General features: G+C 49.2%; 8 protein-coding genes and 3 long non-coding RNA genes across 33 annotated transcripts in view; 7 read left to right on the top strand and 4 right to left on the bottom strand.

The window, feature by feature from the left end:
- The first annotated feature begins 8279 nt into the window (after positions 1 to 8279).
- MRC2 (mannose receptor C type 2) lies at positions 8280 to 37082 on the top strand. The gene is made up of 30 exons (XM_051768659.1): positions 8280 to 8497; positions 19228 to 19626; positions 19885 to 20058; positions 20263 to 20427; positions 20608 to 20721; positions 21286 to 21429; positions 21911 to 22099; positions 22807 to 22961; positions 23303 to 23410; positions 25730 to 25845; positions 26021 to 26169; positions 26287 to 26504; positions 26713 to 26855; positions 27427 to 27529; positions 27619 to 27757; positions 28022 to 28057; positions 28376 to 28536; positions 28810 to 28877; positions 29196 to 29296; positions 29384 to 29529; positions 30218 to 30332; positions 30424 to 30587; positions 30813 to 30921; positions 31378 to 31613; positions 31705 to 31873; positions 32050 to 32199; positions 32432 to 32551; positions 33055 to 33234; positions 33613 to 33639; positions 34278 to 37082. The coding sequence occupies exons 1-30, from the start codon at positions 8377 to 8379 to the stop codon at positions 34496 to 34498; spliced, it is 4440 nt and encodes a 1479-aa protein (XP_051624619.1). The 5' UTR covers positions 8280 to 8376; the 3' UTR covers positions 34499 to 37082.
- Positions 37083 to 98225: 61143 nt separating this feature from the next.
- LOC127461179 (uncharacterized) lies at positions 98226 to 105905 on the top strand. 2 transcript variants are annotated; one of them, XR_007899980.1, is made up of 5 exons: positions 98226 to 98350; positions 100929 to 101015; positions 103005 to 103046; positions 105336 to 105553; positions 105848 to 105905. It is a non-coding gene; the product is annotated as an uncharacterized LOC127461179 (long non-coding RNA). The 2 variants fall into 2 exon arrangements; XR_007899979.1 differs by lacking the exon at positions 105848 to 105905 and having other exon boundaries at positions 105336 to 105613.
- Positions 105906 to 110519: 4614 nt separating this feature from the next.
- On the top strand, positions 110520 to 347893 carry TANC2 (tetratricopeptide repeat, ankyrin repeat and coiled-coil containing 2). Of its 11 annotated transcripts, XM_051768648.1 has the most exons (30): positions 110520 to 110838; positions 142076 to 142138; positions 149785 to 149884; positions 195723 to 195794; positions 200029 to 200208; positions 226372 to 226482; positions 244005 to 244153; positions 251702 to 251888; positions 264104 to 264367; positions 271386 to 271511; positions 278379 to 278660; positions 281511 to 281644; positions 292938 to 293169; positions 296087 to 296253; positions 298266 to 298873; positions 312622 to 312730; positions 317030 to 317152; positions 318155 to 318391; positions 320210 to 320395; positions 321193 to 321286; positions 326437 to 326570; positions 327278 to 327401; positions 332020 to 332195; positions 333045 to 333177; positions 333714 to 333743; positions 334636 to 334727; positions 336190 to 336336; positions 338253 to 338353; positions 340259 to 342224; positions 342343 to 347893. In XM_051768648.1, the coding sequence occupies exons 3-29, from the start codon at positions 149818 to 149820 to the stop codon at positions 342207 to 342209; spliced, it is 6216 nt and encodes a 2071-aa protein (XP_051624608.1). In that variant the 5' UTR covers positions 110520 to 110838; positions 142076 to 142138; positions 149785 to 149817; the 3' UTR covers positions 342210 to 342224; positions 342343 to 347893. The 11 variants fall into 11 exon arrangements, with proteins under 11 accessions (XP_051624608.1, XP_051624611.1, XP_051624607.1 ...); XM_051768651.1 differs by having other exon boundaries at positions 200029 to 200097; positions 340259 to 347893; XM_051768647.1 differs by having other exon boundaries at positions 340259 to 347893.
- Positions 186106 to 190885, bottom strand: LOC127461180 (uncharacterized). The gene is made up of 3 exons (XR_007899981.1): positions 190208 to 190885; positions 188756 to 188820; positions 186106 to 187583 (listed from the first exon to the last, which is right to left on the bottom strand). It is a non-coding gene; the product is annotated as an uncharacterized LOC127461180 (long non-coding RNA).
- Positions 347894 to 348930: 1037 nt separating the features above from the next.
- On the bottom strand, positions 348931 to 354889 carry LOC127461177 (transmembrane ascorbate-dependent reductase CYB561). 5 transcript variants are annotated; one of them, XM_051768679.1, is made up of 7 exons: positions 354791 to 354889; positions 353465 to 353635; positions 350936 to 351139; positions 350633 to 350731; positions 350463 to 350566; positions 350233 to 350390; positions 348931 to 349668 (listed from the first exon to the last, which is right to left on the bottom strand). In XM_051768679.1, exons 2-7 carry the CDS (start codon positions 353589 to 353591, stop codon positions 349470 to 349472), a joined length of 891 nt encoding a protein of 296 aa, XP_051624639.1. In that variant the 5' UTR covers positions 353592 to 353635; positions 354791 to 354889; the 3' UTR covers positions 348931 to 349469. The 5 variants fall into 5 exon arrangements, with proteins under 5 accessions (XP_051624639.1, XP_051624640.1, XP_051624637.1 ...); XM_051768680.1 differs by lacking the exon at positions 354791 to 354889 and having other exon boundaries at positions 350942 to 351139; positions 353465 to 354194; XM_051768677.1 differs by lacking the exon at positions 354791 to 354889 and having other exon boundaries at positions 353465 to 354187.
- Positions 354890 to 361473: 6584 nt separating this feature from the next.
- Positions 361474 to 378802, top strand: ACE (angiotensin I converting enzyme). 2 transcript variants are annotated; one of them, XR_007899978.1, is made up of 26 exons: positions 361474 to 361872; positions 365149 to 365316; positions 366578 to 366665; positions 366877 to 367020; positions 367264 to 367455; positions 367608 to 367705; positions 368224 to 368396; positions 368685 to 368908; positions 370575 to 370719; positions 371026 to 371124; positions 371329 to 371451; positions 371927 to 372138; positions 372643 to 372779; positions 373059 to 373217; positions 373616 to 373703; positions 373908 to 374051; positions 374283 to 374474; positions 374772 to 374869; positions 375142 to 375314; positions 375780 to 376003; positions 376243 to 376387; positions 376585 to 376683; positions 377019 to 377141; positions 377730 to 377917; positions 378163 to 378413; positions 378624 to 378802. XR_007899978.1 is itself a non-coding variant. In XM_051768660.1 (25 exons), exons 1-25 carry the CDS (start codon positions 361663 to 361665, stop codon positions 378357 to 378359), a joined length of 3843 nt encoding a protein of 1280 aa, XP_051624620.1. In that variant the 5' UTR covers positions 361474 to 361662; the 3' UTR covers positions 378360 to 378802. The 2 variants fall into 2 exon arrangements, 1 of the variants encoding a protein (XP_051624620.1); XM_051768660.1 differs by having other exon boundaries at positions 378163 to 378802.
- A 152-nt stretch (positions 378803 to 378954) lies between these two features.
- On the bottom strand, positions 378955 to 380592 carry LOC127461181 (uncharacterized). The gene is made up of 3 exons (XR_007899982.1): positions 380536 to 380592; positions 380225 to 380372; positions 378955 to 379979 (listed from the first exon to the last, which is right to left on the bottom strand). It is a non-coding gene; the product is annotated as an uncharacterized LOC127461181 (long non-coding RNA).
- Positions 380593 to 386615: 6023 nt separating this feature from the next.
- Positions 386616 to 421326, top strand: KCNH6 (potassium voltage-gated channel subfamily H member 6). 2 transcript variants are annotated; one of them, XM_051768661.1, is made up of 16 exons: positions 386616 to 386766; positions 389837 to 390067; positions 398530 to 398685; positions 401357 to 401466; positions 403190 to 403502; positions 405025 to 405236; positions 409676 to 410104; positions 410825 to 411224; positions 411503 to 411702; positions 413732 to 413984; positions 414732 to 414925; positions 416247 to 416346; positions 416621 to 416908; positions 417599 to 417779; positions 419176 to 419374; positions 419741 to 421326. In XM_051768661.1, the coding sequence occupies exons 1-16, from the start codon at positions 386691 to 386693 to the stop codon at positions 420026 to 420028; spliced, it is 3630 nt and encodes a 1209-aa protein (XP_051624621.1). In that variant the 5' UTR covers positions 386616 to 386690; the 3' UTR covers positions 420029 to 421326. The 2 variants fall into 2 exon arrangements, with proteins under 2 accessions (XP_051624621.1, XP_051624622.1); XM_051768662.1 differs by lacking the exons at positions 401357 to 401466; positions 403190 to 403502.
- Positions 421327 to 422124: 798 nt separating this feature from the next.
- Positions 422125 to 439357, top strand: DCAF7 (DDB1 and CUL4 associated factor 7). The gene is made up of 7 exons (XM_051768676.1): positions 422125 to 422520; positions 428883 to 429041; positions 429354 to 429465; positions 430494 to 430612; positions 431274 to 431483; positions 432384 to 432501; positions 432991 to 439357. Exons 1-7 carry the CDS (start codon positions 422383 to 422385, stop codon positions 433161 to 433163), a joined length of 1029 nt encoding a protein of 342 aa, XP_051624636.1. The 5' UTR covers positions 422125 to 422382; the 3' UTR covers positions 433164 to 439357.
- A 6547-nt stretch (positions 439358 to 445904) lies between these two features.
- Positions 445905 to 487186, top strand: MAP3K3 (mitogen-activated protein kinase kinase kinase 3). Of its 2 annotated transcripts, none has more exons than XM_051768672.1 (17): positions 445905 to 446200; positions 452743 to 452864; positions 453890 to 453979; positions 456801 to 456841; positions 460984 to 461083; positions 462358 to 462471; positions 465412 to 465532; positions 469587 to 469720; positions 470567 to 470640; positions 472224 to 472291; positions 472475 to 472567; positions 473399 to 473590; positions 475611 to 475759; positions 477493 to 477624; positions 478318 to 478447; positions 480035 to 480212; positions 482749 to 487186. In XM_051768672.1, the coding sequence occupies exons 1-17, from the start codon at positions 446197 to 446199 to the stop codon at positions 482975 to 482977; spliced, it is 1971 nt and encodes a 656-aa protein (XP_051624632.1). In that variant the 5' UTR covers positions 445905 to 446196; the 3' UTR covers positions 482978 to 487186. The 2 variants fall into 2 exon arrangements, with proteins under 2 accessions (XP_051624632.1, XP_051624633.1); XM_051768673.1 differs by having other exon boundaries at positions 445906 to 446200; positions 470567 to 470628.
- Positions 487187 to 492072: 4886 nt separating this feature from the next.
- Positions 492073 to 493830, bottom strand: part of LIMD2 (LIM domain containing 2) — a 13410-nt gene continuing 11652 nt past the window's right edge. For all 5 annotated transcript variants that reach the window (XM_051768642.1, XM_051768641.1, XM_051768639.1 and 2 more), the window contains exons 4-5: positions 493324 to 493463; positions 492073 to 492835 (exon numbers count right to left, since the gene is read on the bottom strand). In XM_051768642.1, the coding sequence (XP_051624602.1) occupies positions 492676 to 492835; positions 493324 to 493463 (300 nt within the window). In that variant the 3' untranslated portion in view covers positions 492073 to 492675. The remainder of the gene's footprint in view (positions 492836 to 493323; positions 493464 to 493830) is intronic.

The following is a 493830-nucleotide window of genomic DNA, read 5'->3' as shown; positions in this document are numbered from 1 at the left end:
AGCAGGGTTTGCCTCGGGAGGGAGCTGAGCACTGCACTGCTGTGACTCAGGGTCTGGTTAAAACCCAAACCCCCCTGTGTGACTCCCCGACCCCCAGACCACCGTGGGGTGGGGGAGCCTCTGTGGGGCACCTCCAGGGTGGTACCCACAGCTCTGGCAGCACATGGGCTATTTGGGGGGGCTCTGTGCCCCAGTGGCATCTCCTGGCAAGTGCTGTTCTCTGTCACAGACTTTGAGAGAGAACTGCCACTTGTCTGCCTTACCATGGGCTATCAGCTGCAGGTGCTGGGCTTAAACCTGATCAGGAACTGGAACATGGAGCAGTCTGTTGGAATTAAACAACAGGCCAGGGAAGTGGAGAACTCTGCCACTTTGGTTTTTCTTACTGCTTTTGTAGTGACTCTGGGGCTTTTAAGTGGATTTATTCCCTCACAGCTGCATTAAGGTGGTCTCTAAACTGTAGTGTTTTAAACAAAAGAAAAGAAATACTGCATCTTTAAATCTTCAGCCATCCTTTCTTAGCCCTTTCCATCCCTGCTGCTCTAAGCCAGGAGTTAACTGTTCAGCAAGCAGCTTTGACATGTTTATTCAGCCTCTGTCAGGAGAAATCGGGGTTGGTGCTTCATCCCATTTGCCGAAACCGATGCTTTGGTGTCTGTCCACATCGGGGAGAATTCTAGGAGGGTTTTTTTCTATCCTGGTCCCGTTGTTTCTTGGCCATACAGTGTGTGCATCTCTGTGGGTGTGATTAGTTTTGTGTCAGAAGCATTTATCCTGCTGTGTGACACCATCCAGGGGCCTGGGGACAGCGCAGTGAAGAACCCTGGTAGAATTCTGGCTGCGACACCTCCCTTGTTAATATGGGTTTCACTTCCAATAACAGACCCTATTGCCACACTGTTCATTTACTTAAAGTGTATGAAGAATTTGTAACTTAAACCAGGCCAGACTGTTTTGGCTCTACCCAACAGATGAGACATGGATATTAAAATAAGTTTTAAGAAACTCATTTGCTTGGCTTTTACTGTTTTGCTGCTCTTGGTGTTGGCACGAGCTCTCTTGCAGTGGCTGTGAGGAGGTGACACGGGACAGGATGAGAAGGATGGAGGAAAGGTGAATCCAACCACTCCCAGCAGTGAGATCTCTGCATCAGAGGGGGAATGGCTGAAAATTACCAAGTCAGTTAATTCCTGGCATTGATTTTGTCCTGGAACATCAAGATTGAAATCTGAGGTGGGTTTTCCCTCATTTTCTGTAGGACAGCAGCTGCCTTTAGAAGCCATATATGTTGAGCACACAAAAAACACCTTTTTTGTGTCTGTTGATGAAATTCTGTGGCTCACAACCCTCTGGCCACTCCCCAGCCCACAGGCACCCAAATCTCCCCTCAGTCACCCACAGTAACCACGCTGAGTAGTGATGAAACTTGGCCCTGAATTTCTCAGGGCTGAGCCTTGTCAGCTTTACAAAAACACACAATAGAAAATGAAAAAGGACCTTGGCAGCTGAAGATGTTGAGTCTGCTCGTATCTGGGCTGATCAGGGGGGAGCACAGACCAGTTTGTACGTCCAGCTCCTCTGCAGCCCTGTGGGGCTGCTGTTCAGGGTTATCCCTTGGCATCCCCCAGGCTGTACCTGCCCCGGAGCTGGTCCCTTCAGTGAGGAGCTTCTCCACAAACCTGATGTCACCCTGACTGTGCCTGAAGTCAAACTTTGAGTGCCAGTGAAACCCAACACCCAGCGAGTTCAGCCCCCTCCCTGCTGCTGCAGTTGATTATTTTTCAGCCCCCTGTGCCAGTTCTGATGATGTGACACAGATTTGGGCCAGGGGAGGTTTTGGCAGCGCCTGGAGCAGCAGCAGCAGCCTGTGGTGGTCAGGCCAGGTGCCCACACGGGTGTGGGGTGTACCTGGAGCAGGGACACTCTCAGGTGGATCCCAGCAGGAGCAAGACTCGCCCAGGGGCTGCCTTTGCCTGGCTGGATGCTTTGCCTCTGATATTCATGGCTGGGAGTCGCAGCATAAATGAGTTTCCCTCTGCCAGATGGGCCAGTCCCAGTTTATTTTGTGACCTGGCAAACCCTCAACCTGAGGTTTGCTACCGCTGCCAGGGTCTCCCTGGGGTTTGCTGCTGGAGGATGTTGTTTTCTGGGTGCTACACGAGCTTGGCTCAGGCAGCCTCTGACTTAAACCTTCCCAGCAGGGGAGGGGGAGAGAAGACTTTGGAGTATGTGGGAGCAGGACCCAGCGCAGCCCTGACTCCCTCCCAGCCCAGAGCTGCGTTTCCTACCAAATGCAGACGAATCTTTGCACGGAGACACCGATTTTCCATGGCTGTGCCCATGCTCTCTGCTCCTCCCTGCCCTGGAGGGCAGCCGGGTGCCCCCGGCCATGGATCAGCCTGGGTGGGGATGAGAGGCCAAGCAAACACGGGGCAGCTCAGCCTCCCCTCGCCACGCTCACCCCCGGGAACGGGCTCTGGGCCACAAGGGCTCTATTGTGTGTGCTGGGAGCGGGGCTCAGCCACGCTCCCGTTCCATGGAATGGCTGGGGGGGGGATGTGGAGCCGGGAGGAGCTGCCGGCGCGTGCTGTCGGTGCGGAGCTGCCAGCTCCGGGTGCTCCTCCCGGCTCCTCCCGGCTCCTCCCGGCTCCTCTGTGCTCCCGGCCCGCGGCTCACCCTGCGATGGGTCGCTGCAGCCCTTCTCCATCCTTCTCCTCATGTTTCAATCGCTCCAGTGCTCACCACCAGCGCAGGGGAGGCTCAGTGCTTTGGGCTGATCCGGGAAAGCCTGGAAATAGAGGTTATCCACCATGTGCACTGCCAGTGTGGGATGAGCCTCACCAGCCCCCAGGCAGGGCGAGCAGGGAGCTGCTCTCACATCCATCCTCTGCTGCTTGGGCTGCAGGGATGGGGCAGATGGGTGCCACGGTCCTCACGGAGTTAAAAACATAGGGAGGGAGCTAAAAACGCAGGAAGGGAGCTGAAAGTGCAGGGATGAAGCTAAAAATGCAGGGATGCTTCGGGGACCAGTAGAGTCAAGACAAGGAGATTTGGCCTCATGTGCAGTCCAGATCTCCCATCCCCACTTGGGCAGCCCCGGGGAACTCCAGCAGCAAGGTTAGAAGGTGCTTGGCTCTGGTTTGAATTCACGGGAAGAATAAACCCAGAGCTGTGCTCGGCCCTGTCCTCTCTCGACCGAAGGCTCTGCTGTGTGGGAGCCATGAGTGGGTGCTGGCCGGGGCTGTGGGACAACCCTTGGTCTGGCCCAGCTCTGCACCAGGAGCAGGGCTCAAAACCTGCTTTGTTCAGCACTGGCTCATCCCAGCTCCCGCTAATCCTAAAAATCCACCCACTCCCACCCAAACCCAGGAGAGCAGCTGGGCTTGGTGCCAAAGCCCCTCCAGGCTAAAGGAGCTGGTGAGGGAGGGAGGTGGAAGGGCCGTGCCCGTGGCTATGAGGTAAGGCAGCGGCAGAGTTGGAAATGAAGCACCACTCTGGTCCCACTGGAAAGGGCCAGGGAGCAGGGTGAGATCTCTGCTCCCTGGTCCCATCCCAGCTTCCAGCCGGAGGAAGATGCCGTTCGGGATGTGCCGTCCTCCGCCGCTCTCCAGCTGCCTTCCCTCTCCGCTCTGCAGCCCCGGCTCTGCTGACTTGCTCTTGAGTCATGCAGAGAAAGTGTTTTTCTAAAAGGCAAATTTCTCGTAAATGGCTGGAATTCCTCACTGCCCCTTTCCAGGAGCCCTGGGGAGGCCGGGCAGGAAGGAGAGGCAGCGGGCTGGGAGGGCAGCGCTGCTCCCCGGGCAGCCCCCGGCCCCGTCTCGCCCCCGCGGCGGAAGGGCAGGATCCCGGCGCTGGCCCTCCCAGCGCTGGAGCGCCCTGAAATTCCTCATGGCAGCTCTGAGCGAGCACATCTGGTTTTAATAAATTATTTTGCAGCTTGAACTTGCCTGACTTTTCAGGGCTGCAGAAGAGGGAGCAGCGAAGAGCTCCGAGAGCTGCAGCGTGGGGCGCCCGCGAAGGGACCCCCTTCCCAGTGCTGGGAGCCAGCGGAGCTGGGGAGGGGGCCGGGGGGGCCGGGGCTGACCGACCCCGGCAAAGCCCCGTCTGCTCCTCGCAACAGCTGAGGGGACGGTTGGGTTGGAGGCAGGGAAACGGCCCTTCATTTTGGCCGGGATCCCTCTACCCGCAGCTGAGTGTCGAGCAGAGCCGGGGCTGATCCTAAACCCTGTGGGCTCTCAGGCGAGGAGCTCTCCCTGACACCCCCTGCTCGGTGGAGCCCCGGCCGCCAGCACCGAGACCCCTCTCCCGGCACCGAACCCTCCTGGGAAAACCCTCGGGAGCCTCGACGGTCAGCCCATGGCCACCAACACCCTGAGGCTGTGGAGCTGCTGAGCCCCCGCCCGGTGTGCCCAGGCTCGGCCTCAGAGGGAAGGGTGCGAATGCAAACTCTGGGGATGAGTCCTTTGCCATGGCCCCAGGGGGGGTCCCCACCAAGCCCAGCCGGGGGCTGCTGCCCACCCTGTGCCCTCGATGCAGAGCCTGGAACAGGCCTGGGGGGGAAGCTGGGCTGTTCCTGCCTGTCTGGAGAGCGACGTGGCCGTTCCCTGCTGCCGCTGCCGGCGCGGGGGAGAAGGAGGCAGCGGCCGCCAAGTCGGCCTCTTTCCCCAGGCAGTGACCTCAGCGCACGGCGCCTGCCAGGTGGGTGTTGATCTTGGCCCAGCCCGGCCCGGTTGGGGCCAGGATGAGGCCGAGGCACTGCAGACACTGGGCTGAGCTCGGGGCTGAGCTCGGGGCTGAGCTCAAGGCACAGCTCAAGGCAGGTGCTGCCGGTCCCTGGCTGTAACTGGCACAGCAAAGCCAAGCCCTTGGCACCACCAGAGCCCCTCTGCCTGCAGAGCTTTGCTCTCCTGGAGCCCCCAGTCCCATGGAGAGCTGTGAGATGGAGGGAATACCCTTGGAAGGGCACAGCTGAGCAGGACATGCAGCCTCTCTGGTCATACAATGTACCCCCATGCCCTCCCCAGGCTCTAAAATAGACCCTTTGGACCTGCCAGTCCTCAGAGGTGGCTGGTAGGGTGGTCAGACCCTTCCTTTGGAGCATCTGGCAGCTACAGACACTGCTCTTGTGGTCCACAGGTCCCCAAATCCTGTCCTCTAATGCCCCTGGCACAAGCAAACACCAAATGTGCCCCGTGTCAGCCCCAAACTCAATAACTCCCAGGGGCCTCGCTGCCACTGAGCAGCCCAGCTCCAGATCTGGGGGTCCTTCCCCACCCACGGGCTGGGTCCCACCAAAGTGTGTTGGTGACACATTTTCCAGCCTGCTGAGCATCCAGACTGACCCTGGTTCCTCCCAGTGCTCCTGACCAGGCCAGACCTCCAGCCAAAGTTGGGCAAGTGGCACAGATCCATGTCTGGAAACATTTTCCAAGTCCTTCTGCAGGGTGACTGTCACTGGAGCCGGGGCTGTTTCACCCTGTCCCACCGCAGCCCCTCCACTGTGACCCCTCCCCATGCTGTGTTTTGCTTTGACCAAAAAACAGCTTTTTATTTTTCCAACTAAGAGGCAGATACAGATGGTCCGACTGCAGGAACCAGCCACTGCCAGTGAGTGTCCCAAATTCTGGGTCATCCTGGGATGAGCCTGCCCTGCCATCCATCTCTCAGTGCGAGGAGCTCTCCCGAGAGCGCTGGCCCTCCCCTGCACGGGCCACGTCCCCTCGTCTGGCAGCAGCTCCTCAGGGCCAGAGGGGTCAGACAGCTTGGAAACGCCCCAGGGGAAGGGAAAAATGCATTTCCTCCCGATCCACTCCGACGAGTAGCAACTCAACTGGTACTAAACCGGATTAGGAGGAGAGCGGGTGAGGAGCCTTTGGCCTGCACTGAAGGAATTAATTATTAAGAAGTGCTAATTATCTTCTAATCACACGCAGCATAGGGGCCTCCAAGACACGGGATAAACCAGGCCAGGAAGCTGTGATGCTCCGTGGGACACACAGCCTTTTGACTCTGCTGTGTCCCCTCCTTTGGATGGGATTCAACTCCTGGGAAAGGTTTGTCTGGGATGAACAGAGGGTCTCATTCGTGAGACATCACAGCTCCATCATGTCCTGATGGCACCCCTGGTGGCACCCCCGGGAGTGGTCTCCAAGGTTTAGGGATGGGAGTGAGGATCTGGGCGATTCCCTCCTCTCCTCCAGGCCCTGTTTGCTCCCCGTGGCAGTTCCTGGTGCGTATCCAGCCGTGGAGGCCAGCGGGGCCCTTCTCCCAGCGCTGCCACAATTAAAAAATAATCCCCTTGCCTTAAAAAAAACCCAACAGCCCAGATGCTGATGTGCTTAATTGGCCCCCCCCCCGAGGATTTACATCCCCAAAGCCCATCCTGGCACCAGCCTGCAGGTCCTTCCTGCCTTGCTGGGAAACAACAGATTCCTTTATTTTCCTAAGAACGGCCAAACAACCGGTGCCCGGCTCACACGTGTCCCCTGTGTTGTGCACCCTCAGGGCCAGATCCTGCTCCCTGCTCGAGGGAGCTCGGCCTCATTAAAAGCACCATCTCCCCTGGACTTGGATGGCAGAGCCTGTGTGCTGAGGTCTGACATCCCCTTCCCTGCACTGCTCAAATCCCGGGACACTCAAGGAGCTGGTGAGGCTCCTGCACGCTCAGGGGTGCTCCCACAAGGATGGGCACTGTGAACATCACCCAAATGAAGCCAAACTTCTGTGTTGTGCCACAAGTGTTCCCACCTCTCCCCTCAAAGCTTTCTTGGTGGCTCCAGAAATGGAGGAGATCCGGCTCCCTGGCAGCTGGGCAGGGGGATACCCAGCTGAGCAGTGCCTGGCTGCCCCATGGGAACCCTCTCCTGGCAGCTTTCAGGGATTTGGGGCTTTGATTCAAGCAAGCTGCAATGTTGAACCTCCTGCAGGTGCCTCGGGGTGACCTGTTACCTCCAGCCAGACCTGGGGAAGGTGTGAGCAGCTGTGCTGGTCTGTGCTGATGGGTTTAAGGTGCAAATGGGTTTTAGCACCAAAGAAACCCCACAGCAGGAATCTGTGGTGCCTGCACAGCTCCCGTTGCAGTGGGGGTGCCTTGCACAGAAATGTGCAGCCCTGTGGATGTAGAAAGCCAGGAATACACCATTTTCCAGTGTTTTCCATGTATACTGCCTTCCTTGGGTGGCTTTTGGGGGCCTGGGCAGCGCTGCTGAAGTGGAGGTGTGAAAATAAAAGTTTAAAACTTATTAAAAACTTTTTTAAAAAAGCCTTTTATACTCGGCTCCTGGATGTGGGATATATCTGCGTTGGATCCCGCGGTTGCACTTCATCCCGTGCCCTCAGCAGAGCACTGGGAAGCTGGAGCTCTGCACCCCACGGCTGGAGGGCCTGGCCGGGTGGTGGGAGGTGCAATGAGCTGTGTCCGGCCTCAGCGTCCTCATCCCCGGCTGAGCCGGGAGCTGCCCAGCACTGTGCCACGGGGATGGAGGGAGGAGGATCCGGCTGGGCTTGGGATGAGAGAACTCTGCCGGGCACCCAGTGGTGCAAGGGAGGGCGTGTGGTGGGAGCTCACAGCAGCCCTTGGCTGTTTTTCCCGGCGGAGGTGGGGTCCCATACTGCGGGGCTGGAGGCACCGCGGGGATCTCCCACACTCCCTCTCACTTGTCCCGGGGCATCGGGACCACCCGGGATGCGGAGGGAGCCGCGTGGGCGCCCTGCGGAGGGAGCCAGCCCAGCCCCGAGGGGCTGCAGGGATGCCCCGGCCAGGCTGGGCACCGCTCCTGCCACTCCCACACTTCATGCCCGGGTCCCCCTCCATCCCCAAACCCCCTCGCCCTCCCCAGGGGTCTGCAGGGACGCACTGGCCAGTCTGGGCTCTGCTTTTGCCACCCCCCGCGTTTCACCCTCAAACGCTCCCGCCCTCCTCGGGGGCCTGCAGGGATGCCCCGGCCAGGCTGGGCAACCCCCCAGCTTCACCCCCGGACCCCAGCTTCACCCCCGGACCCCACCATCCTTCCCGAGGGTCTGCAGGGATGCCCTGGCCAGGCTGGGCACCGCTTTTCCCACTCCCGCAGCTTCACCCCCGGACCCCCCGCCCTCCGGACGCGCTGCCGCGGGCGGAGCCCCCCCAGTCCCGGCACCCCCCGGCCGCCGCCCCCCGGTCCCGCCGTGGGCCGGGCCCCGCTGACGCAGTGTCTGAGCCCGGCCGCGCACGCTTATTTTATTTTCTTTAACTTTTTCCCCCCCCTCCATCCTCCCCTCCCTCTCCCGCTCGCGTCCCTCCTCCTCCTCCTCCTCCTCCTCCTCCTCCTCCCCCATCCCCGGTCCCCTCCCCGCCCCCGGCCCGGCAGGAGCGGCGCGGCCCGAGCGGAGCGGGCAGGGATGGGGATGGGGCGCGGCTCGGCGGGACCGCGGCCCCTCTGCCCCCCCCCGCGCCCCCCCCTCCGCGCCCCCCTCTGCTGCCTCCTCGGCCTCCAGCTGCTGCTCGGCGCTGCGCACCCAGGTGGGACCGCGCTCCCCTCCCTCCGCACCCCCCGAGCCCCGTTCCCGGGGGGAAAAAGGGTGGGGAGGGCTGGGGGGACCCCCCCGGCCGGGCGGGGGGCGGCGGCGGGACCCCGGCGGGGATGGGGTGTGGGGGGGGGTTCGCCTCGCTCCATCGCCGGTGGAATCGCTCCGGTTTGTTTCCTCGCGGGATGTTTTATCTGCTCCTGCCACGGTTCGTTTTGCTCCATCCCCCTCCGCTCGCCGTTCGTCCCGCCGCGTTTTGTTTTCTCCGCTCCGGCCGCGCCGCGTTTGTTTTTCTCGTATTTCGCGTATTTCGCTCGCTTTTTGTCGCTCCGAGCGTGTAAAACTCCCCGCGCTCGGCGCCCGCCGAGCCCCGCGGAAACGCTTCCGCGGCCGCGGGAGGGGTCCAGGGAGGGCTCCGCCGACCCCCGGCCCCGCTCCGGCCCTTTGTCTCCCCGGGGAGGGCTGTTCGCGGAGCGGGAGGTCGGGAAGGGGCCGAAGGGGTTTGTTGGAGGTCTCCTCCCTCTCCCATCCTGACCCCCCTCCCCTCTCCCGACGTGTTAATCCTATGGAAAAGTGCCCCCCCCGGGGCCCGAGTGCGTTTTTCCAAACTTTTCTTTTTGTAACTTCTCACGGGTTGTATTTTTTTTTTTAACCTTTTGAAGACACCGTGAACCAGACACCGGAGGCTCCTTGGGACTGCCCCTGGAATTGCCATTTGAGACACTTTTTATCCCGGGATAGTCTAGCCCTGAAGCAAGGAGCTGCTTTTGGGGCTTCCTTGAATTATTTCGGCCCTACTGAGAAAACTTTTAAAAATGCAAAAAAAGGCAGCAGAATTGGCTACTTCTGCCTGAAAATAACCACAGTAAACCCTTGGCCTATTTTATTAGAGCACATTTAGCAAATCCAAAGCAGATTTGGAAGCGGCAGCACAGGAGGGCACTGCTCCTCTCCTCCCCCCTTGCCCTCCCTTTCTCCTCTCCCCCCAGTCCCGCAGCGCCTGGGGCTGGAGCATCCCGAGGGGAAAACGAGGAGGGTCATGGACACGGTGCCGGTGGGCAGCAATCCCATGCCAGGCAAGGGATCTGTCCTGGGATCAGAGGAGAAACTGCTGGTCTGGGAGGTGGAGAAAGGAGGAGGTGATGAGGAGACCCCCATCCCCCGAGGTGCTTGGAGGAGCCGTCGACTTCCCGCAGCTGAATTCCTGTTAAACCTCCCCATAATTTACTTGAGGGCCGTGAATTCCTCCTTCTGTGGGTTTTAAGGGGGCTGCTTGATTTCAGCAGGGCTTTGCTACCTCTAAGGGGCGGTTCTGGCTGTTTCATCCTAAAAAATGTCGGTGGGATCCAGGTCTGGCGATCCCGAGGACAGAGGCACCTCTGTCCTGGAGGTGAGACGGGAGCGGGGTGGGAACCGACCCCGTGCAGGGGCTGGGAGAGGAACAAGGCGGCTTTCAGAGGCCTCCAGCCACGGGGCCAAGTCACTCGTGCCTCGCTGGTGCTGAGCACCCTCAGCTCGTCCCCCTCCCCATCCCCATCCCCGCTTTTGGCTGCTCCCCCCACCGTCAGCCCTGGCTCGGCCCCAGTGAGTGAAGGGGTCAGGGATGGCACCAATGGAAGTGCCACATCCAGTGCACCAGGCTGGGTTTGCAGCTGGGGAAGGATCCTCACGGGGATTTTGGGATGGGGATGGAGTAGTCCCAAGAGTCCCTTGTTTTCAAGGACAGCGCCGGCAGTGTCCGGCCCGGCCGGGCAGCGCTGCTTCCCCTGGGGAGCTCTTGCTTCCTCGAGGGGTTTGTGCCAAACTCCTGCCTCTGGGGAAAAAACTCCTCCACCAGGAAAGCTGGAGTGGTTCTTTTGGCAGGAGGTTTGGGGCTCCTTGCTGGGATATCACCTCCCACTGCCCCGTCTCTGCAGCATCGTGTGGGCACCGCGGGCCCATCCCGGGGAAACCGAGGCAGCAGCTCCTGTCCCGACGTGGCTGCAGGCAGGACAAGGTCCCTGTGTGGATGCTGGGATTTAATGCTGGGTCATCTTCCCACCTGTCCTGGGCTTTGCATCGAGGGAGGGGACAAAAGGGACCCGGGAAGAATTTACAACAGACAGAGCAGCCCTTGTGGGAATTTCCCTCCTCCCCGTTTCCCCCTTCCTGATGGAAATAGATTGTTGCACGGCAAATGCAGCCCCAAGAAATTATAACTCGGTCTTCTTTGGATTATTTGGGAGCAGGAAAGGGGAACAGAGGTGGTGGCTTTGCTGCTCAGAGCCTGGCAGGGGGCAGGGGACAGCGGGGACCTCACTGGCGCCTGCAGCAGCAGCCGGGAAGCGACAGCGGGGCCAGGGATGGCTCTTGCGCAAGAGTGACAAGAGTGAAAAGCAAAAGAGATTTATTTTAACCTTCAGTGCTAAGCTGTCCCCTTCCCCCAAAGCCACCCTGCTGTGTTGAGGTTTCCCATGGGAAGGTGCTCCTGGTGGGCACGTGTGGGTGTGGAGGCGTTTTCAGGCGTGAGGTCCCGGTGATGGTTAAAGCCACGTTGCAGGTTTTTCTCTCCCTGGCTTTATTCCTGGCTGGATTTTGCACCTTTCCCTGCAGGGCAGAGGCACTCTGCTGCATTCCCTCTGCTGCATTCCCTCTTCCTTAAGTGTTTTCCAGGGAAACTTTTTGCCCCCAGATCAAAGCAAATGTCTGCTGAGGGGTATAATTCCTGTCTGCTAAAGCATCTTTTCCAGCTGATAAATCCATCACGGGAGACTCTGATCCCGGAGCAGGAAGGGAAGGGTTTTGCCCAGCTCTGCTGGAGGTCCCAGCATTGCCCAGGGGATCACTGTGCCCTGCTCAGCTCCACCAGTGTGGATGGATCTCTGGTGGGAGTGGAAGCAACGCCTTCCCACCCACCCACCCACCCACTGCAGCCCATCCCGACCCAGCCTTTCTCCAAGGTTGTTTAAGCAATTTGTAGGATTTGGTTCCTCACGTGCAGCCGAGGAGCAGGATTTTAATTAATTTGAACCGTGCGGAGCCCGCGGAGCATCGACATTTTTGTCATTCCTAAGATTGCTCGGAGCCCAAAAGAGCCACACAGATGCTCTTGTTCTTAAAGGACCCATCTTTAGTTAATTAAGGATTAGAAAATGATTAGTGGATTGCCTTGCAGATTCCTGGGAGCACTGCTTAGCCCAGGAGTGCAGGGTTGGCTCTTTGCAGGGGGCACAGGGTATTTTCCAGCACCATCCCCATCCCACTGCTCAGTCCTGCACTGCTCCTCGTGGTGTCACAGCTGGGATGGAAATGGGACTTTCCACGTTTGCAGGATGGTGCTGAGGTGGGAGTGGGGAGATTGAGCCTTTCCCTTTCCTCCCCCCAAATCCAGACTTGGGTTCTGCAGTAACGGCCCCATTTACCCCGGTAATGCCTGGTCTGGGAGTGCTGGGCATGAGGCAAAGGACACCCAGGGGGGATTTTCATGGGAAATATCATTTCAATTAACAAACAAAGCTGTGGGACACCAAGGGCTGCCCCCTGTGGCGTGGATGTGCTTGGGTTTGGTAAAATTTGGGATCCCGCTCCGGAACAATGGCACTGCTTGGGGAAGTAATAGTGGGAATAGTGCTGGAGAAACAAGGGAAGAGAAATCTATGGATCTTTTATCTGTTTTTTGCAGGGAGTTGCTTTAGTAGTTTTGAAAAATTTGGTAAGTCTTCAGCCAACTGTGCTGGAAGCAGCATGTGGATGGGGACATGTCAGGGGTGTCCTGCACCTCACCTCACACCCCTGGAGGTGGCCACCACACCAGTTTGCTGGCCAGGGGGTCTGTGGTTCTGGTGGATGAGCAGATGGGGGTGGTCAGAGGAACCAGGGCCAGAGCAGTGCCCGGTCATGGCGCTGCCAGGGGTGGGTGTTTGGCCACTGTGTCCTGGGAGGGGGCCTTCACTCCTCCCCCTGTGCCCTCAGTGGGTCTGTCACACTCCTCCATCCCGCCTGGAGCCTGTTGGATGCTGCTGCCTTCCTCTGCATTCCTGGGAAGTCAGCACCCCTGGATGTGTGCAGCCACCACGGGGCTGGAGCCTGGGCCAAGTCTGGGGAGAAATGGGAGAAGGTTTCCATCCTTCCCCTCTTTGCTGAGCATCAGAGGGATGCTGACCCTCCCATCTCCCTTGTCCCTGGGTGAGTCCCTTGAGCTGCCCTGGTCGAGCATCCCTCATGGAATGCATTTATCTGTGTGTGTCCCGGGCAGGGTGCAGGGAGAATGGGCTCCTCAGTGTCTGCAGAGAGGCTGAAGTGAAGGCTGTGGCCCTCCTCCAAGCCCTTCCCGAGGCAGAGGGTGGTAGGTAGCCGGCAGTGGTGCAGCCAAGTAAGGAGCTCCTCTCGTCCAGCTCCCCCCATATAAACAGCAGCTCCTCTCCTCAAGCCAAGAGGAGTTCCTCAGCTCCAAGTGCACATCCTGCTGCTCCATACCCCCAACCAGGCCATCAGGAGCTTCGCTTTCTGCCCCCTAACAAGAGATCTGCTCCTTATTCCTGGAGGTTTATTTTTAAAAAAACAGAAAAACAACTAATAACCACCCTCCTTTATTCTGGAGCTTGGCTTGGAGCACCCAGAGCTGCCTCTGGAGGAGTCTGGCCCCAGCTGAGCCCCGGGGATGTGCTGAGCTGGGTGAATCTGTGGGATGTCAGGCAGCATCTGGTGCAAACTTCTAATTTAGGAGTGTTGGAGGTGGGAGGTTGTGTCTGCCCCGGGCTCTGGAGCAGACGGGAGCGTGGCCGGTGCCCTTCCTGAGGGCTGCCAGCGTGTCTGGGGCTGCTGGTTCAGCTGTATTTCCTTCCCTTTTATTTTCTATTCAGTCTGAAGTTCCTCTTTAAGCAGTTCCATGGAGATACTGATGCCAAAAGCAGCTCAGGAGGGAGGCAGAGCCATGACACCCTTCCCACGGGTGGGGATGCTCTCGTGTCCTGCAGGGATGGCAGCAGGGGATGCTCCAGCTCTGCTGTTGGGAGCTCCCACGAGCACAGCTGCTGCTTTTGTCACTTCCCAGCCCTCAGGGGGATGCACAGGCTCCTTCCTGGGGCCAGAACTTGCTGCCCTTCATGGCAATGGCCGTGCTTTTGCTCTTCTCCACAAGGGGATGGTGTCAGCTGGACTGACAGCTGGGGGTGACACCAGGGCTTTGCTGGGAACCTCTTTCCAGAACAGGGGTTTTCATCTAGAGGAGTATTTCATCCAGTAATATGGAATTGAAGATGGAGCTGGGGCTTGGTCTCTCCCCATCCCAGCAGTTCTCTCCCCTCCTCAGGGCTGTGCAGGCTGGGCCTGGCAGAGGCTCTCTCAGGCAAAACCCTCCTGTGTTCAGTGAGCAACAATTATTGGTTCTTCACAGAATCCCAGAGTGGTTTGAGTTGGAAGGGACCTTAAAGATGATCCAGTGTCACCCCCTGCCATGGGCAGGGACACCTTCCACCAGCCCAGGTTGCTCCAAGCCCCATCCAACCTGGCCTTGGACACTTGCAGGGATCCAGGGGCAGCCACAGCTTCTCTGGGCAACCTGTGCCAGGGCCTCCCCACCCTCACAGGGAACAATTTCTTCCCAATATTTTTTCTAAACCTGCCCTCTGTCAGGAGGAAGGAGGAAGCCATTCCCCCTTTTCTTGTCACTCCAAGCCCTTGTCCAAAGTCCCTCTCCAGCTCTCTTGGAGCCCCTTTAGGCACTGGAAGGGGCTCTGAGGTTTTCTTGAAGCCTTTTCTGATCCAGGCTGAACAACCCCAGCTCTCTCAGCCTATCTGCGGGGGTTTTTTTTCTCTTCATTTTCTGTTTTTGGGGGTTTTGTTTGTTTGTTTGTTTTTGTTTTTGTTTTTGTTTTTTTTGTTTGGTTTTTTTTGTTTTGTTTTGTTTTGTTGTTTTTTGTTTTTTTTTATTCCAGGGGGGTTTTGCTTCTCTGTTGCTGATCATCCCCCACACTTGGTCCATCCCCATCTTGTTTATTGTGTAATGAGCTCTCACTTCCCACAGCTTTTCCTCCATCAGTGCCATGTGGGTTTTGGAGCCTTCCTTACCCTTGGGCAGCAATAATAGGCTGAAAACCTGGTGTTTTGGAGCAGGTGAACCTGCCCCACCTCAGTGGGGCTGAGGTGCCCTGTTTTCTGGTGGGTGAGAGCACGTGGCATGAGGAGGTTTGGGCTGAACAGGGCTTTGTTTCTGCACCATGTGAGTGAAGGGACCTGATGGGTACAACTTTTGCCTGGGCTCCCAAGTCTTTGTGGAGGTGTTTGTTAGCTCAGGGGTCTGCAGGCCCTGAGGGAGCTCCTGGAGGAGGGAGCTCCTGGGTCTTGGAGCCCTGATGGAGCTGGGGCACCACGTGGGCTTTGAGGCTTTGCTGCCTGTGCTGGGTGGTTTGGAGCAAACCACATCCATGGGGTGTCTGCAGCACAGGGACCTCCAAGGAGGGGATCAGCCCCGAGGAGGGGATCACCCCCCTGGCTCTCTGTGTGTGCTCAGCCTCCTGCACAAGTGCCACGAGCTCCCCAAATAAAGGGGAGCCCTGAGTGGAACAAGGGCAGGGAGCACCTTCTCTGGGGTGGGTGCAGGAGGGGGCTGAGCCCCAGAGCTGCTCAAGGGGCTCTGCCAGCACTTGGGAGCCCAGGAGCTGGCAGGGGTGTGGGCACAGAGCCTCACAGCACTGCTGTGCTGGAACCAGCATTCCCCTTGTGCTGCCACGAGCCAGAGCCCTGGAGCTGCTCCAGCCTGGGATAACCAGGGCTGGGGGCCAGTCCTCTTAAATTTGCTCCCTGCATTTGTTGTGGTGATGGGAGGGTGACAGATGCCCTGGGTGTCCTGGTGTGGGTGGCCAGGCTGGGAGGTGCTGGTGCTGAGGGTGCCCATCCCTGTTGTGCTGCAGGGCTTTCTGTGTTTACCACCACCTCTGCCCCCTGGAGCCTCCCCAGCCCCATGGCCTCTCTCATCTGGTGCTGCCCACATTCCCCAAAATTGCAGGTTGTGAAGCTTTCCTTATTTGCTGGGGACTGTTGTGGGGAGGGTTGAGCTGAGTTCCCTCAGTTCAGGCTTCCTGCTGGCTGAGAACTTGCTTTTTTTTGATTAAGGAAAAAGAACCTGCAGCCAGGTGTGGGGGGGGAAAAGCTGCCTTGAGGGCTGCCCCAAAGGGTGGCAGCTTCTTCAGCCCTGCAGCCTTCAGCCAGCAGTGCCAAGGCCAGTTTCTCCTGCTGATTTCCCACATGGAGAGTGTTCCTGCAGGCAGAGCTGGTGTCCAGCTCTTACCTCAGCTCCCCCCTGTCCCCACCATCACTCTGCCTTGTAGCACTGACTGGTTTCCATGGTCCCACCAGTAAGCCAGAAGCAGCATCCCAGTGGCTGCATGGCTGGGACAAGACCCTGTCCTTGCTGGAAGCACGTGGGTTTTCCCTTTGTTTACATTGTTCCTCCCCAGAGGAGGAGGAGGAGGAGCAGGATGTGATGGAGCAGAGCTGCTCTGAGCAGGCCCTGCTGGAAAGATGAAGGATATAGGAGGGAGAGGCACAGGATGCACAGGGTGCCCACCCCAGCCCTGGGGGTGATTCCAGGCAGAGCATCCAGCAGGATTGCATTTTCCAGTGCTCTTTGCCCCATTCCAGAGGGCAGCTCCTATTTGGGAAGGATCTGGGGTTGCTGTGGGTGGGTTTCTGTGACTGGAGGGTGGTTGGGAAGCTCTGCCTGTGGGATTTCAGGTCTGCTGGTGGGTGCCAAAACCTGAGGAGCTGTACCATGGCTGTGGAGGGCAGGCCCTAGAAGGGATGGGGACATTCCCAGCCCCTTTGGGATGCTCCTCTGGAGCTGCCTCTTGCAAGGGTTGGGTTTGCTCTGAGGGATACCAGGTTGGACAAAGGGATTCATAAAGGGATTTACTTTATAGTAAAAGCATTTTATATTAATTTTAGCACATTTTTTAGTTATACATAGAAGGGAGATGTATATATAAAAAAACAACAAAAAAAAACCTGCCAAACTTGCTTCTATTATTTGTACAGCAAGAAATGGACAATTTATATCCATGTTGTATGGCATTATTATTTTTTTGCAGCCATATGTCCATCTATTTTAAAATTGCTGGCAGTGATTGCTGGCTGTGAAAAATTAGAGAGCATAATTACAGTTATAAACTCATCCCATCCCCCCCAACTCCACATCCATCCCGGGGGTCAGGGAGGCTGAACACTCCTCTCAGTGCATCAGGGACCTGCCCAAACACCCCTGCCAATGTCGTGGACAACGGTGGGGGTCACTCAGCCCCAAATTCCCTATGAGTAAGGAAAAGGGAAGTGTGTTTTGGGTGCAGCCCAGCTCTGCTGCCCGGTGCTGAGCTCGTGCTGGTCACCCCCCAGCTCCCCCCTGGCAGTGCACGGTGGTTTTGCAGGGGGAGAAGCTGGAAGTGCTGAGGGGGTGGATCTTTCCCATTCCTCCGTGGCCCAGGGGAGGTTGGGGACACGCTGGGTGGCCTCTGCTGCCTTCTTTTAGCTGGGGGGGCCTCGTGTTGTGCTGTGCTGAGCTGTGCTAAGCTGCCTGCAGGGGCGGGGGCAGCCTGGAACCCTCACCCTGTAATTTCCTACCTCCAACTCTTCTCTTTTTAGAGTAAAATGATATTTTGTGCCTTTCTGGCCCTGGGCCTGCCCCCTCCAGTCTGGACAGCTTCCTCTGAGCAGTGTGAGCATGGCCCTTGCCCTTGCACGGTGCTGCCAGCCCTGACATGGCACTGGGCACCCCAGTACCATTCCTGGGTTGGCTCCAGGGCTTTTCCAAGCTGATGTTAATTTTTCTTGCAAAGCCAGGCTCACAGATAACAGAGGAGGGTGTCCCATAGCTGACCCTGACCGTGGTGATGTTCACAGTGCTGCTGTTTGGCTCCTTGCAGAGCTCTGTGGCATCAACCTGTGCCCCAGGGAGGCCTCATCCTGCCCCAGTGCTGCTACTTGGGTCCATTGGGTAATGGCAGTGATGCTGCATCACCCAAAACTGCTTAAAGACCCCCCCCACCATGTCTCCAGTGCTGGGGGGAGCTGCACCCCCCTTGCTGCAGGTGGGAAGGGGAGAGAGCTGGGCTGGGAATGCCATGGATGGTGCTGGGGGGGGGATGAGCTGCTCTCCTGCTGTCCAAGTCAGGATCAGGCCAGTTCCAGCTGGGAAAACACCAGCACCAGTTTAAGGGACCTGAGCTTCTGCCAACCAGAACCAACCCTGCCTGCATTTTTACTTGTTTTCCCACTTGTCCTGGTTTGAAAAATATTTTCAGTGAAATTAAATGTTTCCCTTGAATTAAATGAAGCCCTGCAAAGGGGCTTCATTGTTTGTTTATTTGACATCATCACCAACATCATCTGGGCTGGGGAAGGAGCCTTTGACATCATTTCTGTCCTGGAGCCAGGTGGATGCTGGAGCTCCCAACTGCAATGGGGGTGTCTGTTTTCCTCCATTTATTTTTCCCTTTCAGACAAGGCAAGGAAGTTCTCTGAGCTGAGATGTTTGTCGCTCGAATGTGCAGGAGCCTCCTGTAACAACAGAGCTGGGGCAGGGTGAGGCTGGGGGTGGGAAGTAGGAAATGAAAACCTTTTCAGCCCAAAAAATTCCTACAATGGCAAAAAACCAAAGCAAACCAGAGCTAAATATAGCGGGGCCCGTGAGCTCGCTTGGACTTCTGGTGAACGCTTGTGGTGGAAAAAAATGGGTCGTTTTAAGACAAAAAAAAGGAACAACAGAAGTGGTGGTGTTGATGTGGTGCTTTGGGCAGCTTCTTGCTGGGGCACTGGGGGAGGTCGAGGTGGTGAGGAGCCCTGGGGCAGCTTTTTACCTTAGAAACATTCACTGGAATAAATAAAGTATCCCTTAAAAATGGCAGGTCAGCTGGAGCAGCGAGTCCCAGTGTGACGTCCAGGATTTACTGGTTTATACAGGTTTTGGGATGGGGCCTCGTGGTGGGGTGGGACCAAGGTGATGCTGGGATCAGGGAATTGCCGTGGGGATGCAGGGTTGGCCCGTGGCAGGGCCCTGGGATGTGTGTGGAGCTGGGGTTGAGCTCAGCCTGTCTCCCCTCCGTGACTGTGTTTTATCTGCTGGCAGTGATTCCCCTCACTCAGCTCCTGCCTCCCAACGCCTGGGCTGGGATTCCAGAGGGTCCTGACGCCACGTTCTGTACAGCTGGGGCTGTACAGACCTTTTCCATCACAGCAAGGGAGACCTTCTCCCAGCATTGCTGTCTGCTCTGCAGCTTTCAGCAGGTCCCCAGACACCCCCGGCACTGATGGATGCGCTCCCCGTGTCCCTGCTCTGTTCTCCTCAGCCTGGAGCAGATGGCTGGTGCTGAAACCCTTGGCTCCTCCAGCACTGGCACAGGCTCGTTGCAATGCCTGGGAATGCTGTGGCCAAGTGCTGCCCATGGCAGCTCAGTTTTGAACCACTCCAGTGACGTGGTGAGCGCGGGTGAGTTCTCTGCTCCGGCTCCGAGGCCCAATAGCCACACCTGGTGATGCCACCCTGGGTGCAGACACCCACCCATGTCACCCTGCTTGGAGTCCCTCCCAGGCATCAGGACAAACTCTGTGCCAGTGCTGCAGGAAGCAGGTCCCAGGGATGCACCCAAACCTTGCTGTGCGTGGAGCCAGGATGTCCTGTCGGGGCTGGAGGGGATGCGTGGCACGTGCTGAGTCCCCAGCGATGCTTCATCCCCTTCCCATTTGTTTCTTCCCCAGACTCCAAGGTCTTCCTCATCTACAACACGGGCTCCCAGGGCTGCCTGGAGACCAAGGACTCGCTGGTGCGACTGGCCAAGGGCTGCAACGGCAGCGCCCCGGCCCAGCAGTGGAAATGGGTCTCCCGAAACCGCCTCTTCAACGTGGGGGCCATGCAGTGCCTGGGGGTGTCGTGGCACGGGGGGAACAGCACGGCGGGGCTGCACCCCTTGGCCACCTACGAGTGCGACCGCGAGTCGGTGAACATGCGCTGGAGCTGCCGCGGGCTCGGCGAGCAGCTCTCCCAGCACCTCGGCGCCCGCCCCGCCAACGCCTCCCTGGACAGGGGGGACCAGGCACGGGGCTCGCAGTGGAGGACCTATGGCACCGAGGAGGACCTGTGCTCCGTGCCCTACTCTGGTAATGCCCCCTCGGGCGCCGTGTTGTGCCGTAACCCAACCCCAGACGTGAGCGGAGGCCGCGGTGCTGCGGCGGGCGGGTCCAGCTCGGTCCCGGCTCGCTGGGGCTGCAGAACCAGGCAGGGTTGGGCTGGTGGGAGCGGGGCAGCCTCTGGGTAACCCCTGCCCCCCACACCACCCCCCACACCACCCCTCACCCCAAACCTCCCTCCAGCCCTGTAGACACGGCCTCAAGCAAGGGCTGCTCTTCTCCCCCCAGAGATTTACACCATCCAGGGCAACTCCCACGGGAAGCCCTGCACCATCCCCTTCAAGTATGACAACCAGTGGTTCCATGAGTGCACCAGCACGGGGAGGGAGGACGGGCACCTCTGGTGTGCCACCACCCAGGACTACGGCAAGGACGAGCGCTGGGGCTTCTGCCCCATAAAGAGTGAGTAGGGGGGAGACATTCCATGGGGAAAAGCAGGAACTCCATGCCCATCCCTCCTGGGGGTTTTTCTTCCTCTCTCTTGACGTCCTGCCTCGTCCCTCCTCCTGCCAGCAGCCTGCAGTGCTGGAGCAGCAGGTTGTGGGGTTCACGGGGTTATTGGGGTATTTTGGGGGTGTTGGGTGCTCACCCTGCTCGTCTCCACAGGCAACGACTGCGAGACCTTTTGGGACAAGGACCATCTCACCAACAGCTGCTACCAGTTCAACTTCCAGTCGACGCTGTCGTGGCGGGAGGCCTGGAATAGCTGTGAGCAGCAAGGGGCCAACCTGCTGAGCATCACCGAGATCCACGAGCAGACCTACATCAATGGTGAGGTCGTGGCAGCCTGGCTGTGTCCTCCTCGCCTGGGCAGAGCTGGTGGCACCATGGGCATTGCCACTGCCAGGTTGCTCTGCCTGCCCCGGGTGGTTGGTTTTGAGGGGGTGACAGGCTGGGGACTGAGCTGGGGTTGGGGGGACTGATCCTGCCCCTCTGGCTGTGTTGGCTCAGGGCTCCTGACTGGGTACAGCTCCACACTCTGGATTGGGCTCAACGACCTGGACATCAATGGAGGCTGGCAGTGGTCAGACAACTCGCCCCTCAAGTACCTCAACTGGGAGAGTGGTGAGATGGGGGGTCGTGGTGGTGACGGGGGGCTGGGGAACAACCTGTGACCACCAGAGATGGCCACGTGGCAGGGGAGGTGGCCTGGGCTGCTGCAGGGTGTCCCCTCACTGCCTGAGGACAGAGAGGCCCAGGGGGCATTGGAGCAAGCTGGGACATCTGTGGAGCTGGAGGGGTGACACAGGGTGCTGAGGGGGAACATGTGCAAACCCTTGGTGGTCCCACTGATAAGCTGGGTTGACATTCCTTGTTTGGAGTGTTGCATCCCTGCTTAGTGCTGGAGTGGGGTCCCCAGCTGCAGACACCCCTCCCTAAACCTGAGGTGCTCAGGGAGCAGAAGGACCCAGAAACACCCGTGGGGACAGTGATGCCCTCGCAGGAGGTTTGGGGACAGGCAGGAGCAGTTCAGGTCTGGCATCGTGACCCCCAACTGCCACCTGGGCACGCGGGGTCACATCTTATCATAGAAAATAATGAAATAAATGGGGTTTTACTGGTGCTGGAGCGGGGAGAGCTCTGTTGGTGGTTCCTCAGCAGCCTGTCCCCCCTCACCCTGCTCTCCAGACCAGCCTGACAACCCCAGCGAGGAGAACTGCGGGGTGATCCGCACCGAGTCCTCGGGGGGGTGGCAGAACCGCGACTGCGGCATCGCCCTCCCCTACGTGTGCAAGAAGAAGCCCAACGCCACGGCCGACCCCTTCCTGACGGGTGAGCAGGGCAGGAGCAGCACAGGGAATGGGCACACTGGGTGTACTCCCACCCCGCCACGGCCAGGGGATGCTGCCCACGGAGGTGCCCGTGGTGTCCCCGGCCTGCCCCGGGTGTGCGGAGCAGGGGTTGAGCTCCTCAGGGTTCCCAAGGTTTGGGAGAAGTCATCTCCAATAAGCGCTCGGTGCCATTCCGGGTTGGGTGGTGAGGGAGGGACAGAGAGCAGCGGGTCCCCAGGGGAGGGGGTGCTCCGTGCTCTGCTCTGCCCTCACTCCTCTGCAGACAGGAGGGATTTGGGTTGTCCCTGGAGCTCTGAAGCCGCCGTTCCCTCACCTTGCCACCGCCTGTTACATTTTGGCCGTGGCTTTCCCACCGCGGCTTTGGCTTGTGCTGAGCACCCCGTGGGACTGCGGCCCCTTCCCTGCCAAGGACGGGGCTGGAGGGTTGGCAGGAGCCCTCAGGCTGCCTTGTGTCCTGCCAGACTCGTGGTCGGAGGTGAAGGTGGACTGCGAGCCCAGCTGGCAGCCCTTCCAGTCCAACTGCTACCGGCTGGTGGGAGAGAAGAAGAGCTGGCAGGAGGCAAAGAAGACCTGCCTGAGGAGTGGGGGGGACCTGGTCAGCATCCACACCCTCTCCGAGCTGGAATTCGTCACCAAGCAGATCAAGCAAGGTGAGGAGGAGCCCGCTGTGCCAGCAGCCCCCTTCCCATCCGGTTGTGGGGTCCGTGGGAACGTCCCTGGGTGTGCTGGAGGCTGCAGAGTTGACTTTGTGGCTGTGCAGGGAGTGGAGGCCCCAGGCTGGGAGGTGATGTATTCCTTGGAGGAGCCCGTAATCCGGGTGCATCCCCCATCCAGCAAATGTGAAAGCTGTTCCCAGGAGCCTGCAGTGCTGAGGAAAAACTACACAGCTGCAGCTGGGAATGGTGCTGGTCCCAGCTGGTTAGTGTAGGAAAAGATGGGGAAACAAAGTCCTGCTGGACTTGCTGGAGGAGACCAGCAATGAGCCATAGGAGGGTGGAGCAAGGAGGGGAAATGCTGGAGCCTCCAAGCTGGGAGCAGATTGGGACGGGATGGAAGGGAATGGTTGAAAACCAGTAGCTCACTGGACTTGAGCCTGCAGGTCTGGACTTTCACATTCTGCTGCTGCCAGCTGCTCTCTGAAAGCTGCTGGCAAATGTCCCCGTGTTTCCCACTCTGGGGGTCCGTGTCCTTGTGTTTCCCACTCTGGGGGTCCACCCTTGCAGGCAGGAGCTGCCCTGCTGTGCCCTTTCCTGCCCGGGGTCAGAGCTGAGCCCTGCAGGGCTTGTGTCACCGGTGGGTTCTGCACAATGTCAGCCAGGAGGAGGAACTTTCATGCCCTCCCCTCCTGTCCTGGCAGATGTGGAGGAGCTCTGGATTGGCCTAAATGACCTCAAGCTGCAGATGAACTTCGAGTGGTCGGACGGGACGCCCGTGAGGTTCACGTACTGGCACCCCTTCGAGCCCAACAACTTCCGTGACAGCCTGGAGGACTGTGTCACCATCTGGGGGCCGGTGAGAGCCCGGGGGGCAGGGGGGCCCAGGGGGTGTAACAGGGGGGATTCAGAGGAATTCAGGAGGGTTTTGGGGTCCCAGAGGGGAAATAGGAAGGTCCCAAGGGGGAAAGGGAGCATTGTACTATCCTCATGCCTGAGGAAGGCATTCCTCAGGGAGCACCTCCAGCTGGGTTGAACCTGGCTCATCCCAGCTGTTGGGATGGGAGGGATCCAGCACATCATCCTTAGGGATTTGGTGTAGGGAAGGAAAGTCTGTGGACCCGAGGTGGGGGTGGGTGGGCTGGGGAATTCCCCAGGCTGTCGGGATAGGCTGATTCCTGCTCCTCTCCCACCGTGCAGGAAGGGAGGTGGAACGACAGCCCCTGCAACCAGACCCTGCCATCCATCTGCAAAAAGCCGGGTCGGGTGAGCCAGGAGAAGGAGGAGGATGACCATGGATGCCGAAAGGTGAGGGGCCCCTGGGGCTGGAGGTGGCTGCATCTCTCCAGGGCTGAAACCATTTTGGGGAGCCCTGATGGGCAGCACCCGGAGCTGTGGGGTCTGTGCCCGGGAGCTGCTGGTGCAGCAGAGACCCTGGGGCTGCCGAGCCCTTCGCTGCCTCCGTGGCTCTGGGAGGTCACAGGAAGAAACTGGGACACGACACACATGTGTCTGTGAACATCATCCAAGAGCCTCCTCCTCGGGCTGCCTTGGCTGCCAGCAGGGATGTTCATTTTTTTCCCTTTGCCTCTCTCCGTGCCAAAACACGGCAGCAAAGCTGCCGCACGTGGGAGCCTGGCGGGACAGAGGCGGCTGCCGGCCCCGTGCCTGGGCCTGCTGGCAGGCTGCCCTCCCTGGGCGGGGCACAGGCCTTCTGGGGACACCAAACTGGCAGATTCTCACCCAGCCCATGCTCTGCCTCAGTTTCCCCAGCTGCCACGGGGGGCTGAGGCCGCCCCGTTCCCACGCTTTGCTGGGAAGTGGCTTTTGTGGCTCTGTGAAGTCTCCAGTTGCTGAGCCTGGCAGTGCTGCCACTCTTGAACCTCTCCCAATGTTTCAGAGCAGGCTCTCACGCTCAGACTACCAAGCAGCCACGCTGGGCCAGCTCCCAGAGGTGCTGCTGGGCTCCTCCTTGGGTCCTCATCCCGTTGCCAAACCCCAGCAGCCACTCTGCTCTGCCAGAGCTCAGGGCAGCACAGCAAGCTGCCACACCAGGCCAGATATGGGGGCTGCCAGCTGTAGCCAGAGGAGCCCCAGTGTCAGCAGGTGCTGGGGATGAGGCACTTGGTGGGCAAAATTCCATCACCACCCATTTGCATGTCCCCAGAACAGTCCTGACCTCATAGGACATCCTGACACATAAGATGTCCCCACGGAGATTTAACTCCTCCTGCCTCCCCAGCTACAGTTTTACCCTGGCCCCGGGTGCCCAGCAGAGATGGCTCCATGGCTGAGAAACAAACTGGGAGTGGTAAATCAACCAGGGAAAGACCTTTTCCTATCCTTCTTCCCCTTCCTCATCCTCAATGACGCCTTTTGCCACCCAGATCATCATCTTGCTCGGGGGATTTGGCCCCAGTCCTCTCCAGCCACCATGCTGGTTTTTCATGATGGCTTTGGTGCTTTTTTTCCCCTTCTCCAAACCTTCTTTAATTTTGGAACAGCCTTAAAGGAAGCAGTGAGGGCTGGAGGTCTGGGCAGTGGGAATGGCAGAGCTGGAGAGGGATGTGGGGACACACTGGCATTAGGAGCTGGAGGCAGCAGTTGGGGTTGAGGATCCCATCCTGGCCCTCTTTTGGATCCAGGGACTGCCTGTGGTGGCCAGTGTGTGGGAGAGCATCCATGGGGTTTTTGGGGTGCTGAGGCATGGAGCTGGTTGGGGACCCCTCTGGGGACATCCAGATCCTTCTGGGGGCATCAGGAACCCACACTGTCCCAGGATGGGCCCTTTCTTGGCTGCTCAGGGGCATCCATGTTGTTCCAGAGGGACCCAGCTGGTGGGTCTGTACCTGGCTTTGCCAACTTTGAGGAAGGACTGTAGGAGCAGGAACTTGTAGGGCAAAAATGGGATTTGGGGTTGTTTTCATCTCCTAAAGCTACTCCTGCTTCCCTCCTCACCATGCTGATGACACTACGTATGGCACGTGTCCCCCACCGTCCTTCCAGTGCCCAGGGGACCCAGGAGTAGAATCCCAGTGATACTTCCCCTTCCAGGGTGTTCCTGAGCCTGAGGCCACTTGCTGCCCCAGCTGCTCCACCCTTGGGAAGGGCATGTGTTCCCTCTCGTGGATGAGCCCCCGTGTCCGTCCCCGCTTTGCCAAGGGGCCACTGCCAGCCCCGGGGCCGCCCCGCTCCCTGCTCTGGCAGAAAACAGGCACTATTGTGTCTCCAGCCCCGGAGAGGCTCCAACATCAACAAGGCGGGGGATTAAAGCCGGCTGTGGTGGGACTCGCTCTGGACTCGGCCCCGCAGCGTGAAGAGGAGGATTGTGTTCCCCTCCCCGCGCCCCGGCCGGGCCGGACCCTGGCAGGGAGAGCCTTTTCCCCGGCTTTGAAGCTGCCTGGGTGTTTGTTTTCCCTGCAGCCCCGTCCCCTGGGGCCAGGGGCTTGTTGGAGCTCAAAGCTGAGCGGGGTCAAGCTGGGGCAGCCGGGGGCAGGAGACCTCCCGGGAGAAGGCAGAGGTGGTGGCAGGGGACGTGGGACGTTGCTCCCGTGCCCTGGGATTGCTCCCATCCTTTGGGGAGGTCTGGGCGGGCAGTGCTGGACGTCCCCTGTCACCCATCCCCAGGGCTGGAAGTGGCACAGCCCGTCCTGCTTCTGGCTGGGCGAGGACCGTGTCCCCTACAGCGACGCCCGCAAGATGTGCTCCGACTACGGCTCCACGCTGGTCACCATCACCAACAGGTCAGTGCCATCACCAACAGGTCAGTGCCATCACCAACAGGTCAGTGCCATCACCAACAGGTAGTGCCACACCAGCGCTGGGTTTGAGCCCCCTGAGGTGGGGAGTGACCCCACAAGGGCTGGGCCATCACAGGCCGTGTCAGCTCACAGCATCACCCCCTCTGGCCCCCCCCAGGTTCGAGCAGGCCTATGTGAGCAGCCTCATCTACGGCTGGGACGGGGAGTATTTCTGGACAGCCCTGCAGGACATCAACGAGACGGGCGCGTTCCGCTGGCTGAGCGGGGACGAGGTGATGTACACGCACTGGAACCGCGACCAGCCCGGTAAGGGGGGCAGGGGTGGCCCGGGGACACCCCCTCCAGCAGGGCGGGTGCTGGCTCTGCCCCCCGGCACGGCCCCACCCTAAGGCTGCGTCCCCTCCACTCCCGTGAGCGCTCCAGGTTACAACAAGGGTGGCTGCGTGGCCCTGGCCACCGGCAGCTCCATGGGGCTGTGGGAGGTGAAGAACTGCAGCACCTTCAAGGCCAAGTACATCTGCCGGCAGAACCTGGGCACGCCGGTGAACCCCGAGCTGCCCGGGCCCTACCCCACGCCCAGCCTCACCGCCACCTGCCCCCCGGGCTGGAGCTCCGACCCCAAACTCCGGCACTGCTACAAGGTGAGAGGCGTTCCCGTGGCTGTTTGGGGGGTGCCTGTGCCTCCTGTGGTGCAGGGGGTGAAGGAACATGTTCTGGTGCAAGAGGCAGCCCAGAGCACACAAGCCTGGCTGGGGCTGGGTGGTGGCAGCGTGGCCCAGGGTGTGGGGATGATGTTCTGCTCCTCTCCTGCTTCTGAGCCCCCCACACCGTGGGTTCCTCCTCCCCCAGGTGTTCACCTTCGAAAAGCTGCACGAGAAGAAGACGTGGATCGCGGCGCAGGAGTTCTGCCGGGAGCTGGGGGCCCAGCTGCTCAGCCTGGGCAGCTACGAGGAGGAGCACTTTGTCGCCAACACCCTCAACAAGATTTTTGGGTGAGGAGCTGGTGGCACCAGCACATGTCCCGCTGCCAGAGGGTGCTTGGCACGAGCCTGCAGCCCTCACAGCGCTCTGGCACACATGGGTGGGGGGTTGAGGCATGAATGGGGCTCTCTGAGCACAAACTGGTGTGCAGAAGGTGCATCAGTAGGTGTGGCTGATGTGGGAAATGTGCAGGAAAGTGCAGGGTGTGGGAGAAGTGCAGGAAGTTCAGTGTAATTAGAGGATGGAGCTTGGGTTTCAAACGCCTCCAGCCTTGAACCTGTTATCCCAACTCCTGCCTTCCAGTGTGTGGGGATGGTAGGCTTTGAAAACAAACAGAAAAAGGCCAGATTATTAATATATATTTGTGTATAAATGTAATACATATCTGTGTATATATAAATAATATATAATCGTGTATAAACAAATATATAAAATAACAATTGTATACTATATATTTGTGTATAAATATATAATTTTATATATATATATATGTAATTTAATAATAGATATTTGTGTATAAATGTAAACCCCTCTGGTTTGGAGGAGGGTTGTGTTCTCACCCATCCCCCTGGCTTCCCCCAGGGAGTCGGAGCCGGAGCTCCACGAGCAGCACTGGTTCTGGATCGGCCTGAACCGGCGGGACCCTGCGGGGGACCGGAGCTGGAGGTGGAGTGATGGGCTGGGGGTGAGTCTTGGGGCGTTTGGGGTGCAGGGGGGGGGCAAATCCAGTGCTGGTGGAAATGCCCAACACCGCCCATCTCTCTCGACCCCCAGTTCTTCTACCACAACTTTGACCGCAGCAACTACGACGACGACGACATCCGGCCGTGCGCGGTGCTGGACCTGGCCTCCCTGCAGTGGATGCCGATGCAGTGCGAAGCCCAGCTGGACTGGATCTGCAAACTGCCCAAAGGTACCAGCAAAGGGGCCCCCAAGCCCCCCAGCTGTGACTGACCTGGAGGAGGATGGGCTGCGGGGCCGCGGAGCAGGTGCAGGGGAATCCTTGGGAGGTGGGAGGATGATTCCAAGTTCCGGGTCAGAGAGAGGTGCTGTTCCTCCTGGGGGGATTTGGGAGGGCATCCCAGCCTTGGAGCCCACAGGTGGTTTGCAGGGAAGCATCAGTGGGAGCATCCCAGCCCTGCATCCCACTGACAGCCTCTCCTTGCCCTTTCTCCAGGTGCTGACGTGAAGGAGCCGGAGATCACGACCCAAGGTGTGTTGACCATGGCTGTCTGTGTGTTCGTCGGGCATAAACTGTCCTCCTTGGGCCTCTGCTGCCCCATCACAAGCACCACCCCTTCAGAGCATCCAGGCAGTGTTACCCAGAGAGGGATGGATCCTGGGCAGGGCAGTGGGAGGGCGGGGAGCCCAGGCATTCCGTGCACCACATGGCTGTAGGGACTGCGGCAGGAACTGGGCAGAATCAGGCCTGCCCACTGCAGGAGAGGCTCAAAACACGCGGGGACCAAGGGACAAGGTGGCCATGGCAGGGGTGTCACGGCCTCAGCGTGACCCCGGTCCCTGCCTGCAGGCAGCAAAGAGTGGGTGAAGTACCAGGAGGCCGAGTACAAGTTCTTCGAGCACCACTCGACGTGGCTGCAGGCCCAGCGCATCTGCAGCTGGTTCCAGGCCGAGCTGGTGTCGGTGCACGGCGAGGCCGAGCTGCGCTTCCTGGGCCAGAACCTGAAGAAGGTACCAGGGGGATGGGACTCCCCCGGGCTGCTCTTCCTTCTCTTCTTTCACCCTTTGCTGGAGGGATGTTGTTTGGGGGCGCTGGGCTCTGCTGGGGTCACAGTGGGCTTGTGCAGTGCCTGTGAGTGGGTTTGGGGCTCAGTGAGGTGATGTTTTGTGTCCTGGTGCAAGCTGAGGGCAGGGAGGGGAGGGTTGATCCCTGTGACAGCCTCTGTTGTCCCCAAATACACCCAGTCCCTGCAGGGCACTGACATGTCCTCTTCGGGTGTGCAGTTCTCCAGGGGCCAGGAGCAGCACTGGTGGATTGGGCTGAACACCTACGAGAACGATGGGAGGTTCAAGTAAGTCACAGACAGAGCCACCATGTCCCTGCATGTCCCCACACCTCCATCCCCAGCACATTCCCACACCACCATGTCCCTGCATGTCCCCACACCACCATCCCCAGCACATTCCCACACCACCATGGCCCTGCTCGTCCCCCCCCCCACCATCCCCAGCTGTGAGCACCGTGGCTCAGCACCTGCCATCCTGAGGTGCTGGGATGGAGATCCTCACCCAGGAGGGCAGTGGTGGGACACGCTCCCCAGTTAGGGCACGCAGCCGGTCCCATTTGCCACTCAGCTCTTTTTTTTGTGCTCCCACCGGTGCTTTTCCAGGTGGTCTGATGGGTCCCTCCTCAACTTCATCTCCTGGGCACCGGGCAAGCCCCGGCCCATCGGCAAGGACAGGAAGTGTGTGTACATGACGGCCAGCAGAGGTGAGGGCAGGGCCAGCCCAGGTGAGGGCAGGGCCATGAGGGGCTCGGTGAGGACTGGGGTCATGCCCAGCCTGTCCCTCCCCACAGAGGACTGGGGGGACCAGAAGTGCATGACAGCTCTGCCCTACATCTGCAAGCGGAGCAACGCGACGGCCGTGAAGCCCTCGCTCCCTCCGGCACCCGCTCCCACAGCCGGGGGCTGTCCCCGAGGATGGGTGCAATTCCTCAGCAAGGTACAGCCAGAGGGAGAGGGGATGGAAGGATGGAGAGGGGAGGGCAGGAGGGAGAGGGGAGGGCAGGAGGGAGAGGGGATGGCAGGGTGGAGAAGGGGATGGCAGGAGGGAGAGGGGATGGCGGGGTGGAGAAGGGGATGGCAGGAGAAAGAGGAGAGGGCTGGAAGGAAGGGATGGCAGGATGGGAGAGGGAATGGTCATATGGAGAGGGGAGAGCAGGATGGAGAGAGGATGGCAGGATGAAGAACTGGAGGGAGAGAGGGTGGCAGGAAGGACAGGAGTCAGCAGGATGGGGAGGGGATGGCAGGAGGGAGAGGTGATGGTCACCTCCTGGTCTTCCACCAGCCCTGTGGAGGTGGAGAGTGGGTGGCTTTGGAATGGCAGGATGAAGAGGGGTTCTCGCACATGTTTTTTAGGGAATGCTGGGGGGTGCATTAACAGGGATGCTGGGAGAGGTGTGCTGTGGGGTGGGGGTGCAGGAGGGGGTGGTGAGGTGCGTGCACAGGGATGCCAGGAGAGAGGTGGGAGTGCAGGAGTGGCTGGGGGCTGGTAGATGTGAGGGTGCAAAGGGGAGAAGCGCAACCGGGGCAGAATGAAGCTGCAGAGGGTGGTTGGATGGGGAGGGTGCAGAGCTCAGGGTGAGGGGCAGCTGCCCCCCGTGGACCATCCTGTGCCGCTGCCTGTGCAGTGTTTCAGCTTCAATGGCCACAACAAAGGCGAGATAGTGAAGTGGCCGGAGGCGAAGCAGGCGTGCGAGAGCCAGGGCGCCGTCCTGGCCACCATCTCCAGCCCCCTGGAGCAGGGTAGGTCCCCGCTGCCCCCACCAACCCCACCAGCCCTGCTGGCTGGGGCCCTGCCAGGGGTGGTTCTCAGCCCCTCCCCTGTCCCTCGCAGCCTTCATCACATCCATGCTGCCCAACATCTCCTTCGACCTCTGGATCGGCCTCCACGACGCGCAGAGGGAGTTCCAGTGGGTGGAGGGGGAGCCCCTGCGGCACGTGAGCTGGGCCCCCGGGGAGCCCTCGGGCTGCAGCACCTCCAACCCCCGCGACAAACCGGTGAGAGAGACCCCCACAGCACCCCCAGCCCCTGGGAAGGTCTCAGTCCCCTGTGCCACCATGGCAAGGGAAGGTTTTAGCAGGGGTGGCTCTCCAAGGGCACAGCAGGATCCGGCCCTGCAGGGTGGGGACCTGCCCACCAGGGGACACCCCTGGTGGGGGAGTGTCCACAGGGTGGGATGACAGTGCTAAGGGCAGTGCTGACCCCGTGGCTTGGCTCTGCAGACCAACTGTGTGGTGGTGTGGCACGGCTCACCCCCTCTCTTCACGGGACGCTGGGACGACAGGAGCTGCCTGGAGGAGAAGCACGGCTACATCTGCCAGCGGAGCATAGGTAGGGGGGGCATGAGGGGACAGCCCCAGCTCTGCTGGCTGGGGACCTGCCACTGCCACCCTGGTACCCCATGAGTGGTGGGGCTGGGGAGCTCCGAGCCGTCAACTCAGCTTGGGAGGAGCTCCTGGTGCTGGAGGAGCTCAGGGAGACAGGCTTGACTTGGGGGGTGGTCCCCCATCACAGCTATCTGTGGGACAGCCCCAAACCTGTACCTGTCAGCCTGGCTCAGCATGTTCCGTAGGGATGTGAATCCTAGTGGACAGGCTCCAAGGTGGGGATGGTGCCAGGGTGTCACTGCTCTCATCCCTGGGGACGTCCCTCTGCCCTCCCTGGTTGCACCAGTGCAGCACTTACAGGGACAGCCGGGCCTGGGTAGGGACGGACAAGGGGGTGACCCCTCCTGGGATGCAGGAGTGCCCTCCGTGCCCTCTGACCGTGTCTCTTTGCTCCCCCCAGACCCGGCCCTGAGCCCTGCGCGGACGCCGTACCCGCCCTCGCCCACCGGCGCCCTCTTTTACCACAACAGCACTTACCGCATCCTGCAGAAACCCCTCAGGTGGCACGAGGCCCTGCTGCTCTGTGAGACCCTCAACGCCACCCTGGCCACCATCCCCGACCCCTACAGCCAGGCCTTCCTCACCCAGGCCGTCAGCAGCCTGCGGGCCCCGCTCTGGATCGGCTTGGCCGACGAGGTGAGGGAAGGGGGCAGGTGCCTGGGGCAGGGTGACCCTAAGGGGGTCATGGCAGCCCCCTCAGCGTCTCCTCCCCTTGGTTCTCCTCCAGGGAGGCCGGAGCTACTCGTGGCTGACGGAGGAGAACGTGGTGTACACCAACTGGCAGGATGGGGAGCCCCAGCAGATCACGGGCTGCTCCTACATGGATGCGGACGGGAGCTGGCGCACGGCCGGCTGCGACACCAAGCTCCAGGGGGGCATCTGCCAGCTCCGAACAGGTGCTGGCCAAGGGGGGCACTGGGTGGTCAGGTGGGGTGCCACCAATGGTTGGAGATGGCATCCCACCCGGATAGGGCTCTCTGCATGTCCCTGTGGGTCTGAGTGCCCCGACGTGCCGTGGGACCTCGGTGCCCTGTGCCCCTTCACCCCACTCAGTGTGCCGTGTGCTCCCCAGGTGCCCCCCGCACGCACAAGTGGAGCTACAGTGGCAGCTGTCCCAAATCGCTGGAGGACTCGTCCTGGATCCCCTTCCGGGACCACTGCTACACCTTCCACATGGAGATCACCCTGGGGCAGAAGGATGCCATGAGGAGGTGCCAGAAAGGTATGAGGGGGCTGAGGTGGTAGAGGGTGAGATGCCCAGGATGTCTGTGGGTGCAACAGAGCTCCCCTGTCCCTCTACCCATGCCTGGCTTGGGTCAGTCATCGTCTCCTTGCTGTTCCATGTGAGGGTTACCCAACCATCAGGTGGTTCATGGGTGGTTCCTCAGCTTTGCTGCTCCCCCAGCTCCATCCTTTGAGTTCTGGGCTCTCCCATGTCGCTGTTCCCTCCACAGTCGGTGGCACAGTGTTGTCCATCCAGGACGAGATGGAGAATGTCTTTGTGTGGGAGCATCTCCAGTCGTACGAGGGCCCTTCCAAGGGGGCCTGGCTGGGCATGACCTTCAACCCCAAAGGTACAAAGGAAGGAGTGAGGTTTGAGATATTCCCCCAGGCACCCCCATGAATTCCCACTGGGTCTGCAGTGAGCAGAGGAAGCCCTTGCTGGTGGCACCAATGAGGGGAGCTCATGCCATGGTGTGACAGGAACACCAGTTCTTCAGGCCATGCTGGATATGCCATGTGTGTCCTCCTCTGGTTTGGTGGGATGGGAATCCCAGAGTCTTCTCCAAGACACTGGAGCCTGCAGATGCAGGAATGAGCCCTGTGGCCCCTGGTCCTCCCCATCACCCCATCAGACCTCCCCATCACAGAATCACAGAATCATGGGATGGTTTGGGTTGGAAGGGACCTTAAACACCATCCAGTTCCAACCCCCTGCCATGGGCAGAAACACCTTCCACTAGCCCAGGTTGCTCCAAATCCCATTGCCCCATCACACCTGCCTGTGCTTCCTGAAGTGGGACAGAGATGGGGTGTCCCCTTCAGCCTCCCCAGGCCTAATTGTCCCATTTCCCAGGTGGCACCTTGGTCTGGCATGACAACACTGCTGTGAACTACTCCAACTGGGGCCAGCATGACACAGGGCCCAGCATGCTCAGCCAGAACAGCTGCTACTGGATCCAGAGCAGCAACGGCGTGTGGCGCCTGGGCTCCTGCACCAACGTCACCATGGGGGTCATCTGCAAGATCCCCCGAGGTAGGACCCCTCTGCTGCCCGTGGTGGGGTGAGCTGAGGGCCTGAGCAGAGTGCTGGGGGGCAGAGCTCTGTCCTGCTGGCAGCACCAGCCATGTGTTTTGGGTAATTCCAGTGCAGGTGCTGGTGTCAGGGTTTTAGGTCCCCGCTGGGCTCAGTGGTGGGCTGTGCATGTCTCAGTAGCTGGGTTGGCCTCTTGGGGCAGGATGAGGCTGGTGGGGCATGGGTGGAGCAGAGCAGAGGACCCCCCCAGCTGTGCAGCACCCAGTGTCCGTGGTGTGGTGCTGGGAGCAGTGGAGGGGGTGGAGGCAGTGGTGCTGGCACTGGGGAGAGGGGAGGGTGGTGTGGCCGTGCACTCACCTGTCTGTGTTGCTGTTGCAGTGGAGGAGAGCAGCTTTTCCAGGGCAGGTGAGTGGCACTGTCAGCTTGGGCACAGTCCTGGGACTGGTAACCAGTGCTGGAGACCTGTGCTGCAGCCTGGATTGTGCAAATAACCAAAGAATGGGGTTTGTGGGTGGGAAATCCCATTCCCAAGTGGCTTTGACCCTGGACTAGGGCTCCCCAGCGGCAGGAGCCATGGAGGTGTGTGTCTGGCCAGCCCCTTGCCAGGCTCTCCTGCCCTTGCCCGCAGTGCCTGGCCAAGCTGGGGGATGGACACCACATTTGCTGGTGGGATCCCCAACTTCCTTCTCAGGCAGCTGCCAGATGTTCCTGCATATGACCCAGAGTGTCTGCCCAGCCCCAGGAGCTCTGCCAGGGGCAGGATGTCCCCAGAACAACAAAGCAGGTTCCTGTGTTGACCCATCCTTGGGGGAACAGCAGTGAACAGGCTCCCCAGGGCAGTGGTCACAGCCCCAAGGCTCCAGAGCTCAAGGAGCGTTTGCACAACGGGGACGTGGTGCAGGGCCAGGAACTGGACTGGATGATCCTTGTGGGTCCCTTCCAGCTCAGGATATCCCCCAATTCCACGATCCTGCCCAAAACCGCGGTCTGACTGAGGCTGTGGGAGCCACCCAGCTGCCTCTCACCGGCCTCTCCTCCCGCAGCCCTGCCGGAGAACACGACGGCCATCGCGGTGGTGGTGGTGTCGGCGCTGGCGCTCTGTGCCGTGCTGGGGGTCGTGGTGTTCCTGTACCGGCGCCGGCGCAGCGCCGAGCGCGGCGCCTTCGAGAGCGCCCGCTACAGCCGCACCACCTCCAACCCCGGCGAGGCCGCCGAGAAGAACATCCTGGTGTCGGACATGGAGATGAACGAGCAGCAGGACTAACGGCAGGGGGGACGCTGGGGACGGGGCCTGGGGAGGGGGGAGGACGGGCAGCGCGGCACACGCAGCCCCCCCGGCGCGGGGCAGGGGCGGCGGGGCAGGGAGAGGGGCCGGGCTCGGGGTCGGTGGGCACGAGGAGGGAGCTGGGGTCCCTCCTGCCCCACAGGTCACCTCCGGGCTTGTCCCCAGCTGCCGTGGAGGCACTTTCAGGGCTAAAAGGTTTCAAGGAAGGTTGCCCCCCTCCAAGGTCAAGAGCTTTCCGGGCTCTGAGACACCTTCCACTTGGGATAAGGCAAGGGCAGGTGTTCAGGGCTCTTCCCCCCAGGAACCGAGCTGGTGTCCCAGAAGACATCCATCCTCCCTGGCAAGAGGTCTCCAAAGCCGATCTACCTCCCCTCCACGTGCAGTAGCGAGGGTCCTGCCACCCCCGTCCCCACCACTGTGCCGCTCCTCTCCCCCTCCTCGGCCTCGTCCCCCCCCTCCAGCAGAAAGCAGCGGAGACGACGCCGCAGAGATCCAAGCGTGGACCCCCCCCGGGATCAGCGATGGGATCCCCTCTGCTCCCTGGGATGGGATCTCCTCTCCTCTGGCCGGCAGCCACAGCTTGTCCTGTTTTCTTTGGTGTGTTCCCTCTCTCCCCAAATAAGTGCAGGGGGCAGCACCGGAGCAAACTGCTGGCCAGGGCCCTCCAGCGGGAGCACCCTTGGCGTCCCCAGCAGCCCAGGCCCCGCGGGAGGAGCTGGGTGCTGTGGAACAGGGCGCTACCAGAGAGCCGGGGCCACCCTCTGTCCCTCGCCGGGCAGGGACAGTGCGGGGCTGGGATCACCTGCCACTGGTGCCTTGCTGGGGCCAGAAGGCCGAGGGTCAGGGCTGTAGGGTGGGGAGGACTTGGAAGCCTTGGTGGCTGTTTTGAAGCTCGGTGGTCTGTTGGTTCTTTAAGGGAACGATGGTAGCTTCTGTTGCTAAACTGTACTGAGTGCGTGCTGAATATATACGTTCTTTCACACAGCTGGCTGGGGTCTGTGTGGTTGCCTGTTTCCCATGTAGGGTGTAGCAGAGGAGAAGGAGGTGGAGGAGGAAGGCAGCATGTAGCTAAGCCCCTGCCTGGCTTTTAAGCTGTGCAAGAAGGAGCAGGAGTGCCCTGGGCTGAGCCATCCTCCTCCATCAGCTGCCGGCAGCAGCATCCCCAGGACAGGATGCCTGGAGACAGCGAGAGTTGTTTGGGCCCCAAGGGGGGTTCCCTGCTGGGAATGGGACCCAAAGAGCCCCTTGGACCTCTGAAGTGGAGTGGCACAACCCTACAGGAGATGTTGCCTTTAGCCCTCTGCCTCCAAGGCTCAAGTTGGGGTTGGTTTTGCTGTAGCAATGGGAACAAGCGAATTTTTGTAACTCTCTTTTTTGACACCTGTGCGGATTTTAAAATCTGTTGATTTCACTTAAGCTGGACATTAAGTGTTTAAGAAACTGTTGGGGGTGGGATGGGGGAACAAGGGACCATTGGGATTTTGTTTACTTTTTGGCAATGTCCAAAAGCTGCCACGACATTTCAGGGTGAGGAAGAATCTGGAGCTCACGGAGCTGCCCCGGCTCTGTTTCTCTCTCAGCTTTCTTTGCATTTATTTCCTGAGGTCCTCTCTGTTTTGGAGCTGTTGGTTCTGTCCACGGGCCCGTGGCTTCTTGATGTGAGTGCTAGATCCTGAAAAGCTGAGCGTGAATCCCTCCTCATCCCCAGCATAGCCAGCATTCCTGCTGCTGGGATGCTTGGAATAGCAGGAGGGATGCTGAGCTTGAAGCTGTGCTGTTGCTGGGGATGGAGGTCCAGGATGAACTCCTCCTGGATGGGCAGAGGTGTTAAGAAGTCCTAATGAATAAAGGTTGAGGTCAGGATTGGTGGGCAGGAGAGAGCGAGGAGCGGTGCTGAGGTCAGGGCAGGGTTGGGGCTCGTTTGGAGAAGTCATGAGACCCTGGGCAGGGTGGGAACACAGGAGGTATGGCTGGGATAGTGGGGAATTATCCATGCTAGAGGAAAATCCGTGCCCTGGAGAGGCATGGAGTGCCAGGGCTGGGAAGGAGGTCCCACAGCCATGCAGGAGGTGTCACCCCTGGCTCTCCCACAGCCCAACCTGGAACACCTCGCTTTAGAGAGTTTCTTTTCTTTTTTTTTTTTTCTCCTTGATTAATTTGTTTTCTTTCCTTCTTCTCCTTTGCTTTCAAGAAAAGGAATCTGTACAGTCTAGGGGAAATGTTGTCTGAGAAGAGTTTTGTCAGCTGTTGGCAGTGATCAGGATTACAGGAAAACACATATATGGTTACGTGGTATCTCCTATCACCATTAGATAATGTGAAGAATTGCTTAAAAGGACCCTGTCAATTATATATATATATAATATATATATATAGTTTTGCATTTTTTTTACTCTCTGTGGTTTGTAAGATCCTTTTAGAAGCTTGGAAATAAAATTTCCTTCCCCACTTATTTTCTACCTTTTTTTTTTTTCCTTTTATTTGGGAAAAACAAAAGTTGTCTTTCCCTGTGTCCCTGACAAGTAGCAAACGAAGCTGAAATGACACTTAACCTGCCTCCAGCAGGGGAGACTCCAAGGCTGCCCAGGTAAGGGGGATGTTGTATTGATTCCTTGTGGGTTTTGGATACGATGGCTTTGCTCTGCTGGTTGGTTGGAAGAGTTGGCTGGAGGCAGAAGGGGAAGGAGAATGGGCAACATTTATTTGTCTGTGACTCCTGAGCTCAATGAAGGGGTCAGGTGGAGCAGGGTCCTTGGGAAAGCACTGGAGTTTCTGTTTGATAAAATCCTAGAATGGTTTGGGTTCAGAGAGACCTTAAAGCTCATCCAGTCCCACCCCCTGCCATGGGCAGGGACACCTTCCACTAGCCCAGGTTGCTCCAAGCCCCGTCCAACCTGGCCTTGGACACTTCCAGGTCTGGGGTAGCCACAGCTTCTCTGGGCAACCTGTGCCAGGGCCTCCCCACCCTCACAGAGAACAATTTTTTCCTAAAGAAACTTCTCACTGAGGACTGGGAGATGGGGCTGCAGTCCAGCAGAGCCTGTTCCATCCCACAGCTCACAGAGCATCTCTCCTGGAGCAGCGAGGCCGCAGCACCCTCCTGGCCCAGGGCACGGGGCATCCATCAGGGCACTGCCACTCCTGCACTCCAGGCTTCCCCTGCTCACACCAGGGGCCCTCAGGGTGCTGTTCTCTCACCTCTCTCTGCTTTGGGGCCTCCCCACATCCAGCACTCCCCTCCCTGGGCTCGGAGCCGGCGCCCCCCACGCTCGCCCACACTGAGATCTCACCGGGAGAGATGAGATTTCATTAATTGTGGAATCACAGAATCATTTGGGTTGGACAAAGACCTTCAAGCTCCTCGAGTCCAACCGTTTCCCCAGCACTGCCAAGCCCACCACTAACCCCTGTCCCCAGGTGCCACATCCACACAGCTTTTAAATCTCAACCAGGTTTCTCTTGGGTTTGCCGGGGCCGCTCGGTTTTGCCTTTGGTTGGGTGAAGGGTTTGGTTGGGTGAAGGGCAGACACACCTGGAGCAGAAGATGCTTTGAAGAAACATGATTTTTCTCTTCTTTTGTTTTTCCCCTGAGAGATGAGAGGAGCTCAGGGGGGGCTGCTCCCTTTAGCTGCAAACAGCAGTGGAAATAACACCAGTGACCCCACAGTGTAGCAGGGAAAGGACACTGGAGTCATCCTCCTTCTGGAGCTTAAACGCTCTCAGGGTGACCTGACCTGAGTTCAGGTATGTGGTTTCTCTTCAAAGGAACCCCAGTGAAAATTGCACTGCTGGTGTGAGACAGTGAAGCTCAGAATGTGCTTTATTTATTTACTTTTTAATCTGAAAGAAGTCCGGCCCCTGGGGCAAATAGCAGCAGCTTGTAGCAACCAAAGGCCCTTTCTCACTTAGATGAAGAGTCTCCACCTTTTATCTACTCTTCTGAACTTGAATTGAGCACACCCATTTTAAGGGAGTTACTAGAAAATTCCATGAGGTCTGGTTCAGGCTGGGTTCATCTGGAGAAGGATACGAAATAGCCTCGTTATTTTAATCCCCTTTAATTTCCCTACTGAATACTGAGGGATCAGACAGAGGGAAGGCAACGAGGACACTCTAAAATTAGTCACTGGCAGGTGAGCTGCCCAATCAGCCCCTGGATCACAGGCTGGTGTGAGGGCTTGGAAGGGAAACAGCCCCTTTATTTTCAGAAGTTTATTTTCAGAAATTTATTTTATTTTTATTTTAGTTTGTAGCATGAGTGCAGCACACCACACCCAGACCTCGGGGTGGGCTTCATCTGCTAAACCTGAGTCACTCAGTGCTGGCACAGCCCGAGGCTCCAATTGTGTCAGCTCTGCTGCACTCTCTGGGCACTGCCAGGTCTAAACTGGGTCAGGTGAGCAGTGACCTAAAGTGCCCCGTTCTCCTGAATAAAACCAGACGACTGGGGCAGCTGAAGGAGCTGCAGTGTCCACATCACACCTGCTGGCAGGTGAGCAGAATCCTGCCCTCAGAGGCTGATTCCCTCCATTTTGATAGGTAAAACCAGACCTAAGCTGTTTAGGACTTGCTCATCATCTGCCCTGAGACAGTCCTGGTATCCCCAGAGTGTGGGAAGCGCTCCAGGATATTTGGGAGCCTCGTGGCACGGGCGGTGCAGAATCCTCTGCTGCAGACACACGGCTGCTTTGTCTGTGAGCTGTGGAGTGAGGAGCCTGCTGGGCTGAGCTGCTCTTTGCCTCCTTGTGAGGGTGAGAATTCGGTGTTAAATGCTCAGGAACAAGAACAGCTCAGGGGCAGCAAAGATCAGGGCTCTGCAGAGCCTCGGACGTGCCCGGGCTGTGACCAGGGGCCGAGGTTTTGAAGCAAATTGCACTTGGCAGCTGTTTTCATTTCACCCTGTGGTAAAAACCACCACTCTGAAAACAACCAGTTTGTGCAAAACGAGTCACCACAAGATCTTTGTTTCCTCGTTCCCAGAAGCCAGGCCTAAGTCTGACTCAGAAGGTATTAATCTGTGCTGGATAAAGGAGGAATGCAACGTTCTGCGTGTGCAGTGCTTGCTTAGTGAGGAATTTTGTTCAGGAATAATCTCAGATATACTGGATGCTCCTCACTTGGGATGGTTATTGGTCAAATTATCAGATGCTTAACAGTCATCTCTTATTTCGTGCAGTCAATACAAAGTTTCTAAGGCCCAGTGTGGAGACCAGTGAGTGCAACCATGAGTGTGGATCAGGTTTCCAGTGACAGACAATAACCAGCACACTGTTAACCAGCAGCACAGGGGATATTAAGTCCCTTAAAGTTTACAAAATTATACCCTCTCATCACACACAGCAAAAAGAATTATAATGTATTAAGTAATAATATTTCAGGTTCATGTGGAATCGAGAAGTTAGGAAATGTAATCAGACAAGAATTCAGAAGGTTCAGAAGAAGCCTGGCTTAGAAGAATTTTTACAGCAAATTTGTACTCATCAATCCAGTTTTTTCGCTGAGGTACAAATATCTGTACAGTACAGTGAAGCCTTCAGGCTCTTTCCTAGTTTTCCTTCCAAACAACAGCAGTATTTTCTGGTTGCTTTGCGTGGATTGAACTCTGTGTGTCAGCACTCAAAGTCAAGATCTGAGTAACTGCTTTCCTTCTGCTTTCTGAAACAAAGGAAAATCCCCTCTTTGCTGAGGCCACGTGAGTTGTTAGAGAATGTCAAATACAAGAACTTTGCTGAAAAGTTCATCCCACTCCAGCTGAGGCAAAACACCCGCTGGTTGTTGTCACACATGTTCAGTCCCAGAAGTCGAAGCGTGCTCTGGCCCCCTTGGCTGGGAGCTGTGGGCAGGATCACGTCACTTCATGAGCACAAAACTCTCATCAGAAGAAACCTCAGAAGCAAAGAATGTCGGTGTTCTGGGTGACTCCAAACACACAGTAAAGGGGCCACAGGCATCTCCACAGCCTGTGATTTTCGGGGTTAGAGGAGTTCAGTTAAAACCCCAACTCAGTGGCTGTTTCCAATTAGGTGAGGCACTTTTGGGACATAATCAATAGAAATGCCAAGTTGGCTTCACTGCCGGTTACCTTGACCTGTGGTCTTTGAAAGTAATTAGCTGCCAGTGTTTGGGCTTTTAAAGACAACAGTAGGACTACAAAAAGGACTGTGTGATGTAAACACACTTGTTTTGGCTTTAATTAAAGTGGGAGAAAAGTAGGAGTATAAAAAAAACCAATGGAAAAGGTACTTGATACAAAGGGTTCCTGGTGGAATTCCAAGGTCATGAGAGTTTTAACTGTTTCCCTCAGAGTCAGGATCTGTAAATGAAGAACCAAGGGTGGTTCAGAATTCCTTCCTTCATCAACAGGGACAAACCTAACCCGAGTTAACAAGAGGAAAAGCCGTTGCTTTCTCTGAAGCTTGGAAGTGGAGAACGATCACAGAATAATTATTTTGATTGCCAATTATCTGCAGTGCCAGCCTGCTGTTCTGCTCTCTGAGCCACCTGCACAGCCCCTTCTGAACTGGGTTCTGCTGCCCAGCTGAAGGTCCAACAGCTTCCTCAGCGCTCAGAGGCTCTTTGGGAATTGATGTGGCCTTCGTTTGTGCAGTTGGAATTACTGTGGGAAAGTAGAAGGTGGAAATATGGCCTTCTCAACACACATAAACTTCTCCTAAACACTCCAGTGCCTCAGTGTCTTCTTGCCTAAAATGGGAATTTTGTAATGCTTACAGTACTGTTGGGAAGTTTTAATATGTGGAAAACTTTTTCGAGTCACTGGTTGCAAATCACACAAAACTTGCAGAGTCCTGCTTGCTTAGATTAGTTATTATTTACAATACAGATATTGTAAATACAGCTATAAAAATACAGATATTGTAAATACAGCTATAACAATACAGTTATAATGTTATACAGTATTATCAAATAGTTATTAATTACAGATATTATACAGTTATAATATTATACAGTATTATACCATACAGTTATTAATTACAATACATCTATTATACAGTTATATTATACAGTATTATAAAATACAGTTGTTAATTACATCTATTATACAGTTATAATATACAGTATTATACAATGCAGTTATTAATTACAATACAGATATTATACAGTTATAATATTATACAGTATTACACAATACAGTTATCAATTACAATACAGGTATTATACAGTTATAATATTATACTGTATTATAACATACAGTTATTAATTACAGATATTATACAGTTATATTATACAGTATTATACAATGCAGTTAATAATTACAATACAGCTATTATGCAGTTATAATATTATACTGTATTATAACATACAGTTATTACAGATATTATACAGTTATAATATTATACTGTATTATAACATACAGTTATTAATTACAGGTATTATACAGTTATAATATTATACAGTATTATAAAATACAATTATTAATTACAATACAGATGTTATACAGTTATAATATTGTACTGTATTATAACATACACTTATTAATTACAGATATACAGTTATAATATTATACAGTATTATAAAATACAGTTATTAATTACAATACAGCTATTATACAGTTATAATATTATACTGTGTTCTAACATACAGTTATTAATTACAGATATTATAGTTATATTATACAGTATTATATAATAGAGTTATTAATTACAATACACCTATTATACAGTTATAATATACAATATTATACAATAGAGTTATTAATTACAATACAGCCATTATACAGTATTGTACAATACAGTTATTATTTACAATACAGTTATTATTTACAACACAGAAAAAAGCTGTTTTCTTTCTGCTGGGCTTGTCAGATCCATAGCATTATTAACTCTTAAATAAGAAGTAAACGTAGTCTGTACAATAACAGATGGAGTTCTTGTGGGGAATGACCTGCTGGCACAGTGGGATAATGTAAGGTGTGGCAAGCAGAAGTGACACTATCACTGATTAATTAAACTCTCTGATTCAAAGCAAGGTTTTATATTTTAAGGCGTTATATTTTAAGGCGTGTGCCGGCATGAGAAAGGCGCTGTCTCTCGGCGCTCAGCCCGTTCAGCCCCGAGCTCTGGAAGGCTGGAAAAGGCGAGTCCTGCCGGGGATGAGGAATTCCGCCCTGCCGGAGCTGTCGGGATGGATTCCGGGCTGTAATGAGGCGGGCAGTTCCTAGGTGTCACTGCAGCCCCAGCCGACAGAGCCCGAGGAGCAAAAACCCAAGGTTTTTCCTTGGGCAAAAACCCACGGAAAGGGCAGCACGTCCAACAAAGGGACGAGAGTCCTCCAGCTCCCAGGGCACGATGCGCTCTGGGCACGGGAGCTGGAGCCTTGCTCCGGGGTGAAACAACTCCCTCGGCGCTTAGCTTCCTTCCCAGTCACTAAAATCCTGGTTTTACGGGGTGTTTTTCCCGTGACTGGTAACCTTTCTTAGTCTCGTAGCTCATCATCAGCTCCTCGGTAAATGGGTCTGCGAGATAACAAATACCTGTCGGTCACTGGGGAAATGTCCATTTAAAATATGCATTCTCATTTTTTTCTGTTCACTGATGGGTTGGAATAGAACCTGGAAGGTGAAGGAAAAGCAGCTGGTTTGGCCAAAGAAGGCGAATTCACGCTCTGGAGAATATTATCATGCTGAGGGTAATAAATGATTTATTAGAGAGAAAGTTTCCTTACCCTTTTATTTCCATTTTATTTCAACCTTTGAGGGAAATACAAGCCCTTCTGCTGGCTGAGGGACAGGAGTCCCTGTTCTGTAACACAATTCAGCAGCGTTTCCATCAGGAGTGGGGAGTTAATCTCTTTTTAGCCAATAATCATTGACTATGCAACTTATCTAAATATGAAGTTTACTTTGGTTAAACACCCATTACAAAATCAGAGCTGGGACAAAGAAAATTATCTTTGTAATGGAAAATAGATAAAATATCCGGGCAATGGGTAGTTTAACTTGAAAGTCAAAGTGAAGGTTGTGGGCAGGAACTTTGGAGGCAGCAGATTTACAATTACAAGGCAAAGAACAAATATAAACTGAGTTGTGCTCAGCCGTGGAAGTGAGTGATGCCTGACTCAGGTGATAGAAGTGAGCACCAATAAACAAATAAGTTCAAATAAATATCATAACTGCCTTTCAAAATTTTTCTTTCCTTCTCATTAATTCATTTTAAACCCCCCATTGTTCACAGAATATAGTCCAGGGTAGGTAATTAAGAACTTGGAAGCACTGTAGGGTTGAAGATATTTTATGTATCCTGACTAATGGTTGTAGGGTTGAAGATATTTTATGTATCCTGACTAATGGTCACGTTCAGGAAAAACTGAGAGGCAAAAGGGGGTTTGAAGGGAGGGAGAAGGGGGCACAGACAGAAACTACTGAAGAACAAAGACTGTTTCAGGCTGCTGAAGACAGATTTTTTTAATCAGTAGTACCAGCACCTCTTTAAAATTCCCTTCTGGAACGTGAGGTAAAAGAAATTAAAATTACAATTGGGGATTTTATTCTTTTTTTTTTTTTTTGGTAGGAGTCCCAACATCCTCCTGAGCTCAGTGGGGGCAGACACCTAAAAATCCAATGGCTTAGTGGGGTTCTAGATTTTGAACCCTGAGAGGAGAAACAACCCCAGGAAGTTTCCTCAAAGGATGAGGCTTCTCTTGCTGTTTGCTCAGCCCTGAACCTGGTGTGGAGAAGAGCTTGGGGCTCCTCCTGGGTGTTTGATGGAGCTCTGCTCTCTGACACCGTTTTCTAACCCACAGGATCCAAACCCAAACCCACCTTGCAAGTGAAAGCAAAGCATTTTTTTCCTTGCAGTCTGTGATTACATCTCAAAAAATAACCCGGCTCCTTGCCCTGGTTTGAGAATGTCAATGCCTTGCTCTGTTAAACTGGATGGGGATGGAGAATTTCCTGGTCGGCTCAAAGGAAAGAAAACACAGTGACTTTGTTAGAATCAGACGAGAACAAAAGCCTTATTAAATGAATAAAGTCTTTAACAAGATGCCAGCCTTCTTCTTAGATCTTCCAGAAAAAAGCTCATAAATGCTGGTAAAGGCAATTTAACATCTTATTGAATCGAATAATCAGGGGAGGGCCAGGACACCAAACCCGTAACCAATCGAGTTTTACTGCAACAGACTTTTAAAGAATTAAAGGACTAAAGCCCAACAGCCAGAACTTGTACACTGTGGGGGGTTTCTTTTTTTCCTCTTCACTGCTCATTGTTCTTGTGGAGAACGTCAATTAAATATCTTTACTGTACACTTGATATCATGTAAATTTTCCTAATTTCTGAAACTTGCATTTCCTGCATTTTTTCCTCCCCCTGTTTTTGATGTTTAATGTGTTTCTTTTATATCCGTGTCCCTCTTGCCAATTCATGAGATGGTGCATATTTAATGAGAACAATTAAACAAGAATTTTGTAGAAATGAGTTCTAAGCTCCAAAGCTGACTTTCATTTTCCTCTGCTTTAGGCTGTCTTGAGCACTCAGAGAAAGGCAACCAGGATTAATAAAGCTTTCCCATTTTAACACTGATTAGACACACGATTTAATAGAGCTGGAAAAAGCAAAGAGAATGCTTTGTAAAAAGAATGAAAGCATGGAAATGCTTAAAAAACTGGACAAGTGAGGAAATACTTAAGATACAGCACAGCTTTGGATTACTCTTAATAGCAAAATGACTCTTAAACTGGTTTGCCATTAAATTTTACTCATCTATTACTTTATATTTAAAAGACTTGTTTCATTTAAGCAGCTGGTGTTAAGACAAATCTAAGGTTGTAATTTACTTTAGGATTTTTTTTTAAAGCTTCTTGCTTCTAAAATAAAATGACCAGAACCTCAGAGATTTATATGGATTTAATAATGATTTTGTGCTAACAACACTTGAGCTTTCAGAAGGATAATTGAACTCAGGAGTCCAACTGAGTTCAAACCTGGGGGTACAACTGAACTTAGACGAGGAGTAACGGGGTATGAGATCCATGGGAGAGTGGGGCACCTGCTCTTGGGATTTGGCATTCCCAATCCAAGCTGAGGCTGAAGGAGGAGAGATGCACAAAGGTGACGTTTCTGGGTGGTCCTTTCAGCTCAAGGTCTTCTCCCTCTTCCTCACCTGGAGCACGAGGGAGCCTCTGGGACCCCTCTGGACTCGAGCTGCTGTGAGGGGGTGCACAGGGTTCTTTTCAAAGCCCAGAGGTCTCCTGTAGCCAGAGGCTCCTGCATTTCACTGCCTGTTCCCCATCCAAGCCAGGGGAACAGGGACCTGCGTGGGTGGGAGGTTAAACGATGCAAAGAGCAGAAGAGCAGCGAGGGTAAACTTTTCCAACCACGGGATCAAAGCCTCCCTATTGCCCCTGCAGCTCCACCTCGGAGCAGCTCCACCTTTGGGGGCACCGCTCCTTTATTTCTCCTCCTGGGATCTGTTTACACGCAGTGGACTGACTCATCCATCCGGAGGCACAATTCCTGCAAAACTGAACGTACACGGTGCTGTATCAAAGGATCTGAATGACCAGCTAATGAATGACTGTGAACAGCGGCACCAACTCCCCGGTGGCTCCGTGTTTTAATTCCCCATTCTCTCTGAAGTGTTTGTTTGGAAGTGGTTTCTCTTTCCTGCTGCCTGAGGAGAGTTTTCCACCAGGCCATCTGGAACCTCTGGCTGCAGCCTCGTGTTGTTTGACATTAAAGTTGTCACTTCAATCCCTGATTTTATTTTTTTTTTTTTTTTTTTTTTTTTTTTAGGAAAATGATGTCAAATCAAAATTTCCAGCGTTTTTGTGCCGTTCCTCCTGCTTGCAGTAAACGTTCCACGTGGATGAGCTGGGCTTTTATTAACAGGAGAGGGAGTTGGGCTAATTTAGAACATATTTGACCACATTGTTGGGTTGTTTACAGATAATTGAGGTTGCTCATTCTGGCTGTAATTCTGCCCTGTGCCTACCCAGGAAAGCAGATTCCACACCTAATCATCTCACCTCTTCCTTGGTATCTCACACCCTAACCCAACTTTTCCAAAGGTATTTATTTATGAATTACCTACTTATGCCATTAAAAAGACAAGAGGCTCTGTAATGAGGCTCCTGGGACCAGTTTAAGTCACTTTTTGCAAGGTGAGATGAGCCACATCTAGAACAGAATATTTGTCTCTCAGACTTGCCTTCTTGTCTACACAGACCTTAAAAAAATCGTGGCCAGCTGATGTTGGCTTTGTACTGGGCATGTCTCAAACAAGCAGAGATTAATCCTCCTTCTCCTGCCTGATTTTTGGAAGTGTTGAATTAATCACTGACTTCAGCTGGCACTGGAGCTGCACTCACCCTTCTGAATGGCAGATGGAAAGGTTTTTAAATTATTTATTACAAAGGACAATCAAAATGAGAGTTAAAGTTGTGGAACTGCCAGGTCCTGAGGCACCACAGGTGGTTCATGTGCTACATCTGAAAGGATTACTTTACTTTTTGTTTTCTCATCTGGACTGGTGGCTTCTCAGGAGAAAACTGAGAGGTTCTTTAGTGGTTTTTTGAGTTGTTTTGTCTTGTTTTTAATGATGTCCAGCCATAATGAAGCCAGAAATACCCACTAATTGTAAGGGTGCACATACAACAACAACAAAAGAAAAGGAATTATTCTTATCACCATGTCAGTATTATTTTAAACCGGATATTTCAAAATGGCAAGACTAGAAAGGAATCATGAGAGTCCAGCATCTCATGGCCTGGGTTCTAATTAAAATCCCTTCCAACCTCGAGACAGTCAGGACTGGAAATCACCATCCCTGCAGTTTCTGGGTGACTGATGAAAGACTCCAGACAAACCACAAGCAGCCACTGGCTCAGCTGATGGGACCTTTTTTTAGAGCAGCTCAACTGCAGCCCTAATTCTCCAGCAGAAAGGACAGTCTTATGAATTTAAAAACATCCAAAATGTCATTCCAGAGAGCCTGGCAAGGTCCAGAACACGGCCCCAGTTCCGTGAGGAGCTGGCCTGCCAATTAACTGGAAAGTTTCCTCTGCAGCTTTGCAGTTTGTAACAAGGCAAGGCAAGAGAAGGGAAATGGGGTTTAATTTGACATGTCCAGAGTGCTGACCCTCTGACTTGGTCACATCTGACAGCACCACAGATGGGTTCTGACTCTCCCTGCCTGCACGCCTGAAATGAGTGGGATAATGAAGGAACTCTCAGGATGATGGAAATAATATTCACCAAGCCAAGGAGGGTTGGGATCCTCACCATAAGGAGGAGGGCTGGCAAAAAGCCTCATTAAACCCCTCATTTTCACCCTTAGTTTAATTAAGATTCCCTAATTCATCACTGCCAAAACTCCTGAAAGGAGTGGGTGACTTGTTAGCAGTGACCAGGGAAGCTGGAAGGGATTCTGTCTGTCCTCATTTCAATTATCACAGTCAAAAAAAGTCCTTGTGGGTCTCATTCCTCAGTCATTCCAGGTGCATTTTCCAGGCATACAATCCCAAAAGTCACCTGGGCTCTCTCCTAAAAAGAACTTTCAGTGCTGTGCCTGGTGAGCAGTGTGAGCACAGGTGACTTTGGTGAAGCTGCCACTGTGAAGGGAATTTAAATAACTGAGAAGACAACAGGGCCATGAAGTGCCTGGCACTGGGATGTGGAGAAGGGGGTGAGGATCAGGTGTGATTTCAGGTACACCTGTAAGGAAGCTGCACAAACAAGTTCACTGGCTGGTTTCTGAAGAGGAGGGTCTGCTTGGGAATGCTTTGCTGGTTCTGTGTGGGTTGAAGAGCTTGACAGCAAAAGAGGAACAGTGAATTGCTGTAACTCAGCTGGAAATTCTGTATTTCTGCTTCTTTTTTTAACTTTTTTTCTGATAATCAGCCTGCAGCTCAGTCTCAGAGTTCACCAGATATTCATTTTTAAAGGTGATGCAGTCCATGTTAAAGACCTGAACCTGTTAGTTGGTGCTGTGCCTGTATGGAAACCCTAAATCTGTGTTTTCCCCCTTGAGCTGGATTACAGGAGGATGCCAGAACTAACTGCAGCCTTAGAGAAAGCTGCAGCAGTGACGACCTGTCTCGTGGCTGTACAGATATTTATCCCTGCATTTCATTGACATTTCTGATATTAAATGACTAAAAAGCAGCTGCCCCATGGTTACACACTGAGCAGGAGGAGGGCAGAGCTGCCTGAGTGGCCTCTGGCATGGCTGGAAAAGCACAACCCCCATGAACCAGAGCTGGTGAGGGGCACGAGTGACACTTATTTATGGACTCCTGGGTGTGCTCCTGTCACAGCTCAGCACCCAGGGCAGGATTTTACATTCTGTGTGCAGCACTGGAGTGGGATTGGAGCCTCAACAAAGAGGCTGGGACAGAGGGGGACCAGAATAACCTCATGTGGCTGTTCCTGCCTGAATGTCTGATTTACTGAATGTCTGATTTACTGAATGCAATTCACTTATCAACTCCCAATTACTTTCACAATTAATGTTCTGTGTGATACTACAAGACTTCAGCACCCTCAGGAGGGAAGATGTTGAGGGTGTTCTCTCAAATTTTGAGTCCTGGCCTCCAAAAATGCAAAGCTACCAGTTCTACTGAGATAATACCCTTACAAAAAGGAAAGAAGGGAGGTTTTGAACACAGGTAACTGAAAGATTAATGTTTAGTTTGGTCTTGGGTATAAAACAGAGCAATGGGATGTAACAAAGCCTGTCCAGAATGGAACTTGGCAAGTCCCAGCAGAGAAATGTGTCTGTCCCAGTGAATATCAGTGGAGATCAGGAAGAAAGCAAGTGTCAAATACTGATTAAACAGGAGCAGTGGCAACTACCAAGCAGCACTTAAGAGGAATAAAGAGATGGTGCAATTAAAACCACAGCTGTAAAATGCAGAACTGTGTGTGTGAGGATTTTGGAAGGAGGTGGCTGCTTCCTTTTTTTTTTAATCTGGATCAACTGCAGCGTAGATAATAATCACTAGTATGGAAAACAAGGAGTGGATTTCCTGCATTCCTCGATGGAAGGTCTCGAGGGAAAATCCTGGGGAGCTGTGGGGAACCAGGTGCAGAAGGAGATGGTGTGAAGATTTCCTAAAACAGATCATGAAAGAGGGATGAGCTGCCTCTAAAAGTGTCAGTTCTCAGGGAGATGCAGCCAGAGATCTTGACCACCTGTGGGTACTGAAGATTTCATGGCACTGGGAACTGTCACAAAATAAAAGGCAGCATCCTGGCTCTGTTCCATCGGGAAAATTGATTTTGCCTCCCCAAAATTTCCACTCCATGGGTCTAATTGAGCACTTTTTTTTTAAAAATAGTGAATCCAATCAACCCTCGGGACAAAACATTTATTTTGCCTCGCTCTTGACAAACAAGTGTTTTGTTTGCATTTGCCTCTGTAATTAAAGTGCCAGCTGCCAATAATGGAACTATAGAAATTAATAATTATTTCCCCCCCCGTAAATGCACTGTACAATATTGCTGGCGTGGAAAAGTAGCCCTCATTCCAAGATGGAGAGGGCTCCATCCCACTGATTAGAGACAGAAAATACGTGTATAAAGTGCATTTGTGTGCGTGGGGAGAGGGACAATGGCTGAGGGGAGGGATTTTTGTACATGTGCTCCTCCAGAATGCACACACTGGATGCTGAATGTAAATCCAAGCTGGATAAAAGCTGCCTTAAGGCTACTAATGGTGTTTCTGGGAATTACCATAATCCTTTTAAAAACTGTAAGTAGGAAGAGGCAGGGCCAGGCAGCCTCGAATAGAAGCAGCATCACCCTTAGCCTTGAATTTATCCCACTTTGATCAAAACACCTTTTATTTTTGCTCAGCTGGTTTGGGGGGTGCTGGTGTGTCCCCTCTGATAGGAGAGGTTGGAACTGGGTTGGTGTATCCTTTGTGCTGTAATTCTGTGTTTAAATGTCTTTATAAATTCTCCTCAAAGTGTTCTGTGTTGTTGCCTCTTTCTCCACCCTTTCCCCCTAAATTCCAGTGTTCCTCTTGTGCCTCTCAAGCCCTGATGATGTTCTTCCTCCAGCCTTTCAATGAGTCACTGCCAATCTGAGCCTAAGTAAGAGGCTTTCTGTTCCTGTGTATTTTACAGCATAGTGGCAAATCAATCATCTAGAAAATAGTTTGCTGGCTCTGTCAGGGCACCCTGGGAAATAATTTACTTTTTTTTTCTGTGAGTAAGCAAGGCCTGAAGGCATCAGATGGAGAATGTGCACTGTTTACTGCAAATAATTCGAGAAAGACACTTCCACCAGATTGTGCATCTTCTCCTGGTTGATAGGAAGGACTCTGGCACATTGAATTATTTATTTAGATGAGCAGAAATGCCGAAAAGGGCACCTAGCCATATGTTTTAGAAGCTTCTGGCATCACTGGGAAGGCATCACAAATAATACCCTGGAAGTACAGCAGCATGGTATAAAACACCTCAAGAAAGAAACACAACTTAGCCTTAATTACTCTAAATACTCCAGTAATTATTCATCTCTGGGCTTCATCCTGGTCCTAAAATGCCTGTGGGGAGGGAAGGAGCTTTGCAGCTTCTCCTGGTGTGGAAATGTGTGAGCAGGATGCTCTGCATTATAAAACTGGACATGAATTCGGGCGTCAGTTTAAATTCCAAGCTTCAAACTCAAACTTTGGGCATGTGGGTCACCTGCAAACCCTGTTACTTGGCTGCTTGTGCCAGAAGGATTGTGTAGAATTGGGCACTCAAACCCCTACCAAGCACTCCAAGGGAAGCCAAGAGGTTTGCATGGCTCTGGAGAAGCCAACTTCTATTGCAACTTGCTAAAATACCTTCTTTTAGTATTTATTTAACTACAGCTTGCAGAGCAGGGTCCTGTCCATGGCTTGAACTGCCCCTTGGGTCATGGAATCTTGGCAGTGAAAGAATAGAATTTGTGCATTAAAATGCAAGAATAACGTGTTGAAATCTTTGTAAGGAGGCTTTTTTTTGGTTGTTGAGCGTGTCCATCTCTTCCTTCGCACCATCATCACCTTGCAGTGAAATCAATACATCTGGCTTTGGAAGGATTAGTCTCTCAGAAAACAGGGTATTTGCAGCTGTAATTTAAAAAGGAGGCTCTTGGTTTTAATACTTTGGCTCCTCATTCCCATATTTCTTTCTTTTTTAAAAGAACATCGAATTTTAAATTAAAAACTCCACCCTAATGGGAAGATGTTCTGTTCTGCTGGTGCTCAGCCTGCTCAGTTCTGCTGTGAAGGACAAACAATGAAATCCTTGGCTGCTCTCCCTTTCATCTGCCCAACAAACAGGAGTTTTTTCCCCATTGCCACACTTAATTACAGGTTTTCTCCATGCAAAGCCCCCAGATCTTGGGTAGTTCCGTGAAATGCTCTGGGATTACACAAAGAATAAAACCTGCAGGAGTGAGGATATCTCTTCCTGGCAGTTTAGCAGGTTCCAGTCGGTGCTGACATTTCCCTGCACGTGGAAATATTGCAAGGCAGCAAGATCAAAATAGGATTATGGGCTTTTATCCCAAGACAGGCAGTTTCTTCCCCGTGCCTGTGGTGATTTTTTTTTTTGCAGTTCACATTCACTTTGTCCACACCAAGGCTCAGCTCGTGCTTGGGAAGTTCTGGAGTCTTCTCAGCCCCTGTAGGAAGGCAAAAAAAATCAAGTCTTCGGCCTCAAACTTCATCATACCTGTTGTAAAACTGGAAGGAGGAAATGTTTTATTTTAAAGCTGGCTTCTTTTTATTGGAGCTCTCCTGAATCATCTGAAACCAGGGCATTTTTTACACCCAAGTAGTAGGGATAAGGAATTTTTTAATGCTAAACTCATGTAATAGCAGGGATAATTGGAATAGGGATAGTTGGAATAGTCCTCTATTAAATCCAGAGTGATATATGGCTGCGCTGGATTTTTTGCTTGCTTTGAAATGACAAAATCTCTAGCTCTTATGGAATAAAACTGGAGGGACCATGAGCCACAGTGATGTAAAATGCTTTAATGACTCCATCCATAAACCCCTGTCTGAGGCCTTGGCAGTCCCAAGGAAGCCAAGGAATTGCCTGGAATTGTTTACTCACATCTCCCCCTTGGTGTTTTTAAGACAACGACGAATTTCCTTTCAGTGCCACCAAATAAATGGATAAGCTCTTACCCTACAAATTGATTCTCTTCTTCTAAAGGAAGATGTGGAACAAAAGCTTCCAAAGAGGCAAAAGCCCAGCTTTCCACGTGCATGGAAAAGAAAAAACCACCCAAACTAAGGCAAACCACCAAAAAACTCCGAGAGCCTCCCCACACACTTCAGGACCAGGGAGCCAAAGCTCTGTTGATAAAATTGCCACCTCCTCACACCTGGGCCAAGGTTCCCACTGAGTTCTTTCACTGCTTGATGTCCCATCACCTCTTTCTGTCCTGGCTCTCCCAAAGTGCTGCAGGAATTCTGGCTGGATGAGATCCCTGAGGGGAAACCGAGACGATTCCGCGAGGACGGGATTTGGGGAAGGTTTGGGAAATGTGAATCACTTCCCCGAGCTGGGGGCAGGCCAGGAATTTAAATGAACAAGGCCTGGCAGGGCCCCAAGTACACAGGATTTCACTGATAAATTATCTGCCTTTAAAGACTGGGGGAACAAAACTGGCATCAGCTGCTCTCTGCCTGGGTACAGGACTGGCATTTTACACAGCCTACACTGGGTTGGGGTGTGTATATCACAGACCTACTTATATCCTCTCTGGGGGTTCATTTTCATGTTATTATCTGATGGTGGGTTGGTTTACTTTGTATTTTTAAGTGCTTGCTTGCAAGGAGTAAGTTGAAAATTATACAACTCGCTCAGGAGCCTCAGAAGCCACAGTGCACCAAAGTGTTTAACAACCACTGCAGAATGGGTCTGGAAATAAATAAAACCCCCCAAACCAAGTCTTGTTGTGATTACCTTCAATCTCTTGATAAAGGAAGGGGCCATATTGTGAAAATGCACTTAAAACTCGAGCTTACAGTGGTATAACATCACTGATAATCTTCATTTAGAATGAACTAGAATTGGCACAGCAAGAGTAGTGCTTAAGGAAAAAAAAAAAAGGGGGAAAAAACATGCTGGCATAAGTGAGGGTGAAATCAAAGAATAATCAGAATAATCAGCACGACTGTTCTTTAGCTCTAGGGTTTCACCTTCCTGAATGCTAAAATTCATCCTGCTCAGATTTCTCCTCCCCTCCCCGTTTGAATTCTTGCAAGAGTTTCATCTCCTTTTATGTTTGGGTTGGTTTTGATCACTGAGTCATTTCTCTTACCTGTTAGTCCTACCTGTGCACTTCATGTTCCCTGCAAAATTCCACGTTCACCTACTAATTGCTGTGGATTGGCTCGTTAACTCTTTTAGCTCTTAACAGCAAAGATCTTGTTTTAATCCCAACCAAACACTAGAAAATTATGTCTTTTCCAACCTGTGATATTTGCACGGGGAGGTACTGATGGGACAAGGGGGGGATGGCTTCCCATTGACAGAGGATGGGGTTAGATGGGATATTGGGAAGGAATCCTTCCCTGGGAGGGTGGGGAGGCCCTGGCACAGGTTGCCCAGAGAAGCTGTGGCTACCCCTGGATCCCTGGAAGTGTCCAAGGCCAGGTTGGACGGGGCTTGGAGCAACCTGGGCTGGTGGAAGGTGTCCCTGCCGGTGGAAAGGGATTGGAACTGGATGATCTTTAAGGTCCCTTCCAACCCAAACCATTCTGTGACTGTGCAGTAACAGGAGGCCTCTTTACCTGCAGCCCTTTGAGTTTCTCTCCAGGCTGCCCTTGGGTTTTCTCCTGTGTTCTGGCATGTGTCCCCCTAAATCTCTTGGCCAGAACAGATACCATCACTAGCTCCACCTCATGTCATCAGGAACTGAGGAGACTCAAGAGAAAGGAGCCTTCTTGTTGCCATAGCAGGAAAGATGAACATCCAGAAACCTCCAGATGTTCCTTCCCTCTGAACTGTCACCTCCAGGCAACGTGACACCCCCAGCCCTGACTTCCCTTACGTTCTGAAGACAAAAGTTTCCATCTGAAACTTCTCTTCAGCTGCCTGCCCCGTCCCCTGGGACTGCTGACAAACACTGAAATGCAGACAGTTGGTTTATTTGCAGCAAAGCTGGGAGCAGAGATGTTTTTCCTGATACAATCTCGGGATCTAATTGCTGAAGCAGTTTCTTGAGACAGAGGGAGCAGCTTGTTGATTACAGAGAGCAGCAGGGAAACCCATTGCTCCTCCATTCTGCCTCTGCTTGAAAGCCACAGAAATGACTGCATTTAGAGCAGAGACGGAAAATAGGACAAGCAAACCATTAAAAATAACTTTGACAAAGCTGTGTCTCTTCACATGAACTTCTGATTATGTCTGGAATATATAAAGAAGCTGAGCTTAAAGGACTCAGTGCTGGCTTAATGGGATCTATCCCAAAGGGAAGCCTTGTGAGGGGATGAAAGGGCAAGTCCTGTGACTCTGCTGTCAGCCATGGGGAGCAGTGCCCAGGAACACACTGCTGGGTTGTGGTGGACTCTGTCATGCTGAGCAATCTATTGTTTTGCCTCCAAGTCTGCAACAATAAACCCCACAAACCTCCCTCTGCCCAGGAAAGCTGGTTAAAGCCTCCGTGGTGTTTATAAATGTTAAGGGATGAAGCAGCTGAGTGTGTGACTTGTAGAAGTATCAGGATGCAGTCACCATCTGCCTCTTGAGGGGTTTGCAGTGTCTCTTGTAGAACCAGCTGAAAGCCACCTGTGAGTGATGAAGGTGTAGAGAGAAGGACTGTTAACTTTCCTCTGTGCTTCCAGTTGCATAAAAAACTTGAAACAGGAAAAATTGTAGCCCTTTCTTGAACAGACAAGTCAGATACCAAAGCAAGCTATGATGAAAACAGAACTTGGAAACGGGCACAGTTTGTCACTTTGCTGTAGCACAGTTTCTTACCCCTAATGATCCAGCCACCAAGCAGCTTTGGGATAGATGAATGACTTGGCCTGTCTTCACATTCAGAATGATCTGCATCTTCCTGACAGTTCCCATCTGGAGGGTGTGATTTGTCACTGTCCTTAGGCTCCTCTGCTGTAGTTCTACGACAGTGACCATCACTCTGTGCTCTCTTAAAGCCAAGGGGAAGATTAACCCCCTCTTGATGATGGTTTTTTGTCATTTCCACCTTCTTCCAAGTCTCTCACCTCGTGCTAAATGTATCCCACTGAATTTGTTCCTGTGTCACAGAACAGTGGGAACCTGGCTAATGCTCAGGGGAGGACTTTCCTTAAACTGGTTGGTGTGGCCACTGTCTTCCATGGTTAAACACTGAATGGAACAAAAGTTTTTCCCTCTGGACCTAAAAGGGGCCCTTCCACGGTGCAGAAGGGATGAACCACTCAATTTGTAAAGGAGCCAGTAGTTCCCTGGGAGATCCATGTGGATCAATGGGATTGAAAGGTGGCTGAGAGATGCCCGAGCTTGAGCCCGGCCTGGAATAATTCCTATTTTGTTCTTTGTCCCAAGGCCTCTGTGATCTGGATTGAGATGAGAGCACTGTGTTCAAACTCCTTCTCCTTTGAGATCTCTTCCTGTACTCGAATGCAGCTTCACTTGATTTTCTGGCACGACCCTTGCTGGACGCCAAGGTCTGCGTGCGAAATTAAGGGGAAAAAAAACCTACCAACAGCCTGTCAAAATCCTGTTTGACTTTTGTATTGAGTGTTTAGCACAGGTTTGGAGTGGCTTAAGAGTATTAGCCTGGTATCGATGTAATGGCACAGCCAGTTATTGGCAATTCTAATTCCAGGAGGTTTCTTGTTAACAATATGAATTTATTCATGAGCGTCTCTGGCGCAGAGACAGCAAATCAATCCAGCTCGTCTGGTAGGATGTGTGTAAGGACATGTGAGGAACACTAATAGATATTACTAACTGCTGCAGAGGCACCTAGAAAGCCAATTAATATTTCCCTCCTTCCTGGAATGAGTTCTGACCCACCTGGCCCCTGCTTTGGTGAGTTTGTAGCTCCAGGAGGACCCACCTCTGTGCAACCAAGAGCCACTGCTTTGCCAGCTTGTCTGAGGGGGTTTCATTATGTAGAGCAAGAAAAAGGCATTTTCAGTTTTAAGGATTTTTATCTCACTTGCTTATTACCCAGTAATGTGAACTCGGAGGGAGCACTTTGATCTGCCCCAGTTTGGATGTGGAGCTGAGCTGATTTTTTAATACAGACTCTGGGGGAGGTCTGAGGCTTGTTCTAATCCTCCAGGGCACCCTGCAACAAGCTCGCTGCCTGTTAACATTTATACACAAACCATATGTTCTGGAAACACACACACACACAAAAAAAAAAAAAAAGGAGAAGTTTTAGAGATTCTTGTTATTGTGTTACGAAAAATGTCTCATAAAACATTAGGAAACGTGATAAATCTCGGGAGATGACTGCACAAATTATTGGCTTTCAGCTGAAAGACAGTGGGTTTAGATGGGATTTTGGGAAGAAATTTTTCCCTGTGAGGGTGGGGAGGCATTAAAATGGATTTCCCAGAGAAGCTGTGGCTGCCCCTGGATCCCTGGAAGTGTCCAAGGCCAGGTTGGACGGGGCTTGGAGCAACCTGGGGTAGAGGAAGGTGTCCCTGCTCACGTCAAGGGGTGGAACTGGATGGGCTTTAAAGTCCCTTCCAACCCAAACCATTCTGGGATTCCGTGAAATTCTGTCTTGTTTAGTGCAGAATACAAATTACCTGGGTGGAACCAGCCTGCTCATGTTCCAGGACAGATCCCTGACTGCTCAACAAGTGAGAGGCAGCCCCTTCTTGTGCCACCTTCTGGAACTGCCTCATGCACTGCAGCCTTTAATCCACAGGGAATAACACATGGTACAGGTAGAGAAACCAATCCCTCTCACAGCCTGGTTTATTTTTGGGCAGATCACTCAGCTCAAACCCCCCAGGTAGAGGCTGTTGCTGTTCCTGCAGTGTGGAATTACAGCCAGTGGGGTTCTCCCAGCCCTGCTCCATCCCTTGGCTGCTCAGTGTGTGTTTGCCTTTCATCCCAAGGAGATATTTGGACTCCAGTTCTGCTCATTCACACAGCAGACCTTTAAATTGCCCGGGGCTGCTTTATCATGTTTCTTCTTGCTCCATGGGTGCACTTGAACGTATTTATTTCCAATTTCCAATTGTGATGCAGTTTTTAAAATGCCTGCTCTCTCCATGATCACTGTCCCATGTTTTACTGGGGGTATGTCCTCTCTGCTGGGTCAAGTAAACTGTTTTTACTGTGAGAAACCTCATAGAAACTTAAGAATTCACTAAGACACGGTGCAGAAGGCAACATTTCCTGTTACATTTAGTTTTTCTTGTACTTCTTTTGGTCTAATATACACTAAAATATGATCTAGATGATAAATATTTTACTTCTAACTCCAAGGCATCATAAAAAAATAATAGTGTAAGAGTAAACTGGGGCTGCAGCAATCTCATTGGCCTAGAGAAGTTTGAGGCTTGCTTTCTCTTCTTCCAAACATGATGTTCACTCTCTAGATGGCAATATGAGAGTTCCTGAAGTCAATGAAAGTGGTAATTCCAAGGTGGTGACAGCAAAGGAAGAAAAATAGCTGTGTTATTTCTCACAGTTGCCTCGTTGCCCGCGGCCCCAGCGGGAACAGAGCTGTCCCAGCCTCAAACACGTTTGGAATGGAAAATAAAACCAGCACTTGGGACCCTCATGTGGAAGATAAGAAGGCTGGATTCGGCTTTGTCTGCTCCAACTCATCCTACCTGAATCAATTCTGTGCCTGAGCTGCTCATTCCCATGCAAATGAGCCCCCGGGTGCCCGAAAGACAAAGTCATTGGGAAGGTGGAGGAGAGTGAGGAACAGCTTGTGAGGGGCAGAGAGGAGTGGGAAACACTCAGGGAGAGGAAGAAAAGATGAAGGCAGAATATATATTAGGAATGTGATGGATAAATCCTCAGTCTATCCCTGGAAGTGTCCAAGGCCAGGTTGGACAAGGCTTGGAGCAACCTGGGCTGGTGGGAGGTGTCCCTGCCCATGGCAGGGGGGGGCACTGGATGGGCTTTAAGGTCTCTTCCAACCCAAACCTTCCTGTGATTCCATGATGATGCAGCAGGAAAAGAACAGGGAGGTCACAGGGATGGACCTTTAAGATAATCTTTCCTTTGAACTACTTCTTGCTGATGAATTAAAAGCAAAATGACATTTTTCCCTTCGGACAAACGCGGTTCCATCCAGCCCAGTCCACAGGAATATTGAGTTTTGCTTTGTTTTTATGCTGCTCTCTATTTGTTCCCTGGTCTGGAAGGACAGGGAAAGACAACTGATCCTCTCTGCAGAGGACTGTGGGACTGAGGAGAGGAGTCCTGGGCTCGGGAGACTCCAGGTTGATGTCAGGGAAGCTTTGAATGGAAACAAGATTTTGTCCTTACACGGTTACAAGATCAGGGCACTGGTTAATTTTGACTGTACTTTTTCCCCAAATACCTGAGGCCTATTTTCTGTTCTAAATTAAGTCAAAGACATGAAATAACGCTGATGTAAGTGGGATTACCTCAGACCTACACCAATGCACCCTTAAAGGGGTTTTAACCTTAATTTAAAAATAATTATTTCTGCTGAATGGCACTGGGTTTGAGTTGGTGGAATGCAAACATCCAGTAAAGGAGAGTTAGAAAAGGACCTTTAAAAGTACAACACCTGAGTCCTGACTGTTCAGTGACATTCCTGATGTGTGGAGAGCCCCAGTTTAATTACACACATCAAACCCAACCTCAGAGTAGTTCTGTGTTTGTGCAGCTATTCCCACAGTGATATAAACCTGCAAAGATGGTCATTCCTGCAAACCCCTGTTTGTCTGAGCCTGGTTTTTATCTCCAGAGATGTGATTGTGGTCCCACAGTCTCCCTCAAGGAGAGAGGAACCATCCATCTGCTCTGAGAGTCAGTGCCCCAGCTCTGCTCTGTAAATATCTGAAGCTTAAAAATGCTTTAAAAAAAATGAAATATCCCTTTAAAAAGCAGCTTCCTGGCACTCAGGCTGCCTGACTTCACCGAAACAATCAACTGATTAGCTAATCCTGGCAAACTTCACATTGTTTGCTGAGAATCTGCTCGAGCACATTGTTAGGTCAGAACTTGTTTAACGGCTGTTATGTAAATTATGGGGGATTTATTTGTTGCTTTGATAAAATTAACGATGGTAAAGGACTCACCCCCCCCTTTTTTTTTTAAATATATTTTAAACACAAATAATTTGTTTTAAATTGCCCTTCTTATCTCAACCAACTGCGAAGTTGCCTGAAATATGGACTCGGTGCTGCTGTCACTCAAAGCCTGGAGAACTTTGCTGGGTTTTATCTCTACCCTTTGATCCCATGGCTCACAATTAACTGAGAGGCATTTCTGCATATCCCAGGATTCCTTATTCCTAAAGCAATTTTGGGTGTCCTGGATCACACCACTAAACCATTTCACTCGATTTACTGAGACAAAGTTCACGGTTAGAGGTGTAATTCCAATTTAAATCTTCCATTCTGTGGCAGGTCAAAAATTACCTAAAAATGCAAGTGGGATCCCTATTTGGAAACTTTATTTTTGTTATTAAACTAATTTGTTTGATTTAATCTTCCTTTCTTCATATACAAAGCATCCATCCAGTTTGCTATTTCTAATAATGGGACACATTACTTGCTTTCATGTAGCCAGTGCTCACCTGAGGTGACTTTATTTGGGTCAAGAACACTTTTCTTGACTTTTGTTTTAAAGCTTGTGTTGTATTTTAACTTCTGCTTCACTGATAAATTGTCTATAATAAGAAATGGAAGGCCTGGTCTGTTCCCAGAAGATTTGAGGACAGATCCATGCTCACTTCCAGAACTCTCATTTGTGAGGGTCTAGAACAGAAAGAGATGATGGAACATCTTCAACTCTGAGGGGAAAAAAAGAATTAAAAGGGAAAAAACTGGAAAAATAAATAAAGCAGTATAAGAACAAATCTTGTAAACAGCAGAAAGAAAACACATGCACATCCCTAAACAGAAATCCCCTTTTTCTTTCTCTTCTCTTCTCTTCTCTTCTCTTCTCTTCTCTTCTCTTCTCTTCTCTTCTCTTCTCTTCTCTTCTCTTCTCTTCTCTTCTCTTCTCTTCTCTTCTCTTCTCTTCTCTTCTCTTCTCTTCTCTTCTCTTCTCTTCTCTTCTCTTCTCTTCTCTTCTCTTCTCTTCTCTTCTCTTCTCTTCTCTTCTCTTCTCTTCTCTTCTCTTCTCTTCTCTTCTCTTCTCTTCTCTTCTCTTCTCTTCTCTCCCCCAAGCTGTTTAACATGTATGAAAGTAGATTTTTCCACATAACCTACTGTGTTTCTCATTTTTTTGTTTGCACTTTATCCAGGTTCTTTTTTGTGGAGTATGGGACTTTTCCCTGTGCAAACCAAGGCCTTCTGGAACCAGAATCTTTATTTCACAGATGCCTTGCCTGAGTGATATCACTGTGAATAAAAGTGAAAGCTGGGCTTCTCTAATGCAAGAAAGCACCCACAGGACAGGAGCAGCCCCACAAGTGACTCTTCCCAGCCCAGTTTATTAGATCTGTTAACTGGCAACTCTAATTTGGACTCGTGACCTTTTGCATGTTAATGCCATGGGGGGAACTACAATGTGAGCCATTCACACCCAGTGTGGTGGGGCAGTGATGAAACACTTCATATATTCCCTTTCCCACTGAACAATTCTGCCTTCTGTATTCCAGAGGCCAGGCCTGACCTTTGTCATCAATTCAGCATTTTTTCATTTGGATGTAGCCATTTGTCAATAAACCCCCCTGAAATTAATTCTGCTCTTCCCAAACTCCTTGTAAAGAGATAAAGCAATTTTTTTATGGACCTTTTATGCTGCTGGGGTGCTCAAATACAAATATTGAGTGCTGAAGGCTGCAGGTTTTCAAATTAGCACATCACATCAGTGCTCACAGAGTTTAGGGGAAGAGTATAACAAGCTCCTGGAGATAAAACAGCTCCAGTCTTGGAGTAGCTACACTGGAAGCATGAAGGTGAGACTGATGTGCCAAGGGAAGTGGAATAGCCACTGCCTGAGTCTTTAAAATTCGAATTTAAAAAGTTATGTTAATCCAAAAGGGCAAAAGAGTTGGATATGACATAAAAAATGTCGTGCACATCCAACTTTTTCCAGCAGTCACAGACAAACACGTTTACATGATGTGGTTTAACAGCTTTGGATGCCCAGGGCTGAGAGAGGAGACAAGACAAGGGGTCCTTGGTGGAGTCCTGTAAATACTTCCCAGGTTATGTTTGACTACATTTACCTGCTTCACGAGCACAGCACTTCTTTGGGTTGGTCTAAAAAGCAGTATTTGAAAGTAAAATCCCTTTTCAGAAGCCTGTATAAGGGCAGCACCCTTATATTTTGCAGTATAAGCACCTTAATCTTACTTATATTAATGAAATGTCACAAGGAACAACTAAAGCCTCTTTTCTCTTGCAGATTCAGAGAGTTGATACATGGCTCTGCTGAAAGTTTAGATCTACATTCATTCCCTGAACGAGGGTTTAAAAAGAAATACATTTCCTATGATATATATCTGTGTGGGGCCAGAGGAACATAAATACCACTCAAATACAGAAACTACAGTGATAGTCTTAATTTTAATGGCACTAAAATGTTCCTTTCCCGTATTTCAGGGATCTTTAGTAAGAGTGAGTTGGAATAGGATGTGCAAGAGGAGGGTTTGGGGTTTATTTATATGTACACAGAGAGATGGAGTCAAAGAGCTGCAGCAAGTACCAACACATCCATTACTCAGAGTCTGGCAAATTCTGTGCACGTGGAATCTCCCTTTCCATGGCTCAAAACAAAGATTGCAGAACCTCCTGCAGAAAGAAAGAAACAAGGAAAACATGCATGGAAGAAGATAAATGCCAAACAATCCAGTTAAGAGGCTGTTTTAAAACATCTTCTGTAGGGCCGCTGTCAAATGGTGATAAATATGAAAACATCTCAGAGTGAAAATCAATATTATTGTTAATTCTTCCCGGAGTTCTGTCTCTTCAGCTCTCTCTCTCCTTTGATTCTGCCAAGCACTTTGCTGATCATAATTATTTTCTGTAGTAACTTGCATATTTTAATGAGGATTAACTTGTTAAGCTCTACCACAATTGTACAGCCAAGATGTTGCTTTATTTGTTACTGGTGTAGCACCATTTCAGTGAGAAGTAGAAAATATTTTGTCATTTGGATTAGTGAAAATGGTCTGGTTTTTTTTTATTATAAAAAAGAAGTTGTTATGACACATCTTGCAGATCTCACATTAAAAAATACTGCAGAGAAAAGGATTAGCACAGGGTTATTGTTATGAAATTAGAATTTTTCTTTTTAATTTCACAGAATTTACATCTTTATCAGTGATAGTTGGTGGATAAGACCAGTTTACTTAAAATATTCAGACAAATTTCTGTTTTTCGCTTCATTCTTGGAATATAACTGGGCTTTATTCTGAGGGGAAAAATAACCTTTCTGAAGTAAAGGGTATTTCCACCTCTGAGCTCCCAACCTCACTGCTTTCTAACCTTATTTCTGATTATTTGTGCTGCGTGGTCTTGGTTTGCTTGGAGGCATTTTGTTTGTTGTTATGTGCAGGTTTTGTGGTCTTAAGTATTCTAATTTAGTCCTATCTTATGTAAATATTCTGAAGGATGGAGCTTTACCACAATGTTAACAACTTGTTCAGTGATTAACTGCTTAGCATAAAAACTTTGCACATTTCCCTTCACATTTTATTTTTGTAACTTAAGCTTTCAACCACAGCTCTTGCTCTCTGACAAATAAAAGAGCTGAGAACACATAACTCATCTTCCTGTAGGTTCTGCACAAACTGGAGTGCCAACTGTGGGATTAATTCTGCTTTAAAATGTGGTGGTGCCCAAGTAGGTCTGTGGTGTGCTCTGCCATGGCTTCACTCCTATTGGAACATCCCAGGAAAGTTTAAATAGACCCATGGAATGGTTTGGGTTGGAAGGGACCTCAAAGATCCAGTCCCACCCCCTGCCATGGGCAGGGACACCTTCCACCAGCCCAGGTTGCTCCAACCCGGCCTTGGACACTTCCAGGGATGGGGATTCCACCCTTGGATGTTCCCTGTTGCTGGAGATCTCCTTCCAAGCGTTTCATGGGACCTCCAGGCTCTGGCTGATGCAGCTTTGGGTCTGAACAGGCAGTGAGGGGCAGGGAGTTTATCCTCAGGTGTGGCACAAACGAGGAGCAGAGCAGGGATGAAAAATTCCAACCAGCCACATCTGCTCGGCTGCTGGCTTGGGGTACAAACTTCAGGCAATAAAGACAAAGAATTGTGTTCTGTATCCTCAGATTAGAAATAAGAACCACATTATTCAGCTCTAAAATGATTTAGACTCTTTTCTCGGGGGGCATTGTAATTGCCTTTCTTTTACCCAGATACTTTAAATGTTTGTTTAAGCTGAGACCATAAAGTGTGCATAATCTTCTAATCTCACAGCCCGTTTTAACATACTTAGTTCCAGTGTTTTAATTCCATTTGCCTCTCAATTCGGGATGAGAATCATAAACACTGTGTGTCGGGATGGAGAAGGGAGGCACCAGGATCAATCTTTGCGTTGGGGGGAGATTTATTTGAGTTTCGACTCCCCGCTGGCAACAAATAGAGCAGGACAGGGACTAGAGGGAGCTGTTGTTCACAAATCAGTCACAAAGAAGCTCCATTATCGTTTGTCTGGAAAAAAAAAGAAAATTAAACTACTCTTTTCACGGTCCCAAGTAGTAATAGCACGGAGGGGGTGGGGGATAAGGGATAGTTAATTAAGTGGAGGGGGATAGAGGGAAGATAATTAAGTGGAGGGGGGATAGAGGATAGCTAATTAAGACAGAAACATGGACTACCTGGTCTAGTGGAAGCACATCTATTACCTGCACCAGGGAGAAGGAGAGGGAAGGAAATGTGAGGACAAGGGGAAGACTGAATTCATCTGTCCTGCCGTTTGAAGGTATGAATGGATATATTTTTATTCAGTTAGCAACGCATAAAACATTCTCATTTCACTTTTGGAACGGCAGAACAAACGTCTAGACAAATGCTACACGATGGAAATTAAAAATACTGAAGCTTTGGTGGGAAAGGAATGATGAACCAGGAGATTGCTCCATTTGTTGAGGGCTACTGAATGAGCTCAGCAACGAGAAGAAAGCTTATTTAATAAACAGGCATGTTTCTTCTGGAAATAAGTATGAAACAATGCAAACAGCCTGAATCCCCACCAAATAGTTTCAAAGTCAGACAAATAGAAATATCTGGAGGGTAATCTTTGTTCCACGAAAAGCTGCATGATGTAAAAGACTTATCAGGTGGTTTAATGCATGAAATATGTACAAGGCAAATATATGTGTTGGCACAGAAGTCCCCTGGCACGTTGACATAAAACATCCACATATTTTAAGTTATCTGGTGAGGCTCTTGTGAAACTCTCCTGCCACTGGATCCCTCTGGATCCCTGTCTGTCCCTCTGTTCTGATCATAAACCAGCTGGGGATTGCTCAGCTCCTCCTCACCCTTTCCCAGGAAACCTGGAGCAAACACAGCTCTGGATGTTGACACAGCCTGGCAGGGAAAAAAGGCTGGATCTGGCAGATACTCAACCAAAAAGGAGTTTGATTGCCTGTTCCTCTAGAACCAGGCTCAGTTCACCACAGTGCTCCCTTGGAAATCTTGTTCCACGTAACTCCATCGAAAATATCACGGGTAAATAATTATTTACTGCTCGTTCAAGACTTTCTCTTCGGGAATGCAAACCAGGCTTTACAGAATATGGGATGTCTTTATAGAATAGTTTGGGCTGGAAGGGACCTCCAAAAGATCATCTAGTCCAACCCCCATGGACTTTATATTTTTCTAAAGGTTATAAAATCATAACATTTGAATATTAATGTGTTAAATATCAATAATCTATTGATTGTATGTAGACAATCCCTTCCTTGTCTGCCATATGCATGGGGCTAAAAATTATTTCCAGTCAAGTTGTTGGAATAGATTATTTGCCTTTAGCAAAGGATTTGCATTGTAGATGAAGTTTTCCTCAACAGCCTGAGCTGGACAGATGGCCTTGGTCTATCCTGCACTTGAGACAATACCAGTAACACCACTTTACCTGGGACCCACCCAAATGAATTTAAACACCACAAAGGCACTGAGCAGTGGCAAGAAAATCCTTCCAGATATGTGGTTGTCTCAGGTTCATTTTTTTTAATGGATTGACTTCCACTGAAAGAAAAAATATATTAAAAAAAAACAGCCTAAGAAAGGTGGCCTCATAAAGTACAACTTACAGGAGTCATTAGAGGACAGAGGGTGCATTTGTGGGAGTGTTTTGTTCAGATTTGGTGCTTTTGAAGCACCTCTCTGCTCTCAGTGTGGGAGAGCACACATTCCCTGTGGATGCAATTCCACTGGAAGACAGGCTCCAGCTGCTCACCAGCATTCATTGACATGATCAGCTGAGCCAGAGGCAGAAAAAAAACTCCCTTAAAATGCAGAAAACGTGGGTGTCATGTCCTCAACTCCAACTCTCACTCTGTACCTCCACTTCTGTCAGGCTGCACTGCTGTGGAGATGGAACCAGAGTCACCCAGAGACCAGCCTGGAATGGTACAAGGAACTTCCAGGGAAGTAGGGCCAGTCCTGAACCCTTTTCTGACCTTACCAACATTTGCATGCTCTATTTGGACTTGTTCTTCTCTACTATGAATCCACATCACAAGAGTTTTTGGGCAGGGAGGGAATCAAACCGCCTTAGTATGGAATTCTATCCCTGGAAGTAGGATGGGGAAAAAACCCCACGAGTCAGAAATGAGAAATGTGTGTTACTTTGTTCACCTACTCCACTGATGATGGCAGTATAACAACCAAAATAGCAGCAGGGTTGGGAGTTGAGCAGTTTAATGCAAATTACCATCAGAAATATGCATCAAAACCCAAATCCAGCCACGACAAAGGTCGTGTCACTGAAAAGGGAGGGTCACACACACCAGGCCAGAACATCCACCCGTGTCTGGTGTGTGCCAAGCCCAGGTAAGATTGCTTTGCTTTGGAGAACAGGACAGCCTGAATCCAGCCAAGCCAAAGGAATATCAGCTGCATTTTCCAGCAGTGTGCACGTTTGGGAATGGCTCTGACCTAAATGGAGTGACCTGTTTTGAGAACAGACTCAACCACACAAAGGATGTTTACTCCACAGGCTTAATTTCACACAGGTTTCCACATCAGAAACAGCAACTCACACCCTTTATCCCTCTCTGGGAATGATGGCCACGCTCTGTCCCATAAAAACCTTGGGAAAACACGGAAGCAACATCCCAACTCCACCTTTTTACTAAGTAGTTTAGCACCCAGGCTGCTCACTCAGGATGTAGGAGGACCGGGGTTGTCTCCCTGTGAACACACCAACCACTAAACTGTTGTCTCTAGAGGGGGGTTCTGGAGTTCTCCAGTTTTCCTGCCTACAGTGTTCCCTGTCCATGGAGTGCAAACAGATCCTGCTGAGGAGGAAGTTCCTGCAGCTGTAGTTGGGGGCTGGCAAAAGAGTGCAGGGGTCTCAGTGTCAGCAGGCTGGAACTGAGGTTTTCCACCCTCTTTTTCTGCCTCAGTGAAATTTCCTCCCTCAAACTCCATTTCCCAGGCACGTGGGTAGGGAATATGTCCCATCTGAAGCTCTGGAGAGGGTTTAGGCACAAGTAAGAAGTGTAACTACCCTGAGTGCTCACATGGGCATGGGCAGTGTTGTTGAGCTCTCCTCGGAACTCCACTGGAAGATTCAGCCCTTCTTGGTTTTATTGGCTTTTATTCTCTGGGTTGTCAGCTGGTAAATCAATAAATAAAGGGTGATTTCCCAAAGAATTCCTTGTGTTAATACACTTTGAGCATTTTTCTAAAGTCTATCACAAAATTTTGGATTAAGACAAGAGTTCAACGAAGCTACCAAACAATGTTTTGGAAAACAGATTAACCTTTGCCAGGAGCTGGGTCTGTTTGGAGGGATCTCACACTCTGATGAGAGAGGCAGCTCTGAGTTTTCATGTTTAATGCATTTTTAACTCTGAGAGTCTCCTCCCGTGATGGCACTGGCAGAAGATTCACCTGGATTTTTCTATAACAGAGGTTTTCTCTGGTTTGCTTCAAATCTCTAAGATGTTTATTTCTTTTTTTCTGTAATTTCTAGCCTGCAAAACACAGCAAGCAGCTGGTTAAGAAAGCTTGCACAAAGGATAAACAAGAATTGTGGTGGCTCCCACCATCCTGATTTGTTTTCTGTGAAACTCAAGACAAAAAAAAAATTGTGTTTTTCCCTTAAAGAAAGGGCAGTATTAACACAGCTCAATATGTTACAATAATTTCTCTTTGCCACCTGTAGAACTCAAGCAAAGTTCCTGGTGTGCACTATTCTGTGGGGAAGAAAAAGGGTTTTTTTTTTTGTTAATGTTGTTTTATAAGGGAACCAATCCTTATAGAACCTCCCAGGATGGTTTGGGTTGGAAGGGACCTCAGAGATCCCCCAGTTCCAACCCCCAATATATGTGGTTATAGTGTGAGGGATTTAATGTCAATCCACCCCTGGCCCAGCTTGTATGTTATGGATGAGCAATTGGAGAGGGCAGAACACTCCAAATACTTCCCTTCCTGTTGGTGTGATGAGTGAAGCTTTATTAACACCTCACAGACTGGAGAATATTTGAATTATCAGTGTCTTAAACTCGGAACAAGTTCAAGGAAAACATTACCAAGGTGCTTTTGCTGATCAGGGGGATCTCATCCCGTAATGCACGTGGTATAAACTGCACTTCTGGTCCATGGGATGGTGAACAGATAACAGAAAATAAATGTAGAGAGGACAACAGGAAGATAATACAGGCATCACTATTGATAATAATGCATTGATAGTATTGATACTATACATATTCTTGATATTATTATTGATATTATATTAGGGAATTAATATTATATATTATATCATATCATATTGTATAATATATCATTGAGTCATATTATTGATATTATTATTGATATTACATTAAGGAATTAATATTGTACATTATATTATATTTTACTATATATTATCAAGTCATATTGATATTATTATTGATATTGTACTAATGAATTAATATTATATATTATATTATAACATAGTTTATATATTATTGAGTCATAGTATTGATATTATTATTGATATTCTATTAATGAATTAATATTATATATTATATTATAACATGTATGATATATTATCGAGTCATATTATTGATATTATTATTGATATCGTATTAATGAATTAATATTATAATATCATATTATAATATTATATTATTATATATTATTATATTATTATATATTATATTATTATATATTGTATATTATATATTCATATTATAATATCATATTCTATAATATATTATTGAATTCATATTATTGATATTATTATTATTGACCTTACACATGGTACTGATAACACTCCACCACTGTTGGGATCACTTGGATTTACTGATGCCAATCCAGTCATTCCAGCAGCACTTTCCTAACCTGTAACCCATAATAGTTCCTTGCCTTCTTCAGCAATAAGGGCTTTTGTGAGCTTTAGATTTCCCCCCCTGTGCTGTGGAAGTGCAGCTTTGCCAGGAACACCCATGCTGGGATCCTGAAAAATATACCTGTTACCCGAGTTCACTTTCCTCAGATTAATTTCATTAATTTCTTACTGTTTTTCTTTCGGATTTTTAACTCACGTGCTCTAAAATGGAATCTTTTGCATCACCTTTTGTTTATGACCAAAGTTGAGTCACCTGTCTGATGTCTGGTCTGTTTGATGGCCACAGTGTGTACCAACTGCCTGCAGCAAGGACAGAGCTTTGGGGTTCCCCACTCTGCTTTTCCCTTGGGTGGGGTTTTTATTTAATTAGAGCCCATCCTCTGCTCTGCCTCTGTTGTCTCAGATGTGCCAGGAGTCATTTCTCCTGTGCTGTGCACCTGGGTGATGTGATCTCATGTCTGAGTGTTTATAATCCAGATTTTTTTATGGGGTGCATCACGTGGTAAAAAGGTTAATCCACTATGAATGACTAAGCTCACCACTGATGAGAATAATTACCTGAGCTGGTGATGCAAGAAACTTGGTAAACACAAACAACAAACACTGCAGAGCTTTATTGGAGCTCACTGGGGAAGAGAAGGTTTAGGGGTGACCTAATTGTGGCCTCCCAGGACCTGAAGGGAACCTACAGGAGAGATGGAGAGAGATATTTATAAGAGCAGGGAGAGGCAGGACAAGGGGAATGGCTTCCCATTGCCAGAGGGCAGGGCTAGATGGGAGATTGGGAAGGAATTTTTGGCTGGGAGGGTGGGGAGGCCCTGGCCCAGGTTGCCCAGAGAAGCTGTGGCTGCCCCTGGATCCCTGGAAGTGTCCAAGGCCAGGTTGGATAAATTTGGAGCAACCTGGGCTGGTTGAAGGTGTCCCTGCCCATGGGTGGAACTGGATGATCTTTCAGGTCCCTTCCTACTCAAACCATTCTGTGATCCTATTAAAGATTCCCACTGCTAAACCCTAGAGATAAAAATCCATAAAGCCAATGCTTTCCCTGGAGTTTCTGTTCCCCTTGCTTGTCAGGAAAACTCATCCTGGAGAGTAAAAACCGCCTGTATTTGTGTTCTGATTATTTTGGGGCAGAAATGCCCCCAGTGCCAGGGCTCCTGCTGTGCCAGTGCTTGGTGATCAGAGGGACTGTGCAGCTCCTTGGGGTTGGGGTTCCTATTTTAATGCTGTCAGTGTTAATTTGCTCAAGTGGGACAACCAGAGTTGTTAGATCCACCTGCTCCAGCATTATCCCGAGAAAAAAAAAGGAATCTCTGGATAATACCCTGTCACAGAGCAGCCTCCATCCCCCACAGATACTTGGCATGGTGGAATAAAGGGGGCAAAGGGAGCAGGGGCAGTGTGTGGTCTATAAAACAGAGTTATTCTGGGATCTGAAGCACTGGGATAGGGGTAAAGTCACCTCCTGCCTGTTCAGCCTCCTCCAGGAGCTCCTTGAGCAGCTGGGATAACACAGGCTGGGAATGTGGAGCAGGCAAACCCCCTGTTGGACACGGAGCCCACTGGGAATTTGCACCCTGGGAATCTGCACACTGGACAAACATTCCCTCTGCGTGTTGGTGTGGCTCTGAAACCAGAGCTGAGCCTTGAGTTAAGAGCTAAGTCAGGGTGCAATTCCTTGGAAATCTATAGTAGGAGTTAAAAACCACTAAAAAATCAGGAAGGGAAGAAATACTGCTTGATTAGGAAACAATTTTTTTTGCAGTTTGGGTCTTGAGGACATATATTTGTATGATGCTTTTTTCCATCTAGTTTTTGGATCTTGGCTGGGACTCAGCACTGCCCCCAAAACAAGTGAATAAAAGAAACTCTAAGTTTCTCTCACTGGCCCTTTATTTGAATCTATGCTCCAAAGTTTGCCTTTGTAGCATTTATTAGTAGTTTAGCTCGGTCAGAACCAAGATTTTTTTTCTGGAGTTAATGGAAAAACTAAAACTCGTTCAAAAGTCTTCAAAACATGCAAATTTCTGCAACATTTATTTACCTACAAACCCATTTCTGCCCGAAATTGTGCTGTCAGACCCAGGTTGCAAGTGCCATTTGCTTGCAGAGTGAACAACTACAATGAAATAGCTCTGTACACCTTCTCAGAAATACAAGCAACAGATTCACAATCTTGCCCATAAATATTATAGTTTGCACCTGCTTGAATGAGTGGATTTGCCTGCCAAGGAAACTCTTAATTTACATCCTGGAGACACTGTATAATGTGCTGGTCCTCCCAAAAGCTGCTCAGTTTTCCCTCCTGCCCTTTAGGCTTTTAAATTATTGACAGTAAGATAACAGCTGCAAACAGATACACTTCTTTCAGGGTGACAACACCACATTCTGCCCTTCTTTCTGGATGTTTCCTTCTGGATGTTTCCCTCACTGCTTTAGTTTTCCCATTTTAGTCCATTTAACAATCTATTCGAGCCTCACAAGCCAGGGGACGGGGCTGCACAAATGCAGATTTCTAAATTTACTTCTGGTGACTCCATATCAAAGCAGCCCAATCTGCAGATCAACAGATGATTTAACTGCCATCCCTTTACCAATTTCAGCTTGGCTCTAAAATCCGTGATGTGATCTCTCTGCCTCTTACATAATTACCAGTAATAAAGACTAGCATTCAGACTTGAGCTGAGAATTATTTTGATGATGCATGAAGCAGAAGAGGCTCCAGATGCTCCCCTGAATAGCTGTCGATGTTTAGTGAGCAATTAGGGGTAGTCAGAGCCTTTTACTGTATTTAAACAGCAAGTGGGCTACAGGGGCCTAATCCTTCCAGAGGCTTGTGAGTGTTACTCAGTTGTAAATAATATTTTAAGGCTGGGAGCAGGAATTCTGCTTGTGGTGGTGCAGGGTGCAGACAGGACTTTGAGGCTCCATTTCACACCCGTATATTAAATATTGAAATATTATTAAGCCCTGCAGAAAATAAATGCAGTCCTGCACAGAGCAAAGATGCTGATGGAGAGGCCGCTGTGGGACTTTGTGTTGCTTTTTTACAAACATAGTGAAATAAAAGTGATACAATTTAGAAAAAGCCATCTTAGAATCATGGAATGATTTGGGTTGGAAGGGGCCCTAAAGATCATCCAGTTCCACTGGATGGGACACCTTCCACCAGCCCAGGTTGCTTCAAGCCCCGTCCAACCTTGGAGAATTTTAAAGAACTGCTCTCAGACTTGATCTACTGAAGTGGAAATAACTCCTAACACACACTGCAGTGGTTTTGTCCATCACTGCCTGGGACTCTGAATCCACCTGGTGTGGCACTGCCCTCACACATGGAGCACTGCTGATGAACTTCTGTCTTTCCTGTGCTCCTCACCCCCCAGCAGCTGGCTGAGGCCAAGAACGTTTGTGCCATTAGAATGGATTCTATTTAAGGGAAGGCTGCCTTGCCATTGGTGGCAAATTAAAGATCTGAGGTTGCAAAACTGCCCACTCCCTCAAATAAATTTGGTCTGTTCATTATCAAGTAATTAGTGGCATCAAGGTCTTAGTTCCACAGACAGGAAATTGGGAGTCTGATCCCAGTAATGTAAGACATTGTCAGAATCCAAAATACACTATGGGTAGAATTCATGGGCTTTTCTGAGCAATCTGTAGACCCTGATGAGTCATCAAGTCTTTGCTGAAATAATAAATGGAAACCTTTTGGGATTAGTGTGTGAGCAGATGTCCTCAGCCCCACTGAGCTCCCTTTGGCCAAACTTGCTCAGGTCCCAGCACTCCAGCTTTATGGGACAGTTCTCTTCTTCACCTTTACTCATTTTCACTCTGTTTCTCCTCAGAATGGCAAACACATCCTGCTGTTCATCATTCCAGACTGGACACAAAGATTGGTTTAACCAAGTTAAACCAACACCATGATCTCTGTAGTTTGGCTTAATTCTAATCATAAAAGGAGAATGTGCTCTGTGCCAGCTGTTACTGAGGGTTAAACCTTGCTCCAACATGCCTGAGAGGGTCATTAAGAGGGAAGTACAGGAACTGGATGACTCAGAAAGTGCAGAACAAAACCAAGCTCCTGCCTGGAGGGGAGAGGGAAGAGGGGAAAATGGACATTTTCCATGTGGTTGGTTGAACCATGTGGAAGTAGTTAGGCTTTGTGGTTTTATATCATGACATTTATCATTTTATATATCATTTTATATATCATTTATTTTATATATCATTGGTATCATCTGTTCAAATCACAGGATTGGTTAATATGCCTGATTTACCGGGGGGATTTTAAAGTTGCAAATTTCTAATTGAGAAATCTGGCGACCTTAGTGCAGCTTTACCTTACCTTATATTTGGAGCTGCATTTCAGAGGCAGAATCCATCACACCTGCAGATTTATTTGCTGCCCACTAAACCATCTCACCTTTTGGACACACCCAAATGCTCCATCACTCCTGTTCAACCAAACTGGAAACAAAGGGAGGGTAAATGTGAGAGAAAGGTAGGGCAGCTGAGCCAGGGAGCTGGATGCAGATTTCTGGAGAGAATATTCCAACTGGGCTGTAAAAATAGCTGTGTTCCATGCACCAGAGGAGATAATGGGAGCTGCATTCTCAGGGAAACCAGGGAGATAAATCAGAAGTGCTAAGAGCAAAACTCAGGTTATGGAGCACAGTGCAGCCCTTAACAAAGTGCCATGACAACATTTTTCAGGAAGAATCGAAGATATCTGAGGAAATGTCAAAATCTGAGTTTCTTACGTACAAAATGTATGTTCTGAGAAAGCATTTCAGAAACTGATACCACAAATGAACAAAGGAATCAGGAAAGCTGATAACCAACTCTTAGTTAGCAAGCATCTCCAGTTGATTCTTTTGTTGCCCAAAGAATTCAGCATCTGTAAAAGAAATTAAAGGAATGAACCTTGCTGTAGCCCGTGCAAATAAAAGAGATGAAGAGTCAGCTTGGATATTCTGGTATCCAAAAATATTGTGTTATATTGATTATAAAATATGATACTATCAGAAACTGTTATAGGAAATAAAGCTATTTATTTTCAGAGGGCAAAAGAAGTTGAACAGGCAGGGGAATGGTTGTTTAAGAAGAGAGAACACCCCACCACAAAGTCTGTATTTAGGATTTGATAATCTGGAATAATAAAAATAGATGCAAATTTCTATTCTAATATCATAATTACAGAGACAATACCGTGCTCCCAGTGCTGTGTATGAATGTATTTCCATCAGTAAGGCAGAAATGAGGTTGGGCTGTTCATTGCCTGGGGACCTAAATAACACTTTGTCTCAATGTTCTTTTCCTTATTTATTAATTGTATTATCTCCTACAAATCAGATGCCTATCAGTGTTGTACATGGTGGTATCAACAAAATTCCTCACAGAAAAGCACTGGAGGCAAGAACTCACAGCAAGGGGTCATTTTATCTCCCTCAAATGATGAAGAAATAATAAAGAAAGAGTTTCTACTCTGCCTACTGCATGTGAGGCTGAATGAAAACACTGCCCTGGAAGAAACTAAAATCCTCTCTATAATACACTGCTGCCTCAAGAGGAGAAGGAAAGGGGAAAAAAAGGTTAAGATGGTCCTTGGATACCCAAAAATTAATATCAAGAAGTTTCTCTTTTGCTTCTGCCATGAGCTGGTGAGAGGAGGGAGAAGAGGTTGTATCTGCTTTTCATCCCTTTTCTTAAAGGATGTGGAAACGCTGAAGAGAGTTCAAAGAAGGGCCACAAAAATAATCCAGGTCCTGGAAAACAAGCCTTAATGATGTGAGGTTTAAGGAGATTAACTTATTCAGCCTAATTGAAAAGAAGGCTAAGAGGTGACTTGATCACTGTGTGTATCTACACACACCTTTCAGGAGCACCTGACAGTGGCTTTGACAAGACTGACAGGAGCAAAACAAGATATTCTGCCTGCAGGGAGTCTGAAACAACCACACTCACACAATTACCTGGTGCTGAGGGAGATGGGGGTGACAGGGCCGTGGAGCAGCTCAGAGATGAGCTCACCTGAGATGTTCACAGCCAGTTATCCACTTAAAAGATCCGATTTCACCCAGCTCCTGGTCCTCTATGAATTGATTGATTGCTCTGGGTGGTTTTCACAGCTCGTTCTGATCCTAGAGGGTGTGAATCTATTTTTCCCCCCAGTTCATTCCCTTAATTCATGGATGTGGGGAATTAAATGAAATTGCCACCTGCTGCCCTCACCAGGCTTGTAACACTCCCAGCTTTGTCTCAAAACAACTCCAGTCTCACGTTTCAGGGTATCTCTGTTCAGCCATGGAATGGAGCAGGACTGACCCTGGCCACGACCCTGCAGGACATGATCACTTACATTTATTCTTAGGACTATTTGTTGCCTTTTTTTACCACCAGAGAGTGGCTAAAAAGGAAGGGGGTGGCCCAGGGTGGGCTGATGCAGCCTAGGAAGTGCCAGACTAACTCATCTTTTTGGATGTGGGGCTTATCTCCCCACTTCATATGATTAAGGTCAAACTGATTACCTGATTATTTTTCTTGAAGCAGATTATTGTAGGGAAGCTTTATTTTTTTTCCCTCAGGGGCCTGGGAAGTGCTTTAGGAGCATCAGGGGGTTCCCTCTGATGGGTATTGGGTTCATTGCTGGCTCTTCTCTTTTCTGATTCGTGCCTGGTGCAAATTTTCTGAAAGGCTGAAGTGCATAAGCCTGGTGGCTTAAGGATGAGAGAGCTGGAGGGGTTCACCTGGAGAAGAGAAGGATCCAGGGAGACCTGAGAGCCCCTTCCAGGGCCTAAAGGGGCTCCAGGAGAGCTGGAGAGGGACTGGGGACAAGGGATGGAGGGACAGGACACAGGGAATGGCTTCCCACTGCCAGAGGGCAGGGATAGATGGGATATTGGGAAGGAATTTTTGGCTGTGAGGCTGATGATCCTCCAAGTTCCTGCAGAGGTTCCTCTGTGTCAATCACAGTGTTTAACGTGGCCATTCTGTTACCACAGCCCAGGGATGGGGTCCCCTGGGTGCCCATGGGAGGCTTGGGGAGGGTTGGGTTGGACCCAGCACCAGGAGCTGGCCCAGAGGAAGGAGTGGCAGCAGGAGGAGGCACCGTGCCCACCCCTGACCCTGTGGGTGCTCCCAACCCTTTTTCTTTCCCTGGGGAGCTGGAAGTGACCAGAGTTGAGCCCCCCAGCTGCAGCCCAGGGTGTCCACAAGGTCCAGGGAGGGAAAGGCCAGTGGCTGCTGTGGAGATGCTCTGGTGCAGGTTTGGGAAGTTGGTGAAGGGTCTGGAGGGTGAGTCCTAGGAAGAACTGTGGGGTTGTTTAGCCTGGAGAAAAGGAGGCTCAGGGGGATCTTCTGGGTCTGCAAACCCCTGACAGGAGGGGGGAGCTGGGGGGGGTTGGGCTCTGCTCCCAGGGAACTAGAGGAAATGGGCTCAAGCTGTGTCAGGGGAGGGTCAGGTTGGACATCAGGAGGAATTTCTTCATGGAAAGGGTTGTTAAACATTGGCAGGGGCTGCCCAGGGGGGGTTGGAGTCCCCATCCCTGGAGGTGTCCAAGGAAGGACTGGCCGTGGCACTCAGTGATCTGGGCTGGGGGACAAGGTGGGAATGGGGCACAGGGTGGGCTCGATGTCCTTGGAGGTCTTTTCCAAACTAACTGATTCTCTGGATCTGGGGGCAAGGCCTTGGGCACATCTCAGCACGTTGCTGAGGGAGATTATTCTCCCTGTGCACATTTGCTCTGGTTACCCCCAGGTGAGGTTTCTGGGAATGTGAGGTTTCCATTCCCACTTTGGAGCAAGCAGGTCTGGGATTTTTTTTTTTGGTTTGTTTTTAGAGAGCACTTCCATCAGACAACCCACAGAGCTGCTGTGGTTTTACTTCTGAAGGAAGGTGTGTTCCAGACATACCTTTTGTTTGTTTGCATTCTGACTTGCTCACCTTTCAGAGCAAGCATAGTGCAGCATCAGGCCTGTGAGTGATGAGCAGGCACAGAACTACACACCTTCCTAAACTCAGGGGGTCTTATTTAGCTGTAGAAAAAGGAGTTTTATTAATATCTTGATATATCCAAACCACAGTGACCCATTACACGTCGTGGCACAGACATTGCTCTGTGACCCCTCTGGCACACACTGACACTGCTTGGTTTTGTCCTGCTAACAAGGGCAAAAGAACAAAAGGGCAGCATAGATACCAGCAAAGAACTGTTATATTTAAAGCCTTTCCTTTGCCTTTAGGTCACCTCCACTGTTCTTAATACTGTCAGGTTTTTCAGAGCTCAGTGGTATCTTGTAATCTGGAATTTTCTTGTTTGTTGAGGTCGGCCCATAAGACTTCTGGCAATGGTTTCTTCTTCACTCTTCATGCAATCTCTTGTTGCAGCAGGGAAAAAAATAATCTTAAAACGTTGAAAAATATTAATTAGGCAGAGGGGGAATATTGCCCAGGAGTGTGAGGTGTCAGAGTAACAGAAATGCCCTCCTTGTGTCAGTGTGACCGTGGCTGTTCCCTTCGTGTACCATCCTCCTCACCCTGGGTGTGGTGCCAACACCGTGTGTGGATTCATGAAATATCCATCCCACTGCCCTGGAGGAGTTAAAGACACAAGCTCAGGAGATCCTCCAAGGGCTGTGGTAGTGTAACCTAAATAAGAGGTGTATCCTTGGCTGGCATTCCTGCTATCCCATGTGACACCCACTAATGTGCTTAAGGCCCCAAATACTGCTGTAAATCTGGCCCATAATCTACAGTGCACAAAGAGGAGGGATCTGGGAGCAACATCTGCTCAGCCCGTGCACACCAGCTACACTTCCTACACATTTCAGTGCCAAAGAAGGGCCCTGCTCTCTTTCCCCACTGAAATTAAGCTGATTTTATTATCAGTTTAGTTCATTACAGACTCGATACCACCACGGACGTAGAATTGACCATTTAGCCGTTTGCCTTTTTCTCAAATTGAATCTTTAGCTGGTTTTTTTTCCTCTTCTTTGCCCTTGCCTTCCCCCCTGTGCCTGTTTTATTTCAGGAGTGAGTTTTCCCTGCTGCCTGTCTTGCTCGAGGAGCTGTGCCGGGCGAACGACAAAGGCAAAGAATTGCCAGATGAGAACCAACTGGTGTTACCCACATGATTTAAAGTTGCTTTTTCTTTAGATAAGCAGCACCACTGAGGTTGCTGTTTCATTTGCCCTGTCCCACCCATGAATCTCTGGATTTCCATGTCAGGCTGTGCTCTGCATTATGTCTTTCTCCCTCTCGTCTGTGTGTGTGATGCATCAGAGTTCAGCACCGTAAAGAGAATGTCCAGTGTTCAACACACACAAGTCAGAGATACCATTATAAAATCTCTGTCCTGCGGTGCATGTAATCAGGAACGTGCCCTGAGAGGAAGCTTTGCCTTCCCTGAGATGCTTTTAGAATTCTTGTGTGGCAAAATATCTCCAGCGTGCCCCCGAGCCGGCGGCGTCAAATGGTTTTTCAAAGCCCGGGCTTCTGCTTTGTGCCGTTTTATTTTAGGAATAAACACTGCAAAATCCAGCTCAGGGCTATGAAAATGGGAAGGTCTTAGCCCTGTCGGGCCCCTTTGGAATGACATGTATTTAAAATGTCACATCAGGCTAATGGGTATGAGGTTCATGACCTCGATTGCAAGGGTGGCCTTGAGCTGAGAGCCAGCAGTGCTGCACACACAGGTACAAGTTTGGACTGGGGGGTCTTAGCAAAGTGATATAAGGTCTTCCACAGCAGCAACAAGCCTCACCTGACTCACTGAGGAGCCACATCTGAATTCAGATTGTTTCTGAAGTGGAAGAGTCTGTTATTTTGTTCAGAATTACAGCGTGGCCACGGCAGGGACTCGAATGAAGCCGAGAACGGTGGCATTTGGGAAAACCAGAATATCATGATATTTATGTTCATGCTCTGTACAGGCCTCCCCTCTGCCTTGGGGGGAATCTTTTAAGAGCTGGATCTTCACATGAAGATCTGGTTTCATTTTTTTTTTCCCCACCATCTGGGAATGGATATATTCTTAGAGGATCACAACTTGTTTATCGTGTTCCAAAGCTGGATTCTCTCGTGTGAACTGAAGTGCAAATACAAATGAGCTCAGAAGAACTGGGGATAAACAAAAAGTTGAACAGTAGCACTTCACTGCAGGCTGTTTTTAAAATCAGATCCTGCTGGCTAGAACAAAACTACACTTTGGTACTTTAATCATACTACACTTAAAATTCAGAAAAGGAGGAATGAGAGTAAGCTGCTTTCAAAACAATTCATTAGAAGACAAGGCACAGTGTTTAGAATTGGAAGCAATATATTTAATTCATGTATATCTCAAGGTAATTAAAATGAATCAATGTTTGATCCACTGAATTTTATCCCAAGAGTTTCTGTTCATTTTGATGAATAAACTAATGAAATGCCATGTAATTAGAAGATGGAAGTGGCCCCATGGAGGATAAAGGAATAAATAGGTTGAGGAAGGGATTCTCCACATGAACAGAGGGTGGGTCCATCAGTTACTGCTGAATAATACAATGGTCTTAATGCAACACAGGCTCAGGAAACCTGTGACTGGTTGTTGCCAGGAGCAAGAAAGGCAGAGGAGTGAGAAAACGTCTCTGTGTGCTGTAGGAGCTCTGTCATTGCAAAGAGGGCAGTGGGCAAGGTGTGTGTGCAGCAGCTCAGCCCAGGAACTCAGGTTGTCACAAAGAGCCTTTATTTGTCCCCTGACACGATAAAGGTCACTGGACACGAAGCTTGATAAGAGCTCTGGGATTGCAGGATTGGGGCAGTGAGGCCTCTGGGGTTTTGCTAATTAAAGCCAGAAAACTTCCAGGCTTCCATTTCCACGAGTGACACTTGGCAGGTGTGGCTGGAGCAGCTGGAGGAGCTCCAGCACTGCTGGGCTCTGAGACATGGGCCAGTAATTGCTGCCAGCCCCAAACTATTGTGTACCAGGCAAAACACACAATTTGGTGCTGTTGGTTATATGCTATATTTTACTTAGAAACCACAACAGTCCTCTCTGTCCTCTGAGGAATGTGGAGTTGTGTTTGTGCCCTTTTGATGGGGTTTTCTGCTCTGGCCTTTGTTCTTGGCTGTGCTGTGCAGGTTCATGGCTGGGTAAGGATGGGACCAGTGTGGGTCATGAGCAGAGGGGAATCCAGTTCAGACCTTCAGCCTGTCTTGGTGAAAGAATAAACAGCCGTGGTCAGTCCCTGTAAGCAGTTAATTATGGCTGGGAGCTGAAATGCAGAACCATTTCTGCCTCTTCCCCCCTCCCTTGCCCTCGCAGGGGTCGGATGTGAAGCAGAACTTCTGCAAAGGCTGTTTTCATTCTCTGCAGTTCCCCGTGTTGAGAATCATCAATGCAAAGAGATGTTGCTGTGTGAGGCAGGACTTTATTGCCTGGTGGGTACAGTGAGACCACATCATAAATGCTGATGGTGCAAACTCAAAGTGGTGTTTCTCCCCCCCACCCCCAAATCCTCCTGTTACAAGTTACATTTTCAGGATATATATTTAAATGGCCTTGTTCCCCTGGTCTGAGAGCTGGCAGATGCTGCAGAGCTAATGGTGTCATTTCTGTTACTACATCAGTTGTTAACTGGGCCAGAAAACAGCCTTTAAGATTAAAGTTTAATCAAGTATTTTGAGAACGAGCAAGTGTAGACTTTATTCTTCTTGAGAATTACAGACTACTTTCTGAAATCCCTGGCAGAGAGAGAACATTCTGTCAGAAAATGTCTCCAGTGAGAAATAGCAGGCAAAGAATATTTTCTGTGGGATGGCATGAGCAACCTTGTACTTTAAAGCTTGTATATTAATTGCTTGTTAATGGGCAGCTTTTGGCAGAATTTCCTTTTGGTATGGCCTCAAGAATTTTAATGGAGCATCAGTCAGCGAGTGGAGAAAATATACTTTAAAAACAATAAACATGACATTCAGTGGTTGTGTCAGTTTGTGACATGGGCTGAGTCAATCATGTTCTAGTTTTGCTCAATTATAAACTCTGCACTCACTTCATTAAGAGCACAAAGATGTGCTACATCCTTCTGACCCCAATGCAGTATGTTTTTCTGGATTTTCCCCCCCACACCTGAGGTAAGTGTTTTCAGGAAGGTTATAAGGAGAGGCAAACAGACATGTTAAAACCCCCGTGGATATTGAGTTCATTTTCTGTGTCTTGCTTACAGGTCTCTGAAAGCGATTCCCAAAATGTTTCCAAGCCCCACTAAACATTTTATATGTAATGTTTTCACAAGCAGGGAGGCTGTTACAGCCTTGAGTCTTACAGGTACACAGTGCACGTATGTAAATATGCACAAAATGTGCTTTTTTTTGAGAAAAATCCTCACAAGAGTCTATTTATCCTGTACTCATAAAAAAAAAGCCCAGTGTTGCTGAGGTGATCGTGCCTCTTGTTTTCCATTCCTGTGCTTTCCCTTCTTTTAGTGGCCATTGGATGGAACTTCCCCAAAGTAGGATGTTCTTCCCAGAAAACCAACCCAAAACAAACCCAAACATAAAAAAGTGGGAAAACTATCAAGGGCAGGAAAATGCCTCAGCTTCCACTGGGCACAGCCTTCAAGAAAAGGAGACCTTGGTATGGATCAGCCTTTTTGTCCCCAGCTGTTCTGTGCTGTGTCACCTCCTCTCCTGTCCCAGCCACCTCATTTGGGAAGAGAAAGGGGAATTCTGAATCTCCTGAGTGAGTTTTAAATTCCATTTGATAAATTGATGCATGTTTTGGCAATCTGGTAACTCAGAGGTGAGAGCACAGGGTAAGTTTTCCCTTGCCCTGGTATGGCACATTCCCAGCTTGCTGAGCAACATTCCCTCAAAAATATTGGGAGTAACCCTGCTGCAGAAGGAAGGAGGATTTCTTCCTCATTTTCCTCACCCCTTCTAGCTCTGCACCTCATTCCTTCTGTTCCCAAGAAGCAGAGGCAGCACTAACAATTCCATGGGGTGCATGTTGTACTAGAGGGATTGGGAGAATTTCTGGGGGGGGGAAAAAGGGCTCTGAGGTTTTTTTTTTTTTCCTTTCCAAATTGGATATTAAATGTGTTGGGAGAAACTTCACAGGAACTTGGAGACATCATCTTTCAGAGAGGGGAAATGGTACTGGTCAATTCACGGGTGGTGTCTGGATTTTTTGGGAAAAGCAGAGAGTCCCTGTTGTTGGAATTTGAGGAAAGCCAGAAGACAGGAGCTATTTCTCCTCATAGATCACAGATTCACAGAGTGGCTTGGGTTGGAAGGGACTTAAGATCATCCAGTCCCACCGTCTGCCATGGGCAGGGACAATTTTCTCTATCCCAGGTTGCTCCAAGCCCCGTCCAGCCTGGCCTTGGACACTTCCAGGGCTGGGGCAGCCACAGCTTCTCTGGGCAACCTGTGCCAGGGCCTCTCTTGGAATGCTGCAGGTCCTGATCCTGGGCTGGCTTCACTGTCTGCTACTCAGGGTCTGTCCTGTGATGCCTTTTGGGTCAATGCCAACAAGTGCCAATCTTTTTCCCTCCCCCATTGGATCCCATATTTTCATAGCATGTGATGAGTGGAAAAATACCCTCCAGCCTTTAGTGCTGCTGGATACCTGAGACAGTGGTGCCAGCAAGGAACTGGAGAGTTAAACTACTCAACAGATCCTGCTTTTCACCTTTGAATACACGCCTTGTTGTATAAACACAAGTGCTGTACACACAGAAACCTCAATTCTGTGTCTTTGACCTTCTGAGCACAGTTAGTGCTGGAGTGTGTTTTCCTCACCCAGAGCCAGGAGCTCTGCGTGCTCAGCACAGAAACTACTGGGAGATCAGGGTTTAACAAAGGATTTTATGCAGAGTGGAGATAAGAGAAGGTTAATGTCTTCAGGCAGCAAAGATAATGCTGCAGTCAAGGTCTTAACGATTGTAGGGATATCGCTCCTCATGGAGAGGATTTTGGGTCCAGTCATCAATTGTGTATCCCACCCTGGGGGAGGAGCACCAGGTTAGTGAAGGTACTCAATTAAATTTGCAGGGGAGGCCTCTGCCAATCAGTCTGTCTTCGGTGCACACAAGGTTTTATCCAGAACGTGGACAAATACTTGGGAAAAAAAACCTCGGCATCAATCTTTGCAGAATAAATGCACTTGTTGCATTGTACCTGTTGAGGATCTGCCTCTCCATCTCATTGTAGTGCCTGGGAGATGTTCTTGTAGTGAAGATTATGACAGCTGAGGCTGAATTTTAGCTTGAGCTTAATCCCAGCAGCTCCTTCAGAGAGGAGACAAAGCCACGTGGAAAATACAAACGTTTGAAACTAATCCTGGATGACGATGCATAAATTAAAATGCCAGTGCTCCTGGGTTTATTTTGAAGTGCCAGCTTTAAACTCCAGATTCACTGTTGGGTCTCTCTAATTCGAAATTAAAAGCAAAACATCGACCAACCGTGCCAGGGTTCTCTTCTCTTTGTTTATAATATATTGTGCTGCTGAATTCAGGTTCAGATTCTTGATCCACACCATTCCATGTTCCATTCCACGATCCATTTCACCGAGGTGCTGTTGAGTGTTGTCTCCCAGTGTGCCTCCACAGCTCCTTTGGCTTCCCAAGCCCTGCACAGTTCACGATCCTTCCCTCTCTCCCTCCCTTCTCCCTGTTGCTTTGTGCTTTTCCCTTTGTTCTGAGCCATTCCACGCCTCGGAGTAGCTGCCCAAGCAGAGTTCACACAGACCCATTTTTGCTGAGAATTCCTCCTGAGACTGACCCTATTCCCAGGCCCTTCCCAGCTCCAGGTGCCACCCCGTGTCCCGCGTGTGCTCGGTGTTGATTTGTGAGCTCCTCTGGTGCGTTTTTGGAGCTGCCTCTTGTTTGTGCAGTGCATTTTACCTCCTGCACACTGCTGTGCTCAGCTCCAGCTCTCTATAAATAATGAAAACATGCAGGGCTTGCTGGCACAAGTCAGTGGAGGGCTGTGTTTCCTGAGGCTCTGCTTCAGAGCTCCGCCGCGATTCCGGGAGCTCGGCTTTGCTTTTGAGGCTGTTTGTGGGGGGATTTTCCATGAAGCTTCATGAGGGCTTGGGTTCTGCAGCTCATCTGTCACGGCTCACACAGCCCTGGGTTGCACCAGAGCATGCAGAATGCAGAAAGGGCTCAGGCAGCTTCCTGTCTCCTCCCATCTCTTCCTCAAATGCAGGAATAAATAACGGAGAGCCCTGCCTGGATCACGGTGGGGAGGAGTGTTGTCCCAAAAGCTGGGTGAGGAAGGTCCACAGACCAGCTGGAGTTGGCCAGCAGGCAAGCTATGTGCCTGAGCTCCCCCAAAAAATACCTGTGTGGAGCGACTGGAGTTGTAACTACAGGATAGAAAGCAAATTTGGGTGGAAAAAGCCTGACTTAAGGAACCCATTTGGATCCAAGCAGTGTCTGAAGGCACGGTCAGCATCAGCCCTCCTGGAAGCTTACCAAGAAGAGTTATTTTTGCATTGTAAAGTGCCTTCAGATAATTTTTCTGAAGGGTGCTATATAAATAAAACAACTGCCTGATTGGTTTAAAGTGAATCTCTTGAATTTTGGCTCTCTCCTTCCACAAATTACATGTGTCTAAATTTCCCTGCTTCAAAAATTAAACCAGATCTATCATGGGTGGAATGAGATTAATTTTATTACACACAATAGTTCATTAGTGAAGTAGGAGCAATTTCATGTATTTATGCATAGCCTGCCCAGAATATTTTACTGCAGTTCTTTCAGATGTAAATAAAAATATAATGCTCATTGAATTGCTTATTAGGCAGCATAGAGTGATAGAGGGTGGTTGTGGTGGTGTGCTGTAGGTTATATTTTGGAATTCCTAAGGAATATTGGGCTGAAATTGGCACTGGGGACCAAAGCCATGGAATCAGGGAATGGTTGGGGTTGGAAGATGAGGGAGGGCTGATGTTTTGTTCAGCACCAGGGGCTGACCAGAGTCACTGCCCAGGCAGAGGGTTGGATCGTTGCATCCTGATCGTGAAGGGCTTGTACCTGTCCTGTGGAGACAGAACCTGGAGCTCAGTCCTGGAGCCCCAGGAATTCAACCAGGGGCTGAGCCTGTGCAGCCACCGCCCTGCCTGAGCCTCCTGAGGCTTCCCCAGCTCAAACCAGGAGCCTCTGTCTTTGCCTTGTCCTGAGGAGGAGGCGTTTGGACCCAAAAACTGCCTCAGACTGTGCTGGATGCCGAGGGATTTGGATGAGTGTTGGATAAATTCCTGTGGAGTGGCTGCTCACCCAAGATTCCCCTGTTAAATCTCACGATGTTCTTGTGCCTGCATCTGCTGGGGTCGAGTGGGGCCCATCTGTGAACACGGCTGGGGGGTGGGTTGGACGCCACCGGTATCTTCATATCCCGGTTTATTCCCACGTACCTCGGAGCAGCTGGGGGAGACCAGCAGACCTGGCAATGTCAGCCCTGAGTCAGGCAGCAGGATCGATGTTTGGAGGCAGTTCCTTCTCCCAAGTGGCCGATCACAGGAGCTGCACAGAGATTTCTGCTCCTGGAACTGAATTCTTTTCGATTCTGCGGTAACGTTGCGTTGCAGCAAATTAGAGGAGCTGTTCCTGCTCCTGCTGCCTGTGCTGTTATTTTCACATCTCTGTTTACTCGGTAATAAATACGTGTCCTCCTGGAAGACACACAAATGGTGATGATGAAGCTGTATATTTTCAGCTAATTGCAGCATAAACCTGTGCAGGGGTAGGGCAGGTCTCATTCTTCTCTGCTCAGACTGTCGAGGCTCTGCAAGGTGACCTTCTGCTCCAGAGCACTGTGCTGAGGCCACCAAACTGCCACACTCTGGGCCGTGCAAGAAATGAATCTGCCCGTCCAGGTGTCATTGCTGGTCCTGCTCAGCCCTTTGGACTCACCTGAGCACTTTTATAGGGCCTTATCCATCTGATTTTTTTTTTCCCTTAGAAGAGATATGCATATTTCTACTTAAGTGGCCGTTACCTTCCTGAAAGACACAGCCAGGGAATGGTTAAGTCTTTTAATATCCCTAGGTGGGAATTAGGGAACAAGAATGGATGCTTTGTAAGGAATTACTGGTTATTATTACAGACCTCTGAAAAACAGACATGAAATTAGCAGTTGTGTGTCATTTCATTACTGCTTTGGCAGTCTGCTTTCTTTTCCTTTAAGGCTAAGATGGTTGCTAGGGCTTTGTAGTGAATAACCTTTTTGTGTTCAGCTCGAGGCGGAGTATAATTATTTTATAATTTTGGTTCGTGGGGCCGTTTTAGACGTTTTTCAGGAAAAAAAAAAAAAAAAAGAACTCAGCTTTTGTTAACCCCCTTGGTTCTCAGCTGTCGGTCCCTGGCGTGTGGCAGCTCAGACAGAGGAGCTCCAGCTCCGTGTCTCTGCTCATCCTTTGCACTTGGTACTTGCCTGAGGATCTGGGGCCGCCAGCGAGACGAACACGGACTTGACATTGTTACACAGTGGCACTGATTGGCTTTGAAAAGTGAAGTTCCCTGTCGAGGTGTGTGTCTGGGTTAGTGGCAGGATCGCTGTGGGAAGACGAGGTGGTGGATGGCAGCTGCTGGAAGTGAAGGAATTGCACTTTGGGTTAAGGCTGACACGCTGCAAACCCCCCTAATTTGTGCTTCAGGGCGAAAACTTACTTCTAGGGGTCAATAAACTTGCTCTTCCAGGTGGTTGAAGTAAAGTTTTCCGCCTATCAGGCTGGTTTTTTAGGACATGGCAGCTTTTTAAGTTAGTTTATATGATCAGAGGGCTGGAGCCCCTCTGCTCTGCAGCCAGGCTGGGAGAGCTGGGGGGGTTCACCTGGAGAAGAAAAGACTCCAGGGAGAGCTGAGAGCCCCTTTCAGGGCCTAAAGGGGCTCCAGGAGAGCTGGAGAGGGACTTGGACAAGGGCCTGGAGGGACAGGATAAGAGGGAATGGCTTCCCACTGCCAGAAGGCAGGGATAGATGGGATAGTGGGAAGGAATTGTTGGCTGTGAGGATGGGGAGGCCCTGGCACAGGTTGCCCAGAGAAGCTGTGGCTGCCCCTGGATCCCTGGAAAGGTTCAAAGCCATCTTGGACGAGGCTTGGAGCAACCTGGGCTAGTGGAAGGTGTCCCTGCCCATGGCAAGGGGTAGAACTGGATGGTCTTTAAGGTCCCTCCCAACCCAAACCACTCTGGGATTCTGTCCAGCTGCGTTCCAGCCGTGCACAGCAGGGCACTGACATGGCACTGACACGGCAGCAGGGTGGGATCTCTGGGATCACAGGTGGGCGTCTCATACACGAATATCTCCATCTGAGCTGTTTATCCTGTGTCCTGGAGAGCAAGTTCATGGTCAGTCACCCAAAGGTGTGATTTGCCCCCCCAGCTGCAGGTCACCCCTGCTTGCCCAGCACCCTCAGGCTGCACCTCCAGCCCTGGGGCTGAGGTGGCAGCAGCTCTGCTGTGGGTGTCCCACAGGGTGAACACGTGCAGGCAGAAGATCCCACCTCCACCTGGCACAGCTGGGCCTGCAGCACCTCTGCTGCACCCCGGGTTTTCCAAAGGCCCAGCCCCGCTGGCACACGGTCCTTGCTGCAGCCTCACCACACCTCAAGCCCCCTGAGAGAGACCCCCCTTTGCTCCTCAACACCCTGTGGGGTGCAGAGACACCCCGCCTGCCCCTCGGGGTTTGATGAACTGCTGCAATCCGGGGCTGCAGACATCACGTTTTATTTCTTCCCCCCCCCCCCCCCCACCCTTGCTAATTGCTTTTCTTACACGTGCAAATCCTGCGGATGCCGACGAACCCCCCGGGAGGAGCCAGCCTGGCTGGGAGCTGTTGGGGATGGCAGACGCCACGTATTTATGGGCTGGAAAGTGGTTAAAATGAGAGGAAACATATTCTTGCTTAAGGTGTGTCTCTAACTTGGGATCCATCACTTGTGCACGTTGCTGTAGCAACGCTGCAATGGCTTGGGAGTTGCTTTTATGGCCGATTTCCGAGCGGATCGTGGCTGGAGCTGTTACCAAGCAACCTGCTCCTATGCTCCTGTAACTAGGAAATGCAGCCAGGGCTTTTTAATATTGCCCAGGATTTTGATCATATGTTCATCCTGTCAACTTTGGTCTTTTTGGTGTGAAATAATTGCTGTGGAGTACTACAGAAAGATCCCTGTTTTGTGGGGATTTTTACCCCCCCCCCCGTCCCTCCCTCTGCTTTCCCTCACGTGAATGTTCAGTGTGGGAACATTCATAGGAAGGCGAGGACAACAGTCCATTTATTTACCAAAAATAAATAAAAAATGTTGTATTCAACACGTGATGCTGAGGAGTAATTAAAGGCACACCATCTGCCCGGGTGGAAAGAGCTGCATCCTTCCCTTCCCAGGTCTGCAGCTGATCCAGTGTCCTGTTCCAGGACAAGCCTCCCAAAACACAGGTGTTGAGATGCTCTTGGGAAGTTTCTCCCAATTCCTGCTGTAATACTGGTTCCTTCTGTTTTATCTTCCCTGTACTTAGAGGGCTGTGGGTAACGACCTGCTCGTGGGGAGGATGGGAATTAGTCAGGAAATTAAAGTGTAGGAAATCAAAAGACTGTGATGATCCATTCCGTGGATCTTCTTAACTTAAGGACAATCCCCTAACTTTGGCTGTGGAATTTATATATCCCAAAACCTGAGATTAATTTGTGCATGTGCTTCTCAAGGCAGATGCAAACATTATCTTTGGCTGCACAGCTTTTACTGGGTTTGGGGGATTTTTTAACAGCGTGTGAGAATTTGTTTGGGTACAACAAGAAGTTCCCTGGATGATTTGAGCAACCTGGTCTAGTGGAAGGTGTCCCTGCCTATGGCAGGGAGTTGGAACAAAATGATTTTTAACTTGCAAACACATTCCAAAGACATTCCAGGTTTTATGGGATTCTCTTCATGGCAAAATGTTGGTTCAGTGATTTTTGAGCGAGAGAAACACCAAAAGCCAGGACATCAAAAGCCAGGACACACACAGGGAGTAAGTGACTGGAAATGAGAGTGTTTCATCCAAGGGAAAAATAAAAAAAAGAAAAGAAGCAGGACAAATATTTATCTGCCATTAGTTAAAGGATTCCTTGCGACTCCTGGTGATTCTATAATTTAATTTGGCATCGCTCTGCTGCCCTGAAAGGGGCAGTACCAGCTTGTTTCACCTACTGGAGACGTGGCCCTTCCTACCTTGTATCAATTATCTTTTAAATAAAAATCACACCTGCCCACAGTGATATTTAACATTACTCAATCCTTGCAAAAATGGCAAACTTCACATCCACCCTAAAGGGACTGGGATTAGTCACAGATGTCAGTGCCAAGAACGGTGACACTTCAAAATGCCCCCTGTGCCCCTATTTCCAATTTCCTGTTCTGTTGTGCTGTGCCCTTTCTGTCCCCCCCAGGAATGCTCATTGTCAGGGGGAAGTCATTCCATATCCCACCTACTCTGCAAACAGATTGTGAGAGCTGATCTTTGTTGTTTGGAGAGAATAGATTCTTGTTACTCTCCCAATAACTGCCCGGTGTTGTTTTAATCAGGTGTCTCAGCCTCACTGAGGCAGAGCAGGTTCAAACCCTCTGTCCTCGTGCAGCTTCAATCCTGCTGTCAGCTCTAACTGGTTCTTTTAATCTTCTGGAGTAAATGTTGGTGAGGGACTGACAGCTCTCAAGGTAACAATTTCCCATTTATCCACAGTCTGTGTGTCCATGAGTGGATTCTGGCTGCCTGTGAATGACCAGTGCTGTCAATCCAATTTAAAATCTGCTCTGCTTTATACTTCTGGAGGGATTCTGCCTGAATAGTTTATCTGTAGATTATAAAGGGTAGAGTGGCAATGAATTCGTGCCCAGAGAAGCTGTGCCTCAGCCCTGGAAGTGTCCAAGGCCAGCTTGGATGGGGCTTGGAGCAGCCTGGGCTAGTGGAAGGTGTCCCTGCCCATGGCAGGGGGTGGAACTGGATGGGCTTTAAGGTCCCTTCCAATCTAAACCATTCTGGGATCCTATGAATTAAAGTCCACATTCAATTTATTACTTGTATTTCAAATGCTTGATGACAATGAGGCTATAGATTCAACACCAATGTGATGAGGTATGAATATGCTTTAGTATATTATTTATTATATATACACATTTTACATATATATATATATATATAAATTGCTGTAATACTGGAAATAGATCATCCATACATTTGTGAGAAAATTATAGCTGCACATGTACAGCATTTCAGGCCTAAATATCACACATTAAATATCCACAATTACAGTGGAATTGTTCAAAAAATGTGTGGATGTGACACTTGAGGACGTGGTTTAGTGGTGAATGTGGTGGTAGTGATGGGTTGATGATTGGACTGGATGATCTTAAAGGCTTTTTCCAACCTGAATGATTCTGTGATTCTATCTAGGAAAGGAGTATCAGCCGCAGGGCAGGAAAGAGAAGAGAAAGATTAAGATCACACCTGAAGAGCTGTGCTGGCACATGTCCCTGCCAGGCTGCCCCTTCCCTGTGTGCTGGAGGGTGTGAGGGCACTAAACTCACCTGTCACAGCTCTTGTGTTTCAAACTCTTGAGCTGCCTTCAGCTCCTTCCCCAAATGAAGCTTTTAATACTCAGTTCCCTTCCTTGAGCCCCTTTCTGCTCAGGCACAGGGTGGGAATGTTGGGGTGTCCTGGGCAGAGCCAGGAGCTGCACTTGATGCTCCTTGGGGGTCCCTTCCAGCTCAGGATATTCTGTGATTCTATGAAGATACAAAGCTGTGGAAAGGTGTCCTGCCTGTATAAAGCAGGTTGTCCTTTATTTATTGTAGAATTTTCCTTCTTTACCCAATGAGTTAATGCTCATTATACATCCTATATTGCTCACATGTCTGTCTGTGCACACCTGCAGTGCTGCTTCCTTGTCATTCCTGTCCCTCCATTCCCACTGCAGAGCCAGAACCTGATTTCAAAAAATACACCAAACATCTGGTGAATCAGGAATCCACGAGTTTACTTTGGAATATTTGTTCAGGAGTGTCACAGCTGTGCCAGGTGGTGATTGCTTTGAAAAACCTGCCCCTAATTTATTCTGTATATGATGCCACCTGGTGAAAAGGACCCACCTGTAGGTCACTGTGGTCCCCAGTCTGAGTTACTGGGAGAATCCCTCCTGCTCACACACACCTTTGACTAAATTATATTTACATTCTGTGCCCTCTCTATGTGCTGGTCTTTCCCCCTATGATCATCCAAAGACATTCCAGGTTACATGGGATTCTCTTCATGGCAAAATGTTGGTTTGGTGACTTTTGAGAGAGAGAAACACAACATCAAAAGCCAGGACACACACAGGGAGTAAGTGACTGGAAATGAGAGTGTTTCATCCAAGGGAAAAATAAAAAAAAAAAAAAAAAAAGAAAAGAAGCAGGACAAATATTTATCTGCCATTTGTTAAAGGATTCCTTTTCTTCTCAGACATGAAGCAGTCGGTGTAAGACAAACATGCTAGCAGCTACTCCCCATGTTAGCTCCTTGTTGTGCTCAGGATGTCAGGGAAAATAACACAAGAAAAAGCTCTATGACTCATTGTTTTCCAAGGATGCTGCTTCCCCTGCAGATATTTACAGGTTGTTTTTTAGGAAAACTTGGGGTTTACAGACTGCCCACTGCCTTTCCATTTTTATGGCAGGGTCATATTATTACTGCATAATTCATCATGTAATCCCACAGATCTGCACTGGATGCTTGATAAAGGGGAAAAAAGCATCAGCTACTCTTAAATGATTATGTCTTTTAGCACAGAGCTTTAAGATAATCCCAGAAGCACTGAGGTTGGAAAAGACCTCCAGGATCATCGAGCCCACCCTGTGCCCCATCCCCACCTTGTCCCCCAGCCCAGAGCACTGAGTGCCACCTCCAGTCCTCCCTTGGACACCTCCAGGGGTGGGGACTCCAAACCCCCCTGGGTTTGGGGATGCCTGACCCAATTCCTGCCTGGGTTTCCAATGCCTGACCTCCCTTTCAGGAAGAAATTCCTCCTGCTGTCCAACCTGCCCCTCCCCTGGAGTCACACACCCCATACCCGTGTTCTCCAACCCCGTGGTCCAGCTGGGAGTGGAAGCTGTTGATATTCCCTCTTTTAAACAATCTTCTCTTTTTCCATTCTAAGAAAAGTGGCTGTTGGGTCTTGAAGAGCCCTGGAGCTTCTTCAGAGCAGGAACCTGACATTTGGTACCAAAATAGCCTAAAAACACCCCCCGGGTCACGCTGTCACTTTAAAAATGAACACATCAAACATTTAACACCAGGTAAGTGTGGCTTTCAAAACCGAAAGTTATTTTTCATTTGGAAAGCGTTCCAGAGCTTGACAGTGTTTCCCACATATTTGTACTGTCTTCCAACTGGAAATATTTGGAAAATAGTAGGGAAGTGTGTGTATGTAAGGAGGGAAAGCTGGCTCTGCAAAAGCCTGAAGACGTGTTTGGAAGCGATTTTTTTCCAAGTACGGTTGAAATTAAATAAAACTAAACTAATTGAATTCTTCTCTAAAAAAATTTGAAATTAAATGACATCTTATTTTCCTAATAATAATAATATTTTGTCAAGATTTTCTGACACTTTCAGGTTCTCCTGTTCTGGGGATGGAGCAGGGGGGAGAGTTTGTCATTTATTCCTCTAAACAACAAACTAAAGGACTGCAGAAAATGACATTAAACCTGTGAAAGCAGCGTCAGAATTTCACAGTTTAAGTTCGGGAAATGAGGGGTTTGAGCCTCCTGTTTGATTTCATTCATCATTTAGGCCTGAGCTGTCTTTGCCAGGGGTCTTGTTTTCATTTCCATCACCTGTTGGGTTGTTGTTGACACGGGGCCCAGAGTGCACCAGCCACATCCACGTTCCTGCTACAGGAATTTTCAACTCTCTGTGTGAAGCAGGGGGAATGCTGCCCTGGACTCGTGTCTCCAGCTGTTCCCTGTTCATTATTCCTGGACCCTGCGTGCCTGCAGTGGTGTGTTTACCCTGGGCTGTCCCAGCCCAGCGTGGAGCGGGGACGTTCCCGGTGCTGCCGTGGCAGACCCGGCTCAGGGGCTGGGGGGAAAACCTCTGGCTTTTTTACAGCGCTGAACAGACCTGTGGTGTGAACACGCAGCAAAACAGCACCTGGAAAGCCAGTGGGAAGCGAGGGAAAAGGGGAGAACCTTTACCATTTGCTTAAAGGCAAAATGTCCCTGAGACTGGCAGCTCCTGCCCTCAGCGCTGTCCCGACAGTGCCCAGCACTCGGAGCCACAATCCAGGGTTTTTATTCTTGTTGCTGCTGCTGAGGTCAGTGTGTGGCTCGTGGCATCATGGAATCAGGATGGTTTGTGTTGGAAGGGACCTTAAAGACCATCCAGTGCCACCCCCTGCCATGGGCAGGGACACCTTCCACCAGCCCAGGTTGCTCCAAGCCCCGTCCAACCTGGCCTTGGACACTTCCAGGGATCCAGGGGCAGCCACAGCTTCTCTGGGCAACCTGTGCCAGGGCCTCCCCACCCTCACAGGGAACAATTCCTTCCCAATAACTAATCTAAACCTACTCTTTGTCAGTTTGAACCCTTTTCCTGTCACTCATTGTAAACACTCTCTCTCCGTGTTTCTTCTTCAGCTCCTGGAAGTCCACAGTCAGGTCACCTCAAAGCTTCTCTTCTCCAGGCTGAAGAATCCCAACTCTCTCAGCCTTTCCTGCTCCATCCCTCTGACCATCTTGGTGCCTCCTCTGGACTCATTCCAGCAGCTCCATGTCCTCCCTGTGCTGTTCCCAGGGCTGGAGCAGCTCTGCAGCTGTTAACAGCAAGTGAGCTCTCGAGGCGTCCCCAGAAGGTTTGGAATCTGTGGTCTGAGTGGAGAGGAAAATGAAAGGGAATGCTGCTAAAATTATTCCCTGTGTTAGAACCACAAGTGGGAAGGGCTGGGGGAGCTCTCCCAGGGGTTAATGTGCCCCCTCTCACCTGTCGGGGTCCCTGCTGTGGATTAAACAAACTGTAGGAAATGTCAATGGCAACTGAATAAACAACCCGTGTTTGAACAGTGCCGGCTGAATAAACGACTGGGCTGGTGGCAGCCACTGGAGAAGGGCTCTGTCAACACCAGGAACACTCCAGCCTGTAAATACGGAGATTTGGGAGTGTAGTATCAGCATCTGTCAGGCTATGGATTTGTCCTGCACTGAAAGGGAATATCAAAGAGGCAGTGTGGATGCAGGACAGTTCAAACACGGCCCACACGGCCGCGTGGGGCTGCCTTTGGCAGGTAAGACCTGTCCCTCCCCCAGGGAAAATCACCTCTGGGCTTTTATGGCTGGTTGTAAACGTGTGTTTGAGAACTTACTTTGGAGAAATATCCGTCGTTTTTGAAGCTTGTCAGGAAAGAAATGAACATTTATTTTCCTAAGCCGTTGTGAAGCCTGTCTGTCAGATGGAACCATTCAGGTACCCCTACCTGATCTCCAGGAGAGGCTCTGAAAGCTAATTAACTAATTAACTGGAGCAAATCCCCCATTAGGTATTCAAAGAAGGTAACACTGGCAGAAACCAACAAGGAGGGCAAACAATTAAGCAGATGGACATTTCTTCAGGTGACTCTGGGATTTCCAGTGGGAAGTGGCTTTGAAGGCAAGGGAGTTTTGCCATTTATTTGAACAGAGCCAGGATTCCACCTGGAGCTTTTGAGGCCAACAGGGACCATGGAAGCACCCAGGGTGACCTCTTGAAGCCCCTATGTAGTGCAGGGTAGAACTAAAATCCCTGGAGAAAAGAGTTTTAGGATGCAAATCCAGGAAGTTTGGGTGAAGGTGGCCTTTGAGTGTGACCATCCAACCCTTTAACTGCTGTGTTTTTTTCTTGTTCCTCATGAAGGTGAGGAAATAAAAGGTTACACCTTGCCCTCAGTCTAACATGGCTGAGAAAAGGGTAGTTTGAACAAAATCATTGTTTTCTGTGCCGTGATACAAATGGTTTTTAAAGCTTATGGTCTTATTTTTAGGACTGACAATACACAGCTCTTTATTGGCCCACAAAAGAAGTAAAAATAGATGGATGGGGGTTGTGCAGATGTATGTGAATAATTCTTGGCAAAACCTGTTCTTATATTCCTCAAACTGCTACATCTTAAGGCATTTCACTCTTTCTCTTATTTCCAGTTACACGTTTTGCTGCACTTAATCTTTTTTTTTTTTTTTTTTTTTTAATATGAGATCATTCTCAAATATTGCAGTTTGGAAATGGTTTTCCTGGTGCTATTATTTTTCTTCATTTTTTTTTCCTAAAGCTTCTTGAGTGTCTTAAATATTATTTCCATAGCTGCACATCAAATGGATGCTGAGAATTAATGATTTCTGTGTCTTCAGTGCTTTGCTGCTGTTGTGCTGCAAAGCACATCTGAGGAATGTTTTCCTCTTTAACTGGCTCCTCTTCTGTTCACACACACAGGTCTCAAGAGCTGAAACTTGCAGCAGGTTTTGGAGGCAGCCAAGAAGGAACTTTAATGGCTCTCCTGGAAGTCGTTCAAAAACCACTCCCCTTGACTGAATTGGACACTCTGGAAGGCCCCAAAAGCCATTTCCAGGCAGGAATAAGGTAAGGGATGATAACTGGAATGCTCAAGGCCTGCATCAGGAATGGTTTTTGGAAGGTGACATTAAAAAACTTTGAAGTGTAACTTTTTGCTGTGCAAAAAAAAAAAAAAAAAAAAAAAAAAAAATTAAAAAAATGTCTTTAAATCTTAAATTTCTTGGATTAGTTCTTTTCTGTGTTGGTTTGGGCCCAGCTCTTTTACCCTGCTCTGTGGCTCCCCAGAAACTCTGGGAGCCAGCCACCTAGTCAGATATTCCCCAAGGTGTGACAATGATCTGCCTATGCTCAAAAAGAATAATAACTGAAAAAAATATTTCAAACTCCAGCAAAAACTGGCCCTCCGGGAGCCCCTTGGAGAAGCTCATCTCTCCCACTAATCCAACCTGGGCTCCTTGTCTCCTTGTGCCTCCTGCCAGGGTCTCCCTGGTGTTCTCCAGCAAAAGACAATTGTCCTGCTGCCTCAGCAAACCACTGAGTTTCTCAGAATCTGAGGTGTTCTTTACTTTTGCATACTTTCCCTGTTCTAATAAATCCAGCCTTGATCAAATCATCCCACCAAGCTACCAGGAGCCTCTATTTATTACCCATGTGCAGCAGACACAACATTCCACCAGAACACACTGAAATCACAGCCTATTCCCTGCAGGAATATTCTAGTTCCTGCTCAAATCTGAATTGTTAAACACTATTTCAGGCTTCTTCCTTTCAGGACCTCCTTACCTTTAAGCTCTTGAATTATTTCATTTGGTGATTTTTTTTTTTTCCAATTTAATTGTTATCACCTTTGATTTAACCTTTCATCTACTGCACCCAAACCTTTTTCAGGACACAACCCCTGAAGTTATTGCTCCAAAAGCTGGACTACAAGGTTAATTTTGCCTCCCAGGTCACACTCCTTTGCGGGTTTATTAACAACGTGGCCTCTGGAACACTTAACGAGTCAATCATTAACTGGATATTAGGGCGTGTGGAAGTGGCTGCTGGGGGTGGGACAGCCCAAGAGGTGGGAGAGAGGAGCTCCAGGCACTGCCCACAGCAGGGCATTAGTGTTATAGTGGGGTTCTAATTCCAGCTCTCTGGATGTGAGGGCTCATCTTGACCAGCTCAGGGTGACCTTTGCTGGTGGCCAGGCCCGTGCTCTGCAGCACAGGAATCCTCAGGATTTCCCTGACACCAGGAGTTTAGAAATTTCCTGTTTGACTTTGCCTTGCTCTTGCCTTTCCCTTGGTTCCAAACTCCACCTTTGAGCTGGGCACGTTATCCTGGAGTCCTTTGTTTTGGTGCAATCAGCATTCCTGGGGCATCCTGGTCGGGGGTGCTGGCAGGGACAACCAGGACAACTCTCCTTTCCTCTGCCAGAGACCTGGATGCTGGATATCACTGGGCAGGAATGGGAATGATCCCCATCCCTTGTAAAAGTGAGCATTACAACCCAAAGCATTCCAGGATTCTGTAACCTGGGGAGTGAGGAAAGTGAATCTATAGGAAAACCAGGCTGGGTTAGTTGTTTTACTGCCTTTCTCCTGACTCTGACTGGGACAAACCTCTTGGGGTGTTTCTGGTCTGTTTGAGCTCCACATGAAAAAAATTGTGATTATTCTCTCTTCACACATTACCTGGTCAAGGCAAGTGTCTTTGTTCTGCAAGTGGCAAAGAAAAGATGTATTCTTTTCATTTTGCATACAAGGAGGTTACTTGGTAGAAAAAGAATTGTTCCCTTGGATTGTTTCCATCTCCGTGTCCTTAAAACTCACTTTTACTGTGTTTCATGCTTTGCCCAACTTTGCTGCCTGTGTGCTATTGTTCCCTCATGCCCTTTACAGTGACTCTCAGTATTCAGGCTCAGCTTGAAAGCTTCCTGCTAAATCTGAGAGCCCAGAATGCCCCTGGATGAGTGTTTCTACACCTCTGGGAGAAGTGTCCTGGTGCCATATGGGCTTGAAAATCAAGGCAAACTCTTTATATACTTTGTGCATGCAGTCAGTTTTTATAAACCTGTAGAGTGTGTGTGTTAGCTCATCCTTACAGAGCTCTGGACCCTCCTGGTCTCTTACCTGCATTCTCAAGACTCATCCTTAACCCTGGGGAAAAAACTCTGCCCACTGTGTTGCCATCAAGAGAAGAGGTAAATACAGAACACTTCTGAAAATGTTGGCTCCTCTGCTCTCTGCTGTTGCCATCCTTGGGGCTGCACTGCCTCCACTAGCTAGTTAGTTCTTTCTTAAAAGTCTTTCTTGTAAAAAGATTCATGTCTGTCTCCTTAAACTTGCTCCTAAAATCTTAAACAGAAAGAATTATCCAACAGCACAAAATTATAAAAGCAATGAACCCAAGCAAGAAGTCGATGGTGTTCCCTGCGAGGGGCTGTTGCTGCTGAGCGGGATCCTTGCTCCAAAAGGAGAGCTGGAAAAAGTATTATGACCTTCTGCCATGGAGACTGAGGATAGAAACATTCTGAATTCCAAACTGGAGCGGATACAAAGAGCAGCTCCACTTGCAGAGCCTCCTCCAGGGGAGCATTTTTGATGTGCTCTTGGTCAGGAGAGGAGCAAACCCAAGTTCAGTCTCTCCCCTCCAGCTGCTGCTCTGGGCACAAGAGCTGATGCCCCAGTGCATTAAAGGCAGTGGAGGAAGGTATTGCATTTTGATATTTTCACGAGTTTAGAGTGGTTACTGCAGCAGAGAGATTATTAGGAAGCTCCAAGGGGAATAAAGAGCTTCAGCTGCACCAGGTCCTGCTGCTACAACAGCAGGCGTCCCCAGGGCTGTGGCTGTGCTGAGAGCTGGAGGGTGCTGTTGTCATTGCCTGGGGGCTTTTAGGGGGGTTTTGCCACCTTTTTTTTTAATTTGCCATCTTCTTTTTCCCCTGGCTCTGCCAGAGGACTTAATTTTAATGCCTTCTCAACATCCCATGTAGCAACCCTCGCTGTAGGTGCAGTGACCATCCTTGGTCACAGCATTGTGCTGCAGCCACGTGGGGTTTTTGGTTCAGTTTGGTTTTTACACACTGAAAATGGCCCAGGGAGTACTGGTGGATCCCTCAGTTTGGGTGACAGGAATGAAGTAGTCCCTTCAGCTCTTCACAACACACAGGCTTCTGTTAATGATTAAGTTTCCTGAAGACCTGATTTCATTAGATGGAGTCTCCTCACACTCTGTGCCCATTCTCATTAGCACAGTGATTTCTGAACTCTTTCTAACGACTTCAGAAATGTTCCCATGGTGATGCTGGTCCCCTGGGAATGTGAGCAGAAGGCTGCAGGGACCCGATGCTGGTGGTGAGGTCTCCAAATCCCCTCACCCAACAGCCAAGGATGCTGCAGCTCCTTTTCCAGGGTTGACCAAGGAGCAGGACAGGGCTGGGGGCCCTGTTCCCCTCATTAGGTCCATGGGGCTCTGCCTGCCCATCTCCCTCTGTGCTCCTTTGGGTGTGTGAGATGAGTGTTCTATAAAGCTCATTTTTATAATGTGGCCTGAGTGCCTTTGCCTTCGACACAACGAGAGGAAACAGCTTCAAGTTGTGCCAGGGGAGGTTTACATTAGTTATTAGAGAAAATATTTTCATGGAAGGGGTTGTAAAACATTTGAATGGACTGCCCAGGGCAGTGGTGGAGCCACCATCCCTGGAAGTGTTCAAAAACAAGTGGATGTGGCACTTGAGCACATGGTATGGTGGTGATGCTGAATTGATGGTTGGACTTGATGAGCTTGAAGGTCTTTTCCAACCTTAGAAATTCCATGAATCTGTGATTTTATCACATAACCATACACTGTCTGTGCAGGGATGCAGAGCTGTCCCCCCCAGGATGTCCATGGTCAGGGTGGTGACAGTCAATGGTCGAAGACTCAAAACCCTGTCTGGAATTGCACTGCCCAAAGAGTTACAACCCCCTGGCCTTTCTCAGCTGCTCAAGTCATTCTGTAACCTTCAGCAGCTCTTGCTGCCTCTCTTCTTGGACTTACCTGATCACTGAGTGAAAAGATTTAGTGGAAGAAGTGTCAGGAGCTGCATGATCACTGCACACACCCCGAAATCTTTCACTGTAAGGGGCTGTGGAAGCTCAAGCTCCACCAGCAGCATCAGGAGCCCAAAGCTGACCAAATGTTTTCTCTGCTTTTCTTGCTGTGCTTTGCTTGAGTAATCAGGACAATTCTCTGTTAGGCATGAAATGAAAGTAAATGATTAGAATAAAGATGTGCTGAGCTACTTGACAAGGCTTGAGTACAGGGTACAGAATCTGTGGGTGTTTGGCACAGCCCCAGCACTGCAGATATTTTAGCTCCTGCTTATTTTTGATTCCGTTCAAATATGACTTACCTTAAAAAAAAAAAAAAATTAACTGCAAAGCATCTGCTGTTACACAACAGATATTCATGATGGAAAAATGGCATGAGAAAGCTCTAGGCATGAGCTGAAGGGCTCCCAGGGTGGCCTGAATTCTCCAGGCTTCAGCTCCTTCTGGAGTGCCAGGCAGTCACTGGTTGTGTACTGGGTGGTTTGGTCTGGCACATCACTCTTGGGGAAGGAAGAAACCTCCAGAAAGGCTCCTGAGAGGCACGAGCCACACTGTCACTGCTTCCACTCCCTCACAGCCCTCTGTGGACTTCAGAAGCAGCTGGGATGGGATGCTGAGGAAAGCAGCAGCATTCCCAGAGAGACTTGCACATGGAGATCCTTCCTAGGGACAAAGCAGCAGAGCACCCCTAGTGCATCTCTTCCACCTCAGCAGCCAATCCCCAAATTCTCAGGATCCCTGCAAGATGACACAGGGATCAGACCTTGATCAGAGCTCAGGGAGCGTTTGGACAATGATCTCAGGCACAGGGTGGGATTGTTGGGGTGTCCTGTGCAGGGCCAGGGGTTGGACTGGATGATCCTTGTGGATCCCTTCCAATTCAGGATGTTCTGTGATTCTGTGATTCAGAAACAACATCCCATATTTTTTGGCATCCTAAGGGATACATGTACTTCAGGCAAACATTTCTCTCACTCTGCTTCTGGCTAAAATAGCAGTGGAAGGGCCTTAGTGCTGTGACAGAGAGCCCTTCCCATCCTGCCCATCCCAGGATGCGTTTCAGTGCAGATAAGTGGGAGATGTTCCTGGATCTTTTGCCAGAAGCACACAGGGAGTCTGGTGGCAGCAGAAACAATCTGTAGCTCTCCAGGGTTCCTGGTTAAGTTGTAAGTCCGTTTCCAAACTTTGGTTCCCAGCTGCAGGGCCAGGCTGCAGGCATCACATCTGCCCCAAGAGGAAGGAATGAGCGTGGGCTGCTGTGAAGTATCCTTGCAGGAATAGAGGTGAGAGGGGCAAGGACTGGGATAGTGAGTGCTCACAGCCAGCTGGGATGAGTGGAAGTGAGGAAACCCTTCAAAAGGAGCTTTAGCATCAAAGCATCATTTCCAACACTGTAAATTCAGCTCCAGGATGTCTGTAGTGTCACTTGTCCTGAAGATTCAGATTCCCAGGGCAGTAGGCACGGCCCCAAGGCTGCCAGGGCTCAGGGAGCGTTTGGACAAGGCTCTCAGGAACAGGGTGGGATTGTTGGGGTGGCCTGTGCAGGGCCAGGAGTTGGGCTTTGCTGAATCCTTGTGGGTCCTTTCCAACTCAGGAGGTCCTGGGATTCCTGTGCCACATCCCAGGGTGCCAATGTCTGCAGCAGAGGGATCTGTCACTGAACCCCGGGCAGTGCTGGGGTGGGAATCACCCCCAGCACGATGGCACTGCCAGCAGCACCAGGGCATGGGATGTTTGAGTGCAGCACCAGAGCTGTGGGGAGGGTGTACAAACACAACAGTGTTAACAGGCCCAGCAAACTGCAGCTTGGTTGTTTTCCTGCCTTTAGGATACACAATTCCGGAAAAAAACTGGCTTTAAGTGTTCCCAGTGCTGCAGTGGGGTGAGAACCCGAGCTCTGCAGACCCAGAGCTATCTCCTGCTGACAGGGAGCTGTCAGATGACAAGTGCAGTGGTGGTGACAGTAGATGCTGAAGAGAACAGTGACAATGATGAGCCTTTTCATGAAAGGAAGGACCCACACCCCTTTCATAATAAGAAAAACTCTTCAGTGTAGCCCACACATGTTTCAGAGGCAGCTGCTTTGCCGATTCACGAGCCAAAATGTTCCATCAGTCCACACCTACTGAGCAATGCCAGTGGTGGGAATGAGGGGCAGGTTACATTTTGGTTCATAGGCCTTCTGAAAAGTGGGATAAACAACAGTCTTTATTCCCTTGGGAGGGAAAAAAATAGTGCAAATTCTGCCAGCAGGTTTGTAATGCGAGAGTGCTTTCCATGGTGTATTTTCACAGCTGTCTTATCGGTTTCCTAAAATGAATCAGGGTGGAGCAAACAGTTTAGGAATGTCATGAAAAAAGAGTTTGGAGCTTTGCTGTGGTTCATGATAGTGATGCCCTCTTGGGATAGCACATCAGAGCTGGGAGATCCTCCTGGAGACAGGGATAATGCTTTTAAAATATTCCCACATCCAATTGAGCAGCTGTTGTGTCTGAACTCTGGATGGAGATATCCCCTTCCTGCTTTATGGTGGTTTGACTTGGAGCTGATTTTGGACAGGTGGTACTTCCCCTTTTTCTGCTGGGATTCTGCAGAATGTGATGGTTTCTGTCACTGTCACTCGTGTCTGTGGGAGCTGAGGGACCTCAGAACTCAGTGCTGACCTGAGTGCTGGCTGGATCTTCCCTGAGATCATCAGCTCCATCTAAACCGAGCACTAAAGGTCATGTCCTTTCCCTCCCTGAGCACGGGGGGAGAACCCTGACCCAGTCCAGCAGGTTCAGTGTCATAAACTAAAGCCCAGAGAGAGGGCAGGAAGCACTTCAGTGCTGTCACCTCACATTGCTGTGCCTTTTCCCCCTCATCAGTGCTGCTGTTCAGGTAACAAAACAACTGCTCAGCCCAGTGCTCTTGTGGAGCACTTTGGATTTTGGAGCAGGCAAGAAATAACCCCAAATCCATAGTGATTTGACGTGCTCTGCTGGAGCAGGATCTGACGTGTTCCTGAGCACGGCGTGGGGTTAATTCAATACACGGGGCTGCTTTAGCAGCTTCACTAAATACCATTTATTCCATCACCACGGAGAGGTACAGTGGATTTGACAGAAACAAATGGAGTGAACCAAAGCTTTTTCCCTTCATAAAAATGACTATGATTAAACTGTGCCCTTTAAAATGCAGCCCATTAAATCAACTTCTCAAACTTCTGGCAGGTTTACTCTAAGCAGCCTCACTTATTTTGTTGCCTTTTACCTTATTTATTATTGTTTTAGAACTGGTGTTTTTCTGAGGATTTCCTGAGTCTGGTTGTGGAGGTGAGTGATCTTATCTTCACAGAATATCCTGAGCTGGGAGGGATCCACAAGGATCATCCAGTCCAACTCCTGCACAGACACCCCAACAATCCCATCCTGTTCCTGAGAGGATCATCCAAACCCTCCTGGAGCTCTGGCAGCCTTGGGGCTGTGCCCACTGCCCTGGGGAGCCTGGTCAGTGCCCAACCACACTCTGGGGGGGAGAATCCTTTCCTGAGATCCAACCTGACCCTCCCCTGGCACAGCTCCAGCCCTTCCCTCATGTCTTATCTTCCTTGCAGGTACCTCAGTTTTCTGCTGCAAACAGTTTCAGTGCCCAACCAATGCGTGTGCAAAAGAACATCCATGATTTCCCTCAGCTTTATAATGTTCTGAGTTGAATGTTTTAATGACATATTCACAATTATCTGGGAGAAATGTTTAGAGTGAGTAATTTTCCATCTACCTGAAAAGCTCAAGACAGCAGTAACTCACAGCAGTCCTTGTGTCTTGCTTCACCCTGAGTGCAAAACGCTGCTGCTCTGGTTCAGGAGTTGCATCTGTTTCCATGAATTTCATGAGGAATCTCTCAGCTGTTGCCCCAGTGCCCCAAATCAGGTCCAGCTGGCCCAGGTTGCCCAGAGAAGCTGTGGCTGCCTCATCCCTGGAAGTGTCCAAGGCCAGGTTGGACGGGGCTTGGAGCACCCTGGGCTAGCAGCAGGAGGTGGAACGAGGTGATCTTTAAGGTCCCTTCCGACCCAAACGCTCCCTGTCCTTGCAGGTCTCCATGGATGGTGGCATCTGTCATCACACACGGGCTATTCCAATGCTTAACTATTCCTGCAATCAGAAAATCAGTCCTGATTTCCAATTGGAATCATCCCTGTTCATTTTAAGCCCTTGTCCTGCTCGCTGCAGTCGCAGAGAACGGGACAGTTTCTCCTCCCTCCTCTCGACCTTACACCCACCTGAAGGTGTTGTCTTTGGGCTAAACATGTTCCTTCTCTGGAGAAACAAGGGGAGAGGTGGGATTGACAATAAATAACAGAAACATCTTTATTTCTGGTGCTTCAGTCTGGACAGGATTTATTAGTAGCAGTAATTGGGGTAATAAGAGCAGTGAGGGGAGTTTTTTGAGTGCAAATTTGTCTGAACTCTGCAGAAGCAGCAAAAGTTAAAAAAAACCCAACAACTAACAACCAGCAAAGCTTTTCTAATTTTTCCAGCTATAACAGTTGTCCTGCCAGTGAGGCTTGTCCTGCCTGTGCCTCGAGACCATCACAGCAAAGCACAGTCCATATATAGTATCCCTCCAGAACCCTGGAACATAAATTACAAAGGATAATGTGCTGGAATTTTAATTACTGGACGCAGACAAACTGGAAATGCAGTTTCCAGCTGCTCCCAGCGTATCTTTATCTTGATCCAGGACTATAAACATCACATGTAATCCCAAATCCTTACAGTAGCCACTGCACAGAGGCTATAAATAGCTGTGCCAGAGCTGCAGAACATGGTGTGAAGCTTTTCCTACCCCAGTGACCGCTGGTGTGGTGGCTGTTTGCAGCTTCACAGTGACTCCTGAACTCAGACTGACTGAGCTAAGTTGGTCCTGGCATGACTGAAAGGGGAAATACTGCAAGCTGGTCTAGTGAATATATGAATTCTGGTCTTTTTTTGTCTACAAAGAGCATGTTAATTCTGTGACAGGAGCAGAGTAGAAGGTCCAATTACAAAGATGTTCACAGCTGAGGGCTGTTCACCCTCTGATGGGGTTACCTGTGCCAGAGGGGCAGTATTTCAGTCAGAGTGTTACCTGGGTCACATGCAACCATGAAAGCTCCTGCATTGCCTCTCAAGAGGAAAATCATAGAATGGTTTGGGTTGGAAGGGACATAAAGCCCATTCAGTGCCATCCCCTGCCACAGGCAGGGACACCTTCCACTGTCCCAGGTTACTCCAAGCCCCATCCAACCTGGCCTTGGACACTTCCAGGGATCCAGGGGCAGCCACAGCTTCTCTGGGCACCCTGTGCCAGGGCCTCCCCACCCTCACAGGGAAGGATTTCTTCCCAATATCTAATCCAAATCCACCCCCTTTCAGGTTAAAGCCATTTCCCCTTGTCCTATCCTTCCATGCCCTTGCAGGACAAGAGGGAAAGGCTTTAAACTTCAAAGAGGGCAGCACGTGGTGAGACTGGTGTTATTGCTAAATTATATGATCTGCATAAATGTCCTCTCTTTCAAAACTGCAATTGGAGTTTGACATGCAATGATGTTCTTGTAAGAACTGGTGTTTTCTTTTAAACAGACACGACTGTGCAGTGATTTGTGTGTGTTGGGTCGGTGGATTAAGGACTCTCTGCTGCCTGTTTTGGAAAAGGGAACATGAGAAAGCATCAGGCAGTGTTTGAAAAGTCTCAGAGCAGGAGGAAACACTGGCTAGAGAGTGGCTGTGACCATCCTTCTGAAAATCACTTGCTGCTACCAAAGCAACCTCCAACACCCCGTGTAACACGATTTCCCCAGGTCATTTGTTTTTGCTGAAAATTTCTTGAGGCCATTGGGCAAAGTCCTTCCACAGAGGCCTCTGATCCCACAGAATTAAATCCCTCAGGAGGTCACCAATGTCCTGCTCTGACACACCTTGGCTCATGGCTCATCCCTTGGCCAAGAGCTTTTTAACTCTGTCTGAGGCTGTGGCTTTTTCCTCTGCTCCCTCCTGCTGTGGGGGGAAGTGGGAATGGCTGGGAGCTGTTTCCTGTGCAGGGAGGACTCTTTGCTGTGGGTTTGAGTGTGCTGTGGCCTCTTTTGTTTCTGCAGAGCCCTCAACAGGCAAGTTCTCAGGGTCACAGGGAGTTTTGGGTTTGGTTCTACGGATTTCTCAGGACACACAGCTCTGCAAGCACGAAAAGTTTTGTCTCTGTTGTCTGCTACTACTGAAAGAACCAGAACTTGGGTATAAATTCTGAGTTTCCCAAAAAGCAGTTCCTTTCATGGTGCCTGGTCCCTCCAAAACAGGTGTATACAGGAAAATAAAGCTATTTATACTCATCCCATCACTCTTTTTCCTTCTCTGGAGCTGTTAGCAAGCCCCAATTTCAGCTGTTGCTGAGATGAAGGGTAATGCTGGCATTAAAATGCAATACTGGTGGTGGGAGAAGGGTCATAAAGCACACATTTATCTAGCTTTAGACAAACTACAGTCAGTCATCCCCAGCTCAAGGTGCTCTTGCCAAAAATTGCAAAAATTAAAATGAAACAACCAGAGAAAGAGAAATCTCCCTTTTCTCCTGAAAAAAAAAATAAATAAAATCCAATCTATTTGTAAGGTCCACAGGCTACACAAATAACTTGCCTTTCATTAGTTACTGAGGGGATGGCAGGCCCTGTGTTCCCTCAGACTGCTGAAGTGTGAAGAAAATTAGTATCTCACATTTACGGGATTACACTTGGAATATTTTCTCCACAGGTGAATATTTCTTAGCTAACAAATATTCTAAGCAGTATTTATTTTTTATACGGTCACACTTAATAGAGCTGATCTGGGAGATGATCTGGTGGTACAGATGATTTAAAGAGACCGAGTGTTTTTATGGCTTCCTGGAGGGATTCTGGCTGTTTAAGAGACAACATCTTGTTTATTACAGCCAAATTTTGCCTTTGCTGTTGTGCAAACCCCGTGGCAGTTTGCAGTACAAACACGAAGAGCTGATTGAGGTTTTATGGGGAGTTTTTGGCTCCCAGGTTCACCAAAGAGCCGTTTGAAGGAGGGGTTGTAACGGGAATATCTAACGAGGTGTGGGATGTGACCGAAAAGGAACTCGGATTGGATTTCTGGTCCCAAGCTGGAATGGTGATCCCGAAACTCCCTCCTCACACCTTCAGACCTTAGTGAATCTTCAAAGGCTTTGAATGCTGGAGGTGATTGGTGCTGATATTCCTGAAATACCTGTAGCTGTGCTGGTGCCCAGGCAGGGACTGACTCCAGCTCAGAGCACTGTGGGCAGGTTGCTGCTGTATTCCAAAGGAAGTGCAAACAGCTGGATCCAGGGGCTCAGCATTCCGTGTGTCCCAGAGCAAACTCCCCGTGTTCCAGCAGGATCTGGCTCCCTGCTAAGCCCGGGGGTGTCTGTCAGCAGTGGAGAACATGGATGATTTCTTCTCAGTCCTCTCCCTCAGGATTTCAAACCCAAGGGGTGATTTGACCACCTTACACCGGTACATGGAGCCAGAGTGGGAAGCCTCCATACCTGGGAGTCCCACGTGCCTCAGGAAGTCCTAAAAGCCCCAAACACTATCAGGGGACACTGGATAACCTTTTTACACCCCTGCTCGTGCACTTTTTGGCCACGGCCAGACAGGGCAGGGTGGGAAATGCGCCCTGGATGGTTCCGCTGGAGCTCTCACCTGTGGCTAACACAAGGCTTAGGTTGGACACCAATGACTTGGTTGACACCCGGGCTTCATTCTTCTCAGGTGGAAGCTGGTCTTTTGCCATTATCTCATTCCCTTTGACTTCTTTTAAGTTGGACATCAGGAGGAATTTCTTCACAAATAGGGTTGTGAGGCATTGGGATGGGCCAGGGAGGTTTGGAGTCCCCATCCCTGGAGGTGTCCAGGGAACAAGTGGACGTGGCACTCAGTGCTCTGGGCTGGGGGACAAGGTGGGGATTGGGCAGAGGCTGGGCTTGAAAGCTCTGGGAGGTGTTTTCCAACCTCAGTGATCCTGGGATTCTCAGCTCTGTGCTGGAAGCACCAGATCCTCCCTCCCTTTCACTAACCTGTGCCTTGAAATCTGTTTTCTTAGGAATGACATGGATACAGATATAAGCAGTTGACATCAGTTCTGAGAATATTTTTCTTGTAGGTGGAACTATTATTCCTCCTTGGAGCTGTAACTGTGCACAGTCAGTGATTTGCTATGCTAATGAGTTGCTGAAGGAAAAATGGGAATTATTCTGGCTATGAGATCCCCTCAGTCCATGTGGTTTAAAAAGACTAAAGGGCAGCAGAAGATAAGCAATTCCAGAAAGCATTTGTGCTGGAAGTAATGAGAGAGGCAGGAGGCTACAGATTTAGAGGGAAATATTCCTGGAAGATTTCCCCCCTGTAATTTGTTGTTCCAGTGCTGGTTGCACTGTTTGCTGAGGTGCTGCTCTCCTGGGAAGGCAAAACCCAGTGACTGCCCTGACAGATGATGGGGGGGATATATCTGCACCCACCCTGATCCAAGATCAATTCCAGAAGCTTGGCATCTTGTTCATCACCTCTCCTACAAACACACAACCCCCCCAACCCAGTGCTGCTGTTTTTGTTAACGCTTCCCAGGTAGGTTTCTTTCTGTTGCAGTTTTATTTCTTGTACAAGTCATTTTCTTGACTCACAACCGAAGATTACCCTGTTGCTTAATTTATTTGGTGATTAATTTGGCGCTGTGGGCAGATGTGATGTAAAGCTCTTTACCATTCCGGGGTGAGATGGAGGCAAGCAATCTGCACCCAGGAGGTTTAACGAGGCATCCATCCCATGGGAGTGGAGATACTTTAATTTAATTAAAGGGAACATTTTGTACCGGACTAAAAAGATTATTTTCTTGACTAAGACATAAATATTAGTTTTCTTAAAGGGAAATACCCAGATAAATAAACAAATTTCTGTTTACCACGTATACTTTGCTGAGCAAAAACAATGTTGATTTCTAGTTTGAAGAGAGAACCAAATTTCTGTCAGCATTCATGTGGCCAATTAAGCAATGCCAAGATGCTGATTGGATTGCTGGTTTCAATGTGTGCCTTATGTTATTGAGGTAATTTAAGTAAATGTTTATGTTAGCTTTAACACATAATACAGCATTTCCTGCGTGTTCCTTTTGTCCTGGCCTTCAGCTGTGTCTGATCTCTCACAGGGGAGAAGGAGTAAAACGTTTTGGTTTCCAGGTATTATTCCCAGAAGTGTCCTTTTTAAAGCAGAAGCACTGGAAGGCAGTGGGGGTGTTGTCACAGCAGAGGTGCCTGGAGCAGCACAAGGGCACCGGGGCCATCCCATTCCATCACCTCGGGATGTGGCCGTGCCCCAGCATCCCTTTGGCAGCCCTGGCCTAGAGGTCCCTGCAGGGGCAGGTTCAGCCCTCAGAGGCAGCTCAGGTGTCTCAGCCCTGCCACAGGCACTGACAGAGCCCGGGGCCACCTGAGGGCCCACAGAGCTGCCCCTGGGAAGTGCCTCCTGTTTCCTCCTTTGCAGGGCGCCCTTCCCACGGCTCACAGAATCCCAGGATGGTTTGGGTTGGAAGGCAACCTTGAAGATCATCTTGTTCCAACCCCTCTGCCACGGGCAGGGACACCTTCCACTAGCCCAGGTTGCTCCAAGCCCCGTCCAGCCTGGCCTTGGACACTTCCAGGGATGGGGCAGCCACAAATTCCCTGGGCAACCTGTGCCAGTGCTCCACCTTCACAGGGAAGAATTTTTTCCCAATATCCCATCTGTCAGTGTGAAGCCATTCCTCCTTGTCATGCCACTCCAGATCCCTGTAAAGTCTCTCTTCCATCTTTCTTGTCGGTTCCTTTCAGACACCGAAAGGCCACAATTAGGTCACCCTGAAGCTCCTCCAAGCTGAACAATCCCAACTCTCCCAGCCTTTCCCCCCAGCAGAGCTGCTCCATCCCTCTGATCATTTTGGTGCCTCCTGGACTCGCTCCAGCAGCTCCATGTCCTCCCTGAGCTGGGGACCCAGACCTGGAGGTAGCTCTGCAGGGGGGTCTCACCTGAGCGGGTCAGAAGCATCTTCCTGGCCCTGCTGGGGACGAGCCCAGGTTACCGTGGGCTTCCTGGGCTGCGAGCGCACACGGCCGGGGCCCGTCCAGGCTCTCCCCGCCCGCCACCACCGCGCTCCCCGCTCCATCCCCGCTCCATCCCCGCTCCGTCCCCGCTCCATCCCCGCTCCGTCCCCGCTCCATCCCCGCTCCATCCCCGCTCCATCCCCATCGGGGCCCGCCCGAATTTCTCCCGCTCGCCGGGCGCGGGCGCTGCTCCCCCGCTGCCGCCCGGGGCCGATCGCGGGTGTGACCGCGGCGGCCGCGCCAGGTACGGGAGGGAAGGGATGGGAAAGGATGGGAATGGAAGGGATGGGAAGGGAACGCGCGGCCCCGGCAGCGCCCACCCTTCTCCCCCCCCCCAGCCCGCGCAGGTCGCGCCCGGGCGGGGCGCGCGCCGCGCGCTTTGCATAACCACGCCCACCTCATGAATACGCGCTAGGCCACGCCCCCCTCCCCGTGCGCCCGCGGTGGGAGGGGGCCGGGAGCCGCGGGAGCGCGCAGGGAGCCGCGGGGGCGCGCGCGCCGCTTCCCACCCCCCCTTCCCCGCCCGCCCCGCCCTCCGCGCGCGCTCCCGCGGAAGAGGCGGCGGCGGCGCGCTCGGAGCGAGCGAGCGAGGGAAGCGGAGCGGGGCCGCGGGGGGGGGGAGTGGCCGGCGGGCGCTCCCCGGGGAGGCCGCGGCGGGCACGGACGGAGGGACGGACAGACAGACAGACGGACGGACGGACGGACGGAGGGGGCGCTGCGGCGGGCGGGCGGTGAAGGAGCCGCCGCGGCGGCGCCGCCGGGGAGGGGCGAGCCCGGCCGCCCCCCTCCCCTCCCCTCCCTTCCCCTCCCCTCCCTTCGCCTGCCCGTCCCCTCCCCTTCGGGCGCGCGCTCGCCCCGGCGGCGGCGGCTCCCGGCGATGCGGTGAGAGGAGCGAGGCGAGCAGGGAGGGAGGGACGGACGAGCGGCCGCGCTCGGTGAGGGGCCGCCGGGAGCCCCCCGCCCCCCCCGCGCCAGGTAAGGACCGGCGGGGCACCGGGGGGGCGAGTGGGAGCCTGCGGGTCTCCCCCCGTGGGTCCGGGCTGCGGGGGGGACACGCTCGGGGCGAGCGGGCGACGCCCGGCGATGTGTCGGGGTCGCGGGGGGGGGTTCGCGGCGAGACCCCCCCGTGCCCCTCCCGCGGGCGGGGGAAGGGCTGGGGCGGGGTGGGGGGTCCCTCCCCGCGCCCATCCCCCGGGGCTGGGGGTGCCTCGCTGACACCGCTCGGGATGCGGCGAGCGCCGGGAAAGGCGCGGTCGGTTGCGAGTCCTCTCTCCCCCCCCCCCAAATTCCGTCTTTTGAATGGGCAGCCGCCCGTTGTGTTTGGAAGCGGAGGTGAGCGGGGCCGGCGGGTCGGGGGGGTTCATCCCGCCCTGCGGAACCGCCGAGCTCATCCCCGCCGGCCCTCGCCCCGTGTTTACCGGGAGGTGCCGCAGGTACCGCACGCGTGAGCGCCAACACACCCCGCGCTCGCCCCCCGCTCTGCGGGCACCCCCTCCCCCGAACACCCCCCCCCGAGGGGTGAGTAAGGCGTGTGTGGAGTCTAATGACACACCGCATCCCTCTCGGTTACACGCGTGGGTTGGCTGTTGGGGGCTCAGATGCAAAAGAGCCGTGCGAGATGATGATGATGATGATGAGGCAGACGGAGCTGGGATGGGGCGTTCGTTCTGCGAGGAAAAGGCAGCTCCTCGTCCCCCTGTTTGCGTCGGGAAGTTCGGGAGGCGATGTTGGCGAGCTGGTTTAGGGGGTGATGCGTCGGCGTGGGTTTTTTTTACACAGGTGAAAAATAAGCGCGAGGAAAAAGGGGACACACCTGGGGGATTTAATTAAATCGCGAAGGTGATTTAGCGCTGCTGGGGGGTGCGGCGGAGCCAGGGCACGGGAGGGAAGGCAGATTTCACGTTGGGATTGGGAGGAGGAGAAGGAATACGGCGAACGTGCCGTGGAGAACAACAACATGGCCAGGAGCCCCTGCCTGCAGCACAGCTCAGGCTGAGCCGGGAATGGTTCCTGCCAAGGGCTCAGGGGTGGGTGTTGTCTGTTTTTCTTATCTGGTCCTCAAAACGCGAATATCAGACCTGGAAACATCCACTGCCGAGGTGCGAATCGGAAAGGAAAAAGGAGCTGGTGTAATAAGGTGGCTTTCGGGGAGAATGTATGGGAGAGGATTTGCTGGCTGCGGTCACATGAGGCTTTTTATGGGTGGGGAGAGACACCTTAGATCATGGGTAGTTGGTGTGGAGGAATGTTTATCTAGGAAATGCGTGATGGCCCTGCAGTCGAATTGAGAAAATACAATATATTGCAACTTGCCGTAGTCAAAATCTCATTTTTTTGGCTTTGCAAAGGAACTATCAGGTGGAACAAAAATGCAGTGGTACTTGGGTGAAGATTTTAAACAGTTTGAGGTCTGTGGCCATTATGACTCTGGGTCTTCTAAGAAAATAAACAACCTACTTAGAGTTGGGCTTCTTTTTTGTAGTAACTCGTGCTGAGGGCATCATAAATGCAAAAGACTCTGTGTACTCCAAATTAGCCCCGATTTCCTTGGAGTGGAGAGGAGTGGCAGGGTCGTGTCCTGTTTGGATCTTGGCTGTGGTCGTAGAATCTTGGAGCAGACTGGCCTGCAGTGTAGACTGGTAATTACAGTGTGAATTACTGGTTACAGATTCAGTGTAATGGGCTGAGTAATATAATTTTAGAAAATAAACTCCTTATCAGTATTGATTGCGTTGTGGCAGTTCCTGTCTTGGTCTCATCTCTCTGTCTTTTCCATTGGTTTTCCCATGATCCTTGGTTGTTTTTAATTGAAATACATACTCTGACCAAAAATATGTCTTCTAAGGTACTAAGTTACCTCTTAACATTTCAGGTCACATATTCTACATTTACTTTCAATTAAACCTTTGGAAACCAGTGATATATATGTTGATGTTGAGAAATCCATGAGCGTGCCTGGTATGTGCAGGGAATTTTTAAAAGATGAATTTTTTAATACATTATAGGCAAGCATCCCTAACTTCCTGCTTGCAAATTCTCCTTTATCAATATTAATGGCCACAAATGCAAACTGTGTAAGGCCCAAGTGTGGATCACACACAGCATTATGCAGTCTGTGAGCTCTTCAGGTTTGGGTTTATATATAAGTTTCCAGAAGAACAATTTAATGCAAGGCCTGCTTTGTGATGTATGAAGTTATTTATGGTATATCTTTGTTAGTTTATAATCTTATATTTTGTTTAATTTCAGGATGCTTGTTAAAATTTGTGATAGTATATTGTGTCTTTTTATTAGGTAGCAAAAGGAAAACAATAAGAAGGCAGCCAGAAAACTCTAAAAACAACCCCTTGGCATATTAAAAAAGAAACCTGTGACTCTCCCAACTTAGTGCATGGTTTTTCTCATTAAAAAAAGAGAAGGATTATGCCTCTTTATGTTTTATCTCAGTTTACATTTTCTAGAGGTGGTTGAACTGAGAGGCTGGTAACACCTGTAACCCCACGTGGTGCAGCATTAAAAAAAATATTTTGCTTTCAGATTTTTTTTTCTCTTTACAAAAACAAAATCCCGCTTTCTTGTCTTTTTCACGTATACACATTGACTCTTTTCGACTTTTGAGGACGAATTTCCTTTCGAGCAGACGTGGCAAGATGATTTCAAGATGATTTCCTTTGACGTCCGGGCGAGCAAATGGCTCTGAGGGTCGTTTCTTGCTGAGGCAGAGCTGGTGGCAAGGACTGGTGCTGAGTCAGTGCCCTCTCCTCCCTGTTCTCCCACCCACCCTCTCTCTGGTCCCGTGTCAAACCCTTGAGCTGGGTGAACGACCACTTTTTATTTTGTGGGGTTCGTTTCTCGCTGGATCAATAAACTGAACCCGACCTGGGGGACATGAGGGTGGCAGGAGGAGGATGCAGGGGTTAGAAATAGTGGTTGCTCTGTCCTTCCTGGCAGCCCTGAGCTCTGAGTGGTTGATGCCAGTTGGGAACTCGTGTCTGGAGCGTTGCACAAAGGATGGCACCTCACGGTGGACATGGTTTATTTATGTTTAGTCCTACACAAATACAGTCTTCCAGCCTTTGTTATGTCACTGATTATAAGCCTTGTGATCAGCCCCATCAGTAATTTCAGGGTGTCTTGCCCTTTGTTTCCAATGTGATAAATATGTGCCAACCTCTAGGAATTCTTTCAGCATCCGTAGGACGTGCCCAAGCTCTGTGGTGACACAGGACATGGTGACATTACCAGTAAGGGCTGGGGGAGGTTTCCACACCATCAGTGGGAGCAGAACTGAGCCTGCTGCTTGGTTGACTCTTGTTCTTGGTGTCTTCATCCAAAACAATGCCCCATATGAGCTGCTGTGAAGAAACTTAACTCCATCCCAGTCCAAACCAGCCCAGAATGACACGTTCATTTGAACTTGAAGGTGGAGAATGTGCTCACTGGAGGTAAATTAGCATTTGGAGCTCACTGCACCTGCAAATATTTGATCCAGTGAACTGGATCATTTGTCTCTGGTTTATTTTCCTACTGGGTTTTATGAGCTTTGAAAAATCAAATTCTAGTTATGTCACTTAGAATGATTCCAGCCCCCTTATTGTATTGGGGCTAAAATGTAGTTGTTTGGTTTACATTCATTTAAAAAGTAATTAATTTAAATACAAACTCTACATTAATTAGAGAAGGTAGTAGCTTGTTTTGTGTACTTAGGAAGGGAGGAATTGAGAATTTAGAGCCCAGCCTTGGAATTGTCCCATATAATAGAGTTCCTTGAGGTTCTACTTCAGCAGTGTGGGAGGAAAGGATCTAGTTTAATGATGAGGATGCTGGAAACACTGGAGAGAAATTTAGGGTGGAATTGGCTGTGGGATTCTGATGGAGAGCAGAAGTTAAAGTTACTGGGTTGAGAATAAAAACTCTCTATGTTCTGAGTGCTGTGGCAATGGGATGGTGGAGTTTCAGCTCCTCAGGAGGAGAAATATTGGAATAATCTGAGTTCCCTGAGCACTCTGGATTTCTTCCTGGGCAGCACTTATTCCATATCTTTCCAAAGTTTGTCAAATAACAGAATTTATGCTGTGGCGTGAGAAGCTCCATCTCGGGTAAAAAAAAAAAACCCTCTGGAAGAGAACATTAATTAGTAATGATAAAACATAAAAAGTACCTTGTGCTTATTTGACTCAAGTTTGGGTTTGTGCCACGTTGCGTCATTGTTTGATTTCAAAGGAATCATTACTTATTCATGGCTTTTATAAAATGTGTGTAATGGTTGGGTTTGTGTGCCTTCTGCATAAAGCAAACCTTGCTCTTAAGTTTTGCTTCCTCAGTCATTTTTATGATATTTGATTTATTTGATTTTTTCCTGCTCGGAGCGAAGGGCTTATTTACTAAAAACGTTGCTTTTTTTTTGGAATTTAAAATTCGAGTGGCTTTTTTTTTTTCCCCTTCCTCTTCCACTGATCCCACTGCTTTGCAAAGGTGAGAGTTACTCAGAGTTATATCAAGTTTAACCCGAGGTAGGAATCCTTAAGAGCTGATTTGACAGAGGCACACGTAGATTCTTGAGGAACACGCCGGACCCCGGTGAGTTCACGTTACTATTCCTGCACAGACAGGTCTCCACACGCCGGATCCGGGGCCCTGGTGCTGCTCAGGAACGATGCTGGGTGAGCTGGTGGCAGGGAAGTAATCTGGGAGAGTGGTGTTCTCTCCTGAACTGGCAGCGCTGATGAAGGCAGCGATGAATCACGCGTGTTGGCATTTCAGCTCTCACCCAGTATTTGTTATTTATTTGTCCTTTATGAAAAGAACATATTGGTGACTGAAGGAGCATCTTCCCCAGCAGGCCGGGAGCTCTGCTGGGCTGGCTGTCAGCTTGGCTGTTTGGTTTGTTGTTAGGGATCTTTCATACTCATCCTTTCGGAGTCTTGGAGCGACTTGTTGCTCGTTAGTCGTTCGCTCGTCCCTAACGAGGAGGAACGGAGTGGTGTGTCCCGAGTGGAGGGCCCGGGGTGGATGAATGACCCTTTCTTGCACCACAAGCAGTGCCATTCACAGTGCCCCGTTGCACAGAAGTTCCTGAGGAGTCATCTGATGAGCGTTTGTGGCCCTGTCGTGCCGATCAAAGCCGAGCGGGCTCAAAGCTGGGTTTGTTCCTGGCTGAGCTGGGAGGGTGTGCAAATACCAAATGTGTGGCTGCCCTTCTCCAGGCCTTCCCAGAGCCTGGGAGGCTGGAGACAAGCTTTTTTACTGCTCTTTCCTACAGTTTCTTTTTAATCTGTCAATATATAACAATTTCTCGTGGAGTCGGTTGCAGGGGGGACAGCAGAGATCTGGTCATCACCAGGAATTATTTACCTTTACATCCAGTTTTCCATATGTTCTATTTTGTTTTGTTTTGTTTTTTTTTTTGCCATTGGGACAGCTCACTTGGTTTTCAGAGCTCAGTGACACTTTGCTGAGTGTGAAATTATAGATTTTCAGTCTGTAATGCTTAAAACCTGAAGCTTGTATCACATCACTGCTGAAACTCAGCTGAATAGTTGAGCTGCATCTTTCACCCTATTCCCTAGGGAATGTTTTTAAGATTAAAATACAGAATAGCTTGAGCTGAGGTAAAATTCCCAAGTGACAGTGAATAGGGTAGATGTCTTGTTTTTTGCCAGGTTCTTCACTTTATTGGTGAATATTTAATTGTCTTATTTTTACTTACATCAGCTTTAATTGCTAATTATGGTTGAATTGTAGTGATCTCAAATTTGAGATTTTTAATGATCTCATTAATGAAAGAAGTATTTTGGGTAGGTGAATCCTTATTTGCAATACAAGTCACACTGGGAATTTGTTATTAATAGGGTGGATGAGAAAAGAGATGGTTAATTTGTGTTTTGGGGTAGGGGAGCTTCTTGTTACTTATGTACTTTTAAACATTTTGGGTGTTTATTTCCTTTTTCCTTTCATGCCTCTATGATTTCCAGGGCAGGTACAATAATATTTTGGTAGATTGCTGCTATTTTTCTGTATTCAGGTTATTTAAGCAAAATGCTTTTATAAAGCAGTCAGGAGGAAAAACCTCTACTGCAATTTGTATTTTTGAGATGCCTTAATGAGCGAGGCTCAGATATGGGTGGGAATGTTTCCCTCCTGTTTTATGTGTTTTTTTCCCATCTGTCTGTCTTAAAAATTTGTGTTTCCTACATAGTTTGGAGGAGCAACTTGATGAACACGTATGAAACACAGAAACCAGCAGTGCATATGAAAAAATACCAAAATTAAAGATGATGTAAAATATCCTTCAGAATGAGAGTTTGAATAGTTATGGTGGTGGTGGTGGTTCAAAAGCTTTAACTGATGCTCTTGAAAGTACTATAATATCCTTAAGCTGGAAACAATTATGGTCTCTCTTGTCCCTGCCAGTCACCTTGTTGATAATCTGAATTTCCTTCAGTGCAGGTGAATTTTCCACCTTTGAATTGTGGAGTGTGGAGCTGATTGAGCTGAATCCCGTGGTCATGTTTTTAACAGTTGGCTTAAATTTTAGTAATAATATCAGTGTTGTATTGATTGCTCTGATGCTTCTGTCTCAGTTTATGAAATGTTATTTCCAATGAAGTAAATTAAAAATACAAGGAAAACTGGGAGAAAGCACTGAATCAAGTCCTGTTTCTGTGTGTAGAAGTATAAATGTTGGAGGATTTAGATTCTCTCTGCAGCTAAATGGAAACTGGTGTATTTTGTTTATTGTTTTAGGGAAACAAAACAAAACAAGGCTCTTTGAGGAAGTTTTACCTGTCTGTGCCATCACCAAGCTGGTGATTCCCACTGACAGCTCCTGGTCTCTCAGCTGTGCTGAACCAGATGTCTGGGTGGAAGGTAGAAAGAATAATCCCATTTTCCTCTGGTTGTTCCTGGTGTTCTTGCCCTGCAGTGAGTCCCTGGTGGAGCTGAGCAGTTCTCTGGAGTTCCCAGGCCTGGTTGGTCCCACCAGGCTGGGGCAGCAGATTCTGGTGATGCCTTTTTCCATCAGTAAAAATGAGCTGCTGCCATTTGCTCTTCAGGAGTTGGTTCTCATAAATTTGGCATTTTTAATGAGAGAAAATATAAGAAATGTGCAGCCAGAGTGCCCTGAACAATGAAGTGTGCATATTCCTGTGGTTAGTCCTTCTGTTTACATCTTTAATAAGAGCTGATTTTCCCTTTTTGCCTTATCTCCCATTCTCTCCCGTGGGATTATTCTCTGTCTAGAAACTCTTTTTGATAGTCAGGGTGCCCTTAATGTTCCAGATAATGATGTGAAGAGGCTCAGGAACGAGAAGATAAAGGTACAAAGCGCTTTTGTAGAAACGAGTTCCACGTTTTTAATGCTGAGAAATGGCAGCTGGGAGTTCACCAGGACTGGGGGGATGCCAGAGTGGGACTTGGAATTGCCCTAAAAAGTGATGCCCTTTCAGGCCTAAGCCCCCTGTGCCACTCCTGCTTCTCCAGGCTCCTTTAGGGTGCCCACATTCCTGGTTCTGTGGCTCTGCTCAGTGCCTGGGGCAGGTCTGGGAGCAGGAGGGGGGGGTCGGTGGCTGAGCAGATAATTGGGATGGGCTTAACGAGGCTGCTCCTGCAGCCTGGGAAAGTCTTCAGCAAAGGGCAGATCAAGTGGGCAAACAGATAAACAACTTTCCATCCTTCAGAGGTTTCATGGAACAGAACATGGAGTGGTTCTGAGAGAGGGAAAACCGAAATAAAAGTGTGGGGATAGATTTTAGAAATCTGTGATGCTTGAAGAAGAGAACCAAAAGTGTGTGTGTGTGACTTTTATGAGAGTTGTTAAACTGAGCCTGGGGAGGGGTGCAAATGCACGTGGATATTGGGATCTGAATGGTCCAAATCAATGCTTGCCTGCAGGTTTTGTTGTCCTACCCCAGCGTGCAGCCCGTGGTTTCTTCACGTGATTTTATTTTTAAGGGCATTTGCAAAATGATCTGGGTTCAGGCAGGTCTTCTCTAAGTGTAGCTGTGTGTTGCTTAATCTCTTATTTTCTGCAGTTGCTTAAGTTGGGGGTCTAATGCTGTTTATCTTTCCTAGCAGCTTTTGCAGTTCTGAGTAATCTTAGCTTAATAGATAATTAATATTTTATGAAGGGACAAATCTCCAGTTTGCTTGTTTAACGGGGATTTTTTTCCCTCTTATTCACATCATTTTCCTATTTAATTTTCAGTGTAAGATTCGATTAGAGGCCCCTGACTCAGTCTCCTGCTGCTCCACGCAGTTTTTCGTGTGATAAGCTCAGCTTCACAGTCAGAACATTCGTGCTGGATCGAAATCTTTGAGAGCAGCTTTCCACTTCCAGCAACCTTTGGTTCCTACCAAGCCATCCCTTGGTGTTTTGCCTTCAGGAGTGGGGATTTTGTGTAACAGGCACCACGAAAAAAGGGAATATTGTTCTTTGAAGGCTTTAAGCTGTCATGGAGCTACATGTGCCTCCCCTCTTTCTCTTCAGACTGGTAATATCATCTATATCTTGATTTTAAAATCCCAAGAAGCTGCAATGCTGACAGCAGGCAGAGCTGCTCCACCTCCTCAGCAGAGGTGGAAGGGACCATCTGGCACTATGTGGGTAGCAGTTATCCCAAAAAGTAATAACAGTGGGAGTTCTTGCCAGTTACAAGTTGTGATCACAGGCCAAATGGTGTCCTTCTAAATCAGTGTTACGTTTCCAAAGGCAAAGGAGATGCAAGGGTTTATTTTTGCCAACTTGAGAAGTATTTTCAGTCACAGGGGGGGCTCTGCCGAGGGTTTTGGTCGCTGGCATTTGAGTGAAAGTGTGAGGGGAGTAAGTCAGGGGAGTATGGGCTGTGATGCTGCTAGACCAGCTCCCGGGCTCTAAAAAAAGGTGGCTTTTTTTGGGATTACGTAAACCTCGACTCTGGTTAGTCCATGGAACTGAGGAATGGTTTTAAAAGGCTGTATAATGCAGTGCTCTGTTGATTTGGTTTAGGCTTTGCCCAGTGGGAACTGAAAGATCTCAGTTCTACATCTTTGGCACTGCTAACCAGGCTTGAACAAGCTGCTGCTGTAAAATGATGGGAAAAACGTTGTAACAAGGTGAAAAATTCCCTGTTCCCTTTCGCCGTGGTGGCCCCTGGTATTTTTTTTTGTGTGAGAAGTTGGATGTGGAACGTTCAGAAGTGCTGTTCAGTGGATGCAGAGCTGCTTAACAGGTTGCTTAGTAACCTGGATGGAGGAATTGAGTGTGCTGCTGAAACCTGTGGATGGCATCGGCTTCCAAGGGGTGGCAGGGATGGGAAGGAAGGAAGGACTGGATTCAAACAGATCTTGACAAATGGGAAGCTTAGAATATGAACAGGCTGATATCTCAGAGTTTATTCTGAATAAAAACGGGCAGCAGGACAAATGCAGAAAAACAGGAGCGACACAAAGTGCTGTGAAACATCTGAAGTGACAATTGAGAAGTGTTGTTTGCCTGCACACAGAGCAGGGGGATGAAGAGGGGAACTGTGAATCTGTGACTGTGTTCAGACCCGGGTTCTTGCTGCAGACTTGCCCAGCCCCTGACAACACTATGTATCAGCGTGGAGAAAATTCCTGCACAGGCACAGATAAGTTTTCAAAGAGGGCTTTTGTTGGCCTTTATCAGGTTCTCTGGGTAGATGATGTAGCTGCTCTCGTGTACATTGTCTTTGCACGGGGCCTTTGCCAGGATCTTCCCACCCCCAGCACAGCTGTAGCTGCAGGAATCCTCATAAAATATCTGAGCTTTGCTTCAGACTCTGATTTTTTTTTTTTCTTTCACTGCTTCTGCCTCTTGTAAATGTCCAGAAGCCACTGGACCAAATGTGGTCAATACAGACTCTGTCCAAGCCTCCTGAATGCATCCACAGTCCTTTTACTGAGCCAGTTTTCCATGTTGTGCTGCTGGAATTTGGATCTTTGGGGACGGAGATCAGCATTGAAATCGATGGGTACATGTGCAAATTTTTAAAGTGAATTAACAAATGTTGTTAAATAAGTGCCTGAATGTGGTGGTTTAATCTGTTTACCAGACTATTTCTGTTTAGAAATACAATTTAAGTCAGACAGGTCTGAATGTGGTTGTTTAATCTGTTTACCAAACTATTTCTGTTTAGAAATACAGTTTAAGTCAGACAGGTACGAAGGAACTGTTTTGGAATGGTCACCTAAATCAGATAGTTTTTGTGACAAATTTAAGCACTTGGGTAAACCAAATCCATGATATAATTTTTAGGTATCTGATGTAACTGTGTGTCCTTCGTGTTCCCTGATGTTTCTTGGTAACAATTAAAATTCTGCGTTAAGAAATCTATTATGATGAACTTCAAACTCCTGCGTTGCTTATGTGCTCACAGCCAGGCAGTTTTGCAGTTGGAAAAGCAGATCAGGCCCTACAAGGGGCTGTCACCTCTACTGGTTTTTTAGGTGTCATGGGCTTGGCTGGGGTGAAACCACAACACGTGTTTTTATGTAGTCAAGGTTTTTTTGACCCCAGCACAACGAGTGCTGCAAATCAACATTCTTCACAAATGGAGGCGAATCAAAAAAACCTCTCCCAGTTTGGACAAAACCATCTTTAAAGGCAGATTGGATCATATGACATAAGCTTATTTAGCTGTTCATCTTTAGCAGGAAACTCAGCAGCTGTCCAAACCTTCCAAGGGACGAGTCTTTCCGTACCGTGTTTTCCACGCGTGTGCCCCGGGCTGGTTTTCCTCAGTTAAAGGGTAATAAAGTGTGCAGAGTAATCTGGTGGTGGTAGTGATCACCCCTTTAGCTCTGGGTATAGTGTGTGGGGCTTTACCCTTCTCACATGTCACATGTGCCACCTGTGTTCCCCCATCCAGTGCCTGGAATCTGCACTCGCGGAATTCGGGCGGCTCAAACCTCTCCTTGTCCCCTGGCTGTGCTGCAAATCCCCGGATTTATAGCTGGGGGCAGTTTGCTCACAGTCTAGACACTTGTGCTGAGCTCGTGTGTGAAGCCAGTGCTGCCTGCTCGCATTCAAGAAGTGTCTTTTCTGTATTGTATTAAGAGCTTATCCATATGCTCCGAGCTGGGAGCGCAGGAAGTCTGCTGGCAGCAGGCCTGCTAGTCCATATTCCCAGCTCAGGCTCTTTGTGGATAGTCAGGAAGAAAAAAAAAAAACACAACAAAACCAACAAAAAAACCCCCCAGCATAAAGCGTGACAAGTTGTTGACTGCCTGATTCCTAGATAAGTCTCGCAAGAAAATTGGAATAAATATTAATGTTGTGTGTAAGGTTGTGGTGTGAGCTGCAGGATGTGATTGAGGGTGAGATGGAGCAGGTTGGCTTGGGGGAGAACAGTCTCCACTTGAGCCTCTGGCACCGTGGTTTAGGAGCAAAAATAATGCCTGTTAGTTGGAACAGGGCAGAATGCCTCGAAAAACTGTCTATATGTTTCATTTTGATGATAAATGTCCTCCATCCTTTATAATTTATCATCAGAAAGAGCATGTGATTTTTGCAATTAATTTAGATCAAGTACTATTTTAGATATGTTGTCCTATTTTAGAACTTTATAGGTGCAATGCATAATGTGTTGTATAAAGGTTCTCACTTTTTTTTACCTCCCAGACATCTTTCTCAGAGAAAACATTCATTTTGGTTCCACATCCATGGTCGTACGTAGAGACTGTTCAGTTCTCTATAGGAAAAATCCCCAAATCTCCTTGAAATTGTAGCTAACAAAGCCATGGCTGTAAAAAAAGCACTTGTTTCCTCACTGTCAAGGCTGGTTTTGGTTGTGGGATTTCCCAAACCTGGGCTGAGCTTCCGAATGGTTTCAGTTTTTGGAGAGTTTTTATTCTGTGCCACCACCATAACATGGAAGACTGAGCTGACATTTGTTCACTTGTGTGCATTTTCTTTTTTCTTACTAATGGAGCTGGTTTGCAACACTTTATTTGGGTGCTTTCATAAATAAAAGTGCTATAACTTAGCGCTAATTAAACATTGACTAAAGTAATCAAAAATAACACCTCCCATTTCATGAACAACAACAAAGAGAATAAATTCTGGAACCTTTTCTAACTCAGTGCAGAGTGTGGCTCCATCACTTCAGTGGATAATAGATGTGACTAAACCAACTTGGGAGAGTTTAAAAACTTAAGCCCCTAGTAACATATATAATATTATGGATAAAATAATCTTGGACACAACTTGTTGGTGCTGGGGCAGAAATAGCTCTTTGTTTGATGTAGCCTGTGTACATTAAGGCAAATAGCATCGTTTTCAAGGGTTCTGGAGGGCCTGTGTAGGAAGGAAAGTTCAGTGTCAACCTGGAATTATTTTGGATAATTCAAAGGAGCTACATAATTGTTATGTAGGAGGCTTTTTTTTTTTGTATTTTTAAGATGCTCTGTTACACCTCATTAAATATAACTAAAAAAGAGCCCAGCAGAAAGCACTGTGTGTCCTTGCTCCCTCTTGGAAAAGCCTGAGTTTCCAGTCCTGGTGTCGAGTTGTTGTGTCTGAAGTGTTTGAATAATTGGAGTCGATCTGATTTTATTATTTTATTTTTTTTTTTTTTGATAAAACACAAATAGGAAATGATTATTGAAAGTACAAATGCTTCATAAAATTGAATTTTGTTATCTTCTTCCAAATAAGAAACCACTTAAAATATTAATCACTTGGCTTACATGTTTGCTGTGCCTAATTTGATGGAAAGCTGCAATATTTACAGCTGGCTGCTTTTTAGATGAAGGAAAGCTGTATTCAGATTTCATGTTGTGTTATTTGTATTCCTCTGTGAATTCCAGGTTTTCCTTTGGGAAATGGATTTTATCCACGTGCAGCTTGCTATCAGGGTTTTGCTAAATAACACATGGAAATCCTATGGGCAAAAAGGTGAAATAATGTGGAAATATTGCGAGAAAGCTCAAGAGAGAACCTGATATTTTTTTGGAGTGTGTGTTGTTTCCCTCCCAGGGTTGTGTCTGCCGGTGTAGATATCAGACGAGGAGCTTTGCTTTTTGCATATTACTCATTAGAGGAACATCAGGTTGGTTTTCCTTCCTTTATTTGTGCTCTTCCTCTTCCTCCTCCCTCCCCCTTCTCATCCTGCCGTTGTTTTATCTCCGTTGAGTTGGAGGAGCAGGGCCAGGAACTGAGCTCTGGTCCCTCAGGTGGTGCAGCAGAGCCTTGGCTGGGACCTGCTGCACAAACCCCACTGATCTCACTCCTTAATCCCACCTTTCCATGAATTCTCCCAGCTCTCCATGCTTGGGGGATCTTCATCCTTCTGCTCGTTAGCAGGGGGAAGGATTTCAGTAAATGATCACACCCCCAGACACTCCTCCCCACTCTCCTCTTCCATAACCAAAAAGCTTCCTGTGACCTTTTAAATCATTAAAACCAGGCAAAAGCAGCCGGGGAAAAATGTTTCTACCCGGTCTCCTGATAATTAAATAGATGTGACAATTAACTAAGTGATTTTTCTTCCAGGGGAGCCCCAGTCTGGGCTGGTGGGCAGGACTGGGTGGTGGGTTTGGTATTTGTGGTGTCGCCCTCAAAAGGTCTTGGGGCTGAGCAAATCTGTGCTGCTTGTCCTTCATCCTGGGAGCTCTCCCAGAAAAAATTGGCATCCCCCTTTTGTGGTGGTTTTGAGACCCCCAAAAATCCAATTGCCAAGTCCAAGCCCCCCCTCCCACGACTGACCCCAGTGTGAGAGGGGTTTTCCAGACACAACACAAGACTCAATATGGGGGGAAGGGAATTATATTACAATTATTACACAAATAAATGTAATATAAGTGTAAATATATTTATATATATTGCTTTAGCTGCCTCTCATTTCGGTTCTCTTGTTTTTTTTTCTCTTCTCCCTTGGTTTTGGGGGTGGAGGGGAAGCTCTTGTGGTGAGGTTTGGAGACTTGGCAGGGAGCCACCTTCAAACCAGCTCACCTTTCCAAAGGAGTTTGTTTTCTGGGAGCTCTGACTTCTTCTCTGTGTCTTTCAGTAAGCTGAAAAATCTTTTTTTTAGGATGGCAATATCCCCCTTTTTCCAGCATCCCTGGATCCCCCTTCCATCATGTTTGTCATGATGACCCTGTATCTATATGAGAGGGGTCAACACTTATTTTCTCCTCCCTTGCTGTGAGTTGCAGGTCTGTAAATACCAGGGTTTGTGTTTCTCAGAACTGTCTCGTGCATCCTGAGGGTGAAGGAAGATGAGAAAATAAATGATTGCAGGAGAAGTCAATTAGCGAAGGTGAAATTGAGAGGGAGAACAGCAACAAGATGTTTCTGAATTTGTAAGTGTGCTTCCTGAATAGATAATTGCATGTAAATAAGTATGCAGATAGGCTGGTGGGAAGAGTAACTGAAAAGTGGGGAACTTTAATAATAATGTGTTTTGAAAAGCTCGTGTGATAAAGGCTCCTGGTCTCCTACTGGGGAGGTTAGAGAGAACAAAAGCTTATCTGAGGATTAACAGTGACTTGGTTGAGTGATTTAAAAGTCAAACAGGATTTTGACACACTTATACCTGTGCTCCAAATACCAGTCAGCATGTTCTGAAAACAGAACAGATCCCTGCACTTGTCCAGTGATGGATGGATGTGCAGCTGCTGCTCCTCCTTGAGTGCATCCATGTGGCCTTTCCACGGCAGCTTGGACTAAAAATGTTCAAGATAATTATATTTTAAGAAATATATTTTAATAAATATAGTTATTATTTTAATAAATATAAAAGAAACAGGAGGATGAGAATTTTAAATATTATTTGGGGTTATTTTCCCCAGAATTTGTGTCAGCATTATGTGTGTGGGGCAGTGGGTGTGTTACTGTGCTGCTGGGACTGAGCTGAGCTGGAAGGAAAGGAGTTGTGTGCTGGGTGAAATTTGGAGTTGTGTGCTGGGTGAAATTTGGAGTTGTGTGCTGGGTGAAATTTGGAGTTGTGTGCTGGGTGAAATTTGGAGGTGTGTGCTGGGTGAAATTTGGAGGTGTGTGCTGGGTGAAATTTGGAGGTGTGTGCTGGGTGAAATTTGGAGGTGTGTGCTGGGTGAAATTTGGAGGTGTGTGCTGGGTGAAATTTGGAGGTGTGTGCTGGGTGAAATTTGGAGGTGTGTGCTGGGTGAAATTTGGAGGTGTGTGCTGGGTGAAATTTGGAGGTGTGTGCTGGGTGAAATTTGGAGGTGTGTGCTGGGTGAAATTTGGAGGTGTGTGCTGGGTGAAATTTGGAGGTGTGTGTTTGATTCAGAGGAAAATTGCCTGATATTACAGATGTATTTCTTTTATCTGCAAGGCAGGGGCTTGAGACTGAACTGGAATGATAATCAGCATTATTTTTCTAGATGCCCTGGGAGTAAAGATTCTATAGGTCACCTTTTGCTCTGAGCAGCATCTGCTCTGTGGATTTTCAGTGGATTTTCACATCTGTAATTATTAGCTCAGTATTTGGAAGCTGGGAGATCTTCCTGACTTTTTTCCCCCCCAAGTTCTGAATTTCCCCTAATGTTTATGTATATCTGTGTTAATATTTTTGGGGACTTGGTGTCGAGTTGATTGCAAACTTTAATAGAGAATTTTACATTCCCCCTTTTTCTAGCCATTGGATGTACTCACTTTTTAAAAATCTTCTCTGTGTGTATGTATTTATAGCCATAATTTATATTCCACTGGAATATAAATGTAAAATGGAGCAAGGGCACATTGGGAGAGGACTAAGTAGCATTTCTTAGCTGGCACTGTGGAAAGGAGTAAATTACTCTTCAATATTAGACATTAATCTGTCTAATTGCTGCCTGAGTTTTCTACAGATGTTTCAGAGCGAGCTAATAAAATGTGCCCTGACACAAATGTTTTTATACAAACAAATATAATTGAGAGTTAGAGAGAAGGGGTGTTGCTAATAATATTGAAATTCATTCCTTATCTTCCTCTCTTTTAATTACTTCAGGGGTGTAGTTATTTTAATTTGGCTTACATAAATGAAGCTAAGTGTTCAACTTTACTGCCAGGATAGAGTGAGTGCTTAAAGCACGTGGAGTTTGGAGCAAAAACAGCCCATGAAGGATTTTTTTTCCTGAACCTGCTGACAGATCTTATTTATTAATTGTTGCAATAGAGTCATATAATATTAATTTTGTCACAGTAATAACTTTCTGGGAGGATTTCAAGTTAGGGATCTAATTCTGTACTGTCAAGTGACCCAGAATTAACACTGAATCTGGATTATATTTTTGCATATTGATGCATTATTCAAACCTATGCAGGGAAAGTGTAATTCTGGGTATAGTTCATAGTGGTATCCTGTGAACCAGGTCTGCACAAATTTGACAGGAGGAGAAATTAAAAGGTTTGGTTTTCTGTAGGTGTTGGTGCTGTGGTAGAGCTGCTGTATAGAAGAATCACTTCTTTTATAAGAATAAATATTTTTATTGCATTAATATTTTATTATCTTAATAATAAATAATTTTTTATTAAGAATCACTTAGGCAGAGATAATATTCCAATCCTCTGTAGCAGTTCCTCTGTCTCCATCCCTGTGCTGTTCCAAGGAATCCAGTGGAATCCAACTCCAAGGAATCCAGTGGAATCCAACTCCTGGATCAGTGTACAAGGAGCTGGACCCTTTCCCAGCTTACCTTAGGCATGACTGGAACATCAAACATCTTGTATTACTCTTCTAAAGATGATATTCCCCATTAAAAACATGTTTGGGGTAGGATTGCTGTCCTGGAGTGGTGACAAAGTGCAGCTGCAGATGGATGGAGATGGTTTCCTGCAGATTCCAACAGTTCAGTTGTGTGTGAAGGGAAAGTGGCACCTTTAAAAACAGAAAGTGTGAGGAATGTGTTGCATTCCAGCAGTGACTGCTCTGAACTGAACAGGCTGGTGGAGTCTGGAGGAAAGATGCTCTCACATGAAAGAAATTGTGGTTTAAAGCTCCCAGTGTGTCCCACTGGAGCCTTTTAGAGCTGTTTTAAATGGTGCTTTTCCCACCCAGATTATGTCTGTGGGGAGGGGTTTGGAGGGGGGTCGTGGAAGAGGCTGGAATGGTGCTGGGATGTTGTTTTATCCAGGTCTCAGGGAGCATCTCATTTCCATGTTAATCTTCAATGTTTTGGATCTCTCAATAAGGAAATCACCATTGAGAGGCAGCACAGAAAACATACCATATAACTGCAATCTGGATTAGAGAATATATCCTTGGACATATTCAAAGTAAGGCAACTGGAGGAAAAGCAACATAAGAGATGAACAGACTGGGGCTGTTTCAGAGCAAACATCTCCATCCCTTCCCTTCCCTTCAGCTCAAGCACTGGTGAGATGGCAAACAATTATTGCCTGAGAAGGCAAAAGCATGGCTGTAATAACAAGCAGCAGTTTTTGCTCCAGAATAGTTTTCTTTGCCCAGCCCATGCAAATTAACACATTAAAACCCACCCAATTGTTCTCGGTTTTAAATTCAAGTGCAAACTACTGTTCAAAGTCTCGATCAGATTTTAATTAATCAGTGAGTAATAGAAGAATTAATCTTTGCAAATCCCACAAATGTCTCACTGTGTGATTTTCAACATGACTTGACATAGGGTAGAGGAAGAAATTCACTTTGGGAAGGAGAGTTGGGAGAGGTTTTCCCAAGATTTGCAGCCATTCAGAAGCAACTTTAGCTTGGGCAGGGTTTGTGTCCTGGGACAGCCAGTGGGAGATGGCAGAGTCAGAGGAGGGCCCCAAAAATGTGAGATGGGTAGGGCTGAGGTCTTTCTGGTGTTTCTCTGTCGTTTGAACAGGCCCAGAAGCCCACACTGGGGGGGTCTGACATCATTATGTGCACCATTTGCACTGGTTTTATTTGGGTGTGGCTGTGATTTCCTGCCTGTCCTGTTCAATATTACCTTGTCCTTGCTGTGGGATTCCTGAGGAAGAATTTTTCTCTGTAAAGCTCTAAAACTTGTTATAAGCATTCAGCCTATATGATGGTTTGAGTAGTCCTGGGCTGCAAAGGGAACTGGAATACCTGTGGTGGAGCATCAAAGCAGAGATTTGGAGAGGAAGGGCAACTAAAAACGGGAAGAGGAGTAATGACTGGAATGAAGCAGGAGCTGTGGTTGAGGAAGGTTGTTTAAATTGCCCTCCTGTCTTATTTGTGTTTTTTTCTTTAGATAAAAAAGTTAATCTGAGTTTCCCATGACCATTGAATGGCAGAGAGGAAAACCCAAATGCTGAAATGTTGTTCCAAAATCCCCATCCCTGGAAGTGTCCAAGGCCAGGTTGGACAGGGCTTGGAGCAACCTGGGCTGGTGGAAGGTGAACCTGCCCATGGCAGGAGGTTGGATTGAGATGAGCTTTAAAGTCCCTTCCAACCCAAGCCAGTCTAGAGTTTTATGATTCTAAAAGTAAGTGAAACTTAAAACTTTTTTTTTTGTAGGTAAGTGCCATAATTTAAAAATCAAATGCCAGCTACCAATTGTGAATTTTTGATGTTGTTTTTAATCAGCCAGTAGTTACACATATAGGGATAGATTGACTGATCAGTTACTACTTTAAATTCTAGTTTTTAAACTTTTTAAAAATTACTTGTTACCTGGTTTGTTGCTCAATATCTATTTATCTTGTGCATTTTTCTTTGCTGAGGATTGCTGTGGTGGAATGGTATTTAGGAATATCCCTTGACCTGTGCTTTAGCAGTATTTTAGCCTGTGGAAATGTTTCATCTTTCCCCTTTAAATATGGAGTGAGCTCCAGAAAGCCTCTTTATTCTGCTACAAGTGGAATGATCCCCACGTTCCTTGAGTAGCACAGGGGCTACAGTGAACCCTCACTATTTGTGCCAGTGTATATTAGTGTATTAAAAGTAATTATTGCACATAAAGTCACTCATGAGCAGAGTAACCTCTTAACAGGAGGGACCTCAGCTTGACACTGAAGGTGTAATTTTAGGTTCAGTGTTGACTCAGTTGGGACTTTCTTATTTTTCCCTTTTTTTTCCCTGCTCATTGTTGCTGTGTGGATCTCTCCTGAGAGGGGCTGGGAGAGCAGGGGAGGAAATGAACTTCCTATACCCGGAAAAGCAAAGGCAAACACAGGCTATCAGCCCTGCAGGGTGAGCTCACCGGGACAGGGAGGGCTTTTCTTTCTGCAACCCTCATCTGTTATAATCTTAACTGCCCGGGCCCTGTAGAAAAGAGAGAAATGATTTTCAGTTGGCAGTTTTCCTGTGCTTTTCCTTATTGTTTTAATGGTTTCACCTGAAAGGAATTTTTGATGAGATCTGTATCAGTTGCTATGAAGGGGCATTGTGGTGGCTCAGTGGTTTGGTTAATGTAAAATGACTTGACTTACAAATAAACCAGAGCAAGAAATTTTCCTGGGAGATGCTTTTATGCCTTTTCTGTTGTTTTGTGGAACTTTCAATGCTTAATTGATTTAGAAAAATTTGTGTTTTAAGTGAAACGTGGTGGGAGAGAGTTACCTTTTGGTTGGTTTTCTTTGAAAAAACATCAAATTGCTCACAACCCACCAGTGCCAGTGGGAATCTCATCTCCAGGGAGCTCTGGCAGTGCCCAGGGCACTGTGTTGTCCCTCAAGGGTTGCTTTGTGATGTTCCCATTCCAGGTGGTGTTTGAGGCATGGCAGGCACCACCAAGGCTACACACTGTGTAAGTGAGGAGTATCTTGCTTGCTTTAGGAGTAAAGCAGAGAATACAGTGCTTTTACCAGGGGAGAATGATGTTGTTGCTGAGGATCAGTGAAAGAACTCAGTGTGAGTATCTGAATGTCCCCTGACGGAGGCAGCTTTTAAACTTAATTGTTTTTTTTTTTTAATTTTTAAATGAAGACCTACGTTATCAAAATGGTAACAGGGGGCTGAAATATCAGTTTTAATTAGCTGAAGTCCTAACACTCCACAGCTTTATCTTGACTTGAAAATGGGAAGTTGGTTGAATTCTGCAGCGCGGCCGTTGGGACAGCGGGTTCTGTGGGCAGGGTTTTGGGTGGAGAACAGGTGTTTTGGCTCTTTATTTCTTCTTAAAGAAATGCATCAGTTCCTTCTGGGGAAATGGAAAATTATCCCAGCACATGGAATCTGTTCAGTGTGGCTCGTGGGTTCAGGAGGATGGAGTCATGTGGTGGTACCTCTGTACCTGGGTGAAGTCGCCCTTTGTGCTGCTCAGATGGATAAATCCAGGAAGGGTGGGGTTTGTAGAGGGAATTCCTGCTTTCTGAGCCACGTGAAGTTTTGGAGGGGCCAGCAAATCCTGGAGGAGAGGACCCAGCTGACATAATCCACTTGGATTCCCGACGGTTTCATCCAAAGTTTTTCACCCAAAGACATTTTAGAAAACTGAGTGGGCACAGCATGAGAGAGTCTTGTCACAACGAGGGATGGGCTAAGATGGAAATGAGGAGAGAAATAAATGCTCAGCTGTCACGGCAGAGGGATGTCACCTGGAGAATTTGGCACCAGGCCCTGTAGGATCCTGCTAATTAATGGGCTCAAACATGAAGAAGGCTGGAGGTGATGCAGACTTAGTGCAGTAAAACCAAGGGATGGCTGAAGAGTTGCAGAAGGGCCTTAAGTCTTTAATTACTGATTAATAACAGTGAATGAAATGCAACCTAGATAAATGCAAGTGCTGCATGTGCTGGAAAAACACATGCAAGTTATAGAAAATTATGGTTTTAAACTGACTGTTACTGCTCAGTGGAGAATCTTGGGATTATGACTCGTAGAGCCATGGAAACATCAGCTCAGAGCTTGGCAGCTTTAAAATCTAAACAAAGCAAAGGAGAAATGTTGGGGATTAATAGGCAAGAAGTAGTGAATAACTCAAAGCATCGTGGAGATTTGGGGAATGGCCACGTCCTGAAGGCTGTGAGGGTTGGTTGGCTCGTTTTCCAGAAGGAATTTCAGAGCTGGAGAATACTTAGAGCAGGAGAAGGTTGATCAGAGGTGTGGAATGACTTAGGTGGAAGAGGAGTGACGGAGTAGAGAGGAATTATGGAGATGTGTTTTAAAACCAGAGTAAACAAAGTGCAAATTTGAGGTGAAATGTAGGCACACACCACGTGTATCTCTCAGACTGATGCAATGCACCCTTTAAATCACTGCTGAAAGTAAGGTTGTGCCACTTTTCTTGTTTTTTTTTTTTAGTATCTGTCTCCTGTTCTTGCCTTGGCTCCATTCCTGGGAGGTGCCCCTGAGCTGGGGAGCTGCTTCACTCGTGGGTTGAGGAGGGATTTGTTCTTGGGTCTTGTGATCTCGAAAGGTTAACGTGTTAAATGAACACATCACACAGCTGGGCACTGGGGATTGGGAATATTGCTTTAATAGCCAGGGCCCAAAAGCCAACAACAGAGTCCTTCCTCCTCCTTCCCTGTGTGTGTTTATACAACATAAAAGCTCTCTGTGGTAGCTGAGGAAATATGCCTTTTTTTGGACTTGTGTTGAGACTGTTCTGAAGTGCTTTCTGCAGTATTGTTTGCATTATTTTGCTTTAAAAGCAGTAAACTTTGGAAAATGTGATATCCATACTCGATTTAGATTTAAGATAATCCAGTCTAGCTACAACACTGCGAACATTAAACCATTTTTCATGTTTCAGACTCGTTCTTGTTAAAGAAAAAAAGCCTTCCTGATATGGATGGTGATAGAGCCCCAGCAATTGCTGTATTTGCTGTAACACATCTTGATGTCAGAAATGTTTTCCTGCAGAATTCGCCTGAGGAAATTTTGAGACCATTGTTTCTTAACAGACATTGTTCCAGAGCGTAATAAAGGTGAATCAGAGATTTTGGCTTTGTGAGCTGGAGCCAGGGGTGAGACTGTGCTGCTGTTTAGGGCTAAGACCAAAGTGGGACTTTAACCAAAGCCCTGAATTCTTCCTGCTCTGGAATAAGAATTTGGGTGGAAGTGGGGTGTGTGTATTAGAGATGTGTGTGTAGATGTAGGATGCTGTGGAATGTGGAATTCTGCTCCACAAAGAGAATCTTTGCAGTCTTGGTAACACCTCTGTGCTGATCCTCCTTCCAGGGCATGAATAAGAGTAATGTTGGAGTAATCTAAGAGTTAGTGATGCTGCCACAGGAGAAGGAAGATGTAAGTGAGGGTAAGATTTAGGTCTCCTTGCTCTCACCAGCAAATCTACCTGCTGGCTTCAGAGAGAAAAGGTGTGAGTGGGTGTGGGTTATTCCTTGACTGGTCCTCTCAGTTCAAGTATTCAGATACTCCAGGCTTCAGAAGAAGAACAAACCAGGTTTTTTTGCTGTTCCTTGTTTTATTTTTTTCCTTGGTTGTGCACCCTCTTCAATGCCAAGAAGTGGATAGGATTTGGGATTTGCCTCAGTGAATGAGGACATGAATTATTGTTGATTATACATAATATGCATTTAGATTTCCTCCTAGGAGGCATTTAGATTTCCTCCATATGACAGACTATGGGTAGTAGTTAAAAAATCTGATTGTTTTTGTAGTTATGCAACTTAGTGAAGAAATCTCACCCTTCACTGCCAGAGTTTTATTAAAGTTAAACGGGGGAGGGTGTGAAGGCTTTGTCTCAAAACCAAACCAAGGCTGCAGTATCAGTCTGCTGTGTTATCTTTAATTTTGATACACGCTTTGTGATACTCCCTTGTCTCTGCCCATGAGTCATGGACAGAGCGCTTCCTGTCCCAAAATGAAGGATAGCACTGTCCCCAAGCATTCTGGGGCTGGAGTGACTCAGAAAAGCAGCAGAACTGCAGCATCACCAGCACCCACCTTCACTGGTGTGAAACAGTGCAGGGACCACGCAGAGGAGGAGGCAGGAGGGATGTGGGAGACAAGAGCACAGCAAGTTGCAGGGCAGGTTTCTCAAATGCTGCTGTCCCAGCTGCTGGGGGGACTGGAGCACACCTGAGCCACAGGCAATGCTCCTGAGGCCAACGTGTGCTGGTTTATACTTGGGATAAGTGAAGAGGCTGCTTGGTATTCAGCCAGCTCCTTGAGCCGTGTTGATGCAGTTTGCAGGAGTCACACTGAGAGTAACTCAGCCTGGGCTTTGGGAAGTGCCCAGCTCACTTTGCTCCTCTCCCTGTGAATATTTCCTGCCTGTTACTGTTTTATCTCCTCGTGGCTCGAGTCCTTTATGGCCCCATAACAGTTTGCTTAAAGATTAGCTCGTTTTTCCAGCTAAAAGAATCTCACTGAGCTTTCAGCTCTCACTGCACAAAGCAACCACACTTCTTCTTCTTCTTACCAGCACTGTAACTCTTCATATCTCCATTTTTCCTGCCCAGTGCAGGATGAAACCCCCCCTGCCTGTTGTTGGCTGAGGAGGACAGGGTGGAATGGAGCTCGAGTGTCCAACACTGGATTCTTTTGAAGCCTGTGATGTGCTGTAATTTCGCTGCTCGTACAATGGCTTCATTTATAACTTGTAATTTAAACACATTGTCTGAAGTAGTCAGGCCTATATTAAATATCACTTACATACATCATAAAAGATAAAAGGTGTATAAATAAGCCCTTTCCTTCAAGTACTTATTCCTTTGTGTGTTCCCTTGTTGGAGGGTTTGAAGAAGTGACTTGAAGCGGAATATCCACTTCTGCCAAGTCCCAGTTTTCCTGCAAGGAATAGTTTGCCAACTATCAAATAAATGACAGTCAAATGAAACAAAGTCTCACTTAAATCCCCCTTTCTTTGCTGTGTTTCACTCTGAGATCTGGTCTGTAATGTTAGCACACTGTTAACAACACAAAAAACTCTTGTTCTTTTTATTCTGAGTGTGGATTCACAGATGAAAAATCCCTTGTTTTTTCTTTCTGTCTTCCCTCTGTTTCAACTCAAAGCCCAGGTTGTTTGTGGATGTTAAAACCTTCATATTATTGATTTTGCTGAGCACAAGAAACGTTTGAGAAGGAACTGTGACTCCACAATATGTTTGATTGACTTTGTGTAGGGACACGTGCTTGTCCCTGAGAAACCCATCAGTAGGATGTTACTTTTGTTTCCTTCAACTGCGGATCATTCTGTCCTCTGGCAATATAAAACCAAAGGAATTCAAATAAACCATTCAAGCTACTTGTAATATTTCTGTTAAAAAACCCCTCTCTCTCCTTTAAAGATTCCTTTCTTCCCCCTCCCATCCCGTTTCATTTTTCCAGTTTTTTTTCTCCATCTGCACTTGCTTTTCTCTCCTGGTAATTGTTTTCATCTTCACATACTTCCACGTGGTGTATTTACAAAGGGGAAAGCAGGCTGGGAAGAAGGGTTGTGTTTCAACACTTGCTGCAGTTTCTGAAGGAGCAGAGAAAAGGTTTTGACGTTCTTTGAAATTGGGTTTGTTCAGTAGGAGCTGGTTAAGGAGTTTTGGAGTGGGTATTTTATATCCTCGGGGTTTATTTTATATCCTCAGGGGTTATTTTACATCCTCAGAGGCTTCTGAGCTAAAGGAGCAGCACAGTGGCAGCTACTGAGGTGCTTCCTGGGGTTGGGAGCAAGTTCCCTGTGCACGTGTCCTTCCAGACAAAAGTTAAATGAGACAAACTTGGGAAAATCGAGCCCAGTTCTAGCAGGAATTAAAAAAAAATAAACTAAAAAGCAGATCAAACCCAAAAATAGAGCAGAGGGATGAGGGAATCTTTACCAGTCCATTCTGGAGCCATCTCCAACCAGGCCCTGCCTGTTCCCAACCTCCTTCCTTACCTGTTCAACACAGCAGCGATGGTGGGGTGTGGACACAGGGATGGAAATGTGAACCCTTGGGACAAAGCCACGATGCAAATGACACTCCTGAATCTTAGAAATTTCATCCTTCAATTTGTCAGAAGCCCAGGATGGCTTGGGTTGGAAGGAACCTGGAAGATCATTTACTTCCAACCCCTCCCGTGGGCAGGAACACCTTCCAGTAGAGCAGCTTGGGTTGCAGATGTTTGAGCAGTGTTATTCTGTTCAGTTCTTGCTGAAATCCCTGGCAAAAACTTGCAGCAGCGTTGGGAAGGTGGGAATAGGCTTGGGATGTTCCAAAGGGCTGCTGTGTTTGATGCCCTTTCAGTGTCTGTGGCACGTGTGGGCCATGAAGACTCCTCTTCCAGGTATTGACGTCTGTGAAAAGTCAGATAATTCCAATAAGTCTCCTAACCCTGAATTACTCTGGAAGGACAATCTTTTTCTTGGTGCATTCTTCCCAGAACCCATCATTTTCTGGTCACATGGGCATGTTTGGGAGTTCAGCTGGTTAATAAATAAGGACTGATCTGAGATAGAACAGAGGGGGTGAACAGACAGGTTGTGCTCAGTTATTAAACACGGGATGGAGTTCAGAGTTATTAAACATGGGATGGTAATTAACAGTCTGGAGGCACAAGAGAGGTGAGGGTTGGGGAGCACCAGGCACCTCAACAACAAACCAGCGACAGATCACCGGGGAAAGGCGGTAAATAAATGAGTTTATTTATTTTGATAAACATCATTAAGATGCTGAAAAATGGCATCATCCATTAATGGCTTGGAACTGTTCGTTGAGGGGAAAATAATAGTGGGAGCTCCTTGTAATTTTCCTCTAAAACCAGGAGTCTGAGTTGGTAAGAGCAGAATGGGAATGTCATCTGGATTTAACACACAGGGCAGTTCCTTTTCTTCTTTTTTCTTTCCTTTTTTTTTTTTTTTTTTTTAGGCACATGGGGTAAGCAAAAAACTCTTGATTTAAAGCGTGGCCAATTTTCTGATTTTTTATTTTTTTTCCATAATCCCATTGATGTCTGGATGCTTTCCCATAGTTATTTAGAGTGATGATCATGAAGAAACTGTTGCCAACTTAGAATATGGTAGAGTGGATTCTTGCTTAATACTGTTGAAAATCAGCCAAGACCTATCTAATTCTGGACCAGAGTGCTGTGTTGGGTGGTTTTATTTGTGGAATTCTTGATTTATCAATGGTGTGTGTTCCTGTGTAATGAACTGTGTAAGTACAGTCATTATGTATGGTAACATATGATTCAAATCTTACTTTTAATTAGAGAATATGAGGTTAAGAAGACAAACTCTTTATCAAGATGGAAACATGAGACTTGTTTTCCAGATTAGTCCTCAGTCAAATTAGGTCAGTCCTATTTACGTGACTGTAATTTAAAGAATATTGCCATTTTCTTGATCTTTGATTTGTTATATGACAAGCATCATTAAACCACATGTTTTGCTTAAAAAATGAATTTATGTGAGTTAGAACTGGAATAAAGACTATTTTTGTCAGTATGTATTTTGTTTCCAACATATATGTATGTGCAAAGAATTTAAACTGTGATGTGATTTGATTTTAGAATACCATCCAAGCTTACTCAATTTATCAGATGAATACCAGCTGGTGCATCTGACAGCCAAAACTAGAAAAATAACCTCATTTAAAGATGGAAATCCCTATTCATGAGACCATTTCAGAGCCTTTGCTTTCCAGCAGGACTGGTTGAGCAGCATGTTCTGATCATTGGGGTAGTTTTGGTTTTCAAAGACAGATGGTCATTGTGTTTAATGTCTGTGTATTAATGTTCTGTTGATAAAAGTTATGAGTAAGTTGTTAATTTCTCTGGGAAAATATAATTAAACTGTTGAGATCAGGGCACATGTGACCTGTGCTACGCTTGGTTCAGAGGCTTCAGACTCAATTAGCTCTGCAAAATTGCTGTGAACTTTTACCTGTTTGCTTCAGTTATGGGGAGAAAAGGTTCCTTTGTTTACAGTAAATAGAAAACTGGGGTTTTTTTCAGCCTCTTGGGAGCTTCTCAATCCTGATGTTCACTATTTTCAAATATAGGATGAGTGATTCACTATTTTCAAATATGGGATGGTTCAGCTTGAGAGATCTCAACAGACTCATTCCTGGGAAATCAAATGCTCTGGTTTCATTTCAGACCATCCCTCTTTCCAGCTCCAGTCAGGTTGCTCTGGGTGGAAGCTTTCCTGGTTTTGTTTCTCAACTCTTAAAGCTTCAAGTCTTTTTTTTCTTTTTTTTTCTGTCATGGATTTTAGCTTGACAGGAAAATACTGCAGCTGGAACATGTGCTGCTGTACCTGAAAGCATTAATTGGTTTTGTAGGCGGTTGTCTTCTGGGTTAGAGTGACAGGAAGGTGCTGAATTTTGACACCTGAAAGTGTTGACAATACAGGGATTTTTTTTCATGGACCATTCTTACCTGTTGCAATTATTTCTGTATTAATTAGGAGCCCTCCTTTTGGAGGAGCTGGCTTCGATTTTATGCCTTTTTGGTGCCCTCATGCACTGGGATATTTAAAAATTGAGTTTAACTTGCAAACCATATCCTCATATATTTAACAGAATATAGGAAAAGCTCTTCTTAAGAAGTAGTTGAAGGCAAATGTGATGTCACAGGGATGGTCAATGTGTGTCTTTTTGCTGTTTTACACTTTTTGGTTACTTTTAACACGTTCTTCTGCAGAAGAACTCTGTAGTTATTGCCTCCACAGGTGTATAAGCAAGAAATTATTTGAGACCTCAGGCCTGCAGGTACCTGCTTTGTGTCTGAGCTGCTTGACTCCCTCCTCTCCTGAACATGCTAAACCTTCATTCTTGTATTTCTTGAGTGTTTGCTCACTTGACTTGGTGTCATTATTCCTAACTTGTGCTTTTTGATAGCATTTCTTTGTTCTCTTATTAACTGGCAGCCCTGAGAAGTGAGATAGGATCACTGCATGAATATATGGAATGTCTTACAGCTTTATATACAGAATTATTCATATAAGACCATTGGAGAAGTTGCTGTTACGGTTGTGAATCCCAAATAAAGCTGTCATTTACTTCTCAGCATCCTCTTGCAGTAGCATAAAAAATCTCCCTGAAGTGGCTGAGCAATTATTCTGCTTTGCTTTAAACTTAAGGTGGCCTCAATTTTTTCTGGGATTTTTTTGGTGTTTGTTTGTTTGATGACAAATGAGACGTGCCTGTATTTCCTTCTGTTTGCTGGTTCTCAAATGAGATTCTCTCAAGGCTGTTCCTTCCCAACCCCTTCCTTGAGCAGCTCTGGGCACGAGGGCTTCACTCACAACTGGTGTGAGGAGGGGAAAAGGTCCCAAATGCAGAGAGTTATCCAAAAACTTTTTCAAGTGGGTGATTTCTGTTACAGTGGGTGAAGTTGAATAAAGTGGTAGATGCAATGGGAAGGTAAACATGGTAGAGGAACTGTGCAGTTGAATTGATATTTCTCTGGGCTGAGGATTGTTCCAAAGGAAAGAAATCAGCTGGATGCAAAGTCAGCAAAGGGATCTGGGGGTGAAGTGTTTTCCTGCTCTCCTGTATCACATTCTGACATTCTCAGTGGGTTTTGTTCCTGGTTGTGCTGTCCCTGACATAAGTTACCTGATTCTGGTGTTAAAAGCAATCCTTAGATTGTTTTTTTTTTTATTATTGTGGAAGTTGGGAACGTTCCTGTTCCTCGGTCACGTTTGACATTTGCCAACCTGGATGGCAACTGGAAGTTGTTGGCTGGCAGTTCCCAGTTGGATTTTATGGGCAGAAGTCCCAGTTGGCAGCAGTTGCCTTCTTCACTGGTGGGCAGAGGCAGAAGGAGTCTGGAGCCCCAGGAAATTGTGCAGTTGGCAGGACAGGGACTGTTTGTGCCCATGTTAACCCGACTCCCACCTTGAGTGGGGAGGAAACCAGCAGAGCAAAGTCCCTTCCTGGGCTGGGAGGTGAGAGCTGAGATGCTCAAGGACTGTTCCCTTCTCCCTGCCAAGTCCAAGAGAACTTGGAAAAATAATTCTGATATAATAAAAAGAGCTAATTTTAGTTTTTTGAAAGCTGTATGTTATGATTTGCAGCCACACCACGGGCCAGAGGTTTTTACCCCCCAAACTTGGAATATCTGCAGAAACCCTGACTGAGTGTTGCTCGTGCTTGAAACACACCAGTTGAGATTTATGTGTTTAATCAAGAGGGAATAATTCTAAAATTGATTCTCCCCTGCCCCCAAAACTGTTTGTGTATTAGTCTAAATGTATTTGTTGTGATACAACACGTCAGGATTTATAACTTTCATACAGTTCAATAGCGGGATTTCCAAATATAATTAGAGGGTTAAAGGCATTTAAAGAATAAAAGCACTTTAATGACATTCAGCTTTTATTGACAACCCACTAATATCTGCTGCATTCACATAAAGATTTCTAATGGAATCCTGGGAGCAGATGAAAGCTCTGCTGTTGAAAAGCTTGGTGCAGATTCATCAGCTCCACTCTGGGAATGCAGATGGGGAGCTCAGAGCTCCCCCAGCTCAGGCCAGTGCTGCTCTTTGTTTTACAGGGGATCCCATTAAGAGCTGGAGTAAGGAGATAGATGGCAGCGGGCTGAAACATTTATAAGCAGTTATTTTGAGTTATTAGGTGAATGTTTTCAGTTTTCCAAAAAATTGTAACCTTGCTGCTTTTGAAAGAAAGAATTTCTCTTCACTCACTCACCTGCCTGAGGTGTTTGCAGGTACCTGATTTGTGACCAGTTAAAAGAATTGTGGAGAAAGCTGAGTGTTATAAGATCCTTTTTGGCTTTTGTCTGTTTAGGATCTAAGAAATACTTTATTTTTTTTTTTTAGAATCATAGAATCCTAGAATGGTTTGGATGGGAAGGGGCCTTCAAGACCATCCAGTCCCACCCCCTTCCACTAGCCCAGGTTGCTCCAAGCCCCATCCAACCTGGCCTTGGACACTTCCAGGGATCCAGGGGCAGCCACAGCTTCTCTGAGAAATCTGTTCCAGGGCCTCTCCACCCTCCCAGGGAATAATTTCTTCCCAATATCCCATCTAACCCTGCCCTCCTTCAACTTAAAGCCATTCCCCCTGTGCTGTCCCTCCAGGCCCTTGTGAAAAGTTCCCCTCCAGGGACTTTGTGTGACAAAATATCTAATAAAAATGCTCTTTAATCTGAATGTGTTTGGGTTTATCCTCCGTGGGGGCTCAGTTAAAACAAGTTCCACCCTGTGCTCTCGTGCTCTCCGGGGTTGGACACTCAGTCAGGAATTTGGAGCTGGGTCTCTTTAGCAGTTCAGTTCCTACCAGAGGCGGATTTGGGGGCAGTCTGGTGATTTGGGGCACACCCAGGGCTTTGCAGGACCTGGGAATTTGAGGAAGGAACATTCCTCCTGTCCCAGGGATCCCTGCTCAGGCTGTGGGATGAGCTGTGTTTCCAGCCCTCTCCCAGGGCATGGCTGTGCTGCTCGCTGGCTCCTCAGTTCTTTTTCCACAGAAGGGAAGAGTGGAAGGCAGGGAGGCAACTGGCAGCCCTGAGAAGTGAGATAGGATCACTGCATGAATTTATGGAATGTCTTACAGCTTTATATACAGAATTATTCATATAAGACCATTGGAGAAGTTGCTGTTACGGTTGTGAATCCCAAATAAAGCTGTCATTTACTTCTCAGCATCCTCTTGCAGTAGCATAAAGAAACCTCCCTGAAGTGGCTGAGCAATTATTCTGCTTTGCTTTAAACTTAAGGTGGCCTCAATTTTTACTGGGATTTTTTTGGTGTTTGTTTGTTTGATGACAAATGAGACGTGTCTGTATTTCCTTCTGTTTGCTGGTTCTCAAATGAGATTTCTGAAACAATGGATTGGTGGAGGCTGTAACACAATATCGTCAGCACAAATAAAACACAGGCTGGGAATAAAAAAGCTGCTCTGGTCTTTTTCAATAAGTTACAAGATACATTTCTCGTGGCTTTTTGTTGATGAGCTTGTTCTGAGTATGTGATGACAGAGCAAAGGGCCAAGGACTGAACCCTTGATTTAGTGCTGGATCCCTCTTGGGAGTTGTGTTTATGTAAGGGTTGAGTTTAAAAAAAAAACCCAGTGGGGAGGTTGCAGGGTTTTAGCAGGAGAACTTGCTGGGATGAAGGGAAATATTTGGAATTCACATACTCCTTGTTAAATAGTGCATTATATGATGTGTGTCCGAGGGAAATGTCTCTGCTTTTCTTCTCCTCCCGGTTGAAAAGCGATGAGAGGGAAGAGGCAAGGGACTGAAATTAGTATTGATTCACAGATTTAAGAGCAGGAGCATTCACTTTTTAATTGTTAGGCTAAAGAGCAGGGGCTGCCTGGTGCTTCCACAGTAACACTCTGGGAAATCCGTGGGTTTATTCCTGGCATGGGATGGTTGTAGCTCAGTGCATGTGGGGCACAGAGGGTGCTGAGAAGATGCTGCTAAATTCTCTTGTGGTTTTTTTATGTCTTTCAGGACTTGCAGTGGATGGAGGAGGACACTTTTTACTAGAGGTTTAACTCGTCTAAAGATATCAAGGTAGGAGAATTTTTCCTTCTTACAGTCCCACTTCTCTTTGCAGGAGTTACTGAATTGTTTAAATACAATTGCAGTTGTCTTCAGTTGTTTCTTTGCTGATCTGTGATCACCTGGAATTGGAACATGGAGCAGGAGGGGCATTGTCTTCCTATATCAGTATTACTGATTTTTATCCTGATTGTTTCTGTATTTAGAGAAAAAGATGTAGGAGTTTCCATGTATTAGTGTTTGGTCATTCCCTGTCTTTCCCTACTGGAGGTGATGGACAGGAAAACAGATGTAATAAAATTATACGGAGGATTTTATGTTATTGAGTTCATTCTAACTAAAATATTGATACTTTTTTGTAAACAAAGTGTATAATAGGGACACTGCATTCTGTAGAAATGTACTTTGGTATCTTAATTGTTTCAAGGCTTTTTTTCTGTAAAATCCAAAATACTCTGTGTTCTGACAAAATCTCCAGTGCTTGCCAATGGATTGAACTTGACTTCTGTATTAAATATTCTTGAGACTTGGGAAGGTTTGCAGAACAGGCTTACAGCAGCTCCTTAATTAGGTCTGTATCTAAGATGTATTTTTGATTACTTAAAAATTAAGCAAATAATTCCCATTTCCTTTAGTGCCTGAGCAGTGAAGTGCTGTAGCATTTCCCCACACTTTATACATTGCCTAGTTTTTCGTTTTCATTTTTCTGTCACACCAGTGTGTCTTCAGAAGTAACTTCAGACTGAAGGGAGCCTCGAACAGAGCGTGCACTTTGGAGCTGGTGTGGTTTTGACTGATGGGTTTTTGGCTGCTCCGTGTCTTTGCCAAAAGTTGAAATGCAAGAATCTCTTCAGTCCTGTGGTGCTTTGGGGCAGAATCAGCACTGTTGGTCCTGGCAGAGGGAGGGTTGTTGATTCCAGCTGTAGGAAGTGCCTTAAAATTCCTTCCAAGGCAGTTTAATTCGAGTCAACTTGTGCAGGATTGTGCCACGTTTTATTTCAGGCTTAAGTCCCCGTTCACGTGGTTGTTGATGGAGGCAGCTACTAATAATGTTTAAAATATGATTTTAGCTGTTCTGGGCAGCACAGAGGGCACTAAAAGCCCTGCAGAGGAGCTGCTGGAAGTGAGGTGATGGCATTCCTAACTTCCCTGTGGTTATCATTGCTCTCCAAGGCTCTATAATTGACATTGTATATGGAGACTAGAAGAGTCCCTTGGGAATTGTCTGTATCATTAATCCAGAATTAGAAACCAGGTTATGCAAAATGACAAAGCCCTGTTCAAAATTAAATTTCCTTAATTTCAAGGTCACCACATTTTCATGTTGAAGAGAGAACTGGTTCTGACTTTTGACTTTCTCCTCGTGAGTGACTGTGTTCTTTCTGTAGAGTTTCTGATCTTAAGTTGGTGGTAAATCCCAACACTTAAATGAAAAGCATTTCTGGAGAAAGCCTTTTCCCAGAAGAGTAAATTCAAACTTGGAGTGAGAATTAAGGTTGCAGGGTGCATTAGCTGGTATTCTGTGGTTGGCAGGGTTATCTGCTGATTGTTGTTGAGAGTGGTGAGTTCCTCTGAGCTCAGAGTGAGTCATGAGCTGTCTGTCAGTGGCATCTCTCCTGGAGCAGTTGTACTTTTGTTCTCCATCCTTCTTACTCAAAGTATGACTGTTCTAGACAAAAGGAAAAACAATGCCCTGTTAGCAGAGGATGAGGAACTCAAGCCTGCACAGAGCTGAGGGATGAAGGGTCTTGTCCTCCTGCCTCCCAGCTCCAGGGGCTGCTGCAGTCTCCCTGACCAAGCTCTTCAACCCTCTGGAAGTGCTGTTTTCCAAGCACAGCACCACAGTGAGCTGTTCCTCAGACTCAACTCTGTGGGTTTTCATAATAACACTGTGCTTGTCTCCTTCCTCTGGGGCTCTAACTGTATAAAAATTACCTGTGAACACGAACCCCACAGACTTGAAGTGAACATCATCACCACAGACTCATCAAGGAATATGTTTGGCCACATTCACCTCGGGGCTGTTGTTGGGAACTCCACAAACATGGGATTATTACCATGTAATGCTCTCAGGATTGCTTTTTAACTGGGGCATTACCAGCTGCTCTATTTGATGAAATGAAAGCAGAGGTTGAAGCTGCTTCCTTGTGAGATGTTGTCATGTTGACCTGCTGGCCATGTGTTTCCAGTGGGGATGCTGGTTTTGGTGGTTTATGGATGTATTTTTATGTATTTCCATCAAAGACAGCTGGAGAAGCAAAGAAAGTGGGGGCATCTCAGGAGGACAGGAGAGAGCACAAGTTCCAGGGGTCAGTGCAGGATCTGTAGGAAAGACAGTCAAGATGCCTCCAAGTATTTGAGGAAGGGCCCGAGGGGATGAACATCAAGCCCCCCATCACCAGTATTAGTCTTCAGGCTTTTGGGAGGGAACAAACATCAAACAATTCATTTTTGTTCACACACAGTTGTTCTAAAGCCTATTAGTTTAGAGAACTTTGTTTAATAAACTCTTAATTGCTTAAAGACCTCTAATTGGTAGGGTTTAGTCCTTTCAGTTCCTTTGTTGTTTTCCTATTTCCAAGTAATCCTCGAAGTTCTTGGCATGCTTGCTGGGTCCCAACAATGCTGTTTTCATTCCTGAAGTTCCTGGAAATATTTCATCTCCGAATTTTGCTCCCGTGTGTTTAAAGTGCACACGGACCAAGCTCACAAAAAAATAGTGTTTCTTTTGACTTGAGTGTTGTTGTAGTCAGTTATTCCCACTCCTGGGGTGAGTCAGGGTGTTCTGGGAGGCAGAGTTTAATGGATTTGATCATCATGGATGATCCAGGAGCTTCTGGTGGTTCTCAGTGGTGACATGTGACAGCCCCAGTCCTCCCCTGAGCGTCCAAGTGTGGCTTTCAGTGCTCTCTGGTCCCCGTCATCGGGCTCTGTCTCAAAACATCCTCTCGAATTTCACGACAGTTTAAAATGAGAGTTCAGCTTAAACTCTGAATAATTGATTTGAGGAGCACGGGAAGTTTCAGTCTGGCAGCAGCTGCAGATTTCTGTGTACAGTAAGAGTTGTATGTGGAGTAAATGCTTGAAAGCCAAACTCTGCTGTGTGTTTTCCTTTCATTTATCAATTTCTTTCATCTTGTTATAATTAGCTTTAGAAATCTGTCACTTGTATAAAAAAAAGTCCTTGTTACCTCTTCCTTCCCGAAGCTTGATTGCTCTTTAAAAGTGGTTTGCTAATTTATGAAAGGTTAGATTTTCTGTTCACAAAAAATGTTAATTTAGGCTTTACATGTTGTTAAATCCTGAAAACTAATACTCAGAGAGGTTCCCTTTTTTGGCATCTTAATGTAAGATACTTATTATGCACACTTATTAATTTCTGCTGTGGTGGGTTCAGCTTTGCTCATGAAGAGAGAGAATCTTGTGCTCCCAGGAACCTTTGAGAGGGAATGTTTTATGAGTAAGGAGTTTTTCTGTTATTTTGCATAACTGAGTGGATTTTCTCTCAAAGGACCTTGGGGTGGTTTTTGTTTGTTTGTTTTTGGTTTTGTTTTGTTGTTGTTGTTTTGGTGATTTTTTTTTTTGTTTGTTTTTTGGTTTTTTTTCTGTTGTTGTTGATTTTGGGTTTTTTTTTTTGAAAAACACATAAGGAATCATTCTTTTAAAAAAATGTCTTTCCATCATTCTTTTTGGGAATTGAGGGAAAATTCACTGGGGAATGTGATGCCTCAGGATCTTAAGAAGTGGACAAAGGAGATGAATAAAGGAATGAACAGTGAGACTCTCATGGAAAAAATGTGTTTTAATAGAAGTTTGCTAATACTTTTACTTTATCTATCAATATAACGTTTTGAGAATTTTTGACTCCATAATGTTCATAAACTTCTGCTGTATATTATGAAGGTCCTGGAAGCAAATTGTGCCTTCATTTGCTGCTGCCTGACCCAACCAGGGAGCTGATGGGATCCCGTGGGCTGGCACAGAGGTGTTCCTGTGCACAGCCCTGGACTTCTCTCTTCAACCACAAATTAATATCTGAAGAGGCAGCTGCCAGAACTGTTGAACCACCTCCAACTTGGCAATAAAGGCTTTTTTTTTGTTGTTAAGTTGTCCTTTTCACCCACTGAGTTAAAGCTCTGCTGTGCTGCTGAAATTCGGGAGCATCCTTGTAAAGCACAGCCTGGTTGGGCCTTCTCCTGGCTAAAATTTCAATTATGAACATGTATAAAGAAATCTGTTTCTTTTAACGTGTTTGGAGCACCAAAATGTTTACAGTAGCTTTATTTCCTACCAATGCCTGTCCCTTGTGGGTATTTTCACTACAGAGGCGAGAAAGGAACTGAAAACTTAAAGGGGAAATAAAATCCTTAAGAAATGTGCTTTTCACATATGACTTGTTGCATTCCCTTCCTCTTTTTGTAGTTAGAAACTTGTGGAAAAAACCCAGAGTTCTAATCTGAGGATATACATTTAATAGCTTCTCCTATTAATGTGCACAAAACTTGCCAGCGGTGGCTCAGCGATGTTTGTCCGACTCACTGCACTTCAAACACCCTTTTGAACAAGAGCTTAGCTTTGCTAATCAGCTTTCTATAAAGAAATAATTTTATTTTTAGTGAGGTGATCAGAGAAGAGGAAAATACAGGGATCTGGCTTTCTACTGGTGATATATAGGTGAAAAAAAAAATTGCTGTGATTTTTAATTCTGTGTTTTTTCTATAAAAAGAAGCCAGACCGACTTCTGTGGGCTGTAATAATGTGTAGCCACCCAAAATGTGAAGTGGTTTTTGCAGCCTGTCTGCAAACTCTTGTCTTAAAATTAAGAAAACAAAGCAATAGGCCTTAGTCATTGCAGAGGATTTAATGAGCTGTCCCAGATTTGTTGGGGCTCAGTGCTCAGTGTAAGGTTGCAGAGCTCAGTCTGCCTCTACCTCCCTTTCCTTTGGGGTTTTTCTTTTCCCCCTCATCATATCTGTGCTGCTGCCTCCTCATGCTCCAGAAACTGCTGTGGATTGTGTATTTAACTGAAATTCAGATTTCTTAGAGGATAAAACAACACGGGGCAGAGCGTGTGGACATAAACCAGATTCTTGAGCTGTTTGTTCTAAAAAGGCACCGTAGGGGTTGTACCTTTTTATTCAACTGCTGATGCTGTTTGGAGACTGGTGCTCACACAAGTCTTCATTAGGTTTGGTTAATTCAAGCTACAGGTGAGAAGATAAATGACCAATAAAGTGTAGGAGCTCTTGGTTGCCCGAATTGATGACAATTATCCCGTGGCAGTGGAGATGGGAAGGGATCCACATCACATTCCTGCAGCTTTTGCTTCTGCTGGCCCAGGAATTAACCTGGGCTGGGAGATGCCTTGAGGAGCTTGTTGGGGGGTGAAAACCTGATCCAGCTCCTCCTAATAATGTAATGCCATTTACTGTTAAATCCTTCTGATTCTATGAACTAATAGGAGCAACAGAATTTTTAATTTCGAGTGCTTATTCTTCCATGTTCTTTCTGGCTCAGTGTTAGTGAACAGAGGGAGAGCTGTGACCACGTGTGCTCAGAGCCACAAAAGGACGTGGCTGTGCCTGAAAATGGAAACCAGCAGCTGGTTCTGGTCACCGGCTGAACCTGCTGCTCTGTGATGTGAAAACCTCACTCAGGATGTGAGTCTGGCGAGAGCTCACACTCAGAGTTCCTCACCACTGTGTGTGGGATGCAGTGAGAAACCACAGCAGAAGCTGCTGCTAAACTGAAATCACAGAATCAAAGTGGTTTGGGTTGGAAAGGACCTTCAAGATCATCTTGTCCCACCCCTTGCCACGGGCAGGGACACCTTCCACTAGAGCAGGCTGCTCAGAGCCCCATCCAAAAGACCTTTCTTTCCATCTCCCACCTGGGATGCTTCAAAGGGGACCTAAACTTCCTTTAGGAGCCCTGGGAACGAGCCTGAACACCAGCTCCTTGTGTTTTGGTGGCCCAGGTGATGCTGTTGTAATTCATAGATGCAAATGAAATTCCGGTTCTGCATTTTCTGTGTGATATTCATCCGTGCATGAATCCATTCTGGCACACAGACAGACCCTAAAACCTGCTTGTGAGATCTGATAAGTGAGTGGGAACATGTGGAAGTCAGGACAGGCTGGAGTTGCTGTCACCCCTCTGTGCTGCCTGGGGTTTGGGATGTGTGTGCTCCAGGCTGCTGCCCTGGAATGCTGGTGTCTCTCTGTGAATAAATCATATTAAAAGGACTTTCAGTGGCTTTAAATATACGTAGAAAGCTCTTTGAACTGGGTATTATTGTATTAACAGACTTGAAAATATCAGATAAGTGAAGAAACTCAAGATGGCATTTCCTGAGCATCCTCCAAGAGGAACCTAATATTGTTACAGGGGAAAATGTCATTATTTATTTCTACAAGATGAATGTGTTACCTTGTAACTGTGGAAGCTCATGTGTACAATAGAAGGAAAATTGTGGTTTGTTGTATGTCCTGATCAAAGACTCTTTACAATCCTTTTGGTCTGGTTTGGAGCTGCTTTTGTTGGAGGTGTTTTGATGCTTTACCTGCTTTAATAAGTGGCTGTTCCCCAGCACAGGCTGTCACTGTGCCTGGTGATCCCAGACACTCTTTTATCTTCAGCAGCACTCAGACAACCTTTTTTTTTTTTTTTACCTGAGACATACAGAGCAAGGAAAATGTAGGGATAATGTTTCTGTTTGATTTTTTGCATCAGTTACTCCGGGTTTGAGTGACTTGTCTCCTCATGACAATTTATTCAACTCACAAAGAATTTGACAGTCAGCCACGGCTGGAGTCGGGGTTGGTGTCAGCAGGATTGATTTTCTGAGCAACAGGAAGGGCAGCAACTCCTTCTGATGGGTTTGGCTTTAACAGAGGTGGGAAATGGAGGCATTTTGCAAAATGCTGAGTCTTTGCCACTTCAGTGTGATGATAATTCAGTCAAACTATTTGACAAAATAGGCAGGTGCTGGAAGTAGCCTGGAGAGCAACGAGGCTGGGGAAGGGACTGGAGCACAAGTGCTGTGAGGAGAGGCTGAGGGAGCTGGGGGGGCTCAGCCTGGAGAAGAGGAGGCTCAGGGGAGACCTCCTGACTCTCTGCAACTCCCTGACAGGAGGGGGGAGCCAGGGGGGGGTTGGTCTCTTTTCCCAGGCAACCATCAGCAAGACAAGAGGGCTGGGTCTGCAGCTGTGCCAGGGGAGGTTTAGGTTGGATATCAGGAAGAATTTCTTTGCAGAGAGGGTGCTGAGCCATTGGAATGGGCTGCCCGGGGAAGGGGTGGATTCTCCATCCCTGGAGGTGTTTAAGGACAGACTGGATGTGGCATCAGTGCCATGGGCTGGGAACCACAGCGGGGTTGGGTCAAGGGTTGGACTTGATGATCTCAGAGGTCCCTTCCAACCCAGCTGATTCTATGATTCTATGATTCTATGAACTGAAAACAAGCTTTTGAACTGAATGGTGGGCTTTATGTGGATGTTGATTTTTGTTGTTAAAGACTGTATTGACAAAGTAATTTTTCACCATTTTAAGTTTTTCTCTCAGGTTTAGCAATTTTTTTACCGCTCCATAACTGTTTCCTGTTGTCCAGATTGGAGCTGGTTTTGATTTTTGTCCACCTGTTGTTCTGCTTTCTGCAGTGTTTGGGATACACCGAGTGGAACGGGATCACCATGTTTCGAAACAGTCTCAAGATGCTTCTCACAGGAGGGAAGTCAAACCGCAAAAACAGGTCCAGTGGTAAGTAACAGTCACCTCCTCGAGTGTGGGACAGTGACAGCTCTGCCACCACCCCTTCCATGTGTGTTCTGGGCTTTTCTTCTTGTTGATGGGCTCACCTGATGGTCTCAAAACATCATTACACTTCATTTTAATGCTGTGATTTTAATATTTGAAAATACGTGTATATTTATTTAAAGTGTATGTAAACCATCATCTGCTTTTGCTGGGGAGATGAGATGTAGGGAAAAACAAGGAGTAAACAAACGTCAAGGTTCGTGTTTCGGTTGTGGAAAATAAGAAAATAACTTTTTTCCCCCTCTCAAAATGCCTGTGATAACTGTGGCAGTGAAATCTGCTTTGTTACAGGCAAAACTGGTGATGGCAGCAGCAATTTCTTTTTTTTTTTGTTTATTTTTTTAAACTTTTAAACAGGAGGGAGAGAGAGGACTGGGAAGAGGTGGAATCAAAAGAGTAATTGCCCAAATTTGGTCATAATTTCTGCCAGTCTCCTTTTTCCACCAGCCCAAGAAAGGAGTTTACAATTAGCACTGGTTGATGTGGCTTGATGGAGATCAGGGGAGATTGTAATTGTGAAGCAAAACATGACAAAAATATTGATAGGCTCGAAAAACGTTGTTGTTTTTTTTTTTTTTTATTTAACTTTTGTAGTTATTTCCAAAAATGGAGTGTTGGCAGGGTAAGAGCTTTTAATTAGATCTTTCATTTCGATTTTTTTTTTTTTTTAAAGCCATCTGGCAGCACATTTTAAATATTTTGGGAGACAGTGTTTATTTGTGCTCGTGCATCTGTGTAAATAGTGCATATGGATGTTCCTTGGGAAACCATGAGTGAGGATGTGGAGATGCAGTGGTGATAAATTCAATGGAAAAATGGACTGTTTTCCTTTGGGTGAAGTGATTTATTCTGTGTTTCTCACACTGCCAGAATTTGCCCCCTCATTTTTAATGTGTGGTGAGAGTCCTGGGTGTCTTGGTTGGATCCTGAAGACATTTTCATGAGGAGTTCAAGCAGTTCATCCTGGTTTTGTGTTTGGTGTGGGTCTCAAAGCAGGAAAAAGGCTGTTTTGCCAGGACTTCTGTAGGAATTCGGGCTCGAGGTGGTGATTGTCATCCATGGCTTTGGAAAGGAGATTTTCCTTCCCTAGGAACTCCTCGGTGTTCAGCTGCAGGAGTGGGTCATCCGAGGAGGGACCTGCATGGAAAGGCAGGTTTTGGGAAACCCCACGAGCAGATGGCTCCGTCCTCTTGGGATTTGTGTCACACTGGCAGTTTAAAGCCCAGGAAAGGACAAGGCCTCTGATACCTTTGGAAAACCAACACAGGCAAATAAAGCTGTGGTTTCTGGATGAAGCCCTCTCTTCTGTCACATGGTCTGTTACCAGGCCCTATTTTTCCTTTTGCCTTGTCCCCCTTAGCAATATTGAGGATCTTGAACATGCACAGCTCTGCAAATACATGTTTGTTGTTTTGTGAATGGAAAATGTCAGTTCTGAGCAGAGGAGATGGGTTTTTTTCTTATTCATATATTGAAAAATAACATGACAGAATTTAATAGATGAGGTTTCTTCTAATGCCTAATGACTGTGCTGTATGTTTAATTTATTACAATTCTGCCTTTGAAATAAGTTGCTTTATTGAGAATTCCGTTTGACAGTCTTCAGGGCAGGAGGGGGAGTAGGAAAAGGAGATGATCAGGTTTGTTGTATTAACAGTGACTAAATGGAAAACACCCCTCCACTGGAAAACAATTTTTCAGATAAGCCATCAAACTATAACAGGACATTAGATGAATTCATTGCTGCCTCGATTTTTTAAAAATAAATATATTGAATTCTGTGTATCTTTGCAACACAGTAAGGAAAAAAAATCCGTAAATCCTCCACATACATTTCTGTGTTGCATTCAGCATTATAAGCCTAAAATTTGCTTTACTTATTTGCCTTGCAGTTCTGGCAAACTACAAATTTGATACTTTAAAAGCAGATAAAACGGAGAGAACTTAGCTAATAGGATACAAAAGGCATTTGTCACCCTGTCACTGACAGGACCTTGAGGAATCTCCCACCTCCTGGAATAAATTCTAGAATGGTTTGAGTTGGAAGGGAGCTTAAAGATGATCCAGTCCCACCCCCTGCCATGGGCAGGGACACCTTCCACCAGCCCAGGTTGCTCCAAATTTATCCAACCTGGCCTTGGACACTTGCAGGGATCCAGGGGCAGCCACAGCTTCTCTGGGCAACCTGTGCCAGGGCCTGGCACCCTCACAGTGAATGCACCTGTCTAAAACCTGGGTGTTCTTTCTCTTTTACTCCTTAATTTTCATGTGGTCAGTGCAGACCTTCAGGTCCCTCCACCGGTGTTGCCTTCACTGGTAGGATTTTGTCTGGGCACTTTCTGTGGGGACACTGAGGGGGTTTGGGACATTCCCCCATTCAGGTGCTTTAAAAAGATAAGGTATTTATTGACATTTTAAATTTATTTATCGTTACAATGATGTAGAACGTTCATTGGAAGCTGGAAGTGAAGCCTCTCTGGTGGTTTTGGTGCTCTGGTTTGTCCCGGTGGCCTCAGAGCTAAACCCATCTCTGAGAACTGGGAATAAACTCCCAAGTCCTGAGTTCTGTGTTGGGAAAAATCAATCTGTTGCAGGTTTCAGGTGTGCCTGAAAAGGAAGATTCACCTGCCATGTGCTGAGTTGAGGTTCTGTGGGTGGGTGACAGCCCACCAGGGTGTCTCTGTCTGTGTGTGTGTGTCTTCGTTTCCTGCACTCCCTTCATTTTGCATTCCACTGTGGGAATAAACCTTTGAAGCAGGTTAAAGGTATTGTGTTCTTTTCTTGGGCAATCCAAGGGAGCACAGTGGCCTTTGAAATTCCTGTGCTTTGCTGTGTCTTTCATTTGCAGTAGCAGTTCCCAAACAGGGGCAGTGGAGTCAAGCTAACAATTCCGAGAGGCTCTGATGTGGTTTTGATCGTTCTCCCTGATTAAAAGATCCCTGGTAGTGGTAGCAGTAAAATGCCTTCTTATTATTCCTCCTTCAGAAACTGCTGAGCAGATTCTCTAAGAACTGTGGTTAACATTTATTTGGACTCAGCCAGGGTGGGTTTTCCCCCTTTGGTGCTCGATGGTGTTGTGGTTCAGGAACACACAAAATATTTTTGTAAGAAGAATACAGTTACATACATCTGAACATATCGTTGCATGCAGTGATGCCAATTAAAATAACTGGATTTCCACTGCAGCAGCAGACTGTGTGATGCCCTGTGGTTAAATCTGGGGGTCTGGGTGTCCTTTCAGAGCTTCACTCCTGGGGTTTCATAGTGCTCAGTCCATATGTGTGTGAGCACATATTTAATCTCCTGTCTTAACAAAAATTCTCCCGTGACTCAAGGGCACTCAGGATGGTTTACAGTAATGCCTTGAGGACACATTATGCCTGCAATAGTGTTTTGATTAGGCTGTATTTCCTTCTGACATAAATGGATATTCCCCAAAGCTGCCAGACAGCTGAGCAGAGTTACAGATCACCTTGGTTTTTCCAGTGTAAATTAATTTAGAGAGATGCAGACATACAAGTTCTCTGACTCATGTTTGTATCCAGAGTTATATTTATGAGGGATGTGTTTGTTTTAGGGTGTCAGAGGACTGTGCTTTGCTCCATCCTGTTATTCCTTCTGGCTGAAGATCCAGCAGGAATGACTGTGGCCAAAAACCCAGTGGCCAGGGCAGGCAGGTGCATTAACCCCAGGTAGAAACACCTTCTCACTACTGCTTCTCAGTGTGTTTGAGGCTTCTTTACCCTTAATTGAGCCCTTCTTCCAGGGCAGTTCTGTTCTCTGAATCCATATTCTGGAAGGTTCTCTGGTTTTATTTGTTTGTCAAGGACCTGTCTCATATTTATCTGCAGTTTTCTTGCTTGTTCTAATCATTCCTTGCTCTGGGTATGAGTTCCAGTAGTGCACATCACAGCAGTGCACTCATGGATTCACTCCAGGATCCTGTTAGGGAAATAAGCCCATCTAATGGATCCAATCATTCCACCTATTACAGTTATCCTGGTTCTTTTACAAGCAGATGGACTATTTCCTTCTTACATTATCACATTAAATTAATACCACTGTAAGAGCTCAGATTCCCTTCAGAACCTGGTTGAAATTCAGCTGCAAAACTGCAGGTTTTGTTTGGTTTTATATTTCTCTTCACTTTGTGAGGTGTAAGCCCAGGAATTTGTGCCTTTTATTTCTGGCAGAGGCCGAGATAGGTTTTAAAGTACTCATCTTTTTTTTTTTTTTTTCATGTTAAATTTATCTGAGGCATGTAATCCTTAGCCCAAAGGGCCTGCTTTTCTCTTCTGAGTTAGTCAGGAATTATATCCTGCTTGTTCTTAACTCTAAAATGCACAATTTTTATCTGGGGCTTCCCAGCCAGGAGCCTGCCTGTCATTCAGGGTATTTTTGGTGCAGGGTTTTTTAAAACCTGTTCTTCTTTCCTGGTTCACAGAAGACCCAATTACTTCTCACTTCCAATGTATTTATAGGGCCTTTTGGAACCTGCCACTTTATATTTTAATTCCAGGACTGAAAGAGCCCCTGTCAAATGCTCTTCTCCTTTGATTCCTGCCTTTGGAAGATAAAAGGCATTTCTGTGAAGGTCTCATTACTGCTTGACCAGAACTGCAGGCACTTTCTCATCTATCTGATCTCTTTTGGAAGTCTGAGGATAATTTTTTGCCCCAAAAGAGTTGGAGGGTCACAATTGCTTTTTCGATTTCATTTCTGAAAGAAATTGCTGAGTGATGAGATCCAGCTGGTGGGTCCTCTGAGATGTCAGGGAACTTAATTTAAGGAGGTGTTAGAAGTGAGGTGTTAAAAGACCTTAAAAGTATTACGGCACTGAATCACTAATGTATCCACGTGTTCAAGGTGTTCCATCCAAATAATAATAATAATAATAACTCAGAGCCTTTTCTTCCACCAAGTTTGCTGGTTTTTCATAAATCCATTTTTAAACAAGTCTGGAGTGTGTTGACAAATCCTCTGACCACAGGGAAGTTTGTCCTTGAGTTTGTTAAGCACGAACTGGCCCTTCCTGAAAGTTTGTTTTGCATTTCTGTAGTTTAATGTGTTCCTCCTGAAGAAGGCAGCGTGTGGGGAAGATGTGTCTGTACAGGCTCATTGTTTGCTTCTTTGTATTCTGGTTTATTTGGTCAGAATGTGTCTTGTTCATAAACCAAACTCTCTTCCCAGACAAATACAAGATGCTTGGACAATAAAGCTTCTGCTTCTCTCCTGCACTGCTGTCTCAGAGGGAATTTTAGCAGCCTGTATTACCCTAATGTGTGTTTATTTCCTTCTGATTCACAAATACTTTTTTTTTTTTTAATAACAACACCACAGATACAACCTGACTTGCTTTATGGCTCATAAATAATTCTTATTTGACTGGTCTGTTCAGTCTTTAGTGTTCATAATTTTTTTATGAAGTGACTCAGCTGTTTATCAGCCCGGGTTGGTTTGTGCTCCTGTGTGAGGAGCAGGGGCTCCTCCAGCTCTGGGAGCCAAGATCTCCACCCAGGAGCCCCTCACCAGCTGCAAGAACACCTGTGTGGGCTGGGGCCACCTCCCTCCTGCTCTGAGGGACCAGCCATGGGTGTCCTCACCCTCCTCTCGTGTTTCCACAGCCCTTGGAATAAAGTGACTTTATTCCCTGTGCCACCCCTCGGGGAGTTTTGTTCCCACATCCTCTCCATGGCTTTCCTCACCCTCTTGAGGTTTAATTTATTGACTTGTTCTTTATCTCCTGTGCTTTCATCAAACACAGATGCACAGAGAGGGATTTGCTGTCCCTCCTCAGTGTTGCCCAATTCCATCCCGTGGTACTGTGGGATATTCTTAAATAATCTGTATATGCAAGGCTTTTCAGAACCATATTTTAAGCTTCCTCCTTTCTCTGACCTTCCTCTTCTAACTTCCCTAACTGTGGCACATTTATAAAACTCCTTTTATATTTGCTTTACAGTATGTCTTGCCTCCTTTTTTTTAGAAAATTCACCTCACCAGATCACTTCATTTTACTGCGTTATTTCTAGACTCTGGAATATTTCAACTTACATTTTCTTTCAGTTAAATCTTCTTGAATAACTCGTAATCTTGTAGTTCTCCTTCTCAGTATTTCCAGTTTCTTGGCTTTAGTTTTTGTGGAGGAATTGGCAGAGTGCTGTTGGATTGTTATGATGGAGCAGTGTCTCCTGTCTCTGAAATGCTGTAATTTGGGCTGTTTGCTACGAGGCTTAAATTTTGGGAACTTCTAATTCACTTTTCCCCACTTAGATTGTTCTGTTCTCTTAAAAAAATGTGTGAAAGGCAGCTGTGAGTATCAGACATATTTACTGCTTGAATACAGATACAGCTCTCACTTAGTTCCCCCCTTTTTACTAAAGTTACCTGTAACTGAGCTTGAAATGTTCTTTTATTTTTTACTTTCTCCAAAAGAAAATGCATGAACTGATCTTCAGTCTCTGTCCCACTTGCTCAAATAGGTTAGATTGTAAAATTAGGCACGTAAGTTTGGGGGGGGGTTGAGAGTAAAATATTCAGTGTATTTCTGCTGTGCTGATTGTTTTACTTGTTTCAAATGGGTGAAAACGAGAGGAAGGCAGGCCCTGAGTGTTCTGCAGGATCCAGCTGCTGGGAGATGGTTCTTTCTTTGGCAGTTTTCCCCATATTTCATTTCAATCCCTGCATCCCCAAACATCCTCTTCCCTCTCTCACCCACATGGGTTTTTTCAGGCGTGTTCCTATTCGCTGTTTTTTATCCAAGACTTATCTCTAGGTCAGTGATTCTTTTCTCAACTTCTTCTGTATCAGCTTTAATTCTTCTCAGACCTTCCCTTCCTCATTGATTCTCCAGGTCTGATTGCTGAGATTATTGCACCCCAGTCTCCTCTAAATGCAGGGGCTGATTCATCCTCCTGCTCCTCCCAGTGCTGCTCCATTATGGAGCCATCTCTCCTCTGCTGTCCTCGTGCTGCTCAGAGCTTTTAACCTCCAGAGACTTTCCTTGAGGGAAAAGGAAAAGGCTTTTAGACCAGTCCTTTCCTTGGGCATCCCTTGTGCAAAGCAGGGAATGGATTCCCGAGGTGGAAGGGCTCTGGGATGGTCGTGTTTGCAGGTTGGGCTCTGTCCTTGGGCAGGGTCAGCCCTGTCAGCCACCTTTCCTCACTCCCAGCTTACCTGGAACCCTGGGGGGGGGGAGGTCTGAGCTGTCAGGAACTGGGATCTCGCTGTTGGAGATCCTGTGGGATGGTTTCCATGGTGTGTCGTGCCGGCAGAAAGAGGGATCTGACCAGAGCTCGTGGAGTTCAGGGGCCTTGGATATAATAGTTGGTTCAAGGCAGGAGCCAAAGAATCCCAGAGTAGTTTGGGTTGGAAGAGACCTTCAAGACCGTCTCATTCCAACCCCCCTGCCATGGGCAGGGACACCTCCCACCAGCCCAGGTTGCTCCAAGCCCCGTCCAACCTGGCCTTGGACACTTCCAGGGATCCAGGGGCAGCCACAGCTTCTCTGGGCAACCTGTGCCAGGGCCTCCCCACCCTTCCAGCCCAAAATTCCTTCCCAATATCCCATCTATCCCTGCCCTCTGGCAGTGGGAAGCCATTCCCTGTGTCCTGTCCCTCCATCCCTTGTCCCCAGTCCCTCTCCAGCTCTCCTGGAGCCCCTTTAGGCCCTGGAAGGGGCTCTCAGCTCTCCCTGGATCCTTCTCTTCTCCAGATGAACCCCCCCAGCTCTCCCAGCCTGGCTCCAGTCCAGTGATCAACTCAGTGGCCTCCTCTGGACCCATTCCAACAGGTCCACATCTCCCTTGTGTTGGACCAGCTGGACTGCAGAGCAGGAGGAAACCTGGTGGGACCATCTGGCTCAGGGGATGGGGATCAAAAGTTCCAGGTTGTAACTGGTGACCGGTTCAGAGGGTCATTCCTGGGTGGAGGTGCTGGTGCCAGGAGCACAGAGCACCTTTGGCAACAGCCTGGAAAAGGGATCTGGGATTTTATGGCATTTGCTCCCGTTCCCTGACAGGTTTGGGATAAAACATCGCTGCTTTGCTGTGGCTGAGCCAGTAGAGGGAGCAGGAGTTTTCCACCAAATCCCACTTCAAATCCCGCTGAAATTCCCGTGCTGTGTGTAAAGGAGATGAAGTTACAGCTTTCCACATCGAATGGCCTTGTTTTCCCTTATCCATCATGAAACAAAAGTATTCTCATACACAATTCAAGAAGAATATATCCACTGGCTTCAAAGGGAAATACGGTCAATTTGAGTGATTTGTCCAGGCAGACAGTTGGGAAAGTGGAATGTCCTTTCCAGGATGTCTGAGGAAACCTTAAGGATTTGCATATCTATAATAGTTTAAAAATCCAGTCAAGTTTTTTAAGGAAAAAAAAAGGTTTATATCAGTGAATTCAACTGTTTTGTCTGTAAAATCAGTAAGAAACCACTGGGATGTCCTAATGACTGACCCTGGAGTTTCTCTGCTGGAACAAGCCTGGCCCCAGATCTCATGTGAGGAACAAACTTGGATTGTTCCTTAAAAAGCAGGATTTAAATAAAATGAGTTTTCTAATCTGTAAAAACGGGGGTCTGTTTTTTACACAAGCAAATGAAAAGTAACGTTTCTCACAGTTCTAGAAACTTACTAAGTATTGAAATGTTTCTAAATGAAGAGTTTTAGAAATTATTCAACACTTGAATGTTGATTTTGCCGTTTTACCTGAGTGTGTTGAATATAGAACATCTATTTTCTTGTCATCAGATGTGGCACAAAAATAAGGCAATATCTTCACCTGCAGGAAAGAGAAAGAAAATGGAGAAAATTCCAAGCTAAATATAGAATCCCAGAGTGGTTTGGATGGGAAGGCACCTTCAAAGCCCATCCAGTGCCACTCCCTGCCATGGGCAGGGACACCTTCCACTAGCCCAGGTTGTTCCAAGCCCCATCCAACCTGGCCTTGGACACTTGCAGGGATCCAGGGGCAGCCACAGCTTCTCTGGGCAACCTGTGCCAGGGCCTGCCCACCCTCACAGGAAAGGATTTCTCCAAATATTCCATCTAACCTGCTTTCTAGCAGTTTAAAATCACTCCTCCTCGTCCTGTCACTCCAGCACTAAGGTCCTTCTCCCTCTTGAGAAATTCCAGGCTTTGTATTTTTCTTCTTTTCGGGTGCTGAGAGTGCAATTCCTGTTTGCAGCGAGTTCTGCCTGTGAGGATTTGGGATCAGCCAGGGAAAGCTGTGGGTGACAGCCTTTACTGATGAGGTGGGGAATGTCCCCATCATGTGTCTGGGCACAATCCCACGCTGATTTTTCAAGCAGTAAATGCCATTAATGATGAACTGGGCAAATCTCTCATTATATGGGTGTATAATGTACTGGAACAGGAGCCTGTCATTCGTGGGGGCACGTGGGTCAAATTCATCTCTTTGGAATTCAGCTCTTTGCAAAATGTTATTTCAAGGTGGCTTTTCACAACTTGAAGTTCTAAATTTAGCTTTTTTTTTTTTTTGGAGATTTGAGCAAGGCTCATATTTCAGTGCCTTTTTCTCTGCTTAACCTGCAGGAGTAGGTTCAGTGACCACAAGAGAGAAACTCTTGAGCAGCAACATGAAAGTTCTTACTCAGTGTAGGTAACACAAAGAATGTAAAAAGCTTTGAGTGCAGAGCCACAACACAAAAGTTGTGCTTTTTCTGTTTATTGAGGAGGGGAAGGAAGCTTCTTCTAGATGTCCTTTGATTATTATAACATAGTGTGGAAGGAGGAATTATTAATTGCTGTGTGGAAGAGAGGGAATCTTATTCCCCCTTCACTTGTAAAACCTCACAGTGCAAAATAATCCTCTTGTCTCACAATTTCATTTGGTGTTTAAGCTTCCAGATGTGAGGATAAAAGGCAAGGTGAGGCTGGAACTGGATAGGAGGAGGTATTATGAAGTTGTTGCCTGGTTAAATTTAATTTTCAATAGATTGGATTTTTCAACTCCACAGTTACAAAGTCAGAAGCAGAGAATACAGAGAGAGATGGATGAGGTGTGATGGCAGGTGGGAGAGATGCTGTTATTGCTCTCAAAGAAGCTTTAGAATAATAGATGAGGCAGCTTTGGGTGAGAGATCAGGTGCTCCTGGGCTTTAAGGAGCACATCCCAGGATGGTTTGAGCCTGAGGGGTCTGAATTACCAACCTTGAGGAGCTGCTGTGGTGCTGGAGGTGAAGCAGCTTTAACAAAGGTTAAAGGTGGTGGTGAGGAAGTTTCTGGGGCTTCAGTACTGCTGATTTTTTACTTTTTAATTTAATTTTGGTGTTTAATCGCAGTTAGGGAGCACTCTGCAGTTTCCTAGGTTTTCACAAGAAGGAAGGGATCTTACAAAGCAGGATCTGAGACTGCCACTGATTCTGTGCTCCTTGGGCAGAACACTTTTGGTTATCAAACAAACTTTTGGATGTCGAGCACTTGTGCACTGGCTGGAGCTGTTCCTGTGTTCAGTGTGGTGGGAGCATTCCCAAACAAAATGGAACAAACCCTGCTGGCCTTAGGTGCCTGTTAACCAGCTCCATTTCCATCACACTCCTCAATATTATTAATCCCAGTTAGTCTCAGTGTGCCTTTACTTCAATCTCCCCCCAGGATGTGACATTTTTCCATATCACTTTCCCCCCCTCTGGTTCCTAAAGAGAAATATGATTTACATCCAGTGTGACTTGTCCCTGGGAAGTGCTGGCACAGATTTTTGTTTATTCCACTGACAGATGTTGAATCCATAGCACTCCACCCTGGGATTATATTCCAGGTGTGAGTCATGTTTTTATTTTTGAGGGATTTTTATGCACCAACCACTGGCCAGGTTTGTGTAGAACCTGCTGATCTGCAGTGAGTGATCAGATATGGTCCAACACAATTCAGGAAAGGTTAAAATCAACTCCTCCCTCCAGCAGCCTCTTCCCAGCTTCCAGGTTTTTCCATGGCTTTGCAAGGGGGGATGTTGGAACGTGGCATTGGCAGCTCCCAGCTCAGCACTGGGGGTGTGAAGTGTCCCATGGCCCACTTGGTTCCCATAAACCCACCTTTGATCCCTGGAGTACCTGTGCCAGGGCTTTGGGATCAGGCTGGAATGCCATCACTACATTCTCTTTTGGGAATTGCTCTTCCTTTTCCCCTTTTTTCCTTTAAGGAGAGCAAGTGTCTGGTACTCACTAATACTTTTAAAGGAAAAATTATCTAATATTTTAAAGGAAAAATTATCTAATACTTTTAAAGGAAAAATTATCTTCTCCTTGTAAGAGGATTGATTTTTAAGCTGCATCTCTTCAGGAGTTTCTCCTCCTCAGCCTGTTCTTGCCTGAACTTCTCCTCTCAGTGTGTCTGTGAGGACTGTTTCTTTTCTTTTTTTTTTTTTTTAGTATCAGAAATATTTTTAGATAAGTCATGGATAATTTTTGCTAAAGCTTCCATCTTTAAATGACCTATTTGAGGGGAATTGTGGAAATTTTTTGCTGCGAGATCATTCTGAAGTGGAAGGGTTTATGTTTCCTTTTATATCATTTTCTTGCTGAGGATGAGAGATGGGTGGAGAAATGACCCATATTCTCTTAGCATACAAACCCCCCTCCCCCAAATCTAAGCCAGCTGGGGGTGGGATTTTACAAGAAGGTTCAACGAGGTGTCCAGGTCTCAGCAGAAGGTGGTTTTGTGTCATTTAAACAGGTTTGAAAACCTTTCAGGTGAGTTCAGAATGATTATGAGCCCTCAAATCCTCTGAGACTGTTCCTGATTGTTGATAGACAAAACTGATCTGAGGAACTGCACCTTTGGTCTGTTCTTAGAGTAGAAAATGAAGATCATGAGTTATCTCATAGCCCCAATATACTGATATAAAAGGAGGCATTTAATTTATATTTGTATTTCTTTTTGCTGCCATTTCAAGTGACACATTAATCCCTGAATTTAATTGTCTACTGAATACAAATTAGTCTGCTTTTAACTTATTTTAAACCACTTTCTCTCCCTGATACCACAAGAATTAATAGTGCATTTAAATGATTTATTCATCATGTTGTTCTTGTCTGATTTATATGATTGAGTCATCCACTTAATCTTCTATTTTAAAATATTCCTTGAAGTTGTTCACATTGAAATACTCATTCTAATCACTGAGGTGCCAACACTGTTTTATTCAGAGGCATAAAAAGCATTCCTGGGAGTGTTCCTGCATTTTTCATCTAGAAATTGATGTTCAAAACTGCTGTTATTTCAATTAGTTAAAAATGCTACGTGAACAAAACTTGTTTGGAAGTTTGCAAACAATGCTGCTTTATTAAGTACAGACACCTAGAAGGGCTTCAGGAGATCAAAGTGCTGAAATGGAAGAAAAATTAGAATTCTGGGTGTCTAAACATCCCAGCTTGGTCCTGTCTGCTGATCCTGCTGGCTGATAAATGACCCTGAGCTGGGAAATGGCCTCTGAAATCTGCCCTGCAGGGGAAAAACCCCCTCAGAGTTTATAAGAGAATATCCAGCTATTCCTTATCTTCACTGACAATTAAACAAAGCCAGAACTTTGTGCCTGGGACACGTCCCTGCTCTTCCACGGAGCTGTTTGGTGCTCCTTGTGCATCCAACAGCTTTGATCTCTTCCCTGGACACGCTGAGAGAGCAAATCATCCCCTGGAATGAGAGATGGGGGGTGGTGAAAATAGAATTTGTGCTTTTAATCTCTGAAGCAGCTCAGGAGGGAGGGCACGGCCTGTTCTGCCCATTCCAGAGGCTGGGACGTGGGAAGGGCAGGAGCTGCACCTGGAAACCCTTCAGGGAAATCAGGGAGACAAAAAAATCAAATGAAGCAGAGTCCACTTTGGAAGTACATAATGACAGTGGAACAGGCCTCGTTGTAATAATTTGTTTAGTAATTCAAGGCAGTTTTCTTCATTTTCTTCCTGTTTTCCCTAAGAGAAGTGTTTCCCATTTGGAATGTTGCAGAAGGGTGTCATGTACTGACTCTGAGCTTTTGGTTCTGTGTTTGCTAAACTCACATTTCAACAACACAGGGGGGGCTGGTTTAGTCCCAGTGGGACAAGATTTTAAAGGGAAAGGGGAATTTTCAGCGTGTTAAACAAATTGATCTAATCTGTAGTTGGGATAAATAAATTTTTTGTGTGGGGGCCATTTAAAAAAACCAGTATTTAGAAGTCCACAAACTCACTGGCACAGAGAAGCTGTGGCTGCTCCATCCCTGGAAGTGTCCAAGGCCAGGTTGGATGGGGCTTGGAGCAACCTGGAATAGTGGGAAGGTGTCCCTGCCCATGGCAGGGGGTGGCACTGGGTGGTCTTGAAGGTCCCTTCCAACCCAAACCATTCTGGGATTCTCTGATTCTAAAAAAAAAAAAAATAAATAAAATATTTCTTAGATCCTAAATAGACAAAAGAAAAACAGGATCTTAAAAAGGGGGTGGAACGAGATGAGCTTTGAGGTCCCTTCCAACCCAAACCATTCTAGGATTCTGTAACTTTACATTTGTTGAATTCCCAGCAGTTTTTCACTATGGAATGAGGAGGAATATGGAGGCTTCTGGGGCACTTCTGTTGTGTGATTACTTGCATTTTTAAGTGACTCGATTAAATTAATTTTAAATCTGATCTTCTCCCCAGTGCCTTTTAAGTTCTACCTAATTCCTTTTTAAATTCAATAGGATAAAAAAGAAAAAAAGTGTATTCTGGAAGATGAGTATTTTTTTTAATTTATACAAATTTAGTGCATTCATGTATAATATACTTGTTTCTTAGTTGTTTGTCAGTGTGGGAGGGTTTTGCACACAAGTTCTTCAGAGAGCACAAGAGGTTAATGTCAACTTTGGGTTGTTCCTGTCTTTCTAAGACCAAGTCTGTTGGTATTTTGTGCCTCTGCTTGGCACCAGTGATGATTTATCACAGGCTGAACCCTGAAGTGAGTGTCTGTAACAGCAGAATGGCTCCCTCTTATTTCTGAGCTGGGTTATCTGAAGAACTCTCATTTTCTAATCTGCAGCAGCTCTGTGTAAGAATTGTAATTAAGGTGACTGTGGCCCTACAGTAACTTGCTCTATTGATGTGCTTATGAATTTCTCATTAGGTAGGAACAAAAATATTCATAATTATTAAGTAACCAGTACGTTCTTGACAGAAAATCTTATGATCTAACTAGTGTGGCTTCCTTGTTCATACAGTATTTAGCATATTTAGCTCCTTATCCTTGCCAAGGTGAGCCCTGATGGAAACACTGCCCAAGGCTGGAGGCCAGAGGCTTTTATAACCTGGAACCATTTTTAGTAGAAATTAGGAATCTGAGGCTAAACTGTGTGTTCTGAGCTGAGCAAAGGCAGATGTGCCCCATGCAGAGCTTGGAGAGGAGCTGTGAGCAGGAGGCCCCCTGTGATAACACTGAAATCCGTGTTTGCAGAAACCTGGGGGCTTTCTGATGGCATCTGTTTTTCCCTGCTGTGCCTCCCTTTCTGTGTCCAGCTGCACAGAGCTAAAATAGTGGTTTTAAGATTAATGAATAAAATACATCTGATTTCCAAATATTATTAGCAGCACAGGTTTTTACTCCAGATATTTGTACAATGATCTTCCCACATCAAAATAAAAATAAAGAGAAGGGGTGTTGGGTTTGATTTACATCCTCAGTTTTACATCCTCAGTATGGGTGTCTCTGGATAAAAGAGTCACTTGATATCAGTAGAAACAAGGATGCCACTTTTTCCCTGTGAAATAGGTGAGATGAATCCTACCCCAAATTATATGTACCTGCTTCTTTCCAGTGACAAATGACAGGCTTGAGATGATGAAGGTACAGATCTGTGTCACTGATGCCTGAACTTTAAATTTAAGATTCATTCTGCTCCAAAATAACCCAGATTTTGGTTTATATGATTTCTGATTTCCTGTGCATGCCAGGGAAAAACCCCACTTGTCTCATGTCTGGAATCCCTGGGCAGGAATGCTGACAGTGGATCTGGTAGGAGAAGGACTTAAGCTAATAAATTTATTATGGCAGGGGTGTTTTCTTGCTGTGTTTTTGGACAAGCTGCCAACACAGTAGGACCCTGATTTCAGTTCAGGCTTCCAAGCACTGCAGTAATAAAAATAAACACAAACATCCTTGCAGAGGCAAAGAATTCTTTTTGAATTTTGCAGTTGCTCTGGGTGGCCTCGTGACCCCTGGGGTGGGGTTTGTTGTGGTGGTTTTTCCTGACTGGGGGGACTTCATGTGGGATGTCCCAAAAGGAGCCAACTGGCCCCTTTGCATTTTGAGTTACATTTCGAGTCACAGAATGGTTTGGGCTGGAAAGGACCTTCAAGATCATCCAGTTCCACCCCCTGCCATGGGCAGGGACACCTTCCACTAGCCCAGGTTGTTCCAAATTTATCCAACCTGGCCTTGGACACTTCCAGGGATCCAGGGGCAGCCACAGCTTCTCTGGGCACCCTGTGCCAGGGCCTGGCACCCTCACAACCAAGGATTCCTTCCTAGTATCTTACAAACATCTTCCTCAAATTTAGGGAGTCAGAAGCTTCAGGCAGTGGTCCTGCCTGTGCCAGTGGAATTCCCAGGATCCAAATGAGCCCTCAGTGCCATGTTCTGCTCTGAGCTGCTTTCTCCAAGGGATCTGGGATGCTAAGGAGGAGTAGGCTGGAGGCAGCTGCTCATGGTGTTCTGTGCTGAACAGATGAAGAACTTGCTGCAATTGAGTTATTTGTGATGAATAGAAATGAACCCAAATACAATGATTTTGCCTGGTTGTTGGGCAGCTGTTATTGGGATGGGAGAAAGGGAAGCAGACTTAATTTAAGTAAATTTGCAAACAAATCTGGAGTTAGTGCTGAAATGAATGTGCTGTCAGCCACAGTCCCAGCAAGTCCCAGAGTCCACTCTCTCCTCCTGAAGAGAGGAAGTTTTTTGCCTTAAAATATAGCAGGAGGAGAGGGGAAAAAAAAACCCCATAACTTTTTGGCAGGTGCTGAGGCCTTGCAGCATCTCCTTCACCAGCTCTGCCTCGCAGCTCCCTCAAAACCCAAAGAAATCCCTAAAATTCCTCCTCTGCTCCAATGACCTTCCTCAAAGAGAGAAAGGAACTTGGATGATAAATGGCTGGACTTAAGTGTGTTTATGAAATGCCAAAGCCTCTTAAGCCAAATTGCTATTTTTCCTTCATTAATTAGGATATTTCCATATTGCAGCTTTTACCCCAAACAGATGGTTGGCTCCATGGGGAGCCTGACAGAGCACAAATACCTCGAGTGCTCCTCCCTGATGGAAGTTTGACTTAGGAGGAGTTTGCATTTGCATCTCTTTTTTTTGCCTTTATAAAACCTGAAAATGTGCAGCTCACACTTTAAAATGACCGAGCAGCTGAGGCAAAGCAGGGAAGTGAAAATGTGGAATAATCAACCTGCAGTGATTTTGCACAGTGAGATTTGCTGGGTTTGGGTTTGTTACAAACCAAAAGGAATTTTCAGTGCTGTTCATTTAAGAAATTGTAAGTTCACAGGGGATGGAGGGATGGGAAAGTGTTGGCTGCTGCAGCATCTCCAGTGCCCACCTGGCACCTGCTCCAGCATCTCCTGCTCTGCTCCCTTGGAGACAGTCACAGAGGTGCTGGAGGTTCCCAGTTCAGGCAGGAATAACCCTCAGTGTAATTCCCAGGTGTGTTTGCATCCCTGAGGGAGGGAGGAAACACGAGGAAAGCTTGAGGTCAGCAGTGCTTGGGGACCTTGTTTTTCCCTCTTTGCTTCAGGAGGTGGTTAAAGGTGTTAGGGCGCAGTTAAATACGTAAAAAAATTTAAATATTTTAAATTTTTAAGAGCTCTGTGACCCTTTTCTGAGTTTAAAAGCGCATGAAAATGTGCTGCCTCTTGTGTTTGTGAAGTGTCTCATGGAAATGCTGATTTACATGTAGAGTACCTTTGAAATGATCAGTTATGACAATCACATCTAAGGGTTTTTTCTTTTTCTTTTTAGAGTTAAAGACACCCAGCATGTCTCTTCCTCCTTTCCTTCTGCTCTTCTCCACCTTTTTGTCTGTTAATTTGGTTTTGTGTGGATAATAATGCCAGAGAGGGAGTTAACTGGGGAGTCTTGGCTGCGATGTGGAAAACCCTGGGAAAGAACATTCCAAATTTTACTGATGACAGGGTGCAGGGGTTGGTTTGCTGGGTGGATAACAAGGGTTTAAATTATTACTGCCTTGCTTTTCCAAATCCAATGCAAAAATCTCCCATTACACAGTGAGGAAGGAAGAAGGAATTGGGATTGGGATCATGAGGATCCCAAGGACACGGAGATGGGAAGGCTTAGGGAAAGCTGACTGACATTCTGGTGAGCTTATGTACAGAGAGATAATTAATTTGGGTTATTTAGGTCATTAAACAATGGCAGCAATAAGGTTGCTGTGAAACTTAGCAAGGAGAAGTCACTGGATTTAACTTGTAAACTGATTATTTGGTGGTTTATCGCATAAAAATGGCAATACTTGGACAACCAAAGGGTATTTATATGTATTTGATGTGTATTTATATGTATTTATTGAGAAAGTGCTCTTCCATGGGGGCTGGTAAACCTTGGATCTGGAGAGGGGAGGGAAGGAGAGCGGAGGGATTAATGTCCTGAGTTTGTGTGTGTTTGTTCAGGAACTTGAATAAATATTTCTTTTTGTGGTGAAAGTATTGACTTTTTAACTCTGGCTGATGCTTGGCCAGACAGTTTCAATATTGTATTTAAGAAGTTTGTTTTAGTTATAAATCGATGATTGCACATTTTAATATTTTTACTTCTGTTACTGCAGTAGAATCACCTATTTATTCACTCACTCTTGTTCTGTGGATTCATTTATCCTGCATTCCTGTTCCCCACCCCTTATTTACTGCAGTGAATAGCACAAGGAAGAAAGCCCCAGCTTGAATTTAGTAATGCTCTGTAGTGCATATTTCTTGGTTCACTTAAATATTTTGAATATAAAGACATTCTGACTTTCTCTCTATGCCTAAACCATCATATTTTTTCAGTTACCACTTACTGGTAACTCTGGCTTAAAATGAGATTGATGCAAGAGCACATCTGGATATTCTACATATTGTCAGAAATCTGCTTTTCCTTATTTATAGCCATTTCATGTCTCTCAGTTGTTATATAACTGAGATTTGCAGCTGAAACAAGAGAAGGTGAATCATCATCTCAGTGGCAAAGTGCAGCAATAATGAGTTTATCTGTTCTCTCACAGCACTGGGAAGGGATGGAAGCAGCAGGGCTGTCCATTGCCTGGCTTTGTTTTATTTAAGAGCTAAAATGAAGTGATGGCATCAGCCAGACACCTCCTTCGGGTGTTACATCTCCCAGTCCCTTCTTATCCTGAAAATGTTCATCTTGGTTCTTAATTCTCTGGCTGCACAGCCCTGGTGTGTGGTTTAGGAGCAGATTATCCCAGAGGTATTCCATGGGTTATATGGGCAAAGCACAGATTAAGGGCTTGAAATATTCCATTAAAAAAAACCCCACACAACAAAAACCCCAGAAAAACCCAAGTTTCAAGTTATTCTGTTAAGTGTAAAACAGTCACAGCTCAGTGAGTTGTTTTAAGCCTGAGCTGCTGAAAAGCCTCCCAGAGAAGTCAGAGCCTCCTGAAAACAGTTTTCACTGTTAGGCTCAAAGATGTTTAAATTTGACTTTAGAAACTTTTCATTTTGGCCTTCGGTGTCTCTTCCCAGGAGAGCACTGGGTAACTGGCACAGGGGCAGCAGGAACAGGTGGTGGATCCTTCTGCAGCTTCTCCCTCTGTGGACACCCTGGAAAAGGGAAAACAGAGCCTGTTGGCCTTTACATCTTTATTATTCAAGGGTAGATGCTCCGCTGAGCTACAGCTGTAATGACCTGATCAAACAGGAGCCTTAAATGAAAATATAAAATTACCACTGTACAGTGCAGCTGCTTTATTCTGGTTGGAATCCCAGTATTCCAGCCCTCCTTTGAACTTGGGAAGTGTGAAAATATCACAGGTACATTAGTGGTGGGGATTCATTAGGGAAAGCAAGCTCATCTTGCTGAATCCCAGAGTGGTTTGGGTTGGAAGGGATATTAGAGCCCATCCAGTGCCACCCCCTGCCATGGGCAGGGACACCTTCCACTAGCCCAGGTTGTTCCAAATTTATCCAACCTGGCCTTGGACACTTCCAGGGATCCAGGGGCAGCCACAGCTTCTCTGGGCAACCTGTGCCAGGGCCTCCCCACCCTCACAACCAAGGATTCCTTCCCAGTATCTTACAAACATCTTCCTCAAATTTAGGGAGTCAGAAGCTTCAGGCAGCGATCCTGCCTGTGCCAGTGGAATTCCCAGGATCCAGATCAGCCCTCAGTGCCATGTTCTGCTCTGAGCTGCTTTCTCCAAGGGATCTGGGATGCTAAGGAGGAGTAGGCTGGAGGCAGCTGTTGATGGTGTTCTGTGCTGAACAGATGAAGAACTTGCTGCAATTGAGTTATTTGTGATGAATAGAAATGAACCAAAATACAATGATTTTGCCTGGTTGTTGGGCAGCTGTTATTGGGATGGGAGAAAGGGAAGCAGACTTAATTTAAGTAAATTTGCAAACAAATCTGGAGTTCCTACTGAAAAATCAAAGTTTTTCTCTTCAGAAATAGATGCTCAATGTGATTTCAGCGATGCAGTTTTGGGATGTTATTTGTGTCCTTAAACTGATGCTGAAAAACAAAGATAGTGCATTGGGCATGTAGGAGAAATGCTTCAGTGCCTTTTTTTAAAGTAACTTTCCCTTCCAAAATCAATGTCTGCACTTTACCCAGAGATTCAGCAGGTCACCTTCTGAGGAGCTGAGTTCTCATCCATTGAAACAGAATCAGCCTCACTGAGAGTTGGATGATTTGGGATTAATAACTTCATGGTACCTTTAATTTTAGACCCTCATCTGCATCTGTCTCATCATAGAATATCCTGAATTGGAAGGGACCCACAGTGATCTTTGAGTCCAACAGACAAATTTGATTTAAAATAAGATTTAAAGAAAAAATCTTGTTTTGAGAACCATATGCTAAGTGACAGGACAAGGGGAATGGCCTTAAGGAGGGCAAGGTTAGGTGGGATATTGGGAAGAAATTCTTGGCTGTGAGGGTGGTGAGGCCCTGGCACAGGGTGCCCAGAGAAGCTGTGGCTACCCCTGGATCCCTGGAAGTGTCCAAGGCCAGGTTGGATAAATTTGGAGCAACCTGGGCTAGTGGAAGGTGTCCCTGCCCATGGCAAAACATTGGAACCAGATGATCTTTCAGGTCCCTTCCAACCCAAACCCTTCTGGGGTTCTGTGAGTGCTCAGCTGAAAAGGTCATTTTTGCAAATCCTGCATTTCTAGAGTATATAAATACATTGGTGTTTGTACTTGTTTTTATCCACAACCTGGTGACAAATATCTTTTTATCCTGGTCTAAGGAAACGTTTCTTGAAGGAGAAGCAGAAAAGGTTAAAAGAATGCAGGTATCAGTGCTGTGAAATGGGAAAAGGGGGTGGTGGTGTGGCTTTGAGGCCAAAGCGTTTCAGACTTGACACGTTTCAAAACCTGAATTGCGGTAAAATATTTTTCTTTTAAGTTTGTCTTGTGCAACACTCTGGGCACAGAATTTATGGGGGTGTGAAGTCAGACTGATTGAGACTTTTGTGCTGCCATTTCCTATGATGGGGCCCCGGAATGTGAACGGTGCAGGTTCTCACGGTGCCTTTGATATTTATCCCTTTTGATCTAAAAAGTACAGGCCACGGAGAGATTTTAAATTTTAAATGGTTTAATATCGTGTGTTCTTAATATTGCAAGCTTTAATTTATTTCAAAGCCCTCTGCATGTTTGCAGGAGAAGCAGAGCTTGGTAGCAGGAGGGTGTGCTGGAATTTTAGGTGAAATGATTCCTTGGGCGTGATTCCCACTGAAGTGTGAGAACCCTGGGATATTTAGGGAAGTGAGGTGCAGTTTCTAGTATTCCCCATGAAATATTTCTATACAGAATATCAGAACAGAGATTATGTCTTTACCATCAACTCTGAGGAGTTGATTTGCTGCTTTCTGCTGGTCCAGTAATCACATTTCATACTGGCAATATTTTTTTAATTGTAAGTAATAAAATAGAAACTAGAGGGTTTTGAAAGGCTCGTGATGTGCATTAAAAAATTCAACAGCCAGGCTGCTTGTAAGGACCTTGATACTTAATTTAAAACCACAATCCATTATGTGTCACTGTAAGATAGGTAAATACCCAATATGCTAAATAATTTTTAAGGTGTAGTAATAGAAGCCATTATATAAGATTATTATCTGTAGGAGATGCTGATTTAGTGGGATGTGAGGCAAGAAACTCAATGTTCACGTTATAGTAGTGCCATTGTGAGGATAAATCAAGTATGTGTGAGTCCCTTCCAACTCAGGATGTTCTGTGATGTCATTGAAAAATAGTTGTTGGATATATCCCAGAAAAGTCATTGTCAACACCTACACTGATGGTAGGTGTTGGGTTGTAAAGTTTTCCTTTAGTTAGATTCTGTGAGAATAATGCAGAATTTTAGAAGTTGTTTTCAAGACTTCGGATTTACCTGAGAGAGAGTGAAAATGGGCAGTTCTGCTTTATTTGAAGTGCAAGGGCTTTCATAACAGAAAAAAAAACTTTAAAAACCGGCTCAGTTATCTTGTCTGGAAGCTATTGAACAGCTCAGGCCAGCAACCTCTGAGATTTATTACTGGATGTGAAGTGTGGAATTGATGTCTGGAATGGAAAACGTGGCCCAGAACGTCGCTGTGATGAGGGGAAATGTCACTGCACAGCGCAGGGTGAGGGGCAGGAAAAGGGACAATTTTACTTGTGCAGTAAAAGTTCACCTTGTCAGGGTGTGGATTAGATAAGCCATGCTGATTCCTGTGGGGGCTGCTGTGGAATCACAGAATCATGGAATATCCTGAGGTGGGAGGGACACACAAGGATCATCCAGTCCAACCCCTGGCCCTGCACAGACTCCCCTACAATCCCACCCTGTCCCTCAGAGCGTTGTCCAAACCCTCCTGGAGCTCTGGCAGCCTTGGGGCTGTGCCCACTGCCCTGGGGAGCCTGGGCAGTGCCAACCACCCTCTGGGGGAAGAACCTTTTCCCATATCCATCCCAACCCTGCCCTGGCACAGCTCCAGCCCTTCCCTGGTCCTGTCCCTTGCTCACCCAGGGATCAAAGCTGCCCCTCAGGAGAAGCTGCCAATCACCAACCACCCTCCCTGCCAGAAAATATTGCCCAGAAAATATTCACCACTGCAGTTTTTTTTTGGTCAGGTGCTGTTGCTGCAAGTTTTGCCCATTATGGTCTTTCAGGGAAAAGCTGATTTCCTTGGTTGAACTGTAAAAACCAACCAAGGGGGGCCCAAGGAGCAGCTTTTGTGGCATCCCTGGGAGCTCGTGGTCTTACTCACAGCTCCCTGTTTGGACAGGAGACCCACAAGGATGAGTGTGCAGGCTTTATTTTTAATATTTGAAGAGGAGGAAGGGGAAAAAAAAATAAAGGCGATTAGAAACATTTACACCTTGTTGGTGAGGTGGGCGTGTGGAACAGCAATCCAGCTGGGAGAAGGTCTGAGGATGGAGGAGAACGTGAAGTGGTGGTTTGGAGCAGCTGGGAGAATACAGGCTGTTATCATCAATCCTGGAACCCCAGAGTGCTTTGAGTTGGAAGGGACTTTAAAGATCATCTGGTTCCAGTCCTTTTCCGTGGGCAGGGACACCTTCCACCAGCCCAGGTTGTTCCAAGCCCCGTCCAGCCTGGCCTTGGACACTTGCAGGGATCCAGGGGCAGCCACAGCTTCTCTGGGCAACCTGTGCCAGGGCCTCCCCACCCTCACAGGGAAGGATTCTTTCCCAATATCCCCTCTAACCCTGCCCTCTGGCAGTGGGAAGCCATTCCCCTTGTCCTGTCCCTCCATCCCTTGTCCCAGGTCCCTCTCCAGCTCTCCTGGAGCCCCTTTAGGCCCTGGAAGGGGCTCTCAGGTCTCCCTGGAGCCTTCTCTTCTCCAGGCTGAACACTCCCAGCTCTCCCAGCCTGCCCCCGGGGCCAGAAGAACAGTTTATTTTTCAAAGGAACAGACCAAACAAAAATATGTTGAGCTGATAATGACAAAAAACTAAAAATCAATGAACTCAGTAGAACTTATCCATATTTTATCTGCCCTCAGGCGAAAGGCTTCTTACGTCAGTTGGACTTTTTTTTCCTCCTGTATCTTCAAGTCTTGCAGCCAATTCTCTTCCCTTCAGAGCAGCAGCAATCCTAAATAATAGAAATAGTGAAAAGAAGCAGAGCTCTGATCTGGTGCTCTGATTCCATGGCATTCTGGTGCTTGAGCCCCTCAGTTCCTGTCCCTGTCGTGGCAGCAGGGCTGGGCTCTCCCGAGCTGAGCACTCCCTGCAGCTCAGGGGTCTGTGCACACTGAGGTGAAGATTTATGGTGCTCAATTATTCTTCTTTAAAAGAAATTCCCTCCGAGTAATTCATGTCAGAAAGGCTGTCTGAGCACATAGTTCTGCTGCTCTTTGTGCAGATTCCTTTGCATGGACTCTGGTTGTATAAATGGCATTTTTCTGGGGTGGTTGGTGGGGGTGTGACAGGCACAACTCCTGAAAGCAGTGAATTTACTGTGTGGCCTCTCTGCTTTGTCACAGGTTCGTAATTCTCACCTTCTTTAGAAGGATCAAATGTCAAAATTGATTTTTTTGGGGGAGGAAAAATATCCCCTTCATCTGTTGTGAACAATACTTCCCTACGTGCCATCAAGTAATTAAGGTAATAAAACATATTGCTGCTTTAATTAAACATTGTATTTTTATGTGGCACTATAAACATGGTAGAGATACAAACAATTTTGGAGGAAGCCAATAAAACTTCTGTGTAAAATTTACAGCCCAAGTATTCAATGTCCACAGTGCCTGATGCAGAGCACTGAGGGAGTGAACATGTCTTTTAAATAAACCCCAATATGTTCAAACCCCAAAATACACAGTATTCTGTGCAGACAGCTGTAGCAGCGTGGATACAACCATATATATTTTTTTTTTCTTGTGTGAGATTCAGCTTAACATCTGTTAGCAGCTCAAGGCTTTAATTTCTTCATTTTGGGATCATCTGGTTGGTAAATGTTGGTAACTCCACTGTGAGCGTTGAGGTGGGGAAGGTGATTCCTTGCTGAAAATTAAACTACCTGGGGGGGTTCTTGGGGATCTTACTGGTAAATCCTTTATTTATATGTTTTAACTTGGAGTTAATTTAAAAAGTCCTGCTCTAGTGGGCACAGTGCTTATTTCTGTCCCTTTGACCTGTAAAGGTTTAGGAATAAACTAACTGCTTTTGGCTTTTGCCACATGAAAATGAGTTGCTAATTTGAATATAGATATTAGAAAACAATATTGTGTTTAGTCTGTTTTCATAGAATCACCAGAATGGCTTGAGTTGGCAGGGATTTAGAGATCATCCAGTCCCACCCCTGGGGCAGGGACACCTTCCACTAGCCCAGGTTGCTCCAAGCCCTGTCCAACCTGGCCTTGGACACTTGTCTGCAGTGGGGGCTGTGGGCTCAGGAGACTTAAAGAAATGCTTAAACCAACCAAAGGGACTAATCAGGCACCTCCTTACTGAAGAACGTGCTTTATCATATTTTATTCACAATATATATAAAGAAACCAGAGATGCTTTAGAGCTGCTTCTCTGCTGATTATCCCTGTAAAGTTCTGAAGGATTTGTGTCTTTTCCAAAGGTAATCAAAACGTCTCCTCAGCTTTGAAATGCTTTTAAAGCAAAACCAATTCTGCCTTTTTTTTCCCCAGTGTGGTGTGCTGGTTGGGGCTGACACCCAGTGCTGCATCCAGTTGGCAGCCAGTCACCAGTGGTGACCCCCAGGGCTCAGTGTGGGGCCCAGTTCTGTTTCATATCTTTATTGATGACTTAGATGAGGGGAATGAGACCATCATCAGTAAATTTGCAGATGACACCAAGCTGGGGGGGAGTGTGGATCAGCTGGAGGGCAGGAGGGCTCTGCAGAGGGACCTGGAGAGGTTGGAGAGTTGGGCTGATTCCAAGGGGATGAGGTTCAACCAGACCAAGGGCCGGGTCCTGCCCTTTGGCCACAACAACCCCCGGCAGCTCCAGGCTGGGCCAGAGGGGCTGGAGAGCAGCCAGGCAGGAAGGGAGCTGGGATTTGGGATGGACAGGGAGCTGAACAGGAGCCAGAGTGTGCCCAGGGGGACAAGAAGGCCAATGGATCCTGGCCTGGATCAGGAACAGGGTGGCCAACAGGGCCAGGGAAGTGATTCTGCCCCTGGACTCAGCACTGGTGAGGCCACCCCTGGAGTGCTGTGTCCAGTTCTGGGCCCTCAGCTCAGGAAGGACATGGAGGGGCTGGAGCAGGTCCAGAGAAGGGCAACGAGGCTGGGGAAGGGACTGGAGCACAAGTGCTGGGAGGAGAGGCTGAGGGAGCTGGGGGGGCTCAGCCTGGAGAAGAGGAGGCTCAGGGGAGACCTCCTCACTCTCTGCAACTCCCTGACAGGAGGGGGGAGCCGGGGGGGGGTTGGTCTCTTTTCCCAGGCAACCATCAGCAAGACAGGAGGGCTGGGTCTGCAGCTGTGCCAGGGGAGGTTTAGGTTGGAGATTAGGAAGAATTTCTGTCCAGAGAGGGTGCTCAGCTGTTGGAATGGGCTGGCCAGGGAAGGGGTGGATTCTCCATCCCTGGAGGTGTTTAAGGACAGACTGGATGTGGCATCAGTGCCATGGGCTGGGAACCACAGCGGGGTTGGATCAAGGGTTGGACTTGATGATCTCGGAGGTCCCTTCCAACCCAGCTGATTCTGTGATCCCCACGGACAGGCTGGAGGATGTTTTATCCCCTGGAAACCCTTGGATGTGGGCTGGGCTTGCAGTTCCCACCTCCCTGCTCTGTGTCCTGCCTTCAGTCACTGCGGTGACACTGGTGACATCATGAGAGCTAAAACATTCCCTTGGAAATGAGAAGTTTCCTTAGGCTGTGGATGAGCCCTTTTTTGTGGAATTCAGCTCAGGTGCCCAGGGCTGAAGCACTGGGTGACTTCACAGCCCGTTTGGTGCCGTTGCTTTGAGGAGTCTGTGAAACCCTCCGTGTTTCCTTCTGCTGGATGGTTTTACCTCTGATCCCTGTTTTCTTATGGGCTTGATCCATAAAAATAAACAGGAATAGCAGGTGCTTGAGGAACCCCGTGGCTCTGCCTGCTTTGGTGCCTCTGAGAGGTTCATTTTGTGGTTTGAAGGTCTCCTTTCAGCTCAGGGAGACGAGGGGAAGGTGAGTCACACAGGTGACTTGCTCTGAGCAGCTTCTCATAAACAAGTCACAAAAAGGTCAGAATTATGAAGAGTAAAGCCCCAGGTGACCTGGTCTAAATTGGAGTTGCTGTGAGTGGGAGGGTTGGACCTGCTGAGCACCAAGATCTCAGCGTGGGCTGCTCTGTGAGCCCCGGGGTCTGAGGTGGAGGACACATAGTTCCAAAGTGCTTCACCTAAAGGACAAATAAAAAAAAATCATAACAGCACAGATTTCTAAATTCTGCTGTGTGTGACTCAAGTAGAGGGTAAATGGAAATCTGTTCAAATCGAAGTTCTTTTCTTTTTTGGCATCCTGAGTGTTTTCACTATTTACAGACTGAAATGCAGCTCTAGAAGATGATCCAGGCATTGATTTGTTCTTCTTGTACCACCAGGAATAATAAGGAATCTGTAGACTGAACTGTGCAGCCAGTCAGTATCTCTGTGTCCTTTAATGGAGATGATTAAATATAATTACTGGCCTGGTTATGCCTGGTGTCAATTAAGAAGAAAGGATTGAGTGTGGTTGTGTAACATATTGGAGTGTTCTGGGTAACCTAAATCCAAGATGCAGCTATTGCAAAGACTTAATTTTCACTAATTGCTCCAACAGCTGTGTGACTTCACAAAAGCAAGAAGAGTTAGGTATAAACATGATATATTATATAAAACCAGATCAAACTAACACCGAATGTGCACAGAGTATTATTATTTTTCCTTGTTATCTTCTCCCCTCCAACCCCTGAGGAACTGAACACACAGTAGTAGTATACTATGTGTGGAATTTAGAAATCCTGTGGATCTTCTTAAGTCACAGGGAAGAGATTCTTTAGTCCTTAGAAAATGAAATAAGTATGTTCAAAGTAGGCTTTTACCTGGACAACCAGGACAGTATGCATTTTTATTTAAAAGCAGTGCAATGTGGGCAGCATCTGAAGCTTAATGAAAATATCCATCTTCATGCAGAAGAAATCTTTCAGTAATTTGTGTTTCATTTGTTGAAGATACTGCAGTGGGAAAGAGTAAATACAGATGCAAATCTAAATATAGATATATATATATATTCTTTTACATTGATTGTAAAAAATCCCTTTATTCTCTTACCAGCTTTGGTTGCACTCTTACTGATTGGTCAGGGGTAATCAAGGAACAACAGGAGCATCTCCATTCAGGAAGTTTCAGTGCTCATGAAAAGTTGTTCTGAGTACAGTCAGAAGAAATTGCAGATTTTTATAAACCAAAAAAACCTCATGGGGGTTGTAATCCATCCCATGAACGATGGGAAGGACTCCCAGGGCAGTTCATATTTGAATGGGAATTCAGGAAAAACTTTGCAGTGGCATCACTCCTTGGCAAAAGGTGGTTTGTGCTTTTGGGTGCAATCTTCAAAAGAGCTCTGTTAACAGTTTTAGAGGGTAACTATAGAACAAGAACAGGCCAAGAGTTTTCCTTCAGTCATCTCCATGTTTCCTACCCAGCCAGGAGGGATCCAGAGGAGGCAGGGACAGAGGAGGCAGGTCCTTGGGCTGGGAAGTTTGGAGGCAGGTCCCTGTGCTGGGGGTGTGCTGGGGGCTGGATGAGCTCCTGGGTGTTGTGCAAATCTCAGGGCTGCTGTTTTATCCATAAATGTCACTGTGGGGATTAGGTGTGGGAGGCCCCATCTCCCTGGAATTGAGCTCTCCCAGGAGAGCAGTTGGGCCGTGTCAGAGCAGGGATGCAGTTGGATTACAGGCTGTGTTACTGGATAAGCAGTTTAGTTCCATTAAAAGGATTGGGTTTTTTTTCTGCTGGGAGAGCAGCAACTGGGGTGTTATTTGGGGCCATATTATTTCCTGGAGATTTTTCCCAGCTTTTTGCCCCTGGTGTCCACAGGGACCATGAAGTGGGTGAGTTCTGTTTGAAGGAGGAGTGCAGGGTGCTCGTGTTTTATAGGAGGAACTACTTCAGTTTTGATTGTTCAGTGGGATTTAAATTCAGAAACACCATGAAAGTACTACAGAGTAGGAAGGGGTTTATTTGTCAACATCTGTGTTTAAAGTCTGTGTAAACAGATTAAAGATGTGTATGCTCTGACAGAATGAGGGAGCACAGGGATACAAGGATAACTCTCCCTCTCCCCCCTCACAAAGCTGATTGCTGCTGGTTGGGGGCTCACAAACCTTTACAAAGTCTCCCTGTTGGTTTTCCTTAAATTCTGTTTCCCATTTATCCTGTTCAGATTAAATATAGGAGTGTTTGATGGGGGAATTGGGGCTGATATTCTGCCTGCTTTTACTCATGTGCAAGGTTGCATTTCTGGGGTGGTTGTAGTGTCACTCAGATGATCACTGCAGTCCAAGTTGTTGGCAGTTTACAGCTTCATTTTTTCACTTTCCTCCTCTTTTAAGTTTGGCACATTCCTGGTGGTGCCAGACTCTGTCCTTAACCCCATCCAGGGTGCTGGAGCCGTGGGAGGGCAGCTCAGCAGCAGCTCCTGCCAGTGCCATAAAGCACCTGGATGCAAAAACACCTCCAGAAGCAGATGGATCTGTAGTTCTCCATAAATGCACTGGTTTTGTCAGTTTTGGGCTTTTAAGTTTCGTTTAAAAAGATATTTCAATTGGTCTTGCAGTCTGAGGTGAACCAAATCTCTGTCAGTCACAATGGATGTGAAGCCTGATGTGGATCACGTGGAGCTTTGCTGGGGCTGGGTATGGATTTGATTTTGGTAAAAGTCACACTTTTCAAAGACTCAGAGTGTGAGGGAAAGTGAGGGCTGTTTGATCCTCCTCTCAGTGGGACAGTTTATGGCAGATAATCAAGTGGGAGGTCATACACAGAGGGCTGCGTGTGTGTACTCACAAATCAGAAAATCCTGTCTTGGGCAGCAGTGGTGGCAAAAAGTTCAGGTTTCCAGTTTGGTACTGAGCAGAAAAGGGTAATGAAGTCTGTGGTTATGTGTGCAGAACATGCCTAGGGAGGGTGAGGGAGAAGGTGGGTTTGATGCAAGGTGTGGGTGAGGTCAGTGGGCTGCGCTGCAGGCAGGGCTGACGTCAGCATTCCAAAAAGGGCTGGGAAGGAGGGAGAATGTGGAAACCACATCAGGCTGCAGAGTTCAGGGAATGAACTGTCACACCCTGGATGATCAGGAGCTCTGGGTGTGAGGTTCTCAGGAGGAGGGAGCTGACTTAACTGTGCTGGGCAACGCTCTGCTGAAGACATGGGCACCATTAAGGCCACTCCATCAACTCCAGGGATATATAACATGGACCACCAACTGCAGTGGGAATGGGAAATGATGGGGAAAGGCTTCAACAGGATGAATAATTGAATGGAAGTGATTTTCTGGAGCTTCAGTCAAACAGGAATGAATGGAATATGAGGCTTCCATGCTGTAGGAATTCAGGCTGGGATGTCTGACGGGCCTCCTGGATTTTAACATTAGTCTTAAAACACAAGATAAGTAATTCTCCAGTAGAAAACTGGCAGTCTGTATCTCTCTATATACATATGCATGAGTATATATACACAAATACACAGAGATCTGTCCATTATCACTCAGTTGCCCATTAGGAAAAGGCCTTGCCCCATCTGACTCTGGCTGTGTGTGCTGGCTCCTTGCCCAGCTCTGCCTTTGTGAAAGGCTGGAAAATTGCCTCTCAGAAAACAAATCATTTTCAGCATTAGCTTTGCAGTCCTCTGTAGATGGGGGAGAGTGAGGTACAGGCTTTCCTAATGTTTCTACTCCAGAGAGCAAAGCACTTGAGTTAGGATGTGTTCTTGCTTTTAAAGAAGCTGGATCTGTGAAAGCCTGAGGAGAATTCAATAATCAGATGAATTTGTACCTGCCCATAAAGCCAAAATGCTCTGACATCTGATTTAGTCATTATGTATTCAGGTTAAGTTTCCCTCCTTTTCATTTCTGCTCCATCTTTGCTGGAAACCTTTGGAGTTTATTACTGCTCCATCAAATCTTGTTTCAGGTTTATGACTAAGCTTAAACGTCCATCAGCCTTTCTTGAGGCATTCACAGGTTTTATTTTTGACCTTCCAGTGTTGGCTGATGATGTCCAGCCCTGGGTGCTAATGGGTGAGAACACCCACAGCCTGGAGAGCTGCTGCTGGCCTGCCCTCCACGCTGCCACCACGTGTGGAGCTTTCTTTGGGGCAGGAAAAAGAAATTGGGACACTTGTTTTGGGTTTTCTTTTTTGTTTGTGCAGTGTTTTTCTTCCTTTCCCCCTTCCTTTCCCCCCTTCCTTCCCCTTTCCTTTCTCCCTTCCTTTCTCCCTTCCTCCTTCCCCCTTCCTTCCCCCTTCCTTCTTTTCCCTTTCCTTTCTCCCTTTCTTCTTCCCCCTTTCCTTTCCCCCTTCCTCCTTTCCCCTTTTCTCACCCTCTTCCTCCCCCTCTTCCTTCCCCCTTCCTTCCCTCTTCCTTCCCCCTTCCTTCCCCTCTTCCTTTTTCTTCTCTGCTTGCAACCTCCTGTTAATTTGGAAACAGGCTCCAAAGCTGCAAAACTCTCTCTCTCCATTTCATCAAGGACAGTTTTTTGTACATTCCTAATTTGCTTCCTTTTCTAAAGCAAATTCAAATATCATGAAGCATTCCCTTAAGCTGCAAATCTGTAGGTTACCCTAAGACAGGTCATGGTGTTAGAAAACCCTCAGAATTTTTCATCTGCATCTCTAAACAACTCTTTTTTTTTTAAGTCTGATGCCACTTAAAATAATGGATGATTTGAATTCTGTTTATAATTTCACATGGTTGTGCAATATGCTGCACATCTTTTTGCATTTGATAGAATCCCAGAGTGGTTTGGGTTGGAAGGGACCTTACAGATCATCTGGTTCCAATCCTTTTCCATAGGCAGGGACACCTTCCACCAGCCCAGGTTGCTCCAAGCCCTGTCCAACCTGGCCTTGGACACTTCCAGGGATCCAGGGGCAGCCACAGCTTCTCTGGGCAACCTGTGCCAGGGCCTCCCCACCCTCCCAGGGGAGAATTTCTTCCCCATATCCAACCCAAACTCATTTCATGGGTTTTCCCCCATTAGTCTGTCTCACTCTTTAATAGCTGCCTGCTTATTGAAAGCACCACAAAAACTTAGTGATAATTTATTTAATCAGCACAACAGCTGTTTCACTGCAAACTTTCATTAATAAACTTCACAGTTTGTCTACAGGAATAGAATAATTTTAGCACTAACAGGTTTCTCCATAATCCTGTGTGTAGCAGTAATTTTTAAAGTGTAATTATTTCACATAATGTAATGCTATGCAAAACTTGGCCTCATTAAATTAAATGCTCGACAGTCTCAAATTGCAATTGCCAAGCAAAACAAAGATATGTATACACAACTTTTTTTAGCAGATAATTTTCCAGCTCATCCAGGTAGTGGGGGCAGCAGGAGGGAGGCAGAACAGCTGATTAAGTGGTGAGAGCAGAGGCAGAGGAAGGGAGTGTGAAGTCACTGTTGAGCCCGGGCACAGCACGATTACAGATGCATTTAATGGTATAAATCAACACATATCATAAAATCATGGAATACCCTGAGTTGGATGGGACTGACCCTGCACAGGACACCTCAGCAATCCCACCATGAGCACTGTCCATGTGGTCTTGATATAGTTTGAACACCAAACTGTTGGTTTGGGGGGTGTTGATGCCTTTCCAGGTGGGCTCGGCTCAGTTCCACAGCGGGGCTGGGGAGCACGGAGGTACCTGGGCAAGGGGAGTGGCTACAGAGCTTGGCAGCAAAGTTATTCTGGTGAAAAATGACCCCCTGTAACCCTTATAGTCCTGAAAGCTGGTGAGGATAGAGAAATAAATCAAAGAAATAAGAGGTCAGCCAGAAAATAAGGCGAGGTGTGCAGCACACCGAGGTGGGAGGGTCTGCGGAGGGACCACCACCCATGACCCCACCTGAGTTTAATCTCACTTTTAGCATAGAAAGTGGGTTTTCTTGGCCAGGCTCGATCCTATTTTGAGCTGTTCTTGGTGGGTGAGCTGGGACTGTGCTCTACCATCCCTGCTCTGCTGTGGCACCGAGGGGTCTCCGTGTCCCCCTGTGCTTGTGGGTGTGTGGAGATCACTGGGAGGAGAAAATGGAAATGACTTCACCTGATGAAGTTCTGCCAGATAGAATCCTTGGATTAACACTCCTTCCCTGCCAGGTCCTGCCTGTAACTGTGAAGCTGGGAGAGAAGGAGCCTGAGGAGCTTCTGCAGCAGCCACCGAGACACAGGGGTGGTTTTACCCACAGGAGCTCATCTCCAGTTTTGGATGAGGATCTTCTGTTCCTGCTGGGAGTGGGAAGTCCCAGATAACCAACTTCAGTGTGTGAAAGCAACAGTGTTAGCAAGATTGAGGCCCACGTGGGCAAACCTGTACATTTTAATGAGTTGAATGAGCCTGAGAACTCCCTGGTCTGTGGGACTCAGGACCCACCAGGCCTTGGATGTTCACGACAGATTCTGGGTTTGAATTTTGTGCCATCTGCTGTTGTCAGCTGCTTCTGTGGTGCTGAGAAGGAGCAGAGATGTGAAAACCAAGTGCTTTCACCAATTTTTAAATGATTTTTTTTTCTCCTCCTCCCCCCGGGCACCCCCCCCCAAAGTATCAGGTTTTTGCCTTAAGGCATTTATTTTTTTACTTTCACTCATTTTGAAATTATTTGCATTTAAGCTATTGATTATTGCCCATATAAATAACTTCTTAATTGTTTCTGATGTCATTTTCTCTCTCTCTAAGAATATTTATTTGTAGGGTTTTTTATGTTCTCTCTAACCAGGAAGAGATTTTTTGTTTCTGTGCCCATTAATGGCATTATATGACCAGGGTAAACTTCCCCTTGTGTCAGAGGACAGGCTGGGTATTGATCTGTGCTCCATGACTTGCATTTCTTTGAAGAACAGGTTTCTTACTTAACAACATTCCCTTTCAAATGGAGCGTTTACGAAGCAGAATCTGCTGGAATATTGATGAGAGAGAAGTTCTTTATTCCTGAAATTGTTTTCTTTCACTCCAGCACCTCTTTGTCCTTGTCTGTGACTATTTCCTTCTCCCTTAGAAATGATGGAGGAGAAGGGAGTGTTTCTTACCTTCCAGGATGTGAGTAATCCTTGACATCGTTTTAATTGGCAAAAAATATTTAGAAGCCATCACGGGTAATGCACTAGGACTGGATTGATTGTGCCTCCTGGTTGATAAATCAAAAAAAAATTACTATAAAGAGCTTCTGTAATTGTATTAATTAGTGAGATTTATGCCTGGCCTCTGCAGAGCAGTCTGTGATCTGCGCCCGGCGCGGCAGCGGCTCGGGCTGGTGCTGCTGGTGCTGCAGTGCCAGGGATGGGGCATCCCTGGCATGGGCAGGGCTCCTCCTGGGAACCAGAGAGCACCTGGAGTGCTGTGTCCAGCTCTGGGCCCTCAGCTCAGGAAGGACATGGAGGGGCTGGAGCAGGTCCAGAGGAGCGCAACGAGGCTGGGGAAGGGACTGGAGCACAAGTGCTGTGAGGAGAGGCTGAGGGAGCTGGGGGGGCTCAGCCTGGAGAAGAGGAGGCTCAGGGGAGACCTCCTCACTCTCTGCAACTCCCTGACAGGAGGGGGGAGCCGGGGGGGGTTGGTCTCTTTTCCCAGGCAACCATCAGCAAGACAAGAGGGCTGGGTCTGCAGCTGTGCCAGGGGAGGGTTAGGTTGGACATTAGGAAGAATTTCTTTGCAGAGAGGGTGCTCAGCCATTGGAATGGGCTGCCCAGGGAAGTGGTGGATTCTCCATCCCTGGAGGTGTTTAAGGACAGACTGGATGTGGCATCAGTGCCATGGGCTGGGAACCACAGCGGGGTTGGATCAAGGGTTGGACTTGATGATCTCAGAGGTCCCTTCCAAACCCAGCTGATTCTGTGATTCTATGATTCTATGGAATGGTTTGGGTGGGAAGGGACCTCAAAGCTCACCTCATTCCTCCCTCTGCCATGGGCAGGGACACCTTCCACTAGCCCAGGTTGCTCCAAGCCCTGTCCAACCTGACCTTGGACACTTCCAGGGATGGGGAGTCCACTGTAGTAACCAAGAGATGATGCACTAATGCTTTGCTCCCCCTCCTTTGCCTTCTTTAGACCCTCTTGTGTTGTTCCTGCCTAAATCCAGTGTTTTTCCATACCTGGGATGAGCCCTTCATTGTGGTACAGAACTTACTGTGTAGCTTTGGACTGTGTGGGGTTGGGGAAGTGTCACCTAAAATTCATGGAGGAATATCTAGGAATAGTCTCATGGATGGAAATCAATGATGGTGCAAAGTGACACTGCAAATTCCTGTATTGTTTTTCCTGTTGAATTCCTTCAGTATTTAATTCCATGAAAGCCCTGGCTGTGAGTGGTTGTGAACGTTGTGTGATCTCCAGTGCTGCTACTGCAGCTTGAGGAGTGTCTGGGAAATCGTTTTTACAAGTAATTACTCATTCTTCCAACTAAGTAGAACTGTTAACTTCTCTTTATATCTTACTGTCTAATTGCTCAGAGTAGGAAAACAAGTGATATTTATGATCAAAGGCCATAAATTGTGACTGTACATACATTTCTGCATGGATAACTGAAGTACCTTTGTTATTGAAGTGAAACACTTTTCCCAGCAATTTGAATCAAAATCAGAAGGACAATTCATTACCTATATTATCAAAAATGCTTTACTTCTTACTTTCAAATTGATGCTTTAGTCACTGCCCTTACTCTAACTAAAATAAATTCAGTTAGGGAAGCTTTTTCCATTGCAGTTGGAGCCACAGGAGAGTGATGATTCCCGAGGATGTTTGGGTTGCATTATTCCTACTGTTGTGTTTAAGTACAACTTCTAACATTTAGTGATCTGGATTCCAGGAGATAACAGACTGGAAGAAGGATTTTGGTTGCTTTGGGTTGAAATAACTTTGATAAAAAGTACTGATGTGTTTCTAAAAACATGGATAGTGCTTGTTTTTACTGGAGATGGGATGGGAGAGTTAATTCCACTGCAGTATGAGAGTGCAGAATGCAGCACGAGCTGCTGATGGAAATAATATCCACTGTTACATCTGGGAGAAAACAATGAAATGCTGGGAAATAAAAGGCTTTCAGATGGGATTTTTTTTCCCCCTTAGTTATCTGACTGTCATTTCACTGGCTCATTCAGACTCAGACTGTAGATAAATGACTTTTTTCAGTACTAAAACCCTCATCATTTACTAGATGGCTTTCAGGTCCCTTCCAGTGCTAAATACTCCATGATTCTATGATTATTGTTGGAGAGTGAGAAGAGTTTTAGACCAGCCTGTCCCAGCACATTTAATTGTGACACCACCACAGTGATTATCTCGTGCACGTGTAAAGCTGGAAGATCTGCCTTAATGGTGCCAAATCCTGCTCCAGATGTGCTGGAATGCTCTGCCAATAATCAGTGTCCTGCATAAGTCATAGATAAATCAATAGGGTTGACCAAGATAATTGAATTAAATATACCTTGGGCAGGTGAAAAGTTGTGGTTGGTCCACAGGTGGAAGGAGGGACTCGTGCCTGGACACCGTTGCTGACTGTCACAGAATTTACTCCTAGAGCTTGGAAAAATCACTTGAGGAGCATCAGCAGCACTGAGTCCTCAGTTTTGTGTGGCAAAATTAATGTTTTGGTAGCTGTGAAGCTAATTGAAGGTGTAGGAAGGACACACTGGCCATAGCAGCTGTGACTCTAAAATGGGGTGTGCTGGGGTTATACGAGAAAAAAAGGTTCAAGTTCTAAAACCAGGATTAACTTAAACCTTTACAAGTCCTTGGAGTATTTCACTTGGGATTTTGGTAGGCTGTGCTTGTGGTTTGATAGAATCACTGAGGTTGGAAAAGACCTCCAAGATCATCAAGGCCCAGCCTTTGACCGAATCCCGCTGTCCCCACGGAACCACAGCGCCCAGTGCCACGTTGGCTCTTGGTTTGAGCCCTTCCAGGGAGGGTGACTCCACCCCTGGCCTGGGCAGCCCGTGCCAGAGCTTGACCACTCTTGGAGTGAAGGAATTTTCCCTGTTATCCAACCTGAAGCTCCCCTGGCAGAACTCGAGGCTGTTTCCCCTTATCCTGTCCCTTGTTCCCTGGGAGAAGAGACCGACCCTCGCCTCGCCATGACCTCCTTTCCAAGGGAGGTGGGACAGACACATCCCAGAGGCAGCAGCAGGGTGTGCCCATGTCCTGTGGAGCATTCCCATGCCCATACCTGTGCCCACTGGCTTGGCTTTGCCCCTGCACTCTCTGCCCTTCATCCCCAGCAACACGAGGGGAGCATCCCCTGCTCCGAGGGGTTCGGTGCTCTGGGGAATTCCCAGGGGAAGACCTTGGATGGGCCTTTGGATTCCTGTGGGTTCAACCAAGGCCAAAGTGATATTTTCAATATATCACTTATGGGCCTGGGGGATTTCAGAGCCTTTTTCTTCTGCAATAGGACTTTGAGTCCCTGACAAACCCCTCTCCCTGTTCCCGTTCCGTCGCTGTGCAGGGATCGCTGAGTGCTGGCAGCAGCCTCGACTATTTTGAGCTTCAGTCACTTGTACCAATTTTCTCAACTAATTTTAGGACAGATGACCACTAAGCTGTTCTAAAAATGCCATTTGAACTTCCAATTAGAGGGACACACACAAATGCAAAGGCAAAATTTGCATTGTGGTAGCGGTTAAGAAAGTAATATGTGATAGAGTGTTAATTGTTTTTAGTTAATGACATTTTAACATAGTGAGTCAGTTGGAATAATTAGTGTATCTGTCATGGGTTTTATTTTAAGCTGGAAATGCTTGTGGTTGCTGAAGGTCTCAGACAGCCCTATTAGAGCCTACAAGTATTTTATAATTTACAGATGGAGAGTGACAGCAAGTGGAGTCAGTGCTGACAGGGAGGGAATTCAGGAGTCAGTCATGGCTGAGCCTCCTTCTCTCATCCCCTTCCCTCATCACCAGCACACTTCCACTTCCCCCCCAGAGCTCTCCCATACAGAACAAAGGGTTTTCCCACCTTGGAGTGAGGTTTAAAAAATGAGCAACTGGACTGTCTGTGGAGTTGTTCCTTGATATTTGGAAATATTCTGGTTATTTTTATCTTTTCCTACCTCTTTTCCCCACTCATACATATTTATTATTATATCTCTTCGGATTGGAAGATGAAACACCTCAAAACTCGTTCTGTTTGTGTTGCCAGATTTAATTCTGGGCTAACCCAATTTGGCACTGAGTTCTCCTTATCCCAGAGTAGAGGAGACCACGTCTTCCCAAGGACCAGGATGACATTCTGTTCTGCTGCCAGAAAAGAAACAATTTGTGCTTCAGTGTCAACGACAACTTGTTTGTTTTCATGCCTTTCTGCTTAACTTTTAGCTTTGGATGATGTGTTAGGGAATAAGGATAATGCAAGTTCTGTTTCCCCCCATGGAAATTGTGTCTGAGGCAGGTTTAGTATGAGCTGGAGAAATCCTGAGGCGCTTTTGGGCAGAGTGGGAGAGAGCCCACGAGGGTGTGAGAGCAGCTGGAGAGGTCCATGGGAGGTGGGTGAGCACAGGGTGTCTGGGAATGGGGCTTTCTGTTCCTCCAGGCACTTGTGAGGATGGTTTTCCACGTCACCGTGGTTGAGGTGACACAGGGATGGTCACAGCTGGGAGTGGGAAGCTGTACTTTGGAGAGCAGGGAAGGTGAAGGGGAAAAACCTGGAGAAAAGGAGGCTCAGGGGGGACCTTCTCGCTCTCTGCAGCTCCCTGACAGGAGGGGGGTGGTGGTCTCTTCTCCCAGGGAATAAGCAACAGGACAAGAAGAAACGCCCTCAAGTTGTGCCAGGGGAGGTTTAGGTTGGATATAAGGGAAAATTTCTTCACCCAGAGGGTTGTCCAGCCCTGGCACAGCTGCCCAGGGCAGGGGTGGAGTCCCCATCCCTGGAGGGATTGAAAAGCCCTGTGGATGTGGCACTTGGGGATATGGACAGTGTGGCCTTGGCAGTGCTGGGGGATGGTTGGACTCGATGATCTCAGAGGGCTTTTCCAACCTCAGTGATTCCATGTTTCTACGAAGGAACGGTCCCATGTCTGTGCTGGAGCAGGGCTGGCACTGTCCCAGTGTTAAACACTTCAGAGGGACTTTTCTAGCTGGCTGCTTCTTCCCAAACACTGAATTTTGGGCATCTTTAACAAAGTTTCTTGTAAGATAACCCTCAGTATGTCCAAACTGCAAATGCTGGTGTATCAGATCAGCGCTGCAGGTGCTGAAGTTTGGCTCCCAAGGTGTGTTCCTCGGGTCACAAGTTGCATTTTTGTTGTATGATATAATGCTGCTTTGCTAATGAAGAGCCTGTCACTCGGGAATGACCCCGTGGGCTTGGGGAAGTTGCCCCAACGGGCAGTGGTGGTGGTGCAGGTTGCTTTAAAGGGAGAAAAATTCGGAGCAGAAGAGGTCCAGGTGAAGAGTCTGTGGAGGCCCCATACCTCATTACCTGTTAACCTCATTTATCTTCTGGTTGTCTCATGGTTTGGGAACAAAAGGTCTTCATCTGCTTGTCAGAACAAAGCTAAAAGTTAGAAGTAAAATGCAAAATGGTGCAGTAATAATGTTTTGACAAATGGTGCTCGGGGTGAGTTGTCAGCCTCTCTGGTTTGATAGCAAAGCAGATATTTTATCTGAAATAAATGTCTTATCACTGGCTGTGTTTTCCATCTCCTGTGTAGAAGGATTGCTTTTTCCTCTGGAGATCACTCCTTACTGAGCTGGGATAGATGTGGGCACTGAGGGGAGCTGCCCTTTGTTTATAAATTTAGCTAAGATACTTATTAATGGCATTTTAAAGTGCCCCAAGTATGAAGTGCACATACAGGATAAAACCTGTCATGTAGTTTGCTAAGCAATAATGGGCTAAGGAGCACTTGTGTCCTGGTCTTTGGGGGTGTTAACAACATGGGAATGACCCCAGGATCCTGCTCTCCATCAGGCCTGCTAAAACCAGGGCTCAGCAGTATCTGTTCATAATGTTGAACATTTTATGATATTCCAAGTTATTTTCAAGCCATGGACTCAGCTGAAGTCATTCCATACCTGTGGCAGTGCTGACTCTGCATTTGCTCACTGCTCTGGTGGCCACTGGGACTGTATTTACCACATAATGAGCTAAAACCCGAATTAAATGTATATTAATTTTCCAATTTAGCCGAAGTATTTCAAAACACAGCCTTTGAAATACTGGCAGGTTGTTTGCAAAAAAAAGGAAGAAAGTCTCTTGATGGCCCGTGGATCAGCAATTACTAAATGCAGTATTATACTTAGGGAAACATTCCTGTGACTTCCATCAGGCACAGGGTGGACTTGGAGGCCTTTTCCAACCCCTGTGAATCTGTGCTAAGGGCTGAAAAGTGGTTGAGGAGCTGGATTTTAATGATACAGTGATTAATAACCCAGGTCTGTCCTATAGTTCCATCAGAAAAAAATCTTCCACCTTCAATACCCACAACTACCCCCAGCCCCCCCTTCACCTCAACACTCCCATCAGGGAGTTATTTTAGCAGGGATAGGTGCATTAATAATTTAATGCAGTACTTAATGATTTCTATTATCATAATAACTTGTATCATACTAATTTTAACCATAACACTGATTTTAATAATAATGCTATTTTTTAATTATAACACCATTTTTAACCACAATAGTAATTTTGTAACAACAGCAACAACAAAAATAATAGTAGTCCTGTTGTTCCGTTATGAGAATTAATTTGAGCATGATAATAATTTTAATATTTGTTTTCTGAGGCAGAAAACCCCCTCACGAACTCAACAATCCGGAAGGATTTTTGATCAAAAATAACCCTTTTCCAGTCCCAGACCGGGCCCCCCTCTGCCCTCCCGCTCCGGCTGGGAACGCTTCGCCCCTTTCCAGGCACGGCTCACCCCGGAGGAGCAGCGGGCGGATGGTTTGGCACGTGTCATTCCTCGCCAGGCTGGAATCCCTCGTGTCGTTCCAGGCTGGGATCCATCGGGAACGCTGAGATTTGCAGCTCCCTGTCCTACGCCGGCATCGCTGCGGCGGCTCCGGGGTCGGAGCCAGCGCCGGCTGCGGCAGCTCCGGGATCGTTCCAGCGGGCTCCCACCCCCGGGGTGGTTGGATTTGGTTGGTTTGGGGTTCATTTTCCCCGGGTTTGTGCTCTGGGGGGCACGATGGCAGTGGGGAGCCGTGTCACCTGCCGCCGTGCCGGGCACACCTTCCGCAGGGATGCCGGGCTGGGCTGGGATCGGAGCTGTTCCTAACAGCTGGACTGGCTTTGTGTGAGTCTCCTCTGCCTTTTTGATCCGATATGGATTGAAACTATTGATCAGCTCTTCCAGTGGAGCTCTGCCAGCTCCGCTGCGGATTTCCCGGCGTGCTGGAGCAGCCTCACCCACCTCGGATTATCTGCCTTCAGAACTGCCGTGTCACATCAGGGGTCTGGGGAGACGTTTAGTCACGGTGTGGGTTGGAAATGAAATAGGAAACCAGGAATACTGGGCTGCTGCCACTTGAATTTATGTATAACTTGTTGTGTTTGACTTTAACCTGGCGGGAGGTGCTGCTGGAGGAGCTGTGGGGTTTGCTGGGATCACACTGGAGGGGCTGTGGGGTTTGTTGGGATCACATTGGAGTGCTGTGGGATTTGCTGATATCACATTGGAGGGGCTGTGGGGTTTGGTGGGATCACATTGGAGGGGCTGTGGGATTTGCTGATATCACATTGGAGGGGCTGTGGGGTTTGTTGGGATCACATTGGAGTGCTGTGGGGTTTGCTGACATCACATTGTGGGGTTTGCTGGGATCTTGTTGAAGGGGCTGTGGGGTTTGCTGACATCACATGGGAGTGCTGTGGGGTTTGCTGACATCACATGGGAGTACTGTGGGGTTTGCTGACATCACATTGGAGTGCTGTGGGGTTTGCTGACATCACATTGGAGGGGCTGTGGGGTTTGCTGACATCACGTGGGAGTGCTGTGGGGTTTGCTGGGGTCAGATGTGCTGGTGCAGAGGGATCTGGCTCCTGTAGGCAGCCCCCTGGTGCTGGTGGCCACGGGGTGTTTTGTGCAGTGGTTTTGTTTAGGAATGCTGAAACCCTTGGGATTGTCTTTTCCTGTTCAAAGAATCCAGTTGTTGTGTGTAGTGGGAGGGTTTGTTGTGTCGCTGGTTTTAGTGGAGAACTGGTGGGATGGGGATGGGGGAGAAGGGGAAGCAGGAGCCTTCCTAAGACCTGGTTACAGTAGGAGAGGCTGCTCTGCTGAACCTGTGACTAACCATGATCCTTGAGCTTCCTTAACCTCTGGAACTGAGGGAAAGGGTTAATAGCCATGACTGTTTACTCTGTGCTTGCCACAGAACCAGGCACTCTTTGGGTTTCTGACCCCAGGTTCCAACATCCCAGCTGCAGGAATGCTGGACACTGATGAGACAGCATCTTTTGGAAATTAAAATAATGTGTGAGCCTGAATGGACTTAACACTGAGATTTAAAAAAAAAACAAAACATCACAGAAGTTTTCCTGCCTCTCCTGGCAAGGTGCAAGAGAATATAGATTACTGAGTCAGTATTTACTATTTACTGTATAATATTTACTATATTATTCACTTCCCTTGTGGCATTTGTGAAGAATATCTGTTTTCTGTTTCTCATTACAACTTCTGTAGAAGCTCCTTAACCAGGGTCTGTTCTGATCTTTATTTTAAATTAACACAGACAGCTGTGTTCTCCAGCAATGATTTCACAGCAATGATTTGCTGCTGGTGACCTCTTTTAGCTGTTGCATGAGGGGGGGTTGTCGATAACTCTGGTGTTTCACCGCGTTCACAATCGTTACAGCAACTGAGTTGATTGAACTCCACGAGTGATACTGTCCCCAAAGTGTTGTCCAGATAGTAGGTCATGTCTATAAATAATAGTTATTTGCTGATGCAAATACTAACAACTGCTGAAAATCGTGCATAAATAAAATAACTGGGAGTGTTGTTGGAGTGACAGAGCCCTGATGTGCACACAGAGATGGACTTTATCAACACTGTACATTCGAGCACTTGAGAGGTTGAAAAACGTGAGAATTAATATTCCCTTAGCAACAGTAATTTCCCCTTTTTTTTGCATCTCCTTGAAGATAACTCTTTAATTATGTGTGCTGTTGTTCCCTGGTAACCTTGATCCTCCACTGCCAGGAGCTGAGTGTGCTCAACGTTCTGATTTGTAGCAAAGAGAGGAAAAAAATTATAGTTCAGTTGTTCAGCTCTCAACTGTGGCTGTTCCTTCCTGTCCTGCAGCCTCTGTGCCTCTCACCATACTTGTTAATTCTGCAGGTGCCAGCCTTCTCCACTCCCTGGCATTGATTTGTTTGTATTTTTTTTATATTTTATTCCAAGTATTTTCATTTCCTCTTTCCTGCCCTGGAGGATCCCTCCTGCCTGGATCTGCTGCAGGATGCTCTGTGTTTTCCACTGTTTTTACTTGAATGGGCAGGGCAGGGCAGGTGGGAGGGTTGGTGGTCCATGGGCAGAGGGCAAAGGGCTTCCCAAACCAGCCTTACCTGGGTTACAGTGAACCCCTGGGTTTGCCCAACCTGCACTGCTGGATCTCTGTCACAAGGAGAGCTACACACTGGCTGGGGGAGTTCTTAAAATATTCCCTAGAAACCACTGGATGAGGATGAGCCCCCCAGGGTGCCCTGGGTTTCCCCCAAGCTCCTCCTTTGCTGCAGCCACACCAGATGCAGCAGCGCCCGTGAGTCGACTGAAGATTTAATATCTGCTGAGTCATCTGGTTTATTTTTACCTTTCCCACCCTCCTGAATTCGTTCTGGAAGTTAATTTGCTGTGAGCTTTCTCTCCCCCTTCGTACATGGTGTAACTTGCTGAGATCTGTCCCAGACTCTGGCTCCTGAGCAGCTGCTCCTCTTCCCCACCCCGATGGCTCTGGCAGAGCATTGTCACCATTCTCTGTCCCACCAGTTGAGTGTTGGAGCACGTTGGGGAGCAGCTGCTGCCCAAAGCCACCTTCCACTCTGTTATTCCTGGCCCGGATCCCACGTGGAAGTTGAATAAACCACTATTCTGCAAGGAAAAATCATGTTTATCCCGGGATAATTGCAGACCAGCAGGGACGAGTGTGTGCCGTTGTCTTGCGCTACAAAGGGTTGGATGATCTTCTCATCCCCATCTCCTTTGGGTTCCTCTGTGTTGGCTCATTTGGTTTTCTCAGGTCAAATAGGGGAGGAGTGGAATGTCTTAGTTCTGCTCTGGGAGGTTTGGAAGGGGGTTCCCTGTTGTACCCCATGTCTGGTGCCCCCAGGCCTCTGCCTTGGCCAGTTCTCAGGGCTGGGTTTGACACACCCAGGTGATGGTACAGGAGAAGTGTTTCCTCTCCAGGTGGTCAAAGAGATTGATTCACAGAATCATCAGAGATCCCAGACTGGGTTGGGTTGGAAGGGACCTTAAAGCTTATCCCATTCCACCCCCTGCCATGGGCAGGGATACCTTCCACTAGCCCAGATTGCTCCAAACCCTGTCCAACCTGGCCTTGGACACTTCCAGGGACTGGGGGAACTTTCAGGGATGAAGTTTGTCTTTTGCTGATGATCAGGTGGCTTTGGACAAATACAGGGTTTTACTCCTGATTTTAATATTGAGACTTTGTCTTATTTTGTCTTATTTTGCAATGTTCAGTCTTTTTAATTATTTTGCATTTGGATTTGTGTTCGGAACTCAAAGGTTTTTGTTTTCTCCACGACTTAGAGGTTGACCATGGGAGTTTGCAGCTGTGGGCATTTAGTGATGAGGATGATGGTGATGATGGTGCTGTGACCTCTCTGCATGGCACTGTCCAAACCAGTGCTGGGGTGTTACCAGTGCAGATCCAGAGACAGGGCTCTGCCAGTGCTGCTCTCTGTAGGAAGGCTCAGTGCAGCTAATCCCCAAGAGGGTCTCTCCAGGCTAATAAAAGCTCCTGTGGACACATCCCACTTGCAGTGGTGGTTGCAGTGTCACATCCAGAATGGAAAAGGGAGCAGGGGAGGTGTCCTGGCCTGTGGCCCCCCTGACACCTGGCAGTCGATGCCTTATGGGGGAGGGAGCAGTTGGTATAAATTGATACTCGGGGTTGCTGTAGCTGAGTGACCTTCACGTGCAGCTGCTTTGTCAGCAGGGAAAGATGCAAAGGTGACAGAAAATGGCCTTGCTGGCACCTGTTCAAGGTGCCTGAGCAGGGCTTCAGGGAAACTGAGGGCTGGGAAGGGAAGAGGAAACAAAAGACCTCCTCCAGCCTGGGCTGAGATCCTACTTTTTTTTGGGGGGGGAGGGGGGGGGGGGATGGGGATGGGAGTAGACTGAAATTTTTGGTCCCCGTATCAGTTCTGCTCTTGTGCTGCAATTCACAACTTCCCTTTAAGCCAGACAGAACTCCCATGTAACAGGAGTTGATAAATTACTTTATGGCACAGCAGGACCCTCCAACAAATAACTTCTTTAGAGATATCCAGTTATAAATATATCAGAGTGCAGCTGCTTTTAGTAGCATTGGAAAGTTTCAATGCTAAACCCGACAACTGAGGTTTTTAAACAGCTATTTAAGAATTCAGTTATATCAAAACTATTTTTAAAGGTTCTAAAAGCTTCCCCTTCCCCTGCCCTAAGGGGTAAGAACCACTGAAATACATCCTGCACTTGAAACCCCTGGGTTTGCTGCTTCCCACTGTGCAGAGCTGGGCTTCTTTGTGCTCCCAGCTGCCAGAAATCCCATGAACTCGAGCATCTGTATTGATGGGTGAATCTATTGTTTCTAATCTGGTCAGTTGATCAATGAAGAGCAGCCTGTTAATTAATTGTATAATATTGTACACAAGGTCCCACTCTGCATTTATCCAGATGGATTTGGGATTTGTGAACTGTAGCTGCTTTCCTAAAGAGTTTCGAGAGGATGTAACCAGTGGCTTTGTTCTTCCCAGCCTTCCCAGCTTTTAGCTGACAAATAATTTTAGAGGGACACAGTTTCAAATTTCATAGTTCAATTTTTTTTTTTTGTTCTCCTAGATCTCTTTATTCCAATGCTCAATATTTTTATATTTTGAGATAATGGTCCAGAGTGGAGGAGCTCGTTGAAGATTTTTGTTGAGAAGATGCACAATTTGGTTCTTATTTCATTCAAATGTCCCGGGGGGGTCAGTAGGAGCAATTAAAATCCTCCTCCTATCCTGAGGACCTCACAGATTCCATGTGCAGTGAGCTGGGGAGAAGCTGGAAGGAGCAGCAGAGCCGGGCAGTGCTTTCCCTGGTTCCAGTCTGCCAGAGGGACCTTTTGTCCTGCCCTTCTCCCCCTCGAGATAGGTGATGGGACTCAAGGAAAAGTTGCATCTGCCTGACCTGTCCACTATGATGTTCTACTTGTGCTGTTTTGGTTCTCATGCAGATGGAGGGAACGAGGAGCCACCAGACCGAAGACAGGCAAGTGTAGACTCCCATCAGAGCCGAGCTGGGCAAGGTAAACCTGAGTGTTCTTCTGCCTCGGGGACTCGTCTCGTGTGTTCGCCGTCGGTGCCTCCCACGTGTCGTGTTTCTCGTAAAACTGTGTGATCTGAAGGGCTTTGCACCCGCTGTCGTTGCCCCCAAACGTGCTGGCATTCCCAGACCAGACAGCCTTTGTGTGGTTGAAGGGGTTTACCCGAATTCCTCCTGGCTCGGCACGGGTGGACCTGCAGAGTCCGTGTTCCAGAGCGCGGTGTCTCCGTATTCCAACTGGGGAGTTACACACTGGAGCTGGTGGTGCTGGAGTTCTTCAGCTGTTACCAGCCCAAAACAACGCTTAGTTTCCAAGTTTCCACTTGCCTTCCCATCGATGGCAAAGTGGGAACCCGGCAGGTTCTCCATAACCAGACCATCCCTCTCCAAACCCCGGGATGGGATGGACCTGTGTGTACCTGCCTGGGGGCTGAGCAACCCCGTGTTACATCTTCGGCTTTGGTTTCCTTCATCCTGCAGGAACAGGGCAAAAGGTCTGAGGAAGACAGTACTAAAAATAGGATTTATATTACTAAAATAACAATTGTACAAACTCTTTGTCGAGTATCCATCCCTCAGAGTAGGTTTGGTGGTTAACAGCACACAAAGCCGTGTAATGGGGATTTCTGTCCCTGACAGCACCAGCTCTTAGATCTCTGCTGGCTTAGGTGTCCTTTGAAACAGCTTTACTTAGTTTTAAGCATTTTCTCATTTGTGAGGATTGTGCAAACGCTGGATTTTCACACGGCTTTGAGGCTGAGCAGCATTTTTGGGAAGCAGGGCTCTGGTAGGTGCTACGTGCATTGACTTATTTTCTCTTTGGGATTGCAGCAATAATTTTCCTTGCATTTAGGTTCAAGCCTGTTGTTGTCATGGTGTCCTAATGACTTATTATGGAAGCCTTTTCTCCAGAGCATTGTTCTTTTTTGGCAGTATTCCAGTAGTGCCCGGGCAAAATGAGTGAGTGAAGCTACGGTCAGAACTGGGAGTTAAAAAAACCCTGAAACCCTGTGAGGTGTCAGCTGCTCTGCTCACATAGGATCTTTTAATTACTGGTTTTAAATTCGTTATTTTGAATTTCCTGCTTTTAAAATAGAGTGAAAATAAAATGAGGAAGGAGCCAGGGACTCTGTAGCTGTGCACACCCCGTGGCCACCTGCGTACGAGGAGCTGTGTTTCAGGGTGCAGACTGAACCCTGATATTGCTCTTCCCCACGTATTCTGAGCTCCCATAAAGTTGCTGTTGTGTTCCTGCTGGAAGCTGAGCCTTCCTCTACCGTGGCTCCCTGGGATGTCCTTCCCTGTGTCTGGCCCATGTGGTTTCTTGTTATGGAGCAGAGCAGCTGAGCTGCTGCTGGGAGCTGCTTCCAACACTCCTTGCACACACTCTGCTCTCTCAGGTTCCCTTTCAGGCTGGATATTCAGGATCTTCCCTGCCATGGGAAAGGGGCGAGTTTGAGCAGAGGATGTGGGGATTTGTTGCAAATCCTTGTCCAAGAATCACCAACCCATTCCCGTTCAGTGGGTCAAGAAACTACAGGAACTAGCAAGGAGTGTCACCATAAGAGGGGAAAAAAGGGGAAAAGGTCAAAAAAACTTCCAACTTCTTGGAGAAACAAGCTTCTGAGCTAAATGCTTCCCTTTGCATCTGTGGGTGCAGTTGTAGATGCAGACTTTCTGCAGTGTGGCAGGAGTCTCTTTGCTCCATAAAATATTATCTTTTAACTTTGCCCTGCTCTGTCCCCATCACTTGCAATCTGTCTGCACGTGTTAATGGGTATTTTTCATGCTGGTGGGTTAAAGGGGTTTATTATCCTTGGGTGAAGCATCCAGCTGAAATGGGGCAGTTGTCTTCTTGCTCTTCCACCTCCCACATTGGCCACACGATGCTCTGAGTGTCACAGTGTCTGCAAAGCTTCGTTGGCAGGACAAGAGGAAACAGCCTCAAGTTGTGCCAGGGGAGGTTTAGGATGAATATTAAGAACATTTTTCTCTTGGAAAGGGTTGTCCAGCCCTGGCACAGGCTGGCCAGGGAAGCAGTGGAGTCACCATCCCTGGAAGTGTTTGAAAACTGTGTGGATGCGGGACTTGACACAGTTTTGTGGTGAACATGGTGATGGTGCTGGTTGATGGTTGGGCTTGATGGTCTTAAAGGTCTTTTCCAACCTGAACAGTTCTGTGATTATCTTGTAAAACTCCAAGAAATAGTTAATCAGTTCAAATATGCACTTTGCAGGAACATTCTATTTAAGTATATTCCGTAAGCAAACTGTCCAAGTTCCAGTTCAGCCATGAATGATCCCTAATTCCAGGGTTTGTTAAACCCAGTGTTCTTTCTTACCAAAACAAATTTCAGACTGTTTCAGTGACCTTGTGTGTGTGTTCATTTACTCTGCCAAGGGGTGAGAGAAATTTTGACATCTGTGAATGAAAGTGGTACCTCGTGGGAGTTTTGCGAGTTCGTTGTTTTGTTGTAAAGCATTTGAATTTTAAGAGGGGAAATGCTACTGAACACTTTACCAATAATTCCTTTATTTCTGTATAAAATACTGCCCTTGATTTTAGGCAGATTGATGAAAGCCACTGGGAGCTTACACCATAATAACCAGTAAAACACATGGACTTGGAGGTCTTTCCCAGACCTTGAGCTGCAGGAGATGCCCCTGGTTTATTGTTCCCTAAAATCAGGCCTGAGACAATTCAGACTGTTTTTAAGAATCAAAATCAGTGGTGGCAAATCTTTTTTTTTTCATGCCTGGTGCCAACAAATGCATTTTGAAAACCCTCTGTAGGCTGGTTTTGTTGGCGCCGGTTTTGGCAGCAGTGGTGGTTTGTCTTCCCTGGAGCTCCCAGGGAGCCTGACCGGGCTGGCAGAGTCAGCAGCAGGTTCAGCTCATGGTATCTGAGAGGGTTCAGGGAGCAGAGAGTGAGAGCTGTGTTTGGAACTGTCAAAACCAGTGTGTGTGTGAAGGGTGTTAGTGCTTGTTCGCCTTTCCCGTAAAGGATGGTACAAAACCACCAAGAGATGTTCCTGAAAGTTGGCATCTGGAATGGATGGATCTCAGCCACAGGTGCTTCAACCTCCCAGAACCCTTCAGGAACCAGTCCAAGATTTTTGGCAGTTATTTCCATGTGGGTTTTTCCAACAACATGTTGGATTGTTCACGTTGTCCTTTGGATATCGGGAATGCAGCGAGTCCGTTGTCTCCTCTGGAGCACCATGTGTTTGAGGCACTGCCCTTTTGTCTTCTCCCCACTTTTGTCTGTCTCCTCAGCAGTTACATTTTCTCTTGTAAACATATTCTCACTAGCCATTGAGAACAGCACAGCTATCCAGTGGAAATCCAATAAGGAACATCTTTATGGAGGGAAAACATCAGCAGGCACTAAAAGCCAAAATCCATCTCGTAACAGTGTGGCAGGAATGTGGCCTTCTCACATTATCAGTGATGAAATATTCATGTTAACAGTTTCAGGTTGGTTTTGCAGATGAATTATGAGTAGTCTGGGTTAGGTTGTTCATCTTACTGACGAGAGGTGGAGATCCAGGTGTCCTTGACCCCGAAGTTTCCATATCTGCAGCTAATGGGAGGAACCTTCTGGCTCCTGACTCTTGCTGATCTGGAGCACCTGCCCTTCATTTGTCATTAATATTGATTGCACCAATTAGCAATATGTGCTTTTATTGTTCTATCTCCACTTGTTTTTGTGTTATTTTGTGTCTTACATGTGGATCTTCAGCGATGCAACCCCCACACGGGCTTTATGTGTCTCTGGGGAGAGTTGGAGCTGGTGCTTGTTGTTGGAGGCTTTTGTTCTTCCATTTTATTTGGGGGTTGGGAATTTTGGGGGGGCTAAAGATCCTCATATTGAAATTCAGTTCAACTGGAAGAGTCTTTTATTAGAAACCCACAATCTAAAACCCATCAGTTTGGTGACGATCGCTGTGTTGGAAACTGGTGACTCTCAGACTCTGACAGACAAATTAAGAATACTGAAAGAAATTCTTCATGGTCCTGCTGTTCATCTTGTAGAGAGGGGTGCTGAGATGCTGTTCCAAAGTGCAATTTCTTTAAGGGAGGTGTCAACACTGTTCAGGAGGAGCATGGGCGAGCGGGGCTCCCCCCGTGCCAGTGCCTGTCTCGGAATGACAAAGCAGGATCCTCTCCCTTGCTCTCTTTCTAACCTGTTCATTTTGGTTTTCCTCTCCCCTCCAGGCACCTCCACAGAGAACGACTGTGCTTTTGAACCCGACTACGCAATTCCTCCTCTCCCAGTGACCGAAGGTATGCAGCACATTCGGATTATGGAGGGCATGTCCCGCTCCCTTCCATCCTCCCCCTTACTCACACATCAGTCTATCAGTGTTCGGCTCCAACCTGTGAAGAAGTTAACTGGTAAGGACTTTAATAAACTTCACTGGGGCTTTTAAGGTCCGTTGGTGCAAAAAATCTGTAAGAAAAAAAAGGCTTTTGAAGGGCTTCTGTGTCCAAGTCATTCCCTCGTTTGTTAAAGCAGCTGCTTTGGTCAAACCCAGGGATGGATTGGATTTCGTGCTGACAGAGAAATCTTTCTATTCTGAAAAAAAGATCTCTCTGGTTTACAAATGTTCTCGAGTTTTTCTGAGAAATTTCTAGGTGTGTTTTAGTTCAGCTTTGTGTTGTGGTTTTTGCACAGGGGAAGTGTTACAGTAATTTCAAAGAACTTGATGCTTAAATTTTGAATGCCAAGAGCACATCAGAAAAATGATAAACTTCTACAGCAAAGTGACTTTTTTTTTTTTATTCATGCATATTTTTAAACTGTTTTGTTTATCTGATTTGCTGGGATTGTGGTTTGAACACCTAGAGATGGTAAAGTAGTTGGATTTTCAAAAGCACTTGGAGTTCAACATCCATGTAAAAGCCTGAAAAAAAAGTGTTTCTGCTGGTAACAGTTTGAAAAACTTGTGTTTTGCCTAAAATCTGACCCCACTCTGTGCCCACCTTTAAGAAAAAGCAGCCAGTGTCCTGTGCTTGTACTGAGGGAAACCTCCAAAAAGCATTTTTACTGTCTATAATCTGACCTACAAGGGAGCTCTGATACACTTGGTGCCTTTTGTTTTCCCTGCTCTCTGTTGAAAGGAGAAATTGGGAACAAGAGGGAGAGATTCTGAGTTGTGACAGAGCCACAATTCCATGATTGGGCAGGGCTGCTCTTTGGAGCATCCCAGTAGTTCCTCAAAAGACCTGGAATTCCAGCAGTGGCTTTTGCAGGTGGTAATTCAAGGAGAGGGATGAGGATTCCTCCAAACCCCAGGGGTTGGGCAGCTCCCTGGAGCCTGTGCTCACCCTCCCATGGGGTGGGATAGAGCTGCAGGTGTTCACCTGGTGAAACATTCCTCTGTCAGGGAGATTTGGGAATGACATGCTGTGAGATGTAGGCCTGGAAAGGTTGGGGACAAACCAGGGTGGTGTCCATAAAATGCTGAGAACTGTTATTGCACAGAAGCAAGAGAAGAAAAGTGCAGGCTCCCACTTTTGTTCAGGGGTCCATTTTGGGGTCACACACTAAACTCCACTGGGTATGCATTGGGAATGTGACTCCATCTGTCTTCTACTTGCATGCTTTCCCTTTTCCATCTGTTTGAAATCCCCTGTTCCAGCTGCACCCAGGCCTGTCCCAGCCAAACCCCTGCTCATGCTCTGCACGTCCAGGTCTCGATGACTCCAGCAGAGCTCCCCATGCACTTGGAATTCAGGGGGTGTTTCCCTGCATTGGTGGAGTAGATTTTTAAAATTATTAGTTTAATTTGCTGTTGATATTGTAAAAGGAAGGAGTTTATTTTCCATCCTTCTGCAGTCATGGTAGGAATTTGTTTGCTTTTATAGGGTGATGTGGAAAGGAGCGGGGAAAGCAGCACTTCTGCTCTTTGTTATTCAGAGTATTTATCACGTTTCCTCAACTATTCCTTATGGTCTGTCTCTTATTTACTACTAATCTGAGAGATTTAGAAAGCAGAAATATCCCTCAGCAGCAGAAAGAATCATAGAGTATCCTGAGTTGGAAAGGACCCACAATGAATCATTGATCCAACCCCTGGCCCTGCACAGACACCCCAACAATCCCACCCTGTCCCTGAGGGCATTGTCCAAACCCTCCTGGAGCTCTGGCAGCCTTGGTGCCCTGGGGAGCCTGGGCAGTGCCAACCACCCTCTGGGGGAAGAACCTTTCCCTGACATCCATCCCAACCCTGCCCTGACACAACTTCATGCCGTTGGACAAGGTGGCTGGGGAATGACATTTATCAACAGATAAAAAATTGGGGGTTTATTTTTTGCTAGGGGACGTTGACTGCCAGTTTATATAAAGACCCTCCTCAGTTTTATTCATTAGTATACCAGCATGATAGAAAAAAATAAAGAAAATTAGGAGTTAATATTAGATTTGTGAAGACAACTTCACAGCTCGATGTATTTTTTGATGTGTTTCTCCCCAGTTTCACCCAATAACCCTCCCTGATTTTACAGCAGCCTGGTAAATGCTATCACAGCACACTCCAAACCTGGCAGGATTGATAAGCAACTTGATTCAAAAATCTTCATGTGACTGGGGGAGCTTTCAGATAAAAATGAGGCACCAGGAGCTGAACAGTGAATGCACAGAGAGGTTCCACCCAGGCTCACTGGCTGTCAGGATCCTTGTGGGTCCCTTCCAGCTCCGGATATTCCGTGTTTCTGTGATTCTCTGGTGGTTTCCTCCTCTCCTGTGTCTCGTTCTGCTGCCCAGTGGTTAATCCTACACAATGTGAGCAGTGATTTCTGTCGGAGAAGGGATGAGGGTGATTCTGGGAGACTGAAGTTACAAAGAGAGGCTTTTGTCTGCCTGACAGTTGCCACATGGATTTTTCAAAGGGACCTTCAGAGCATGGAAAATTGTTGAGAAATTATCCAATTGTAGGGGCTTTTCATGCTGTTTGCTCCTTCCAGACTTTTGTGTGGCACTGCCCCATTCCTGTCATAATTCCATATCTGCAGAGGGGCTGGGGAGAGGATGGGACTGTTTGCTGCATAAAAATCTTCATTGTCTCTTACATTATTTTTTTTTTTCCTAAAGCTTTAATTCCTGAGACCATTTACCAGATATTTGCAGCAGCCTGACAGAATCTGAAGGGGATACAGAGAAGCCAGACAGGGACTCTTCCTCAGGAACTATAATGACAGGATAAGCGGGAATGAGTTAAAACTGGAAAAGGGGAAATTAAGGTTAGATATAAGGAAGGAATTGTTCCCTGGGAGGGTGGGGAGGCCCTGGCACAGGTTGCCCAGAGAAAGCTGTGGCTGCCCCTGGATCCCTGGAAGTGTCCAAGGCCAGGTTGGACAGGGCTTGGAGCAACCTGGGCTGGTGAAAGGTGTCCCTGCCCATGGCAGGGGGTGGCACTGGATGATCTTTAAGCTCCCTTCCAACCCAAACCATTCCATGATTCTATGATAATATAAACTTTTAAAGTTCTTAACCTGGCTGATTGGTAACTGAGTCAGCTTTCCATCCAAGAAGTTAAAGCAGTTAAAATGTCTGGGTTTGGTAAAAAGCCCCAGGAACACGTTCCACGGGGGGTTGGTTTTCTGTCCAGAGGAGCTGAGGTCACTCACATGTTGGTATCTGGGTTTGCTGGGTATGGAGACTTGGCTGGATTCAGAGGGTGATAAATATTCCATGCGGGTGCAATTTCCACTCTGCTGAATAGTCTGGTGATTAAGAAAACTCAGGTCATTGTGGCTCTGAGGGGTGAAGTAATAGTCAGCATAAGTAATCAACTCTCCTCTCCTGCCTGTGTCACCTCTTGTTTAGCACTGGCTGAGAACATATTTAAAATCAGCACATTTAACCTCAATTTATGTTGTTCAATATTTTTTTTTTACAACGGTGGCTTTATTAGCAAGTGTAATGTGAAAAACACATAATAAAAAGAAAGCAAAACCCCCACACCCCCCCCCCAGCCCAGGATAAGTAAGTGAAGACACCATTTTGTTTGGTGTCTGGGAGAAAATTAGCACTTAAAAGTCGCCGTGTTTGTTGCACAGAGAGCAACTGCTTTCGAAACAATGGGGTTAAATGTGCTCCCATACATGAAAAGTGTGTTATTGCTTCCTCAAAGCCATGGCTGCATGGAAAATAATGCTGTGTACCTGCCTGGAGGACAGGATTGCTTTCCAGGAGGGGTGCTTAGGGATGAATGTCTCTAAGTGCTTTCATGAATCGGTGCCAGAAATACTCCTATTAGGTTAATAAATGAGATATTGGGCTGAAAAAACTCGGCTCCTCACGGTCTCTCCTGTTCCTGTGGAACCCAGCACGTGCAGAGGGTTCACACAAAGCCCTGTGCCGCACCCCACTCCTCCTCCTCCTGCTCAGGAAGGAGTGTTCATTTGCATATTGCACATTTATATGCGCGGGGATAATTTTATTCATCCCTGTACTTGGCTCTTGCTATTTTTTTCCCCCGTTGAATGACAGACTGCAAGCGTTAGGATTCTCTTAGAAAGAGCCACGTGTGTGTGCTCAGAGGGAGGAGGGGGGAATATTAGCAGGAAATTTAGGAAAGAAATGGTGTTTTTCTAGCAAAAAGCTGGCCTAGATGCTTCGGGTTGGATTCTCATCCCTCCTGTATCCACTGGGAATCAGCTGCTCCCGTGTCTTCAAAGACATGGGCCCGGGGAACTGGTTTCATGGCAAACCCTCTGCTTTGAGAACGTTCTTCCCTTGTGCTTTGGGAATGTGGGAACTTCACAGAAGTGAGTAGGAATATTCCTAGGTGTGTTCAGGCAGTTAACAGCAGCCTCTTTGCTGAAGAGAATGTGTATTCTTTCACTGGATCCTTCAGATCAGGGCAGAGCAGGATGGACATTTGCTCTGCCCAGTGACACCAGTAAGGACCCACCGTCGTGGTTCTCAACAACCCCCAGTCCCCACAGACAACATCCCCTGGGCCACCATCCCCCCTGTCATGTGAAGTGCTGGGCTCTTGTCACCTCCCCACCCCTCTTGGGATACCCTTGCATCTCTTGGGAATAGCCATGAGGATTGTCACCCCCCCCTTCTTTGTACCTTCAGCAAATGGTTCGATATTCTCGCTGCTGGTTGTAATTGTGGGATTAAAAAGCTGAGCTCTGTCTGCTTGAAAACTTTTAATTGTTTCTTATTTAGTGCTGACAGGCCCGGATTAATGATTGCAGCCCCTGGGACTACTTGTTCTCTCTCTCTCCAAAGTGATGCACCAGCTCAGCTGGGTGGGAGCAGGAGGGATGCTGAGGCCCAGCTCCAGGGGTGGGAGTGCTGGGGGGAAACCAGCTGGGCTGGCACATGTGGGAAGTGGTGGAGTCACCACTCCTGGAAGTGTTCAGAAGATGTGTGGATGTGGCACTTGAGGACGTGGTTCAGTGTTGGAACGTGATGGTGGTGCTGCACTGATGGTTGGATTTGATGATCTTAAAGGACTTTTCCAGCCTTAATGATGATTCTGTGATGTGAGGGTGAGGAGGGACTGGCACAGGTTGCCCAGAGAAGCTGTGGCTGCCCCTGGATCCCTGGAAGTGTCCAAGACCAGGTTGGACGGGGCTTGGAGCAACCTGGGCCAGTGGAAGGTGTCCCTGCCCATGGCAGGGGGTGGCACTGGATGATTTAAGGTTCCTTCCAACCCAAACCATTCTGAGTTTCTGTGTTTTTTCAAATAAAACAGAGTCATCAAAGGGAAGGATTTCTAGATGTTAAGATTCCAGTTGCGGAGCACAGGCTCCAGACCTGCAGTGTTGTGTTGGTGTTTGATCCTCTCCCTCCCAGTGCATTGTCTCTTTGAGCTCGTGTGTCAAGTGAAAAGCTGATGATGATTGTGGAAAATAGTGTGGTTTTCCTGCTCCATGCTGTACATGGAATACAAACCCTGGCCTTGCCCACAGCTTGCTGTGGCAGCTGTGTGTGAGTTGGCTTTCCCTGCTCTGCTGTACCTGAAGATGCTTTGTGGGCACCACCAGCCTTCCTTGCCCAGCAGCGGTTGGGTTACAGGTTAATTTGGGATGTTTTCCTGTCCCTTGGAGCAGTGGCAGCATCAGTGTTGGTGGCAGTGCCACTCAGGCTCTCAGCCACCTGATGGTGCTGCAGTTTGGCTCATCTCAGCCTCACTCTGTGTGGACAGAGCTGCTCACCTGTGTGGGGCTGGGAGGGCTCGGTGGTACCCTCGTTACCACAGACGTTCATTTGGGGTCGTTATTATCATCTGTACGTTTCCCTTCATTAATAAATTCAGTTATTTCAATTCTAGTTATTGGAATGTGCTGCAAAATCATGTTGTTTGGCTGTGTTTTGGCACAGCTCTCCCAGTGCAGGCGTGTCCGGGCTGGACACGACCGTGTGTCGGGAGATTTGTGCCCATTCCTTCAGTGTGAACAATGAAACCTGTGCCCACCAAGAAGGGGCTGCTGCAGCTTTAAAGCATCCGAGGGCTTAGAGCCTTTTAGTATAAATTGCTCCCAGAATCCATGTCACAACTCCTTATATGGTGCTGCTTTTTTTCCCTTAGTTGCCATGCCAACAGCAGCACTGCACCATTCATCAGCTCCGGTCCTGGGCTGCATCGCCAGCCCCCCGGCTTACTCCGAAATGTTCGGCAGAGCATCCCTGAACCACTCACTCCTCCTTTATTTCCCTGTTCCTTCAGCACTTCGCTCTAGGAAAACAGCAAATTAAGCTGCGCCATAGAAAGGAACTGTAGAAATCCTCCGTTTTCCCCCCCCGAGGGAGGCGTAAAGGCTGCGTTTGCTGCAGCGTTCCGGAAGGAATTAAAGCAGCTCGGGGGGACTTGGAGAAGAGGGGAAGGCTCCGTGTCCACGAGCTTCTCCACAATCCTCCCGGAGCCGCTCCGTGGCCCCCCGAAGATGCTGAGGTGATGCTGAGGTGATGCCGAGGTGATGCTGAGGTGGTGCTGAGGTGATGCTGAGGTGATGCTGAGGTGATGCCGAGGTGATGCTGAGGTGGTGCCGAGGTGGTGCCGAGGTGATGCCGAGGTGATGCCGAGGTGATGCTGAGGTGGTGCTGAGGTGATGCTGAGGTGATGCTGAGGTGGTGCTGAGGTGATGCCGAGGTGATGCCGAGGTGATGCCGAGGTGGTGCTGAGGTGATGCCGAGGTGATGCTGAGGTGATGCTCGGAGGGGCGGCGGGCACCGCAGGGAGCCGCCGGTCGGTCGGTCGGTCGGTCGCGCTTTCGGGAGCGGAGCTTTGACATCAGCGGCGGGAGGTGTCACCTGTAACATCATCCTGACGTGGGGAGCGGCGGGATGGAGCCGGCGCTAGGGAGAGGGGGGCACCAGAGGAGGATCCGGGCTGGAGTGCTGCTCTCCAGGCGCTGGGATCCCTGAATTCCCAGCCTGGCCGGCTCCGCTGCCGGGCTGCACACGCAGGGGATGGGGAGAGCAGACAAAGCCCTGTGAGTATTTGGCCAATTTGTGGTGCCTGGACTTTGACTGGAATTGTGTTTGGCGTTCCTTGGCCTCCTCTAACTGCAGGAAATCGATGTGCAATAAGGGATTCTGGGGCTCCTGCTTGGCAAGGAAGCCATTACTAGGAGGGATTTGGTGTCAGGAGGGGTGATGCTGCTGCTGCTTATTTGTCTTGTAGTTGTTGTTGCAATAGTTTTACATAATCCGAGTTTGTCACCTCGCTCGCGTGTGCAGAATTCCTCCCACAGAACCAAACGAATGTGCAGTGAAAAAATTCCATTTCTCAGCATTTGCTGGAATAGGTCTGCTGGGGAGAGAGTTGAAAATGCTACAGATACCAAGTGGTTTGTTTTTAAAATGTTAGAACAATAGGATTGAGATAAGGTTTTCCTTCTCGGTTCCAAAACGACCACAGATTAGATTGGAATGGATTGTAAAACCCCCATGTGCTGAGAGAGGGAGATATTTGCTTTTCACAAAGAGTTTTAATTCAGTGCTGCTAGAAACACAAATAAATAAACAATCATTATCAAGGTGTGATTTGAGGAAAAGCTGTTGAAGTGCCTGGTGCTCATGTTGCAGCTCATTTTTGTGCTTAAAATTGTTGGTGGCAGGACAGCTTTTGCTCTTTCTAAAGTATTTTTATACCGTAATGTTCGCAGCAGGCTTGTGTTCCTTTTTATTGAATTCTCTGTCATACTGTGGGCAAGACACTGATGTGAAATTCCTGGTTCTGTGTGGGAGTGGAGGTTGGGTGGGAGGCCCACCCTGCACCTCGGGATGCACAGCAGATCCAAGGCACCCAGTTACCTGGGAAGTGCCCCCACATTCACGGGGGGGGGGGTTTCAAGGTGCATAGTATGTGTTTTTTTATTGGGCATAGTTCATTTTCCGTTGAATTTTCCCTGATGCCATGCAAACCGAGGCTGGCTAGAGGTTTCACAAGTAGAAAACTTGCGTTTTGTCAGAATTATTGATTTAAAAAATGACCTCACACACACACACAGAGAAGCAACACTTCATTGTGCTTCGGGCACATGGATTTTCAGTCCTGTCTTGAACTCTTCACGTGACAAACCCCGATGTCTCAGGAAGAATTTTTTCATGGAAAGGGCTGTCAGGCACTGGCAGGGGCTGCCCAGGGAGGTTTGGAGTCCCCATCCCTGGAGGTGTCCAAGGAAGGACTGGACGTGGCACTGAGCGCTCTGGGCTGGGGGACAAGGTGGGGATGGGGCACAGGGATGATCCTGGAGGTCTTTTCCAACCTCAGTATTTCTGGGATTTTGCCTCCAACAATGAACCTGCTGGAGAAGGAGGATCCTCGTTCAGTTACACTAACGTGCACTGAATATTTTTTTCCTGGTGTGCCAGTTCTTAACTATCCATTTTTGGGATTCTTGCTCCATTATTTTTGGACTTGTGATTTGTTTTGACAGGCACAGACTTAAATGGAAACCAACTGGGCTTGCAGAGATGAAACAGGTGGATGAACGTGCCCCTGTGTACCCACAGATGCACATTTATCTTTATTAAACCAACAGAACTCTTCGTGTGAAATGGGGGAAATTTCCCACTTAGGTTTTTTTGGAGCTCCAAAACTGTCTTTGAAATTTATGCAGATAAATAATATGTCTGTTTGTAACTTTTGGCATTCAAACAAATCCTGCACTGAGGGGTTTTTTTTTTGCTGGAGATCTGTCAAACTTGTGACGTTTTTGCATTGATTTCTGCGTAGTTTGGACGTAACTTTTATTTTTTTGAATGAAAGCAAGGAAAAAACTGGCAGATCATATTTATTGGCTTTTGAAAGTCCAGTTCTAGCATGGATTTGCCCCAGTGCTGTTTATAAGACAAACCCTATTCTGTCTTGTTTTGACACCCTTCCATATTGACAGAGCAGGAATTGCAAGCGAGAGATGCAGAAAATCCCACATTTTCCCTCGGTGTTGGTGAGGTTGTTGTCTGCCCACCAGCCCTGCAGAACCTTTAGAATTTGCTCTTCCCACGGATTGTATTTATTTGCATCGAGGCTGTTGGACTGCTCAGCCTTGCAGAGGATGTGGTAAACATGTCATCACAGCCCTGGAGCTGGGAGAAGGTGATAACAGCTCTGCCTTTCACATCATTCCGTAGATGCTTAAACAAAGGAAGGACCCCAAAAGTTTCTTTAGTGCAGAGAAACGTTAAAAAGGCAAAAAAACCAGTCGTGAACCTCCATGACTTTTTCAGAGGCTCGGGGATAGGAATTGTCCTTATTTCACACTGGGGCTGCACAAAATGGAGAATCTGTCACGATTACACTTCTGCTGTGTGAGAATTTGAATTTTTAGACGTAGCTAAGAGGTTTCTATAGCAAGAGGAGGTGGTGTAGAAAGCCTCCCGTGGAGTTAAATCAGGCCATCTCTCTTCCCTTGGCTACATCTTTCCTCCTCCTGCTCCCGGAACGTGCCCTCGGAGGTGTCCTGTGCACTTGGGAGCAGAAGAACCTTCACAGGATCCTCTTTGGAATAAGCCCTTGTGTCCTCCTGGGCTGCCTGTTTTCTGGGGAAAAGCCATCATCTCCAACTGGGCATGTTCTCTGGTCTTCTCCTACTTCTGTCACAACGGGACAGCCTGGTTTGGAAACCTCTCCCTGTGTCCTCATGACTGGGGTGTTGGGTTGGGTCACTTCCCAAAGGCTCAGCATTCCTTTGGCAGAAGTTGATTTCTGGTGGGATCTGTTCCTGGTTGGCTCTAATCCTGCAGGAGGCCCTGGTCAGGCTCAGAAAGACTCAGGGTCTTATCACCAGCTTTGGGGTGGTGCCACTCATGAAACATTCCAGCAGCACATGAGCAGGGTTCTGGTGGGTCATTGCAGAGCCACGGGCTGGATTCTCATCCCAGATCCCTGACCAATGCCCAGACCAGACAGGAGGTTGAGGATTGAGCTGGATCTTTGGCTCTGAACCTTTCCTTGGCACTTGGCATCTCTTTCCTTGCTCCAGGGTGACATCCCTTGAGTAGCTGTTGGTGCTGTGTAATTCCAGTCCTGGATAAAGAGGCTACAAAAGAGATGGAGAGGGGATTTTTATGAGGTCATGTGGTGGCAGGACAAGGGTGAATGGGTTCAAACTGCCAGAGGGCAGGGTTAGATGGGATATTGGGAAGGAATTCTTGGCTGGGAGCATGGGGAGACCCTGGCACAGGTTGTCCAGAGAAGCTGTGGCTGCCCCTGGATCCCTGGAAGTGTCCAAGGCCAGGTTGGATGGGGCTTGGAGCAACCTGGGATGGAGGAAGGTGTGCCTGCCCATGGCAGGGGGTGGGATTGGATGGGCTTTGAGGTCTTTCCAACCCAAACCATTCTGGGATTCTGTGATTAATGGCTGGTTTAAGTTTATTTGGAGTTCTATCAAAGATGCCTTTGGCCCAGAACATCCCAGCTGTGTTGGGATATACCTGTGTGCCACATGTTGCCAGAAACCTTCACCAGCAGCTCTTGGCACCTCAAAACATGCAGTAGTATAATCCATCCCTCCCCATGCAGTTCATTAAGAAATAACTTATTTTCTGTTACCAAAATATGATTCTTGGTTCCTTTCCAAGTACATATTGTGCATATACATTTCTGAATGAGCTGCTTTCTTATTCCAGCATCAGCTTTTTTAACAGGCAAAATAATCCCCCTCTAAGCACCCTCTTTGTTGAGCTGCAGCTGATGGCCTGAGGTTTTTATGCTGCAGGTGGAGATGGGCATTTTTCCTGTCGACAGAGAAGGAACATCCCCTCAGCTCAATGAAATGAGAAAACAAATTAACCCAAACTGGCTTGAAATGGTACTTTGACCAAAGGAAATAAAAAAATAAAAATCCTCACTTGCAGTGTTTATTTGGTTCAGTACCTCTGTATTTATTAAAGCAGCTCTTGAGGGTCTGACATGTGCCATGTTGTGACTGAGTGTCACGTGTCTGACAGGACCCACAGGTCTGGACTGTCTGTCACAGTCTGAACCCTGATTTTGAAAGGGCTCCCGTGGCTTGTTTGGAGGTCTGAGCCTGATGCCTCAGCAGGTGCTGCTTCAGGTCTGGATAGTCAGTCATTTTTCAGGATTTCTTAAACACCCCATGATAATTTCTTTATCCTCTTGCTCTATCCCCCCCAGTTAGAAAAGATGCTTTTTGGTGTCCCAAACCAGCCTGGTCAGCCAGTAGAAAATGGAAGTGTTCTGAAGGATTAGAACATTTCTAAAAGCTTTCCTGGTTTGCCTTTTTTTTTTTTTTTTTTTTTTATGTTTTGCACAAGTGAAATAAATGATGTGGTGCTGGACCTGTTGCTGGTGCTCTGGAAAACAGACCAGTTCTTGCTACCCAGTTAATCCAAGGGCAGGTTGTGTAAGGGGATGAGGAGGAATAACTCCACATCATCTCCTGGGAAAGGAGGCACTGCTACACTACATATGGGCTGAGCTTTAGCTTGTACCACACTGGTTGAAGTTTATCTTTGGGCAGAAGCCATTTGTGCATTTCTAAATAACCTTGTTGTGTTTAGAAATGCATTGTTCTGATCCCCAGCTCCCCAGCCCTGCCGAGCATGAACCACCTCAGCATTGCACGGCCCACTTGGTTGTGCCACAGGATTAAATTCCTGCTTTCATGTCTGCATCCAAACAGGACCTAATGTGTGGCATTGTGCAGGGGTTGATTTCAGAAGTAAGTGGGTTTGCACCGTAAATGCTTCGTTACAGGATAATCACACGTTTATAGCTGAGCTTCATGTGAGGTTTGCTCGAGAGCTGCGGTGCTTTTTGTTTTACAGTGTCTGAGACCGTGAATTTTCAGCAGAGGAAATGCATTTGCCAGCTTTTGTAAACCTGGATTAGCAGCTGCTCATTTAAACCCAGCGTCCTTTGCTCCCAGGGAGTCAAAATTTCACCTCTTAAGCAAGCAAAGGTTGTTTCTGTCCCTTTGTGGTCACAGGATGTGTTGGGGTGTCATGATAGTTCACGAGGAGATCAGGGATGTTCTTTCCTCCTCTGCCTTCTGGGTTTGCTCTTTCATCCTTTCTGTGATTTTTCTCCATAAATCCAACATGGACAAACTTTATGTCCATGGATCCCTGTCTGCCCTGTTTCTGTAGGAAGCAAGGCTCACTATTTTCCTTCTGATCAGTGGTAGAATCATTCAAATCAAGTTCTATTTACTTAAATTCTTTGTGCTGGTTTTTTTTTCTTCCCTATTAAAATGTCCAATTTCCTATTTAATGATGAATGGACATGATTTGTGAGTGAATTTAAAGAGCCCCTTAAACTTTTACCAGAGGTTTGCATCTTTATGTCATGGAAAAAAAATTAAAAAAAAATAAAGACTGAGTGCTTTGTTTGCTGCAGTTCTTCTCAGGGTAGGTTTTGAAATTTCTGGAAGCAGATTGAAGCTTGTCCAGCACGCTGTTCATAAGAGCAACAGTAAAATATAAATTATATAAATATATATAAAATATAAATTATATAAATATATATAAAATATAAATTATATAAATCTAAAGGAGCTGTACCAAAAAGACAGGAAATCCAACCTCTTGCCAAGCTGAGCTTCTACTGCAACCACAGATTGATTTGGGTGGGGAGGGACCTTAAAGATCATCCAGTGCCACCCCCTGCCATGGGCAGGGACACCTTCCACCAGCCCAGGTTGCTCCAAGCCCCGTCCAACCTGGCCTTGGACACTTCCAGGGATCCAGGGGCAGCCACAGCTTCTCTGGGCAACCTGTGCCAGGGCCTCCCCACCCTCACAGGGAACAATTCCTTCCGGAGATTTTCTGTTGAATTTCTGTTTATCTTTCTCTTTTTCTAATTCTGGAAAATGTCAGCTTTGGAGCCCCCAGAATGGGCAGTTGGGGAGTGGCAGAAGAGGAGGGATGGGATGGGATGGGATGGGATGGGATGGGATGGGATGGGATGGGATGGGATGGGATGGGATGGGATGGGATGGTTGGAAGATGAAGGCCTCAGTGCTGTGAGGAGATGTGACAGCCCTTGGGTACTGTGAAAGGTGGGGAGGGAGAAAGTGCAGATGGAAAAAAGTATTGGATTCCAAGGGGGAGAAAGAACACCTGGTTTGACAAAGGCTGAAGTGAGGAAGGGGCTCTGAGGGCGCAGAGAAGAACCGAGCTGGGGTGAGGCAGCGCTCTGGGGCTGGTTGTGATCCACGTGTGTGTTCTGGGGCTGCCTGGGTGGAACTGCCCACCCTGGAGCCCCCAGAGCAGCACGTGTATCTCTGACCCTCTCACAGAATCACAGAATCAGCTGGGTTGGAAGGGACCTCTGAGATCATCCAGCCCAACCCTTGATCCAACCCCGCCGTGGTTCCCAGCCCATGGCACTGATGCCACATCCAGTCTGTCCTTAAACACCTCCAGGGATGGAGAATCCACCCCTTCCCTGGGCAGCCCATTCCAATGGCTGAGCACCCTCTCTGCAAAGAAATTCTTTCTAATCTCCAACCTAACCCTCCCCTGGCACAGCTTCAGACCCAGCCCTCTTGTCTTGCTGATGGTTGCCTGGGAAAAGAGACCAACCCCCCCTGGCTCCCCCCTCCTGTCAGGGAGTTGCAGAGAGTGAGGAGGTCTCCCCTGAGCCTCCTCTTCTCCAGGCTGAGCCCCCCCAGCTCCCTCAGCCTCTCCTCCCAGCACTTGTGCTCCAGTCCCTTCCCCAGCCTCGTTGCTCTCCTCTGGATCTGCTCCAGCCCCTCCATGTCCTTCCTGAGCTGAGGGCCCAGAGCTGGACACAGCACTCCAGGGGTGGCCTCACCAGTGCTGAGTCCAGGATGGTAATGTCCTGCTTCAAGGTTTCTGTGTGGGCAGGAAAATCACAACACAGAGGGGGGAGCAGGAGCAGCAACTAAACCTGGAGTCTCCAGTGGCTCTTTGGCTTATCCAGCACATTGTTCATAAGAGCAACAGTAAAATGTGAATTATGTCAATCTCTATATTAGGTAATATATATAAAAATAGATATTTATACGTACAATCTTTAGATGATAAAGATAGATAGATATATATAACTTATATAAATCTAAATGTTGGAGCTGGACTGAGCATCACTCTTGCATTACAGGTGGATTTTTAGCTTCTTATTTTCTTCCCCCCTGCTATAAGAAATGTGTAAATAATGGAGCTTGATTCTTCTCAGGCACACAAAGGCACCTGTGGCTGCATTTGGGAGACCAGCAGCCACTCTGTGTGCTGAGATTCAGGGCTGGAAGGAGCTGGGGTCCCTTTGGTGTGGTGCCATTTGCAGGTTGTGGAAGGTCGAAACTTGGAATTCCTGCAAAGATTTTCTCAGCAGAGCCAAAGGCAGGCTTAGGAGGATACAGGTTTTATCCCTGTTATACTTTCCTTTTTATCTTCTCAGCCATGGAAGTGAGTGGGTGAAAGTGAGAAGGTGTTTTTGGAAGGGAAGGCACCAGCCTGGTGCCTTTGTGTGGATAAATGCTCCTGGCCTTGTTGCATTCCAGGGCTGTTTGGGAAGAGACCCTGAGAGTGCTGCCTTGCCATTCACTTAAAGGACCAGACCTGCTCCTCTGGGGGGACATCTCACTCTCAGGATGCACATTCCCTGTAGAGATTTTGGGTCTCAGTCCCCCTGGTGCTGAGGAGCTGTGCCCCTGACAGCGGGTCTGCTCGGACCCTCTGTGCTCACAGAGTCCTCACCTGCTCGTTAGATGTTTTAATTACATCCTCCAGGCCTGCCATGAGTCCTCCCTGCTCCTCCTTCATGGAAGGGAAGGCTGATGAGCAGTCATCACTTTTCCAAACAGGAACTTTTAACAGCTCCTTTAATTTTATGAGGAAATGAAGAATTTGAAAAGCAAATCAATTACTGAAAACTAAAGGCGGCTGAGTGAGCGATTTCCTGAGGTGAAATCCACCTTTTAAATGGAGCATAATGCAGGTTTTTAAGTGTTAACAAGCAAGTGCAGCTAATTCAGGCTTGTGCCTTGTCAGATAAGCAGCTGCATTTTAAGGGTAGAATATTCTGTGAGGCTCCTACCAGCAAAGAAACATGGATTCTAAATCCAGTTTCATATGAATGGAACAGTTTTGCATCTGTGTCAGTGTAATTACAGCTCTGCTGGTACCAGCTAACCCACCTAAATTAGTTTTTAGCATAGCAAGATTTGAATGGCTGGCAAATAGAAATAAAATTACCTTCTGCAGTCACATCCCTTGCCTTTATTTTAAATGCTGTTATCAAGCAATGAATTTATATTGGCTTGGAGCTGTGTAATCCTGTCATAAACAGGTTTGTGTAGGGAACAGGATCCAGTCTCTCACGTGCTCTAATTTGGGATTACTTGGGCTGGGAATAGTGGGATATTTCACAGTTTAGCCTTCTCTCTTTCATGGTTACAGTATCTTGGTATGATCTGAAAGATATGGTGGGAGAATGAATGAGAGCTTGTTTATGTGCAGCCCAGGCTTGCTGCTGGCCTTGGCCCCACCACTCCTGTCCCAGTTTAATTTGCCTGTATAATTTGATCCCCACCTTTGATCGTTCCTGGCTGCTTGTAGAACACTCAGCAGCGTTCTCTCAGCGCTGTCCAGAGAGAAGAATTCATTTCTGCTGTTTTTTTACTGTTCCCTTCTAAGCCTGGAGTGCAGGTTTTCCCTTTTTACCCCTCTGATTACAGGGAATTCAGCCTGAAATCACGGGCGGCCTTGGAAGGGGCAGCAGGGAAAGGGGGGGCAGAGGTTGATCTGTCTCTGGTGGCAACAGGGTCATAAAAGCAAACTGGGACAAGGCCTGAGGAGCAGGAGGTGTTCCAGGGTGCTGGGTCACTGTCTCTGCTGGGTAACCTCTTGTCTAGAACTTCCTTAACACCGGGTGGTTGTTGTGGCATCAGGTGCTCCAGAGGAGCTTTGGGAAACTCCAGACCTGTGTGTGTGTGGAACATGGTGACAGAAAGGGGTCTGAAGGGCATTGAGTCATAGAATGGCTTGGGTTGGAAGGGACCTTAGAGACCATTCAGTGCCACCCCCTGCCATGGGCAGGGACACCTTCCACCAGCCCAGGTTGCTCCAAGCCCCGTCCAACCTGGCCTTGGACACTTCCAGGGATCCAGGGGCAGCCACAGCTTCTCTGGGCAACCTGTGCCAGGGCCTCCCCACCCTCTCAAGGAAGAATTCCTTCCCAATATCCCATCTAACCCTGCCCTCTGTCAGTTTGAAGCCATTCCCTGTGTCCTGTCCCTCCATCCCTTGTCCCCAGTCCCTCTCCAGCTCTCCTGGATCCCCTTTAGGCCCTGGAAGGGGCTCTCAGGTCTTCCTGGAGCATTCTCTTCTCCAGGCTGAACACTCCCAGCTCTCCCAGTGTTTCTCCATAGCAGAGGTGCTCCAGCCCTTGCAGCATCTTCACGGCCCCTCTGGACGTGTTTCCCCTCTGGATTGTTTCCCCTCTGGACGTGTTTCCCCTCTGGATTGTTTCCCTGTGCTCTTTCCCAAGTGTCTGCTCCTCACTGCTAGAGACAGGTAGCTGAGCCTCCATGAGCCTGACTCTCATTCTTACAGGAAGGAGAGCAGATCCTAAAGGCACACCCGGTGTCCTGAGCTCACCTGGAGCATCTCAAGCACTAGAAAAAATGTTGTAGTGGGGCAGGAGAGCAGTGACTCCAAACCCCTTCGTGTTTAAGGTGCCTTCACAGCTGCACATTGTGATTCAAATCCTGCTGTACTCAAATCTCTGTGTAAATTAGAATGGAGAGAGTCAGAGTCCTGGAATGGTTTGGGTGGAAGTGACCTTAAAGCTCATCTAGAAGAGTGAAAATTACTCAGTACTGGGGAGATCAGCTGCGTTTTGGAGCAGTTGTATTGCACTTGCGCTTTTCCTCTCTGGGAAGAATCATAAGTTAAATATATTTTTCTCTTTTTCTTGTGCCTTGAGCTCAGTTAAGCTTTGTCAGTGTTCAGTCAGGTTTCTTCAGCCTGCCACGCTCAGCACAGACTGTTTTAAGAAACCCCACAACACACAAGTCCCACGCTGGGGACACTGTGACACCGGGGACTTTTCTTTGAGCTCCATCTTCCCATCAGCTTCAGTGAGGAGAGGAAAATGCCTTGGCTTCAGTAGATATTTAATTAGGTTCTGATTTCTGTCATTAAAGTTTAGCTTGAAATCTGAGTGCTGTGTTTGGGTGAGTTGGGCTTTATGTTTAGAAATTGGTGAAACCAATTTCTTTCCAACCCTGAATTACCTGGAATTTGATTGAAGTGACCGAGCTCTTTGCTGTTCTCTTTAGACTAAATGTCCTTTATGGTATATCCAGGTCCTTTTGAACAGTTTTCCTCATTTTCTGTGTGATATTTGAGTCACTGAATTACTGAAAGAACTTCGGGATAGTAGGAGACTGAATGGGAATAACGCAATTCAGTGTTCATGTTTTGTGGCACTCTCGTCTCATCTGTTTTGAATTTAACATTTAATGAAATAAAACTGTTGGGAGAAGGGATGTGAGGAGTTGAGGAACGTTTTCCCCTCCAGCTCTACCCTGTTTCTGCCATGTGGGAGCATTTTGGGGGTATTTGAGCAGATCTTACGTAGGCTTAAAATTTTCATGACGTGGTTTCGTCCTGTAGTCCCAAGTCTGCATTCACTGTTTTGTCTTTTTTAGTACAAAGTCTGAAACTTGAAAAGGAAAACTGACTGCAACAGAAATTTATGGAAAGTATCAGGGGGGAGATTGCTTGTTTTCATAACAAGATGACTTAGAGAACTGGAGCAAGTGGTGCTGCCTCCCTTTCTCCTCTTTCATCCTCCTCCTCTCATGCACAAGTTTTCACCTTGAGTCACAGATGAGGAATTTCTACTAAAAAAGGCAATTTGAAAAGGCTTCGGAAGATGCTGAAAAGAGGAATTTTGGATGGGAAATGACATGGGGAGGTGTACAGTGTGCCTCAGCTCCGAGGAGTCAAAAGCCACTTGACAGGTTTGGATGGGAAGATGAAAGTCCCATCTCCTCCTCCTGCCATGGTTGGATGTTAATTAAACAACTTCCTGCTCCTCAAAGCTCTCCCCTGCAGGGATAAAGACTTCTTGGCAGCCCACATTTGGGAAAAAACCTTATCTAGAGGGAAAGGGAGGGTGGGTTTGTCTTTCTGGGAGCATTAACAGGAGCAACTTCCTTCCCAGAGGTTTGCCAGAATATTCCAGGGAGCAGCTGCTCAGCAGGTTCACTGGGATGCTCCCACTGGTCCAACCTAAACCAAACCACTCTGGCTGACTGGGAGAGGGCACTTTGCTGTCTGGTGTCTCCAGCAGTGAGAAGTTGGATTAAAAAAAATTGCCATTTGCTCCAAATGGCAGAAAATTGTTGCACAGTCATAAGCAAAATGGGAATTGAGCTGAATTCGTTCTGGAAGCACAGACTGCAGACTGCAGGTTGTGTTTTAGGCAGAATTATTTTCTCTCTGAATACAGAAATTTATTTGGAACATCATTGTACTGGCCATTATTGAACACTCCAGGCAGAAATCTGTATTATTTTATTCTACATGTATTTAAAAACCATATAAGCCTTTCAAAACCAGGGGATTTTCTCCCTTGAGCATTGATTAGAAATGTCTGTTCATACAGATGTCAGTTTTGATCAATTATTTGATTTTATTTGGGAGGGTTTGTAATAATTTCAGGAAGAGGAGTTATAATTTGATTTATTTAAGACACTTTTTCAGAAGAGTTGCTCCTTTCTGAGGTCACTGAACACCTTTTTGTGACATCACTGCTGTGACTTGCTGATATTTTCTGTGCATTGTTCACCTGGGGAGAGCCAGAGAGGGGGAAAGAATGTTCCAGGAGGTTTCTGTGGTCCCACAGGATTTGCAGAATCCACTTCTCTGGAGAAGGATATTCCTCATTTTTTTCAAAGAAAAGATAAATTTCAGGAGCAGGAACAGGCAAAACCTTCATGTCTACATTTTAAAGAAGAACTTTTACATTAAGATAGTTGCTTTTCTGAGCAGTCCTTTCCCATTGCTGCTCTCATCCATCACCGGCTCGCTGGATTCTCTTCCTGCTTTTTTTTTTTTTCATTCTCTTCCTCTTTCCACCTTCATTTCCTGCAATTTTCTTCTTTTTTTTTTTTTTTCAGGGGCCTTATCTCCCAAACTAAACGTGTTTTTCTGCAAGTTTTGGAACAAGTGTGATGTTTGCAGACAACACATTGTTCTCCCCACTTGTCTGTGCTGCCCCTGCGATAACGTGGGATGAGAGGAGAGAGGCTGGCAAAGGGAATTCAAAAAGCTTTTATGGGCTCAAAGAATAGAAGAGGGAAAAAACCCCTGGTTCCACAATGGATCCTGTAAAATAATGCTGGGTTATGTAAAGAGGATGTTAACCTTTACTGGAGGTGTTGCCACTGTTTGAATTTTAATTATTCTTTTTGATTTATCCTTAAAAACCAGAAGTACACACAGCTGGGATGTTATTTCTTCAGGTTGCCCAGAGGAGCTGTGGCTGCCCCTGGATCCCTGGAAGTGTCCAAGGCCAGGTTGGATAAATTTGGAGCAACCTGGGCTGGTGGAAGGTGTCCCTGCCCATGGCAGGGGGTGGCCCTGAATGGGCTTTGAGGTCTTTCCAACCCAAACCATTCTGGGATTCTGTGATTAATGGCTGGTTTAAGTTTATTTGGAGTTCTCTCAAAGATGCCTTTGGCCCAGAACATCCCAGCTGTGTTGGGATATACCTGTGTGCCACATGTTGCCAGAAACCTTCACCAGCAGCTCTTGGCACCTCAAAACATGCAGTAGTTTAATCCATCCCTCCCCATGCAGTTCATTAAGAAATAACTTATTTTCTGTTACCAAAATATGACTCTTGGTTCGTTTCCAAGTACATATTGTGCATATGCATTTCTGAACGAGCTGCTTTCTTATTCCAGCATCAGGTTGGACAGGGCTTGGAGCAACCTGGGCTTGTGGAAGGTGTCCCTGCCCATGGCAGGGGGTGGGAATGGATGGGCTTTAAGGTCCCTTCCAACCCAAACCACTCTGGGGTTGGTGCCACAGCAGGAATGATCCCGTGGTCTGGAATTCCCCCTTTATGGCTCTTAGCTCAGCAAACCAACGAGTGCTTTGGGCCCTGGGGCAGGACAGAGCTTCATCCATCCATCCCTGGTGTGCTGGGTGCAGTCCAGCCGTGCTGGATGTGACAGTTCTCTGTTCCAGCAGCTCTGGGGATCAATAGCTCTGCAGCACTTCAGCAGTTTGGGTTGAGGGAGCTGGACCAGCTCCAGCACGTGAGTCAGGCTCTGGCACAGCCTCAGGATGAGCTAAAGGGGGGAGGGAAGGATGTGCTGAGCACCCACTTTTCCTCTCTGGAAATCCAAGTTTTCAAAGTTCGCTCCTCAAACCATGGCTCTGTCACAGCACAGCTCGGGCAGGGGTTTGTAAAATTGGGGCATTTTAAGGATTTCATTCAAATGCTGAATTTATGTTACAAAGAGGGTCGTGGAGGTTGTGGCTGCCCCACCCCTGCAGAGGCAGGTTGGATAAGGCCTTGAGCAGACTGCTCTAGTGGGAGGTGTCCCTGCCCATGGCAGGGGGTTGGGACTGGGTGATCTTTAAGGTCCATTCCAACCCCTCAACATCCTCTGATAATACTGTGCTTACCACAATTAAAAATACAATATCCAGGTGCAGATTTCAGCTCTTCCTCAGCTGAACCAGTCACAAGAGATGAATGTTTGGCAAATCCCCCCACCCCATCATGGCAGGGGGTGGAACTTCGAGGAACTCTTTAAGGCCCCTTCCAACCCAAACCATTCTGTGATTCTGTGAAACACAGAGAAGTTCACTGGTGTCCCTCACATTTTCACCTCTTTAGTGGTGATAAAACCAGTATTTTTACACAAATGTCATTAGTTCTTCCTCTTGTGGCAGAGGGAGGTTCAAAGTACAGGTGAAACTCAGCTGTGTGAGGTGCAGAGAGGACAAAGCTGGGCAGAAAAGCTGATTTTGAGCCGAGCTCCTTGGCTGGACTCTCTCAGGCCACACTTAGGTTGTATTTTGTAGGGATAAAGTGTGTGAGTCTGTGAGTAAAAAGCTCCAGTGCTTTGTGTTAATGCAGTTTGGGCAGTAATGGGACGTTTTCCTGATGCATGGAAGGAGCTGGTGCATGGAGAGGCTCCCAGGAACCCTGGGATGGATCAATCCATCATCCATGTGATGGGAAAAGAGCTGCTTGCTCCAGCATCTTCCTTGGCCATGGATAAATTCATGTGTATCTTTATGGGTGTAAGCATAGAAAAAAGGTGTAGATGTGTGTATATATTGTAGTCAAAGCACGGTATGAATTCAGATCTGCCAAAATAAAGCCTTGTTCAATCAATTCATTAGGTGTTAATAACCCCTTGTTAGTGAAACATTGCTGCCAGAGCTCAAACTGAATTTCAGAGCTGAAGCCTTTTGCTAATCCACGATAATTTCCTTTTATCAGCGCCTTTTAATCTAAAGAAAAGCCTTTTTCTAATTAAAATACTAACTCATCTATAAATTATGTGACAATGAAATGGTGTCAGAGAAAATGCAATAGAATTAGGGAGCTCAATGGGCTGAAGGAGAACTCGGTGCTACTAGAGATAAAATGATTATTCAGAGAGAATAAGCACATCCTGATTTTATTTAGGGTTGGTTTGATGTGGCAGTGGATGCTTGGCATTGATCACAAACAGCACTGAATTGATCCCAGCGCTCCAAGCAGATGTTCAGAAGGATAAACCATCAGCAGATCCCTGGATTTGAAGTGTTTTCCATGTTGGAGGGGCCACAGAACTCTCCAAACTGCTCATCCAGCCTTGGAAAAGGAGCCTCAGCAGCCACTGGTGTGGGTGTGAAGGTTTGAGGGATGGGGCTGATGGTTTGTGTTTGCCAGGTGGAAACAGAACTTTCCAAATAATCTCTGGTTTTAAGGAGGCTCTTCAAAAGCCAGGCTGCTGCCATTGCAGCTGGTATGGAAACACTTTCCCCAGTGTTAGTTTAGTACAGAAGCCCAGGATGGTTTGGGTTGGAAGGAATATTAAGGATCATCCATTCCCACCCCCTGCCATGGGCAGGGACACCTTCCACCAGCCCAGGTTGCTCCAATCCCCGTCCAACCTGGCCTTGGACACTTCCAGGGATCCAGGGGCAGCCACAGCTTCTCTGGGCACCTGTGCCAGGGCCTCCCCACCCTCCCAGGGAGAAATCCTTGTCCCCTCTGGAAGACACAAGACCTGCTACAGAAAGTGCCATAAACGAGCAGCTAATTAAACTTTCTGACTTCCAGCCCCGCTAATTGTGTTGCATTATGTGCTTAATTCCTACCCTGGAATGAGCATCGCTTTCCTTGCTCGGGAAGAGTCGCTGGCAAAGTGAAATGAGAATTTTTATTTGCACTGGCAGAAGGATTTTCAGTTCTGCTCCGCTGGCTCCGCCACTGATGGGGATTAATCTCGCTAAGAACTGCGGAACTCGCCCCGAAAATGGGCAGCAATGGTTTGAAATAACTTCTCAGGCCCTGAAATCCGAGTTCCTGCACTGGTACCACAAGTCAGTTCCTATCTGATGCCAGCCTGGTGTTTGTCACCGAGCCCCTGGGCACAGGAGGGGTCCCTGGGTGGACACAGTGCCCATCAACTCCTGGGCTGTCGTTGGTGACAGGTGGTGGCACCCCAGGGACGAGGTTGGGACTCCAGGCTCCGTGGAATCCATATGTTTTTCTGAGTTAAAGGCTCATTTTGCAGTTCTGGGAAGGCAGCGACTGCCACCTTCCCTTAATCCCTGACGTTTTTATAGCTGGCTGTTGCACAGACCCTTTTTTCCCCGGTGTTTTTGGAAGACATAATGTTCTCTGCTCAAAAACCTGCAGTTGTGTAACAGGAAAGGGATATTTTGATGCTGTTTAAGGCCCGGAGTTGGTTTGTTCCATACAGAAAATCCTGCAGGAATAAGAGGCTGAAGGGACTGAGAAGGTAAAGAGCCCTTCAAATGATTGTTTCATGCTTTTGTTGGTTTTTATAGTTTGTGCCAAATGCTCGTCCCATGACTTTGATGGTGAGACTGGCCTGTGCTCACAGGAGGGTGTTCAGGACCAAGGCAAACAGTTGGGCCTAAAAAGTCACTTTTTTATAAAGAGATCAATTAACATTTGGCTGAAGAGTGTCAAAAGCAGATTTCTGAGTTCATGGCGTTTCCATTTGTTGTTTATCCCAGGAGAAGACTAAATTCCCTAAATCTGAATCTGTCAGGATAATCTTCACTTGGACATGAGTCAGGGGGGGCTTAATTCTTGCATGGGAAAATCCTCCTTTCCTGTAATCAGGTTACATGTGACTTAGGAGGAGTTTTTGTCTTTTACAGGTTCAGGATATTTGAAGTAACAGAGACTTTTTGCTCTGTGGCTTTTCCCAACCTGCAGCTGCACAGAGAGGATTGAATTGACTTTTTAAAGCAAACTGTTGTGTGTGAGTCATGTTTACAAGGTGTGTCTTGGCTGGTGGAAACATGTTTTTAAGGCTCAAGTCATGCTTTTTAGGGAATAAAACCATAAAAGGGGTGCAAGGCCAGGTTGGGCAGGGCTTGGAGCACCCTGGTGTGGTGGAAGGTGTGGGGGTTGGAACTGGGTGGTCTTTAAGGTCCTCCCAACCCAACCCATTCTCTGAAACCCAGCAAAATGATGTGTGTGCCTGAACTTGCAGTGCAGTGAGGATCCACCTCATGGGTGATACGAAGTTCTTTGTTGCTCTCAAAGCTCCATCAGCTTGTTGAATCCAGGAGCTGCTCACTTGTGCTGTCATCAGTCAGTGCTCTGGAGAAGGCAGGAACTGATGGGGTGAGGGGCTCCTCAGGGAGGAGGAAAGGAGATCCAGAGGAGATGCAGAAATAAAACCCACACTGAGATGGGACACTGACTGATCCCTTACAGGGGGGAGCCAACCTGTTCAGTGCTGGATCTGTCAAAGGGTGCAGGTCCTGCACTTTCTGGACTTGTGTGTAGTGGTACCATCCCCCTCTCTTTGTTTATTAAAATTCTTCTTCCTCTGTTTTTGCAATAAACTGTAGTGGCAGAGCCTTCTGGTGACAATCCCATCACAGTCATTGGCATCTGTAGAACTGTGAGAACTCTGTTAGTTCTGTGTTCCAGAGCACAGCCACGTGGGCACGGGATGATCTGTGGTCCTGGGGTCAACCAGGAATGATAAAGAAAGGAAAGATGGGCTATTTCTAATATATGTTATAAAAATGACTGTTACGGGGGGGGGGAGCGTGGTAAAACATTTGAAACAACCATATTTATTAAAATTGCAATTACAAATGAAATATTACAGGATTGGCCACTGCAGGGTTATTATTCTAAACAATTTTCAGGCTGTGAGAATGATCTTGATATTTAAGTGTTTTCATTGCATCAGGATCTGGCACAAGTCCTTGCTGGGAATGATTTTTCACTGATCCAGGCTGGTTTGCAGCTGGTGGGGTGTTGTGTGTGCACAGGTGGGATTTTTGGGGGGGAGGTTTGTACAGAAGTTGGCATGGGGTTGTTTGTGTGAAGGGGCTGCACATCCAGTGGGATGGGGGCAGGAGGGGGCTCCAGGCTGCCCTTGTCTCCCTGAATCTCCCCCATTCCTCCTGCCTGGCACAGCTCCTGTTCCAGCAGCCCCAAGGGGCTCCCAGGGAACGTGCTGGAAATCCCTCACCCTCATCCAGGGTTTCCTTGTGCACAGTGGCACCTGTTTGCCCTCTCCAGGTCTCCTGGGATGGATCAGGAGGGGGAAGGAAGAGAGTCAGAGGGGTTTTTAGCACCTCTTTCGGTGCAGAGATGGGAGGGTTGATTCCTTGCCTTCATTCTGCTCCACAGGGACTCTGTTGGAAAACCACACCCCGACCTTTACCTCTGTTTTCCACACCCCTTGTTTAAAGATTCCTGGGATGGTGGATGTACAGCTCAGTTTGAGAGCTGGTTGTGTGTTGTCTGTCTGGTTCCCCACCCTGGACCTGCTCAGCCTTTCCCTAAAAAACCCAGATTTATCGCTGCCTCTGAGGTCATTCCCTGCCCCGTTGAGCTTTTATTGCAGGAGATGCACAAGAACAACCCCCCATCTTTAGTGTCAGAGCCCAAATTTAATTTGTGGGACAGGGAACTATAAATATAATTTATGTAAATGGAGGGGCAGGGGGTGCTGACCCCCGGAACTGCTGCTGAGTGGTTTTTCAAATCAGCCTTTCACTGTAATGGGCACGAGAGTTTAACTTGGAAATGCAATACAATAATCTCTGCATAGAACTTATTCTCTGGTTCTCTTTCTCTGATCTGGCAGGAGCGTGTTTAAAGACTTTTACTAAACCACTTCTATTTTAGTTAATTTTATTCCAAACAAATGTTGTGCAGAATTTCATGTCTTTTAGAGTTCAGGCTGTTAAAACATGTGGAAAATCCCATTTTTCTAGTACTAGTGGTCAGCACTGCTTTGTGACAGACCCTTTTTACCTTTTCCCTGTTCTTTATTAAGTCTCTTGATCTCCTCTAGATTTGCAAGGATAAAATTGGACTGCTTGTTTTTGGCTTGGGCACCATTAGCTTTGCTCTGCTCTTTTGTGTTGGACACCGAACCTGTTTGCTCCAACACTGAGAATCTTTTGAAATTGAAATTTTACGTCAAAGGAAACAATTACTGAACACAGCATTTGTGTGTCCAGTTCAGATATTTAGAGTTAAGTATCTTAAACCCTGATGGGCTTCTGTGTACCTCTCTGTGATCTTTGCTTTTCCACAGCTGCTCGTTTGCTTCCTATAAAAAAAAACAAATTAATAAAGTAGGAGAAAAGGAAGTGTTTTAGAGTATCAGGAATGTGCCTCGGTGCTCACACACTTTCAAGTCAGCCTGTGCAGATTGAAAGTTTAACCAAGAGCCATCTCCTTTGTAAAGAATGCAGATAATTTTTTTTTTTCCTGGCAAAAAAAAAAAAAAAAAAAGAGTAACCTGATATGAGTCTGACAGTGTCGTTTAGTTAAGTGCTTCCATCTGTTGCTTGCTATTTCCCTTACTCATGACCTCTCTTTCTCTCTCCCCCTCCTTCTCCTTCAGCCCCTTTGAGGAAAGCAAAGTTTGTGGAGAGCCCTCGAATCCCAGAGTCTGAGCTTGGCTCCCCAACCCTCTCTGCAGCCCAGAAGCTGGACGTTGATGCTTTCTGCCCTGGTAAGCCCCTTGCGAAGGCTCTGCGGGAACAGGGAGAGCAGGCCAGTCCAGCCACAAGGATTTTTAAAATATCACTTTGCCCAGGTGGTTGATTGGACCTCCCCCAGCCCCAGTTTCACTGGCTTGGAAACTTGACTAAGGAATAATTTGGAATTGTTGCCCATTTGTTTCTCTCAGTCCTGCGTGTGGCCGCTCTCCCCTCGGAATAATTTAGAGAGGATAAAAACGAGCCAGTGAGTGCACTGCTTTAAATTTAATTTTTAATGCTGCTCTGCAGAGAGGCTGCAATAAAACCACATTTCAGAAATATCATTAAATCAGCTAAAAAGCCAAAACCGTGGGACCTTGTAACCTGCAGCCAGGAATATCGGGGGGGGGTGGGGTGGGGTGGGGTTTTTTTACTATTATTTTATTTTTAAAGAAACACTGTTTGATTTATGCATCCTGTAGTAGTTGCTCTGAAAAGTATTCATCTTGCTCGAGGCCTCTGGTTGAAACATAAATAGAAGTGGGTCATGTCCCTTCCTGGCTTGACCCCGTTCTCATCCATGGGCTCCGAAATCCCCCCTGAGCCCAGGCAGAGCCAGCAGATGTGTGAGTGAGTGCCTGGAATCCCGGCCTCATTTCCCACATTTCTTCCTAACTTGGAAGTTGGGCAACCTGGGGAGGGCTGGAAAGCAGCAGCAGCCAGTGTTTGGGTGGGTTTTGTGGTGAATCCTGCACTTCCCTGCCCTGGCTTTCCCTCCTTGTGAGCCGAGGGGATCCGTGCTCACTGCAGGCTTTGGATGTGTTGAAATGGTGTGTAAATGTGGGACATGTGCCTCTGAAATCTGCAGCTACAGTAGCCAAGGTCATGCTAATGAATGGCTCTGTGGAATCAGGGGGTTTATTTCCGTGGCTGGTGAACTCGTGGAAGAGCTTCTGGAGCACCCAAAATTGGAGGGATTAATTGAATGGTGTCCAAATTTTGAATGTGGGCTTGCTTTAATGTATTGTGTCTGAAAGAGGAGTTGTCTTAGGAAATAAAAAGATAGTCTCTGTGCTTGGCAGTGCCTCCTTTGAGGCCACAGTTGCCTTGAAAAGTGCTGCTCCTTTTTCAATCACCGTGAATTACAATTAAAATTGTGCTGTTGCAGCCCTTTTTTTCCTGACTGAATGGCTTCCTCTCTCATGTTTATAATTGTTAATAATTATAAACTTATTATGATTGCATCCACAGAGAATTAGAATGGAATTGCAAGTTTGGCTTGAAAAGCATCAGTTCCACATTCCCGTGCCTGCACGTGTGTCTGTCTCCCTCTGCCCCAGCTTTGAAGGGCAGGACTCCTGCCAAGCCCAGGGCTGGGCTCTGGCAGTGGGATCTGCAATTCCTTTAATGCCTTTTTTTTGCTGTTTGATTTCCTCTTGCTGATAGTGGAGTGATCTGAAAGGAAAAGTGGAGTCTTGTACTGCCTGGAAGTGTCGTTAAAGGAACATGAAGGAAGGGGGAAAAGTGACAGCAGGGGGGTTGTCCCAGTGGAATCAGGGAACCATTTATCTTGGAAAAGACCTTTAAAATCATCAAGTCCCACCATAAACCCAACTGTGCCAAGGGCACCACTAAACCACGTCCCCAAGTGCCTTGTTGGTGTACTTGGAATAGGGAGGAGTCTGTTGGGGAAGGGTTTCTGAAGCTGTTCATGGAAGGAAGGTGCCTGGATCTATGGAAGGTGCCTGGATCTATGGAAGGTGTCTGGGTCTATGGAAGGTGCCTGGGTCTATGGAAGGTGCCTGGATCTATGGAAGGTGCCTGGATTGATGGATCCTGCTGGGAAGGTGGCAGTAATGTGAGAGCTGGAGGTTTTGCTGGGCTGGAAGGCTGGATTGAAGGAGCTCAGGAGGTGAGCCCTTGGAAGGAAGCAGGTGGCTGGAGGGGGATCCTTGTGTAAAGAAAAAAAGAAAGAACAAAGATATGGACAACTTGTAGGGACCAAAGGACTTTGAGTCTGGGTGTAGGGTCCAGCTCCTGATGGGAAGGTGGAGGAAGAGGGGCTGAGTCCTACCCTGGACCATGGCAAAGCTTCAGGCACTGCCTGCAGTCAGTTTTCCAGGGAAATACAGCTCCTTTCTTCAGTGTTAGGCTTAGTCTAACCCTCTTCTAAAACGTGTGTGTCCTGTGAAGGATTAATTAGCACACAGGGCTAAATCCTGAGCATCTCCAGGAATGATGGTGTGAGCTGAGAGAAGGAAGAAAATCTGGCTGAAGGTCTGCCTGGCAATGGAGTGGAGGTGGAGTGGTTTGTAACGTGATCCCTGACAAGAAATGTAATTAATTATATGCTTAAAGGCAGTTTAAAACCCTAACTAGCAAAGAAAAGAGAACATTATCTGCTCTGCACCCAGGAATGACGGTTTCAATTGGAGATGCCGAGAGGTGAAGTTTTTGCTCAGTCCCAAAAATGTTTATTTTAAGGCTTCAGGCAAATTTCAGCACATTCCAGGGAGGTGGTTTCCTGAGCAACCACGGTGCCACCAGTGGCCTCTCGTGCTCCTGGGGGGAGGATTGGTTGTGACATCTCCAGGGTGAGTCAGTGTGTGTGGGGTGACGCGCTCCCGACGTTCCAGCTTCGAGGAAAAAGAAAGAACATCAAGGTGCTGAGTGTCTTTTGAGGGAAGTTTTAATAGCAAGGATGTGGTTAAAGTTTTAAGCTTGGTATAATCTTTTTTTTTTTTTTAAATTACATTCGTTGTTTAGAGGAAAGAGTGTAGGTGGCTAAAAATTAATTAAATCTTTTCAGGTGAAAGCAGAAATTGGCCCACATTTTATAGTTGTTGCATGTCACATGATGACAAAAAAGCCGTTTCACGGCTTTGAGAAACCCATTTGTACCAGAATTATATTTCTGTGACTGTTCTTGTGATTGCAGTGCTTGTTCAGAGTTCAGTCCAGCACATTCTGCCTTGGAGTGTCAGCGGAGGAGAAGGAATTGGTTCCTTGTTTCTACCCTATGAGGGTGGGGAGGCCCTGGCACAGGTTGCCCAGAGAAGCTGTGACTGCCCCTGGATCCCTGGAAGTGTCCAAGGCCAGGTTGGACAGGGCTTGGAGCAACCTGGGCTGGTGGAAGGTGTCCCTGCCCATGGCAGGGGTGGCACTGGATGGGCTTTAAGGTCCCTTCCAACCCAAACCCCTCTGTGACTCAGTGACTTAACAGAGACTTTATTGAGAGGATCTGGAAGGTTTCTGATCCTCCCTCCTTGTCTCTCCTGATCCTGCAGACACTGCTCAGCAGAGGTCTTTGTGTTTTCCTTCCTGTCAGCCTTCCAAAGGCAGTGGGACCCTTGGGATGACACCCCCACAACCATCACTGCTCTTCAAGGGGGAGAAGGTGGAAGAGCAGCAGTTGTAGACCTTCAACCCTCCATTGTTCAACTTTTAAACCTCCTCTGCAGTGGTTCTGGTGACTCAGTGTAGCGTGTAGGTTTTTCCCCCACTTCACCACCCCCACTCCCTTAGTTGTGGTCACGAGGGCATCTTCCTTTGAGCTGCTTTTTGTTACTCATGGTGGCTAAAACATGTTTTGACTTCTGAGTGCTCAGGAAACCTCTTGGCAATGGTCAGAGATGGATGGTGCTTTCAGGTAACAGCCCTTTGCCTCGGATTAATGTTTGCAGTTGCATTTTGTGTGATTTATCACCTTGGCGCCGTGTTCCAAAGGCTAAGTGTGTTATGACATTATCTTTTAATTTGATTAACTCCTCCTTCAGAAATTTTGGGACACAAATGTCGAGTGTCTGTTCAGGGGCTGTTTGCTTGTTCCACGTTAGGTTGGCAGGCATCTGTTTCCAGCCCTGATTGAGTTAGGAACCACGGACAGGGAGGGGTGATTTACCATCTCAGCAGCACTTGTGTTCATCTCATCACTCCTTCTTTCTCTTCCTTTGGTTGAAGGATCGTTGAGGTTGCTGTCTGCTTGCTGCTGCTGCTTTCTTATCACCATGTAAAATGTGTATTTCTCGTTTTACACGATCCACACGCTCCCCCTGAATGCAACAAAACATCTCTCAGGTGTTGCAAAAAGCTCTTTCAGAGGGAATGCAGGAACCAGCATTGTGCTCTGATGTTTCCTGGTGAAAATACAGGCAGTGAGGCAAAAATAGCCACAGAATTTCAGCCAGCAGGATCCTGCTCCAACCTCTGTGCTACTGCACAGCGATGGGCTGGGGGAAGGAGAGGGAACAGTCAAACCAGCCGTGGTCTGACAGAGGGTTTTACTGCTGAATCTTGTGGTTGTCCCAGCATTACCAAGCCCACTGACCTGAAGGGAATGGGAAATCGTTGTGATCAGCCCTCATTGCAGGAGAGCAGTAATTTGGCACATCGGTTGCCATGGCAGCGATTGACTTTTCTCCAGCCGCTCTTGGGACGTTGCTGGTTCCTTCTGCCATATCAAGGGATGGAAACAGCTTCAGAATGAACTCCTGGATCGACAAAACAAGCCCCACCCTGGTCTGAAATTCTGGTTCTGAGAGAGGAATGCTGAAGGCATTGGTAGAATTCCAGGTGTGAATCCATTTGGGATTGGCCACAGACCACCTGCTGTCAGGTATCATTGAGTCTGGAGAATAGTGACTGGGTTCAGAGTTTAGGGTTTATTGAATCTTCTTGTCAAAGGGGAGATGCTCAAGAGAAGAAGTGAAAATAATATGAATCCCACAGATTATTGCCATATGTTCTAACTGTTAAATATTTGGAGATGTCATGGTATTCTTGAAGCTTCCTGATGTGATCTGTGAACAACCAGCTTCCCTTACAACCCAGGGTTTGGGTTCATCTCCCTGGGAGAAAAATAAAAAAGGGAAAAAGGAGGGGAAAAGGCTCTTAAATGATCCACATTCCATTAATGTGAAGAACTTCAAAGTGTTGTGACTGCTGCCAAAGATGTCACCTGGATGGTGTGTTGCACATCAAGTACTTCAGCAACAGAAGTTCCTGCAGCCTCCACCTCTGGCTGCCCATCCCCATGGATCCCAGGCAATCTTAACGAGTTGTTTTGCCTTATCAAGCAGGGGTGCTTGCTTTGAGCTACCTGTTGGGGAACAGTAACTTTTTTGTGCTGATACTTGAGCTTATGGAATGTTTAGAGCTTTCTGTCTTATACCAGCAAAGCAACCCTGTTCACTTTGCAGCTGCCACTGCTGGGCCTGGGAGGATCAGTGGGAAACCTCCTCTCCTTCCACATCTGAGCAAGTGACAGATTTCCTGTTGATTGAGTGGCTGCTGCCCCAGGAGTTTCCTTTTCTAGTGGATTATGTTTTGAAGACAAAGGCAGCCTGCACTGGTGTTTCCAGTTCATAGAATCCCAAACTGGTTTGGGTTGGAAAAGACCTTAAAGCCCATCCAATTCCTCCCCCTGCCATGGGCAGGGACACCTCCCACCAGCCCAGGTTGCTCCAAGCCCCATCCAGCCTGGCCTTGGACACTTCCAGGGATCCAGGGGCAGCCACAGCTTCTCTGGGCAACCTGTGCCAGGGCCCCCCCCACCCTCCCAGGGAAGGAATTTTTCCCACTGTCTCATCTAAACCTGCCCTCTGGCAGTTTGAAGTCATTACTGTTGAAGGAGAGGGCAGGTTTTGCAGGAATGCATATAAATTCTGTCTTTTTGAGAACATCTCCATCCCTGGAGGTGTCCAAGGCCGGGTTGGATGGGGCCTGGAGCGTTTGTTTTGCTCTGGGGTTGTGTTCCAGTGCTGACTCTCTGTACCACTTTGGGTGTAGAACATTGTGCTGCAGGCAAAGGGGAGGATTTAGGTAAGTTCAGGGACTGTTCCAGTGGATGGGGTACATGGGATGATGGCAGGTCCTGGACTCTGAGCCCAGATCTCCAGCACTATTCCAGTAGTCTCTGCTTGCTCAAGTGCCTCAAATCACCTCTTCTACAAAGGGCTCCATCTTCAGCTCCTTTGTTGGCCAAATACATCCACCTGTAAAGCAAAGTTATCTATTCTGGATGGGACAAAGACATGGCTAATAATGGGACATCACTGTGTCTTCCACTGGAGTCACTGGACCTTCTAATGATGGATAACATACCTGGAATTTCACTCTGCAGCAGTTTTAGCTCTGGCTTAGATCACAGGACATGGATTTATCTCAAACCTGACAGATTCTGCACAGGTCCAGAGTCTCCTGTCTCAGACCCAGAAATCATATTGAAAAGTTGCAATGGAGTTTTTTTTTCCCCTGTAGGTCTCAGGTAACAAATCTCTCTCCTGTTTGCCTTCTGCCTAATTTCTTTTGGACAATCTATTACACTTGGTAATCAAAGGCATCTGCTGCCAGTATCATTCAAAGTGAAATTTTCAGCTGCTTTTCCACCTTCAGGATCTCAGTTTATTGCTGGCAGAATGGTAAAATGTGCCCTTTGAACTCCCAGAAGTGCTGCCCACTCAGTGCTGAAGGCTCTGGTGTTTCTCAGTGTCTTCCTGAAGTGTCACAGGAGCTCTGGTCTGCACTTGCATTTTATAAGTATCAGTTCTGGCCAAAACTAAATCATTGCCTCTGGACTTTCCCTTCTTTTGGAGAAAAGACCCATCAGTACCTCCAGTTTGGGGAGGATACTGCCTGTCAAACTAGATTTGGGGATTCACTTCAGCCTTGTGCATCCTGTGGGGATGTTCCTGCTCAGCCCCTGCCAGGCTGGATTAGCCGTGTGTTGGCACACGAGGGGTCCCGGAGCAGTGACAACCTGGCCTGGTGGTGACAGCCCTGTCCCAGTTGCCTTTGGGCTCCTGCTTACAGTGCTCTCAATGACTTTACAAACCTCATCTTCCTCTTCAGCTCCTGCAGCTGTTGAGGTCTTTAGGAGCTCTCTAGGCGAAGTTTAATCAGAAGTCAGACTTCACCTTGTGTTTATGCCTGTCCTAAGTGGAAATACTGGGGTGCTAAGGGAGGCAGAAAGGAAGGAGATGATGGTTGCTGGAGTTCTTGGTCATGGTTGTGCTGATTAGTGACTAATTAATGAGTAACCAGCCTTCCCTTTCTCCTCATGGCTCAGATATTTATTCCCAAATACTCCGCAGTCCAAAGGAAGCGCTCAGTAACTCCACTTCTTCTTTCCCCACGATGGTTTGGGCTGCTGTCATTTTGTTTCAGCATTTCATGGAGGCAGACCCTTCCATCTTGATTTTACCAGCTCTAACAGCAGAAGGAGGGCTGGTTGCATTCGTAGGGAAGTGCTCCATTCTTCCATAGGCCTGGTTCCCATGTCCCGGTGCCGACACGAGCCGAGGCGATGACAGTCCTTGAGCCTGAGCGACGCTATGGAGAGCTGCTCCTGAGTGAAAATATGCAGCTCTCTGAAAGCCACACCATGACTGGTGCTCTCCTGCCAGTTGCCTTGACTTCCTCACCCTCCCCAGGCCCGCAGAACAAGAACTTCTTTATCCTTCTCCAGCCTGGCTGTCGTTGCCCCTGTGAAATCGGGTCTCCCCCATCCCGTCTGCTCCGTTCTCCGGGGCAGCAAAGCTGCACTTGGACCCCTGAAGAAAGGAGATCAATTTGCTCACAACCTCCTGGACCACAGTAGATTTTCTGCTTCATTAAGCAGGAGTTTTGATGTTTTATGTCGCTAATTATTTGACTCCAGGTCGCTCAGAAACAATTCCTTTGAATGGGAACACGACTGCTGTGGCCAGCTGCCAGTTTGGAAGCACAGCCTTGCTGGGAAGCACTGGTTGTACCAGCCTGGTGCAATTCCTCCAGTGGTCAGGAACTTACTGCAGGCTCCAAAATTGTAGTTGAGCTGAGACTGTGGCAAATGTTATGGGTGAAATTGCAGATCCTACACTGAGTAACTTCACTGTGCTGTGGGGGGGTTTTGTTTGAGTGGGGTAAGATTTTCATTAATGTAGTTTATGCTTCAGAGAAGCAGTAAATTTTAAATGGATCTCATCCATATGGACAGTAGTCTTCCCTCTCCAATCATTGAAAGGATGTTTAGAACAGCCCTGGACATTGTTTCTGTTTGAAAATAGCACAGAAAAGAATCAGAGAATCATCAATGGTTTGGGTTGGAAGGGGCTTTACAGATCATCCAGTCCCACCTCCTGCCATGGGCAGGAACACTTGGCACTAGCCCAGATTGTTCCAACCTGGCTTGGCATTCTAAAAACTGGTAACAACAGTAATTCTTCCACCTCTGTAGCAGTTTTTATACCCAGACAGAACTTTGGAAATCTTATTTAGCTCTGTGATGGTATAGTGGGTTTTTGAGATTATTGTCAGTGTTGCAAGTGGAAGGTCACAGTTTAGTCTGATTTGCTTTTAATAAATTTGCTCTGGGGATGTGCTGATAGATCAGATCAGGTGATGACAAGGCCTTTGGGCTGTCATTGTCTCTTGCTCAGCTACAACCCCACGACCTCCCAGTTAACAGTGGTCAAAGGGGGACAGAAAAGTCATAACCAATAAAGATTTGGCTCATGATATACTCGTTGGGGTTTGACCTGGCAAAACCATCTTGGGAGAAGGAAAGTTGCTTGTCAAAATGCCCTTCTGCAGATTTTTCTTCCCAAAGTGCTGAAATTGGGGCTGGTTGCTGCCTTGGGGGGAACAAGAAAAGGGTCTGAGCTGGCTCTGCCCCTCTTGTAGCTGCTGAGGATGGAAAGGAGTGTGTGGGCTTTGCAGATGGAAATCTAAATTGATTTTTCACGTTGATGGAAATATCATGTTTTATACATACATAAATAAATGTATGTATTTTTTTGCCCCTGTTAGTTGGGCAGGGTTGGCCTGACCGTGAGGGAGCAGGTTCTGCAAAATTCCTGTGAGATTTCTCTCAGTTTTATGATGTGAGAAATGGGAGGAGGAGGGAATGTGAGAGGTTTTGAAAACCAGTTGCTGAAATTAAAGATATTATTCGGGTGTATATGATGCAACATGCCTAATATAGCAAAATAAAAACAGGTTTTATCAAACAAATAGTATTTAAGGGAGTATTTGTCCTTTTTTGATATTAACCCCCCCACACCTGCATCACTAAGAGTGTAAGACACCAGCCTCAAACCTGTCTGGAATAAAAGGTCAGTTGAAAGACCTACAAATAAATACCAAACAACTTTATTTAGGAGCCAAGGCCTTTAATCAATCAGTGGTGAGTGTTCAGAGCCAGGAGCACAGACCTGTGTTTGTGGTCAGGGGATGTTTTAGAGCTAAAATGCCAAAGCTCTAAAGGAAGAACTAATTTCACCTGTGCTTTCCATCAGGGGGGGACTTTGTGCCTCCATCCTCCTGTCCTTGATTTGTTAAAGAGCTCAGGAACCTTTGCAGGGATCGAAGTGTAATCCTGCTTTCAGGAGATGTTCCACGTGCCCAGGCTCATATTCATGATAATCATGGCCTTTTTTTCCTCTATATCATATTGTTCTGTGATCAGTGCCCTGAATACCCTCTCATTTCTCCCATTCCCTTTTCTTTGGTCCTGAAATCCAGGAAAAACTCATCCCCATGTACATGCAGAGGTGGTTTTATCTCTAGAACATGAAATGCATGGAATTAGACCCTGTGAGAGCAGTGAAGTTCCACTCACTGCCTGCTCTGGCTCAGAAGGGTTTGGGATTAAAAATAACTGTCTTTCTGACAATCCACTTGAAGGAATTATTAAAGGCTTAAAGGAATATTAAAGGACTGAAGGAATATTAAAGGACATCATGAGGAAAGGTGGTGGGGAGGGAGCAGGATTTACGTGCTGGGCCGAGGAGAATTCCTTTTGTTTGAATTTCTTCTGAGAGGAAGTGTCTGTGGAAGTGGTGCAAGAGGCTGATGGAGTGGGATTAATGGTGGGAATCCTGGCAGTTTTCTTATAGAAATTCTTGGATGGAGCAGGAGGCAGTGGGGCAAGGGGAGCTGCACAGGGGGCACAGGTAGAGTTGGAGCTGCAGTTTTACCCACCCAAAGCTCAGTGGCTGTTTTTTGGCACAGGAGGGGGCTCTGGGCTCAAGATCCAGAAGAATATTTACTCTACCACTTGTCAGTGGTGGGATTGGAGTTGGTCAGGTTGTTTTCTGTTGCTCTCACAGAACTATTAATATTTGACTCATGGAATTGTTAAGGTTAAAAAGACCTTTAAGATCACCAAGTCCAGCTGTTCCCCGAGCACCACCACGGTCACCATTAACCACATCCTCAGGTGCCACATCCACGTGTTTTTGAGCACTTCCAGGGATGGGCACTCCACCTGTTCCAGGGCTGGACAACCCTTTTGGTGAAGAAATTTTCCTGCTGTCCAACCTGACCCTCCCCTGGCACAGCCTGAGGCCGTTCCCTCTCCTCCTGTCCCTTGTTCCCTGGGAGCAGAGCCCGACCCCCCCCAGCTCCCCCCTCCTGTCAGGGGGTTGCAGAGCCAGAAGGTCCCTCCTGAGCCTCCTTTTCTCCAGGCTGAGCCCCCCCAGCTCCCTCAGCTGCTCCTGCTGCTCCAGCCCCTTCCCCAGCTCCTTCCCTGGACACTCTCCAGCCCCTCCATGTCCTTCTTGTCCTGAGGGGCCCAAACCAACCCCAGGGTTGGAGGTGCAGTGGTACAAAAATAGACATTTACAGTGCTGGGGTTGGGCAGCTTCATCCCTCAGTGGTTAAATTTTTTTTAAAAAAAGTCTCTTCTCGATGTAAACAAGACTAATAAAAAAATCTTCCATTAATTCTGAGATTAGGGGTATATGCAGGAATGGTCAAGGACGTTTTCCAAATACAGCTCAAGTGTATCCAGAATAATTTAAAGCAGATGTACATAATAACGGGACGGATTCAGGTCACATGGAGAGAGGGAAGTTGTTAGATAAAACTCTGCAGTTATGTAATTGAAGATCAAAATCCAAAATGGTCTCATTTATTTCTGCCCTTCCATAGGTGCCTGCTCTCTGCACAGAACTATTCTATTTTTTTCTTGGCTAATTTAAGAGTTATTCATTTTTTTAAGATGATTCAGTCTCATATTCAGGCAAATTCAGGGATGGTGCCACTTAGGGAACTCTTACCCATTTCTTCTTGTTAGGCACTCACTGAAATAGATTTCAGATGTTTTGGAAGTCAAAGTACAGCCATTAAACCCAAAATATTCTCTGGAGTACAGACTCATTGTTAGTGTCTCCCAGGGGCACTGCCCTCCATCATTTATCTGGAATTAGATGATGGTGCCTATCAAACCAGTCACAGCATTACCAAATAAATCATAAAGAAATTTCATTTGCTTGTAAGCAATTGCAGCTGAAATGTGTGGCAGCTTTCATGCAGGAATTGAAAGGAGGGGAGAGAAACACTGTTTGAAAATTATCACGTACAAAACCATCGCATGTTTTGAATGGTTTCTTGAAAAGAGCGACCCTAATAACTGTTGTGAAACGCTATGTTTGATTTTCAAGGAACGCTCTGAACATTTATGAGCACTTATGAACTCCATCCTGCTGCCTCTGACGCTGGCAGAGGTGTTAAGAGCTGACCCCTTCCAAAATCCGAAGGGTATTTGTAGGTAAGACGTGTGCAAGAGCTGCCAGGCTCCGTAAAATTGCTCCTAAATGGCCTAAATCAGGTAAATTCCAGGGTGAATTGCAGAGCTCTGCTGACGGGTTTAAAGTGGGTTGAATTTTTTTGAAGGGAGGAAGGATCCAGGGGTAGAAATTGGCTTGACAGGCTCAGGTTGTGATGTTTCTAATTTGCATTTTTTTGCGGTTCAGTTTTAAAAAAAAAAAAAAAGAAAGAAAAAGTCATTAACTTAAAAGGATGGCAGAGGTAGCTGGCAGGTGTGGGGGTGTGCACTGCTGGGATCTGCTGCAGCTGTTTAAAATAAAGGGAAAAAAAAGGTGGATGTGTGAGCCTTGGGTATCTTCACTCTTTTTGAAGTGTCTAAATAGTTGAATGTTGGATTTAATTATTAGTAGCAATTAGTTAAGTGTAATATTTGACAATGACATATTTGAGATGTTTGTTATCCTGCAGTGTCAGGCGGGTGAGGAGCTCTCGGGCAGGTTGGTGGTGGAGATGCTCTGTCTCCTCCTGCATCCCACGTTCTCCTTCACCCCACGGAGCTCCAGTGACCTCATTGCTGATCCAGCCCCGCTCCCAGCCCTCTCCCAACCAATCCATGGATCAGTCAGTCAATCCCCAGCAGCTTTTCTGTCCCCCAGCCTGCCCTGCCTTTGGCTCCACGTGCTCTCCTTGGCCAAACAACCTCCCGGCGTCCCCGACCCCCCATCTAATTAACCTTCTGCTGCTCTCCCTGCCCTTCCCACCTCTTGGGGCATCTGTTCCAGTGTCATTCAATCCAGAAGCAAAATAAACAGTCAGGAAAGAATCATGGTGGAGAAGTGGAAAAATCCCATATTCTTGTTTCTTTTAGTTTTGTACGTCATGGAATGGTTTGGGTTGGAAGGGACCTTGAAGCCCATCCAGTCCCACCCCCTGCCAATCCCTGTCCAACCTGGCCTTGGACAATTCCAGGGATGGGACAACCCCAGCAGAACACGACTCACCTTGTCTATAATCACCTTTAAAACCCACTTCCACTGGTGTCCCCTTTGCACCCACTGTTACATTTACTGACCCCCCACAAAAAAACGCCTTTTTTAAACGTTACTAAAAATGATTCCCCAATAATTTAATAGGGAAACTTCTCCCCACTTGGAATTGGCTGTGTTTAATTGGAAGGCCAAGTGCTCCAAGCCTGGAGTCAGCATTTCAGGTACTGAAGTCAGAGATTTACGAGCTGTTGGCCATTGGTCCAAGGACTTTCATCACAGATCCAGCCTGTGCAGAGCACAAACACATTTCAGGGAATTGCTTATTTCTAATGGCATAAATAAAAATCCATGAACAGCTCCAAGACAGATTAGTCTCCAAAGCCTGCAGCCTGCTTAGAAGCAGAGGTAATTTGTCCAAGGAGTACAGGGATTATTTATTATTTTTTGGTAAGAAAAATGTAAGCAACCAGCCCTCCTTTGCACTGCAAAAGCAAAAGAATGCAAAAATAAGACATTCGGAGTCTTTCTTAGTGAGCTGTACAGAAATGAAAGGTATCCTCTAAAGAGTGAAAGATAATAATAAAAGATTGTATGAGATATGCAACTGAATTTTAGGTAGTTGATAGAAATGATGTTGAAGGATACTTCTCTTAATCCTTAATCTTTGGAAAAAGCAGGTAACTGCAGGATTATATGGCAGAAATAAATAAAAGCTCTCAAAGAGACGTGAAACAGGGTGTCCTTTTAGAATAAAATACTGCCTGTGTTTAGGTTATTTGGCATTTTTATCTCCCAGAGCATAAGAACTCTGGGAACAGGAGCTGAGAGCCTGCAGATGTAACACTGCTCCGTGCCTGGAGTGATCCAGAGCAGGACACACAGAAGGGAAAATCAGGAGGGCAAGAGGTTCCCGTTCCCAGCACAGAGCCAGGGAAGGGAGGGAATTCCAAACCAGCCCCTCAGGCTCCTGTCCCTGTGCCCAGTGCTCCCTTAGGAGAAGTCCTGTCTTCATGGTGATGGAAAAGCAATGGAAAATCCAACATAAATGTGGCTTAATTGCTCTGATTGAAGGTCCCTTCCAACCCAAAGTGTTCTGTGGTTCCCCTCGGAGCCAGGCTGGTTCCTGGTGGGTACCAGGCTGGGTCACTGCTGTGCCCATTCCATGGGCATTTCCCTGCAGAGTCTTCTCCCTAAATCCTCTCCCTCACAGCCCAACTGGGCTCTGTCAGCCTCTGGTGAACCCCAGCTCTGCTTTCCTGAGCTACAAACCAAAGCACTCCAGAACCATTTGTGTTAATCCAAAGTTCCATCGTGGAAAACAAAGAATTGCCCCCTTTTTTTTTTTTCCCCCTCCTAAAGAAGAATTGTTTCCCTTGTTTTCATTAAGAACTGAACTCAGCCCTCCCTGCCACGGTGAAGTTGCTGAGTAGGAGTTACCACGAGTTAGGGATGTGTTCAAGACTTGTCTGCTCTGAAGCACTTGGAAGACCTGGACAGGCAAATGCAGCTGACTTGGAGATGGGATGTGGCACTTACGTGGCTGTGGAATGTTGGGAGAGAGTCCCTGAGCACAATTCCATGAGGCACAAACGACAGGAACAGCCAAGGAATGCTGTCAGCTGCCGTGAAAGCCCAAGTTCTGTGGTCTGATGGCCACAGGGAGCTGACAGAGACCTGGCTGGGTGGGTGGGTGGGTGGGTTTGAGTCATCTCCCAGCACAGCAGCACATCAGCTCCCAAGAACCCTTTTCCTCCCGTAGTTTTATGTGTGTTTATATAAAATTATAAGCTTTGTGCTGAACATAAAGGGACAGCAAGTTACACAGAACTCTTAAAAACCCTCGTGCACGTGCAATGAGTCAGGGAGGGTTTTTTATTCTTCTTCAAAATTCCTGGCACTGAGCTTTTAGTGCTTTTAGTGTTACTGACTGTTGATGCAGAGGCACATGAGCTGGTGCAGCAAGTGCAGCAGCTCCAGACCATGGTGAGCATGTTGGATGCACTGATGGATTTGGGGTTTGCACGTGCCCAGCTGGGCAGGGTGTTACTGGTTGTGGATGTACCAGAGGTTGCTTGCTGGAGCTGGCTGGGGGTGTGTTTGAGCTGCTGTAGCTGGTTACAGCTGTGGTGTCAGAGCAGCTAAAAATACCTCAGGCCAGTTCAGTTATCAGCTCTGTGCTCAGATTTCCCTGGTGAGGCTGCAGGAACCGAGTGTGCTGAGGCGAGTGTAAAATGTGGCTGCGGCACCGACTGGATGGCACACGTGGGAGGGGAGAAAAAAACAACTTCTACCCTTTCCTTGAACTTAGGAAGAGAGTATTAGGTCTTACTGTCAGCCCTGAAAGGCAACTTACAGCTTCTTTCCATAATACCCATTCAAGGCACCTCGGAGCTGTGCTGTCTCTTCTTTGACACTCAGTTAAACAACTGCACGTGTTTTTTAAGACCTAAGGAGGGAATAATCCAGTACAGTGGAGCTTTGCTTATGTTCAAAGTGATCTGTACTTTGAAAGCCAGGTTATAATAAAATAATTGATAGTTCTACATGGAATGTGGAGCTCTCAGAGCTCAAGCTGTTGATACCCTGAGCCACGAGCAGCATCTCACAGGTCGTGAGCATGGAGTGATGGGACAAGGGGGAATGGCCTTAAGCTGAAGGAGGGCAGGTTTAGATGGGATATTGGGAAGGAATTCTTGGCTGTGAGGGTGGTGAGACCCTGGCACAGGTTGCCCAGAGAAGCTGTGGCTGCCCCTGGATCCCTGGGAGTCTCCAAGGCCAGGTGGGATGGGGCTTGGAGCAACCTGGGCTAGTGGAAGGTGTCCCTGCCCATGGCAGGGGAGTGGGAATGGATGGTCTTTCCAACCCAGACCTTTCCATGATTCTCTGAATTTCAATCACAGAATGGTTTGGGTTGAAGGGACCTCAGAGATGTTGTGGTTCCATCCCCCTTCCATGAGGACTCTTATCAAAGCAGACAGTTATTATCCTCTGTATCTTCCATATTCCAATGCAGTGACCTGGATAAGCTTGGAATTTTCTTTATTTTGCAGGTGAAAGCCAGTTTTGTGCCTGGTGGGGATTTCTTAGGGGGTAGTAAAAAAAAGAAAAAGAGGAGTTTAAGGACAAGTTTAAACTCAACCTCCGAGGAGTGAGTTTGGTTTGGAAGTAGTTCCCAACGCTGAGCTGAAGGAAACTGGCTGTGCCCAGTGCCCTGCAGCTGCCCCAGCATCACCTGGGCACTCCCAAATCCTCCCAGGTGGGCAGTGCAGAGGTAGATCCAGCTGTTCCTTTCTGCCCAGATGTGTAACCAGTGCTGTTTGAGTATTATTAATACCCCAGTTCTGAAGGCAGAACAAGGAATGCACAATAAACTTGTAATGATTCAGAACCTCCATATCCTGGGTACAGCTATTCAGGGTAAAGTCTGAAAGTCTTCCTTTTGCAAGGAAACAAAAAAATAACCTTGGAAACAAAAGTCTCTCTAATTTTCATTTTACGTAAGTGCCTGTGTTCTGGCTTGGGCTCCCAGAGACAGTAAATGCCCCCAGACTGACTGTGGGTGGTCAGCAGTTCAGCAAATTGGGCCATCCATCTAAATTTGTCTCTCTCAAATCTATGGGATTCACGTCACCGTTGGTTCCAGCAGTACAGTGGGGATTCAATAACTTAAAGGAAGGCTCCTGTGATCCTCCTGTATCATCCATTTTCATAACAGTGAAGCCACCCTGGAAGGACTGTTCCAGATGCTCGGCCCCCAGAGCTGGTGCTGGAGGAACACAGCCCGTGGTTGCACGGGAGACGCTCTGGGGTTTTTAATTTGCAGCAGTGAGACACCAGAAAATCGCTGTAACCTTGGGTGAGCTGCACACTGTGGGAGTAAATGGGAATTTCTGGAAGCAACTGGCTTGAATTTCCTGAGGTTTTTGTACATATCCCACGTTCTGTGATCTGTGGGTTTCAGTTACAGTTATCAACAAGCAATATTTTATGTAAGGTAACATCCTTTTACTGGAGCTGCAGCCCAAACCAGGACAGAGCTGGGAAATGGAGACGGGCTCTTTTCCAGATTGTACATTATCAGATGAATAATTAACTGTAGACTAATTGCAAATCCTAATTAGTCTCCTACAACTGCACTAAGCACAGTATTGCTTCAGTGTAACGTGGCAAGAGCTTGACCTTCAGGTTTGACCCTGCTGCTGGTGTGATGTGAACTTGACTTTCAGAACCCAATTTCTGTGTGATAAATGCAAGTTAAAAACCTCCACGGACTTTTGTTATAAAATTAAATGGATGCAGAAGTGCCAATAGCCATGCCTGGCCTTTTCCTGGTGTGCATTGCTAGCTGGGAGCTTTTCTGTGCCACTTTTCCTTCAGGTGGTGGGAAAAAATCAGGAAAAATTATCTGGAGTGTTGGTTTTGGTCTATTTTATAGACTTGATGGGGAATTGGCAGGTGGACTTTGAGTTGTGGCCCACAGGGTGAGTGCAGAAGGTGGGTTGGAGTCTGGAGAGGCTTGATTTCTATATAACCATGAGCAAGTTTGGGGACAGTAGGTGACAGCAGAAGGTGCACATGGATTTTTTGTCCTGATCTTTCCTCTTAACCACTCAGAAGCACAGGTTAGCTGCTCTGCAGCTCATGGAATCCCTTCCAAACAGCACCTGTAGCCTTGGCTTCTCTGTGAGTAACTTGTAGGCAGTTCCTGCGTGAGGGAGGAGAACAAATGCTCTCCTTTCTCCAGAAATTCCCATTCTCCAGCGGCTGTGGGACAGCAGGATGCTGGGGTTTGCTTCCATGGGAGACAATAACAAACAATGAGAGGAGGAACTACAGCTAACCATTGGAAAAAACACATATTGACAATGAATGACCAGCACAGAATGGGTAAAACAGGCCCGAACAACATGAATAACCTGAAAACCCGGATCCCACGGGCGCAGCGGGAAGAGGTGGCGGCGGCGCGTTGGCAAAACCCCTGAGCAGCAGCCAAGGTAAACAATTCCTGTCTGAATCTGGTTTTTCTTCCCGTTTAGGTGACGCTGAGCAGGAGCTGGGACCCCCTCCATCCGTAGATGAGGCAGCAAACACACTCATGACTCGCCTGGGCTTCCTCCTCGGAGAGAAAGTCACGGAGGTTCAGCCAGGGCCCCAGTACAGCATGGAGGTGCAGGACGAGAACCAGGTATGGCCCCCCCTGAGCCCTGCTGGCGTGGATTGGGATGAGTCTGGAGCAGGGGAGAGGGTGGGTGTTGTCTGACTCCACGGCAGCCAAGTGTGTCCCAGTGGTGCTGAGGGAAAGGCTGTGTCCCCTCGTCCCGCCGTGACTCAGGGATCAGCTGCTGCCGAGTGGAAAAGCTGCTGTTGTTTTTCTGTTACTGCAAATATAGGAGTGGGCAGCGTTTCTAATCAGATTACAGTGACCAAAATAAGCTGTTCTTGCCTCTGTCTTTGCTGTTTCAGAAGTGCTTTAACATAAAGGCTCCCGAGCCCTGCACGAGGTGGAGGGATGTGGTAATAGCCTGATTTTACAGATAGTCACACTTCTTGCTCGTGTTTGCCCAACAAGGTGATTTCATGCTTGAAAACAGATAGAGAAGGCAAATCATAAAATCTTTATTGTGATGGAGCTTGTTACATCCCCCCTGGCTGGCTGGAAAGCAAAAATCCTCCGGGCTGTGATATAGATTTTGTGGAAACTGCCTGAGCCTGAATTTCTCCCTCCTTCTCCTCAAGCTGGGACGATTTACAGTGTTGGTGGGATGAGAATGAAACTAGGAGACATTTCCATCCCCATTTTTTTTTAAGTGACAGGTGGATAGTCCCAATATGTAGCAGAAGAGGATGAAACTCAGCAACCACTTGTAATTCTCTCTCATTTTAAGAGTCATCGTGTGGCTCTGCACAGGTCAGTGAGATATTCAACACAGGTGTAATTCAGAGGACCTGAATTCCTTAAAAAAAGAGTTGGTGAAAAGTAGCAGCCAAGAAGAGCCTGTCCTCATCACAGGAAGGACATGGAGCTGTTGGAGCAAGTGCAAAGGAGGCCACTGAGGTCCCAGAAGGCTGGAGCCCCTCTGGAGAGCTGGGGGGGTTCACCTGGAGAAGACAAGGCTTCACTTGTCTTGAGACAAGTGATGGAGGGACAAGACAAGGGGGAATGGCTTCCCACTGCCAGAGGGCAGGGTTAGATGGGATATTGGGAAGGAATCCTTCCCTGTGAAGGTGGGGAGGCCCTGGCACAGGTTGCCCAGAGAAGCTGTGGCTACCCCTGGATCCCTGGAAGTGTCCAAGGCCAGGTTGGGTTGACTGACACAAAAGGTTTTTGATCTCCTGGGCTAAAGTTTGCTTGAGAGCCAAGAAATGTAGTTTTGTCAAGTTTTTGTCTTTAACACACACATTTTAACACTTTCATTCAATTTTTTAATGCAAGTTGTGATGGATTTGAAATGGACTTTACTATACATTGGGCCAGAAAATGTCCTTTTAACAGACACCTATTTGAACTGAATACTTCAAAGCAAAGCAGAGCTTTCTACTATAAATGGTTCCTTTTGTTGTTGCCTTTTGACAAAAATTAAATTCCCATCTTTTCTCTGAAGCCAAAGATGTCTTTGGAGAATAAATAAAAGAAAGAATCTAAAGAGAAACAGCAGAGAGTTGTCCTCTAAAATAGATTGGTATCTTGGGCTGTGTGCTAATTTTTGCATGAAAAAGTTTTCCAGGGCCTTTGAATGCTATTCATGTGCTGGAGAAGATAAAGAGAGGCTGGTTCCTCAATTACCAAGTTAATTTTTCCCTTTCTTTGTGAACATCTCCCGCTGTCAGCACTTGCCCAGAATCGTGGAATGCTCAAGGTTGGAAGTGACCTCAGGAGAAATCCCATCCCATGGGCAGGCAGGGCTGGGTGCAGGGAGGGACCCTGGTGCTCAGGGTGTGTCCAGGCAGGGGTTGAAGATCTCCAGGGGTGGAGAATCCATGGGCTCTCGGGGCAGCCTGTCCCAGGGTCAGCCACTTCAGCTGGGAAGAACTTTTCTAACAGAAAATATCCTTGGTCAAACCCGTGACTGTCACTCCTTGTCCTTTCCCTTTTCCCTTCTGGGAGGAGCGTGGTTGTGTGTTCTCTCCAAGCCCCTGCAGGCAGTGGAAGGCTGCAGCTATCCCTAAATCCAGTGGAGTTGTCCCTTCTCCAGGCTGAAGGAACCTTCTCCATCAGCCTCTCCTCCTGCTCCTCCTCCTCCCCTCTTCTTCCTCCTCCTCCTCCTCCTCCTCCTCCTCCTCCTCCTCCTCCTTCTCCTCCTCCTCCTCTCCATCAGTGTCTCTTCCTCCTCTCCATCAATCTTGCCTCTTCCTCCTCTCCATCATCTTCTCCTGTACCTCAGCCCTACCCATCCCACATTTTTGGGGCCCTCCTCTGACTCTGCCATCTCCCACTGGCTGTCCCAGGACACAGATCCTGCCCAAGCTAAAGTTGCTTCTGAATGGCTGCAAATCTTGAGAAAACCTCTCCCAACTCTCCTTCCCAAATTCAATGTCTTCCTCTACCCTGTGTCAAGTCATGTTGAAAATCACACAGTGAGACATTTGTGGGATTTGCAAAGATTAATTCTCCTATTACTCACTGATTAATTAAAATCTGATTGAGACTTTGACCAGTAGTTTGCACTTGAATTTAAAACTGAGAACAATTGGTAGGGTTTTAATGTGTTAATTTGCATGGGCTGGGCAAAGAAAACTATTTTGGAGCAAAAACTGCTGCTTGTTATTCCAGCCACGCTTTTGCCCTCTCAGGCAATAATTGTTTGCCATCTCACCAGTGCTTGAGCTGAAGGGAAGGGAAGGGATGGAGATGTTTGCTCTGAAACAGCCCCAGTCTGTTCATCTCTTATGTTGCTTTTCCTCCAGTTGCCTTACTTTGAATATGTCCAAGGATATATTCTCTAATCCAGATTGCAGTTACATGGTATGTTTTCTGTGCTGTCTCTCAATGGTGATTTCCTTATTGAGAGATCTCAAATGCTGAAGATTAAATTCTTTCTCTCCCACTTTTTGGGAAACTCTTTCTAACTGCACTGGTTGCCAGAGCAGCACAGAGGACACCAAAAAGCTCTGGCAGAACAGTGTAATTTTTCAAATCTTAGTGAAAATGTGACAGATGAAACAGCAGCAATAATAATACAGAATGTTCTGTCAATGGAAATTTATATTTAAAACTCGCACAGAGGAACATTTTTCTATATCAATACAAAAATAAAACATGTCAATCAATGCCAAGTGATATACCATGTTATTTTATTATTTCCAGTTGCAAGGAGCTTGTTCTTCAGGAGCTGCATTGATAACACTGCAAATAAAGGAACTTATATCACTTCTGGCATTTCATGAAACAATAGTGTTATCAGCTGGAGGGAAGATGAGTGTACCATCCTTGCACTGAATTTTAATTTGCTTTAAAGTGCAGTGTTTTCTGTGATTTAAAGTTAGTGGATGTTATTTTGTACTGAGATAAGTTTCAGTGGGGATTTGTTTAAAATGACAGTTAAAACAAAGACACAGAAAAGCTTCACCCTAAGGAATTTATAACAGTCATAATGCTTCATGTTCTGGAAGGTCCCACATGTGAGCTGATGGAACTTTTAGATGCTGTAGTTTGAGGTTGGAAGGCACCTCTGAAGATCATCTAATCCAGCCTTCCTGCTTGAGGCAGGGTCAGCTCAGGTTGGCTTGGATTATTCCCCACCTGGAATACCAAGCACAGTTCTGGTGCCCCAACATAAAAAGGACATGGAACTTGGGAGCAATTCCAGAGGAGGCCACAAAGTTGATAAGGGGAACTGAAGCCAGGCTGGAAAAATGGGGCTGTTCAGTCTGGAGAAGGGAAGGTTGTGTGGAGACCTCACAGCACCTTCCAGTGTCTGAAGGGGCTACAGGGAAGCCAGAGAGGGACTGGACTCTTCATGAGGAACTGGAGTGATAGGACAAGGGGGAATGGCTTTCAGCTGAAAGAGAGTAGGTTTAGATTGGATATTGGGAAGGAATTCCTCCCTGGGAGGGTGGGGAGGCCCTGGCACAGGGTGCCCAGAGAAGCTGTGGCTGCCCCTGGATCCCTGGAAGTGTCCAAGGCCAGGTTGGACGGGGCTTGGAACAACCTGGGCTGGTGGGAGGTGTCCCTGCCCATGGCAGGGGGTGGAACTGGATGGTCTTTAAGGTCCCTTCCAACCCAAACCATTCTGTGATTCTGTGATTCTCTTATAAAATCATTTGGGTTTTGGTTATCTCTGTATCTCCTGTGTCAGATGCTCCAGTCCTTCCAGCAGCCCTGAGGTCCAGTGTCCTCTTGTACTGGGGAGCCCAGGCCTGGGTGCAGCTTCCAAGTGTGGTCCCAGCAGAGCTGAGCAAGGAGAAGCATCACCCCCTTCCCCTGCCAGCATCTCTCTTCCTGACACAGCCCAGGGTGCCCTTGGTCTGCCTTCTCCAAACCTCCCAAATTATACTGCCTTAAGCTTGATGTAGTTCATTGGACTATCAGTGAATTCAAGAAAATATTGGGAAAAGCTGATTTAATAGCTCAGGTGCTGAGGGAGGCCCATCAGCTGTGATACATCAGAAGGGAGTCCCACTGTGCTGGGTAGCTCAGTGAAAGCATCTGTGTGGCCCAGAGCAGCGAGCCAGAAAGAGCCCTGTGTCAGGTGAGATTAAGAATAATAATGAACCCCAGCAATTCTAAAGGGAAAAAACCACTGCAGTATTTGCATTGAATACTGACACACGAGTAGCTTTTAATTTGGCCACTAGAATGAACAGAGATAATGTTGCAGAATTAAAAGCAGATTTAGAAAAATCAGGAGGGTGATCAGACATCTGAGGAGATTGCAGTGTGAGGAGATGGAGAAGGTTTGTGGGGAGAGAAGGCTCGTGATGGGTGATGTAACAAATGTGTGAAAGCAGAACATGCAGGGAGCCAGAATTCCCAGAGCACTCAGCTTGCCTGCAGCTGCTGGAAGGAAAAGGAAGGGTGTTGATAGGTGCCAAGAACGTGAAAGAATGGAAAATAACAATAGCTGGGATCCAGCAGTGGCTCTGCAGATGGGATGGGGAGGGCAGAGCATTGGTTTGCCTCTCCCGAGGGGTTGGAGGGGTGATGGTGTGTTGGCAGCCATCCTGTTCTGGGGGGGTTTTAGAATCACAGGATTGTTAAGCCTGGAAAAGACCTCCAAGATGATCAAGTCCAACCTTTGACTGAATCCCACCATGCCACTAGACCATGTCACAGAGTTGTTGTTGTTTGTTGTTTGTTGTTTGAACGATTCCAAGGGTGGAATTGTTCCTGCACTGAGCAGCCCCTTCCAGTGCCTGACCACTCCTTCAGTGATGGAGTTTTCCCTAATATCCAACCTGACCCTCCCCTGGCTCAGCTTGAGGCCTTATCCTGTCCCTCATTCCCTGGGAGAAGAGGCCAACCCCGATGGATACCAGAGGGAGATTATAAATTCTCCTGGAAACCCCCACCCGGTTCGTTTTCCGCCCTGTTGGGATCTCTGCGTTGATACCCAACCCCTCGGGCAGAGCTGTGACATTGGCACTGCCTCCCTGCCCTGCTGATGTGCTGATCCATGTTTGGGATATTCTGTAATTGAGTTGGCATCGATTCCCCTCTCCCTGGGCCGAGGGGCTGCCCCGTCCCCCACTGCCAGGGATGCTCCGTGTTGCCTCCGGCACTGGGCTGGTCACACTCTGAGTGAGGATTTTTACAGCTCCTGTTGGATAAAGTGGGATTCTTCCTGGTAGCTGCACACAGTAGCTGCCTTCTAATTTAATAAACAGTAAATCTTTCCCATGTTCTGCTTGCAAAAGTCCATCCCGGACGTTTTTTTAAGCTTCAAATATGGAATAGCGAGGAGGAAATAAAATTAGGTGTCAGGCCCCTTCTGCAGTTTGCACGTGCTCTCTGTGGTCACCTTGGGTTCAAATGCCAGGAAAAAAAGGGAATACAGATCCATACAATTGTTAGGGAAGTGTTCACACAGAATAAATCTTATTCACACAGAATTAAAGAAATCTCAGTCAAATTCCAAACGGGAATGAACCTCTGCTGTTCCCTCCTTGGGACCAGGGTCATTTAACAACGAGTGAAGTGTTGTCCACCAAGCCAACAACAGCAGCACTGCAGAATTGGCCATGCTCTGCAGTGTCCTCCCTCTGCAGAACCCAAAAGATAAATTTAAGGGAGGATCACATGCTCAGACCCCTTTTTTTTAATGCTTACTTCTGTATCTGGTAGCCTGTGGTTGAAACAAGGGCTTTGTCTTAAATTGAATTCAAGAATGATTTTGTTTTCTTAATAAATCAGTCAGGTGGAGAAACTCCTCCAGGTTCCTTGCACACAGTATCTAGAGGGTCTTTCCAAAACAGCTTTTGAAACAGCATCTTCTTTGTGCTCCTGCGTTTTTTTGGTTTGGTCTGCCTTTAATAATTTATAATCTCCCTCCGGTATCTGTTGGGGTCGACCTCTTCTCTCAGGGAACAAGGACAGGGTAAGGGGAAATGGCCTCCAGCTGAGCCAGGGGAGGTTCAGGTTGGATACAAGGGGAAATTTCATCACTGAAAGAGCAACATTTTCCTTATTATGAGCTTTTTCTTTTAAACTTTCTGTGGTGGCAATAGTGAGTCTGGGCAGGGAAGGGCAGTCTTGTATCTAGAAAAGGATCTTGAGCTTCCTCTCTGCAACAACCACTGTTGTTTTCCTTGAATGGAGGAAAAAATCTTAGAGCACAATAAAACCTGCAGCCCCACGGAGGGTTCTGAGCAGATGGAAACAGCCCAGAGGTCTTTGTGGGATTTCCTGGGTATGATCTTTTAAAGGTGAGATCCCACCGTGTGCTTCCCACCCAGAGATCTCCTCTTCCAAGAGAGGCTCAGAATGTAGCTCTCTAGCATGATTTTTGCTCTTTTTTGAACTTTCAATTCAAATCTGACAAAATGATCAAAATTCCTGATCAAGTGTGGAATCAAGTGGTAAATCCCACTGTTCATTTTTTCTGTGATTCCTGTTGAAAATGTGGAAGTTGGGATCTCTGAAGGAGAAAATTAGCCCAGTGTCTGTTTGCCACAGGTGGGAGGTGGCCTAGGGGAAGTTTGCATTTTGAGCAGTAAAGCACTTTTTACCTTCCCCACACGAAGCAAATCCTCAAGTGTGAGCTGTGAAGGACCCCCCCCTCCATGCCTGGCTGTGTAAAACCACTGTTGTTTTCCTTGAATGGAGAAAAAATACTAGAACACAGTAAAACCTGCAGCCCCAGGGAGGGTTCTGAGCAGGTGGAAATGGCCTAGAGATCTTTGTGGGATTTCCTGGGTATGATCTTTTAAAGGTGAGATCCCACCGTGTGGTTCCCATCCGGAGATCTCCTCTTCAACAGAGGTTCACAATCTAGCTCTCTAGCATGGATTTTGCCTTTTTTTTTATACTTTCAGTTAAAAAATTCCTGATCAAGTGTGGAATCAAGCCTGTGGTAAATCCCACTGTTCATGTTTTCCGTGGTTCCTGTTGAAGGTGGAAGTTGGGATCTCTGAAGGGGAAAACGAGCCCAGTGTCTGTTTGCCACAGGTGGGGGGTGGCCCCATTTTGGACAATAAAGCACTTTTTGCCTTCCCCACCCAAAGCAAGCCCGGTGTGAGCCGTGAAGGACCCCTGGCAGTGCCTGGCTGTGGGAGTGACGTGTCCCCTCCCTTGCAGAGCTCGGCGGTGACGCAGCGCATCAGCCCCTGCTCCACCCTGACCAGCAGCACGGCCTCGCCGCCCGCCAGCAGCCCCTGCTCCACCCTCCCTCCCGTCAGCACCAGTGTCACGGCCAAGGACTGCACCTACGGAGCCGTCACCAGCCCCACCTCCACCCTGGAGAGCCGGGACAGCGGCATCATCGGTGAGTGCCCGGCCCGAGCCCTCCTCGGGCGCTGCTCGGCCCCGCGGGATGGGCTGGGATGGGCTGATGGGGTTGGTTTGGGTTTGGGGGGCATCTTCAAGATTGTTCAATTCCAGGGGCTTCCACAGAACCTTCTGAACTTCCGCTAGCCCAGGTTGCTCCAAGCCCCGTCCAACCTGGCCTTGGACACTTCCAGGGATCCAGGGGCAGCCACAGCTTCTCTGGGAGTTCCATTCCAGCCCCTCACCACCCTCACAGGGAACAATTTCTCCCCAATATCCCATCTAACCCTGCCCTCTGGCAGTGGGAAGCCATTCCCTCTTGTCCTGTCCCTCCAGGCCCTAGTCCCCAGTCCCTCTCCAGCTCTCCTGGAGCCCCTTTAGGCCCTGGAAAGGGCTTTAAGGTCTCCCTGGAGCCTTCCTTTGTCCAGGCCAAGCAATCCCAGCTCTCTCAACCTGTCTCCAGAGCAGAGGAGCTCCAGCCCTCTTGGCATCTCCATGGCCTCCTCTGGACACACTCCAGCAGATCCACATCCTTCCTGTGCTGGGACCCCAGAGCTGGATGCAGCACTCTAGTTAGCTAATAGATATTATTTAGGTAATACCCCTGTATTTGCTGATTAGGGAGGTGGTTTTGCATTATTCAAGTTATAACTGCAATGACCAAGGTGAACTGGACCCCTGCATAGCAGTTGGTAAAAATTGGGAGGTAAGAGGTTGATAACTTTGCATCAATTAATTTACTTTTAGATCTTATTTATACGGTGAAAGAGGAAGCCTTGGGCAGAGCTGGGTTAAATCAGCACAGATAACCAGGTGCTCTAGCAGGTTTTCCCCTTGGGTGATCTGTGGCTTGTAAGTGTAAGGAATCTGGAGAAAATAACCTGCTCAGATTAATTTCTGTTCAATAACTGGAAAGGCACAATGGGAGAACATTGATGGCTGTGTGACACCAGGCAGGATGGTCCTCGCTTGGTTGTCCTTGCCATGTGTTGTATGTTGAGTGTTTCTCCAGCTTAAGAAGATTTTACTTTGCCAGCAGTTTATGTAGTGTTTAAAAAAAGAAGAAGAAAGGCAGGTTGATAATTTTGGGAGGTTTGTTGCACTAGTGATTAATATTTTGCTTGGCTGATCAGGAAATCTGGGCTCAGTTCAGCTCCTGCATGCCACAGCAACCCTTGCAGCACTTCTGCCTGCGTGATCTTAAAATGCAAATGGGTGAGCTATTCTGAGCTGCTGCCAAAGTAGGTTAATGAATCCTGGGAAGAGTCACTGCAGGATCCCACCCCCTCAGTTCTCTGCTCACCGTGTCCCACCGTCAGAGCTGCACCCTCTCCCGCAGCCGCCCCGCAAAGCCGGGCTGGGCTGGAGCACCACAGTGAGTAGATGTGGGTGTTGGAGCCCAGCTGGGTCCAGCCTCTGGCTCAGCTGTCACTCGGGTCTAAGACCCGAGCAAAGCCTCAAGTGGAGCAGCAGAACTGGCAAAAAACCAAGTGTGTTCTCTGCTTTTCCAGCTGCTCTTCCTGGCGAGGTCTGTGGGTGCTGCGAGTTGGTGTTGGGCTGGACCGGCCTCGAGGGGGGTTGGCAGGTGCCAGCCTGAGGCAGTGAAACCATTGAGTGCTGCAGTTTGGTTTTATCTGGACTTGCTTGTCCATGTGAAAGCCAGAGGGGCTTCTGGGTGGCCTTTGTGCTTCACCTGGGTGGCACAGAAGCATCAGCACCATCCCAGTTCCTGACACGGTGAGGTGTTGAATCCTTTTGCTCTGACTCCCAGCCCTGCCCTCTGTTCAGTAGGTCTGTAGGAATTAATTTTTAAATCTGATGCATTTTGTTTCACCTTTCACGAGGAAGATTCGCTCTTGGAGGTCCTCCTGTGGGGAACTTAGATTTTCCCATGGAAACTTTGGAAATAATAGAAGGTGGCTTATCCCAAGGTTGTGTTAATGCATCCCAGATGGAAAAGTCGTGTAAAAATGAGCTGGTGTGGAGTAAGGGAAACACTTTTCAAGGCTTTCAGAAAGCAAGGCTTTCCTTTGCCAGTGTTTGCACTCAAAGGAAGACAAGGGCTTCTTTCCTCCCTTGTTTCCTCTCCCCCTTTATTTTGACAATAACATTTTCAACACCTTATCCTGGCGTTTGACAGAAGCTGAACAGCTGTAACAAATTGGGTGGAAAATGGTCTTTTCTAGCCAGGCTTTCCAGTAGGGAAAAAATCGGGAGGTTTTCCACAAAACCTGATTTTGTGAACCCCCCACTGTGTCCTGCAGGTGTCAGCTCAGGGGAGGCTGTTCCCTGTGGGAGGTGGGTGCAATTTGACCATTACCCTCCCACTGGGATGGGAATTGGGTGTGCACAGGTGTGAAAGGTGCTCCCTGCACGACAGCAATTCCCTGGAATTGTTTGCGCTGAGGAGGAGACAAATTGTCCACCTGTAGGAAGCAAAACCCACCTCGTGCTCTGCTCTTCCATTTGGGAGCAAATCAGGTCCATGGCTTCTGGAGGGTCTGGGGTCATTCAGGTTCATTCCTCATTTTTTTGGGTACAGATCTCGTCTGGGAGGATGACTGTGATAAAGGGGTTTTGGTTGGAGCAGCTTCACGTGGTACCTCCAATCTGTTGGAGATTTCCTTGTCCAAACTATTGGTGGCTTTGTGCCAATTTTTGTGTAGAAGAAGAGCAGCTCTTTCCTTCGGTGTTTTGTGTTTCCTGAATCATGGTCCCTCCTGTTTCTCTCAGATCAGGGATTTCAGCTATTAGCCACTGGCTCCAGGAAGGTGTATTTTGGTGAGAGGCAGCTCCAATGTCTTTCTTACTCATCTTGATAAAAGATATGGCTTTGGGGGCATTGTCATGATCTTTGCCACCTGTCAGTCCTGAGCTGCCACGAGCATCACCCCCAAATCTCACAGTGCTGAATCACCACCAGATTTCATGTTTTAAAACCCCTGAGGCTATAACATGTCCCAGAAGGTGAATGTGCTATTTGCAAAACATTTGAGAGTTGTCAAAGGACAGAAAGCAGCTAATCAAGGCAGGAAGTCCATCCTTACACCTTCTGGCATAATTGCTTCTCTCTGTGTGAAATGTTTTTAGAGTCATAGAATCCCCTGAGTTGGGAGGGACCCACAAGGATCATCAGCTCCTGGCTCTGCACAGGACCAACCCCAGGAGTCACCCTGAGGGCCATCCCAAGGAATTCTGTGCATGTTAAACTCACTTTACATGTCTCTGTTGCTAGATACAGCATTAGTTTGTAAAAGTTAATTCAGTGTATGGCTCTTCAGACCCCAAATTAACTGTGTTAAGAGCTTAACTATCCACCAAGGTGGACAGAGTTTGGATGTTGTAATCTGGATTTAGTAAAGACTAAGTTTTAACGAGTCAGGTTTTCTCTGATGACTTGTCCTCTTGGAGTTATTCCTGTCCATTTCTATGTCACCTCTTACATAATTTCAGTTATTAGAGAACGAGTGTGTCCTGCCTCTGATCTTCACAGTGCAGGGACTATTTCATGGCTTTAATGAATGCATCACTTGGGTTGGAACAGACTTACTTTGAAATGTTTGATCCTCCAAGGTAAAGGGAAGCTCAGTGTGAAAAAAAAGTTACAAAATCCAGATCTTTACATTCAGATATTTCTTATTTATAAAAGAAAAGCAGCGGGGAAGGGGGCAGGAGGGGAGCCAAGAGGAGAGGCAGGAGCAAGTCAGCCCTTTCTCCTGGATGCCACAGAATCCTCTCCGTGTAAAACAGGCTGGCTGGTGAAAATCCTGACCTGGCTGTAACCCCTGAACAGCTTCCAGGATTTTTTGGCTCTCACTGTGTAAGAGCAGCCAACTGTTAATGTCCAGAAATCTGCTACTGAAAAGAAAACTGGTCAGAGAACCGTGTGCTGCGCCGGGGGAACTTTGCACCTCACGGCCCCGCCGGCGTGGGCTCGGGAGCTTTGCTGCTGGAATGCAGCAGAACATGGGAAAATCTGGGAAAATCTCCACCAGTCTTACCAAAATCCTGCAGAACAGACCTGCAGACGTTTCTTGCCACTCTGCAAAGCTCACCCAAGCGATGCTCCAAGCAGCACTTTCTGCCACGAGCAGCAATCTCCTGAGGGAAGGAAAGGAAAGGATGTTTTCCGTGTGGCATCTTCCCATGGAAGTGCTGTCGCTCCCCCCCGGGTGAAATGGGGCCACACTTCTTGTTCCCATGATGATCTACACTCTGTTCCCTGCTGGATTGTCAGGGGATCATCCTGAGCAGGGACACAGGTATGTTGGAAAAGCAGCTTAGAGGGAAAGCAGCGAGCTGTGGAAATCCTCCTGCCCTGCTGACGTGCACAGCTCTGATACCGTGTGGACCAGTTGCCTTCACTTGGATTTTGTGGATTTATTCGATGAAAAATGACATGTAAAAGAACCCTGTCCCCTCCTGGGAGTCCCTGGCATGTAGCTTTTCCCTCTTAGTCTTTTTTTTTTTGCTGTTTTTTCCTCTGATTCCTGAGCTTTTATCAAGATACCACTTTCAACAGATTTATGTATTCGTGGGTTAAAAATAGGTTTGTTAATAAATTCACCTAAGTGCCTGCTAAGCAGAATAGATGCTGCTGACAATAAAACAAGATGGATTTGTTTGCAACTTTAACTGCTTTGAGAAAGGAACAAAGAGCAGCTCCGAAGGCACATCAAGATAAATTTAACTCAGGTTAAATATTTTTGTGATCTTACAGTTAAAGCATTTGAATTCTGACATTCTCATCAGTATTATGAAATGCTCTGTTAATAATGAATAAGATTTCTGAGAATTACAGATCTTTTTTTAAATCTAGCCAGCTTCCATTTGGGCTTGTTCCCCGGAGAGGAGCTCCCTGAAAAATGTCTCATCCTGATGACTAGTGAGCTTTTGTTCACTAATGCACCTGCATATTGCAGGTGATGGTTCAGGAGGTGAAAAGGGAGGTGATTTATCAGGTGTCCCATCAGCTCTTGAGCAAAATCAGTGGGGTCACAGAATCCCAACCACACGAAGTACAAAAGGACGTCATCTCTGAATCCCAATTCAGTTCTTTCTCTGTTTTATTAAAAGGAGAGATGAAGCAGAAAGCAAAACCATGAAGTCACAAAACAACAGTTCTGCCTTCTCCCAGTTAAACCACAGAAGCATCAAGGATTTGGTTTGACACCAAACTCTGGCCCATAAATACTGGAGAGGTGATGGATCAGATCCAGGTGTTGGTTACATTCCTGGGAAAGAAAAAAAAGAGAAGGCAAAAAAGGAGAAGGAAGTGGCACAGAACAGAGTAAACTCTGAGATTGCCTTTGGTTTATGGTCCAGGCCTGTAGATGGATAAAAAAGGAGAATGAAAAATTGAAAGAAAGGCTGAAGTGAAAAGCCAGCTGAGAAGGCTCCTCGAGGAGGATTCCTCAGCTCCCATGGTGTTATTTTGGATATTGTGATAAGTGGCTTCTCTTTATTGTTTTAGCTGGGAGATGGGATGGGACTCTCAGCTTTTATTTTAAGAGCAGATTTTAAGATTTTAACCTTCTTGCTTAGGAAAAGCTTCCCAATGATCCAAGCTCACCCAGAAAGTTAATGCTGAGGCTTAAATAACCTCCCTCTTCTTGTGGACCCTCCCTCTCCCCCATGTGCCTCCCTTCTGCTTTCTAGTTTAAATCTAATAATTTTAAAACCGGTTTCAAGCCTGGGGTGGACTTGTGAAAAGAAAGAAAAGTTGTTCTTGCTGATGCTAAAGAAAGAAAAAAAAGGGGAATTGAATGTGACAGGCAAAAATAAAGAAAGATCCAAAATGGACAAAGTGGACAGTACAAAGAGGGCACTGAATCAAGAAGGAGAGGGGAGCTGATGTGGGGTTAGAGGGGGGGGTGTGTGCTTTTCTGCTTTGGAAATTTTCATAACCCCACTGTAAAAATCCACAGGTTGCCTGGAGCTGAATGTTGTGGTTTATCCCCAGCTGGCAACTGAGCACTGGGAGAGAACCAGAAGGGTAAAAGTTGGGTTGAAACGGAGACAGCTTAATAATTGAAATAAAATAATCATCATAGTTATAATGGCAATTAAAAGGAAAACAACAAAACCCATCAGAAATAAAGCCCCAGATAAACAAGTGATGCAAATAACAAACAGTTGCTCACCACCAGCCTCCTGATGCCAGTTCCCAGCAGTAGCCCCTGGCCAACTTCCCCCCCCCAGTTTATGTGCTGAGCGTGAATCCATATGGAATGGAATGGAATCTCCCTCTGGGCAGTTGAGGTTGGCTGTCCTGTCCCCTCCCAGCTTCCCCTTCCCTCCAGAGTCCCCACAGGCACAAGGAGCTGAAAAGTCCTTGACTTTGTGTGAGCCCTGCTCAGCAACAGCTGGAACATGGGGGTGTCAGCAGCATCACTCACATCCTAAACCAAACCACAGCACTGTACCAGCTACTGGGAAGGAGATGAACTCTATCCCAGCTGAAATCAGGGCACTGAGGCACCCAGCAAGGTGTGGAATCGTGGAATTGTTTAGGTTGGAAAAGCCCTCTGAGGTCATTGAGTTCAGCCATCCCCCAGCACTGCCAAGGCCACCACTGACCCCTGTCCCCAAGTGCCACATCCACACAGCTTTTAAATCCCTCCAGGGATGGGGACTCCACCACCTCCCTGGGCAGCCCCTTCCAGTGCCTGACCACTCTTTCCATGAAGAAATTCCTCCTGATGTCCAACCTGACCCTCCCCTGGCACAGCTGGAGGCCGTTCCCTCTCCTCCTGTCCCTTGTTCCCTGGGAGCAGAGCCCGACCCCCCCCAGCTCCCCCCTCCTGTCAGGGGGTTGCAGAGCCAGAAGGTCCCCCCTGAGCCTCCTTTTCTCCAGGCTGAGCCCCCCAGCTCCCTCAGCTGCTCCAACCCCTTCCCAGCTCCGTTCCCTTCCCTGGACACGCTCCAGCCCCTCAGTCTTTTCTGTAGGAACAGGTTTGTAGAGAGGAAGCTCAGCACAGGGGTCAGGCTGGGCAAGGACAAGAGCCAGTGGTTATGGCCACTCCTGCAGTTCCCACTGTCACAGGGAGGTCTCTCCAGATGTGGCTCTGTGAGAGGGATGTGTTTAAATAAGAACACTTAGGAGCTTGTGGAGGGGTTTATGATGTTTTCATAAATCAGCCATTAAGATTGTTACCTCTGTGTTAGATTCGGGACCTTTTTAACAGATTTATTTGATGTTTACAGTAGTGGACTGTGCTTAACAGCATCCATTACATTGTTTCTGCAGTCTGTAAACTGCAGCTGGGCTGAGCTGTTCTCATGGTGTTTGCAGGGACTCAGGCTTGGATGGTGGGAGGGTCTGACTCCATTGAAGTGCTGCTTTATCCAGACCTTGCATTTCTGGCCTGAGGAGCAGGCAGGTCTGAGCCCTGTGAGGCATTCATCCCATTCCTCATCCCATTCCTCATCCCATTCTTCATCCCATTCCTCATCCCATTCCTCATCCCGTTCTTCATCCCATTCCTCATCCTATTCTTCATCCCATTCCTCATCCCGTTCTTCATCCCATTCCTCATCCTATTCTTCATCCCATTCCTCATCCCATTCTTCATCCCATTCTTCATCCTATTCCTCATCCCATTCCTCATCCCACTTGGCAGCCAGTGCAGCAGGGGGCTCAGATTTAGGACAGAACTGATTTAGGGTCAGTGTGGTGCTGCTGCCAGTGTGGTTTTCAATTCTGTTGCAAGACCTTTTGTGTGCTCACCTTGATTTATAAAACCTCCAGGCTTGGCACAGCAGTGGCTTCACCTGTTTAATCTCTGTCTGTTTGCAGGATTGTTTACATGAATTAAACCAGTGATTTTAATTTGGGGTTTTTTTCTCTCTTATTTGAGATTTGTGTTTAAAGAGAAATCCAACACCCAACGAGCCGTGTGGTTTTTGACCTCGAGCCTTGAGCAGGGCAGACTTGAGCATTTTTGGGTTTTTTTTTCTGCATGGATATGCCTTAAACCCGCTGGCTGGTGGTGTCCAGCAGAGACTAATGTCCTAAAGGTGCTCCAGGGTTGTTGGGGCACGGGCTGTGTGTGACCTCCTTCCCTCGGGAAGGGTTTGGACTGATGCTCCCCACCTGCCAAATTTGTCTGTTTGGCAGCCGGGGCGCTCTGGGCCGACGTGGCTATATTTAGGTGTATCCCTCTGTGGCTGAGTTTATGAAGGCTTGTGTAGATTAGGGTAAAAAATTTATTTCACTCCTTGCCAACTCGCACATGTTGGCTGGGACGTCTCTGACGTGGTGCTGGAAACGAGGGAAACGAGGTTAATTCAGCCTGGGCTCGGAGCTCTTTGCAAGGCAGAATATTGGAGCTCCTTGCCTTGCTGCAGTTACTTCTTTGAAGCAACAAAACCCCCGTTTCCTACTCGAGACACTGTAGATCTTTACATGTAATTAATGTTACAGCTGTTGGTCATCGTCAGGTGGGACCCACAGAAAACTCTTCTCCTGCAGTTCCAGCTGGAAGGGGAAGGTAAAGGTTGATGTTTTCCAGGCGTGGTCTTTGCCTCGAGGAGAATTGGATGGGAGGGTAAAAATCCCCTTGTGTGTTTGACTGGAGACAAGTTCAGTTGAAAGGCTCCTGCCCTGGGGCTTAGGCCAGCTTGTAACTAAATGAGAAATAATATCTGTGGCCTGTAAATACATGAAAGTCTCCAAGCAGCGTGGTGCTGTCTGCAGTGACTGAGATGCTGTCTTGGGGGGCTGCTGCTGCTTCTGTTCAGCTCTGGTATTTCCCCAAAGAAATAAAAATATTTTACCCACGTTATTTGCAAAAAGTTCCAATCAAAATGTTTCACCAAGGGAAACGAGACGAGCTGGGAAAGGAAAGTTTGACACAGGCAAGTCCTCTGCCAAGGAAATGCAGGAGTGAATATGAGCTCTACTCTGTGGGGACCAGGGACAGCACCCAAGGGAATGGCTGGAGCTGTGCCAGGGCAGACTCAGGTTGGATCTCAGGGAAAGGTTCTTCCCCCAGAGGCTGGTTGGGCACTGACCAGGCTCCCCAAGGCTGCCAGAGCTCCAGGAGGGTTTGGATGATCCTCTGGGGCACAGGGTGTGACTCTTGGGGATGAGCCTGTGCAGGGCCAGGAGTTGGACTGGATGATCCTTGTGGGTCCCTCCCAACTCAGCATATCCTGTGATTCTGTGGAAGCTGAGGACAGGATTGCAGAGGGCACCACACTGCCTGTGCCCTCTCACCCAAGGGGCTTCCCATGGGATCATCCATTAATGTATTTTACAGCACTCAGATGGTTTAGATGCTTCAAATTCTGTCTATTTTCACACTGCACAGTGTGAGACTGCGCCAGCAGAGGCTGGAGACACATCTCTCTGTCTATAAATACACAGATATTTATGCACACACGTCTGTATTTATATCCCTGTGCTGTTACTTGGGTGCTGTGGAGAACCTCAGCTGTTTGTGCACATTGGGGTTGAAGGATCTGCCTCTCAGCAGGTGGCTCAAGGCAAAAATTCCCACTCTTTGATGGATTGGAGGTCATCAGTTTATCTCTTCCCACTTCAGAGCACAGTGTCTGTCAAAGGATGCATTTTTTGGAGCTTTTGGCTGGTGACGTGTCCTTGAGTTTGAAAGTCATAGAATTATTGGAGGTTTGAGTTGGAAGGGACCTTTAAAGACCAGCTAATTCCAGATCTCCTGCACTGTCCCCAGGTGCCACATCCACGCACTTTGAACACTTTCCAGGGCTGGTGCCTCCACTAATGCCCTGGGCAGTCTGTTCCAGGGCTTGACCACCCTGATATCCAACCTAAACCTTCCCTGGTGCAACTTGAGACTGTTTCCTCTCATCCCATCAGACTGGATTGGAATGGAGTGGAATGGAATAGAATAAGAATAAGAATAAAATATTTTCAGTGGAAAGGAACTTACAGTGATCATTGTGTCCAACTCCCTGACCCTTTCAGGGCTCCCCAAATCTTTGCACTTCCATTGTATTTGCCGGTTTGGCATTCCCAGCTTTCCCCTGCTGAACATCAAACTGCATCAACCTCAGTAGTGGCAGATAATGTGAATTTTCTCAAATTAGCTGTTGCTCTCTCAGTTTTTCATTCTGAAGGGGTGATGCCTGAGCAGCTCTGGGGTCACCCTGTGGAATAGCTTTATCCCACTAAGATGTGCTCGGCATGTCAGTTCACGTTGCCGACTCAGAACTAACCTGCTGCCTTTGCCTTTTAACTAAAATCAAAATTATTTCGGTTTAAAAAAGCTCCTGGAAGAGATTAAATGCGCAGAACCATCACTTCAGCCTGTGTAGCAGCACTTAGATCATCCAGGGCTGTTCAGCAGGTAAATTAATCCACAGGGAACAATCCTAAATACCTGATTCAGTGACGAGTTTGCACATAAAACAGCTTTAGTGTAAACCAGTGAAAATTACGTTTCAAATGAACACAAATTGTCAATTAGAAAAGGGGCCAGCAGGACTTATTAGCTCTTTTTTTTCTTTTTTTGTTGCTTCATTTAGAGAAAACTTATTTTGACACATAGTTATTTTGTTTTTCCTCAATTTGATGTGTTGGGAGATGACTGATGGCAGCTGCTGATTTGTTTCTACAAAGATTAATTAGACACATACCGAGATAGGCTTTTAAAATTAATGGATTTTAATGGATCAATGGATTTTTTTTCCCCCTGTAAATAGACAACATAGTCTGCCTGCCCTGCAGACCCAGACTTTGAAATGGAGATTTTTCTAGAAAACCATTTCACACATATTTCTTAAGCAATTTGAGGGAGCAAGAGAAGTCTGTGAACATCTGTTTTCTGTTTTTATCTAATTTTCTTATCCTGAATTGTAAATGTGTTTACCTGACAGCAAACCTATGTTTAAATGCCAACAAACAAATACCAGTCCTTAGCAGTTGCATGTGTTTGTTTTACATTTCAAAATATGTTGCAAACAACTAAATTTTGGTACAATTAGTGGGATGCAAAGATACTGATCCCACTGCACAGGCAAGAAACCCAATAGTGAGAAATAAAGCCATAGAAATAGGGGTGAAGGTTGAACTGTGTGGAGTCTATTGGATGGATAAAGAACAGGCACAGCAGCAATTACAAGTCTTGGCTTTTTTTAATGATGATTTTGTGATTTTAAATTTTAATTCCTGTCATTATGTCATTTAGCATGAGGAATTCAGGCAGATGAGTCCTTGGTCACGGAAGTCCAGCTGGGCACTGGAGGGGCTGGCACAGGTTGCCCAGAGAAGTTGTGGCTGCCCCTGGATCCCTTCAAGTGTCCAAGGCCAGGTTGGACAGGGCTTGGAGCAACCTGGGCTAGTGGAAGGTGTCCCTGCCCATGGCAAGGGGTGGGACTGGATGAGCTTTGAGGTCCCTTCCCACCAAACCATTCTGTGATTCTCTGACACACTCAGACAAGTTGGTGTGGGCATTGGGACCTTGTGTCAGTGACTCAGAGACCTGGTTGTGACCTTGAATGAATATATGGGAGACTAAAGATGAAAGTCAACAGCCCAAAGGGAGTTACAGCCACTGGGAAACTGCATCAGGATCCAGAAGACAAAAAATGCCACCAGGGAGAAGGTGGTGGTGGTGTGGATCAATAGTGTTGTCACTTCCCGATGTGAAAGTCGATGCAGCAGTGCTCCTCACCTGTAAAATGAAATAATCGAAGGGAAAATGGGTGGATTGCAGTTAAAGCTTCATAAAAACCTGCTGTCAGTCAAATGAGATAAGGGGTTCAGCTTCTGAACCAAACTAATCCCTGGAGCTGGTTGTTGAGGCAGGTCAGTGGGGGCTTCTCAGTGTCACACCGTGCAGGGTTATAAACTCCTGCCAGCACCTCCCTGCAAAGGTGAAAACTGCAGTGCAAATTCAAAGACAGGAGGAGCCTTGGTAATGTTTCTTCCTCAGTAATTCCTGCTCTTTCTGGAACGGTGTATTTGAATACAATGCTGCACAGAATATTTAATACTCTCTGTAATTACAAATGGCTTTTAACAGTATGAGCCAAAACATTAGAGCTTAAATGTTCTTTTAGAAGTCGTAAGCAGCAACAGTATCATTAAACTAAAATCCATAATCTCTGATTTATGTGGATGTGGAAAGTCTGATGGGGCTCAGTCTTGGCTCTGGCGTTGAGCAGTGTGTGTTCAGCCATTCCTGCTTTGTTACTCACTTTGTTTATCATCCCTCTCCCCCCTTCAAGCCACTCTGACAAGTTACTCCGAAAATGTGGAACGCACTAAATATGGAGGGGAAAGCAGTAAAGAGCTTGGGTCTGGAGGAAACCTGAAACCTTGGCAGTCCCAGAAATCCAGCATGGACTCCTGCCTGTACCGTGTGGACGAGAACATGACGGCCTCCACCTACAGCCTCAACAAAATCCCCGAGAGGAACCTGGAGACCGTCCTGTCCCAGTCGGTGCAGTCCATCCCTCTTTACCTTATGCCACGGCCAAACTCAGTAGCAGGTAAGAAATCCACCTTTGTGCCTTTTTTTAGGTCAGGGCCAGACCCAGCACGTGGCACAAGCCCTTCTTGTGTCCTCCTTGTCCGAGGAGAAATCTCCTTTCTGGAGTCGTCGTCGTCGTTAAGAGTGACAAAAATTGTCTGTTCGTTTGACTTATTGCTTCCAAATGGAAAATTCCTGTGGGGAAAAGTGGTTCTGATGATGCTTAATGGTTATTTCAGCGGTTTGTGGTCCCTCTTCAGCAGTTTGTGGTCCCTCTCTTACAAAATTGTACAACTGAAAGATTATTGGAGAATATGTTTAAAAAGAAAAGATTCTTTGCTGCCATTCCAATGCAGATATCTCAGGTTTGAAGTGCCAAGGCATCACAGCCATTTCTACTGTTTCAAAGGGTTCCTTGTGAGTAAAATCAAGTGTCTGATCTTCTCTGAAGATCCTAAGAGCTCTGGAGTTAAGAGAATGGTGGGACTTTCTGTCTACACAGGGTTGGCTCTGGGTCCCATCTCTCGTGGTGGCCTTTGCCCCAAACATCTCAGCACAGGGGTGTCCTCACACCTCACAGCACCTGGGACTTACTGATGAAGAAAACCTTTTGTCTTGGCATCAAATCAACATTATTTTAGTTTAAATTCGTGTCTGCTGTTTAAAACATTCCAAAATGATGCTGTGCCCTCCCTTATTGATGTCTTTTCCCAGCCTGCCCAGTGTCCCCCTGAAGCTGGTGACAGCAGGGCAGAAACAAGAGATGGGATTAAAAATATTAAAGCTGCTTGCCTGGAATTATTCCCCTTTCCTTTATTGCCCCATATTTTTTTTTTCTTGCTGCGTGACTCCTCTGGGATAAAACATTCTGGAATGTGTGTGTCTGTGTAAACATGGGGAGAAATCCAGGCTATGAATTACGAGTCCCTGTGGATTCTCCCACTGCCTGGCAGCAGGGATGCTGCTCCAGAAAGTCCAGAGATGGTACTGAGAGATATCCCAGGATAGTGCCTGTTAAATCAGCATCCCTTGGTGAACCAGGCTGTGTTGCATAACTGGATTAGGTTCCCTTTTTAATCCCACTTTGGCCAGTCACAGACCTGAAAGCGATGGAGAAATGAGATTTTAGAGATGCTGAAGTACAAACAGCCTGAGCATGGGGGTGCAGCACAGGCTGAAAACCTGCATTTCAGGCTGAAAACCTACATTTCAGAGTGGAAAGAGGGAATGGGAAAAACCTGGAAAGCTCTGCTTGCACAGCCTGGTTACTTTAAAATAATTTCTCCTAAATAACGTCGTGCAAACACCTTCCAAAGCAAACAGAGTGGGTTGGGCACTGTGAATTTAAATACATGTGTGTTGGTTTAATTGACTTTCAGAGTTGTTGCCTTGCTTGGTGTGTTTGGAGGCAAATACTATTTGAAGAGAAAACTACCCAGCAAGGCTTGGGAACACCTTTTCCTTCTGGATTTTATGTTTTTGGTGGAGTTTTTGCTGCTTTCTGTGTCAGCTTACACAATTCACATCCCACGATAAATCGTGGTGGTGTTCAAGTAGAATTCAAGATTTGCCTTAACCTTTTATCATCCAGTCCTCACATGTTGGCTCCTATAAGCTTGTGGCACCAGAAAATTATGGATTCAGGTAATGGATTTATATGGATGTTTCTCCCCAGGCCGTTTAACCTTATTATCTTTGTGCTTGAGTGATGGGAAGGGGAAACCAGGTGTAGCTTCAGGGTTGATTTAAGCCCATGTGCAAATGTGCCATTGCCCAAAGAGTTAATCCTGAGCTGCCCATTCCATGTCCTTGCTCCAGCTCCACACATGGGATAACCACTTGATAAACCAGATCAGCTGACTAATCCAACTGAAAATGAACCCTCCAGAAAATTGGTATATTCGTTTATAACCTCAGGGTCATCAGCGTGGAGGCAAAGTGTGGCTGGGCAGAAAGCTGCCTTTCTTTTAGTGGCATTCCATGGTATTCCACATTTTAAGGTAATCACGAAATCACAGCTTTGCTAAAACAGGCTCTTCTTGTCTTATTTTTCTTGCCTCGTTTTTTTTTCAAATGCGGTTGAATTTGTGTACAAACAGTCTGTTCTTGGGAACCAAAGCATGGCAGCTTTTTACTTTTTTATTCTGTTTTTTTTTTTTCTTCTCTTTAAGTTTCTCCCAGAATATCTTCCAAAACAGCACAAAAATGTTCTTTTTCACAGCAGCTCACAAAGAGCAGTCACTGAACGTAACATGTCCCTGCTGTCAGCGAGCAGGTTACAACTGGGAGCAGCTCTTACAACACAAACCCTTCCCTGGGAGGGTGGGGAGGCCCTGGCACGGGGTGCCCAGAGAAGCTGTGGCTGCCCCTGGATCCCTGGAAGTGTCCAAGGCCAGGTTGGAGCAACCTGGGCTAGTGGAAGGTGTCCCTGCCCATGGCAGGGGGTGGCACTGGATGATCCTTGAGGTCCCTTCCCCCAAACCATTCTGTGATTCCATGATTAATCTCATCTTGAACTTTGTCACATAATGTACCTTCAGTTAAAAAAAAACAGTTAAAAACACTTTAAAAACAGTTAAAACCACTTTAAAAACAGTTAAAACCACTTTTTTTTTTTTTTTGTAAAAAAACCCCAACAAAGAACAACATTGCAGGCTCCTGTAAGTGCCAGAGGGGGATGTGGCAGAGCAGATGTGGGTCTTGGTAAATCTCTGAGATTCAGAGGTTACCATATATGTGATATTTTTTAAAAACTGAGACATGGGAGCACGTCTGGTGAGCAGTGCTGAGTTACCACATGGAGTACAGACATTATTTTATATATGCAATTTTATATTGTTTTATTATTTTATTATTTTAATATTATTATATATGTATATATTATATACTATTTATTATATATTATTATTTTATATTATTTGTTATTTCATATATTTTATATATGCAAATTTATATATTATTTTATATATGTAACTTTATTTTTTATTATTTCAATATTTTATATATGCAATTTTATATTTTTATTATTTTATCATTTTAATAATATTTTATGATTTTATATTATTATATATTTATATATTATATACTATTTATTACATATTATTATTTTATATTTTTTATTCTACATTATTTATTATTTTATATATTTTATACACAAATTCATACATTATTCTATATATGTAATTTTATATTTTTATTATTTTATTATTTTGATATTTTAATATTATTTTATTTTATATTATTGTATATGTATATATTATATACTATTTATTACATATTATTATTTTATATTATTTTATATAATTTATTATTTTATATTATATATTTTATGTATGAAAATTTATGTATTATTTTATATATGAGATTTTCTGACATTAATCCCTCATCAGCTGTGAAGGGCACTGCTGTTGACCCGGGCAACCAGCAGGGCAAAGCACTGCCTGGGAATGGGAAGGGGAACTGTGCTGAGGAAGGGAGACCCTTGGTGTTGGAGTTGGACATGCAGGTTTTGGAAGGAGCACAGATTTCTTAGGGAAGTTTGCATTTTGTGGACACAAAGAACGTCCAATTTTATTTCTGTCACCCCTGAAATGAAACGTGAAATCTCGTGTTGCTCAGACCACATGCATGGTTTATAAGGTCTGTTTAAATATTAATAGGGAACTAAAATGCCCTTATATAATACTAGCTCTGCTCTTTTTTTCCTGCCAGAGAATATAAAATAGCAGCAAATATATTATTAGTTACAAACTTCGGTGGAACTTTCATGGAATCACAGAATCCCAGATTGGTTTGGGTTGGAAGAGACCTCAGAGCCCATCCAGTCCCACCCCCTGCCATGGGCAGGGACACCTTCCACCAGCCCAGGTTGCTCCAAACCCCATCCAACCTGGCCTTGGACACTTCCAGGGATCCAGGGGCAGCCACAGCTTCTCTGGGCAACCTGTGCCAGGGCCTCCCCACCCTCCCAGGGAAGGATTCCTTCCCAATATCCCATCTAACCCTGCCCTCTCAGTTTGAAACCATTATCGTTGCAGGTATTGTTGGAGCTGAGGGCAGGGTTTGGAGAAATGCCTGTAAATTCTGTCCTTTTGAGAACATGGCCCTGGCAGGGGGTTGGAATGAGATGACCTTTAAAGTGAACTGAATCCCCTCAGTCAGACAAGAGCAGCAACACCCCCCTGCCTTCTCCCCAGTTCCCCCAGAGACCCCATTGCAGAGTCCACCCCTTCCCTGGGCTGCCAAATGCCAGTTTCAGCTCAGGTTGGTTTGTATTTGTTGCTCAAATAGTGCATTGACACTGAATTATCTTCCACTGTTTGCTGTTTCCCTGGGAGAATTGCATCTGCAGGATGCAAATATTGTTTCTGAGGAAACACTTTTCCCCTCCGTGGTGTTTTATCTGCAGTCACTGGGTGTCATTACGTGGGATAAGGTTCAGGATTGAGGGGAAGCTTTCAACAGTTTAATATTTTCTGAGATAAATCGATCTTGCATAATTTTTGAAAGTGATGAAGCGTATTCTCAGGAAAAATTGCTCCCACTTCCTCTGGCCTTAGATCTCTTCAATTATTCCTCAGTTGTAAATCAGGAAGATAAATCTCAGTTCATCCTGAGCCCTGGCAGGGCACTTACTGACAATTGGGAAAATAACCCCTGGCAAAACTGCAGTGGATTTGCAAACAGACACTGTGTGAGAGTCTCCTGTTGTGGCTGTAGAAGATGATGATGATGATGATGAAGGTGGGAAGGGCTGCTGAGAAATAACTCCTCACTTCTTGTAGGGCCAGCAGTAAATCAGGCCACTGGCCACAAAGTCCACCCCTGCAAAACATCTGGGGTGGCAGCTGGTGCTCGTCTCACAGGCAGGACAGAGGTGGAAATGAGACTCTTCAAACAACTAAAAGAAAAATAAAATGTACTGTCAGGATTGAAGTTCTTCCCAGGAAATGACACAGTTCTGGTTCTGGAGCAAGCAGAGCTGACAGGCTTTCCTTGATTTGCAAGGAAAGACTGAAGAGCCTCAGAGGGGGGTGGGTTGGGAGGGAGCTTTAAAGTCCTCCAGTCCATGCCCCAGCTGTGGGCAGAGACATCTCTACAAGACCAGGTTGCTCAGAGCCCCTGAGGCACAGTCTGGCATGGATGGAGAGATGAGGGCTGGAGGAGGAAGGACCAACCTGCCTGATGTGGTACCAGGCTCCTGGGTACCCTCAGGATGCTCTGGATCTTCCTGGGGGTGCTGCAGTGAACCTGCCCTTCCCCTGCGGATCCTCTGGCTCGGTGGCACTGCAAAACTGGGCAGAAATTGCTATGCAAAAGGCACATTTCAGGGGCCAGGCAGGAGTGACCCTGAGGGTGGTGTTGAGAGCTCAGTGCCCACAGAAAATAACCCGTGTCCCTGCTAAAGCCCCTTCTGTAATTGCAGCATCTCGGCTCTAATCGATCCTTCACAGTCAGCATCTAATCAACTTTGCACGAGTACAGGAGCATGAAGGACTTCTAAAAACAGACCTTGATGGTTTTATCCCCCCTTTTTTATTTTTTCTTTCTCCTCTTGTTTATCTTTTGTCCTCTGTCTCCCTTTTTCTCTTCCTTAAAACTTGGAAAGTTCAGGCGATTTGAAGAACAGCGTTAAAAATTCCTGCCCCTTCTCCCCACCTGTGTTAGAGTCTGAATCTTGCTTAATTTTTGACTGCAGCACCATCCTGTAAAGGTGTTTACGTGGTCATTAAGAATTGTATGGAAAAAAAGTGTTTCCCTTAGTTTTGAAATGTTCTGCCTTTTGGTTTTGTTGAATTGTTGCATCTTGTGTTGGGTCACAGGGAGGGAGGATCCCAAGTCTGGTGCCCTGAGTGACTCTGGTGAGCTGTATCAAAATATTTACCCAATTCCTGGCAAATAATTAATGTCAGCTTCCCAGGCAGCCTTTGGAGAAGGCATTTAATGAATTAGTTCAATTTAAAATAATAATCTTGTTGTGGTAATTGACTGAAAAAACAAAGAAATAGAAGCAGTACTGCAGACAGAGTGCTGAGCAGCCCAGGGCTGGTTTCCATGGGTTAAAGTTTAATGTGAATTTTGGAAATGGTTATCAGAACAAGAGCAGAGCTGGTGATCTGCAAAGACTGATTTTAAAGTTTTCTGTTTCTAATTGGGAAGATTATTTCATGAAATGAAGTTTTCATTCCTTTGCTTTATAATACTCTGTAAAGTCCTTGGCTGACAGGGGTCTGAAATGGCAGAATAATGGGTAAATTCAGATGCAAGGGATCCAAATTTGTTTTGTTAAGCCACATTTTCTCCTGTTTTCCAATCATCACCATGGCAGCAGCTTTGTGACCAGTGTTAGCTCTAGTCTGCTCCAACTGTGCTTATCCATGTAGTGATGGCACCTTCAGCAGAGACCAATAAATTATTCCTATTTAATCCAGCATTGCAAAGAAAAGTAAATTCTCCCATGAGCAAGTCACGTTGGAATAGTAAAGTTATCTTCTTTAGGTCAGATAATATTTTTTCTCATTCATTTTTATTTTTATTTTTTTTTGCTGGGCTGTTGAAAGTTTAATTTTTCTGCCACTAATTCTGGCTTTAGGGACAGATAAATGTTAATATCCGAATTAAGTAGCTCTAAAATAATTGAGGAGGAGATTGTGGGCTCCAGCATGGACTGCACTGGTGAGTTGTCTTTTACGTAGCAGGAAATGTTGAGTGTCTGTGTCAGCTCTGCACAGACATGGCTGAGTTTGTGACTGGGAGGAGTGAAATCAGATAGGAGAGACTCCATGTCTCCATTTTCCATGTGTCTGCTTTTATTTAGGGACATCAACAGGAGACCAAACCAGAGCAGGCACCAATGGGGCACGAGAAGAAGTCACCAGAACACTTCTCTCCTCCTGGCTGAGGGCAGTTGGAATTGGTTCATCTCAGGGTGGCTTTAACTGTGTTATTTTGCTTAAAAAACCGAAAAATCCGATAAGCAGAGGCTGAAAAATGCAAAGGCCAGGGGTGTGATGTGGTTCTTTGCTCTCTCCTGGCAGCCACCAGCTCGGCCCACCTGGAGGACCTGGCGTACCTGGACGAGCAGAGGCACACCCCCCTGCGCACGTCCCTGCGGATGCCGCGGCAGAGCGTGGCCGGCGCCCGGGCACAGCAGGACCTGAGAGGTGGGAGCTCCTTCTCCTGGGGGATTCCCACTCATGGGGTGGGAGCTTGGGTTGCACCTGCTTTGTCTGCATCCATGTGAAAGTCAGAATCCCAGGACGGTTTGGGTTGGGAGGGACCTTAAAGATCATCCAGTGCCACCCCCTGCCATGGGCTGGGACACCTTCCACTAGCCCAGGTTTTCAAAGCATCACCCATATCTGGATTACTGACATTTGAACTAATTTAAGATTAAATTAAAGCCCCATCCAACCTGGCTTTGGACACTTCCAGGGATTCAGGGGCAACCACAGCTTCTCTGGGAATTCCATTCGAATCCCTCACCACCCTCACAGGGAATAAATTCTTCCCAATATCCAAATCTACCCTCCTCCAGCTCAAGACCATTCCCTCATGTCCTGCCCCTCCATGTCCTTGGGAAAGGTCCCTCTCCAGGTCTCTTGTGGCTCCTTTAGGTTCTGCTCAGGGGCCTTTTATACTGCTCCCGTTCCAAAGGTGCTTTTTGAGGAATCAGAATAGTGTGTTTCTGATTTCTCTGGCTTAGAAACATCTCAGGCTTTCTCTGATTGGGAAGACTCCAGTTTTAGAATTACAGAAGCACAGACTGGCTTGGGTTGGAAGGGACCTTTAAAGGTCATCCAGTCCAGTCCCCCTGCTCGTGCCATCTCCAGGGAGATGAGGCAGCCAGTGTTCTCTGATTACAAATCCATGGCAGTGCATTCTCCTTCCAGCACGGAAGAATTCCTTCCCAATATCCAACCTAAACCTACTCTCACTTGGAAGCCATTCCCCCTTGTCCTGTCCCTCCAGGCCCTTGCCCAAAGTCCCTTCCCTGTTCTCTTGGAGCCCCTTGAGGCACTGGAAGGGACTCAAGGTCTTCTCAGAGCCTTCTCTTCTCCAGGCTGGACACCCCCAGCTCTCCCAGCCAATCTCTGATCCCCATGGGGTTAATATTTTGATCATTTATAAAAAATTAGAAACTTTAACAGACTACTATTGTTTTTTACTTCTTTTTTTTTCTTTTTTAATCCAAAACCAAGGTTTGCAGCCCCCCCTTGCATTTTGCAAGCTACCAGTGGGGAAGGAGCCCAGCACAGTGACAGGGCCACTGTGCCAACGTGTCCCTCGTAGAGATGGTCACAATGCCCACATTCAGGCAGCCCTTTGCCTTCTGAAAGGCCTTTTGAGAGGGGAGATTTTTGTGGTTCTTCCTGGCAAATTCCACAAACAAGATGTTAGCAATGAGAAGAGGAGCCAGGGCTGACATTTTAGTGTTTTGTTTATTCCCAGGCAGCTCCAGCTCCATTTGCTCCATGTCCTCGGGATTTTTCAGCCCTCTCTGCAACTTCCATCCCCCCTTTAATCTGAGCTCAGTCTTTGGCCACATGCTCAAGCTGTCACTGGGGCAGCCCTGAGTCTGCAACAGAGCATTGGGTTGATGCTTCATCCCTTCATTTGTCATTGCAAAGATGAATAAGTGTCTGGGAAAGCTCATTTGGGATATTTTCAGGTTGTTTCTGTGCCTGGTTTATTCTCCCCTGTACTAAGAAAACGGGTTTCTTTTGGCCATACAGGAAACTTTCCTGTTCTCTGGGGTGTTTCTGAGCAAGTGTCACCATCCTGGGGTGAGGAACTGGGGAGCTGGAGGGCACAGGTTGGGTTTTCACCCAGCCCCACACGCCCGACCTGGTCCAGCCTGACTGGGCTTGGTCAAAGCCCCCCAAAAATTGGATTTGGGAGCCGTGGAGGGCAGTTTGTAATGAAATCCCCTGGCTGGGGAGGCACTTCTAGAAATGCATTAGCAGGCAGTGAGTGAAGAAAGCAAAAGTTTGACAGACCAAATTTCCATATGCTGGGAGGCAGCAGCTTGCCAAGGCTGCGTAATTTGCAGTGATTGCATCCAAAACATTCAACTTTATTGTAGGAACAGAATCAAATTGTTTTCCAGACACACTTTTTTAAAACCCGTGTAGCACTACATATTTTCTTTCTGCTTTTTGTTCTTTTTTTTCCCCCTCCCTTTTTTGTGACAGTTGCCTGGGAAGAACAGCAGCATTTGGGGTTTTTTTTTTTGGAATTTGTTTCTGATCCTGGTTGAGGCTCTTTGCTGTTTTGAAAAAGAGAGGGAGAAGAAGAGGATGTGAAAAAAAAACCCCAAACCATCACTATTTGGAAATATTTTCATTTAAATTAATATGTGAAGGGGGGCTTCCCACCCCCCACCAAAATGCTTCATGTTGCAGATATTGCTGTGAAATTACATCAGTCTGGGCTGGTATAAACAGCAGCTCTTTGTTCCAGCTGGAAATCCTAAACTCGGGTTTAATTTTAACGTCTCTAGTCTTGGCACTGGGCTGAAGTAGCAAAGCCATTCCTGGCCCAGTGTTGAGGGACATGTTACAACCCACTGGTTATTCCCAGTGTTCCAAAATCCCAGAGAGAGACTGAATGGCAGGCTGGCCCTGCTATTTTTTGTTAAATCAGTGCTTTTAACCAGGGGAGTAGTTGACCAATCCCAACACAAAGAGCACGACAAGGATTCATCCCAGGGACAGGTTTTTAATAGGATGGGGAAGGTAATTTTTGCTTTCCCTGCTTTTCATCCCATGGGATTTGAGGCTGCTTGGGGTTACTGTATCCCAAAAACCCACGGAGCAGGAGCCAGATGGCAACAAAATGAGGGGTATTAGAACACCCCAGCTGGGCCATCAGGGGTTTTTTTTTGCTCCAAAATGCCAGCTGATGGAGGGTGGGAAGAACCAAGGTGTCTGGGGTGGAGGAGTGGATGGTTTACACTCCCCCAGTGTATTATTATATGTAATATATAGATATATATAGAGAGATATATATGTAATATATAGATAGATGTAATATATAGATAGATATAGATATAGATATATATGTAATATATAGATATAGATTATAGATATAGATATAGATATGTAAAATATAGATAGATATAGATAACTATATAGATAATATATAGATAAACATGAAACAGTGGCATGTTTTCCTTAAATTGTCTTTTATAATTTTCAGAGGGTTTTCCTCATGGTATTTGTTCAATACCGTCACCTCTTGGGCAGGAGAGTTTCGTGTGCTTCTTAAAAACACTAAAAAATAGTTTAGTATTTTTTTAGGCATTTGGATTGTGAGAAATAGGAACTGGTTTCATCCCAGTGGCTGTTTAAGATGACAGTTGAAAGAATCAGGAATCGTTAAGGCTGGAAAAACCCTCTAAGATCATTGAGTCCCACCAGCCCTGCCAAGGCCACCACTAACCCACATCCCCAAGTGCCACATCCACAGAGCTTTTAAATCCCTCTGGGAATGGGGACTCCACCCCTGCCCTGGGCAGCTGTGCCAGGGCTGGACAGTCCTTTCCATGAAGGGATTTTCCCTGATATCCAACCTAATACCCAGGAGTTGCAGTCTAAAGCAATAAAGGGAAGAAGCTCAGACATTTGGCTAATTTGTGGGTTCTTAATTAACAAAAGACACAGAGGATGGTGATGGTTATTCAGAACCACAGTTAATTTTAATAAATACAAAGCACTTCTCACCTGGGCTTCCTCTCAGTATATTGGCATCATCAGGCTGTGGAGCCCTGTGAGGGCTGTTTTTGGGCAGCAAAATGTGTCCTCCATCAGAAAAAAATTCTAAAACAGCAATAAAACTCATCTAGAAAAACCCAGAAAACAGCTAATGAGCTGTGGGTGCTGATTGCCAGCATAGCTGAGAAAAAAAAACCCTGTTTGGAGAGAGGGGAATGTGTAAAACATGATTTCTGAACGGGCATTTTAGAGCCTTCCAACGACTGAAATAACTAAAAATTCACTTTGTGTAGCATAGGGTGTAAAGCAGGGCAGGCCTTTCTCTGATTATGCTCCTGCTCTTTTCCATCTCAGTGGCTTTTTCCAGTTGTGCACATAAAATACACCTGGATTTGGGTTGATTGAAGTGAAATTTTCAGAACCAGGATGGGTTTGGGAGGCAGTGCCTCAGCTTTGGGATTTGAGTTTAGTTTGGGTCCTACAGAACTTGCACAGTATTTCATCAAGTCTCATGAAAATTTTCCTCTCTCTCAGACCTTGTTCTGTCCCACTCCACACCCTCATTCCCAGGGAAAGTGTGGGTTTGATTTGTGTTAAGGTATTATCAGAAATTTGGGCTATTTCTGTGGTACTCTGGCTTCAGTTCTGTAAAATGCTTCATTTCAGGGAATATGAATCCCAGCAAGTGTTTGACAAATTTTCAAGGATGGGAAGGCAGCTTATGCACATCCTTTGATTTTCACAAGCACTGAAGTCAGCAGCTGACGGTGTTCATCCAAAATGTGTCTGCACATCCTCACCCCATACTCTGACCCTTCCTTCCCTGCTGTTCAGAGCATTTCTATTAGCTTATCCTTTAATTAATTAATTAATTAATGCTGAAGCTCTGCTGCAGCCTCCCTTCCTTGTGACCTGGGGTTATTTTTTCGACTCTTTGAACACAAAATTTCCCCTGGAGCTCCAGGGTCTTCCCCTGTGCTTGTGCCTTTCCTGGGGGGACCACTGGCACTGAGGGCTGTAAAATTAAAAGAGTGGCCAGGAGGATTTGGAGTGGTTCAGCAGACAGGCCTGGGAATTAATGAGGATCTGGCACATGGACTGCAATTAGTCAGCGCAGTCTTAAATTATTGCCGAACGTTTCTGGCAGTCCAGCGAGGAGAACGTTTGTCTTCCAGACACGGCGTGGTGAAATAAATGCCTCCTGCTGGCACGTGGAGGGGGTTTGGTGGCTGGTGGGACAAACAGCATGTTCTCAGCCCTTCTGTCCAAACCAGTGAGGCTCATTTTGAGTGTTTTCTCAACCCCCTGCCCTCTGGGAGCCCTGGGGTTGCAAAGCCTGAAGCGGTGAAATGTCCCCCCAGGGTGGCAGGAGAAGGGCTTTGCTTTGCTCTGGTCAGGAACTGGTGGTGTTTGAAGAACCAGGAGATTGGATGTAGGTAGATAAGTGATCTTGGAGGTATTTTTCCAACCTAAATGATTCTCTGATTCTGTATCTGAAAAAGAAATCTCTAATACCCAATTTAAACCTCCCCTGGCACAACCTGAAACCTCTTATCCTGTCCCTTGTTACCTGGGAGAAGAGACCTGGGAGAATTGATCTCTTCTTCCAGTTGCCACCTAAGAGCATCTTTGCACCATGTCTGTGCAGTCAGTGCTCTTTAGGTTATGCATTCCCTGGGTAGCTCGTGCCAAGTGGAAAAAATGGCAAATACCCTCTCCCTTCACCCTCAGATGCTCCCGAAAAAGTTTCAAGGCTGGTTTGGATTTTGCTGTGTATTTTATTATAATCTAATGCATTAAAAAAAGGAACACAATCAATATCCATGTTTTTAGGTGCTGGCAGTGCTTCAGCCCACATGGTCTGTGAGGGAAGACGTTTCTTACTCTCCCTCTTAACCTTAGGTTGCTTTGCAACATCGTTGTTTCCTCGTGAAACAAGACAACGTTTTAATTGCCAAACAGGAACATCCTGTCAGCAATCTGGTTTCACTTATTTACTTCAGGAGAGTCGAAATAACTTCGCTCAGATTGATTTAGCACTTGTAGGTGCCGAGATTGCTCTGTGCTCTGAGCAGGTGAGCAGACGTTGTGTGTCTGGATTGAACAGACAATCCCATCTCCCAGGGGATGCCGTGCAGAGCCCAGTGTTCTGCCTGGAGCCTTTAATTATGGTGGGTTTAAACGAGAAAATTAATTTCTCCAGCCACACTTTTTCTCCCCAGCTCTGAGCCACTTCATCCTGTAAAATTCTCTGAACTCCTTCGGTGGAAAATGGTGTGAATGAGTCCAGCTGGAGATGAAGCACCACAGAGCCTCTTGCTCAGTTCCCCCTCTCTTCCCCCCACACCCTGGTGAAATGGGGAGGAGGATCAAAGTAAAACTTGTAGGTTGAGATAAGAACTGTTTAATAATTGAAAATAAAGTAAAATACAATAATAATATCGCTAAATAATAATAATGATAATAAAGAGGGGAGAACCAAGAGATTCACAATGCACCTGCTGACTGATGCCAGAACCCCCTTCCCGAATCCAGATCAGCCTCTTCCCAGCAATTCCTCCCAGTTGATATACTGGGCAGGATATTCCATGATGTGGAATATCCCTTTGGCCAGTTTGGGTCACCTATCCCAGCTCTGCTGCCTCCCAGTTTCCTTTGTGCACCTCCTCCCTGGCAGAGCATGAGACAAGAGAAAACCAAAGTCCTTCACTTGGGATAGACACGATTTAGAAAAAACCAAAATCAAAACACAGCACTGGGACAGCTGCTGAGAAGGAATTAAAACTCTTCCCAGCTGAAACCAGGACAATAAGAGGAGTCTGAGGGGAGACCTTGTTGCAGTTCCAACTTCACTGGGAGGGAAGAGGAGGGGCAGGCACTGAGCTCTGCTCTGGGGGGACCAGGGAGAGCACCCAGGGAAGGGCTGGAGCTGTGTCAGGGCAGGGTCAGGTTGGATCTCAGGGAAGGGTTCTTCCCCCAGAGGCTGGTTGGCACTGACCAGGCTCCCCAGGGCAGTGGGCACAGCCCCAAGGTTGCCAGAGCTCCAGGAGGGTTTGGACAACACTCTGAGGGACAGGGTGGGACTGTTGGGGTGTCTGTGCAGGGCCAGGAGTTGGATGGATGATCCTTGTGGGTCCCTCCCAACTCAGCATATCCTGTGATTCTGTGAATACAGCAGGTGCTTTACCAACAAACGTAAGGAAACGAGTGTCCTTTTCACCTTTGGAGATGAAAAGATTAAACATCACCTCCAAACCCTCCTTTCCCCGCCGGCGTGGCCGGTGACGTCCCCTCTCCGTGTCTCTCCCCCCGCAGTGCGGTTCGCGCCCTACAGGCCCCCCGACATCTCCCTGAAGCCGCTGCTCTTCGAGGTGCCCAGCATCACCACCGAGTCCGTGTTCGTGGGCCGCGACTGGGTGTTCCACGAGATCGACGCGCAGCTCCAGAGCTCCAACGCCAGCGTCAACCGGGGCGTGGTGATCGTCGGCAACATCGGCTTCGGCAAGACCGCCATCATCTCCAGGCTGGTGGCGCTCAGCTGCCACGGCACCCGCATGAGGCAGATCGCCTCGGACAGCCCCCACGCCTCCCCGAAGCGTGAGTGCAGAGCACGGGGGGGTGAACAACTCGGGGACCTTTAGGAGGGTTTTGGTTGGAATAATCCCGTTTTTGTCTTCAGGCCCCAGAAATCAGCTCGTTGCCAAGCAGAGGAAGGATCTGTCAGCAGTATGTCATGGAGTGGTTTGGGTTGGAAGGGACCTTTAGGCATCGTCCAGTTTCAATCTCCAGCCACAGGCAGGGACACCTTCCACTAGCCCAGGTTGCTCCAAGCCCCGTCCAGCCTGGTCTTGGAAACTTCCAGGGATGGGGCAGCCACAGCTTCTCTGGGAATTCCATTCCAGCTCCTCACCACCCTCACATGGAATAGATTCTTCCCAGTATCCAAATCTACCCTCCTCCAGCTCAAGGCCATGCCCCCATGTCCTGCCCCTCCATGTCCTTGGGAAAGGTCCCTCTCCAGGTCTCTTGTGGCCCCTTTAGGTTCTGCTAAATGGGGCTTTTATACTGCTCCTGTTCCAAAGGTGCTTCTTGAGGAATCAGAATAGTGTGTCTCTGATTTCTCTGGCTTAGAAACATCTCAGACTTTCTCTGATTGGGAAGATTCCAGTTTTAGAATTACAGAAGCACAGACTGGCTTGGGTTGGAAGGGACCTTTAAAGGTCATCCAGTCCAGTCCCCCTGCTTGTGCCATCTCCAGGGAGATGAGGCAGCCAGTGTTCTCTGATTACAAATCCATGGCAGTGCATTCTCCTTCCAGCATGGATTGTCTAAGGGTATTGTGGTATAAATGTTCAGGGTGGGTCACAAGCCCATGTAGGCTCAGCAGCAGGTTTGCTCTCCCCTGTGGTCCCAACCAATTCCCATCACTCCGTGCTGGCAGGTTTGCAGGTGGGGACGACAACATTTTAAAATCACTCAGCTCTCAGTAAGCGAGTAAGACAGGACTAAAAATACTGGGTGAGGTACCTGGAGGTATCTTGGAGGATGTAGGTCACTGTACCTCAGAGAAGCTGCAGTTAAATCTGTTTACTGGAGTGCAGGGCTCTTGCCCTGTCAGAAGAGCTGAAATGTCACCGGGGGTTGGCATGTTCAATAGTGTCACTTGTCAGAGCTAAATGAACAATGTGGAGTGAAAGGCAGGGCTTGTTTCTATATTTTAACTGCAGCTCTGCAGTGCACCAACTGTGTGTGTGTGTCCCCAGTCTGCTGGGGGGGATTGTGGAGATTAAAGAGACCACTGTGCTTAACTCTTTCTGGACTAAAAGCTGGTTTTCTCCCATGAGAAGGTGCCCTGCACCCTTCATGCACAAAGGATGAAGATCCTAACACAGTCTGGTGTGTCCATGAAGCTGAAAGCTGAATGATTCCTCAGTGTTAGTTATTGGGATGGAAACCTTCAGAATCAGTATTTAATTTGACTTTATTTCCTAAAGAGATCACAAGTCCTAGTTTAACTGTAGAAGATGATAATTATTCTGTGAGATCTTTGTGGGTCCCTTCCAACTGAGGATATTCTATGATTCATCTCTGATTCTATGATAAGTTTCTTTGTTGTTTCTTTTTCCACATGCTGAAAAAAACCCTATTATGCTTAGTGAAATCTGTGTTTAATAATAAGTGCTAATCAGGTGGTCTGACTCTGCTACAGCAGTTGTGCAATCAGCATTAGTAAAGTGGCTTCAGTGCAGCCTCATCCTTCTAATTCCTGTCTCAGAAAATGAATACAGGTGACAGTGGTGTTACAGGCTCAGAATCAAGGATGTGCCTCATTCTAATGCCCAGGGTTTAATTATGGAGGCAGCATCCTCCTCCTCTGTTGTTTGCCATTAAATGGGTCATTGTTTGCATGATGATTTCCAGTCAAGCTCAGGGATGCACTGCAGCAATCTAGGCAGGAGAACCCTGTGCCAGCACAGGCTGCACTTCAGAGTGGTGTTGTTCTTAAAACAGTCCTAAAATAACCAGTAATTAGACATCAGCGAGTGCTGCATGCCTTGGTGTCATTCAAAAATCCTCTGTGTGGGTTCCTGGGAGCGAAAATCAGTGTGGTTTGGGAATGTTATCCACAAAGGCCAGGTGGATGGGCTGTGGTAGCAACCTGCTGGTAAAGCCAGTTTCTGCTTGCCAGGCAAAAGAAGCAGCTAAAATGCAATAGAACACAGTTAAACTTGCCAGAGATGATTCCAGGATAATTTATTATTTGCTTGCAAGCCTTTTCCAGATCCTGGTACTGCTCCTTCTCCTCTCCCCCTGATTACATTAATGGGCTTCAGATGGCTGTGTTAGCTGGGGCTCTCCGTTTATTTATGTTAGAAAATAGGCCCATAATTCAGAAAAATTGGCTGTCTGTGCTGAAGGAGGACTTGGAACCAAATTAACCAGCAATTGCTCATAACGAGGTCTGTTGGCAGAAGTGCAGAGCAGGAGAGCTCTGCACTCAGATCCACCAAACCTGAAGGCAGAGCCTTCCAGAGTGCCCAGTTCACTCCATTATTGTCATTACTTTAAAGCCAGTGAAATTACAGTGGAGAAGGTGAATAATCATAGAATATGCTGAGTTGGAAGGGACCCATCAGGATCATCCAGTCCAACTCCTGGCCTTGCACAGGACACCCCAAAAATCCCACCGTGAGCCTGTGGGCATGGTCCAAACACTCCTTGGACTCAGACAGTCTCAAAGCTGTATCTTAAAGGTCCTTCCCAAAAGTGCTGCTCCAAAAAGCAGTTTCTTGGGGAGCCTCCGGCCTGGAAATCCCTGAAATCCTAACCCAGAGTATTTGTAGGAGTTATTTTTTAACTTCCATGCTTAGGAGCTGCCTGGTCTGTAATAAAGCTGTCAGTGCTTGTCCTGTGGCAATTCCTAAGCTCTTTTTTTTCCTTGGGCAGATGTGGATGCCAACCGGGAGCTGCCCCTGACCCAGCCACCTTCTGCTCACCCGTCCATCACCAGCGGGAGCTGCCCGGGCACCCCCGAGATGCGCCGGCGCCAGGAGGAGGCCATGAGGAGATTGGCCTCACAGGTATGGAAAACATCCTTCTCTGGGCTCTCTGGGGCCTTGGGAAAACATCAGTTGGAGTGGAAGTCCTGTGACTCACCTCACTCCGGAAAACGCGCGCGCTCAAACGGCTCCCGGGGAGCCTCCGCAGAGAACCTCTGGGAGGAGTTTTATTGCCCGGGAAAGTTGTTTCTCTGAGGTGAAATTCAAATTCAGACTGCATCAAATACACACTCCCCTGCTACTCTGAGAGTTTGTCTTTCCCAGCCATCCTGCTATCTCCTTACAGATGTTAGGATGTGACATGGTTATTACTGGAATAATTGTGGTTTTTCTTTAGCGGTGAGAACAAAATTGCCCAGAGTTTGAGCGGTGTTTTGTTGGAAAGGGTATGGTGGGGGGAGGCCCAGGCTGAGTGTTGCTGCTGTGTGTGCACTTGGGTATTTTTTGGGAAATCCTCCCAAGCAGCTCAGAGCCCTTGGAGCTGTACACAACTCACTTGCTGCTCTGGCAGGAGTGCATTGTATGGAACATATGGAACACTGTCACTTGTGTACGTGAGATTTACAGCTTGAGTTTTATTGTATTACTGAGGTTTAACCCTAATTCTGTGGTGGTGGGAAGGTGCCATTCTATTCCTTTGAAATCCGAGGAGTTTGCTCTCTCTCCTCCTACCCCTTTGGGGGGGATGGGAACAGTTAATGCTTTCCTGTGCCTGCTCCTGCTTTGGAGAGGAAAATAACAAGCAAAGTCTTTGTTCTAAATTATTACCAGGACGTGTTTTGCTTGGCTTTTTGTGCCAGATACTGTCTTGTCCTGTCTGCTTTCGTGCTGACCCAGATGGCCAGGCAGGGAGAGTGTGGTGGCTGCATAAATAAATATTAAGGCTTGATCCTCTCCTCTTCCACGTGGAGTTCTTGAAAGGAATGTGATGCCCAGGTCTGGTTTTGTTCAGAACACATTAGTCATCGTATTCCTTGCAAATCTGAAGCATTGCAGACTCCCAGAAAGGGCAGTAAAATGTGCTGTCTCTGCTTAAAATACCTCATCTATCTCAGCTTTCTTCCCCTGAGTGCTTAAGTCATCCTGCTGGGTACGTAACTGAGAAATGGATGTAGTTTTAGCTTCAGTTTCCTCCTGGAAAAGGTAAGGGAGATGGCTCTTTCAAACATTCTGTCACATCCAGGGCATAGATCACTCACTGAAGCTTTTTGGCATCTCTCATCACTGGAGAAAAGAGCAAGAAACAATCCTTACAGCCAACATTAAACCAGAAATAGGTTGTTTTACCTTGGCTGCAGACTCCTTTAGGAAAGGGTTTTAAAGCCCTGCTCATCCCTCGGCCAGAATTTTTTTTTCAGAATAAATCCTGTGTGTTGGTGACAGAACACAACAGCTGAGGGTGGGAGATGTCCTGCCCCTCGTGCCTGCAGCAGGATTACACCCTGGGAGTAAGATTGTTCATCTCCCAGGAAATCTCCACTGTTGTAAGTGTAGACTCCAGAAATAACTGTCACCGGCTCCCAGACATGAGGCCTTGATGAAGGGATCAGTGCCAAGGCTGATGAGTTGACCTTAGAGCTCTTGGAATCCCTTCTTCTGCTCAAATTGCTGACGCAGCCCGTGGAACTTCCGAAAATTCCATCGTGTTCAGCAAACAATTCCTGGGATGAGTCAGAGCGGCGGCGCTTGATTCAGCATTCAGAGACCTTGGGCCGATTCCCAGCGTTGCTGTTACCCTTGCTGGGATCCTTGGAGACCAGCATCTCCTCTGCCTGCCTCCCTTTCCCTGGCTGTTAAAGGCAAAGTGATCCCTGCAGATAATGGTCCTTGGATGCCTGGTGCTGGAGGGAACATGGAACCGGGTGACAGTGGTTGATTATTTGGGAAGAGCAGGGGACTTCTTGCAGCACGTGCTGGCTGAAGACATGCACTGAAATAAAGCACGTGATTAAACCCCCAATCAAAGCTTCATTTCCTGTCACAAAGGGAAATAATTCTGAAAGTACAAGAATTTTTTTTTTTATTCTGTTTTTTTGACAATAATTTGGTTTTATTGCGTCAGAGCCTTTTCCAGAAGGGCCGTGCGGCACGCTCCAGACCATGAGTCTGATGGATTACCAAGCCTCAGGAAGAAAAATAAAGGCAAATAAAATGGTTAAGGATGTTTGTCAGATTGATAGCTGGGAGTTGTGTGCACAGTGCACTCGTAGTAACCTCCCGAGTAGCACAACTCGGCATCACCACCGAGGAATCCTTGCTGTCAACAGTGGATAAATTGATTTGCTCGGAAGGAGCCGTGCCGTGTGATGTCCTCCTGGATAAAACAAACACTCCCTGTTCCTCCCCAGCTGTGGGGCTTGAAGCCTCTGAGTGACACTGGGGGGAAAAAGGATTACTGACCTGGCAACAGAATTGAAAATCCATTAAAATAACAGCGTGGAGCCCTTTGTTCTGCCTGCAATCACCTCGTTCTGAAAGCCCATCACACGTGTCTGACTCGCCTTTGAGAGACCAGGACAATTCTGAGGCTTTGAAGATACTGAACCCTCACCAGAGCAAAACCACTGAATGGCTGGGAGACAACGGTAAAAACAGTTAAAATAATTTAGCTGCTTAAACTGAGTGTCTGGTGCCACATTCTCCAGCAAGGGACAGTTTAGGAAGACCTTTATGTACATAAGCTAAAGGCTTTCCAAAACAACAAAGAAAAGAAGGGGAAGAAAGGAGTGGAATGTCCTTGGATGCAGGAGGAAGGGAGAGAAGAGCAGCACATTGATGTGTCAGTAGCTGTGGAACAAAGAAAGAATTGTTGTTGGCCTCCTTAAACAGCTTCTGTTCAGCTGGCTGAAGGAGAAAGAGCCCAAAGAAGTGAAGGACCCGCTGGTCAGTCTGGTTGGAAAAGCATTTCTTGGACATGTGTGTTTTATAGTTGTATTAAGACTAGGAGTCAGAATTGAAGTGGGGAAGGAAGTGTTGACAGTGATGGACAACCACAATTGTCAGGAACGTTTTTGGAGACAGATGAGCCATCTGTGAGGAGCTGGATGAAGCTGTGTGCAGATGTTCCAGCTCTGCGAGCGCTGAGCAGAGCGGGATGTTCTCAGGTTGGGCCGAGGTTGTCGTGCTGGAGAAATGCAGATCGTTACGAAAGCAGATTAATAATATACAAACAGTCTTAGGTAATGCTTGGCTCAGGCTCCAGAATGCTGGTGGGAAGCTCGGCGTCCTCTCACCCACTCCCTTCCCTCTGAAAATGTCACTTATCCCAAAATTCAGAAGTTGTGTGTCTGTGATGACAGAAGTGAAAGGTGAACAGTTGCTTCTCCTCCTCTGGATTATTCAGGGTTGTACTTTTCTGCCTGGTTTTCGTGCAGTGAGTTCTCGGGGGGCAAAGGTTGCATTTGTCTCTTAATGTCAGAGATGAACAAATCATTAATTTTAGAAATAAGTAACTGCAGATGACCAAGCAGGAGCTCCACTCGGTCCTGCCATGCTGGAAAAGAGCACTGTTGTGTTGTAGTCTCATGGGGCAGTTTGAAGTCATCCATGACTAAAAAAGAGAAATTTAGATTAGGTATTGGGAAGAAATCCTTCCCTGTGAGGGTGGGGAGGCCCTGGCACAGGTTGCCCAGAGCAGCTGTGGCTGCCCCTGGATCCCTGGAAGTATCCAAGGCCAGATTGGACGGGACTTGGAGCAACCTGGGCTAGTGGAAGGTGTCCCTGCCCCTGGCAGGGTGGTGGCACTGGATGGGCTTTAATGTCCCTTCCAACCCAAACCATTCCAGGATTCTGTGATTTCTAGTTCAGTCTTCATCAGCAAACTAATGGAGAAGAAAAATACTTAGAAATGAGGCAATTTAGAAAAAAAAAACAGGTGTGATTTTTGTCCTTAAAAACCATGCCACGAAAACTATATCCACCTGCAGTAGGAGTTATGTGATGTTGTCCTCACCAGTGGGTCCTAGGGGAGAAAAACATCAAAACCAGAGGGCAGAGTTCCCTCCCAGAGCCTGGTGATCAGCTTTTGAGGTTCCTCATATCTCCATCCCTCTCTTTGGCCAGAAGTGGAACCTTTTGCCACCAACCACAGTATGAGGGGTTGGATACAAAGAAAAGGGTTTTCAGTAGCTTTTCCTGAAATAATGAGGGAAAACAAGGAGTTTAAAATGGAGACTGCTCTATTTGCAATCATTTCTTTTCCCAACAGCCCATCTTCTGCAGATTTTAAAAGTGGGGTGATCTTACCTGTGGAGATTAGTGGAGAAAATAGCAGAAGTACAACACTGCTTTTGTATAATTCACCTGAACTATCACCCCAGTCTGCTCTGGCCATCCTGTTCCAGCTCCTAATGCTCATTTTGGATATGGTTTGAGTTGGAAGGGGCCTTAAAGATCTTCTAGTAATGATCAGTTTAGAGAGACAGTATTTCTAAAAGGGAAGATTCCAAGTCTTGCTGTCACCCCAGGCTCAGCTCAAGGTTGGGCTTGGCATTGTGTTCAGGGCTGGCATTTAGACAGGGATAAGGCAACGTGCCAGGAAACTTGAGGCATCAGGATGTAAATGCCTTGCCTCCCATTTCCTTGCAAGGAAAGTATTAAATATGTGGCCACGTTAATAGCTGCTTAGCAGAGCTCTGTGAATTAATTTCCTAATTTTAAAGGTAACATTAATCCTCTTGTTGGGAACTGAGCTGGCACAATCCTCTTTTTCCCCTTCACTCCTTGGCTTCTCCTGCCTCTGAGCAGCAGCTGAGGCAGTGGCTGCTGATGGGCATCCCACCAGTTGTGGGGGTGTGGATCAGCCCCAGCAGTCAGCAGTGGACTTAGGAGCAGTCCTTGCTGGGCAGGTATCCATGCCTTTTCCTCCATCCCATCTCGGGAGGGACTTCTACCATAACATGGAGCAGAGAGATTTTCAGGGCAGGAGGACAAGAGCAGTTGTCTCATGGGAAACTCTCAGAAATCATGAATAAAACTGCTCACCTTGCAACGCCCAGCTCGACACCTGCAGACAAAACAGAAGCATTCCTGGCAAAACAGCCTGGTTGGTCTTTTGTGGCAAAATCTCTGTGTGTGTTATGGCAATAAGTTTGCAGGGTTGCTGAGTTTATGCCAGGTCTGCCCTCGACACTGAGCAGGCTGCCAGGTTTCCTGCTGTGCCAATGGGTCAAGCTGGACGTGGCTCCTTCAGTGCCATAGGTGGGTACCAGCTTTTCCTGGTGAGCTCCCCATGTTGTGGAGCTTTGTGTGACCAAAAACCCATCTCCTGCTGCTCAGTGTGACCAAAAACCCATCTACTGCTGTTTCAGTGCTTCTGAACATATGGCCTGACACCACAGAATCACTGTGAGGTGAAAGCAGAAAAAAAAAAAGGTTGTGAATACGAACATGGAGGTTTCTAAACCAAAGGCAGCACTCCAGAGCTCTCCCTAGTTGTGCTGTGTTTTTTCAACCTTTTTACTGTTTAATCCTTTATCTGTTAAAATTCTTCTGATTTCACTTCTTCTGGCCAGGGAACCATCAGCAGGTCACCACGTGGCTGTCCTGCAGTGCCACCTTTCAGTCTCCAGGTGATCCTGGGCAGTGTGTGACTCGGGCTGCAGCATGACCTTGGAATTATGGAATTGTTTAGGTTGGAAAAGACCCTTGAGGATCATTAAGTTCAACCATTCCCCCAGCATTGCCAAGGCCACCACTAACCTATGCTCCGAAGTGCCACATCCACGCAGCCTTTAAATCCCTCCAGGGATGGGGACTTAACCTTGCTTGTCCAGAGCTGGTCCTTCACCTCAGAGAGATGAGGATGAGAGGCTTTCCCACAGCTCCAGCCTGTGCTGAAAAATGCTGACCCACAAAGAGGTGTCCTGGGTGACCTTTGCCTTTCAGCAAGAGGCACCAGCACCATTCAGAGCTCCAATAACCCAAAGTGAGACGAGTTCAGCTCAAAGGGAGAAGCCTGAACTGTGTCCTCTCCAGTTGCAGTCACACTCCCCATTTCCCCTGAAGGTCTATCCTTTACTCACCAAGGGTTTTTAATGGATTGGCTGCCCAGTTTTAACAAACCCATTGAACAGCTCTATTCTTTGGCTTTCTGGATGCTGTGTGGTGGCTCATGGTAGCAGCACTTAAACAAATGGACCTGAAAGCCCAGCTCTGCTGCACTAATGGGTCCTACCCCATGCAGAGCAGCTGGTGGAGGAGCTGCACATCCACTGCATTTAGTGCATTTGGCTGATGCTGAGCATGGCTGGTGGCTCCAGAGAGCATCACTGTCGTTGCTGCAGGCCTATAAAAAGAAAGGGAGTGCTCCTGCCTTAGCTGGAGGTGCAGGGATTCATTCCTGCTGAGCCTCCATGCCCTGCAGCACTGATGAGTTTCCCAGGGCATTTCCCAGCACACTCAGCTATGTAAAAGTAATGAGCATTCCCAATAAACTGGGTCACCATGTGCCACATACTGGGTCGCAGTCATGTGCAGTGGATAAAATACAGCAGTGCTGGTGGCTGTTTCCATTATCACAGCCAGGGTTGGGGCTGGCACGTGGCATTGTGGCAGGTCAGAGCGTTCACTGCAGTTATTGGAAGCTATTTTGTGTGGGTCAAGAGAAGATAAATCTTGTTAGGTGCAGAAATATGGTTAAAATACAGTGTTGAAGCCCTTTAAGAGCCCTGGAGGGAGGAGGCTGTTGGAGGAGCTCAGGGATCTGAGGTTCTGCCAAGGGGGGTTGGTAGAACCTTGCAGAAGGAAGCCAAGACAAACCATGGCAGAGGTGTGATGGCAAAGGAATGCTGCCTAAATGGAGGAGATTCTTTTTCACAAATAGTGCTGGAGAACTGCTTAAAATTGGCCTGTCCTAATAATTAAAAATAACTTATTTCCCTTGAGCTGTCTCCAGCCCCTTTGATGTTCCCTCTGTCCTTCAGCCTTTCCCCTGTTACTGTCATCTCCTGCCTCTCCTGCCATGTCATTTCCTCTCCTTCTCTCTTTTGTCTTTTCCTTCTTCACAGTTCACTCCCTTCTCACCCCCTGTACTTTACAGCTTGTACACATTCTCTTTTGTGCCTTGTTTTTTCCCTCTCCTTTGCCCTCTCCAACCTCTTCCCCCTGCTGTGTTCATGCAGCTCTTCTCTTCCACCAGCATTTTCATTATCCTTGGAGCAGCTGTTTTGCTTTTAACATCCTTCTTCCAGCAACTGTTTTCCTAATTCCTGACCCATGTGAGGATATTTTTTTCCCCCAAGTTCATGGAATCCTTCCCTATCTGTCCAGCTGAGCCCAAGCCAGGTGGAATCAAGAGCTTGGCCTTGGAGCTCTGGAGCGTGGTTTGCATGACCATGGGTCAGAAAAGGATTTTGGTGTGGGGAGAAGAGCTGCAGGAAGGTGTGGGGCATCTGTGTGTCAGGATGGGACACTGTGGCCAAGTCCTGAATCCAAGAAAGGGGTGGGTGAAGGAGGGAACCTGAATGGAACGAGGGCAGGAAGGGTGGTGACAGCAGGAAGGTGAAGGTTACACGAGGCTGGATGAAATGGGAAGTGGTTGTGGCAGAAAGGGGAGAGTAGGATGGCTGGTGTTGAAAGGGTTGGGAGAAGACAATCCTGAAGAACCTACTGGGTTTAACACCTGGAGGGAATATAAATAATGTCTTAATAATTCTGCTTTGGCAGTTAAGATGAAGTTTGTGTAATCCAAGTAAACGAATGTTTTGGGGCTCCCTGACCCCACTTCAGGGGGGAATTGGGGTCATGTTGGCCATGGTCTGTTTGAGGCAGTGCTCTGCCATCCCCATCTGGTGTTTCTCAAGCCCTGTAACACGTAATTAATGTTTAAAAAAAATGAGCTACCAAAAAAACACATGATAAATGCACTGCTTTGGTGTGCAGCCAGCTGGACTCTCCACGTCAGTTTAGGGGAGGAGGTGATCACTGGAAGTAAAATACTCATCATACAAGTGTGAATTATTTTGCAGATCCTTTTCAAGCAAGAAAGGAACTGATACAAGTTTGTAACTTTGGGCATTTGATATTTAATATAGGAACCATAACACCTTGGTTTCTCAGCATGCAGTCACTCAGCTTGTCAAAACTGTGTTCTCAGCCCTTAAAAATTACATGAACAGGTACTTTGAACACTCCTCTTGATCTAGGTGTTAGTTTCCCATCCTTTGTAATCCACTTCTTGCTTTAGGGTTGCTTATAGGCCTTGCCTACTTAACGTTCACCATCCAGTGATTTAAATTGAATCAGACTTTAAAGCAAGGAATTTTTCAGCTTCCAGCTTTGTAAACATCATTTGACAAACCCGATAGCTGAAATGAAGGTTTAAAAGTTTTGAAAGTCTTAATTTAGTGTTTACAGTGTTTAGTGCAATGGGATGACAAAGTTCAAATTGAAACTACGGGTAGAAAAATTATGTCTCAAATTGTATCAGACACAAATAAATGTTTGCTGATGGCAACATCCCTACCTTTGGAACCACATGGTGTTCCCTGGTGATTTCATTTACTGTAATACAGTTTCTAGATAAAATTACATGTTTAATTCAAGGATTTTGTCTATGGTAAGGGATGGCTGGAACTTGTTCAAGCAAGTTATTTAAGGCAAGGTTATTAGATCTCTTGAAAGTGAAGCTTTTATTGAAGAGAGCACACCTTTTCCAATGAAAAGTTCATTTCCAGGCTGTGCAAGTTCTTTTTTTTGTTTTTGTTCTTTGGATGTAGTTTTTGGCTTACCCAGTCAAGCAAAAGGAGGAGAGACCAAAACCACCTCAGAATCATGATTAGCACAGAGAGTGGTTGTTTCAGATGCTGAGCAAGGTCTGGACATGGTCTCCTTTATATTAGAAGAGAATCCTAAGCAGTGGAGCTGGTGATGCATCCATCCCTCTTCCTGGAACCCGGAGCAATTAATAAAGTTAATAATCAATAAGGTGAAATAATTGGAAAGGGACCTTCCCCGGAGCATTAGTGGGAGTATTAAAGGAATTCACCAAATACAGGGGAGAAGGAACAGGGTTTGAACCAGTTCGGGGTGAGCCCTATCAACACCAACCTCCATCCTAGAGGCTTTTCCATTCAGTTCTGACATCAACCTGGTCTCATTCCCAAGGGTGGAGCAGGAATTGGAAAGTTTTACAGGGTGAGAAAAGTGTTTCCCACCCAGCTCTGTAAGTGAGAGGAGCCCAATTCCCAGCCCAATTCCCGGTGCCAGGCTTCACATGCAGCACCAGCTTTTGGCAGCCTCTCTGTGATTCGAAGATAAAGAAAATGTCACGGGGAATAAATAACATCAAGATGAGGTTCTGGCGCAAGTTGTGTTTCTGAGAACATCAGAATGCCTCTCCTTTGGTTGCTTTCCCAAAATCTTCCTTGTTTTACTGGTTTAGCTTCAGATCCACCCATTAAGCATTGCATTTATCCTGCTGGTTAAGGCCCAGTAAATCCAGCACAAGGATCACGAATCATGGAATTGTTGAGATTTGAAAAGACCTCTAAGACAGTCAAATTCAACCATGATTTACATGAAGAGCATTAAATCGATTGGGTTGTCACTGCATGTGTGTCCCAAAATCTGGTGGTGATCCTTGATAAGTATCCATGACATAACTCTTCAGATTCCTAGAAGAAGTTAATTGGCCTCTCATTGAAAGAGACTTTATTTTTGTGTCTATACACCTATTGTGTAGGAAATCAGAGTAATTTGGTTTCTGTTACTGGAACCTGATATCAAGGAATGGCTGTTAAAAGAACTTTATTCTATGAAATGCACAAGTTGCAATCCCCAGATAAATAGGATTGTTGAAAAGAAATCACTGCCTTTATTATTACTTTACCCAGTGCTATTCTCTAGGGGAATTAATTATATTTTAACTGGCTGGTAGGAAGAATTCTGTAAGGAATTTGGAGGTATCCATTAAAGCTTAAACACATGTATTAGGGCTTGATACTTGAAATAACAGCCCAGCTTTCTCATCTCTCCACGTGTCACACCTCGTTTTGACTGGGAAAGGAAATTACTGGTGGTAATTTCAGGTTGAAAATTAAAAGCCAGTGCTGAGCCAGCAGTGCGTGGGGACCCCACAGCCTGATGTTTTCATTCCTTGATACCATCCTTGACCACCCTGGAGCCTGCTGTGGTCCAAGGGCTGGGTGTTGCAGGTGGAGAGCCAGAAAGCCTTCATCATGTCCAAAGCCTCGGGCATGTTTCATCTGAGCTCCCACGAGCTCCAGAGAGGCCACAGCATCTCCTGTGCGCCGTGTCCTCAGTCATCTTGTCCTTCCCAAGTTCAAAAATGCGATTTATTTGGCAATTTTCTGTGCTAAGGTGCTCCAGGGCAGTGGTGCTTTCAGGATAGAACTGCTCCCACCTGCCTCGCCGGGATATTTTTGGATAGTCGGTGACATTTGAAAGGAAAACCGAGTGAATGGGAGCTGGAGAAAAGCTTTGTGCCCTGGCAGAGCCTCATCCCAAATGGGATGTGCTCAAGGCTGGAGCCAGCCAGGGTGCAGGAGGAGCTGGAGTGGTGCCAGAGCAGATTCCCGAGGGATTTACAAGCAGAGAGGGATTTTTGAGGGCCTTTTTTATATTGCAGAAGAAAACAGGAAAGTTGGCAGCTTGGCCTGAGCCGATATCACTGTTTTTCTGCTTATTTTAATAAGTGGGTAGAATGTAGCAGGTTCTAGCAGAGTTTGCTGAGCTGGAAAAATCAAGGAAAAGCTGGGAAAAGAGGAAATTTTCCTTTTTTTTTTTTTTGTTTTTCCAAATGAATTGATTTTTTTGAATGAAGAGCAGGATCACAGTGGCTGAGTAATGTACAATGAGCCTGACATTCCCCCCCACCACCTCCGGATCACGGGAATCTGTCGTTCCCAGGCACTGCCTCGCTGTGATGGACTCAGTGAGCGCTCTCAGCGAGCTTGACACGTGAAAAACAGCAAATAAAAAACAAGTTCAAGGAAACAATCACAAGTTATTAGCGGCACCGAGTCCTTAAACAGAGCTCGGAGCACAGTCCAAGCTCAGCGTGGCACTTCGGAGCCGTCAACTGCTGTCACCGTCCATCTCCACGAGCAGCCACAGCTTAATTTCATTTACTCCTCAAGTGGCAGGCCCAGTCATTTCTCAGGATCAGTGCCTGTTTTTCCCGACTGATTCGTCTGGATCCTTGTCACGGGTCGTTAACACTCGCTGCTCCTAAAGACTCCACCTGCCGGAGTGGATCAGAGTCGCTGAGGGGGAAGCGCCGCCGCCACCACCGACACGGTTTGTTTGTTCTTTCCTACCAAGACACGATTTGTTTGTTCTTTTCTCCCTGCAGGTCGTGGCCTACCACTACTGCCAGGCCGACAACGCCTACACCTGCCTGGTGCCCGAGTTCGTGCACAACGTGGCCGCCCTGCTGTGCCGCTCCCCGCAGTTCGTGGCCTACCGGGAGCAGCTGCTGCGCGAGCCCCACCTGCAGAGCCTGCTCAGCCTGCGCTCCTGCGTCCAGGACCCCATGGCCTCCTTCCGCAGGGGCGTCCTGGAGCCCCTGGAGAACCTGCACAAAGGTATGGTGGTGGTGGTGGGGGGTGTTGATCGCCCCGAGCTCCCACCAGCCTTGCGTTTTCGTGTCGTTCTGACGTGGGGTCGCGTCGGGGTGTTGAAATGAAGCGGTGGATTGATCCCGCTGCGACGCTCTGAGAGCTGCAGGGAGGGGGTGGGATCTGAAGAACCGTAGAATTTTGGTTGGAAGCAACATTAAAGACCACCTCGTTGCATCCCCCTGCCACGGGCAGGGACACCTGCCCAGGTTGCTCCAAGCCCTGTCCAACCTGGCCTTGGACACTTCCAGGGATCCAGGGGCAGCCACAGCTTCTCTGGGCAACCTGTGCCAGGGCCTCCCCACCCTCACAGGGAAGGATTTCTTCCTAATATCCCATCTAACCCTGCCCTCTGGCAGTGGGAAGCCATTTCCCCTTGTCCTGTCCCTCCAGACCCTTGTCCAAAGTCCCTCTCTGGCTCTCTTAGGTACTGAAAGGCTGCTACAAGGTCACCCCAGAGCTAAACCCTAACCCAGAACCCAGTGGTCCCTTCCAACCCGACCCATTCATTCTGTGTGATTCTGTGATTGTGTTTGATGAGAAGCCAGGGGTTAACCAGCCCTCTTCTCCTCACTGCAGGGCTGTGGAAGAAACACTTGCCTTTCCCTTTTCTTGCCTCCTTCCATGTCCCAAATCTGCCCTCACGGTTCTGAAGGTGAAAACAAGCAACAATTTCCATGCACATTGGTGGTTACAGCAACATGTTCTGATCTAGTTGTGTAGGGGTGACTTTTTTCCCTTTCCCTGCCACTCTTTAGTGGGCTTCAGAGAATTTGAAGCTTTCACCAAAGGGCTGATACCATAAAAGTCGATAGACACCCTCTGTAAAGCTTCTGGGGGAACTGGTGACAAGCCTTATCCTGATTACAGAGCTTTTTTCTAATGCAGCATTGATTTTGTCTTCTTTTCTTTCTTCCCTCTGCAAGTTATAAGTAATTCATTGTGACAATTGCTAAATTTAAGATCTTTGCTGGTTGCCATGAAAACTGTCAGAGCCTTGCAGAGTTCAGGACTCTGTTGTCCTGCAGAATGATGTTTATCACCATGGCTGTGCTGCATCTTGGCTGCAAAAATACTTCAGATAATTTTGTTACCACCCTCCACTCCACAGCGGAATAGATGCAGATTCCAACATGGAATAGATGCAGCTTCTGCCAGATTCAAAGCCCTGATGTTCAGATCAGCTCCTCAAAACTGTGCCCAAGCTCTGAGCAGCAGCAGCTGGGTCTAACCCACCTGGTTCCAGCAGGCACAAGGCACACGTAGAGCCCGCACAGCACGACAGCACTTGGTTTTCCTGGCATGGAGAAATGTCACTGTGGGAGGAGCATGGCTGCTCTTTCCTACCAACACTCCTGGCAAAAAAGAACAAAGAAAAAAAAAAAGATACATTTAAGGAACCGCTGCTCTAAAGGAAAATAATTCCTGGTTGTTACAGGAGCTCCTTGGGAGGTACTTGAATTCCAGCCCTTGAATTCAGAGCTTTGCAGAGGATGCTTATTTTTTTTTTTTTTGCCAGGCAGGTTGACCCCCAGCTGGTCCTAAATTCCGAAAAATTTTATATAAAACCTTATTTTCTTTCCTCTTGGGCTCTGCACTCAACACAGCTGCAGCGGAGCAGGACTCCCATCTTTCAACCTTGCTGGTCCGGAGTGCTGGCAAGTTCATTTGCACCAAGTGTTCCCCAGCAAGATGAACAGTGTCTGGAAATTGGTTTTAAGATATATAACATTTAAGACTCTGTAAATATATCAGCACGTCTTTTACAAGGTGCTGTTGAAGCTTTAATGCTACTGGGACGAAATTATTGCGCAGCTGTTAATGGTGAGCGTCACTGAGAAAGATTCATGTTTCTCAAATATATATGTAAATATATATTTTTAATGACAAGGAAGCTAAATAATACATAGGAGAACAAAGTTCTGATTCTTCCCCCCACTCCCTGCTTTCTCCTCTCTCCCTCAGGCTTTATGAGGAACATGAGATGTGGGCATAAAACTCAGGCACTGCATTCACTCCAAGATTTCAGAGAGGCATAAAGCGAATTTTCTAGTGTACCCAAAAATCTTGCTGGGAAGTTAACTGAGAAAGCATCTAGGGTTGTCTTAATGCAAAATATGTGTTCTTCACAGGGATATTTACAGTATATTAGGAAATAAGTGCAGCTTGTTGACGTAAGGCAGGGACAGCAGCACCAAAGGCGAGGTGTTTGCGCACGTCTGTTCTCCTGGAACACCCCAGGGGCCACGGGCTCCGTCATCATTGAACACTCTGTGCTGGGCTTTCACAGCAAATTTCCTGATGCAATTGAAAGCCAAAGAGAAAAACTCACCTCCTGTTGGGAATACTGAGCTCTGTGACAGCAGGATTTATCCATTGCACCAACAGCAGACTCAGACGTCCCGTTTGCCACCTGGTTTGGAGTTTATTAGGCAAGGTTACCTTGGAGAAGATGCCACCTGAGCTTAAGATACAAGTCCAGAAGTATCTGTATCATCAGTTGTAAGGCCACACCCAGCTCTCGGTGTCTGCCGTGGAAACACTGACTGCACTCTTTGCACCACCTGGGTTACTGTATCCTCCAGCAGCCAAAAAATCCTGTTTAAAACGTCCACGATTTGCTTTTTTGTAGGATTTTCAAGGCCATATTGGACCTGGTCTGGTGTTAGGTGTCCCTGCCCACGGCAGGGGGGTGGAACAAGATGACCTGGAAAGGTCCCTTCCAATATGCAATTAATGTATCCTGAAAAAGGTGCTGCTGTTGTGATTTTTTTTCTTCTTCAGCAATATCTGGTGATGCTTTCAAACACTGTGATGACTTAGCAGTACATTATGGTCGTGTGTCTGTAGTCTTTCCAGTAAATGCCCTTTTTCTTTCTTTCAGAGAGGAAGATCCCTGATGAAGATTTCATTATACTAATTGATGGTTTAAACGAGGCTGAATTTCACAAGCCAGATTATGGAGACACCATAGTATCATTCCTGAGCAAAATGATTGGAAAATTTCCTTCCTGGCTGAAGCTGATAGTGACAGTCAGGACAAGTCTACAGGTATGATGAGACCCAAAACAGTGATAAATTGTGTCATTGTCACGATGGGCTTAGGTAAAGATGGATGTCTGGATTTGCTCAAGACCCTTGATTTCACTTTATCCTTTTGGCTTCTTAATTTTTGGATTTACATCCATGTCCCCAGACTCATTCTGCAGCCTTGGATGGATCTAATCCAGCATTGCTTTTTCACGTCAATAAATGTTCATCAGCAAATGGTTGAGATCATTTTGTGACACAGCTCACATGCCAACAGGCTGTAACTCACTGAACCATTAGGAGGGCAGGGCCTGATGTCTGTCAGCTTGTGCAGCTCGAGAACATCCTCTGTTCCATGTGGAAGAGCAGAGGAATTCAGATTTCATACCCTGAGTGTGATCATTTCAGTCTGGAGGAGTGAGTGCAGGCCAAGACATTATTCAGCTCAGAAGGACTGTGGTGAGCAGGTGCTGAAGCTCTAAGCTGAGTGTTGTTTGGGCTATTCTTCAGTGGTTTTGTTTTAGTTTGCAGCTGGGCAGGTTTTTACCTTCAGCCTGTTCATCGTGACTCTTTTGGCAGAAGGATCAAGCTGAACTTAGTTTGTTGGCTCAACTGCTCATCTGAACAGAGGGAGCTGGGAAGCAAGCACGGTGACCCAGCTGGGGCAGATCTGCTCTTTCGAGGTTTCTCAACAGAGCTGCTTGATTTGCACCATCCCTGATGGGAACATTCCCACCGAGCATCCGAGCCTGGAGTCCAGAGGAGGCAGAGGCAGCAGGATGGGACACACATTTGGGAGCCAGCTCTGCAGCTGGCCTGGCTGCTCCGGGCAGAAAGGCCTGTCTGCAGCTCTCTGGTTCTCATTTTTTCATTATTAGCCGTTTCTTCATTAGCACAGAGCCATGGAGTTCATTTTTAACAAGCTCCATTAAGCAGTTTCACTGAGATTTGCTAATATTTACTGAGATCTGCAGATTGATTCACTGTGGCCTTCCTGGCAGGGAGCTGAGTCTGGTTCCAGCCCCAGCAGGGCAGCCAGACCCTGCACACTGTCCTTGTCACTGGGAATGGCAGCTGCTTCCCCAGACCCAGGAGAGCACAGGATATCTGTGCAGATATGCTCCCCAAGATCCAGGAGAGCACAGGTCTCTCTGCTGGACTGTCTGCTCCCCCAGATCCAGGAGAGCACAGGATATCTGCTGTCTGGAGTCTGTTTTTTGCTCAGTAACGCAGTAGATTAAATATCATTTGAAAGAAATCTTTTTTTGTAATTGTGAGCAAATTGCATCCTGCTGGCTTGAATTCCTCATTTAATTAGGGTTTTTGCAGCCCTGTGTTCTTCACTGCTGCTTTTCTTCGCCCTGTGCTCTCCTTTATTTTCTTGGAGAGCTGATGGCTTCTCTGGAGTCTGCCTTGGCTTCTTCAGGTCTGTTGCATCATTTCTTTTCTCCTCACAGTGGCTGAGAGCCTGTGAAGGGCTTTGGAAAAGCCTTTGATGATCTTTGGTTTATTTGAGGAAGCATCATCAATGAGTTCAGCCGGTGACCATTCCCTGGGTGCAGCATCCCTCAGCAGACAGACGTGGTCACTTTGCACTGGGAAATACTAATTATTATCTATCCTGGTGTTTCCATGCACCCATGGATGTGGGATGCAGGAGGATGCTCCCAGGGATGTTCTTCAGCTTCAGCAAGTTTTATTGTGGCCTCAGAACTGTCATCTAGCTGTCCATTCCCTCTGACTTGATCCGTGGTTGGGAATAACAGGGGCACTGCACTGTGTGGATTTGCCAGTCCTTTCCATGGATGTGGTGTTAGGAAATATCCTTCATTTTAATTTCAGTCATGTTTCACACACAACCTACTTGATTATAGATGAGTCTGAGGTCCTGAGGGCACAAACTGCCAGTCGTGTGCTTACCCTGATGGAAGGTCTTAAAGGAGTCTCAGAGGTACCATTGTAATAGAAATTAAATGTGCTTAATGAATAAGAAACGCAGCATGAGTGTCTTTTTTTCTTTTCTTTCTTTGTAGGAAATAATTAAGCTGTTGCCCTTCCACAGAATATTTTTGGATAGACTGGAAGAGAACGAAGCCATCGACCAGGACCTGCAGGCTTACATCCTGCACCGGATCCACAGCAGCTCGGAGATCCAGAACAACATCTCGCTCAACGGCAAAATGGACAACACCACGTTCGGCAAACTCAGCTCTCACCTCAAGACCTTGAGCCAGGGGTCCTACCTGTACCTGAAACTCACTTTTGATCTCATAGAGAAAGGATACCTGGTGCTAAAAAGCTCCAGCTACAAGGTGGTGCCCGTGTCCCTGTCCGAGGTGTACCTGCTGCAGTGCAATATGAAGTTCCCAACACAGTCTTCCTTTGACCGGGTCATGCCCCTCTTGAATGTGGCAGTGGCTTCTCTGCACCCATTAACAGACGAACATATTTTTCAGGCCATTAATGCAGGTAACATTGAGGGCACTTTGGAGTGGGAGGACTTTCAGCAGAGGATGGAGAACCTTTCTATGTTTCTTATCAAACGTAGAGATATGACGCGAATGTTTGTTCATCCCTCTTTCCGAGAATGGCTTATTTGGAGAGAAGAAGGTGAAAAGACCAAGTTTCTTTGTGATCCTAGGTAAGCAAACGCTCTGAGAAATCAGAGCTGACACAGGTGTTCATCCCACACTGTCACCTGAATCATTTCATTTCCCGAGGTTGCACGTGGTTCGTTTACCTGACTTTGCAGTTCTCGGGATCTGTAAAGATCACCCGAGATCTTTGTGTTGTTCACTGGAAAGAAATAAGCCCCCCTGGGCACACAGCTGACCTGGCAAACCCAGCAGTCATCTTCAGAATGAGATGAGCTGTTCCTCAGAAGGCCCCTGGTGAACTCCCTCAGGTGTCACCGGGGCCAGGCTGCTCCTGCCAACTCAGTCTGAAGAAGGGGAATCATCCTCCCTTTCTCCAAAGGTATCCAAACCATATGAAGTGGAGGATAAGGAGATAAAAGATGAGTATGTGGATATGTCTTTTGCAGTTGCCTTCTTTTTCAAGTTGTGTTCCTCGTGGTCCTACTGAATGTCTATTTGAAAACAAAATAAGGAGCAGGATTGGGCTGTAGTGATTTTGGCGTGTAAATGCATCTGTAATCTCTGTCCTGACAGCAGCTGAATTCCTGGCTTAGCTCTCAGGGAACAGAATTTAATCACAGTTGGATTTATATTCCCTAAACCCAATGATCATTATTAACAGCATTATCTTTGTTTCTGCTGAAGAGTGGAAACAGACTCTGACTGTAACTTTATCCCCACAAGCTTTGCTCTGTTTTGTCCACCCATTTCTTAAAATATGATTATAAAAATCAGGGAAACACTGGGATTCAAGGCTGTGTCAGTGCCTCTCCCAGACCTGATGGTCCCTCTGAAGATAGTCTGATGGTATTTGCTGGAACTGGGTGGCATCTGGCTGATCAAAGCAGCTGTGGCTGTTAGTGGTGTCAGAGTAATTTACCTCTTCAAATTTTGAGGTAAACAGGCTGCAGCAGAAAAACACTAAATAGCTCCTCCCAACGGGCATCTTCGAGGTTTTAGTAGGTTCTGACAATATTCCTGTCGAGTGAGCCCTTTGTAAAGCATCACACAGCAGCAGGTGCCTTTAGATCAGTCAGTGAGTTGTTTAATACCCTTCCTCGCAGTCATTAAGTGCTTGTCACCACGTGATGCTGTTCCACCCTGTCTGCAGTGTCTGTGCAGTGCTTACACCCGTGGAGCTGAGAGCTTTCTGCCTCCCAGTCACTCCCTCCTGGTGCTACTGGTGTTGTCTGGCCTGGCTGTAAGAGTTTGTTATCAGCTGGGTGAGGGGACAGCCTGGCAACTACCACTGATCACACAGCACCTGCCAGAATGGTCCCTAAGGAGAGAAACTGGGAAAAATCACTGCTTTCCATTGTTACCATGAACATAGAATCAAGGTGCAGGATGCTTCCCTGGTGGCTGAGGCTCCCCACGGGTGTTGGGTGCTGTGGGTGGTACCCGTGGGTGCAACCAGGTAGTGTGGGGATTGTGGTTCTCTGAGTCCAGGAACTCTCTTCATCCTCACAGCAGTGGGAAAGGGCACTCTCAGAACACCAGACTCAGAAAGGAACTCAAATGTGCAGCATTTTAGGTGGTTTCACACTGAAACCAAGCGTCCAACCACATGTGATTTTATTGGGAAGGCACAAATCCACCCCTATCCACTCAACAAGTCACCAGATAGTTCTCTGCTCAGCAGAGGTGGTTTTGCTCTGAAACCAAGTATGCAGCCACGTGTGATTTTAGCACAAAGGCATAAATCTGCCTGTTTTCACTCGACAAGTCACCAGATGAATTTCTGCTCAGCGTTCCAGTTTGGTGCTGCCTTTCCTGAGCGTCACAAACACGTCGCGCTGCCCTCAGGACCATTCTGGGGATTTTCAGGCATTACTTTTCATCCTATATGTGCCATTATTGTGAGAAATTAATGGTGACTGTAAAGCTTATGGGGACCACTGTGCAAGCAGGGAATCCCTGCAGAGCTGACCCAACTTGCCTCCTTCCCGCTGGCAAAAAGAAGTTGCATCAACAGGCTCCCGCCGCCGTGAGCACGAGCCCGTGTGTAATGAAGGATTAATAAATATCTGTCATGTATAATGTGTGCTAATTGCATTGTGCTCTGATGGTGGCGAATGAAACAGGATACAATTCAGTGATTAATCAAGAGGGACCCCTGAGATTCAGCTCCAGCACTCCTCAAAATCCTCCCGTCCAGCTGATCCCGAGACGCCGAGCTCAGAGCACGGGAACCCTGAGCGACAGTCAAGATAAGTGGTGATTTTTCCTTTTTATTTCTCCGGAGAGAAGCGGGGCTGGACACTGACAGAGCTCACAGCAGTAGCCTGCGAAAATTGGCCTGTGTCTGGTTTGTTCACAGCCAGCTTGATTTCTTGGGAATTGAGAAGACGTGACAACTGTCCGGAGCGCTGCCGGGGTTGGTCGTACAGCGTGGAGCTGTTTGCCCTTGCCATGTCAACACATGAAGAGTCAGGTTGCTGAGCTGATGTTTTTCCCCACGAGAAGAGCTGTGAAGTGAAATGTGGGTTTGTGAAGCTGCTTTTAATTGACTGACCCTGACAGAGTGTCCAGGTGTGAGGCCCTTACGAAGGAAATTGGGATAATGGGCCTCGTGTCCCTGGAACTGCAGCTGGGATAATCTTCCTTGTTTCATTAGTGAGAGCGAGTTCTCATGTTGTCAGAAGCAGGGAAAAGGGGAGAGGGGGGAGGAAGAGCACGATGTCCAGGAATTATCCCATTTTTCCACACTTTTAAGATAAACAGCAGATCTCCATCCTCTGGGTTTTTGGTTGACCCTCTTTGAACCCTCACCGTGCCCTTGCTGTCCAAAGCAAAGCCTAATTGGCTCTGAAGGGGAGTTCTCTCTGCCAACCCCCCTCAGCCCCCTTTGTTGTTTAACACAGGACACCAAGGAGGCTTTGTCAGAGCATTTAACCAGCATTGCAGTAACGACCTCCCCAGCCTGTCAGGGCAGCACCGTGAACCAAACGGCCTCCTTGACAAATAACATAAAACATTTTAGGGAAAGACCCAATCCTTTGTGACTGGTGCACCAAGAAAATGGTTCTGATTGCACGTTCCCTTTCACACTTGTGTTTCTTAACCTAAATTCTGCTCTAACGTTGTGCTGCTGTGCAGATTTAATCAGAAACTTCCATGCAATTATTTCCCATGCTTTTACAATACTAATAAAATGTTTTATCCCTGTGCTGCTGCTGAAGGGACTGTGAGGGAGGCAGAAGTGAAGTGATCTGCCCTGGCAAGGCAGTAGGAGAGCTGTAGTCAGATATGGACCCCAAAAGTAAAATTACTTTATCCAGATTTAAGTATCAACATCTGAGTTACTTGTCTAGACGTGCTTTATAGTCAGAGGAGAAAAATTAGAGTGATTCATTTCATCCTGAGCTAACAGGCTACAGTAGGTCAGAGCAGGAATGCCTGGGAAGCATCTCCAGCTGATTTATGAGGGATCTCGGGGTGATGGGCTCCCCAGGAGATGTCTCCAGTTTTGACAAATAAAGCTGGAGGAGATGAATCTCTCCAGCCTGCTCAACACACAGGGGTTTGAGGTAGAGTCACAGATTTTCTTTCCTTGCACAGGAATGCTAAGGAAGGAAAAAGATGCTCCAGGAAGATACTCTCAGTGCTGTTACCTGTATGTGAGCTTCTCAATTTGGGCTTTTGCATCTCAGGGTGGCCGTGGAGCACCCAGTGCTGTGTGTGCTGGTGGTGGTGGCTGAGGAAACAGGCTCTTAGTGCTGCTTGGGCATGTCCCAGCATCCATGGGATCACAGCAGAATGAAGCATTTTAGATCTTCCCCTGGCATGGTGAAGCCAAGCCTTACCTAATTTTAGGTGCTCGCCATCCCCATGTCTGTTCCTCAGCTGGGTGCTCTGGTCTCCTTTAGTCCTCGAAGCAATTCATCCAGCCTGTTTTAGCTGTGACTGGGATGAGCTGAACCTCATTACCTGTTCCCCTCTGCTGCCTGGAGGACAGTCCCTGGACTCCAGGGCCACCTGGATATGGACACGCTGCTCTGGGGAGGTGACCTGTGCCAGGCTGGAACTCGGAGGAGATGGGAAGCTGCAGAGGTGGTGCCTTCAGAGGAGGTTTGCTCCTGTTTGCTGTTCTTTTACATGGTAAAGGCTCTGCTCTGCTTCTGGCTCCTTGCACCTACTCTGGATTTACCATCTGATGGGCACAGCAGCTCATATTTTACCTTCTATAAGAAGAGCAAGAGCGGCGAGGACGGGAGCCACCAATGCGACGGTGGAGGAGAGTCTCCAGGTGGAGAACTTCAGGAATATCCTGCTACCCCCAGGACATTTTCACTGCATGGAGGTGCTAGGCTGTTCTCATGGATCCTACAGATGAGGTGTTATTCTGGAACCCCAAAACTCTGTGTCTGGGCTTCCAGAAGAGCTGAGTGCTCAGGTGTGGAGATACCCAGCAGACTTTTGGCATCTCTCAAAATCAGGGTGTTGGTGCCTCATTGAGCATTGGCACCACTGGGCTGATGCAGCTGTGAAGCCCAAGCTTGGAAATCCTGTCTGAGGAATCAATTCTCTGCAGTAAATATTCTCTTCAGTGCACCAAGACTTTATCAGGCAGCTCCTGCTCGTGGAATTTTGTAGAAAAAAAAATCTAAAAATCAGGGATACATCACCAAAAAATTAACCAGGGAGAAGTACTGGTGGCTCGATGGTTGAGGGCACCTCCTCACCTCTTCCCTCCTTTTCTGCATCCGCAATCTGTCCCTGAAAGCCCAAATCAAGGCACCCTGAAGGGATTAACACGCAGAAGGATGCAGCTCTCCTCCACCACTCGAGTTGCCATGGTTTCTGCCAGAGCTGTCTTTTAGTACAATACTCTCTAGGCATTTTGCATTTCCCTTTTTCTCTCAGGAGCACGTTGCAGGTGGAGACTTTTCCTACACAAAATTAATGTTTTTATGTATTACCCAGAAAAAGGATAGAGTGAAGGAATTAGAGGAAAATCAGGGATTTTTGTTTAGTTTTGGTGGAAGGATTGATCTGATTGACAAATCATAACCCTCAGTCTAAAGATAATTAATTTAGAAAGTTCAGAGGAAAAGAAATTGGTGAAAATGGTATTTATAACAATTCAGGAATACAACAAACAGCTTGAAATGGGGGGGCTTACTTTATACATCAGCTCCTTAAAAATCACCCCCAGTTCAGTCCTCCATGTAGAGCTCACTTGGGCATTATGGTGCATGGATTAGTTAATTTTCTTCCTTGGATTAGTTGATTTTCTTCCTCTTTTGTATTATAAGATGCTGAAAAGCTCTTAAAATACACTCAGCTTGATTGTCAGCTGAGATGATCAGGTGTTCACCAAAACCCAGGGTATGTCTTAAGTGTTTTCTCTGTATCCACATGGGATGGGTTTCGCTCGGCGAAGCAACAGCACTGTTTGAATTCAAGGTGAGGCAGAATAATGGGGTTGGGATTTATTTGAATTCCTTATTTACTTAGGCAGAAAATTAAAAATAATGCAGTGCCCCTTAGCACCCCGTGGGGCTGGAGTGGGATGATCAGGATTTCCAGAGCAGTTGGCAGCAGCCCCACCTCTGGAGGTGCAGCAGGGAGCTGCCATCGGAATTTATTCAGCTTTGCTTTACCCCGGGAATCACCTCCCTTAATGGCTTTTTCATGGCTCCAGAGTGCCAGTCTTGTAGCTCTGCACGTGTTGGAGCTCAGGCTGGGCTGAGTGTCCCCACAGGCAACAGCACAGCCAGGAGGGACGTGATGCCACTCGTTGTTTTGCCGTCCCCAGCCGTGGGCTGGATGTCACATGTCACCAAATTACATGAACTCAGGTTGTTCCTTGCCCACCCTGCTGTCTGGTCTGCACTTGTGCAAGGCCTGTGCTGAGTTAGTGCAAATAATTACCAAATCACCACGGGATCTGGTTGTTTAAGAACATTTCCACTGCTCTGATTTTGGCAGAAGTGTGGTGGAAGTGATGGCTGAGCTGCCACTTGGGGCAGGGCTTCCTCTGCACCCATAGTGTGACAGGACAACGTTTGCTCTTTTAATTTACCCCCCAGGCAGACCATAGTGAGAGCCATATTTTTGACTTACAAAGAAGAATCCATCATCATGTCCTCCAGTTAATTGGAGGGGCAAACCCAATCTGTTCATCAAGCAGTAGAGACCTCACAGAGTGCTGACTCTGAGAATACAACTTTTAGGCTTCCCATATGTCTTCCAGAATAAACTTTTCTGATTCCATGACTTGGAACCCAGTACATTTTGATATGTTAAAGGAATGGGCAATAGCTCAACAAAGTGAATGTAGGAAACCTGTTGTGTGCGTCCACATCAACCAGCATCTCTAGATGTTTATCTAGTCATAGAGTCATAGGATGGTCTGGGTTGGAAGGGACCAGTGCCACCCCCTGCCATGGCAGAGACACCTTCCACCAGCCCAGGTTGCTCCAAGCCCTGTCCAACCTGGCCTTGGACACTTGCAGGGATCCAGGGGCAGCCACAGCTTCTCTGGGCAACCTGGACCAGGGCCTCCCCACCCTCACAGGGAGGAATTTCTTCCCAATATCTAATCTAAACCTACTCTCTGTCAGTTTGAAGCCATTCCCCCTTGTCCTGTCCCTCCAGGCCCTTGTCCAAAGTCCCTGGCCAGGCCTCTTGGAGCCCCTTTCTAATCTCATACAGAAAATCAGAGCTTAAAAATAAATTATTAAAGCCATTGGCAGCAAGTTGGGCAGCTGGGACGGGGACTTAGCAGGACAGGGAAGTGACTTAGCTGCTGGTTTTCCCCTGAACTGTGGTCAGAGCTGCAGCTGCAGCATCAGTTGGAAGAGGAGAAATGGGAGACAGTTTATAAATGATGACAGATGAGATGGAGAGCAGATGTGATCACTGCCACCATAAAGGACATCAGGAGAGCTGCTCATTTTAACTGGCTCATTAGATATGCAACCTCAGCACTGGGATGCAGAAGGGTTTGAATATATTTAGTGTCTTGAGTTACTGTCCTCATAAAATCTGTTCTTTTTCTTCTGGACCATAAACTTCTGTATTCTGGGCCATTTTCACATCTAAATGGAAGAAAATATTCAGGGAATAATCCATCCTGTGGCACTGAGAAGAGAGGAGCAGAGTTAATTGGAGGTGTTATCAGTGCTGATCAAAGAAAGAAATGTGACTTAATTTCTTCCTGTTATTTCATTCCACAAATCTTAAGACCCGCTTTCAGAGCAAAGGCATCTTTCAGCAGTGCAGGACAGAGCAGTCCTGATTTGTTCCATCTGCTTCTTACATGGTCATTGACTCCTGGTCAAAGCACTTCCAAATCCCATTCCCTGTTCTTCTTTGATTTCATATATTTTAAATTGTGTCAGACTGAACGAGAACAGAAAATGTATCACCGCTGGTCTTTTGAGATCTGCTCTCTCTGTTAACTGTGGAGTCACTGGAGACTTTCCTGAAAGATGTTGTTATTCATTTTACCCATCCAACATATTTATTAAATATGCCAGGAGTCTTTTCACACTGCTCTTGGACAAGGTTCCTTTTCTCTGAATATAAAGTAATCTTTTCCTGGCAACCAGCAGATTTCAGAAAAGCCTCATGAACTGAACAGAGACACGGGAATTGCGTCTTTGCTCTCAGGATCTGCTTTTTTAAATCTCATTAAGTCAGGGCCTGTAAGCCTTTGGAAATGGTTTTTTTTTTCCCCTCTCCTTTATCCTTCCTTTTTTGTTCTGTATGTTTAAATCATTGTAAGTATCTTTTGTTGCCTTAAATCTGAGTGGTACCATCAGAGCTGTCTGTTTTTCCTCTTTGCTGCTTCTCCTGGCAGTTCTGGCACTGCTGCCATTGTTTCATGGAGTGCAGGGGTTCTCCAGGATCAGCTCCTGAGATGGGTGCAGCTCTGTGATCCTGGATAAACTCCAGACAAACTCTTTCCCTGTGATAAACCAAGTATGTAACATCATCTGATAAAACATGGGCACAGCATGGTTAGTGCCCAGGGGATTTTTAATAGACAGCCTCTGCTATTCCAGCTTGGAAAGTTTCTGGAATAAACTTTCTGCCTGAGTGATATGGCTGTGGGTGCTGTTAATGCCATGTCAGAGGGGTAGGGAGCTTTCCAGCTCCTTCAAAATTAGGAGTCATTAAGCACAAGTCAGAGAATCTTTCAGGATGGGAAAGCCCTTTAAATCATCAAGTCCAGTCATTAACCCAGCGCTGTCAAGGCCACCCATGTCCCCAAGTCTCACATCCACACATGTTCTAAAGGCTCTCCCAGCCCTGGAGATAGCAGTAACTGCTGGTTGTTCCTCTCCTGGCTGTTCCACACTCATTCCATCAGCCTCCTGTGCCCATCTGGGGCCAAGGATGTGGGGCCAGGCAGCACTGACTGCCTTGGGAGCTTGGATTTCCTGAGCACATCCCTCTGGATGTGAATGGGATTGTAATTATGTTGGTTTTACTGGAGTTCAGTCACACCCTGGCAGTGAAGAACCATCCAGTGAGCCTGTTGGTGTTGTGAGATGTCAGATGCTTTTAAGCCCTTCATTGCCAAGATGCTGTTACTCAAAACTGCTCATAAGGATGAGCCAGCTGCCATTAAGTGATTGCATTTCTGCTCTTCCTGATATCCAGCCTAACCCTTCCCTGACACAACTCCAGCCTTCCCTTGGGTCCTGTCTCTGTTCTGTCACTTGGGTACAAGTCTGACCCGTGTGTTTGTTGATGTACAAATTGAGCCTTATCATCTGTACTATAAAAAATAGACTTAGATCATCATTTATTTCCCCCTGGAAAATGTCTCGTTTATTGCCCACAGTGATGGATTTCTAGTGTATGACTGAGGCCATGAGATCTTCCTCTGGGTTGGTGATGATGTTGTGAATGTGTTATGGTGAAGAAAGCAGCAGCAGCCCTGCTGGCTTGGGATCCTTATCCTGCTCACCAGGAAATGTGTCTGCAGTTCCTACAGCAGCTGGAATTGGTAGCACAGCACTGCTGTGTCCTCAGTGACTTCTGGGCAGGGTGATGGTGTTTGAGCAGATACTCCACAGCTTCTCTCTCTGCAATGAGATCTGACCCAAGGGACAGGAAAGTTTTTCTTGGCTTTGAACTTGGCTGTCCCAGTTAGCTCAGCAAATTAAACCAGTGTTTGATTCCTTAGGAAGGAATATCACGTGCTGAAGAGCATTGCCTGGTTTGTTGGGATTTTCTTTTAAAATGTTCATTCCTTCCAAGTTAATTTGCAGTTACAACATCAGAGGGGAGCTGCGTTACAAAAATCAGTAAATCAACTTTGGTGATTAACTGATCCTTCCAGAGGAGCTCATGGAGCTGAGCTTGGCCTTTCTGCAGCCAGGACAGACATCTGGACATCCTTCTGCGAGGGAAGAGGCTCCAGGCTTTGTCAGAGCACACACGAGTCTCTGCACTGGAGTTAAACATTGCACTCTGCAGAGCTGAATAGAATATGAATACACGGCTTTTGGAAGACCAGATTTGCTGGGCACAGTGTCAAATCTCTTGCTTTTGGAATATTTTCGTGGGATTAGCTGGAAGAGGGGAGATATGGGTGTAAATCAGGGAATTTGGTGGGTTCAGAAGTGAACAGGACTGATTCTCATTTGGGTTTTTCCCTGTGTTTTACTCTGGTACTGCAGTGCCTTAATGCTGGAGTGATTTTACACCCTTTAATCTCTTTTATTAGTGACACCTTGTCCCCTTCCATCTGTGTCACAAGGGACAGTGTCATTTTAGGGATGTGCTTGAGGTACCAACTCCCTGTGTCCCCCTGCTCTGTGTGTGCCTCAGATTTGGGTGGATAAGGGAGCAGATGTGTAGGGAGCACATCCAACATCTATTTATAGCAGCATGGAGTGACAGGGGGACAAGGGGGAATGGCTTCAAGCTGACAGAGAGTAGGTTTAGATGGGATATTGGGAAGAAATCCTTCCCTGGGAGGGTGGGGAGGCCCTGGCACGGGTTGCCCGGAGAAACTGTGGCTGCCCCTGGATCCCTGGAAGTGTCCAAGGCCAGGTTGGACGGGGCTTGGAGTGACCTGGGACAGTGGAAGGTGACCCTGCCCAGGGCAGGGGGTGGCACTGGATGAGATTTAAAGTCCCTTCCAACCCAAACCATTCCATGATTCTGTGATCTCCCCCTGTGCCCATGTGCAGCTTTCACTTACATTTACATTCCTTAGAGCTGCTGGAGGTGTGCACTGGGCTGTGCTTTGTAGAGGGTTGGAAGGATTAAGACTCATCTTTCTGTCTTTTTTACAGATAGATATATGTATACACACACACACACATATATGTGCCCATCCAGGCAGACAGTCCTGACCATCCCAGGAGTTGATACAGGCACTGAGAGCAGACAAAAGCTGCAGAAACTGAGCTGGCAGGGCTATTAATTTTTCACCAAAAAAAGAAATCTTACATTAAAAATAGAAAAATCTCTGATGATAAACTCTGCAGTGGTGAAACTCAAAGCAAATCATTTCACGAGCTCCTTGATGTAGAAATCATTACTGCCACTCTCCTGTATTATTAAAAAAAAAAAAAAGGAAAAATAAAATTAAAAAAAAAGCCTGTGCTCTTGCAGTCTTGTTTAGTTTCCAATTAACATTGACAGAACAAGTGACTGCAAGTGTTTATCAGCCAGCCCAAAACCAAGGTCTGGGAAGCTTTGCAGAGGTAATATATTACTCATGAATCCTGTACTTTATTCTGGAATAGTTCGTACATGCCTTATTCATAACACCAAAGTCATGCTTGTAATTAAATTTAGGTAAATACCCTTCCAGCTGCAGCTGAAAAGCAGTGTAGGAGCTGACTGTGGAACCTGGGCTGATGTGTCAGGAGGGAGCTGCACTTCAGCTCCTGCTGCGAAGAACAGGCACTTTGGAAGCTTCTGGATCTTCAGTTCATGCATGGGATTAATGCAGTTACAGCTCCATTCAGGGCCCTCCCAAAAGTTACCAAAGGGTTTTCCAGCAGCAAGCAAACAACTGCTGTTATTTGCTGTCCTGTGATGTGGAACACGAGGCAGAGGGGATGGCTGAAGGCTCCCTGTGTGCAGCCACTCTCGCTCTGGAGCAGCGGGATGTGGTTCCTGATCCTCACAAAGGGAAGGAGCTGATGGCTCTGATTTGTGGAATCACAGAACCTTAGAATGGTTTGGGCTGGAAGGGACCTTAAAGATCATCCAGTTCCACCCCCTTAGCCACACCTCCCACTAGCCCAGGTTGCTCCAAGCCCCGTCCAACCTGGCCTTGGACACTTCCAGGGATCCAGGGGCAGCCACAGCTTCTCTGGGCAACCTGTGCCAGGGCCTCCCCACCCTCCCAGGGAAGGATTCCTTCCCAATATCCCATCTAAACCTACTCTCTGTCAGTTTGAAGCCATTGTCCTGTCCATCCAGGTCCTTGTCCAAAGTCCCTCTCCAGTTCTCCTATCCACCCCTCTATAAGTTCTTGACCTTGCAGCACCAACCTTTGTGTGGAGGTGAACACCTTGGCCCTTCTCCAAATGACAACCACAGCATCATGAATCTGATTTATTGCAATATGTGTATATATAAACAGCCAATACAGGTTTTCATAATCTGTCCTAATGGGGCCAAATAAAACTCAGCAATTGCTGCTCCCGTTGACTTCCAGCTGTACTTGGCAACACTCAAGCTGTGTTTCAGTCACTTGTTTCCTTCTGATCCCTTCCTCCTTCCCACGGGCATTCCTGGAGTGTAAATGCATTTGTCTGTCTCCTCCAGAAGGCTGTGACCTGATGTCCTCCTCCCATTCCAAAGAGGAGAAGAGCCAAGAGAAATCAACAGGCTGTGGTTAACTCAAGGTGCTACAACCACTTCCAAGGCCCTTCTGTTGTCCCAGCTTTTTGTGTTTTGGCCCTTCTGTCGGTGCTATTTGGGGAATTCTCACAGCACAGACGTGTGGGATGGGAGGCACTGCCCTGTGACAGAGGCGTCCTCACAGATCCAAAGCTTCAGCTGAGGTATCAAAGCTCTGTTGTGCTGGGCAGAGTCACCATCTGGAGAGGCTTCTCCTTCTCCAGGGATGGGAAGTGTGGAGCGATGGGATCCCGGCACGGGCCCTGTGCCAGGCCAGGGTGTGGAGAGCAGCTTGCCCGGCAAAAAAAAAGGGGTTTTCCTCACTTTCTTTTGGTGCTCCAGTCACCCTGAGGATGGAGATACTGTCAGTCCACAAAAACATTTCAGGCAACAGTTACTTGAGTTGATGGTGCCTCTGTAAATTGAGTTGCATTCCAGAATGAGGCACAACAGGATTCCTCACCAGTGCAAGAGTTTATTACCTGTAAAAGGGATGTGGTGCTCTTCCACCTGTCCAAACCTGAGGATCAAGCCCTGCCTTGTAAGAAAAAGGTGATTTGTTTCTCATCCCACTCCTCCAGTGGGCACATCCACTGGCAGAGCATCCCCAGGCCCCACTCCCATGAATCCATGTGTTACTGCTCCTAAAGGAAGTTCATTGGCAGGACCTGAGGGGACCTTGCCAGACACCTGGCCAGGGCATTACAAGCATTGTGCTTTTATTCTTTTCTTCTTTTGGTTTATTTTGAGATGGAAAATCATTCCCCCTGGGTGTGGATGAGCTGGTAAATCCCCCCCATTGTAAAAGCTTCTATCCTGTGTAATATTTACTTGATGTTTGGCCATCCCAAGGATTTCTTTGCTTTACCAGACAGGGATGAGCTAATAACATTCCCTGTCCTTAAAAGCCCTTTTAAAGCCACGGTTGATCTCATGTTTTATTTTCCTTGGCCGGGAGGGGTTTGATTGCTTTCAGTGTAGTCACATTTTTATGCAGTTCCAGAAATGAAGTGGGTTAAAAGGACTCCCTTGGGAGCACCCAGGGGCTTAAGGAAGAATGTAATTTTGTTGGTAAAACCAAGGAAACAGCAGACACAGCCCACCGAAGTTCCAGCATGGAGCCTCAGCAGCTCCTGCCCTGCTTGCTGCATCTCCTGCAGGGGCAGGTATTTGCTGCTTTGCCCAGAAATTGTATTTAAACTTCACATTTTTGCACCTTGTGTGTTCTGTGTGTCTGTGGAGAATCAGCTTCTCACATCTTTGAGAAGATTCACCCATGTTGGACTTGCAGTGTTACAAGCTGGAAGTCTGTAAATGTTTAAAAATGTCAATAAAAATGACCTTTAGCAGTGGAAGTTGTTGTCTGGTTTATTATATTTTGCCTTAAACAGGGCCTGGTGTGTAGCTCAGTTAATTTGCTTTGGTTGTCAACCTGGTAGGTCATGGCCAGAAGCATCTTTATTACTGGAGAACGTGTTTACAAGGAATAAAGCAGGTCTGGCACAGGGTGGAAAGTGCAGGTGTCATTTAAAGGACATTTTTTTCAAAGTGTGGTTATTCTAAATATGGCATTTTCTAATGACTCCAGGGTTGGTGACAAGCTTTGCAAGTGTGGTTCTTCTCTGTTAAATGACTAGAAAAGTGACACTTCAGTTTTCATGGAATTGTACCTCTGCTGTTTTCAAATTTACATCTGCTCATAGAAAATCTATTGGGTGGGGTTTTTTTGCTGTCCTCCAATGTTTGGGGTGTTTTGAGCTATCAGTGCTTACAATTAATTGGTGCTTCACAGGTGAGAATTCATCCACCTCTACTTCCCAAAGCTGGATGAGGTTGAAGAATTAGCAAAAAGGGGCAAAAATTACCCTCAGAAGTTGTTTTGTTGGTATAACAAGAAATCCTAACACAGTCTTTCTTCTCATTTTAGGAGTGGCCACACCCTACTTGCCTTCTGGTTTTCCCGACAAGAAGGAAAATTAAATCGACAGCAAACCATTGAACTGGGACATCACATCCTCAAAGCACATATTTTTAAGGTAACAAAAATTCAAATGAAGACTTAACACCAAGCTCATCCCCAGCACTGGCAGTGCTCAGTCGTGTCTGATCGTGGGGTTGGTGTAAGAGTGTGATTGCCTGAGGCTGCTGGAGCGAGTAGAAGTTTGGAAAATTGGCAGTGGTATCTAAGAAATGCTTGAAATTAAACCCTCCTTCAGCCTGGAAATTCGGCAGATAGCCTCCTTCCCTAAAAATTGCTCTCCAGCCTAAGAGGTTTCCTCCCCTGTAAGATGAGTTCTTGTAACAGCATCTAGAAAAGAGAAATCTTTTAAAAGCGGATTTGAAGAATCCAACACTAAATTTAGGTGCTAAAGGGGAAATTTGCTGGTTGTTAACATTGGCTGGTCACTCCACATTCCTCTTCACACAGACATTTCAGATCTGGGTAGTTGAAAGGCAAACTCAGGTGTGAGCATCAGGATGACCCATAAATATCATTCTTCCTGCCTGCCCAGGTACCAGAGGATCAAAATTAGAGGGTGGATTTTTAAGGTCACAGGAAATACAGAATTTCTTACAGCTGTTGGGATCTGTGAGTGTTTAACACTGGTAAAAACAAGGCTGTACTTTCATCTGGTCTGTACAGATGAACTGTACAACTGTACAGGCTGTACAGGCTGAACTGAAACAAGGCTGTACTTTCATCTGGTCTGTACAGGATTTTATAACTTCAGCACTGCTGTGGGTATTCCTAGAGCAAGCAGATGGTTTGTGCCTTGTGTCAGTCCTGTTGGAGTTATTTATTGCATTCCCTGTGCAACAAATACTGCACCAGTTTCCCCATCAGGTGTAGCAGCAAAGTCTCCTCGTTTGGGAAGGCAATGACTGGATCCAAAGGGAAGAACCCCAGCTCAGCACTTTATCCTCAGGGTGTCATTTCACTTTTTGAGTTACATTCCCAAGGCCAGATTCAGCCCTGAGTTTACTGCTCAGCTGCCATTTAGGTCTGAATCTGGTTCCAGACCTTCTCCATTCAACACTTCCATGGTGGAAACCAATAACAGGGTTCAGACTCTGAGCAAAGGACAATTTTCATGGAGTGGACGAGCTGTCTACAGATTCCAGGTTTAATTGAGCAATACTTAAAACAGTAGAAAAAGCCAATTAGCATATGAGAAATGTCAGTCCAGCCTTCTGTTCCTCATCACTCAGCAAAACCTTTGGGTGTCCAACACTGCAGGAAGACCAGTGACAGAAAACCAGAACAGAACGTTGGTTGGAAGTACCACAAAGTTTTGGAAGGGTTTGAATTTAGCTAGATTACAAACTGTAACTTAGTCTTTTGCTTTTCCTTGAATAGATTTATTTTTGTTCCTTATTTTAACAAGTGTTTACTGAGGATTTGTGAGTGTTTACTGCACAGAACAAGAGCTGCATTAGTTTCTGAAGGAGGCATTAGGCTGGAATATTACAGACCGTGTTTAAGATCTTGAGCATTCTTTAAACAAAATATTTCCTAGAGTACAAGCACAGGCTCTTTGCCTGTTGTAACCAGCTCTATTTGTTTCTAAACAAGCATTTTTTCCATTCAGGCTTTTCTTTCTGTCTGATCTTTTGCTGAAGCATTACCGGCCTGGCCGTGGGTTTTCTGCCAAGTAGGGAACGTGTCAGGTCATCAATTCAGGATGTTCTTCCTCAAGTTCCCATATTATAGCAGCAGCTTTCTGCAGACACAAAGATCCTAATTTTGAAGGTATTTATGGAGGCCTGATGCCATTGTAATTCTATTTTATTTACCCATCAGAAAGCCAGGAGAAGATCAGAACAGGACTAAAGCATTTTGTTCAGAGACTGAGAGCTGGGTATAGAGGCAAACTTTGATAAAACAGTGCAGAAAATGTCTTTATCCTTCCCCAATCCTCTGGTACCTTGACAAGGTGATGATGGAACACTTGGAATTTCCAGGTGTAAAAATTCAGGTGCTGACCTGACACATTGGTGGGAAGACACTTTCACATTCCCCTCTTCACTCGCTGGCTGAGATCTGCTGGTTTTCTTTTAAACACAAACATCCTCAAACAGTTTGGGGTGAAAAAGAAAGAAAAATTAAAATCTTGTAATCTTTTTAATCAGTTACCAGTCTTAACAGGAGCATATGGAAAGCCAGCTTGGAAAGCCTGGCATGGAGTGAAAGGGCACAAAGAGAAATGTGCAGTTGTCGTACGAGAAGACCCAACCTTCAGGCTGACGTATGTTTTGCAAATCAAGCAAAGAGGAGGCTTTAATTTAATCTGAAATTAGTTCAAATGTCAGTAATCCAGATGTGGGTGATGCTTTGAGCAGCCTGGTCTAGTGGAAGGTGTCCCTGCCCATGGCAGGGGGTGGAATGAGATGCTCTTTAAGGTCCCTTCCAACCCAGACCAGTCTGGGATTCCATAAGGTGCAAGTTGCCAAAGAGCAGAGGAAGTGATAAGTCAAAAATTAAAGATGCTGACAGCTGCATACCAGACAGGACAGAAGAAACCAGCTCTGGACACTGGGGTTGTGAGGGTTGGCAAAGTTATTCAAATGGTCAGGCCGTGCCTTGGTCCCGTTTTGGATGATCCCAGGGAAGTGGGAACCATTGGTGGTTTTTGGTTTGATGTTGTATCACACTGAAATTTGCTTTTGCTGAAGGATTCAACCTGTGGAGTTCTGAAAAGGGAATATAAGAAAAGGAAGATACAAGCTGTAAAATGAGAAATAGTGCAGGGTTTTTTTAGCAACTGAATACTGATGGTGTTGAATGTATTTTTTTCTTTAAAGCATAAATGTCACCTTTTAGGTCTTGCACTAATATCTAAGCATATATATTCTAATGCAACAGTTAAGATTTTTATAGCATCTGTGATTATCTTCAGAGGGCTGTTCTCAAAATATCTACCCTTTTCCGTGGTCCTTGATGGTGATTCAAACACCTTATTTATGGGTTTGATAGTAGTATAACAATTTTTAAATTATTTTAACTGTTTATTATAAAACTGTTTCCCATTTCCCAATTACACCATCCTGAGTTCATGAAATTTAATCTTGACCTTTAATGTCCTGCATTGTGTCATTTCAAAAGCTGCATTTAGCAGTGGCTCAAATTCCTGAGCTCTCTTCTCCCTCTTAGCACAAGCAGATCTTTTCCTCAGTTTAGCTGCCTGAATTTTAAGGAAACAAGCACATGGAGCTGTTATTTATAAAGAGCTTGTGTAATCTGTTGCTTCTTTTGGTGATAAAACTGTTCCAAGTGACAAATCTGTTGATGGCTGGAGCAGTACTGTGGAGTCTCTTCCCCACGTCGGAATTACAGGCCTGCAGCAGCAGGTGGAGATGCTGATTCCTGCACATCTTCCCTAAGAGGAAACAATCCCACTTTTTGCTGCTGGTTTTGTTCCCACCTTTTCAGTCCTACAAGCTGGAACTGTGATCCTGCTGTTTTGCACGGATACAAGTGACCCCCCCCAGCGTGCGAGGAAGTGGAAATCAGGGTTTGCATATCAAAACAGAATTAAGGCTGTCTGTGCAGTTTCCATGGAAACAGCAGGGTTTAATGGGAAATGGATCAGAACAGCAACGTTTAGGGTGTACCCACATCACACAGCGAGCACAGCACGCAGCCAGGCTCCTTCCTGGAGCTCCAATCCCATCCCTCTCCTCTTCCATCCAGCTGTTCACTCCCATCTGTTGGCTACAGAGCAATTATGGCTCTTTACACAGGAGGGAGAAACCTACAGTTCTGTGCTCTGCCAGTTAGTGATGCTGGGAAATATTTCATATTTTGGAATCTTTCTGGAAAACGTCAGACTTCCTGTATGTTATGTATAACCTGATCATGAACAGCAGCAGGAAAGGTCGGAGATGAGAAGGGGGAATACTGCTCCAGGCTGTGGTTGAGAGTTCCTCAACTTACCTTATTGTGAGCAGACATTGTCTTCTGGTTTAACTGTGTGAATAATAAGGAAATTTGTGAATCAGTCCTGCCAAAATAATGTGTATTTTATTAAAAAAGAAAAAAAAAGAAAAGGCAGCAACCTGTGCTCCTTAGCACAATGTTTGGTGAGGGATTCTGGTTGCTCACATTTTAATCCTACCTTCCTTAGACCCTGGAAATGGCTACACAACCTTTACAAACTCTTTCCTACAAGTTTTTTAATCAATTGCAAAGGTCAGATGTGGCAAATCATTGCATTATCTTGGGTGTAGCCACTGTTGTCCTGAAATTCTTTGAAGTCCAAAGGACCAGGAGGATCTGCCTGGTGTAATGGAGCAGATTTGTGAGCTTGGGTCTCAGTCATCTTCTCTTTTTTTAGGGGCTGAGTAAAAAAGTTGGGGTGTCTTCCTCCATCCTCCAAGGGCTTTGGATCTCCTACAGTACTGAAGGACTTTCCATGGCTTTGGCATCTCTGAGAAATCTCTACACCCCAAACATAAAGGTACTGGAGGAGGGGGAGGGAGAGCTGGGGTGGCACAGGAAGCTCCAGTGATGAGTAACCACACACAGAGGATCCAGAGGAGCTCCCTGTCCATGGCAGTGCCCAGGCTGAGCAGCTTCCTGGGTGTTTGTCCTGAGGTGGGGAGAGGCCATGAGTCCAGCTGGGATGTTTTACCATCTGGGATGGTCCCTCAACTCTGCTGCATGGACCAGGAATCTCCTTTTAATTGCAAGGAGTGAATAGTGAGTTTGTACCTGTGCAAAATGATTCTCTGGGGGTTTTCCTCTTCAGAGATGTGGAATAAAACAACTGTTGTTGGAATGTGGCATAAAGGGCTGTGGCTTAGACAGGCACGAACTCAGATGTGACACCAAACCCATGTGCCCATGTGCTGGTTCAGGCCCCTTTTTTGCTTTGTAAGGATGAATGTGTTGACTTAAAATGACCCCATCTCTGCAGCAGAAAGGATTTCAGGCAGGGATACGGGTTTGGAATTGTTCCTCATGTGGAAGGATGTTTGTCCCAGCTCCTCCTCCCCATCCATATTAGGTGAGCCCTGTCCCCAGGTCCTTCCTTGCCACTTTTTCCATGGCTGCCGAGTGCAGAGGGAGCCATGCAGGGATAACCAAAGCCATCCCTAGGGAGGATCCCAGGGGAAGGATGCTGAGTACAGTTCTCTCCAGCTGTGTGGTTTCAGTCCCCATCCTGGGGTGAGACGCCGTGTCTGCAGCTGCTGCAGCAGGGCTGGAGTGACTTCGTTCCCAAACAAAGGGAGGCTGCACCACTCAAACCACTTATCAACCACTCAGGGACAGATTAAACTGCTCCATCTACCTAAAATGGCACCATCTATTGGGCAAGTGGTTTCACTCAGCATTTCATGTCCTCTGCTGTTTGTTTGGAGATGTGCAGAGGGCCCTGGTGTAACGTTCTGTTGTCACCCTGACAATAAACTCCCGTCTCTCCAGAACTCTCAGCCAACTGCTCTCCTTTCCCGTCCAGGTCAGTCGGCTGCTGATTCTGGGAGGTGCAAACGTGAATTACAGGACAGAAGTGCTGAACAACGCCCCCATCCTGTGTGTCCAGTCCCACCTGGGCTATGCTGAGATGGTGGCTTTGCTCCTGGAGTTTGGGGCCAACGTCGACGCCGCCTCGGAGAGCGGCCTGACCCCCCTTGGCTACGCGGCTGCTGCCGGATTCCTGAGCATTGTGGTGCTGCTGTGCAAGAAAAGGGCCAAGGTAAAGTGGCCACCGTCCCCTGAAAGCTGATTTTAGCTGTTCCATGTCTGTGCAAGGCAGGGCAGGAGCTGCAGGACACGGAGCGCTTGCTAAGGGAACACCCTCCAGCAGATGAAGCCTTTTGGGGTTGGCTTTTCTGCTAAAACCCAGTGACTTTAAAAATCCCACATTGACACCAAAGCTGAGGAACTCCTGAGAATAAATTAATAGTGTGTGGAGTTCATGTCTGAGGTAGGAGCTGCCCGATGTCCCTGTGCTGGTGACCTGCAGAGGGATGTCCTGGAGAAACCTCACAACGTTAAAATGGCAACGCTTTTCCAGCATAAAACGTTCTTTAAATATCTCCTTGAGACACATTTTCCAAAAACTTCCATCAGATTTGTCCCAGAAAAATCCCTTTTGTTTAGCTTTGTGGCGAGTGTTTGGAGTTTTAATTGTATATAATGAGTCAACTTGAAATACTTTGTTGAAGAAGAAAATTGTGCTGATTTTTGAAGTGGAGCCTGCTGGAAACAATTTGTGGTTTCTCTATATGATTAGTTTCAGTTCAAAAGGCAAAATATGGGTTTCTCTAGTTTTGGTATGAAAGTCAGGATGACTGAGGGACTGTTTAGATCTTGCTGGGTTGTGTTGTCTGTAATAATGTGAAGACAGAATGAAGGAAGAAAAGAATTTTGCTTTTGTTGGGATATTTTGGTGACAGAAGTCCTGCCACTAACAGCTTGCCTTGAGCATCCCAACAGTGCTGAGGAAATACCCCAAAACCAGCTGGGTTTATTTTAAAGATGGAGATATTTGCAGTTAAACTGCAACACTGATTGTTGCAGGAGTTGTAAAAGGAGAAATATTGATATATTATTATTGTGAATGAGTTACAAGGTGAGAAATATTTCTCATATGTATTATATAACTGTAATTTGGTCGTGAGGCCCTGGCACAGGGTGCCCAGAGAAGCTGTGGCTGCCCATCCTTGGGAGTGTCCAAGGCCAGGTTGGACAGGGCTTGGAGCAACCTGGGCTGGTGGAAGGTGTCCCTGCCCATGGCAGGGGGTGGGACTGGATGATCTTTAAGGTCCCTTCCAACCCAAACCAGTCTGAGATTCTATGAATTAATATTAGTAAAATATATTAAAATAATAATAATTTCCTATTTTTATGAGAAGTAATATGCTGCAGAGCACTGAAGGGGTTAACCAGCAGGAGGGTGATAACTGATCTTCCTTTCCCGTGTTCTCCAAGTTCCTGGTGTTGAGATAGGACCTAGAAATCCCAGCTGATGTATTCATGCTCTGAGATACAACCAAATAAGTTCCTCCAGTGCTGCCAAGCACTGTCTCTGTTTCCTACTGACTGTACCTGCCCTGGGTTCACGTTACAGCGTCCGGCTGCAGGCTGAGGCACTTCTGGGTCTCTCAAAAGAAATGGCATCTGGAAAACAGGCTGATTTTCCTTCTGTGGATTTGGCTAAAGGAGGTGGTATCAGCGTGTGTGATTTCAATCCACAAGAAAATTCAATTGGTGGACTTCAGGACTCAAAGGGAAAAATGCTTTTGCAGCCTTTGAGTCTGAAGAAAACTGAAGGCAGCTAAAAAAATAATGATGCCTTCCCCAAAGCAAACACTTGTGGCCAAGAGGATGCCAGAGCCCGGGATGTTGCTTTGGGAATGGTTGTTTTCTGGTCATGGAAGGGACAGTTTACCAGAAGAATGCACATTTTGCACACGTGGCTTTATTCTGAAGCCGGGGCTGGAAACTCTGGAGAAGCAAAGACGTCGTGCCCATGATTTGGTTTAACTGTGTTTTGTCATCTCTGTTCAAGGTGGATCATCTGGACAAGAACGGTCAGTGTGCCCTGGTCCACGCCGCCCTCAGAGGACACTTGGAGGTGGTGAAGTTCTTGATCCAGTGTGACTGGAGCATGGCTGGGCAGCAGCAGGGGGTGTTCAAGAAGAGCCACGCCATCCAGCAGGCCCTGATCGCCGCCGCCAGCATGGGCTACACCGAGGTAGGACCCACACGGCTCTGCGGGGAGGGGAACCAAGGGCTGGCTCCTGCCAGGCCAAAATGTTGGCCAGAGAAGGTTGTGGAGGTGGAGTCACTACCTCTGTCCTGTGCTCTGGGCTGGTTTCCAAGAGAGGGAGCCTTTAAGCTCCAAGTAACAAGCCTTTAAGTTGTTGGAATAAATGTTTGGAATAAACTCTTAAGGATGAGGTGGATGAGCAGCGCGTTGCTTACGCTGCTCCTCCAGCACGGTCGGGGAGGGTGAGACCGTGTAGCTTTGGATTGTGTGTTGGGGGAGGGAAGAGCCAAGGAGCTTCCTCCTGCCATCCTGGCAAAGATTTGTGGTGGGAAAACAATGCATGGAATCATTTAGGTTGGAAAAGGTCTTTAAGGTCAAGTCACAGCATTAACCCAGCACTACCAAGCCAAGCGCTGCCGTTGGCCCCAGCTGCCCATGGCAGCCCCTGTTCCTTCTCCTCTCCTGAGAATGGGTTTCTCTTCAATCAAATACCTCCTCACAGCCTCACCTCCTCCTTGAGAGGCATCCACTGCACACACTGGGGCATCTCCAGACAGTTTTAGGGAACTGACCCTACCAGGGCTCATCAAGACACTTGGGTGGGTTTTTTTTGCTCGTACAGGTTCAGTGACTGACCTCTGGAAGAACATTTCCTTGAGCTCAGGGTGCCAGGCAGAGACTGTTCCCTCCCCTCTGTGCATTCCCAGCAGCTCATGTCAAGGTGTCAGCACTTTCCATCCACCTCAGCCGGGCTTGTGAGCTGACAGGTCGTTTTGTTTCAGATCGTCTCCTACCTGCTCGATCTGCCAGAAAAAGATGAAGAGGAGGTGGAGAGAGCACAGATCAACAGCTTTGACAGCCTCTGGGGAGAGACAGGTGATTTCTGTAGATGCTGTAGCTTCTTTGTGCATGTTTGTGTTTCTTTTATTGGGCTTCCTGCCCCTGATGCATCCCTGATCCCAGACATTGCTTTGATGGAGAAGGATCAGTTCCTCTGGTTTGATGCCAGGTGATTAACAGGGACCAGAGTGGAGCTTTGCACTCAGCTTAAGGAAAACAGAGAAGTTTGGGTTTGAAAATTTTGCAGCTCCTGGCTTTTTTCAGGAGTGTGAGGCACTGAGCATTCTGACCAGGTCACTGATTTCCCTGAAACATGAGATGGACACTCAGTTCTGCTCTTTCTCTCTTGATATTGGGCATATTTATCCAAAGCATCTCCCTGTTTCTCTCTCCCCCTCTCCATTACATGCAGCACTATGGTAGTTAAATTATCCATTGATTTTCTGAAAACTCCTCATTATTTAGCACCTGGTAGTTAAACAAATGCCCTTTAGTGAAGACCTTCATTTCTGCATTGATGGGTACAATACAAAATCCCTTCTTTCCTGACTTCTCCCAAAACAAAGGCAGCCATCCATCCCTTCTGCTCCACTAGCATCTCCATTTCTTGAGCCATTCCAGCATGGATTTGTTTGCTTTTAACTCCAGCGACCTCATAAATATTATTCCTCTGTCATTTGTACTCAACTCACTGCTCCACTTGCATCACTGGTGATGTTGCTGTCAGGTTCATACACCCAGGTAATGTTCCTGTCTGGGGAGCAGGGCACGGATGGTGATTCTGTCAGCTTGGCTTAAAAATGACATGATCTGAGGGGACAGAGGGCGGCTGGAGCGTGGCTCAGTCTTTGCTCGCCTTGTTTCTGCTTTGGAGGGGGCAGGGTTGTGTTTGGAGCTGGTTTGTAACTGTACCTCTGAAAATGTGGCCTTATTAGAGCCTTGTGATGAATGGAGTGTGCCAGAGAGCATTGCCCTGAGCTCCAAAGGACAAAGCTTGAGGGATGAGGTGTCCTGGGAAGAGCCCAGGGAGCGGCCAGGCTGCCCCGGGCCACTGGCAGGGTACTGGGGAAGGAGCCAACTCCTGTCCCCATGGGAATGGAACTGAGCAGCAAGGCCATGGGGCCATTATTAGAGGAAATAAGGGCAACAGATACAAATAAGCAATTTCAAAGTGCTTTGGGGTGTCATGGGAGAAAAAAAGGAACTGGATATGGAATCAGCCGAGTGAAATGGCCGAGTGTTGGTAACAGGACAGGGGCTTTGTACCAGTGAGCTCACAGTGGGTGACCAGTCCTGAGATAAGGACTGGTCATAAGTCATGACATAAGTCATTTTGACGTGAAATACCTCAAATTAACCTGCAACATTTCAAGTGCAGGCAGGTTTAGAAATAGAACCCAGAGCCCTGCATTCCAATCCCTCTGCCTCCTCCTGTATTTGTAGCTTACGTTTAAAACCCACATGGATCCGATTATAGATTTTGCAGAATTTGGATCATCCAAATTGTTCTCTGGTACTTGGGTCACAAGGACTGTCATTTAAATAGGACCATGATCAGATGCCTTCAGAGTTCGATCTAAAGCCGCTCAGCCCTGCAAAGTAACCCCATGGGCAGCATCAGGCACTACAGATAAGTCCTTCCCTTCCTGTCCCATGCCCTGGGCAGCTCTGACATTCCCAACCTGCCTGTTTCCATCTCTGGCATCCCCCTTCCCATACCTCTGCCCCCAACAATGCCAAAAGCTGGACTAACCAGGCATCTGGGAGTTTCTCTGTCAGAGAGGGTTTTCTGAGTAACTGGGACAGTTGGGAATGTGAATTTGTGATTCATGAATCACACACACATTGAGGGCTCACCACAAAGGAATATCCGTTTATCCCATTAAAATTGGTGAGGTGGGTAAGTGAGCAAAAGTGAACCAACCACCAAATTGAGCAGACTTTGGTCTGCGTGGGACAACTCTGTAAGTTTGTATGAATCTCATGACTCTCACATTATTATATTGTTATTATTTCCCCAAAGGTAAATAGAGAGTTTAAATAAATTTGAAGAGGAGTGCTGGTTTCCACCTAAAAATAGCAATCTCCTTTAGAACTCTGAATCCTGGTTGTCTGGCTTTTGGTACTTGTTGCTCGTGTCTAATCTTCCCCAGAGCAGAGCCGAGTGCTTGGCTTGGTGATATCAGCCTGATATCATCCAAATGCCAGTGCCAAGTGACATCATAAGTTTAGGAATTGCTGACAGCACACTACAGCCAGCTCCAGATGGAGTATTTCCCCCTGGGACAAAACCAGTATCAAAACCCAGCAGAAAAGTATCTGAGTCGCTTTGTGCTCAGTCCATCGGAGTCGGAGGTGCAAAGAGCGGCTCCGCCGAGCTGTTTGTCTTGCTGCCAGGCTGGGAAACAGATACACGTGCTGGAGAGCAGCACTTGAATGATTCCTTCTCCAGATAAAGTTGTTTTTTCTGTAAGAAAACAGCACCTTCTCCGCACAGCAGCCAAGGCAGAATGTGCTGTGGCAGATCCCCAGTGTTGGAGGCCGTGGCTTGATGCTGGTGGAGAGGGGCATGTCCACACCTGAGTCTGGTCTCAGGTTTTGGTTGAGCTGTGTTTTGAGAAACACGGGGGTTGTTTTATGGTGTTAATGCCAAGACCTGGTTATTGCCCTGTGAGTTGTCCTCCTGGAGCTGCATCCTCGTGATACAGCTGCAAAATGAACATTCCTGTTTGCCAGCCCTGCTTGCTGCTCCTTGGTGGACTCACCTTGGTTGTGCTGGGCCACAGGAGCTCCCTGGCAGACAGTAAAACTTTAGACCAACCCATTTCCATCTCCTTTAGTTCCTCTCATCACCTTTCCTTGGCTTTTCCAGTCTCCTTTCATGCACAGGCACAGCCTTACCTTGTGTCATGTGTGTTTTTTAGACTAAAAGCCATTGTAAGGTTGATGAGTCCACCTAAGGAGTGCTGAAAGAAGCAGGTACTCCTGGAGTTCTTCCTGAAGTAGGTTAATTGAGCATTTGGACTTGGATACCAGCCACAGGATAGTGCTCTGGGCTTGAGGTGAGCCACAGGATGGCAACAGCTGCTTTGGTTTGAGGGCTGGAGCAGCAGGTGAGGGACCACGGGGGATTCTCCAGTCCAGCCTTCCCACTGGTGAGGTCTGGGTGTGCCTTAATGGGCTCTGGGGTCCAGCTGGGCTGAGTTTCTCCATTTATGAGGATTTAGGTGTCTGTGCACTGTACAAGACAAGCTTGGATGGGTTTCTCTCAGCAGCAGGAGGCAAATCCAGATCATCAGTGTGGAACCTTCCTGAAGGAGCAAGGTCTGGCTGCTGAGCAGCACAGGAGCTTTTCCCTGGAGCTGGAGCTGCAGAGGACAAGCTGGAGCCACATTCCCACACCAGTTTCTTGGACCCTGAGGAACACAACAGCAAAAAGAGATGTCAGTGCAGGCAGAAGGGATTTCAAGGGAAGAGTGGAGAAACCATGGATCAAATAATCCTGTTTCAGTGAAGTCTTCTCCAAAGAACGTTTCACAATGAACACCAAACACTGAAGTGATTTACAGTATTCTCATTGCTGCAAACATAAGTCATTTTGACGTGAAATACCTCAAATTAACCTGCAACATTTCAAGTGCAGGCAGGTTTAGAAATAGAACCCAGAGCCCTGCATTCCAATCCCTCTGCCTCCTCCTGTATTTGTAGCTTACGTTTAAAACCCACATGGATCCGATTATAGATTTTGCAGAACGTTCTGCTCGTGGCAGCGAGATGGTTTTTCTTTTTAACTCTTGGTGTCTCTCAACTCCAAGAGAAGCAAACTCCACCATAACATGGAGCAGAATCGAGAATTAATTAAATCCCCCAGCATTAACAGTGTTGCAGTTGGAAAGCCATCAACACCTCGTAATCAGCCAACCCACAGAAATGTACTTCAAAGAACAAACAAGCGACGTCAGGCAGAAATAAACTCCCACCTTCTGCTCCAACTCCTACCAGAAGCAGCAGAGCGTGGAGCCAGAGGAGCTGTGCTGAAGTGCACAGAAAGTTAGGGAGAGGGAGGAACCAAGAAGTCTAAAATTAACACCGAAACGAGTCACCGGCAGGTCCTGAACTTGGGACTATTTTCAGATGGAATGTGTCTTCTCTAACCCAACCACACTTGGGGAGTTAACAGAGCACATTTTGTCAGGGAAAAGGGCTCTCAGGTGTTGCTTCTGCCCACCTGTGATATTGTGAGCATTTGGAAATGAGAGGTAATTTGGGGTTTGCACAAAGACCCTTGCTGGTAGGATCAGCCCTAACCAGAAAAGAAGCCCAGAATTAGCATTTTTTGTGGAGAACAGGTGATCATATTCATCCTCTTTTGCTTTCCATTTTTTTCCCTGGTTTCAAAGATCTACAGGCTAAAGTGGGATATGGAAAATAAGAGTCCTCCATGTGAATTACACTGCTATGTGCTTGTTGGGGCAGAGAAAAGCCACAAATGTGACTATGAGTGTCTGTCAGGGAACTGATGGTGCTCACTGCTTGATCCCTCACTTACTCCCTTGTAGTCATGGTGGGATGAGTCAAGGACAGGTTGAAGAAGGTCTTGTCAAGTACCTGAAGACCTGTGTTTTCTCTGGATATTGAGCCCCTACTCAGACCCCTTCAGCCTCACAGCCCGTGGCCTTGGCAGTGGGGAAAATGGTGAAGGTTTCATGTGATGGGACTCCACGTTTCTTTGCAGCCATACCTGAACCTCAGGAACACCTGTAAGCCCATCTACACCTTTAACCTCATCTACACCTTGAACCTTGGTCACACCTTGGACGTCAGTCACACTTGAACCTCAGTCACCTGTGCCTGTGCATTATTTTATTGTGGTTCTTACCACGTTTCACTGCGACTTGGGGAAAATAATGAAAGGTGATTGACTCAACCAGCCTCTTTCCGTGATGTTTTCATGGAAGAGCTGACCTTTGAGGTAACTAAAATGAGAAAAGCTAGAGCTGTAATGACAAGAGCTAGAACCGTACCAACCCAGCCCACTTTCCTTGTCCATTTTGCCTGTCACGGGGTGTGTTTGGCATTCCAGGCCCCATTGCTCGGATGTCCAGCAGAAAGACCCATCTCCAGGTAGGAGAACACTCCTCTGAGCGCGGGGCTCCTTCCCTTGACCGCTGTCCTCTCTCCCGCAGCTCTGACGGCGGCGGCGGGGCGCGGGAAGCTGGAGGTGTGCCGGCTGCTCCTGGAGCAGGGCGCGGCCGTGGCACAGCCCAACCGCCGCGGGGTCGTCCCGCTCTTCAGCGCCGTCAGGCAGGGCCACTGGCAGGTGAGTGAGCCGGTCCCTCGCTCCTTAGAACAGCCTCGGGTGTGGGGTCGGGCCTTCCCTTCCGTCTCGCTGGAATTGGGGCGGAGAAGAGGAGCCCAGGCTCTTGTGGGGAATGAGCTCAGCAAGAAGTGATGTTGATGCTCCAATCGCCCCCAGCTCTTGTTGCTTACAGGCAGCTTTGCTTAAGTCCTGTCTTACCACAGAATGGTGGAATAGGTTGGGTTGGAAGGGACTCCAAGACCATCCGGTTCCAACCCCCTGCCATGGGCAGGGACACCTCCCACTAGACCAGGTTGTTCCAAGTGCTGTCCAGCCTGGCCTTGGACACTTCCAGGGATGGGGCAACCCCAGCTTCTCTGGTTATCTCACCATTTGGGAAGCAAATGAGATGCTCCTGACTTAAGAGGTCATTTTTCCTGCCCTTATACCTCCATTGCTTCTCCCAATCCCTAATCTTCCACTTTCCTGGTGGTAGCTCTGCTAAAGCTGGTGTTTATATGGATCAGTGTGACACAAAGCAAAATAATTCCCGGTGCTCATTCCTGTTGGAGGGAGCTTGATTCTGAATCTCCTTTTCCTGCAGCCCCAGAGGGCCTTGAGGGCTGTGAGTTTTTAGGACGTGGGTTCCGCTCTGCTCTTCCTCTTCTCTGGCCTCTTCCCAGCTGGGTGTCCATGTGTAATGTGTGTGCTGGCTCTGTGTGTTGCAGATCGTGGATCTCCTGCTCACGCACGGCGCCGACGTGAACATGGCAGACAAGCAGGGCAGGACACCACTGATGATGGCAGCGTCCGAGGGGCACCTGGGCACCGTGGAGTTCCTGCTTGCACAAGGTTAGAGCACGTCTTGGGGAGTTCTGGAGCCCATCCATGGCCAGTCCCACCTCACTGGCTCCTGCACAGCTGGAGTTTGGAGTGTCAGGGTCACACCACCCCATGTCCAGCTCCTTGGAGAACAGGGCTGGAGTAGTCATGGCCTTAATCTTGGCCGTGTGTTAAGTTGTGTCTTTAGTGCTCACAAACCCACCCATCCTAATTAGCAAACAGAATAACATCCCAGGTGCTTTGAGCATTAAAAATGTGCCCTTGAACCACACTGGGAGTGTTGCCCTTAGACAAGGAATGGGCACACAATGCCGTGGAACCGTCGGCATCGCTGTGGAATGGGCAGCAAGGCTCAGGCACAGACCAGAGCTGGGGACTCCTGTTAATTCTGCCATTTTTAGCTCTTGTGTTGTTGCCCACATTTGTGACTCCAGCAGCAGCAGGAGGGTAAGACCCTGGCACAAGCGAGGGGTTGGTGGATCTGCTGAAAATAAATCAGAATTCTTTTGAAGGGAGCTCTGCAGCTCTGCACCCACGGCTTCCCTCTGCTCAGCCCTTGCAGTGGCTGATAACTCTCCCTCACTAGGACTTACTCAGTCAACATGGCTCAGTTTTGCTCAGTTCTGCTGAATCTGCTGGAGGTGAGTCAGAGCAACCCGTGGGAACACCATCAGCTCTTATTGCTGGACTTCTTTTGAGACTCCTTTGTCTTTTATTTTGTACAAATAGGCAATGTTTGGTTGGTTTAGTTGGGCGATCTTTTAATTATTTTTTTTTTCCTAGAAATAGCATTTAATTCTTGTATTGTTATTTGATATTTTTATTCCAGGTAAGATCCCTCTTTGGGAAGGGATATTTTCTTCATCTCGTAAGTGCCTGTGTCTGCCCTTTTAGCCAAAAAGTGAGACACTTGAATATTTTATGTAGTAGTTTTAAGAATATTTTTTTCACTGTAAAATTGCCAAGAACAAGTTTCCCATTGCCTGTCTGTCTGTCCTCAGCCACAGCCAGTGGGATTCTTGCTGCTCAGTGCTGTAACCTGCACAGGGATGTGACAAAGATCAATTTGAGCTTCTTAGGAATTAATTAAATTAATTCCTTTCTGGTGTTCTGTTATTTTTAAATCTCAAATTAACACTCCCTGTGTTTGAGATGAAACATGGTCCCTTTCACAGCTTGACTGAGTCTGTGTTAAAAGGCTTAAAATGTGATTTTTTTTGCCCGACTTGAGAACTGTGCATGTTGCTTAAGACTCAGTGGTTCAGAGGAGGATGAAAATACCAGATAATCTGATCTAAGATATGGGATTACCAGTAAATGCACATAATATTTCTCTGGCTCTTTGGACACTGAGAGTCCAAGAAGTCAGAAATATGAAAATTTTTACTTTAAAAGGTCCATTCTCCTAAATAGCTTAGTAAACTCCACTACACACAGTGTAACACATGGTCCTGAAAAGGTAACTCAATCTTGGGCAGAGTGCAGTGAAATGTGGAGTATTTTAATTAAAATGGCTTTGACAGTCCCTCTCAATGTTTCATTAAAATCAAAACTGTGTGAATCATAAGCCATAAGCATTAATTAGTGTGTTGCAAAGCAAATCTCATTTGACTGTACTTGATTAACACAGTCAGCATTTGTAAACATGTTTCATTAGCAGAGTTGGAGTCATCAGTCAATTGGAAACCCCAATTTTTGGAGTTACCCACCTCTTAACACCCCAAAGTAATGGAGGTGTGAACAGGGAATTAAACTTCCCTGGTGGCAGCTCTGCTAAAACTGGTATTTATATGGATCAGTGTGACACAAAGCAAAATAATTCCTGGAGCTCATTCCTGTTGGAGGGAGCTTGATTCTGAATCTCCTTTTCCTGCAAAAAGCAATCCCTTGATGGTTTTGCTACCTCAGGGTCACCCTGACGGGCACTGCAGCTTTGGGTGCATCCTCTGTGCAGAACAGATCCCACATCCTGCAGCTTTTTGATGTTCCAAGTGTCAGGCTTTCCTTTTTTCCCTGGAGCTGGCTCATTGCTGTGCCTGCTGGATAATTAAATTGTCAGACTAGATGGATGCAAGAAATTTTTTATGATGAGTCCCTGGCTCAAGTTGCCCAGAGAAGCCGTGGCTGCCCCTGGATCCCTGGAAGTGTCCAAGGCCAGGTTGGATGGGGCTTGGAGCAACCTGGGCTGGTGGAAGGTGTCCCTGCCATGGCAGGGGCTGGACTAGATGACTTTAAAGGTCCCTTCCAGCCCAAACTATGATGAACTCTTGCATTTAACCCCTTGGGTTTTTTTAGGGAAGGAGCAGCCCAGCCCTTCCCAGAAGCAAACTGGGTTTTCCCAGCCAAAATCCCTCCCACTTCAGGATGGATCAGTCCCATGAGATCACCTTAAGCCACTTGGCCTCAAAACCATCCCTTTGTTTCCTGTCTGGCTGCCTCGGTGCTAAATAGGTCGGAGATCCCTGAAGGGTGAAGGATGTCTTTGGAGTCAAGCAGAGGCTCTGCTGGGAGCCAGGGCTGTTTCTGGAGCTTAGTGTTCCCATGAAGGTCATACCCAGTGTGCCTTGGAGCAGCCTCTTGGCATCCCTGGGGTGGTGTGTGTTGTCTGCTCGCTCAGCCCTTCAGCTGGCACTGCAGGGACACCCTGGAGCCTGGCCCTGTCACCCTGTGGTATTGGGTGTCCTTCCACTGGCGAGTGGGAAGGCTGAGTGATGACGTGGCTTTCCAGGATTCCCTCTTACTGCAGGAACTTTCTTACCTGCTCCAGAAGAGTCAGAGGGGGAACACAAGAGAAGACTTCGATGGTTTGAATGGAAGGAAGTGTCTGGTTCGAATAAGCAGGAATGAAATGAGGCTTTATCCTGAGCAAAACTTGTCCTTGGGTCAGTTCAGGATTGTGTGGAAGAGCTTTCCCAGAGCTCCAGAGGGGCTCCTGGGTGCAATGTGGGCAATGTGAGAGAAGGCTGGCAAGGTGTTGAGGTGTCCAGAGAGGGGCAGCAGAGCTGGGGAAGGGTTTGGAGCACAAGTCTGATGAGGAGCAGCTGAGGGAGCTGGGACGACTCAACCTGGAGAAAAGGAGGCTCAAGGAGGACCTTTTCATTCTCCACAACTCCCTGACAGGAAGGTGGAGCCGGGGGGAGGTCAGGCTCTGTTCCCTGCTAACAGGCAACAGGACAAGAGGAAACAGCCTCATATTTCTCCAAGGGAGGTTTAGTTTGGATATTAGGGAAAATTTCTTCACTGAAAGGGTTGTCAAGTCCTACAACAGCCTGACCCAAGCAGTGGTGGAGTCACCATCCCTGGAAGGGATTTAAAAGATTTAAAGATGTGGCACTTGGGGACATGGGTTAGTGCTTGGCAGTGCTGGGGGAACAGTTGGATTTCATGATCCTAAAGGTCTTTTCCAACCTAATGAGTCTGTGATTCTAAGTTGTCATCCCTTGGCCTGCACCTTGGAGCCGCCGTGTCCCCCTTTGGCGCTTCTGATTGTCCCCTCCCTCACTGACACTCCACGCTGTGCTGGCAGCTCGGGGCTGGGCAGGGGTGTCTGAACACTCCTGGAGAAAACATTGCCATGTTATTTCCCTCCTCAAACAACACCCTGTGCCAGCAGGGAGCCCTCTCACTCTGCTGCCAGCCGGGCAATGCGTGCGAACCGAACGGGGGACGTGTCAACCGGGATGAACAGGAACGGTCAGGAAATCCACATCCCTCCCCCACTTGCTGAGCGTTCTTCTGGAGCCAGGAAAGACCTCATGCTGGGAAGTTTAGAGTTCACCTCCAGGAGAAAACCACTGCAGCAGCAATCCCTCCCAGCTGCTGGCAGGAGCGTCCCGCAGGTAGCTGCAGCTCCTCGGAGGAGCAGAGCTGGTGTGGATCATCCCTGCACACTCTGTGCCATGGCAACAAGAGTTGTCTTCGTGCCATGAAGAGGAGTGTTCAGTCGAAGCTGCTGTTCAGCTCTCCTCTCCGTATCCATATGCCGTGTGGAGCAGCACTGACCCGTTGGTATGGCAGCGCCATTCCCTCATCCAAGAAAACGTCAAGTCCCTCTCTCCTTGGCTTGCAGTTGGCGGGAGTTTATCCCACAACGTTGTATTTATATTGGGTAAAGTTCAGGGAGAAATACTGCTGGAAACTGTGTCGTTTTGGGTAAAGGGGAGGGGAGTGAAGAGGGGAAAATATGTGCTTTTTTAGAACTGAGCCGAATTGACTTAGTTCCCCGTGGTGACCTGCTGAAACAGCAAAATGGTCTTCATCTCTGAGTCACACAGGCTGGAATGGGGTTGGATTAAATAAAAAAAAAAAAGCAGTTAAAAAGAAAGATTGATGTCTCAGACGAGGGATGTCAGATCCACCCTGCTGCTCAGATGTTTGCCAGGAAAGCCCACAGAGGTAGGTGCGAAAAAGTTTGCAGCTTGGTGTGAATCAACTCGTTTGCCACAGTTCCCACTGGTGCATTTGAAGTCGCCACGGAGGGTGGGATCTGTGGTGGGAGAAACGTTAATAAAGGAATTAATAATTATGTACAGAGCTCTCTGAAAACAAGCTGTCGTCGCCGAGCGGGTGGTTTGCGGCGCTCAACAGCTGAGAGAGCACTGGAGTGAACCGATGCTTGTCCTTTCAGGTGCCTCCATCTCTCTGATGGACAAGGAGGGATTGACAGCCCTGAGCTGGGCCTGTCTGAAGGGCCACCTGCCCGTGGTGCGTTCCCTGGTGGAGAACGGAGCTGCCACCGACCACGCGGACAAGAACGGGCGCACGCCGCTGGACCTGGCGGCGTTCTACGGCGACGCAGAGGTGGTGAGTGGCCCGGGATGCACCCAGAAGGAAATGGGCAGTTGGTGTAAAAGCCAAAAGAATTGTACAGTTCAGCTTGCTGTAGCAATAAGCACAGAAGGTCCCAATCTTTCATTCGTGCAGGTGCTTCCACACAGGCTGATCAGAGAATCACACAATGGTTTGGGTGGGAAGGAACCTTAGAGACCATCAACACCCCTTCTGCCATGGGCAGGGACACCTTCCACTGTTGCAGGTTGCTCCAAGCCCCATCCAACCTGGCCTTGAACACTTCCAGGGAGGGGGCAGCCACAGCTTCTCTGGGAATTCCATTCCAGCTTCTCACCACCCTTATAGGGAAGAATTTCTTCCCCGATATCCAAACTAAATCTACTCTCTTTCAGTTTGAAGTCACTCCCTCTTGTCCTGTCACTCCAGGCTTTTGTCCAAAGTCCCTCTCCAGCTCTCTTGGAGCCCTTTTAGGCCCTGGAAGGGACTCTAAGGTCTCCCTGGAGCCTTCTGTTCTCCAGGCTGAACACCCCCAAGTCTTCCAGCCTGTCTCCAGAGCAGAAGGGCTCCAGGCCTCAGAGCATCTCCATGGCCTCCTCTGGATTTGCTCCAACAAGTCCATGTTCCTTCCTGTGCTGGGGACCCCTGGGAACCTGGACCACTCCAGATGGGATCTCACCAGAGTGGAATAGAAGGGCAGAATTTCCTCCCTTGACCTGCTGCCCACGATGTACCCTCAGACCCCATGGAGGCGTTCTTAGCTCAGGCAGTGGAGCAGAACAAGCTTTTGCTTGTCCTACGTCCCCAGCACCTCATGTAGGTCTCTCCCAGGAGCAGAACTGACTGTTGGGCTTCTCCTTGCAGGTTCAGTTCCTGGTGGACCATGGGGCCATGATCGAGCACGTCGACTACAGCGGGATGCGGCCCCTCGACAGGGCCGTCGGCTGCCGCAACACCTCGGTCGTCGTCACCCTCCTGAAGAAAGGAGCAAAGATAGGTAGGGACAAGGGGACTCTGCCATCGGCTCTGTGCTCAGGCAGGACTCGAGCAGTGGGGCTGGCATCCTAAAAAACACGAGTGTAACCCCGAGGCAGCCTCAGCCCCAGCCGGCGAGTCAGCACTGCCTTCCTAGTGAAACGGGGACTATTATTTTTTATTTTTTTTTTGCTGTCGTATTACTTTAGCAAAAGTTAATCAATAAACAACTGTCTCTTTGGCAAGGTCTTTCCTCTGGTAATGCTTTTTCTATCTTTACTAGTCTGAGTCGACAAGTGTACTCTGTCCATGCCTTGCTGTGAGCTGCTGCGTTCACTCGCTCTGTGTATGCTTCCAGACCTCAGTGTACCTGCACTGCGCCACACAGCCGCTCACGTTACGTTTTCCTGTGAAAGGGGATTTTGCTGGTGCATTGGCTTCCTTGCTGCCTGCCTCTCACAGCTGCTTTTTTTCCTTTCTTTTTTTTTTTTTTTCACACCTTCATCCATTTTTTTCCCCCTCTCTCCTACAACTTTTTGTTTTCTCCTTTCTTTGAAGGTTGTCAGACGTTACCGAGTCGCCCACGAGGTATATCTCATTGCTGTCAGCATCAGCTTCGATCTGATAGCTTTGTCAGCCTTGCTTTCTCCTGTTTGATTTAGCCTGCATGCGACCCCAACACCTCTAATCTTTTAATTTACCTCACCTTCAAATAATTTTTTTAATGACTGTTGCAGAGAATAACTTGAACTCAAAAACTAACCTCCTTCCCCCAAAACGTACTGAATATACTTATAGAATATTGTTGACTTATTCTTCACCCCCACTAATGAGTTGTCCCCAAATTTTTGCCACCCCTTCCCTCACAGTATTAGTGCTTGAGATCAGAGCTGGCTCTGCAGAGTGGCCCCTGTGCAGAGGCAGAGTGTCCCCAGCCCCACGACGCCCTCGGCACCAGCAGCACTTAGACAGGACCTTCCCTTTGTCGTATTTTCTGCCTTAATGGATTTTCTACTCTAGTCTTTCACATCTTGTGAAGCTGGAAATCACAATCCACTTAACCACAAACCACCTATCGACAGCCAAACTGCAGATTTCCCCAGTACACTTGCAGAGATTTTAATTTAGAAATGCTTTTATGTAACCACTCTGATTTTTTTCCTTTTAAATACGGTTTGTTTCCCCCATCCCAGCCAGTTCCACATTCAGCACTGCCCTCTTGTGGAAACGGCTCCATCCTTTCCCAGGCCACTGGGATTGGCATTAATGACTGCAAAGAAAAACCAGTGCAATGGGGATGACATTAATTTAAGTGCCAGAGGAATTATCAGCTCGATCATTTGGAGCACTCTGCCCTTTGACCATGCCAAGTTGTTCTCTCCAGCAGAAATTCCCACCCCAGGGTATTTTTTCCACCCAGCTTCCTACCACCCTTGCATTGTATGAGTTCTTTACCCATCATGCATCCTGTACACTACAGGTCCAGCAACATGGGCGATGGCAACCTCCAAACCAGACATCATGATCATCCTGTTGAGCAAGCTGATGGAGGAGGGAGACATGTTTTATAAGGTGAGGAGAGTGGCTTTGGGAAAAGGCAACAGATGCAGTTTGCAGCATCTCTTGGTGGGAGGTTTGGGCTGTGTTGGGTCAGTGGTTGGGCTTCTCCAAGCCATGGTTCTAATGCTGCCTCCTTAACCTGTGGCAGGTCAAAGCATTTCTCATGTTCCAAACCGTTTGGTTTTGGTTAGTGGGGTTGGGGAAGGGGGGATTGATTGCCCAGATCTGTAACAAAGCTGAAGCAAAGCCAAGTCGCTCTGGGTTTGAGCCAGCACCTCGTCTCCTCTTTGCAAACACCAGAACCCAAGTGTTTGTTGGGAGTGCTGCTGCCATGGCATCAGATCTGGCAGCCTTGTCCTTACCTGGTGGGCTCACTGCTGGGGAACGGGGCGACAGGATACGATATCCCAGAAAAACTCCTGGAAGAAACATTTTGCAGTGAAGGCAGATTGTCAGGACACAGCTGGCTTTGTCGTGTCCTGTAGCCCGTGGGAGACACTCCACTGCTACAGTAGAGTGTCTTTTTTGCTCTCTGTTTATTTTAAGCCGATCTTTAAAAACCTGGAGATTTGCACACACACAGAAAATGTGCAAGTACAACAATGATTCACTGTGAGGCTCTAAGGGTGAAGCAGAAAATATGCAAAGCTGGCATTGTAACAGGAGTTATCTGCCAGAGATACGCGATACAGCTGAGAAACCTGAGTCTACAAGTTTTTAAAACTCACTATTCATAGCTGCAAAATTTATGTCTGGGTCATCAGGAACGGCTTGTGTCCTAGATCCCATCCTGCCCTCTTTCTCTCACCCTGGCTCTGTGGCTGCCCCCCTCCAGGGCTCAGATTGTCCCATCCCAAAATTAGGTGCCCAAAATAGCAAAGATGAGTCACCTTTGAAGGTGACTGTTGCGTCCCAATAACTATAAAAGGAACCCAGTTAACAGACTTAGATGGAGACACCTGATTTTTAGATGTCTGAATTCAAGGAGGTGGATCTCAACCTGTTTGTCCAAGTTCAGAGCCACGTTGGTGCTGTAACATTTATCTTTTGCTGTTGCAGAGGCTTCTCTGAGCCCCAGGGCTCCACCCAAAGTCCCACAATTCCTGTTCCTCACTATTAAGCTTTAGGTGGAGGGTGTTCTCCAGGAATGGGTAACAGATCACCCAGCCCAAAAGACCATCCAGCCAGGAAGCAGATGGAGTTGTATCGAGCTAACACCAGTTCTGCCGTGTTTCCTGCTGTAGTGTGACAGCTCTGTACCAAGTGGGAGATCTCAACTTGCACGAGGCATCTGCCTTTCCAGCTCAGATGTTCCCTTGATCAAATGTTCTGGCTTTCCTTTCTAGAAAAGAGCTAAATAGTGAAGTTGTGTTTCCTTAACCACCTAAAACGTTCCTGGGGCTGGCGAGTGAGTTCTCTGCGGGGAAGCAAACTCAACCCAAGGGTGTGTTTTGACGTGTTTTCCTTCTAATAGAAAGGTAAAGTGAAAGAGGCTGCCCAGCGCTACCAGTACGCCCTGAAAAAGTTCCCCAGGGAAGGGTTTGGAGAAGACCTGAAAACCTTCCGTGAGCTGAAGGTGTCGCTGCTCCTCAACCTCTCCCGGTGTCGAAGGAAAATGAACGTGAGTCCCCCCTCTTTTCATGACCTTAAGCCCAACCTGCCACCTTTGTGCCTCTGCAGAGACATGTCCATCCCTGACCATGCTCTGACCTCTCAGATCTCTCCTCTGTCCAACCTGGTTTGTCCTTCACGGGGCGCTGACGTTTTATGATTCAAAAGCAGTAATGATTTAATATTCGTTTCAGGTGATTAAAAATTCATTGCTATGTTTATAGCTCTTTGAATTTTTTATTGCCCCCTTTTGATGATGATGTTCACGTCGTCACATGGGGGTGGGTGGAGGCATTTTCCAGCTTTCTGGGGCAGCGGTGAGGAGGAGCCAGGAGATGTGCTCCTTTGAATACTAATTAATTTCAAATGAAGGAGCATATGCTTAGGGGGTTTGCACTTCCCCAGGGCAGTGACTCATCCAGAAACACCCCCACAGGCTCCCTCTCCTCCCAGAACTGCCAGATCCCTGTCACTCTCCCCTTTCCCATCTGGCAGCATCCAGACCAACTCGTGCAGATTCCTGTTCTGCCAGCAGACAAGTGCCACCTCCCCTGGCTTGGCGTGCAGGGGCCTTCACCTCCACAAATTAAAGTCCCCTTAAACTCAAAAAGTAACATCTCTGCCAAGGCCATGAGCCAGCAAAGGTTACACCGGAGGGGAAGTGACACCTTCATTTCTTTGAGATGTGAGGGAGAAGGATGGAAAGCAATGGGAGTAAAATCTTAGTGCTGGGGAACAAACACAGTTTGGAGAAGAAGTGTGAAACTTGACTTTAAACGAGCCAACTCACAGCTAAGCAACTCCAGCTCTTGTCCTGTACTTTAAGGACAAGATTTTTGATTTATCCTTAACTGGAGAATGTGAGGTTTTGGGCAAGAAAAGTTCAGAGGCTTTTAATTGCTCCTGCAGTTTTTGCACCTGTAGAAGAGACCATAAAAATACCTGCCTTGACTACATTCCCAGTTGAGTCTGTTGGGCGATATCTCCTCAGTAACTGCTACTGAAGGTGCAAATAGAGTATGAGCTTCCCCTGGCAGGGCATCCCCATAGCAAGAGTTGGCTTCCCATGTTTTTGAACAAATCAGGAGCAGCACTGTTCCTTTCTCCCAGAGCTGCTCAGGTCAGCAATCCAAAGCTTAGCTGTGAAATGGAATCCTCTCCACAGGGAGAAGTTGTCCTTCCCAAGTGCTGAGCTTCAACTAAGCTGAGCTTAGTGGGACATGAAGCATTTGGGACAAGGCAAGGGGGGACAGCAGCAAGGGCTGAACCAGAGCTGACAGTCTGGTCTTGTGGCACTGCCACTGGAAAGCACCTGGAGCAATCCCATCCCATGCTGCCTGCTCCCAAAATATCCTCCCAGGTGAGGTGTAGGGGAGACGTGAGGAACAGTGGGACAGGTGGCACTGATAGGGGACCTTTGCCAGACAGGTCACTGAGATATCACAGTCCTGTCCTTCACAGGCAGTTTTTGTCAGGCCCTTGAAGAATGTCAGTGTGGTGCAGAGAGGGAGGGGGAGGGCGTGGGAAAGGTTTCCTGTGGCTTTCAACTATGGAAAAAAATCCTTCATGAGATAACATTCCAGCCTCTGCGAGACCAGATGTTTCCTCAAGACTGTAGGTTGTTGGAGAGGGATCTGCATGCACTTGTTGAGGACACAATGAGAACAGAACCAGAGGCACTCTGGCCTCTGGGGGTGATGACAGCAAGGGTGTTACCAGAGGTTCTTTTGGACATGCCATCATAACTCTCTGGCTGTAAACGATGTTGAACCCACATGAAACATTCCAGTACCATCAAGTTTCCCATGCTATGTGCAAAAAAAAAAAAAAAAAAATCCATGTTAAGTTTGTTTTCTTCCCAAGCTGTATATATTTTTATTTCTGTATCTGTTCAGTCACTGACCTGCACACCCATTGTAATGGCAGGATTTTGGGATGGCGGAGGAGTTTGCCACTAAAGCTCTGGAGCTGAAACCGAAGTCTTACGAAGCTTACTATGCAAGAGCAAGGGCCAAACGCAGCAGCAGGTGAGGAGGGACAGAGAGGAAGGTGTGAGGGGCTGGTCTCTGCAAGCCTGGCCACCCAGCATGGGCACCCACCCTGCAAACCCGTGCATTGCCCCCTTGGGAAGAAATGGCCAAGGAATGTTCATTAATGAGATCACAAATTTCTCAAAACTCCAGAGTAACCCCCCTCCCTCAGTTGGTGAATTTGAATGGAAGTGTTTTGAGAGGTTTGTCTTAGTGGAACTTTGTCTGGACATCTTACGACACTGGAAACCTGGACAGCAGAGTGGGGTGTTCTTTTTCAGAGTATACTTTAGCTCAACCACAACTTGGACTTGAAGTAAGATATGACTCATGGCCTGTGTTGTGCAAGAGGGCAGACTCATTCCTCGTGGTGGTCCCCTCTGTGTCCTGCAGCCCCTCCTGCCAGGGCTGACCAGCTGTGCAGTGGCTCCAGGCAGGCGCCGGCCAGGGAGTGACCAGACAGAGCTGTGCTCAGAGCACTGCAGCCAGCTCCTGGAGAGCTGCAGCCCTGGGATCCCCCTTGTCCAGCTCTCTGAAGGCTAAAACACGTGAGATTAGGTTAATTTGCCGTTCCTAAATGAGCAGGGGGGGCTGCTTGGGAGTCCTGTTCTCGAGGGCTGGGCACGCTGTCGTTGCATCTCAGTTTAAACGGCAGCTGAGAGGCCTCACGTGGCAGTGCAGGGAATGTGTGAGCCCACCTGTGCAAACACCCCAGCTCAGCAGACACCACCATTTGACCTTCCATGCTGGAGGCAAGTGTGGAACGGGGCTCCTGGCCCAGCTGGTGCAGTGCACCAAGTCCTGATGTGACCTTCTGTTCCACAGAGGAGCCCTGCGAGCTGAGCCACGTGCACCTCATGCCTTTCCCAAAACATTTGCAAGGGACCTTAAGACCCATGTTCCTCTCCAGATGATATCAGCCCCCCACATACCAGCATCCTTTTGTCCCCTGGTCTCTCCAGCAGAAAATGTCACCACTTTGGCTTTGCTTCTCCCTGTCCCAGTCTGTGCCCAGCAGCACCTCTGGGGTCACACAGCCTGGAGAGGAGGAGGCTTTTCCTTCCTCCTCTTGGTCTTCAATGGCTTGTGCAAAAGATTAGGCTGGTGTTGGGAGGTGCTGGGGGGTTTATTACTGGTGGAGGAGTTTTCCCCCGTCTGGGTGGGTTTTCCCAGATGACAGTCGTGTTCAAACACATGGGTCTGCTCCAAAGCAAACAGTGTCCCTGTAAATAACCCCCTTCCCAAGCCCCCACCTCCCTGTTGCACCTCCCAGGCTGGCTTTTCCCTCGCAAAGGCTTCCCCAGGCAGCTCACAGCCTCCAGCACGTTGCTCGATTCCTTCATTCCGAGGGACTTGGACAAATCCATTGCAAAATTGGAGAGACAAGCCATGCCCAGAGCGCTGACCCGTGGGAGCCCCTGAGCTCTGGAGCCAGCTCTGACGCTGTGTGGTCTTGGCATCAGGCAGAAGTTGGATTTTCACTGGCATAAGTGGTTGCAGCTCTGTCAGAGCTTGTTTACAGCAGTGCTGAGCCGAGCTCGTGGTGAGCGATGTGTTGGTGTCCCCTTTGCTCACGCTGAGGTGAAGCTCAGGGAGGTGCTGAGGGCAGTAATTAATTAGTCCTAATGCACACCCATGGAGTACAGGCATGTTTGCTGGGCTGGGTTGTGCCATCTCAGGACTGCGTTCCCCTCTTCTCCAGAATTTTCCTTCAGTTTGGATAAACTAAATCCAAGGGAGGCCCATAAGGCAGAGTGTGAGAGGCACAGCGAGCAGTAGCAATGACAAACATCTCCCTCAGTAACACAGACGAGCCACTTACCCTCCCCTGGAGCCTCTGGAAATGGCTCCATTCCAATCCAGAGTAACTTCAGTTCTCATTTCTGTCCCTTTGTCGAGCAGGCAGTTTTCAGCAGCCCTGGAGGACCTGAACGAGGCCATCAAGCTGTGTCCCAACAACCGTGAGATCCAGCGGCTGCTGCTGCGGGTGGAGGAGGAGTGCAGGCAGGTGCAGCAGCAGCAGCAGCAGCCGCCGCCGCTCCCGGCAGAGCCGGAACCCGAAGTCCAGCACGAAGAGCTGTACTCTGTGCAGGATATCTTCGAGGAGGAGTACCTCGAGCAGGACGTAGAAAATGTTTCCATTGGCCTGCAGACAGAGTCCAGGCCAAACCAAGGGCTGCCCATCATCCAGAGCCCACCCCCGTCCCCAGCTCACAGGGACTCGGCCTATATCTCCGGCTCACCTCTTGGCTCTCATCAGGTCTTTGATTTCAGGTCCAACAGCTCCGTGGGGTCTCCAACCAGGCAGGGCTACCAGTCCACGTCTCCTGCTCTGTCTCCGACGCACCAAAACTCACATTACAGGCCCAGTCCTCCACACACGTCCCCGGCTCACCAGGGCTCCACGTACCGCTTCAGCCCCCCTCCCGTCGGAAGCCAAGGGAAGGAATATCAGAGCCCACCGCCGTCTCCTCTTCGCAGAGGCCCCCAGTACCGCGCCAGCCCCCCTGCAGAGAGCATGAGTGTCTACAGGTCACAGTCGGGCTCCCCAGTGCGTTACCAGCAGGAGCCCAGCGGGGTCACCCAGCTCCCCGGCAGACCCAAGTCTCCGCTCTCCAAGATGACACAGAGATCCTTCCAGATGCCCCAGCTCCCCGTGGCCGTGCCCCAGCAGGGGCTGAGGCTGCAGCCAGCCAAGGCACAGATCGTGAGGAGCAACCAGCCCAGCTCCGCCGTCCACTCCAGCACTGTCATCCCGACCGGGGCGTACAGCCAGGTTGCCCACTCGATGGCCAGCAAGTACCAGTCGTCGTCGGGGGACATGGGGGTCAGCCAGAGCAGGCTGGTCTACCAGGGCTCCATCGGGGGCATCGTGGGCGACAGCAGGCCCGTGCAGCACGTGCAGGCGAGCCTCAGCGCCGGGGCCATCTGTCAGCACGGAGGGCTGGCCAAGGAAGACCTTCCCCAGAGACCGTCCTCGGCGTACAGAGGGGGGATGAGGTACAGCCAGACACCTCAGATCGGGCGGAGCCAGTCCGCTTCCTACTATCCCGTGTGTCACTCCAAGCTCGACCTGGAGCGTTCTCCCCTCCCCGCCAACCAGCTGGGCTCTCCGGATGTGTCTCATCTCATAAGAAGGCCCATCTCAGTTAATCCCAGCGAAATCAAGCCTCACCCGCCGACTCCCAGGCCGCTGCTGCACTCTCAGAGCGTGGGCCTGCGCTTCTCCCCTTCCAGCAATAGCATCTCCTCCACCTCCAACCTGACTCCCAACTTCCGCCCTTCTGCCTCGATTCAGCAAATGGAGATCCCCCTCAAGCCGGCCTACGACAGATCGTGCGACGAGCTCTCTCCGGTGTCCCCCACGCAGGGGGGTTATCCCAGCGAGCCGGCCCGCTCCCGGACCACGCCCTTCATGGGAATCATAGATAAAACCGCTCGGACTCAGCAGTACCCCCACCTCCATCAGCAGAACCGGACCTGGGCCGTGTCGTCAGTGGACACTGTCATTAGTCCCACGTCTCCTGGCAATCTGCCCCAGCCGGAATCCTTTAGCCCGCCCTCTTCAATCAGCAACATTGCCTTTTATAACAAAACCAACAATGCACAGAATGGCCATTTGCTAGAGGAAGACTATTACAGCCCCCATGGGATGCTGGCCAATGGGTCCCGGGGAGACCTCCTGGAGAGAGTCACCCAAGCCTCCTCGTACCCCGACGTCAAGGTGGCAAGGACGCTGCCCGTGGCGCAGGCCTACCAGGATAACCTGTACAGGCAGCTCTCCAGGGACTCCAGGCAAGGGCAGACGTCCCCAATCAAACCAAAGAGACCATTTGTGGAGTCTAATGTGTAAAAGACGCTTGTTGGAGTAAGACCCTCATGTTTTCAGCACACACTTCCAAGCTTGATTTCCATGCATATTATTATTATTATTATTAATTATTATTATTATTATTATTATTATTATTTTTATTTCTCTCTGGTAGCTACATGACCAAGTTTCTCCGGTACTTTGTGTGGTGGTCAGACAGCCATGCACGTGCTCCAGCCCTTTCGTTCCCCAGCTGACCGTGAAGCCAACATCAGCCGAGCCAGTATCATTTGCCCAATTCCAGCAAAATTCCAACCAGGATATCTTAGTCCGTGGTGCGGGGTGGCCCAGAGATATCCCTACGCAGCGGGAGGTAACCAGCTCTTTTTCGAGAGACAATTGCCTTCGATTTAAATTGGTTTCTTTTGTCTCGATGAGCTCTTACTCAATTCTGATGGGAATTCCTAGGGATCACAGGAGCCTTCCCAAGGCTTGATCTGCGGGTCCCCGTGCCAGCCAGGTCGTTTGGCTCTTTGCCCCAAAGAGCAAATTGCCCTCAGCGAGCGAGGCCTGAGGGTGATGTGATGTAACACCAGTAGCTATGCACAACACCCATCCTGGTTCCTCTGGTTTCCAGCATTTTAATCCCAGTTGGATTCCTTCCTTCTTGAACTGCGTCGTCGGTGGTGGGGTGGGGATCACTTTGCTGCTTTCCAAGTACCTGCCAGGTGCCCCTACACTGATTTCGTTGCTCTGGGACGTTTTACAAGCACTGAGGGCTTAAGGTTGGCCCTTTCTTTCCGTGTTTTAATCAGCCAAGGGAATTGGCCAGGAACCTGTTGCGTGTGAACGGGGATTGCACCAACTTCCTCACACACAGCATTTGCACCAGGGAGGGTCAGTGCTGGGGCCTTCATTTGTGGGGGGAGATTTATCACTTGAGAGGAAAAACAAAAATCTGACTTTAAAAATGGTATTCAAGGAGAAAAATCGCAATTTTTAATTTTTAATTTATTTTTTTTTTGTGATGATGAGGATGCAGAACATTGGCACGGTGGGTCCCAAAAGAGAAAGGGTCCTTCTGCAATCCCAGCCCTGCAGCATCCCTTCCCTGCAGCTCTCTCCCACCAGAGAGCCAAGGCTGTAGCAAGGGCTGCACCTCTCTAAGATCCCTTCCCAAAATCCTGGAAAGCAATGCTGTGTTCCAGAGCTGTACATGGCAGAGACCATGTTTTGCTTTTTGAGGAGCTGTAGTTAAAAGACACCTATTTATAATTTATTTATGTTACCTATTTCAGGACATTTTTCATTTGGGGTTTTTTTTTCTCTTGTTTCTGGGGTTTTAACCAAATGCAAGTCACATCAAGACGACGTGAAAAGCAGGGGCCGGTTCCAAAATCCTTTTTATAGGATTTTCAATAAGTTTTCAGTTATTCGCCGAAAATTTCTTTTGGGTTGGGGGGGGTAAGAACTTCCTTTACCGATTCCCTTATTCCTGGTGGGAATTCCTCCGTTCCTGAGGGCGAAGGGTGGGATGCCAGGGAGGGGGAGAGCGATAACCCTGTAGCTTGTTTTAAAGCAAACTTAGTGCCTGTTGCCCGATGCCGAACCTCACTCATATCAACTCTTGGGAGAGATCTCAGTGCTGAGCAGGGGGAGCGATACCTTCCGGGGTCTCCAAAGGGCTAAATGTGAATCGATTGCAAGACTTCTTGAACCAAATCACGGGCTCCAACCTTGGCTGGTGTCAGTGAGCACATCCCAGCGCCACTTCACTGCAGCTGCAGCCATTCCCACCAGCTCGGGACTGGGTCCGAAACTCCTTAAGCAAATCCTGGCTTCGATGGGGCTTTTTGTTTTCTTCCCTGTGTGGGGCTCAGCATATCTTGTTGCTGTTTCGTTGCCTAATTTGCTCAGAGCGAGCTGGGACGTGCAAACCTTGGGGGGTGATGGAGGCTTGTGTCTCATAGACACATGGAGAGCATTCAGGGGAGTGTTTCCTCGATGAGTTTTGGCCATTTTGGGCTCTTTGGTCTTTGTCCGAGCCGGTATTTGGATTGAGGTTGGTGTTTTCTTCCTTGAGGTGCGACCCAGCGCTGACTCTTTGCTCTACCACAGGGTAAAGCGGGGGCCACACTGGGACCCCCTCGGTGGGGGCACCCAGCTCCGTGCCCTGTTTCTTTCCTTGCAAAGGGGGTGCGATGGTTTTCTTTCTCCCTCTCTTTTTTGGAGCAGCACGTTCTGCTTTGTAAGGAACGGCCGATTTCTCCTCCGCATCCCGCGCGCCCACGGCCGGCACACGTATCCCGCGTCTGGAGCCGCACCAGTCGCTTTGCTCAGCACCTCTTGTCCTCCAGCTTCCTGCCCGAGTGGCTTCCTACCTTTAGTTGCTTCTTTGAAAGGAAAAAGTAACCAAATTCAGCCCCATCCCTGTTTTTTCCGGCCGAGCGAGGCGCGCCGTGGCCGCGCTCCGGTTCTCCCCGCTGAGATGCCAACGGGACGGTCCGAGAGCAGCGATGGGAGAACTGCCCGTGCTTTGCTTTCGCTGCTCACTGCCTTGTGCTCCCAGTCCTGTCCTTCAGAACGTCCCCTCACAGCACTTCTGTGTGTAACTTTCGGGCTTATGAAGATGTTTCAAGGGAAGATGAAAACAGCTCACACTTTTCAACACGGACACCAAGCTGAAGAAGGCTTAAAACACTGCGGCGTGCAGGTTTTTTCACAGTTCCACGTGTTACATTTTTCACAGAATTCTTGCACTAATGGTTTTCCATCTGTTCTCTCTGTAAATGGGTGCACTTTACTGTTTGAATTTGTTACTATGATAAATACTGGATATTTAAGCGTGAGTAGTGTCTTCATTAGAAAAATAGCAAAACAGCTCTTGTCTCTTAGTGTATTTTTCAAAAAAAGAAAGGAGAAAAAAAAAAAGAAACGAAGCAATGAATCATAACATTTATAGCACAAGAACTGACTCCTGTATATAAGCATCAACAGATTGAGTAATTTTTGAATACAAAATTATTTGCAGCGGTTTTAAGGCACTTCCCCAGCAATTCCCTTAGGGACAGTCGAGGCAGGATGGCTGCTGTGGTCGCCGGGTGGGTAAAGGAGCACATCTCTCCCTGGAAAAGCTGTTCTTACACACTCCCCTGTGTCTTCAAAGTCATGATTTGGGCTTGGCAGGAGGAGAAGCAGGTCGTTCTGTGTGGTGCTGCCATGGTCCTGTTGCACTCGGGGGAGCACAAGGTCAGATCTCACCTGAGGGCCTTTCATCCTCTACTCTTAGATCCAGGTCTGACGGGCCCGGGCTGCATTGTGGGATCACATCCAGAGTTTCAGACATGGTGCTGTCCTGTTTGTCCATGCTACATATTTAATTACTCTTTGGGTAATTAAGATGCAGGACAATGCTGCCAGCTGGTGCCTCCATCCCCTCCTGGCTTCAGTGGCACGGCTGGCGAGCCCCATCTTCAAGTGAGTGCAGGATTCTTGGATGCACCGAGTAAAGGAGGTTCTTGATGACACTGAAACTCCGGGTTCAGTTCTTGGGGTGCACGGGGAAGGCGATGCCAAAGGTGATGCTGAGATCGACCCCTTTCTTCAGCCAACCTTCCTACCAGGTGTCTCTCATCCTCACCTGTGGCTGCTCCAAGAGCCAAGTGTGCCTCTGCAGAGCTGGAATCATCTCTCCCAGCATCAGGTGTGGGTGTGTCTGTCCCATCCCTCAGTGGGGATTCATCAACTCTTGCTTTGTCTCCCAGGTCAGGAGGATGCTGTGGTCCCAGGGGAGGGGACACCCACCTGATGGGGGGCTCTGTGGGGTCCCCCCAGCCAGGCTGGGAGTGGCAGTGGAGGGCTTTGAACACAGTCTTGAGCGGGCACTGAAGTGCTTAGGAAAGAGAGGGTTTTACAGGCAGATCCTTTGGGATCCGTCTCCAAAGAAGGCATAGCCTGAGCTGCCTTCTCTGTGTCGCTACTGGGGGGGCTGTGCCGGCTCTGGCAACCCGAGGCGTGTGTCTGTCCATCTGTCTGTCCGTCTGCCGTGGCACCGGTGCCCAGCTGGGGCTGTTCGAGCACTGAACTTTTTGGTTATTTTTCTTTAGCTTGGCTGTGAGGGAGCCGCGTGGCCGGTGTGAACGCGGGAGTGCGCGTCTGCCAGACACCGGAGCCGCGCTGGGATCGGGTCTGGAAGCAGGGTGGGTACTAAACTGGGAGCGATTCGGTCCCCTTCACAAAGGTTGCTGTATATTCAGGGTTACCCAGGAGAAGTTTAGCTAAAACCGAAGTGCCAGCTCCGCCTTATCTAGAGAACCAAGCAAGCCGTCGTGCCTGCTCGTCCTCCGCCTTCCTCGCCCGGGGGGGCCCGTGGTGAGCTGTCGGGAGCTCCTTGGTGGTTGTACTTTGCTTTAGTCTTGGGAATTCAAGATAACTCTTCTGCCGGGATATCGGTGTCTACCCAAGGGCTTAGGGGAAGAGCTGCTGTACCCGCTGGGACCTCTGTGGATCGATGCCTTCGCCCCGCGCAGTCCGGCGGGGTGCGTGTTGGACACAAAGCACAATGGTTTGAAAGCGAATCTGCGTTTTTTCTTTTCAGTTTTGTGTGAATAAGTGCTGGATTTTCATTCAGTCAAACTCTTTTTTCTAATATATAAACCACTAAGGGCTCAATTCTTTAGCAAAGATGCGTTCGTGTCCAACTCCTGATGTACAGCTGGATCTCACCACAGCTGGGACAGAGCGGCCCGAGAGGAGCACAGCGTCACCGGGGAAGCCAGCAGACCCCCAGCCCACCCGCCGTGTCCTCCCTCCTGCTCATTTTCCAGCTGTCACGGTACTGGGGAGTCAGCAGCCAGGTCCCATCCGACGGGATCGCATCCTGTGGTCGTGACAACAGAGGGGCTGCTCTGCCAAAAGACTTTGTCCCTTCGGGTGACGCTGTCCGGGGACAGCGGTGGGGCGGGGAGGCGTCTCCTGCAGCGGGTTGGGGTCGGGGTGGGTGGGTGGGAGAGCCTCGTGCCCAGGGAACTGGGTCACCACGGGTCTGCCTCGCTGTGCACTGCCCAGCCAGGCACTGAGAGCAGCACTGTGTGCTACGTGCAGCCCCTTCTGTCGTGCCACCGCCAACCCAGAGACTCGTGTGGACTCTGCCAGCACTGCCGGGCTCACCCTGTCCAGCCTTTTCTTTGCCATAGTGTTGCATTCAGCGTTCAGTCCCCCTTCTGTCTTCACATCCGAGAGGATCTGAGTTGGGTACAAACACGTCCAGTACACCCGCCTTGTGCTTTGTACAATTCCCTGGTTGCCATCCTCCGAGACACTTGCTGGGAAGATCTTTAAGACACTTAAATTTTCCTTTAGCTTTTCTATAATTCTGATGTAAAGGACTTTCTCTCTGTACAGTATATTATCCAATGCATGTTCTGTTCTCTCTACTGATATATTGAACACCACACGGTTGTGATATTGTGCAGTGGGAAGAGCAGCCCCTGCCGACAGCAGAGGCCTTTGCCTCTCATCTCTAAGGAAAGAAGAAAACATATTTTTTCCTTTGCTGTATTTGCTTGAGCAGAGTTTTCTTGTCTGTACATGTGAGCTGTGAGATAGATGTGAAAAGTTCAAAAGAATGCATTCCCCCCCCCCAATGTATACAGATTGTAATCTGTACAATGAAAACTGTATGTATGAAAAAATGTACTTATTTATAAATGGTTAACACTTGGAAATGGTGTCTGGGCTGCTGTTTTTCCCACACTGGGCTGAGTGAAGGAGTGTTCTGGTGCTTCTTGGTGTGGAAATGATGGTGCAAGGGTTGGGTCTGGCAGTCACTGTGTGGGGATGGGGATGGGGACCTGGCATCACCAGGAGCAGGAGGGGACGGAAGCAGTGCTGTCAGCAAAGGGCATATAATAATATAGGGGATAATAATTGTGATAAAATAGATGAGGGAACTCCATCAGAGAGTTTTCATCATCATAGAATCACAGTGGTTTGTGTTGGGAGGGACCTTAAAGCCCATCCAGTCCCACCCCCTGCCATGGGCAGGGACACCTTCCACTAGCCCAGGTTGCTCCAAGCCCCGTCCAACCTGGCCTTGGACACTTCCAGGGATCCAGGGGCAGCCACAGCTTCTCTGGGCACCCTGTGCCAGGGCCTCCCCACCCTCACAAGGTTTCTGGGTTAAGTTGGGAAAGCACAGCCTGGTGCTGTGGACACTGGAGCCCTGCAGCTCCCGAGACCCTGAGGGTCCCCTCACTTCATCCCTGCCGAGCCCAGGGCTCAGTTTTGCAGCCAAACACCCCTCACAGCTGTGACCATCCAGCCTCCAGTGCTGGGCTGGGCTGGACACACCACGCTGGAAGGATATGGCATATGGGGGCTGTGGTGAGCAAAATCCCCCAGTTTGGGCTTTGCTGGGGTCTGTGTTTACTTTGGAGCACTGGGATGTTGGAGCTTCACCCCCGCAGCTGCCCGTGCTGTAACCCAGAAGGGAGCTGCTTTCTGCAGAGATGAGCTCCCATCTCAGGGATGCACCTCCGTGTTGCAGTGGGTCTCCCCCACGGGATCGCTCACACAGCCACCATTGAGCTCTGCAGTGTCAGACAGGACAATCCCACTCCAAACTCCCACCCACCCACCTTCCCCAGCCCTTGGGCAGCTCCTCTCCCAGCCACCCTCGGCGTGTGGGAGCTCAGGGGTCCCCTGAAACGATGATCTGGGGGGATACAGACAGGAGGAGGAGGGGTTAGCTGCAAACATTTATTGAGCAGACAACACATCTCACACGAGGGGAGAACATTTCGGACACAAAGCTGCTGAACCTGCACAGACACCGGGTCACTCCAACTCCCCTGGGAGCTGTTTGTGAGGAGCAGCCCCCATGTGTGGCTGTGGCTGTGCTGGAGGGCATGGGAAATCCCCAGGGAGTGGGAAATCCCAAACATCCCCTCTGCCCATGGGCACTGGGAATGGGCTGTGGGATTGGGTCGCTCACTGCGGGGAAATCTGCACTCCTACCCCCTGTCTCCAGAGCAGGGCAGAGCCTGGAGAACCCCCTCCTTCACACCTCAGCACCACTTCCAACCCCTGCCCCTGCCCCTGCCTGTGGCACTGCCATCCCCACGGGGCTGGGGCAGGCTCGGGGGGCACCGGGGGCTGCGCAGGGCAGAGCTGAGGAGGATTAAGGCCAAGCAAGGCTGAGTCCAGTGGGCAGCGTTGCACCAAGAGCGTGGCCTTCCCCAGCTGTCCTCGTCACCCTGACACCACGAGGAGCCCGTGCCAGGGATCAGGGAGCTGGGGGTGTCACTGGCTGCCACCACCTGGGCTCTCTCCCTCCGTCAGGGTCTTGAAGTCCATGGAGAGGGCCAACTCCTCGGCCAGCGGCGGGCGCTTCCACTCCTCCCGTGTCACCATGTAACCCACCACCAGCCCGAAGGCCACCAACATCACCCCCAGGCTGTTGGCCAGGACGCCCTCGGGCACAAAGTGGCTGTAGGAATCACTGCAGGGATGGAGTGGGATACTCAAGCCTTGGGGTTTGGGGGGTCTGTCCCTCCCTTGGCTGGGAGCCCCTCCTCATCCTCATCCTTCACACTCTCGGTGACAGCACAGTCCTCTGGTGGGACTGTTGGCAGCTCAGCAGCTTCCCTGTCAGATGTGCTGCCCCAGCCAGAGGGACATGACTCCTGGGGTGCCCCTAGGCCCTGTCCCCACAGTCCTGGGGCTGGAGGGAGACCCACTGGGGGCATCACTGTGTCCTCCAGCTGCAAGGGCAGAGGCCTCAGGGACGTGAGTGTCCCCAGAAGGTTCTGCAAACACCCAGCTGCAGGGAGGTGACACTGGTAATGTATTCCCGTCCCCAAAGAAAGCTGTCACAGGATCCAGCCCTTGTTAAACATCATCTGGGAAGTGACTCAGCAGCAGCAGAACTAAAGGCCTCAAGGGGAGATTTAAGAGCCACAGCCTGAGCAGGGGCCAGACTCTGACCCAGGGGGCTGGAGCAGCCAATTGCTGGGGGTCAGGGTGGTCTGGGGGGCCACCCTCTCCCCCCAGCTTGGTCACCCACCTGATTTTGAAGAGGAGCATCTCAGTGATGCCCAGCAAGCAGGAGGCGATGGAGAGGATGAAGAGGGCGATGCCAAAGAAGATGTGCTGGGGCTTGTACCGGCCTCGCAGCGAGAAGGAGGCACGGGGGAACAGGAAGAAACTGCAGCCCAAGAGCCACTGTGGGGACACGGGGGTGTCACAGGTGCTGAAGAGTCCCTTCATCCCCCGGGGGGGCTCCCCAGCCCTCACCTGCAGGAGGTAGAGCACGAAGGCAGCCATCCCACACCAGGAGTGCAGGCTGTACATGTCGGGGGTGCCCTTGGCCCGGTGGGACTCGAAGACGGCGATGATGCCTGCGGAGAGGAGCCCGTCAGCACACCAGGGTCACATCCTGCCCCCATCCCCAGCCCGGTGCTCACCCACGAGGGCGATGAGCAGGGCCAGGCCGTGCAGCAGCGCGTGCAGGGCCTTGGTGGAGCGCTTGGCTTCGTGCCTGAACACCCGGTACACCAGGAGAGCTGCGGAGAGAGCACACATGAGCATCCCCGGGGGTCCCCCACCTCCCCGCACCCCGCATCGCCCCGGGGTGCCACACGCGGGTGGGGAGGGGGTCCTGGAGCATCCTCCCTGTGTCATTTATCACCACTTCATCCCCTTCTCTCCCTGCCCGGCCGCAGCTCCGGGGCGTTTCGGAGGCTGCAGCCGGGACGGGGCGCGCTCACCGTCACCTTGCAGGAACACCATGCCCAGCACCATGCACAGGGGGTGGGCGTTGAACTGCAGGGGGCTGTGCCAGGCCACGCCGCCCCGGTACCGGCCCAGCCAGGCGCCCGTGGTGGCCAGGAGGGTCAGGCCGAGCAGCTGCGACACGGCCACGAACGCCGAGAGCCCGGCGGGGCTGGCGGGCGGCGGCCCGTCCATGGAGCCTGCGGGGACACAGAGAGCGGGCAGCGGAGCCGCGGTGGCCCCGCGGGGTCCCGGCCGGACCTGGGGCAGGGTCCTGCTGTGGGCAGGGTCCTGCTGTGGGCAGGGTCCGGCACCTCCGCCCCGCCCTCACCTGCCCCGGAGCCGGAGCTTCCTGGTGTGGCTGCGTCACCCGCACCTGGAAGTGGCTCCCGGCGGCCACGGCACACCCGTCCCTGTGCTCCTGCCTCTGTTCCTGCTCCTGTCCTTCCTCCCAACCCTCCTGCCCCTGTTCCTGCTCCCGTCCTTCTTCCCAACCCTCCTGCCCCTGTCACCCTGCTCCTGTCCTTCTTCCCAACCCTCCTGCCCTCCTGCCTGCTCCTGCTCCCCTGTCCAACCCTTCTGCCCCTGTCACCCTGCTCCTGTCCTTCCTCTAAACTCTCCTGCCCCTGTTCCTGCTCCTGTCCTTCTTCCCAACCCTCCTGCACCTGTTTCTGCTCCTGTCCTTCTTTCCAACCCTCCCGCTGCCTGCTTTTGCCCTCCTGTCCCTGCCTGCTCCTGTCCTTCCCAACCCTCCTATCCCCTCCACTCTGCTCCTCTCTTTCTTCCCAACCCTCTTGCACCTGCCTGCTCCTGCCTATGTCCTACCTGCCCCATTTCTCCTGCCCCAGCCCTCTAACCACACCATTGCCCCCATCCCCAGCCCTCCACCCTTGTCCCTCCATGCCTGACCCTCCGTCCTTGTTCCTCCATCCCCTTCCCTCCATCCTTCCCTGTCCCTCCATCTCCATCCCTCCCACTCCATGCCCATCCCATGTCCCACCCTCGCCCCCTCCCCAGCTCACCCACCCCCAGAGCCCCACAACGACCCCCAAACCCTGACACAAGAAAGCAGCCAAGGGATGAGCAACACTGCTGGGGACCCCCTCTGTGACAAAAGCGATGGCCCTTGGGGACATGGGGCTGAGTGAACCCCCGTGCTGAGGGGAGAGGGACAGACACGTGCTACCCACCCACAGCCACACCAGACCCCCACCCCACAGCCCCCAAAAGCCCCCTGCACCTGCGTCACGCTTTGTGCTGGGTTATCCCCCGATGGATCAGAGCGACCTCCACCACTACCAAGCCACCTCTCCTCGTCCTCGTCACCCAGAGCCAGCAGGTCCCAGCCCCAGGGTCCCCCCCGTGCCCCAGCCCTGCTGCCTCTGGGGAGGAGCACCCAGCAGACAGACCCACGGTGCTGTCAGGACTGGGGGGAGAGTGGAGGTGGGGGGGATGTAGGATGCATTAAGACCACGCACACACTTTATTCCCAGCCACCTTTATTGGATCAGCCAGATAAGTGGGTTAAGGGAATTGGTTTATCCCATTAAGTTGCACTGCAAAGGCTGCCTGCCCCTGTCCAGCCTCACTGCCCGGGGCCATGGGGTGCTCTGTGGGATGGGCAGGGGGACCAGGCTGGGGAGGGGGGGCATCTGGCACAGGCACAGGCTCCTCTGGCAGCACAACAGCCACCCCCAAGCCCTCACCACGCCATGGGGCTGCTGGTACCTGTGGGGGTCCCAAATGGTTGCCCGAGTACCCTGGTCCTGCCCACACATCCTCCCCCCACCAGATGCAAACATCTGGCCCTGCTGGCACTCACACGGGGGGTCAACCCAGTCCCCAGCAGCACTGAGGATGGAGGGGCAGGGAATGACCCCCCCAACCACGGTGACTGGCAGTGGGACACGGAGTGTTTGTTGGGAATGGGATCTTCCCAGTTGCCTGTGAGCCACAACTGAGTGCTGGGAAAGCTGGAAGTGACCAGACCCTTTCTCCAGCCATCCCAGGATGGGGACCTGCCTGTTCCCTCCCAGCCACGGCTCTACCCTCCCTGCACCCCCAAACACAAGCCCAGTCCCCCTCTCCCAAGTGCTCCCGATTTTCTCTGGGGGAGGGAGGGTGTTCCTCTGCTTAAACCGCCCCCCCCCCCGCGATGGCCCGGGGAGGGGGATGCCGTGAGCACATCCCACAGCCCGTGAGCACATCCCACAGCCCCTGAGCACATCCTACAGCCCGTGAGCACATCCTACAGCCCGTGAGCACATCCCACAGCCCGTGAGCACATCCCACAGCCCCTGAGCACATCCTACAGCCCCTGAGCACATCCTACAGCCCGTGAGCACATCCCACAGCCCGGCAGCCTGGGGGGGTCTCGGGGGGGTCGTCTCTGCTCTCGAGGGGGGCTGTGGGCTCATGCAGGGGAGGGGGCTCGCTCCAGTTCGTAGCTGGGGGGGGCCTGAGTGATGTATTGGGGGGGTTGGAGACAGACACCCACGCAGCCCCCCCCGGGCCCCCAACCCTACCTGTGGGTGCCGGGTGGTGCCGCCTGCGCCAGGCCCAGCAGTGACAGTGTCTGAGCAGGGACAGGGCCACGGCGTTGGCAAGGCAACAGAGTGATGGCAAAGCGAGGGGGGGCTGCACCCCCAGCATGGCTGCAGAGGGAGGGTGTCACTGCAGGCAGGCGGGGAGGGGGGCTGCAAAACTGAGAGGGGAGATCACCGTGAAAGAGGGATCTGTGTATTCTGGGCACAGTCCCCAAGGAACTGAGTCACTGGCAGTGTGTGTGACCCCCCTTCATCTGTGCCAGGCACCCACCCGAGCCCCTGCACCCTGTGACACCCCGTCTCCAAATCAGGACCCCCCAAACCCCAGGGACCGTCCCCTGCACAGGAGCTTTGCCACCATTCAATTTGTGTTTGGGTCTTGTGGGTCTGGCTCGTCCCTGCATCCCGGGCAGCACTGGGGGGACACACTGGGAAACATCCCCTTCTTGGATGGGCCTGTGGGTCAGGGGATGGCAGAGGAGTGACATGTTCCCAGGGACCCCCCACTCCGATCTGCCCCACAGGAGACCCCCCAGCACCGCCGGGCACATCCTGTGCTCCCCATGGGATATCCCTGTGGGAGAAAAGCCTGGAGAAGGGATATAAGGGCAACTGGGGGAGATGGGGAGTGTCTCCATCCCGACTTCTTCTGACCCTCCTTCTGACCCGGCTGCGGGCAGGGACCCCCGGGGGATGCAGCGCTGAGCACCGGGGTGAGCATCACCCCCGGACCGCCCCCATCCCCCCGGCCGAGTCTGTGTCCGTCTGGTGTCCGTGTCCCTACGTCTGTCCGTGTGTCCCTGTGTCTGTCCCTGTGTCTGTCCCTGTGTGTGACACCACTAGATGTCACCAGGATCCCGCGGCGTGCAGCGCCCTGGGGAAGGAGGGACCGCCCGCCTGGAGAACCTGGAGCATCCTCGGCCCTGGATCACCCGTGGGAGCCAGAGGGACCAGGTACGGACCGGGGGGACCGGCAGCATCCTTGAGGCTGGATCCCCAAAGGGACCGGAGCACCCTCTGCCCCAGACCACCCATGGGAGTCAGAGCACCCTGGGACCTGGAGTGGCTGGTGGGATCTGGTGCTCCCCTGATGCAGCAGATCAGGTGTAACCACCCCTGTTGGGGTGCAGGGCTGCTCCCCCAGCCCTTCCCTTGGGCTGCTCTCACTCACCCGGACCCCCTGAGCAAAGACACCTCAAAGCCCCTGCTGAGGTTCCCCCCAACAACCCCATCACATTCTCCTCCCTCCCACCTCCACCAGGGGCTTGTTCCGTGGGGCTCAAACCTCAGGAACTGTGAACTCACCGCCATGGTGTGATTCAGCAGAGCTGAAATCCCCGTGCAACCCCGGAGCCCGATGGAGACCTGACACACCAACAGCAAAGTCCAGGCCCTGCTGCAGCCCAGGGCAGAGTCCTGGAGCCACCACCCTGGAGCTTTGCCCACAAGAAGAATCCCGTGACAGCAGGAGGGGGCAGGTGGTACGTGGGATCCTCCCTGCCAGAGGATCCACTATCACCTTTCAGCCTCTCCTCAGGCTTTATCACTGACTGGGAAATGAATTACCAGAGTTAATCTGCTAAAGCTATAAAAGCCACCATAAATGCAAACCTTGAGCCCTCAGGCTGTGCCATGGCTGGGACAGGCTGATGTGGATGGGATGGGATGGGATGGGATGGCCATAGCTGGGCAGAGCAGGGACAGGATTCCCTCCACCATGGCCCAGCTGAGAGCCTTGGAAAAGCCTCAAAGGGGATGAGATTTGGGGGTTCATCCTTTAGGATACTTGGTAAGACATAAAGCTTCGCCCTGCTGAGAGCAGCACTGTGTAACCCAATACCAAACAGCTTTAGAAATGTTTATAACTGCGTCCAGCTGAACTATCTCAACTTCCAGCAGCCAAAGAGACAGAGCAGCCCTCAGTCCTTCAGGATCACATGGACATGGATCTTGTCCCATCCACACAGCAGGGACAATGGCCGTGTTTGCTGAGGGGCCTCGGTGGCAGCCAATCCAAGGACAAACGAGCCCCTTCACTGCTGAATTCCTCTTACCAGGGAGCAGCAGCCATTTGTAACCAGCTCTTTAATTAAAGGCATTGCCAGGGGCATAAAGGCTTTATTAAATCTGCCTGAGCTTTCCCTGAGCTGGTGGTAATGAAATCCTGCCGGCACTGCCGGGATGGGAACGTGCCCGTCGGGGAGCAGAGCCAGTGCTGGCTGCCCTGGTGTGGATCTGCAGGGCCAAGGGGTGCTTGGGACTGCTCAGGGATGCTCAGGGATGCTCAGGAATGCTCAGGACTGTTTGGTGCTGCTCAGGGATGCCAAGGGATGCTTGGAGCTGCTCAGGGCTGCTTGGGGCTGCTTGAGACTGCTCAGGGATGTTCAGAGATGCTCAGGGATGTTCAGGGGTGCTTGGGGCTTCGCTGGGATGTTGAGGGATGCTTGGGGCTGCTCAGGGATGTTCAGGGATGCTATAGGATGCTCAGGGATGCTTGGGGCTGCTCAGGGATGTTCAGGGATGCTATAGGATGCTCAGGGATGCTTGGGGCTGCTCAGGGATGTTCGGAGGTGCTTGGGGCTTCTCTGGGATGTTCAGGGATGCTTGTGGCTGCTCAGGGATGCTTGGAGTTTTTCTGGGATGTTGAGGGATGCTTGTGGCTGCTCAGGGATGCTCTGGAATGCTCTGGGATGCTCAGGGATGCTCAGGAATGCTCTGGGATGCTCAGGGATGCTCGAGGCTCACACAGCTTCCTTCAGATCAGTGAGCTGAAGTGGCTCAGCGGGTGCTGCTCCAGCTCCCCAGTTATCAGCCTGGCACCTGCTCCAGCTTTGTCATGGCACCCAGGGATTGGTAGGAGCACCATCAACTGATAATTCATGGTAAAACCAGCAGTTCCTGTCCTTCCCCAACTGCTCCCCCTACCCTGGTGCAGGTGTTTCACCCTCCCTCCACCACAGATTATCAAATTACCATTTTGCTGATCTAACTTTTTTTGGTTGGTTGGTTGGTTTTGAGTTGTTGGGGTGTGTGTGTGGTTTTGGTTTTTTGTTTTTGTTTTTGTTTTTTTTTTTGTCTCCTTCTTAAATCAAATTTTTATTGCTAAGAAATGCTAATTTGCAAGATGCCTCTCTGGAGAACTGCGACTGAAGAGCCCAGCTGCCTCAGAGGAGCCGAGCTGCTGCCTGAAACAACCTCAGCTGCTACTGTTCCATGAGAAACCCCAAACCTGGGACAAAATGGACAGTTTTTCACTAAATATAAGAGAATAAAAACCAGCAGTCGTGTTGGAGGGCTCCCTGGCTGCCAAGAGGGTGGCTGAGCAGTGGCTTGGGACTAAGCACTGCATCACATCAGAGGGGTTGATCCCCAGTTCCCTGGGGTGCTGGGAAGGCTGAAAAATAGGTGATTCCCAGCTGGGACGAAGAACTTGGCTCCTTCCCAGGCTGCGAATCAGCTGGAAAAGGCTCTGGTTCTCCTCCTGGCAGCGATTAAGCCACCCTGTCCCTCCTCCTTGCCAGCAGCAGAACTTTGCTGAGCGGGGCGGGCGATAGGATCACGGCACAGCCCGTGCAAACACTTAATCTCTTTCAGAAGAGGCTGAAGGCGCGTTTATGGTGGTTTTTTTAATAGCAGGCTGGATAAACAGCAGCGATAACCCGCGCCGGGCTCCCGGGGGATGATTAATGCTCCCAGAACAGTCACGCTCGCTCGCCTCGGGGCTGGGATTGTTTTCGGTTATTAAAGAAAGGGGGGGGGGGAAAAAACCAGCAGGGGGAATAATGGACTTTGCCATGTTTTATTGGGCTGACGGTTGCAGAGGGAACTCGTTGGCCTCTTTGCTCAGCCCGTATCAGTGCCCAGTGCTGGATGGCGAGGATGGGGGGATGGAGGGATGAAGGATGAGGACTGAAGGAGGAGGGAGGAGGGATGAAGGATGAAAGATGAAGGAGGAGGGAGGAGGGATGAAGGAGGACAGATGAAAGATGAAGGACGAAGAACTAGGGATGGTTTCTGGCCAGGTTTTTACTTCTTGCCCTGTGACACTCTTGGCCACATGCCCAGCACTGTGGCTGGCGGCTCCCCAGGGGTTGGACTATGGGGGTCTTGTGTTTGTTTAGGACTCTCCCAAAACTTGGGCATCATTTAGAGGCCCTGAGCCCACCACTGCCTCTGGCATGCTGCTTATCCAGGACCTTGTACTGTCATTGCACATCCTCAGGGCCCTCCTTGCAGCGGGCACGTGCCTGGGCTGCTGGCACTGGTCCCAGTCTGGGGATTAAGGCTGAAGAGATCTGATGGTGGAAACCACATCTCCATCCCCTTCCCATCCACCTCTGGCCCCACAGAGCTGCCCAGCTGGGCAAAACACATGGTCCCCCTGGGGCTGCCCCATGCTGCCAGCCCGGGTCACCTGTGTCCCCACACTTGCACCAGGACCAGCTTTTTCCTGGAACAATAAACCCTCCTCCTAGGGCAGGACTGTGCTGGAAATTGTTGCCTTTGGGGTGGGGTGAAAACTGTGATGATAAGGAGCTTTCTGCTGAAAAGCTTTTCTTTGTCACACTGAATGTGCACTTCTGGTGATAAAGCAGCACCCTGGGGCCAGGGTGAGCTCCCACTGCACCCCATCCCCACGCAGAGGGGACTCGCCAGGCTTTAAACACCTCCCTCATCCAGGGAAAAGCTGGAAAGAGCCCCACAGCATTGCAAAACCCCTCTGCTGAGACCTTTTGCAGTCAGACAGCAGGAGTGAGGACTCCTGGGCCCCTCCTGCTGTCGCAGCCCCCAAACCCAGGTGACATCGAGGGGCTGCACCAGCCTCAGTAGTTACTGTAATGGTTCAAAATCATTTTAGCAATCACAGGTCTGAAATAAATGGCAAAAATTCCAGTTGCTTGGGGCGTTCCTTTCATTTTTTTTGAGAAGATGAGAATAAAAGCTGTTTGTTTAGATGAAAAATTTGGACTGGAGAAGTGTTTTTTTCCCGTCTCCCTCACGGCAGCGTCACCACAGCTGGGAAAGCGGCTTAGTGAATTATACACTATGATAATTGATTGAATTCATCAGTAAATAAAGCAGCAGCCTTTAAACTCGGGGTCTGGAGAGGGAGGAAAAAATTCTCCACGCAGTGGTTTGTACCAAGGGGCACAGGAGTCACCGTGCCCACCAAACCACAGCCACCAGGAAAAGTGACACATGAGGCTGCACATCCGATTTAAAAAAGGTCTTTTTAGGTTTAAATCAGGAAGGAATCCTTTCTCACCAGAGGGGAATCCTTTCTCTCCCCTCCAGAAGCTCCTTGGTTCCTCAATTAGAAGTTTTGAAGCACCCTTGGACCCTTTGAGAAATGGGATGGGGAAGCCAAAAATGTGGTTTATAACAAAAGAAGGGAAAAATGATCTTGAGCGTCCCCAGGCAGAGGTCTTAGGGCTGGGATATACCCAGATAAATCACAAAATCTTCCCAGCCAGCACCTGGACCATCCCCAAATCTCTGCTCCTTTGCTCCAGCACCACTGCTCACCCTCTCCCATCACACCACCCCCATGGACAACACCTTGCATCTCCCCTAAGAAACACTTGCTGTCAACACTCCGTATTTCCTTATTTTGGGGATTCTGGGTTGCACCAGTGAGTACCCCTTCCAGCACTGTGGGCAGGGAGGTTCTGCAGGTCTGGCAAGCCAAGGAGCTGATCCGAAATGCCGGGAGCAAGTCGTGCTGCTCCTCGCGTGAGGCACCGCGGCGACAGTCCGGCCATCGCACGCGTGTCCACGCACACGCACCCGGGTAGGGGGAGGACAAAGTCTCCACAGGGGGATGATGGCGATGAGAAATGATGGGAAGTCTCCTCCTGGGCCAGGGCAGTCGCTGGGGATGCCACATCTCGCCCGGCGTCCCCCCGAACGGTTCAGCATCCGTCTCCGTGGCAACGCATTTCTCACATCCCTCGGTATTCCTGTCCCTCTGGTCCGTGGTGCTGGCAGCCCTGGGTACCCTGAGTGCTGGGAGCAGATGGGTGTCCATGACCCACCCCAGCATCCCTGAGAGGGGTGAGGAGAGCAGGGACAGATCCTCCTGCTCCGCAGGGTGCCCATGGGGGTCTCTGAGCCCATCCTTGTGCCCCAGCATGGATTTGGAGCAGCACAGAGGCACCAACGGGCATCTGCCAGCTCTGCCTTCCTGGGCCAACAGTCACATCACCTGCCAGCATTCTCCTTCATGTGGGATATTTTTCTGCCTGATCCCAGCTGGAGTTTTATAGCATGGATGACACAGAGCCGTGGGCACCCTTGGAGATGCAGCCGTTGAAGAGGAACCTCTTCCCCAGCACAAAGTCCCGCAGCAGCAGCAGCAGCAGGAGCAGGAGCAGCAGCAGCAGCAGCAGCAGCAGCAGCAGCAGCAGCAGCCCCTCTTGCACCAGCCCTGGGAGATGCTCATGTGTGAAGTGACAGAGAGCTGCCCTTCCCCTGCAGAATCATCCACTGGACACATCCACCTTGGAAAAGCCCTCCCTGGCTGGGATTCCCGGATACCAGTGACACTGCACAGACTGTTTCAGCCTCACTGCTCTCCCAAAACCCCCACTGGTGCCGGAGGCTCCACCACAACAACCCAGAGCTGGGAAAACCCCTCCCTGGAGCAGCTGGAAACAGAGGCTGGAGGGGCGCAGGAAATCTCCATTCATCGACACTTGGGCTCCAGCCAAATTGGAGCCAAACCAACCATTTTTTTCCAACTTCCCAGTAAACTGGACTTTCCACAGAGCTGTGACTGGTGGGGAAAGGGGTGGTCAAGGGGGGGATACAGGTAGATGCTGGCTTTGCCCCCAGCTCCATGGTGTCCAGGCTCACAGGTGGTGCCAGTGCTGTTGGCACTCCCCTATGGGATTGGGATCAGGGAGATGAAAGATTTTTGGGTGTCCAGGTCAGCCTGTGCAGGTGGTGGGTGGTAGGTCAGGGTGGGAAGTCGTGATTTTTGGCAGGAGGTTTGATAGATGTCAGAGTTGCAGTCTCCTAAGTCCCTTCTTTTTTAAAATGGCCCTGCACACCCTGTAGGGTTCCCAGTCCTGGCAGGAGGACTTGCCTCTTGTCGAGGGGCCACGTTGTCCCTGTGGACCCACCCCCTGGACTCACCCCAAGGGCCATGGTGGTGCTCAGCTGCTTCACAGCCCCCGGTAGGGTCAAAAAGTCAAGGGGTTTCCCTCTCTCCCCCTAAAAGAAGCTCCCCCTCCATGGCAGGTGTCTGCTGTGTCCGTATGGGGTGGTTGTCCCAACAAGGAGTGATGGGCTCAGCCAACCCAGGGCCTAAGCTCAGCCCAGGCACAGTTCCCAGGGCTGAGGCCGGGCCCTGGGGAGAAGGGATTTAGTGGATTAAATGGAAAACAAAACAAAAAAATAGAAAGGAACTGTCAAGCCCACTGACATGGGTCTGGTTTTCATTTTGAAGGAGCTTTTTGTTACTTGTTTGTCATCAGCCTAATTCCTCCAAGTCCATAACACTTGGTGTGATGTGATGTGATTTCCCTCACAGCCAGGAGAAACACTCAATATCTCAGAAAAACGAGGCTATGCCGGGAAGGGGGTCACTTTGGCAGGAAGCAGCATGAGATGGACCTTGGCTGTGTCCCACAGGAGTGTTTTCCCTCCTCCCCTTGCCCTTGTGCCCTGTGGTGGGTGGCCAAGGTGCTTCCAAGGGGCATCCCCCGTGTGATGTCAGTGTGGGGTGAGGTGTCCTGCCAAGCCCCATGGACCAGTCGAGCTGGATTCCCCCGCGCCGAGCCGGGAGGGGACCGGGACCCTGCAGGGATGGAGGTGCCTCTCACCCACCCCGTGCACCCCAGCCTTCCTCCTTTCTCTTTTTTCTGCCTTTCCCTTGATTCTCCTCCATCTCCTTCCCTCCCTCCCGTCCCAGCCCCTTCCCCTTCCCTCCCGGCAGGGCCAGGAGCCAAAGGGACTTTGCACCCCGAGGCAGCGCTCGCTCCCCGCTCCTTCCCCGCAAGCCTTGGAGCCGCCGAAGGGAAAGCGGAATGCTCCGGTCTTATCTGCGAGGGGAGGCAGGCTCGGTGGGCAGGGTTTGCGCGAAGGCTGCTGGCTTATAAGCAGCCGGCAGCGGAGGCAAAGCTGTCTCGGAAGGCACCGAACGGGGCCCCCCCTCCCGCAGCGCTCCCGCCGCGATGCCCCCAGCGCTGGGGCTGCTGCTCGGGCTCAGCCTGGCAGGTGCCCTTCGGGCCCAGTTCGAGCCCCCCCAGCATCCCGGCACCGAGGAGGGGGCCGCCCTCTTCGCCAGTGACTACAACAGCACGGCCGAGCTCGTCCTCTTCGAGAGCGTCTCGGCCAGCTGGAATTACAACACCAACCTGACGGCGGAAAACGCTGCTCTGCAGGTGGGTGGCGGGACGGGGGGCGATGTCACCACGGGGGTGGCCCCAGCGCCGGGGGCTGGGGGGGCTGGGGCAGGGTGGAGGCACTTGGGGCGCTTCCCTTCCTCCCTGCGGGGCTCCTGTCTCGGCACGTCGGGATGGCAAACCTGGGCTGGGACTCGTAGTCCGGGAATCGCAGGGGTTTGCCCCAGATTGGTTCTTGGAGAGGCCGTGCCCCAGAGTGACAGCTCTGGTCCCAAAACAGAGTCCAGGTTATTTTTAGAGATGATTCCTTACTCCCAGCACCTTCCACTTGCCTCCCCCGCCTTCCCAGACCAGGGTCAGGTGTCAAGTGTCCCTGTCCCCATCCCTGCCTGCTGTCACCACGTCCCAGTGCTGGGGGTTTTAGTTTGGGGCAGACTCAAAGTGCACAAGCAACTGGGTGGCATCGTGACTGAGGCTGCCATCCCTTGTGCATGTGTCCCCTGTCCACGGGGACGAAGCCAGCTTTGGGAAAGCACTCCAGGCTGCTGGGAATTAGACATCAGCCCAGCTACGTGCAGGCAGAGTCCCTGTGGGGACCAACTGTATGTGCATCCCACAGGCATGTGCTTCTTTTCCCGGGGGTCTGTGTGTGTTTGGGCTGGATTTAGTGGGTCAGGGAGCTGGAGAAACCCAGGGGTTACTCTCACTTGGGTGAGCTGCAGCACAACCCAGGCCAGGGGATGGCAGTGCCCGGGCAGGCTGTGGAGGTTTCCCTGGATCTTGCTGTGCCCAGGGAGCTGCTGGTGGCCCCGGCACAGGGTCATGGACAGGTCACCACATGTAGCTCAGGGATAACCTGCCACCCCTACAGCTCTAGGTGCAGCCCATACACAACCAAGGTGTGTTCAGGGACCCCAATGTCACCCAAGGGCTACCACACAGCCCTGAACCCCCCAGATCTGCAGGGGTGGGAGTGCAGTGTGCCCTGTGCAGGAAGGAAACACGTCTTCCTGTGCAGGGGGAAAGATCCCTGCTGGGTCTGGCCACTGCCAACTTGGCAGGACACCCGAGAGGGCCCAAGTTCCCCTTCAGCCTTTTTTTTGGTGAGCTGACGTGATGTCTGGGCAGGCAGCCAGCCCAGACTCCAGGTGTGGTGGGGTCAGGGACCCTGGGGCGGAGCAGGAGCATCCCAGCAGTGCTGAGTCCAAGGTTAGGGCCAGGAGAGCACCTTGCATGGGCTTTTCTCAAAAGGTATTTCCAGACTGGCTTTCACCCTTTTCTGTGCTATTAAACGTGTGAGGATCATGTCCAGGAGCTCCCTGGGATGTCAAGGCTCCTAAGCCAGCCCAGGTAGAAGTGGGGATCCAAACTCCTGAGATGAGACCACCATGGGGCAACCTGGAGGTGTGTGGTGGGATGGGGAGGCACTGACTGCTAAAGGATTAACAGCTGGACAGCAGGACCCAAAAAGTTGAATTTGGGGGATCTGGGGAAGCCTTGGGCTGTAACATAAGAGGGACTAAGTCAGGCCAACATGGCATGGGCAGCTCCAGGACCTGCCACGAAGGGTGGCCCTGGGACAAAGTGACATGGGGGGCAGGAGGCTGAAGGCAGGGGCAGGGATGGACAGAGGGGTTCTGGACAGACAGATGAACCATCTCCTGCAAGCTGGGGCTCTGGGCGAGAGGTTGATGATGGTGTTTGGGGTTTGTGAGCTGCTCATGGGCACACAACTTCTCCAGGTGTCCGGGGCAGGGCAGTCCCAGTTTCCTGGGCTGCATCCAGAGCCTTTACCAGGAGCAGGGAGAGACCAGGGTGGGAGATTTGGGGGCTGCTGATGTCCAGGGGCCTCTGAGCCACGCACAGGTGCACCCCCCCCAAGAGAGAGATCCCAGATGTGGAGGCAAAGGGCCAGGGCTGGTGGGCACGGGCACGGCGAGGGGGTCTCGGGCAGTGCCGCTGGGCTCAGCTCGCTCCACCGGAGCTGTCAGGAGAGTTTAGGGCACGATTCACTTGACCAAACACAGGCTCCTGTTCAAGGAGAAGACAAAACACAGCTGGACTCTGCTTCCTCCTGCTCCCCCAGCTCCGTGCAGGGTCTGGGGAGGGGTAAAGATGTCCCCTGTTCAGTGGGATGATGCAAGAGCAGGGTGTCCGTGGGGCTGGCACACCCTGGCATGTCGAGGGATTGGGGCCGGTTGGTACCTGGAGTGATGCTGTGGGCACTGGGGTGTCCAAGGGAAGGGTGGGAGCCTGCTGCTGGGCTGCCAGGGCACCTGGCACTTTTGACATTCCCACCACCCTGTCCTAGGGCTGCGTGGGTGTGTCTGCCCCGGGCAGCTCCAACCCTGCTGCTCCACGACTCCCTTCCCTCCCCACTGCCAACTGAGGGAATGCGGAGATTAAAATAAAACAAACCAGGCGTGTTGGAGCCGGGCTAAAAATGCCACGAGTCACAGCTAATGAGCTCCATAAATCACACTGGGCTGGCACATGGACACCAACCAGGAGCTCTGCACGGTCTCACTCCACCCTGTGCATGGCCTGGGCCGGGACACTCTCAAAAGCTCAGTTTCCCAAAAATGCAGCTGACAGTGGCCGGGCTGGGATGTGACCACCTGCAATACACCCTGTCCCAGAATTGTGGCCCCAGCTCCAGCTGCCTAAATAACCCCCCATGGCTCAGGCAGCTCCCTGACGCCCCACGGGCCTGGGAAGAGAGGTTGGGGCTGGCAGATGGGTGACAGAGGGACCCAAAACTGAGGGCTCGGAATGAATGGGTGCCCCTCTGCAAGGGGAAACCCAGATAAGGCACTTACAGGGCACGGGGTGCAGACACCCAAGAGAGAAATGTATAGAAATAGAAATGTACAGACACAGAAAGGAGGGAGAAAAGCAAATAGGGCATCTCAGAGCTCCTTCTGAAACCAGGGTCTGGCAGCTGCCAGAGCCAGCCTTGGAGCACCTGGACACCCTGCCCGTGTGCCCTGGACACCCAATCCCAGCATTCCCACCCCATCTGGGCCACAAGACCCCTGAGCTGCCTCCCAAAGATCCTCAAAGGCCACGTTAGTGGGTGTTCATCAGGAGTGCTGCAGGCGAGTGGGGGCTGCAGACACTGCTGTGTGGGCTGGAAGTGATGTCTCCATCTGTGGATGCCACGGACTGGGGACAGCCCTGCCTGCCACCTCACATCCCGTCACCTCTGACTCCCACGGACCCCTGTGGCTCTGAACCCCCTCCCCAAACTATGGTCTGGCTGGTGGCATGTCCCAGGGCTGGTCCTGAGCCCCCATGTCTCCTCTCTCTGTGCAGGTCCAGGCGTCGCTGGAGGAGCAGAACTTCACGGAGCTGTGGGGGAAGAGAGCCAAGGAGCTCTATGGCAACATCTGGAGCAACTTCACGGACCCACAGCTGAGGAAGATCATCGGCTCCATCCAGACCCTGGGACCCTCCAACCTGCCCCTGGGCAAGAGAGAGCAGGTAGGGGAGGTGCCAGCAAAGCCCTGGGCACTGCTGGGTGCTGTGAAACGCCTTAGGGGGACTTTTTCAGAGCATGCAGACTCTGCTGCTGAGCTGCTGTATTTTGGAGGGTGTCACTGCACAGGGAAGGCAGTGATGGAGGGGGGAGATGGGGTCCTGTCTCCAAGGGATGTGGGGTACCAGCCCTAACCTCATCCTGGAGCTATTCCAGCGGGAACTGGAGATTTCCTGCTTACACAGAGAGTCTTGGGCGTCACCTGGAGACGAGCCAGGCTGTGCCCACGGCCAGGGCCAGCTCTCCCGACCCCTCGGGGCTCCTTAGGGATGCAGCCCTCTGAAAAAAAGGGCTGCTGCAGCCGCCCGGCTCCTGAGCCACCCGTGAGACAAGGAATGCCCTGGTGACACAGTTCCGTGCCAGGGACATCAGGACATCCTGAGCCTTCCCCATCACAGTCCTGAGCTTTCAGGGCAGTTTGCCTTTGATATCCATGCATGAAAATATTGCCCAGGCTGAGGCTGGCAGACACTCACCTCTGCATGAGTGCGGGGACCGTCCCCTCCGTCCCGACCCGCGGCTCCCTGACAGCCATTCCCACAGAAACCCCGGCAGAGCCCGGGGATACAATCCTTTCCGGAGAACTGCTGGCGCCGGTTCCTTCCAGGAAACCCATCCCTGCCTTCTCCCAAATAACAGAGAGCATCATGTCTCCTCCCTGCACATCAGTCATGTCTCGCCCATCCCTGGGCAGCTCCGTCCCACTACCCCCATCCCCATCCCCATCCCCTCCGCCCAGCCGGAGCAGAGGGATGGGAGCAAGGAGAGAGACAGAGCAGAGGAATTTCCTTCCCTGGGAATGGGTTTCCCGGGCATGTTCCAGGAAACCTCCCGTTGCTATTGTTTGCTGTTGTTGAAGTTCACAGGAAAAAAAATCCCCCTCCTCCTCCTGCTTTTCTTCTCGTATTTTTTTTAACCCGTTTAGATAAACAGGCTGTGCCGTGGCCCCGCTGACAAACAGCTTTATAAACAGCCCCTCTCCAGAACACCACTGTGCAGGGATTGTCTGTCCCAGAGAGCCTCCCTGCTCCCACCCTGCCATGGGTGCAAAAACCCAGGGTGATAACACACTTATCTCACCAAAAACGTGCTGTGTAAACACAGCGATCCTTCTCCACATCCCTCCGGACACACACAGCCTGTAGGTCCCTCCTGAAGGGTCGTTCCTGTCCTCTTCCAGCCCCAACATCTTTTCCTTTCCCACAGTACAACACCATCCTGAGCGACATGGACAAGATCTACTCCACGGCCAAGGTGTGCCTGCCCAACGGCACCTGCTGGGATCTGGAGCCAGGTACGGTCCCTCTGCCCCCAATCCTGCGGGGTGCTGAGCACCCCATGGCCATGGCATGGTCCCCACATCCTCAGCGGGTTGGGATTGGCAGATCCCACCCCAGGGTGAGGATGGGTCTGGGTGGTGGTGGTGGCATCTCTGCAGCGCTACTGTGGGATGTGCCCCCTCCTCCTGTCCCTCTCTCATGTCCCACTTGTCCCCTCTGTCCCAGACCTCTCGGACATCATGGCCATGTCCCGCAGCTACAAGAAGCTGCTCTATGCCTGGGAGGGGTGGCACAACGCCGCGGGGAACCCGCTGCGCCCCAAGTACGAGGAGTTCGTGCAGCTGAGCAACGAGGCCTATTCGGCGGATGGTACGAACCCAGGGGGGATGCAGGGGGTGGTCAGGGGTCAGGGGTGGGAATTGGTGCTGGGACAATGCCCTGCTGCTCTCTCTCCCCACCCCACATGCAGCCAGACATCCAACTTCTAATTTTCCCCAGTGCCACCACTGCGGGAAAGGGGCAAAAATCCTACTGATGATCCTTGGTCCCAGCTTTTGGGGGTGGGTGGGTGGATGGGGCTGGAGCCAGAGGTCATCCCTGTCTCCCTGGCAGGATTTGAGGACACAGGTAGCTACTGGCGCTCCTGGTACGACTCAGACACCTTTGAGGATGACCTGGAGAGTATCTACAACCAGCTGGAGCCGCTCTACCTCAACCTGCACGCCTTCGTCCGGAGGAAGCTCTATGACTACTACGGCCCCAAATACGTCAACCTGAGGGGTCCCATCCCTGCTCACCTCCTGGGTAAGAGATGGGACCCCCCCAGCCTGTGCCCAGGGATGCTGGTGGGGTCAGGGGAGCACACAAGGCCCTAATGGGACAGAGAGGTCCCGGTTGTCACCGTGTTTCTCTTCTGACCTACCACCAGCTCTGCTCCAGCTGTTTTCTCTTCTCAGGGAACATGTGGGCTCAGCAGTGGAACAACATCTATGACCTGATGGTCCCCTACCCTGAGAAGCCCAACCTTGATGTCACGAGTGCCATGGTGCAGCAGGTGATGGGCTGAGGGACTCACTGGGGGCACCAGGGGCAAAAAAATGGGGGTGTTGCCCAAGGCTGGCCCATGACATTGACCCCATGGGAGTGGTTTACCTGCATGGGGGACAGCAGAAAAGCCGTGTCCAGAGGGGAAGGGACAAAGAAATGACCTCAGTTTGGCAATGACCAAAGAGGCAGTGGTTGGGCAAAGAGGAAGGGCAGTGCAGTGGGATCAGTGCCAGTCCCAGGGCTGGGGGCTGTGTCCGCACCATCCCACAGCTCTGAGTATCCCTGAGGCATCAGCCCTGCTCCCTTCTCCTGTCCCTGCCGGGCACCAGCACCATTGCTCAGTGCTTCTTAGGAGGTCCATACCAATTCTGGGGCTGGGACTCCCCACCACGGGGAGAGGGGCTGGACCTTGGTCCCTTGGAATGATCCCCTTCATCCCTGTGGTGCTGGGAGAGCACCAGGGGCAATGCCCTGCACATGGGCAGCCCCTTCCTCGGCCATAACCTGCTGCCTGCTGCCCACCAGGGCTGGAATGCCACCCACATGTTCCGGGTCTCAGAGGAGTTCTTCACCTCCTTGGGGCTGCTGGAGATGCCCCCCGAGTTCTGGGAGAAGTCCATGCTGGAGAAGCCGACGGATGGGCGGGAGGTGGTGTGTCACGCCTCGGCCTGGGACTTCTACAACCGCAAGGACTTCAGGTCTGAGGGGGCCCCAGGGACACAGGGCTGTGGAGTAAGACCCTCCTCCATCCCCCTCGGTGGTCACCTTTTTGGGGACCCACAGCCTGGCCCTGCAGCCCAGTCTGGCACCTTCTGAGGCAAGGTCTTGGGTGACCACACTGTCCTGCCTTCCCCTCCACTGGGTCTGTCCCTTAATCCATGGGGTACTGACACCTGCTCAGGACTGTGGAGGGTCCTTCCCGTGGAGGGTGTGCACAGACAGCCGTGGTCTCTCCCCCAGCTCAGGCAGTGCTGTTTTCACCACAGGATCAAGCAGTGCACGTCGGTGACCATGGAGCAGCTGTTCACGGTGCACCACGAGATGGGCCACATCCAGTACTACCTGCAGTACAAGGACCAGCCCGTCTCCTTCCGCAGCGGGGCCAACCCTGGCTTCCACGAGGCCATCGGGGATGTCCTGTCCCTGTCTGTCTCCACCCCAAGCCACCTCCACACAATCGGTCTCCTCAGCAATGCCACTGAGGATGAAGGTACAGCAGCCACCCCGGGGAGCTGGGTGGCCTGGAGGGCTCAGGCACTGCCTGCGGCACTAGGAAGGGTTTGGGAGATGCCAGGGTGGGCTGCAGTCTGGCAACACAGCCCAGAGTAGGCACAACACCTTGTCTCCATAGGTCCTTGCAGGACCTATTTTACCTCCATGGGTCCATGTAGGACCTATTTTGTCTCCATGGATCTAAGCACAACCCCTTCTTAACTCCATGGGTCCTTGCAGGACTTATTTTGTCTCCATGGGTCCTTGCTCAACCCCTTCTTAACTCCATAGGTCCTTCTAGGACCTATTTTTCCTCTATGGGTCTATGCCCAACCCCTTCCTGTCTCCTTGGGTCTTTGTAGAAAACCCTTCTTGGCTCCATCATCTTCTTCACCCCTGAGGGCAGGGGGGATGCCCTCCAGAGCTCGTCTGTGCCGTTCCTTTCTCCATTGTAGTCCTCAAACCTGCAAACAACATCTTTGTGCTTGATTGGCTTTGACCTTTCCAGCATTCCTCCCTCCCTCCCTCCCTCCCTCCCTCCCTCGCCAAGAAACATCCACCCCGGGATCTCGCGGTGCAGCTCTGCGGAGGTGGCACCGAGCACTTCCCTGCACAGTCACGAGGACAGTCAGGGGGTGACATGTCCTCCTGCCAGCCGGTGAGGCAGAGCAGGACTTATCCCTGCAGGGCACTGCCTGCCTTGGCAGGAGCCTGTCCCCCCTCCCGACGTCTCTCAGCCGCCACGTCGGAGCAGACGGCGGCAGAGGAACCTGAGCTCTCCCAGACCTGCCCCAGGCTCTGCTTGGCGGAGGAGGGACGGCACTGGGATCCTCCTGCCGCGTCATTAAATACGTTTTATGATGAGAAAGACATCCCAGCAGCCAAGAGTGTTGGGCCAATGCTGCATAAACAGCACGGAGCAGATGGTCCCTGCCTCGAGCCATCACTGCCCGGCCAGCCAGCCCTTGGCAGGCTGGCCACCATAGTGGTGGCAGCCAGTGGACCCTCAGGGCAGTGCTGCCAACCCCTCTCTGGCCCCACAGCTTCAGCTGGGTCTCCATCAGGTCCTTCTCCGACCTTCCTTCTGCAGGTTTTCTCAAGGGGAAGAGCAGATGTCACCACCCCTGTGCTCCCCGTGATGTGGTGGTTGCACATGATGTGACTCTTGGGGATGGTCCTATGCTGGGCTAAGGGTTTGACTCAATTATCCCTATGGGTCCCTTCCAACTCAGCATATTCTGTGATTCTGTGACTGTCCTAGAGTTGACTCCAATTCTGGGTCTAAACCTCCAGAGTTTTTGCAGTGGTGTGACAGCCCTGCAGATCATTCCCCCAAAACCCCCTCACCCTGAGGCCCCGGGGCGAAGGTCTGAAGAGTTAAACTCACCGAAGACCTCACTCTGAGAGCTGGGCTAAAGGCAAGGGGACACCACACTTGTCACTGTCATTGTCCCCACTCGGTAAAAGGCACGTGTTGCCCCAGGTAGGAGCTGTATCTACAGAAACCACCTGTGTCCTACACAGCCTTCTCAGGAGCAATGTTATACGTTGAAATGCCGTCCCCACTTCTCACCCAGGTCTGCTCACCTTCTTGCCCACCTGGTGACCATAGAGTTGTCTATCCAGACTCCTTCCCAACCTGGTTCAGGCTCTGTTTTTCACAGAGAGCAACATCAACTACCTGCTGAAGATGGCCCTGGAGAAGATTGCCTTCCTACCCTTTGGCTACCTCATCGACCAGTGGCGCTGGAACGTGTTCAGTGGCCGCACGCCCCCGAGCCGCTACAACTCCGACTGGTGGTACCTGAGGTACAGGACACTCACCGAGGGTGGGTGGGGGTGTGGAAGCCTGGGGTGTGCAAGGAAGGTAGGCAGGAAAGAGGAAAGGAAGGAAAAAAAGGAAAAAGTAGCCGTGGAGACGGCTGGAGAACAATGGATAGATGGGTGGGTGGGATGGATGGGTAGGCGAGTGGATGGATGGACAGAAATACATGGAATCACACTCTGATTGGCCAGATTTCTTCAGCACTGTGCCATCCTTTCCCCTTCTCTGCCTTGATTCTTCTGATCCCTTATTATTTCCGTGCTCATGCTGCTGTTCTCTGTTGTCTGCAGAACCAAATACCAGGGTATCTGTGCCCCTGTCACGAGGAATGAGAGCAACTTCGACCCTGGAGCAAAGTACCACATCCCTGGGAACACTCCTTACATCAGGTAGAGGAAGTGTTGGCAAGGGGGCTGAGTTTTGGGGTGCAGTGGGTGGGGGCTCAGCCCTCTGGGCAGGGACTGGGATGTGCTGCTCCGGCTCAAGACACGGAGATCACCCAGCGATTGGGACCACAAATGGTGGCGTTGGGCTCTGGGACTTGTCTGCTTCCCTTTGTCCCCAGTTCTGACCTTCCTGGGCCTCCTTGGCAGGTACTTTGTGAGCTTCATCCTCCAGTTCCAGTTCCACAAGGCGCTGTGCGAGGCAGCCGGACACAGCGGCCCCCTGCACACCTGTGACATCTACAGGTCCAGAGAGGCTGGAGACAAGCTCAGGTGGGGACAGAGGAGGGTTGGGACAGGCACTATGGGCAGATGTGTGCATGGAAGCAGATGGTGTGTGAAGGAAGGAAAGGAGAAAGGAAGGAAGGAATAGTGGCTGTGGAGGTGGCTGGAGAAATAGCTTTGCAGATGGGTGAATGGATGGAAATACATGGAAACACCCCCACTGATGGTGGGGTGAGTGGTCCTCACCAGAATACTGCTCTTGTCCCTGCCACGAGCTCCCAACCAGACAAGAGGTCACTAAAGCACGTTTGGTTCCTGATGACTCCCTGGGTGTGAAATGTGTGAGTTTGTGATGGGGAGTCCTCAGTCCCCACATGCAGGACAGGTGGTGGCTTCAGAGGCAGTTTCATGTCCCACTCAGGAATAGCACCTTCAACCCTTGTGATGCTGAGATATCATCACTGCTTCTCTGCCATCCATTCCCTGGCCTCATGTTGGCTCTTGCTGTCCCACTGCTCTGCAGGGAAGTGTTGAAAGCTGGGTCTTCCAAGTCGTGGCAGGAAGTCCTGTTCAACTTCACTGGCACGGATAAGATGGATGCTGGGCCCCTCCTGGAGTACTTCAGCCCTGTCACCACGTGGCTTCAGGAGCAGAACAACAAGACCAATGAGGTGCTGGGCTGGCCTGACTTTGAGTGGCGTCCTCCCATCCCTGAAGGCTACCCTGAAGGCATTGGTAAGGCTGCAGCTCCATCCCAGGTCTGGGGAGGGGCAGGAAGATGTCCCCAAGGGACACCACTAACCCTCAGTGCTGACAGGGGGCTCTGCAGTGGGTGGGGTGGTTCCCATGGCAGGAAAGAGAAATAACCAGCTCCAGTGGAGTCCCACAGGGTGTTGCTTCCCAGGAAGTCTCTGATGTACCGTTATCTGAGGCTGTGGTCCTGCCACTGTGGTGATGCCGTCAGTCATGGTGTGACAGCATCTGAGCTGCATCCTCTCTGCTCATGTGGGAGGGTCTAGGGCATGCAGTTTGTCCTGTTGTCCCATCCTCTGTCCGGTGGATCACCCCAGCAGTGCCCATCTGCACCATTTCTTGGCATGGGTTGCTCTCAAGTTGTGGCATCGGACCTGCAGTTCTGGGAAAAGCTCAACCATGGCTTCTCCATGGGGTAGTGCTCTTGCAAAGAGGAGGCTTCTCCTGACGTTCCCCCCCTCTTCCCCCATTTATCTCCTCCTCTAGACAAAATAACAGATGAAGCACAAGCCAAAGAGTTCCTGGCCGAGTACAACAGCACAGCTGAGGAGGTGTGGAACGCCTACACCGAGGCATCCTGGGCCTACAACACCAACATCACCGACCACAACAGGGAGGTCATGGTATGGCAACAACCCCGGGGCTGTGCAGGGAGAGCCAACAGCCAGGGCAGGCAGCTGGAGCCCAGGGCACCTTTCAGAGGAGCTCTGAAACCCAGGGCAGCCTCTGCCCCTCGCTCAGGGGTGACATTCTCACCCTTTTCCATGAAAACCCTCATCGTTCCATGAGGTGCCCGCAAAGGCAGCCGTGGGGAGGGTGTCAGTCGTAGGGTGCTGGGTGATGTTTCTAGTGATGGCCTGTGACTCAGGGACCTCAAAGTGATTCCTCTTCTGTCCTCGCAGCTGGAGAAGAACTTGGCCATGTCCAAGCACACCCTGGATTATGGCATGAGGGCCAGGCAGTTCGACACCTCCGACTTCCAGGACGAAAGTGTCACCCGCATCCTCAAGAAGCTGAGCGTCATCGAGAGGGCAGCCCTGCCTGAGGATGAGCTGATGGAGGTGAGCAGCAAAGGGACAGAGCAGGATGGGGTGTCCCTTGCCACTAACTTGTGTGGACACACAGGCTCCCCCCAAAATTTAGGAGGTTCCATTGGGCAGCCACCTCCTGCCCTTGATAAAGGTGATAGCTTGGTACCTTCTACGCACAGCCAAGAGCCTCATCTCCAGGTTTTCCCACCCAAAGGTTGCCCTTCCCAGGCTGCAGTGGGGCCTGGATGTTTGGGTGACAATGGCACATTGCTTGTTGGCCCCAGGTCCCCTTGTTGCCTCCAGTTGGGGTCACACTTGGCCTTGGAAGGGACCAGAGGAGAACATCTGAGAACACCTCAGTGGGCTGTGATATTGTCCAATGTCAGGAGAAAGGATACCTTGTTTACATGACCTGATTTCCTTTGCAGTATAACACCCTCCTCTCGGATATGGAGACCACGTACAGCCTGGCCAAGGTCTGCAGGGATGACAAAACCTGTCTCCCACTGGATCCTGGTAAGATCTGACAGGGTGTCCTGGGAGGCACCTGCACAGGCCCAGAAAGGAGAGATTTTTTAATGAGGGCATGAAGAGAGGTCGTGAAGGGTCCTTCCACCTTCTCTCGGGTGATGGCCTCTGAGCAGCACGTTGGCTCTAGCACCATTGTGCCAGCTCAGTCCAGCCAAGAGCATCACTTTGGCTTCACTGCTCTCTCTTCAGACCTCACAGACATCATGGCCACCTCCCGGGACTATGACGAGCTCCTCTTTGCCTGGAAGGGCTGGCGGGATGCTTCTGGGAAGAAGATGAGGAACGACTACAAGCGATACGTGGAACTGAGCAACAAGGCAGCCGTGCTCAATGGTCAGTGCCCTGCTCCCTCAGAGCCCACCATGGTCCTAACCCCCTGTGAGCAGAGGACTGGGCTCTTCATCCAACTGGGGGTCGTAATCCTAAAGGTGTGGAGGTCCCACTAACTCCCATGAGCTCCACTGTCTCGTAGACATGGAGGGACCTGGGGTGCCTGAGCAGCAAGACAAGACTCATGCCCAAGAAGGGCAGTGTCTGACAGCTGCTGCTCTTGCCCTGCCACAGGTTACACAGACAATGGGGCCTACTGGAGATCCCTGTATGAGACATCCACCTTCGAGGAAGATCTGGAGAGGCTGTACCAGCAGCTGCAGCCCCTGTACCTCAACCTGCACGCCTACGTGCGCCGGGCCCTCTACAAGAAGTACGGGGCAGAGCACATAAACCTGAGGGGGCCCATCCCTGCTCATCTGCTAGGTGAGGCTGGGCTGTGTGTCCCACCAGGGATGGGTGCCTCTGAATCTTGCCAAGAGCTGAGGCTGGTGCCTGTTCAGCTCTGGCTGAAGGGCCAAGGTCCCATGGAATGGGTCTGCAGAGGACAGTCCGCCCCAGGGAAGGGCAGCACGTTCAGCTGCATGGATGTGCAGGCAGGGCAGGGATCCTGACAGGGCAGGGACCAGGCAGGGTGGTCCACCTGTGCAGGAGAAGGGAGTAACTGGTTCCTTTTGCTCTCCTCTCCCTGCCTTCCTCCTCTCATCCTCCTGTCCTTCCCAGGCAACATGTGGGCTCAGTCATGGTCCAATATTTTCGACCTGGTGATGCCTTTCCCGAATGCCACCAAGGTGGATGCCACCCCAGCCATGAAAGAACAGGTCAGTGCTTTTCCAAGCTGCTCTGGGGAAGCCCCTCAGGACCCAGCACCCTTCAGCTGTTGCCAAATGATCTGATGTTGCCAAAAAAATCCACACCTCATCTCTATTCTCTCCCCACCTGGATATGCCGATGGCTGGATCCAGCTCCAGCTGATCCCCAAGGATCCCTCTGCCCAGAACAACAAGGCTATCCCTGGCTTCCCATCCTTCCCACAGCCCCTGGCACCCCAGCATCCCCCACTGCCCCTCACCAGCCCCTGCTCTCTCCCCAGGGCTGGACAGCCAAGAAGATGTTTGAGGAGTCAGACCGTTTCTTTACCTCCCTGGGCCTCATCCCCATGCCCGAGGAGTTCTGGAACAAGTCCATGATCGAGAAGCCGTCGGACGGGCGGGAGGTGGTGTGTCACGCCTCGGCCTGGGACTTCTACAACCGCAAGGACTTCAGGTGCCCGTGGGGAGCAGGTGGTGGCCACACCTCGTGTGGTGCTGGGGCAGAAAGCGGCACCTTTGTAGAACGAGGGCATGTGGGCTGATGCCACCACAGTGTCTCTTGCTCTGGGGCTGTGGCACCCCCACTATGGCACTGCCACTGTAACCCAAAGTGCTGGCACTGCTGGCAGGTGCTCCTATGGTGCACGGAGGGCAATCAGTGCCCTCCCTGCCCTGCCCTGGAGAATGGAAAACCCAATGAACAGGGACAGGGAAGGGGCAGGGTCAGCAGGAGATGCAGGGGAAGAGAGACACCAACCCCATGGAGCAGGACCAGCCCAGCCTGGCATCACGTGTGGGGTGGGGGCACATGGGAAGGGAGGCCAAAGGGAAAAACAGCTCAAGGGGATGTGATGGTTCCCAGAGATTTTCCCAGCAGCACTGCCCTCCCTCCTCCCCCAACCCCCATGTCCTGGTGCAGGATCAAGCAGTGCACGGTGGTGAACATGGACGACCTGATCACGGTGCACCACGAGATGGGCCATGTCCAGTACTTCCTGCAGTACAAGGACCAGCCCGTCTCCTTCCGGGATGGGGCCAATCCCGGCTTCCACGAGGCCGTCGGGGATGTCCTGTCCCTGTCCGTCTCCACCCCCAAACACCTGCACAGCATCAATCTGCTGGATGAAGTCAAGGAAGACCAAGGTGAGCTGGGAGGGGGGCACCACACAGCAAATGTGGGAGTGCTGATGGGAACAGCTGGAAATGCAGAGGGCCAGGAGGGGCTGGGCAGGGTGGAAGGGGTCAGGGACATACGTGGTGGCCTTGTGTGCATGGAGGGGACAGGACCTGTTGGGGCCACCCTGCTCTGGGGCAGAATGACCCATCCAGGGTGGAGGGATGGGTGCAGCACTGCCTTGCTCACACCTCCATGCCCTGGGCAGAGAGTGACATTAACTACCTGATGAGCATCGCCCTGGACAAAATCGCCTTCCTGCCCTTCGGGTACCTCATGGACCAGTGGCGCTGGAAGGTGTTCGATGGGCGTATCAAGGATGACGAGTACAACAAGGAGTGGTGGAACCTCAGGTATGGCTGAATTCAGACCTGTCTCTGAGGCAAGGCCTTGGCCTTCATCCCACTGGGTGTTTTCTCCCTGTGGTGCAGTTGGCTGCAATGGGACACGATGGGATTCACAACCCCTCACACTGTCCCCATGGTGTCCCCTCCCATTTTATTTCACCCTTTTCTCCCCATGCTGGGCTAACTCTCCCTCTCTGGCCCAGGACGAAGTACCAGGGCTTGTGCCCACCAGCACCGAGGTCTGAAGATGACTTTGACCCTGGGGCAAAGTTTCACATCCCTGCCAACGTCCCCTACATCAGGTGAGCAAGCGGGGCTGGGGCTCGAGGGACACCACCTGGACACAGAAGCCTGGGCAGCTCCAGGGATTCTGACAGAGCTTCTGAGGAGAAGGTTGGATCTGGGAGCATTTCTCCCTGTCTGAGGAAGACAGGCTCATCCACCCAGGCAATCCTAAGACACACATTACAGGAGAAATGGCCCAGCAGGTTGGGCTGAGTTGATGGAGGTGCAGCTCCAAAGCCAGGGATGCACCTCCAGAGTGGGAAGGTGCAACCAGAGAATGAGGGGAGGGCACATCCTCTCTTGCACATCCACCAGTAGGGTCTGTTCCCATCTCCTCATCCCTCTCCACCAGGTACTTTGTCAGCTTCGTGATCCAGTTCCAGTTCCACCAGGCTCTCTGTAATGCAGCCGGGCACACGGGTGCCCTGCACACCTGTGACATCTACCAGTCCACGGAGGCTGGGAAGATCCTGGGGTACGTGTGTGGGCAGGGCAGAGCCAAGGTATTTCTGTCCCCAAATACCTCCAACCCAGCCCAGAAAGACAGGAGGCAAGGCAGCCCCTGCTCATCCCTCCCACCCCTGCCCAAGCATGGGATGCTCCAGCCCCTGGGGTGTGGGGAGGGGGTACCTGGGGCAGGGGGTGCCTGGGGCAGGGGCACCTTGGGCTGGGCCCTGGGGCTGTGATTGCAAAAGCAGCCACTAGATGGTAGCTGGGCCCCTGGCAGGTGGAAGGCTCCCTCCCTCCTCCTCCTCCTCCTTCCAGCCCCCAGTTCCTTGGGGAAAACAACCCCCTTGCTTCCAGAAAAGCACCTGCAAAATTAACCCTTTCACCCAGGAACTGCTCTACATCAGGCTGGAGTCTCTGGAGGGCTTTAATCCATGCAATCCCCCCTTTACCCACAAGTTAACCTCCTTCCCTGTGCCTTGGGCTGGCAGCCCTGTGGTCCTGAGGGCACAGACTGTACCCAGGCTGCTGATACCAAGAGCCCCAAGGGAAAGGGAAGGGCTGGCAGCCAAGATTGTGATGGGGAACCCACTGGAGCTCATTTCTCCTGCCACAGGGATGCCCTGAAGCTGGGTTTCAGCAAGCCATGGCCTGAGGCCATGCAGCTCATCACGGGGCAGCCCAACATGTCAGCAGAGGCCCTGATGAGCTACTTTGAGCCACTCATGACATGGCTGGAGAAGGAGAATGAGAAGAACGGAGAGGTCCTGGGCTGGCCCGAGTACAGCTGGACTCCTGACTCAGGTATGCAGGGCTCAGCCAAGCACAGCAGGTCCATGACGGGGCAGAGCTCAGCCCTCACCAGGGCCAGGATGAGATGGACCTGTCTTGGTGACCCCTGGCCACCCCAAAACCCCCAGGGCATTTGGGTGCTTCTCCCTGATTTCTCCTGGTGCTGAGTCTAAAGGGCATCCAAGACACCAGCAAGGGAGAGCTGGTGAGCCCAAAGCCACCACACCCACCATGTCTCTCATTTCTCCCTTTTCCAGCCACTCTGGTCCCAGATGGCTCCAGCAAAACTGATTTCCTGGGAATGTCCCTGACCAAAAGCCAAGCCTCGGTAGGCGCCTGGGTCCTGCTCGCCCTGGCGCTCGTCTTCCTGATCACCACCATCTTCTTCAGCGTCAAGTTCTTCTCGTCCAGGAGAAAGGCCTTCAAATCCAGCTCAGAAATGGAACTGAAATGAGGCAGCCACCAGCGGGGCAGCACGGACAGGGTGCAAGCACGGGCACTTGGCCAGGCTGGCAGCCATGCCATGGGCACACTTGCCAACAAAGCCATGGGTTTCCACAGCCCAGGACTCCTCTCTCCTATCAGGTCAGACATTTCTTTCCACTATGCAAGAGCCAAAGCAGAGAAGAGCTATTTATTTGACAATGTCTGCATCGGGGGAAAGAGAAATTCCGGCGCCGGCAGGCACGGAGCCGTCACGAGCTGCCCCTGTGCCCAGGGCTGGAGCTGGTCCTGCCTGGTCACCCACCAGCCAACTCTGACCTGTGGGCAAAGCCACAGAGACTCGAGTCACAGAGGACAGTTTGGGGAGGGACAGAGCACGTTCTTCCCCCTGGTTTGCCTCTGCCAGGCTGTTCGTTTGCATGGATGAAAAATAAACCCATGTCTTGGCACCCTCCGAGCAGCAGCTCAGCTCCTTCTTGCAGGTGGGCTGGGATCTCAGCAGGACAGGGCTCTCCAGCTGCCACCCCAACCCAGTGCAAACATAGATCCCTGGGGAGCAGCCCAGCTTTGGGGCAACACACTTGCAGCACCCAGCTTCCCCCATCCCCAGCGTGAAAGCTCAGCATCCCCTTGCAGCATCTCCCTCCCCCCCCGGAATCCTGGCTCCCATCGCAGCTGACAGCTCGTGGGTTCCCTGTGAAGCACGTGCCTAAGGAAGGGGCTGGATCAGGGCCAGAAATCCCCGAAGTCCAGGCATGAGCTGTTCGAAGGGTTGGGGGGTCACCGAGCCCGAGCTGGGACAGGGCTGGAGCTCAGGACTGCTGTGACTCCAGCACTCGATGACACTCATTTACGTAAGAGCCCGGGAGGGGGGTCCAAGGTCAGCGATCGCCTCCCGCCCTCCAGCTCCCGATTATCTTGGGATCAGCCGCGCTTGAGGCCCCCCCTGCAGCTCCCCCCCCCCCGCCCCGGCCCGACTTTCTTCTGCTTCTGTAAATAAAACTTCGTATTTGTTCTGCGGTGATTAGGTGCAAAACTAATCCCAGGCCGGGGATTATTGCAGCCTTAAAGAGCCGCGATCCGCTGCAGCCCGGAGCGGCAGGGGAAATGAGGGGATCTGGGATGATCCACCCGCCCCCCTCCCATCCCATGGCCTCTGCCCTCGGTCATGCCTCACGCCGGGAAAGGGAGGCCTGGGAGCGGCTCCTGTCGCCTGGCAGAGGAGCGGGAGGCAGGTGTCTGCCCGCCCACGCTCCGGTGTTTGTTTGCTTTCCGTCCTCCTGCGAGCTCAGGTGCCCACGGGGAGGTGACACCCCGAGCAGGGGAGCGGCAGCCCCAGCACCCACACTCACCCCGTGTCCTTCCCACAGCCACGTCCTGGAGTGTCTGCTTTATATCCCGGCACACCAGGCTCCCCCCTCTCCCCGCTTCCCACCAGGGCGATGCTCACAGAGCAGAGACCTGGCACGGTGAGAGCTGGGTTTGGAGCCAAGTGTATTTTGAGCCTGGGAAAGCAGGGCTGGTGCAGGTGTGCTCCATCCAGCTCAGCTCCTCCCCGGTAATTTGGAGCTCCCTGGCTCCTTTCTGCCCCGTTAGTGGAAGAAAAGAGGTCTCCGAGATCATCAAGATCCTGCAAGTTTCATGAAAATTGCTTTCTGGAGGAGAGGATTGGGGAAAAAAATAGAAAAGAGGCACACTGAACACTGTCACTCAGGGACTGCAACGCAGGCTCGGCCCTCGTTACACATCAGAGAATCCACCCAGGAGCTGGGTGTGTCCTGCAGGGATGAGTGATGGGTGCCCTGAGCTGTGAGCCCCTGACAGACAACCCAGGCCCACCATCCTTGCAGAAGACAGAGGCAGACACCAGGTTACCTTCAGCACAGGTCCAAGGTCCGTGCAGCAGGTGGGATTGGACAACAGCCAACCCTCAACACGGGTCCAAGGTCCACACAGCAGATGGGATGGGGTTGGACACCAGATTACCTCCAACACGGGTCCAAAGTCCGCCCAGGAGATGGGGCTGGACACAAAGTCCAGCCCAAGGGGAGGCTGAAGGTCCCACCTTGAGCTCAGCTGGAGCTGCTGGGCTGGGTGGGGGGTCTGGGTGATGCTTTTGAGGGCAGTGAGGGTTGGCTGGTGCCCTGAGGGCTCTGTCAAGCCGGCAGCAGTGTTTTACAAGATACCTTTAAACCGAGGATGATTTCCCTTCCCCGCTGCGATAACATCTGGAGAGATTTTGCTGCCTTCTGGCTCCTGCATCATGCTTGCTGCTGAAATTAGGAGGCTCAGCGAAATCACTCCCTGAGGAGAAGAGAAGAAGCGTAAAAGCAGAAAAAAGGAAGAGATTCCCCCTCAATTCGCAGAACTCCTGGAGGGGAGCTCAGGAAGCAGTGGGTACTCAGGCTTGGGGGGCTGCTCTGCACCCCCCGCCTGCACATGAAGCTCCCAGAGAGGAGATTTGCTTTAAGATCACATGAATTCAAAACAAGAAACACTCTGGGTTCCCTTCACCGGCTGAGGCACCCTTTGGGCACCACACAAACCCATTTTCCATTTGTTTAGGTTCATTATCCGCCACGGGAAGGTGGCTGGGTGGGGGGGTTCCCACACCCCTCGGCCCCTTGATGCTGGCAGGGCCTGGCCAAGCCAGGTCTATTCTTAGCCGGCGGGTGGCCGGGCAGGAGCAGACAGGGTGAGTGGGGCCGCGTTCCTCACATTCCCCTTCCCCAGGGACAAGGAGCGCCGGGAAATATGCAGCCACAGCTTGGCAGCAGCTGGGGGCCATCAGCGGGGGCCACCCCGGCCAGGGGACAGGGGGGAGGTGGCGTTGGGGGCGTCTCAGGGGACAGCAGAAGCGTGGGAGGGAGAGGGTGAGCTGTGGTAGGGTCTGGGGATGCCCCATCCCTGCAGCTCGTGGCTTCAGCCCCCACAAGCCCTGGCTGGCACCATCCTTCCCTCCCCGCTGCTGGAGCAGGGCTGAGGGGGGTAGAGGTGAATTTGGGGGTGAGGGGCAAGTGGGAGGCCCCATATTGACCCCTCTAAGCAAGTTCAGACTCCCCCCAGCCCCATGGCTTGGCTAGAATTCCCTACCAAGGGGGACAGGGCCAGATCCAGCCCAAATAACACCCCCACCCCTCCTATGTCCATCCCTGATGGAGGATGGAGGATGGAGGACTGTCACCCACACCTGTGAACACTTTGCACCAGCACCCATCTGGGTCCCACCCTCACCAGGGGATGCACCCGGGGGTGTGAGCTGGGCTGACCCCCCCCAGCCCCACAGAGCCCCCACCCTGCCTGGGCAGCATCCCTCCATCCCACTTCCTGGGGTGCCTCAGCAGCAGGACCCCAAAGCAGGCTCTGCCCATGTCCCAGTGCTGGTGGGGACTGTCCCCACCCCTGGGGTTCCCCCCTGAGCTGACACTGCCCCAGTGAGGCCTTGCAGGTGACAGAGAGAGAACTCTCCCAGACCAAAAGTGCTGGGAGCGTGTGGCCCTGCCCTTGGCACTCAGTCCCTCTCCCCCTTGCCCAGGAGGTTTTCCAGACCTGCTGCAGCCTCTGCCAGCATCCCCCTCCCACGGCCACATCCTGCCCTTCCCTGCTCTTCCCTGCAGCATCCCTTGAGTTACTGCAGCCCGTGTGCCCCATCCATCCTCCTGGCAGGTGAGTCACGAGCCGGCCCCGTGCCTCAGTTTCCCCGCTGTGCAGCGAGGACGGGCAGGATGCCAGGGTGGCTGCTTTGAACCAAGTGGGCCCCATCCCAGAGCAGAGTCTCTGTGGTTTTTCCTGCCACTTCCAAGAGTGGGAAGTGGCTTTTGTCAGGAAACAACATCCATGACTTGGTTTAATGTCACTGAGTCCTTCCCAGGTTTGCAGCACACCCCCCCCCGGGGCTGGTGTGGTGGAAGGCCCGAGCTGCTGAGGGTTCATTTTGGCTGCACATTTTACCTTTGTTTGTTTGGGTGGGGTTTTTTTGGTTTCATACTTAGCAAACAAACGGCGTGGAGCTCAGAGCTTGGAAAAATAAGTCAGGGTTTGGAGCGGTGGGGCAGAGGAGGGAGCCAGGAAAAGGACCATCCTTCCCCCTGCGAAATAAATTTACAGCCCCAATTCCTCCCTCCCCTGTCACATCCCTGGAGCATCTTCCAAAAGTGAAGGGCAAAGCAGGGGCATGAGCCGTGCCAGGCACCAGGACACCCGAGTGTGTCTGGGGACAGTCCTGGTGGCTGGAAGCAGCTTTGGGGACCACAAGAGTCCCGTCTCTCCCCTCCCAGCTGTGTTTGCAGTGTGGCTCTAATTACAGAAATGTGGAGAAATGTCGTCTCTCAGTTGGCAAACATTTCTCCTGGCAAGCACCAGACGACAGCTGCCGTGCTGGGATTCCAGTGGGCTCCCATCCCCTCCATCCCACACCTCCCACCCCAAATCCACACCCCATTTCACGGCTGTGCCCCCTCTCCCGATGTGCCTGTGCCTGCCCAGGGCAGCCCCTTGCTGAGTAGGTGATAATTCCTGCACAGATTCTAATTCCCTGCACTCCCAGCTGGTTCCTTAGGCACTTGTGCTGCAGGAGCAGGGAATGGGAGGACACCCTTGGGAAGCACCCAGGCCTCCTTTGCCATTGGAAACTGGGTGGTTTCCCACTGATTCCCCAGGGTGTGGGAAGGAAGAAAAGAAGGGGAAAGGAGCAAAACCTCAAAAACACTCAAGAAGAAGGAAGAGGAGGAGGAGGAGGAGGAGGAGGAGACAAGGAAAGAACTGAGTGAGGGAGGAGGAGGAGACAGGGCAGGGAGACAGGATTACTGCTCAGTCGAATTAGAGGGAGCCCTTCAGCTGCCTTGAACAGCAGGAGAATTTGCCCGAAGACCCCAATTTTTCCTATTTGGGACAAAATGTAAGCACGGGATTAACTGCAAGCATATGCTTAAAACCCAGGGAATTGAAAGAAGTCTGGGCATAAAGTGCTCTGGAGAGGGCAGGGAGGCAGGGCATGGGCCAGCAGTCAGGGGGATGACCCGGCTCTGCAGGGATGTACTGAGGGAACTGGGAGAGCCGGGAGGGGGGGCGACTGGAAGAGCCATGGGTGCACCAGGAGGCTCCTGGAGCTTAGTGAATAATAGCCTGAAAGGGAATGACATGACTCAACTCCATCTGCGAGGGCTGTGTGGGGAAGAGGGTTGGTAAGAGAGGCTCTTCCATCAGCCACGTGATGGGATGAGGCTCCCTGGCAAGAGAAAAGGGGGAATCAAAGTGCCAGGCCCGGAGCAGGACAAGCCTTCCTGGGGCCAGCCGAGGGGCTGGGAGGCTGGGGCTGTGCCCTGCCCCGTGCCCAGAGCCCCCCACTCTGCAAACCCTCATGTGCCCTTGCCGTCAGACACATCCGTGTCCACGTGACGTGCCCACGAACATCCCCGGACTGATTTATGGGATGAGAGAAGGGCAGGAGGCCAACCTTAAATCCTGGCTGCCTGGTGATTAATAATCATAATTATTATCATATTAGCCGTAGTAATAATAGTTTGCTTTCCCCTGCAGAACTGGGCATCCAGGAATCTCAGCAAGGTTTCACCGGGCCAAGTGACCAATGTCCCTATTTTCTAGCGAGGAAATTGCGGCACAGAGCTGTCTCCCTTGAGTCACACAGTATATCAACAAGAAAACAGAGAAGGCAGGAGTCTGGACTCCGTGTCCCTCTCCCTCCCCCATGCTATTAAGCTGCATCTGTGTAATATAGAGCAAAACATCCTCCACGACTCGCAGTAAATCATGGCAGAGGCAGTGTGCAGAGTGGATGGGGGGAGATAATGGGTTTTTCACCCTCTTCAACAATAGAACAAGTTTTTCTCCGCTGGGGAAGGCTGACTTCTCTGAGAGACAGAGATAAAAGCAGCAGTGAGGCTCTGAAATGGGCCTGAGAGGGCACCTGCCTCTGCTCATCCACTTGCTTTGCTGGCCCAGGGACAGGAGGAACCCAGGCAGGGTCAAAAGCCCCACGGGCATGGCCTGGTCCCCGTGGGCATTGCTGAGGTGCACTGGAATATTAATTGAAAATCCCAGCAAAACACTCCTGCTGATGATAATGGACCATAATCCTCTTAGACCAATTTCATGCCTGAAAAATCATACATAACAAAATAATAATAGAAAGCCCCTCAGTGGACAGTGTCCGTAGCAGTGGGCACAGGACAAGAGGGTTGTCCAGAGGGGATTTCTCAGGGGGGAAAGGGGGCTGGTCCCTTTGGCCTCCACCCCTGAGGGACACAGAGGTGTGGGCAGGAGGAGCTGAGCTTGGGGTTAGGTCTGAACATCTGCTCCAGCAGGGCAGCATCACTGTGGGACCTCGATGTGCCACAGAGACCTGGGGACCCACCGGGACTCCCGTGCCCTACAGGACCCATGGGAATTTCTGTGGCCAGAGAACCCTGGGACCTCTTGGATTCTCCGTGTCCACCAGAGCTCTCAGGACCCCTTGGACCCTCCAGAGTTCTCAGGACCCCCGGGATGCTCCATGTCCCTCAAGGACGCTTCGTGCCCACACAGTCTTGTGCCAGTCCGGGTCCCCCCACGCCAAGGCTCACCCCAAACAAGCAGCCCCCCCTCCCGCCCGCCCCGCCCGCCCCTTCAGCACCACCGGGAGTGGACAGCGCCGGGCGCGGGCCCCGCCCGACCCACGGCACCCGATACCCCCGGCACCCCCGGGAACACCCTGACCTCCCCCCCGGCACCCCGGGACCCCCAGGAACACCTTGACCTGCTCCCCAGCACCCCCCAGCATTCCCAACCCCCCGGCCCTACCCCCACGCTTCTGCCCCCCACCTCATTTTCACCCCCCCAGCACCCCCTTCTCTGCCCCCCTGTGCCGACCCGCACTCCTGCACCCCCTCCTCTGCACCCCGCACCCCTCAGCACTCTCTGCCTCTGCTTCTGCACCCTTGCAGCCACAGACATCCCCCCTCCAACACCTTCCCCCACCGGCACACCCTCCTCTGCCTCTGCACCTCTGCATCTCCTCCTCCCCCGCACCACCCCCTGCACCTCAGCACCACCTGCACGCCCCCCTCTACCCACCCCCCTGCACCCCGGCATCCCTCCTCTGCCTCCCCCGGCATCCAGCGCCCTCCATCATCCCCTCCTCCACCACCCCCCTCCATCATCCCCACCCGTCAGCCCCGGGCACCCCCAGCACCCCTTCCCTCACCACCCTTTTCTCCAGTGCCCCCAGTACCCTTCACCTGCACTCCCGCCAACTTCCCCCACCCCCAGCACAATCTCCTGTCCCAGAACCCCAAACCTCCAGCACCCCCTGTCCCAGCACCCCAAGGACCCCATCTCCACCCCCCCCAAGCACCCCTCACCCCCCAAGGACCCTCCCTCCACTCCCCGTCACGCCCTGTCCCAGCATCCCAAAGCCCCCACGCCCATTCCCTCATCATAGCACCCCCATTCCCTAATCCAGCACCCCAAGGACCCCACCTACATCTCCTCCTTATCCCCTGTCCCAGCCTCCCAAGGACCTCTTTTCCACCCTCTTATCACTCCCTGCCCCAGCCCCCGAAGACCTCACCCCCACCCTCCCCAAACATACCCCATCCCAGCCTCCCAAGGACCCCATCTCCACCCACCCCAACCCCCCCATCCCACCCCCCCGCCAAGGACTCTCCCTCCACCTCCCCATCACCCCCCTGTCCCACTACCCCAAAGCTTCCTCCACCCCCATCACCGCCACCCCAGCCCTCCAGAACCCCCATCACCCCCAGCCCAGCCCCCCAAGGACCCCCACCTCCAGCACCCCCAGCACCCACCTGCTCCCCCGCCCCGCCCCGGAGCACCCCCGCCCCCGGGGCCGGGCGGGTGCCGGTGCCGGTGCCGGGGGACGCCGGGGGGCCCGGGGGAGCCCCGGGAGGGTGCGTGCCCCCCGGCCGGCAGCTGTTGCTGCTGAGGGGCTGCCCCCGGAGCCTCCGGCGGGGCCGGGGCAGCGGTGACTAAGCACTTTGGGGGATTTCTACTCTTATTATTTTATTCTATTATTTTCTCCCCCTCTCCGGCAGGTCCTCCCCCTCCTTCCCCCCCGCTTCCCCCTCCCATCCTCATCCTCCCCGGCCGCCCCCGCCCGGGGCCGGGCGCGGCAGGGCGGGCGGAGGGGTTCCCCCTTCCGGCCACCGGGAGCATGGGAGCCCCGGGCCGGCTGGGCTCCAGAGCTCGGCCAGCCCTGGGGTGAGGCGGAGCGGGGCCGCGCCGTGCCGGGCCGTGCCGAGCCGCCCCGGGGCCGGGCCGCGCTCCCCGCCGCGCCCGCGGCAAGTTCCGCCGCTCCCGGGGGCGCGCAGAGCGCAGCGGAGCGATGCCGGTGCGCCGGGGCCATGTGGCCCCCCAAAACACCTACCTGGACACCATCATCCGCAAATTTGAAGGACAAAGTGAGTACCGCACCCCCCCCCCCCCGCCCCGGTCCCGCTCCGCTTCCCCCCCCCGCCCCCCCGGCGGCCGGGGCGGCCCCCCAACTTCGGAGCGCAGCGGGGAGAGACGGGGAGGAAGGCGGGAGGGTGTCCCCGGGGGCACGGAGGGGCCCCTGTGACCTCCCGGAGCGGGGAGAGGGGTGCGCGACAGCCCGGCAGTGTCCCCGCGGGTATTTATAGACAGCGCGACGCAGGGGGACGAGCGATCCCGGCGCCGGTGTTCCCTCGGGAACTGGGGACACCGAGACCCCCGCAGCCCCCGGGCTGGGAGGGGGTCCCCGGGGTGGCGGGGAGGGGGTCCCGGCCGGCTGGGCGGGGGGACAGGGTGTACCCGAGCGCAGCCGGGCTCGCTGCCTGTTTGCCTTCAACTCCGCGCTCTCGGCGGCCGCCGTCCCTGGTGAAATGTTGCCATTTGCTGTTGCTCCGAGTAATCCCTTTATATGAATTTTTGGGCTGGCTTTCGTGTCAGATACGGCGAAGAGCCCGTGCACATCGGGGAGCGCTGGGGTTTGTGTGTGCCTGGGAGGGGGCCGCGGGGGCTCTGCCCGGCGGCAGAGCTGTCTGGGCACCCCGACGGGGCCGGGTCCCCCCCACACTGCTGGGGATGAGGGGAGGGGACCGGGGGACTGGGGTCCCCCCAGAAGCTGAGCTCGGGGGGCTGCCGTGGGGTGCTGGGGCTGTGCACCCCCCACTGCCACGGCTCACTGTGGGTTTTCTCCCGTGTCTGAGTTTCCCGGGTGGGCAAATATCCCTGGCGCTGCCATCCCTGCCGGATCTGCGCTGCCTGCCCCAGCTGTGACTGACGTGACCCTGGGGATGGAAAGTGAGAAAAACTGTCCCTGGTTCCTATCAGTTCCCCCTGGGAAGCGGCGGCTGGGGAGCAGCGGGGGCACGCGGCGAGGTGTGCCAGTGGGGACGGAGCCAGGGCCCCTCATCCCTGCCCGCTCCCCGCCCGCTCCCTGCCAGCCATGTCGGGCACCGGCTGGGTTCTGCCGAAACATCACCCCACGCTCCCCCGCGGCAGTTTCGTGCTGTGACAGGTGTTGGGAGACACCAAACCAGCACACCCAACACTGCCACAGGCAGAGGGTCCTTCCCTGCTTGTGGGTGCCCTCACCCCCTCCGCTGCAGCTCCCACGGGTGCAGCGGCACCTGGTGAGTCCCCAGGGGAGCTGGAGAGGCCCAGCGCTTCCTCGTCAGGGAAGCACAGCCCCTGTAGGACCAAGGGCAAATCTTCAGGGGAGGGCAGGGCAGAAAGCAAAGTGGGGGTGAAAATACCCCCCAAGGAGACCTGGCTCTGCAGCTCCTTCCCATCCCGGCCTTGGTGACATCCCTGAGCTGAGCTCAGCTTGCTCCGGCGCCCTGCCAGCCCCGTAAATCCTGTCCTGCGCCAGCCCAGCCTGGATCCAGCCTGGATCCGGTCCATGGGGCTGACACTGGATGGGGAACTGTTCCTCACAGGTGGGGAGCGTGCCCCAGGAGTGGGGCTTTGGGGAAGGTCCCCTCCTTGTGCCACCTTCCAGCCGGCAAAGCAATTTGGATAGAGAAGGATCGGGAAGAGGGAATTGGGAAACATTTGTGGTGGTTTGTGCTGTTTGCAGCGTCGGCGCTGGCATCAGCCCTGTGTGGGAAAGGGAAAGGTGCTGGAGTGGGAACCCCCCACAAAGGGTGACCAAGGGCTGTCGCAGGGTGGGATGAAGCAGGAGACCTGTGCAGCATCCCTGGGGACACCAGTTTTACTGGGAGGTGTCCTCCGGGGCTGCGACTCTGTAGGTGACATCAGGGAGAGCCCTGATGTGCCTGAGAGGGGTCCTCCCACCCCACTGTGTCCCAGCTCTGGGTGCCAAAGCTGTGCAGAGGTTTCTCCTGCATTTGGGTGAAATTCCCAGTGAGGCTGGAGTGCAGCAGGGCTCTGGAGCATGCAGGCTGCAGATGCCATTCCTGGGTAATCCAGGAGATTAATTGGGGTCTGGACTGGGAGGCAGCCTCCAAATGGACCCTCTGCTCTGACCTGCCTCTGGCTCCAGCCCAGAGTTGATGCCAAACATTGAGGGAGATGCTGCTGGGAGGGGGCATGGCATCCATCAGATCAGCATCCACAGCCCCCTGTCACCCCAGCAAACCTGTCCCAGAGAGGGTCCTTCCCAGCCCAGCACCCCTCAATATCCTTGGAAAAAAAGCCCCAAAATCCAACCAAATCAAAGCTCTAGGCTGGGTCTCCTGCAGGATAAGGATGGAAGTGGCTCCATATGGGCTGGATGACGTGGTCTGTGCAGCACTGCCACACACCCCGGCACGACAGCGAGTCCGGCCCCAGCCCAGCCCAGGTGGCTGCAGCACCAGGAGGGGATGGGGCAGCACCACTCCCTGCCTCAGTTTCCCCTCTTATCCACCTGAACCCTTTTCTTTTTGAGCACAGGGGCCATGCAGACCAGCAAGGTCCGGATTTCCCATTAGGAGAATTATTAGTGATGGGTCTCACCCAGCTTCCCATGAGCTAAGCCTCACACTCACTCCTCCTCTTGCCCCTTGCCTGACTTCAGTCAAATCTGAGCAAGGGTGGAAAGTCTCTGAGATAACTCAGGTCCCTGATAAGCTCCTGGGAAGGGACCGAGGCTGCAGCGCTGGTCAGGGACAGATTGCCCATGTTTTAGACAGCAGAGAGTCCCCACATGCAAGTGGTGAGATGTCAAGGCTGCATGGATTGGCCAACGCCAGCAAAAACTGCTTCTACTGGGAAACCCCCCCATGGGCCCCCCTGTCCCCACAGTCACCAACTCACATGAAACTGGGCACATTTTCTCTCTCTCAAGAGCTGAGCAGCACCCGGGGCGGTGTGGGATGACGTCAGCCATCCTCCCCCCAGACCTGTCACCGGTGTCCCTGGGGAACCTGGCCCTGCACAGGCCCCACGGTGGGTGGCATCAAAAATCCCAAGCACACCCCCCACCCCATCCTCCCAGGCTGTCCCCAGTCCCTGTGGGTCCCCACCAACCCCCCCTAAGCCTCGTGCTCTCCTGCCTCCCCGCAGACCGCAAGTTCCTCATCGCCAACGCCCAGATGGAGAACTGTGCCATCATCTACTGCAACGACGGCTTCTGCGAGATGTTCGGGTACTCCCGCGTGGAGGTGATGCAGCGCCCCTGCACCTGCGACTTCCTCACCGGCCCCGACACCACCAAGAGCTCCATCGCCCAGCTCACCCAGGCCCTGCTCGGCTCCGAGGAGTGCAAGCTCGAGATCCTCTACTACCGCAAAGACAGTAAGAGTCGCTCTTCGGGGTGATCCGGCGGTGGGAGGTGTCGCCTGCCCTGGATTTCGGGCTGTCGGAAGCCGGTGGTGGGAGGCAAATGGGGTCTGGTGCTACCGGGGTTGCACTCAGACTCAGGGCTTTGCTGAGGGCGAATCCACGGTGGGATGGAGCCATCTCTGCCGTGATGGAGCACTGTGGGCATTGGGACCTTGAGTGATGGATGACATTGCCGGGTTATTTGGGAGTCAGGCTGTTTTCAAGCCCTTGGTGGTGGCTCAGAGCTCCTGGGGCAAGAAATGGCATTGCTCGTGGGATCCCTGCATCACGAATGAGGATCCCGTGGGAAGCCCATGGAGGAGCCAGGCAGGGACATGGGTTTCCCAGTCTGTGCTCCAAGATGAGATGAGGCAGAACCTCCATCTCTGCCGAGAACCGGTGTGGCCAACGGCCTGGGAGCTGCCTTTCCAGCGAGCAGGATGCGGCTGTGCGTGCACAGATGGAATTACGTTAAGATGAAAATGAAGCTTTGATGGAAAATACGAGTGATTAGTTCTAATACGGCAGGAAGTTAAATAAATATTTAGTGCTCGATGCTGCAAAACAGCAGTGGCCAGGGCTCCCAGGGGCCGGGGAACGCAGGTCGGGAGCTCACGGGAGGTTAAAAATGTGAAGTGTTTCCTTTTTTTTTTTTAACCTGTGGAGCTTTCCCGTCGCTCCAGATCCTATTGATGGGGGGTTGGCCCTGAGCACGGGGCTGCACCGCCCCGCCGGCAGCTCCCAGAGGAGAACCAACTGGAAGCAAGGGGAAGGAGCAGGCAGGAGCCCTGGCTCCCAGCCCAGCACCCTATCTTGGGGGCTGGGACCCGTGTGTCCTGGCCTCCCTCCCAGACCCTATCTCCCGGGCTGGCATCCAGGTGCCAGTGTATCAATCCCGGAGTTATCCGCTGGCAGCACCCCTGCGTGTTATCCCGGCAGGGCCGGACCCTGCGCCGTGTCAGGATGAGGCCGCTCGGTCGAGGCTCTTCCTGCGGGACCGTTCCTGGGCGGAGCGGGGCCGGGAGCGGTGCCAGGGCTGGGTGCGAGTCCCCCCTCGGCCGCTGCGGTTTCAGGGCCTGGCTGGAGCCCAGCACGGCCCGGGAGGCACAGAGGAGAGGTACACAGAGGAGAGGCACACAGAGGAGAGGCACACGCTGTCCCCCTGCTCCCACCCCAGCGCCAGCGCGTGGCCGTGGCAAGGACAGCGTGTGCAGCCCTGTTCCCCTCCCTCCCTCGGGATAGGTTCCCCATCCATCCCCGGGGACTACTTGGCTGCGAGCCCGATCCATCAGCATCCTCCCCGCTTTGAAGCGTTCCTGCTGGGCTCACGGGATGCTCGGTGCTGTCCTCGGAGCCCTGCTCTTCCTCTAGGCCATGGGGAACTCTCATTGGAGCTCTGAGCTGCTTTCTTCTCTTTTTTATTAAAAAAGAGTGGGGGGGGGGGGGTAAAAGCCCAGAAGCAAACCCTTCATGTCTATTTTTAAAACCCGGCCCCACCAGCAATATGCTTTCCAATTGTTTCCCCCCAGCACTCAGCCTGCAACCGCTCAGCCCATTATAAATGGGTCTTATCGGCAAAGAAAAGGCCTTTGCATTATAGGAGCTGCTGCTTAATTAGCCGGCGGAGGCTCCGAACCCGCCTGTCCTCCTTTTCATACCGGCAGCACCAATCTCCAGCCTCGACCTGCTGTTTATTACTGCGGTACTCCCGGCTCTGCGGCTCCCGGGGTTGTTTCCTCGCCTTTCTGGTTGACAGAGGCGAAACTGTATCCCAGAGCTGCCCTTCGGAGCCCCCAACAGCAGGGCCGGGGTGGGATGGGTGGAGGGAGGGAGGGAGGGATGGATGGATGGAGGGAGGAGGTGGGAAGGGGGTGCCCGGGCAGGTGGGTCTGCCCATGGGCAGTAGGATGCTGAGCCATGGGGTGATGTGTGTCCCCGGGGACAGCCTGGCTGCCCGGGCCCCATCTGGATGCCCGTGCTGTTGTCAGCTAATTATAAACAGAACCAAAAGATCCAGGGGTGCCAGCAGCAAGCCCAGCTCCGGGCAGACGAAATGGAGCCAAGAACCAAGTACCAGTTAGGGAAGGTGGGCCCAGCCCGGCCAGGGCAGCTGTCCCTCCCTGCCACAGCAGCCCCAAAAAGGCCTTGGAAAAAGGGGAGAGCCTGTCTGCAGTGCGTGTGGGCTCTAATCCCCAGCTCAAAGCTGAGAGATCAGTGGAAAGTTAATTTCCTTACAAGATGCTCCACAGCTGGGGCTGCCCCAGACAGGGGGGTCAGCACGGGATCAGCTCCCGCCACGACGAGGAGCAGCCACAGCTGCCAGCCCAAGGGACACGCTGCCCCTGAGGCCAGGGGGAGCTGAAACCCCTCCAGCATCCCCTGGGGGTGATGCTGAAGGGCTGGTGGAGCCGAGCTGCACCCAAGGCTGGGGTTTTTCCACCCAGGGGGGATGTGCTTTGGGGCAAAGCCACTGGCAAGAGCTCCCAGGGTCCCCAGAGCGGTGCCAGTGGCCACAGGTCCTGGGCACCACGGTGCTGGCATGGCCTGAGCAGCAGCAGCTGGTGGCACCCGCTCCAGTTAATCTGCATGAATGTGATGCTGATGAATATGAAAGGGGAGATGTGGCTGAGACAGCCAGAGCAGCTGGTGGGGCAGCCCCAGCCCCTCCATCCTGTCCCCTCCCGGGCAGAGCCCACTGCTTGTCCCCTCCAGCAGGAGCAGTTTGTATCAGGCCTCTGGGAATGGGGATGAGGGGCTGGGATCAGGCTGGCAAACTCGTTACACTGGTGCATAACCCAGGATTTCTCCCCAGGGGCTCCAGGAGCAGAGAGGCTGCAGAGTGACTGGGGTCCCCCCTGTCACCCAGCATGTCCCTCCACAGCTCCCCATGGGGATTCCAAGCAGGCAGCCAGGCAGGCATGGACTGGGGGGTGTCACTGCACCCAGAGAGGACAGGGGACTCATGTGACGTGTTCCCAGCCCAGGGCACATCCATGGCACAGCAATCACCTCTCCAGCAGCTGCTGCCAGGAAGCCTGGCTGAGGCAGGGGGGATGGATCCAGCCAGGGTTCCTCTGTACAGCTCTGTAAACAGCAACTGTGACGTACCCAGTGGATGCACTGGGAGCAGGAGGACAAATCCCACCAGCAGCTGCTGGATCCTGGCACTGTCAGGGGTAGGATTTGGTGCTGGCATCCCTAGGGAGCCTCTGCTGCTGCACCACAGGGTGGACAAGGCAGGACAGATGGGAATTCCTGGGTGGTGGAGGAGCAGGGAAGCACAGCCAGCTGACAAACCCCAACCCCAACTTGAGCTCTTGGCTTGTGCAAACCCCTGCAGTTTACACCAAGCTGGGGCTGTTTGCTTTGTGTTCCTTTAAGGGTCAGGCTGTGACCTCAAAAAGGGACAGACACCATGGCCCAAATCCAGATGGGGACTTGTAAACATCCCGCCTCACAATGGCAAACACTGGTCCTGGAGATCCTGCTCTGAGGAGCCAATTCCTCCATCCTCAGCATGGCTGTGCTGCAGCTCCAGCCACTCTTGTTGCCCTGGGGCAATAATGCCACTCCTTTGCCCTGGGGACAGTGTGACTAGGGCACAAGCTGGAAGAGACACATTTTCCATCCTCTGCTGCTCCTCAGATGCTTTTTGCTTGAACCTGATGTCCCATGAATGGAGGGGCAGGTCCAGAGCATCCCCAGCTCCCCCAGGGATGCTACCCAGGAGGCTTTTTCCTGAAATCCTTCCCCTGGCAGAGCCCCCAGTTCCCACCCCAAGCACTCCATAGTCATCCTCACCAACTATTGTATCCCCAGTGGGAGGTGTCCCCATGTCCTGTAGAGAGAGGGCCCTTGGGATGGCTGGACAGCCCCAGGAAATGCTGTCAGTGCTGCAGCTTTGGCCACAGAGCCCTGCTCTAAGCTGGAATAATTCCTGCAGCCAGCAGGGATTTAGCAGGGGAAGGACTGAGGGCCTGGATGTGGCCACTCACTTGGCTTGTAGAGGGGGTTAAGCTGCATTTTGTCAAACCCCTGTATTGATCCAGGACCCCTTTTGTCTCCTGGGGATCAGAGCATCCTTCCACCTGCACCCAAACCGCCTGGCTGGGCCTGGATCCTTCCCGTGGCTGTTGGTGGGTACCCTCACCCCCCTGACACTCCTGGTTTTCCTCCTCCAGTGCTGCTTCCAACCAGCAAGTCCTGTCAGTGCAGGAATCCCTGCCCTTCCTCGCCGCACACAGGGAACCTCCACCCCCCTGACGTTACTTAATAAGGTCATTTTCCCTGCTCTGGTGTCCCAGAGGGTTTCAGTCTCCCAATGCCTTGTCTGGGCGTGGGATGAGGGGCCAGTGCAGACCCCGTGGTGCACATCCCCTCCCCGCACAGGGGGGTGCAAACTCAGGTGTGGGGGCTCACCCTGGACCCCAAGAGTGACCCATCTCCCACCGGCTCAGCCCCCCCCTCCATTATTTTCCATCCCACCTCAGGGATTTGCTTTAGGGCCTCCCAGCAATCTGCGCTTCCCTTTGAAGTTCCCCCCAGCCCTGACACTGATTTATCCCAGGACGGGAGCACAGCCTGGCCCTCCAAGCATCTCCCTGGGCGTGCCAGCCAGCCCCGGAGCACAGCTCTGCCCCCGTCCCTGTCCCCATCCCCTCCGTGCCCTTCCCGGCCCCTCTCCTCTGCTCCTTTATATAATACCACTATAGATTTAGCCACTCTGCCATGAGACCCCGCAGATTAAATCTCCCGGCCGGGGGGAGGGCAGGGCAGGCCTCGGTAAGAGCTCGGAGGGCAGATTAATAGCCTGCTTTTTTAATATTCATAACAATACTGGTTTGTGTCCAGCTCTCGGAAACCCCCGTGTCCTGTTGATTAGTTTAATACCGATGATACCGACAAAGGCATTAACCACCGGCGGCTGAGGGGGATAAAGAGGGACGGGGAGGGAGGGAGGGCCCCCAACCATGACATTTTTAATGTTATAATGATAAGTGCTCGCTTTTATCAAGGTCAGGAGACACACGGTGGGTCGGGAAGCGCAGACCTCCGAGCGCTCGCTGGGCTCGGGGGAGGTGGGCTGGGTGCTGGGAGGATCAAACCCAGGGGTTTAAGGGATGAAGTGGTTTTCCCAGCCCGTGCAGACCCACCACGTTGGCTGTGGGACCCTCCAAACCACCACCCAAGTCTTATCTCACATGCCGAGCCCGTCCCGCAACGCCCGCTCTGGGTTTCACCCCCGGCTGGCACAGACACCCCCCCGGAGGTGGCCACGGAGCACAGGCAGGTTGTGAATGCCCCGGGGCTCCTCCAGGAGATCATTTGGCGGCTGGATAAAATTAGACGGATGGAGACAGATTAGCTGAACAGCTGAGGGGAAGAGACAGGCAGATGGATGGGGACAGTCGATCGAGGAACGAGGGAGTGTGGGGCTGGGGTCCCTCCCGGGGCTGGGGTCCCTCCCAGGGCTGGGGTCCCTCTGGGGACTGGGGTCCCTCCCGGGGCTGGGGTCCCTCCCAGGGCTGGGGTCCCTCCCGGGGCTGGGGTGCCTCCCAGGGCAGGGGCGCCTCCCGGGGCTGGGGTTCCTCCCGGGGCTGGGGTCCCTCCCAGGGCTGGGGTCCCTCCCGGGGCGGGGGTCCCTCCCGGGGCTGGCTCTGCCCACCGGTGCTGCAGCAGGTCTGGGGTGCCTGGTTTTTGGGAGGAAGGGAGGGGAGGCTTAGCATTCAGCAGAGCCCAGGCTGGTTCACCACAGGGAAACCGAGTCAGGGCAGAGGGTGCCAGGGGTCTGCTGCAGCCTCTCCACAGAGCTGGGGGTACCCCAAATCACAGCTGCCCAGAGACCCCAGATGCTGGGGTGCTGCCCTGCCTTTGGGCCAGCCTTAAGAGGACACACTGCTTTCACCCCTGGCACTGATGCTCCATCATTCCCTTGATGCCATCCATGCTATTCGATGTGGGCCTGAGCAAGACACCGAGTTCCTGGCACGCAGGGCTGGTTTTGGGGTGATTCCCCTGGTTTTGGAGGGTCTCACACCCAATTAATTTTGTTCAGCCCTGAATTGGCCAGGCAGTTGGACTGGATGATCGCTGTAGGTCCCTTCCAACAGAAATAGTCTATTTTATTTAATTTAATAAGGGATCAGCGAGGGGCTCACAGCAACATTGGCCAGGGCTGCTCAGGCTCAGCACCTCCCAGATTTGTAGGATCAAACCAGGCACCAGCTGCCTCTCAAACCCAGCCCCAACCACCTCCCAGCTGCTCCTACTATTCCTCCAACTGGATGTAACTGGGCCCAGTTTTCAGCTGTTCAGCATTGGCCACGGGATTAACCCTTCCCACGCCACACAGGGCCTGCCAGGATCCAGCCCCCATGAGAACAGCTCAGCACCATCCCCTCCCACTGCCACAGAGGAGCTTAGGGAGGAAAAGTGAAGCAGTGAAGGGGTGCAGGAGGGCAGAGCACCTGAGTCAGGATCAGGCCTTCTGGATCAGGATTCCTGGTGCTCTGGGGAAGCAGCTGATGGAGCTGATGGCTGCCCAAGCCAATGAACCACGAGGGTTCCAGGAAGTTGGCGATGCTTCAAAACCACCTGTGGGGAAAAAAAACACCTCATTTCCTAACACACCAAAGGAGAAAGTATCCAGGGCCACAGGGCATCGTGAGCACAGGTGAGAGGGTTCACCTGTGCACACCCCTGCACGCACCAACGCTGGCACAGGCAGAGCTGCAGCATCCCAGGGATGGCACCACCTCATCCTGCAGGGCATGTGCCACCTTAACATCCCAGGGGATACCTCACCCACTCAGCATCACCCACAGGACATCACTTATCCTCAGATCCCCAAAAATCCTGACAAAGGGAGGGAAAAGGGCTCCTTTCTTCCCGCTGTGGCGCCGCACACAGGTGACCGACAGTGAGCCCCTGTGGCCCTTCCAAACAGCTCTATGTGCCAGAAACCCCTCCCTCCTGCCCAGCTCACACGTTTAAGTGGATTTTCCTCTCCTTGTGGGGAACAACAACGAAATAAAGAAAGGAAGAAAGGAATAATCCCGGGCCGCCGGGCTCTTTAAACAGATTTCCCCGTATCCGTTTCTTGCCCGCTCCCGTGCCCGCGCGTGTGCCCGTGGATGTGCACATCCCTGACGTCACGGCAGATTTTGAAGTTGCCCGATGCTGGCCATCTGCTCCTGATTACGGGAGGCCCTGAGCTCCTTAAAATTATACGCACAGAGGCCGACATCCCCCTCCCGGCTGGAGCGTGGCCATGGCCGGAGCGGGAGAGCTCTGGATCGGGCCGGCAGCACATCCCTGCCCGAGCCGCTAATCCCTGGTGAGCAGAGCGAGGGGGAAAGGCCAGGGCACGGATCTGCACGGGGCAAAAAGTGCCGTGGGAGGAGGTGGCTCGAGGGGGAAAGGCCAGGGCAGGGATCTGCACGGGGCAAAAAGTGCCGTGGGAGGAGGTGGCTTGGCTCCGAACCGGCCAGAGTGGTACCTGGGTGCTCCGTCATCTCTGGGAGGTTTGGGATCGGAGCCCGGGAATGTTCAGGGCGTTTGCCAGAGGGGCTGTGGCTGAGGGGGTCCTGCTCCCACCACTGTCAAAGCAACAGGAGACAGCTCAAGTGATTATACCCTTGGGTAGGGGTTTTGAAGGATTTTAGGGTAATAAAAGTGGCAAAGGAAGTGGGAGCTCCATTGTATCCTTCGTTTGTGCTTTGGGAAAGACCTGTGGGTATTTTCAGGTGCCCCTAATTGCACATTGGTACCCGACTGCAATGCAAGCAGAGCCATGGAGTTGAGCTGGCATCCAACAGGAAAATCCTTAAGGCCTCGTGCCCTGTTTGGGATCCTCCTCGCAGCCTCCATTGCTCTCAGGACACTGAGCTTTGTGCCCCCTGTGCCTCAGTTTCCTCACAGCAGGAATGAGACAAGGCTGTGCCTGACCAGGGGATGTCCTTGGGGACCATCACACTGATCCCACCCCATCCTGCTGCCCAGGGTTGGGATGGGACATGAGGTCAGGCCCACCCCCACTGCCTTCATCCAGTCCCCAAAAATTGCCTGATGATTGCAGGGCAATTAGCTGTGGCATGATTACAAGCAGGATGCTTAATGAGGTTAAACCACTACCTGGGACTTCCTGAGTTCTTAATTACTCACTCTTTAATTGCTGCTCACAAGTACATTAATATAAATGACTGTCTGGAACAGAAAAAAGAGATGTGATCAGTGTGAGCTGAGATGCTTCAGGGATATGGCCCTTTCCCAGGGCTCAGATCATCTTCCGAATCCTCCACTCCCCACCAGCAGGGATTACACCCATCCAAGGGCTTAAAGAACACTCTTCTGCCAAAAGTGTTTTGTGCTGGGGCGGTGGGTGGGTGGGCAGAAACCCCCGTGCAGCCCCTCCTGAGCCTGTCTCTGCTCGGCAGCCTCGTGTTTCCGCTGCCTGGTGGACGTGGTGCCGGTGAAGAACGAGGAAGGCGTCGTCATCATGTTCATCCTCAACTTCGAGGACCTGGCCCAGCTCGTCGCCAAGAGCAGCGGCCGGAGCCTCCACCACCGCCTGTCGCAGACCTGGAGCAGAGGTGGGTGTCACCGGGGGCACTGGGGATGTGGGAGAGGCAGCCCAGCATCCTCAGGGCTATCCCCATCCCGTGGTTTTCTCGGGAGCTCGTGGGGGCTGAAGGATGCGCCCGTGGCTGGGCAGGATCGTGCACGGGGAGAGGTTTGTGTTTGTGCACGGTGGCAGCTCTGCCTGCTCGGGGACCAGGCTGGCCAGGCACCAACTGGGTGGAAAAAGGCTGTTTGGGCCAGCTGTGCTCCCCTCACATCCACACGTGCCCACACACACCTCCTGAAAACTGGGGATCTGGGAACAGGGCTGGGGGCTGACACCCTGCATGGGATGGTGCATTTTTAAGGAGAGGGTGTCTTGCTGCAAGTGGAGCTGTGGAGACCCTCTGCGAACCGCCCGCCTTGCTGCATCCTTTCCATATTTAGCACTGGCTGGTGCTGGTCTGGGACAGGGCCTGTGTGCAGGGTCACGAGAGGGCCAGGGGGCACTCGGTGTCACCACCAGCACGGCTGTGCTCTGGGAATGTCACCGCAGGCAAGTGGCACAAGGATGGTTGCGCTACGATGGCTCAGCCTGCCCCGGCTTTGGGCTGTTCCCTGCTGTGCCAGGCTCATTCCAGGCTTTTGTGAGGCTTTCAGAGGCAGTGGAAAACTCAAATTCCTTTTTTGGGAAGGCTGGATCAAAGGGACGCCGTGGTGAGGCTCTCAAGGGGATGCAGATGCAGATGTTAGACCTGGCGACAAGAAGCTGTAGCATCCAAACCTCCTGCTGCCGTACGGCCCTCGCTGCTCGTCACCTCTGAGTCAGGGAAATAATCCCACATCCACATTCATGCCAAGCTCCCTGGGGATGTGGGGTGCTATAGGAGTGCTTTGGGCAAAGTAAAGCTGTGGGACCAACCTGGGTCTGTCCCCCCATGGCCTGTGGGGCGGCACAGTGGGACCGGGATCAGAGCCAGGGCCACGTCAGGGATTGATGGGGACACCTGCCCGTTGTGCTGGTGCAGTGGTGTGAGCTTCAGTGCATTCCCACTCGGGGCATCTCTACATCCCAGGGCCATTCAGGTGTCTGTGTGCATGGCAGTGGGTGCCAGTGGAGTTTTCTGTGGGTTTCTGTGTCCTCAGGCCAGACATACACACACAGGATATGTGCGTGTGACTGCACAGATCACCCGTGCACGTGTTCCTACGTCTCTGAAGTGATGAGATTCATATTTTTGGTGGATTGCTTTAGTACCAGTTGGCCTCTATGCATGAACTTCTGAGGAAATCCTAAATTCCAGCAGCAGTGTTGCTTTGCAGCCCCCTTACCTCTCAATACCTCTCAACATATGATGCATCCATACCCCACCCCACCCCTTTGGGTGGGACCTTTGGCAGAAGGCACCCAAACAAAGGGTACCTGTCTCTTCCCTGCACTGGAGGTTGTGCTGTGCATCCCAAGGGGTGTTTCTGGGGTTTCCCACCCCAGTGATGGGGAGTGTGGAAAGGCCAGAGCTGCTGACTCCAGCCCAGGCTGTGCTCTCAAGAACAGGTTTTGTGACTCAGTCTTTAATTACACGGCCACAGGCGGCTGCGTTGCCGGTCCCCGGCTCATTGATGCGCAGGGAGAGTTGGATGCTTTGCTTCTTCCAGCTGAAAAGCTGCTCTGGGCAGTGGGGATGGGGTGAGCAGAGGGAATCCACGTGGCACCCCACCAGTGGAGGTATTTTTGGGGAGTCGGCAGGTTGGGGGCCTGTCCGAGCAGCTTGGTGGTGTCTTGGGGCTCTGTGGGAAGCTAATCCTGCCAAAACCAAACAGCTCCTCAATGTGCTGCTTTTCCCCAGAGGAAAATGTGTTTGTGGGGCTCGTGTCGCGTCCTGTGTGCCTCGGGGTTTTGGCCACTTCTGGTGTGGTTGGTGAGCACAGTTGGTGCTGCTGGGGGTCAGATGAGCCCCAGGGCTGACTCAGGCCCTGAGGGTGTGAGCCTGGCTGCTCACACCAACTCTGAGCAGCAGGAGGCCGTGGTCTCCTCTGTGTCACTAGAGGAGTGACTTTGCATCGGGTGTCACAACCAGGGGCATTGTGTCCCTCTGTGGGCACTGCCAGTCCCTCTCCACGTCTGGGCCCTTCCCCTCCTGAACCTCTCTCACAGCTCCTGCAGCCCTGGCTGCCCTTGCCCAGCCCCAGTCCCCATCAAGGTGGTCTCCTGGTCCCCCTTGTGTGGTCCAGCATCCCTCACTGAAAATCCAGAACAACTCCAAGAACAAAATTGCTAGAACTACTTGCTTTAATGCCTTTCTGACTTACAGTCTCTACTGTGTGATCTCTTTTTCCTGAAGTTCCGCCAAGGAGATTTAGGGGCTCGATTTCCTCCAGGTCCAAATCCCTTAAGTGGCTTTAACCTCTTTAATTGGCTTAGGGATGCTCTGCACCTTTCCTGTCTTGCATCTGTGGTTGTAGGGGGCTGCTCTCTGTCTCAGTGGTGCTTTCTGCCAGGTCAGGGTCTGCCTTGAGCACACGGTGGTGTGATGGCGTGGGAATAGCAAGTGTGTTGGAGGAGGAAGGGCCTCCTGGCATGTGCATCCCCCAAAGCCACCCCAAATTCTCCGCAGCCTCTCCCCCTGCCCCGTCTCGCTCCAGCCGTCACGTGCAGAGAGGTTACACCTTTCTCTCTTGTGTTTTGTTTTTCTTTCTAACAAGGTCAAAGTAGGAGTTTGAAGTTTAGTCTCCCGTCCCTGCGGCGACTCAAAATCCAGCGGGACTCTCTGCCCACCAGTGAGTTTGATGGAGTAGCCATTGACTATGGAAAGGTAACCGTAGCCTTTGTCTGATATCAGCCCACGCCTCAGGCCAGGTCCCGGTGCTCTTCCTCGCTCTCCCCATCCCGCTGTCCCTCGGCTGCTGTGGCTCGGGCCGGATCGGGCGGCAGGGCCCCGGTGCTGGGTCAGTGCCAGGCACTGGCCCCGGCCAGGGCCGGTGGTGAGCGCGGTGCTTTGGTGGCGTGGGATGGAGCTGGTGCTGCTCTGCCGGGCCGTGGCTGGCGGGGGGAGCGGGAGATGTGCCGAGCTGCCGAAGCTGGGAGGAAGGTCTGGCTCCATAGTGCACGTTGTCCGGGATGGTGGAGCTCCAGGGAGCTGCCCTCGCCTCGAGGAGGGGACGTGCTGGTGGCTGTAGGAGAGAGGAGCAGGTGTGCTCTGAGCAGGGACTGGAAGGCTCATTTCCCCGTGGTTTTCCTGGCAGGGACCAGGCAGTGCAGGCAGATCCGGCTTCTCAGCCCTCCAGCAAAGACTGTGCTTCCTGTGATGGAGGGTGATGCTGTCATTGCTGACCTTGAAAAACTCTTGGTGGGTCCTCTTTAGAGACTGTTGTTCTCGGTGGCTTCTTGGCTGTCAGAAGTGCTCCGGGTACCTCCAGTCACAGACGTGTTGTTTCTGCAGTGCTGCAGCTCGAGGCTGTGGGCAGGAGGCTCCTGCTCTGCTAAGGCATCCCCAGGTGCCAGGTTCTCGCTGGCTGTATCCACACAGCCTGGGTAAAGCTGCTTCCCAAAATTATAGATAGGAGAGACAAAAGGTGCCTGTCTTCTCAGAGGCTGTGCTTGTGGCAGGTTGAAAATGTGTCACGTTATCAGATACTCTGGGTATGTCACTCCCACAGACACCAGCGCTGGGTACCCCCAGGCTGAAGCTGTGCAGTGCACTGGGATGTTTGGGGTGCACACACACATGGAAGATGTGGATTGAGGACAACCTGATGATCAAGTGGGGGCAGCTCTGCAGCTCCAGGGGCAGCCAGCCCCTCCTGGCACCACATCCTAAAACCCACCCTAAAGTCCTTAGGGGTGGTGAGAAGTGCCACAGTCCCTCCTATGGGTATCACTGGAGGGGCACAGTCCCAGGGGGTTCTGCTCCAGAAGGTGGTTGCTCTGTGCACCCCATTGCAGGAAGTCATTAAAGGCTGGAAACTCTTTAGGTCTCCAGGGAAGAAGGTTTAGCCATGGCTAAGGGTGGCTGTAGGAGAAGGAGGACCAATATGGCCAGATTTGCAAACCCAGCAGCTCCTGCAGTGGCTCCTGGTGCAGAGCACAGCCTCTCCCACAGACACCAGCACAGCACCCTGGGCACTGACCCTCGGGGGTGGCCTCAGCTCTTGCAGCAGGTGAGGGGAGGGCAGGTCCAGTGATGGGTCGTAGGGACACCTCAGAAAAGCGCATGGCAAGGCAGGTACTCCAGCAAGCCTGTCCCTGGGCTCTGCTCTTCTCTTGCTCTGCTTCCCGGCTGTGCAGCATCGCCTTGCGAACACCCCGCGGCCACCCAGCCTCCGGCGGGAGCTGGGGGGAGGTGGGAGCTGCCAGGTCCCCAGGGACTCGGTCGCCCCACTCCAAAGCAGGTCCTGGTCCCGGTTGGAGGTGACCCCGGGAACTGCAGCGCTTCCCAGCCCTCTGCCCCTCCTCTTACCTCCCCCGGCTCCCTCTCCTTCCCCCCCAGCACGCGGGGACTCCTTCTAATACAACGCTTTCTCCTGGCTGTCTTAAAGCCTGGTGGTGACTCCCTGATTTTGAGGGATTTGAAGACATCGCCCAAGGAGAACTGTATGCAGTCAGAGACCGAATCCCTCCTGGAAAAGGAGCGGAGGCCGAGCCTGGAGGCCGACCCCACCCTACAACACTCGTCCCCGAAACAAGAGCCTCCCCTGCCGGGCCCACAAGGGTCGTACCCCGCGTGGGGTTTCTTTCGGTCTCGCCCTGGGGGCAGCTTCCACAGCCTCCGCAGGGTCTCCTCCTTGGACAACTTTGAGGCTGCGAGGTCTGAGTTCCAGAGAAAATTCAGGGAAAGGAGGGCAAACTCAGGTAGGGGAAAACCCCCGGAGCTGTCGGTTTTCTGCGGGAGCCAGGGCCCTGGGCAATGGCCCCGGCACATCTTGGGGGGGGAGGTCTTGGTCTCTTGCCCTGCACTGCTTTTCCTCTGCAAAGTGGAGATAAGGTGGGGTCTTCTCCCCAGATCCACTGGACTCCATGCGATTCCCTGCGGAGGCAGGTCCTGCTCTGTGCATGGAACCATCCACGGTGTGGTGTGTGAGATGTGAGACTGAGTGAGGTTGCTTTTGGCTGCCCCACACGAGGGGTGTCCCACTGCCACCCCACCTCCCCGGGAGGGAGGGGAGGGGTCTGCAGGCACGTGCAATGTGAGCTGTGTCCATGTGTTGGAGGCAGATGAGACACCGGCCAGGCCACTCTGGAGGGATGGAGGGAACACACCTCCATCGTGGTATTGATGTCCAGACCTCTTGTTCTTATGAAGTGATGATGACAAATTAGATTAAGGTCAGGAAAGAGAAGCTTCAGTAACTGGGGATGGACAGAGATCGGTCTGTGGTGTCTGGTATGAGAAAATGGGGTGGAGGATCATGATCCTCAATTAGTCACAGGTTATGGCCCCTCAGGAGGGGACACAATGTAGAGGGAGGGAAGGGGAATGAGCAGGGAGAAGGGTGGCAGCTGGTGCTCACCAGCACCTTCACAATGTCTTCAGACACCTCCTGCTCACGACACCACCTGGGTCAATGTCAGAGCGCAAGGGATAGAAGGGGTAGAAAGCTGGAAACACAACCCTGCCCTGCCTGGAGGAGATGGAAAGGTGGGAACACACTGGGTATGGTGCCTGGGGATGATCCTGGAGCCCTGGATGTGGGTACATGCTCCCATCCATGACAAACACACTGCCACAGCATTGACCACGAACCTCCAGGGTTTGCTTCCTGGTCCTGCACTGGGGTCACCCAGAGAGGCAGATCCCCAGGGAAAACTGTCAGGATCCAGCCCCACAACAGCTCTTCTTCCAGACAAAGCCTTGACCTCCCTATCTGGAGCATTGGGGTGAAGGATACACCTGAGTGGGGACATCATCCAACTGCTGCTCAGTTTGGTGGCCAAACACCAAGGCAGCAGCTCAGGAGCTGCAGGGGTGGAGGACAATAACCTCCTCCTTCATCTGTTTTCTTGCCAGTTTTGGCATCCCTCTCTGATAGGTCTCATTGGGGCTGGTCCCTAACCTGCTACAGTCTTCAGGGACAGCACAGGGTATTGGATGCCTCTGTATCTTGGTCTGAGCCCCTGAAGGAGATTCAATGGCAAAGAGATAGGTGATGTGTCTGACAAGCAGCCCCCTCTCAGGCGTCTTGGGTCAGGCATCCCATGCCTGAGCCACGCTGAAGAAGCCAAGCCTTTATGGCCAGGCAGACATTGGTGGCACCTTCTGGTGGCACCTTGTGGTGGTCCCCGATTCCTGGGGGTCCCAGAGTGAGGTGGGGGCTCTGCGGGTCAGCTCCTGCTCACACTGCCCTTCTCAACGCTCCTCTCCATCCTCTTGCAGAGGCTTCCCACGTCAAACCCAACCCCCCGAACTCCACCTCGGACTCGGACCTCATGAAGTACAGGACCATCAGCCAGATCCCCCAGTTCACCCTCAACTTCGTGGAGTTCAACCTGGAGAAGCACCGCTCGGGCTCCACCACGGAGATCGAGATCATCGCTCCCCACAAGGTGATGGAGCGCACCCAGAACGTCACCGAGAAGGTCACGCAGGTACGTGGGCGCTGAGAGGCCGCCGAGGCAGTGGTGGGGTGGTGGTGTTGCTGCTGGGGGACAGTCACAGCCACTCCTGTGGCTTTTGGAGAAGAGGAGCAGAGAGCGCAGTGATACCTGGAGATTCCACCCTAGGAATTGCCAGCATCCCTGTGTTTGGGTTTTCTCTCTTCCTCTGAAAGGCTGAAATGCTCTTTTTATTCCCTTTAGTGAATATTTCTGGTGATTTCTGTGGCTGGGGGAACACTGGCACAGACTGCTCATGGTGTGATGGTGGCCTTGAAGGGGACACGTGTGATCATGTTTGTGTGTGCACATGGCTTCATTTGGGGGGGAGGCTCTGGCCTCTCTTCCTGACCCCAACGCCAGGGATGGAGCCCCCAGGGCGCTGCTGATCCCGAGGTGCTCGCCTGGTCCATGCCAGGAGCAAAGGTGGCCACGCCGAGGGCCACCAGATCCCCCGGGAGACAGCAGGTGGCACTGCACTGTCACCGACACGTGTGGCACTGCCTGTCGCTGCGGGGGACACGTGTGGCCGTGCGGTGTCACCGCAAGGGACGCGCCTGGCGCTGTTCTGACGTGTCGGGATGCGGGGAAGGTGTGTCCCGCCGTGTCCCGCGATCCCGAGGAGGGAGCTCTGACCTGTGGGGAAACTGAGGCGCGGGATGAAACACATCCAAGGGCACCTCCCGCCGCTGCCAGCAGCAGCCCAGAGCAGATTTAGTGCTAATTCAGCCATCTGAGCCCGGAAAAGCCTCTGGTCTTGCAGGTCAGCTCCAGCAGAGCGGGGTGCTCTGCGGGGTTCTCCTCCTGCCTCGTGGCCTCCACGTGTCCAGAGGGACTCCCTGCTCCCCACAGCACGGGGCAGTTCTCAGGCTCATTTTCCCCCAGGCTTGTCCCCTTCACCCCAAACCCCACGTAGTGCCTCTGATCTGGGGGTGACTGCAGTGACCAGGGATCAGCCCCAGAACTTCAGTGGGACAGTGAGCAGCCTCCATGCCCTGTCCCCATCACAAGGGACACCCCACAACAAGGGCCACTGTCCACACTGGGGTGACAGTGGCACGGTGGTGTTGGCCACTCAGTGTGGGGACAGTAGCTGGTTGTGGTGTGACAGGATTGCAGCTGACGGGTCCCTGCAGGACCCCAGAGTACACAAAGACTGATCTTCCCTTCATATTCAATCTCCAGATGGGATGGGATAGGATGGGATGGGACAGGACAGGACAGGATGAACCTCTTCTCCCCTCCATATCTCCCCCTTCCATGGGGGACCCAGGCATCCTCCCTGTTCTCACCCCGACATCCCCTGAACCTCCCACAAAGGCAGAGCTCCCCTCTCCTGGCTGATAAATAATTCATGGTGAGGCAGAGACAGCGGCGAGACACCACTAACAGTGTCTAAAAATACCTGCTGGTGGGCAGGGAGAGGAGGCAGGGGCTGTTTGGGGTGGTCTTGCCCCACAGCAGGAGAGGGCAGGTCACAAGTGCAATGAATGTGCTGGGCACAACCTGCCAGGGCTGTGGCTCTGGGGCATAGCTGGAGGCATGTGGGGATGCTGTGGGGTTGGTGTCACCAGGCTGGGGTCCTGTTGCAGGTGCTGTGTGTCCCAGTCCCCTGGACTGTCCCGAGGGTGGTGGTGGAGCTGGGCAGGAGGATGCTGGGGACAGGGATGGGGGGCTGAGCTGTGCCAGGATATGGGCTGGGAGGGACACTGGGTCAGTGCCTGCCTGCAGCCAGCACCCTGGGCCTGATCCTGCCCAGCCCCTCATGCTTGAGGGTCTCCTGGCAGCTCTGGAGTGCCCCCCCCTCCCCAGCTCAATGCCTCCATCTCCAGCACAGGGCAAGGGACAAGGGAGGCACAGGGTGCTGGGCACCACGGGGCACATGGCCTGGGTTACCCCGGGTCATGGGAGCCTCCCCCCCTCTGTCACCCACAGCCCTCACACACCCTGCTCCCTCCTCCCTCCTCCTCCTCCTCCTCCCTGCTGCAGCTCCCTCCCTCACTGCCCAGCACCCAGCACCCAGCACCCAGCACCCAACACCCAGCACCCAGCACCCAGCACCCAGCACCCAGCACTCAGCACCCAGCCCCCAGCACCCAGCACCATGAGCCTGCGGCTGCGGTTGAAGCCGGTAAGTGCAGGGGGAAGGGGAAGAGGGAAGGGGCACCCACGGGATCACCATGGGGGGCAGCCAGCACTGCCACCTACGGAGACTCCCGGGGCCACCCAGGCCACCAAGGGTGACACCCACAGCCCTCCCCACCCCCCAGGGGCAGAGAGGGACAAGGCTGCAGCAGCTCCCTGGCTCTGTGTTGGTTTGGATGCTATTTTGCGAGTTGTTTCTTTAGCCTTTCCTGCCTCAGATCTTTGGGATTGTGGCTTTTTTATTAATTCCTGCCTGGAAAACAACAGGTCTTGACCTGCTCTTGCTTCTACTGCAAAGATGTGGGTGCCAGGAGCAGGGATGAGGGGCAGGGCAGGTGCCCCAGCACAGGGAGCAGCATTTGGGGGCCTGAATTCACAACTATCCTCACAGAGCTGCCTCCAGTCAGGCAGGTGAGGATTCAGCTGCTGAGGGTGGGAGCGTTGCTGGTTTTCCCAGACACAAGGTGTAAGAGCCTACCCCAGGTCCTCCGGGCGCATCTTAGTTCGGGGATCAAGGTTTTACCGGCGCTGCCCTGCCCCTTCCCCGCCGTCCCCGCGGGAGCGCAGTCCCCGAGCCCATCCTCGCTCCCCTCCGCCCTCAACGATTGCGTTTGGGTCACTTTTTCCAATCCCTCCCCTCCCCGTCCGCCGACGGACGTCGACGGCTCCCGCCGCTCCATTGGCGCTCCCTGTCCCCCACGGGGGCCCCGGCATCGATCGGCTTTGATTAATCCACGCCGGGCTCCCGAATGCCCTTCGCAGCCGCATGTCTCCCGCCCGCCTGGCCGAGTGCCTGCGTGCCTGCCTGGGCCATGCCCGAGCGCTGCGCCCGCCGTGCCCGCCGCTGCCCGGGCGCGTGGCCGTGGGGGCCCCCATGGTGGACACCCGGAGCCCGAGGGTCAGCTGCCGCCTGGGGCGCCGGGCGAGCTGCAGGCAGGTAGGAGCAGGGGGGGCTCCTCCGGGGCGCGGGGCCCCGCCGGTGTCCCGGGGTGGTGGGACGGCTGGGGTGGGTCCGCTCCGGGTCACGGCATCAGGAGCCCTCGGGAAGCCCCTGAGCGCTTTAACGAGGTGCAAGATCCTCCTTCCTGTCAGCGCGGGAAGGGTCAGACCCTTCTTGCAGGTGCTGATGCCCATCAGTGCCCATCACCGTCGCCTCGGGACATGTGGATCCTCCTCTCTCCTCTCTCCTCTCTCCTCTCTCCTCTCTCCTCTCTCCTCTCTCCTCTCTCCTCTCTCTTCTCTTCTCTCTTCTCCTTCACAGCCAGGCAAAGTGGTGCCTTTTAGTGGGGGCTCAGTGCTGGGAGACAGCACTGGGGTGCCCCTCACCCTCCTCTGCAGCTGGCACTGGTGCCTGGCACCACAGGGACACTAGGGGACAACAGAGCGGCAGGGGCAGGCAGGGAGGATCTGGCTACCCCCCAAATAAGCCCCTTCATGCCACTGCCCCTCAGCACCCCAAGCAGGCCCAGCCCTCCCATCTCCAGGGCCTTGCATTGTTGCCCCCAGGGTGGCTTTAGAGCCCGTCAGAAGCTGGCACTGGTCCTGGAGGGGGAGCTGGGACAGACCTGGGACGTGTGGGGGACTCACTGGTGCTGTGGGTGACCTGGGGACACACGACAGCATGAGGGGGGTGCCTGCACGCTTGAGATGGTGTTTGCACGTTGGTGGCCACAGGTCACCCCCTCCCTGGGGATGCTCAGATGGGAAAGGGGCATTGCCTGAGGCTGTGCTGGGAGTGGCCCAAGCTGCCCCCTCTGCTTGGAGGATGACTGTGCCAGAGGGACATCCAGGAGAAGGTCCGTGCTGAGGCCAAGAAAGGCGTGGTGCAAGGCTTGGGGGATGCCTAATGTGCTGTAACCCTCGAGGCCAGGCCATGGCACAGCCATGGGATGGCATCTCCAAGCTGTCCATGCCCGTAGCCCTGTGCCAGGGACAGCCAGCAGCCCCCGAGCTGAGCTGAGGGCAGACGGAGGCACGGCAGGAGGCACTTTCCTCTGCTGGCATGAAAGGCTCAGAAGGGCACAAAGCAGGGAAACAGCTGCCCCAAGGGTGCTCTGACAGACGAGGAACCAGACACACTTTGGTGTCAGCCACAACAGGGTGAGTGGGCAACTCACCCTGTGGCCCCCTGGGCAACCATATGAATCCAACAAAGGTGAAAAGGGTGTAGGAAGTGCACTGTGTGCTTCTGGCTGCCCTACCAGCATGTGGAAGCCCTTTCCCTGGTTCCTGGCCTTATCCAGCCTCCCTCCAGGTCTCCCATCCTTCTCACACCCATCTCCTGGCAGGTGCTGTCCCTGGGTGCCGATGTCCTCCCCGAGTACAAGCTGCAGGCGCCGCGTATCCACCGATGGACCATCCTGCACTACAGCCCCTTCAAGGCCGTGTGGGACTGGCTCATCCTCCTGCTGGTCATCTACACAGCCGTCTTCACCCCCTACTCGGCCGCCTTCCTGCTCAACGAGGAGCAGGTGGAGGAGAAGCGCTGGGACTGCAGCTACTCCTGCGACCCGCTCAACATCATCGACCTCATCGTGGACATCATGTTCATCGTGGACATTGTCATCAACTTCCGCACCACCTACGTCAACATCAACGACGAGGTGGTGAGCCACCCCGGCAAGATCGCCATCCACTACTTCAAGGGGTGGTTCCTCATCGACATGGTGGCCGCCATCCCCTTTGACCTGCTCATCTTCCGCTCCGGCTCTGATGAGGTACGGTCTGCAGGTCCATCGGGACAGGAGGGGATCCCTGGGTGGACAGGGAGAGATGTCTGGGAGAGAAAGAGAGGGATACGGATGTCTTGATGTAAGTGGTGGATGGCTAAACCCACGAGGAGAGGGGTGGTTTAGTCAGAGGATGGACAAGGATGTCATGACAGGCTTTTATTAGGCAGCTGGGACTTGGGATTTCATTGTATATGCTCAAACAGCCCCACAGACCCTATAAGTGGTAACACAGTGTCTAACTGGACCTGCTCCCCTTGCTGGGGCTGACCCAGCAGAGCAGGCTGAGGGATTGTTTAGGGACTGGCCCCACACTCCAGTGAGGCTGAATTTGGGGTTGCATTGCCAGCCAGACTCAAAATGTTGGCAGTGGAATGGCCCTGTGGTTACTGCACTACCTGGAGGCCCCACATCTGGGAGTGAAAGGCAGCTGTTTTGGGAGCAATGGTTGGCAAGGTGAGGACCCATGGGTTCGGCCTTGGCTTCTCTCACTTGCTCACCCATAAGCCCAGAGCTTGTTGCCTTTATGGTCAGGACGTGGCATGACTCACCTGACCTAGTTCAGAGGTCACCTCCAGGACAAGGTGATTCACGCTCTAGAAATGCATTTATATCCTTCAAAGGAAGCACGGGGCTCAACTGGGGACGTGCCTTTGGCCGGATTTATCCTTTTGCTTGGCCCTGAGGCTTCTCACCTCTCCCCTGCAGACCACCACCCTCATAGGCCTGCTGAAGACCGCCCGGCTGCTGCGCCTGGTGCGCGTGGCCCGCAAGCTGGACCGCTACTCCGAGTACGGGGCAGCCGTGCTCTTCCTGCTCATGTGCACCTTCGCCCTCATCGCCCACTGGCTCGCCTGCATCTGGTACGCCATCGGCAACGTGGAGAGGCCCTACATGGAGCACAAGATCGGCTGGCTGGACAACCTGGGAGACCAGATCGGCAAGCGCTACAACGACAGCGACCTCTCCTCCGGCCCCTCCATCAAGGACAAATATGTCACTGCCCTCTACTTCACCTTCAGCAGCCTCACCAGCGTGGGGTTCGGCAACGTGTCGCCCAACACCAACTCCGAGAAGATCTTCTCCATCTGTGTCATGCTCATCGGCTGTGAGTGCCCGCGCGTGTCCCGCTGCCCCCACCCCCGGTTTGGAGTTTGGAGGGGCTGCTCAGGGGGGAAACAGGGAGAGCATGTGGGGTTTTAGCAGAGCATCTCCCTCTGCCTGTGCCTCTTCTGCACAGGCAAATGGATGGGGTGATAGAAATACAAGTTTTAGAAACCTCCTGGTTCTGGGCCCATGGGAGATACGGGGTTTGGAAATCTGCTGTTCCAGGTCTGATGTAGCTGGACATGCACCTCCCCCCTGAGTCCTGCCCTCTCCTTGCAGCTCTGATGTACGCCAGCATCTTTGGGAACGTCTCCGCCATCATCCAGCGCCTGTACTCGGGCACCGCCCGCTACCACACGCAGATGCTGCGGGTCAAGGAGTTCATCCGCTTCCACCAGATCCCCAACCCCCTGCGCCAGCGCCTGGAGGAGTATTTCCAACACGCCTGGTCCTACACCAACGGCATCGACATGAACGCGGTGAGTGCGGGGCAGGGAGGCCACGTGTCCTCACGGCACCTTGTCCTGAACAACCTGGAGTCTGGATCTGGGTCCACCCAAACACTTCCAACCTTTCGACCGGGGCGGAGACGAGTTGGAAGACTTGGGAGGCTGGAGGCAGGCTCTCTGCTCACCCATCTCCTGCATCTCCCTTTCTCCTCCTCCCCTTTTTCTGTCCATTCGTCCACATCTACCCAGAGGTTGCATGAGGGCATCTCTTGGCCAGAGAGCGGGTTTGGTGAGGAGCTCAGAGGCCCCATCGGCGCCGAGCACTTTCAGGCCGGTGTCTGTTGGTGTCAGAGCCGCGGAGCAGGTATCGATCCAGCTCCTCTCCACACCGCCGGTTGCTAAGCAAAGTGCATCCTGCTCTCGCAGCAGGGAAAGGAGGGCATTTAAATAAACCTCGATCCATTTTAATTAGAGCCCAGAGAGGCAGCTGTTTGTTAGCAAAGGGGGGATCAATGGCGGAGCTGTGCTGGAGAGGCGCCGTGGCTCCCGGCCCGGCGGGAAGGCTTGTGCTGACGGCGCCAGGGTTCCACAGGAGTGGGGAGGGGGCTTGGCCAGGGAGTCCTGGGCTGGGGCCGAGGTGGTTGGACTTGGCTCATGGCCACAGGATTCAGTGCAAAAATGCTCTGGCTCGGCCAGCAGCAAGGCAGAGGAATGAGAAAGGACGAGGCAAGGAGAGAGATGAGACCTGGTGCTTCCTTTCTCTTGGCGCTGGGCAGGTCATTAGCCCACTCATTCCCAGTTCATGCTCCTTTTCTTCATAAGATTTGATCCTCCTCCATCCCTGAGCACCATCAGGGCATGGATTTGTATGAATTCACCTCTCCATCTTAAGGTGCTGCTGTCACATTAAACAACTGGGCAGCATCTGGGGGTTTGCTGCTGGGAGAGCTTTGGGGTCTTCTCCCATGTGGGCCAGACACTGGTGCCAATAACTAGAAGCAAACCCACGGTATCCTATCAAGAACACTGCACTGGCTTAGTGCAAACTCAGGACACAAACCCCCTGTGAGAGCTGTGCTTGACGTGCCCCCACTCACACCAATTCCTGCCGGATGCTGCTGAGACACAACACGACCTAATCAATCACCCCACAGCCCGATCAATCCACCCACCCCTGATTTCCCAGTAGGGAAACTAAGGCACTGCTGCCAGCCTGGGAGATCAGGATGGAGCCAAGAACAAGTCGTGCTCAGCAGCCCCAGCATGGCTTTTCCAGATTTGGCCACCAGCGGGATGTGAGTGGAGAGGACAGCGAGGGGGACCCCAGAGCCATATGCTGCTCTCCTAAAAAAACCCCATCCCAGGTGGATTTCACCGTGGCACCATGAGTCATTGGTGGCAGCAGCTTTGTCCATATTGTGAGTTTTACCTTGATTTCACCTTCAGGTTCAGCTTTTGTTCACCATGAGGTATTTGCACAGGTATATTTAGCTGGTGCTGCACACAACTGTCCTGTGCTGCTGCTGCTGCTGCTGCTGCCTCTTGGCATTCAGGCAGGTGTTGTTTAATTAAGGTTTTTGTGCTCCTTGTGCCAGTTTGTGCTCTTGTTCAGCCAAGATTAGTGGGCGTAAAGATGAAAAGGGGGATATGCCACCAGTGGGTATAAAGAGATTGATCTGGTTACTGTTATTTATTGCTTGGGAGTGTTTTTGTCCCCAGCCATGAGCAGTAAAAGCCAGTGACAGGCAGGCAGGGATCCACCAGGGGAAGATCAAAAGATCATAAAATGGTTTGGGTTGGAAGGGACCTTAAAGGACCTTAAAGCTCATCTTGTTCCACTCCCTGCCATGGGCAGGAACACCTTCCACTAGACCAGGTTGCTCCAAGCCCCATCCAACCTGGCTTTCCAGGCACGGGGAGATGTCCCCAGCTTTGGCTCTCTGGGTGCACAGGCTCCCTGTCTGGCCCCATTGTGTCATCCTGCATGTCCCACAGCCCCCCGTGGCTGTCCCTTCTCGGGGACAGTGGTGTGATGGCACCTCTCCCTCGCTCTCCACAGGTGCTGAAGGGCTTCCCTGACTGCCTGCAGGCAGACATCTGCCTGCACCTCAACCGCACGCTGCTCCAGAACTGCAAGGCTTTCCGAGGAGCCAGCAAGGGCTGCCTCAGAGCCCTGGCCATGAAGTTCAAGACGACTCACGCCCCGCCCGGGGACACCCTGGTGCACTACGGAGATGTCCTGACCACGCTCTACTTCATCTCCAGGGGCTCCATCGAGATCCTCCGGGAAGACATCGTGGTGGCCATCCTAGGTGGGAAAGTCCTTCCTGCTGAGAGGGTGAGGGGTGGTGGGTGAGGGCAAAGGGTGGTGGGTGGTGGGCAGTGAGCAGTGGAAAAAGGGTGGCAGGTGAGGGTCACAGAATCACAGAATCACGGGATATGCTGAGCTGGAAGGGACCTACAAGGATCATCCAGTCCAACTCCTGGCCCTGCACAGACACCCCAACAATCTCACCCTGTCCCTCAGAGCATTGTCCAAACCCTCCTGGAGCTCTGGCAGCCTTGGGGCCGTGCCCACTGCCCTGGGGAGCCTGGTCAGTGCCAACCACCCTCTGGGGGAAGAACTTTTTTCTAATATCCAACCTAAACCTCCCCTGACACAGCTTCAGGCCATTCCCATGGTTTCTATCACTGGTCACCACAGAGAAGAAATCAGGTCAAAGGATTTTATTTGTCCTGGAGAAGGGAAGGCTGTTCCTCAGCCTCCAGCTGGTCACCACACCAGTGGACAGGGAATGGAGAGTCCCTGGGGGAGGCCAGGGAGAGGCCACAAGGGAGTGAGGAGAGCAAGGCATGGCTCAGCAGTCCCCAGCCATCACTGATGACCCACTGCCCCAGCTCAGTGTCCCCATCAGTGGTGGCTGTCACAGTGTTATCCCCAGTGTCCACAGTCAGGGCGGGGGTTACTGGGCATCCCCTTGTTCATGAGTCCCAAAGTGAGGGCTGCTGGAGCTGCAGTGGGTGCCCACCCGTCCCTAACGAGCTGTCTCTTGGCACAGGGAAGAACGACATCTTCGGGGAGCCCATCAGCCTCTACGCCCGCCCAGGGAAGTCCAACGCCGACGTGAGGGCCCTGACCTACTGCGACCTGCACAAGATCCAGCGCGAGGACCTGCTGGAGGTCTTGGACATGTACCCAGCCTTCTCTGACAACTTCTGGAGCAACCTGGAGATCACCTTCAACCTGCGAGATGTGAGTGCCAGGGCTGCCCCAGCCAGGAGTGTGGGCAATGCCTGGAGTTTGGCAAGTGGGAGGGCAGAAGCAAGGATGTCCACGGGTGCTCCTTGATCACTTTGGGGGTGGATTGGCCAACAGCCACATTTCCCAAGGCACTCTCTGTGTGGTTATGATTCTCCTATCTGTGTGGTTATGATTCCCCTCTCTGTGTGGTTATGATTCCCCCCCCCAGCCCAGCAAGTACGTGCATATACTGCATGTTCCTGGGTTCTTTGGAAAAGGTGGCCCCACAAGCCAGGTCAGTGGTGTTCTGCTCTGCAGCACTTGTAAATCATCCCCAGGACTGCTCCAGCCTGGGCAAGTGGGTCACACACATTTTAAGGCTGCTGAAGTATGAAATATTCTCAGGTTTCATTGAGTTGGGTACCAGTTTCCTCTGAAAATTCCTTTTTAAATAATCAGGTTTGCAGTCCCTGAAAGGCTTGGAGCATTTTTGCTACTGCTGTTGATTCTTCTAGTTTATGACTGAACTTCGTCCTTTCCTGCCATTTTTTTCAGAGGCCTGGTAAGATAGAAAAGAAAGCCAAATTCCCTCCATGTCCCATGCCACTCTGGGATGTCCTGCCCCCCCTCAAGGTGCCCCTTCCCTCCCCATGGTCCTGACACCTTCAACTCAGTCTCAAGCAGCAAGGCCAGGCTCAGGGATCCCTTGAGCTCTGCAACCAGCCCAGGAGGCTCTGGGTGGGACAGGGTAGTGCTGGAGAGCAGGAGGGAGCTGGACACCAGTCCTAGGAGGATGTGGAATGGGCTGTAGCCCCCATGGCATGCAGGGCCGTGGCACATGTGGATGAGACATGGCATCCATGGGTGGGACATGGCATCCACGGATGGGCTGTGGTATCCATGGATGGAAAACGGCCCCCATGGATGGGCCTTGGTGCCCACGGGTGGAAAATGGCATCCACAGATGGCACATGGCACCCATGGATGGGTTGTGGTACCCATAGATGGACTGTGGCACCCATGGATGGCACATGGCACCCATGGATGAGTTGTGGTACCCATGGATGGACTGTGGCACCCATGGATGGACTGTGGCACCCATGGATGGCACATGGCACCCGTGGATGGAACACAGCACCCACAGGTGGGAAATGGCACCCATGGATGGGCCTTGGTGCTCGTGGATGGTACATGGCACCCACGGATGGACTGTGGCACCCATGGATGGGAAGCGGTACCTTTGGATGGGACAAGGCACCCATGGGTGGGCTGTGGCACCCACGGATGGGACATGGCAGCCTTTCCCTGGTGACCAGCCCCTCTCCTCCCTCAGGCAGACAGCGTTCCCCGCTCCCCCCTCAGCGAGGACTACGACTGCACCTACCGCCGGGCCCGGCGGCGCAAGCACTCGCCCTGCCCGCCCAGCAAGCCTGGTGAGTCCATGGGATCAGCACAGCCTGGCTTGGGGAGCCAGGGGAGGGCTGGGGAGTGGGATCATCCTTTAATTACTGCCCTGGCAAGCGCCCCAAGGCAGAGGCTGCTGGTGCCCCTGTCCCTGCAGACCACCCTGGGGGCACCCAAACTGCTTTCCCTCCCTCTGTCCCTCCCCTCAGGACGCCCCCAGCCCTACAGGTGCCCTACAAGGGACGGGGGCTGATTTTTCCACGCGTGGCACTCCCCAGATTAACCTGTTGTGCTGTCCCACAGACCCAGACACGGGCATCTCTGATGCAGAGCAGTATCACACCTACTCAGAGCTCACCAACCCGCAGGACCCGCTGAGTAAGGAGCAGTGGGACGACGCGGGCAGCAGCACCTCTCCCTGCTCCCAGACCAGTGACGACGAGGCCAAGACCGGCAGCCCTGTGAAAGCTGAGCCCCTCCCCACGCCCAAAAAGGATGAGCTCGCCCTGCCCTCGCTCAGCCTCGTCACCCCCAGCGCCGACCACGCGGAGGTCGGGAAGCAAGGAGCAGAGAGCAGCCAGTCCTATGCAGGTACCCAGGGCTGCAGCCAGAGCTGGCAGGGGGCTGGTGAGAGAGGCTTGGGCATGGGGGCCTTGTCTGGGGGCAGAGCCAAGGATGGGACGTGGATTTGAGGGGAGCCAGGCTGGTACCAAGGGTCTTTGCTGCCTTTTGTCCCCAGTTGTGTCTGCTCTATCCCTCCTGTGCCCTGTAGTTTCTCCCAGCACCCAGGGGCCCCTCTGGGGCTGCTCCAAGGGGCCAAATAACTTCCATAGTTGTGTTGTGTGCCAGTGTGATGGACTGTCCCGGAGCATCTTGGGTGCCAGGGGGATGGATCCCCATAAGCCCCTCAGGTGTCAGGGTGATGGGCTCTCTCTGAACACCATGTATGTCAGGTGAAGGCTCTCCATGTGTGCCAGGTGATGGCTCTCCATGTGTGTCACATGAAGGTTCTCCATGCATGTCCCAGAGATGGCTCTCCATGCATGTCCCAGAGATGGCTCTCCATGCATGTCCCAGAGATGGCTCTCCATGCATGTCCCAGAGATGGCTCTCCATGTGTATCAGGGCATGGCTCTCCATGTGTGTCACACGAAGGCTCTCCATGTATGTCCCAGAGATGGCTCCCCACGTGTGTCAGGGTGATGGACTCTGGAGCACCTCCATGCCAGCGGGGCTGGAGGATGCAAGACAGAGGTGCTGAGGTGTCTCCTCTCCTTCCAGCCACCCCCCTGGACATCCCCAACATGTTCACCTTCTGGGAGGACCGGCGGCCCAACCCTGCCCCGGAGGCCCTGCAGCACATCTCCCTGGTGCAGAGCTCGCGGGACGTGCCCCTGCCCGGCGACTGCAGACCGGGGCAGATCGAGTCCAGGCTGGAGCTCCTGCAGGCCCAGCTCAGCAGGTGGGCAGGTCCACGGGGAACAGGGTCAGAGAGGACCCAGGGGGACTCTGGGCCATCACCTTCTGCTTTCTATCAGTGGCCACAGTGGGCTCTGTGGCAGCAATGCCACCTCCTGACCCCTGGGATGCCGCGTTCCCGGGGAGGTGGTGGGAGCGCTTTGCAAATGCAGCAGCTTCTCAAAGGGCAAAGTCCTGGCCCTGGCTGCAGCCCAGCCCCTTGTCTGCCCCTGTACCACCACCCCTGGGACCTGTCACCACCCCTGGGATCTGCCACAGTGTCACCACCCCCGGGATCTGTCACTTTGCCACTGCTTCCAAACTCAATGCAATTGTGGACACAAAACCACCCACAGGGCACGGCCTGAGCCCTCTGCAGGCCTCCTCTTCCTGCTGCAAAGAGCTACAAGCATCCTCTTGCTCGAGCAAACAAGCCTCATGCACACTGTTGCTCTCTAAATAATAAAAAACACATGATTTTTCAAACTAACAGAGAGTAGGTTTAGATTAGATATTAGGGAAAAATTCCTGACTGTGAGGGTGTAGAGGCCCTGGCACAAGTTGCCCAGAGAAGCTGTGGCTGCCCCTGGACCCCTGGAAGTGTCCAGGGCCAGGTTGGACGGGGCTTGGAGCAACCTGGGCTAGTGGAAGGTGTCCCTGCCCATGGCAGGGGATGGAACTGGGTGATCTTTAAGGTCCCTTCCAACCCCTACTGTTCTGTGATTTTTGAACAAGAGGGAAGAGCCCACACTGGAGGTGCAGGTTTAAGGTCCCCAGGCAGGACCCACATGAGCTCTGTGGGCTCTGCTGCCCTTGTTGAGCTCACTTCACCACACACCCATGTTTTGGGTGTCTCGCCAATGCTCCAGCCCAGCACTGGGGGACAAATCTACCCCTCTGTAAGTGACACCATGACTGTGCCCTGCAAGGGGGGCTGTGCCCACTCCTGCCAGAGCTGCTCACTTCAGTCAGGGCCAAGGCAGAGGGAAAACATTCTTGCTTTTCCATTTCCTTCTATTACTCAGTTAAAAGTGGTTGGCACCAACCTGCCTTGCTCCATCTGTCAGCACAAGCTTCTGGCCTGGAGAATTGATCCAGATTAAAACTAACCATTGCAATTTTTTCCCCCCTCCAGGGTAGTTTTAGCTTTTTTCAAATCCCCACTCCAGATCCCACTTTGGCTCCACATAAAATTGGGCAGAGGATGATTGAGAATGGCAGGAGAGAGATGGCAGGATTGATCTCTCTGGTTTGAAGCTCTCTAAAAACCTCAGCGAGCAGCAGGCAAAGCATCATCCCCTCAGGCAGAGGAACAGGCACCTCCTCCCCAGTGCCTCCCCTGCCCAGCCGAGGGGTGCAGGGGGATGCACTGCACTAACACTGGGCTGCTCTGTCCCCAGGCTGGAGTCCAGGATGTCATCAGACATCAGTATAATCCTGCAGCTCCTGCAGCGCCAGCTGTCCCAAGTGCCACCCGCGTACAGCCCCATCTCACCGTCCTCCCAAAACCTGGCCATGTACGGGATCCTCCCGCGGAGCCTGGAGCCCCTCGCCCCCTGTGCACCTCTGGAGGATGAGGAGACAGCGACCCAGGAGCAGGTAAGGTCACCCCTCCTGGCTCAGCCCCTGGCTCTGCATCCTTCTGCCCTGGGCAGCCGGATCTGATCTCCCGCCAGGCAAAGCACAGCCAAACACTCGTGGGCCCAGGCAAAGCCCAATGGCCTTGACATGGGTGTAGATTTTCCCAGTGCGTGGCTGATTTTGGGGCACAGCTGCCACCCCCAGCACTGCCAGGCTGCCTCACCAGCAGGGAGGGGAGGGGGTTCCTCTAATCTGAGGCTCAAGCGAAAAATGACATTTTGGGGCTCGGAGCCTGGTGAGGCTCCAAGGCTGATGAGGAGGAGGGAGCATGGCTGCTTTGTTTTGCTTCTACCATAACCCACTGGATTCCTCCTTTCCCACCAGAGCCCGAGCTACACGGAGGTAGAAAAGTTCCACTTGAAATCCAGGGACTCCTTGTCAAGCGGGATGCACCTCTCCGGGTCATCCGACAAAACCATGACAGTCCACTCGGAGCAGGAGCAGCACTCCCCGCCTCTCCCCAGCCCAGAGCCCCCCCACCAAAGGGCACCAAGCACCCAGGGACTCTTGCGGGGCTCTCGCTTCCCTTCCCTCCCCGAGCACTTGGAGGCACCTCCCGAGCACCAGGACATTCAGAGACACCTCTCCGACCCAGTGCTTCCTGGAAGTTAGAGACTGCAAGGCGAGTCAGGAGGAACCTCAACTGCAAGCTGGGTCAGTTGATGTCGATTTTGACTGCAAGGGTAACACATTGGACAATGCCATTGGCTCAGGGGTATAATTTGTAGCTGTCTTCTGCCACCGTGAAAGGAAGCGTAGCGTGGCTGGATTCCAAGGTCGACGTTTTCCAGCGGTTCCCAATAGAGTAGGTTTCATTTGCACATTATAGTGAACCCAGAACAGCTCTTTCAGCCACCAAGGAGCTGGTTAGGCCAAAAGGTACCCACCGCCTCGTCCTTGCCAAGGCTTCCTCTCAAGAATGGCACAAGCCAAGCGACCACAGCGAACACAGGAGGGCAAATCCACGGCTCTCAGCTGTGCTGGGAGCTCTCTGGAGCAGGGACCATGGGTTGGTACCAGGCTAAGCCCAGCAGGGCCCGCGGGTGCTGCAGAAAGGGTGGTCAGCACAGGAGGAGGGGGTGATCTCCACGGTGTGGTCCGTGGGGAGCTGCAGGAGGGAAGCCAAGGGCAAGGACAGAGGGCAGAAGCTTGTCCTACTTGACTGCCACTGAGAAACTAAGGGCCGACAGCCCCTGCCACTGCAATGCTTCAGCACGAGTCCCACAGGGCACTGACTCCTCCAGCGAGGCCGATCACGCCTCACAAACCCCCCCAACACCTCCCACACCTCCCCACACAAATCCAACCGGTCACCGGCCTGGGCGTAAAGCACAAAACTCAAAAGCACAATCCCAGAGAGCTGAAAAGCCCCGGACGCCTCCTGTCCAGCCCTCCCCGCCAGCTTCTCTCTTTTGATAAAGGTTTGATAGGTGCTTCCTCCCGGCCAGCCCCTCTCCTGGCAGCATTCCCGTAGGAGAAGCCCACGTAGCGCCGCCGCCTTCGCCGCTCGGGTAGATGCTGTGACAGTCCTAGGCCGCCAGCTCAAGTCATGTATCGAGCTCCCTTCCAGAGTAGTCAAACTGTGAGCATCTCTTCCTCTGGAGTTTTAGTGTACACTTTGCTAATAAAGATGTTTTTGGCACCTGATGCGGGTGAGGGCTGTGCTCCTTGGGAGCGTCCATGAAGTCGTCGCTCGTTCCTGGCAGTGCAAAGTGATAAATCTGCCAAGACTCCCCCAAAAAGGCTGTGGTCAAACCCCAGCTGCTTCACTCAGGGGGTGTGGGGCTGTCTGCAGCTCTGACATGTCAAGGATGGAGCTGGGGGGGCTTTGCCTGAGGTGTGTTTGCATGATCATTTCTCATACACAGCTTGCTGGTCGTGTAGAAAAGCTGTTCCAAATCTCTGCTGAGCCTCAGCTGCATCCCACTGGGAAGGAATTACTCGGCAAAGATCACACCAAGGGTCCTTGCAGGGAGAGGGGCTTCGATGGGCACAGCCCTTTCCAAACACACCCCTCCCCCCCGCATCCCCTGTGACGGGACACGGCTCCTGTGAGGATGGGACCGGTCCTGGGGGGTGGACCCAGGGTCACCCACCACGGCTCCCATATGGCCCCTGAGAGGCGAGGACAGATCCCGAGCCCCCATCGCGGGTTAAACCAGCCACCCCCTCCCGCCCCCAGCTGATCCACCCCGGGATGCTGAGCCCCAGAAAGGAGCTCCCATTCCCCAAGTAAGGCGCCAGGCACGCGCCAGCGATGCTGTTGCTTCCAAAAATAAGCCCCATAATTAAGCTCCGGTTAATTAGAGCTGAGCCCTGCCCCGTCCGCCGCCGGACGGGGGCGGGACTCGAACCCGTGGAGCCCGACTGCCCCCGCCCTCCTCGGGCTGGCGTGACTGACATCGCTCCCAGCCAATCAACCACCGATAAGGGCTCAAGATCCCGCCTCCACCCACTGCGACCCCCAGCAGCCAATAAGATGTCGAGAATGCGCGCCCCCGCCCCTGAAGGGCGGGGCCCAGGGCAGCCATAGGTCACCCCCGCCGGAGCGTGAGCGCCTGTTCTGAATGAAGGGCAAAGCGACCAATAGCAAACCGAAGCGGGCCGAACAGACGGCTGAAACAACCAATAGGCGCATCCTGCGCTCTGAATGACAGGCAGGGCAGCCAACCGGCGTGAAGTGGGCGGGGCTCCCCGCGTGGCTTCCGCTCCCGTTGTGTGAGGGGCCGAGTCCCGAACGGGCTCAGCGCCGCCGCCGGGGCCGCAGCGGGACCGGCTCCGGGGGCCGACCGGGACCCAGCCCAGCCCGGCCCAGCCCAGCCCAACCCAGCCTGCCCCGCCACTCCGGGCCGTGCCGAGCCTGCCCCGCTCCCGCCGCCGCCGCGGGGGCCGGGCCGGGCCTCCCCCGCTGAGCCCCCGCGCCGCCGCCCCGCTCCCCCAGCCGGGGGCAGCCCCCTGGCCCAGCCATGTCGCTGCACGGGAAGCGGAAGGAGATCTACAAGTATGAGGCGCCCTGGACCGTGTACGCCATGAACTGGAGCGTCCGGCCCGACAAGCGGTTCCGCCTGGCGCTGGGCAGCTTCGTGGAGGAGTACAACAACAAGGTGGGGGGACGGGCACGGGGGCAGAAGGGGGGGACCCTCCTCGTCCCGGGGTCGGGGGGCGCCTGGGCACCCCCAGAGTCCTCAGGTGCCCCCCGAGGTGCAGGGGATGCACCAGACCCAGGGTGGTCTCCTCCCTGCTGATGGGACCCTGGGGTGCTGCTGGTTTTTGGGATGGTGCTGCTGGGTTTTGGGATGGTGCTGCTGGGTTTTGGGATAGTACTGCTGGGTTTTGGGGATGGTGCTGTTGGGTTTGGTGCTGCTGGGTTTGGGGATGATGGTGCTGCTGGGTTTGGGGATGATGGTGCTGCTGGGTTTGGGGATGATGGTGCTGCTGGGTTTGGGGATAACGCTGCTTGCTGCAGGGCTGGGGTTGGCCCCTGAGCTCCGGGAACAGCGGTGGTGGTGGTTTGAGTCACGTAGGCACCGCGTGCTGCGAGGTCTGTGCGGTGCAAAGGGCTGGAAGGGGAAGGTGTGAGGGTGAGGTGAGGCTGGGTGCTGCTGCTGGAGGAAGGGGAGAAGGTATCCTGGCTGGGGCATAGCTGGCTTTTTGTTCGTTCCATGTTAGAGAAAGCTCGTGGCCAGGACTAAAGTTTGTTGGTTGTATATGTATATATACATATATATATATATATAAGGAAATTCGACTTCTAACGTGGAAGAACTTCTTCCCATGGAGGGTGGCAGAGCACTGGAACAGGATGCTCAGGGAGGGTGTGAATCTCCCTCTCTGGAAACGTTCCAAACCCACCCCCCCCAGATCACTTCCCTGTGTCACCTGCTCCAGGTGACCCTGCCTGGGCAGTGGGGTTGGACTGGATGATCTCCAGAGGTCCCTTCCAGCCCCAGCTCCCAGAGAGTCTCAGGCTGTGTTGGGAATGTGCTGTTCCCGTTGTACTTCCTTGCTGTCGGGGACTCCTGTGTGATAACTTTTTTTCAAAAGTATATAAACCACTTTCAGTGATTCCTCAGCACTTTTCCCCGAGAACAAGGGTGTAATGAGGCATGAGATTGTATTTTCAGTGTTTCAGGGGAACCTCACACAGGCAACAGAGGCTGTGTCCTCCTCTCAGAACACTCAATGCAGTCACCTCTGAGCAGAGTTTAGGGTGCTAATCTGGTGTAATGAATCATAGAAATAAAAGAGGGATGAGGAGATGGATGAAGTTACAGAGCATCCTGACATTTGTATGACACTGAGGGTCTTGCCCATGGTTTTATGTGTTTAAATCACGTGGCTTTGTCAAGGGGTTTAATGGAGGTTGTGGCAAATCCTGTCAGAAAGTTGGGGGCTGGGCTCTGTGCAGGGGTGTAATGAGGGAGGGACAGGGGTGACATCTCTCAGGGTGGTTCAGTCACTGCCCTTTGCTGAGCACGTTGTGGTTCAGGCAGTGTGAGCTCTGTTGGTGAGTTGTCTCCCTTTCCTGGTGAGCCTTGTGCTTCTGGGAGTGCTGCTGGGGACAGGCCTGAAAACTTTCCTTTTGTTTAAAGACCAGCTTGAAAATGTTTTTGTAGTCTGTGATCTGAGGAGGTAAAATAGCAAACCTGCCAACAGCTTGTTGTTTAGAGGTGGCAGCATTGGTTAATAAGGGAATATACATTTATGCTGCCTTCTCTTTAAGTTTGGGGCATTCCCTGGGGTTGCTCTCAGTTTCAGTGAGATCAGATCTGCTTTTCAGCTCAGGCTTCAAGTGTAAAGCAGCTGAGTCAACCCCCTCCCTTCTGCCCTTCACACTCACAGTTGTAGCAGACAGAAATTGTGTAGGACTATGTAAATTATTGCTGTCTGTAAATATTCCCCAGGGCTTCTCTTGACCTCTGAGCTCCAGGAATAACGATTCTGTTGACTTCAGTCCACAGAAGCACCACATGCTGTGAGGCCTGAGTGGTGTAAAGAGCTGGAAACTAATTGTGTGAGGGTGAGATGAGTCTGGATGCTGCTGCTGGAGAAGGAGGGATGGTGTATGATTAAAAATTAAACCTGGACAATAAATGCAGTGAACATAACCTTCACTTTGCTGTGTCTCTGATATTTCAGAGTGATTTTTTTTTCTTTCTTTTGGGGATTTCTTGTTTGATGCTTTTTGTATGAAGGCAGTTAACAGGGAGTCCTCTTGGCTAATTGAAAGTGTTGTTATTGCTCAGTGTTTTGATGTTGTCTCCTTTACTTTGGGGACCAGAACACTCCTGGGAGTGGTGTTTCCCTGCACTGTCCTTATGCTGCCTTGCTATGACTCTCACAGCTTTGCTGAGTCCTTCAGAGGGTGATGAAACATCCAGGGAATAGTTCCATGCTCCACATTGGGAACTCTTGGACAGGCACATATAGGGCTGTGCTACCTGCACAGAAGTTGTAAACTCTTTCAGCTTCTGTCTATGTTAGTGCTGTACCTAAAGGAGCAAAGGGAAAGAACTGAAGCTTCCCTGTTTAAATATTCCACTGTGCTCCAAAGGGCCTGGAGCAGTTGGTTTTACAGCCTGGCTTCTGGGCTTAACAGAAATTTAAGATTTTTGCAGAGTATGTGTGAAGTTTTGTCCTTCTGCGTATAATTTGCCCTTCACGGTTGAGATGGTTGATATTGCAGCTTCTGACATCAAAACACACTTATAGGTACAGTTGGCACTAATTAAAAGGATAATGAAAACTGATTTTCATTTCAGCTTTCTCTTTGCACTGACAAGGTCCCAGTTACGTTTCTGTTCCTGATGTTGCAATGGTTTGTTCCAAATAACTGCCTTTCTTCCTTATTAACAAAAATATTCTGGAATAGCCTAGCTTGCTTAAAGTCTAACCAAATCAGTGAATATACCTTTTCCTTATTACTCTTCTGATTTAGGGTTTGTTTTAAAAAGGTGCTTTTAAAAAGACTCAATTTGTTGCAGCAGAAGTGCTCACTGGGAGGGAATTACAGGGAAAGAAAGAGAGAATTTTTTTTCTTGTTTGTCTCTGGTTTTCTGTTTCTGTAGTAATTACCAGAGTTCGAAGCACCCACAGGTTACATAAAATGACTGTTTACACCTCTGCTTTGAGGGGAACTCAAATGTATTGGCTGCCAAACCCTAATTCCCTGCTATCCCCAATTCCCAGACACCTCCAGCCCCCATGAACCCTGGATGGCACAGCCTGAAGTTGTTTGCCAAGAACTGTTTGAACCCCAAAGGAGTTTTGTTTCAGCTTGTGCACCTTTGCTGATGGAATCACTGGTACAAGAAGCGAGATGCCTTGCTCCAGTTGGAGGAATTAAACAATTTGAGGTGGTGTTTCCTGAACTTCTTGGGTTGGGGAACTGCTGTCAGGCTTTATAATCCCTCCTGGATCACTGGTGTGATGGGAGAGAATGGAGGTGTTCACAGGTCTCACCGTTTAAAATGTTCCACAGGCTCCTGGCTGTGGCTTCTTGGGTCAGGAATGACCTGTGGAAAACATCAGGAAAGGCTGATTTTGGGTCTCTGTGCAAGACCAAACTGGAGCCCAGTTTAGAAGGCAGGGACTGTGCTGTCCAGTGTGTGCTCCCATCACTGGAGTGGACAGACAGGTTATGAGCAGATGCTTCCCAGATTGCCAGCTTTTCCCAGGCAGAACCACAGAGGGTTCAGGGGGGTTGTTTTGCCAGAAGGTCACTTGTTCTGTAAGACTGAGCATTGCAGAGAAAGATTGATTGCACGTTGAAGATTAATTGGTGCAGTGACATCTTTCTGATTGTACATGACCCTAAAGTAATTGTGAAATGTCATCTTGGTACTTACTAATTGGATTAAAGTGTTGTAGTTTTGGGGTTTTCCTAAAGTACTGAGAACTTACTTCACTGTTCCTCAAACCATGTAAGAAAAAGAAGCTGTTACCAAATTCTGCACTGTTTAGTTCTGTGCCTGATTTATGTTGGAGGCATGATTTTTTTCAGAAGTTAAGGAATGCTGATTAAAGGCACTTTATTGCTCAGATGCACTGTTGCAATTAAGCTTTATGCTGATAAAGACTTGGATTACGATAGCAAAATCCACATCCAGTTTTAGCATATCTTGATGTATTGGAGGAACAAATAAATATTTTGCATTCCCAGCTACTGTCGTGGCATAATTGCAAAACTAGTGGAGATCAAACACACTGGTCCTTGTTTTCTCATGGAATGAGTTACAGGGAGATGCAGAATGGTTCAGATTGTCTCCAGGGATACAATGACAGGGACTTTTTCCTTAGCATCACCTCAGTTTTATCTGGGCTGGACCTCAGGCCCTCCCTTGTGCAGCAGCAAACCTTGCCTCACAGAAGGGACACACAGGGCTCTAATAAAATCAGCATCCTGGAAATCATCCCATGGTTCCAGCCTGCACAAGAGGATGAGTGGAGGGATTCTGTAATCACTGGATGTGATCAAGTCCAAAGAGAAGAGTCACAGCTTTGAATATGCTGAGCTTGGGAAGAATGGATCTCCTCCAGCAGAATTCCTGCCTCCAGTGCCTTCTGCTTGGAGTTACTGCCAGTTCCAGTCTCACACCTGACCTGCAGCAGGGGCAGGAGCTCTGATGTTGACAACCCAGTTTGTGTTCTCTAACCCAACCTGCACCCAGAAATGTCAAGGATCAGAGATCCTGTGGTGCTGCATTGCTTTTCCTTCAGTCTCAGAAAGGGTTAAACATGAATATGCAGTGCAGGAATATCTCCATCACCCCGGTGAAAGTGGCCCCTTTGCTGGTTTGAGATTTGCTTCTGGTGATGAGGATGTTGATTGCTTTGTGTGGGCTTAATACACTGGTGTTGAGCTGCAAACAGCATAAGCAAAGGAGAAATGATTAGAGGTCGTTTGTCTTCTGATCCTGACCTTGCCACAAGATTTTCTATCACCAAGGACAATTTGCTTCCTTTGTAAAATCCGCTTAGTATTTCTGATCCCTAAAGGAGTTAGAAAGCTATTTGTCAATCACTTCAGAAGTCAGGGAGATTTTTTTGACTGATTTATGCTGGAGTGTGAAGGATAATAAGGAGTAGTTGTAATAAAGAGAGGGCAAGGCAGAAAGCACGGTTTTTAGGAGCATACTTGGATATATCTTCTAGTGTTTGTTATGGGATGGAAAGGATGGAGCTTCTCATTGTGGTGGGGCATTTAAGAGCATCTCTAAATGGGCTCATAAAACTGCAAATATTAAAGTTTAAGATCCTCTGAAACATTTCTGGTTTTTCGTTGGGTGGGGAAAAAAATATGGTAGATTTCCAATCTAGTTAAATATGTGCTTCATTAACCACATTACTTATCCCAGAGTATTTAGGGTTTTTCCAGATAAACATCTCTGAAAAAGTCCATTAAGCCAGGAGGAAGCTGCTGTGTGGAAAGTACTAGGAAGTTCCTACTGGGAGCAGCTTACACAGTAATTGTAGTGAGTCGTCCCCACAATGTTTGTGTTTGGGCAGCATTTCACACAGTGGGACTTTCATCCTGCTTGGCTCCCGTCCTCACTGCAGGTTCAACTCGTCCTCCCAGCACCGTTTGTTCTCTGAACACTTTCTGACATGTCAATATTTTTCTAATAACATCATGTCTGGGACCTCAGGCATTACTTCAGGTGTTGTCATGACCAGGCTGCGTGGAGATGGTTTCTTGTTTGCTGTGTCTTGCAGCACTCTCACAACGGGGCAAGTTTGGCCCTTCCCACTGTCACATCACTGTGCAAAAAATACTCATTTGGAACTCAGTTGTGTAGAATCTTGCAGCAGACCTGCTTTCTCGGTCTTTTCATACAAAATATTTGAATTAGGTAATTATTTTAGCTTCCCAATATTTTTTTTTTAAGGTTTGAATTCTGTTTTACTTTCTGACTCTCTGATGTGATTTATCTGAGTCTTAATGTCATGCACTTGTGACAGAACGTTTTAGGTCGTGTGATGTTGAAAAAACATCATGAAACATTCATGAAAGCTGCCGTGATCCATCACAACCTGCAGGGTTATGGCCAAGAATTCCATGATTGGGACTTTAATTGTGCAAACTGCAGCTTGTTCTGCTCCCTGAGGATGACATTGTCAGCATCAGAGTCGGAATGACGTTTGTGCACTTGAAGTCTGTGACTTAAACTGGGCTTTGCAATGTGAAAAAGGGAAGGGTGGCCTTTAATCCTTTAGGACTGGATTTCAGTTTGTTTGGGGTTATCTCTTCAAAGCACAGCACTGTCTGGTGGTGGATACTTCACTTTGCTGACATGTCCCAGCCAGGAAGCAAAGCCTTCATGATTTCTCATTCCACTGACCTGAGATTCCTTCTGTATTGTCCTTGAGGTGACAGAAGGTGTCCTGAAACACACTCAGTCTTAATGCTCTCATTAGAAATTAATGTTTTGGTAAAATGCTTTCTTTTAAATCTGGTTGTTCACAGGTGCAGCTCGTTGGTTTGGACGAAGAGAGCTCAGAATTCATCTGCAGGAACACCTTTGATCACCCCTACCCCACCACAAAGCTGATGTGGATCCCAGACACCAAGGGAGTCTACCCAGACCTGTTGGCCACCAGTGGGGACTACCTGCGAGTGTGGAGGGTGAGTAAATCCTCCCTAGGAAAAGATGAACCATGGCATCAGTTGTGTTGCATATTGATCTCATTTTCATTCAAGATTTTCTTTGCTGCAATAATGTGACTAAGTACCAAGCCTGTAGGAGAAGCAAAAGTATCACGGTAGTTGCTGCTTTAATCAGCTTATTGAACTTGGAGATGATGGTTGTGTTTTCCAGAGCTTTAGGATGTAAAGCTGAGAGGAAAAAACCCAGGATTAACTCCCCATGTTTTGTGCCAGTGGAACAAGTCAGGTGATGTTGCTGTTTAAGTCAGATACGTTTCATTTTCTCTCGAGGTGGGTGAAACCGAGACCCGGCTGGAATGTTTGCTGAACAACAACAAGAACTCAGATTTCTGTGCTCCTCTGACTTCATTTGACTGGAATGAAGTGGATCCTTACCTGCTGGGTGAGACTGAGAGAATGCTGCCTTTTCAGCACACCACTGAATTTAGTCTGGTGGAGTCTGAGCTGTGACTCTGTGACCGGTTAATGTGGTGACCAACCAATGGGCCAACTGCTGCATCATAGAAACTGCCATTGTCGTGGGTTAACATGTTCTAAAAAATTAAAATTATCACCTCAGGGAGACTTTTTTTATTTCTTTGGATTGGAAGGTGCCCTCTCCACTACAGATGGGTCACTCAGGTTGGACTAGGGGTGTTCCTTATTTGGGGACAGGGAGTCTTGCCCCTCAGGGCTGTTGCAGCGCTCAGTGAGGATGTGAATCAGCTCCTGTGACTTATTTCAGAGTGTTCTGCGGTAGATAGACCAAGCTTTGTGTTTTGTGAAGCCATTTCAGCAGCAGCAGGAGAGCCAGGAGCCCTTAATTCAGTTGGAGGAGGGGGCTGAACGTTTAAGGTTTAATTATAGCCTGCGGGACAAATTGTGAATCCAAGATGACTGATCCAGAGGTTTGTTTCCCAGAAGAGAACAGCCATTTATGTCAGGGGGGATTTGCCCAGAGATTAACAGTGATAATATGTCTTAGTAATTATTTACTACATGATTTATTTTTTGTGTGTTCCATCTCTCATCTCTTAAGAGCTTTACTGCAAACCCCACCTTCGGTCCAGAGCAACAATCAATTAATAATAACACGCTATCACAACACTGATTGAATTTTGGTTTTGGCATGCACATGAGATGGGCAGGATGGGAAAGTTCATCTCAGACTTGCATCAGGCTTCCAAATAGATTGAAGCAGACATGAGCTATTTACCCTTTATTCCTGTGTGGAAGGCTGTTCCTGCAGCTGAAAGGTTTGGGTCATTGAAATGCAAGGAGGGCTGTTGGCTGTTTGACATTCTTGGGTTTAATTCTATTCTCGTGGCTATTTTGATCTGTAGATGTTGGGGGATATTACATTAATCCAGGAATTGATTAAATCATTTGGGGTAATATCAGTTTTGCTAACAGAAGCTTTTTTTGTTTCAGGTACCTCAAGTATTGACACAACCTGCACTATTTGGGGTCTGGAGACAGGACAGGTTCTGGGAAGAGTAAATTTGGTCTCTGGCCACGTGAAGACCCAGCTTATTGCACATGACAAAGAGGTGATGGGGGTTTTTGATTGTTGGCATTGACTCTTCTTAAAGCAGTAGAAAAGGAACAGAACTTTTCCATTTTCCTCCTTTTTCTTGCAAAATGTAATGGCCCGAAAAGATCATTTATCTAATGTTAAGTCATACAGTTTTGAGTACTTAAATGCTGTTGGCAATTGAAACTACTCTTTTTACTCATCATAGACTCTGGACTGGAGCTCTTGTTTTACCAGGTTATGCTCCAGAATATTTTAGGCAAATGAGATAAAACACCAAACTGGACTTGAAATCAGCTGCACATCAAAGGCAATAAACAACTTGCAAGATTCTCCCATTTTAACCTATTAATATTCATATGCAATAATATAAATAACATCATATATCAATTTTCAAGAATAATATAAAAAATCCGAGTCTGGGAAATTGATACATTTTAGTTTCAGTGAATGATATGAAATTAATTAAATTCAATTTAATTACATAAACATAAACATATGTTTAAGTGGGGGCTTTTTTTCCTCCTTTTGGCAAACGCAGCAGCTGAAAACTTGCTGGGGACATGAAGTCTTTGGCAGAACGGGTCACAGCTAGCTGTGCTGCCCGTCCAGCAGGTGATTTTTGCTGGGAGGGGGGAGGCACTGTGCTGTCTGGAGCTGTGTGTGTCTGTGTGCAGGTGTATGACATCGCCTTCAGCCGGGCAGGGGGAGGCAGGGACATGTTTGCCTCGGTGGGAGCGGACGGCTCGGTGAGGATGTTTGACCTGCGCCACCTGGAGCACAGCACCATCATCTACGAGGACCCCCAGCACCACCCCCTGCTCCGCCTCTGCTGGAATAAGCAGGATCCCAACTATCTTGCCACGATGGCCATGGATGGGATGGAGGTGAGGCACCAGCTCCTCTCCTGTAGCTGCTGGAGTTGGGACTTTTGTGGCTTGGTGTTATTTCGTAGTTCATAGAATCCCAGAATCAGCTGGGTTGGAAGGGACCTCTGAGATCATCCAGTCCAACCCTTGATCCAACCCTGCTGTGGTTCCCAGCCCATGGCACTGATGCCACATCCAGTCTGTCCTTAAACACCTCCAGGGATGGAGAATCCACCCCTTCCCTGGGCAGCCCATTCCAATGGCTGAGCACCCTCTCTGCAAAGAAATTCTTCCTAATCTCCAACCTAAACCTCCCCTGGCCCAACTTGAGAACAAGCTGGCAGTGGCAGATTAAGGACCAGTTCTTAGTGCACTAAGGAGTTAAAGAAGTGACTTTGGTGTTATAAACTTTAAGGCTCATATATATTTCAGAGGAGACTGTGAGCAGCTGGGCAATAATTTTCACATAAAGTTTTAGTCACCTTTTTCTTTCCCAGCTCAGTGTTTAGTTTGTCACCTGTGCTGCTTAAGGGAAGCACAATTTGTTTGCCACAATTTGTGGCATAACTCACAAACCCCCTGTGAGATCTGAGTCCTTTTGAGACACACAACACACTGACCCTCCAGAAGCTGTTCTTTGGGAACAGTATCTGCTTGCCAGCTGAATCCTTTAGGAAAGAGCCATATTTATAGCCTGAGCTCAAAATACTTAGTTTTTTGGAAAAATTTCTAAAAAATATTTTTAAATATTAAAAATTACTTTAAGACTATTTAAATATTTTTAAATATTAAAAAATACTTTTAAATTATTTAAAATTATTTTTAAATTATTTATGCAGTTAAAGATTTATTAAATCTGTCTTTTTAAATTAATAATTAATAAAAATCTATTAATTCAGTTGTGTTTTGTTTCTGAAGGTTGTGATTCTAGATGTGAGAGTTCCCTGCACTCCTGTAGCCAGGTTAAACAACCACAGAGCGTGTGTAAATGGAATTGCTTGGGCACCTCATTCCTCCTGCCACATCTGCACAGCAGGTGAGTGTGATCTTACAGGGGAATCTGAGTCTTTCACTGCATTTGCAAAATCCTCTCCCTCCAAAAGGTTATGCAGTTCTCTGCCTGCTTTTTGCTAAAGAATAATTGCACTTTAGAAGCTGTTTATTAGTGACTTTCCTAAATTTTTATGGAAATAGGCACCTACTGGAGTTTATAGTGTGGAAGTCATGAGCCCAAGTGCCCAAACTGTGCATCTGCTCTGACTAACCCTATTTATTAATGCTCCTTAGGTTTTTTGCAGTCCTGTTTTCAGCTATTGTGAGTTCCACTGATTTTTTGTCTCTCAGCTCTGTCCTGAATAATGTATAATGATCCAAGTGTATTTTGTTGGCTGTATTTCTGGCTGGAATATGGATCAGGGCTGCAGCAGCCATGTCCTATCTCGCCTCTTGGGCTATAAGCCTTGGTAGCCACATGTGGAGATGTTGTTACACTGTGACTCTACCCCCAACCTTCTCTCCCCTGCAGCTGATGATCACCAGGCTCTCATCTGGGACATCCAGCAGATGCCTCGTGCCATCGAGGACCCGATCCTGGCCTACACAGCAGAGGGAGAGATCAACAATGTACAGTGGGCATCCACCCAGCCAGACTGGATAGCCATCTGCTACAACAACTGCCTGGAGATCCTGAGGGTCTAACTCTGCTGCTCCGTGCCCCACTGAGGCAGGGCTGTCTCATTCCCCTCCCCTCTAAAGTAAGAACACCACCAGTCAAGTGGCCAGTATCTGTTGTTGCTTTGCATCTACTGTTACAAGGAACTGTTACAAGGATCGATGGCAGGCCTCTCCTGTCTCTCAAGACTCTAAAATGCAGAGACGTGCTGAGCCTCTTGGACCTTCTGGGTTCTGGTTTTCTTGTCGAATTCTTTTTCCCTCAGTAAAAGTTCTGTATATTTGTTTGTTGACTGTATTAATAAGCTTGCAGGCTTTTAAGTTGCTGCATACGTCCATGTGTTTGTCAGCCAGCTGGGGCAGCACATCAACCAGTTTAATAGATGCAGGTGCAAAACAAGGTGGGGGGAAAAAAAGACATTGATGTAACAGCCACCTTGGCAGGAATCTTTATCATTCCTGTTGTTGCTGCCTCTAAACTGTTTAAACGTTTGTATGTTTTTTATATATTGGGCTAACTTTCTATTGAGTAAGGTTTTTCTCCCTAATTCTTACTTTTGATATGTGATCCACTTCCACATGCCCACAGCAGGACCTGTTCATGGATACAAACCACAGTAACACTTCAGGCTCCCTGGCAGTAAAGGCCTGCCAGAACTAACTGTTGCCTTGGCTCCCTGTACCTGGTGACCTGGGCAGAATTTCCTGGTGCTGTGAAGTACAAGTACTTGTTGCACAATTTCTTTACACTTTTCTGATGCTCAAGGCAGTTGTTACTATGGTAGGCCTTATTTTTAAATTAGAACTGAGTTTGTGTGTACCCTGCAGTTGTGTTAGCACACAGAACGGTGGTAGGTTGCAGAAAGAAGATCCATGCATGACATAAGCTCCCAGGAGGTAACAACTCCTGAAAAAAAATGTATTTGTAATGGACTTGGGGTTGGCACTTCCAGTCAAATGATCTCCCCTCGGAAGACTTCCTATCTAAACCAAAATAAAATGGTTTCACACTTTGTAGCTTGCTTGATTGGCAAATAACCTGAGCAGGGTTTTGTGGTTAGCCTGTACCTTGGAGCTTCTTTGTGCTTGGCCTGTGTTCTGGGAGGTCTTGAAGGGAGTGCAGAGCAATGTTTTTGTGATGTGTGTTTGCTTTGTACTGTCAGCTCTTGCTGAGTGAGCGAGATGGGTCAGAAAAGCTGCTCTGCTATCCAACAGAAAGCTCTCTCTGAAAGAAATCATTCCCTAGTGCAATGCACAAAGGTGGATTTAGAAGGAAAGAAGCTGTGCCATTGAGACCAAGGTTTGGCACTTGTCATCCTCTCCTGACTTCTGGGGATGTGCCCGAGGGCTGCTCTTTGGAATAGTGGATTGCTCTACATTAATACTTCTCGATCAGAGCTGAGTGGATTAGGCAAGATAAAAATCTTTGTTGAAGTCTTAATATAACACAGGTACTGGGATAAAAGCTCTGCAGTGCTCTCCAAATGAAGACATGACAGCCAGAGCTGGTCTGGAAGGCTGTGCAGCCCAGTTTCCATGTAAATGTCAGAAACTATCAGAATTGTCTTTCCACCTAATGAGTATTCACCTGCAACTGGAGGCAGTTTATAAATAGTAGGACACTGGCAGACCTGGATCCTGTCAGTTTGTGCAGGAAAGGCAAGTTGGGAAAGCGATTGCTGTGGAGCAGTGAGGCTGACACTGGGAACGCTGTCAAACACAACAGAATCTGCAAGGGTTTGTCATTGTGGGCAGACAGAAATACCCTTCTGCAGGCAGCTTCTCACCGTGGAGCTCAGAAAAGCATTGCCTCAGGAATTTGATAGGAATTCATTAGGGACAGCTTTAGTCCATCACTCCTTTTGATCCCAGAGAACCACGAGACTCTCACACAGTTCCAGCTCACGTTGTGTCAGTGACACTCTGTGTTCAGTTGTGGGATTTCTGACAAAGCTTCTTGTGACTTGCAGGTCAGTTTTTCTTACCAGCAGCAGTGCTGGGAGTGGTGTGTTCCACAGACAGGTTTCAGCAAGATGTCAGAGCAGTGTTAGCCAAACAATTAATTACCACTTTTTACAGCAGCACTTCCTCAGAAACTGGAAAATGCTTCTGCAGAGTGAAGTGAAAATTAGGACTTTCTTAGCAGGAGCATCAAATGGCATTCACAGCTTTAGGACTCATCTGAAATACAGGCTTGTCATGCATTGTTTAATTACAAGTAGTAGGGATAACATACTGTGTTACCAAGAGGGAAGTACCTGCAACATTAGGACTTTCTGTGTCCCCTTTGTGCACAAGTCAGAGATGAATGGTTCTCTTGCTTAGCTGAAAAATGCATCTTTTTTTATTGTATTATGCTTTAAAAAAGCTATAAGATAATTTAGTTGGAAGTGAAGTCACTAAAAGACTCCATAGGCTACACTAAAGGACAAAGGCAGTTTATTCCCAGAGGAATAAAATGTGTTACACTAAGATGATGAGAAGAGAGCTGGTATAAAGGGACCCAGTCTGAATAGCCAGGTAGATTCTCCTTCTGTTGGAAAACAATCCTGTTAGGGACCTGAAGAGGATCCAATGTCAGTTCTCCATCCATAAAACTGCTTGAAGTCTATTTGTGGAATTGGGTGCTTATTCCAAACTTGTCAAAGGCAAGTGAAGGAATCTTGTAGGCTCCAGTGGGTTCTAAATAAAGCCTATATCCTGTTTGTTTAGCCAGTTGGGATACCTTCTGGATCTCCAGCATATTGCTTTGGGCATAATCCATTGTCATTCTTCACATGAAATTACATTTTAAATCACTAGAGACTGTTTGGGCACAGGGAAATGATACTTAAAATAGCTTCAAAGAAGTCACTTGAAAGGTTAATGACTGAAAAGACATGAAAATCCTCATGGGTGAGATGTTCTGTAGTGCAAATGGCACTTCCATATAGACAAGGAAGGGAGAGACTTTGGTGCCCTTTTGCCAGCACCTGCTGACAGTGGCAGGGTAGGGAATGCTCTGGTTCAGGTTCCTCTGCAAGATAAAATAAACCCCGAGACTTATCACTGGAAGAACATGCAGTTTATCACATTTCACCTGCCTAACATTCGATTAGATTGGGTGTAAACCCCCCATAATCATTATTTTTCCCCAAAGTTTATAAAAAGAAATAATTTTGTATTTAATTTCAATTATTTGGTGCATAAGCAGAGAATGCAGAACAACTGCTTGCAAATGCCTCATGTCTTTTGAGTATAAAGTAACATTAAGGAAGGAGTGAGCAAAGCAGAAAAGCAGGTGCTGGTGTTGGTCCAGGCCAGCCTGATCTGGGACAGAAATACTTCTCTCTCTGACTTAAGTAGTTCTGTGTCACTTCTCCAGGGGGTTAATCCAAGATACTAAACTATTGTTTGGTTGTTATGTTCTTTTTTAAACCAAGCTCTCCACAGATTCCTACTCTGGTGTGGGCAACCTGTTGGCTCTCAGCCAGGGGGGTCTTGATGATGTAAAACTCGTTAGTGAGGTGAAGACCTGCAGCCAACAAGGTGGATGTGGAACTGTGTGTGGTGTGGTGGCAGCTCTGTTAATTGTCTAAATGAGGTGGGCTAGGGGAGCTTGCATCTCTGGGAATTGTACTTCTGTGTGCAGGGATTTAAAAGGCAAGGATTTGAGTGCTTTGACAATCTATTTAGAAAGAAAACACGGTGGTTTCGAGCGCTACGAAAGGAGACTGATAATACAGGTTGTTCCTTGTGGAACCTTGAAATGTGCTTAACGGGGGAGGCATTGCCTCTCATAAGTCAAAGTTAATGATCCTTTCAAAACTTAGCTGTAATTACTCTCCTGAATGTTCTGGATAATAGTAAAAAGCTCTATTTTTGCCTGGTGGTGCAGTGAGAAAGCTGCATCAGTCTGGAGTGTAGATCAGTGCAGAGCCCAGGTGAGGGGAGGGGTCCCATGTACGGAATTCACAGATGTGCTCGGGCTTGTTTGAGATGTAAATGAAGAGCTGAGTGTGTCAGTTTTGTTCTCTTGCAGATGGCACTTTAACAAGTATATTTTTGGTAGGATTAGGAGGAGAGTCATCTTTTCCTCAGCCCTTTTATGGTAGGAGTTTGTCTGTGTTGTGTAGAAAATGTTAAATACAACAGCCACCAAAATCCTGAGCTGTGGTCAGCGTGGACCCTCATTTGTTTCTACTGAAAACCAAAAACATGAGCACTTGACAAGACTGTAAATGTTAAACTGAAACTTCATGTTCTGATCTTGACACCATCCTGTAAGACCAACCCAAGGGTTGCAGTGCTGGTGTCACCCCGAGAGTCCCTATTCCTTAGGAACCTGATGGTGTTTGGGAATCCCCTTTTCCACCATCTGAACACAGTGGCAGCAGTGACAGGTTGGTTTTGTGAGGATGTAGCTGGATTATTTGGGTAACTTATTTTCGTGAGAGAAAAACTGCAGCTGCTGCCTAAATCCATAAAGCTGAAATTCTTGAACTCGTCGGTTTGTCAGTGGTGTTTTAGTTTTTTCCAGAGACACTGAAAAGGATGAGCAGCAGCACAGCCAAGCTCCTGGCTCAGCAGATTCCACATTGATGGTCCCATCAAAGTCCTGGAGGGTTTAGTTTTCCCACTGCTCGTTAGCAAAGTGGTCCCAGCACCTCAAATCCACCTTGTGTTATCCTGCCAGTGAACACAAGCTCCCTCTGACGTGGATTCCCTGCTTTCTGCTCTCACAGCAATATTCCAAAGCAGGCCTGTCTTTATTGTCCACTGGACATGGAAAGGAGGTGTCCAAAATCAGTTATGGAATGGGCAGGTACTGTCAACTCTGTCCCACTTTTCTCTTGATCTTTGCAGAGAATCCAGGGAATTAATTGTCTGTGGCACTTAAAGAGCACTTTGTGGTGCAGCTGTACATCCCCTGCTTACCCCAGAGGAGTCAGAAATGTCTCTTTCTCAAGGGTGTGGAGGGGAGTTTAGGATGCCCCTGACTCATTTTTTTAAGGAAGAGATCTCCAGAACTTCTGATTAGCACCTTTCACCAGCACTAGAAAAAAAGCAGTAATTAAAATTACAGCTAAATACCAGTCACTGGAGGCTCATCTGGTGATTCATGGCAGACACCAGAGGCGAGAACAAAAACACTTTGAGAGTTGCTGCTGCCTGTTTCAGGTGACAGCTGTGTCTGCCAAGGACCTCGGTGGCCTTTTGTGCAGCCTCTGATACTCAGCATCAAGCAAGAATTTCCACAGTCGTAAAACTAAATTTTAAAAAAAAAAATCATCTGTGTGGCTTCCATCAAGTTTATTTCTTTTCAGAAAACCTGATGAAATGAAGAAAAAAAAAAAAAAAAGCTATTTCCTGACAAAATATTGTGGCCATGAGCATCTGTAAGGCCGTGGTCCAGCTCTCATCCCTTGGATCCTGTTGGCAGAACATGTGACTCCAGCCCCCTCTTAGAGCTGAGGATGGATCTGAACGAGGCAGAAAGGCAAGAACCAGGGAAGGACAGAGTCCTAATGCAGCTGAGCAGAGATGTGTTGCTTTTCTTGACAACCTGGGAAATAGGAATTAAGAAATCTACTATTTAAAAGGAACCTTTTTCTTTTTGTTGTTGTTTTTCCACTTGGGTTGCTAGCAGTGTAAAATGTAATTTAAGCATTTTTGTTACCAGTAGCTGAGTAGGAGATGTTTACTTTTATGTGTGCTTTCCCTTCTGCTCTCCCCATTCACAGTCCCGTTGTGGTAACTTCCTGAAGGTGTAATCTTTGTAGCATGATTGTACAAACACCCATATGAGATTCCTGACTCTTTGTTCTCACTGAAGTATGTTAAAGCAATAGTAGTTTTACTTCTGTCCTCCTTTTCTCCACCTGCAACTTCGCTACTCCCCTGTCCTAGAGGAATCCTATTATCCTGCTATTCATTGACATGGATAACTGCAGTGTCCCTATATTCCTTTATTTTTATGGAGAAAACACAGAAGGGTTTGTTACAATGGATTTTAACACCCGAGTCATGGAACCATATTGTTGAAACTCTGTAAATTTTAAGGCAATTTTCTGAACTCGCTTGAAAGTGGAATGTTGCATTCTTTTATGCTATTTCCCGCTTCCTATGTAGTTTTATTCAGATTTTTTAACCTTCTTTCTAAGTTTCAGCCTCCTGTGTATTAGGTACAGTATTTTCTGCCTTTCATACTTTGTAATAAAAACGGAACATTTGTAGATCGACTGCAGTTCACTGTGTGGTGAGTTAAACCTGGGGGGAGCTGGGGACTGAAAACGAGCTTCCTTCACTCTGTGTGGAGTTTGTTGCTGCGAAAAGGAGCTTTGTCTTGCCCCTGCAAAGCTGAAGTGTATTGATCTCCCATCAATACCCAAACAAACTCGATAATTCCAGCTACTCTTAAGTTGCAAATTACCCCAAATAATTATATTTTTAAGAACTCAGTCACAACAGAACTCAGCAGAACGGGTAATGCAGCTGTACTTCAAATATTTGCCTTCTTAAAAATCTGCTGCAGGGTCCCTGTGTCCCAGTGTTGTTCATGCTGATGTTTTCCCACTCCTTTGCTCGTTCTCTGCACAACAAATGGGAATTACCTGCTGGCATGTTTTCATTTTTAAGATGAGGGGAAGAGGAATGTTTTTAAATTCAAATAATTGGTCTCTAAGGGGGTTTTGAATACAGGCAAATTGAAGACAAAGCAATTAGGCACCTCGGTAGCTTTAAGTCTCTCCTGTGCAGGGTGACCTCTGTTAGAGGGTGTTTTTGTCACTGGTGTCGTGGCTGGAACTGGGACTGAGATGGAATGGAGTGGCAAAGCTTGGAAAGTTGTACCTTAGGCCTTGGCAAGCAGGACTGATGACTTCACTAAGTATTTAGATTAACTCTAGTTCAACTAAATTGTTGGGTTTCTTTCTAATTCTTTGTGTACTGGCTTGGAAATAAAAGCTTATTAAGCTTCATGTCCACAGTGGAAAGAGTTGCCTGCAAAGATGCTGCAGTGGCTTTTAAGCTATATATGGACTTTGTTCTAGCAATCCCTGTTTGGATAAGATGCTTTTCTTCTAAGAATTGTTTGTCTTTTTACCCTAGAATTGTATTTGCATCCTCCTAGATTATTTTTCCCCTTGGATCTGTGGAATTCTCCAGGGAAACCTTCTCAGCTCCCACTCTGGTGGGAGGAGGCAACCTGTGCAGGTTGGAGCTGCTGGTGCAAGAAGTCGTGGACTGGCAGGTGATGGGAGAAGCAGATTCCCTGTCAGTGAGGCCAAACAGGTGCCAAAAAGTCCTGCAGAGGAATGTGGGGAGAAAAAGAGACAAGCAGAGGTTCCCTCTTTTGTAAGTATTAAGGAACAACCAACATCTGGCACAGCTGGGTTGCTCTGTGACCTTGGGAAAGTCACTGCTCTGATACCAAATGTAAGTGAAAAGCACATTATTAATCCTTGATCAGTAAATGGCTTGAAAATACTTAAAAATGAAAGAAAACCACCATGGTAGCAAGCAATAGGTGTAGAGAAAAAGTGGTGTCTGAGGTGATTTTGGGGCCTGTGACTGTAACAAGCATTTAATTTTGTACTTTTTCATTACTGCTGCTCTAGAAACTGTCCAGGCTGCCAGCTCAGAGGAAGCAGTGAGATAAATGCATATAATATTTTTAACATCCTTCCTCCTCTTCCTTCTTTTAATTTTACCACTCCACAAGCAGAAAGGCTCCTGGTTTTTAACCAGCTTCAGAGCCCCCTCTGCTGGAATCTGTCCACAGCCAGGCACAGCCCTCAGGAATGGGACAAGGGCAGGTACACACGGTTGGGAAAGGCTGCTCCAGGCATGTTTTGAAGGATTTTCTCGTGATTGATGTGCTGGAGGAGAGTTTTGGCCAACATATCTCCTGCCACACTGCCCTGAATTTGGATAGCAATGATAGTTTTTCCATTAACTCTGTTTTTGAAGCTGAGGACACGACAAGGAAGTGCTGGGAGAAGCAGAACTGCCTGGCATCAGTGAGTGACTCAGATCTGCAGAAGAGAGTGCAGAATGCTTCCATGCATCCTTTGAAGATTGGCTGCCCCAGCCCTGGAAGTGTCCAAGACCAGGTTGGACGGGGCTTGGAGCAACCTGGGCTGGTGGAAGGTGTCCCTGCCCATGGCAGGGGGTGGCACTGGATGGGCTTTGAGGTCCCTTCCAACCCAAACCATCCTGGGATTCTCTGATTCTATTGACAGAGTCTCTCCTCCTCCCCCACTTTCTCTGGCTGTGGAGTCCAAGATGTAGAATAAGGAAGTTTTGGCACGGGACGAGGAGCCTGGAGCCTGCTCAGCTCCTCAGGAAGGATGTGTCTACCTAAACAAGAAGGGAAACAGGAAGGAAAGAAGAAATAGTACATCTGATAGCAAGGAAAAGAGGCTCTTTGAGTCAGGTACACTTCAGCAAATGGAAATACTACCAAAATAGAAAATAAGACGATGGCAGAGTGATTAAGACACTGGGGGAAGATGCCAGGAGTTAAATCCCAAAGGTCTACTCCAGACTTCCTGTGTAAGTTTTAACGAGTCACTGTCTCTCTGTGCAATGCCCTTAAATCCCTAAAATAGGGATTACACTTCCTTTTCTTCCTTGATGCTGCGTGACAGCATTGAACCATTAGGCCTCTATAAAGTTCTTTTAAAACAAATGGGCTGCCTGGAAATGTAGGAGCTCCTGGAGAGTCTCCATGAACGTCTTTACTGATGATTTCACATTAAATGGCCTCAAACAATCTGAATAAATAGGAGAGTTAAGTATGTTCTGTAGCTGCTGTTTACAGGAGTGAAACTTCTCTGCTGGAAAGCTGCAGTTTTGGAAGGTCAAGGCCAGGTTGGACAGGGCTTGGAGCAACCTGGGCTAGTGGAAGGTGTCCCTGCCCATGGCAGGGGGTGGCACTGGGTGATCTTTAAGCTCCCCTTCATCCCAAACCATCCTGGGATTCTGTGATTATGCACAAAACTAGTACAGCATTAAGGTGGAAAAAGAATTACACTTTTTTTTTTTTTCTCAAGTTACACAAAATAGGGGCACCTATTTTGGTAGAAAGTTGGATTCCTGCTCAGCAAGGATCTACCAGCTTGTAAGGGGGGGGGAAAGGGTGTGAGGGTCTGTAGTGGTCCAAAAAAAGTCCTGATGGCACTTCATGTAGATAGTGATGGGAGAATGTCTGGAAAATGGGGAAACCAGCAGATAAAATTGTTGCTTTGCACATTAGCCTTGACAGGTGGGTGAAGTGATGAGCTGTTAAGGACAAATCATTCTATTTTCAATTTGAACGAAGAGGGGAGGGGGGGGGGAAGCTTCAGTGAAATCCAGACACCCCGGGCAGTTGGGGATGGGAGGAGTGAGTTTCTCCAGGGTGGGTGTCTCCTACCATCTGCTGGGAGCTCCTGGCTCCTGTCACAGCCTGCAGCTCGCTGCTCTAATATCTCTTGGACTTAAATAAACTGAGTTTCTCCATGAAGGACATGGAATCAGTCCCACTTAACAGGACTTCAGCTGAGAATTTTATGTGCAAACATGTAAGAGCTGCAAGATAGACAAAAATATCAAATGGGAAGGTGACGATGGAGTGGTTTGAAATCAGGGCTGGTGCAGTGGGGAATTGATATTAAATTCCTCCCTGCCAGGGCGTGGGGTGGGCTCTTCCCTCTCTTAGGAAAAGCCTTTTTATAATGACCTTGGCACAAAAAGCGAGAATTAAAATCAAATTTGGTGATGAACAAAAGTGTGAGGCTTCAGTAATTCGAAGGAACTGGAATATCTTGGAGATCTGATGAATTTGAAGAGTGAGAAATAGAGATGAGATTAAATGTAGCAGGCTGGGAAATTAGGGACAAGGAGGAATTTGTGAGGGATACTGAGAGTGTTTTACTTGGAAATCAGTGAGGAGAGGAAACTGGGATTTAGTGGTTGATAAAGGATAGTGATGAGCCACCATGAAGCTGTGAAAATGAATGTCAAAAAGTGGTTCCAAGATCACTGATGATGCTGTCAAATGAGAGAGGAGTTCAAACTGGAACGGGGGCAAAAAGCTACCAGGAAGATATCACAAATACAAAGCTTGTGTTATGAAGGGAGAGTGGCTGGATTTCTCTTACAATGAAGCCTGAAAGGAGATATGATTATCTTCATGATGTATTTAGAGAGACAATTCCAGGGAAGAGGGAAGTATTACTTAATTAAAAGGATAATCTTGACATGGAAACAAATGGCTGCAAGCTGGGCATGGAAGTGGGATAGAATAGACAAAAAAAAATAGAAATGCTTTCCTGGCATCAAAACAATAGGACAGGAGGGACTAAAGAAAAAGAGAAGTGTCAACACTCACAGCATCAGCCTGGTTTTGAGATGGGAACTTCAGAGTGGGATCTATGGGAGTCAGGGAGTCCAACCTTCTGCCCAAAGCAGGACAGCTGCTCTGGGTGAGCAGGGACAGGACCAGGGAAGGGCTGGAGCTGTGCCAGGGCAGGGTCAGGTTGGATCTCAGGGAAAGGTTCTTCCCCCAGAGGGTGGTTGGCACTGCCCAGGCTCCCCAGGCTGCCAGAGCTCCAGGAGGGTTTGGACAACGCTCTGAGGGCCAGGGGGGGATTGTTGGGGTGTCTGGGCAGGGCCAGGAGTTGGACTGGATGGTCCTTGTGGGTCCCTCTCAACTCAGGATATTCCATGATTCAGAGTCAGATTATTGGCTTTTCTCACAGCTTCTTCCTCTCCAAGGCTCAATCTGTGGATCAAAGCATTCCTTCACCTATTTCCATGTCTACCTGGTATGACACCATGAGATCTTTTTATTACCCCATCTAGACACTTAAAAAAAAATACAAAAAAATCCATGATATCACACACAATGCTGTCATGCTTTGGCTAAGTCCCAAATTCCTCCTGGTGTATGGGTTTAGATTCCTTCACTTGCCCACACACCTTTGAGCCATTTCCCTCTCCAGTCTAGTTCCCTTCTCCTGGCTGGAGAAGAAATGTGGCTTATCCAGTTGCTGTAACCCCTGTGACATTGCTGCTGTGTTGTTTGTGAGCAAGAAAAAACCCTCCCAAAGCCCTGCACTTGCTGCCAGACCTTTGCCAGATTGAAAAGCAGCTGCTAAAACATCTGCTCGAGGTGGGTTTCCCAGCAGCAGGGTGGCCCTGGCCGCCCCAGGGAACCAGGGCTGGGCTTCTTTTTAGAACAACAAACCCCTTCTGCTGTTCCTTTTGTGGAAAAGACACTGTGAAAACATCAGCCCACAGGTGGGATTGGGAGCAGGAACTGGGAAAGAGCAGCTGGAGGCTGGATGTCACTTTAGAAGGTATGATTTGATTTAAACACGGCCCGTGGCAGGGGAGTGCAGCAAGATGATCTTTAAGGTCCCTTCCAGCCCAAACCATTCCTGATTCTATGAATTTTGAGTAGAATTCCTGAGTTAGATTGGCCAATCAGCCCTTTGCCCTAAAATCTATGAAAATCTGTTGTGTTTGGTTTGTTTGGGGGGTTTTCCTCCTCGAAGTTGTTTGTATTTAAAGTCACTTTTTTAGCAAGAATATACTCTGCTTGTGGTCTCTTGTGTTCAAATTGGCTGGTCAAAGCAAAATGCTAAAGCTGAAAAAATCCATCATCAAGTGAGTGAATGTGGCAGGTCAGCAGTTCCACTCCTGAGAGCAAAAACACTTTCTTATTAAGATAAACTCCTAAATGAAAGGGGAGGAAATGCTGAACTCTAAACACACCAGGCTGGAGGTCACTGCTGCAGGTTGGAGCCAGAGCTTGATTTTGACAGACACAGATTGCAGGGCTTAGAAACATGACTGTGGAGGAAATGAAACAGGGGGTTTGAAGGCTTAAAAAGCAGAAAAGCTGTTTGTTTGTTCTGCTACTTTGACATTTGTCACTTATTTCAGACCCTGGGGGAGTGGGGGTGACCCGTGGGCCTGGGGACATAGTCCAGATTTGAACAGCTCCTAGAAGAGAAATCTCTTGCCACAGATGCCCTGGGTGATGCTCTGGGTAATTGTGTCACTTTTTTTTTTTTTTTTTGACAGCAAAAGAATCTTGCTTTCAGATTTTTGGGGGGCTTTTTATCACTCTTGGACTGGGTTTGGTTTTGGTTTTTTTCCCCCCTCTTAAAAAGGTGCTTTGAAAGCAGCAATTAAACTCATTGCCAAGCTCTGCTTGTGAGGAGAGAAACCAGCAGGGTCAGAGAGCTCGGGACCTGTCCCTCCTCCAGGACACTTGGAAGCTGTGGCCTTAGGAGCACGGTTTTGATGTTCAAGAGTCTCTCCCAGAACTTCCACTGAGAGTTTCCCAAAGTCAAAAATAGTTTATTACCCCAAAGTTCAAAAATAGGCAGAAATCATAGATTCGGAATTACCATTGATAAATCGCTTAGTGCGTCAGTGCTAAATATATTGAGATTGGGAAAGGATTGATTAAGCTCCGTTAATAATTCACAGTTCGCTAATTAACCTGAGTCTAACACGGGGCTCTAGGACCCGGCCGAGGGGGCGTGGCTGGGTCGCCGTCAATCACTTTGATTGACAGCCCCGTGGGCGTGACCCGCGGGCGGCCGAGGGGGGCGTGTCCCTTCCCCCAGCGAACCGGGTGATTGACAGCAGCGGGGTGGGCGGGGCGGGCTTGTGCCTCCCCGAGCTCCCATTGGCCCGCGGCGCCGCCGGGCGGGCGCTGATTGGCGGGCGGGCGGCGCGTGCCGCTGTGATTGGCAGGAGGCGGCGGCGGCGGGTGCGCGGCGGCCGCCGAGCGGGTTTGTTTGTGCCGGCGGGGGGGGGGCACCGACCGTGAGGGGACCCCGCGAGGGGACCCCGGGACGGGCCGTGAGGCACCGCCGACCCCCCGCGCCCCGCCCGCAGCGCGCCCGCCGGGAGGAGGAGGCGGCGGCGGCGGCGGCGGTGGCGCGGGGCCTGGGAATGTGGCGGCCGCGGCGGCTCTGAGCCCTCCCTCCCCCCGCCATCGGCCCGGCCGCCATGGAGCCGCGGCGGTGACAGCGCCGACCCGCAGCGCCCGCCGCCCGCGGCGCCGCCGCCCGCAGACATGGGTGAGCTACCGGCGGGGAGGCCGCGGGGAACCGGGGCCGCCTCACGGGCCGGGGGGGGGCGGGAGGGGAAAGGAGGGGAGGGGAGGGGAGGGGAGGGGAGGGGAGGGGGCGATGCGCCCTCCGGGATGGATGGGGGGGTCCCCGCGGATCCGCTGCCCCCGGTGCGGCCCGGGCCGGGCCGGGACCTGCCGCGGCCCCCGCAGCGGGCGGAGGGGCCGGACGGGACCTGCCGCGGGGTTACCGCGGCACCGGCAGCGCCGCCGGGAGATGGGGGGGGGATTTCAAGGATTTGGTTAAAATGGTAAAAAAAATCGTGTGTTTGCGGGGAGCACCGTGCCCCCTCCCCTGCTGCCCCGGGGCTTTGCTGAACTTGGCCCGGTCGGGCTCAGGGAGCTCCTGCAGCCTTCCAGAGTCAGGTTGGCTCTTCTTGGGACGGGAGTTGATGGGCTTCGGATTAACTGGGGGAGTTTTTGGTGTTAATTGTGGCTTGGGAGTCCATCCGAATAGTATTTTCTTTATGGGGCTTCCACTGAATTCTTGTTTGCCATTCTCAGCCCAGGCAGCAACACGTAAAAACAAGCAGAGGAGTTGGAGGAACTCTTTTAATTTTTCAAGAGGGAAATGTTGCTGCGAGGAGTTGCCGTGACTGAAATTGATTGATTAATTGGAATTAATTTGGATTTGGACTCTATGTCCTGTATAAAAAACTGCTTATAGAGTGGGGGGTTATGCTTCCTAATTACCCTTTAAGTTTAAAGAGAGGTCTCGTGCTAGAATTAAATTCTTGGTTGGTCTGAACCAGAACTTATATCTACATATGGGTAAGGGAGTTACTCCTGTTGTAAGTGTGGAGTTTCATGGGCTACAACTTCAGTGTTTCTTCCCTACAACCAAGTTTAGTTTTCTGAGCCTGTCCTTCATTTAGTCTGCATGCATAAATAGTTCTTATATTTCGAATTCATAAAGCATTGCAAATGTTGCTCAAAGCTAAACTCCAACAACTTCAATCCCTCTGTGCTCTGGTTTGATTTGGTAAAGACAACAAATCTGTGCTGATCCATCACTAGAATTCCCTGCTGTAAAGAGAGGCACGGGATTATCTCTCTGTACCTCCTCTACAGAACCAGGCAGGTGGTTCATAAGCTTAAAATTGTTGAGAAGGAAGAGGTTGGATTTCCATGGAAGCATTTTCCAATGGCAGCTGAATGTGTGTTTGTAAACACGTGAGTGCAGAATGAAAAAGTACAATTTCATGGGCTGCTCCACCACAGCATCTGCGTGTCATGGCACAGCTGCAGATCCCTTACAATGGGAAAAATCCGAGTTTATTAGGCAGTTGTGATCACATGGTCTAATTAATAATGGGCAGTGGGCTGTATCATACTCTGCTTTTCTTGCATCTTGTGTTTCATGACCCGCTCTGGAGGACACGGGGGGTGGTTGGTGTCACAGTCTGCTGGAACTCACCTGGAGCAGTTCTCCAGCCTTGCACCTCCAGGGCAATCCCTGAGGTTTACTTCCCTCCAGACCCCTCCTTGGCAGGCTTTAAAATGCAGATATTTGCCTCTCCTATGGCGAAGCACGAGGTCCCTGTGCCGGGAGGGCCGCGCAGTGCGGGGTGGGCGCTGGGCCGGCCCCGCTCCGTCCCGGCGTTCCCTCGATCCGCTCGGTTTTCCTGCCTGTGTCACTTCCTTCCCTTGGCTCACACGCGCACCCACGGCCACAGCTCGGTGACACCCGGGGGGAGGGACAGAGCCGCCGCTCAAACCCCAAATCCCAGTCTTTTCCTTTAACTTCTGGGTGAGAAGAGGGACCCTGAATATATCCCACACGTCCCGTGTCCGTGGTAGTCTCTGATTTTTCATCTCACTCTACAAACCAGTCACTTGTGATTTCCTTAAAATTGGGCAGAACGGCGTTTTGGTACCACTAAAACTGCCCACAGCAAAGGACTCAAAATGAAACTTTCCAAGATTTTTTTCATGGACCCAATTTGTGTAAAATTTCCTCGTTGCCCCTGGATCTGCCAATGGCTTGCCCCAACCAACTTTGCTGTTGTGGGGGTAGATAACAGAGATTTATTCACTTTTTTCCCCTTCTAAACTAATGTGGCATCATTATCACACTAAATAAAACACCATCCTGGGCTAGAGGGGTTCACAGACTTCCTGTTTTTGCCCATGGGCAGATGCTTTCGCTGTTTGAACTTTGTGATTTTTTTATTTTTATTTTATTTTATTTTCAAAAGAGTTTTTCCATTTCTGACTCGCTCAGCCCTGTGTAAGAAGCCAGGGATTCGTTGAAATAAATGCTTTATGGAGAGGAATAGCTTTCTCTGGGAGCAGCAGTTCGCTTTTATCGATGTTATAAAAATCCTTGAGTGTAGTTTTTAAAACATGAAAAGCATTTCCTGGACAACATCTTTCCCGCACAAAGCAGAACTGTGTTTCCCAGACCTACTGGAGACCAGGCAAAACAGGGTCTCTCAGTGCACTCCAAGAATTGCTTCGTTTTCATTTGTAGCAACTTCTGTATTGTGTGATTAATGTAATGTTGCTCCATGTGCTTTTCCAAGTCAGCCTATGGAAATCCTCTGTTTTGAGGGAAATAAAGAAGTATTCATGCTTCTCAGCATTAAATCCATCACAGTGCTGTCCTAACTGGAGATGATTTTTTCCCTACACAACCTCAGATCAGTATTTAACTTCATGTTTTTAAAGGATAAATACTCTGTCATTTCCTATCTCATCAACACAGGGATGAATTACAGCATATATGGTTTGGTACTAAAACCTACTAAAAACTGTATAATAAGATTCAAACTCACCTGAAGCTGTTCCATCACCTTTGACAGAACATTAACTGTTCCAGTTTTGTGGAGATCAGTAAGATTTCAGCTTTGACACAGAGGAAAGTGAGTTTGCAGTGACCTTGCAGGGCACTAACTGGGGTTTGTAGAATTATAGAATATCCTGAGTTAGTAGGGACCCACAAGGATCATCCAGTCCAACCCCTGGCCCTGCACAGGACATCCCAGCAATCCCATCTTGTGCCTGAGAGGGTTGTCCAAACCACTCCTTGAGCTCTGGTGCTTCCAGGTGCTGTCCTTAGGAGTTTACTAGATTGTAAATTCTCGCCTCAGCTAATAAATGAATTCTCCCCATACCAAGCTGCAATCTGTATTGAGACACACAGCTGGTTGGATGCCTGTCCTCCGTGCCCAGTTCCTCACACCAATGAGTCACTGGGAGACTCCACACAGCCTGGAATTTGGGATCAAACACCTGTAACCACCCATTGTGAGCATTGATCCTGATTTTCCAGTGATGATATTGTTTCGGGGCGAATTCTTATCCACAGACATATTCTTTGACTTGATTTCTTGTCATGAGCCCTCAGTTACAAACTGCTTTCATAGCTGGTTTGCTTCTTGCCCAGAGGAGTGCTGCCAACACAAGCTCTTCTTCATCCTCCTGGTATCTGGCCAAACCCAAACTGCACTGTAGTGGAAAACTTGTATCCCAGCTCTTCCCAGTGTGTTTTGGGTGGTAGGAACTCCAGGGATATGCCAATCCATAGGTTGTAGTATTTTGTTGTGCACAGTTATAGCCTTTGTCTGCCAGATGACTCCAAGGCTGTGCTTAATATCAATCCAAATTGAAGAATACAAAAATTGGAGACACTCCAGTAAGGTAAGAGGTTAAATGTGAAGTTGGAAGCATTTTTTTTTTTTTAAAAGAAAAAGTTGTGCTGTTACCTACCTGGAACTTAAGCTTCATTCACAACTGTTTTTTCACGTTTTCCTCCCACAAGGGGTTACTTAGTGCTGAGATAGATCCCAGCAATTATTTCCTTTGGCTGATGTGCTCCTCAAAAAGCAGCCTCTTGCTTTGGTTGTGTTACTGACACTCCTCGCTTCTTTTACATGCAGTTGGAATTTCAAGGAGTGCTCTCCCTTCTCCACTGCCACAATGTGGTTATTGTCTCGTTTGGCTTGTCTTGGACAGCAGAGATTTGGTGGGTTTTGACTCTGATTTTTTTTACTTCCTCTGCTCTGCTTTCCTTTTTTAAGAGTTTTACTCTAATTAACACCTTCTGCAGATGCACTGGGAGGTTTCTTCTCCTCCATGGTCTGGCCCAGGCTTGATGTTTCTGGGCTTTGGTAGTAGAGTCTGAAGTCCACAGAGGATGTACCTCAGAACTTGGGTAGTCTCTGGACTGAGTTAGGACTCACCTGATTGTGGCCCTCCAGTACCTGAAGGGAGACAACAGGAAGGATGGAGAGAGAATATTTACAAGGGCCTGGAGTGACAGGACAAGGGGGAATGGATTAACACTGCCAGAGGGCAGAGTTAGATGGGATATTGGGGAGGAATTGTTGGCTGTGAAGGTGGGGAGGCCCTGGCACAGGTTGCCCAGAGAAGCTGTGGCTGCCCCTGGATCCCTGGAAGTGTCCAAGGCCAGGTTGGACAGGGCTTGGAGCAACCTGGGCTGGTGGAAGGTGTCCCTGCCCATGGCAGGGGGTGGCACTGGATGGGCTTTGAGGTCCCTTCCAACCCAAACTACCCTATGATTCTGTGATCCTATGAAAGCTAAAGCAGACCTGGGCAGAAACTATTTGTTGTATCAAAGATATCATTAGTGTGACTTCTCCCTGGGACTTCTTTAGGTGTTTCTTCCTTACAAATAGGTATATTTTTTCCCCCCATTTTGCTTTTAGTAGCATTTGCTCCCTGGCTGCTCCACAGGCTGTACATGTCCCACATCTGTCATCTTCAAGCATTGCGAAAATCTGGTTTGTTATTGAGACACTGATTAATTATGAAGCCAGTCTGTGCATAAAACATACACTGGCTGCTTTGGAGACACTCACGAACAAATACATGACATAAAATTGAAGAAACAAATAGTCCCAGTGAGTCCCTTGTACAGGGAAATACAGATGCGAGTCAGTCCATCATTTAATGTTCAGCAGCTGTTCCCAGGACAGCTCTTCCAAATGCAAACCATTACCCATCAGACCAGTGCCACGAATCAGGAATGAGTGTTCAGCCATGGTGGGTTGTTAAAATGAAGTTTCAGTTGTTTACAAATCAGCTTCAAAAATGCTCATTTCAGTTCAAACTCCTCCAAGTGATTGGGGACTTCGTGAGGAATTGTGCATTTCGAGCACTGCACACCCAACACACTGTCACCTGAGTAGGGCTGTGATAACTTATGGGGCTCACATCACTTCCAAAAGCTCCAATTATCCAAAAAGAAAAAAAAACCAAACAGGTTTACATTCAAAACTAGTGGCCAAGTCCACCCAGACTTGTTTGGAAAGGGCAGATTTTGCTGGGGATGTTCAGAGCTGATCAAATCACTGCTTCACATTTCATGCCTAAAGAATGCCTCAGTATCAGGAAGGATTTAACTGGGTGTATTATTTGCCGAGGAAACAACACTTTATCCCTAAAAACTCTCTGAGTCTTGCTGTGTGAGACACCAGGGGACTGTGCCAGGAGCAAAGTGAGGCATCTGAGGCTGCTTTGTTGGCTGTGGCAGTGCCTGGAGCACAGTGGCCAGTGCAGTCCCATTTTGGACAAAACTTCACATGGCAACTTCTTTTACCTTAAAGAATTTGAGATCATAGTCCTTGCTAAAGCAAAGGATTCTTTTCTGTGGCTTTTAGACATTTTTGCACCATCCATCACAGTTACTGAGCATTTCCCCCCTTATATATCTTCTTTTCTCTATAGATTTCATACAAAGTTCTGCTAAATAAAATACACTTCTCTCCTCAAAACTAACAGGCAATGGGAGAGAACACATTAAATGGGTTATATCAGGAATGTTCACTTCAGAAAGTAATTTTTAGTCAGTAGTACATACAAGGAAAAACTCAATGTTTGTGTTTTCCTGCAAGGCAAGAAGCCTTGAATTGAACCTGCTGCGTTCCACTTTGCCAGCAGACAGTGTTCTCAGTGCTGGACGATTTGAACCTGCTCAAATCAAATCTCATCTTGAAATCTCATAAAATGGGTTGAATTTTGTTCCATCAGCTTGTTCTGAGGGAAGAGAGGAACGTGTTGGGGCAATCAGTGCGAGTGGATTTGTGTTCAGGGAGACTCCAGGATGGTTCTTTGCCTGGGTTTTCGTTTCTCTCTGTGCTGGCTGTGGTTTGTTCTGCTAACAAGCAAGAATTGAGAGTTAGCAGGATATAAAGTGGGAAAGAACAGATTTTTACCAGGTTTTCCTTGGCAGAAGCACATCAGTTTGCCCTGCTTAAATGACCTCTGATGATCTAGCAGATCTGCTCAGGTTGTACTCTTTGTTGTGAAGGCTTTTAAACACAATTAGGGGCTGGGCATATTTATTCTGATCCTTCTGTGACACTGGACAAGAGACTTAAAATGATATTCTGTTAGTTTGGGCTTTCTGTGACTAAACAAAATCATAGTGTCTTTACAAAGACCCTGAAAAGGTTTGTTGTTCCCCCAGAAGTGTCACAGTTGATGCTCACCCAGGCCACTTATTCCAAAAATTCTTGTGCCTGGCAGATGAACAGGAGGCCTTGAAATCCATCATGAAGGACCTGGTGGCTCTCCAGATGAGCAGGCGTCACAGGCTGCCTGGCTATGAGACCATGAAGAATAAAGACACTGCTCACACCAACAAACAGGTAATGGGCCACTGAGGGAGCCCCTGAAATGGGGAAATGGGGGCCTGGGGGCAGAAGGACAGAGGATCTGCTGCCTCTGCTTCTGGCAGGATTAACTCCCTCATCCTGCTCAGGCTGTGTGGCAAATATGGAACATTTTAATTTTCATATCTATATAAAAATATAATATATAATATGTATTAATAATGTATGTTAATATATATTATAATTATTATAATGTATACTAATATGTATAAAATATATAATATCTACTATATTAAATATAGTAGATATACTATATTTTTGTATATTAATTTATATATTAAATATAGTTATATATACTATATATTGTATACTGTTGTATATTATATTTTATATAAATATAGTTATATATTAATTTATATATTAAATATAGTATATATCTACTATATAGTAGATATAGTAGATATAATATATATATCTATATATCTATATATATGATAGATATAATATATCTATATAGATATAATATATATATTATATCTATATATATCTAGATATAATATATATATCTACTGTAAATATAGTAGATATATTTAATATATAAATATATCTACTGTATTAAATATAGTAGATATACTATGTATTATATATAAATAATTTTCTAATATAATAGAAATATAATAATATTACTAATTAATGTTATAATATAATTATATTGATTAATATTACAATCAAAATATATACTAGAATAAATACAATTTTATATAATGTATAAATTATATTAAAATAGTATATATTTTATATTGGTTTATCTATATAAAATTAAAAGCTATATATAAGGATATATATGTAAAGTTATGTATTTTTTATATATATATATATATATATATATATATATATATGTGTGTGTGTGTTTGTATTTGATAATTTGCATCATCTTAGTATCCTGCCTTCCCCCCACATGTGTTTGTGATGTTGTTTGGTCTGATCAGCTAAAAAAATTTACCAAGTGTAAAAATTTTTAACTTGCCGTTTTTTTAAAAATGATTTTATTCCTTTTAAAGAAAAAACACAATGCCAGCAGTCCCCCCCTCCTGGGCAGCCCTGCAATAACAAACCAGTGTGCCTCTGCAGTGGAAGAAAAAAAAATTCCGGTGAGAAAACTGGCTTTATTTCTCTATCAGCAATTATAAATTATGTGTAGGTTTTACCAGTGTGTGCTGTGACCTTTGTAGGGTTCCTTTAAGCAGGTGTGGGAGGCTGGAAAAGCTTTTCTTTCCCGGCTCTCTCCTGATGTTACAGGGGGTACCTGTTTTAGTGTAGTGACAGGACAAGGGGCAATGGCTTTAAACTGCCAGAGGGCAGGGTTAGATGGGATACTGGGGAGGAATCCTTCCCTGGGAGGGTGGGCAGGCCCTGGCACAGGTTGGGCAGAGCAGCTGTGGCTGCCCCTCGATCCCTGGAAGTGTCCAAGGCCAGGTTGGATAAATTTGGAGCAACCTGGGCTGGTGGAAGGTGTCCCTGCCCAGGGCAGGGTTGGCACTGGGTGGGCTTTAAGGTCCCTTCCAACCCAAAGCAGTCTGGAAGTGATGGAGGCAGCACTCCAGGTTTGTTCCACATTGCTGCAGACTTTTTCATGAAGAAAACTCTGGTATTGACTTTCTGGTCAAAAGGAAGGACAGAATAAATGGCTCTTTACTCTGTCAGTAGATGCTGGATGTCATTTAAATGAAATACTTCAAAGCAAAAGCAGCAATTTCAGCCAAGAATTGTTTGTCTGTTACTGTCTTACAAGGTTAGATCAAGTTGCTGGCAGTAAGACTGACATTAACAGGACAAGTTGCCTATGTCAGTAAAATAACTCTTTGCAGTTTGATTCCTGTTACAGGCTTAAGCCTTTTGGAGCAGGTTTTAAAGTTCATGTCTGTCTTCCTTACGCTTTGCCTGCTCGTAATCTACTTGTTCAGCTGGATCTGGGGTTTCCTAGAATGTGCTGGACAAATCTGTAGATGGAGCAGAACAAAAATCCTCCCCGGATGGCTTTGAACGGGAATCCAGGGATGTCTTAAATCAAAACCTGTAATCGTGATTTATGGTACTGGAACGCTGAGGCACTAAACTTGGATTTGCCTTTTTACTCATCTCTTAGGAGAGTTTATATGACTTACTTTAAAAATTGATGGGCTCACTGCTTTCCAGAGAAACTGAAAGCACTGGAAAGCTTAACTCCTCGAGTTTCTCTCTGGAGTGTGAACACTGAGATCACTTTGAACACCTTTTCTTAGATCTTTGAAAAATAGACATGAGTGACCAGTGTCTGATCCCTTATGGAAAAATCAGCAAGAGATAAATGCCAAATTCCATCCCCCTTCCCTTTCTTCCAAATTACAGGTTCTAAAGTGTGCAGTGGAGTTGAGAAAGTGATTTTGGTTTCCTTAGGTACCAGCAAGTTAAAGAAAGGTCTCCAAAGAGCCCTGAAGATCTTTTTAGTGTTGTCTAATTTTAATTAATGAGAGCTGTGTTACTTGGCTGTTCCAGGACCTAAACCACGTCTTGAGGTCAGAAATTTAATCTGAAAAATGACTTGAATTCCATTTCATCCAAACAGTCCTGTTTAGTTCCCTTAGACTGGGCTATTTAGAATAGTCTGACATTAAAAAAAAAACTTACCTAGAGCCTTACTTCCCTGAAACCCTGATAGAAAGGGATCATTCCTCCATCCAGTATGTCTAAGACAAACTTACTTCTTTGAAAATCCTGACCCAGAGGGATCATTCCTCCATCCAATATGTCTAAGAACAGCTGTTTCATCAGGAGTTGGCTGGTGGGCATCTTTTATAGGATACTGTTCCTGTGCTGTTTGCTGCATTTTTCCTTTACTGCTCAATCCAGATGAGTTTGTTTCATTTTGGAGTCATTCTAGAGTAAGTTCTTTCTCTTCCCACATCTAAAAAGATTGTCTTTTAAAGTTACGCGTGAAGTACCCACCTGCAGGGGGTCGTTGCTGGGACTGGGGAGCTCGTTTTCCCTGATCCATGCTGCAGGAATCCCATCCCTTTGAACTGAATTCTTGACCACTGGGCCTGCCAGAAACTTCCTCCAGCTAAAGAGCATTTCCTGGCCACGTTTTTTTGAAGTTCCTAGATGTATGATTGCCTATTGTCTGAGGCTTTCACAGATGGCTTAATCTATTCCAATCACATAAATTGTGCAGCAGAAATTATGGAGTCTTATCGGAGCAGATTTTTCCCTTTTATTTTTATCTTTCTGACCTAAATTGGGATTTGAACTTCGATGTCCAGAGTTGAAAGTTCAGCATGTTGACTCTTCTGTGCCACAGAGTATCTTCTGAGTGTGCAGTGACTGCACAGGTTGTGTGGTTGTGCTTTGAACCACCCAGATACAGGTGAGGAGCTTTAGGAGGTGACACAGAATCAGCCTGGTTGTGACTTAGTTGGAGTTTCAGGGGCTGCATTTTTGCAAAAGCAGAGATTTAGTCCATGTCTTAAGAATGAAGAATAACAAATAGGAATAACGAATAAGAATAATAAATAGAAATCAGAATAAGAATAAACAATAAGAATAAAAGGAAGGCATAAGAATAGAGAATGTATACATTTTCTGTATCTCTCTTCCATCTTTGCTTTGAGTGCTCAAAGAAAATCACCTTCAATTAAGATGAATAAGCAGTTAGGACTCAATTTCAGATTTTTACCATGCAGTGTTCAAGGTATTTTAATTTTCCTTAAAAGTGTCCTCTGTTCCAGTGACAGTTAACAAAAATTACAACTTAGTTTTTACCCCTTTCCTTGCCTTTCTCCTTCGGCAGTTTCTCTGAAAAACATACCAGCCACTTGTTCCCACAGTCTACCTTAGCTTCCATCAAGAAACTTAAAATCATATTAAAATCCTGTTGTGGTGCATTTGTGTGGCAGAATTTGATTGTGAACTCACCTCTTGTTCTTTCTCCTGCAGAATGATGTCAGGATAAAGTTTGAACACAACGGGGAGCGACGGTAAGTTGACCTTCAGTGCTTGGGTTCTTTGCTCATGAGAATGGTTCAGTCATCAGTAATTTAGGTTAAATATTTTGTTGGCCTCACTTTTCTTTTTCCTGAACGAAAATCACGCAGGGAAGGCCATAACAAACAGGTCACACACAACTTGGTTATTTTTAGAGACCGGCGTGTCATAAAACAGTGATTTATTTCCATAATATCTATTTGCAAGTGAATTGCAGTGATATTAAAAAGCTGTCCAGCCTGAAATAAATTCAGCCTGAAAGTCTCGCTTCATACATGTTCCCATTTTGTTTTATTTAACTAAAACCAAATGAAGCTGATCAAATCAGTGTCATTCTTTTCTAGTTTCTCACTTCCTGATGCCCTGTTGCTATCACTGTCCTGCTGTGATTGAGCAACAGATACAGCAAGGGAAGATTTTTTTTCATTGGTGTAAAAGTTTCTTTGTTATTTCCTTTTTTGAGAGACATTCTTTTACAAGAAAAACCCAGAAACAACTGAAATAGCAGCTTTCAGTTTTTACAGCATTGTTTGCAATGGATAAAATTGCCTGGATATTTAAAAGTAGGTCTCAAAATGCCTCTTACTTGCCATAGCATTGAGAGGAACTCTCAAAACATTTAATGGCTGTGTGGTGGTGTGTGGACATACAGGAAGGCTCCAAGCTTGCCTGTGGTCTCTTTGAGTCTGCTCTCACTGAGGGCAAAAAGTGATCTTAATGATGGGTTACAGTTCCCTTATTTTGGAGGAAATTAATTGGATTGTAAGCAGGAATGTACGTGCTACTCCTCACAGCCATCCTATGGGAATCCTTTGGTTTCTCCCATTTACTTCCAACATAAAGCAGTTCGTGGTTTCGTGATAAAATGCAAATTTAATGTTGATGGTACAACAGCACAAGTTGTCTGCAGGGATCCTCATACCTGGTCCTAGCAAAGGTTATGGCTGAGGTGCTGAAGCTCCTCCTCAAGTATCCTCCTTTGTCAAATTTGGGGATTTTTATCAGGAAAGCAGAAGCATTCTTTGTTGACAAAGCAGGCAGTGAAGAATAATTTGTGGTCTTCCCCAAAACTTGAACTGTTACTTTCACTAAAATCCTGCGCGATGAATTCTGTCCCTAAAACAACCCTGACTTTTGGTGCTTGGGGAGAAATTTTAGAAGTGATCATCACTGGGATCTGCTGCCTCCTTTGTCAGCCAGCTCTTCTTCCTGTGTCAGGGGTTTGTGTGGGCAAAACAGAGGCAGGGGGTGCCCTGTCACAATTCCTTGTCACACCGTGCCAGGACGAGGGAACTCAGCAGCAAAATCTGTCCCCACGAGCTTCTCATCTTGCCTGTCTTCAACCCGGGTGCATTTCAGGTGGCACCGAGCTCGGGGAGGGGGGGAGAAAGGGTTTTTTTTCTGAAGTAACATTAAAATGAAAAGGTTGATTGTGTGTTAGTCTAATTATGCAGTTTCACTCCGGCGAATTCCCCGCTCCCAGCGCGGTGTGCAGTTACAGACAGGGAGCCTGCACCAGAATGTGAGTGTGTGTGCTTGGCTTCACAGCAGCTGCCAGATCTAACCACAAATATTTAAGGTGGTCAGGCAGGAATGGGCTCCTCAAACCCTGCAGTCCAGGATTTTGTGTTAGAGGAGTGCACAGAGTTTTTAAACTAATAGAATTTGTGGCACCTGAGAACAGCTCTGCTTTTGAATGCGTTGAGTGTAGAATGGGAGCCTTTATAAGGCACTGAGAGCTAAATTACATTTGTGTGGTGCCAGAGTACTGTAATTTCGTGGATGGGTTTCTTAGGAATATGTAGAAAATGTTATTGTGGGCTACTTTTTAACAAGCACAATTATTTCTAAATAGCTGGATGTTGTAGGACTGGTAGCAAGATGAACCTTTCCTGGGAAGGGGCTGAGGAAGCCAGCTGACACAAAGGCTATTTAAAACAAAAGCTGCATCTCATGAAAGGATACCCAGGGCTGATGAAGATGCATGGATGGATGGATGGGAAGTTAAGCCTTTTATCCAAAGCACAGGTTCATCACAGAATCATAGTGATGGTTTGAACCTGGAATGGCTTTGGTTGGAAGGGACCATAAGGATCATCTTGTTCCACCCTCCCTGCCATGGCTGGGGATGCCACTCACTATCCCAGGTTGTTCCATCCTGGCCTTGGACACTTCCAGGGATCCAGGGGCAGCCACAGCTTCTCTGGACAACCTGTGCCAGGGCCTCCCCACCCTCACAGGGAAGGATTCCTTCCCAATATCCCATCTAACCCTGCCCTCTTTCAGTTTAAAGCCATTCCCCCTTGTCCTGTGACTGCCCCTGGAGGGCTTGACTTGCAGTGTAGACACAGTGAGGTCTCATGGAAGCAGAAGGTGAGAAGCCTGTGCAGCAAAGAGGTGAAGAGTGGCTTTCTGAGCAGGAGGTGGCAGAGAATCCCAGAATTGTGCAGGTTGGAAAAGACCTTTAAGGTCCTCAAGTCCAACCCAGCACCACCACCGTGGTCACCACTAAAACATGTCCTCCAGTGCCCCATCCACATGTTTTTTGAACACTTGCAGAGATGGTGATTCCACCACTGCTCTGGGTGGCCCTGGTTTGTTTAGAACAGTGGGTTGTAAACTATAGCTTGCACTTGAATCCTCCAGATTATTCTGAAGAGGGTGAAAATCATCCTTTTCCGTGGCTGTCAAGGTAGACTTTGTGAGTACTTGGTGACTTCCTACAGCAGAACATTCCAGCAAAATAAAAGAGTTCTAGATGCTTTCCTGGAAGTTCATATTGTTCCTCTGCCTGAAACATTGAGAGTTGCTATTCCAAGGCAGGCAAAACAGTCATAAAACCAAAGCAAAGTGTACTGTCATTTTCTGAAAAGCCTCTATGTGCCACAGGGTTCCATGGGGTAACATTTTGCATTCCTGAAGGCTGTTGTTGTCTGTGAGTGTAAAACTCCTGCCATTCACCTGGGGAGGGAATGGCTGAGTGCTTGAGCTGGGGTTTAGTGTGTCACAAGGTCTGGGCCCAGGGACAGTGATCAGAATAATTTACATCTGTGCAGGTTTTGTGTTGAATAATTCAAATCTGGGCAGATTTTGTGTGTCAATTGCTGAAGGTGCCTGAAGATAAAAACATAGGAGGGAGGAAGCAGGAGAGTGTGAGACTGATCAGTGTAATGTGAGACTGATCAGTGTAATGTGAATCTTCTGACTTATAAAAATATTCTTGATTGTTGCAAGTCAGCTGTGACACTGCTATTACAGCTGAAGCTGTATTTAAGTTTGGGTCTATTTGGGCCTCTTTAATGAAAAAATAAAGCAATTTTTTTTAAATAAAGCAAGCCATGCGTGACAAACATTTGCACAGTTAGATTTGGCCTCAGCTCTGGAGAAAAAACCCTGCTGTGTTGCACAGGTTTGGAACAAGATGATCTTTAAGGTTCCTTCCAACCCAAACCATTCCATAATTTGATGGAAAACTGGAAAGCCAGCGTGGTGAGTCCATGATTCAGATGTTTGGAGATGTCTGACCTGAGCATGCAGGGCACAGACATGGAGCTAAGGGCACAGACCACCTTTGGGAAAGAGGGTTTTCAGGTTCCTTTGTGTCCACCTGCTGTTGTCTTCCCTCAGGAGTTCAGGACTAACTTTGCTGTGGGAATATTTGTTGAAACTTTTAATATGAAATGCATTGTGGAGATTATTAGGGAGTGAATTTTGAGTTCAGGTACTCGGATACTTAAATGTTTTATTCTTTTGGCCTCTGCAGCTTTTAATTTAACTCTCCCTGAGTGTGTTTTGTGCCCAAGGCAGTATTTTTTAAGCCAAGGTGCACAGGACATTTGTATCCTGTTTTGTGAAAGCCACTGATTCAGCAAAGGATACTTCTCTGCCCAGGGACAAAGGGATTCTATTTAAAAGCTGCAGCTGAATATTGCATTTTGACAAACCGTTGGAAATGGGCCAGAGATCAATAATTCCTTACTGAAACAACGCGTGTAAATTTAAATTTGAAAGGCTCGCTACGTGCTTGAGGATGAAAGGAGAGCATTCAGATGTGTTTTTAACACTTCAGCCACCTGGTTGGATTGCATTATCAGGTGTATTTCTGGTTTCAGCCAGGGGTTCTCTCTCCTTCCAGGATCATCCCCTTTGTCCGGCCCGTGCGTTACGAAGACGTGCAGCAGAAAGTGAAAACAGCCTTTGGGCAGCCCCTGGACCTGCACTACATGAACAACGAGGTACAGAGCTCCCAGTGCTCAGGGCATGGCAGGCACTCTCTGCATCACATCTCCCCCTCACAAATCCTGTGCCCGTAAATTTAATTTTCAGTTCTCCCTTTAATGCAAAGCACTGTTGAATCCCTGGTCCAAAGGAAAACACACTGGTCCTGACAAAGCCTCACAGTGCTTCACAGTGCTGTGTGTGTTGTACAAACACACAGGCATTGGAATGGGCTACCCAGAGAGGTGGTGGATTCACCATCCCTGGAGATTTTTAAACGCAGATTGGACGTGGCACTGAGTGCCCTTGGATTTGGACCAAGGGTTGGACTCGATGATCTCGGAGGTCTTTTCCAACCCAATCGATTCTATGATTCTATCTTGCTCCCTTGCACTGGTGGTGGTTGGGAGACTCTCTTGGGGAAGTAAAAAAGGTGTTTGAAGTATTTTATTGTTGAAAGCAACTCTTGCAGGCTGATATATATCCAGGGAGATCTTGTTGCCCGGGGAACAAGGGGAGTCCAAGAACAGAGGAGGCTTTAGGGGGACTGTGGGCACTGTCAGCGGTGAAATAAAGTGACCTGGGGAACAGCATTTGTCTCTCAGGAACTGGGTAGTCCATGTTAATAATCTAAAGTATTTTAGTGGCTTTCTCACCCTGGACACGCTGGTTTTTCCTTGTTTTTATTGTTGTGGTGTCACCCTCCCACTGTTTGGAACTGCATCCCTAATGAGGGAGATGCAGAACCCCATTCACCAGTGAGAGTGGGACAAAAATGAGAGTTCTCCAGGGTTAATAACATTCCCATTTTGAGATGTGAGTGGGCTGTAGAATAGAGGGTGTCTGAGCCTGATTTCACGGGGTCTTATTAGCAAATTTTAAATTCTAATTTGATTCCCCCTTTCAAAGTCTTTATCTTCTTCTTTCTCTCTGAAACCCAATTTTCACTTGGTCTGAATTCATAAGTGCTCTGAGACCACGTTCTCCTCAGGGAGTCAGGGGCTGACAAGTCCCTGACTTATTCTTTGCAAACAGCAAATTCAGGTAGCAATTAATATTTTTGTGGCTGATGCTTTGGAGAAATTTGCACAGGGTCAGCCATTTCTCTGGCACGGGAGGAAAACCTCATTAAAGAGGGGACAGTGAGACAGTATTGGAATGAAAATTTGTGAGCAGTCAGAGTCCTGTCTTACATTCTGGTATTTTTCTGTTTGTTGAAACACCTGTTGTGGAAATAGACTTATTTTTTCTGTCTTTTGTAATGATTTTTTTCCTGTTGTTTATTTTGCAGCTCTCTATCCCTCTGAAAAACCAAGACGACCTGGATAAAGCTGTAGATCTCTTAGACCGAAGCTCTAATGTGAAAAGCCTTAGAATATTATTGCTGTCCCAGGACAGAAACCATGTAGGTACCAACCTCTGTGACTGCAGCAAAATGAAGGTTTTTTACCCTTAACTCTCTGAAACACAATGGCAGTAACAGGGATTAGCAAAATCACTCTTCACAGACACAAATGCATGTGCTTATCCTCTTTGCTTTGGCTCAGCTATTATAGGTATCTTTTTGTTGGTTTTCTCCTTCCTGACTTCAGCAGCTGTTCAGGGACTGAAAACATTGCAGCTTTTTAAGCTGTTACATGAAAGCCATTTTAGAGCAAGTACCTGTAGTCAGAAAACACTGAAAGAGTTTGGTTTGCAGAGAAATCTTTCACCTTTGATTAAGAACACAGTGTTGAAAGTGTGTGTAATTATTTTGCCTGTCAAAGCACAGGTTGTCCTTGAAGACAAGCCTTTAACACTTCTTCCCTAGGTGAGAAGCCTGGGGCAGCTCCCAGGGATTTTTCATTAAGCCTAATGCCTTAAATCCAGCCTTACTCTATGGAAACTAAATTGCCTTTAGCTAATAATGATGTATTCACACCCAAGATGAGTTTGATTGTCTTGGTTCACTCTCCTGTACCAAAGGTGGCTGTGGCAGTGAGTGTCAATGTAGTTTGCTTTTTTCAGCAGAAAAGATTATATCATGAGAAGTAAATCTTTAAACCAAGCTCCCAAAGATGCCCATTTTGGACAGTGAATTTATCTGCAAGATGAGGAGTGCAAAAAGAGTCTGAAGTTTTCCTTGTTCCTGATCTGGGACTGGAAAACGGTTCCCTCATCCAATATCTCATTTTTTTCTTTTTCAGAATTAAGGTCATGCAGCTTTTCAAGCCAAAAAACCTTGATAGCTTAGATATTTGATTTGCAAATTACCAAATTCTCTGAAGAGTGTGACACAAAAAGCTGCTCTGTTGGGAACAGCTTGTCGATCTCAGATGTTCATCCCTATTCAAGTTCTGCAGGGAGCTCTGACTTGAAATAATCACACCTATAATTCTTGGAACTGTCAGGAGGACTTAAATACACTTCCCACTATTTTTTTAATTTGATAATCCATGTTAATGGAAATACAGAGACCTTCAGGAGTGTTAACAGCCCTTTCCCAAAGGACTGGGTGCCAAAAGCTGGGAAGGTGTAGGAGGGGATGATGCTGTTCCTTGTCCTGTGCCCTTTCCCTGAGCATTTATTGCTGCCTGTTCTGAAGACAATACTTGGCAAGAAGGCCTTTGATCTGACCTGGTGGAGTCAGACTTCGTTCTGTGGTGTCAGGAAACAGCCTGTAAAAGGTGGCCTCAGCTTTTGGTATAACACAGTCACACAATCCTCTTTTCCAGCCCTCTGTCAGTGCTCTGAGGCTGCAAACCAGCTGTTAAATGATACCACCTACCTTTGCATAACCCACTTAGTAAATCCCATCCTACACCAGCCAGCAGCCACTCCTGTGGTGTTGTCCTTTTATTAGCTGTTTTTTCCTCTTTTGCTCAAAGCAGAAACAAAAAGCAAAGCTTTCAGTAAGTGCCACTGTTTCCCCCCCCTCTCCTCTGACTTCCTCTGCAGCTCAGAGTTGCCTGACAGGAGAACCCTACGTGGGATAGAGCCCACAAGGCTGGAGGAGGTTTCTTGGCTGCATGATCTCATCCCACTGAGGGAGCGGGAAGCATTATTTTTCCTGAAGTACAGGATGCAGATTTTGTTTTGGTTGTGCTCTTTTCTTTTTCTGGGGATGGAAAGGTAACACTGTGACTTTGGCACAAATCTGTCCAGAAAGCAAATTAACTTTGCAGCAGTAGCTGTGTCACTGGTACCAAGAGCTGTGCTGTTTGTCAGCAGTGTGCAGATTAATTTTCTTGTGCCTCTTTCTGTGGCTCATTTGTGATTTTTTTCATCAAGCAGCTCACTCCTGTTGTCAGTCCTTTCCTTCTGTTTGGAATGTAATGGGGAAAACTGGAAAAATTTAACACCTAAAGCCAAACTGTCCACATCAGTGGGGTGACCTCTGCACCCTTTATTCAGCTCCCATGAACCTATTCATGGTGGAGTTTATGTGATTTAAATCCTTGCTCCATGCAAGTGGATGTCCTTATTAAATGAGCAGCTATTCAGTACTTTAATTTTGGATTGTATGACCTCACACCTTGTTTGACCAAGTCATGTTCAAATAATTTTCACAGGCCAGAATTAATTTCCTCGGGGTGTCTTTGGTTCTGTTCATCTCAATTAAATAAGGGAAGATGAATTCTGGAACACAAGAGGAAGGGAATATTATATCCTTTTCTAAAACTAGGTGTGTTGGGTCAAGATTAAAATTGAAAGTGTCTCCAGGTATTGAGCCCCTGCTTTGACACAGGATCTCCTTGGCTGGGGGAGGTTTGATGTGTCTCATTCCTCTTCCTACTTTGAATGAGATGAAGGAACTGTGGAAAAATGATCATTAATTAGATAATATCTATGGAATTTCATGGAAAGATGAATAAATTCATCTTGGTGTCTCCAAACTCTTGGTTTTCTCAAGTCTCCTGAATTTATTGTCACTTAGATGGTCTGAATTGTGAAGGTTGTGGGGAGTCAGGTTGCTTCTGAAAGAGTGCAAGATTCAGAATTTCTCTCTGCTGGCAAAGGTGGCTGATGGAAGTTGTAGGTTCTTCTGGTGTCTGGGGGTGATATGAGCCCTCTGTGTGTCCCACAGGTACCTGTTAATGGCAGGCAGACACTGAGACTTCCAAATCCTGCCCTTGAGGCTGGACAGTGCCTTGCTCTAGTTGTTGGACTCCTCTGTTACACCAGCATTATAAACCTTGCTCTTTGGCTGCCTTTGTGTTTTCTGCAGTCAATAAGATTTCAGGCTCTAGAACTGTTGCTCAGCTTCTTTCTTTCTGCTAAACATAATGATATTTTTGGGACTGTGGCCAGGCTGCTTGAGCTCCTCAGTCTCATTTTATTTTATTCTTTTCATTTTACCCAACAGACCAGTTCTTCACCTCATTCTGGACTGCCCAAACAAGTCAGGATTAAAACTTCCCAGTCTGTGGGGGATGTGAGCACACCCTACCAGCAGCCAGAACCCAGAAGTAGGCATCTGTCTGTCAGTGAGTATTTTTGCCACTTGTGCATGGTTTTGTTTGGTGAAATGTGTCATTTGGGCACTAATGTTTATGGCATGGCATTTATGAGAGCTGGGAGAAATCGAAAGGTTATTCTAGGACAGGGCAGTTCATTTTCAAAAGCTCTTCATATGTTTACAGTAGAATGTTTCAGTTCCTTGCTAAGTTGTTGAACAGCTGAGGAGCTGCTAAAGGGGGTGTCCTAAAGCCAGATCCATTGTGGTTAGAAATTTGGAAAGCTGATGTGAGTCCATGAAGGTTTTTATTTACGTTGGCAATTTCAGTTCATGAAACCTTGATATGAGGGTTTTTTATGTCGGGCTTTGGAATCTCTCCTGACTCCTGTAATCAAGCATTTTACTTGGAATCAAGGAATTACTCCTGCATGTCCAACCAGTGTCCTACATACTGAGTTCCCTAACCTTTCACTCCTGGAATTACCAGATGGGTAGGGCACAAGGTGAACAGCAGAGGTACACAAAAGATAGTAAGAAAAGTCAGAGTATTATGTATCTTTGTCTCATTTCCCTTGGGTTTCTCTTAGCTGAGTGAACTGCTGTTTAGTGGAAAGGTCCATGTAAGACTCCTGTAATTTTTACTTCTGTCTCTGGTAGATTTGTCTGATTCTTCCCAATTTCTGTGTTAAAACCCTCTTTATAACTGTGCAGCACTATTCAAACCTGTGCTTGAAGGATGCTCAAAACTGTTAACTTTTTATATCAAAAACTAAAACATCTGAAACAGCTTCAAAGATACATGGGTCCAAAAAAAGAAAAGTCTGTGATTTAGGATTTCACTCCTTGGTATGGAGGCCAGTGAGCAGTGAAGGAGCAGGAGGAAGGTGAGAGAGCATGAAGATGGTGTTCTGTGTAAGTTGCTGCTGCTTTACAAGTGAGAAAAGGTAAATTTTGCTGGAAAGAGAAGCAGAGGATGATTCTGTTTGTTCCAACAGCTATTTTGGGGCTTGTCATATCTAATGCATCAGAGGACAGGTGATGCAAGTCACGATGGGAGTATCAGGAGCTGGGAATGGCAGACTTGTTTTATTGGCTAGTTCTTCTCCATGGTAAAGGACTGCTTCAGTTTTGTTAACTCTGTAAACTTTAGCCATAATTATTACAGGATTTTTGATCAGTATTTGCAATGCAATGTAAGTGTAAAGTAATAAATATGATTAAACTAGAACAGTCTCCATGTTGGGGGGGTTTAAACCAGAGTCAGATCCCCTCTGTTGTGACCAGAGGTGACTGGGAGAGTGAGCTCAGAGGGAAGGACTTGAGAACTAGACCAGTAGTTCTCAGTGTGCAACTTGTCTAACAAACCTGCCTGTGTCCTGTCAGGAGTCTGCTCATCCCCTTTTGTACAGTTTGCTTCTCTGAAGCAGCAAACAAACAAAGAAGTGCTGAAAGCTTGTGAAGTACGTGACTGAAACGAGGACAAAAAGAGTTTTCCCATCCTTCCTAGTTTGAAGTGAATGTGCATAAAAAAGAGCAACATTCCTTGGTCCTGTGAAGAAGGCAGTGATGTCCATGCACGTCTGAACACCACATTTCTTTTTTCACAGGCAATTTCAGTGCCAAAACCAATTAATATATATATATTTCTCCTTTACTGGCGTTCTGAGGTATCCAGATAATGGTGCCAAAGCCAACAGACTCCAGTGAGTGTCTGTCATGGGTAAACTGTGTAGTAACAAGGGGCCCCTTCTGTGTCCCGGTTGTACAGACTCTCTCCTCTCATCCCAGCTTGTGGATGCTCTCTGTCATTCATCACTCAAGAAACCATTAGTTTTGTTTTCTGAACATGTCAAAGTACCAGACTGTTCCTTATGAAGAGTTCCAGTTCTGTCAGAGGTCTGCTGGGAATTTGGCAACAGCTCAGTCTTGCATCGATTTCTTCTTACTTCTCTTTCCCCGTCTTTGATTTGGAAAAGGAATGGGCTCTGTTTCCCGGTGTTTCAGGCATAGAAACTCTCCTAATCTCACCACATGATGCAATGAAAGTCCAAAGCAGTGCTCAACACAAGCTTTTTGCAGAGATCCATGTAGTTCCTGTCCTCCAGAGTGGACGGGCCTCGAGCCTGCTGTCACCAGTTCAGAGGTTTGGAAGTAAAGATAACTTTTATTTAAAAGAGGAGGGGGGAAAAAAAAAAAAAAGTTGCTAAGCATTCTGGCAGCACTTGTGTTTTTTCCACTCACTTCCTTTGATATACATGGATTTAGTGCCGACTTCCTTTTCCTGCCCAGGGCTGGGGGCCTTTCCACAACAGCGGCTGGGCCGGTGCCAGCAGGGCCTGGGCTCGCTCCGGGCCAGCCCTGGGTTGTGGCGGAAGGAGTGAAAGTGCTCCCGGGCCTCGGGGCAGCCCCACGGCAGCTCCCGGGTTTGTCTCCACACCACTGGGCTCTGAACCTCACAGGAGCCCCCTGGAGCTGCTGGGGAAATGGGCTGGCAGCTCTGAGCAGCACGTTGGGGACTCGGTGATCTCGGGTGGTCTCGGAGGTCTTCTCCAACCTTAATGGTTCCATGATTCTGTTAATCCCTTTTTTTCACGTGGTTCACCCTCCATGGACTCCTAAGTCATGCCAGCATTGTTTTTCTTTGTGCAGTCCTCTCAAAGGTGTTCTCTGCTTTTTATCCCTCTCAGAGGTGCTTTTCAGCCGTCTCAAAGGTGTTCTCTGCTTTTCAGCCCTCTCAAAATTGTGTTCTCTGCTTTTCAACCCTTTCAAATGTGTGTTTTCTGCTTTTCAGCCCTCTCAAAGGTGTGTACTCTGCTTTTCATCCCTTTCAGAGGTGTGTTCTCTGCTTTTCATCCCTTTCAGAGGTGTGTTCTCTACTTTTCATCCCTTTCAGAGGTGTGTTCTCTGCTTTTCATCCCTTTCAAAGGTGTGTTCTCTGCTTTTCAGCCCTCTGAAAAGTGTGTGCTCTGCTTTCCAGTCCTCTTCTGCCAGCGTTTGCCTTCACTCTTTATTACAACAACTTCAGTAGAAAATATTTTCCTTGGGAGAATATTTGCTGATCTTTACCCATCTTTCACAGCACCTGAGTACACACAGTTAATTAAAGACAGTGTTGTAAAAAGCACAGCTTGAGAGCTGATCCTCAGCTGCTCTTCCTGACTTCATGGGTGACCTCAAGTAGATTGACTGGACCACAGCAGTTCCAGGAGCTCACAGTGGGAGCTGCAGGTGGATAAGTCACTGCAAAAAGGGGGTTTGTTTCTTCCTGTGTCTAAAGTTTCATCTTCTTTGAGATCTGCAAGGAAAAATAAATCCTAGGGCTAAAGTTTCTCTCGGTAGGTAGCACAACAGAAACACTTTAGGTAGTGCCATTAATAGATGATTAAACTATTTTTCTCATCCTTTGGCCCCTAAACACACTCTCTGTCCATCCAGTTATCCAATTAACAGGAACTGCAGAGTTGACCTCCATGTGGTTTTGCCCAAACTGACCACACAGTTTGATTTTTCACGCAGCAAACCAGAAATGTTGGGGTTATTTCCAAAGGTGACAGTGCTCCCATGTGACACTGGAATTGCTCAGAGTCACTGTAACTTGCTCAGCTGATGCTGACTAGCAGGAATGTACTGTCACTCAGGATAAATTGTACTAACTGATGCAAACTTAGAATAAAGACAGAAGATGGGTTGCCCTGACAAGTGCTTTGTTTAGTGGAGGTTGGCAATGAGGTTCATGCTCAAAAGCCAGGGATTCCTGGAATCCTCTGCCTTCCCTGAGGTACTGAAATTATGCTCAGAAAGTCGAGCAGGAGAGGTTGGGAAGAGCAGAAGCTGTGTTAGAAGCTTCACCAGTAACCATGTGGTGTCTAAAATGTCACTGCAGGTGCTCATCAAACAGTTTGGTTTTTGACATGACCCCTCCTGGTTCCATGTCTGTCCAGGCTGTCAGGATCACTCCAGAGCTGCTGTGGGCATGGAGGTGGAGGCCTGGTGTTAGAGGAGATACTTAGATTTTGTGTCCATGCACGTGCAGTCTCATTCCAGCAGCATAAATCTAAGAAATGTCCTTTTCCCTGGCCCAGGCTCCCAGAACACAGGGAGGAGTTCCCCCCCTCCGGGGTACGTTCCGGAGAGGCAGCAGCGCATCGCCCGCCAGGGATCCTACACCAGCATCAACAGCGAGGGGGAATTCATCCCAGAGACCAATGAACAGTGTGTGAGTATGAGCAGGAGGGCGGGGAAAAGCACCTCCAGCTTGTTCAGGAACTCTGCTGGGGTCTGGGCCCTCCTTTTCACTCTCAGCTGTGGTTGCATGAGCACCGTGAGGACGCTGGAACAAATTGCCCAGAAGGTTGTGGCTACCCCATCCCTGGAAGTGTTCAAATCCAGGTTGGATGGAGCTCTGAGCAACCTGATCTAGTGGAAGGTGTCCCTGCCCATGGCAGGGGGTGGAAGTGGGTGATCTCAGAGGTCCTTTCCAACCCAAACCGTTCTGGGATTCTAAAAGTGCTGCTTTGTGCATTTAAACTGCTTCCAGTTGCAGCTGTGTAAGTTCAAAGCCTTTGGGTTGCCAGAAGCAGTTGCTGTGTGTGCTGGGATTGCCTCTCCACTGACTGAGCAGTTTTGGGACTGTCACACATGTGTGCTCTGGTTTCCTAGTGCCAGGTTTGGGTGACCCTCTTGCTTTTGAAACTCTGCTCTCCATTCAAAAAAGTAGGAAGTGAGGCCAAAGGGCAACTTGCAGGTGGAGGCAGCAATGCAGCAGCACCAGCAGAGACTGTTCCTGGAGGCAGTTGGGATCAAAATGCAGCACAAGGCTGACTGAAACTTCCATTTTCCACAGCAGAGCCCTTCCAACACCTAAAGCAGTGTCTCAGATTTGATATGAACTCAATTTCTGTGGGAGATAAGGGAAAAATGTGCATTTAAAAAAGGCTTAGACTCCCTTCCTCAGCTGGACTTGCTCCAGACAAGCAGTAGTGGGCTCTGATCCTCTTGCTCAGAGCCTCTGCTGAGCACTGGACTGCACTGATGTTGTCTTGTGATTTCTTCTGTGTTGCAGATGCTGGACCCTCTAAGCAGTGCTGAAAACTCGGTGTCAGGAAGCTGCCAGTCCTTGGACAGGTCAGCAGACAGGTACAAATGTACAAACTGGTAGGAATGTGTGTGCTCAGATTGAAATGCCAGTGGTACTCAGGCAAAAGTCTGTTTTCCATCTCATAAATTTTCTTGGAGAGAAAGAAGAACTTATTTCCTACCTATATCCCAATATATTTCTTAAAGAGAATTAACTGTGTCTTAAGGCTGTTTTATTTTCTGGCAAAACCATAGACCAACAAAACTGGTGCTTCAGTGGCTTTAGGTTTTAAATACAGAGTTCTAAAGTGAGCAGTCTGTGTGGAGCCAATGCTCTGAGAACATCTGGCTGCAGGGGATTTAAACCTCTTCTAGACAAGGCTTTACTTGTTCACTTAAAAAATAAAATGACAAAAAAATACCCCAAACTATTCTAAGGTTACAGAAATAGATCATTGCACTAGATTGCTATGTCCTGCAAGATACAAAATTAATTCCAGAGGTAAATAGGGAGGCTCTTTCTTTGAAGAAGAGTTTGTCATAGGTTGATGCTCTGGGTCTTTTTCTTCCCTTTTTTTTTGCTGTTGGTGTTGCTTGAGGTGCTGATGGGCAGCCAGAGATTCTATTAACTTGAATAGCAACTGTGGCTTCCCAGCACCTGTAATACTGGGCTTCAGCACGTTTTTAGGATTCCTCCAAGCTGATTCCTGTAGGTAGTGTGTGCTTTTATGTCAGGCACTTGAGGTTTGGATTTGAAGCCATTCACTTCCTCCAGTTTATGGAGTCACAAGGAAACACTTGCAGTTAACTGGGTGTGTGCATGGATTCATTTGTTGAGGGGACATTGCTGATTTGTTACCTGTCCTCCTCTCCCCTTTTGCTGCCTTAAGTGAAGAAGGGGAAGCAATAAAAAGCTTTCCTGGTTATTTGTTGCTGGAGTGGCATCATCTGGGAAAGCTGTTGTTTGTGCAGTGGGGAAGGAGTCTCGTTTGGGAGTCTGAAAGCTCTGTGAGGCCATGCCATTTACACTGGTTAACAAAACAAGTGCCAGTAGCATGGCTTTGGCACAGGTTGAGTTTGTGTAATCTCTTGAGGTGTGAAAGACCTTGTGCCAAGCAAGGGGCCTTCCTTAGGCTTGCTGGAGGAGTGCTGCTTACTGGGGAGAGACACAGGGGTTGGAAGCAGTGTTGGTGTTCAGGCTCTTGTGCTGCTGGAGAGAGGAAAGTGCACCCAAGTTTTCATGAGAGGAACTCTTGTCCCTCATGGTAAATCTCTGCTGCCCTGTAAACAGTGTGCTGCAAGTGCTGCTCTGTTCTGCTCTTCCTCTCAGCCTTGGTTTTAGCCTTCCACTTCCCATGTCTGAAGGAGCCACTGAATCTTATACCACAGGCTGGAGAAACACTGAATAAATGGCTCAAAGTGAACAGAAAAGCTGACAGCCCACACTGGGAAACAGTCTGGTTAGCTGGGGCTTAGCCTGGCTTTAGCTTTGCAGATGGATGGAGCATAAAATCATTGCAGGGACGTGGATTTGAGAGTCACCATTTCCAATCTGCAAAATGTATTCACTGGTATTTTTAAAGCCCGTGTAGGTTTTGCTCTGGTGGGCAGCAAAACTTATTCTTGCCTTCTTTCTTTGCTAGTCCTTCTTTTCGGAAGTCACGGATGTCAAGGGCACAAAGCTTCCCTGATAATAGACAGGAGTTCTCAGGTATGTCACTGCTGCAAAGGTTGCTGGCTTTGTATAAATAGAACAACTGGGGATGTGTTGACTGAAAAGCTATGAAGTTATTTGTTACCTCTTCCTAAAACCCTGCTGCTACAGGGAAGTTTTGTCATTATAAGTTACACTTTTTGAAGGAGACCTCATTCCTGTCTTTGCATCTCCCTCCAGACCGGGAGAATCAGATCTACGACAAAGCAGGGAAAGGTGGGACGTACCCTCGGCGCTACAACGTCTCCATGCAGCACAAGGACTACAACGATGGTGAGTTGTTCTAGGACCTTCCATTCCAGGCTGGAAAAGCAATGGCAACCTCTAGGAATGAGTGTAATTCCCAGCTGAAGAGCCTGGAAGTGCCCTGGGCCTTGCAGTGAGTGCTGGAGTTGGTGGTACTGTGCGTGATGCCTCGTTTTCATGGAAACACTCTATGGTTGTTTGTAATTCTTGGTTTACTTTGTAATTCTTTGTTTACTTTGTGCTTTCTGGGAATATCCAGGCTGATCAGGGACTGCTGGGCTTGGGCAGTGGACAGAGTTATTAGCCTTGGCCATATATAGCAGGTTCCTACCTCAGGGATTCATTATGCTTTGCTAATTCACAATGCAGACTTGTTTCTGGGTCTTTTAAATGTAGCAGGGACTTAAAGACTTACATCTCTGCTCCTCACATGGCCTTATGCAAATTAACCTCTCAAAATTTCATGAGGTGCAAGTCACCATAATCTGTTTATGGTTTTTATTTCCAAGTCCAGGCACGTTATCTAGAAAGTCATTCTGGGAGTCGTCGTTAACCAGCCTCAGAGCTTGTGTGGTAGCCTGTAAACCAGATTTTTGGTTTGGGAGGCAAGTTTAGATCTTGCACCACAGCACTTGAGGGCATTACAAAGTCTTCTCTGCCTTCTGCTCTGGGAGTGATCCAGAGCTGTACTGAGCTCAGGCAGCACCAGCCCTGAACTGTTATATTTTTGCATCTCGTCTGTTTGGCAGCAGCTTCTGCTCCGTGGGAACAGAGCAGAACATGGTTTTCCTCTCCCTTCTTCTCCATCACCTTCCACTTGCAAGCACCGATTTAAAATGTTTCCCGTTCCCCCCCCAGGCCGGAGGACGTTTCCCAGGATACGGCGTCACCAAGGGAATCTTTTCACCTTGGTCCCTTCCAGCCGTTCCCTGAGCACCAACGGGGAGAACCTGGGCCTGGCCCTGCAGTACCTGGACCCGCGGGGCCGCCTGCGCAGCGCCGACAGCGAGAACGCCCTGGGCGTGCAGGAGAGGAACATCCCCACCAAATGTGAGCACTTTCTTCAGGAATTGAAAAAATTGAGGGGCTGGAGCGGGTCCAGAGAAGAGCAACGAGGCTGGTGAAGGGACTTGAGCACAAGTCCTATGAGGAGAGGCTGAGGGAGCTGGGGTTGTTTAGTCTGGAGAAGAGAAGGCTTAGAGGCGACCTCATCACTCTCTTCAACTACCTGAAGGGAGGTTATAGCCAGGCGGGGGTTGGTCTCTTCTCCCAGGCAACCAACAATAGGACAAGGTGACATGGGCTCAAGCTCTGCCAGGGGAGGTTTAGGTTAGATGATAGGAAGAAATTCTTTACAGAGAGGGTTATCAGGCATTGGAACGGCCTACCCAGAGAGGTGGTGGATTCACCATCCCTGGGGGTTTTTAAAAAGAGATTGGATGTGGCCCTTAGTGCCATGATATAGTAATTGGAGTTGGATCAGGGGTTGGACTTGATGATCTTGGAGGTCTTTTCCAACCCAATCTATTCTATGATTCTATGATTCACTCCCTGACCCCAGCTGGGAGCTCCAGACCCAACATATAACTTGGTTTTAACAAGCCATTAGAACCACATCGTCACCCGGCTGTGTTTTGGGGCCAGCTTGTCTCACCTACAAGAGACGTCTTCTTTTTCTTCTCTCTCTTTTTTTTTTCTCCACTGTGAGCTGGTTTTTCCTTTAGAAAGCCTCAGAAATTCAGCTAAGAAGTAAAAAAAAAAAAAACTTCATTGAATCTTTTCAGGGCTCTTAAAACAGTCAGACAGGCTTGTTTATTTTCTTGATACATTAACATTTGTAGTCAGGCTTAGGGGTTACAGTTATTTTACCAGTTGAGAGCTGTATATATTTCACTTGCTCTTAAGTAGGAAGATTTACTTCTGTTGTAATAGAATCCCTGAGTTGGTTTTTTGGACAACTTGCTATTATAAAAAAAGAAATGGAACATAAGTCATTACTGATGAACTTCAGATATCCCATACAGTAATTTAGGGATCAAAATGAAGAGTAAGTTTGCAACACTGAAATACTGACTGGCAGTAAATCTGATTAAATTAGACATGGCAAAGCTAATCTCTCAGCTCTTCTACATTTTCACACTGTCCAGATGGCTGGTTCCTGTCTTTGTTTTTAGAGTTTCTTGTTAGATACAACATAATTGGATGCATTGCACTGCAGGAGACTGATAGTGTTGCTTTCAAAGTTGGAGCTGAAGCACTGGGGTTCTGAGTGATATGCTTTGGGATTTAGAGCAGTCTGGAAAACTGGGCTCAGGAGACTGCTGCCTGTGGAATGTGAGGACTCCTAATTCCCTGTGGATGTAACCTCCTGCTGGGGTGTTGGAGGTGGCTGCTTTAGCTGGGTCTGGTGTATATTTTTATTGGAATCTGGTTGTTGAGCAGCTAAAGAAGGTGCACAGACTATGCTAACCTTACAGCCCCCACTTTATCACTGTCTAGCAGGGAATTATGACTTTAATTTTTCTGCTGTAGAGAGAGCTTTGCAGTGAAATCCTTCCCACAGGAGAAGGAACCTTGAGCTGCCTTGACAAAGACCTCAGAATAATGTCCTTCAAGTTGTCCCAGCAGTTTAAGTCATTCCCAGCTGGGTGGAATTGATTTAGCAAGGCTGATCCAGCTCTTCCTCACCTGATGCCTGTGATAACTCCAGGTCAGGGATTGGAAGATGCTCTTTAAGTGCTACACCATCTCTTAAAGTACTGGGTTTGTGGAATCCACCTGCTGGCAGAATGAAATTTCATCAACCCCATCAAATAACTTTTCTGCAGCACATATCTGCAGGATGTTTTGTGGTTTCATTTTAATGGGACACCAGTCAGCAGGTCCTGAGATGGTTGGATTCCAGTCAGAGCTCTGCCACTGACTCCCTTACGCCGGGAGAGCGCCTCGTGTTTGTTCAGCTGCAAAACACCTGGGTCAATCCCAGTGTGATGGAGATGGGTCCTTGAAAAGACAACCATGGCTTTTAAATAGTGTAGTGAAATGAGGAATTATTACTGTTGTCTTTTAGCTCCAAGTGCTCCCATAAACTGGCGACGAGGGAAACTGCTGGGCCAGGGCGCCTTCGGCCGCGTGTACTTGTGCTACGACGTGGACACGGGCAGGGAACTTGCAGCCAAACAGGTCCAGTTTGATCCAGAGAGCCCTGAAACCAGCAAGGTAATCCTCATCCCAGCTTCTAAAATCCTGCCAGATCCTGCAAAATGCCTCTATCTGTCTGTCCTTAAAAGCTGGCACCTTATATTTAGTTCCTACTAGGGTTTCGAGTCATGTGGAGAAGAATAGGAGCCATTTAAAAATTACTTTTTTGTATTATTAACTTCAGCCTGAAACTAAAATCCATTTTCTGGCTTCATTTTTGGCTCTCCCTTCTCAGCTTTCTGGTTTATTGCCAGGTTACTTGAGGAATACTAGACTGCCCTGTGTTCCTGGTTAGACATGGATGTGAATGAAACTAAACCCAGAAAGAGTAGTTTTTTTTTCTTTTTTGAACAAAAAAAGCTGCTTGCACTTGCAAAACCCACTTCTGGGTTTATATGGTACACCCTGTATCAAGTGTGTTAATTACCAGTTTTCACTTCTGAATTCTCTCTGTCCTTAAAACAAATTGAGCTGTGGTGTGTAAATTAATCAAGAAGAGGGATGTGACAACACATTAGAAACAGTGGAGATGGGAAGGGTCACCTTGAACTTAAGGGATAGCACACAACTCCCTGCACAGAGGGTGCAGCTGGAATGGCTGTTGGGTTCTCTGCTTGTGTTTTAACAATGTACCAGTATCCCAATATTGAACAAGTTCACTTTGAGCTGGAATAACTGATCCGTGAAGATTTAATTATTCTGATTTTATATGGGATACTGGTGCCAAGATAAGTCTTAAATTGGGAAGTTCTCAGTTTTACCATGTCTCTGCTGTAAATCAGACAGTAACTCTGAGCCAAAGAGGAATAGGCTGGAAAATATCTTGAAGGCACTGAAACCCCAAACCTTAAATTATCACTTGGCCTGATCAAGCAGCTTCCTGTGGTTCCATGTGTCCCTACAGCATCCAGGTCCTTGCTCTGAGGAGCTGCATCCTCTCCCAGAGTGAGAGAGCTGAACCTGACACCTTCCAGTGGCAGGGCTGGAGAGAGTTAAGTGGGACTAATTTGGGGGAAACCATTGTTTCCATAAATTCTCTTGCTTCAGTACATTTGATGTACCTCCTGTTCATTCCCTGGATTCAGCAAGAACTGGATACTTTTCCTGGGCAACAAACATCTGTGATTCCATCTGAAATTGCTGGAGAGCCTCTTTGCCTTTGTGCTTTGATACCCTGTTGTCTGTGGCAAGAGCAAAGCAAAGAATCAATTTGATGTACAGAGCTGCAGGTTCCTTGAAGTAAATGAGAGAGGAGACCTTTTGTAAGGTTGATTCCAGTAAAATCATCAGTGTGAATCAGGGCAGGACTGGGTGGCAGAAGTTTAGGAGCTCTCAGCACCTCTGGTTTTGCTCTCTAAAGAGCTGAGATTCCTACAGGGGGATTCCTGGCAGTTCTGTAGCTGTAGTCAGAGCTGTTTAATAATTAACACTCCCTGCCCTCAGCTCAGTGTGAGAAGAGAGGTTATACCTGTGTTGTGAGTGAAGAAAATCAAGACAAGAAACAAAGTTTTTCTGGTACTAAATCCATATATGATACTGCCTTCTTTCCATCAAAGCTCCCACACCAATACTTGCCTGCTGATTACACAGCAAGGATTTATGTGAGGCACTGGTAGTGTTTGCCTTTTCCAAAGCCATGGATTAGACTTTTCAGTGCAGTAGTAGTTTCATCCTGCCAGTGACATGACAAATTTATTAGGATGGACTATTTCCTGGGGCTGCAGCCTTATTTTCTCCTTCAACATCCATAGGAAGTGAGTGCCCTGGAGTGTGAAATTCAGCTGCTGAAGAACCTCCAGCACGAGCGTATTGTGCAGTATTACGGCTGCCTACGGGATCGGGCAGAGAAGACCTTGACCATCTTCATGGAGTACATGCCAGGGGTAAGAGCTGGCCCAAGCAGCACAGTTATGGATCACAAAGGGAGATCTGTGGGTTTGGTAGTTGGTTTATTAGTTGCTGTGATCCCCCTGACTGTGTCATCCACCTTAGACCCTCTTAAGGCTGCCCCTTCTCATCCTGGGTTATAAAGCTACCACTTTAATTTTATTTATGTCCAAGTAACCTCTTTGGGTTTTTTCCTTCAGTGTCTTGTACTTGAAATACATTCTCTTTATTAGTCACTAAAGCCAGTTCTTTTGTTCAGTCTAAATTTGTCCTACCAAAGTACTTTAGAGGACTTGGACCAGCTTGTAAATCATAACAACTGAATTACAGTCATGATCCAGCAAATGAGGCTAAAACTGACCCTGCAAAAAGGGAGAGTTTTGACCTGGATCAGTCTGCTGAACTGTTTTATTGCTTGTCTTCACAACCAGTTGTACCAGCAGGGAGGAAGCAGACAAAACCTCCTTAAGCTATTTTTGCCATGAAGCCTGTCCTTGCCATTCTTCAAAAGGGCTCCTTAGGGCAAGATGCTCACAGAGCCTCATGGGAAGGCTTTAGAAGAGGCCAGAATTCATTACTGGGCTGGTTGGGTGTATAACACAGTCATGGCTCGTGGGGATTGAGTGGAGGCTGCAGGGTCTGTGGTCTGTCATTTCTTTGCCAACGTGTTGTGTTTGCTGTTGGGGCAGGGGTCGGTGAAGGACCAGCTGAAGGCGTACGGGGCCCTCACGGAAAACGTCACCCGGAAATACACTCGGCAGATCCTCGAGGGAGTCTCGTACCTTCACAGCAACATGATTGTGCACAGGGACATAAAGGGTGAGATCAGCTGCTGGTTTAGATGTACCACGTGCCAAAGAAACTCTGTAAAGAGACCAGGTGTTAAGAACTCAGTATCCTGGCTGGGGCTTCTGAGCGTTGCTTTGCTCAGTTATCCCGTTTTGGTCTTATATCCACGTGCAGGACTTAGGGAAGGTCATGTTCTTGGCTGGGGAAGGGAAGTTGGGGTGTTCTCTCTACAGGACCTGAAGGAAGTTGGTTATAGTAAGGAAGTCTGGAAGCCTCTAGTTCTTAGGAACACTCCTCATCTTTCTCTCACACTCTGGCAAGGCCAAGCTGAGTTGACACCTGACTTTCACTGATTATTTTCACTGTGGATTCCCCTCTGATTTCCTCCCAGCTTGGCCACAGTGCTGTTTCTCAGGTGACTGACATTCCAGTTGCCATAAGGGCTCCATGCCTGCTCCTGGCAGTCCTGCTGACCTCAGGCCCTTGTGGCTCTCCTGCCTCCTCTATGTGAGAAACTTCCAATCTTCCACATAGAGCCTCTAATTAGTTCTTAGTCTTCCTCTTCCCAGTATAACCCCATAGAGCCAGCCAGTCTCCTTAGGAATTACTGTCAGCAGATGTGGCAGACACCACACAGACTTTTCTGTGCCCTAGAGGGACAAAGAGGGTTGGTGGCTGCAGGAAAACTACCCCTTGTTCCTGCCTATAAATCTTCATTGCATCCCCTCTTTAAGCTGGCAAAGAGAAACGAGCTGCTGATCCTTGAATAACACTTTGTGGGCTGCTCACTTGGGGCTCTTTGCCAAATTATCTCCTACCTGGTGGGTTATTCACTGGTTTGCACCCACCTGAGCCAACCTGTTAACCTTTCCTTCAGGGATGAATGGACAAACTTGGCATTCTAGACTCAGCTCTTTGAGTGGGCAAGTGAAGTGATAAAACTCTCCCAGCACAAGTGCTGGTTTGAGAGCCGGGGGGTTTTGTGTAGGCACACACCAGATAATGCCAACATGGGGTTCTTGATCTCAGAGTACCTTTGGAGGAAGAATTGGTTTTGGTGTCTAAGCCTCAGTTTGTGTCCACATACAAGCTAAGCTCTAAAGTTTTCTTTTTTTCCCTGGTGCTTCATGTTCAGGACCTCTGACCAAGTAAAGTGAAGATTGACTTGTTTATTGTAGGAGTTCAAAGTGGTTTAATTGGCTACATCTGTTACCCAGCTGACCAGAAAGCAACGCTTGCAGTCACCAAAGCAGCATCCCAATAAAATCCTTCTCTCCACAGCTCTGTTCTCTCAGCCTGTGGCCTGGGGGCCCTGCAAGGCTGGCTGAGCTGTTTACAGGCACTGTAACAATGCTGGTGCTGACTCAGCTTTCATTTCCCTGCCCCCTTCACTTCCTTGTGTTTTTCCCTGAAGTTTTTCCCATTTACAGCCATTAGCAATTGGCTTGTCTGCAGCCTGAATCAAAGCAATGGTGTTTAGCAGGTCACCTGAGGCTTAATGGGGAAGGAGCCATACCATGAGCACGGGGGTTTGGGGTTGGCCATCGGCTCCGGAGCCGCGGATCCAACAGCTGGACCACGTGGAAACAGCTGTCCTCGGGTTTTGTTTTTGTGCAGGAGCCAATATTCTCCGTGACTCTGCTGGGAACGTGAAGCTCGGGGACTTTGGGGCCAGCAAACGGCTGCAGACAATCTGTATGTCTGGGACCGGCATCCGCTCCGTCACGGGCACTCCGTACTGGATGAGCCCCGAGGTGATCAGCGGGGAAGGCTACGGGAGGAAAGCGGACGTTTGGTGAGCCTTTAACTTTCTGCCCGTAGCTCGCTCGGTCTGGAGCCAGACAAGATACATCCTGCCATCCATAAATCCAAACTCACGTTTTGTCTGGATGAGAGGTCGAAGGCAAAGTGAAGTCGTTGGGTTGAACTCAAGGCATGACCTGCTGCAGGCTGTGCTTTGCAGTGTCAGCGCCCAGCTACTCGTTTAGTTTTTTAGGAGCAGTTTTAGTTTTTCGGGGACAGTTTCCACTCATTCCTCCCTTGAACTGGTAGCTGGTTTTTTGCTCTCTGACTGGTGCAACGTTGTCATCCTTCTTATGCTCGTGGGTGGGATTCTTGGGGTGTCTTGTGCAGGGCCAGGAGTTGGGTTAATGATCCTTGTGGGTCTTTTCCAGTGTAGGAGATTCTGTGATATCCCTTAGAAGAGCAACTGAAGGTTGTTTAGGGAGAGCCCATTCATTTAGTTATAAAATGAGTTATGCTTAAAACGTACTGGAAATGAATAGAATTTGAGCTTAAAAGAAAAGATGCCCAAACCTGGAATAACACAAAAGATCCAGGTCAGATCAGAGATGATCTGCATGAATGGAAACTGTGGCTATGCTGTTATTGGCACAGCCAAGAAACAGCCTCTATCAGAAGAGCAAAATGGTCCTGTGCCAAAATGTTGAGTTTGGAGGCCTTAAAAAGGTGAGATTATAAAACTGAACTGAACAACAGCAACAAAAGGTCTGTTTGTGCCTCCACAGTAAAGAAAGGCCTGTTCCCTGAACAAGCAGGGAGTGGAAATGCAGCTGAAATGTCTCATGTGGAAAGAGTTAAGCTCTGCAGACTCCCCCAGTTGGGATGCTTGGGGAGAGATTGGAGCACGTGCCCTTCCCCCTGGGCTGATGCAGTTGTGGATTTCCTCTTGCTGCTGACATTGGTCCATTCCCATCAAAGAGTCGCTGCCGTTGGCCGGGCTCCAGTTCCTACAATCCCAACCATTATTCAGGGGGGTCAGAATTTTCCAGAGCAGTTGGTCCCAGGGTGGATGTGTACGGCCGAGGGGCTCAGAAACGTAACAGATCCATCCACCTGGCTCTGAGCCACTGCTGCAGGCCCCTCTCCAGTTTTCTTTTTCCTAAATAGCAGAATATGTGAGCTATTTGTTATTGCTGGAGTGACTTGACATGAAAAACATTCCTGCTGTTTGCTGAATATCTTAAAGAAACCGGATCTGCTTAAATGGTATAAATCAGTCTAAACAATAACACATCCCTGCTTGCTTTTGAGCAAACCCCCAGCACTTCAGCACACATGGTTTGCATTTTCTGTACTCTCCTCTAGTAAGTCTGAAATGGCTGGAAAACTGTAAAATTTTCACGTTGGATTTTAGATCTTGTCAAGAAATCAGTTCTTGCATATTCACTGAATTTAATTCCTTTCCTTCCTTGTCTTGGCAGCTGATGCAAGTCTGCCTCTGAAAATGTCTTTTCCTTGGTTTTCACCTCAAAAGAGGGTTTAGTTTAAAGGTAGAGGAGGCAGTTTTGCCTTCTTAATGGAAAGATGTGATAAAAACACAGGACTGGATATTAAAAGTTCACTGACTGCTTTTGCTTAATCTATGGCCTGGAGGAAGCAATTAATCCTTTTGGAATAAAACCCAATCACTGCAGTGCTGCAGAACCATCTTCCCTGGGAAGGTATTGGTGTCACGTTTGCCTCAGAAAGGTGGCTCAGCCATGTCCCCAGAATCATGTTCTTGCCTTGAAGAACCCTGCAGAGCCCCATTAACTTTACAAGGAATTCTTCCTTAAGGTAATGATGCGTCTGTCCCACTGGGATTTAACTTACTGCCTTCCCAGTTTGGAGCTGTTACGACTTTAATTATTTTTTGAGTGATGCTTGGTTTCTTGTGGAGGTGTTATTAGGTTGGTTTTTTTCCCCACGTGGGCATTCCAAGGTTGTGACTGAGAAGGGATTTTGCTGAAATGGCTTTGTGGGGTCAGTGAGCTCTGATTCACTGGACCTTGGTTAAAAAGTCTGTTTTCTACCTTGCAACTCAGCAAGTCAAGCACCTGAGCAATCTGATCTAGTGGAGGGTGTCCCTGCCCATGGCAAGGGCTTGGAACAAGGTGATCTCAAAGGTCCCTTCCAACCCAAGGCATCCTGTGACTGTAAGTGCCTTTGAGTTACAACAGTAGCAGCAGCACCTGAAGAGCTGAGGTCGGATGGTGCCTTCAGGGACACCTCACGTGTGCGTCCTGTCCCCTGTTAACACAAATGTTTCCTGAGAGGAGAAGGGGAGCAGGACAGATGGCACTTCCCAGAGCCACAGTGGGCCCAGCCCCCCTGGCTCAGCACTTCCCTGCTCTCCTGGCAGCAGGGAAAGCAGCAGTGCTGGCAGCTCTGGCTCTGAGCTGGAGCACACGTGGGGTTTGCTGAGCACAAACCCATTTTAGAGCCGTTCCCAGAGCTGCACCTTGCTGTTGGCTGCTTGGAAGCTCTCCCTGAACACTGTGCTTTCTTGAGTCGATCCTCACTTGTGTTTTTCCTGCCTGCTTTCCCAGGAGCCTGGGCTGCACCGTGGTGGAAATGCTGACAGAGAAGCCCCCCTGGGCAGAGTACGAAGCCATGGCCGCGATCTTCAAAATCGCCACCCAGCCAACCAACCCCCAGCTCCCCTCCCACATATCAGAACATTGCCGGGACTTCCTAAAGCAGATCTTTGTGGAAGCCAGGCACAGACCCTCTGCTGAAGAGCTGCTCAGACACCAGTTTGCACAGCTCCAGTACTGAATTACCTCCCTTGCTCGCAGCTCCTGCTGGGCTTTCCGTGCCCCGTCTGGTCTCGTTGCAACTGCCCGTTGTGGTGCTGCATCTTCAAAATGCCAACTCAGCTGGCCTAGTCCTTTGGGGAAGTTATGCCAAGGAACTTGGGGTCTGCTCTCGTGCCTGATTCCTTAGTTTGCTGGACTGATGTTCATCCTGCCAAACGGCTGGATTTTTGCCCTGAGATACCTGGATGTGCCCTTGCAGCTGGCTGCATATTTTCTGCAGGCCCGGGAATGGGAATCCAACAAGTTGGATCCACTGGTTGAACGTGAAGAAATCTGAAGCCAGGTGGGAACTGGGAGAGCTCCACTCTTCAGAACAGAAACATGCAACAGCCTCCAGACCAGCTCTGTCTGTGTGGGTGCCTGGTTTCCACCAGGGGCTCCAGAAGCATCTCCAGTCCCTGAATCCAGCCCAAAGCCATGTGTCATGGAGCATGCGCTCGCTATAGTATGATATATTTTTCTTCTTAAGTATTCAGCATCTGAAGGTGTTCAGAAAATATTGATTCAAAAGTATGTGAATAGTGTTATTTTATAATGAGCCCATGGATTTTGGGGTGGGGGTGAGGGAGGTCTTTCTAGCCAAATGTCAGGATAATCAGAAGAGTTTCAGCAGAATGCAGTCGCTCCAGGGCCTGAGGGAAGGACTCTCCCACTGACGTTGAAAAATCCAGAGCTTGATTTCCAAGGTTTGATCTGCCCCAGCATTAAGGCAGTGTCACTTTGTGTCCTCATAGCCAACAAATCCGTGCTCCTGCTTCCCTCTCTGGGGCTGCTGGGTCCAAACAAAACCCCTCTGGGAGGGAGTTCTGCAGAACAACTTCCTGCTGCATCCTGCTGCATTTTTGGCTGGTAACGTTTTGCCATCCTTTAAACCAAAGATAGCCCATCTGGTGCCCAGGAATTTCCTTCAGCATTTCTTTGAGCACCTGGCTTATGGAAAATCAAGTTTTTCATGGGTAAAATTATCTGGACACTCGTTTTCCTTGGGCACAGGAAGTTGGAATCGAACTCAGCCCTTCAGTGTGGTTTGTTTTATAGGTAAGCAAGTGGTTATTTAAGACTTCCATAAAATGCCCAATTTAAATAAGCTTTTTAGGACTTAAGTCAAACAAGGAACCAGAGAGAACATTCAAAATGGTAGCAAATATCTAAAATTACCTGGAGATCCCCACACAGGTGCCAGCAAAACATATCCAAGTGATTTTGCTTTTGAAAGGTACCACAAGTCTGAGAACTTGAGTTCCTGGTGGCCTCAGACCCTCTGTGTTGGTTTAGGCACTAGTAATCTGTGTTTCACTCATAGAAGACCATCAGTTTTTAAGTGCTGAGGATTCATGGAGTAATTATAAGTTATCTCTGAGAAATGAAACTAAGAAAAGCAAATGTTAATTAGCTAAAATGTTACTCTATAAGGCAACACTAAAGGTGTTCTGCTCTTGTATTGGAAACCATATTAAGGCTCCACACACCTCCACTCTTCTCCCCCATAAAAACTTGAAAATTGCTTCATAATGCAGTAAAATTAAATTTTTAACTGAATGCTGATGGCAGGATAAGACAACTTTTAATGAAACCAAGCTCCTTGAACACACGATAAATACCGTGTTAAATTTAAAAAAAAAGGGAAAAAAGAACCCTAAAAACCCCAACCAACCAAAAGTCCTGAAAGGATTTAACAATCTGAGGTGTTTTTCCTGTGCCAAACCCAGAGTGATGTACGACCAGTGAGAGCTGGTTTCCCCCCGCACTGCGACAAGGATGCACTGTTCTGCTTGCAGGCACTTAGGAGATACCTTTCCTGAAAGCCCTGGGTCCATAACTTATTTACTTCTAGTGAGAGCACTTCTATTGATCTTTTCCCAGCCTGCAACCTGACTCCAGGTTGCCAAGGCCCTTGGCCTGAGTCCTGGCCTGCACTTCACTGTTGCACTGAGGGGAAGCGAGGGCGTGACGCTGCTGCTCGGGTTGGGGAGCCCTTCACAGCACTTTGCTGGGGAATGTGAGATCACCCCTGGAGTCTGGGTGACAGGATTAGGGGGATCAGCACTCCTGAGGGGCCCTGCATCACTCTCAGGCCTTGCAGCCAGCACCTAAACATACCAAAGATTGGGATCTTTACTCACCACCCTTCACCCTGCAGCCATGGGGAGCACGGTGACGTCTGCGGGGGTTTCTCTCTCTCCTTGGCTTGTCCTCACCAAATTGAGACCTTCTCCCGTGATTTTTCCTTGTTATCCCACACACTGTGTTCTGGGAGAGAACAGGGCATGAGGAAATGGTGTCACTTTTTAAAGTTTCAAAGCAACTCAATCCTCAGGACCCGTTGTGGCTTTTACCTCATCCGCGTCACGGGAGGCTGTTCTAGAGCAGAGCAAAGAGCCCCAGGGACTGATGGGCTCAATCCTGGCCCTTCCCTATGCTGAGATGTGCCTACTCTGTGTATCCACCTGTATTCCAGCCTGTAGTAATGGAATTAAATAGCTGTACAGTGACAGAGAACATGGGGTGCCAGCTTGGACTTGTGTGTTGCAGCCCCCGGCCCAGCGCCGCCCGTTCGGCACAGGAACAAGCCAAAGCATTACCTGTCTGTTTGGAGATGCACTTTTATGAATGTAGTTTATATCGCTCTTTTTTAGCTCTTTTTACATCATGTAAACAGTGATGCCTCATACTTTTTTTTTTTTATTTATATCGTAAAAGATCATATTTGATGATTTTTATATATATCGACTGTTAACGGGGGGGAGGGGGCGGGAGGAGGAGGGGAAATAAATTTGACGCCTTTATGAATTTAAAAAGGAAAAAAAAGCAGCTGGTTTTGCAGAGAATTTGCTGATGGTTTATAACGAGTAGAGCCAAGCCCAAAATGCTTCTTTGTTTCCTCACAGCCCTCTGGAAAAGGAAGATCTGGATTCCTGAGTCCACTGCTCCGGTGAATAACTTGGGGCTGATATTGATCCCGTGGGCTCTTAACAGCCCTGGCAGCAAAAGAGTTTCAAGTGGACATGAATGTAATTATGCCTCAAAATTGAATTACATCTGGCCTCTTTATGCTGGCAGAATTGGGAAAAACTGGGAATAAACTCATTCAGGGGAGGGTGGAGGAGGAGTGCCAGGCTGACAATAAGCTATTGTGTCCAGTCCAGATGTCACGTGGAGTTTCCTGCTGTTCCTTCCAGGGAGGGAATATTGAGTATTAGGATCCTTGATGGAATATTGAGAATATAGGGAATATTGAGTATTGGGATCCTTTTTGGAAGGTGCTGCAGAAATGGAGGATATTCTCTTTGACAAAGAATTTGTCAGAGTCCCAGTATCCTGAAACGGTTGAAACTGGGCAGAAAAATGTCTGAGATTCCCATCAGAGAGGAACTTGGGGGATTTGGTTGTCCCTGAGTTTGTTAGGAAACAAACTGGAGGCATTTTGGGCTTGGTGTGACGATTCTGTGCATTCCAGGTTATTTGCTTGCTCTCCAGAAAATCTGAGCTTTGCCCATTCTAGTGGCAGTAGGTTGCAGCAATTTGGGTTTACTTTATTTCTGGAGTAATATTCCAAAGGACTTGATGCTCCAAACAGCTCCTGCTGCCATTAATTACCAACACAAATTGCCCAGGAGGGAAACTGGTACCTGCTCAGGTGACACATGTTATTTCCAAGTGCTCGGAGCTGGGATAACTTGCCCCATAAAAACCAACATTCCTGTTGTAAACGTAGGTTTGGGTGGGCAAAGGGGAGCTGAGTGAGATCCCAGGGACTGGGGCTCACCTGGAGCTGGATGGAGAGGGTTGATCTGCCACCTTGGCACCTGCCCTTGGAGCTGGGAGTCAGTCAGGCTTTAATTTTCAGGGAAAAAAAATAGATATGTCCTCTGTGTTTTAATGGTGTTTGGGCTTCAGGTGTTTAAACCCAGCCTTGTTTAGGAGCAGATCTCACTGGGCAGCTCTGAACTGCCCAGCTGGCAAAGGCAGCTGTGCCAGGGGCAGTTCAGAGGTGAAGGAGAGGATTTTATCCTTGCCATAAACAGTGCAGAGCAGGGAGAAATGGCTTTAACCTGGATTGTGCAGAAGACCTTGACCCAGTAGTCTCTATATTCCGACCGGGGGCTTGCAGTGCAAAGCCAGGCCAATGTATCGTTTTATTTACAATAAAATTATCATTTATATGAAAGCCTGTGGTGGTGGTGGTGGTTGCAATCCAGCACCTCTTACTTCTGTGGAAGTGGTGCCTCAAGATAAGTCAATAAAGCCATCAACTGTTTCTCCTTCCCACTGAGGACCTTAAATGAAGGAGGAAGTTTTTCCGTTCTGGAGTTTCTCCCTTGGGACAGATGGAGAAGTGTCCTGTTTGTGGTGTTGCCTCTTGGGTCAGGTGAGTGTGTGTCCTCCCCAGGGCTGTCCCTGAGGAATCTGGATGGTCTTGCATTGACTGTACCAGTGATTTGGGACAGGAGAAGCTTTGCTGTCCCTGAGTAGGGCAAGAGAATGGGGAACCACGTCTCCAAATATTTTCAGGCTCTTTTTTTTTCCAGCTCGCTATCTTAGGGAAGGACAGAAATAGTGCTGCTATAAAGGCTCATTTTTTCCTGTTTAAGCAGCTCTTCCCCTTCAGTGTCACCATCACTTGAGCAGTGTTTGAGTGTCACCAGGGTCCCTTGAGGAACTGGCCTCCCCAGCCCTGACCACAGCCTGTGTCTAATCCTTTTCCCAGGCCGGAGTTGTTGTCAATTAAATACTGAAATGTTTGTCCCTGTAAAATGTGAACAAATCAGGATTAAGGGGTTGACCAGCTGATGCAATAGAAACCCTGCACATGAGCCAAGCACGTGTGTGGGGCTTGGGGCTGTGCCAGGACAGATGAGAACCATCAAGTGGAGTCATCCCAGAAGAAAAATGTCTCATGGAACCAGAATAAACCACCTCCTGCTGCCTCCTGACACCCTCCTTGTGTGTCAGAACCCACCAATCCTGCCTTTGCTGAAGGAGGGACTTGGGAATTCTTCATTACCTTCCTTTGAGGAGGTTCTTCCCAAGGCTGATGCCTTCCTTCTCTCTTCCACTTGGGGTGCTCACTGGTGATATTTGCTTTGTGAACATGGGATTCACATCTCAGCCTTGTCTGATGATCTGTTTTCTCCTGGACTCCCATCCTGCTCACTCCTCTCAAAACTAAGTAGCTCCACAGTAATTCTGCTTTCCATGGATACAGAGTGTTCATTCCTGACTGGAATCTTCCCCATAGAACCACAGAATCTCCTGAGCTGGACGGGACCCACTGGGATCATCAAGGCCCTGCACAGGACACCCCAAGAATCCCACCTGTCATGTGGTGGTTGAGCAGGGACTGGGAGAAAAAAATACCTGAAGCCTCAAAGGTAGAAATGATCAGCCCCAAAACACTGACTAAAGCACAAAAGAAACACAGCAAACCCCCTCAATTGCCTTTTTGTTTCTTGTAATTTGTGTTACATGCCTTGTGTTGCCCAAGGGAAGGACTTAAGGTGAGTTTCCCCTCTAAATCCACTTCTGAGGCAAATGAAATTTAAACTCTCTGCAGAGGTTGCCTGTGCTGCACTGCTGGGGCTCTCTGTGTTGGGATAGGAAAGTCTAAACCAGGAACAATGACTTCTGGATTTAATATTGGCGGGGTGGGGGTGTGTTGCAATATATTATATCCAGGAAATGCTGGCACGATCCTCTCTCATGTCACTGGTTCTGCTGCTGATCCCTGCCTGGTGCTCTGGGTCTCATCCAGAGCTGGACATCTGGATGCTATGGATGTATATGGATTTATATGGATTCTTACTGATTTTTTTTTTTCCTCCCCCAAACAGCTTTTATTACATGAACCTGTTGGCTGGAATTCTTGTGCTCTGGAAAATGTCCTTCCCTGAGCTCGGAGGCAGGTGTGGGGTGGAAGCCTCGTGCTCACGTGGAAGCACAAAAGAAGGTTGTGGTGTGTGGGATACAAACAAAGGTAATTTGTTGCTCATCAGACGTTGATTTCTTAGGTGGCAAGCCCAGATCTGAGGGGAAGTGCAGGGATCAGAGATCTCAGGGAAAGGTTCTTCCCCCAGAGGGTGGTTGGGCACTGACCAGGCTCCCCAGGGCCCCAAGGCTGCCAGAGCTCCAGGAGGGTTTGGACAACGCTCTGAGGGACAGGGGAGGATTGTTGGGGTGTCTGTGCAGGGCCAGGGGTTGGACTGGATGATCCTTGGGGGTCCCTTCCAGCTCAGGGTATTCCTTGATTCCATTGCTCTGACCCATCTTTGTCCCAGGCTGGCGTTGGTGCTGCTGCTCAGCCTCACCCAGGCAGTGCAGGATGCTCCCCACCACCCAACGCTCCTGGGCCTTCTGGCAACCTGGACATTCCAAATGAAAAGCTGTCCTGATGATGGGCAGCTGTATAAGCTGAGAACTCGTGGTCCTTCTTCTCTTCATGGGTGTTTAGGTTGTTAAATCTTACCCCAGATATGGAGTCTGAACATCTCAAATCCTGGGAACTCCCTCCCTGCAGATTAAACTGCTGGTCAAGGGGAGATTGAAAGGAGAAAACATGGACCTTGTGCTTGGAGATTTCAAGGGAGAATGTGCAGTGAGACATCACTGTGTCTGCTCAGAAACAGTTTCTGTGAGTGTTATCCAGAGGTTTGCTGGGGGGCGATTTGGAAAGGAGGGTTCTGCTCTCATCATAAAATCAGCTGGATTTTAGCTAAACTTTAGAGACAAAGGAACAATGTTCTGGGCGCCTTTTTTTTGCCTTTTTTTTTTTTTATTATTTGTCTTGCCAAAACCTCACAGTTGGAGACGGTTTAAGCTGGAGTTTCCGTAGTGCTGCTTCTGATCCCTCCAAGGAAATCTGCACAGCCATTTGTGCAATTGCACCTCTGGAATGTGTCAGAGATAAGAGAAGCTCGAGGTGCTTAAAGCACCTCCCCAAGTGTGTTACCACTGGGGTTTCCCTGGGGGCATGTCCATCGGGAAGCAGGAGCTGCCATCAGCTCGTTCCCTGGGATGGGGCTGTATCCAGGGGCTCTGTCCCTGTGGGAATCTGATGCTCATCAGAGTCATTTCCCTGCCCTGGGCTGTGGTGCTGGCCAGGTTGCTGCAGCCTGTTTTGGTGAATGTATCACCTGGGTGTTGGTTCCTGCTCCCAAAATCAGCCCGTGGTCCCACAGCAGCTGGAGACCTCACACCTCCTGCTCCTGCTCCTCCCTGAATGTGCCAGGGGCAGGTGGAGAATGGCCTTTAGACAAAATACCAAGTTTCACTTGGGCAGGGGGAGGGATGGAGAGAAAGGGAACGTTATTATTGTTCTGTCTGGACGTTCTACCTCACTGAAGTCAGCCGTGGTTGGAAATGCTGCTGGTCCTGCTGAGCAGCGGAGGGGCAGCGGCCTGAGGGGTGAGGGAATGGGGAAGGGGCAGCGGCCTGAGGGGTGAGGGAATGGAGAAGTGAGGCCGGAGAGAGGCAGGAAGCGGAACAGAGGGCTCTGCTTTCATTTTCTGAGCCGGCTTAGGAAGGAAGGGGCCGAGGAAGGGGCCACAACCCAGCGGCATCACGAGACCCGCTCTGCTCTGGGACCATGAGCACGGCGGGGCTGCTCGGAGGGGGCTTGTTTTGGGGTGTAAATCTGCCCCCTGCGTGTTGGTGTGAGGAGGAGCCAGCACCATCGGTGTGGTGGGGACAGTTAAAGCTCTTGGTGAGGCCCAAACCCCCTCAGAGCCTTTGCCAGGGTCTGTGGACGGTCCCTGCTGTGCTGGTGGTGCGAATCCCACCCAGGAGCCCTTTTAAAAACCCTTAAGTAAAAAAAGAGAAATAACTCGTCCCACATCAGGCTCCTGGGGTCATCCAGCAGGTGTTGTCCCCAAAACCAGGTGTGACAGGGGCTGTGTGACGTCTCCACTGGGGCTGTGTGACACCTCCCTGCCCTGGAGGAGCTGCCTGGCTGTGGGTGCACCCCCAGAGCCCCAGAAGGGCTGTGCTGAGGGGGGAGCACCCCGGAGACCTGGGTTAACAAAGATCCCTGGATGTGCCATCCCTTCCTCCTGTGGACTAACCATTCCCTGTCCCTCTCCCTCTTCCATCCTTATCTCCTGTTTCCATGGCTGTGTCTGGGTTCTCCCAGACAGGACGTGCTGGGTGCAGCTGATGGTATCAGTCGGTGCTGGCACAGGGGCTGTCACAGGCTGTTGCTCTGCTGTGGGGGCTCTGCAAAGCCAGATTTCTGTAGAATTTGAAAGACACGGGGTTCCTAAACACTTATTCTTTCAATCTGATCTTACAAACCGTGGGTGGAGGAAGGAGGTAAATAATTAAAACCAGACTCACCCACTTTCCCTGGTTTTCCTGCGTTTGGCTCTCCCGCCTGGCAGGGCTTGCTGGGCTCATTAATTTGTGTGGACTGTGCTATCCAAAAATTGGACATGGGGGGGGGGGGTCCAAACCAGCCAGCCCAGTGCTGATGCCCCTCCTGCCCCTGGCAGAGCCACTGAGGAGAGACAGGGCACGATGGTCTCTGATGTGGAGGGGGACTGAGAGAGCCCTGTGCAGGGCCAAGGGCTGGATCCAACCCTGGGGGATCCGGGTGTGATGGGGGTGGTCTGGGCTCTGTGTGGAAGCTGGTGTGAGGTTACAGCTGAGCTGGGCTGGGCAGCTCACAGGGTAACACTGGGGTGCAATTTGAAATCCTGGGTTTGCTCCCCAAAGACTCGGGGGTCCCATGAGGGGCAGGCACTTCTGGTCTGATCTCACGGGGGAGAGGGGCATGAAGAGAGAATGTTTTAGGTCTGGGGGCTGCACCCCTGTCACCTCTGACCCTTGTGGCCTGCAGGACCCCTCTGAAAAGAGGAGTGGGCTGCCTTCTTGCCTCCCTTCCCTCCTTTCCCTCCCTTCCCTCACCACCTCAGTCATAACATTACTCGCAAACACCCAGGAATAATTCCTTGATCCTGCATGGACAGAGGCTTTTTCCACAGCAACTGGGGCAGCAAGAGGGGGCCTGACCACTCCCCCCACCTCCCCAGACACCCTGGGAACACAGGACAGGACACAGGGAAGGCTCGGAAACCTTGTATTACAAAAATAAAAGAGCGCCTGGCGCAGTGTGAGGCGGAGCCGCCGCGAGGCTCCCGCAGAACGTACCAGTGGAAGGCAAATATAAAAAAGACAGACACTGTTACACAGTCGCAGGGCAGCGTCCTGGGGGCTGAGCCACCCCGGCTGAACTGAGCTGATGTAAACCAAGGACCTTCGTTGTCCAGAGCCCCAGCAAGGCAGGATGGGGTGGCAGGAGCTCTGCTGGGACTCACAAGCTGGTTAAGCCCCCAGATCATCTTTTCCACGGTGACAGGCTGGCAATGGATGAACAGGGTTGGGGGTCCCAGGGGGGTGGGGAGGGGTTGGCAAGTGCTTCTGGTCTGATCTCATGGGGGAGAGGGGCCTGAGGGGAGAGAGCTTCAGGTCTGGGGGCTGCACCCCGTCACTTCTGCCCTGTCCTTCTGACTGCAGGACCCCTCTGAGCACCCTCAAAGTGGGGTGGGCTTTCCCCTTTCCCTGCCCTGCCCTGCCCTGCCCTCCCCTCCTGCAGGTCCTGCTTTACATCAGCTCAGTCAGTGCTGGCTCAGCCCTGCTGGGCTCCGGGGGGTGGGCTGGCCCCGCTCACGCCGACTTGGTGCCGCTCTCCACCTCCTTGTGCACCCACAGCTCCTTGTGCTGCTTGCGCCCGAAGCCCTCGTCGTAGTTGCCTTTACTCTTGAAGAGCTGCTGGAAGTGGGGCTTGCAGTAGAACTCCCCGTGGAGGGCGGCGTAGCTGCCCAGGCTGCAGAGGGAGGGCAGGGTTAGGTGGGCTCGGGGATCCGGGGCTGGGGGACACCAGGATAGGGCAGGAAGGAGGAAGGAAGGTGCAGGAGGAGACCCTTAGACAGGGCAAACTGCTCTCTCCAGCCAGTGCAGGCTGTTGGGGGCTCTGAGCAGGTCTGTAGAGGGGGAGGTCTCCAGGGAGCTCAGCCTTGGCTCTGAGTGCTCTGGGAGGAGGCTCTGGCTCAGCTTTGTGTCACCCTGGGGCTGCTCTCGAGGGGAAGCATCTCCCCTTCCCTGCCAGGTGGGATTTAGCTGAGACTTGGGAGCAGGTGGGCAGATAAAGGTTTCTTTGCTGCCATGAGTGGGCTGGGGGGTCTTTGGGCACCGCCCAAGCGAGGGGCTGTGATGGGTGAGGGGGTGGGTGCAGTGTTGGGAAGGGTTTCCCCCACCCAGGCCCAGCAGAGCTGTGGTGACACCTGTCCCAGCACAGGCCCCAGCCCAGCTCACCTGAGCTTGGTGTGGCAGTGCTTGCAGCAGAAGCAGGAGTTGTGGAAGACGAACTTGTCGGCCACCAGCCGCTCCATGGGGTACACGGTTTTCTGGCAGGCAGTGCACATCTCCTTCACCTGAGCCTTCAGGCTGAACGACTGGACAAGGGGACACCAAAGGGGGACATGGGATGAGGAAGGAGCGTGGGATTCCCCGTGCCTGGCTCCCTTCACAGCCCTCTTCCCTGGTATTTGTGCTGCCACTCACTGGAGCATTGGTGAGCATGAAGCAGCCTCACCTCCCCCCTCCCTGGGCCACCCCACTGATGCTGGGCTGGACTGGTGCTTGGGCCTGGGGTGTTTGGTCCTTCTCCCCTCGCCATGAATCAGTAGGATGAGGCACTGACAGAGAAGCTGTGGCTGCCCCATCCCTGGAAGTGTCCAAGGCCAGCTTGGACGGGGCTTGGAGCAACCAGGGATAGTGGAAGGTGCTTTTCCCATGGCAGGGGGTGGAACTGGATGATCT

This window comes from Manacus candei, unplaced genomic scaffold, assembly GCF_025592945.1.
Source record: "Manacus candei isolate 608988 ecotype Guabito, Panama unplaced genomic scaffold, ASM2559294v1 h1tg000096l, whole genome shotgun sequence".
Lineage (NCBI taxonomy): Eukaryota > Metazoa > Chordata > Aves > Passeriformes > Pipridae > Manacus > Manacus candei.
This window is presented reverse-complemented; position numbering and strand designations above follow the sequence as displayed.

Coding starts and splice junctions, on each gene's coding strand:
- MAP3K3 (XM_051768672.1), top strand. Junction 452,865..453,889: donor CTGCTCACACCAACAAACAG/GTAATGGGCCAC, acceptor TTCCTTTTAAAG/AAAAAACACAATGCCAGCAG. Junction 462,472..465,411: donor TGTCCCAGGACAGAAACCAT/GTAGGTACCAAC, acceptor TTTACCCAACAG/ACCAGTTCTTCACCTCATTC.
- ACE (XM_051768660.1), top strand. CDS start 361,663: ATGCCCCCAGCGCTGGGGCTGCTGCTCGGGCTCAGCCTGGCAGGTGCC. Junction 361,873..365,148: donor CGGAAAACGCTGCTCTGCAG/GTGGGTGGCGGG, acceptor CTCTCTGTGCAG/GTCCAGGCGTCGCTGGAGGA. Junction 377,918..378,162: donor CAGCTGGACTCCTGACTCAG/GTATGCAGGGCT, acceptor TCCCTTTTCCAG/CCACTCTGGTCCCAGATGGC.
- DCAF7 (XM_051768676.1), top strand. CDS start 422,383: ATGTCGCTGCACGGGAAGCGGAAGGAGATCTACAAGTATGAGGCGCCC. Junction 430,613..431,273: donor TTATTGCACATGACAAAGAG/GTGATGGGGGTT, acceptor GTCTGTGTGCAG/GTGTATGACATCGCCTTCAG. Junction 432,502..432,990: donor CTGCCACATCTGCACAGCAG/GTGAGTGTGATC, acceptor TCTCCCCTGCAG/CTGATGATCACCAGGCTCTC.
- KCNH6 (XM_051768661.1), top strand. CDS start 386,691: ATGCCGGTGCGCCGGGGCCATGTGGCCCCCCAAAACACCTACCTGGAC. Junction 390,068..398,529: donor CCTCTACTACCGCAAAGACA/GTAAGAGTCGCT, acceptor TCTGCTCGGCAG/CCTCGTGTTTCCGCTGCCTG. Junction 403,503..405,024: donor GGAAAGGAGGGCAAACTCAG/GTAGGGGAAAAC, acceptor ATCCTCTTGCAG/AGGCTTCCCACGTCAAACCC.
- MRC2 (XM_051768659.1), top strand. CDS start 8,377: ATGGGGATGGGGCGCGGCTCGGCGGGACCGCGGCCCCTCTGCCCCCCC. Junction 20,428..20,607: donor CGAGCAGACCTACATCAATG/GTGAGGTCGTGG, acceptor GTGTTGGCTCAG/GGCTCCTGACTGGGTACAGC. Junction 25,846..26,020: donor CTGGTCACCATCACCAACAG/GTCAGTGCCATC, acceptor GGCCCCCCCCAG/GTTCGAGCAGGCCTATGTGA.
- LOC127461177 (XM_051768679.1), bottom strand. CDS start 353,591: ATGCTGGGGGTGCAGCCCCCCCTCGCTTTGCCATCACTCTGTTGCCTT. Junction 351,140..353,464: donor GCACCACCCGGCACCCACAG/GTAGGGTTGGGG, acceptor GTGTCCCCGCAG/GCTCCATGGACGGGCCGCCG. Junction 349,669..350,232: donor ATGCTCCTCTTCAAAATCAG/GTGGGTGACCAA, acceptor CCATCCCTGCAG/TGATTCCTACAGCCACTTTG.
- TANC2 (XM_051768648.1), top strand. CDS start 149,818: ATGTTTCGAAACAGTCTCAAGATGCTTCTCACAGGAGGGAAGTCAAAC. Junction 195,795..200,028: donor TCAGAGCCGAGCTGGGCAAG/GTAAACCTGAGT, acceptor TCTCCCCTCCAG/GCACCTCCACAGAGAACGAC. Junction 326,571..327,277: donor TCAGGCAGGGCCACTGGCAG/GTGAGTGAGCCG, acceptor TGTGTGTTGCAG/ATCGTGGATCTCCTGCTCAC.